Source organism: Schistocerca gregaria, chromosome X (assembly GCF_023897955.1).
Source record: "Schistocerca gregaria isolate iqSchGreg1 chromosome X, iqSchGreg1.2, whole genome shotgun sequence".
Taxonomy (NCBI): Eukaryota; Metazoa; Arthropoda; class Insecta; order Orthoptera; family Acrididae; genus Schistocerca; species Schistocerca gregaria.
Window position 1 is genome coordinate 409787139 of NC_064931.1, and position 527119 is coordinate 410314257.

Here is a 527119-nt window from a genome sequence, read left to right on the forward strand (position 1 = left end):
ATGCCACAGTTGTTCCAACCCATCCTCATTCCTGTGTGCCAGGACTGCCCCAATCCCGTACGCTGAGGCATCGGCCGCCACTACCAAGAGACGATCCAGAGAGAAAGGCGTAAGGCAAGGAGCAGTTTTCAGCATCGTCTTCAGGTGGGTGAAAGCCTGATCGCCGGCAGAAGTCCCATGTGTGTAAGGTACCCCTTTGCGGCGCAGGCGATTTAGGGGATGCGCGACGTGGGAGGCTTGGGTAAAAACTTTAAGTAATAATTGACTTTCCCCAAAAATACCTGGAGTTCGGATAAGTTTTGTGGATGGGGAAGGGCATCGATGGCTGCGACATTGTGGTCCGAAGGGCGAATGCCATCTTTACTGAGCCAATGTCCTAAGTACTCCACTTCCGGTTGAAAAATACTGCGCTTCTCCAGCCGACAACGAAAACCCGCAGCCTGCAGGGCGTGAAATAAGTTACTGAGGATGCACACATGTTCCTGGCACATGCGCTCCGTCACTAAGATGATATCGAGGTAATTGAAACAAGCCGGTATTGGTTGCGCAAGTTGCTCGAGATACCGCTGGAAAATCGCAGGGACAGAGGAAATGCCAAACGGAAGACCGAAAGGTGTGATAGAGACCGAAAGGAGTGCTGATGACGACGATGGCCTGCGATTCCTCATCCAAAGGCAATTGGTGATAGGCTTCTGCCAGGTCAATCTTAGAAAAGTACTCACCACCTGCCAGTTTAGCGAGAAGGTTTTCCTGTCGAGGAATGGCATAAGTTTCGCCCAAATACTGAGCGTTGCCCATAGCCCCAAAATCCCAACAAAGCCGAAGCGATCCATTGGGTTTCTTGATGACCACTAAGGGTGTTGCCCAGGCACTCTATTGTAGTGGCTCGATAACCCCCACAGCCTGGAGCCGATCGAGTTCCTGCTTGACGGCCGCACGCAAGGCTACCGGAATAGGCCAGGCCCGGCAAAAGTGAGGCCATGCGTTCGGCAGCAAAGTGATGTGTGCCTGGAAGTCAAAAGCGCAGCCCAGGTCTGCTGAAAATGGAGGAAAAGGACGCACACAGATCGTCTAGGTCCTGAAACGAACTGCACTTCATCTTAAACGGAAAAGCCAAACCGTGTAAACGCATCAAGTCCAAAAATGACCTAAACCTACGGGTGGTCCACCACAAAGAGGGTAAGGGGCCGGGGAACGTTTTTGTAGACGGTCATAATACAAAACTGTCCACGGAGAGGGATGGAACCGTCGCCATAGGCGACCAACCTCTGAGAGGGTGGGGACAAGTCTAGAGACCCGAGACGTGCATACGTCGTCAGATTGACCAATGAAACTGTGGCCCCCGTATCGACCTGGAAACTGACATCCTCGTTAAAGATGCGTAGGGTGAGCAATAACTTTTGAGCCGATGTGTCGGTCCAAGGGGCGACTACGTGTAAAGCATGGACAGCCCCCTGTTGCCTTGCAGGGGCAGGACGGGGGGCGGGTCGAGCGACTACGACAGACCGATCACAGGTGGCCTTCTTTCTCACAGAGCGAAAAGGTCTTCCAGCGATGGGGACAGTCAGCTCGAGTGTGGGCCGAGAAGCACTGGGGGCACGACGTGAGGGGGGCCACACAGGCGACGCCGAGGGGCGACAGCAGTTCAGACGCCACGGAAACGTCAGACAGCGAGGAATCTCAATGGCGTTGCTCTCTGTAGACTGCGCCCCATCGACGGTGCGAAGGAGTGGATCGGGAAGTGGACTAAACCGCTGCCACCTGGGGCCACGCCATGAGATGTTCGTTCACCGCTTGAGCAATTTCGAAGGAATGGGCAATACGCAGAATGTCTTCCAACGAGGGGTTGTCCAACTTTAACGCCGCAGTGCGAATCTTTGGATCAGGCGCCAGTTGAACGACCACATCCCGAATTAACGAATCTGCATATGACGCCTTGCACTGCTGATTGGTGCACACGAAGTTGCATTAGCAGCTGAGGCCTTGCAAATCCGTCACCCAGGAACGGTAGGACTGACCCGGCTGCTTGTGGTATTGATGGAATTCCAAGCAAGACGCAACCACGTGGTATCGCTGGGCATAATAGTTAGTTAGCAACACAGAGATCTCGTGAAAGGAGAGAGCCACAGGGTGCTAACTTGTGGAGCAAAAAAAAAAAACGTGTCCGGTGAGGCCCAAGACAAGAATAACGACCGCTGCAGAGAGTCATCCGACATCTGAAAGACCGTGAAATGTTGTTTCAGATGACGCAGGTACGTTTCCCAATCCTCTTTTGCGTCGCTCAATGGTGGGGATGACGGCGGACGTGGGAACGTGTCTGAAAGTGGGGTACTTGGAAGATGAGGTGGGAGGGAATTCCGCTTATTGACCCTGTCCGAGAGCAACTGCACCGATGTCTCTAAGACCTCCAACTGCTGCTGCTGCTGTCGCATGAGCTGCTGCTGTTGCTCTAAGAGAGTGAGTAATTTCTCTTCCATACTCCTATGTTCCGTTTACCTCGTCGCCAATGTAGTGACCAAAACCATCAGCAGGAACGCCTTGGGCTGCGGATCGGAGCCGCCAGGCGAGGAAGTCGCCGGCGGTGGAGCACGGACCACCAGGTAAACACAAGGACGAGTCGAAAGACAGACCAACGACAACAAACAACGACCCACAATGACCGACACTACAAGGAAGAGATAAACAACAGAGGCTTGTAGAAACCATAACACCAAATGCCAACAGTAAATCCTCTCGGAACCAGAGCCAGGCAAATGTCAAAAACGAGCAACGACCAGAACGCAGTACCGCCGAGATAGAGATGCAATCCAGAGGAGAACCAGACTGACTAGACTAGGGCAGAGCGGGTCCCTATATACGAAACCGGAGGGAGTGGCTATTGGCTGCGGTCTGCACGTGGTATAGTGGTGGCGCCCTCGCTGTGCATAAGAGCCGCTGCGGACATGGAGCCCACTATGGGCTGGCCATGTCCATTTGTTCTGGCGCGTGTTCGATTTCCACGGCGGGAGGTACTAGAGATGGTATGATAGAAAACGTCCACAAATAAAACATAGAACTAAATCTTCTGTTGAGGCATTGTTGCTCAACACCGAAGGTAGGGTGCTGGGAACGTAAAAATCCTGCTGCAGAGAGGCTAAAAGTGGGCAGCCCAACAAGATGTGGACTACAGTCATATGTGAGCCACAGTGACACTAAGGGAGCCCTCGCGATGGAGGAGGTAGCCATGTTTTAAGCTACCAGGAAGTTTCATATCAGCGCACACTCCACTGCAGAGTGAAAATCTCATTCTGGAGGTAGCCATGTGTTAGCCACGTATGGCCAATGCGGAGCCAACAGAGAACCATAGAGTCCCTGCAAGAGGCCTGCATGGATGTCTTCCACACATTCATAGTCTCCTTAAGGGCACGTAGTTTGTTGTGCATAATAATGATCACAGGTCAGTTACAGGGATGCCGATCTGCAGAAGCAGTTTCCGTGTAGCATGTTTGCAAGTTCATTTCCTGGGATTCCGACGTGGTCTGAGGTCCACACGAACACCACGGAACGACTGGACCGTTCCACGGCATGGATGGACTCCTGGATGGTCGCTACCAAAAGATGGTAGGGGTAGCAGTGGTCGATAGCTTGTAGGCTGCTCAAGGATTCAGTACAGAGAAGAAATGGCTCGCCAGGGCATGAACAGATGCACTCAAGAGCACTAGAAATGTCCGACAGCTCTGCAGTGAAAACACTGCAACCATCTGGCAAGGAGTATTGTTCAATATGTCCTCTACGAACATACGCGAGCTAACATGACCATCAGCCATCGAGCTGTCACTGGAAACAACCATGTGGTCCCAGTACATGTCAAGAATTGAGAGGAAGCGACAGCAGAGAGCTACAGGGTTAACTGAGTCCTTAGGACCATGTTAAACATCCAGGCGAAGTTTTGGCCTAGGTCTACACCAAGGAGGTGTATGTGACTGGACCTCGAGTATAGGTGGTAAAGGCAAGGACTCCACTTTCAGACAGAATCTCAATCTTAAGCCATGACCTGGGCCTCCGATGCGGGAGATGAACCGCCATGGATGAGAAAAGGAGACAGTAATTCGGATTCTCAGGAGAACTATGAATGTGTGCAACATAACTGGTGAGCAGTTGTGCACGCCTGATATTCAGTGGAGGGACTCCAGCCTCTGCCAGGATGCTGGTCACCGGACTCATCCTAAAAGCTTTTGTCACTATCTAACACCACAGTAGTGCACTGGGTCGAGTAGACGCAACTCTGAGGGTGCCGCCGAATCGTAAACCAGACTCCCATAGTCAAGGCAGGATTGAAGAAAGGCTCTGTGTAGCTGCAGCAACGTAGAATGATCTGCACCCCAGTTGGTGTTGCTCAGGCAGAGGAGGGCGTAGACGTGCTGCCAGCACTTCCACTTCAGCTGACGAAAATGAGGAAGCCACATCAATCGGGCATCAGAAATCAGTCCTAAGAATTTGTATGTCTCCACTATAGTAAGTGGATCAAAGTTCTGGTTCTGGATGAACAGTACAATGCAGACAGAAGTGCACGACACACGTCTTTGCGGCTGACAAATGGAAGTCGTGGGCTAAACCCCATGACTGTGCCTTGTGGATGGCTCCCTGTAGGTGCCGCTTAGCAACACCAGTACTGGAGGAGCAGTGCAAAATGCAGAAGGTGTCTGCATACAGAGAAGGTGAGACTCACAGCCCGACAGCTGCTGCTAGACGTTAACTGCCACTAAAAATAGAGGTACACTCAATACTTTCCCTTGAATATTGGGGGGGGGGGGGGGGGGGGGGGAAGAGAACTATGGGAGGCACCAACTTGGGCACAGAAAGTATGGAGCAATAGGAAATTCTGGATTAAAATCAGGAGCAGGCCCCAGAGACCCCACTCGTATAATATGTCACTAGGTCATGTCGTATGCTTTCTGCAAATCAAAAAAGACAGCAACCAGGTGTTGGCATCTGGAAAAGGCTGTTCATATGGCAGACTTGAGGGAACTAGATTATCAATGGTAGAGCAACCATGACTGAAACCACCCTGGTATGGAGCCAGTAGGCCATGTGACTCCCAGGTCTCAACACAACTGCCGACTTATCATATGTTTTAACAGCTTACAAAGAACGTTGGTGAGTCTGATAGCTATCCACATCAAGCAGGTTTTTACCTGGTTTGAGCACTGGAATCATGGTGCTCTCGCACCACTGTGAAGGTAAGACGCCATCACACCTGTTCTGGTTGAAGATGACGAGATGTCACTTGTAGTTGGATGAGAGATGTTTGAAGATCTGACTGTGGATCCGATCTGACCCAGGAGCTGTGTTGGGGCAATGTGCAAGGATGCTGATGAGCTCTCACTCTGTAAATGGAGCATTATAGGGTTCACTGTGACATTCAGTGAACGAGAGGGCTTCCTTTCCATCTGCTGTCTGAGGGCGCAAAATGCTGGGGGATAATTCTCCAACATGGAGGCTCAAGCATAGTGCTCAGCAAAGTGCTCGGCCATTGCGTTTGTGTCGGTAGATAACACGCCACTAACATTAATGCCAGTAACACCTGTCAGTGTCTGGTACCCACAAACACATCTGATCTTCGTCCAGACTTGGGAAGGTGACACATGGCACCCAATGGTCGAGATGTACCTCTCCCAACACACCTGTTTCCGTCTTTTTATAAGCTGGCGAATGCGGGCACGGAGCCGTTTAAAAGCTAGCAGGTGCTCTAGGGAAGGGTGCCGCTTTTGTCACTGTAGAGCTCACCGATGCTCTTTAATGGCCTCAGTGATTTCCAGCGACCACCAAGGTACTGACTTTTGCCGGGGGCACCCTAAAGAACAAGGGATTGTGTTTTCCACAGCAGAAACAATCTTTCTAGTGACCTGCTTAACTACCACATCAATGGCACCATGTGGGGGAGATTCAACGGTGACAGTGGAGGTGAAAGCTTCCCAGTCTGCCTTGTTTAAAGCCCATCTTGGTAGACATCCAGGGGAATGGCACTGGGGGAGTGACAGGAAGATGGGTAAGTGGTCAGTACCACATGTCATCGTGGGTTCTCCAGTGGTCAGATGGGAAAGAGTCCTGGGCTGCGGAGGGATAAATCAATGGCCGAGTAAGTGCCATGAAATGTGTGGCGGCTCCAGTATTTAAGAGGCAGAGGCCAAGTTGAGACAGGAAAGTTTCGACATCTCTGCCTCGACCAGTAAGCACAGTGCCATCCCACAAGGGGGTTGTGGGTGTTAAAATCTCCCAAATGTAGGAAAAGTTTAGAGAGTTGATGAATCAGTGCAGCCAATGCAATCAGGGGTACTGCACCAACTGGAGGAATATATATGTTGCAGACAGTTATTTCCTGTGTCGTCCTTATCCTTACAGCCACAGCTTCAAGATAGGTTTGAAGTGGCATAGGTTCACTGAATACTGAGTTCAGGACACAGACGCAAACTCCACCTGACACACTATTATAGTCAATATGGTTCTTGTAATATCCCCTACAGCTGCGAAGGGCAGAGGTTCGTATTGCCAGGAATCAGGTTTCCTGGAAGGCAATGCTTAAAGCAGGTGTAAAGCTTAACAGTTGCCATAGCTCAGCCAGGTGGTGGAAAAACCACAGCAATTCCATTGGAGTGTGACATTATGGGAAGGCATTAAGCATGTAAGGAGGCAGGTTACACCTCAGGATCACCTGCTGCCACCAATTGAGTATTTGTATCCATTCCCATTGTGATGAGGCATCAGTGAGATTTAAGTCTTTCAGGTGACGCAGAGATCTCCACCTCATCCTCAGATGCAGAACTGGTAGGGTATGGTGGTGTTGGGGCCACTGGAGGGTCCTTTTTCTTAGCAGACTTCTTTCTTTGCTTGTCCTCTCACTTCTCCTTATGAAGTAGCTTCAAAAAATGGCTCTGAGCACTATGGGATTTAACTGCTGAGGTCATCAGTCCCCTAGACCTACTTAAACCTAACTAACCCAAGGACATCACACACATCCATGCCCAAGGCAGGATTCAAGCCTGCGACCGTAGCAGTTGTGCGGTTACAGACTGTAGCACCTAGAACCGCAAGGCCACCCTGGCCAGCGAAGTAGATTCAGGCATGGAGGAAGACAGTGAAGCTCTTCATCCAGCAGCTTTTGGCTCCTTTAGCGACTGGCGAGTGTCCGCTGTGGCATTAATGGGGACCTTGGGAGAGAGGGTCCCAGGGACGCCTTCCGCACAAGCTGGGGGGGAGGGGACTGTGTGTGTGTTATCTACCGACACAAACGCAATGGCTGAGCACTTTGCTGAGTACTATGGTTGAGCCTCCATGTTGGAGAATTATTCCCCAGCATTTTGCACCCTCAGACAGCAGATGGAAAGGAAAGCCCTCTCGTTCACTGATGTACCCTGTGTTTGGAGGAGCCTTGCTCCCGAAGTAGGTACTTTGGGAGCAACAGAAGGAGGTTATCCACCCTACCACCAAAGGGACAGATGTATTCTGGAGGCCCCCACTGTTTGTGGCACAGAATGTGGTATGACTGGTACTTATTATGATGGTGATGGTTATGTAGCTATAGCGTATGTGGATGTCAACTGAACGGGTTGTAATCATTCAAATTTACGTTTAGCCTCATGGTAAGTCAATTGGTTGAGGGACTTTTACTCCATGATTTTCTGTTCTTTTTGGAGTACTGTGCAGTCTGGCAAGCAGGGGGAGTGCCGCTCTCCGCAGCCGATAGAAGTGGGAAGATGTGCACAGGGATTATTTGGATGCAGTGGACATCCGCAGTCTTCACATGTAGCATTGGAAGTGCAGCAGGAAGACGTGCCCAAATTTCCAGCACATAACGCACTGCATAGGAGGAGGGACTATGGTTTAATGTCACAGTGGTAAACTATCACTTTGACCTTTTCAGGCAATGAATCACCCTCAAAGGCCAAGATGAAGGCACCGGTAGCAACCTCATTGTCTTTTGGTCCCCTGCAAACATCATTGTCTTTTGGTCCCCTGCAAACACGCTGGATGAAATAAACACCCCACCATTCTAGATTGGCGCAGAGCTTGTAGTCAGACTGCAAGAGGTGGTCGCAACGCAAAATAATCCCCTGGATCATGTTGAGGCTTTTATGGGGGGTGACGGAAACAGGAATATCACCCAGCTGGTCACAAGCGAGTAACATCCAGGATTGGGCTGGGGGTGGTGTATGAATCAAGACTGCACTGCTTCTCATCTTGGACAGCGCTGTCACTTCCCCAAACTTATCCTCAATATGTTCAACAAAAAATTGAGGTTTCATAGGTATAAAGGAGTCCCCATCCATTCTGCTACAGACTAAATACTGAGGCGAATATGACTTATTTCTGTAGCCCCACATTCCTCCCATGGTGTAGTGAGGGAAGGAATCAATTTAGGGTCATATCTGTCAGCACTGTACTCGATCTTGCCCTTCTTAGAGGCTGATGGTATCGTACGATCACCAATATGAGATGACTTAGTCCGCTTCACTGCGTGTCATCCGCCCTGATGCTACCCACTCCGATCAGGGGCTCTTCCCACGCGTGCCACCCAGCCACAGCAAAGGCCACCTGGTATGCTGGCTGTTACCGGGAGTCCTGATGCCCCAGGAAGACCGGCATCTACTCCTTGGCATACGTGGGGAGTTGACAGCTCAGGCATCAGCAGTGCAATCCCTGTGTTGTCAGGGGGCTACCACCAAATGGGTACATGACGGCCTCACCACAACAGACTGGCTACCGTACTGGATATTGGGAACAGAGAAATCCATTACTGTCATGAGGGTGAAAGAGGACAGGAGACAACAACAGAAGATGACATAACCCAGAAAGTGTCCTGGCCCAAATTGTTGAATTGCAGGTGGAGATGCAAAGCCTTGACAAGAGGTTCAGGAGATCGAATCTAAGGGCACTATGGGTAACTCGTGCACCACGTAAGGCATCCTTCCCAATATTGCCCGCACTTCTGTAGAATTTGGAAAGTGGCAGGTCAAACCATAAAATGGGACCTGAACTTAAAGGGCTAAAAAGTGAGAGACTCCTTTTACTCACCTCTTACGACAGGCAGGGATACCTCCGTCCTGTTCTAGCCCCAAGACCCACAAGGGGAGGCATATTTGAGCAATGTCTTAAATTCAATGCAAAATTGCCTAAGTAGGAGAATACATGAGGTAGCAGAAAATTTGGGATCAAAATAAGATTTTTTGGTTTAGGATATATACAACATCATGACAAACTGTAAGGAAAAATACATGGGATGAGGACAGGATTACAAAACATGGCAAAAAAATCATCATTCCATCAGGAACAAAATGTCTGCTTACAAAGTTACATTGGCTATTAAAACAAATGAAAAGTTTGAAGAACAAAATGTTGAACTAACACCAAATTTTCCAACTTTTGTACTTCCACTTATTCATATACATACCAAAAAAAATTAGCTAGGAAAGTTCTGAGCTTAAAGAACAGGTTATGGCAACTATAACTTTAATATTTTCCCAAGTCGAGTGTCAGGATAATAGAAAAGTGCAGTCACCTAAAATTAGAATTATTGCATATTATAAGCTCTTTCATTGGTGTGAAGGTATTTTCACATGAACAAAGGCAATTACAGAAACACAGTAACTCAATCGTAAGTACATTTTTACTCTGTAATGAGCCACCAGAGACTATACGCCCCTTATAGCATAAATTCAGAAAATATTCCTGAACAACCTGTAAAATTTTGTCAGTTGAATATGGGTTCGCTCTGTATAAAGTACACTCATTTAAACAATCATAATGTAACTGTATATTCACAGATGAAATGTGTTAGTTTTAAAATAAGTTGTCATAATCTACATCACAGTTATATATTAGAAATACTATCACTGGGACAGAAACATTACTAACAAGTTCATGAACAATAAGTTTCAATGACTAAGTTTCAATGACTTTCTGCTCTCAGTAGAAAAAATTATTAGGCTGTGCATAACAGTTTTCTAACAAAATATTAACAGAATCCATATTAGTAGTTAAACTCCTCACATGAATCCTGCACAACAGTTTTATCTCTCCTTATTAATGGATCTTCCTCACAATAAATAATACTTGTCTCGTATGAAGCATTTTCATTTTAAAAGTAAAACATACTTAGAATTTAATACTGCTACCCCAACAGTGGACCGCTGAGTGGACATCGAGGCTACAAAACTCCACTGCCGAGCTTGTGGATCCCATCTTTCCACTGTATTAAGGTAGCTCCAGCCATCGTGACCACCTACAGCATACAGTGGTCCTTCTAGAACAGCAACACCTGTCAAAAGAATGTATTCATTTTAGGTCAATAGTATATTACTGACTTCTGATCACTATGAGCTGATAGATGTGTATAATGGGCAGTCAAATGAAAATGAGCCAGATAGGAAGTATTATTTTAAAATTAATCACTATAACTGTTAATACATTTATCTGATGGCAAGACAGGTACAAGTCAGTTCATACCATCCAGAGAAAAAGTTCGCAGTTGTCAACAGAACTAAGATTGCATTCAGGCAGCCACCTCTTTGTCCAAAGCAAATCTATGGCCACGAATGTCTTCTCTTCAGAATGAGCCCACATGTTGCCAAGATCGTTTTGTCTACGCTGAACAAGTTAGACATAGGTTCCACCTTTTATGCAAAAACATTCTTTTCTCTTGTTACTCAAACATGTTTCAGCATCTCTGTGCCATGTTTTGTTTATTGAAAACTGTACAAAGAGAACATATTTTAGGTTTTAATTAATCAACGATGTCAGGCCTAAAGACAGGTTTTGTTCATTTTTGTTCTTCCCGTGATTTTACTTTATATGGTTTGTCAGGATTATATGCATGGTATCCTGCAGTGATAGCTTATCTGCCAACCAAATTATGTAAATGTGAATTTTATTGGCAAGTTAACACATTCCTTGATTTATAAAAAAAACTTTATTTTGGTATGGTAAAATGTTTTGTGTATATATTTGTTATTACTCACAGTTTGTTGTGGCTGATCCTTCTTTTGCATTCTGAGGGCACTACACACACACACACACACACACACACACACACACACACATTACTGTAGCTTGTGTAATGTGTGTGTGTGTGTGTGTGTGTGTGTGTGTGTGTGTGTGTGTGTGTGTGTAAGCTCCTTTAGGCATTTGTGTTGCCTTTTCTGCAAGGTTCTTTTAATGTGTTAAATAATGTGCCTTTACAGAGTACACGACACCATACAGGTAATTCTGAAAAACCATATAATGTAAAATCATGGTAAAAACAAATACAAGAAGAAACTGTATTTAGGCCTCACTTTGTTAGATCAGTTACAACTTAAAATATGTTTACTGTTTACAGTTTTCAATAAATAAAACCTACTGATGATGGCACAGAGGTACGAAAACATGTTTGAGTAACAAGAGTAACAACAATATTTTTGCATAAAAGTCAGAACCTATACCCAATAATTTTAACTGCACGCAAGTGGGGGGGGGGGGGGGGGGTGTTATAACCTTTAATCACCAATAATTGCGTGGATATTCAAACACTCTCACTTAGGAACAATAGCTGGTTACATGATATCAACTCGGTATCTCTTATTCGACTGCCGTGCCGTGCCATGCGGCCGGCGCTGTTCGTAGCTCGGTGGCATTCCCGCGCTCAGCCGAGTTGCGGAGCGCCTCTATCGCCGTCTGCACGTACTGTCGTGGCGGCTCTGTTAAATGTCGTGGCACTGTCATAACAGGGGGAACACACACACACACACACACACACACACACACACACACACACACACACACACACACACACAAAAGCAGAAGATTTGCTGGGAAGCCCTTACACATCCTCTATACAGTCCCCATCTCTTCCCATGCGATTTCCACATTTCTGGAGCTGTGAAGAGAAACTCCAGATGAAGAGGTGCATGCTTGGATACAATCACTCTTCTGTAGGCAACCATGAACATTTTTCCATGAAGGTATTGACTATCTTGTCTGCCAGTGGGATAAATGTATTAACAGTTATGGCGATAAAACTTTTTAAATAATAAATAGTTTACTTACTTTTTCCATCTGTCTCATTTTCACTTGACTGCACCTTATATGTAAGCAGTGTTGATTAGCTCACGGACCATTAGCAGAATTTTACAGGTATGTATACCAAACTCCTATACAGGGTAGTAAAACCAAGGATTCTGGCTTAACCTTCCACATGCCCAAGCTTATCAAAGAATGACATAGTTAACCTACAAAATAGGAACTAGTTTTTTGAGGATCTGGTACCAGTTACCACCTCACACTGAACACCAATGAGAGATGCTTTTTACTTGTTTTACAGCACATCTCAGTTTTATTTACATTAAATTGCTGCGAAATACTGTCTAGATTATGTGATAATACAAATACAGAAGCTTCTTGAAAATGAAGAAACTTATGCACTGATTAAGTCCATCAAATGAAAACCAGTGTCTGTGAGTGAATCTGTTCAAGTAGACTCAACCATTTTGCTAGTGAATATGCTGCTGAAAGCTCTTCCATACACAGGTATCTAGACTTAATAAGGATAATACTTTTGATTGAAAATGAGAATATGGATACTCTTTACCTAGCATTACAACAGAAGCATAGAACAAAACTAATACGAGGGTGGTTTGGTAAGTCTGGTAAAAAAGCAATAATAAGAGTTTATTTCGTAAGCAATTCACCTTGCTTCTCAACATGATCTGCTTTGAGGAATATATACTTGGTCCAGTGAACCTCCAGCTTTTTCATACAGTTAAAAAAAACAGGTTCTGATAAACTCTGCAAAGTACTCATTGACTGCAACTATCACTTCCCCATCTGATGAAAATTCCTTCCCCGCAAGCCATAGTTTCAAGTTAGGGAACAGGAAGATGTCACCTGGGGTTAAGTCTGGTGAATAGGGTGGATGAGGATCCAATTCAAAGCCCAATTCATGCACTTTCACCATTGTTATCACTTATGTGTAGGACACCTAGTGAAAGAGCACTTTATTGTGTGTCAACCTTTGTTTGTTATCAGCCAACGTAAGTTTCAAATGATCCAACTATGAAGCATAATATGGTCCAGTTACAGTTCTGCCATTTTTCAAGTAAGTAATGATAATTACTCCTTGGGAATCCCAGTGGCCATCACCTTATCAGCTGACAAAATAGTCTTTGCCTTGTTTGGCGAACTTTCCCCACCCACTGTCCATTATTGTGACTGCTGTTTTGACTCCCGTGTGTAATGATGGATCCAGGCTTCACCAACAGTCACAAATCGCTGCAAGAAGTCTTGCAGCCTGTGATTAAACATTACCAGACATTGTGCTGAAATGCCGTGTCAGATGTGCTTTTGGCCAACTGTGAGCAATCGCAGCACCCACCTCACACACCACTCTTCCATAGCCAATACTCCATGCTAATATTATGCACACACTCAGTCGAGATGCTTGCAATCCCACCAATCTCATGAATTTTTATTTAGTGGACTTGCATTACCATATCATGGATTTTGCCAATAGTTTCCTTTTTGGTGGCCTTAATTGGACAGCCAGAGTACACTTCGTCCTCAGTGCTTGTCCAATTACATTTAAATTAATTAATCCTTAAGTAAATGGTCTTCAATGATGGTGCACAGGCCAAGTGAACTTCATCCAATTCTGTTTTGATTTGTGTGGCAGCCCAATCTTCAAGTGAAAATATTCAACAGCAGCATCAAACTCTGTTTTCTCCTTTTTCAATAGCAGTCAACACACTGTCCAGTTCATATCGCTGTTAACAGTGAGCTGTATGTGTTACATTGCTGAAATTCTTTATATTGTCCTTGGAACAACCAAGCTCACTAACCATAAAGACATAACAAAAATGTTCCATTCTTTCATGGAAATTTAACGCACTTGTCAAAACACCGTCATATAATTCAAGTGTTTTAGATTCCTAATGTCATACAGAAAGGAAAGCTGCAAACTTTTTCACAATTAATGATGATGTCTGTTTCTTTTTTGGTCTATTGGCTACATCTGGACTGATTTATTCTGATCATGAAAATTAAGTCAATGTGTGGGCAACAGGCTGTAGAAGTGGAGAAATATTTTTAACACAACGTAGAAGCAAGAACACAACGTATCTTATTATACAATGCACACTGTTCCTAAATAAACACCTTCCTATGTAGTTTATACTGTTAACATACAACAGTGCAGTGGACCACCTGGCTAGAAGGTTCAAACACAGGTGGAAAAATTTAGGGATGATTAAACGTTATTGGCTACCCCCTTTACAGACAAACAATCCAATCTCTATTAACTGATCTAAGGAAACGATGGTAAATTGAAGCTGGTTGGCTGAATGAGGTTGATCTCATTCCTACCAAATGTACTTACAATTAGTTAACCACTGGGCCATCTCAATCCCTGGTGAAGGAGTGTTATCACCATGAATGGGTTAGACCCAGAACTACTCAGCAGTGCTTTGCAGAGTGAGTGGATTGACACTTGTTTTTATCTGCCAGATGGGTAGAGTAAGCTCACAGCTCCCCCTAGTGTTATTGAAGAGGAATAAGCTGTGGGCTGGAATCTTGTATCGCACTGTCCCTCTATCATCTACATCATGCTACAGCAGAATTATTCAACATACAACACAGATACAACTGTACAATCACTAATAGGTCTAAGGAAGGTACTGCAAAGCCTCTTCACTTGAATCACGTCACAAAAAGCAGAGAGAACTTTCCGCATTGGTAGCAACTGGTACAGAACTAAATAATTTTAGACAGAATAAAAGATAAGCACCTATTTCTCTAATTCACCAATGTTTTACTTATTTCTGTGCTGACTGACACTGTTGTGTACAAGCCAGCAACTCTTCTCCTTGCTGCTGCTGCCTCCATCTTGTCAATAGCAAACTAATTTTAAGTATATGAGTAGTGCGTTATCCACCTTGACTTATCAACCTTTATGTGAATGTTATGGTAACAATGATCTCTGTCAGAAGCTGAAAACTGTGCTAGCACACAGTATTATTGGAAGTCTAATTACCTTATTTGTAAGATGAGGATTCTCCCCAAATTCATCATTCAAAAACAGAAGTACAAGCTCATCTCACATTCACAAAGCTTGGGTTGCTATGGTCAATGAGGGGGTCATCTTACATTTGCAGATAAAGCTTTGGTAGTTTCCATCACAAGCAGAAATTTCAGAAGGGTGGGATGTGATGCAGTGGCACCAGCTTGCACACAGGGTAGTGGCAAACAGGCAGTAAATTTTGTCATGCTGCCAACCATGGTAATGCGTTCCATGTACCATGCTTAAAAATAAATAAATAAATTCAGAACTGGACTGACTTTACCAATGGACAAATAATCGGCAATAACATACATTTCTACAGGGGACAAATTAATTCTAACATAAATACCTTTGCACATAAAACATGAAACACAGCACAACAAAGGAAATGTCAGGTTCAACAATGGCAACAAAGTATCTGTTTCTCAATAGCAATTTTGATTTTCAACATTGGCAATAAATGAGGAAGTGAACAGTTAGCCTGAATTGGTGATTCACCACCAAAGCTCAGAAAAAATAACATATTATTGTTATTCAGTTTGCTTAATGCTGTAAGTGGTGTGTATATTAGTAATTGATAATTAATGCAAATCACAGGCATGACCATTGAGAAATGTAGATCTATGAGTCTGCAGTTGACAATTGGTTCACACAGACAACATGACACTGATTTTAAGTTCATAACCACAAACAGCTGAACAGCAGGAAAAAAATTCTATGTCCCACAAGCAAATCATGGCAAATTAAGAATAAATTCAAGGTCACCAATTCTAGATGCCAGTCTTTCAAGAGATGACATCATGAAACATCTCATGCATTGGAGCAGCAGGTTGTTCAGAATGTGCAAAAGAAAGACAATTTAGGCTTTCCAATTACTTAAGAAATTATCCAAACAAAGACATTGGAAATAAAGAGGAATTCTCCAACAGCATGCATTGCAGAATTCAAAGGAAGTACGAGCTGGTGTGTGGAGATGATGATGATGATGATGATGATGCATACATAATGACACAGAAAAACACTAGCTCAGTGACTTAAACTGGTGTTTGATGAAAAACTGCTTGTTTATCAGCATCATATAATGTATCTAAGATAAAACCACAACTTTTAATCATATGGAATGTTGAACTATTTTTAAGCAGATTTTAAGATCTTTCATAAATAAATCAGTCAATAAATTTGGCTAACCAGAACACATTAAAAATAAAACATTCTGAAGTAGTCTCATAAAAAAGAAGGTGGTCATCTTATATTCAGATAAATACACCATTCATAAACATTTGCTCGCCTATCTATGAAAAACTACACCAATACTGCTTGCAGGAAAATGGGTGCCTCTATCCTTCAGTACTCAGGGATACTATTTTCAGTACTGAGCAACTTTTATTGGCACCTGAAAAGCAGGTAATAACAGTGAGGTGACATGTAAACAAAGAAAATCAACTTATAATGTCATCTGATTTCATATGTAAGCACTCTTTGTGTAACCTACCATACTGGAAAACTACACAAAAACATTGAAAATAAGACTGATTCGTTTTCCCCGTAACATGGAAATGGATCACTTATTCCAGAGACACATTGTACAGTAATACTACCTACTGTGTCACCTCTACCTCTAAAAGTGTGTAGCAGAAATTGTGTAGTACCCCATAAATTCAGCATGGTGGAAACAGCTGATAGTGGAACTTTGTTTTAACAAAGTTTATAGAAAAAGATAGTGCAACACTGTAAATTCAAATAAAGCTGATGCCTGATAAATAAAATCATTACCCAAAAGAACACACACAGTTATTACGCATTACTGAATAATTTTGTAAGTGTATTTTAATTTCACTGAACACAAATACATAATCTTAGCATTTTCTCAAAGAGAAAAAACTGAAGCTTTTACACTGGCTTTAGGTGCCTTCAATGTGAGTTCCACATGTATAATGAATGACAGTCCGATGGTAATCTCTATAGGATGAAATCCTCTCAGGTAAATTTGGTGCAATTTTTGTAATGGCTATGATACAGCATATTTTCGTTTCTGACATCACTGGAATTGAAGGGCTGTAAATACTCTCCTTGATGGAAGTCCAAAAGAACTGAGAGTCTGGTGGCCATGAGCAAAAATTTCGTGTTTCTATCAAAGAACCTGATTGATTTAGGTAAGGTAGTAAGTTAGTTGATATGTCAATGTGTCCTGGGATAACTTTCTTGAAAGAAGCTGGGATAAACATGTTGCTTTTAAATAGCACAAATTTGCTTACTTTTGTACTATCACATTTAATTTCAGATCCCCTAATTCTAATATTAAAGCCTTTGACTTTCAGAAATAAATTACAACAAACCCTCTTCTTTTCCAGTAATGGCCATAAGTGTCTCACAAAATGCCTGACATTATGGGCATCATACGGTGTTGCAATGTGTGTACCTTTGCAGTTTTGACAGTAATACACAGCACTTGCTTTCACACATTCTTACTGACTGTTGTATTTGTAACAATTTGCTCACTCCCCATGATGATTTTCTGTACATTCTGCAAGGAATTTGGTTACATTTATTGACTGTATCTCCATTTACAAATGTCTCATATCACATTCTTTCATTGTGACAATGCATCCTCTGTCACAAATTTGTTCTAAGACAGACATCACAATAGGAGAAGAACGTCCAAATTGCTACAAAATGTCTGCTGAACTGCAACACTGTCACGTATTTTGATCTAGTGTTGATAATGAGAAGCACGAGTTACAAAATTAGCCAGTAATCTACAATCACTCGATCAATGTAAGTTGTATGTGTAATAATTAATGATCTCCAATCGTAAATACAAGTTATGAATTTTCACACAATTCTAAAGAACTATGGTGTCTTTTGGTTTAGGCACATCAACTCTCAGCAAAACAAGCAATGTTATTACCATTATTATGCACTCTAAACACATAATTACCTAAACCATGACGATGTGTGGCCATAGGAGGAAGCACATCCCATGTCCTTGCTCTAAAGTCGAAACATTCTGCTGTGTTTAAGGTTTTTAATCCATCGCGACCCCCAACAACATACAGCCTTCCATCAATCACCGCCACACCAAACTGTAGTCGTCGGCAGTTCATGTGACCTACATTTGACCATTTGTTTGAGCGCAAGTCGTATTTTTCTACACATGTCAACCCTGTAAACAAATACAACAAACATTAGTTGTATTGGACAAAATAATGAGAAGCATAACTGACAGTGGAACATATACTGCAAGCAATCCTTACTTGAGAACATTTTCACACCAAAAGCAATAAAAGACATGAAGAAATCTGGCAGGGGGAGTGGAAAGAAAAAAAAGAAAAAAAAAAGAAAAGAAAAAACATAACAAACAATGCCCACTATTCAGTCCACAGAACCCACCATACAAGTTAGTGTTTCAAGTCACTTCCAAATCTCATTAGGTGTTTCAAAGTACTGTTATTTTCCTCTGGCCAGAAAGTGCCAAAATAACACTTCCAATATACTGTACAGCAGTTCAAAACTAATTGCCTTAAGCACTACAGTATTTCCAAACTAAGTTTCACCACTAATAGATTATTGGACATTAGTATTATTGTAAATGAAAATTTTTATCAATTAGTTATTTACATCTTTAATGGATCATAATTGCAGCCTCTCACTATCATGTAGAAAGCTGCAATTTTACAATACCAACACCACAGGTTTCCACTCTACTCCAACTGCACAATGTACTCACAGCCTCAGTATTAACTATTCGCTGCTGCTAAATGGATGTTCAGTGCCAACTCAGTTTGGGGATGTCTCTTGTAATTTTGTAGTCTGTGCTCGTCCACTTGGTGCATGTATGCTGGCTCTAAGTCAATACACCAGTAGACATTACTGTAGCTTGTGAAAATTAAAGTACTAGTTGTTAAAAAAATTATTCGAAAGAATTTCGATACTTACATTTTTCCAAGTTATTCTGGTCTAATTTTTAAATTAGCAGGAAATAGGAAAATCATTTTAATCAATTGTATTAGTTTCAGCTATCATCTAACACTATAGTATCAATATTTAAGTAATTAAATTAACTCTCTCTCTCTCTCTCTCTCTCTCTCTCTCTGTCTGTGTGTGTGTGTGTGTGTGTGTGTGTGTGTGAGAGAGAGAGAGAGAGAGAGAGAGAGAGAGAGAGAGAGAGAGAGAGAGAGAGAGAAACTGTTTACTGGACTGCCTTCTTTCAGGGAAAACTGTTTATCAAATTTAATGTGGCTCACATACAAAAGCAACTTTCATTTAAAACTAAAGTCCTATCATCAAACTGCAGCCCCGTCACGTTCACCAACATGGAAATATACAAAGCCTGTAGCATTTTTGTATAAATTATTGCTAACAATGGGAAGGCATCAGACACAGTCTATAGAAACAAAGAACTTTTAAGACAGTTTGGCTCATTAAACCTAACTACTACACTTTTGAGAAAACCAGCACTGAGGTACGCAATTTGACTCAGAACTGATGGAATTGACAGGTAATTGAAAACTGAACACTTTTTAAAATCAGACACAGGGATTACAAATATACTTTCATAAAGATGCAGAAAAGACTCTTTTACAACTGCCATTTAAACACTCAAAGTTAACATCCTTCAGCAAAAGAAGTTTTGTCTAAGCAACCAAAGCACTTGGCTGGGGAATGAAAGACCTGGGTTCAATTCCTACAAGCTTTCTGCAGTTCATTTTCCATGTGATTTTTCTCTGTATCAAAATTATTGGGTTAATAAGGTAGGTAAATCAATAAACAATGTAGATCAATGAAATTCTTAGAGAACTTTGATTAGTGAAGAATTAAAGTTTTAATTCTTGTTGAATGAAAACAAGTCCTAGGAGAACTGTTCCAAATTTGTCAAAGGGACCACAGACAACTGGCCAAGGAATGCTTTCTTTATAACAAGGCTTGGGATAGGAAGTACACAGGTACAGGAATCCAGGTATGTTCTCCTTGTTGCCTGTTCACTATTGGCTAGGGTGAGGGTTTCCAGCAGGAACTGTACACAAGACAAATAGAAGGTGGTGTTCTGCACCCTTAGCCTGTTGCAAATCTTGATCACACTTGGTGAGTGAATTTTATCACATAACATGAAAAATAAAATTTGTTTTGTGAAACAATACACCGATCTTCCGTAAGTAATCTAAGCCTTGTGTGGTATGTAATTTGTAGTACAACACAGTTTTGTTTATGTAATTATATCAGGCTGTTTACTGTCACTATCTACTTGCAGAGTTTTAATAATGGAGGATGCACAGACTTCAACTACATGTAAAATAAATACTTGTGAGCAAGCCACAAGCGGGAAGAGAACAACACTGTGTTTTATTTATGCAAGAATTGCACAACGGATGTATTATCCACGAATTATTTGAAGCAAGCAATACAAGTTTTTGGCATTCCAAATTGATAGGAGCACCTATCACTGGGTGGAATGAAATTAATTTTTATGGTGTTAAACTGTATCACAAGGCCAAAGACAAGATGATAAAGTAGAAGGTGTCAGTACTAGTGAATCTGAAATTTAAAGTACACAGCTCTACAAAAATTGGCATCACCTTTCACAACAGGCAAATAGCATCACTTACAATTGGTTTTAATTGTGGCTACATGAGCAACACTAACAAAACAGGATACAAGTATCTTATGAACATTTGTTGCAAATTACTGGATAAGGGAGGAAAATGAACCATTTTCGCAGCTGGCTGTATACATAAAATCATGTATCCATACACACTACAATATTCCATCAAAGCATATGGATAGTGGTTGCCTGAAGTTTTCCTGTCATTACAAGAAACTACAGACAAATTTGGTTTAACTGATTCATTGAAAATGGTTATGTCATGAGCTCCAAATCTAGGAAATTGAAAAATTCTGATCAGAAAACATACCTCGAGAGTGTTCAAAACCATATATTACTGATAAGTTCTGTCTCAAATTGGATTTCTTAGGTTGATGAACTAATACTGTAAGGTACGATACCTTTTTTGTAGATGAAAAGGGTCCATAGTTTGTACAGGAAAAGAAAGACTGCCGAACTGTACACTTACATCCCACCCACATTATGTTTACTTTTAGCCTCAAGTTAAAAGCTTTATTTCAACACAACACTATTGCAATTCGCTTCTGGAAATCCAGTGGGAAATGCATAACTACGCTGACATAATAACAATCCACAGAATCATTTGTGATCAAATTCCAGCATTGATTTTTACAGGGATGCTCCCAAACACATGGTATGCATAAAATTAATTCCAGACAAAGAAGTATTTTTAAACCCAAATCTGTTTTCCACCATATATTGGACAGTAACGATGTAGCTGCATGAATATTTCTTTCCTTCGATGTTTTTCATGCCATGAACACATTTACTTCAAATGTTTATACAACAAGTACCATCCATCTAGTTATTTGAAGGAATGTAACAATATGCAACGGAGTGAGGAAAAGAGCAATTTTAAAATGGCCGGGATTAAAATTTTATTTCTTCATTATTCCAAATTGAGAAATTTATTTACTTGCTTTGTTTTTATTCCTTATTGATTTATTTAGCTTATTCAACCCGCTATACCCACCACTTTTGATACAGAGAAAAATACGTGGGGAGCGGCAAATTGCTTATAGGAATTAGAACAGTTTCTCCACTCCACAGCCAGCCACCTTGGTCACTTGGCCAGCAAAGCTTTCATTGCAGGGCCTTAACCTTATGGGTCATAAGCAGCAGTTGTTGATGTTTCTTCTCCCAATGTTCCTGAAAACATTCTTTCACAGACCCCCATAGATGATGATTAAAAAGTTTCACTTTTAATTATCCATCGATCCCATCAGTTTTGAGTTGATTGCATGCCGTGAACTACATGTACAGCTTTCACAAAAACCAGAGGGTAGTGAGCCAAAATGTCAGAATTTTCATTTTAGGTGGTACACAACGAAACCATCAAATGTGAGCCAAATGAGTAAGGCATGTGTGAGGCCTTCCCCTTCTAAGTTGTAATTACAAAAGTTAAATAAATACAAACCAAGGGTTCCATCCAGCCCTCCAACAGCATATAAGGATCCCACGGTAGATTTCCTTGGGCGAGTTCTTACTGACTGCAGACGGGGTCGTCGTTCTGGTAAAAGATGGTACTTCAAAGCTTCCATCACCAACTCTCTACAGACACTGTCTTCCTTAAATATTATGTTCCCTTCAATACAATCAACTATGAACTGAAACAAAGTTTCCAATATTTCTTGTACAATGTCTGATTTGTATGAGACTACATTTTTATCAATCACAATAACCATTTTTTAAATGTATCATTTGGTTTATAATATCAAACAACATTCTCACAACAACTGTCCAAGTTAATATTCTCATTGCGCTAAGGATACTTTCTGGGGCACAGGATACACATAAAAAGGGAAAAAGTATTATTATATTTAAATACGAATTTCACATCAGAGCACCATAAACAAAACATTTCAAAATTATTTTACAATATTAGTACCTGTAGATTTATTTGTAAACAATGTCAAAAGATCAGCTTGTGAGATCGAACTTTATTACACAGGTGCCCTGTGTTAGCAAACTAAGTGCAGCATATGGGCAGACTATGTGGCTACAAGATGTAATATTCATAAATGCACGAAATATGTGACAGTTTATGCAAACTAGAAGTTTCAAAACTTAGTTTTTCACTACAATATTTTGAAATCAAGGGAACCAAAACACACAAAATTTACATTTCGAAGTTAAAAATCCCATGCTGTAATTTAGCACATTCTCTCTGTCAGTCTTGGTCACATTCACCAACAGACATACAGTGTATACAGTGCCTAACTAGCACTAACATGACATTGTTCAGATGTGAGTAAAATAATAGCTAAAATAATTAGGTAGGAAATTGTGGCTATATTATCATTGAAAAATAAAATGCAAGCCATCAACTCAGAGACGACATTAAAATCTCTCTCTCTTTCTGATGGACTTCCATCATTTATTAGTTTAAAGGACAACATATTACATAAATTCTTCCAAGTTTTTGCTGCTTTTTGTCGACACTTTATTAATTCATTATATGTCCATTGCAAAAATCTCATTTTGACATTTCTGCCATTGCCAAGTGAGCATATATGTTAACAGTTATTTGTTTTATGTCTCAGATGTAATGACATATATTACATATTGCTTCCTGGGTATCTTATTTTTCAATGCTGTCATTCATGTTTATAACAGCATTTACACAGCACTTGAGAAAACTGTCAAACATACATTAAGTGCTATATAAATGCTATTAAAAACATGAACAATAGCACTGAAATATAATCAAAAAAGACATCCCAGGCTGCAATTTGTAATACATGTTGTAACATCTGAGATGTAAAACCAGTAACCACTAACATATACGCTCCCTTGACAATAGCAAAAGTGCCACAATGAGCTTCTAGTGATACACATATGACAAATTAACAAAGCGCCAATAAAAAGCAGCAAAAACATGGAAAAATTTTTGTTACATTGAAATCTGTTACCCAAAAATTGAAGTGCGAGCTCAGACAAAACATCCACACTACAACTATATACCACATTCATCCCATTATCAATTAAAATGGCAGACAGATTAACAAGTAAATCAGCTGCTGCATTCTTGTCACAGATAAAATTCATAGTCATTTACAAAAGTTGCACAATTTGTGATACGGTGCACACTGCTGAAGAGTGTTACACTAACTACACACTAACTACATCCTTAACTGTTTGATGGGTGTCCATAAAGAGCAAAGATGGATAACTTGAACTGATAACTGAAAATATAGGGGGAGGCATCATAACCAATAGTATAATTCCTGTGATTACAATTGTGGGAGGTAAGTCTTAAGTTCAGATAGACTGCATTTAAAGAGGTCCAGATGCATAAAGTGTCACCATGAAAGAAACTTGTTCATATAATCTTACCATTATGCATCAAAACATTAAAAAGTAACAAACTTCATACCTGTTTGCATGATCTAGTGTATCAAAACAAGTTCATCTGTTATGTCTGTCTGAGCACCATGTAAATACAGGAATTCATGCTAAACATAGAGGACTATAAATTAACAGTCCACTTCTGGAGGGAAAATAGGGATGATGAAGATGACTGTAAATATAACGGGATTCAACTCAGTGTTTTATAGTTCCTTGTCCTCTCTTGGCATCAGAAGATATAGGTACAAGCCTTTATTTTTATCTTCCTCTTTGTTTAATACTTTTGCATTAGATACATAATGGGTAACTAGCTTACTAAAATTCAATTGTTAAAATATGAAACTAAGATAACTGTGTAAAAGTTAAAATAGCAACCCAATATATGTAGCTAGTATCTTAGCGTCAGAGACAGAGAGAGATTTCATCAGTTGCACATTTAGGTACAAAGAACAAATTTTGTGGCATGTAGGGGCTAAACCAATAGCAAGAGGCCCACCTTCCCACCTCTGCCAAATATGTGACATGTCATAGTGTTGTCTTTCAGTCTTCTTTTAATATCCACTCCTTCAAACTAAGTGTAGCACATTGGCTTATAGCTGTTTCATCTTCCGCTAGAATCTCTGATAGGTGGTGTCTTAAGTCCATTTGACATCTCGGGTCTTTGTTGGTCGTACAGTTTTCGAGGGTATGGCAAACCCTTAACGCCTCTCTGGAGTCGCACCACAAGGGTTCTTCCTGTCAAAGCAGAAAGTTGTTAGTTCATTTGACATGTCCAATTCTGTGATGACTTCTTGTCATTTGTTTTCCCATTTCTTCATGTTGTGGCATCCAAGGTGTGTGTGTACTTACCATATTTACCAGATTTTAAGGTGAGTTTTTTCCCCAAATTCATCATTTGAAAAATACGTGGTTGTTTTGTATTCACAGATTACACTATTGCTGCTGAGGTCAGCATTTTTACATTGTTTAGTACAGTATATAGTGATCGTCTTACATTTATTGGGGTTATCTTATATTTAGAAATGAAGCTTTAGCTATTATGTCACATGCAAATTTATTTTGAAGAATTCGCAAGGGAAGGGCCCGGCAAATGATACTTGCATTCCAACAGCCTTGAGATTTCCCAATACACTGAAGTGCTTGATACAGTGTTGACACTGGTCAAACAGTCATGTGACACTCACTTGCGCGGCACTAGTGCAAGAGATACACAAGAAACTATGAACTGGCCACAACAATAGTCTATTGCTCTGATTAAAATTTTTCAGTTTTGTGAAAAAGGAGGAAATAGCATTAAATTCCATCACTTTTTGTTGTGTTTGAACAGGTTTGCAATAAACATTCTGATACATGTTTGGATACTGCATACAAACATTAGTGCCGTTTCTTAAGTAAAAATAAGATTCAAAAATGGAAATTTTGCCCTTAAAAACATTAGTTGATTCAGAACCAAGACCAATATTTCCTTTGGTTATGAGAGACTGCAATGATTTAATAGGTAGACTGCAAATGAGAAATTCAATCGGTGTTCATGTATTAGAATACTAGGTAAAAACGTTATCAGCTTTTAATCAGTTTAGAACATGATGATGACATTCAGTTCATCTACATCTACATGGTTACTCTGCAATTCACACATAAGTGCCTGGCAGCGGTTCCATCGAACCATTTTCATACTACTTCTCTACCATTCCACTCTCAAATGGCACATGGGAGAAAGGAACACCTAAATCTTCTGTTCAAGCTCTGATTTCTCTTATTTTATTATGATGATCATTCCTCCCTACGCAGGTGGATGTCAACAAAATATTTTCGCATTCGGAAGAGAAAGTTGGTGATCGAAATTTCATAAACATATCTCACCACAAAGAATACCGCCTTTGTTTCAGTGACTGCCACCCCAACTCGTGTATCATATAAGTTACACTCTCACCCCTATTGCACAATACCGAGCTGCCTTTCTTTGTACTTTTCCGATGTCATCCGTCAATCGTACCTGGTAAGGACCCCGTTCCGCACAGCAATATTCCAGCAGAGGACGGACAAGTCTAATGTAGGCTGTTCCTTTAGTGGGTTTGTCGCATCTTCTAAGTGTTCTGCCACAAAAGCATAGTCTGTTTCATCTACCCCACAATATTATCTACGTGGTCTTTCCAATTTAATTTGCTCGTAATTTTAATTCCTAGGTATTTAGTCGTACTGACAGCCCTTAAATTTGTGCGATTTATCGTATACCCAAAATTTATTGGATTTCTTTTAGTACCCATGTGGATGACATCACACTTTTCTTTGTTTAGTGCCAATTGCCACTTTTCACACCATACAGAAATTCTCTCTAGATCATTTTCTAATTGAAATTGACTGCCTGACGATTTTACTAGATGGTAAATTACAGCACCATCTGCAAACAACCTAAGGGGGCATCTCAGATTATCACCTAGATCATTTATGTAAATCTGGAACAGCAGAGGGTCTATGACACCACCTTGCAGAGCGCCAGACATCACTTCTGTTCTACTTGATGATTTACCATGAATCACTACGAACTGTGACCTCTCCGAGAGGAAATCACAAATCCAGTCACACAACTGAGACTATACTCCATAAGCACGCAATTTGATTAATAGTAGCTTGTGAGGAAAGGTATCAAAAGCCTTCTGGAAATCTAGGAATATGGAATCGACCTGAGATCCCTTGTCAACAGCACTCATTACTTCAAGGGAATAAAGAACTAGCTGTGTATTGCACAAGAACGATATTTTCTGAATACGTGTTGGTTATGTATCAATACGTCATTTTCTTCAAGGTGATTCATAATGTTTGAGTACAGTATATGCTCCAAAATCATACTGCAAATTGAGGTCAGTGATATGAGTCTGTAATTCAATGGGTTACTCCTATTTCCTTTCTTGAATATTGGTGTGACCTGTGCTACTTTCCAGTCTTTAGGAACAGACCTTTCGTCAGGTAAGCGGTTGTATAAGATTGCTAAGAAAGGCGCTGTTGCACCTGCATACTCTGAAAGGAACCTGATTAGTATACCATCTGGACCGTAAGACTTGTTTTTCTTAAGTGATTTGAGGAAAACTGTCTTTAGTAACTCTGTTCTAGTGACACCATCATCTGTAACATTTCCACCTCTATTGCGCAGTGACAGTATTGACTGTTTTTTTTTGCCACTGGTGTACTTTACATACGACCACAATCTCTTTGTGTTTTCTACCATATTTTGAGACAATGTTTCATTGTGGAAACTATTAGAAGCATCTCGCATTGATGTCCACACTAAATTTCGATATTCCTTGAAACTTAGCCAGTCTTGGGGATTTTGGGTTCTTTTGAATTTGGAAAGCTTTTTTCATTGCTTCTGCAACAGTGTTTCGACACGTTTTGTGTAACACGTTGGATCAGTCCTGTCGCTTATTAACTTATGTGGAATGAATCTGTCTATTGCTGTTGATACTGTATCTTTGAATTTGAACCATATCTGGTCTACACTTACATAACTAGCTTGAAAGGAATGGAGACTCACTCTTAGGAAGGTATCAAGCGAATTTTTATCTGTTGTTTTAAATAGACATATTTTGCGTTTATTTTTAGTGGTTTTGGTTGATATGGTTTTAAGTCTCACTACAATAACCTTGTGTTCACTGATCCCTGTATCTGTCATGACACACACTATTAGATCAGGATTGTTTGTGGCTAGGAGGTCAAGTGTGTTTTTGCAACCGTTTACAATTCGTGTGCATTCATGAACTAATTGTTCAAAGTAATTCTCAGGGAAAGCATTTAGTACAAGGGTGGTTAGTTCAATTTTGGAAGTTGAAACAAGAAGGACAATTAATCCAGAATGAAGTGTTTAACAAAGAAAATAAATTGCATTAAACTGACTGTAGCTGCCATCGCAAGAATGAATTACAGCAGCAATACTCGTCATGGAGGTAGTACCAACAGACGTCACTAGATCGCGGGACAAGCTAAAGTTAGAGAATGAGAGTGGATCATAACTGCACTCTTTTCTTTGTGTATTAGTTGGTGTTGTTACATATGACCTGCACGCTAGAAGACACTGCAGTCTTAATTTCATAGCCCCTCTGGCTCAGCCTATGGAAGGGTTGAAAGAGGAGCAATGGCTCCAGCTTGGCTGAGGACTGTAACGACTGCAGAGAGGGGAGCAGTGAGAGAGCACCAGATTTTATCGTGTTGCCATCTGTGGGAATCTATACCATGTGCTTTGGCTTTATATGAACATCTACCAGTTGTAAACTACAGTTTGCCTGAATCCATTTCATGTCAGAATTGAACTGACTTTAAAACTGGACCAATACTTTAGAACAGTATTCATCTCCACAAGAGGTTATAAAAGACTAGACAGGGGCCAGCGGCATAGTTATGTGCTTCTTGCTCAAATGCTGTAGACGCTTGCCATAACATATGATAGGTAGAGGTCTGCGCGGATAAGAAAAGTGCAATCTGCATCCACAAGATCCTAATCCACAACCGCAGCAATTAATCCACAACTGCAGCAATTAATCCGCATCCGCAAGTTCCTTATCGGCATCCGGATATATTTAAGTTTTGAATGAGTAATTAATAGTAATAGACAGTAGTACTTAGAATTATCGTATGTAATGACATAATTATTGTTAGGGTGCCATTTCTGAGACAACTTAACTGCTTTTGACTTCTTAAATCACAGGAAATGCTCTATACCTATTCTAAAGCAGACCATTCGAAACAGGAAAGCACTGGCGCTCCGGAGCACACACAGTAGCGGCTCGGATGTCGTGAGATTGGAAACGCTATTTTAAAAAATAAAATTCAATGTAATAGTATTAAATGATGAAAATACGTGTATAGAAATAATTATATTTCGCTGCTCTTGTGCCAAGGCAGCTGAAAATGACGATGGTTTTAAACTGTTACTAGCACACTGCATCATTTACTGATAGTTTTTTTGTACTCACTGCTTGTATGTGTCAAATTTTGAAGCCATTCATGTCAGCTGATGATTATATTATAGCTTACGCGTTCAGTCCTCGTCATTTCCAGGTGAAAATATTTACAGTATTAGGCTTTCATTGCAAAACGCTGGCGCACCTGTGAAAAAGTTAAACTGCCAGCAATAACTGAAGTTGTCTGGAAGAAATAATTCATCTCCCGAAGAGTGACAACAAAATCAGTGGTTATATAAATTAGGATTGGTTGGATGAGGTAGCAGTTCCTTAGCGCTCACTGCACCGTATTTGGCCCCCACATCAATGTGGATCTCGTGAAACTCAGATCCACACGCAATTTCGAATGGTAAAATGTCTTTGCTGACAACATTGATAAGGTTTCCTGTTGCGGCTGTCTTCAAATTTCACAGGCCACACAAAAGACTCGGTCGCGGAAACAGATTAGGCGCAGGTCTCTTTGGGTATAGCTACATCGGTCGTAGTCAGGGGCTAAGGACAACAGATATCCGCTCTACCCAGGCCCTGCAAGATTCCAAGAATGTCAACAGACTAAGTTTTGAACTAACATTGCAACATATGTACTGGGCAGATGCCTTGCTCATTATCCGCAGATGACCCACGGATATCCGCGCCGGTCGCGATTTTATCTGCCAAGTAACAAATATCGCGGATATCCGCATCCGTGCAGACCTCTAATGATAGGAATGAAAGGATGTATGTGGTTCTACACAATCAATGAGAAAGCAGTGAGCAGGTGATGTGTTTGGAAGCAAGGGAAATTTGAACATTTTCACACCAGTACAGAAGTGAAATCTGACACGTATTAAAAAGGTCCCACCACAGCGACATCCTCAGAAATAGTAACACATACAGAAGAAAAGGCCAAATATTGTGACAATGAAGAGACAAATTTCACAGCTGTGGTATTATTATTATTATTATTATTATTATTATTATTATTATTAGTAGTAGTAGTAGTAGTAGTAGTAGTAGTAGTATTCAGACTACTGGGTTAGTATGAAGAAAAGGAAGAAAATAGAGTGGTTCGAAAGTTAATGTAAACCAGTTCTTTTTATTTATTTTATTTCTCCTAGTACTATCAAAATGCAAGACAATAAATGGCGTAAATTTAAAATTGGTATAATGTTAACATTTTGGCACATACTTTATGTAAAAATTGTAATTTAAATTAATCAGAATATGTTAAAAATAAATTTTTCTCACGGAGGCTCTTAAAAAAAAAAGGGGGGGGGGGGTCGTATTCTATTCAAGGCCGTCTTATACTCGGGTAAATATGGTAAGTCAGCACTTGGGAAATATAATTTGAGTGTTTACACCCCCATTCTTTCTTTGGCTAGGTTGTCAGCGAGCTCATTACCTGAAATGCCAATGTAACTTGGTATCCAGAGGAAAAAGAGGTGGATACCCTTGTACTGCTGAGGGCATACAGTTGGACAGTTAGTCATGGGTGGCAGAGACCAATGCATCTTTTGGATTGCACTTTTTTATTGTTTGCAGAGCACTCAAGGATTCATGGCAATTCTATCATGGGAAAGTCATTATGCTTTATAATGCACTATGGATGGCAATTAACTCTGCAGTATAAATACTGTATTCTTTGGGTAGAGAACATCATTCTCAATTCCATTTGTGTATGTATGCATAGGCAACTCATTCATTACCTTTAGGGCCATCTGTGTATAGAAGATTAAAATGTGGATAATCTTGGATGACTGAATAAAATGCACAGTGATAAAAATCAGGAATCGTATGGTCTTTGGGATCAGTTGGGGAACACGCCCTGGAGGTGTTCGCAAGAGAGAGTATTGCATACAAGTAATCGGAGGACAATGAAGCTTGTCGGAGGTCTTCCAGTTGTACTGCTTCCAGCCATTGTGTTCTAATGCAGTTCATGGGTAAGCAGGCTGCTGGATTGTGGCATAAAATGGGATAACATTCGTGGTTTGGCATTTGGTTGAGCATGATTAGGTACTTAAACAAACGTTGATTGTGTCCTATTTGCAGTGGTGGTACTTCCACTGCCATAAGAACACTATTGACTGGGCTCAGTTGGTAACCTCTAGTTGCCAATCGGACTCCACAGTGGTGCACAGGGTCTACTATTTCTATGATAGACAGTGCTAATGACACATGAACAATGCTTCCATAGTCCAAATGGGAAAAATGAGTGATTTATAAAATGTTAACAAAACAGTTCAATTTGCACCTCAGGAACTGTTAGCAAGAAAAAGGAGCTTATTGAGTTTGTTCATACACTAAGTCTCGAGTCGTCATAAGTGTTAACCACACCACAGAAGTCCTGTTCAGCTGGCATCTTCTACTGTCAAGGAGAGTTCCGTTCTACTGGAACCACCAAATTAGTTCTTTGCTTTGTTTGTATCCTACCTTTTACCATCTTCTTTTTCTATTTTTGTTTTCCTTCGTGTAATTTTTCTTGTCACAGGTTCGGATAAGACGACGTTCAGACATTTCTTCAAATTTATGGCCCAGTTTCTTTTGACCACTGACTAATATCTGACAACACATGTAATGTTTTGGGAAGAAGAATCAGTAGACAGCGCTGTTTCTATTATGCTGTCAGAGGGATATGAAGTATCTCCTGCTGTATCTGATGGAAGATTGCTGATGGCTCCGTAAGATTGGAATTCTAGACAGATGAAGATCTTTCTTATACATAATTTTTTTTTCATTTTGGTTGTATGTTCTTGGCAGATTTGGTTTTGAAATACTAACTAGGTGGGGTGATACCTAAGACACTGGCATAAATGATGGTCATGTCAACTGGATGCATATTTTTCTCCTTGCCTCAGGATACAATTGGCAGTCCATAATTTTACATTCTTGTATTTATTTATTTTTTATTTTTTAACTACTGGGCAAACTGCTGAATGGGGAGATTGTGTCCCATGCACTTTACACAGAAAGGCAACTGTTTGCAAGGACAATTTTCGAGAAGTGATCTTACACAGTTTCCACATTTTGGGTCTGCCGTGCAGCAGAATGGCACATGTACAACACAAAAACATCGATAATGTCTCATGGGCAGTGGGGCGTAAGGTGTCATGTCACACCCGCACACCATAACTTCAACAAAGTTCCTTTAAAAGCTAAGATGAAGGTGCCTGCTCTGTTATCTAAAGGACCTTTTTGTACCTATTGGACATAATGTATACCTCACCATGTTAGATTAGCTTATAGTTTCTCGGCTGTCTGGACTGTAAGGCCTCTGTGAAAGATCACTCTTTGAATCATATGCAGTTTTATGTGGAATAACAGTCTCTGGTATTTCACGTAGTCTTTCATATGCCTGAAGTGATGAGTTTGTGCACCTGAGGTGGCTTTAATCAATAGTGATTCATTTCGCATTTTTTCCAATGTGCCTATTTCTCCAAATTAATCTTCAACTTGTTCAGTGAAAAATAATGGCTTAGTCATTGTAAAAGTTATATCCATCTGTTCTTGAAGACCAGGTACTGAATAAATTGTGTCTCCTGGCTTGTCCCAGAGAAGGCAAGATGCAAGAGAACAGAGTTCAGGAAGCTGAACCACCATTTTGTATGAATTACACCCACAGGCCATGGGCAATGTAGGAAACACTGAACGGGGAACCCAATAAATGAGCTGCTCAGGGGAACACAATGGTAAGCGCCATCGCCGTGTATTTTGCGGTAGATGGCTAATGGCACTACCTGTGGGATGCACGATGCAGTAAACTTAGTAGTAGTTCCAAATTCACTCAACAGATGTCAGGGCAGAGCTTAATGGTAAGCGCCACTGTCCGTCTGTTACGGAAACATAATGGTAAGTAAGAGAGAATGGTGGCAAGTAAAAACATCTCCGAGATTATGGCAACAGTGAACATGGCAGAAGATGAGTCATATACTTCCAATAATACTAATATTTTCGAGAGGGATCCAGAATACATTCCTAACGATTCAGATGACTCAGAGGTATGTTATTTTGCAAAAATACTGTCTTTAGGACGTTTCACGAACATAATGGTAAGTGCATGTACATACCATTATGTTCCTGAAGTACAATTGAAAATTACATTCTCCTACAAGTACAAGATGTGTACAGTCCAGATCAGTGGTGCGAGATCATCAAGAAGTCGGCTAAGAAGAATCCATTGCTTGTATATAATATGAAAAGAGAGGATTTCTATCAAATACGACACTCTAAAGAAGCGTTTGTCTTCAGAAAGAAGACAGTTGATGGTAGAGATATCAACCTAAGGAAAGTATGTAGGTGGAAGGTGACCTCCGGATATCCATCATCTTTATTCATCAGTGAGACATTTGGCATGAAATAAGCTTCCGGAAACGTGGAAGGCAAGGACCAGTTCCCTTAAATACAATGGGCCAAGGGTTATTGAAAAGAATAAAGTCGTTGACGTCCTGTCGCTCCTACATTACATACCTCCTGCCCACCATGGATTTTTCCTGTCACTAAAGCCAACAGTTTTGGATGAAAAAGACATTAGTAATGAGAGTGATGAATGATTTTGCAGTGTTGAAGTACAGTGTTGAAGACTTACTGCAAAATTTAATATGTAATGTTCTATCACTATGTGTTGTTAATGGTGTATGGTATTGTAATAATTTTGTATTTTTCATTTGTTTTAATCAGTTCTGAGTTTCATTTATGTCTGTATAGTAGAAGATAGATGTTAGAATCACTACAGAATAAAAGGACTGTTCAAAAAAAAAATATTCAGATTTGCAGATCAATTGAAACTTTAGATGTGCTGCATCTCGAAACTGTGATTTTTGGCACTTACCATTTTGTTCCCCCGAGCAGCTCAAATAGTGAGAAGAGAAGGAATCCCACAGATAGTCTCCCCTTTTCACCTCTCCCTACACCAGGAAACTTTAAATTCATGTTACACCTCTTAAAGCTCCCTGTGCAGACTTTACAAGTCAACAGGTTTGAGATTTTACCTCCCAGGGGACAATTACAAACCAAGACTGAACCCTTCTTAGTAGATCTGCTGGCTGAAGAGGGTGATATGCATGAAACTTTATACTGCACTGCTTATATAAATATGCAGTGTCATGGGAAAAATGTAGCCGTCCTCATTGACACTGGGGTGTTAATAGACAGAGCAGCAGTGCTTGCTTGTGAGGCCACACAAGGGATGGCAGAAGTCTGTTTTCACCGCACCTTGTCCACACTGCCCTGCTGGGAGTTGCCTTCTCCTGGAAGGCCACATGGCTCCTTCAAGGACTACCAGCCAGTAATGAGCCAGTACCCTAACTCAAATACAAATACCAACACCGTCTGCAGTATTAAGGTCCATGTAGTAGGTAGTTGGCACACCCAACTGATGGCTCCTCACATTGTCTGCCTGTTTATCTACATTGAGGATGTCAAGATCAGTTTGTATCATCAGTCCTTTTGTCAATGCACATGGACCTACATTTGCTGCCAGCTGATAGCCTTACTTAGCAGACCAACAGTTGTCCATGACTGACTTTGTTGTTCCTCAGTGTTATGTACAGTACAGGAATCAGACATAATGGTATCAATATCTCAGTTCATGTATGTGTTTCATTTGAGCTACAATTATGGTAGGCTTGTAAACGTAGTAGATACGCTGTTTTCAGTTGTTAAAAACCAATTAAATCACTTGAATGAAAGGCTATCAGAACTCATAATTACATTTTTTGTAATGTTATTTTATGTCATGTGCTATGATGAACACTGGTGTTCAGTGGAGGATTTTTGCTGGTCATGCTGTGCGAGTGTTTGTTTACTGGTTTGTGCAACATAGTAGTATGAACCTATGTAAGTATGCATGTGTTGGGCAAGTTTAAATTGATGGTTTCTGTGTAAGAGTCTTGGATGGAGCAGTTGCAGCACTTCTACCCATTTCTGAAACAGGCACAAAAGAGCAGCAGCTACCCTCCCTTTGAAAAGTTCTAACTACAAATCAAAATTAATTGGCCAATTAAATATATTAATTGTAAATTGCCAGAGCAGTTAGTCCCTTCACTAAAATAAAATCTGAAATTAGAGTCAAAAGTGCCAGCATCCCACTGTTCCCTCTGACTTTTTCACAATACTTAGTTATGTGGCTGTCTTTGGGCAATCGCGACTGTTGCCAATGTGTTGACATGGGAACAGCTTCTATGAGGTGAGCCGTTCTGGCTTACTCTATAATTTCATTCAGTTTAAGCACATGCACATTATATACCAGATTCCAGACAGCCTCATCTAGAAGACCCACAGTCCCCCCCCCCTCTCTCTCTCACTTTTCAGTGCTATATTTAGTACAAGTCTCATTTGTATTGTTTCATTTCAGGGCACCCTTTGCCCACAGCTAGATTCTAACATAAAATACTGAACAACTGAACATGGTTCTGGTAGTCCAATGCTGTAATCTGAGCGACTTCATAACATACCTTTACTACATGTTTTTCAATGACAATTATACCTTGTTATTGCATAGTGTAATGGTTGAATGGTTACCTTATTCCTTGCACGATATTGTCACTATAAGTGAAAAAATTACAGGACACAAATCTCTACTGTAAGTAGGCAAAGAAATCAACATTGCCTATGTGACGGATAAATTATTCAAGAATCTCAGTTGTGTGTAAATTAATTTCACTAGCACAACAATTTCACCAGTTGTCACCATCTAATGAACTCTCCCCAACCCTGCCATACTGCACTCAGCATCACTTTGCCTTTTCTCCGCAGCAGTGAATCAACATGTTTCCAATGCTTGTTCTGTTTCATTGTCTGAGTTCATAGTGATACACCCAGCACTCGCCCACGGTGACAGGCAGCTAAAGAAGTGTTGTGGATTAGTGTAACTTCTCCTGCTGCCACCGCAGTTTCATAGCTTCTTGAATGAGTGTAAACTGCCACAGAACCCAGCAAGCAGTGATCTCTGCTATGTTCAAAATAACATTCAAGACAATGAGAACTAGCCATGGCTGATTTTCACGTTTTCCACCATCACCTTGACTGTGACATGCCAGTCGTCTAGCATGTGGACCTTCAGTTTGTTCCGATTCACATTTCTTCGCAGAGAGATGCTCTGCCACTTTACTGTACATCACTTAGATTTGTTGCAGTGCATGGTGGAATCTGTGCCACATAACTACTGTGTTACATAATGGATCATTGTTGTCATATACTTTCACTAACTTGACCTGATTTCCTGCAGTAATGTTCTCCTTTTTGCAAGAAATGTGTTACTACAGGGTACTCCACTTTATCAGTATGATGCGCTATTTTGTTTTGGTTCCTCTGGTGGCATGCTACAGTACTGTGGAGAAGAAATTTCAGTGTGTAACAGGACTGCAAAACTGCAAACATGAACCTCAAAACAAATAAACATCTACCTATATCTACAGCTACATAGCGGTGGTCTTTTGCCAGAATGAACTAAGTGACAGTTAGTTTTGAGAAATAAAGAACTGAAGTTATGAGTTTGCAGTAACTTATTTATTCAAATATATTTATGGTTATAGATGTGGTATGGTGCATAATGGGTGTGAGAAATTTTTACAAACATTTTCAGCTCTGCAGCACATTATTTTATTACAGTATAAAACTTAATGCTGCAGAGAAACAATGTAAAAATCAATGTCCATCAGGTTATTTTGTTTACACACCACATTAATGCACTTCAGATACAAAATATAAAGTAAAGTTTTTTTCCCCCCTTTTTGTATTATACCCGTGGTTCATGGTGTGGGTTCCTGTAGTCATGTCCTAGTTCATGAACCACGGGCAACATATGAGTGGCCAAGTAAGTGGTCCTGACAGTCGGGATACCAGTTACTTTGGAATAAGGCTGGGCATCTCGTACATATTCTGAGTCGTGGTCACCTTTGTGCTCATATGGCAAAGACTACCAAATCCACCGGTTAGTCCCTCAAGGAAAGAAATGGAACCCAGCGTAGTTGCAGTAAGGTATGTAAACGAACGACTGATGTGGATAGATTTGACAGTGTCTAGCAAGAAAATTAGGATTGTGTCAGTATGTTCGCATTGTGAAGGGACAGATCAAGATAAGGTGGATAGTTTTTATGAGGCACTCACTGATGTAGTTGTTAGAGTAAAGGACAAGGACAGTGTTCTGCTCATGGGTGATTTTAATGCCAGGATTGGAAATCTAACAGAAGGGCATGAAAAGGTTATGGGTAAATTTGGAGAGGATATGGAGGCCAACAGGAACGGGAAACAACTCTTGGATTTCTGTGCCAGTATGGGCTTAGTAATCACAAATTCCTTTTTTTTAAAAAAAACATAAGAACATTCACCAGTATACTTAGGAAGGCAGGGGAACCAGATCTGTCATTCACTATATAATAACAGATCAGGAATTCAGGAAGGCTGTGAGGGACACACGTGTATTGAGGGGATTCTTTGATGACACTGATCATTATTTAATCTGCAGTGAAATTGGGATTGTGAGGCCGAAAGTGCAGGTGGTCAGGTCCATATGTAGGAGGATAAGAGTGGAGAAACTTCAGGATAAGGAAATCAGGCTCAAGTACATAACAGCAATCTCAGAAAGGTACCAGTTAGTTGAATGTAGTCAATTACAGTCATTGGAAAAGGAATGGACAAGGTACAGGGACACAGTACTAGAAGTGGCTAAAGAATGTCTTGGAACAGTAGTGTGTAAAAGTAGGATGAAGCAAACAGCTTGGTGGAATGACACAGTCAAGGCAGACTGTAAAAGGAAAAAGAAGGCGTATCAAAAATGGCTACATACTAGAACTCAAGTAGACAGAGAAAGTTATGTTGAAGAAAGAAACAAAGCCAAACAGATAATTGCAGCATCCAAGAAGAAATCTTGGGAAGACTTTGAAAACAGGTTGGAGACTATGGGTCAAGCTGCTGGATAACCATTCTGGAGTGTAATTAGCAGTCTTCGAAAGGGAGGTAAGAAGGAAATGACAAGTATTTTGGACAGGTCAGGAAAACTGCTGGTGAATCCTGTGGATGCCGTGGGCAGATGGAGGGAATATTTTGAAGAGTTGCTCAATGTAGGTGAAAATACGATCAGCAATGTTTCAGATTTTGAGGTAGAATGGGATAGGAATGAGGATGGAAATAAAATCACATTTGAGGAAGTGGAGAAAATGGTCAATAGAGTGCAGTGCAATAAAGCAACTGGGGTGGATGAAATTAGGTCGGAACTCATCAAATACAGTGAAACGTCGGGTCTTAAATGGCTACACAGGATAATTGAAGTGGCCTGGGAGTCGGGACAGGTTCCATCAGACTGGACAAAACCAGTAATCACACCAATCTTAAAGAAACAGAAAAGATTGTAACAACTACAGAGGTATCTCTTTAATCAGCATTGTGGGTAAAATCTTCTCAGGTATTGTTGAAAGGAAAGTGCGAGCATTAGTTGAGGACCAATTGGATGAAAATCAGTGTGGGTTTAGGCCTCTTAGAGGTTGTCAGGACCAGATCTTTAGCATACGGCAAATAATGGAGAAGTGTTATGAGTGGAACAGGGAACTGTATCTATGCTTTATAGCTCTAGAAAAGGCATATGACCGGGTTCCTAGGAGAAAGTTTTTGTCTGTTCTACGAGATTATAGAATAGGAGGCAAACTTTTGCAAGCAATTAAGAGTCTTTACATGGATAGTCAGGCAGCAGTTAGAGTTGACGGTAAATTGAGTTCATGGTTCAGAGTAGTTTCAGGGGTAAGACAAGGCCGCAACCTGTCTCCACTGTTGTTCATATTATTTATGGATCATATGTTGAAAACAATAGACTGGCTGGGTGAGATCAAGATATGTGAACACAAAATAAGCAGTCTTGCATATGCAGATGACTTAGTTGTGATGGCAGATTTGATTGAAAGCTTGCAAAGTAATATTTCAGAGCTAGATCAGAAATGTAAGGACTATGGCATGAAGATTAGCATCTCCAAAACGAAAGTAATGTCAGTGGGAAAGAAATATAAACGGATTGAGTGCCAAATAGTAGGAACAAAGTTAGAACAGGTGGACAGTTTCAAGTACTTAGGATGCATATTCTCACAGGATGGCAACATAGTGAAAGAACTGGAAGCGAGGTGTAGCAAAGCTAATGCAGTGAGTGCTCAGCTACGATCTACTCTCTTCTGCAAGAAGGAAGTCAGCACCAAGACTAAGTTATCTGTGCACCGTTCAATCTTTCGACCAACTTTGTTGTATGGGAGCGAAAGCTGGGTGGATTCAGGTTACCTTATCAACAAGGTTGATGTTACGGATATGAAAGTAGCTAGGGTGATTGCAGGTACTAGTAGATGGGAACAATGGCAGGAGGGTGTCCACAATGAGGAAATCAAAGAAAAACTGGGAATGAACTCTATAGATGTAGCAGTCAGGATGAACAGGCTTAGATGGTGGGGGTCATGTTACACGCATGGGAGAAGCAAGGTTACCCAAGAGACTCATGGGTTCAGCAGTAGAGGGTAGGAGGAGTCGGGGCAGACCAAGGAGAAGGTACCTGGACTCGGTTAAGAAAGATTTTGAAGTAATAGGTTTAACATCAGAAGAGGCACCAATGTTAGCACTGAATAGGGGATCATGGAGGAATTTTATAAGGGGGCTATGCTCCAGACTGAACGCTGAAAGGCATAATCAGTCTTAAATGATGATGATGATGTATTATATCCATACATAGATCTATTTGGCAACTGAAACACACAGAAATAATTTAAGTATTTATGTAATACAGCATTATTAAACAGTTTCTGGAATTAGGAAAGTACCTTGGAATATAATTAAGGCAATGCTTACGCTTCCCTGTTACCCATATGGGTACTGTATTACTCGTCTTCTTCATTACTGCCATTGCTAATTTCTGTTACTTCAGCCATTTTGAGACCCTTATAGAATCATGGTATATTGGGGGTACATATACTAAAAGGCTCTGAGTATCTTTCAGTTTCTCAGGACATAGTGTGCACTCTGATAAATGCAGTGTAGGCAGTGCAATTTGACTGAGAGAACAGTGGTGAGCGATCAATTGTTTATTGAAATTCACTTCCATGTCATTGTGGTTGTATTTGTACTCTATTATCCCTGGCTTCTCTTCTGAAAATCTCATTTCCTTAATCCTAAGCAACTCAATCTTTTCTCCAGAAAGATTTACTTTTCTGTTGGTCATTGCTTTTTCCAGTACCATAGTACTTTTGAAGTCACTACAATCCATTTTCACAACTTCAAATTTACCTTTCTTTACTCTAGCATTCTCAAAAATACAATAAAGTCATTGAGGGCAAAATATTTCTGGATAATGCTGTAGTTTCCTCTCTATATCACCAATATCACTGTCATTCGAAAGATACACAAGTGGCCAGATTAAGCAAATTTGTGGGAAATTTCCCCAGTGTTATTTTTGTCACTCTGAACCAAATACTTCCAAATTGTCATAATTTTACAATTCCTGTGAAGAACTCATTTTTTAAAAAAAATATAACTTAGTTCATTACGGCATATACCAGATGGTGCATGGCCACGCGTACCAAAATCGACCATTCGCCTACCCTACCAGTTCTCACAAGCTCGTTTCATTTCATATCGCTGCATTATGCCCAGATATTTAAAAAACTTGACTGTGTCAAGCAGGACACTAGAATGTTGTATCCAAATGTTACAGGTTTGTTGTTCTTACCCATCTGCATTAACTTACATTTTTCCACATTTAGAGCTAGCTGCCAGTCATCACACTGACTACAAATTTTGTCTAAATTGTCTTGTATCTTCCTACGATCACTCCATTTCAACACGTTACCACACACCACAGCATCATCAGCAAACAACCACACATTGCTGCCCACCTTGTCTGCCAAATCATTTTGTATAAAGAGAACAACAGCGGTCCTATCACCCTTCCCCAGGGCACTCCCAATGCTACACTTGTCGCTAACGAACATTTGCCATAGAGGACAATGTACTGGGTTCTATTACTTAAGAAGTCTTTGAGCCATTCATGTATCTGGGAACTTATTCCATATGCTCGTACCTCCGTTAACAGCCTACAATGGGGCACCATGTCAAATGCCTTCTGGAAATAAATAAAAATGGCATCTGCCTCTTGCCCTTCATCCTTAGTTCGCAGTACATCACTCAAGAAAAAAGCAAGATGAGTATCGCAAAAGCGATGCTTTCCAAAACCATGCTGATTTGTGGACTTAAGCCTCAAAGAAGTTTATTATATTTGAGCCGAGTGTATATTCGAGGATTGTGCAGCAAACCGAAATTAGGGATATTGGTCTGTGATTTTGTGGGTCCACTCTTTTATCCTTCTTATATACTGCAGTCACCTGCACTTTTTTCCAGTCACTTGGGACTTTGTCCTGGGTGAGAGATTTATGGTAAATGCAGGCTAGGTAAGGAGCCAACGCAGTAGAGTATTCTTTGTAAAATTGAACTGGGGTTCCATCCGGACCTAGTGAATTATTTGCTTTCAAACCTTTCAGTTGTTTCTCTACGCCAGTGATGCTTGCTACTATGTCTTCCATGGGACTGAATGGAAGCCTTCATTAAATCTTTATTACTACATACCATATCTACAAGCTGCAACACACTAACTACTGAAAATGTTTCTGATATTAGAAACTTAACTTCAATCCAAGAAGAAGACATAGAAGAAAGTGTGTTTACGGCATCTTGATCAGACCATGAATACCACTGAAAGCACTATTACAAACAAAAACTGAAGTTAAAGATTTATTGTATTCCAGTAAGATGAAAAACAAGACTTGCCTGAATAGAAACCAGAGTTCTTTTTGCTAAAGAATGTACACTTGTTTAGAGATAACTTCATTTTTTTTGTTAGCATTTCACACTCACATGAACAGTGGTGTTATTACAAGTAATTTTTGGCAAGGACCAGGAAGGAATTATCAGTTACCTGTGACAGAAACAATCCAAACACTAAGCTTGCATGATTTAATAAAACCGTCAGGCTGGCTGGACTGTGGTTCTGATCTCTACCAGTATAAGTCTCTTGTTAAGGCAGTATCTGATGTTGCAATATGTACAATGGCTAACCATGAAATAACTATATTCATAATATACAATTAATCCAAGTTATGTGCTCTGTGTAAAGCACGTTATGACGACGAATTTAGCTGTAAAATAGCTCTAACTGGAAGAATATTGTAATATAAATGCAGTACAGATGCACTGCCAGAATGCATACACAAATGTAACACACAATTTTTCATAACAAGTAATTGTAGTTTTGAATTTGTAACAGATGATCACAAGTTTTGTTCCTGATTTAAAATACAAACAAAAAAATACAAAACCACTTACAGCAGGCGACAGTAAAGGGAGTTTAATAAGTCCTAGTAGTCTGCTAACATCTTTCTTCCTCGTTTCTTCATCATGTGCAATCCAGGTCATGAGTGCCTGTAATGGAAGAAACAATGCAAATTTAGAAAGAAAACAAGGGAGAACAGGTACAATTAAAATGATCTGCTAGTATGTTTTAAACAATATTACTGAACAACTTTTGTCAACATAGATATTTTGTTTGCATTAGGTTCATGGTGAGTTCTATAGCCACCACGTATCTTAAAAAATACAGGGTGAAGCGAAATTCGTACACTCTGGCATCGCAGCCCAACTCCTCGTAGGCCAACGATAAAAAATCTCTCTCAAAATTTTGTACAGTGAGTACATCCGCAGAAAAAGGACATTAAAGAGTGGCAATCTGACAACACTGTAATCAAATGTATGGTAAATATTTCTGTCACCACCTTCAGGGGATCGAGGGTTCGATCCTGGGATAGGGCGCATTTTTTTATTTGCTAGTTTCATTCTGTATCCTAAATTTACAACATTTTGTAATGCTGAGCACAACAAATATTTGTTTAGTGAAATTAGAAATAGACAGTTGAAACAAAGGACCTGTCATAGGACAGAATAACTACAAAAACAATATCAATTTCGAGATGCTAAAGATGATAGCACAGTACAATAACACAACATCTTCCTGTCATTTATACTACACGTAATATGAGCACTCCGATGTCGGACATTAGTAACTAATGACAATAATAATGTCCATATTAATGATCGCATGACCTTCACAACAGAATATGTTGTCCTCAGAACAACAGATGCTCAAAGTCACCTCCCTGCACGTCCAGGCATTGCGCAACCCGCCGGATCTCTCAGCTCTGGACCCTTCGCAGCAAAGCTGCATCCACAGCAACAAGAGCAGGATGAACATGCACCACCAATTTTTCCACATTCTTCGGCGGGGTAGAGTACACGTGCTCCTGCAGGTGTCCCCACAGGAAGAAGTCCAGGGGAATTAGGGCAGGTGAACACAGTGGCCGTACAACTGGATCTCCATGTCAGTAATTTTCCTGGAAATGTTGTGTCCAAATACTGTCGCACATTAATTCCAGAGTGTGGAGGAGCACCATCATGTTGGAAGGATATTCTCTGCCGAACATGTAGTGGAACATCTTCCAATGCGTAAGGCAGATAGTTTGATAGGAATACATGATACCTTTGTGCTGGCGACCGGTCAGGCAACATGTAACGGCCCAAACACTTGTCGCCCAATATTCCGGCCCAGGCGTTGATACCAAAGCGAACTTGATATCCATGATCACAGGGTTAGCCTCACACCAATGGTGGGCATTGCGCAGATTGATGACACCCTCATGAGTGAATGCTGCTTCATCAAACCATATTATGATGTTCACAAAGTCTTTGTTGGCTTCCTGTTGTTGTTGGAACCATTCACAGAATTGTATCCGCTGATGGTGATCTGCAGGATGCAGGTGTTGCGTGAAAGCATAATGATAGTGGTGCAGCCCATGCTCGTGCACCACGTTAATGACTATGTGTTGTGAGACACGCAGCTGCCTTCCAACGCTACATTGGATTGTGTCACGGGCATGTTACGTCGCTCGCAACTAGTCCTTGTCTGGAGGACAGCGCATACAGTATAAACACACTGCCAGTCCTACGAGCTGATCCACGTACCAGGCATTACACCTTTGACAAATATTGCTCTGCATGATTCATCCAGACATCGCTAATTGTGAAATGTTCGATTTCAAATTATGTTGTTTCCCTAACAGTAGCAGATGTGATTTTTTCCTCAATGTTGGAAGGCATAATTAGTGGGACCACGGTGGTAACACACAAATAGTAACCAAGTTTCGACACGATTCACAAAGCACGTTCCCAGTCCTACTGGTAACTTAAGGCACTACAAAATGTAATGGACCTGAATGAGGCAAGAATAATAATTGGTACTAATCTATGGGACCATTGGAGGAGGGTACAAGGAATAAAAGTTTCGCATCTAGTAGATGAAGTGGTGCGAATAAATTCACACCCACCACATGGAATGTGCTTCTTTCAAAGCTGACTAATCTTACATTTCTCTGATTGTAGTACACAAGTGCAGATGTTTTCTTGAGGCCCACTGCAATCGTCGTCGACGATTAAGATGCCAGATACCATACCAAATAAAAAACATGTACCTGAACCCAGGATCGAACCATCAACCTCCAGCATGTTAACTCAAAACTCTATCCACTGCACCAACTGTACATCAGATGTACTGACAGAGATAGTTACCATACATGGGGTTACAGGGTTGCCAGATTGCCAGTCTTTAACGCCCTTTTTCTGCGGATGTACTCAGCGGACAAAATTTTGTGAGCAACTTTTTTTATCGCTGGTATGTGAGGAATCACGCTGCGAGGCCCGAGTGCACGAATTTCGCTTCACCCTGTTAGTTATGTCATTTGCACAATTTCCAGGATTTAAACCCAGGTATCTGCCTATTTTAGGCATTGATCCTACAATTGACTGATACCAAAGGTTTTTCCACTCCCTCCAAAAGCTTCAACCTGTTATTACTTCTCTGCTTCCTGCAGACTATTTTAACATAGATGAAGGTTGAAGTTTAAAGTATTGTTGACATTATGGTCACAATGCTACCACACCAGTTTTTGGGTACAAACTTGTGAATGTGCAGCAGAAATCTACAATGTAAAACTCAGCTGGTAATAAAGGGGGTAGACAAAAATACGGAAATATAGTTCAGTGCAGGTCGTGTACAGCTTTCAGTGAATCTTATACCATTCTTCCTGCAAAACAGTGCCAAATTCAGGTAATAATAATGGAGGTGGATAGCAATTGTGCACCCCTCTCTCCAAAGCAGGTCACAAAGGCTTAATAATATTGAGATCTGGTAACTGTGGCAGTCGGGGCAGATGCAACAATTCATCCATCTGCTCACCAAGCCAGTACTGGACAATGCAAGTTGTGTGAGCAGGGGCCGTGTCATCTTCAAACACAGCAGCTCCATTAGGGAACAAACATTGTACCATGAGTTAGATCTGATCAGCCAAAATTGTCATATAACCTTGGCTTTAATATGACCTTGCAGAGTGCCCATGGAGTAAATGGAATACCACAATATGGCTGCCCAAATCATCGCCAAACCAACTCAATGTTTCACTCTTGGGATATGAACTTGACCAGAAGTTAGAAACAGTGTGAAACGAGACTTATCCAACTAAATTAGATTCTTACATTGCTCCATAGTCCGGGTTTTACGGCTTTGGTACCACATTTTCCTGTTATGGGCATTTGTATCACTGATGAGTGGCTTTGGAATACCAGCTCCTCCTGCAATTCCCTGTTTACAGATCTCCCTTCATGTTGTTTTAGTGCTAAAAGGTTTACAATTGCGTCATTCTGTTGTGCAGTGATTTTTGCAGCTGTCATCCTTTTATTTATTTTTTTGTCACAATCCACTTTAACGATTATCTACAATGATCACTCACTACATACTTTTGTCTGTGTGGTGACTCAACAGATGAAGTTTTTATGCAATTCTCTGTATGTGGTAAAAATCTTCGAATGGTGCCTCTTAGAACACCAAACACTTCAACTGCTTTCATTACAGAAGCACCCACATATGAGCATCAATAATTTGACAGTGTTCGAACACACTAAGCTCTGATATAATGCACTCACAACTACACAGAACACAGTTATGACCACAAGTAACACTTTGAACATACTAAGGACATTACACTGTTCCCATTAGTGGTCAAATACAAGAATGCACCTGTGGGCATTTATGTTCAAGCATGCATTTCTCATGGTGTTTCCATATTTCTGTCCAACTCCTACAACTGATGTTTATTAGCTGAAATATAGTGCCAAGAGGTTGATGTTATCTTGCTGCAATCCCAAAACCTCATGGCATACTCATTACATTCAGGAATCTTCAAGAATAACATCAAATGATCTGTCTGTCCGACATGCTATGTAGGCACACAACTGTGTTAATTGAAGGTACACCAATTTTTCTATCATATGGTTGTACTGTGCCCAGAAAATAATATGAAGCACCCAGAAGACACAGTCAGATTTCCGTGTAACTTCATACACACATACACCATTGGTGTGTTTGTTAATAATCATGAGTTCCAACTCCCTGTGTCATGTAGATTGCCCACCATAGTGCATTAGTGTCATTGATGTTCAGTGTTGTTTCCAGACACAGTTCTCTGTGCCCACCTTCAGTTGAGGCGGCTTCTTTTGTAATGGTGGTTTCCGACATCATTGTTATAGCATCACCGAAAGTTACACATCATAATTAAAAAGCAACTTAGTTCAAATTATCTTTTGTAAAATTTAAGGTTACACAGAAGACCAATTTTATTTAAGATTCAGTGCATCAAAATAAAATCACAGTCCCTCACTGAATGTCAATTACCTTCACATGTAAGTCTTGTTTATAATATATCAATTGGACAGGGTTGACACGAAAACAGAATTACTGAAACACGCTACAAAAAGATTGCAAAAAAATGCCTGAATTTCTATAAATGTTAGTAATATTAGGCATAATTCCTAGAAGGGGAATCAAAAGCAAAACCTTCAATCATAGTAAGTAAAATGAAACAAATAATTTCAACCAATTTTATGATGTAGCTGACAGTTTTGGTTACATAAGGACCAACATGTATTATGTATAAATATAGATTATGATGAACAAAGAGCTTTCTGTCTGAAGCAACTGATTAGCTATAAACTGAGTGCTCAAAATCCATCACAGATAAAAGAAAAAAGTGGAGAATTCAACAGAACTATATATCACAGCATCATTTCTTGATAAATAAATATTACCATCACATCTATTTGACAGGAAAAATATCACAGTGCCTAGTTCAGTAAATGTAGTGTGGTTTTAACATTTCACTTAGTTGATGTGTCCGGCTGCCTCCACCAGAAGTATATTGTTTCCCAGCCTCTATACTGATTTTCGTGATCTTGTTAAGTCTCTCTTATTCTTTATTACGAATTTTTTTAAATGAATCCTCAGGCCTTTTAGTAACAATAAACAACATCAATGGACAAAATATTAATCACTCTCTTAAAAGAGCACAATGGTCACTAGATGGTGTAGAACTGGTACCAGACAATCATGTGACCCTCCACCATATGACAGTGAAACAGTGTGTATGAGCGAATCAGTTGTGCAGAATCAGCAAAGTTTAACAGGTTGATATGGAGGTATCATGTCTGAATGTGCCCATGACAACATAGCAAATGAAGTTGCTGGATGTGTTGATGTATCAACATGGACTGTCCCATGTGTCAACAGGAAATTGTTTACCAGTTGCAACTATGAAACATGCCACAAGAACAGTGGGCATAAAAAAAGATTCCAATTAACAGGGGCTGCAAATGAGCATGTTATTTTAATGACAATTAGTTTCAAATCAGACAGTAATTGATGCTGTTAGCAATTAGCGAATGAAGATTCACTTCAACCAGTTTTTGAGTAAATATTTAAAATGGAACTGCATTGAAAGGATGTTTGGAGAATGGTACCTCGTAAAAGGTAACTGCTTACACTAAGACGTAAAACCACAATGGTACCAAACAACAATTTTTCCTCTGTTGAAATTATGCAAAGGGTCAAGTACACCACTAGCCCAACTGAGACATTTAACCTGCAGTGTGTCGTTTAGGCCAGGGGTGGTTCTGTAATTTTGTGGAGATGTTTTTCGTAACACTACTTGGTCCCACTTATGCATGTTTCTGAGAACGAGAGTAAAAATGTCTATTTAAACACTGTTTGTGACCAAATATTGCCCTTCCTTTTAACTCTTCATGGTGAGTGTACTGTGAACTCAACATTCTTGGTTTGACGAACATTCACGTAACCAATCCCTATCACACCTCAACTGCCCTGCTACTTAACCAGGTCTTAATCCCATAGAAAACTTCAGGTACCATTTAGAACAGTGGGTGAAACATAGAAATTGACATCCCTGCAATTTGGCAGCTGTATGTGGTATAATCACCAACATGTGGTTTCAGCTGGATATGGCGTAACTGAATAAACTTTTTGACGCTCTTCCTTGCCAAATTGAGCTTATTATGAAGACTAGAGGTAACATTACATTGTATTACCATGACGTTACCTCGGTGTGAGGGAGACTTAAATGTTTTGTCTGACATGCTTACTTTATTCAGCACAAGATGTTACCAATATTACACCAATCACATTTTCATTACTCTCTGTAGGACTAGCTATGCAAGGTCTCCCATTTCTTTTGATGTCATTGCAGTCCAATGGTCCACTGGGATGTTTTTGTTTTCAGTATCAATAGACATCCCGAGAAAATCTGTGAAAGCATTCTGCTGCAAGTTCTTCATAATCTTTGTGGTAGCATGACAACCAACAAATTGTCTACCTAAATCAATGGCCACGAGTGAAGTTCACCACACAGAGGCAATGTCACTGGACCCAACATGCTCAACTTCAATGACTGTTTTACAACTCACATCTGGATCCCCCCCCCCCCCCCCCCCCCCAAATAACAGATACTCCGAATTGGATGATTGGAAACTGTCTTTACTACACGTCCTTGACAATTCTTGTGGTCTTCAGACAAAATAATATTCAATGAATTCAAGGAAAAACTTGCATAATGTGTACCTTTGGCGATGGCTTAAGTATATGTCAACTTACATTGAAAACGTTTTCTTCACATGGTACATTTAAGTCGTCTGACTTAAGTAATTTTTCCACTTCATCGGCAGACAACTTTGTGAATTCCTCTCTGTTTACAACTTCCATGAAGTGTTCCTGGAAAAAATTTTACTTCAGTAATAAAGTTCATTACATTTATGATGATTAATGATTAACAAAGCAATTAATACCATGAGACAACAAGAATAATTTATAAATGAACAGTTTAAATGAAATCAGCCAGAAAATTATCTGTACTGTATGACTTAGATCTAATCCTCAAATACTACCTTCATATTTTGTAAGTGTTTTGCAAATCTTCCTGTACCAAGCCATTTAACTTAGGCTATCAATTTGTTGGTGCCATTTTAAGTAAAATAAAGCAGAGCCAGATTACACAAGTAGAAAGGTTCCTCCATGGGATGAAACTAACGAGCGTGTCATTTCTTGAAGCTAGGCAATTTATTGACCGACTACACAACAGATGAAGGATGTGTAGGAAGAATGTCACAAAAATTATGGGCAAACTGCAAACTGAAGAAAGCACAGCACATTTAAATTAATGATGTTATCACACAACCATGTGGGCTTTAACAAATTTCGGGATAGCATATTCATACATCATCCTCTCTCACAAATGGATTGTCATTTTTATTCCACCAGGGAGAAGTATTATTATATTAAAATTAAATAACTGCTCAATTATTTTGTCCCCTATTTGATTCATCTGCAGTGAAGATAAGTTGATCCCAAGGAGTTCAAATGACTGCATGTGGTCATGAAGACCCTACATCCAATCTCTGCTAATCATTACTTCCAGAATATACAAACAAGGCACTGGGAGAATTTTTACAACAGTAAATAAAGCAGTAATGCCTCCCAAGTCATAAAAATTTAATAATCAACGTGTAACAATGGAAGTAATACAGATCATAGCCTGAACTGTCCTCTATATAACATTACAATTCAACGTAGTTACCATGCATCTGTATACATTTGCACAACCATTGAATCCAAGCATCAAAACTAGTTTGGAAAAATTCAGTGTTTTGCTTCTTGACCCACAATTTTAAAAACTCAGGTTTCACTATTCACTGTGAACTATAACGCGTCTGTCTCCTAGGATCACTTCATCAGCACATCCTCAATTGGCGTCTGTGATAGATGTCAGCTGGCCCACTGTGCAGTTTGTCTGCAATGTCCATTTCTCCATTAGCAAACAGCTTTGAATTCATGGGTCAAGAAGAAAAATACCTGAATTTTTGCAAACTGGTCTTGATGCCAGAGTTCAAACTTTTAGTGAATGTATACAAATGTGTGGTGACTATGTTGAAAAATATTTTGTGTACAGTTCAGGCTATGGTCTGTTCTATTTTTTATGTAAGGAAAGTTCTGGCAGAATGTAAGTACTTAAGAATAAAGGAGACCAATCACCAAATACAAGCATCATTGGGTAGTCAATAGGTAGTGCTGGCTGAACTCATATTGCCTGGATTGCATTTTGGCAGGTGGATTAGTGTGGGGTGGGGTTGTATCAAATGGGATGGGTAGGGGAGGGGCAAATGGCAGGCAGGAAGGGGGTTCGGGCTGGATAGCTAACAATTTGGAGGGAGGCATCAAGGTTTGCTGGCTACAACTGTGGGAGGGAGAGGTGGAGGTTGCACAGGCACTACATGTAATGCATACTTGTTGGAGTCAGTGGAGTTCTTTGCAAGATGACAGTGACACGGATACATGGATTGAGACAGGGTAATGTGGCATGTGAAGGGGGAACTGTTAGGTTGAGGGTGCAGACACAGTGAGTTAACAGAGATTGAGGCCATGAGTGTTATCAGAGTAAAGGATGTGTTATAAGGATAACTCCCATCTACGTAGTTCACAAAAACTGATGATGGAGGGAAGGATCCAGATGGCCTGGCTTATGAATTAGCCATTGAACTTGATGAGCCTGTCACTCCCAGCTGCAAGTTGTGCCACTAGGTGGTCAACTTTTTTCTTGGCCATAGTTTGTGGTGGCCATTTATTCGGGTAGACAGCTGGTTGGTTGTTATATCAACATAAAAAAATTATGCAGTGATTACAGCAGAGTTGTTATATGACAAGGCTGCTTTCACAGGTGGCCTTGCCTCTAATGGGGCAGGATAATGCTGTGACAGGACTGGTTTTGGAAGTGTTGTGTGGGTGGATTAGAAGTTCTTGCACCTGGGTTTTCCATAGGGGCATGACCCCTGTGGCAAATGGTTGGGAGTGGGAATGGCATAGGGTTGGGTCATGACATTGTCTTGGTTGGTTGGGTGACAGAATACCACTTTAGGAAGGTAGGAAGGATCTTAGATAGGAAGTCCCTCATTTTTGGCATGATGGTAGATAGTCAAATCCTTGGCAAAAGATAGCATTTATTCGTTCCAGTTCAGTGTGATATTGGGTGACAAAGGACAGTGCACCTTTGTAACTCGATGCTTGAGGGTGGTGGGAGTATTAGGAGTTTGTGAGTATGTTGCATGGAAAACCTGTTCGTGACTAGGTTGGGTTGGGATGGCGAGTGTCTGTGAAAGTCCTCACGAGATCTTCAGCATACTGAGCAAGAAGTTCTTGCCACTGCAAATGCACCATCTACAGGTGGTCTGGGAGCAATTTTTTGGTGGAGAAGAGATGACAGTGGTTGAAATGCGGGTATGTGGGTGCTTAGTGTGTTCAATAAGGACATAGGTGTGTATGGAGCCATCATAGAGTTGGAGATCCATGTCTAGTAAGGTGGCTCGTTGGTTTATAGAGAACCAGGACAAGTGGTTGGACAGAAGTTGTTGAGGTTTGGGAGGACTGATAATCAAGTGCTTTTGCTCTGAGTCTAGATCATGATGATTTTATCACTGAAACTGAACCAGACAATGGGTTTGTCGTTTCGGGAGGCTAGGTATGTTTCCTCTAGATGGCCCACAGAAGGGTTGACATAGGAGCATGTCATGGTGGTGCTGCAGATTTGTTAATATAACTTCCACTCAAAGGGAAGTAGTTGGGTTTGATGGTGTACCTGGGAAGATTTTTGAGGATTGAGGTAGTGTGGGTTTGGAGCCTGAAGGATGTTGGCAGAAGTTGTGTTGGATAGTAGAAAGGCCATTGGCATGAAGAATGTTGGTGTATTGGGAGGTGTCATCAACAGTAACAAGTAGGAACCCATTAGGTAAAGAGGTGGGGACAGTGGAGAGTCGATAAACAAAATGGTTAGTATTTTTGATGTCAGAGGCTAGGTTTAGGACAAATGGTTTGAGGTGTTAATCAACCTGCGCGGAAATTTTTTCAGTAGGAGCACACTAACTAGCTAAAAGGGGGCATCCTGGATAGTTGGCTTGGGGATTCCGAGGAAGCATGGTGGGTGTGCAGGGTGTCACTGGGGTGAGGAGGAAGATGATATCAGGGGAGATGTTCTGGGATGGGCCTAAGGATTTCAGTAGGGATTGAAGGTCATGTTAGATTTCTTGGACAGGATTATTACAGTACAGCTTGCAGGTGGAGTAGTCAGACCACAGGCAGAAGCCTTCAATGAGGTAGTTGCTACCACTCATCAAGAAAATGGCATTTCCTTTGTCTGCAAAGAGGATGATTAATCAGGGGTCTACCTTGGAATTATGAATGACTGTTTTCTCTACTGTTGAGAGGTTGTTGTTTTTTGGGAAGAGGCCTGTGGAAGGGTGCCAAGATTAAGTTGGAGAAACGGAAATCCTGAAAGGTGACCAGGGGTTGGTTAGATGGGAGGAGGAAAGGTCACAGTTGGATTGTGGCATGAAATGAGGGAGGCGTGGTTCAATGTTGGGATTAGATTGGCTTTGGTTGGAGGGATTGATGGCAAAGAAAAGATCGAACTGTAGGGAGCAGGAAAAGAAAAGTAGGTCTTTGACAAATCCAGAATGGTTAAACTTAGGTGTGAGGCTGGAGGTGAGGCCTTTGGAAAGGACTGATATGTCTGTGGGACTAAGTTTTCTGGTCACAAGGTTGACAACTGTGTTTTAGGTCTGTTTGGATTCTGGATTTCATGGAGTGTTGGAACAGAGTTTTGGTGGACATGGCAAATTGAAATGATCAGCTAGGCTGGGTCGGGTTGCTATGAAGGGCTGACGAAAGTTTTCACTGTGGGTAGGATAGGTGTCGATGGGCAGTGGTGCTCCAAAGGGGGGAGTAGGATGTTGTCAGGTTGGAAGAGCATTCTGGATACCACCTCCATAAATTTTCCAAGAGTTGGAGGGCAAGGGCCATTGGCACCCGAATGACACCTCCTATGTCAACCTTTTTATGAGCCATTGCTAGCCTCCCAAAACCACAAACCTCCTGTCTAATTAAATTTCACTGATGACCTTATCATGATCTGGACTCACAATGGCAAAGACAACCGATCATCACTTCTCCACAACCTCAACACCTTCCCTCCTGTCCACTTCACCTGGTCCTCCGCAAACCAGTGTGCCACGTTCCTCAAGGTTGACATCCACCTCTCTGATGGCTCCATCCACACCTCTGTCAACATTTAACACACTAACCACCAACAGTACTCTCATTTTGACAGCTGTCACTTCTTGCACACCAAAAAAATCACACTCACAGCCTGGCCAAGTGTGAACAGCATACCTGCAGTGACAAATGCTGCCTTGCTCAGCCATATCCTTACAAGCCCCTAACCCTCCAAGTGGTTTCACACATCAGATAAAAAAGTAAACTGTCCTTTGTCACTCAATATCATACTGCAATGGAATGACTAAATGCTATCCTTTGCCAGAGATTTGATTATCTATCATCATGCCTATATACGAGGGACACCCTATCCAAGATCCTTCCTATGCATACTAAAGTGGTGTTCTGCAACCCACCCAACCTACACAGCATCATGGTCCAACCCTATAACATTCCCACCCCACCACCAACCATTTGCCACAAGGATCATACCCCTATGGAAGACTAAGATGCAAGAACTGCCAATCCACCCACGCAACACTTCCAAATCCTGTCCTGTCACATGCTTGTTCTGCCCCATCAGAGGCAGAGCCACCTGTGAAAGCAGTCTTGTCATATTTTTTAACTCTGCTGCAATCACTGCATAATTTTTTATGTTGACATGACAACCAACCAGCTGTATAAAAGAATGACCGGCCATCACCAAACTCTGGCCCAGAACAAAGTTGACCACCACATGACCAACATGCAGCTGAGCATAATGTGCTGAAGTTCAATGGCTGCTTTACAACCCAGGCCATCTGTATCCTTCCCTCCACCACTGGCTTTTCTGAACAGTGCATATGGGTGTTATCCTTGCAGCACATCCTTCACTCCCATAAGCCTCCTGGCCTCAGTCCCCATTAACACAGTGTCCCCACACCCACAACCCAACTGTTTCCATTTACCATGTTCTATCGCCCTCTCGCTATCCATGTCTCTATGTCACATTAATTATTCACCACACCACACCCCAGTACACCTGCTGAAATGCAATCCCGGCACTCTGTCCAGCTGGCACAATGTAGTGTGCTTGTGCACTTGCTCTAGCTTGACAAAGGATTTATTTTAAAAGCTACCAAGTTTTCTTCCTCTTTTGCTCAAGTGCGCACCTGTTGATGACTCAACACTTGTGGTGAGTGGTCTCCTTCACCCTTAAGTATTTAATAAACATTTTTATGATACAGGAGGCATTACTTTTTGTCCACCATTATAGTTTCCTAAATACATTTTTGTAACAGATTCATGATAACAGTCTACAGTTTGACTACTCGTCAAAAAGATAAAAAGTGGAGGGCCCAGAAAATCACTGAAAGACACAGATATGTACCAAACATGTATGAGACAATGTTAGCACCACCTGCCAGAGTTTGAAAGGGGCCTCATTGTGCGTCTCCATTTGGTCAGCTGGTTGAATTGCGCAGTATCCAGATTTGATGGGCACTCTGATGTGGCAATAGCCCATTGTTGGATTGCATGGGAACGTGAGGACGTGTCAAGTTGTCAATGTTCTCATCAACCACATTTGACCACCACAAGGGAGGATTGCTGGTTGTGCACCAAGCACATACTAATGCCTTCACATCTGCAACTGCCATCCAAAAACAGGTAATGGACTCATTGCAATGTTCTGTGTCATCCAGCACCATCAGTCAGAGTGGAAGCAGCCAAACTAGGGAATTACCATACCATGAATACTCCGCCATTAACACCACTGGGAAAATTGGCACAGACTGCCGATTATTGATGCCACAGAGTATTCAGTGATAAGTAATGGTTCAGCACTTCCCTGGCTAACTATTGTTGTCAAATATGGTGGAGACCTGAGGAGAGGCTCCATTCTTCGTTTTCGAGAGGCACAGAAGTGTTACTCTTGGCCAGAGACATACCAAGGAATTCCTGTGTCCCTGGCAAAGTTGCAAAAGCTGCCATCCCCCCCCCCCCCCCCCACACCAAATCCCCACCTTCCCAAAACTGCCTTCTAAATTGTTTTAAAGCAGATTTAGCAAATCTTATAATTTTGTTAGTAGGTTTAATGAAAATGGAGCAATACTACTAAATGTTAGTTGAATAATAATGATGATGATTGGAGTGTGGGGCACTCAACTGCGTGCTCATCAGCACCTGTACGAAGTCCAAATTTTTTTTCACAGTCCAATAGAGCCACTGTCTCGGATGATGTTGTTGTTGTTGTTGTTGTTGTTGTTGTTGTTGATGATGATGATGATGATGATGATGATGATGATGATGATGGACACAGACACCCAGTCCCCAGGCAGAGAAAATCCCCAACCCAGCCGGGAATCACACCCGGAACCCTGTGATCCACAGGCAGCCACGCTAGCCACTAGACCACGAGCTGCGGACTTAGTTAACTGAACTATGTGGATGAAAAAAAATTTTGCACAAAAAATTAAATGTGTCATTGTAGCAAATAAATTAGCAATGACATAAATTTTGTAAAAAAAACTGAAAATAAAACAAAATTTATCTTTAAGTTTATAACACTTAGTGTACATTGGTTTTAGTACCATGTATAATGAAGAACAGATACAATTTGCTCCTGATAAATTGTTAATCAGAAATAAAAGAAAAAGGGCTATAATTATGAGCTGAGAACATATCCCATTTCAGGTATTGTATTTTACTACAATTTTCTTTGCATTTCCTTGCTTTGAGCATAGCTGGTTACATCACTGAAGTAAAGTTTTGTTACCATGTAATATTTTATTGACAAGATAGCTAAAATTGACAGTCTGCTTTGACCCATACTTGACCATAATTATATTTTGTCATCTTTAATTTGTTGAAGCTGTGTTTACAAGATTAATAGAGTATACATGTGTAGGGACAAAATGACTAAAAATTCCCATAATATTATTTCTCAGCCATGAAGGCTTATTCTTGAATTTGCTACAGTACCCATTCACTAACCTTTTGGATTCTACAACATTGTAGCAAAGTGGAATGACATTTTAACAACAGTGTATGTTCCTATTCGCGGGCTGAGTAAAACACTGCTTCTCATAAGCTAAAGGGGTAGCAGAATGCACATAACTCTTCTAGTTAATTCTTAAACTGTCCTTATTTTTTTTCCCCCTTGGGTCAGTATTTATGCCACCCTGTGCCAGCACCCCTGGCGGAAGCCTATCTCACCAAGGTCCTGCTCCTAGTGTCATGGTGTAGGGAGCCATCAGGCATGGCTTCAGGTCATGGTTGGTAGTAATTGAGGGAACTCTGAAGGGAAAACAGTACATCATGGACATCCTGCCTCTCTCTTTGTCACCCCTCATGCTACAGTATAGTGGTGCCATTTTTCATCATGACATTGCATCTCCACGCCTGGCACATGTGCCTGTTAACTTTCTGCATGATGTCGAGGTATTCCTGTAGCCAGCAAGCTATCCATATATGTCCCTATTAGAAATGTATGAGGCCAGCTTGTACAATAAGTGTTTCCCGGCCAGACCAGACCAGACGGAGTATAACCCCATTCTGGCAAGTGGGCTTATTTTGTACAGTTCTTTGTTAATTTGATTTTGTTTGTCACTAAAAGAACATCAGGAATCCTCTGTGTGTGTGTGTGTGTGTGTGTGTGTGTGTGTGTGTGTGTGTGTGTGTGTGTGTTCAACAGTACCATTTCACTAATCATCTATTACAAAATCTACAGTACAGTAAGGCACAACTTGTGCAGTAAGAAGCACTGTGGCATAAACATGCCATTGGTGTGCACTTAAAGGGATAAAATGGACACATTCCAAGGAATGAGCCAGTAGATTATTCCAATACACTGAATAACACCTTGAGAGATGGAAACATCTCAAATGTTGACAAGAAGTTTTTAAAGCCTGGTCCCACAAAGAATAATCCACACACACACACACACACACACACACACACACACACACACACAGCTTAACAGTCAATATGCACCATGATTTAATATGGAACAACATAACAGTTGACATTTTTATAAAATGGTGGTTGCAGCACAGGACAGAATTTAGTGGCATCTACCTGTTATCCAGAAAGATACAGTGATAGGAACCGAGTAGGAGGAGTAGGAGGAGGAGGAGGAGGAGGAGGAGGAGTATGAATCCTGCACAACAATAATGCAATAATTATTTTCTTCTGAAAAGACATGGAGGCAAAGCACAAGTCCCAATTAGGGAAGGTTACAAAAGGAAACTGGTCATGTCCACTCAAGGGAACTACACTGGTATCTCCCTTAAACAATTTATAGTGATTATTATAACAATTAATACATAGTAATGGGCATAATTATGAAAATAATGTTAGATGCATTAACACTGTGATAAGTAAGCTCCTCTCAAACTGGAATACCGTATTTTATGGACTATACGAGGCTACAGAATATAAGATGTACCTTAATTTTTAAGCATTTTTTTAATCATCATTTTTACCCATTTAATTATTAGATTACAAAATTCTTAGTTATAAAACTGAACAGACCTTTATAATCCCTGAAAATTGTCATTTGAACTCTTTCCTCTTTCCTCTTTCCTCTTTCCTCTTTCCTCCTCCTCATCATCATCATCATCATCATCATCATCATCATCATCATCATCATCATCATCATCATCATCATCATCATCATCATCATCATCATCGTCCTCCTCAGATGTAAGTGCTTCATTGATATCAGAGTGTTACTTATGTCACACTTCTTGAGAGATTTAACAATAACGTCTTCACTCGCTCTACAACATGACTGTTTTATCCACGGACACACTTCTTACATTGTAGGTCATTTTAAAGCTCCCTTCGGCTTGAATTCATGTTGGATCTCATTCCTCTCTCATATACACTTTAAATTGTTTATTTACTGAGACATCAACAGATTGCAATTGTGAAGTATGTCCTTCTGGAATAACAGAAAGCTCTGTATTTCCCTTCCTCGATTTCTCTCACAAAATTTTTCAAACGACTACTAAACTAATATAGCACAAGGAGAGAACTCTTCCCTCCCACAAACTGTTAATCCATAGTTTCATACCAGCCTCATCTCGTCCATCCAGCCCGTCATGTACATTAACAGCATCTGACGGTATTTCAGGTTTTGGCATTGTTTTGAAAATGATGAATGGATTAAGTTTAGCACCAATAGCACAACATGTAAAATAGCAATGTAGTGCATTTTTTCATGTCCACTTGTTTTTATAGCAACAGTTTTAGCACCTTTCATGATAACAGTTCTGTTACTCAGCACCTCATATGGCAGAGGAGTTTCATCCATATTCGCTATTTGGCTTCGTTCCACACTGCCCCCACTCCCGAAGTTGAATGATAAAGTGATGGAAAGATAATACTTTCTCTTCATACTCTTGTGGCATTCTATGATATATTTTGGTTTTAGTTCAGATGCTAAGTTCATGCTACTTCATAAACCCGAGGCAGCAACCCATTCCACCCTAAAAGTCTTTTAAGTTGCACTGTAGCGCTGGCTTACAAACTTGTATTTGAATCATTTTTGTATTAATTCCAGTGCCATTTTGACAGTGTCCTTGAATCCATTTCAATACACTATCATCTAGTTTTGGACTTTTGTATTCAGTCCTCTATCTGCAAATTTAGTCTTCCTCTTGTTTTTCAGTTGTTCTTTACTAGCCTTCAACTGTGAATATTTTTTTTTTTTGTAGGTGGTGGGCCAAAATAGTGCTCAGCTGCTCTGTTTCCATGCTGTTTGGCATATTCAATTACTTTTATAGCCCACATCATATAATACCTTTTACCCATTACAAAACCGGCTACTAACAAAAATTTTTTACTGTTACCAAAAACACAAATATTTTCAATTTAAAGTCACTGGCATGTAGACTGCAATGATGCATCATAGACTAGACAGTGTTCTGGGTTTGTGATAGCGGGATGGGAGGGAGACAGTGTAAGCATGCTCGTGAATCCCACAACTCATGTTCGTTGCATCAGTGCACTGCTGTTGCCAGTTGAATCCAACGTTGCCAGAGAGAGAGAGGTTTCCCACAGCATCATGTATAAGGCTACTTTTAATACTGGTGGGAATCTTATATCAAAAACTGGACATTTTTATATTAATTTTGAGTATTAGCATAACTGAATTTTCAAGGCAATTTTTTGAAGAAAAAAGTACATCTTATTGTACATAAAATATGGTAAAGATTTACTAAAAGAAAGGTATCGTACCAGTCCTGAAAGAATCAAATCTAGTGACAATTTTTGGGAGATTTACGACAAATAATAAGGTAATAGAAGAGACAATTAAAGAAAAAGCAACTCAGAAAGTAGAAAAAGGGGGGTGGCTGGTGCGGGGGAGAGGAGAGGGGGGCGGGGGGAGAGGAGAGGGGGCGGGGGGGAGAGGAGAGGGGGCGGGGGGGAGAGGAGAGGGGGCGGGGGGGAGAGGAGAGGGGGGTGGGGGGAGAGGAGAGGGGGGCGGGGGGAGAGGAGAGGGGGGCGGGGGAGAGGAGAGGGGGGCGGGGGAGAGGAGAGGGGGGCGGGGGGAGAGGAGAGGGGGGCGGGGGGAGAGGAGAGGGGGGCGGGGGGAGAGGAGAGGGGGGCGGGGGGAGAGGAGAGGGGGGCGGGGGGAGAGGAGAGGGGGGCGGGGGGAGAGGAGAGGGGGGCGGGGGGAGAGGAGAGGGGGGCGGGGGGGAGAGGAGAGGGGGGCGGGGGGAGAGGAGAGGGGGGCGGGGGGAGAGGGAGAGAATTAAGTATGTTATTAGTGGCGCATAAATGATTCAGCACTGGATGGGGTTAGACAGCTATGATTTGCCAAGAGGGAAGATATGACACTGGTAACAGGAAAACCTTTGGTCTTCTCTTGAACCCCAGTTGGATTTCTGATCAGATATAGGTTGCACACTAGTTTGTTCCATATATGTATGATTTGTAGCAGATGGAGACACATTCAGAGTTGTGCAAAGGTACAGGTAAAATGCTAATGGAATGGTGGTAGTCATCTGATACAAGAAGAGATGAACTGAGGAATTCAGTGACTAAGAAACTGATGAAGAATAGAGAGACCGTAAAAAACATGTTAATCACATCAACCTTAATGGAATACAGTAACAGCTTACATGATGATGCAACAACCAAATGTTACACACATACCTTAAGTTTTTACGATTCCCAACATGCTTAAAATTAAGGTAGCCTTTTTTTCAAATTCTAGAAGGAAATGGTTACCTTTTTTAATTGCATTTGGCAAGACATTTCCTGCACACAGAGAGAATCTGTTCCCTTGAATTTTGATGCTCATCCATACTCAATGTCAAAATCTTAGGAATTCTCTCTCTCTCTCTCTCTCTCTCTCTCTCTCTCTCTCTCTCTCTCTCTCTCCCCCCCCCCCCCCTCCCTCCCCCCCCTCTACATACAAAGTGAGTCAGGAGGAAAGGTATATGCTTTGAGGACGATTGTCTTAATCATTCTGAACAAGAAAACTCCATATGAGCATAACAGTTCCTGGGAATTAACAGGAACAGTGGGGAACAGGATAAATGCAGGTGATAGTAAATGAAACATTGTGATACAATGTTTTGTTTAATTGTGTACATTCCCTCAGGAAATATGTTCAAAATGTTCACCATCAACTGCAATGTATTTTGCAGCTGTTGTGTTGCTGATCTTAACTCATTCGTTAGTTCCTCCTTTGTGTCCACACTGTGCTTGTAAACTTTACTCTTAAGCCACTCACAAACAGCAATCTAATGGAGTACCATCGGGCAACTTTAGTGGCCAAGAAATGGTTCCACGGTGCCTTCTCCAACACACAGGATACATTTCATTGAGGTACTGTGTCACTGACCATAAGTGCTGTCTGCTGAAAGTACATACAATGTCTTGTTGCCAAAGGAATATCCTTCAAGTACTGTGGTAACATATTTTGATAGAAATCAAGATACCATACATCATTAAGACAGATTTTCTAACAGCTATATGTCAGATATGGTTTAGAAAGGGGCATGTGGATACAAAGTTTTTTGTTCAGAATCACCAATACTATCGTCTCCTGTCTCAACCAGTTTGTAAACTGAAGTTCCCTAGTCGTTTACTTCCTGAGATTAGCATGTACGTATGGATAGAGTGTACGGATTTTGATCCAGTTTTGACTAATAGATGGATTGTTTCACAAGGAAGGTTTGTGCCTAAAAACTGGATGAACCACAATAAAGTAATGTTCACCGCTGCTCTGAAAATGACAGCTTTGCCAGCCGAAATTACCATCACACCAGATAAATCATGCTACCTGTGCAAATCTGGGGTGGGTCGCTAGTCTCTCTCTCTCTCTCTCTCTCTCTCTCTCTCTCTCTCTCTCTCTCTCTCTCATGTAGAAAGAGCCCTCATGTTATTCAGCTATCAGAATTTGTGCCTCTTCTGTACCTCCACTACCCAACTCAGCAAAAACTGCTACTCACTTAAGACGCAGTCACAGTTGGATTTTAGTGACTGAAAACGGCAGTAGCCATGTGTATACCTACGAGTTGTGCATCTACAAATGTGTGTGCTTTGCTGTGCCTATATCTGATGAAGGACTAAGTCCAATAGCCATCTTTTTCAAAGCACTGTGTGCCACTCAGTGCCTCCTCTATGTGGTAAGCAGCAATCTGCTCTTTTCTTGTTGTTAGTAGACTGAGCCATTTCGTTCTTGTTTGGTTTTTCTGCCAGGTTCAATGTCATAAAATTTTCTGTGTGGTATTTCAAGTTGTGTTACTCCTGCTTCCTTCAGGTCTCCAACTGCACAGTCCATTTAACCATTTCATTTAATAGTTCCTTGGGTAAAAACAGAGCACTTATGGGTTCAGTTCATTCTCCTGTCCATCTGTGTGTCTGTCCTACTATTAAGACCCCTTTTCCTCAGGAATGGATACAGATATCAAGTTCAAATTTATGTCAAACACAAAGGTCTATGGTCCCAGGTGGTGTAAATAATTTATCTTTTAAGTTAAAGGAATCAAAAGTTACGGCCATATATGTCACATATTTTGATACTCGCAAACTCACTTACCAAAAGCTACAAACAAACTGTCTGGTGATTCAATGGAAAACAACATACGTGGAAAATGTGAGGTTAAATTAAGTTGATTCAGAATCCTCAGAGTGCGAGTCCTACTACTCACACTAGTTGAATTTTTTAGCTTTGACTTTACTGTGGCTTTTGTAGAATTCCACAGTCTGTCTATTTAGTCTGGTTGGTTTTGTTCTTTTAATATGTCCATGGTGTTTTAGCCTGCATGTTTCATATCCAAAAAGCTTCAGTATACTTTTTATTTTCTCTATCTGCTCTCAGTCTGTGTAATTCAGACCTAAAGTTTTCCTGATTACATTTTGTTCTCCTTTTGAGTTTCTTCAGTGTCCCTCTTTCCATTTAAAATGAGTGTTTCAGTCCTATAAAAGCACTCTAGTTTCATGACTGTCATAGTTTCTGAGTTTGGTTTATTTTGAGACACATTTTTTGTTCCTGCACTCTTTTGTAAGTCTTGTGCCGCAAGATTGGTAGCTGACGTGGCTGAGTAAAATGAAGGCATTACCCTCGAGTGTTGCAAGACTTTACAGAAGTGGGCCAAGTCAACTGAGCAAATTATGCAATATAGAAAGCTGATTTAGCACGAACTGCTGCTCTGGCACTGAAGTGGTTACTTCATGCTATCACCAAACTGAGCAGCCAGAGGTGCAGAACTACCAGTCCAGCAGGTCCACAGCACACACTGTCTGATTACCTCATGCTCACGTCAAGGCTGTGTTATGACTTGAGTGGAAGAAACCAATGCTGCAGCAATAAAAGAATGGGCAAGACCTGGATAAATATTCCTGATTTATAGCTACAGGTATCCCAGTCTGCCGGCATCAAGCTACGAGGAGGGACCTATGATGTTCAGTAGTCTTCATGTCTACTGACTGAGTTTCGTGGGTGTGCACATCTTCTACTGTGGACTTGGACGCTGCTAGCCACAGGGCCCTAGTCATGCAGAATCCAATGCTTGGGACTTGCACTCTATAACTGGAGGGTCTTTATGTGGCCCCTAGTTCATCACTTGGGGCACGTAACTGCTTGTGCGCTCCCAATTGTGTGGACAAACTACTTGCTGTTTGCCTTATTCGTGTGGGCAGATTCTGCCGTTGGGGACCGCATGCAGTCTACATCTTTGTGTGTGTGTGACCCTATGAAACACACACACACACACACACACACACACACACACACACACACGCACGCACGCACGCACGCACGCACACACACACACACACACACACACACACACACACACACACACACACACACACACACACACACAGTGACTTTGTAGTGCCTCTTGTGCTGACACTGCTGCTTCCTTTGTTACCACCTGCCTGCAGCTGCAAGCTACTTTATGACCAGCATCAACCTCAGCACGCACATACCTCTAATGCCCTACTATCTGGAGTGACATCGTGCAAACTGATGTATTCAGAATAATAAATATATGGTTTGTCAATATAATTTTACTGGCCCCTCATCATGCATCTGACAGGAACCCACTTGCCAACCACCACTCATTTATACCCTGGGGTGGTGCTTAGTTATTCTGACCACCACCACTCCATTTTGTGACAACTAATTTCATAATCAACCTTTTCCAATCTACGAGGGTAAGTCAATTATTAACCACAAAGTAGTTATAAAATTTTATTGTAGTCAAATAGTCTCCTTATGTTTCAATGCACTTAGTCCATCGTTGTACAGGCTTCCCGATGCCTTCATAAAAGAAGGTTCTCAGTTGAACTGCGAGCCAGGAATGCACCGCTTCTTTCACTGCTTCGTCTGATGCAAATCGACGGCCCCTTAATGCCTCCGAGTGGACCGAACAAGTGATAGTGAGAAGGGGGCAAGACCAGGACTATATGGAGGATGATCCAATACTTCAAATATGACTTTCTGGGATGTTTCAGCAGTGTGGACAGCAGTATGTGGATGGGCATTGTCATGCAACACCACAACACCTTCTGATAGAAATCCTCGGCATTTGCTTTGAATTGCATGCTTTAACCTGGCAGTAAGCATCTCACTGTAACATACACTGTTTATTGTTGTGCCCCTTTCCCTACAATGTTCCAGTACTGGACCTTGTGCGTCCTACAAAACCATAAGCATCAGTTTTCCTGCAGACTGTTGGGTATTTAACTTTTTCTTGCACGGCAAATTTGGATGTTTCCATTCCATACACTTTCGTTTACTCTCTGGCTCGTAAAGGTGGATCCATGTTTAGTCACCGGTAATGATCCTGTCTATGAAGTTGTCCCCTTTGTTACCATAGCGATCCAAATGTTTTTTTTGCAGATGTCCCAGTGCATTTATTTATCGAACTGTGTGAGAGTTTTTGGCACATATTTTGCACAAACTTCATGATACGCAAGTGTGTTGTGGATGATTTCATAGGCAGAACTGCGACTGATTTGCAGACGATGTGCCACTTCGTCAATAGTTAATCATCTGTCGAAGAGAATTCGAATTCTCAATGGTTTGTTTATTTGTGGTGGTAAACGGTTATACGCATACGCATGTGGTCGCTACGCATTCTGGATTCTACCATTGTTGCAAACAGCTCCAGCGATTGTATCAAGTTTGGATAGCCGATCTTCACAGCCGATCTTAAGAGTCGGTTTGTCACAGTTAACTCTCAGGAGTCTTATGTGGAACTCATGCTCAGAGATGCAATCATTCGTTCAGCTCTTGGTAAAGAGATGCGTCAATGTGCCCTTCAGTTGGAGGACCCTACGTTAGAAGATGTCTCCTGCACTATGGGCCACCAATTGGACCTGTTTGCTTCACAGCTAGGTTGTGCAACCAACTTCACAGCACGCATCACCCTCAAACCCTCTGCTTGCCCTCACTGTTTTCAGGCGTGGCCAGTGCCAATAGCTTTATGTAACCAGGTTGAGACAGCTGGACTGATTAACATCACTGTGAATGGTTAGATCAATTTTCTCAAGTGAATGGGCTACATCCTTAGTTATCATAAAAAAGTTGTTTGGTCAGCTTTGGCACTGTGGCAACTTCAAGATCACTATTAATGCACAGGCAGTCATAGAGACCTATCCCCATGCCTCTCCTGGGAGGGGGGGGGAGATTCTTTTCCAAATCCAACCTGGCTGAAGGCTTCTTTCAGATTCCCTTGGACAATGCATCAAGTCAGTTGCTTGTAGTTAATATGCCTTTTAGCCTCTATCAGTACCAATGGCTGATCTTCAGGATCGCTAGTGTTCCTGCCACCTTTCAACACCTTTTACAACAGGTCACAATGGTTGTTCCTCATTGCATTAACTGTCTTGATGATACAGTCATGACAAGTGCGAATATGGAGGATCACCTGTGTAATTTCCATTCTTTGTTTACTGTTCTACAGGCCATAGGCCTCAAACATAATCTCGTTTATGCCTCACTTTTTCCAACCTTTAATTGTTTATCTAGGTCACAAAATTTCCTATCAGGGCCTGTGCCCCACAGAACAACATGTCGCCACCATTACAGCTTTGCCCCCTCAGTCTCATCTACATTTCGTGGAAAAGTGTCGTACTATCAAGTTTATTCCCAGAGTGGCTACTATTGCCCATCACTTTATTATGTTACTTCAGAAAAGTGCTTGTTTTGTTTGGTCTGCAGCCTGTGAACATGCTTTTCTGCAGCTTAAGGATAGTATTTGCTCCGCACTGTGTCTTGCAGCATTTCAACCTGGCATGCTTCCAGTCCTGGCTACAGCCACATCCCAGTATGGCCCATTGCCATTCAGATGGCTCCAATCTGCCTATTGCCTTTGCATAAAAAAACAATCAACTCGGCTCAGCAATATTATTCTCAGGTCGAACAAGTAGCACTTGCTGATGTCTAGGCGTTACAAAATTTCAATGTCTCTTGTATGGTGTAAAATTTCACTTAATTACCAACCACAAGCCCTCAGTTTGCCTGTTCAGCTCATTGGTGTTCTTATCGGACAAAGCCACTCATCGTCTTCAGAATTGGGCTCTGTTTATGTCCTGGTACAACTATGAGACCCATTTTCGTCCCAAGTTGCAACATGCAAATGTGGATACTCTGTCCCAGCTACTCTTGGGCCCTGACCCCTTGTCTGACCAGGAGGGAATGCTTTGTTTTCAACTCAGTACAGAGGCAAGGCAGTTGGTGGATGGCTTTCCCGTTACCAGTTTCTGTACTGTTTGTGCTGCGACGGGGGAATCTGGTGCTCCGTTAGCTCATACATATGATACAATATGGATGGCCTGACCGTCCAATGCACCAGGCAGAAGACGCACTTCAAAATTGTTACACGTTGTGTCATCACCTCTCCCTGTTGGATGGCATTATTCTCCTGCTCTTAGAAAGGTTTACTCCGTGTATGGTGGTTCCAGCAACTCTATGATCAAAGGTTCTTCCCTTATTCCATCAGGGTCAGTGTGGGATTGCTTGCACAAAACTGTTGGTGTGCCACATGTGTTTCGGCAGTATACCAATTGGGGAAATGGTCACATTGATTACACTGGTCTTCTTCAAAACGCTTTGCAACTTTTGCTTTTTCTCATTTTCCTTATGTTGTTCGTCATCCACCTGCAACAGTAGACATGACCGTCATGGTCCTGTCGAAGTTCTATGTAGAAGGTTTCGGACAATGGTCCTCAGTTCATGCTGACAGCTTTCCAGGACTTCCATACACAAAATATCATTCGTCCTGTCCAAGTGCCTCCCTTCCTTCTACAGTTTAAGAGCGAGGCAGAACACCTTGTCCAGATGCTAAAGAGACAGATGCCCACGTATGTAGGAGATTTCCCAGTCAAGGAGGCTCTCATTGTTTTTACATAATTACGTTAACAACGCTGGTTGGAGCCAAGAGTCCCATTGAGCTCCTGCATGGTCATCAGCAGTGGATGCTGTTTGATCTCTGGCTGGCAGGCAGGTATCTCCCAGCGATGCCAGTTTCGTCAATATTTGCACCCAGCACCCCACTCTGGGCCAGGGCATTAGGAGGGAGCCCTCATTGGATTTCAGCCATCATTCACAGCCAACATGGTCACCGTGTCTTTGTGGTTCGCATGCAAGACATGTGGCATACCACCGAAACCAGCTGCATCCCAGGGTGAGTGCAGAGTCCCCTCCTCATTTCTTGTTGGCCCTGGCCACACTTGGGGTAGAACAGGCCTGATCATACCTACCTACCCCAGTGGTTGAGGCTTTGTCAGCACCAATGGGGGATTTGCTTCCTGTGGCTGATGCCAGTGCCTCCCACTGCACTGAAAGTATTTATAAAGTCCTGGTAATGTTTTTTGGAAGTCATCATTAATGTCACAGAGTTGACTGTTCACATACTTTCTCTTTGTTTATCTTATTAATTCTGAAATTTCTTTTCTAGGCGCCAGGGATCTGTCACATACATATTCTGATATGTTACTATTACACATTTTGAATGTCTTGTGTCACAATTTTACTGCTTGTTCACAATTTTCATTCCGCTAAGGGTATTTTCTACCTTTGTAAAGAAATTTGGTTTTGAACAGTTTGATAAAACTGTCTATGAGCTGCTCTCAGTTTTGTGCTTGTGCTTTGTTGGGTTCATTTACCAATAGCAGTAGTTGGATTTTAGTAGTATCAAATTTACGAATTACTGACATCCTTCTGTTGATTTTACGGACATTTAAATTCAGTTTCACTTAGGTTAGGTAGTTATTTGTGTCCATATTTGCTCCTTTGTGTACCTGAACATTTAAAAATTTCCTTGTGATGTGGATAGAAGATCGTGATTTGCAATTTACCAATATTCTTGTTGGTGGATTCCCACATTTTGTTTTGGGAGTATCTTTCCTAAAATGGCTTGATGTAATTTTGAAACTGAAATTTCTATACTATTCCACCAGTCTCTCTCCATTCTGACTGCTGCATTTGTGTGCAGGGAAGGTATCAAGTGTTTTGTTGAAATTTCTCTAATTCCCTAAGTAAGCATTAAAATTGTTCACTACACCAACCATACACGATCCACATATCACAACAAAAGCTTATCTGCTTTTTGTGATATATGGATCATCTGTGACTTCTCTCTACCTGTTTCTATTTCTGCAGTGAGCAAACAGGCAGCCCTCTTCTGTACTACACAGAATTTAAACTAAAAACTCAACAATGATAGTTTGTTACAATAAGCAGCCAAAGAATCTACATAACTTCTTTTTTTTAAGAAGTATTGGCATTAAACTTGAGAACTTCACACATTATGGTTAAGAAACTTACAGTTGTGTAGTCGTGAGCTGCTTTCATTAAGTCATCACAGCCCTGGGCATCGGCAAACAGGCGGATTCCAATGCAGTTGGAGGGGTCAAGCTGCTTTTTCAGAAAGCCGCAGCAAGCGTCAACAATCTCTGGCATTTGCAGTAACCGAGCTGCACTGAGAAGCTTTTCAACAGTCTCTTCTCTGATCTCTACTTTACCTGTTTGCGCATATGACAATAAATATGGAATTAGTAAAATCACTTTGTATTAGCTCTGATGTTATATCTTACCATAATATTAGTTACAAATGTTTTAACTCAGAAGTCTATAAAGTAAAACTTATGGTATTTTCTAAAAATGCGAATGGGAGCTTCTGATAATGATTAAATGCAAGATGATACACAAAAATAGTATTTTCTAAAAACATAAAATAGTAACAAACCCTGATGCAAACCAAAGAGAGAGAGTCAAATTGTGAAAATTCAGTAATGCTTGGCCTAGGGGCAGGTGCTCCAAATATCACTGGTGGAAAAAAAATCAATCCCCAGTATTGGACTATAAACAAGACAGAGGGTAGCAAATCAAATTAAGTTAGAAGAAACATTATTGCACTAAAAATCAGAATCATGATTCCTTTAATTTTAAACACAGTGGAGATAGATAGTTCCTGCAAACATTTGCACTTGTTTAACTCTTTTGAGTCCCAACCCGAGCACAGATCTGCTCATCTTCCTCCATTTGGATTGTTTTCATTAGTTTGTATTCAAGTTCGGTATGCTGTGGAATGACCTCTGCATGGTGCTGCCATCATCTGGAGGTTTCTGAAACTATTTTGGCATTCTCAAGTACAACCCACATTTGCTCACAACCACTACAATGATGCTTACACCATAGTTTTTGGGGTTTCCTGCTGTGCTAGTGCATGGATAGTCAACCTTTGGTACCTACTGTCCACTTCTGTTCTGTATTGCTAGTAAATTTTTCTACTGCCCACTGGTTTCACAGTAACGGTGATTTGCAAAGTAGGGAAGTCATTTCACTTTCTAAAATTTATAAAGTGAAGTTACAGTAAGTTAAAGCATATAATAATAATAATAATAATAATAATAATAATAATAATAATAATTACTTCACAAATACTTTGTCAATATTTTATGAAAACCCAATAAAAATGTGTGTAAAGTCTCTATCACCTACCACCCACCATGATATCTGGAACACCCACTAGTGGGCAATAGGGACACATTGACCACCACTGTGCTTGTGTGTAATTTCTGATGATACACACCAATACTGAGATCTAGTTGCTTTTGGATGAACCATTTGTAGACTCTGGTTCCAAAGGGGATGTTTTTGAAAGACAATATAGTGATTCTGCTTCTCAATCAGGCTAAGGTACAAAAACATTATTATTTGAATATTACTGTTCTACAAACTATGCTTGAAAAATCTCTTAGGTAAATTATATTTTAACTGTGTTTTCAAACGAAATCCCATCTCCAACAGTGTATAATATATTCCTGAATAATCAAGATAGTATTTCAAATGTAGTGCCATCTTTAGAGCCACCATGCAAGACAAAACATTCTAATGTTGCAGAATATCCAGATGCAGAAGTAGGATGGATCATATTAGATGAGCTAGGATCGTTACCTGAATTGAAAAAGTGGATGTGTGGCACAAGTTTATGTCGGTAGCAGCAGTAGCAGTCCTTGATATTTCATGCGCCACCTCCCTCCCTCCCCCCCCCCCCCCCCCCCCCCTGAATCAGAGATTCAGAGATAAAGCACATCAAGGCAGAAGCTAACTACTATGTGAAATCCTTTGTAGACAAAATAAGAGGATCAAAGAATGTGACACCCAAAAGCATGAGGAGCACATAGACTGGGGTAAAACTTCATGAAATGTATTTGTTACAATCCATACATGTTACAATCGATAATCCATCCATGCTTAGTAAAGAAAAACAGACTGTGTGATTACTGATCTGCAAATAACTATTTCTGCACTGTTTCTGGGTTTCACTTCTCACTATAAATACATTTTTTGTTATTTGGTCTTACCTGCAACAAAATGACAATGCCCCATACATTCCAAAAAATGAACCTGGTCATGATGATCCCGTGCATGAAATCAGACCTTTACTGAATAATTTACTTTCATAGTTACCAGCATAATTTTCATCTGAGGAAAGCATCACCACTGATGAAGGTGTGTATGGATTAAAGGTGTCTATGTAAGGAAACAACCTGGTAACCTGTTATCAAACTGTTTACTTTAAGTCATTCAACGACAGGATATATTTTACTCATTGAAATTTACACGTGTGTGTGTGTGTGTGTGTGTGTGTGTGTGTGTGTGTGTGTGTGTGTGTGTGTGTGAGGGGGGGGGGGGGGCGCAAGGTTTTACACATTGAAGTTTACACAGGCAAAGGAGTGGAGGGATAATGGGGGGGGGGGAAGACAATTCAGTCACTGCTCGTTTTTAGGGACCTGTATGGTTATCTCAAAACGGAACATACCGTTTACACAGGCAGGTCACCATTTGTTTTCAGTTTTCTGTAGGAGAATAAGACCACAGCTGTGGGAACATGTACAGGGTGTTTCAAAAATGACCGGTATATTTGAAACGGCAATAAAAACTGAACGAGCAGCAATAGAAATACACCGTTTATTGCAATATGCTTGGGACAACAGTACATTTTCAGGCGGACAAACTTTCGAAATTACAGTAGTCACAATTTTCAACAACAGATGGCGCTGCAAGTGATGTGAAAGATATAGAAGACAACGCAGTCTGTGGGTGCGCCATTCTGTACGTCGTCTTTCTGCTGTAAGCGTGTGCTGTTCACAACGTGCAAGTGTGCTGTGGACAACATGGTTTATTCCTTAGAACAGAGGATTTTTCTGGTGTTGGAATTCCACCGCCTAGAACACAGTGTTGTTGCAACAAGACGAAGTTTTCAACGGAGGTTTAATGTAACCAAAGGACCGAAAAGCGATACAATGAAGGATCTGTTTGAAAAATTTCAACGGACTAGGAACGTGACGGATGAACGTGCTGGAAAGGTAGGGCGACCACGTACGGCAACCACAGAGGGAAACGCGCAGCTAGTGCAGCAGGTGATCCAACAGCGGCCTCGCGTTTCCGTTCGCCGTGTTGCAGCTTGCGGTCCAAATGACGCCAGCGTCCACGTATCGTCTCATGCGCCAGAGTTTACACCTGTATCCATACAAAATTCAAACGCGGCAACCCCTCAGCGCCGCTACCAGTGCTGCACGAGAGATATTCGCTAACGATATAGTGCACAGGATTGATGACGGCGATATGCATGTGAGCAGCATTTGGTTTAATGACGAAGCTTATTTTTACCTGGACGGCTTCGTCAATAAACAGAACTGGCGCATATGGGGAACCGAAAAGCCCCATGTTGCAGTCCCATCGTCCCTGCATCCTCAAAAAGTATTGGTCTGGGCCGCCATTTCTTCCAAAGGAATCATTGGCCCGTTTTTCAGATCCGAAACGATTACTGCATCATGCTATCTGGACATTCTTCGTGAATTTGTGGCGGTACAAACTGCCTTAGACGACACTGCGAACACCTCGTGGTTTATGCAAGATGGTGCCCGACCACATCGCACAGCCGACGTCTTTAATTTCCTGAATGAATATTTCGATGATCGTGTGATTGCTTTGGGCTATCCGAAACATACAGGAGGTGGCGTGGATCGGCCTCCCTATTCGCCAGACATGAACCCCTGTGACTTCTTTCTGTGGGGACACTTTAAAGACCAGGTGTACCGCCAGAATCCAGAAACAATTGAACAGCTGAAGCAGTACATCTCATCTGCATGTGAAGCCATTCCGCCAGACACGTTGTCAAAGGTTTCAGGTAATTTCATTCAGAGACTACGCCATATTATTGCTACGCATGGTGGATATGTGGAAAATATCGTACTATAGAGTTTCCCAGACCGCAGCGCCATCAGCTGTTGACAATTGTAACTACTATAATTTCGAAAGTTTGTCTGCCTGAAAATGTACTGTTGTCCCAAGCATATTGCAACAAACAGTGTATTTCTATCGCTGCTCGTTTAGTTTGTATTGCCGTTTCAAATATACTGGTCATTTTTGAAACACCCTGTATGTCTAATCTTAGATGACTTCCTATAAAAGGTGCCTAGGTGTTTATGATCAAGAAACATTTGTCATTTCTTAAGCAGAGGGACACTAGAAATGTTGCAGATTCGTCATCACAAGATTATGGAAAAAGAAGTTGAGGTTGGTAGCAAAACAGGGATGACAAGGACGATAAAACCTGATGCAGTTCCAGACTACAATTTCATTACAGCATGCATAGACAGGAATGATCAACTCTTATCTTACTACCATTGTAAGAGAAGGCAAATGAAATGGTGGAAGAAACCATTTTTCCATCTTTCTATAATGGCAGTAAACACTTTCATACAGTACCAAAAAACAAGAAATAATCAAGTCGGAGGCTACCATTTGGCAAATTTTCTACTTCAATTAGGTGAGCAGTTTGCAAAGAAAGCGGGTAAACAACAACACACTGCTACTCCTCAAAATGCGACTTTTGCTGACAGAATTCCTTCCACAGAAGAAAAAAAAAACGCTATAATGTGGAAAGTCTTCAAGAAAAGAAACAGTATGGTGGTGTCCTGACTTAAGTTCCACTGTACATGCCAATGTGTTTCAGGCTGTACCATACAAATTGCTGTTAACTGTAGTAATAAGAATCTACATAGAACTTTCTTCCTTAAACATTTAGTGAAATTGGAATAAAATTGATGTGCTACATTTGTAGTGAATGTGTGTCATTTTGTAACTAGATTAAACAAGAACCTTTCTACCTCCAAATAATGTATCCACATTCATACATAAAGTAATAAACATGAAACAATAGATACTTAAAGAGATGCCAAAATTGTGCAAGATTCTGGGACACACCCGAGACTCAAAGTGTTAATGGAAAGCTTTGACTTCGTAATTATGAAACAACCATGTAATACTGTTCATAGTAACACACTGTTCTGCAAAACTGAAGGACAAGCTAGATAATGTAACCTTACATTAACTACTTGGTGGAAATAAAGTGCAGGATCATGTTACCAGAGGTCTCGCAGTCATGCACAAAAAGTTAGACATCACACCATATAAGGTCAGTGTGACTACAGCACTAAATGGGGCTGGACACGCAATACGAGGCAGCTGAAGGAATGGGAAAAGACTGTGTCGATCAATGACCAGTAATGGTGCATGGTGACTGTGTTCTTCATTATAACATATCCCGAAGACAACACTTTGATGACTTAACACAGGGAAGAATCATTGGGAAACAGGAAAGAGGATAAAGTGTGTCGAGTGTAGCTTCAGAATTTGATTGTACTCGCAGAATTCTTGCACATACACGGGGATCATTCTGAAACACAGGCAATGCTGCCTGAAGGAGTGGAGCTGGTTGACTCCGATCGACTAGAGCAGCAGGTAACTGCTACATTGTGCAACAGACAAGAATGACTGAGCAAAATTGCAACCACTTTTAACACGAGTACAAAGCACACAATCTCTCGCTATACAGTGGCAGGGAGAATGGATGGGGGTTGTCTCTTTGTCAAATGACCATTACGTTGTGTTTCGTTGGCAACCGCACATCAGCAGCACCCTTTGCGATGGCGCCAAGAGGCAGAGTGGACCAATGAGAAGTGGGGTCGCATGCTGCTCAGTTTAATGGCTAATGTGTAGGGACACGAAAATTTTGTGTAGTTGATGAAGTGAAATCGGCACAGTATAGCAGCATAACGTGAAACTGCCAATCTCAAGTAAAAATGTTTTAAAACCAAGGCTGGTAGTTTACTAGTATTGGTAACTAATAGTTAGTGAACACTGAAATTGGATTTTGACTTTTCTTTCAACTCTGAGAATTGCATACAATCTTTAAAAAACCACACACCAATTTCATTTCATCATGACAGTTGTGCACAGTGACTGTAGTATATTTCAAAAAAGGAATTTAGTTAGAATCTAGTCCTCTACATCTTAAACTCTTACACTAACGTATGTTGCCAGAAGCTTGACGAGTTTATTTGACTTGATTTCAATGCACTGAAAATAGCTATTCAATAGCTGAAATCTAGATCTGACAAAAATACAGATTGTATCTGTGAGTTGCTTTTTTGTCCTAAAATAACAGTTGATACCTCGTGTAAAGAAATATGATGTCAAACAAAGTGAATTCCAGTAACAGTTTTAGCCGTTGACGCAAATTTTTCAGACTATTTTGGAAAACCTATCACACAAAAAAAATGGCACAATTTTCAGATGTCTTTAGTGCAGTGCATTAATTAAACAGATATTTTCCTAATAGACCAGTCTAAATGTGAAACACCAGATGTGGCACTTTCATTTTGCAAACACATGAATCACCTACCTACCTACCTACCTACCTACCGGCCTACGTGACAGCTCATGCTGTCACCAACAAGCTTCATTTAAAAAACTTTTAAAAATATAACTAAATGAAAACTGAAATAAACATTTTCCATGTTATGTTTTAACACCAGAAACACATTTGCATGATGCGTGTGTCCTGCACTTTAATTGCCTGATGAAAGCAAACCAAGACAGCACTACACTGATCTGTGTGTTTGTAAAGCTAAAGTGCCATATTTAGTGATTTTCATATTTAAATTTTTGTACTACAGAAACATCCGCTTTAACTGATGCACCACATTACAAATGATGTCACTGGATAAAACATTATCTGTATTCCAAATTAAAATGGAAGATTACTTCATTACTGTGGGACAATGAATCTTTCAGGCAGAAATGAAGGAAATAAGGAAACGCAGTGTAAAACTGATAAAACCTCACACTATTAGAGAGAACTAAAATGGTCATAAAATTACAAATTATTGACAGAGAAAGAAGGAAGAAGGCAGAAGAAGAGAGGAGGGAAAGAAAGTGACTAATGACAGGGGCATGAAGGAGGAAGCACAGGTAGACAAGTTAGATACTCAAAACGGACCCAATAAAAAAGGAGTGGGAAGGCTGAGGATGGGGGTGAAGCACCACGCCTAGTCGAAGCCAGTCCAATCGGGACGAAGGGTGGAGCAAGATGGCCTGCCATCCCCTCCACCCACTGACAAGTTTGAAGGTCCCACCCATAAAACAAGATCAGCCGCAGAGGCATTGTGAGCTAATGCCAGCGGTAGCGAGTCAGGAAAGCTAAAAGTCTGTCGCAGGGCGGCTAATCTGGACAGTCCAGTAAGAGGTGAACTACAGTTACCATTGATCCACAATGACAGAAGGGGGGAAGGGGGGGCGTCCTCACGACAGAGGAGATAACCATAAGTCAGCCAAGTATGGCCAATGCGGAGCCGGCAAAGGACGACAGAGGCCTTACGAAATGCCTGTAAGGAGGACTGCCACATAGTTGTAGAATCCTTTATTGCCCTGAGCTTGTTCGGTGAAGAAAGAATGTGCCATTCTGAATTCCAAAGTCCCAAAACCTGACAACATAACGCCGAGCGAAGGTCTATTCCCAAGATGACAATAGCAAGAGATGGGCCATTAGTAGCCAATTCAGCTAGTCAATTGGCAAGTGCATGGCCTGTGGTCCAAATGAAAACCACTGAGCATCCACGTTGATTAAGGAGAGAAAGGGAGTCCTGGATAACTATGACCAATGGGTGGCGAGGGAAGCTCTGGCCGATAGCTTGCGAACTGCTCGAGGAGTCACTACAGATAGTGAAAGACAGTCCTGAGCAGAAGCGGACATGGTCAAATGCATGCGAGATGGCTACCAATTCTGCAGTAAAAACACTACAGCCATCTGGCAAGGAATGAAGTTCCGCGCGTCTCACAAAGGAGTAAGCATAACCAGCGTGACCAGCCCTAGATTGCGCCCAGTAGAGAGCCCCCTCTAGACAGCGTTCTGCACCGGAGGAAGCAACATAGATACACAAATTATCCGCATACAAACAGGGGGAAACTGTCAGCTCAGCAGCTCCCACCAGTCCATTAATGGCGACGAGAAAGAGAGGGATGTTCAGCACAGAACCCTGTGGAACCCCATTTTCTTGCCAATGGGAAGTGCTGTAGGAGGAACCAACTTGGACCCAGGAAGAGCAACAAGAAAAAGTTATGTATAGAGATGGCCAGAGCACCACGAAGGCCCCATTTGTGAAGGGAGGTGAGGATGTGGTGGCACCAGGTGGTGTCATAGGCTTTATGCAGGTCAAAGAAGACTGCAATGAGGTGTTGTCAGTGGGCAAAAATCGACCGGATAGCAGACTTCAGGTGGACCAAGTTATCCACCGTAGAGCAGCCACAACAAAAACCACCTTTAGTCGATGACGACAGGTCACGGGATTCAAGGATCCATAACAACCGCCGACTCACCAGGTGTTAAGGAGCTTGCACAGGGTGTTGGTAAGGCTAATTGGACGGTAGCTATCCAACTGAAGAGGTGGCTTCCCAGGCTTCAAGACAGAAATAACAATGCTTTCCTGCCACTGGGTAGGAAATACCCCCTCACTTCACAGATGGTTGGAAAGGGTCAGTATACGACAGTGGCCAGCCACTGATAAGTGTCTGAGCATTTGGTTAAGTATCCGATCTGGTCCAGGATCCGTGTCGGGACAAAAGGCGAGGGTGCTGGCGAAATCCCACTCGTTAAATGGGGCATTGTAAGGCCCAAGCAGTGAGAAACAAAAGACAAAAGCAGTTGTCCCGAGCGCTCTTTCAGGAGGAGGAACGTGGGCATATACTGAGTCAATGCAGAGGCTTGGGCGAAGTCTTGAGCAAAATGCTCTGTGACCAAGTCAGCATGGGTAAGGAAACACCATGCACAGAAATTCCTGCAACGCCGGTGGGAGGACGAAGGCCAAAATTCCACCAGAGTTTCACCCAGACTTGTGAAGATGGGTTGTGCAGTCCTATGGCAGCCACATACCATTCCCAGCAAATCCGTTTCTGAAATATGATTATGTAACGGGCCCGGGGGTGGAATCGTTTAAAGACCAGAAGGAGAGCAGTAGAAAGGTGCCGCTGGAAGCAGTGAAGAGCACAGCGGCAGTATTTTATGACCACAGCAATTTCTGGAGTCCACCAAGGGACCATCTTCTGATGGGGGGAACCTGAGGAAGAAGGGATGGATGAAACAGCTGCGGAAAGAATGGCGGCAGTCAATATCATCAATACTACTGTGTGGTAGAACAGGGGGGATAGTAGCACAGAAGGCACCCCAATCAGCTTTAGAGAAGACCCTCCTGGAAGGGTGACGGAGCGAGATACACTGAAGGAAGGTCAAAACAATCTGATAATGATTGCTGTCACATAAGTCATCGTGGACACCCCTCTGAATGGAGGGAAGAAGGCCAGGACTGCAGATGGAAAGGTCAATGATAGAGAAAGTGCCATGTGCAACACTAATGTGTGTGGGAGTGCAGTGTTTATGAGACAGAGGTCAAGCCCTGCCAGAACAGCTTCAACTGTCCTGCCCAGGGCAGTAGTCGTGTGACTACCCCAAAGAGGGTTGTGGACATTGAAGTCCCCTAGAAGCAGGAAGGGAGAAGGGAGTTGTTGAAGAAGGGTGATTAGGGCAAGGGATGTGATCAGCCTGTCAGGCAGGAGGTAGAGATTACAGATTGTGATTGGAGTGGCGAGATGGACCCTGACAGCAATTGCTTCCAGAGTGGTATGGAGGGGAACCCATTTACTAACAATGTCCTTGCAGACCAAGGTGCAAACACCAGCAAAAGCCCGCAAGGGGCCAATTTGGTTTTGACAAAAAGCGTGGAACCCACGAAAGGTGGGAGAGTATGAATTGACAAAATGGGTCACAAGGAGAGCAATGCAAGCAGCAGAGTAGAAGGAAAGAAGGGGCTGCAACTCCAGGAGGTGACACAAATAGTCATTACAATTCCACTGGAGGATTCTCAAGCTGGAGTCCAAATGGGAAGCCAATGGACCGGAGCCAGTCACGCCACCGAGTCGCCATCCGTCACCAGTAAGGATGGGGTGATGTCCATATAGGTGGGGTCAGACTCAGTTGGTTCATTGGCAGGAGGAGGGGAAGCTTGCACCTCAGGGTGTACTGGAGGGGCCTTGCCCTTGTTCTTGTGTTTCTGCTTCTTCTCTTGTGAAGGAAGAAGGGCAGACTGCAGCGAGGTCGGGCACGGAATTACATCTGGTAATCTTGGCGCCCAGATCACGCGGCTGATGTGGAGCTGCAGATCGCCTTTCAGGGGAGTGACGGGAAAAGGAGTCCTGAGAGGGAGTTCCAGTACCAGCAGCTGCCGAAGAAGGGGAGCACTTCTCCTGCAGGGGAGGTGGAGTAGCACGCGAAGGGGTGGGTATGGGTACTGATGGGAAGGGGGACTGGGAGAGTGAGGGTGAGGTGGAAGGTGTGGGCTGAATGGGGCGGGGTTGGGAAGAGGAGGGGGAATGGACATAACTGAAGCAAAAGTAGAAGTTACAGGCACGGGATGGAGCCAGTCACACTTTCGCCATCCTCGGTGTAGGTAAGTCAATCTAAGGTCTTGTACTCTTGAATCCGTTATTCTTACCCATACATCGGGCATGCTGGCGAGCGTGGAGGACGTTGTGCATTACAATTTATGCACAATGGCGGGGGAGCACACGCACTCCCCTGATGTAGGGGGCACCCACAGTCACCACAGAGGGGATGGAAACAGCAAACTAAACAATAGCACATACCAAAACAAAGCCGGGAAGATAGCAACAAAAACAAAGCCCGGAAGATAGCCATGTTGATATAAAGAAGTCCACCAAGTGGGAAAGGAGGGGGCAGGGAGAAAGGAGCAAGGACAGGGAAGGAGAGGAACAGGGACAGTAACGCAGTCTGGAAAAAGGAAGGAGACTCCAATAGCTCAGGGGCCCTGTGCGCTCCACACACGTACCCACAGAAGGGACTGTGGGCTCCCTAGGGAGTTCACAGTTCTAAGTTCCTGTTTCAACCGTGGGGTGATAATGAAGGCAGAGTGTCTACAATGTGTACCTAGAATGTAAGGTCCCATCCATGTAAGGGCTACACACCCCTTCGTAGTCCCCCCCACCAAGCAGGGAATGAGGCCATTGTCAAATGTTAGACATTTGTCTTCCATTTTCAAATGTAGACTCCAGGCACCTGTTTTCACACTAAACTAAAATAATACTGTATCATTCTGATTTGATTTGAAGAGAGAAACAAAAACAATAACAGTCCTAGCCCACTATTGCTTGCATCAAAACAGGGTTTATTGCATAGTTTCATTCTCTTTTGTTCTAGTAAAGCCAATCAGTACTATTAAAGATTAGTAGGAAGCCCTTTATTTTTCCTTATTAGACACAATTTCCAGCAGTATACAAGTGCAAAGTTGCTTCTTCTTTAATTGGTTCAATATAAATTATATTTTTTTCATAATGTAAATAAATGTGATATTTGGTGACAATAAATACAACTCAATTGATAGAATGCAGAAAGACAAAAAACGAACACAGGGTACTTCGAAAACAAGCTGCCAGAAACTAATACCAAAATATGTGAAAAATAACAGCAAAATTGGCAAAAAAATAATACCAAATTTGACAGAAAATAAAATAATATTTCCCTGTCTCTACTAATACGGTTTGAAAAATTCGTTTCCCACTTATTCTCCTGAGAGGTGGTGGTGGTTAAGATAAGAGTAATGTGAAGCTAAACTGAAATACAAGCAAAAAAATAAATTTAACTTACAGACAGCAAGGGGAGGAAGAAAGTTTATAACCAGAATCACATCCTGATTAAAACTAATCCATCCATTACAGCTCTAAGATGATACCCCAAAAGTCATCAACATTACCAGGTCAGAACTACTGAAGGCATACCAACACAAACAAATTGAATTTCATGAAATTGAGACACTTACTGGTTCATTTTGAGTAGTTTACTTTTATCTATTTTCATTTTAGAAAATTTTCTCTAATATGCATTTTATAAACTTTTTAGCCAACACAGTGACTTGTGCCTTTGCGTCCCTTTTTTGCATATGGTTCTCACATTGCCACCCACTTTATATAACTTGCTACATATTTTCATCTCCAGGTTACTTCCCTGCATGACTTTTTTTACTGGTTGCGTTTTATTTCCTTCATAACTCTAAAACAACCCTAGTAAATAACCAATCCAAATAAAATATTTCTTCAGCAATTTAGTTTCTATTTGGGTAGCTTTTATCTGTCTATGCTTTACAACACTTTAGCACGTGATTCCACTATCAGCATTGAGTCCACCTCAGTGCAAACCAACGGAATGCATCACAGTTTCTTACAGGGAATATTATAATCTTATCCACTGCCCAGACTAGAGGTCAACATAGCATAGAACAGTGAAAGGGAAGTTGTCAGTGATAAAAATAACTTATCACCAACGTGTGTCATCAAGCTGGAGTGCATACTCTTATACCACACTAGCACCAGAACTCAAAGTAACTACATTTTCCTCATACAGGGTAAACCAGGAGGGAAGATTAATGCTTTGAGGGGACACCATTAGTGATTCTGTACAAAAAAAAAAAAACTTCATATAGACATATACCCTACTTTGGATGGTTTCCAAGACAGCTCATATTTAATGTACATTTTTATTTATTTTCTATAACACTGTATTCAAATATTGTCATCGTTTACAATATAACACAGTAGTGTAGAGGAAGTTGAGACAAACAATTTGATACAGGACACTTGTGGTCTCTCAACTCAGGAGATTACTTTAAACTGGGCTACCTATCTCCATAGGCTACAGTGCACGAGTGTCACCTGAGATTTTCAATATTCTTGAGCTCCCTTTGCACAAATTCTTAGCCCTGGAGAAAAAATGAATAGGAGCTTCTCTGTACAAAATTAAATGTAGTTTGATTTTGTACTGCAATGTGTTTTCATGAGAGGGTGCAGTTTTGGAGCTATTCAAGGAAAACACACAGAAGTTAAATTAGATGTGCTCTGAAGCTTTTGTTTTGTTCAGAATCACTAACACGATCATCCCTCAAAGCATGTACCTCTCCTCCTGATTCACCCTGTATGTTACACACTATAGTCTTAGAAAATAGTGTCTTGGCAGGTATATATTAATCCAGTTTGACCTATGATGAAAAGGAGACTTATAAGCTAAAAGACTTTCTACTTGAGTAGGCACAAAAAATTTACCAGTGTAACAATATTGCACTATGGCCTGTAACAAGTTTCCATCCATGTCGTGCATTTCTATTTCATGTTCAGTGGACTCTCGCAGTTTGCTTGTAAACATTGCTGCAAAGTATTCTGATGCTGCACTCAGAACAATTCTATGAGCTGGTATACGTGAACTTTCTGTAACAAATGGAAACATCTTTCAGAAGAGACATGTGAATAAATGCCCTTTTGCAAATACAAATACAATGTGGAAACTACAAGGGGAAAAAAAAGGAAAAAAAGAGAATATGTGACAAAAATGACCATACACAAATTATTAGGATTATATTCTAATAAACAGTTGTGAAAATTCAGTATGGTGTAAACCCAGGAGTTTAGGTGACTCCACTTGGTTCCACGCCAAAGGCTTGTGATCAATTCGGGGTACGAAACTGTAAACTATACGCTCTGCTTGCACCCATGGCAAGGGCAGCAGTGTTCACTACTTCTGTCAGCCATCCCTACAAACTGGGGATGGCCTCACAGTCAAAGCAACATTCATCATTTGTGCAGACATTAGACACAACTTGGAGATGACCACACCCTACATCCTAGATAGCTGCAGCCTGGGCCTCCTTCACATCTCATACGAGACTCCCCAGTAGAAGTACTGAGCACACATACGACTTCTTCACAGCTCTGGATGCTATTTCCATAAGAAGTTCCATGATGCACGTAACATTGTAGTTCCCAATAACTAGCAAACTGCCCCCAAATACATGAGGTGAGTGCGGCTCACCTGCATCAGTTACACTGGAAGGTGCCTATGTGGCATTGTTAATTGAAATTTCTGTGTATGATTCACAAGAATCATTATGAGGCAGTACCTGTTGTTTACAGTGGATAGGTGTATTATTTGTCAGGGATTTACTTTCTGCATCATCATTTTTAAACACAGCACTTGTGTTATTTTTATTTGTTATTTATTTTTATTTACATGACTAGTTCCTTAGGATCAAAATGACGAGAAAACCTCCAAGGTCATGGAATGTGTAAGTACATGAAATTACAACATAAAAGTAACAAGAGCTAAAATAAAATGTTTATGAACCAAAAAAAGTCAAGCCATAAATTTAAGAAAATGCAAACAACAATATACCATAGGAATCAGCTTAAGTTTTCAAGGAACTCCTCGAAAGAATAGGAGTGAACCCTTCAGCTCTGAAAGTGTGTGGATTACTGCTAAGATTTTTGAATTTTTGTGGTAGCTTACTGAAAAATCAATGCAGCAGTACACAGCACACCTTTTTGAGCAAGAGTCTAGGAAGTGCGACCCAAATTCAGATTGGATTTCTGCCTAGTATTAACTGAGTGAAAGCTGCTAATTCTTTAGAGTAAGCTGATATTGTTAATAAGAAGCAACAGTAAGGAATATATATATTGAGAGGCCAGTATCAGAATACCCAGACTAATGAACAGGGGTCGACAAGAGGTTTGTGAACTTACACCACTTATTGCCTTAACCGCCCACTTCTGTGCCAAAAATATCCTTTGAGAATGAGAAGATCTACCCCACAATAAAATACTATATGATATAAGCGAATGAAAATAAGCAAAGCAGACTAAATTTCATGTTGAACAATCACTTACTTCAGATATGTCTTTGAACAAGATCCTGAACATGGGCTTTCCACAACAGTTTACTATCTATCTGAACACCTAGAAATTTGAACTGCTCAGTTTCACTAATCATATGCCCATTCTGTGAAACTAAAATGTCAGGTTGTGTTGAAATGTGTGGTAGAAACTATAAAAACAGTGTCTTAAATTGTTTTGCATTAGTTTATTTTCTACTATTTACATATTGGACTATTTGAAACAGAGTCAATGTCGCAAAGAACATCCTTTGCTATCAAGCTAGTGTCATCACCACACACAAATATTTTAGAATCATCTGTAATACTAGAGGGCATATCATTTGTTGAAATAAGAAACAGGAGAAGCCCCAGCACTGATCCCTGCCACCCCCTCCCCCCCCCCCCCCCCCCCCCATTTGACCGTGCTCCACTCACACCCCACATCATAGCCATTTTCAACACTGTGGATAATTACCTTTTGCTGTCTGATGTTAAAGTAAGACGTATGCCAATTGTGAGCTACTTCCCGTATTCCATAATGGTCCTCCTTCAGGAGCAACATTTTGTTATAGACACAATCAAACACCTTAGTTAGATCAAAGAAGATGCATAGGGTTTCAAACCTTTTGTTTAATCCATCCAGTACCTCACAGAGAAAAGAGACTAGAGCATTTTCAGTTGTTGAACCACTACTAAAACTGGACTGTACATTTGATAGGAAATTATGTGAGAAAAAATGATCAATTATTCTTACATACAAAGTCTTTTCAATAACTTTAGCAAACACTGATCGCATAGAAATAGGCTAAAATTGTCTACATTATCTCTTTCTCCCATTTTATAATTGTTCAGGAAATTGACAATTCTTAAAGGGAAAATTACAAATATGGCTGAGAACAGGACTAACATGTGCAGCACAGTACTTTAATATTCTGCTAGGTACTTCAACATGATATCTGCGAGTGTCCTTAGTCTTCAGTAATTTAATTATTGACTCAATCTCCCACTTGTCCGTATCACAGAGGAGTATTTCAGACATCAATCTCGGGAAAGGCATTTGCCAAGAGAGTTATACGATTCCCTGTAGAAACTAAATTTTTATTTAAGTCATCAGCAATCCTCAGAAAACCATTGTTAAATACTGTACATATTTCTGACTTATCAGTAACAGAAATATTTTTACTACAAACTGACTTTATATAGTCCAGAAACTTCCTGCACAACTGACAATATGGTTTTAATTCTATCTTGGAAATTAGCTATTCTATATGTGTACTGAACACACTTTGCCTTCCTAATAACACTTTTAAGCACCTTACAGTACTGTTTATAATGGGCTACTGTAGCTTTTTGTGACTATGTCTAACATTTTGATATAATTCCCACTTTTTTCTACATGGTATCCTTATGCCACTAGTCAGCCACCCAGCTTGCCTTTTACTGCTAGCACCCTGTTTAGAACATTCTAATGGAAATAACTCTCAAAGAGCATGAGAACTGTGTTAAGGAAAGCATTATATTTGTCATATATATTATCAGCACTATAAACATTCTCCTGCTCTTGTTCCTTAACAATGTTCAGAAAAACTCTCTACTGCCATTGGATTAGTTTTCCTACATAGTTTGTAATTACATGTGACATTTGTTTGAGTACAAAAGCCTTTTAGTGTTAAATTTTGTGCAACATGGTCTGCAAGGCTATTCACCCTTTTACTAACAGAATGTTCATAGCAATGAAGAATGAATAAAAGTATTGCCTATAGCTGTGCTACTGTTCCCCTGCACTCTGGCTGTAAAAAAAACAGCCTTCATCAGATCACGAGTGTAGGAGATCTACCTTTTTCTTGCACAATGATATCATCCTCAGGCAATTCAATCATTAAATGATGTAGTCTCTTCGAGTCATGGATTCAGGTAGGCTTTCCGCAGTTCTCTCCAACTGGAACAGTCTTGTGCAGTCCTCTGCCAGATGCTACCAGCGATCTTCTTGATATCTTTCTCCCGTCAGTTAGGTGGTCTTCCTCTAGGCCTCCGATGCTCTCTTGAACTACACTCCAGTCTCTCAGATGTCCTTAACCTTCGTCACAGACTGGATGTCATCTGCCCTTTTCCTATCCTTTCTTGTATAGCCCAGCACTGATCTTTCCATGGCTCTCCGTGCTGTTGTAAGTTTCCCTTTTGTAAATGAGTTCAGTGTCCATGTCTCGCAACCATATGTGAGCACAGGAAGAATGCATTGATCAAATACTGATTTCTTTAGATTTACTAGCATTTTTAATCTGAATACTGTTCCTCCTAAATGATTGTCAGCCAAGCTTGATGCGCCGGGAGATTTCTAGCCTTACATCTCCCTTCATATTTATAATCTGGCCAAGATAGATACACTCCTGGAAATGGAAAAAAGAACACATTGACACCGGTGTGTCAGACCCACCATACTTGCTCTGGGCACTGCGAGAGGGCTGTACAAGCAATGATCACACGCACGGCACAGCGGACACACCAGGAACCACGGTGTTGGCCGTCGAATGGCGCTAGCTGCGCACCATTTGTGCACCGCCCCCGTCAGTGTCAGCCAGTTTGCCGTGGCATACGGAGCTCCATCGCCGTCTTTAACACTGGTAGCATGCCGCGACAGCGTGGACGTGAACCGTATGTGCAGTTGACGGACTTTGAGCGAAGGCGTATAGTGGGCATGCGGGGGGCCGGGTGGACGTACCGCCGAATTGCTCAACACGTGGGGCGTGAGGTCTCCACAGTACATCGATGTTGTCGCCAGTGGTCGGCGGAAGGTGCACGTGCTCGTCGATCTGGGACCGGACCGCAGCGATGCACGGATGCACGCCAAGACCGTAGGATCCTACGCAGTGCCGTAGGGGACCACACCGCCACTTCCCAGCAAATTAGGGACACTGTTGCTCCTGGGTTATCGGCGAGGACCATTCGCAACTGTCACCATGAAGCTGGGCTACGGTCCCGCACACCGTTAGGCCGTCTTCCGCTCACGCCCCAACATCGTGCAGCCCGCCTCCAGTGGTGTCGCGACAGGTGTGAATGGAGGGACGAATGGAGACGTGTCGTCTTCAGCGATGAGAGTCGCTTCTGCCTTGGTGCCAATGATGGTCGTATGCGTGTTTGGCGCCGTGCAGGTGAGCGCCACAATCAGGACTGCATACGACCGAGGCACACAGGGCCAACACCCGGCATCATGGTGTGGGGAGCGATCTCCTACACTGGCCGTACACCTCTGGTGATCGTCGAGGGGACACTGAATAGTGCACGGTACATCCAAACCGTCATCGAACCCATCGTTCTACCATTCCTAGACCGGCAAGGGAACTTGCTGTTCCAACAGGACAATGCACGTCCGCATGTATCCCGTGCCACCCAACATGCCCTAGAAGGTGTAAGTCAACTACCCTGGCCAGCAAGATCTCCAGATCTGTCCCCCATTGAGCATGTTTGGGACTGGATGAAGCGTCGTCTCACGCGGTCTGCACGTCCAGCATGAACGCTGGTCCAACTGAGGCGCCAGGTGGAAATGGCATGGCAAGCCGTTCCACAGGACTACATCCAGCATCTCTACGATCGTCTCCATGGGAGAATAGCAGCCTGTATTGCTGCGAAAGGTGGATATACACTGTACTAGTGCCGACATTGTGCATGCTCTGTTGCCTGTGTCTATGTGCCTGTGGTTCTGTCAGTGTGATCATGTGATGTATCTGACCCCAGGAATGTGTCAATAAAGTTTCCCCTTTCTGGGACAATGAATTCACGGTGTTCTTATTTCAATTTCCAGGAGTGTATATTCACTGACCTCTTCTAATAGACTGTTCCTGACTTTCACATCTACAGCTGGGACTCATTTGTTGGATATTACTTTTATTTTGTAAAGGTTCACGTTCAAGCCAACCAACCGACATTCCAATGCAAGATCTGTAACTGTTTTGGAGCTCTGAAAAGATGTTGGCCAGTAAAGCAATATCATCAGCCTTTTTCCATTAACTCTAATTCCCTTACCTTCCCAGCTCAGCTTTGACATAGCCATTTCCAGTACAGCCGGGAACAGTTTTGGGAGATGGGGTTGCCTTGCTTGGCACCGCTTTTGATGTTTAATTCTTGAGTCGATTCGCCAATATTAACATAAGCTTAAGTTTCTATTGCTGAGCACTTCAATATATATTGCTCCCACTCCTTGCTTACTCAAAGCTTGGAGGAAAGCTATATGGCTAACAATGTCAAAAGCCTTTTCAAAATCAACAAAGGCAATGCAGAGAGGCAATTGGTATTCATTTGCTCTGCTTGTCACGTCAATAACGGTCAGTATATGGTGAATAGTGCTAAAATTACTTTGTAATTCTGCTTGTTCTATAGGTTGGGCTGAGTCTAGGGTGGAACTAATTCGATTTAACAGGATCTTTGTGAAAATTTTGTGCAAAATTGAGAGCAAGCTGATAGGATGATAGTTTTTCATATTGTGAATACTTACTTTCTTGTGTATCAATATAAGCTTTGCCTTGTTCCACGGTAGTGGGATTGAAGCATAGTGCAAGCAGGAAGTAAATATTTCTGCCAAGTGATTTATTGTTACCTCTCCTGCCAGTTTCAGGATGTCAACACAGAGCTCATCGTCACCTGACACTGTTCCCTTCTTTGTGCAATCTAGAGCACACTTGACTTCCAATAGGAGTATATCTTTAACACTAGGGACCTCTTAATTTAGATACATCAAATTTTCCCTTGGTTTGCTATACAAATTCCTATAAAAGTCTCTGATGAACTTCAAAACCTCCTCCTTGTCAGTGATTTGACTGTCATTTCCATCAAGTGCAATAATTTGTTTTTTTACCGACTGAGTTTGTGTTTGGCTGACTTTAAACTTGCTTGTAAGGTGTCTTCACTGAATTTCTGTATGTCAGTTTTCATTTCTCTTCCCACTACCTAAAATAGTTCAGAATACGCTACCATGTCACGATTGGTTTGGATTTTCATTTCTCTACTCTGTTGTAAAAGATTTTCAGTTTTGGCACTAAATTTCTTTGGCTGTTTATTCTTTTGGCATTATCCACCAACTTCTTGGGCACTTGATACAATCATTTCTGCCAAATCTCCATCTTTCGTTAAGCGCAACTTGCTGTGGAGGACTTCTTGTAATTTCAACAAATGTTCTTCCAGATTTTTGAGGTTGATTACACTTCTCTTCCCTTTCATAAGTTTATTCCTTTCATCTCTTACATTCAGTTTGACCCTTGCTCTCACCGGATGATGATCACTGCCAGTGTTAAACTGATTTAGCACCGAAACATATTTGACAATCTGCAAAATGTTTGACAGAATAAAGTCTATCTCATTTTTAACAATGAAATTTGGGCTCCTCCATATTCATTTTAGGTCAGGGTGCTTCTTAAAGAACGTATTCCTGATGGACAAATTGGTGTACTCAGCGAACTGGACTAATCTCTCACCTCTAACGTTTTGGTAATGAATCCCATAGTTGCCCACCACTGTGTCACCTTGTTTCTTGGTGCCAACTTTTGCATTAAAATCGCCAGTAACCAACTGGAAGTGACAATCACTACCCCCCTTTTTTTTTGTTATCCAAGCTCTCATAAAAAGATTCAATTTCTTCGTTAGGGTGGCTTGAGATGCGAGTGAACACCTGAAACAATCTGTATTTTACACCTATTCGATACCTTAAGGACCATTCGAGCTACCCTGCTGGAATTTCCTTCCAAGACAGATACTCTATTAGTGATACTCTTGTTAATTAAAAACCCAACTCCATTCAGTTTTCCTCCTGGAGCGCCACAAATGTAGAACAAGTTGCCAGAGTGCAAACAGAGATAGTCTTCCCCTTTAGGCGTACTTTATTAAACCAACAATACTCCTGTTGATTTTTGTACACTCTTTCTCGATCTCTTCTAGTCTGTCGTTGCATATTAGGGAGCGATAGTTATATGTACAGACTTGAAAAATCTGCATCTTCTTCTCAGCACATCTTGGTGCTTGGGACATCATGTTTGGTCCCACCTGGAGATTCGACTGTGGGGCTATTACTCCGGAAAATTTAACATTTATGTTACACATCATGACTCAAAGGTGAGAAGCACACTTGCTTCAGAACAGATTGGCGATACAATTTCCAGGCCACTCCTGACATGGAGCTCAGACGCCTTTGGCAGGCCGGTCCACTAGAGTACAGACGCCACCACACACAATTATATACAAAATTAATATTGAAGCCACCATATATAACAAATTTTTGGTACTTCCTATAAAGTTCTAGCTTGGGCAGGAATGCTCTGAAGTCAGAGTTAGGAGACCGGTAAACAACAACAATTAAAAGTTTCATTGAATTCAATTACCCCTGCACAACACTGAAATACCTGTTCAGTCCAGTGCCGTGATACATCTCCAGACTGAAATGGAATAGAGTAGAACCCCTCTAATCCGTCACCTTCGAGGCCAGGATCATGGTCGGAATGTAAAAAAGGTCGGACTATCCAAAAAATCTAACATTTATTGCAAAAAATATAAAAACACATTTAGCACAAAAAATTAAATCATTTAAGAACTAAAAGACGTTACAGTAATATAGAAAGATGTTTTTTACAGTGTTAAACAATGTATTAACTAAAAAGCGTCTACACACACCATAATGTGTATTGGTTTTAAAAGGAATAACGACAAACAAATTACAGTACTGTACTGTACTTAATAACGTATAAACGATATATACTGTCAACTAAAAAATATTTATAGCACTCTAGACAAAAAAAAGAAATGATTATAATGTATGCATTGTTTTCACAATAAAAACAAAAACAAATTACTTGGAAAAAAAGTCAGTGATACATTTTTGTTTAGCAGATGTTATTCTAGATTTAGCTGGAGTGTCCCTCCATTTTTTTATCCACAAAACGTCCATTGGAGTTGGAGTTGGATTCTGCTCGATATACTGAAAGGCAATGTCAAAAGTGTTTTTTGCATTGTTGTGCGAATTCAGGGGGGGGGGGGGGGGGGGGGGGGGGTTTGGCTTCGCCATCCGAGTCCTCATTTACAGTTTCCTGGCTAACAGCGGCAACAATCTGGTCATCATTGAGCTCTTCAAGAGTGTCACAGTCTTTGTCACATTCGTTGATCCACTCTTCAACTTCATTGGCAGGGACGCAAGGTAGCACAGTTTGTAGATCTTTACCGATTTCCAGTGCGTCATTGTTTTGCTCATCTTCAGTATTCTCATTTTCAGTCATAACTTGCGACCAAAGCTTACGCCACGATTTCCGCAGTGTGTTAGGTTTCAGTTCATCCCATTCTGGAGCGACTGTGAAGATAGGGTCTTTGATGTTCAGGGATTTCATGGCCTCACACAAGTTATGACGTCCTTCAGATTTTTCCATGATTGAGCTGATATACTTTCTGCGATATCGCCTTTTTAACCATTCGATAACGCCCTGATCCATTGGTTGGATGAGTGAGGTCACATTAAGAGGCAGAAAGAGAGCTTTTATGTCCCCTTTCACCAAATCTTCCTCAGATCGATGTGATGGTACGTTACCCAACAACAGTAGAGCACGAACAGGCAGATTTTTTGTTTCATGTCTTTTTCAACCGATGGCACAAACTCGGTGAAAAACCAGGATTTAAAAAGGTTGCAGCAGTCCATCCAAGCAGATTTTTAATTTCGGTAATAAACCGGCAAGAAAGATAAGTTCATATTTTTTAATGCCCTTCGCTTCTTAGATTTGCCAATGACGAACAAGGGGAGCTTGTGGGTACCATCTGCGTTACTACAAGGAATGACTGTTATTCTATCTATTATAAGTGTCGTTCCTACCATGGATTCATATGAAGCTGCGAGCGTTTTTGTTGGCAACATTTTAAAGTTCAGCCCTGTCTCATCGATGTTACACACTTGGTAGGGTAACAGTTCATTTTCTTCTACAATTTATTGAAACTTAACAGAAAACTCCTTAGCAGCTGCGGCATCACCAGATAGTTTTTCACCGGAAATAGAAACAAATCGGACACCACGACGAGTTTTCCAATGATTAATCCAGCCTTCACTGGCAGCAAATTTACTTTCAGCATCCAGTTTCTTGTGCAAAACTATCGCTTTGTCTTTGAGAATTGGCCCGGATATTGGAGTTCCTTTCCTTCTTTCTTCACGAAACCACATCCACAGTTGAAGTTAAGGCTTTTTTAATGTTTTGCGATTCTTCAGAGTGTTTTCACCATCAATCATAAGTTTATGGGATTCAACGTCTTTCCAATTCTTCCACCAATCCTTAATTGTCGTAACACCTACATTCAGTTCCTTTGCAATTTTTTGGAGCAATTCTCCTTTGTCCAGTCTTTATAGCACTGCTAATTTTTCATTTACTGAAAGAGTTACATGTTTACGTTTGAATTCAGACATGTTGAAAAACAGACAACTGTACACTCAATGAATCTACAGTAATAAGTTCTGTGGAGAACATGGAATAAAGCGAACAACGACATTTTTAAATCCCAACAAAGGATAAAACCGCACAATAACGTACACTATAACAATACGCACAGCGATAGACACGGCAACAATGGCCCGGCAGGCGTCCAGTCTGTGACAAGTCGGCACAGGCTCATGAGCCTGAGCATGGTCAGACTAACCGGGGTGACGGACCATCCAAGGTCGGATTAGTGGGGTTCTACTGTACTGTTTTTTACGTACATGACCACTCCACAAGGAAATTCTTGAAAAACAGGCAGCTATTCTGTATCTTGGTAACGGAAGCCTATGAATTGTCAAATTATATAAGTGGTGCTCCAATATACCAATAATGTCAGAGTCAACATCTATAAGCAGTTCAGTAGCTTTATCTCTAATACCTCTTATATTCTAATGAAATGTGCTAATTCCTTCTCTACTTGGATACCAGACCACTTTTGAAGATGATTCCTTTGTTAGAGGGACTTCCTTTAAGCAGGTATACCTATCGGCAAGAAAATATTTCTAGACACTACAAGATTTTGAGCCAGATACAACAACAACAAGATAATCACAATAAGTAAAACAGTCCTTCTTTAGTAATCTTACTCATTTCCAAAATTTGTGTAGAGAATGAGAACTTCAATGGTGATGTGTGGGAGGGTAAGATTACAAGCTTCATCTGAACACTAGCTTACAAAAATGTCTATTTCCATCTGAGGCATGCCCCCTACTACTAACATTCTGCAGTACTCACAATTTTCAAAGAGTTTACAAAGCCAAGGAGTTTACAAACTTTCTCAACAGGAGAAGAATCTTTACCTAATTATATCATTATTCCATAAATAAATCAAGAAACAAATTTATAATTAGCATTAGGTTGCACAATTAATAATATAAATTTTAAATGTGCCAGAAATTTCGTAATTTCAAACTTTTTTTTAAAAAAAAGAGTAATTTTAACTGTTAGTACATATTGATTGCAATACATTAATTTCTTTTTACATATTTTAGCCTGAAATATAATACACTGTATACAAAATCATATGAATTCTTTTAGCATAACAGCTGAGATAATTTTAACCTACACAAGAAGCGATAGTACACACGCTACTGTGTGTGTGTGTGTGTGTGTGTGTGTGTGTGTGTGTGTGTGTGTGTGAGAGAGAGAGAGAGAGAGAGAGAGAGAGAGAGAGAGAGAGAGAGAGAGAGAGAGAGAGAGAGAGAGAGGGGGGGGGGGGGGAGGGGGGGGAGAGAGGGGGGGGGCCGATGATTCATTACAAGCTACTAGGTAGGAGCTGTATGAAATGCAAAAGTCATTGACATACAGCACAAGGATGAGCAGCAGCCTAGGATAGATCATCAGCCAATTGACGGCGATGAGGAGGAGTGCAACACTCAGGACAGAGCTCTGTGGAACAACATTGTTTTGGACTCATGGAGAGCTTAGTGAAGCGCCAACTCAAACCAGAAACAACCAGTGGAATAAAAACTGATGAATAAAAATCAGTAGGGGAACCTCAAAATCCCCAGTCATGGAGGGCGAGTAAAATGTGATTCTGCAGAGTAGTGTTGTATGCCTTATATAGGTCAAAAAAGACTTCTCTGAGGTTTTAGCACTTAGAAAATACTGGTCACATTAATTTTCCCAACTAGAACAGATGGTTGGCTGTGAATCATCCATCTGCCCCCCCCCCCAAAAAAAAAAAACCACACTGATAAGGGGGACACAAAAATCTGTGAGACTCCAGAATCCAGCATAACCTACTGGCATCCATGCTTTTGAGCAGTTTTCAGACCATGTTGGTGAGACTAATGGGTCAGTAGCTGTCTAGACACATTGAGTTTTTGGTTGTTGGTTGGCTGGCTTGGAGGGAGGGGGGGTGGAAGGGTAAGGGACCAAACAACAAGGTCATCAGTTCCTCCATCCAAGAGTAGTGTATCCCGAAGTAGAAATGTCCAGTGAGAACATTTTCTGATGTAGTCACGAGATTTAAACATAAAAGGGAGAAGGCTATAAAATGTAATTGACATTTTTTGTACTGTCAATAATAAAAACCAAAAAACCAAGATGAAAGAAATAGGTATGTCAGCACGTGTGCATCGACCTGGCTTTGGGTGTGATGGGAAAAGTTCCACCCACCCACACCCTGATCCATTACAGTCAAGAGCGCCCATTACTCAACCAAGTGCAACACCTAGAATAGAAAATTGGGTACAGCAGAAAGGAGGCAAACTGAATATAAAAGCGATTAAAACGAAGTAAAAGAAGGATGAAATAGTAGCCTGGTCAAGGAGGTAGGGCTGGGGAACTCCCACACCTAGCATATAGCAGTAAATGCCCCATCCCCAACACCTTGCCCCTGCTCCATAGGTAGATTAAAACCTTATAACTGAGAATAAAAACCACTGTCATGGAGAAAACTGAGAACCAGGTCAACTGTCCATGAACTATACACCAATATTAAAGGCAATGAGTCCAGATGTCCATACTTACCATGGCGGGACAAAAGGAGAGGGTAGTCCACCAAGATATGCGCTACTGTCTGCAAGACTCCAACCACAATCAGGAGGTAGCTCATTACACAAAATAGAACTATGGGTTAACCTGATATGACCAATGAGGAAAGGTCATAAACCTTTCGATTCCTTCTGAGAGAAGTGGAAGGAAGAGTGCTAGGTTGCAGTAGCCTTCCTGATTGTCCGGAGTTTATTAGATGGGGTAGTAGGCAACCAGATTTAATTCCATTTATAATAAGCACGCAGAGATCTCACGTGCACATGCAAATCTGCACCTTGGGTTGACAAAGTGAACGAGGAGCAAGAAAGTGCTCCTCTAGCCAAACAGTCTGCCAGCTCATACCCTGGGGTATCAAAATGATTTGTGACCCAGAGAAAGACAACTGAGCAGGCAGCATGACAAAGGTCAATGAGAAGGTCACAAATAGAGGAGACCAAAGGGTGACAAGTGTAGCATTGATCAATAGTTTGGAGACTGCTAACTGGGTAAGTACATATTAAAATACAGTCGAGAGAGGCTGGTTTAGTAAAATGGAGAGCTCTAACAACGGCTCTCAGATCTGTTGTAAACACAATGCATGTCCACAGCAGTGAATTGTGTTCTATACCAGAAGTCAATGTAAAAGCACATTCCATCTGATGCACAGTTTGAGAGCCATTGGTGTAAACGAAGGTAGCCCCCCTGGAACTCTCGAAGAGCGACAGACTTCAGGATCTTCGAAGAGATCGATTCTAATCCGTTCATGGCCTGCACACAATCCAAAGGGGAGTTCACAACAAAACACGGGGAGCATGGCCCAGGGAGGGGAGACGGGAATATTGGCAGAGTAAGTGAAGCACATTCCAACTGGTGGTGGTGGTGGTGGTGGTGGTGGTGATTATAATGATTGGTGGGGCACTCAACTGCGTGGTCATCAGCATCCGTACAAGAAAGCCCCAATTCCGTACACAGCCCCAATTCCGTACACAGTCCGATCTATCCACTGTCAGAAATGGTGGTGGTGGTGGTGCTGATGATGACAACACAAACTCCAAGTCTCCAGGCAGAGAAAAATCCACATTCCAACTGGTAAAAACACCCAATGGCGGGTATCAGGATGAGAGCTGGTACAGTTGAATCGGAAAAGAGAAGATCCTCATTCACAAGGAGACTGACTGTGAGACTAGTCCGAAAGGTACCAGTGGCCAGATGCATGCCATGATGGTACACCGAGTCTACCAGTTTCAAAGCTGAAGCAGCCACCAAGCTAAAAACGTAGCAACCACAGTCCAGTCAGGACAAAACAAGGGCTCAGTAAATACAGATAAGAGTAGCAAGATCCACAACCCAACATGTGTGTGCAAGGAAGCAGAGAGTGTTAAGTTTCCGCCTGCTGCTAGTCTTCAAGTGATGAATATGGAGCAGCCAAGTCCATTTTTTTATCAAAGTTGAGGCCCAAAAAATGGGACTGCACTACAGTGTTCATGTGCTGGGCACCTAAGTCGAGTTCTGGGCCTGAATTTACAGTGGTAAGATGGCAGAAATGCATGACCTGCAGTTTTTTAGGAACTGGAAATCATGGGAAATAGTCCATGCAGATGCCTGCCAGATGGCACCTTGGAGCTTGCATTCAGCAAAGGCTACCGAGTGCGAGCTGTACCAAACGCAAATATTGTCGACATACAATACGGGAGTGACCAGTGGCCCAACAAAAGCGACTAGCCTATTCCTGGTGAAGAGGAAGATAGTGACACTCAATACAGAGCCCTGTGAGATGCTGTTCTCTTGGACCTGTGCGGAGTTGAGTGAAGTGCCGACCCTACCCAGAACAAACAGTGGGATAAAAACTGACAAATAAAAATCTATATGGGGCATCAAAGGCCAGAGCCATGGAGGGTAAGTAAAATATAATGATGCCAACTGGTGTCATACACCTCATGCAGATCTAAAAAGACTGTGATAATGTGTTGGTGCATGTTTAGAACAGGCCTGTTGAATTGCTGTTTCCAACCTAAGCAGATGATTGGTTGTGAATCATTCCTCCCAGAAATTACCCTGATATGGGGACGAAAAGGCCCATGATTTGTGAACCCAGCATAACCTGAGGGCAACCATCCCTTCAAGCAGGCTAATTGGGCAGTAACTGTCAAGAGACATTGGGTTCTTGCATGGCTGCTTAAAGATTGGGACAACTGTGCTGCCTTGCCAGTGCTTGGGGAAGGCACCTTGGAGCCAAAGGTCATTGAAGACCCTGAGGAGACGTTGTCTTTGGGGAACATTTAGGTGTTGGATCGTCTGACTGTGAATTGAATCAAGGCTGTGGGATGAGCGAACAGCCTGAAATACTTTCCAGTCAGTTTCATTATAGGATTTAGCTTGGTGGAGAGTGAAACATACGGGGATGTGTTGAACTCTTCAATTCTTCAGTAGACAGGTAGTCATATAGGAAGAGGATGCCACAATGTGGGTTACAAGGTGTTCTGCAAAAACCGATGAACTGATACAAGGATCACTCAGTAGAACAAGACCCAGAACAGCTGGTGATTGTTGACAGTTCATAAGATCATGGAGCTTGGACCACACCTCAGAAGAAGAGGCATACATCCATGGAGGAGATATAGCACTCCCAGCATTTCTTCTTGTGGTGGTGGTGATGACTGGTTTGTGGGGCACTCAACTGCGTGGTTATCAGCACCCTGAGTTTGATGAGATAGTGAGCCTTAGCATGTAGGTGCTTAAAAGTGATAAGGTTGGTCTGCGAAAGATGTCATTTGAATCTTTAATCATTTTAGGGCTCATCAGAAATCCTGAATAGCTACTGCAATGTCTTTGGTGCACCATGGCACCAGCCGACAATTGGGGGGGGGGCTTTTAAAAAGGTAATAGCAGTTCCAGCACTGTGGTCACACCTTGCACAACCTCATAAACACAATCTGACAGATACAAATGTAACAGCAGAAGCATATGAAGGCCAGTTGGCTCTGTGTGGAGACCAACATGGTACTCACTCTGTTGGCAGTGGCAAGGAAATGACAAGATCACCATAAAATGATCACTGTTGCAAAAGTCATCACATAATGATGCATGTAGTGAAGCAACAAGACTAGGTACGGAGATCATTAGATTGACAGATGAAAAGGTATTGAAAAGGAGAACCATTATTCAGGAGGCACAGATCATGGTTTCTGAGAAGCTGGTTGATTAAAATGCCCATATCAGATGAAGTGGTATTCCCTCACATGGGGTGCTGTGAATTGAAGTCCCCTAGCAGAAGAAAACCGCAGTAGAATTGCTTGATTGATGTAGTCAATGCAGCTTAAGTAAGTGGTCTACCTGGAGGTAGGTAAACATTGCAAATGGTAAATGAAATCTGATGCCCAAAGTACAGACTCCCCCAGATGCCCTATTGGGACCAGCACAGATCAAACAGATTACATGATAACGATGGAGCACCGGTGAGGTGTCATCAGTGAAGTGTGTTTCTTGGAGAACATTGCAAGCTGCAGAAGAGGAGGAAATAAGGTGGTGTAGCTCTGGCAGATGACAGTAGACCCCATTAGTTCCACTGAATGATCACATAACTGGTGGCCATGTTAGGCGTGAAGGGGTAATGAGGACCAGTCATGCTGCAGGATCACTGTGTCGCCAGTGGGGATAGAACCACACCCTTAAACACTGGCTCAGAATCTGACTTCAGAGGGTGGGGTTCTTATTTTCTGTTGTAACCTTTGATGGGCAAGGTTCAATCAAGGGGCTACCCACATAGAGTGTGGGGACAGATGAAGAGCAACAGACCTGGGATCCACAGGCTGTGACTCCCTCAGCCATTGTTTGGCATAGGGCCTCCAGTCCTGGAGCTGCTGGGAAGTGGGATCATGAGAGGAAGCCATGTCAATGGTAGACACCAAAAAAAGAGAATGCTTTTCTGCCTGGGTGTGGAAAGTGATTCCCGAACAAGATACGGCAAAATCCATGGGAGAGAAGGGTGTTGGGAGATCTGGTTTGGGGAAGATAGAGGAAGGAAAGTGGAGGGAGATGACTGCCATGATGTTAGTGTAGTAACTGATAATCATAATCACAGGATGTATGCATTCATATTTCTTCCAGGTCTCAAAATATGTCATGTGGTCAATAGATTTGTATTCTTAGATCTTGTTCTTTTTTTAGAATTGGGCAGACTGGCAAACATGGAGGGTGATGTTCTGTGCAGTTGACACACAAAGATGGATGTTAACCAGCACTACCTTCTTGGAATGATCATCTACAGTTGCCAAATTTTGGGTCTGCCGTGCAGCAGCATGACGTATGCCTTAAGTGTAAACATCCGAAGCACCTCAAAGGTGGTGTGGGGCATATAGTTTCACATCACACCTGTGAATCATGACCTTAACTTTCTCCAGGATGATATTTCTTTCAAAGGCTAATATAAAGGCGCCTGTATTAGTACAAATACCCTTGGGCACCTTTCGTACATGTCTGCTAAAATGTACACTTCCCCCCTAGAGATTAGTCTGGAACTTATAATCTGTTTGGACCATAAGATCACTGTGGAAGACGATTCTGTGGACCATGTTCAAAATTTGTGTTGGTCAATGGTCACAGGTATGTCATCTAGATGATCACATGCCTGGAGATCTGTAGACTGGGCAGCAGAGGAAGTTTTAATTAATAATGGCCATTCACATTCTTCCCAGATACTCAACTTCCCCATATTTGCCTTCAATGTATCTGACCAAAAAAAAGTTTCACTGCAGAAAAAGAACTCCAATAGTCTGAGTAGATACAAAGTGTTTCACACCCTGACATCTGGTTTGTCCCTCTTCCCTCGGCATAGCCTTTGGGGAACACACAGGTGTTGGATGACCTTACTTTGAATTGAATTATGGTCTGAGATCGTAACAGGAGATGAACCAAAAGCCTGAAGCAGTTCACAGTCAGTGAAAGGTTCATTACACGATTTGGCTTGGTGAGGGATGTCTGCAACTTGTCCATTTTGCAGTGGAAAGGAGCTGGATAAGATGAGGGTGCAGATGCTGTTGCAAAGTGGCTCACAAGATTTTCAGCAAGAACTGACTCATCAGTACTAAGACCACCTTGAAGAACAAGACCTGGAAGATTTGTTGATTGTTTGCATGCCAGAAGATTATGGAGCTTAGCTCACAGCCGGCCACACTGGTCTCGCGGTTCTAGGCGCTTCAGTCCGGAGCCGCGCAACTGCTACGGTCACAGGTTTGAATCCTGCCTCAGGCATGGATGTGTGTGATGTCCTTAGGTTGGTTAGATTTAAGTAGTTCCAAGTTCTAGGGGACTGATGACCACCACAGATGTTAAGTCCCATAGAGCTCAGAGCCATTTGAACCATTTGAACTTAGCTCACACCTGCAATGAAGAGGCATATGTTCCCACAGAGGAGATGTAGCACTCCCATCATTCCTTCTTACTGTGTTTAATTATATAGTGAAACCTAGCATGAAGTCAGGTTAAGGTAACAACAGAGGCATACCAATACCAGATGAGTCTTCGAAGCACTCAATGTGGTAGTTCGGCAGCGACAAGGAAATGAAACGATCATGGAAAGTGGTCGCTGTCACAAAGATCATCACACAGTGACCATTAGACCAATAGCTGAAAAGGTGCCACAAGCAGTACTAATGTGGGTAAGAGTACCATCACTGAGGAGAGAGAGATCATAGTTGGTAAGAAGTTGGTGTAGTAGAAGTCCCTTAACAGATGAAGTGATATTCCCCTCACAAGGGGTGGCGCACACTGAAATCACCACGTAGGATGAATGGGGGAGGAGGTGGGGGACAAGTTCGATTAAAATGTTCAACTTAATTACGTGGTCTGCAAAGGTGGTATGTAAATATTGCAAATCGTGATCGCTGAGGTCTTCTGCTCTTGTAATGCTCTTGCTTCCAAGGTGGTACAAAGAGTAACCCACTCACCGACTACATCTGTGCAAACCAATTTACACACCCCTCCAGATGGCCTCTCAGGACCAGCACAGTTCCAATAAAATGCGCAATAACCATGGAGTGTTGGGGAACAGTCAGTGAAATGTGTTTCTTCTAGAGCAATGCAAATTGCACAGCAGGAGAAAATAAAGTGTTGTCATTCTCGCAGTTGACAGTAATATCTGTTACAGTTAGACTGAATGATCAGCGTTACAGCTGTCTAGGTTTGGCATGAAGGGATCAGAAGGACTGGTCAAGCTCCAGGATCATTGTTTGTCACTGATGGGGATGGACCCACCTCAATGAGCATTGGTTCAAAATCCAATGGCATGGGGGTATCGGGTGTCTCCAGTGTCACAGGGGTAGCCTTGTCCCAAATCTCCTCCTCTGCTTTCACAACCTTTGATGGTAAGGATTCATGTGAGGACCTATCTGTGATGCGCATAGAGATGGACAAAGAGCAGGCAGACCTGGGTTCCATAGATCATGGTGCTTTCAGCCACTGACTGGCATCACGCCTCTGATCTGTGGATTTCTGGTGAGAGTACTCCTGAGAGGAAGCCCTGACACTGACAGACACAGAAGGAGGAAGCTGCTCCGCCAATCAGGTGGGAGAAATGTTTCCCAAAGATGGTGTCATGAGAGCCACAAGATAGAAGGGCGATGGGAAAACTGGTTTCGAAAAAATAGAGGTAGTGGGAGTGATGGCTGTAACATTTGCATAACTGTATGTAATATCAGCAGCATGTGGGCCTTCATATTTTTTACGTTGCTCAATTCGGGACAGTCAGTCAATGGATTTTAATTCCAGTATTTTCTTTTCTTTCTTGAAGACTGGACAAACCAGTTTTTGTGTACATTGTTCAGCGTAGTCAGAGCGTACACAACTTTCCCACTAGAGCGTGTCCCGCTAAGCACAACAGCGCAGGCGCAGCGCTCGTCTGTCTCCGCACTACAAGATGGCGCTGCCACAGAGAGAGACCAAATTCTGCTTCCGCCGATCCGCGTACTAATATGTAACGCAGCCAATGAGATTGCTGCTAACATAGAACCTTTTCTCTTCGTGGATCACACTCGCGCAGTGATACATGAACGCATGGGGTTTTATAACGAGTGTACAGACCTCCGATTAGTCAGCCTGCATTTGTCTGCACCAGTCTGTACCTATCTGCATTAGTCTGTATGAGTTCTACATTCGTCTGTACCAGTCTATAGTCAAGTTTCAGTCTGCACCTAATAAGATTACCATATTCCTGTACATAGCCATGAAGATAAAGGTATAGACACTTTTCTCAAGTATCAGAGATATATGTGGGAATAAGATTAACTTACCAGTACCAAAGGAACTTCAGATTGTCGATTGTAAATAGCATCCAGAACCAAGTTAAGTAATTTTTATGCTTGTTATTATTTTAATAAATGTGTGTGAAAATTAATCAAGTTCTGCTTAAAGTTGGTCACCGTCAATTTGCTACTCTAAGTGTGCAAGTGGCATTTCTATCGTCTGACCTAACGGCAGAAGATAAACACACAACGGTAAGACCACGAGACATATTGCTGACACTCTCCTACTTCGTTACAGCGACAGGTCAAATAATCTGATGGTGTGTGAACTGAAGGTCTTACAGTACGCACACCACACCCATGTTACATACAATTAACAAAGGTGGTTTTCCAAAAGAACTAGTAGTCAACAGTTACCAAATTTTATATCTGTTATGCAGCAGGACGCCATGATCAAAGAGCAAGCATCAGAAGCAACCTTAGGTTTCACATTATACCTGTACACCATGATTAACTTTATCCAGGACATTTCCTGTAAATGCTAAGCTATCAGCAGACAGACAGTGCATCTGAATATCAAGATTGAGTGTGTTGCATTTCTGACATCATTATGTGCCAAAAGCATGTTGGGGAGGTTTTTTTTAAGGGCGCACAACTACAGTGGTCATTAGTGCAGCAACTAAAAAAAGACAACAATATAAAAGGCACATGAACAGGCAAAGGATTAAAAGAAAACAGCATAATCAAATGTCCTTAGACAGGTTTGTCAAGTGGATAAACCGAAGAACGCAAGCAGCTGCTCCTGGGTCATCCGCTAAAATTTCATCCAGAGTACATGGCAGGCCAAGATCAATGCGCAGTGTATTAAAATTCTGACAGGACATTAAAATTTAGCGTACCATCAGCAGTTGCCCACATGGGCAGAATGGCGCTGGCGCAGCCATCAGCAGATAGCGGTGGCTGAACCGGCAGTGGCCAATCCGTAACTGGGCCAAAACGACCTCCTCCCGCCGAGAAGGGCGTGAAGAGGTCGTCCAAGCCGTGGGGAGAAGTTTCAAGGCCCGAAGCTTGTTTTCAGTAAGTGTAGACCAATCGGCATGCCATAGCGATAAAATGCACTGACAAATAACCCTGCTAAAATCAGATGAAGGCACATAAGAAGCTGTCCGAGGCTGGAGGACCGCAGCCTTGGCTGCGACATCTGCATCTTAGTTCCCAGAGATACCGACATGGCCAGAAACGCACATAAAGGTAACCGGAGAACCGTCGTCTGCCAGCTGCTGAAGAGAGCGCTGGATCCGGTGCACGAAAGGGTGAACCGGATACGGATCACTGAGGCTCTGGATGGCGCTCAGGGAATCAGAGCAGATGACAAAGGGCAGAATGTAAAGAACAGCCTGATTGACGGCAAATGGCTCAGCTGTGAAGACCGAACAATGGCCATGGAACCGGTATTTGAAACTGTGTGCCCCGACAATAAAAGAACACCCGACACCATGTTGGGGATTGTTTCCAAAGTGCATATCTAGCATGTCACATATTCTAAATATGCACCTCCAATGAGATGGAAAATGCCACTTACATCACATGACACCATCTCTCTTCACTACAGTGTCTCAAGACGCCATATTTTCATTGAAAGCCCATATGTATAGATGCTGTTTTTAAGAACCAGCAAATAGAGGGTATACCAAAAGCCCATTGTTAACTGTATGATTTGCTGTCATAAAATGATGGGAAAAGATATATTGGTGGTTAAAGAATTATTGTAACTTGTGAAAATTAATGAAAGTATGCCATTTCAAGGCAATGGCACATCACGAATCCATAAAAATGCATTGTTCTTGATACAATTTGTTATAGCTAATTATCAGTGAATAATAAGGAAGAAGATGCTGTGATATGCAAATGATTAGCTTTTCAGAGCATTCACACAAGGTTGGCACCAGTGGCGACACCTAAAACGTGCCAACATGAGGAAGTTTCCAACCGATTTCTCATACACACACAACCCTTGACTGACGTTGGCATCATGTTTCCGACTTTGATAAAGGTCGGATTGTAGCCTATCGCGACTGCGGTTTATCGTATTGTGACATTGCTGCTCGCGTTGGTCGAGATCCAATGACTGTTAGCAGAATATGGAATTGATGGGTTCAGGGGGGAATAAGGAATGTCATCCTGGATCCCAACGGCCTTGTATCACTAGCAGTCAAGATGACAGGCATCTTATCCACATGGCTGTAACGGATCGTGCAGCCACGTCTCGATCCCTGAGACAACAGATGGGGTTGTTTGCAAGACAACCACCATCTGCACCAACAGTTCAATGATGTTTGAAGGAGCATGGACTATCAGCTCTCAGACCATGGCTGTGGTTACCCTTGATACTGCATCACAGACAGGAGCGCCTGCGATGGTGGACTTAACAACAAACCTGGGTGCACGAATGTGCTGGCCAGGGCAACAGTCTCACATTTTCTGTGTCCAGAAAGGCCCGTACAGGACCTGCAACATACAGCGGTGCATTATCCTGCTGAAATGTAGGGGTTTGCAGACTATATGAATTCGGATGAATCCAGGTTCTGTTTACAGCATCATGATGGTCGCATCCATGTTTGGCGACATCGCGGAGAACGCACATTGGAAGCGTGTATTCGTCATCGCCATACTGCCCTATCACCAAGCGTGATGGTATGGGGTGCCACTGGTTACATGTCTCGGTCACCTCTTGTTTGCATTGACGGCACTTTCAACAATAGACATTCCATTTCAGATGTGTTAGGATCCGTAGCTCTACCCTTCATTCAATCCCTGCGAAACCCTACATTTCAGCACGATAATGCATGGCCACATGTTGCAAGTCCTGTACGGGCCTTTCTGGATACAGAATATGTTCGACTACTGCCCTGACCAGCACCACCAATTGAAAATGTCTGGTCAATGGTGGCCGAGCAACTGGCTCGTCACAATACGCCAGTCACTACTCTTGATGAACTGTGGTATTTTGTTGAAGATGCATGGCCAGCTGTACCTGTACACGCCATCCAATCTCTGTTTGCTTCAATGCCAAAGCATATCAAGGCCATTATTACGGCCAGAGATGGTTGTTCTGGGTACTGATTTCTCAGGATCTATGCACCCAAATTGCATGGAAATGTAATCACATGTCAGTTCTAGTATAATATCTTTGTCCAATGAATACCCGTTTCTCATCTGCATTTCTTCTTGGTGTAGCAATTTTAATGACCAGTAGTGTATATCTATGATTAAAGCTTTCAGGAAATGGTAAGATGCAAAATAGGGTCATATTATTATTCATCATTGGTGTAGTGCAATGAGTCGAGACACAGATTCATAAGATAACACGTTATGCGTTTCCAGTCAATTTCTCACTGGATCCAAATATTTTTTACTAACTTCCGCATTTTGTATTAGGTGCTGATACTGTCTTATTTAAAAGAAGTAAATTTTATAGTATTAATTGTTATGTAAACATAAGTGTGCTCTTTCTGAGGAATGAGTTTTTGATTGAAGGGCAGCGGCAATGGTCACTGGTATGTCCCCCATACATTTACACACCTGAAGAACTGTCAATTGTGCAGCAGAGGGGGCATTAATCAGTAGCAACCCATTTTGTATTTTTCCCAATGACTTAACTTCCACAAATTTATCTTCAACAGGTTCCACAAACAGTAATGGCTTTGTTTCAGTAAATATATCCCAACCAGTTTGAACACTGAACAAACTGTTTCACTCCCAGCTGCCTGGCCTGTTCCTCTTCCCATGGAATAGCCAGGGTAGGGGAAGCAGGAAGACTACAACAGCTAGCACTGAAGTTTAGACTCCTGTCTGAAAAGATGACCAGATCAACAAAACTGTGATTGTTCTGGTCAAAGATAACGCATTTCATGTGCAAAATGTCCGCCCTGATGCCATCTATTCCAATCACGGCTCTCCCCACAGGTGCCACCCAGCCACACCACAGGCCCTCTGCCATAATTGTTGTTGCTAGAAGTCTACATCTACATCTACATCTACATTTATACTCCGCAAGCCACCCAACGGTGTGTGGCGGAGGGTACTTTATATGCCACTGTCATTACCTCTCTTTCCTGTTCCAGTCTCGTATGGTTCGCGGGAAGAACGACTGCCTGAAAACCTCCGTGCGCGCTCTAATCTCTCTAATTTTACATTCGTGATCTCCTCGGGAGGTTTAAGTAGGGGGAAGCAATATATTCAATACCTCATCCAGAAACGCACCCTCTCGAAACCTGGCGAGCAAGCTACACCGCGATGCAGAGCGCCTCTCTTGCAGAGTTTGCCACTTGAGTTTGTTAAACATCTCTGTAATGCTATCACGGTTACCAAATAACCCTGTGACGAAACGCGCCGGTCTTCTTTGGATCTTCTCAACCTCCTCCGTCAACCCAATCTGGTACGGATCCCACACTGACGAGCAATACTCAAGTATAGGTCGAACAAGTGTTTTGTAAGCCACCTCCTTTGTTGATGGACTACATTTTCTAACGACTCTCCCAATGAATCTCAACCTGGTACCCGCCTTACCAACAATTAATTTTATATGATCATTCCACTTCAAATCGTTCCGCACGCATACTCCCAGATATTTTACAGAAGTAACTGCTACCAGTGTGCGTTCCGCTATCATATAATCATACAATAAAGGATCCTTCTTTCTATGTATTCGCAATGCATTACATTTGTCTATGTTAAGGGTCAGTTGCCACTCGCTGCACCAAGTGCCTATCCGCTGCAGATCTCCCTGAATTTCGCTACAATTTTCTAATTCTGCAACTTCTCTGTGTACTACAGCATCATCCGCGAAAAGACGCATGGAACTTCCGACACTATCTACTAGGTCATTTGTATATATTGTGAAAAGCAATGGTCCCATAACACTCCCCTGTGGCACACCAGAGGTTACTTTAACGTCTGTAGATGTCTCTCCATTGATAAGAACATGCTGCATTCTGTTTGCTAAAAACTCTTCAATCCAGCCACACAGCTGGTCTGATATTCCGTACGCGACAGTGCGGAACTGTATCGAACGCCTTTCGGAAGTCAAGAAAAATAGCATCTACCTGGGAGCCTGTATCTAATATTTTCTGGGTCTCATGAACAAATAAAGCGAGATGGGTCTCACACTATCGCTGTTTCCGGAATCCATGTTGATTCCTACACAGTAGATTCTGGGTTTCCAAAAACGACATGATACTCGAGCAAAAAACGTGTTCTAAAATTCTACAACAGATCGACGTCGGAGATACAGGTCTATAGTTTTGTGCATCTGCTCGACGACCCTTCTTGAAGATTGGGACTACCTGTGCTCTTTTCCAATCATTTGGAACCTTCAGTTCGTCTAAAGACTTGCGGTACATGGCTGTTAGAAGGGGGGGGGGGGGGGGGTGGGGGGGGCCCAAGTTCTTTCGCGTACTCTGTGTAGAATCGAATTGGTATCCCGTCAGGTCCAGTGGACTTTCCTCTGTTGAGTGATTCCAGTTGCTTTTCTATTCCTTGGACACTTATTTCGATGTCAGCCATTTTTTCGTTTGTGCGAGGATTTAGAGAAGGGAATGCAGTGAGGTCTCCCTCCGTGAAACAGCTTTGAAAAAAGGAGTTTAGTATTTCAGCTTTACGCATGTCATCCTCTGTTTCAATGCCATCATCATCCCAGAGTGTCTGGATATGCTGTTTCGAGCCACTTACTGATTTAACGTAAGACCAGAACTTCCTAGGATTTTCTGTCAAGTCGGTACATCGAATTTTACTTTCGAATTCACTGAACGCTTCACGCATAGCCATCTTTACGCTAACTTTGACATCGTTTAGCTTCTGTTTGTCTGAGAGGTTTCGGCTGCGTTTAAACTTGGAGTGAAGCTCTCTATGCTTTCGCAGTAGTTTCCTAACTTTGTTGTTGTACCACGGTGGGTTTTTCCCGTCCCTCACAGTTTTACTCGGCACGTATCTGTCTAAAACGCATTTTACGATTCCCTTGAACTTTTTCCATAAACACTCAACATTGTCAGTGTCAGAACAGAAATTTTCGTTTTGATCTGTTAGGTAGTCTGAAATCTGCCTTCTATTACTCTTGCTAAACAGATAAACCTTCCTCCCTTTTTTTATATTCCTATTAACTTCCATATTCAGGGATGCTGCAACGGCCTTATCACCACTGATTCCCTGTTCTGCACATACAGAGTCAAACAGTTCGGGTCTGTTTGTTATCAGTAGGTCCAAGATGATATCTCCACGAGTCGGTTCTCTGTTTAATTGCTCGAGGTAATTTTCGGATAGTGCACTCAGTATAATGTCACTTGATGCTCTGTTCCCAACACCCATCATAAACATCTGAGTGTCCCAGTCTATATCTGGTAAATTGAAATCTCCACCTAAGACTATAACATGCCGAGACAATTTATTTGAAATGTATTCCAAATTTTCTCTCAGTTGTTCTGCCACTAATGCTGCTGAGTCGGGAGGTCAGTAAAAGGAGCCAATTATTAACCTAGCTCGGTTATTGAGTGTAACCTCCGCTCATAATAATTCACAGGAACTATCCACTTCTACTTCACTACAGGATAAACTACTACTAACAGCGATGAACACTCCACCACCGGTTGCATGCAATCTATCCTTTCTAAACACCGTCTGTACCTTTGTAAAAATTTCGGCAGAATTTATCTCTGGCTTCAGCCAGCTTTCTGTACCTGTAACGATTTCAGCTTCGGTGCTTTCTATCAGCACTTGAAGTTCCGGTACTTTACCAATGCAGCTTCGACAGTTTACAATTACAATACCGATTGTTGCTTGGTCCCCACATGTCCTGACTTTGCCCCGCACCCATTGAGGCTGTTGCCCTTTCTGTACTTGTCCGAGGCCATCTAACCTAAAAACCGCCCAGCCCACGCCACACAACCCCTTCTACCCGTGTAGCCGCTTGTTGCGTGTAGTGGACTCCTGATCTATCCAGCGGAACCCGAAACCCCACCACCCTATGGCGCAAGTCGAGGAATCTGCAGCCCACATGGTCGCAGAATCGTCTCAGCCTCTGATTCAGACCCTCCACTCAACTTTGTACCAAAGTTCCGCAGTCAGTCCTGTTGAAGATGCTGCAGATGATGAGCTCTGCTTTCATCCCGCTAGTGGGACTGGCAGTCCTGATGGCCCATGAAGAGGGGCATTTACTCCATGACGTATCTGCAATGTGATCCTTGTGTTGTCAGGGGCTCAACTGAAAGGTTACATAATGACCCTATCGTGTCAGATTGTGTATCACATTGGCTTTGAAGCACAAATAAGGGCAGGTAGTGTGCACAGATGATCTATAACACTGCATGTAGTACATGCAATTTAAGGTTTTATTTCCCAGTCGATCCATACAATAGAATAATTTGGAAAATAGAGGTCAAACCCAGAAGCAGACCACAAATTACTTCAGCCAAAAGGTAGTGAATGAAAGAATATTCCAAGAACGGAAGGCAGAATCTAGGGAATACCCAGATCGACGACAAATGCTGCCACTGCAAGAAAAAGAGAGGGTGAAAGAATGATAGTCAGAGATGAGAGATTGCATCACAGAAAAGGAAGTAGTGCTGCAATAGCTAGGAGCCACATGCTCACCATATGCATACTCATGAAATTGTCATGAGCCCCCAAGGAGCAGAATACGGGGAGTGCTGTGGTGGAAGATAAGAGAAGATCCTGTCACAACAGCAAATTGAATAATTAAGCATGTCGTATGAATGAGATACAATCATATCTTGTGCTGGCTGTTGGTATGACTGTCAGCTACGTGAGCAAGACACATAATACTAGAATACTTAAGACTGCAGCCAAACCATGTTTTCGTGATGCAAGGTACACACGATGTGCTTTGGGGAACTGTTGACATCAATCACCAATAATGTGTTGTTAACAGGGATCACAATTGACTACAACCAGGAGTGGCCCAGGAAGTGTGATAGGACCACTCTTATTCTCACTTTACATAAATAATCTGATGGACAGGACGAGCTGAAATTTGTGGCTGTTTGCTGATGACACTGTTATGTAAGAGAAGCAGTTACCGGTGAGTGACTATAGGAGGATAGAAGATGATCTTGACAGAATTTCTAGTTGGTGTGACAAAAGGCAACTTGCTCTAAAATGTAGAAAAAATGTGAGGTAATGAAGATGAGAAGGAAAACCAATCTTTTAAAATTCAAATACAGTGTTAGTAGTGAGTTGCTTGACACCACATCGATTAAATATGTAAGCATAATTCTGCAAAGCAAATATGAACTGAGTGAGCTTATGAGGATGGTAGCAGGGAAGTCAAACCGTCAACTTCTAAATGTTAGCTCAGCTATAAAGGTTATAACATGGGATCCCCATCAGATCAGATTACAAGAAGACATCACAGCAATTCAGAGTCATGCTGCTGATTCGTTACTGGTAAGTTCGATCAGCATGCAAGTACTATGGAGATGCTTCATGAACTCAAAGGGGAATCTGTGGAGGTAAGACAAACTTCTTTGCAGGAGGCACTATTGAAAGAATTTAGAGAGTCTGTAACATATTATCAATACTTCCAATAATGGTCGTATCTAACTTCTTTTTTGTTTTTACTTAATGTGATTTCTGTATAACTATGGACTTTGATGTAACATCCATGTAAATGTTTTATTGATTATTTATGATAATTTATATAATTGTAATTAATTTACGGATGTGGTGTCAAAAGTAATGTGCTGTGAAAGAATGTAAAAGCTAAAAATGTAATTGTAATACTGGTTCATGCATTGGCGAAGTAGGTTTGTAATCACGTAGAACTTGGAGGGAAGTTCCTCCTCAATGAAAATGTCCAGGCAAAAAAAGAAAAGGTGGATCTGGCAGTCAAACTGCAAGGCTCCTGTGTGGCAGAAGTAAGTCAGTGGCTAGCATGTAAAGAATGCACATCATGCGAACTGAAAGAGGTGAGAAAAACTGCAAGATAATATAACATAGCCTTAGATGTGGAAGTAATGTAGCTTATTATTCATGGCATACTTTGGTTAGCTCTGTACGATGAAAATCCAATGCTAAGAAGAGAATTTTCAGAGCTTGTTACACAGGAAGAGCCATGGATACTTTTGCTGCCCTTATTGGAATAGCACAGGAGATCACTGATGCCACCACCTTCATCTCACATTATCAGTTGAATACTGTATAAATGCATGGACCAGCTATATGGTTTCATTTTCAATAATAATTTTGTGTTCTGTAAACTCTGTATTGGGCCACCATATTTTATCCTCAGTCATTTACCTAGACAGGGCACTATCTCATGAGCTATAATGAATCTTAGAATCCTGTTATTCTGAACTGTAAAGTAATTATTTTCCTTAAAAAATGTTAACAAACATTGTGCAGTTTGAAAGTATATAATTATTTATCAAGCATAAGTTTTGAAATACTCCATGTAGTTTTCATGAACAGACAGGTAAAGAATTCAGTTCAAAGATTCTTTTATTGAAATAATAGTATTTACAGTTTCATGTGTTACGTAGCTAACAGTGTTTCCCCATATTGTGTTGTGACAAAGTGTTCAGCCACGATCTGAATCTACCGATAAATTAGTTTCTGGGTCCCCATGGTAACTGCTGAGCCAAATTTAAATGTCAGAACAACAGCAACGAAGAATAAGCAACTGGGTACAATTATTCAAACAAAACTAGATCAATGTGCCCAATATTCCATTTTAGAAAAAATAATGTAAGATAGTGAATATTCCTTGAGAATGCAAATAACAACCAATACAAAAAATACAATTACTTCATAACTCTTTCAATAGCAGTAATAATCTGTAATTAAACTGACAAAACAACTTCTTGTCCATGTCAGTACTGCTCCACCATTAGTAATAATTCACTTATAATTATAATTATCTTCCTACTGTAATGTACAGGTAGTAAGTATTATCAAGAGCCAGTTGTTGCCTGAACACATTAATACTTCTCCTGTGTAGTTGAAGTCAATTCACTGGTACATTACTTTAGTATCAAGTAATGTCAATACACACAGTTAACTTTCTTTATGAATCACGTTAGTACTGAGTACAACTTGGTCTAATTAGGCTGGTGACCATTGCCTTTTATATAATTACAGTTTGCCTGATTACTAATAGAACCTTCGTTCAATTCCTGTTTATCTTGCTACTGATTTCTTTCAACAGAAACCTTTAGGGAAACAAAATTAGCCCTGTACCTTACCACCAGACACCATCATGATCACAAAATAAAATTCATTTCACTTGGTAACTTTATCGGCATGTGGCTATTTTAATAGCAGTCAATAGTATTATAAATTAGTATTTGAAGCTAACCGCTCAACAATTCTACTGCCATCAATGAATATATAGTAAAGGAACATGAAGATAGGAAAAGAAAAAAATTAGGGCTTGTACAGAGACAAATAAACAGTAGTTTCCTCTCACTACATTAGTGAGTGGAACAGGAAAAGAAATGACTAATAATGGTACAAAGTAACCTCCGACATGCAGCACCATGTGGAGTTCGTAGTACGTAGATGTAGAGTAACACTCCCCTCCCCCCCTGATTTTTGTGACATAGCATGGAGTAACTTTTTCCTCTTTCATCATAAGAAGAAACCACTGCATGGAAGTGATTTCCAGGATGACAACTAGATGATACTCAGGGTGGAATGTTTCCTGAACATCCAAGACGCGAACTTCAAACTTCAACAGCCAAGGTCTCCATCAAGCCAGCCATCGCTGGAAAAAGTGTGTCGTATTCGAGGGCAAATATACGTGGACTAACACATTCACAAACTTTCATGGTGACAGCTTCATTTTTCAGGGTGATAATTAAAACTATATGGTTACCACTCACATGGGTATTTAGATTGCAACTGTCATGCTTAAAGCTCAAATCACACTTCTCCAAACAAATTGCATTCAAAACTGAAATTTTCCCTGTGTCTTCAAATACATTCTATACGTTAGTTGTATTCCATGGGGGTCCACAAAACATTCCCTGTCTCCGAAGTTGTATCTGATCCTGCAAGAGTAGCTGTGTCCAGATCCCGCTCCAACTACTGCCAGGTCTGGGCGCTGACGAGTTCTCTCCATCTTGCTTGGTCCTCCCACCACTTTTCTTCCTCCGCTTCCTGCCAGGTCACACCTATCCTTTCCACAGATATTTCCACTCCCATTTTCCACCATGTTCTTGGGTGTCCTCTAGATCTTTTTCCATCCATCTTTAGTTCTTCCTTATGTTATAACCTTTAATCACAATAATTGCGTGGATATTCACTCTCTCAGAAGCAATAGCTGATCACATGATTACAACTCAGTCTCTCGTATTCGACTGCCGTGCCGTGACATGCGGCCGGTGCCGTTCGTAGCTAGGTGGCGCTCCCGCGCTCAGCCGATTTGCGGAGCGCCTCTATCGCCGTTTGTGCGTACTATCGTGGCGGCACTATTAAATGTCGTGGCACTATCACAACACTTTTCCCCCTTGAAAAAAAAAAACCTCACTTCCTTGGAGACATGGACAGCGCGGAGACATCCATGGCCTCTTGTGGGGCCCCGAGGAGATCCCGCGCAGAGACACGAGACTATGGTCGAAAATGTGCAGGACGGAAGCTCGTGCGTGGAACGTTCCTCCTGGATGAGATGATGGGTGAAAACTCCGGAGCAGCATCCATAGGTGTCATGGACCTGGGAGGGTGCTCCAGCGAGATGGGTCCCGGAGAAGGCGGCGTCGCGACTGAGGGCGGTTCCGGCATATTCTGAAGTGGCAGCGACGTCGGCTGCATCAACACGGACGGTAGATCGGCAGCAGCGACAGGACTGGCGTCTCGGGCTGGTGGAGGCGAAGGATGGGGTGGTGGCACCGGTGTGGCCACCACTCATGGGCGCATCTGGTCGTAATGGCGAACAACCGTGCCATCGACCGTACGGATTTCACAAATCCAGCGGCCGCGAAGAGCCTTGACCACCCCTGGAATCCATTTAGGGCGAGATCCATACCCTCGTGCCCACACGTCGGCGCCCACCGAGTATTTTCCCGCACTAGGGGACACAGTACAAGGCCTGACAGGGTGAAGCAGGTGCAGTAGAGTGCGCGGTTGGCGGCCATGCAAGAGTTCAGCAGGGCTGCGATCACCCAGAGGCGTGAAGCGATAAGAACTCAGAAATTGCAGCAGGGCTTCATGTGTGGAAAAATCACTAAGGAATTTTTTCAACTGGCATTTGGAAGTGCGGACAAGGCGCTCGACCTCCCCATTCGATTGCGGATGGAAGGGAGGTGCTGTAACATGATGAATCCCTTGTCCAGTACAAAAATCACGGAAGGCCTGCGGAGAGAACTGAGGGCCATTGTCCGTGACGATCGTGGATGGAAGACATCCAAGCGCAAAGATTTTGGACAAAGCCAGCGTCGTCGCTGCAGTGGTGGGTGACGGACATCTAACAACAAACGGAAACTTCGAGAAGGCGTCAATCAACAGTAGCCAATAAGTACCGAGGAAGGGGCCAGCAAAGTCGGCGTACACCCGTTCCCATGGCTGAGCTGGATCAGGCCACGGAGAGGGCATTGTACGAGGTGCCGCCAGTTGTTGAGCACACTGGCCACATGCAGCAACCATATGGGCGATGTCTGAATCAATACCGGGCCAATAAACGTGCCTGCGGGCCAGGGACTTAGTCCGAGAAATACCCCAATGGCCTTCGTGCAACAGTTTGAGAACATCTTTGCGAAGAGAGGCTGGCACCACGACCCGTGGAGATGCGCCATCAGTGGCCAGAAGAACAACACCATCATGAACAGACAGACGAAGGCGCAAGGCATGGTATTTGCGAAGGGGATCCGATGCCCAGCCCTTGGTCCTGTCTGGCCAACCTCGTTGAACAAAACCGATCACCCGACGCAGGACCGGGTCCCACGCAGTAGCCGACGCGACCTGCGAACCTGTAAGTGGAAAGACCTCGACTGCACGACGTTCTTCCTCATCAATGTGGAAACAGAGGAGTTCATCACGATCGAAATCAGGGTCGGGGCCCATCGGCAATCGCGACAATGCATCAGCATTGGCGTGCTGGGCCGTGGGGCGATAGTGAATCTCATAATGAAAACAAGTATAAGGCCCAACGTTGCAGGCGGTGAGCTGCCTTATCCGGAAGTGACGCCGATGGGCTGAACAGAGACCAGCGGTTTGTGGTCGGTGATGAGGTGAAACTTAGAACCATACAAAAAACGCTGAACTTTCATAAATGATAGCGAGCGCCTCCTTTTCGATTTGAGAGTAACGCCGTTGCGCCTCGTTGAGGGTCTTGGAAGCATAGGCGATGGGTCGTTCCGACCCATCCTCAAACCGATGGGCGAGAATAGCCCCTAAGCCATACTGTGACGCGTCAGTCGCCAGAACCTAGTGCTGACCCGGACGGAATGTGGCAAGACAAGGCGCCGACTGCAAATGAGCCTTCATGCGGACAAAAGCCTGCTCACACCCGTCGGACCAACAGAAGGGGACGTTTTTGCGTAACAGCTGATGCAGAGGATAAGCTACCGCCGCTGCGGATGGAATGAATTTGTGATAATAAGCAATCTTGCCTAGAAGCGCCTGAAGTTCTTTGACCGTAGACGGCCGGGGTAGAGCGTTAATGGCCGCAACGTGCTGAAGGAGAGGACGTATACCCTCACGGGACAAGTGGAAACCAAGATACTCAATGAAGGGTTGGAAGAACTGTGACTTGTCCACATTGCACCTCAACCCTGCCGAATGCAAAACCCGAAACAGTGAACGTAAATTACGAAGGTGCTCCTCAGTGAAGGCTCCCGTGACAACAATGTCATAAAGATAGTTGATGCAGCCGGGAACGGAAGCCGTGAGCTGTTCCAAAAACCGCTGAAAAATGGCCGGTGCGCTAGCGATGTCAAATGGTAATCGCTGGTACTGATACAACCCACAAGGAGTGTTGATAACGAGAAATTCCTTGGAAGTAGCGTCCAGCGGCAACTGATGGTACGCCTCCGATAAGTCAAGTTTGGAAAAGAACTGGCCCCCAGCGAGCTTGGTAAACAACTCCTCAGGACGGGGAAGAGAATAAGTGTCAATGCGGCTCTGAGCGTTGACGGTGACTTTAATGTCACCACACAATCGCAGACTCCCGTTTGGTTTAGAAACCACCACGATCGGCGATGCCCATTCGCTGGAGGTAACCGGAAGGAGAATCCCTGAAGCTGTTAACCTGTCTAGCTCAGCCTTGACAGGTGCACGCAACGCCACCGGAATAGGGCATGCCCGGAAAAACTTGGGGCGAGCCGTAGGTTTAAGAGTAATGTGGGCTTCAAAATCCGTGGCACAACCCAGACCAGCAGAGAACACGGACGAAAATTCGGAACACAATCTATCCAGCTGTTGATACGGAATATCCTCAGATATGAGGTGCACATCATCATCAATGGAGAACCCGAACAACTGGAAAGCATCATAACCGAACAGGTTTTCAGTGCCCGCATGATCCACCACATAAAACGTGAGGGCCCGAACAACAGACTTTTAGGCAGTGGAAGCATCAAACTGGCCCATGATAGGAATTTTCTGTTGATTATAAGTCCTCAGATTTCGCGTAACTGGAGACAAAGGAGGGGAGCCCAACGCCAAATTCGTGCGAGAATTAATGAGAGTTACTGTAGATCCAGTGTCCACTTGCATGCGGATGTCTTTATTCAGAACACGAACAGTAACAAACAACTTATTTGTTTGAGAAAGCACACAGTGAACATCCATGTCCGACGCCTCGTCCTCGTCGACAGGAACTTTATGGGACTGACACACAGAAGCAATGTGGCCTTTTTCCTACATGAATTACACGTGGCCCAACGTTTTGGACACGCTGCCCTGTCGTGCTGTACGAAACAACGGGGGCAAGAAGGAAGTGCGGAACGAACCGGCTTCTGTGGTTGCTGGTTTCGCTGCGAGCGTTGCGGCCCAACGCGACGTTGTTGACGCGAGTGAACCTCCGCCACATCGTCGTTCTCCTGTGAAACAGGCAAATTGCCCGTGTCGAGAGTTGACTGTACAGCGCCTACATCACTCACACCACGCGTCGATTTGCGCGCCAGCAGCGTGAGACACTTCAAAGGATTGAGCGATGCTTAGAACTTCCGACAACGACGGGTTTGGCAGTTTGAGGGCACGTTGCCGAACTTCTTTATCAGGAGCAAGCCGTAGAATAGCATCCCTAACCATTGAGTCAGCATAAGACTCGTGATGTGTGTCCGTGACAAACTGACATTTCCTACTCAGACCGTGTAGTTCCGCCGCCCAAGCCCGGTAAAATTGATGGGGCTGTTTACGACACCGGTAGAACGCCACGCGGGCGGCAACGACTTGAGTGTTTTTTCGATAATAGTCAGACAATAAGTCACATTTCTTGGAAGGACAGGGAGGCAGGTTCCCGCAGAGGGGCTAACTGAGATAGCAGCAGATAGACTCGAGGGGAAATCCCAAGATAGAAATAACGACTTACACATAGGAGCGTCGACAACGCCGAAAGCCAAGAAGTGTTGCCGAAAACGCTTCTCATAATCCTCCCAGTCTTCAGCGGCCTCGTCGTAAGGAGGGAATGGAGGCGGAGAAGAGGAAGACAGACGATGAGTAAGCGACGTCGACAACGCCTGAATCGCTGCCGTCAGCTGTGTTTGTTGTTCAATGAGCGCTTGCATAAGCTGTTCCATGTCTGCCCCATCACGAACACGCAAATCCACAACACAGTGAAAATATCCCGACCTCGTCGCCAAAAAGTGTTATAACCTTTAATCACAATAATTGCGTGGATATTCACTCTCTCTTAGAAACAATAGCTGATCACATGATTACAACTCCGTCTCTCGTATTCGACTGCCGTGCTGTGACATGCGGCCGGCGCCATTCGTAGCTAGGTGGCGCTCCCGCGCTCAGCCGCCGTTTGTGCGTACTGTCGTGGCGGCACTGTTAAATGTCGTGGCACTATCACAACACCATAATTTTGGGAAGTCTTTGCCCACACATCTTCTTAACATGCCAGTACCATCTTAACCTTTTTTTTCCAATTTCTTCTCTCATGCTTTGTTGTTTAAGGTCCTATCTAATCTCTAAATTCCTTACTCAGTCCATTCTTGCTTTTCACTTAAATGCTCTGAAAAATTTAATTTCCGCTGCTTGCAGTCTGCTCCAGTCCCTTTCTGTCATTGTCCATGTTTCTCCTCCATTGGTGACAATAGAAAGTAATAACTCTCTTGCTTTTTCTGAAATTTCTTTATCCCAAATAAAGTGTTCTATTGTTTTGTAGTCATACACTTTACTACTAAATAAAGACACCTTTCAACTCCTCAATTGTTCACAACATGCAAAGTACTACCTTCTTTAGGTCACCATAAAAAAGGGAAACATTTAAATTATCTTCTTCATTTATACTACATGTAAGTTACCTGCAACCAATGTTACATCGGTCAATTGCCCACTTTGAAAGTAGTTCTCCATACGGGCAAGACTTTTCTTTGCATGACTCTGTGAGGTAAATATCTCATCAGGTGTCGTGCTCCTTAAGCTAGGGCTGCTTCCTCCATACCAAAAATCATCATCAAGGCACCAAAAATTACCATCAAGGCTTTCACTGCTACTACTCTCAGTTCTGCTCCTGAAATCACAAACCAAATGCTAATTATGTATAGCTCATTTACAGGTACAATTTCACATCTAAAATTGATTCATTCTTTTAAAATTTAAAAACCCAACTATATGTATAGAGTTCATTAACCAATCTTTCTCTGATATGACCATGGCTAATAAAGCACTAAGATATTCAAGTTAAACATTAAGTTCAGAATTTTCAAAAGGGATGATTTCCTAAGATAGTATTACAGCTTTGCTGAAGATGAGGCAGCATCCACTCAATCAGTATGCTTGACCTTTTGTGGTACATACGATTAAGTATGATCTTGTAAGGGGAGGGGGGGGGGGGGGGAGCACTTAAGAATCTGCCACAAGTCAGCAGCTACTAGTGCAAATAGATACAAGTTCATTGTAGCTTAAACTGTTGATAACAGACAATTCTAACCATAAACATTTCTTAATCATGAAACACAGTACCCAAAACACATACATACTCACAAGCCTTCACAAACATTGGGACCTCAGGACATAATGCACCTACTAAGACCAATCTTTGGGCAACACGACAAATCCCGAAAGAAGCAATCTGTCAAATGTGTACACTCAAGAGTTAGGCAATCACAGATGAGATCTGTGAAAGCATAATTTTTCTCATTTGGCTAGGATGAAGAACTCATTGTTACTCATTAAACATCTGTTGAAAGATTGCTTTCAGACAAAGAAAAGGGTTTATGAGACATTATAACAAAGAGCTCGATTCCTTTCTATATTGAACTGGACTGTATAGGTCTATAAAGGTGACATACTTTAGAAATACATATATCCTTATGCCACTGCACAAGCTGAGGACTACACCCAACAAGAGCGAACAGCACATTTTCCATCTAAAGTCTCAAACAACATTTGGAATGTTACTGGGATATGCTTGTTGTTCACAATTACTCTTCTCAGAATTTTGCAATGTTAAGAACAGCTTCATAAAATCAATGGCATTCACTTATTGTAAACTTCTTGGCATCATCACTACCAATATTGTACATTTCATTTCATCAAGTGCCTTGTTGGTGCTTGGATAAGCACACTATTTATTGATAATACAAGCACTGTGCCAAACTGGCATTGGTTTTGTAAATTTCAAATGAGCACACTGGACAAAAAATTAGACTTAGGAGACATCAGCCTAATACAATGTAATGCCACCTCTAGCCTTAAAAAATCGACTCAATTCAGCAAGAAAGAAGTCCACAAGTTTCTTTGAGTATGCCATATCCAGATGAAGCCAACTGATGATTAGATCTTGTAGAGATACCAAACTTCAGGGATGCCGATTGCAATCTTTCGCCCATGATTCCAAATAGCCCCAAGCATTTCCTAGTGCATTAACACCAGGCAATTTAGCAGGCTACTTGTGGCATCATACAGTACATGGGTGTCTAAAAAAAAAGGAACATGTGTGTGCAATCCTGTGAAAATAGCTGTTGTCATCTCAGAAGACACTATTGTTCACAGCAGTCTCATCACTAAGTTCTGAAAGAAACAGCAATACTTTACCACCAAGAATTTTGAAATAAACATCTCAGTTCGTGTACAAAGTAACGAAACTGATGGGGACCAAGTCATAGCACAAAAACAGCCCCTAAACACCACAGAACTTCCTCAACCCTGACGTACGCTCCTCACTCGCTGTGGATTAACCGTATCATAGGGCAGTCAGTGCATCATCTGAGAGAGGGGGGGAGGGGTGGGGGGGGGGGGGAGAAAAAAAAGAAAAAAGTTAAAAATACAACCCATCAGACCACATTACAGGCCTCAAGTCAGCTACTACCCAGTTTCTGAGTTATTTGGCCCACTGAGGACATGTAGCTTTGTGCACAACTGTGAGCAGTAGCCTACATTAATGCTCAACTCCAAATATCTATTACTTGCACTAGCAATGTTTACCCAGGAACTGGTCAGGATGGATCTGCAATCACTAAGATCTGTATTTTCTGTTGGGTTTGAAACAAATTGTCATTAATAAGACGTGGCATTTGTCTTCGGTCCCCACTGGTTAGCATCTTTTTATGCCCACTGTTCATTTGCCATTCCTTGTTCGCTGAACAATGGACAGTCTGCATTGATACACTGACAAGTCAGGCAAGTTCATTCAGTGTGTGAAATGTGGCATATCCAAACATGGTAGCTCCATCCTGTCATTTTGTCACATCTCCATGCTGACTTATCTTACTGTGCCAATCCATTGAACTGGCTAGCACATATGCATCCCTTTACTGATGTGACTTACGTCACCAGTGGTGGGTCACCCATCCTTGTGACAGTAGTTCTACACCACCTGCAGAGCTTCTAACTGGCCAGTTCACTCTTAAGGGGATAACATTTTGTCCAGTCAGCTTATGTTCTCTAACTCTGAATAAAAATTCTTGTTTTGTAATAATCTTTTCAGGTATTACTTACACTTTCACACATATTCAGTGTTTTAGCTAAGTCCATCAGACTTGCAACAGTTTTCAGAAGTGCTATTTCTTTTTGAATTATGGAAACCGTTATGTATCTGGTGGTAATACAAAGCATAAAAACCTTACATGACAACAGCACAATAATTTTCGAAATAAATGGAGTGTTTTTACTTAAAATTACAATTATGGACTCATACTCAGAAGCCTACTAACCATCATGAAAAGTAGAAATTTTATTTTTGCTGGAAGAATTTTAGTACATATGGTAGTAATAGTAATAAATAAAGGAAAATGTTCAAAAAGTAAATGACTAGGAATTGATATTATTTGCTTTCATTAATTCTAAGAAAATGTAAAAAAATTGCAAAAGTAGTATCTAAACACGAAATTAAACCCTTTTCTCTGTCAAGTTCAGTAGTGAAATGGTGTGCAACAAGTGACAACAGTTTATAATATTCTTCTCGGGTATGCAGCCGGATCATAACGTCTTCATGACACAGTATTTCCGCGGTCCAACTGGCCGCCATCTTTAAGTGAGAGTGATGGTGCACGATCTCCGCAAGCGGTGGCCCCTATATAGGCCGCAGAAGACCCACAACGCGTGCGCGAGATGGTGCCGTAACTGCCCTCAGCGCAGTAGACATACGCCGCCGCCAGTGATGGAAACAGGCGAAATCGAGATATCGCTGTTAAAAATTAAATTTGTTTTATTCCGACAATCGAACCATAGACCGCTGTTTTTTTAATGTCAGATAACACCGGGTCCCAAGTCTTACTTAAAAGATAACCCTTGTCTCATTAATAAGATTGTCAGATAAACGAATATCTATGGATTCTTTTAAAACACAGTCCCAATAGCGAGATGCAGGGGCAACCATTTGTGTCTCGTCATATAGTATTCTGTGTCCCTCGGTGAGACTGTTCCGTCACTGCAGATTTCTCAGGTTGAAGCAGCCGTGTGTACCGCTGATGCTTAACACATCGGTCCTGAATGGTCCGGATTGTCTGACCAATATAAGCCTTTCCACAGTGGCAAGGGATGTTGTACACACCGGGCTTCCTCAAACCCAAGTCATCCTTAACAGAGCCAAGGAGCGCTCTAATCTTGGCTGGCGGACGAAAAATACTTTTGATGTGATATCTTTTCAGAATCCTTCATATCTTCGAGGAAATGCTCCCAGCAAAAGGCAGAAAAGCTACCGATTTGCAGGTACCTTCTTGTGGTTCAGGCGAAGGTCCAAAATGGAAAGCACGACGGATCTGTTTATCTGTATAGCCATTCTGCTTGAACACAATCTTAAGATGGTCCAATTCTTGTGTCAAGCTTTCTCCATCTGAAATGGCATAAGTTCTTCTCGCCAACGTCCGCAGGACCCCCGTACGCTGGAACGATGGATGACAGCTAGAAGCATGTAAGTAACGGTCCGTGTGAGTAGGCTTTCGATAAACACTGTGTCCCATCATCCTTTCTGTATACCAGAACATCCAGAAACTGAAGCTTTCCATCACTTTCCACCTCCATGGTAAATTTGATGCTAGGATGCAGGGAATTTAAATGATCTAGGAGGCGGTCAAGAACTTCTCTCCCATGAGGCCACACCATAAACGTATCGTCAACGTGCCTCCAAAAACAGGTTGGTTTTAAGGACGCCGTCTTCAGCGCCATGTCCTCAAAATCTTCCCTAAAAAGATTGGCGACTATTGGGGACAAAGGGCTCCCCATAGCCACTCCGTCAGTCTGTTCAAAATATTTGTCATTGAATAAAAAGTACGTCGACATTAAAAAACAACTGTCTGTGGTTCGATTGTCGGAATTAAAAAAATTTAATTTTTGACAGCGATCTCTCGATTTCGCCTGTTTCCATCACTGGCGGCGGGGTATGTCTACTGCGCCAGATGGCAGTTACGGCACCTTCTCGCGAACGCGTTGTGGGTCTTCTGCGGCCTATATAGGGGCCACCGCTTGCGCTGGAAAGTCGGCCTGAGCTGGCGAGGCGTGCGCATCGCTGCCGTTGCGCGCTACGCTAACTCGGCCGTTGAGAGCTCGTGAAGAGGTTTCTGTGCTGTGGGAGCCGCGCAGAGCAAATTGTCGTGCGTTGTTTTGACAACGCGTGCAGATTGTCGTGTTTTCGCGCCTCACAGCATGGGAAAGAAGGGTGCACAGAGGAAACCTGCCGCTACGAACGGTCCTTCGGTTGCGCAACTCACTAAGTCTGCCGACCATGCAAGGAACTCCCGAGAAGACGAGTCGCGGCCTGTCCCCCCTTTATACATCAAGTGTAAAGGTGGGTGGACAGCGCTGTTCGACACCATGACGAACTGCGCACGGAACGAAGTGGTCTACGAGTCTGTCGATACAGACTCGCTGATCTGCGTTCGAGCCGCAAACGTGGCCGACCACAGGGCGATCAAGGTCGCAGTGGCCGACCACATCGTCGACGCGCCGCCGGCGCGTGAGAAGGCACCTTCCGCAGGAAGGATGAAGACGACCAAGGCACTCCTCAGGGGGCTACCTTGGTGCTGTGACGAGGCAGCGGTCCGGGAAGGGCTGCTGCGAGCCGGGTTTGGTGGTGTAACCGCAAGGCTGCACAACCGGACCAACAAGAAGAGGGCGCCGCTCTATGCCGTTACCGTGCATACGGTCGACGGCGGGAGCGACATCTTCGACTTGCGGAAGCTGCTGGGCTTCCCGGTGACGTCAGAGGCTCTCCCGACCGCCATGGACCCCCTGCCCCAGTGCTTCAGGTGCCAAGGCGAGGGCCATGTTGCGAAGTATTGCCGCAACGCGGTGCGGTGCGTCAAGTGCTCAGGGGAGCACGACAGCCGCGCCTGCGACCGCGGCAGCAACGTTCTGCCGACCTGTGTCCGGTGTGGCGGCCCGCACGTCGCCAGCTGGCGCGGCTGTGCTGCTTTTGCAAGCCGCAGCCGTGTCGGGGGCGGCGAGGCGGCCGCGGCCGCACCGACACAGCGGAAGATGCGAAGACGACGTCAGAAACGGCGTAGGGCGCAGAACAGCCCGGCGCAGCAGAGGGACGACGCAGCAGCAGCTCCACCTGCCAGGAGCAGGGAAGACCGCTTGGAAACGGGCGGCCAGGACGCAGCCCGCGCTCCCGAGAAGATACGTGACCTCGAACTCGGCACCGCCGTGAAGGAGGCCACGGCAGCCCTCAGAGCCGTCATTGCGACAGAGAGGGCTGCCTTCGCAGCCGCCGTGGCTGCAGAGAAAGAAGAGGCCTTAAGGCAGCTGCGAGCAGTCTTCGCCCGAGGCCCCGGCGCAGTAGTACCTGCGAACACTCCTGCGACCTCGCAGAAGGACGTCCGCGCGCCTGAGCCAGCGGCTGCCCCAGCAGCACCGCAGGTGAAAGGTGCTAAGAAGAGAACCGCCGCTCCAGCTGAACCGGTGGCAACGCCGACCGCGACGGGAGCGGGTCCCCCAAGGGATCGAGAAGCCAAAAGGGCAGCCTTTATCGCCCAGGAGCGAGCGAACGGCAAAACTTCCTCGGACGCTGAACTGTCGCAGCTCTTCGAACAAACGGAGCTCATTGAAGCTACATTGCGAGAGGGCTGCGGCGTGCAGTAGAGGAGGACGCTGAACGGTAGCCGATCGCTGTCGTTCTGCACCAGCCTGATGAAGCTGCACCAAGTCACCGACGACAAGGCGCAGCAGAGGGCCTAACAGCAACGCATGCGTTGCCGCGCCGAACTCTTATGTTACAGGGAGGAAGCCACTGCAGCCGGCCCAGGGGACTACAAGCGAGCCCAGCCGCAGCACTCGGACTGACCCAGCTAACGGACACGCAGCACATAGGTAACGATGCACGATACCTCACGCTAACCGACCTCACCTTGCATGCTCTATCGCAGCTAGCAAGCCGCTACTGCCCTTACTACCCGTCCTACTGTCGCAGAGGTTTTTTTTCCCTTGGCTCTGGCCTTGGCACTTTTTTTCCCTCTGCCCTTACAACCGCTACCCTTCAATCGCTTTCGACCACTTCTATCTCCTGATGGACCATGTAAATGAGTAATCTTACCCAGACGCATGGACAACATCACAGCCTGCATCCTGTGACGGCTGATTCAAAACTAACATGCTTACGGAGGTGACAGTAGAACTTTTGGTTTGGTCACCACGTTGATGCGGGCGTGGAGGGGCCCCATCCTATATATGCTGGAAAGTCAGTTCCGGTGAGATCGTGCACCAGCACTCTCACCTGAAGATGGCGGCCAGTTGGACCGCGGAAATATTGTGTCATGAAGACGTTATGATCCGGCTGCATACCCGAGAAGAATATTATCAATTATTACGCTGGGAAAGCCTTCGTAGTGACAACAGTTTATGTTACTAATCATAACGTACAAGCACTACACAAACCATGACGATCTTTAAGAAAAACATTTGAACGCAATTTCAGGTAGCAATTAAAATGTCATTTGTGTACATACAATAGTATTGTCAAATTAAACCGTAATGGGAGTTTAAATTCATTTTATGAATTATGACAGTATTATTAAAAGCGCGGACGACACTTGTTACTATGCGAGTTCCTGCCTCACAACATAGTGAAGAAAGTGTCGAGACGTACAACGGGGGAAAAATATACCATATAGAAGTTCGATAGTGATGCGATTCTTTGAGCACAACAATTACGTCCGACAAATGCTAAATATTCTGTTTAGAATCCATGCATTCTAGCAGCTGACAAACCCGGTTTCTCTTTCCACATTCTCCGAGATATATATTTACAACAAAATTTACATTTCAATGTAGTTTGTTTCACTACAATTTGATGACACTATGCTAGTATCCTCCTTCATGATGAGCCAAAATTGTGTATATCACGTGTTCCCAAATTTTTTCTATGACGGAACATTTTGCGACTCCTGATACTTGTTCAATTTGAAGATTAATAAAATTTTAAAAAGGAAAAACTTGTTTTATTCGGTATACTTCAACTTTAGATCAGCACTAGTAACACAGAAATCATAATATTTTAAAGAGTATTTAGTATCGTCTGAACTCGAAAAAAGAAGTCATGTTATAACAGTCTTTCGCGAAGCACTTATTCAATTCTTGCGGAAAACCAGCGGAACACAGATTGGGAATCCCTGGTCTAGATCTTGCCGACTTAAAGCGTAGTTGACGACCTCGGTGCGGATATGGTATAACAGAAGACACGAAGGAAAAACGCGTTCCTTAAATATACACTCCTGGAAATTGAAATAAGAACACCGTGAATTCATTGTCCCAGAAAGGGGAAACTTTATTGACACATTCCTGGGGTCAGATACATCACATGATCACACTGACAGAACCACAGGCACATAGACACAGGCAATAGAGCATGCACAATGTCGGCACTAGTACAGTGTATATCCACCTTTCGCAGCAATGCAGGCTGCTATTCTCCCATGGAGACGATCGTAGAGATGCTGGATGTAGTCCTGTGGATCGGCTTGCCATGCCATTTCCACCTGGCGCCTCAGTTGGACCAGCGTTCGTGCTGGACGTGCAGACCGCGTGAGACGACGCTTCATCCAGTCCCAAACATGCTCAATGGGGGACAGATCCGGAGATCTTGCTGGCCAGGGTAGTTGACTTACACCTTCTAGAGCACGTTGGGTGGCACGGGATACAGGCGGTCGTGCATTGTCCTGTTGGAACAGCAAGTTCCCTTGCCGGTCTAGGAATGGTAGAACGATGGGTTCGATGACGGTTTGGATGTACCGTGCACTATTCAGTGTCCCCTCGACAATCACCAGAGGTGTACGGCCAGTGTAGGAGATCGCTCCCCACACCCTGATGCCGCGTGTTGGCCCTGTGTGCCTCGGTCGTATGCAGTCCTCATTGTGGCGCTCACCTGCACGGCGCCAAACACGCATACGACCATCATTGGCACCAAGGCAGAAGCGACTCTCATCGCTGAAGACGACACGTCTCCATTCGTCCCTCCATTCACGCCTGTCGCGACACCACTGGAGGCGGGCTGCACGATGTTGGGGCGTGAGCGTAAGACGGCCTAACGGTGTGCGGGACCGTAGCCCAGCTTCATGGAGACGGTTGCGAATGGTCCTCGCCGATACCCCAGCAGCAACAGTGTCCCTAATTTGCTGGGAAGTGGCGGTGCGGTCCCCTACGGCACTGCGTAGGATCCTACGGTCTTGGCGTGCATCCGTGCGTCGCTGCGGTCCGGTCACAGGTCGACGGGCACGTGCACCTTCCGCCGACCACTGGCGACAACATCGATGTACTGTGGAGACCTCACGCCCCACGTGTTGAGCAATTCGGTGGTATGTCCACCCGGCCTCCCGCATGCCCACTATACGCCCTCGCTCAAAGTCCGTCAACTGCACATGCAGTTCACGTCCACGCTGTCGCGGCATGCTACCAGTGTTAAAGACTGCGATGGAGCTCCGTATGCCCCGGCAAACTGGCTGACACTGACGGCGGCGGTGCACAAATGGTGCGCAGCTAGCGCCATTCGACGGCCAACACCGTGGTTCCTGGTGTGTCCGCTGTGCCGTGCGTGTGATCATTGCTTGTACAGCCCTCTCGCAGTGCCCAGAGCAAGTATTGTGGGTCTGACACACCGGTGTCAATGTGTTCTTTTTTCCATTTCCAGGAGTGTAGAAAGCACGCAAAATAAATTATAGTAACAATACTTGTTTACTCCTAGAAAATAGAATTAAGCGTTCAAATTTCCTATACAGGCAATAAATTATGTGGCTTTCAAGCCGTTGATGGCCAGCTGAATAGACCATGAACGGTGAGTTACCGTACGGTGTGGTAAATCCAAGAAGTTCCAGTGACAGGCAGAAAGTCTTCAACGACTGAAAAACTGTATTCGCCTTCCGAGTCATCGTCAGCGCGAGACGGTGATTCCGCGAGTTGTTCATTCCCCGCTCGACTTGCTGGTTCGTTCATCGCACGCGGTGGTCGCCGCAAGCGCAGTTAAGTGACGCTGTCGCACCACCAATGGCGTCCATACTGGGCGCCGGGCGCCGCAAGCTCCCAGAAGCCACTGCAAGCGTCCCAAGTACCCTATCTCCACACTCACAGCATCGCCACACGCACTGTCTTCTCTTCTACTATTCTCCATACACCCCACGCCTTTTACTTGAAACTGTAAAGATATCCCATGAAGTTCGAGACAGTTTCACGATACGGAAACCAAAAAACTTTTCAGAAACTGTAGTTATGCCGCATGTCAAGCCGTAGAAAACGAAATCATAATGACAGCTCTTCTCTATTTGCTGGTTGCAATCTTATGTCTTCGTGGGGGTAGCGATTTTTGTTTCTATTCAGACGATAAGAAAACGAAGTATCCATGCAACAAATTGAACATATTTGAAATCGGTGAAAGGAAAACACGCGAAAATGTAATCTAAAGAAAAAAACGAGGGAATAAATATTTCGGAAAACAATTGAATATTTCACATGAATAGGTACATAAGAAAGAGCTATTCGCCATGAATATGGTCCTGCCTTTATGGTCATGACCTATGGGCTTTTTAGACGTCTCAGTCTTCATGTATTTACCGCAATCTTTACTTATAAAAAAAAGTGTCCAAATTCAGTTCCCAGATCGCTTTCCTTTTTTTCTATATGGCCGGTGTCGGGCCAACTGCCCATTTTCGGGTCTATTACAAAAAAAAAATATTGTAATTGTAACTGGTTCGATTTACAAATGGTTTATAATTTAAATTTGGAAAGCTTCAAGATTCTTAAGAAATTAATTATAATACAAATTTGTGCAACATAGAACTTGTTACACTTTACTTGTTACACTTTACAGAGTAAACCTGTCGAATATGGAACTGAAAGTTAACTGTCAAAACTAGCCATACACCAGATTCAGTTATAAGAAGCAAGGAGGAAGTAGATAGGTTGAGGAGGGTAAAGGGCGCTGGGTTCAAAATGGCTGAGCACTATGGGACTCAACTGCTGTGGTCATCAGTCCCCTAGAACTTAGAACTACTTAAACCTAACTAACCTAAGGACATCACACACATCCATGCCCGAGGCAGGATTCGAACCTGCGACCGTAGCAGCAGCGCGGACCCAGACTGAAGTGCCTAGAACCGCTCGGCCGCAACGGCCGGCTAGTAGTTGATAAGAAGGCAGCTAGGACGAGGAGATATTTAGACAGTTGTACTTTGCGTATAACCAATAGATTTGACCAACTGTCAGAGTTTAGTGGAGAGGAGCCTCTTGCAGCGGTAGATGTAGGAAACATACAGTAGTCATCAGCAGTTAGGAAGCCTTCTAACAGGAGGAGGAAGATTCTGCTGCTAGACAGTTTGTATGACAGAGGTGTGGGCCAGCAGTTGCAGAAAGTGTTGAGACGTGAGTACCAGGTCACCAGCATTTGAAGCGTAGTGCAGGGCTGGCTCAGGTGACATAACATAGGAGAATTATGTACGAATTTTACGTAAGAGGTTCAGGTAGCAATTGTGGGTGGAGCTGGAAATAGTCTTGATAGGAACGGAGAGTAAGAGGTAAGTGGTGACCTGGTAAAGATAACTACTCAAACTGGAGGCACTAATGTGCACTTCGTGCAATTGTTTCAGCGTCACTGTCGGCCTCATCTTAATATTGCTGTTAGGCATTTTAACAAGGGGCTGGAGAAGGCGTTGATGGCAGAGGACATGGCTCGCATTGGAGTGGTGCCAAGCGAGTCTGTGAGTAGATCGGGTTGCACTAGGCATGGCCTACACCTCAATAGTAATGGGAAGGAGAGGATGGTAAAGCTTATAGGTGACAGTGTAGTGGGCGGTGGTGAGATTACTCATGGGAAAATTCCTGTAGCAGTCGGTGTTAGAGCTGCACCTTTTTTTTAGATTGAACTGGGGTGATAGGTGTCCCTGATAAAAGAAGTCCCTCTAACAAAGGAATCCACCTTCAAAGGAGGCCCGATATCCATGTAATGAAGGAATTAGCATATTTCATCAAAATATAAGATGTATTAGACATAAAGTTAGTGAACTGCTTATAGATGTTGACTGACATTATTGGTATATCGGAGCACCACATGAATAATTCGAAAAACCAGAAGCTTCTTCCTTTACCAGGATACAGGTTAACTGGCAGTTTTCCACGGAGTTCCTTGCGGGAGTGGCAATATATATTCCGTTTGAGTCCATAGACGTACCTCGACACTGCACTGAACAGGTACTTGAATGTTACGCAGGGGCAGTTGATTTTAGTGAAACTAAACTTCTAATTATTGTTGTTTATAGGTCTCCTAACTCTGACTTCAGAGCATTTCTCCTGAAGTTACAGAGAGCTCTTGATTCACTTTACAAGCAGTACTAAAATTAGTTATATATGTTAACTTCAATATTAATTTTCTATGTGGTTGTGCGAGAAAAAGGATGCTTGAAAATCCCCTAAATTCATATGATCTGACGCAAATTCTTTTTCCCAACCAGGGTGCAGTGGAACACCAGCACAGCCATAGACAAAATTTGTATTCATTCTTCATTACTAAGTGGGCATTCTGTTCGTAAAAGGGAGAATGATCCTTCAGACCATGATGCACAAATTTTAACACTGAAAGGTTTTTGTACTCAAACATCGGTTACATACGAGGGCTTTACGGAAAGTAAGGTCCGATCAGTCGCGAAATGAGAACCACAGTGAAAAATCAAGAATTTTTTTATTCGCAACAGTTAGCCACATCTTCCAGTTACCCTTCTAAATAGTCACCGCACCGACTTAAAAACATTTGTCGTGGCGTTGTACAAACTTTCCAATATCCTCGTCACAGAAAGCAGCTGTCTGTGCTTTCCGCATTTCGCTGTTTGTGCCAAAATGTTGTCTTCGTAGCCAGCGGTACATGTGAGCAGAGATGAACGGAGGGAGCCAATTAAGGGCTGTATTGTGGGTGACCGAACAGTTCCCATCGAAAATGCTGCAGGAGCGTCTTCATTGCCCCCTGCAGAATGCGGCTGAAAATTGGCTTTTAGAACGAAACACGACATGTATGTTTTGTGGGCTGCATAGCTTCAGGCGAAAACTGTCGCCAGATCCACATACTTGGCGGGAGACATCGTTATTTGCGACATATCTACATTATCACTTTGCGCTCTGAACTGAAAAGCGCGACTTGAAGCGAACGACAGGCACACTAAAGACACTGTCCAACACATCTGTGCAAAGTTCCATCGGATTTTCACAGTGGTTTCCATTTCGCGCCTAATCGGACCTTACTTTCTGAATACACCTGGGGCTGACCGGGTGGCTGACTAGTAGGATAAGGATATTATGCAACACTAAGGGGGAATTAATCCGTATGGTCAGTTGTGGGGGAATTGTAAAAATTTGCATGATTCACACAACCTACACCATAAACTTTATACATTATACGGACTCGCCATCTTGAAATGTATTTTTGAAGTTATAAACAAATCAAGGTTGATACATCAGCTTATCAATGCTCATCCCAGTGATGCCAATTTAAAGCCATGGAATTACCAAACTTGCCCTACTAACAGTTTTTTTCCCCCCGACCAATTTGTCTCTTTATTTAATTACCCTCGCTGAAGGCGCTTTTCAGCACTGTAGGTCTTGCACCAATCAGGTTTCTTTTAAAAATTTATAAAGCCGCAGAGGGCTAGTGTATTCCTAATTTTGGCAGTGAACTTTCAGTCCCATATTCGACAGGTTTCTCTGTAACTGTGCACGTTGTACATTACACAGATCTGTGTTATGACTGATTTCTTAAGAATCTCAAACTTAAATTATAAACCATTTCTAATTTGAACCAATTATAATTTCAAAATAATTTTGTGTAATAGATCTGCAGGTGGCCCAAAGCCAGTCATACAGAAATAAAGGTAAGCGATCTGGAAACACTATTTGGATACCCTTTTTTTTGTCAGTGCGTGTGTCTGGAGAGTGCCGATACTACCATTCCAGCAAAGAAAATTGTGGGTCCAAGTTAATCCATAGAATGTTGAATGGATATGTAACAAATGGGGTCTCAAGATTTGCTGCCAGTATACAAAATAGCTTAACTGGTGTGTGTGTGTGTGTGTGTGTGTGTGTGTGTGTGTGTGTGTGTGTGTGTGTATACAACAGAATATCAACAACTCTACCTCCACAGCGATCTGTGTGTGTTGACATTTGGAAGTAGTTTGTATATACCCTGGTTGGGATGGCAGTCTGGATCACATTTGAATGGTAAAGCAGCAGACTTCATCCTCCACTCCCCCCCCCCCCCCCCCCCAAAAAAAAGATAGCATTGATGCTGTTGCGGAAAAGAGCATAGTCCAAATTTGAAAGGGGGTGGGGCGGGGGCTAACGGTGCGATATCGTGGGGCGAGTCAATTGCGCAGTGGTTCACAACTTTTATCAAGAGCATCATACAAAGGGTCATTTTCCCAAAATGCGGGAGGGAGAGAGAACCTCGATACTCAGTTGCATTTCTTGGATCCACTTACCGAGGGAGAGGAGGGCAGTATCATCCACACATCATCTGGAAAATACTGCTGCTAAAAAGCATGCATTAATATCCAGAATATTGATTATATGCGTGTATATTGGTTTGCATGGTCGCTTCTGACTTGCAATTTAGTTTTGTAGTGTTCATCGTGAGTGTATGAATACATACCAAACATCTGAGGCTCACAAGCATTACAATTTCAAAGACATCTCATTCCCCATAACACTCAAATGTGAACCAAAATTTTAAGGGCAAACCTTCAATAACTCAATTCACATATACACCATGGATCCTGATAAACCAGTAGATGAAGACCACCACTAGCACAATGTGCAGAACAAAGTAGTCAGGCATAAGGCTGTTGGACCCCTCTAATTTTCAAAATTAGCCGATCAGCATCTCAGACACATAAATTTGTTGCTATTCTCTGGGGGCAAGTAGCAACCCTACATGTGGATCACAAGCGTGTCCCTCCTACTTTCAATTCAAATGTCTCAACTTGTTTACCGTGAGTGTGTATCTTGAAAGGAACCTCACTGACTGCTCAAGCCATGAACCAGTACGTGTCCAGATGTCTAGAGAGATAAAATTACCAGTGTTTAAGAACGCTCACAACCAGGAGCGATGCCCCTTTGTTGGATACACCGACACTGAGTGCCTCCTAGCATCTCTGGTGCGCTGTGAAGGTGACCGCTCCGCCTCCTATACTACCTTCACATAATATTTCAAGAAGAGAATGATACAAAACACAACTCCGACTATTTAAAAAAAACTCCTTTTCACATAAAAATATTAACTTTTGGAGTGGCCATGCCAGAGCCCAGATCTAAATCGTCGTAGAAGTTACGCAAATAAGGATCAGTTTTCGCTGCCTTATTGGACGAATAGTCAAAACTCCTGCATTACCTATTACACAAGCTTATGGATTCAATGCCAAATGGACGTGCGGCTGTGATTAAAGCTATGGGTATGCAACGAAATACTGATTTGTTCTTTGGATTCCAAAATAGTTTTGTTTTATTCTTACATATATAGACCTACAAATTACTTTTGCGCCAGAAGAACTGTTACATCTGTACTGATGTAAGACAATTTTGTTTAAACTAAATGTAGTTTTGTACTAAATGGATTACAATTAAACACTTTTCAACCATCCACTGGCAGTTTATTTCTATCACACTCTTATTTTATCTAACTGTAACTGATGATTTCTGCAGAATATCTGAGCGCTACTGTACATTGCTATCCTACTGATGGCATCTACAGATAGCGTGCAAAAAAAAAAAAAGTTGTTTTGAGATCCGTCCGTAAGAGATCATATGCGAAACACGAGTGATCTTGAGATCCGTCCGCAATGTATTAACAAGGTGCTCTTGTCACCGAAACTTTATTGACGCGTTTCCACCATGACTCATCAGAATATCAGAGAAAGATTTAATGTTACGATAGACATTACTTGACATGAAATATGATAACAGAAAAGTATTAACAGCAGGACGACTCTTGTTAATACAGTGCTTAGTTAAACAGCACAATGAATAGATGAGTGAAACAAGACGTCGAAACTTTGAAATCTTAGCGCAAACTGCGCGTCTATCGATCTAGTTCTTGAGCCACAGGGCCTATCATTTCCTTTGAAAAGTTCTCTCATGCCCAATTCATTGCAAGAAGCGATAAGTGACAAAAATAAAGAAGCCTCAATAGGTGCTTCTCATTTAGGGTGTTTCTTCCATCCGAGAAATGTGTTTACTATTATCGCCATTTTATAAAACTAAATTTCACCAATAATACACAGTTTGACCATAAATCTACAGAACTACTTCATTGATCAAAAACCATATCTGTAGCTTTTCACCACAGATAAATGTGCGCGCTATTAATTCAACTAATGAGGCAAAGCTTTAACACAATATACACTAATGGCCATTAAAATTGCTACACCAAGAAGAAATGGAGATGATAAACGGGTATTCATTGGACAAATATATTACACTAGAACTGACATGTGATTACATCTTCACGCAATTTGGGTGCACAGATCCTGAAAAATCAGTACCCAGGACAACCACCTCTGGCCGTAATAACGGCCTTGATACGCTTGGGCATTGAGTCAAACAGAGATTGGATGGCGTGTACAGGTACAGCTGCCCATACATCTTCAACACGATACCACAGTTCATCAAGAGTAGTGACTGGCGTATTGTGACGAGCCAGTTGCTCGGCCACCATTGACCAGACGTTTTCAATTGGTGAGAGATCCGGAGAATGTGCTTGTCAGGGCAGCAGTAGAACATATTCTGTATCCAGAAAGGCCCGTACAGGACCTGCAACATGCGGTCGTGCATTATCTTGCTGAAATGTAGGGTGTCGCAGGGATCGAATGAAGGGAAGAGCCACGGGTCGCAACACATCTGAAATGTAACGTCCACTGTTCAAAAGTGCCGTCAATGCGAACAAGAGGTGACCGAGACGTGTAACCAATGGCACCCCATACCATCACGCCGAGTGATACGCCAGTATGGCGATGACGAATGTGCGTTCACCGCGATGTCGCCAAACACGGATGCGACCATCATTATGTTGTAAACAGAACCTGGATTCATCCGAAAAAATGACGTTTTGCCATTCGAGCACCCAGGTTCGTCGTTGAGTACACCGTCGCAGGCGCTCCTGTCTCTAGATGCAGCGTCAAGGCTAACCGCAGCCATGGTCTCCGAGCTGATAGTCCATGCTCCTGCAAACGACGTCGAACTGTTCGTGCAAATGGTTGTTGTCTTGCAAACGTCCCCATCCGTTGACTCAGGGATCGAGACGTGGCTGCACAATACGTTACAGCCATACGGAAAAGATGCCAGTCATCTCGACTGCTATTGATACGACGCCGTTGGGATCCAGCACGACGTTCCATATTACCCTCCTGAACCCACCAACTCCATATTCTGCTAACAGTCATTGGATCTCGACTAATGCGAGCAGCAATGTCGCGATACAATAAACCGCAATCGCGATAGGTTACAATCCGACCTTTATCAAAAGTCGTAAACGTGATGGTACGCATTTCTTCTCTTTACACGAGGCATCACAACAACGTTTCACCAGGTACCGCCGGTCAACTGCTATTTGTGTATGAGAAATAGATTGGAAACTTTCCTCACGTCAGCAGGTTGTAGGTGTCGCCACCGGCGCGAACCTTGTGTGAAATGTCTGAAAAGCTAATCATTTGCATATCACAGCATCTTCTTCCTGTCAGTTAAATTTCGCGTCTGTAGAACGTCGTCTTCGTGGTGTAGCAATTTTAATGTCCAGTAGTGTAGGTTTCTGTCGAACAGCGTCTGTCTGCAGTTACAGCGTTTCTTTCGCCCCCAATTTATCTGCTAGGATAACTCCAATGAACGACATTTTGCCAACCGATTTTTGGAGTTAGTTACACGTCACAGAGATTACATTTATTCATATTAAATATAATAATTCCTGTATGATGCGTCGGTAATCTTCGAATTATTTCCTCTCGGTTGTAAAAAAAAACTTCCGATCCAAAGCAATTACAGAATATTTAAACTGAAGTTTAATCAGTTGAATAAAAAGTAGACTGGCTGGATGAGCTGTAATGCTGGACATCAAAATTCTTAAAATCTAATTCTGGCAGCAGTTTTCCGAACTTATAGAAATAATCTATTGAAGATCCACAGCACAATTCTTACTCCAGCGATATTTCCTCTGTGAAAGCAAATTACACTGGTAGTAGGTAAAAATCAACTGAAACCTCTTCCGATCCAAAGAATAATTTACACATTTATTTATTCGCTTGTTTACCATACTGAACCAAAATCATGACAGATTACAATGCAGAGACATTTATTTACATGACAACACTCACTGGGCACATGCCAGGCTACAAATCCAAATGCCACCTGTTCAATACACAGTGCTAGGATTTATTTCTGTCACTTATCGCTTCTTGCTATTATTTGGGTATGAGAAAACTTTTCATAGGAATACTGTCAGAATTTACTGTACGCGATTTAGTGAAATCACAGAAAACCTAAATGTGTATGATTTGGCGGTTTTTTGAACCGCCGTTCCCCCGAACAGAGTCCAGTTTCTTACCACTGCGCCACATCGATCGGTCCCTCCTGCAACATCGTGGCAAGAAACGCATTCCGAAGTTCAAATCAACTTTCGAATTAACGACAGTTGTATCTTATAGAAAAGTGCATAAATCATTTACATTGTAATAACTTATAATAAACATGCGATTTAAACTTGGAAGAAGAAGAAAAAAAGAGAAAAGGAAAAGAAATCGTTGAAGTTTATCGAGGACTACAGTCAACAAATGAAGACTGCAGACTATTGTGTTTGCAGACTCATCTAAAGATTAAGGAAAGGTTACCAGTACTCCAAGAAGTAAGCCATCAGTTTATTTTTGAATGGGGAGAAATTGGGAACTTTTCAAACGTTACAGTTCGGATCGTTCAATGGCATGCTTGCAACACAGAAAGTACTGGCATAAACACGGTTGATACGAAGACAATTTGAAAGTAACTTAAGGATCTGATGTATCGTGAATGTTGATGTAGGACTTCTGTTTGGGAATGGATATATGAGGCGTTCATCTTAAACAAGTTAGCAAAGGAAACAAGTATTGTCATCCCACCTTCGTAATGTGCATGTTCAGGTAGTTCACACTTCTTGGCGAAACAGATGATGTGATCGTACAGATACGTGTGTGTATACTATAAGAGAATTTTATGGCGTGGTGAAAGCGGGTGATGAGAGGGGGTGGGTGGAAAGGGGTAGCTACCGTTCGGACTTCGTAGAACGTCGCAACACGGGTGAAACTAACCCCCAAAGTTCTTTCATTTTGATTTTTTTGGAAAAAAATGTTTTGTTGACTATATCTTACAGCAGCCGTGTACAATATTTTCACTCAAATTTAAGCGCTCGTCCAGTTTCAGTTCACACTCTCAAAGAGTCATGAAAGGGATTACACAATTACTTGAACGACAGGTGGAAGTGATTTGCACTATGGTGTAGCTTGTGATACGTGTTAAACCGGGGACCTAGAAACGAAGGAGAGGCTTCGTCCCGCCATAGCCCTCAGTGGTTCACAAGCCCACCCCACATCAGGCCGCAGCAGTCCGCCCACCTCACCGCCGACCCACACCGAACCCAGGGTTATTGTGCGGTTCGGCCCCCCGTAGACCCCCTCCCCTCCCCACGGGAACGTCTCGTGGAATAAGGGTAACCAGTCCGTATTCGTCGAGCACATGGCAGGCACACCGGACTTCGACACTAATCCGCCTGGTGGATTCGTAACGGGGACCAGCACGCCTTCCCGCTCGGGAAGCAGCGCGGCTAGCCGGGCGGGTAGCTTGTGATATAGTAAGGTTAAATTCGAGTCCTATTTCATAGATTCTGTCACCGAAAGCTTCGAAATTTGCATTAATGAAACTAAGAGCTGATACGTGAACCGGTCGAAAGTCCAGAAACCATCTCTTTAGCAAGCACTTCCCTTATAATGTGAAGCATTTCCATCCAGTTACGTTAATGGCATTTCTAAAACGACTCCGAATTTGCCCACAATCTGAACAAGTTTAATAGGGATTTTGAACGTTACATACAGCCTATCAGATGGAGATATTTATGACTTTTTTTTTAAAAAAATTCGTCTTCTTATGGGTTCGTCTAGAGATCGTTAACTGATTTTCAAATATGAACAGGTCATATTTTTGGACAAACGTCACGTCATAGGACACAGGATTTACTTTGCGACGAAGTGAAATTTTTCTCTCTTCAGCTTCAGGACTTCTACAAAACAAGTGACACCAGCACTGCGTAGCAGAACGAGTACCTAAAAATTACGAAGTCACGAATTTGGTTCGTGGTGGACATAGGGGTGAAGCGTATTGAAAACATCAAACAAAATAAGCTCGTTACTGAGCGATGTCATAACATTTTCCTTTATTGGCGATCCTGGAAGTGTAATCACGGAGCATCCAGTCTCACTGACCAACAAGAGAGACTGCGTTGATTAGGCGACGTGAGTGCGGTAGCAAGGCACGAATTCAACGGAAATCGTGCACCCGAGCGCCCTGATGTTGCTGGGGTTGAGCTGCCCGCACTGCTACCATGCCGATTGCCAGGAAAACACAGGCCACGGCCATTATTATCTCGACGCATACACAGGAAGTCTTCTACATGCATGCCGTTCCTTGGAAACACGCGTCGCGTCGCAATAGTCTGCTACTTAAATTAAGTAGACTAGGTCCTTCCGTAATGCAGGAAAATTTTAACAGTTGAGAAAGTAAGAGCACAGACAGTTCCATTGTCTTCAAAGAAACAGCAAGCAGCACTAAAATTTGATTCGAATTGCACATTAATCGTGTTAATTCTCTAGTTTTTCTTATTTGTTATATTCTGTATTCTCTCATTTAGTATTGTTTGGGGAGATTTCATCTTCCAAATATCTACTCCCATCCTTGGACAGAAAGGATTCATTGGGGGAGATAATATGATTTATTAACTGGTCTTGGGATAACGTTGTGTTAACGGCAAATAATTTTCTATGGCGAAGTTTAATTGTTCTTGCATTGAAAACCGCTAGAATTTTTTGATATTGTTTTTGACCATGTATAGATTCTGACCCTCGAGTGGTACTTCACGTGACTTACACCCACAGTACAACCCTGTTATAAAAATACAAAATCGCACTGTCGATATGGCAGATCGGGCTTCGTGAAACTACAGCTCCTCTTCTGCCTGAGCTGGGTCCCGTATCACAGCACTGGAAAGTCATGCCACTTCAAGTACTAAAATATAAAAAAAAAACATCTGGTACGTAATTTTTTACGTTTACATTTCCTCCCAGTAAAAGATCCGGAATACGATGCTACAAGACTAATATGGTTTTCTACTCTCGAACTACAAAAAATGAACCTGCAAGTACGCACACCGAATTTGGAACACTTTAGTTATTTACCACAACTACAAATTATTGTCGCTTTAGTTTCACGATGATGGACTACTCGGTATAAGGGCCCCAGTAGAAGGGACCTCAGTGGATGTTTAAAGGCCATGAGAAAAAATTGTGTAAAATTATGTTAAATTGTAAGGAATAGTGTAATTTTTGTAGTCTGTAACTTACTAGGAGTAGTAGCTAGTGTTGGAAACACTCTTAGTTCCTCTTGAATGCAACATAAAACTAAGAAGAATAATCGTGCACTTTTTCATAATACAGGGTGATTATAATTATAATTTCAAAACGCTGTAGAAATAACATCACTGGTTAGAACGACGTCAAACTGCCACGGAATATTATCGGAGAAGGGGGATAACGTATGGCAGAAAAAAATATTGTAAAAATTGATAAATAGATGGCGCTGTATGTGTCAGAATACGTAAATGAAAACACCTGTCATGCGCACGATCCATTGAAGTTGGTATAAACACGCCCGGTACATGGCTTTTCCTCCTTTCGCGTCTGCGACGTTCGCTATGACTATCTCAATGCACGATCGCGCTCTGCTTGTAAAGCTGTATTACAAGAATGATGACTGTGTATACGTCGCTCTGCAGAAGTTCCGGACACTGAAGGGTTTGGAGAAAAAAAAAAAAAGCGTTGGTCCTATGACTGCCGTGGGTCTGGAGAAAATTATTCGGAAATTCGAAACGAAAAAAAAAAAGTTCAAATGTGTGTAAATTCCTAAGGGACCAAACTGCTGAGGTCATCGATCCCTAGACTTACACACTACTTAAACTAAGCTATGCTAAGAAAAGCGCGCGCACACACACACACACACACACACACACACACACACACACACACACACAATACTGGCAACACATCTACTCAAATCGGGCCATCGAAAACAATATGCGGACGCTGTTGTAATAGTGTCGGCGCTAAAACAGGATAAATTTTCTGGTACTTCTCTCAACAAACCTTACCGAAATTTTTAAATCGGAGACAATGTCTGCGACGCTGAATGTGATAGTCTTACATAATGTAAAGCTGACGAGCGGGAGCAAAGAGTTTTCCGCAATAAGGAGTGCATGACTTGGGTAGACATAATGCGTCAAGTTTTCTTCATCGTTAATGCAGCGGACACAGTGTTCAGATGGGAAATACATACAGTAAGGACTGCATTAGCCACATTTTGATGGTAACAAGCCCTTGACTATTGCATTCAGTATTGTTAACACTAAGCCAGGATCCAAAGTTAGAAGCTCAATCAACTTTTCTCCTATTAGCTAAGGTTATAAAAAATATAATTCACCGAGTCAGGCATGTAAGAGTTATTTTATTTCAAGTACAACGCCATAGGAATGTTTCACTAAATGATTTTATTCTGATGCTACAACGTTTCATTAACAGCGTAGCTTGTATAAATGCTATCACAAATGAGATGAATATCTACCTTCTAGTCGCAACAACATCCGGCACACGAAAAACATTAATAGCAATCACAATACATGGTACAAAGCACCAGTACCTCAAGAGACATTTCAATTGTCACTACCTGCAAGCAGCTGTATTCATTACTGAACTTAATACCCGCAATTTTGAGGTTGCTTACATTCGAATGGAAATTCAGACTACCTTACTTATTAATAAATTAACACTTTACTGCCAGTGAGAATTACGAATCACTGGCTACTCAATATCTTCCTTTGAAAGAAGATATGTTTTTTTTCCATGTCACGTTAACGACCAGATCTTCCAAGTCCAAGCACAAGATTTGATACATGTCAAACAAACCATCGCCTTGGACAGCACACAGTGATCACAATATATATCAATTAACGCATGGCCTACAAAGTCGCTGCGCGTGGAAATTATTAAAATCACTATTAGCTACATTAGGAACTCCTCATGGCATTCACAAAGCAATCTGTAACTCTTAATTACGCGTCTCATGGGACTGGATATTCCTCGGTAATCAACTCAGGAGTATCAGTCACCCACCCTGGACAAGAAACTCCTCTAAACAACCTCTTGACAGTTGTCAGTAGAGTTCATACCCACTCTGTACATAACAACTAACCATATTCATTGCTGTCACGTGTAACTTTTACATTACAAATTTCAACTCTTCTTCGTAAAAAACGTATATTTCCTTTTCATTCAATATAAAACCAATAAACACTTTTACATTTCAACACAAACCACTACAGCAGAACTCCTAGCAAACAATTTTGTGTTTACCAGTCTCCACGTTCAAGAAGTGGGAAGAATTAGACTATTTCTTCTTTTTTACATGATGAAGTTCAGACAATTTTCAGTTCAGGCTCTCATGGGCTACGATTTTTTGTTACTGAGATGCGTACATCTTGTGGCAGAAAGGGAGTTGACACATTCGTTTAGGCATTGTAGTCGCTAGAGGCTCGTGCGATTGTTGAATGTAATTGGATTATTCACTACGGACTCGGTGGGCCTGTCGTAGCTTCACCACAGCCGCACTGGACGTCACTACTTCTTGTTCTTGCAGTGCCTTCTCAGTTACTTTAGCGGTCTCGGGCCGCACATGGTTCTCACTGTACTTCACCCCATACAGGCAATCCCCTGCAGCCCCTAAAAGAATCTACGGAGAGGAATAGGCTTAAATGGTTTGGTCACGTTGAAAGAACCGAACCAGAAACACTTCCAAAAGACGTCCTAGAATGGACAGAACCTGGACGAAGACCAATTGGAAGACCACGAACAAGATGGAGAGGTCAGGTGAAGGATGATGTGAACCTAAGACGTCTGCAATGGGAGGAAATACTGAATAATAGACTGTGCGAGAAAAGAACCTCCGAAGAGACTCCGAGAACGGCCTGCATAAACAGAATCTCTTCAGGAAGAAGCCGTGGCAGACACTAGTGTGGTTCAAAATCTCGACCAATCATCCTTATTCAAAGTTTCCGAAGGACCTGCCCTATTGGCATAACAATACGTTATAGAGCTGCACTTTACTGGGCTAAGTGTGACAGGCTTGATAAAGTCACCGAAATTAAGGGAACCAACATTATGAACAAAACACAAATGAAACAATGGCGGATTCAAACATGGCAGAGAGAGTGGGACGCATCGTACAAGGGTCGCCGAGTACACTCTATCCTGACGTACGCGAAGGTTACAACTGAAACACTTCGACCCAAACCGGGGACTGGTCCATTTCATGACAGGCCACGGGCCGTATACGATACACTTAAGCCCCATGGGGCTTACTACCAATGAAATATGCGTTTGCAGAGAAACTGGGACACCAGAACATGTCACACTGCTATGCAAAACGCTTGCACAAGGTAGACCTATAAAGAAGACAGTGACATCGTCAGAATAATACGTAATCCCGAGGACTGGATCACAATAAATAGCGTAGCCGATATTGTATCGAACACACTGCATGAAGAATACTAGCGCCACAACCAACATGGAAGGAGGCGTAGACAAGCACAAACAACATAACAAACCCCATGGGAGGACACAAGCATGACCACACATTCCGAAACCTAGGAATGAACACTAAATGAACATGATTCAAAAGCGATCAACACGTAAGGGATCCAAACCAACAACGCATGACACTGCATGCCACAACATAACAGGCAGTAACAATCATAAAAACAAACAAACATCGACACCAGATACAAAGACTGTAGTATTAAGGTAACGTCGCTTGGGAGGAGAAGGCTCGAAGAGCTTTTATTCCGAGACTGCTCCTCCTCAACGACATACTGCACACAAGCAGTAATGTATTGCTCGTTTAATATGTTTAGACAGAAGTATATTCTCTTCTCTGCTTAAAGCTACAATCAATGAATTTTATATATCAAATTTATTTTCTGCATACAAATGCAATGTATTAAGTTATTTAAGGAATAACGCATTCAAGTAGCAATGAACTACATTCTATTTCTACTAACAAATTTACATACATAAGTGTACTTCTTATGTAAAACTAAAATTCATGCATTCCATGTATCAAATGCTCAATCAGTATTTTATCTGTATAATACCACATGTATTATCTAAGGCATCACATAGAATATACCACAACTACCAACAACAGGACAAAGAAACAGCAGCTGAATACTGTGTAGTGTCCTGACTTGCAACACTCCCAGTAATATACCAACACACACACACACACACACACACACACACACACACACACACACACACACACACACACAAAACCATAAACCATTTCACATGAGAATAGCTCGAGGTTCTACTGAGACTTTGTCACCTGAAATAGGTAGAAATATCCCATTGTCAACCGTGCTACTTAGAACATATTACACATTCAAGTACAGTATATCACTTCCCTCTATATATCGCGAATTATTTTCTCCACACTCATTGTATAAATTTTTTTTATTTTTCTTTGACACTTGCAGTATACAAATTATATTCTCATCAACTATACAGAAACAAATCATAGAGAAAAATTTTATCTATTGTTAAGCAATCAATTCGCTGTAATCTTAGAGAATTTTTTATTTATTATGTTCTTTATATTATTTTAAAAAGCATTAACAACTATATACCAATAAGACTGTAACAGTGAAGTCTTTGCTGTTCGATTCAGAAGTATCCGACCCAGCTTACATTTCAAGGCGGTGGGTTACTCTGTGCTGTTAAAGAAATAAATGAAGTTTCCGTTAAGTTCCCTTAACACTTCATGAGAATGTCTGGCTCTTTCCTCCAACAAGGCCACGACGGATTCATTCCTGCATCTTAACTGACTTAGTACTCCGTCTCTAATAGCCTCAATTTCAGAGAGACAGTCAATGATAACCTATACTAGATAAATGAAAATAGAGGTGAGCAATAATAGTAAATAACTTTCAAGATTTCCACATACATAGTAGTTCTTTCATTTATACTACAAACGAGTAGTACTTGCTATGAACAGTCGCGTCATTCAGCGATAGTTAAAAGCAGCGCATTAGACCTGTTACGTCTCAGACACGCTTGCGCTTTAGTTATGAACAGCGTGTGGTCACTCAGTGACGCTTAAATTCATAATGCCACCAAGTCAGCGTTTGGACCATGTTTTTTCGTGGTAGAAGCCTTCGAGGTCTTTAAGCCTGTCACTCACGGAAAGCAATGTCGGTAGCGTTGGCTCTGCCGCAAAATTTCACTGTAAGGCTATAACAACCTTTTGAACGGCAAAAGAAATGTTCGCACTAGGCCAGGAGACGGTCCAACTAAAGTACTTTTCCCCAAAAAAGGACTGCTATCTGGTCTTAGCAGTAAGACGACGAAATATAACGCTGTCTGCAAGGACAATTTTCTACAAATGTTAAAGCTGCCCCAACAGACAGTGTGTCGAAGGCTCAGAGCAGCTAATCTGTGTGTCATGTTAACGACAGTGCAAAGAGGGGTGGATCTTCGATACTGTACCATGACTGAATGGAGTAATGTGCTCTTCAACGATGAATTCCGCTTCATTTCCTAGAAATATTGTCGTTGCACGTTCGTCTGGAGATGAAGTATTACCAGGTACAATCGCAGGAACACCGAAGAGAACACAAACATAAAATTCGAATTGAGGGATTTCTGGTGCGGGTAGGCATCACGTTGAATGCGTTGACGGAGCTTCAGACATTCATTTATGGTTTTTGAAATATTGTTACTATGCCCCGAAGTACAATGAGGAACTGCAGCCATGTGTGTTATTCTTAAAGAGGCGGTTTGTAAAGACTTTTTCTTTGTGAACGATCATGCTTGACGCATCTAACTGATACGGTGGATCAATTTCTCGCAGATGGAGATATCCGTCGCATGGACTGCCTTGGGAAGGCTCCCGGTCTAAATCGACTGGGTTGCATTGGAAAGACGAAATTTCGTTCCCATCCGGCACCAAAGATTTTTCCGTGTTTCCGACAGCTCCTACTCGGGAACAGGATCGACACCAATACAACTCGAACTATCTTATACAGAGCATTCTACGTTACTTATAAACTTGTATGGCAACTAAGGGTTGGGGGGGGGGGGGGGGGGGGTTGGGTGTGGGATTGAAGGGACCAGACTGCTAAGGTCATCGGTCCCTTGTTCCACGATAAAATCACACGAAATAAAAACTGTCAGTCGTTAAAAACGGAGAACTGAGAGAAGGGACGACACAATACAAGAAAGGCAGACAAAGACCAGACAAACGGAACTAAAATCGCACCGAGTGTGAAGGTGGTTGGCCGACCATGAAAATAAGGAAAAGCCAACCACCAAATGACATTAAAACCCACAGTTTAAAACCACAGGCCAAAGGCCCAAGTCAATACAGGAAATAAAAGGACAAACACTCAAATCATACGATAAAAACCCCCTGCCCGAATAAAACTCAACACGAGGTACGCCATAGCATCGTCATCACATAAAAGGGCAGGGAGGGTATCAGGCAGCGCAAACGTCTGCCTGAGTCCTGTTAAAAGCGGGCAGTCCACCAAAATGTGGACCACCGTCAGAGCTGCCCCGCAGCGACATAGCGGTGGGTCCTCCCGGCGCAACAAATGGCCGTGCGTCAGCCACGTGTGGCCAACGCGCAGCCGGCAGAGGACGACAGAGTCCTTCCGAGAGGCCCGCATGGAGGAGCGCCACACACGGGTCGTCTCCTTCACCGCCCGAAGTTTGTTGGGCGTGGGCAGGGTGCGCCACTCGTCACCCCAGGCACCAAGCACTTTCTGGCGCAAAAGCGACAGGAGATCACACTCCATAAGGCCGAGTTCCAGAGCCGGTGAACTCACTGCCTGTTTAGCCAGCGTGTCAACCCGCTCATTGCCCGGGATGCCGACATGACCTGGGGTCCAAACAAAGACCACGGAGCGGCCGCAACGGGCAAGAGCATGGAGCGACTCGTGGATGGCCATCACCAGACGGGAACGAGGAAAGCACTGGTCAAGAGCTCGTAAACCACTCAGGGAGTCACTACAGATGACAAAGGACTCACCTGAGCGGGAGCGGATATACTCTAGGGCGCGATAGATGGCAACCAACTCGGCAGTGTATACACTGTTCCCGGGTGCCAGCGACCGTTGCTCACAATGATCCTCTAGAGTAAGAGCGTAACCAGTGCGACCAGAGACCATCGAACCGTCGGTATAGGTCACGGCAGATCCGGGAAACTCGGCAAGGAGAGCAACAAAGCGGCGGCGGAGGGCCGGAGGAGGGACCGAGTCTTTCGGACCCTGTGCCAAATCCAGCCGAATGCATGGTCGGCGCACACACCAAGGGGGCAGACGGAGATTGGCCCGGAAAACAGGCGGGAGAGGAAAAAACTCAATCCCACACAGTAGAGCCCGGATGCGAACCGCGATCGTACACCCTGACCGGGGCCGCCTGTCTGGAAGATGGACGATCGAGTGCGGGAACAGGAGACGGTAGTTGGGATGCCCTGGCAAGCTACAAACGTGGGCAGCATAAGTGGCCAGAAGTCGGTCGCGCCGGATCCGCAATGGAGGAACACCAGCCTCCACAAGTAAGCTGTCAACAGGGCTTGTCCGAAATGCTCCTGTGGCGAGTCGGATCCCGCAGTGATGGATGGGATCCAGCAATTGCAACGCTGATGGCGACGCCGAACCATAAGCCACACACCCATAATCAAGGCGGGACTGGATCAGCGCTTGATACAGCCGGAGAAGGGTGGACCGATCGGCACCCCATCCGGTGTGGCTAAGGCAACGGAGAGAGTTTAAATGCCGCCAGCATGTTTGTTTAAGCTGCCTAATATGAGGCAGCCAAGTCAACCGGGCATCAAATACCAGTCCCAAGAACCGATGCGTCTCTACCACAGCAAGAGGTTCACCGTCAAGGTAAAGGCGTGGCTCAGGGTGAACCGTGCGACGCCGGCAGAAATGCACAACGCAGGTCTTAGCGGCCGAAAACTGGAAGCCGTGCGCTACAGCCCACGACTGCGCCTTGCGGATAGCGCCCTGCAGCTGGCGCTCAGCAACTGCAATGCCAGCGGAGCTGTAGTAGAGGCAGAAATCGTCTGCATACAACGAAGCTGCGACGGACGATCCCACCGCCTCAGCGAGCCCATTGATCGCAATTAAAAACAGGGAGACACTGAGGACAGACCCCTGTGGGACCCCGTTCTCCTGGACTCGGGAGGAACTATGGGACGCAGCAACTTGCACGCGGAAGGAACGAGACGACAGAAAATTCTGAATAAAAATCGGGAGCGGGCCCCTAAGACCCCACCCATGAAGTGTGGCCAGGATGTGATATCGCCAAGTCGTATCGTACGCCTTCCGCATGTCGAAGAAGACGGCAACCAGATGTTGGCGGCGTGCAAAGGCTGTACGGACGGCAGACTCTAGGGAGACCAGATTATCGACGGCAGAGCGGCCTTTGCGGAACCCACCCTGAGACGGAGCCAGAAGGCCTCGAGACTCGAGACTCGAGGAGCCAACTCAACCTCCGGCTCACCATACGTTCTAGCAACTTGCAAAGAACGTTGGTGAGGCTTATGGGGCGGTAGCTGTCCACCTCCAGCGGGTTCTTGCCAGGTTTCAACACGGGGAGGACGATGCTTTCTCGCCATTGAGACGGGAACACACCCTCAACCCAGATGCGGTTGAAAACATCTAGGAGGCGTCGCTTGCAATTCACAGAGAGGTGTTTCAGCATCTGGCTGTGGATGCGGTCTGGCCCAGGAGCCGTATCAGGGCAAGCAGATAGGGCACTCTGGAATTCCCAGTCGCTGAAAGGAGCATTGTACGACTCCGCGTGGCGCGTGTGAAAGGAAAGCCTCCAACTTTCCAACCGCTCTTTCCGAGAGCGGAAGGCCAGTGGGTAATTCGTAGATGCGGAACACTGAGCAAAATGCGCTGCTAACCGGTCCGCAATCGTGTCGGAGTCAGTACACACCACTCCATTCAGCGAAAGCCCAGGGACAGAGACAGGCGGCCGATAGCCATGGAGTCGCCTAATCTTAGCCCAAACCTGCGATGCAGAGGTACGGACGCCAATGGTGGAAACATACCGTTCCCAGCACTCCTGCTTCCGTTGGCGAATAAGGCGTCGGGCACGGGCACGGAGCTGTTTAAAAACGATGAGGTTCTCCAAGGACGGGTGCCGCTTATGGCGTTGAAGAGCCCGGCGGCGATCTCTAATCGCCTCTGCGATCTCGGGCGCCCACCAAGGCACAGTCCTCCTCCGAGGGGACCCGGATGAACAGGGAATCGCAGATGCCGCCGCAGAAACGATGCCGGTGGTGACCGACTGAACCACCGCATCAATGGTGTCAGGGGAAGGAGGTGCGATAGTGGCGAGAGAGGAGAACAAGCCCCAATCAGCCTTATTCAGAGCCCATCTGGAGGGGCGTTCAGAAGAGTGACGCTGTGGTAGTGACAGAAAGATGGGGAAATGGTCACTACCACATAAGTCGTCATGGACACTCCAGTGGATGGATGGTGAAAGTCCGGGGCTGCAGATAGAAAGGTCGATGGCCGAAAATGTGCCATGGACGACGCTGAAATGTGTCGGCTCTCCCGTGTTTAAGAGGCAGAGGTCAAGCTGCGAGAGAAGAGTCTAGACATTTCTACCCCGGCCAGTAATCGCGGCGCTACCCCACAGGGGGTTATGGGCGTTAAAGTCGCCCAGTAACACAAAAGGAGGAGGCAGTTGTGCTATCAATGCAGCCAACACATGACGCGAGACATCACCATCTGGAGGAAGATACAAACTGCAGACAGTAATAGGCTGAGGCGTCCACATCCTTACAGCGACAGCCTCTAAAGGTGTGTGAAGAGGTACACATTCGCTGTAGACAGAGTTAAGGATGTAGACGCAGACTCCACCAGATACCCTCTCATAAGCTGCCCAGTTCTTGTAATAACCCCGATACCCACGTAGGGCAGGGGTCCGCATTGCCGGAAACCAAGTTTCCTGTAGGGCAATGCAGAGGAAAGGGTGACTGCTGATGAGTTGGCGAAGCTCAGCAAGGTGGTGGAAAAAAGCGCTGCAGTTCCACTGGAGTATTTTCTTTGTCCATGTCCGAAAAAAGCGTGAAGGGGCCGAGGAGGCAGATCACGCCACTGGGTCACCTGCTGCCACCGATGGAGGACCAGTACAATCTGCTTCCATGGCGTCTGAGGGTCCGGCGAGATCCAGGTCCTCAGCGGACGCCCGGATCTCCACCTTATCCCCGGACGCAGAGCCTGTAGGGAGCAGTGGGGTGGATGCCACCGCGTGGTCCTTGGCCTTAGAGGTCTTCTTCTTCGTCTTGTCTCTCTGGTCCTTGGGTTTCATTGGCTGGGAGGGCTCCAGCGAGTCAGTCTCCGGGACGGAGGAGGAGAGGGGAAGCCCTGCGATCAGCCGCTGGTCTGCTTTTCTTCCATTGGCTGACGTCACCCTTCCCAGAGGCGGAAACCTGGGAAGGAAGGGACCCAAGGGACCCTTTCCGTGCTATTCGAGCAGGGGAAGTTTGAGGCTTCCCCAGCTTAGAAGTGGGGACTGATGTCCCCGATGGTTGGGGGGTTGCTGCTCCTGAGGCAGGTAGTGCAGGAGCAGCAGGGAGTGAAGTGCCCCCCACCATCAAGGGGGCAGGCGTAGCATTCCGGCTCTGAGAAGTGGCAGTCTGAGGGAGAGCTAATGGGGCCATAACAGTAGTAGCCGCGGCGTAAGAGGCAGGCATTCGAACAGGATGGAGGCGTTCGAACTTCTGCCTGGCCTCAGTGTATGTCAGGCGGTCCAGGGTCTTATACTCCATGATTTTGCGCTCTTTCTGGTAGATCCTGCAGTCCGGCGAGCAAGGTGAGTGGTGCTCTCCGCAGTTTACACAGATGGGAGGCGGAGCACATGGAGTATCGGGATGTGATGGGCGTCCACAATCTCGACATGTGAGGCCGGAAGTACAGCGGGAAGACATATGCCCGAACTTCCAGCACTTAAAGCACCGCATCGGGGGAGGGATATATGGCTTGACGTCACAACGATAGACCATCACCTTGACCTTCTCAGGTAAAGTATCACCCTCGAAGGCCAAGATGAAGGCACCGGTGGCAACCTGCTTATCCCTTGGACCACGATGTACGCGCCGGACGAAGTGAACACCTCGCCGCTCTAAATTGGCGCGAAGCTCGTCATCGGACTGCAATAGAAGGTCCCGATGGAATATTATGCCCTGGACCATATTAAGACTCTTATGGGGCGTGATTGTAACCGGAACATCCCCCAGCTTGTTACAATCGAGTAACCGGCGGGACTGGGCGGAGGACGCCGATTTGATCAAAACCGAGCCCGAGCGCATTTTGGACAAGCCCTCCACCTCCCCGAACTTGTCCTCTAAGTGCTCGACGAAGAACTGAGGCTTCATGGATGTAAAGGATTCACCATCAGCTCTCGTACACACCAGGTAGCGGGGCGAGTATGGTTCGCTGGCATCCTTAGTCTTTCGTTCCTCCCATGGTGTAGCCAGGGAGGGGAACGATTTGGGGTCATATGTAGTTGCGTTGTATTGAGCCCTGGAACGCTTAGAGACTGCTGGCGGCTGGCCACCAGCAAGAGATGATGTACCACGCTTCATTGCGGGTCATCCGCCCTGATGCCACCTACTCCGACCAAGGGCCCTCCCCACGGGCGCCACCCAGCCTCAGCAACGACCACCTGGCAGGATGGCCATTGCCGGGAGTCCCAATGCCCCAAGGAGATAGGCATCTACTCCTTGGCATACGTGGGGAGTTAACGGCGCTGGCATCAGCAGAGCGATCCCTGTGTAGTCAGGGGGCTACAACCAACAGGGTACATGGCGGCCCCACCACAACGGACTGGCTACCGTGCTGGATTTCAGGTGATGTAGTCCAATATCGTCATTGGCGCATAAAGCGGCACAGCATAGCAGACTGCAAGAAACCGCACCCAAGAACAAATCCACGCCCAAGAGATGGTAGGTGAGCGGGACTGCTAAGCGATGACGACAAACCTGGCTAGAGATGGTAATGCTTGATGGACACATCGCTCCTTGTAAACCGCCCTTCCCCAATCGGCTCGCTCTTCGGAAAATTTAGAAGGATGGAGGTCAAACCCGTTAGGGGACCATCTCACAAGGCCAAAACGTTTGAGACTCCTTTTAGTCGCCTCTTACGACAGGCAGGAATACCGTGGGCCTATTCTTACCCCCGAACCCACAGGGGGTCAACTAAGGGTAAACATATGCCCTAAAAAGTGGCTTTACTGCTGTGGTACAGAGCTTACTGTTTTGTTAGTTTCTTTAGAAATTAGTATGTTCGCTTTCAGAAATTTTCTAATTACGTTTCTTGTAGACTATGCCTTGAGTTTTATCTTTTCCTGTTCTTTTTCTCTCGACTTGCTGTTCAAGAAATATGTTCCCCTTTGTTGCGCTTTACTTTCCGCGAGAAAGTGTAATGCCAGAGAGTTTTAAGGAACAGCAGCGTTTTTTTAAGTAAAACTGATCTTAAACAGTCCAAATCGCGATTTATCTTTGATAATCAATTTCAGCTATAAAACCATCCTCAAAACAATTTCTGTTGGGAAAATTAAATAGCTCATAATAATATATGATAGAAATACGTGTGAAAGAAGCATGGATAAACTTTAAAATATCCACGACGAGACGGCAACGTCGACAGCATTGGTGAAGTTAATTATGGACAGAGAACGACATGCGCTGGCCAACAATACACTCAACCCACCACGAGTGCAAAACAAATGTGGCAGAACGTTTATCCAACACAAATCAAGGGAAAAAATAACTATCGGCATACTTTTACAATTTAAACTATAAACAAGACGTTAATGAACAAGATTTATACTATACAGGGTGGAGAAAAATTGTGTCACGAAATTTTAACCCTGGATAGCTGATGCCAGTAGGAACCAAAATTACTGATTGTATGTATGTCGACAACGCACAATTTTTGAACTACGGAAACTTGGCGCCACGCGCTTCGATTGGCCGCGGGATTGCCCTGTTGCCAGATGCTATGGACAACGCATGACTGCGAATGCTTTGCCTGCCAGAGATCGCAATGTATCCAAGGTGGCCCGCATCCTCGTGATAGTGCACCAGCCTTCCATTCTGGAGGCGAATCCGCCGGGATCCCGACACATCCATTGTAGTTTCTTCCAGGAGCAAACCCGTCAACAGCTGTTAGATCGCGTACGAGTCTTATACAAATTGTGTCGGCTCTGAATTGGGCCTTTTTTTTTTTTTTTTTGTAGCTAGGACATTGCTTGCTTAAAGCAGGCGCTCGAACTGGCCACCCTCTGACGCGACACAATCTTGGTAACGTCTAACGGTGATTTTCCGAAGTCTTTCAAAGATTCCTGGCATTGTCCTGATGTGATTGGTGGTATGTTGAGTTTCTAGATGGTTCGCGTCCCGGTAGGTGACCTAGAACTTTGAAGAATCCCAATAGGAAAAAGTCCGGTGGCGTGAGGTCTGGGGATCGCAGGGGCCAATGTCCTACGAGCACCTCTGCCAATTACCCGACCGTCGAGGAGTTCATTTAAATATTCACTCACAGCACGACTTATGGCCGGGCGTCCCATCATGCTGCAACCACATGCGTAGGTTTATGTCCAGGGGATCATCTTCCAGCAGGCCGGGTAAAGTTTCTTGCAAAAATTGAAGGTAATTTGACCGGGTAAGTCGATGAGGTAGACGGACCGGCCCAATCAGATGGTCACCCACAATGCCTGCCCAAATGTTGAGCGAAAATCGTTTGGTTCCTACTGTCATCAGCTATCCACGGTTAAAATTTCGTGACAACATTTTTCTCTACCCTGTATAATGCACTAAGAAATTAGCACAGTAATACGTCATATACGTCATATACGTCGCTTGCTTCCGAGCAAAAATGCGCGATGACTTGCGTTATGTGGTCACCATGGCAACGACTGTCGATAGCGGCTACATGAAAGATGAAACTTGAGAGCGGCTGTGTGGTTTCGGTTTTATAACGAAGACGCTAGGTTTATGATAACCGAGGAAAATATATTCGCTACTAAAGAGGCTTTGCAACTACACAGACTGAATCACCAGTGTGATAAACTTGCTGCAGAGATCCGAAATCGGCCTGAGAACGGTCACCCAACCGAAAATAGTTAAAAAATACAAGTAAACCGCGATTTGAACTGTTGAGATCCGATTTACTCGTGTACATGCAAAAATGTATTCCATACAGAATGACGTAGTGATAATAAATTCCGAAAAACTAAACTTTCCACCAACCCATACATAGTGTGGACAAAAATATGGAAACACCAAGGACACAACACATTACCATGCCTTCTTGCAAACATTAGAAGCCACCATAGATCAGAGCTCCATAATGATGAAGCTATTGCAAAAAGCACACATTACAAAGACTGCTCTAGCTGGCTGGCTGGCGTTGACGACACTGTAATTCCGTCATCATCAACGGGAGGAGTTCCAGTCATCAGTCAAGATGCTCCGTTACACTGTGAGGCTTCTGTCTATTTCAAAAAGCTACTCAGCCTCTCAAAAGAGAACTTTGGACTACTACTTGACATAAGCAGCGACAACTCATCCCTACAGGTACAAAGAGTGGGCAAAAGTACTCAAACACCAGAAACACGTAACATTACAATGCCCAATACGGTGTCGGGAAAACAGCTGGCATTCAAAACACATTCAAGTCGTCTCGTTATGCGTAAATATAGGTCTCGCATGGTTTTAAAGAGAATCTTATACCAGTCTTCCTCCAAAATAGAGGCAATTTTGGGCAACGATGACGCAGGTGGACAGCGATCACGCAGCCTTCTCTCCGAAATAGACCACCAAAGCTCAATAATATTGAAATCTAATGATTTTGGTTGCGAGGGGAGATGCAACACTTGATCTTCATGCTCACAAAACTAGTCCTGTGTTACGCGAGCTGTGTGAACACGGTCTCTATCGTCTTGGAATACATCATCACCACTGAGGAACATACGTTGTACCATGGGTTGGACCGGATAAGCCAAAGTGGTCACATAATCCTTGGCAGTAGTGTGTCCTTGCAGAGTAACCATGGGACCCATGGTATACCACAATGTGTTTGCCCAAATCATCACCGCCGGCCGCTGTGGCCGAGTGTTTATAGGCGTTTCAGTCCGGAACCGTGCTGCTGCTACGGTCGCAGGTTCGAATCCTGCCTCGGGCATGGATGTGTGTGATGTCCTTAGGTTACGTTTAAGTAGTTCTAAGTCTAGGGGACTGATGACCTCAGATGTTAAGTCCCATAGTGCTTAGAACCATTTGAAATCATCACCGTACCCAGGCCACATTTCACCCTTGGGACGTAAATTCAGCCAGAAGTTGGAAAGTGTGCAACATCACTCGCCAGCCCAAATGACTTACTTCCACTGTCACGTGATTCAGGTTTTATGGCCTCGGTACCAAGTTTACCTGTTACCGGCAATTCCATAACCTTCATCAGTGGATGAAGGTTATGGAATTTCAGCTCGCAAGTTAAATAACTTGTAACGAAAGCAAAAATACGAGTATGACATGCTTCATGTGGCCACCATGTCAACGACCATCGATAGAGGCTGTAGAATAGATGAATACCAGAAAGCGGCTGCGCAGTTACTTTTGTAGCTGTCACCATTTTCTTTTTCGTCACAATCCTCTTCAATGACCGTCTGTCACGATCAGTCAACACACACTTTTGTCCGCGTTGCGACTTAGCGTTTGTAGATCTCCCGCATTCCTTGTATGTGTTATACATCTTCGATACGGTCTCTCTTGGACCACCGAACATATCTGATGGGGAAGCAAGGGGTGCTTCCCCATTAGAAATGTTTGATGTTACGAGCATCAATAATTTGCTTACATTCGAATTTACTTAGCACCGATATAATTCACTTACGAAGACACAGGACAGTGTTCTGTCCACAACTAACACTTGCAACGTATTGGGGTCACTGCACAACTGTCGTTCGTGGTACAATACATAGTGGTGACTAAAGTCATGGGATATCGACATGTACATATACAGATACCGATTGTACCCCCCCCCCCCCCCACACACACACACACACACACACACACACACACACACACACACGGTATAAAAGGGCAGTACATTAGCGGAGCTGTCATTTGTAATGAGGTGATTCATGCGAAAAGGTTTCCGACGTGATTACGGTCGCCTTGGCTCTCACAACAAACAACGCAGTGGCAAATTGTCTTCGATTAACGACCGAGAGCAGCGCAGTCTGCGTAGAGCTGTCAGCGTTAACAGACCAGCAACACTGCGTCAAATAACAGCAGAAATAAATGTGGGACATACGACGAACGTATTCGTTAGGACAGTGCGGCGAAATTTGACGTTAACGGGCTATGGCAGCAGACGACCGAGGTGAGTGCCTTTGATAACAGCACGACATCGCCTGCAGCGCCTCTCCTGGGCTCGTGACATCGGTCGGACCCCAGACAACTGGAAAACCGTGACGTGGTCCGATGGGACTTTATTTCAGTTGGTAACAGCTGATGATAGGGTTCGAGTGTGGCGCAGATGCCACTAAGCCATGGACTTAAGTTGTCAACAAGGCACTGTGGAAGATGGAGGTGGCTCCATAATGGTGTGGGCTGTGTTTACACGGAATGGACTGGGGCTTCATGGACTTTGTTCCCAGACAACAATGGAATTTTATGGATGACAATGCATCAATGCATCATATAACCGGGCCACAACTGTTCGAGATTGATTTGAAGAACGTTCTGGATAATTCGAGGGAAACATTTGACCACCCAGATGGACTGGCATAATGCCATCGAGCATTTATGGGACATAATCAGGAGGTCAGTTCGTGCATAAAATCCAGCACCGGCAACACTTTCGCAATTATGGACGGATATAAACGTAGCATGGCTTAATATTTCTGCAGGGGACCTCCAACGACTTGTTGAGTCCATGCCAAGTCTATCTGCTGCACTACGTCGGGCAAAACGAGGCCCGACACAATATCAGGAGGCATCCCATTACACCTGTCACCTCAGTAGGCAACAGCGTTATGTTGTACGCTTGGCTAGCATCTGGATTTATGTTCAAGCATGTGTTTCTCGCGGTGTTTCTACGCTTTTGTCCAACTTCTGTATGTTGCCCTAAGGATATTTGCAACTGCCTCCGTAGCTAATGTGGTAGCATTCGATCCAGAGACAACCACTTCTATCAGAAGTTCGATATCATATTCCTCAAACAGCTGCAGCACGATTCTGGTCTTGTGACAGAAACAATTATCCTACTGGAAAATTGTCATCTCAGTCATGGAAAATATCAAGCTCGAAAGAATGCAGGCGGTCCGCAATAATTTGAACATACTCCACAGCTGCCATAGTGATTTCGATTACTACTAGAAGTCCCATGGAATACCAGGTGAATTATATCCTAGCATAATACTGCCCTCATCGGCCTACACCCGTGATGCAGTGCATTTTTTTCGAGTAGGCGTTCGCCTGGATGACGGCGTATATGGACACGACTATCAACATGGTGTAACTAGAAAAGTGATTCGTCGGGCCAAGCAACAGTTCTCCAAAAGTGATGATGCCGTGTCCACTGCAACCGTAACTGACGATGTTGTTTCGTCAACATGGGAACACGTGGGTCGCCTGCTGCGGGGCCCGATGTTCAATACTGTGTGAAGTGTGCCCCGCAACACTTGTACCTGCACAAACGCTGTACTTCGTCGTTAGATCTACTACATGTCGCTGCCTACATTGCTTAAAACAGCATGCAAGCCTCCCGCCTCCACGTCTGTGATAAGGTGTGGAAGTGCAACTTCTTATTGCCTACTCTGCTTTCACTGTCCTTCAACCACTTTCCACAGATACTCAAGACACTATCACATTAACAGCTGACCAGCTTCGCCATTTCCGAGCTGTTCTTTCCCAGGAGTGGGCCAAACAATCCTCCCTTTGCCAAAGTCGTTTATGTCAATGGATGTCTTCCTTTGCGGCTCGTCGTCTCTAGAATGATTCCACCTTTGTGTCTGCTCAGCTTATATGCTTTCCTTACCACGCCATGATACCGCAACGTCACCACGCCGCATTCAGTACCGCGGTGGGCACTGGCCACAATGTTCCATGTCGCCAATCTGTTTTACAGGTAAGAGAAGGCAATGATAAACCACGTCCACTAATGCCTTTCTCACAAGAGTGATGCGATATTTCCGCGTTTGTACGCAACGCTTAGTTTTTGAACCTCCGATTAGATGTGGACAGTCGAAACTTATTTGCTGGATGTAAATAACAGAGCTGAAAGTATTAAAGAAAGCAAAAGAACGGTAACAAATTTATTCGAAGTATTATTTACATGAGAAACTGGGCTAACATATTAATACGTTGTTCAGCAGCCGCTGAACTAGATGAAGGAGGTTGTACGGGAACGTACTGACTCTGCAACTGATGCACGTATCTCCTCCTAGCGCTCATTGACATACAACGATTGAAAGGATTATTTAGACAATGAACCAAGACTAGGTATAACCCACGAATTACTATAATCATGAAAATAACTTTCATTCTAGCACAGTAAAGAAGAAAACTGAGGAATATGGTCTTTGCTATGGAATGATTTCACACAAAGTTAACTGTCAGCATAACAAAAATATCTGGAAGTTTTGATTGAAACTCCAGGCTGAGAGGCCGTGGGCGGTATGTAAAACTATTCACTGAAGTTTCGTCTCCGACTGCGGGAGACATGTTCTGAGGTAAAATGTCAACTGCTCAATCTCATAACATATCTCCCACAGCAACAGAAGAAATGTCAGGGAATAGTTTTATATATCGACCACGGCCTCTCAGCCAGGAAACTGTAGCTGAAGTAAACGCCAACTCGAAAACCTAGACTCTGCGAATATCTGGTAGTTCATATACCTTCATAATCTGCCGGAAGAACGAGCTAATAAGCCTGGCCCCTTGGATGACCCTGTCATCCTTACGTTTTCTTTAAATAACTTCGCTTGCAATGCACAATTACACACAAGATACGGCGTAATTTTCACACAATGGATTCATATTCAGGACGATAGTGATTGGAAAGCTGTTCAACCATTTCGATTTAAAATGGCCCTCGTTTCCCTAAGTCATGTAATGCAAATATGTTTCGATTCGACATCAGCGATCGATTCCTTGGAGATAGTGTCCATTTGATCTATTATAATTCAGGCTACACTTACTGGAGGAAAACACGAATAAACGAGATAAACAAGTGAATTAAAATTAAACAACTCCGTAGTTTCTTAGTTCCTTTCGAGCGCTAAGTAAATACTAACTTGGGCTGCTTTCCGTCTTGTGCGTGACTATCGGCTAGTGATGAGCTAGTCTGATCTGCTGCTGTGCTCTCAACAACCTGTCCCTCAGATTCGGAGTTTTCAGGTGCGCCACTCAAGTCCAAAGTATCAAAGATATAAACAATAGGATACCTGGAAGCTAAAGGATGGCGTATATGATACATGTTTGTCTTTTCTTGTACATGCTGTGCTTTAAATGATTGAATTTTACCGATTTGTACATCTTAATTACTTCAAGTCTTACCGCAGTTTTTTTTTTTTTTTTTTAATCATCAAGGTTGAGCTAATTTCCTGAAAGGGAGACTTTTGAGGATAAGTAAAAATTCGCTGAATATGGTAGCCCAAAACAGGACAAAATGAGCGAACGTCGCTTACCAGAATCACCTGTTTCCGACAACTGCGACGAGGCAAGGCACGTGCACTGGTTTCGATGAAGATACGAGCGCCCACGGTTCTCCAGATAACGACCGATCTGCCACAGCTTTCCCTGCACATTTCTCTCCTGCTTCTGCGTGCCAGTTCCATTCTCGTTTTGAGAGTAAGCGTTTCACCGTTCCCAGAACGGAATAAGTCTGATAAGAAATGTCATCACAAAATGCCACAACAGAAGACAGTTTTTCCGTTTAAAAGTGGTACATCGGTGTTTTTGGCAGTTCTGGCCGGTGTACTGGGGGTTTACCCCTGGTTATACGGCGAATACCAGAGCTATACAAGCAATCCCTTCAAAATAATATTTCGCATAGGATGATGTAACTAAAAACTACCTCAATTTGGCCAATTAAAATGTGTCACAACCGAACTGCAATTCCTATATAGACAGACTGAGGTCAACAATGATATCATCCCTGATTGATTGTTCATAACGCAGTCCTTTTGCCCGTCTTGTGTGTTTGTGATACTGTAATGCATGTGGTACTGCTGAAAATCGTTTTCAGGCTCTTGATACCGATTACATGGTACATCATTAAGTCGAGTGTTCATCTTGGCGCACTATAGCACGTTTTGCAACTTCATTTTACTATATGTAACATCGATAAATGCTCCTGCTGTAAGTTGGACCAGTGCTGTAAGCATCCTCGTAATTCGCGAAATAACGCCAGTTTTTCTATACTAAATTCTGAGCAAAGGTAATTTGAAGATTAAAACTAGTATTGCCTACAGAACTATGAGCAACAATCTTGAGCCATGCTACGTTTTTCCACGGTCCGCTGTAAAGGTATAACTGGAAATGATTTCATGATTATAATATTACCAGCAAATAAAGACGAAAACAGTGGACAATGCTAGTTAAGCAGGAGGCAGAGACCTATAGATAATTCGTTTCTGGATTAAGTAAACACTTACTCCTGTGATCCGACATTTGTAATTTTCGAGATTCAACCGGTAATATTCTGCAGTATCTGTTATTCAAGAACTTGTTAGCGTTGCAGTACACAACTTTTAGCTGATAACGATCCAAAACTTCCACGGTTTTATTGTGATGCGAATCTTAGTAGCCTACAGATCGTTAAAATAGTTTCTCCTGCAATACATCTACATCTACATGACTACTCTGCAATTCACATTTAAGTGCTTGGCAGAGGGTTCATCGAACCACAATCATACTATCTCTCTACTATTCCACTCCCGAACAGCGAGCGGGAAAAACGAACACCTAAACCTTTCTGTTCGAGCTCTGATTTCTCTTATTTTATTTTGATGATCATTCCTACCTATGTAGGTTGGGCTCAACAAAATATTTTCGCATTCGGAAGAGAAAGTTGGTGACTGAAATTTCGTAAAAAGGTCTCGCCGCGACGAAAAACGTCTATGCTGTAATGACTTCCATCCCAACTCGTGTATCATATCTGCCACACTCTCTCCCCTATAACGCGATAATACAAAACGAGCTGCCCTTCTTTGCACCCTCTCGATGTCCTCCGTCAATCCCACCTGGTAAGGATCCCACACCGCGCAGCAATATTCTAACAGAGGACGAACTAGTGTAGTGTAAGCTGTCTCTTTAGTGGACTTGTTGCATCTTCTAAGTGTCCTGCCAATGAAACGCAACCTTTGGCTCGCCTTCCCGACAATATTATCTATGTGGTCCTTCCAACTGAAGTTGTTTGTAATTTTAACACCCAGGTACTTAGTTGAATTGACAGCCTTGAGAATTGTACTATTTATCGAGTAATCGAATTCCAACGGATTTCTTTTGGAACTCATGTGGATCACCTCACACTTTTCGTTATTTAGCGTCAACTGCCACCTGACACACCATACAGCAATCTTTTCTAAATCGCTTTGCAGCTGATACTGGTCTTCGGATGACCTTACTAGACGGTAAATTACAGCATCATCTGCGAACAACCTAAGAGAGCTGCTCAGATTGTCACCCAGGTCATTTATATAGATCAGGAACAGTAGAGGTCCCAGGACGCTTCCCTGGGGAACACCTGATATCACTTCAGTTTTACTCGATGATTTGCCGTCTATTACTACGAACTGCGACCTTCCTGACAGGAAATCACGAATCCAGTCGCACAACTGAGACGATATACATGATATATGGCACCTTGTGGATAACAAATACTATTTTGCACAGAACAACTTATCAAGGCGCATTACCACTTATCTTTGTATTTCAATGGGAATAATGACAAAATTTCCTAAATTTGTCACTCTTATTTACTTTTACTGGTTTGTGTCGCCTTTTGTGATGGTTACATTTAATAGCAGTGCAATATTTCAATGTTTTAGTGATCCGAAATGTGAGTACACGAAACCGTTTACTGTAGTCCTCCAGTACAACGAGTTATTTGAAACACACTGATACATCGGAAATGGACTGTGAGGAGGGAGAGGCAATTTTTATCCTTGTAGAACATGCTGAAGTCCCCGCTCTGTCAAAGTCCCTCAAACAGTTCTTTCGGGGGTCATTAAAATAGCAGTACTAAGATTATGGCGCATCATTGTGTGGTACTTTTAAAACACTGGAATATATAGATCTTTGTCATAAAATTGTGCCCATTTTCGAAGATTTGAAGAACCGATTCGTCGCAATACTAATTAAAGTCTGATTTTACGCATTTACATGAATTATTAGGTATTAGAAACGACACACCTGTGATCATCAAGGCGAGTGTTGAGCGAGTAATCACTTCTTTGGCCAAACGGTCGGCCTGTTCATTCCCAGGAATATCCGCATGACTTGGGAACCAGGGAAAGACAAGTGAATAAGCAATATGACTAACTTCAGAGAGAAGATTATGAACAGCAGATGTCACAGGGTGAAAAGAGAAACAGTCAGTAGGCTGCTCACTGGGTGAGTACAAATTAAAACGCGGTCAAAGGAGGGCTGTTAGATAAAACATAGGTCTCTTAATGGCTATCACCTCCACCATAAAACACTAAAATTTTCCGGCAACAAATGTTGATCCTGACCGGCGGGAGATGTAGCAGCATATTCCATTCTATTCCTGGGTTTGGAGCCATCAGCATAAATGACTGTAGCACTCTGATACTCCTGAACAACAGGGAGGAACAGACTCGAAAGGTAATGCGGGGTGACAAACTTTAAGTCCCTAAAAGCGAAGCCCTCTAACATTTGAAATACTCCCGAAGTCGGACAGCTGTTTATTTAAATTAAGATTAGTGGTAATCTTGCTCAACTCTGGTTTTACGGTTGTTTTTAACATTTCTTTTAATAATGTTAATCTTAGCCACAATGACTTCACGGTACGTTTGCCTACCATGTATCCACGGATTTCTATAGTTTTCGTGTTTTAATGTTTAACACATTTTCAGATACGACAGTGTGGTTCCTCTCCTCCACTCAATGTCGCTGTGCTACGATTCCAACTTCTACCTCCAAGCAGAACTTAGATCAGGTTTTCTCAGCATGTGTGTCGCTAAGTTTTAATGTGTGTCACAGAAGCATAATGTGTGGTGAAATCTTGTTCTGTCCGGAGGTATAAACTTTTTCAGTTTATAATATGGAGCATTTTACTTTTGAATTTGAGCTGCAATAATCTATACGCCAATCAAATGAGAGACATCTTCAATAAATCTTTACTGGCTATGCGATCACCTTATATAATTTCTGAATCCTACAGCTGCAAATAACCATCAGGGTGATGCATAAATACAACCTCGTCGTCCAGATGACAACGGCCGCGTAAATCCACTCTCGCACAAATTTAAGAAAATATATACAAGGCAGCGCTGGCGATGTAGAGCAACAATCAGTTCTGCACGTCGGTAATTCGAGCGGTAGAAAAAATCTGGCACAGTGGTTACCTTACTGTTCATACACAGTAGAGTACCCTGGTTTCACTGTCAATTTCAGTGTAAACACGGCTTAAGTAGATAGTGGGCCAAAACTTATTTCAGTTTTGTGATGAAGAAACTTTTTCGTAAAGGGCAAGCCTGGAACCTTTTCGGATCCGTGCCAGTATTAGACCAGCTGCAAGTAATCTGTGCTAAATCTGTGCTTCCCGTCAGCATTTAGAACAATACGCTTTGCGTCAAAAAAACAGTATTGAATGTTTGCAATCTGACTGCGTTCGTTCGGAAGAATTACAGGCACACAAATGTAATTCTGAGAATCTGAGTCGGCCTGGGAAGCGTGCTCGTGTGGCTTAACTGGTGTACGCGAGAAGCAGCGGCAAGTGGAAGATCCCAGACCCCAATTTTGAGATAAATTTTCAATTGTCATACTGCAATTGTCAAGAATTATGATGCGCATTCGCGAACTTTGATCAGATACCGAAACCACGAAAATTGAAGTATGTAATTTTTTCAGAGCAACAATAAGAATCTCATTTGAGCCACAGGGGTGACTCAGTGGTAAAATGTCAAATTACGGATCAAGACGTCACGGGTTCACTTCGCGGCCACTCCTAGATTTTCATCTGTCACTTATCGCTTTATACACCTCTGGCAATGTTTGTTAATATAAAAAATGCAGAGCTGCGTCGTGATTCTGAGTCCCCGTTAAACTGTTAGTCCCCCTGTATATGGCAAGTTAGGCCTGTTCAAATGTCAGGGGAAGGCAACGGCTGTTCACCTCCAACAGGACCACGCGTAATATAGCACTGTGCTGTTCAAACCAGCCTTAGGCTTTATGACACCTTTCCTTATACGGTCACGTTAGCAAGACAGGTTCCTATACTTCTGCGAGGCTGTGTGACAACCGGCTGGTGTTTAGAAGAATGTGCCTATTTCGGCATTACTGTCGAGTTATTTGCAGCCTTTACGAAATGGGCAACACTCAGCCTTTTCAGTCGCCATCATAATTTCTCAGTTTATATCAATTGACGTAAGAATAACATGGAGGCTTGTTCAACGTATGGCGGTAGCAGTATCGGTATGTAAACGCTCAGACACACGACAAATTGCAGAGATATGGAATACTATTTATTGCTCTCCTATTTTTCTTTTGTTTGTATAAATATCCTGATGAGCGCATTTTATACAAGCAGGATAGCGAATGGTTGAACCTACAGATTGAAATCTATCAGTTCATTAGTAATCTAGTGCAGACATGTCGTTTTGTATTGTTCCTATTTGTATACATTATCGTGACAGAGGAAAACGCCTATCCATTCAATGGTGGCTGGTGAGAATGGTAACCGCATAAACTCCACACTGAAGGTTCAGACAGAACCGACTGAACGATATGTGAGCGAATCGAGACAGCACTCGCCCTATCTTTAAGTCTTGATACTTTCTGCATAACCGCCTCAGCGGGCTAACGTCAGTGACCTATGTATTTTATCCTTGTCAAATATTGATTCAAATATCAATGTGCGTAGCACGAGTTAGTGTTTAGAATGGTAAAACTTATTACATTGCGCCTTCACATACTAACTGGAACTAAAGTAAAATTAAAAAAAAAAAGACTGTTGCTGAATATGAGCCCCGCAGGTCATCAGCTTTACGGGCCTTACGGGATTTAAATTCGGGTTTGGCGGTCCGACGAAAATTTCCAAATTTAGCTTCACAGGGGAATACCTTAATAAGGAAAACTGCAATTTCTTAACACACTAAAATTAAACAAATTGAACTTTTTTCAGTGTGTTTTCATTTTTGCTGAAGAAATAATTATGTGACTAATCTTCCATTAACTCCGTCGTTCGTTTAACACTAACATCGCTTCGTAGCAAACTTTCATTTACTCCCACACTTAAATGTAAACCCATGTAAGAATAGCGTTTGCTGTGTTCTGTTATCCAATAAAAAGACTAGAAATACCGTTCTGTTGTCAGTTCTCAGACACATTTCTTGATATATTCGATAAATGACTGCGTTTCACGTTGGGACACTACTTAATATTATGTCGGTACATGAATTCGTAGCGTTTTTGTTTTACATGTTGGTATTCCGTTTACTATGGGTTTATTTATTGATTCTCATTTTTTATTTGTAGTTCACAGTTGCTATTTGAGTTTATATTGTGTCTTTTGGTGATAATGAGTGGAGCTGTGAACGTTAGAAAATGGAGTGTCCAGTGGAGATACCGCAGCATTTCCGACATTCTTCTGTTTGAGCAGCGGAGGCAGCCAGAAACATTTGCGTCCTGTATGGGGATAATGCCACGGACAGAGCACGACAAGAAAATGGTTTTCATGTTTTAAGGAGGCTCATTTTGACATTAGTGACTCTCCAAGTTCAGAAAGACCTTCAGAGTTTGATGAAGATCGTTTAAAGGCATTAATCCACAAATATCCACGTCCGTGTATTGTAAAACGTGTATGAAATGTGATCATCCAATCATCGTGCGGCATTTGCGTGCATTGGGAAGGTTCAAAAATCAGTGGTGGCCATGCGTGCATCTCTGCTTCCTCGTCATCAAATGGCTCGTGAACAACACCGACCATTCTTACCCTGCATCGTTACTGGTGACGAGAAGTGGTGTCTTTGTACTAAAACAGGGAAAGGAAAGAAATGTTTGAGCCCAAACAAAGCAGCAACTCCCCGTACAAAGACTTGCACTCATCCACAAAAGATGTTTTGCGTCTGGTGGAATTGAGACGATGTGGTGTACTACGAACTGCTTCCCCGAGGTGTAACAATCACTGCTGACATTTAAGCCGTCGGCACACGGAACGTGCATCCGAACGTTGAGCGATAAGCGTGCGGCGTTTCTGACGTCATAGCGTGGAATAGCACTATATTAGACTGTGATAGCACGTTCGGTAGTCTTTCCGAACGTGGAGAGCAATATCTGGCTGTTAGATATTCTGAGCGTTCACCAATCAGATGACACAGCGCCAGCTACGTCACACGCACGCCATCTCCCTTCAGCACAGAGCTGTGAGGCGCTATATTGGCATTCAGTTCAAGCCTATGCCATTTCTGGGCACCAGCAAATTGAGAATCACTCGAAAACCCGTAGTTAACTGTGAGATTCGTTGCAATAAAATAATGAGAAACATATTCGTGGCAAAAGAATCATTGTAACTTGCGTATTATGAGAGTATGCCATTTCAAGGCAGCGACACACTGCGGATCCACCAAAACACATTGTTCTTGGTACAATTTGTTACAATTAAATTTCAATTAGTAACATAGCTATGATTAAAGCATTTAGCAGGTGTCAACATGTTAGGATCGGCCATAAACGAGTTGATGTCTGTTTAGCGTTGTCAGTAGCGGTACTAATTCCCATGTACATATGTGATGTGTTGGTGGTTCGCGTCTCGCCATATGTAATTTTTTTCATAATATTCTCGTTTTTAATAGGTTCTGATGCTTTATTATTAGTTTAATGTTAAGAATATGCTACACTATCTGATGTTATGTAAATGTAAGTTCACATTTTCTTGAAGAGTGAGTTTTATCGATGGGCTTAATCTACAGGACAGCTAGTGCTACTTGTATGAAGATATATTGCTCCTTTCTCTTTCACGTTTCGTAATTTACATGTTGTAAAGATTCTGCTACTGGGTAGGAACAGTGATCAAGTAAGAATGACCTTAGGGTTTTAGTAAAATGTGGGAATGATAATGTTTATCTTATGTGGAGAACTATTGCAAATTTGTGTCACACTTTTTTTAATGAAACTTTTACAAGTAATTCGAAATGGTACTTTTTCTCTTAAAACATGCAAATGGATATTAAAGTTTTCATTTGTGTACATTACATATAGAACAACGAGACTAGGATATGGACAATGGGGGAAATGTGCGTTTTAATAGAGGTAACGTGGGAATTTTACATGCACCCATTAAGTAAACAGTGTGAATTACGACCTAGAAACATCCCAGAACTGCCGCTGAGGTGCATTGCGATCGCGTATACCACGTTGGGGCCCACGTACCGTATGCACAAGTTGAATCGTTCCTGAGTCTAGTACCTTCCGCCGCGGAAGTCGAACATGCGGCAGAACAAATGGACGTGGTCAGCCCATAGAGGGCTCCGCCTCCCCGACGGCTATTCCGCTCAGCGGCTCTCGCGCCACCGCTAAGCCACGTGCAGACAGCGGCCAATAGCCGCTCCCTCCGGTTTCGTATATAGGGACCCGCTCTGCCCTAGTCCAGCCACGCACGCACGCAGTACGCACGCATGCGCGAAGCGAGTGATGAGATGTCGGAGCAAGAGAATGTCCGAACAGCGAAGGGTGTGGCGGTTCGCCGTCTGGCAAAGCCCGCTTTGTCGGCGGCCCCATCCGGCCCCCCACCAACGCCGACCGTGGCACTGAATATGGATACGGAAGTGGAATACGTTTCGGATGCATTGCAAGTTCCGCTGCCCAATTCGGACGACGAGTCGACAGCAAGAAATGACGTTACCGCCGCCGCCAGGACAACGAAAAGGCGCGCGACTACTGCGACAGGAACCACCCGCGCCCCTCCCAAGGGCAAAAAGGCGAAACAGTCCAATGTCGCCATCGATGAAGGGTTTCAACTCGTCAAACGGCCAGCCAGGAAGGCTCAGCTCTCCTCAGCGCCGCCGGTTCAGACGGCAAACGCCTTTGAGGAGCTCGCTGACGGTGTGGAGCTACTCAGAAGAGAACCCAAACCGCCGCCCATTGTGGTCCAGCACAAGGAGGACTACGACGCCCTCTACAGGTTGCTACTTCGCCTTGTTGGCCAAGATAACGTCATTATCAAGCCGGCTGGCGCCAACCTCTATAAGGTCACCTTAAAATCGGTCGAAGATTACAGAAAAGTTACGGCTACGTTCGGGGAACGCGGAAAGCCGTTCTAATACTTACCCTTCTGCAACGGACAAGACACTCAAGATCGTCTTTCGGGGCCTCCCTCGAAACTACAGCCTGGATCACGTCCGGCGACAACTGGAGGACATAGGCTATGGATTTGGTCTCCGGTCGATAACCCGCCTACCCTCTCGCCGCACCCGAAAGGAGACTCCGCTGGTCCTCGTTGTCACCTGTGATATCCCACACAACCGCGGGCTGTGGCAGGTCACGAAGAAAGCGGCGACACCTGTCACTACTGAAAAGCTGCGCTCGAAGAGGGGAGAACCGCAACGCTTCAACTGCCAAATGGTTGGGCATGTGGCCCGGTTCTGCACGCTGCTCCCACGCTGTGTTAAGTGTGCGGGGGAGCACGCCAGTCGAGACTGCACACGGCAGCGGACAGATGGACCGCCCAAATGCGCTGGATGTGGTGGGGAACATGTGGCCTCCTACCGCGGCTGTTCCAGCTTCCAGCGGGCTGCGGCACGGAGCCATGGTCAACGACCTAGCTCCATAAAGCGGCCTGCACCGGTCCGACCTGGCGTCAGTTTTCTGCTGCTACTACCTCTGGCTCAAAAATGGTTCAAATGGCTCTGAGCACTATGGGACTCAACTGCTTTGGTCATTAGTCCCCTAGAACTTAGAACTACTTAAACCTAACTAACCTAAGGACATCACACACATCCATGCCCGAGGCAGGATTCGAACCTGCGACCGTAGCAGCCGCACGGTTCCGGACTGCGCGCCTAGAACCGCGAGACCACCGCGGCCGGCACCTCTGGCTCCTCACCGCACGCCTCCGCACCTGCGCCGAAGCCGGCCACTGTTGCACCTGCTACCAAGGAGATGAACCGCCGTCCACGGGCCGCAGCGCGACCTTTGGCGTGGCGCTCTGCACAGCGGCAGGGTGACGACCGGGGCGAACACGACCACTCCCAACAGAGACGACAGGCTGACGTCGTGGCGACCCCGGCTCAACACACACGAGCTGCTACTGTCCCATCCCAGGCGGCCGATTTCAGCATGGCCGAAATGAAGCTCCTCTTGCAAGATCTTCGGGAGCTTCTCCAAGATACCCCACGGCAACTCATTGCCGCTGTCAGTGCAGCCGTTCAGGCGATCTCCACCGGACCACTGGCCTCCCAACATGACCCATAGTCAACGAGGCGTCACTGTCTGCGTGTGGAATGCCCAGGGCATCCGCACCCAAGATCGCGAGACTTTTCTGAAGCCTGGTGTCCATGTCCGGGCTGCCAACTACCTGTGTTACCGGACCGACAGGCCAACTCATGGCGGTGGCACTGCAGTCTACGTCTGGACTTCCCTGGTGCACCGTCAAGTTCCTCTTCCACGGCTACAAGCGATGGAGGCCACTGCTGTAGCTGAGCTGTCGACACCTCGCATGGGCGCATCACGTTTGTTGCAGTTTACCGTCCGCCTGGTCGACAGTTACTCCTTCAGGGCGTTGAAGCCTTGCTGGCATTACCTGGAAAGGTCTTTGCTAGTGGTGACTAACGCTAAGCACGCCGAATGGCATTCCCGTGTCACCACCAACCACGGACGCAAACTTCTCCGAGCGGCCCAGCGGTGCAATGCCGTCATCCTCGGACCTCATGAACTCACCCACTTTCCCAACAACGGTGGGCCTCCGGACATGCTCGACATTGCGGTGGCAAAGGGGGTGCCTTATGTTATAACCGCCAGCACCTGCACTTCCTTATCTTCGGACCACGTCCCAGTTCTATTTGACGTCGACGTCGATGCCCAGCCAGTGACGCGGAAAGGCATCCCTACCAGGAACACCAACTGGAACCAGTATCAGGCGCTGTTGGAAGTGTGTCTCCGTGACACACCTAACGCGGACGATGTTGGGGTTGATGGCTGTGCCAGATTCCTCCGCGACTGTACTCTACAAGCGGTACTCCGAGCGACGCCGCGATCTGGCCCACCTGATCGATCCTGGCAACTACCATCGAACCTCATGGAGGCGATAACTGCCAAAAACCGCCTCTTTCGTGAATGGCAGCTGACGCGCAACGCTGCGACGAAAAGGGCTCTCAACAGGATGAGGAGGGACATAAAAGTTGCCGTTGCGAACCACTGCCATCAGGAATGGTCCCACCGCCTGGCCACTCTTCGGGTTGACGATGGTACCGCCTGGAAAGCCACACAGATCTTTCTCCGCCGGCGTCAGCGGATTCCGCCGTTACAAGTTGGTCGACACATCAACAGCAGCCCCATGGAAAAAGCGAACGCCATTGCTGACGTTTTCGAACGAAATTTCCAGCCTGTCATGGACCCCATGGATCCGGATCACGTTCGCCTGGTTGCTCAACGTCTCCCGGTGTTCCTCGCTGCCCCTACGGGTGACGAACGTATCGACGAGGTGGATGCTGCTGAAGTCTCCGATCAACTTCGGCGGCTCAACAAACGCAAGACAGGAGACCCTGACCAGACCACGAATGAAATGCTGCGACGAATGCCACCGACAGCCGCTGAACACCTGGCTTGCCTTTTCAATAGCATCCTCCGCACTGGCTGCTATCCTCAGGAGTGGAAACACGCCGAGGTCGTCCCCATCCGAAAGCCTGGGAAGGACCCTCGTCTCCCGAGCAGCTACAGGCCCATCAGTTTGCTGCCGGCTGTCAGCAAAGTCTTTGAAAGGCTGTATCTCTGCCGCCTCCTGCGTCAGATCAGGGAAGAACGTCTCCTACCGGACGAACAATGTGGTTTTCGCCCTGGACACGCAACGACACACCAACTGCTTCGCCTCGTTGAAGAGGCCCTTGATGCCATCGAACGGCGGGAATATTTCGGAGCCATCTTCCTGGATGTTTCACGGGCGTTCGATTCTGTATGGCATGAGGGGCTTCTCTTCGAGCTCCTGGACCTCTGTGTGCCCCTGCCGCATGTCCGTCTCTTAAAATCTTACCTCGCCGACAGAAGCTTTCATGTACGCACAGAGGACCTGTCGACGCGCCGCCAGGTTAGGGCTGGAGTTCCCCAAGGCTCCGTCCTCGGCCCCATACTGTACATCCTGTATACCGCAGACATGCCGCGAGTGGACAGGGTCCACCTCGCCCTTTACGCGGATGATGCAGCGCTGTACACGCGCAGCATGAATGCAGCTCTACTCCAACGACGCATGCAGGCAGCGACTGACACACTTAGTGGGCCAGGAGGTGGCGCCTCAGCTTCAATGGGGCTAAGACGCAAGCCCTCCTTATCACCAAGAAGCATATCCCAGCCGATCTACCGCAGATCATCAGGGGAACCGCCGTACCTTGGGGCAATACCGCCAAGTACCTGGGTGTGACGCTGGATAGAGGGCTCACATGGAGACACCATATCGACGACATCGTCAAAAAGGTCAGGGGTAGACTGACTCAACTCTACCCCTTTCTCAATCCGACACCTGCGCTCCCGCCAGAACTGGGTGTTGCGCTCTATCTTACGCTTATACGGCCGCTTATCGACTACGCCGCTGTGGTTTGGGGCAATGCTGCAGCGACCCACGTCGACCGCCTGCAACGCCTTCAGAACCGGATTCTACGTCTGGCATTGCACCTCCCTCGGGACTTCCCGTCGGACGACCTCAACCGCATCTCTAACATCCCTACTGTTCGAGACAGGTTTCGACAGGCTGCACGGCTTTTTTACGAGAAGACCGCTCAGTACGAGAATCCGCTCCTTCGAGCCCTGGGCCACCGAGTGCAGCGTCGACCACTGAGTTGCCAGCACGTCCAGGCCACCGTCCCAGCAGACTGACAGGACATCAAACATGAAGCCAGGCCACATCGCACACTCCATAAGTTTGGAGGAATAGCCTTCCGGCTTAGACTCCACCGATCCACAGGGACTCATCTGTCCCTGTCAGGCAGCAGCAGTAGTCCAGCCAGTCTGGTGCTCGCTCTGGATTTCGTTTCTATCTCGGCGGTACGGCGGTACTGCGTTCTGGTCGCTGCTCGTTGCCGACATTTGCCTGGCTCTGGTTCCGAGTGGATTTACGTTTGGTGTTGTGGTTTCCACAAGCCTCCGTTGTCTATCTCTTCCTTGTTGTGTCGCTCATAGTCGTGGTCAGTTGTTGTCAGTTGTCGTTGGTCTATCGTCCGAGTCGTCCTGTGTTTACCCGGTGGTGCATGCTCCACCGCCGGCGGCTTCCCCGCCTAGCGGCTCCGATCCGCAGCACAAGGCGTTCCCGCTGTTGGTTGCGGTTACTGCACTGAGCGTGCTGCAGCACGTTGAACTCAGCACACTCAACGTTGATGTTCGACAGCACGGTCCGTGTGCCGACAGCTTAACTATCAACAACTGAGACGTCTTTTAGACACAGTCTACGAACAATAACCAGGAAGACTGTGTAAACTGATGCTACTCCACGATAACGCCGATCCGCATTCTGCTAGACCAGGGCCGACCAAACGCTGCACAGTGTGCAGACGTGCGGAAGTGCTGCACGTGTGCGACAGCGAGTGACAGCGACATATGTTATTAGGCATGTGTCCTAAATGCACGGCGGCGGCTTCACTTCCCTGTGGTACAAGCAAGAGCGCAACATATCGAGTCTCGTTTACCCCTGGTGACCGTAACCTTAACACCGAAGTACTGAGAAACGGCAAGTACTGTGAAAAAGCAAAGGACGGGAGATATATGTTCTCATTCGTTTAAAAATGACTGGGAACTGCAATTCTTTTTTGTAGCCGTTGGTGAAAACTCACAGTGTTTGCTGTGCCGCCGAATAATAGGCGGCCAGCGTAAGTTTTTAATTGAAAGACACTACAATACATATCACAAAGCCGAGTGTAGTGTACTCAACAGTGAAGAACGGCAAGCAAAATTAATAAATGTCCTTAAGAAAGTGGATGAGACATCAACTCAATTTTACTGTACGTCAAAGTAACTGATACTTCTTGAACTATTAGTTTCTTGTATTACATTTATGTCTGTTTTACTGTACGCTGTACAATGTACTGTTTCAATTTTGAAATGGTTCAAATGGCTCTGAACACTATGCGACTTAACTTCTGAGGTCATCAGTCGCCTAGAACTTAGAACTAATTAAACCTAACTAACCTAAGGACATCACACACATCCATGCCCGAGGCAAGATTCGAACCTGCGACCGTAGCGGTCGCTCGGTTCGAGACTGTAGCGCCTAGAACTGCACGGCCACTCCGGGTTTCAGTTTTCCAGAATGACAACACCAAATCTCCACTGCGAGCAAGTTTTAAAATCGCAGTAAGAATTGCACAATCTGGGAAACCCTTTTACGAAGGGGAGTTTGTGAAAGGGTGTCTGATTGATGCTGCAGAACTTTTGTGTCCCACGAACGTTAGCACGTTTCAAGAAATCAGTCTATCCAAACAAACAGTGACAAGACGTATCAGTGCTATGGCCGGCGATCTGCACAGGCAGCTAATAAATAAGGCTTAATACTTTGTTGCTTTCTCTGTTGCACTCGATGAAGCAACAGATCTTACATATACAGCCCAGGTTGTGATATACATACGAGGTGTCGATAACGCACTTTGCGTAACAGAGGAGCGACATCTCTGCGTCGAAACATGCACTACATGAACGCTGACGGCTGCGGCGCGCACGGTGTGACCCGGAAGTTGCACATGTGCAAGAGCACCGCACGCGTGCAGAATTTCTGGCCGGCCCTGTGCTAGACTGATAGAAAACATTATAAAGAGATGGGTTGGGAAGCCATTCCGCACCTACCTTATTATTCACCTGATCTTGCACCTTCAGATTTTCATCTTTTCTGCTCTCTATCGAACAACCTCCAAGGAACTTCCCTTCCGGATGAAAATGCGCTCCGAACACGGCTCGACGAGTTCTTCGCCTCAAAATCACGTGATTACAGTCGCGAAATCGAATAACCCCAGCGTTGGTAGACTTATAAATAGTGAATGAGAATAAATTATTGATGACTGAAGTCTCTGCTATGGGTATCGATTGTGTTTATTAAACTTAAGGGAAAAAAATGCTAAGAACTTATGCACCAAACCAATAATACATCCCGTGTGCAATCTGGAGGAAAAAAAAAAACAACAACACGCCGACCGCCAGAGGACTCTCCACATTGGTATATAGGCTTCACACAGAAGTGAAGCTATTTATGGGAAAACATGACCAGTTTTTAAGTACCTATCTGAATCCCTACCAACACAGCACAAAAGGAAAACCTCGTTTTTACAATAAAAAATCAAAGCAACGGGGCAAACGTCAGGAATCCTGATCAGTTTTCGGTAACGAAATTTAAAAGGAATTACATAAAACAAACTCCACTTGCTAGCACAGAAACTATGTTTCCATCAACATGGTTTCTTTGAGAGTCAGGTTAAATTTTTTCTCCTGCAAGATTTCTTAGTATGCTGCATTCGTAAGCTTTCTTGTTAAAAGTACATAATCACGGTATAATTATGTACTGTAGATGTGGTAATATTCCTGTATATTTATCTAGGAAATTTACTGGAGCTAAGTACTGCGCAAAACAAAACCTTCAGAGATGATGGGCATGCAGTGAAAAATATCACCCAGGCATGGAGCATTCACGGTAATCTCACTTGATAGATAACAGCTCACAAATACATCAACAGATACAAGTACAGAAATCTGTATTTAGATCCTCGAATTTCTGGAAAATATGCAACAAACTTTGTTTGATACACACATTGTACCTAGCATTTGCGTTTGAAATTGTCCAGCCTAGCATACAAACAGCAGTAAAACACAGTAGATATTAAATAACCAACTGAACTGTTCCCTTTACATTTACATGTTTCATGTCTTCCATGTTCGACTGTGGTTACAAACCGCGACTGTTTATGAAAATAACAGGTACATTAAAACAATGATCTGTGTTATTCACTTCTCATTTTCTACCAGACGCGTTTCGAGAGCTTACACCCACACGTCACGTGGATCACATTACATTTTTGTTTGCTGGATGTAGCCAGCTGTCTGTTTTGAGTTCCAATTTGCTACAAATTAAGTATAATCAGCACTTGTTACCGTAAGATAGTACTAGGATAACATTTTTTAACAATAATAAAGAAACTTACACGATGGTACATCAGAAAGAGCCCCGAGGTTCGTCACGAATAAACGTTTTCATCTTTAGATGCCACGGGATAACGAATCAACTACATAAAAAATCCATAGATTGGATAGACACAGATATAGTGCCTTGTAAGTCAAACAGCAGTCATTGCTATGTTACACTGCGAATCGAAGACACAGATAATATATACGTATTTAATTCTACAACTTTTCTCTTGCGGATATCATTATCGCAATAAATAAAAACACGAAAAATAAACTTATAAAACTATATTTAAGCATATGATTTGTTAATGTTTCTGTTTGGTGATTTGGTAATTGTTTTATGATTTAGGTAACAAGAATTTTTAACGCTAAAAGTTACTTTGCATTGTCTAATTTTTTGAGAATCTCCTAAAAAAGTTCATTGCTAATGGCGATACGCCAGTACTACTGGGCTACGTCTGTGCCCCAAAGATTCAATGGGATGGCGAGTTGGTATTATGCAGAATTGTAGAAAATGAGTTCCCAGACATCTCAGTCCCAACAATATGAAAAATATATCGTCAAAATTTTTCACAAAATTAACCTTCATAAACATAGTGAGCAATGAATACAAGAAATAATTGGCAAAAAGTAAACAACTGTTTAAAGATGGTGGTTTCACTTTGAAAATTTTATGCCCTAGTGGTTCCGATCACACATCATTTCATTATCTAAAAACAAATTTGCTTTTTTCCCCTAGAAACAATTCCACATTTCGACACTTCCATGAACTCATAATGCCTAAAACAAGTTATAGCTCTAAACTAGAAGCAAAAATGAGCCTAAAATTTAACAAGTTTCGTATAAAAACTATATACGTCACAAGCTGTTATATTTCGAACCCACTAATAAAATCAGTGGCACAAACTTAAATTTGTGTTACAACAACATTAGATATACTTACTTTCACTGCCAATGATCATTTCAATATGACTACTAGAAAAAAAGTCACAATCTCCTACAATCCGGTAACACAAGCTCCGCGTCGACTATTGCTTTGAACGCTATACACTGAGGTGACAGATGTCATGGGACAGCGATATGCAAATATACAGATGGCGGTAGTATCGCGTAAACAAGTTATAAAAGCGCAGTGGATGGGCAGAACCTTCATTGCCACTTAAGTGATTCCTGTGAAGAGGTTTCTGACTTGATTATTGCCGCGTGATGGGAATTAACAGAGTATGAACGCAGGGTACTTGGACCTAGACATATGGAAGATTCCATTTCGGAAATCGGTTCGGAAATCCAATATTCCAAAATTCACAGTGTCAATAGTGTGCCGAGAATAGCAAATTTCAGGCATTACCTCTCACCACGGACATCGCAGTGGCCGACAGCCTTCACTTAAAGACCGAGAGCAGTAGAGTTCGCGAAGAGTTGTCACTGCTAACATGTAAGCAACACTGCATGAAATAACCACAAAAATCAATGTGGGACGCACGGCGAATGTATCCGTTTGGACAGTAATGCGAAATTTGGCGTTAATGGGCTATGGAAGCAGACGACTGACACGCGTGCCTTTGCTAACAGCATATCGCCTGCAGCGCCTCTCCTGGGCTGGTGAGCATATCGCCTGCACCCTACACGACCGGAAAAGCGTGCCGTGGTCAGATGAGTCCCGATTTCAGTTGGTAACAGCTGATGGTTGGAGTGTTACGCAGACCCGGCGAATCCATGGATGCAAGCTGTCAACGAGGCACTGGACAAGCTACAGGTGGCGGCTCCATTATGGTCTGAGCTGTATTTACGTGGACTGGACTCGGTCGTCCGGTCCAACTGAACCGATCTTTGAATGGAAATGGTTGTGTGGCTTAATAGAAATAAATCGTTTCTGGATGTATGTCCAAGTAACGGTTTTTCTGTTGTGTGTCGTGCTTGGCCATGCCTTTTCCTGTACCCTGTGCATCGAGGATTGTATGCTGCGAACGCTCATTTGAATTTACAGTGAACTTCATTCAGTTCACTTATTTCTAGTACCTTACAAAATTATGACTAAAAATTGTCGAAACCGTGGTATCTGGCATAGCTGTCTACTTATGAACTACACTCATGCTCATAAATTAAGGATAATGGCAGAATGTGGTGCCTCACAACGTGGCACTACACAAAACTGGCGCTAATAGCATAGGCTCATAGGCAACACACACGACACAGATCTGTAAGTCCACGGTGTTTGTGATAAGTTGAGAAATCCGTCCCGAAACATGTGCTACAAAACGCCACTGTTTCCTGCGCATGTACCCCGACATCAATATGGGATATGATCACCATGCACACGTACACAGGCCACACAATGGGTTGGCATAATCTGCATCAGGTTGTCGAGCAGCTGCTAGGATATAGCCTCCCATTCTTGCACCAGTGCCTGTCCGAGCTCATGAAGTGTCGTAGGGGGTTCGAAGAAGTGCAGCGATACGTAGACCAATAGCATCCCTGACTTGCTCGATGGAGTTTAGGTCTGGAGAATAGGCAGGCCACTCCATTCACCTGATATCTTTTGTTTCAAGGCACTACTCCACGATGGCAGGTCGGTGGGCCGTGCGTTATCATCCATCAGGAGGAAGGTGGGACCCACTGCACCCCTGAAAAGGCGGACATATTGGTGCGAAATGACGTCCCGACACACCTGACCTGATACAGTTCCTCTGTCAAAGCCCGGCGAGAATCACTGTTCAGACTATCTACATCTACATCCATACGCCGCAAGCTAACTGACGGTGTGTGGCGGACGGTACCTTGAGTACCTCTATCGGTTCTCCCTTCTATTCCAGTCAAGTATTGTTCATGGAAAGAAAGACTGTCGGTATGCCTCTGTGTGGGCTCTAATCTCTCTGATGTTATCCTCATGGTCTCTTCGCGAGATATATGTAGGAGGGAGCAATATACTGCTTGACTCCTCGGTGAAGGTATGTTCTCGAAACTTCAACAAAAGCCCGTAACGAGCTACTGAGCGCCTCCCTTGCAGAGTCTTCCACTGGAATTTATCATCAACGTAAGGCTTTCGCGATTACTAAATGATCTGTAACGAAGCGCGCTGCTCTCCGTTGGATCTTCTTTATCAACTCTGGGTTTCACACGACCGTCTTTTTCGAAACCAGTGCTGATTCCTACAGAGTAGATTTCTAGTCTCCAGAAAAGTCATTATACTCGAACATAATACGTGTTCCAAAATTCTTCAACTGATCTACGTCCCTTCTTGAAAACTGGGATGACCTGTGTCCTTTTCCAATCTTTTGGAACGCTACGCTCTCCTAGAGACCCACGGTACACCGCTACAGGAAGGGGGGGGGGGGGGCCAAGTTCCTTCAGGTACTCTATGTATAATCGAACTGGTATCCCATTGGGTCCAGTGGCCTTTCCTCTTTTCAGGAACTACAGCACTCTCCCTCTGTGAAACAGCTTTGCAAGAAGACATTTCGTATTTCGGCCTTTAGTCTGTTATCCTCTGTTTCAGTACCATTTTGGTCACAGTGTCTGGACATTTTGTTTTGATCCACCTACCGCTTTGACACACGACCAAAATTTCTTAGGATTTTCTGCCAAGTCAGTACAGAGAACTTTACTTACGAATTCATTGAACGCCTCTCGCATAGCCCACCTCACACTACATTTCGCTTCGCCTAATTTTTGTTTGTCTGCAAGGCTTTGGCTATGTTTATGTTTGCTGTGAAGTTGCCTTTGCTTCCGCAGCAGTTTTCTAACTCTGTTGCTGTACAACGGTGGCTCTTTTCCATCTCTTACGATTTTGCTTGGCACATACTCATCTAACGCATATTGTACGATGGTTTTGAACTTTGTCCACTGATCCTCAACATTATCTGTACTTGAGACAAATCTGCTTTTTGTCACTTTTGCTAAACAGAAAAATCTTCCTACCTTTTTTTAATATTTCTATTTACGGCTGAAATCACCGATGCTGTAACCGCGAGTCGGTTCTCTGTTTAACTGCTCAAGGTAGTTTTCAATTAAAGCACTTAAAAAATTTACTGGATTCTTTGTCCCTACCACCCGTTATAAACGTGTGTCTCCCAGTCTATATCTGGCAAATTAAAATCTCCACCCAAAACTACAACATGGTCGGTAAATCTACTCGAAATATTTTCCAAATTATCCTTCAGGTGTTCTGCCACAACAGCTGCTGAGCCAGGGGGCCTATAGACACATCCAATTGTGTTTGAGCCCGCTTTAACTGTGACCTTCACCCAAATTATTTCACATTTCGGATCTCCGTCAATTTCCTTCGATACTATTGCACTTCTTATCGCTATAAACACGCCTTCCCCTTCACTGCCCAGCCTGTCTCTGCGGTATGCATTCCAATCTGAGTTTAGAATTTCATTACTGTTACATCTGGTTTCACAGCCTACTTTCCGTCCCTATTACTATGTGGGCATTGTGACCGTTTATTAATGAGAGCAGTTCTGGGACCTTCCTAGACGCTCCTGCAGTTTACTATTACCACATTAATATTGTCATTCCCTATCGCGTTTTGCCTACTGCTACCTTGTCGCGTCTCAGGAGGCGTCTTGTCGGGCCCAGGGAGGGAATTCTCTAACCTAAAAAACCCACGTGTACACTCCAGACGTACTCCGCTACCCTTGTAGCCGCTTCCTACGTGTAGTGCACGCCTGAATTATTCAAGGACACTACATTTCTCCACCAGATAGCGGAGGTCGAGAAATTTGAACCCCAGATCGCCGCAGAATCTTCTGAGCCTCTGGTTTAAGCCTTCCACTCGGCTCCAAACCAGAGGATCGCGATCGGTTCTGGGAACGACACAACAAATAGTTAGCTCAGATTCTACCCCGCGAGTGAGGCTTTCCGCCTTCACCAACTCCGCCAACCGCCTGTATGAACTGAGGATGACCTCTGAACCCATACGGAAGGAGTCATTGGTGCCGACATGAGCAACAATTTGCAATCGGGTGCACCCAGTGCTCTGTACCGCCGCCGGCACGGCCTTCTCCACAACTCGGATGAGACCCCCGGCAAGCAGACAGAGTGAACACTGGTCTTCTTCCCCGACCTATCCGCTATTTCCTTAAGGGGCTCCATCAACCGCCTAACATTAGAGCTCCCAATCACTAATAAACGCCTCTCCCCGTGTGGCTGCTCGGACCTTGCTGAAGGAGCGGTCACATGTCCACTAACAGGCAGAGCGGGCGATGCCACACGGCCAGCCTCCACATTGATCCTCCGTCTCGTGCGACGCGAACGCCGTTTACCCGCCACTCCCCTTGGGGAGAGGGTGGCCCAACCGCGCCCGGTACCCGCGAAGATGTCTCGACAGCAGGGACCGTGGGTGAAGCATGTAACACCTGGGGTGTACCATGCGACACACCAGACTTCCCACTGCCGCTACACTCCGAGGCAGCAGCCTGAAAACTGGTGACTGCAGCCATCAGTAAGTTCAGTTGTTCGCGAAGAGTGGCCACTTCCTCCTGCGTCCGTACACAGCAGTCAAACTTCCTATCCATCCTAAGAAATCAACAATTTACTGTAGAGAGTTAAATAATCAACTTTTAACTAGACTTCTAATTCACTAAAGGTGTCATATCTGACTGAACTGTGGTTACTAGATACTTCTTGTTGGAAACAATGAAAATAAGCACTAACTGTCTCTGGACTGTATTCGAAACAAACACTAAATCTATGGAACACTATTACTAGTACTCAAATTAAAGCTTCCTAAAAGCAAAAACACATGGAAAAAGAAGTGCCAAGTAAGAAAAACACAGTTAATACTTATAAATTTACGTAGCTTGCTGCACAGAAGATGTGGACTCGTCCGTGAACATAAACTGAGACCACTGTTCCAGTGACCATGTACTGTGTTCTTGACACCAGGCTTCACGGGCTCTCCTGTGATCAGGGGTCAGTGGAATGCACCTTGCAGGTCTCCGGATGAATAAACTATGTCTCTTCAGTCATCTGTAGACTGTGTGTCTGGAGGTAACTGTTCCAGTGGCTGCGGCAAGGTCCCGAGCAATGCTACCTGCAGTATTCTCTGTCTGTCTGCGGGCACTGATGGTAAGATGTGTGTTCTTGTGGTGTTGTACAGTGTGGACGTCCCGTACTGTAGCGCCTGAACACGTTTCCTGTCTGCTGGAATCGTTGCCATTATCTTGAGATCACACTTTGTGGCACACGGAGGGCCTGTGCTACGACATGCTGTGTTTGACCAGCCTCCAGTGGCCGTAGTATTCTACCCCTCATGACGTCATCAATATGTTTTCTTTGAGCCATTTTCACACACAGCACATTAGCACGTCTGAAAACGTCTGCACACTCACTAGCTGCACCATACTCTGACATGCACCAACACACCTCTGCGTTTGTGTACTGCTGCCAGCGCCACCGTGCAACGACCGCAGGTCAAATGCACCGCATGGTCATTCCCTGTGGTGATTTAAACCCTCAAACCGCCCACAAGAGCGTAGTTTTATCATGTATCAGCGTTATCCTTAATTTGAGCATGAGTATGTTTAATATACTAATACGATAACAGAACAAGGAACAGATCCAAAATCGTGCAGTTACAAACTACACTTGATTGCTAGTTGAATTATGTACGTTTATTTCTTGACCAAAATTTTAGCTTTGTTCGTTAATACACAGTACTGATGCACAGTTGCAAATGAGGTACTATCGCTATTGTGCGGATCAACTTATCTAACTCTCTACGAGACCTACCATGAACAGGCCCAATGACTGGCATGTTCAAAACACAGAATTTAAGAACTGTGGGACATGCAGCGTAATAAGCAAGTGTTAGCTATCATGGTTGTTGATGTAATATAGTGAAACAATAGGTAAGTATTACAGATCCACGCACATAAATTTTTAGTGCCTTATGTACGGAATGGCACTATCATTAGCAATCGAATTTAATGAGGCTATTATGAAACACTTTTAAGGTATCAGCACAATAAATCATTACTATGGTCATCAGTTTATGCGACCAAGTAGATATCTACTTGTGTTAACTGTAGAACGAGTGTATCTTGCGAGGAAAGGTCCCTGCAAGATGGAAGAATGCAGAGGTAGTGATTATTAGCAAATTGCAAGACAACGATTCACTGATACCTATATCCTACACAACTTGTCTTCAGGACGTTTTCGGTGGGATATGTGAAAAACTTATGCAAGATGCTGACAAGGACTGCACCACGACAGGAGCGCCCCCAAGCCAAAGAGAATATAGGCGCCGCTCCTGCAAGCCTCGGCTAGACAGTTTCGCGCAGTACTAGGAGAGCACTACTATAGCAGTGACGTGTGATCCATACCAACTGCTTAATGGACCTTGTATACAGCAAAGGACTTTGATTGCATGTTGCTCATCGCTTGCGACACTATTACAAATTCAAAGTTAAGTATTATTTTCTTTATTGTAATAAAAACAATGTGACTTGCTTGAGTTGTTGTGTAGCATTCCGAGATCGCAGCATCCTTTAGGCACCCTATAATACATGAGTGGTCAGGACCCCACATTTGGCGACGAGTATCTGCCGAACCCAGTGCCAGACGGCCACGGAATTTTTTATGTTGCTGACGCCTTAATACTCTCTTGTCTTTACTTTGTAGGCGCTTTTCTTTGCTTTAACAGTTTCTTGTCGTTTTTGCTAATCAATGTTTTCTGGTGGGCGTTGCATAAAATTTGTTTGTTTGCCTTGTCTGTTTGTTGCAGTTGTGTCTTCCAACATGCCCAACCAACCTGTCCCGCCGCCTGCTCAGGCGCCACAGCCTCCAACGTTAGATGCCACACAGCCAATGCAGATGTTTCAGTTCCAGACACAACAGATCCCCACGTTACTCAACACGGTGCAGCAGCTACTGGCCAACACTGCGCGCCCGAAGGAACAAGCACCGCCTACTGCAGTTGCTATACCACCTTTTCGACAGTTATGTGACCAAGAAGAGGAATAGCTCGAGTGGTTGACCCACCTCCTAGCTCACAATGTACCAGGTACTGTGAAAAGCCATTATTTATTATCAACGGTAGGAAGTGCAGTGTTCCGCCTGATCACAAAACTTTTCCCTAACGCCACTCCGAGTGAAGTGTCTTATAACGAACTGGTGGACTCGCTAACAAATTATTAAGACCAACAAGTGAACGTGGTAGCAGCCAGGTACCAATTCAGTAATTGCAACAAAAAAGGGGGAAAAGGCCGGAACAAACTTATCGCGAGTAGGTAACAGATTTGTAGGGTATGACAAGAAAATGCAAATTCAAATGTGCTTCCGGTGCTTTTTTTGTTTGGGGTTTAAGGGCGCTCAACTACTGAGGTCATTAGCGCCCAGTCATAATTGTAAGAACACACAGAATCTAGTAAAACTCAAGAGAGGGGGGGGGGGGGGGGGGAGACACCAGAAAGTTCTTACAAAGATGCAGATAAAATAAGAGAGAGTTAGATCTCTTTGGACAAGCCAGTCAAAGTAATAAAACGAAGAACACGAGCAGCTGCTCGAGCGTCATCAGCTAAAATATCCTGTAAAGTAGATGGCAGAGACAGGACAACGCGAGATTGACTAAAACGGGGACACGACAATAAAACATGGCGCACTGTCAATGCATGACCACAAGGGCACTGCGGGGCTGGGTCACCGGAGAGCAGGTAGCGGTGGCTAAACCGGCAATGCCCAATCCGCAACCTGGTCAGAAGGACCTCTTCTCGCCGAGATGGTCGGGAGGAGGTTGTCCAAGCAGTTGGGAACGGTTTTACGCCCCGGAGCTTGTTTCCTTGAAGTGATGACCAAGTATCCCACCACAATGGCACAAGCCTCTTACAAACAACCCCACTAATGTCAGATGACGGGACATAATGGGAGGCTGGCCGAGGCAGGAGGACTGCAGCATCAGCAGCCTCATTCCCAGGCACTCCTACATGGCCGGAAACCCACAGAAAGCTGACAGGAGAGCCATCATCAGCAAAAGAATGGAGGGACTGCTGGATCCGTTGCACCAAGGGATGGACCGGATATGGAGCTCCAAGGCTCTGAAGAGCACTGAGTGAACCAGAGCAGAGTACATACGATGAATGGCGGTGGCGGCGGGCATACTGAACGGCCTGATGGAGAGCAAAAAGCTCGGCCGTAAAGCTGGAGCACTGGTCGAGGAGCCAGTATTTAAAGGTGACGGCCCCGACGACTAAGGCACAGCCGACACCATCGTCAGTTTTGGAGCCAACATAAGTTAGACAAACCGTGAGCAATACACTGCAGCCGGAGTACCCTCCTTTGGGAGCGAGTTGAGGTCGAGATGAATATGAACCAGAGCCTGGAGCCAAGGTGGTGACGGGCTCTCACCCTCTCTGAAGGTGGTAGGGAGGGCAAAATCCGATTGTCGAAGCAGGCGACGAAAGTGGACCCCAGGGGGCAGCAGGGCAGACACGTACAACCCATACTGAGGGTCGAGAGAATCGGCGAAGGACTGATAAGAGAGGTGGTCGGGCATTGACAACAGCCGGCAGGCATACCGACAAAGCAGTACGTCGCGCCGGTAGGTCAATGGTAATTCGGCAGCTTCAGCATGAAGACTCTCGACGGGACTAGTGTAGAATGCTCCGGTTGCAAGACGTAACCCCAGATGGTGGATGGAGTTGAGACGGCGTAAGAGGGATGGTCGAGCAGACGAGTAGACGAGGCTCCCATAATCCAGCTTTGATCGGACAGTGCGATCCGCTCCCCAAGATGAACCACTAAGAACTCTGAGGACATTAAGGGAACGTGTACAACGGGCAACCAAATGAGAGACGTGCGGAGACCAACAAAGTTTCCTGTCCAGTGTGAGCCCTAGAAACTTAGTTGTTTCGACGAATGGGAGAACAACGGGACCGAGATGTAAGGATGGCGGAAGGAACGCTTTATATCGCCAAAAGTTGATGCAAACCGTCTTCTCTTCAGAGAACCGAAAGCCATTAGCCACACTCCACGAGTATAGGCTGTCAAGACAACGCTGAAGGCAGCGCTCCATGAGGCATGTTCTCTGGGCACTGCAGTAGATCGCGAAGCCATCGACAAAAAGAGAGCCTGAGACATTAGGTGGAATGCAATCTATAATTTGATTGATCGCTATGGCAAAAAGGGCTACGCTCAGGACGGAGCCTTGAGGCACTCCGTTCTCCTAGAGGAAGACGTCGGACAATACGGAACCCACATGTACCCTAAACTTTCGATCTGTTAAAAAGGAATCAATAAAAAGGGGCAGGCGACCGCGTAGACCCCACCTGTGCATAGTGCGGAGGATACCTCCTCTCCAACAGGTATCATAAGCCTTCTCCAAATCGAAGAACACGGCTACCGTTTGGCGCTTTCGCAAAAAGTTGGTCATGATGAATGTCGACAAGGTCACAAGGTGGTCAACAGCGGAGCGGCGGCGACGAAAGCCGCATTGAACATTGGTAAGTAGCCGTCGAGATTCAAGAACCCAAACTAACCGAGCATTAACCATGAGCTCCGTCACCTTACAGACACAGCTTGTAAGAGAAATGGGGCAATAACTAGAAGGAAGGTGTCTATCCTTCCCGGGTTTGGGTATAGGAACAACGACGGCGTCACGCCAACGCACGGGGACTTTACCTTCGGTCCAGACGCGATTGTAGGTACGAAGAAGAAAGCTTCTGCCTGCCGAAGAATGGTGTGTCAGCATCTGAATGTGAATGGCATCTGGCCCCGGAGCAGAGGACCCGGACAGTGCAAGTGCACGTTCGAGTTCCCGCATAGTAAAGGAGGCATTATAATTTTCCAGATTCAGAGAGTGGAAGGAAGGCCGCCGAGCCTCTTCTGCCTCTTTTCTGGGAAGGAAGGCAGGGTGGTAATGGGCGGAGCTTGAAACCTCCGCGAAAAAGCGGCCGAAGGCGTTGGAGACATCCACAGGATCAACAAGTACCTCATTACCTGAAGTCAGGCCAGGTACCGAGGAGTGGGCCTTAATGCCCGACAGCCGGCGCAGGTCACCCCAGACGACAGAAGAGGGAGTAAAACTGTTAAAGGAGCTGGTGAAAGAGGCCCAACAAGATTTGTTGCTGTCTTTGATGACTCTACGGCATTGCGCTCAGAGTCGTTTGTATCCAATACAATTCACCAACGTAGGATGGCGGCGAAAGGTGCGTAAAGCACGTCGTCAAGCACGAATAGCGTCTCTACAAGCCGCATTCCACCAGGGGACGGGAATGCGACGTGAAGAAGAGGCAGTACGAGGAATGGAACGTTCGGCAACCTTGATGATAACAGCCGTGAGGTATTCGACCTGACTGTCACAACTGAGAAAATCGTGGTCCGGAAAGGTCGCCAGGGAGGAGTAAAGTCCCCAGTCGGCTTTCGGTATGTTCCAGCTCGAAGGACTTGGGGATGGGGTGTGGTGCAGGAGACGAACGACACAGGGGAAATGGTCGCTCGAATAGGTGTCAGAAAGGACATACCACTCGAACCGATGGGCAAGAGTGGTAGAACAGATAGAGAGGTCCAAGTGGGAGTAGGTATGAGTAGAGTCCGAGAGGAAAGTCGGGGCGCCAGTATTGAGGCAGACAAGATTGAGATGGTTGAAGACATCCGCCAAGAGGGAGCCTCTCTGACAGGATGCAGGAGATCCCCAAAGGGGATGATGGGCATTGAAGTCGCCAAACAATAAAAACGGCGGAGGAAGCTGAACAATCAGGTGCATCATGTCAGCCCGACTAACTGCGGTTGACGATGGAGTGTAGACAGTACAAACAGAAAAAGTAAAGGCGGAAAGAGTAATACGGACAGCTATTGCTTGGAGTGGGGTGGTCAATGGGATGGGATGGTGATAGACATCGTCCCGAACGAGCAAAATGACTCCACCATGAGCTGGAATACCGTCCACAGGGGTGAGGTCAGACCGCTCCGAGGTATAGTGGGTAAAAGCAATATGGTCAGTTGGGCGCAACTTGGTTTCCTGGAGACCAAGGACGAGCGGACAGTGCAGGTGGAGCAGCAGTTTTAATTCCTCCCGATTAGATCGAATACCTCTTATGTTCCAATGTAACAAAGCCCTCGCTAGTCAGAAAAAAAGGGGGAACGAAACGGGTGAAGAGCTGGTCACCTCGACGGTCGCGGAGGGCCAGGTTTCGAGGGAACAACGCTACAACCGGCGGGAGGCGGATCCTGTTCCATCGAGTCGTCGCCAGCTGCGGCCGCATTCCTGGGTTGCGTAGGAGGGACAGCATCATTCGCTTACGACAGGCCAGCTGAGCGCCTGGCAGCAGAGCGTCCCGGCGAAACTGAGGACGACCAGGAGCAGCGACTAACGGATGGTGCGTCAGACGAAACGCGCCGGGGTGGAGAGGGGGATAAAGACTTCTTCTTCCGGTGCTTTATATTCATATGTCATGTTGCGTGATGCGATCGTGTACAACGTACCTGATAAACTCGGAGAACAAATTTTGAAACAGTCCAATCCATCAATCCAGCAGGTAGAGAATATACTAGATCAGTACGATTCAAGTGCCTAGTCGGCTCATAAATTTGAGCGTAAGCAGTTCGCTAAACATGCTTGCCCTCGGTGTTATTCAAAGCACAAACGACAAGTCAGCAACCTCCCGACAGGCTCAGCGTTACTCTTGTGGTAGGAAAGGACATGTACAATCCGTATGTCTGCAATGGAACAAACGTAACAATTCGGCCCACTCGCAAAAATCTCGTCACACGGCCCCCATGTCATTAATGGAGTATATTTAAAGTCTGCAATGAGCATTAGCAAAATTCGCAAGCGTTCTGTCTAATCAGTGATACGACAGTCAAACTTTTTGTTCTTTCACTTATTTGTGGGAAACGGGCGAAATTTCAGTTGGACACAGGTGCCTCTGTCACATTGCTCAATCGTCACACACATTAACTGTTAGGCTCCCCACGCCTGTACATGTACATCACATCAACAGATTTTCGTCCCAATCGGTTAATTCTTTCGTTGTGTGTCTTTTTTGTCTTCGATTGTAGTTCATTCTGCTATAGCGAAAATGGCGTCGTTGCGTCTTAAAATGTCTCCTATGAGTTTGTCTCCTCATATTTAGTTGCGCTTCTAGAGTCCTGGTATCTTTTCTTCTACAACCTGTTCATTGGTAAAAGCCTTTCCGGCTGACTTCAACATCCTTCTGCATCATCAAGTAATCTCTAGGCCTTCTGGGCGTCTTCATTCTTGTTTTACTTTAGTCCACGTTCCATACCCACGTTAAGGCCACAAACCAGTCAAACACTCATGTCCCGCTTCCTATTTCTTGCTGGTCAGTAAGTTCCTTCTCGAATGAAAAGCAGATTTGACCTGCAGTATTCCGCTCATAACCTCTTTCGATATATCATATCTTGTGATCTCGCAAAAAAACTTATATTCTTTTACCTCCTCTCTTCAAATCCTTTCCATAGTGCTATATACCTTCTCAGATCGTCTTTCGTCTCCATATCATCTTTTTCCACACTATCTTCTTCAATGGCGGTGTCACGATCACTCAACACAGTTTCGTCTGCGTTACGACTTAGCGGATGTTGTTCTTCCGCTTTCCCTATATGTTGTATAAATCTTCGATACGATGCCTCTTGAAATACCAAATATATCTGCTGTCTTGTTTACAGAAGGACCCACCATACGAACACCAATTTGTCCATCTTCAAATTCACTTAACTCCGACAAACGGCACACACGACCACACAGAACACTGTTCTAACCACGACTGACACTTGCAACGAATTGTGGACACTGCACAGTTGCCTTTAATGAACAACTCCAATAGTGCAACCTGCAGGCTTGGCTAGCATGTTCATTTATGTTCAAGCATACATTTCTCGCAGTGACTGCTAATTTTTGTCTTACCCCCGTAGTGACGGCCAAAGCAGTCCACAAAGGGCAGCTTAGTATCACTGACGAAGACTCTTGCTCCGCTACCACTGAAGACAACCCAGGGGAGAATGCTACTACTGAACTGCAAATATCCAGCCTGACAGAAATAACTGGCGAGTGACAGCCATTCTATGCCAATTTCGGATGCTTTCAAACCTGCAGGGCAGAAAAGACAGATCAATTGAACCATGGTAAAAAACTGTATTAACATTGGGGATCATTCACCAATTAACCAACCCTCATATAGAGGGGTCACTAGCTAAACGCTATATTATTTTGGAGGAAATGGAGAATATGCTGCAAGATGATGAAACTGAACTTTCAGAGACGTTGGTCCTCTCCGCGATCCTTGTGAAGGAGACGGTATTCCTGCGTCGACTACGGACGACTGAACAAAATCACGAAGAGGAGCTGAGTGGGCAAAGACTGCCTCCATAACTCCTGACGACCTACGAGCTTTTAATATTACGCAATTTGGACTGTGTAACACCCCAGTCACCTTCGAACTTATGATGTACGGCGTGTTTCGACACTAACACGTTCACACCGAAGCCAAGGATCATGTTTCTCGACGTGTGGCGGCGCACATATTAATGTTGTTCATCTCGATATTGCAGTGCCTGTGTTGCTAAGAAGAACGATCCAATGTTCCCTCCTGCATGCATGCACTGAAGGAACAAGCAACTGCGGCGAATACAGCCGTCATGAAATGTATCTTCAGGTGCGAATACAAACAACCATCATCTGTATAATGGAATGAAGACAATGAAAATTTGTGCCAGACAGGGACTCGAACCCAGATTTCCTGCTTTACGCAAGCGGTCGCCTTAACCACTGCGGCTATCCATGAACGACTCACGCCAAGACCCAAACTTCCTTACGTCGTTGCTCTGCGCCACAACTTATACTCGTACACACATTATGTAATTCCTGTACAGGGGACGACATTTTAATTGAAAGTCATCGTCTGGTACCGGCAAGTAAGTACGATACTGCATCGTTGTTCTTAAAACACAGTCACTTCAATCTTGTGACACCTAGTTAATGGAAGAAACACTGCTGAAAACCACAGAAGCCTTTAAGGACGATTGACTGACGAAGGGATAATTTCAATGCTAAATGGAGCATTGTATAAGAGGAGCTATGGACCAGAAAGGGTTACTCTTCATGCCAGGTCATCTACAGCCAGTTATCCTCAAGTTTTTCCACGACACTCCAAAAGTCAGTCACCCTCACCATTCAATCAGGCATACTAACCATTAAATCGACTCTTCACTTATATTCTGTACACAATAGTGAAACAATCATCATGGAGGTCATTAGAAATCTACCCCCTCCAGACAGAATAAAAGAACTGACTTGCACAGTTGAATGCACGTATTAAACTCTCTCACTGTTCATCATGACCATCACCGTCATCATTATTATTCATTGTGTATAAGTTTTCGTAATTACTTATGGTTTTTGTTTTGTGCAGTCCAAAGACTTCCTGATGCATTGGAGTAGTAATAAGCTCAACCCGATACATCGGGGCTGGAGATGCAGTTGTTTCATTACTTCGAATTTCCTCTACAATCAATGCCTGCACTTGTCGTCTAGCGGAACACACAGCTGAGTTTCCGATGTCTGCACCACCACACGTCAAGCTATAGATACGTTGCTCCTGTGTAATACTGTTTGCACTAATAATTTAACTACCAATGGATCAAAACATGTAAATATGGCTACAGAACCAAGTAGTGATTGTCAAGTAATAGAAATCGAAAATGTTAAATGTAGTGCTAAAGCGCAGTTTACTCAGATGGAGTGTGACGATCTACGTAACATGATGGAATACATCGATGATCAGATGATAAAGTATGAACCATCTCGTCATATTCCAGACATCCGCTTCTTTAGCATCATGTCCACCAAAACATATGGAGATGCAATACTTAAGATCTGGAGACTCTTGCATTTATTTACATAACTCAAGTGTTGAACTAGTGTGATGTATACAGGGTAATATAGATTGCAACAGACTGGCTGAGTCACTGACAACCGTGAATCAGGGTACTGTTTGACGATTTTGTGAACTTCCTGTTGAACACATTATGTATGGGAATGAGCTGGAACATTGTGTAAATTCATGTATCCATCCAGTACCGAAATCTACTACTATTGCCATTAGTATCCATACCAGCAGAATTTACAGATGAGATGCTGAGGCATTTACTGCCCCACCGGTTTGGATGTAATACAAGGTGAATTAAAGGCACGTAAGAAACGATTATTTGGGAATACTGCAGTGGGTTTGATGTTGGAAAAATGAATGATTGTACCTTAACAATAGTGATCTATTTTCTGCAATGTATAAAAATACGAGAAAATGTTTCTTACAAAATTGTTTTATTTGTCACACCATCCTGTCATTTAAAAGTTTATAAACATTCACAGCGATTGTATCTCAGCCACGAAGGTAACTGAAAAGGTTTATATAAAAAAAAAGTCTCATTACCGTCCGCCTCAAGCTAGCTAAGCCAAAATGACTGCACATTGTTAGGATTTTAAGTAAAACATATATAATAAACTGAAAAAATTATTTTATTTGTTCCTTTTTACAACCCTCAGTGTAGTTTGTCCATCTCCTCAGCCAAATGGTAAGCATGCCAAGGATTCTTCCTTGGAAGGTCAGGGCCGTGGTGTACTCAGCCTCGTGATATCAAGTGAGGAGCTAATTCATCAAGAGGTAGTGGCTGCAAGGTAGAAATGTCGACAACAGGCAGGAGTGTAGTGTGCTGACGCCATGCCCCTCTATACCGCAACCGATGGAGGACAGAGGATGACACGGACACGGCGGTCGATCGACTACCGCGTGGTCTTCAGGACCTGGTCGCGTTTTTCCCCCCCTTTTATTTAGTGTAATTTAATAGGAGAAGGGCCCTCGGTTTGACATCGCGCATTCAAATCAGAATGCTTGTAACAATGACCATACTTAGAAGTACGTGCTTTCCTCTAAAACACAGGAGGTAACACGTGAAAGCTGTGCGAAATATCACATAGCAACAGTATCGGTTTTTAGAAAACATTATTAATATTCAGGACGAAAGGAGTCAGCAGATTTGTTGAAAACACTAACATCTTGCAGTCACTATTTTCTTTTAGCACTGAGTTAATGGATGAGTTCAGAGTGTTGACAAATGCTTCATACTTCAAACTTACAGAATACATTCGTTCCAATCACTTCACAAATAATACTACTGGCTCTACTTTTATCAGTTTTGGAGCTAGTATTATAATCTTATTCATTTTCAACAGTACCTGTGGCATGCGAAGTATGGTAACGTGGAACGGCCTGTACAGTGCCCAAACGCAGAGATATAAGTTTTCTTTAAAGTCGCATTCACTACAGTCAATTATGCTTATTAATACTAGCTGGAAAAGTGGTTTTCCCCGTCGCACAAGCAACCTCTAACATGTCAAAACGTGCAGCAATACCACTCCCCTCCTCAATTCAGTCATAATGGAAGTGCTGGTGTCGTCGATAGAATGTAGCTGCATATACACATGCAACTCATTAGTATTTTTTCGTGCGGGTGAGGTGAAACCGTCCAACGACCCGAAGTGAAAATAATTCTGTGTAACTCAACATACAGATAAACAGCACTGATAGTACACGCATTAGCGATGGAATAATATCAGACCATGAGGACTACAAAGTGTTTGTTTCTGAAACTCTTTGATATAGTGACATGAAAGTGACAATATCCCCGAATGAATAGATTCGTCGATGTAATATATCAAGCAAATTGCTGCCATTTCGTTGAAATATAAGTATGAAAATTTGTGTTTTTCTTTTTCAAAAATACTTATTCCCCAGAAATCACACGAATCTCAAATATAATGGCTTTAAGATGATACATTCGGGAATACTATTTTTTACTGAGGATAGTATTTTCAGTTTCGAGTTCACTTTCACTAGAAACTTTGATACAACTTTTCTCGGCGTGTATATGGTGTAATTACAAATATTTTGGATTAACCTTCAAACAAATCTTCTTCAACTATGGTTATAATGCAGTGTGAACGAAACTGCACTAAAAAAATTAAGGCAAAACCACAGACGTATCCGACTTTTTGCGATTTCTTGACATTTTTGCGGATTTTTGACAGCTTCGTATCTCAGTAGCTGTTCTGGATTTCCCAACCTCTTATATATGAAACTCGCAGGAAATTTAACGCACTTTAAAATTGATAATGGCATGTTTTTGTCTAAAAGGCACTGGAAGCTAGTTACTGAAGAAAAAACTGAACAAAGTGCCATTTCTTAGCGTTTTCTTTTCAAGATGTCGGATAACACACACGAGGAAGGAGGTCTGAAACTTGGGTTTTTCATGAGTGGGGTAACACAGACAGCATACCCGAAAATCAAAATTACTCCACCTTTCACAATCCAAAATGCTTTGCCTACTTTGTTACTGGTTGTGTCAGCATCATCCTCTGTGACATGGCTCGTGATGTTGGTTCTCGACTAAATCTTACATCTACTAGATGGCGACAATTCTGCTACTGATAACAGTTAAGTTTTCTTCGTCTTGAAGTGTGGAGTACAACTACGGCATTGACCACTACACTCGTGGAAAACACCGTACTTTCCCGTCATATATATTTGCTGCATTTTTGATGGTTATGATTTGTCTTGTAAAGAAGTGTGTTTCACTCTCAAATGTATTTGATTCATGTCTATACGTGTAAGTTCACGTGTTTGATAAATCTTTGGTGGCTGGCTATGCTACTGTCAGTGAAACAAGAACCAACCACTCTCCACACCCAAAATTTCGTGGTGACTTAAGAGCACAGTACCCGAAACTTACTTTTTTGCTTCAGAGACTTAACAAGTGTCCACTGCCAGGACGACGAATGTACATTTCTTGATTTTTCAACTCTCCATCATTTTAACTCGGGCAATGTGAGCTGTGTTGCAGAAGTTGTGGAACCTCAACTTTGTGAATAAACTGAGGGCAGGACAACAGAGGCCTGTAAACTGCACCTCAAGTCAGCATAGGTAGGCACTGTTGTGAGGAAGCAGTCGAGACATCTCCTGACCGAACAGAGCAGCGTGTTGACAGTCAGCACCGACCCCAGACGGTGGGTATTGCTGGAGGCAGCTAGACGTCCCAGAATTCGAGGCAGGGACCCAAACTTTGTGGCAACTAGCAACGAGGTCGACGCAGTCAAGGACGGACAGCAGCTGACACACCGCAGCAGCACCTGCAAGTGTCCGAGGCTTGGAGCCTGACCTTAGCAACAGCAGCAATGCACGACAGGGTCACTGCAGTCCAGGAGGGACAGTGGCAGACACATTGCAACGTGCAGCTCAAAGCAGCCAATGCAACTTGCCCCAGCACTATGCAGCACTGGGCTACATTAAGAGTTAGAATAGTTTGTTCAGATTAATTGGAATGATCGAAATGGCTCCTACTAGTGATGAAAGCTGATTGGGAAGTTGTAGAATAAGTGCTAGTAAAGCTTTGGGTGTTATACGAAAATCTTTTGACGCTAACAAGAGGAGCTAGAGGGAATTTATTGAAAACGACAGATTCTTCATTTGAGCTAGTGAATCTGGAGGAATATGAAATTTTGTTAAAATTTGTAAAAGTGAAAATCACTTGAGAAGTGAGGTTAAAGTTGCAAGTAAGGGAAAGAACAGGTACCTGGGATGAAGTGAAATTTGTCCTCTAAGGGAACTACTCTAGCAAGAGAAAAATCGACTGCTACACTTTTAAGATGTTCCGAGTGAGGCAAAAGGAACCAATTGCAAAACGGGCGAATAGGACTGCTGAAATACGAAGTAACTTTAGAGAAGCTGTAGGCTGAGTGACTAGCTGGTGAAGTCTAAACGGAGCAATTGAGTTAGTTTACTCCTTGGGCAGCGCATGCTTTGTATAGTGGCTCACTAATGACAGGGTCCAGACAATTGTGCAAAGCCAAGGTGATGAAACTGGGCTAGCAGCAACAGTAAAACTATCTCTAGAAGAACAAAGCGCATTACTCTCGAGATGGTAAAACCTTCTAGAGATGTGGAAGACCTCAAGTGCTTTACGTGTGAAATGCGAGTACATACTGCTAGCAAACGCAGAAAGAGTAAGCCAACAGGCAGAGTCCAATTAAGGATAGTCAATAAATTTTCGAATTGTTACACATGTGAAATAGGGTCACACAGATGAAAAACGCAGATCAACGTTAAGAAAAGTAGCTGCTCTAGATTCCAGCGAATTTAAAGGCAGGTTTAGGGAGGTCCACAGACTGCACTCCTTACGTGTGTAAGAAACGTAACTTGTTTTAAATGCAAGCAATCAGGGCACTACAAGGATTCCCATGACAGTCTGTGGCATGCACAGAGAAAGTGCAGAGTGCCACTTGCGAGTAAAACTGGGGAAATTTCAAAGAAACTAACGTGTAACAGAGCCATGCAGTCAGGCATTGTCACTTAGACCATCACAGTCAGGGTCATAGATTGCCACTGAAATCTGTGTGTTAGTGTTATACTGTATAGAATTAAGAAATAAATAGAAATTATTCATAGACACTGGAGCACAGGTGTGCTTGTTAAAGAAAATGAGTATTCCTACTAACTGTACCTTTATAAGAAATTAAGCAGAAAAGCTTTGTCTGAAAGGTGTCACCAACAAAGCAGCAAGACTATAGATGTGGTGGAAACAACACAAACACACGCACACAAAAGAATAAACTGCTGGAGAAGTCTGTCACAAATTTTATCTGTATGAGTCAATGTCAGACATGCCATGATTGGTCATTTGTTAGATTTCCTAACACAGCCATAGATTATGCAAAAGGAGAGTTAACACTACAAGGTGAAACATATCCTTCGCCGTAGAAGACGAACTGAAAGGTTATCAAATTGAGACGGACGACTAGCGAAAGTGTGCGAAGTAAACGGCAGCAAGGAAGCCAGATACGAGACAAAGTCATGTTAGTGTTTTACGGAAACACTTTAGAGTTGATCATTTAATTGGGGACGAGAAGAGTGCAACCACGGAGGTTTGCATGGGGTATGATGATGTATTCCATATACCAGGTGACAGTTTGTCATATACACTCGTGGTAGAACATTGCTTTCAGATAGTGCCAGAACATACAAGGGAGGTAGTGAATGCTAGACCGAAACGGGTTCCAGAAGCGCAAAAGGACATTTTAAAAGAGCAAACAGGGAAAATGCTGAAAGGAGGAATAATTCTCGAAAGCAAGAGTGTCTGGAACGCATAGTTATTGTTGAGTTCGAAAAAAGATAGACGTCACAGGCAGAAAGAAGTGGAGAGTAGTTGTTGACTACAAAAAATTTAACAATATTACTGTAGGCAATGCATTTCCACTACCATCTCTCTCCATTATTTCGGATTTCGGACCAATTACGGCAAGAAACTACTTCTCAACACTTTATTGGCAAGCAGGTACCACCAAATATTGACAGACAAGAAGGATAGAAAACAACTGTGTTTTGTTCGAATTATCAGCATTACGAGTATAAGATAGTGGGGATCTCCAGGATGTTTCCAGCTGCTAATGAATGCAGTATTGGCAGGTCTGCAAGGTTTAGTCATGAGAGTAAATTTCCGATAAATGGACCAACAATAACACAGAAAGATATCTGTATTAAATGCAATAAAGTTGTATTGAGAGCATTACAAGAATAGTAGCAGAGTCTCTTAAGTAGTCATCCAACAGTGGTGAAAACTAAGTCCATTTAATTGTCACAATACAAAAAACATTCACCAGCTCAAAATAATTCGCAGTTCAATATGACAATTTACACTACACCATATGAGATATAATGAGTACGAACTCACACTCTGGCTATTCCCGATTTCATAGTGCAAGTAGATAAAAGTTCTGCACTGGAGCTCATTCGCATGTCGCAATAGTTAAAGTCTTGTAACGGTCCTCCACCACCCGGAATCAATCATCTATATGCCAATCACACATGGTACTACAGGCAGGTCCGTCTTCTTCCAAAGCTTGACAAAGTGCAGAATCACTCCCTTGAGTCCGTGCCTCAAAAAGTGTCCGGCACCACTTGACTCCAGCGGTGTTCCGCCACTATCAGCTTCTCCACTGGCTGAAGTAAATAAGCTAGTATTCTTGTGTAAGTGCGCTCATGTTAAATGACAGATAATCATTAAATATTGTTTACACAATTATTTATGCCTTTTGGCACTCCTTTTACTGGTGGTGTCAGCTAGCACATGCGATTGACCACTTAAATTATGTCGATTTTTTCATATCGGCTGTAATTATATTTAAATAAAGTTACTGGCAAAAATAGTAACCTTGTCCTTTACACAAGTGTGACAAGATATGAGGTATCCACCATGCTGCATTCAGTTGCTGTGTTAATGTGGAGGATACTATGTCCTGAGGGATATCTGCACAATGAAGACAATATTAAAAACATAATAAATAAACCAATAAATAAAATGGATACAGATATGTAGCTTTCACAGACGACAGCTATGGTGCATTGACATCATCTGAAATATCATCTGTTGAAATTGCCAGAAGTATTTAAAGTTGTCAAATCAAAAGTTCATTATGATAATATTTAGTCATTGACAGTCATTAATTTGAAAGTTTTTAAGATTTTTCAATATCATTCTTTCACTGGATGCACCTCATTTTTTTCCGAGATCACTGATGTATTCACATTTGCTTTGTTATGTAATTGTGATTTATTATAGACTTTCTAAGAACTGCAAGAAGCCATATTCCAGACTATCTCACACTCCTCCATTTCTGGCCTATCTCTGACACAGAGGCCATGCGAGCAACTGCTGCCAAAATTCCCAGCTCTGGGATTTATCCAGTTCTGGTTACTCGCTGACTACCTCCATAGTTGGGCCAACCAGCAAAGTTTGCTCCGGCTGGCCTGGCCACACCATGCTCAGGCCCCTGCAGCCACCCCCTGGAGACCGGCTCCAAAAATTCACCTCACCTCTTACCAATTCTAGGTGCCCAAATAACTCACCCACCTGTGTCACATTATACACCTCCACTTAATGAGGCACGCTAGCTTGATAACTTGGTACATTACGTTTCACCAAATCTGACATACTTAAATACAGTTAGACATAACGTATATAACAAATAAACAGAATGCCCTACTTACATGTCAGATCAATGGTGTAACCATCTTTGTGGGCTGTATGAAACAGCAAGTACCTCTTAGGCTATGTCATAACATGTATTATCAGTATAGACATTCTAAGCCTAACACAAAATCTAAAATTACAGTATATTAATTAAATGCCCAAATAAAAACAAAACATTTGAATTTAAAGAAACTTTTGATTTCACTTGAATTTTCAACATAAGTTTTTACCACTGTGGTGTAGTTACCATTAATCAAATGATTTCCCAAATCCCCATAGATTAGGCACTTGACACCCTCCTCAGTAGAATATATACATTCATCAAAATGATAACATAGCAAAAAACTAGCAACTTCCAAATACATGTAGCGAAATACATGTGGTTCAGCTCAAAATTCAAAGACACTGTCCATGTTCCCACAAGAAAATATGTCTTTCATGCAATAAAATTTATTCGACACCTTAAGTCAATTAACATTTTATCATTTTTCAGAACTGTTTACCACCTCTAATTAGAAACTCTGGAAAAAAACAAACAACTCAAGGCAGAATTCTCCCATTTAACTTTCTTTTTAAAGCAGCAGCTAACTGCATTTTAAATTCATCAAATATTCATTCATCTTCATACTATAAGACTCATCCCTAGAATTTATGCTCTTAGACAATATATGAACTTATCCCCAAATTTACAAATATACACTTATTCAAGATCTGTCCCCAGTAGCCTACATCATAAGAACCCCAAAAACTCTGCTTATACTTTCTACATAGATACATTTTCTCCTCCCACTTATCAATTCAAAATTCACTATCAATTCAAAATTTTAATGAGGTCTGATGGCATCTACGCCCAAGATTTTGCGCGAACAAATAATTACAATTAAACTACAAATATCACATGAGAAACACATCCAAAATATTACAGATAACACACACTTAAATAACATCTAGATATTTCCCACAAATCTTAGGTGCAAACAATTCTCATTCTTCTCTTGCATAAATGATGAATTTATTTACATTCTACTGACCTCCACATACCAAGATTTGTGTGCCCAATATTAGCTCACTACCTTGCATGAAGATATGCCTCCATACTTATTACCTACACCTTAAATTCACCAAATTACCCCTTACACCAAACAGAAATAACCCCAAGAACACTTAAATACTAAACATGAAAATAGACTTATATATGTACTTTTATTTGTACACATCCCCCCCTCCCCGTTTTTTTTTCTTTCTTTTTTTTTTTTTTGCAAGGTAGCTTCTGAATCTCACTTTCCTGCCTACCACTGGAACACTACTGTTAGATTTGACAAACACACAATTTCTTCATCAATATTCATCATTTCAATTACAGGCTCCACATTTTTAATGTCACCTTTCTCCAATTACTGCGCCCTCAAAAGGTCATTTTCAATGCCTCCTCCTTTTTCCTTCATATTTATGATGCACATTATAATTTCAGACCAACCCTCAATCTCATTATCTATTCATAGATTCTCCTGATCTACCTCCAAATCATCTGTACAATTTAAATCACTTTCAAAACATATTGTTCAATCGTTATGTTTAGCATTAAATACACTGTTCCCTTCCTCCAAAGTAATGATATCAGTAGCTGCAACCTTCTCACAAATGATCACACAACTTACAACTTCATTTCCCTTGAACAAAACCTCACTTATTTCTGCCAAATACCTACCAAATTTATCACACTTAACTTCATTAAGATCCTCTGCTATCCCACAACCATCATTACTTACAAGTTCCTCTATAGCTATTAGTGCATTATAAAAATCATAACCAACAACACCATCAACTTACTCCAATACATCACACAAATGTTCGCTACTAGTCACACCACATGAGAATTCACAGTACATTAACTCCATCAAATCAGGATCTACTTCTGCCTCCTTAACAGTTTCTCTCCTCTCAGAAACCTTTATGTTTTTACACACTGTGTAACAGTCATTGGTTCACTTCCATCTTTAGAAATAAATGCAAAAATTTCTTCCTCTGAGATATCTAAATCCGTAGCGTCAACCTCCGCAGCTTCAGCACCTAAAACATTACCCAGTTCCTGACACGTTCCACATCATTACGAAGTGTCGTATTCATGATCTATGGAACAAGTATTAATCTAATCTAATCTAGATACATAGTAAAATTCATAACCAGCTGATGATACTACTGCTTCACTGCTTCAACAACTATGTTCATTTATTTCCGTCAATACACCATCAAATGAACCTCCAGCTGGTAAGATTGCAGCTACTCCACCTTCAAAGATTGGTTCACCTACTTCTGTCAATACAAAATGATCTACATTACTTTCGCCTACTTAACTATAATTGTTGTTACTGACTAGCACCTCATCAGAATTCACCATGGATTCCACCTCCACCGAATTCAGATCCACATCAGCCTCTCCTCTGATCGTAGAATTTTCCATCAAACTTACATTCATTCCCTCATCCTCTTCCCTTTAACAAAACAAATTCTTCACTCCCATATAATCATTATCAAATTACTCAACACATTCTAAAATACATCTTGTGCCCTCTTTATGATTGTGCCTCTCTAAAATCAGTCACCATTTTAGTCTTACTTTTCATTACCACGATTTCTAACATTTGTGACCTTGCTAAATTTTTCACAACCACAAAATTTTTAAAATAACTCATTCTTTTCAATTCCAGTTTATTTCACCACCTCTGGACCCAAGATGCAGTGATCTCTAGTCCCAAAAATTCTTAGGCATTGCATTCAAAGAGGCACCTGCCCCTCAGTTCTTTTCCCCTTTGGAAATTATTATTAGCATTACAATGATAATTATTTTGTTTATCATCATGATAATTATTTCAATGATTATTATTGTTCCCATTCTGGTACCCATTTCCATATCTACTGTTCCCATTATTTGGCTTTAATTTCAATACCTGTTCTAGCTTTTCAATAAAATCTAAAAATTCATCAATGGAATTTGTCAGACTGTACAAGAGTCCATTGTAAAAATTCCAGTAAGCATCTCTTGAGAATTGTGATTTATCTTAACACTTCCTGTGGAAAATCTGTACGCAAAACTCAGCCAGTTCACATACACAAAATTGTCCCTCATCGACCCATTTCCGTATCTGAAACTGGGTCCATCTAGGAACTCATTCTGAAGTCACGTTTGCTTCGCTTCACTCTAGATTTTTTTTTTGGGAAACAGCTTTCAAAGACTTCATAAGTCGTAAATGGAGTGCAAATTAAATTCGCCAATGACAGTGTGCTGCCCTCAAGATGCCTTTTTCCAAACTTAATTTTTGCCTCTTCTGACATTCCTTGCAAAAACCCATCTCTGCATGCAGCAATGAAATCAACTGGATGGTATTTTCCATAATTTTCAAACCTTTCTTGAATTAGCCCATGGAACACCTATCACAGCAAGAGCCCAATATGCTACAAAAGAATTTATTTCTGACCTTAAATCTTCAATCAGCTGTCCCCAGTGCAAAGCTTCATTATTAATACCCAATTCCAATTGTTTATTTTTCACTATCTTTTTTTACACTCTACCAGACAAACTGTTACCCCTTAAAATCACCACCAAGGTCATCCTTGTATCTTTTCCTACTTGTCTCTGAAATCTTTTTCTACTGCATTGACTCTGGTGTAAAACACATGAACCTATCAGAAATTTTGCCCATGTCTGCCCTTATAACCTATTACTTTGTATCCATCATCAATTCAGCATCAGATTTAACATTTCTCACTTCACTTCAGCTCTTAAACTTTCTACATTTGTCGCCACATTCACAACTTATGTCCCATCTGAATGTAGCTCTGTTTTTACTGAACCTACCTCAGTACCCAATGAACCCACACTGTATCATATTTCTTATTTCTAGCAGAATCTGCATCAATTGTGAAGATTTAGTGTGACAGCTTACTTCCACACACTGATTTTGGACTATCTGCTCCACCAGTAAGTTCCATTTCAGCACTACCAAGTTCAGACTTACAACTAAGTGGTACACCAGTATTAGATGGTGTTGTTGCCCGTTCGTTGTAGGCTTCATAACTGACAGTAATCCAACTGGTTTACACATATTAACGCTACTAGTCACTATGCCGATCCTGACGGCGATGCAGTTGCTGGCACTGATGAACTCTATGAACTTTGAAGTTTGTGCTGGATGACCGCCACTGCCACTTGTGCTGACTTCTATGGCTGACATTGGCTGCTGCAGACAAACTACATAAACCTCTTCACAGCTTTTTCTTTCTGACTTTCCACAAGTAACTTCTCCATCATTAAAGACTGCTATAGATTCTCACACATGCAGCTGCTGTAAAATCTTATACTCGGAGTCCCCATGCAAACTGCCTATCTGCAGTAGATTACGGACCTGGATCACAAAATACCGTGAAGTGTTAGAATTGCAATTGCAATCCTCATGAGATCAGATTCACAACCCATAAGAGAAAACCCCAATTATGATGTTGTCTAATGGATATTGTGCTTAGTAACAGCTTCCCTAACCAAAATTCCACATGAGCAAACAAACTGCAACTTTATCCATTGTCATTAGCACCTCAGGTAGCTAATACACAGTTCTGTTTAAAATGAATAGCTCAAACACCACAGGGTCGGGCTACACATGTCTGCTTTCATGTCCAGCAGCTAACATTCTTCTGGAGTCAAATAGACTATGCATTGGCTAGAATTGTGATTAACAAAATAAACTGGAATATTAAACAAAAGATACATGAAGACCAAATAAAAAGGGCTCTATCCTAGTGTCAGCAATTGGATGTAGATGACATCAGAGTTCTGCTGAATAATGTTTATTCATGAAAGTAAATTTCATGGAAAGTAGTCCTATGATAACCAAATACAACACAGGAAGATATCCTTATTAAATGAAATAAAGTTGCGTTGAGAGTGTTACAAGAATGGTAGTAGAATCCCCAGGATAAGTACTCATCCAAGACTCGCAAAAACTAAGTCCATTTCATTATCACAATACACGAAACACTTGCCTGCTCACAATAATTCAGAGTTCAGTATCACAATTTAAGCCACACTACCACCCAAGAGATAACAAGAACAAACTCTCACACTGTCTACTCTCAATTCCATAATGCAAGCAGATAAAGTTCTGCACTGGAGCACATTCAAACGTTGTGATACTTAAAGTCTTGTAGCAGCCACCCATCACCCAGAAACAACGACCGAATCACACATGCTATCACAGGCAGGTCTGCCTTTTTCCAAAACTTGACATTAAATCCAGAATTACTCCCTTGAGCACATCTCTCAAGAAGTGTCACCACCACTTGACTCCAGCCGTGTTCCACCATTACCTGCTTCTCCACTGGCTTAAGGCCATCTCCACAAAAAATAAAGTGTTATTATGTTCTACAAACTGAGTTTTGATTCAACTTTACCACTTTCTGCACTAAACTAATATGTTATGACTATATTTAAATAAAGAAATATTACTAACATCAGATTACACTCATATCCTTTACAATAAATATAAAAAATAGTTTGTTCACAAGTAAATAAGCTACCATTCTTGTGCACGTTTGCTCATGTTAATTCACAACAGATAGTCATTAAGTATTGTATAAAAAATTATTTATGCTTGTTTGGTAGGAGCATCTTTTAACGCACTTCTGCCAAGTTACAGACCAGTATCATTGACATCTATTTGTTGGACCTTCTGAGGGCATTGAGAAAGTTCACAGAAGCAGCAGCTCATTTTGTATTATCATGAAACGAGGGAGAGTATCACATATATGATAAGCAAGTTGGTGCAGCAATCATTAAGACAATGGCTTTTTCATTGCAACTTATTTTTTCATGAAATTTCAATCACTAGCTTCCCCTCTGAATGCCAAAATATTTTGTTGACTCCTGTCTACATAGGGAGGGACACCATCATAATGAAGTGTCACACACAAAAAGTTGTGTGTTCATTTTCCTCACAAACTATTTGAGAGGGGAACAGTCAAGATATAGTCAAAGTGATTCTGTTAACACTAACACACACCTAAGTTTGGAAATATGTGGTAAGGTTTTATGGGACCAAACTGCTGAGATCATCAGTCCCTAGGCTTACACACTAATTAAACTTACTTAAACTAACTTACACTAAGGACAACACACACACCCATGCCTGAGGGAGGACTCGAACCTCCGTCGGGGGGAACGGTGCGAACCGTGACAAGGCACCTCAGACTGCATGGCCATCCTGCTTGGCAAACACTTAAGTGTAAATTGCAAAGTAATGATATAGATGTGGATGTAATTGCAGTGCCTTGGCAGAACGTAATTCCAATCACGCAGGACGACTACTTTCAGAGAAAGGAGTACGATACGTGCTCAAAGTGTGAATGATATTTTACTTGTACACAATTATTTGCGTTACGTTCATGCCAAAATTGACTACCTAAGATTGCACAGTTTCCTTTCATTGAAGTACAGAATGAATACTTTCATCATCATCATCATCATCATCATCATCATCATCATCATCATCATCATCCTGAACTTGATGCAGAGAGCTTACAAGAAACAAAAGGTTCCTGCTTCTTGGGTTATGTTAAATGAAACTTTTTGAGCCTTCAAGCTCATGCAATGAGAATTGTGGCCGCAATCCGAGCTTGGCCATGGCTCCAGAGTTACAGGCTGGATGGGTTGGCTAGGCCAGCCGAGGCTGACAGATTGAGATGGGATGGCACCTCAGCATTTAAATCCACCCCGTGCCCTTAAATGGCACAAAATACACATATTAAACATATAGATTTATTTGTTCCTATTCAAGAATTCATCTATGGTATAGAAGGAGTTGTCAAGGAGACATGATTTCAAATTATTTTTAAAACTGTTACTGCTGTCTGTCAGACATTTTATTTCATATGGTAATTTATCAAGAAGTTCACAGCAGCATATTTGACCCCTTTCTGTGCCAAAGATAGGTTAAGTAGAGATAGCATAAGACTTTCTTCCTTCTGGTATTATAATCATGAATGTCACTGTCGTTTTTAAACTGGTCCATGTTATTGAGAACAAACTTCATTACTGAGTAAATGTAGTGTGAGGCTGTTGTAGGCAACTCTTTAAAAGGTTAAGAATTCTTACAAGATGTGGGACTATGAGCCCCACACATTATTCTAACCACTTTCTTTTGAACAGTGAACACTTTTTGCCTAAGTGTGGAGTTACCCCAAAATGTTATTCTGTATGATATCAGAGAGTGAAAGTATGCTAACAAGGGAACCTCCCCATCGCACCCCCCCTCAGATTTAGTTGTAAGTTGGCACAGTGGATAGGCCTTGAAAAACTGAACACAGATCAATCGAGAAAACAGGAAGAAGTTGTGTGGAACTATAAATAAAAATAAGCAAAATATATAAACTCAGAAGTCCATGCACAAGATAGGCAACATCAAGGATAGTCGAAGATCAGGAGCGCCGTGGTCCCGTGGTTAGTGTGAGCAGCTGCGGAACGAGAAGTCCTATGTTCCAGTCTTCCCTCTAGTGAAAAGTTTAACTTTTTATTTTCAAACAATTATTATCTGTCCGTCCGTTATGTTTTCATCACTTTTCTGGAAGTGATCATCACATCCACAAGAAAACCTAAATCGGGCAAGGTAGAAGAATCTTTTTACCCATTCGCCAAGTGTACAAGTTAGGTGGGTCGACAACGTATTCCTGTCATGTGACGCACATGCCGTCACCATTGTCGTATAGAATATATCAGACCTGTTTTCCTGTGGAAGAATCGGTTGACCTATGATCTTGCGATCAAATGTATTGGGTACCCATTGGAGAGGCACGTACTTTCGTCTACTAATCGCACAGTTTTGCGGTGCGGTCGCAAAACACAGACACTAAACTTATTACAGTGAACACAGACGTCAATAAACGAACGGACGGATCATAACTTTGCGAAAGTAAAGAAATTAAAATTTTCACTCAACGGAAGACTTGAACCAAGAACCTCTCATCTCGCAGCTGCTCACGCTAACCACGGGACCACGGCGCTACTAAGCTTAGACTAGCTTTGATGTTGCTTATGTTGCGCATGAACTACTCAGTTTGCATATTTTGCTTATTTTTTTCATAGTTCCACACAACTTCTTCCTGTTTTCTCGATTGACCTGTGTTCCGGTTTCAAGGCCTATCCACTGTACCAACTTATAACTAAATCTGATGCGGTTGTGATGGGGAGGTTCCCTTTTAAGTACGTTGGCTTCCTAATTTCTATATCCTCAAAATTAGCAATTATTCTGATTGCAAAAGTCGCTGAACCTCGTCACTTTAGGAGATCCAAAATATGAATTTTCCAATTAAGATTCTCATCTATATGTACTCCCCAAAAACTTAGTATGCCCTACCTTGGCTACTCTGATTTCTGTTGATGTGTTGTATGTATTGATGGAACTGTATTCCTTGCAGTAGAAAATTGGACATACTCTGTTTTTTCACAGTTCAGAGCAAGCCCACTTGCAGAAAACTAATCAATAACTTCTTCACATACATTATTTGTATCATTTTCTATTGGAGTTTCTTTTACTGGATTAATAATGATGCTTGCATCATCTGCAAATAGTGTCAGTTTAGCTTCTCGTTTCCGATAAGAAGGGAGGAGATTCACATATACGAAGAACACAAGGGGACCTATGATCAAACCCTGTGGAACACCTAATGTAATTTCATCCCAGTTAGATAAAGTGCGGAAACTTCCTTAAATCACTTAAAGCATATAAAGAAACTTTTTGCATCCTGTTCTGTAGATATGACAAACCACTCATATGCTGTTCCATTTATGACATAGAACTGTAATTTCTGTAACATAATTTCATGGTTCACACAATCAAATGTTTTGGATAAGTCACAGAAAATTCCTATTGGTGACATTTTACAATTTAAAGACTCTGTTATAGGGCAGTGAAATTGTATATTGCCGTGTAAGTGGAACAGCATTTTTGAAATCCAAAGTGTGATTTACTAAGTATCCCATTACTGCTGAGATGGATAACCACTCTCGAGTACATTACTTTCTCGGCAATTTTTGAAAATGCTATAGTGATCCAAGGTTTCAATGAAAACTGCTTGGTGCTACATTTAGTAATTTTTGGGGACAACAATGTTCAAAAAGGGATACAAATTTATCAATAAATGTATTGCATTCATCATTGGCATTTGGCTCATTATATACATCTCTCCAATTAACAGTTCTTAAACTTTCTCTGAAGTGCTCTATAGATACCGGGTTGACCAGCCTTACACTTCTATTTAATGTTTTCTGAAGTGTACACCCTGCTAAGGTTTGTAAGTTGATCCAGTTTTGCATTACAGTCTGATAATCCATTTATCATAGGGAAAGTTTTACATCTTCCTGAGTTCACTTTTCGAATCGAAATTCCTTAGTTTACATTGAAATCATCATAGATTAACAACTTATTTTCATCTGACAGACAGCATAATAAGTTGTCAAACTTTTTTATGAATAGCTCCAAATTTCTTAATGGGGACCTGTACACCGTTGCTAATATCAATGAAATATCATCTAGCTGTAGTTCACATGTAGAAACTTCGAAGTGCTGATCGACACAAAATTTGCTTACTACTACTGTTTTGTACTCATACCCTTGTTTTGTGTAAATGGCAACTCCTCCTCTATCCATGCTAGATCTGCAAGTGTAAGATGCTAAATTATATCCATTTATACTGACACTTCCTATCCCCACAGTTACATGGTGTTCAGAGACAAAGTATATCAATCTCATTCTTATTTTTGAGATCATCTAAACACATTAACAGATCATCTATTTAATTTTTTATTCCCCTGATATTTTGATGCAGTAAATTGGTACTATCCTTAGCTTTATCCCTATTTACTGTACACGAAGCTTCTTTTATTCTATTTTTCTTTATAACTGTCTGTCTGGACTTTGGCTTTAACCTAAAAACCCTGTCTGCCTGGTCCCATTAACTACCGCGACCATCCCCAATGTGACAGTGGCCTCCTTTACAGTACCTGCTAATAGAAAAGCTAACTTTTCTTTCCCTTTCCTATTTAGATGCAGGCCTTGTGTAGTGTATCCCCACCTACCAATAGCACCAAATGGGATAACACTCATGTGAGATTTTCCCGGTGTATGGAGCATCCTGTTCAGCTCAGTGTTAACATGCCTTACAGCACTGTTTACCCAGGGCCGATCATGTCACTGAAAGACCTCCACAAACCCAACATTTGTGGGCCCAGTTTCTGCTCCTATTTTGTCCAGGTCACTCCTAATACTTTATCTTGTATTCATAGCCAGGCTGTTCCCTGCTCCCCCAACTATAATTACCTGGTCTTCCTTCTCAAAGTCCCTGCATAGCTGACTCAAGTTTTCTGTCACCTGACTAAAGCTAGCACTTGGTTTCACAAAACTGGCGACCTGGTACCCTTCACCTAATTTCTCCCAAAGCTGCTGGCCACATTACTGCTACCTAGAAGCAGAATTCTTCTTTTCCTATTCTGATTTGATCCCAATCTGTCTTTTTTCTTTAAGCTACTATTCTGCTTCAACCTACATACAGCTACGTCTAGGTGGGGCCCTTTCTCCATTACTTCAGATAGCAAGCCAAACTGATTTATTAACAGAATTTCTAAAGCTTTTTCAACACTTTTCCATTTTCTTCCTCTGCTTGCGACCTTTTTCCTAGCATCCCATCTCTTTTTCCTCCCTTCGCCTACATAATTCCAAATTTGCATTTTCTAATTCAGCCTTGAGGGCACAAATCTAGTGACCTATCCCTGCTTTGCACGGGTAGCACTAAGTATCAATGCAGAGTCTGGCATATTGGTAATTTTGTTTAAGGGACACTGTCATGAGTTATAATTAAAAATTGGAGGACAACTTTCAGTAACTTAACATCACTTTCATATAAACTAAATGAAGCAGTACATGGCACTTCCTGGCATACTGCAGCATCTAAAGGTGCGAGCTGACTGCCAGACTGCAACCTGCTAACAATACGAGCTTTCCATCAAAGCCAACACAGTCACTCATTCGTTGACAGGGCACTCTTGCCAGTGCGCCATGAGTATCAAAATCTGTACAGTACTTCCTGAGGGTATCCTTCACATACAAACAGAAAAAAGCAGTGGGGCAATGTAATTCATTATAATCCAGCTAATGTTTGCCAAATAAGAAAGAGAATGAATGTATATGTGTATAGCTTCTGGTAATCATAATTTTGTGTGGCTCAATGTCCTGATGCAAGTCTTTCTATTGGACGTCACTCTGGCAGCTTTTGTCTCCCTAGCCAGTTATCCAACTATGAAAAGGCAACATACAGTTTCATGTGGAATCAGTAACATGTTTTGTTTGTGGCAAATTTTCATATCATTGAGAAATATTATGTTAAAAAGGAAAGAGAAAAAAGCTTGGGGTCCATCTGGGAGTCGATCCCACAATGTTTCCATTACAAAACACACACTTTACCACTAGGCCACCAAGACCAACTTAGATTCTACTCATGATAATGACACCTACAGTTTAATATGGAATTCGAACCATACTCTGCTTCTGGTGAATGTTTACATCACCGAGACGTGAATACTAGGTTAAAGGACAGAAATATCGGTGGTCCGACCGGGATTTGATCATGCAACCTTTCGGTTTTCATGCACGTTTTACTGATAGACCAAAAGACCCAACTTAGATTCTGCTCAAGATTTGCTGTTGTCTGGGGTTTCAGCAGCTTTACCACTAGATGGCAATGTCATCATTTTCACAGTGATGGCAAACTAATTCATCATAGTTCACCCAATTTCAATGAAATATTTATAAAATTCCATACATTACACAATCTTCTTCATGAATCTATCTGACAAAACTGATCAAAATCCAAATAGTAGGATCCTGAGATTAGACCAAACATACAGACAGAAGTGAGTAGGGAACTTCAATTTACCATATATATAAAATGTGTTTTTAAAGGAAGTACCATTTTGAAACTCTGCCACTGCAGCACCGCAGTCGGCATTTCGTGCATGTACACTGTGTACCACATTCTGTTGGCAAGCCGCTGATGCCCTTATGTGGTCATTCAGCGTGTTAACATTTGTGAGTATTCAAAATCCCTCTTCCGACTGAGAATCCTGCCAACTGTGAAACACATTCTGTGGTTCATTTTCTTAGTGCTAAAGGCATGAAAGTGGTTGGAATTCATTGCCATATCAGTAAAATGTATAGTAAAAACATTATGAGTGATGGGGCGGTATGGAAATGGGTGAGAGCTTTTAAAATATGTATGATGAGGAAGGAAGCAGGCAATCTTCAGTCACTGCTGATGATTCAGTGCAAAAAGTTGTTGAACAAGTGGGAGAACAGACTTTATTACTGTGTCATTATGTAATGAGTTTCCTCAAGTGTCAAGAAATGTGCTTTTGCAGTTGTAAAAGAACTTTTAAATTATCCAAAGTTATGCTCATGCTGGTTACTGAAAATGCTGACTGAGGTACAGAAAAGCAATGTTTAAGCAGCTCTTTGTCTTTCCTAGTATGGTACAGTGAGGAAGGTGTCAAGTTTTTAACTCCAATTGTTACAGGTGACGAAACATGGGTGGTTTACGTTACACCTGAATCAAAGCAGCAATCCATGAAATCGCAGCATTAAACATCACACAGTAAAGTGACGTTCAAGTAAACAATTTCAGCAAGGAAATTCACGTGAACTTTTTCTGGGACATGAAAGAGTTGTTGCTTGTGGATTTTCTGTCTTGTGGTGACACCATAAATTCTACGACTTATTGTTGGAACTTTAAAAAACTATTCCATGCAATCCAAAACAAAAGCTGTGTCATGCTGAGGAAGGGGATCATTTAGCTTCATGACAAAGTCTTTCTACACGCGAACAATCGAACTCAAGAGCTGATCAGATCATTTAGCTGGAAACAACTTTATCACCCTCTATGCAGCCCCAATCAAGCATCCAGTGACTACCGTATTTTTCTTGCATTTGAAGAAGCATCTGGGTGGTCAGCACCACAATGATGAAGATATCAAAACAACTGTTGTAACACTCATGTAATTATATGGCAGATTTGTATGAGGATGGTATTCAGAAGTTGGTTGTAAGATCCGTTAAGTACCTTGATATTGGTGGGTGTTTTGTAGGAAAGTAATTCATACAGAGAGAAAATCTAGCATGACAGGGTGTAGGTTAGGGACATGTCTTCAACTTATTTTTTATGCATTCAAAAACGATAAAGGTAAAAAGGGGCTTCTGACACACCTGCAAAATGAAGCACAAGGTGTTCAAGTGAGAACAGACATTGATGGAAACACCACCATGAAAGAACAGACCTGTAACAGTTGATCTTTTGCAGCCCAGTAGACTATGAAGCTCAGTCCACACATGGGATGAACAGACACACGCTCATAAAGAGGCAGCAAGCCTTTGCATTGAGTTTCTTAAAAGTGACTAGATCAATCTGTGAAGGATGTCACTTGAGACATTGCTAGGCTTTTCAACAGCTCTGAATAGCTGCTGTAATGTCTTTGCTCCACCATGGTTGATCACAATTGGAAAGTAGTAAGTTCATCAGAAGGCACCATCTTAAGTAAGTGCCCTGATCATGGGTAACTTAACACTGCAAATGATGTTTGCCGGGGGTTGTTCACACTCCCACAATGATTTATTCCAATGTAGTATGGAGAGGAATCCACATACAGACTGCTCCAGTTGATCCCTCACGATCAGTACAGTTCCACCATGCTGTATGGTAACCTCCAAGGGTTGGATAATGGTCACCAGTAGAATGCATTTCTTGGAGAGTAGCAGGGGGAGTAGAACATGAAAACATTAGCTGTTGCAGTTATTCCAGAGGACAGTAATATCCACTGCATTCTAGTTCCACTGAATTCCAACATTAATGTCATCCTAGTTAGGGGTGGGACAGGATGACTGACTCATCAGTGGGAGTGAAACAACTTTTATGTACATAGGTTCAAAGTCCGACAGCATGGGGTAAAAGGGGAGGGGGGGCGGGGGGAGTCTCTAGCACTTCTATGAGCACCAGAGTAGCATTCTCCCAAGATTTTTTTTTTTTTTCTTTAGCTACTTTAAGGGGTCACTGATCTCGTGAGGACTTATCTGCCATGGGGGTAGGGGGCAGCCCTAGGACCTGCATCCTGTGGCTCCTTCAGCCACTGACTGGTGTACAGTTACTAGTCTGAAAATTTTAGGCACGAGGGTCCAACAAAGATGACACTACAGGACCCACTATAGGAGAGGACCTATCTCCCCCAGAGGAAAATTTACCCATGTGCTACTGGAGTTCAATGTTGAGGGAATGGAGGAAGTACAATATTGAGATACTGCCAATGACCAGGACAAAGTAACTGCAAAAGTTCATGTCACCTGGGTGGGATATGAGCAATCTTACATTTTCTGATCTTCCAAATATGAGAAGCAACTAGAGACCTTAAGTTCTGGGATTTAATGTTCCTTAATTACGGAAGCACACTTTGAGGATCGTGGAGACTGATCATCTCTGCAACTGGCACAGAAAACGGGTTGCTCGTATGGGAAGATCTCATGAAGTGGCCAGCCACAGCATCTAAAAATAAGGTTATTTGCACATCGCAAAGGCAAGCCAAAGCATTGGCATTTGAAGCACTGTATCAGTGTGCGCAACATGATGAACATCACAACAGCAAATCACAATCCTGAGGGGGGAGGGGAGGATACCCCTAAAAGCAAGGAGGAACGGTATGATATCAATCTTCTTGTCTGGTGGGCCTCAACAAACACAATGAATAGGTGAACCCCTTGCTTCTTGAAGTTTACACCAAATTATAGATCCAACTGCAGCAATAACTCTCACATTGCTTCAGTAGCATAGACATCACAAAACTTTTACAACAGACTAATGCTCAAGACTGCATATGATTTGTTGTTTTAATGAAGAAAGAACCAGTTCATAATTTACATGTTTTCAACAGTTCCCATGAAGATGATTATTAGCTTCATAGATAGAAAGGACACTCCCTCAGTCTGTGTGCAGATCAGGAACTGAGAAGAGTAAGATCCTGCAGTTTGCTTGGTTTTGCTTTCCCTCCATGGCGTGGCCAAGGACAGAAAACTCTTGGGGGTCATAATGAACTGCACTGCAGAATTCAGGTCCATCTGAAGAGACTGCTGGAGCCTTACAGATACCAGCTGATACCTTTAGTTTTTTCCATTGCACCAGATATTTGCCATGATCACATTATGGGTTTAAGGGAACTAAACATCTTGATCAACAGTTCCTCACTGCACTGGAAATTCACCTACTACAATAGCAAATGATAAGGGAAATGAAACCCCGGCAGCTAAAAACTAACTGTCATGGAAGGATACTCCACAGAAGACCATCATAGTCGTCAGTACTGCTAAAATGTGGTGCACACTGTATGGACTCAAAAGTCATGCAGCTGATAGATAAACAGAATACATACATAAAAAATTTAGAAGTGTGTCAGTGCGGAGATAGAAATTTGTCTCCTGTGGCTAATTTGTCAGTGAGTTCATTTCCTGGAACACCCACATGGCTCTGTGTGCAGATGAATGTTACAATGGTTCCAGAGCTGTGGAGGTCAACTAAACGGTCTCAAACGATAGCAGCTAAAAAGTTGTTGAGGTAGTAATGAGATGTGCCTTGTAAGCAGCTTATGGAGTCACTACAAACCAGAAAGTCCTTTGCGACAAGCGTTTTAATGTAGTGCAGAGGCCTTGATATGGGGACCAATTCTACAGTGTACACACTGAGTGCACTTGGCAGAGAATACTTGTCATACCCCTTGCATATGTAGAAATATAACACACTCTGTCACTGACGTATGATTGATCTACATAGATGCATATCAAATTTGGGTGGTTGTTGAGAATCTAACATAATAGGTGTCTGAGAATAATGGAATCAGTGTTTTCTTTGGGGCCACAAATGAGATCCAACCAAATAACAGGACCAGGTACACACCACAGTAGGTGCCAAGAGGGAACTCTTGGCACATAGACAAGAGCAGGCAACTGGAGATCATTGCATAGGGCTTCCAATCACATCCCACATGGTCTACCTATTTTTGGGTGATTCGCAGACGGTCTGAACTTTTGGTTATGAAACAGAGTCAAGTAATATGGATGGGACACATCTGATGGACTGTGACTGCATAGTTTGCCAAGGGTTTCTGGCATATGAACCGCAGTGGTACAATACCAACTTCCACCAGGAGGCTGTCTACACGGCTCATACAGAAAGCTCCAGTTGCTAATCGCATGTCACTGTGGTGGACAGAGTCTAATAAACCCAGTACTGATGATGTTGCTGACTGGTAAACAACACATCCATAATCCAAGTGGGATAAAACCAAAACAGGAGAACGGTGTGGTCTGCACCCGAGGGGCTGCTGATAAATACATAGGTATCAAGTTTCCTCATGCAATTTGCCTTGAGCTGGCATACAAGTGGTAACCAAATTAACTTTTGGTCAAATAAAAGGCTTAAAAATGTGAAAGTTTCAAAAACTTCAAGTAACTGGTTACCAAGGTGAAGTTCTGGGTGCAGATGCACAATCCTGAGTGAACAGAAGTGCACGAGGAAAGTTTTTGTGGAAAAAAATTGGTATCCACGATTCAGGGCCCATTATGTACTATCTGTATGGCCCCATGAAGTTTACGCTCCGTGGTGCACAATGATGTACAACGGTAATACAGGCACAGGTTGTTCACATACCATGACAGTGAGAGTGTGGTATCAACTGCAGTCACGATACCATTCATTGTAATGGCGAAGGGGGTTATGCTCAGAATCAATCCCTGAGAGACCCCAGTTTCTTGTAGATATTGGTTGATGAGGGATGAACCTATCTGAACTCTAAATTGTCAGAGGGAGAGGAAACTGTGGGTAAAATGGGTAAACAGCCACGGAAACCTCACTTATGCAGATTAGCTGTGAAGTAACGGTGCCAGGCGATAACTTTCCCTTCTGCAGGTCAAAGAACACAGCAAACGTATTGGGAATCCATAAAAACACTGCACACTGCAGATTCCAGGCATATCAGCTGGTTTAGGGTGGACTAAAATGCTCTAAAGCCACTCTGAAATTGTAATAAATGTCCACTGGCTCCTGGAACCCACACAGTCATCAGCTGACCATTGTTTGAAACCAGTAAACCCTAGATTCTTTGAAGAATCTAACTCCCACATAAAAACAGAATCAAATTTCCAATTACAAATGAGTTAATGTGTCAAATACTATCCTGTAACCACGTAAGTAAGAAAAAAAGTTTAGGAAAGTCTTGAATAATGTTTCAAGTTTGTTGGAAGTCACTAAGTGCCCTTTGTATGAAATACTGAATGAATATAAAATGGGTATTTTGCACTCTAAGCACGAGCTAGTTTTTTGTGCATCTAAACATTTACAACCTCATATTTACTGAAATGTGTGTCATATAATGATATAATTTTGCAGGCACATTTAGGGGTATATATGGATATTGCCTGCACACTGTGCTACAAATAGTCTTAATAGTAAAGGATTAATAAATTAAAAACATCATGCCTGATGCCATTTTACTGCATGAATGGTGTGCATGTAAAAAGCAATAAACTATTTTCCTTTCATCATTTTGTGTGGGTGTGTCAGTGGGTAAACATTTCTAAAAAGTTATAAATTACGTGTAAAGTTTGTTGGAAGCCACTAAGTGCTCTCATTCACAAATGTTGGATGAATAAAATCTGCGCATTTCTTCACCATCACTTACAGTGCCTCAAACACACACACACACACACACACACACACACACACACACACACACACACACACACACACACACTTTCTTTTAATTAAAAATCATGCCTCCAAACAAAGTCTCCTGAATGCTATTAAATGTTCCATAGAAGGAAGACATTTGTGTCAAAGGACCACTCAGTGTTCACTGGTAGCCAAAGCTATTTTCTAAGACAACTCTAACATGGGTTTCCAGTAGGAAGGGCCTGAAGAATAGGGTAGTGTTGCTTCCGCAGGATGTTTAATCATCTCAATATCCTTCCCCTGAGTGATTTCAAGAGTTGCTGTGGAGGTGAAAGCTTCGCTGCCAGCTTTCTGAAAAGACCAAAGTGATGTATCTTCCACTGTTCCGGTGGTTTGAAAGCAGGAGTACCAGGAAAGTGGTTCCTGTTGCAGGAATTGTCACATATGTACCACTGGATCAAGAGTGAGATGCTTTTAGCTGCGGACTGTAAGATCTATTGCTAAGTAGGTTCCTTGGGGTGTACCGAAATTTGTTGCAGCTCCATTGTTAATGAAACAGACTTCCAGTTCTGAAATTAATTGTTCTATTCCTTCAGCCCTGCTAGGTGTGGTTTCTCTGCACCACAAGGTATTTTAGGCATTTAAGACCCCCATAGGAGGAAAGATCAGCTCATTATAGGTTATAGATCTGTCTGGGGGTAGACAGATATTACATACTGTTACCCTAACTGACAAGTACCTACTACTAAGCATGCACACAGAGGTACAAGCTCTGGCTCAATAGTGTGTTCCCTGCATAGGCAGAGGACTGCCACCTTGTGATCCCCCCCCCCCCTCCCCTCTCACAAAAAGACTGGCTACAATGCTGGGTGTCGGGCGAATGTTGGGTATTATCAAGTGAGCTTACTGGTATGGCCCACAACATTTGAGAAGGTGGTCAAACCCAGATGTGGAGACTAAGCACAAGTTAACCGACATAAGTGGTGTCAAAACAAACACTGTGGAAAATGTCATAATTTATGCCCAACGAAAAAGTTAAACTGTAAACAGGAAATCTGACCTAGAGTGTAAGTCTGAGGAAAGATATAGTATGATATTGTAGAACAGGAAAGGAAGACTAACTGTAATAGCTTGAGGCCTCATGCTCCCCAAACATGTACTCTCAGAACAGTTGTGAGCTTCCTGGGGTGGAGGTGTTTTTAATTTACCATAGTGTTACCACAAGCAGCTAGAGATACAGACATTCTCCCAGACACAGGTCCATTTACCTGTATAAGCCTTACACAACTGATGTGCAGGAGGTGCACCAGAGGTTCCCCATTAACAACTGTTTCAGCCCAATAACCATCCACCTAATCAGCACATAACAAACACTGAGGTTTTTTGTAAAGAGATTTGCACCATTCTCTCAACTGGGAGGTTAAACCACAACCTCTGCTTCCTGTAACGAACAATGTTCCACCATTGTGCCACGTGGTAGTCACTGAGCTGCCACATGGTAGTCACTGAGGCATCCACTGAGCCTATGATTACAAAGAACTGGCAGCACTCACCAGTGCTCAGTTTGGGAAATCCAGATATATCAAACTTCAACCCAGCCAACATGAACTGAGGTTCCCAAGTTGTTAACCATTTGGCACAACCCAGGAGGCACGAGGCTTATCTAGTGACAAAGACATAGTGGGTGCACACCATTATGTCATTTCTAATCTTCTGCTTACTAGTTAAGTATCTGACGGCAACTCAGAACTTGTATGAATGATTACACACTGTCCTAGGGACAATAGGAATGTAATTTACATTAAGCAAAACTGTAAGTGCGTTACATTTTACATCTCAGGAATGAACAGTTCACAATTTTACACCTTTACATGTGTGGCTCTCTTTAAGAATGATAACAGGAACTTACCCATAAGGAATTTCAGGTTCATCTCCAAGACGTCCAGTTCCTATAATGGTAAAAAGAAACAAAATTAGACATTGCAGAATCAAATTTCGAGGGGGAATTTTCAGTACATATCATAAAAATCTTCAAATGTAAATGACTAATGTTTATAAAAGTTCATTGCATGTGTAGCCTTTGCTCCTCAAGATGCTACAATTATTCACAGTTTTAGCTATGCTGGAGAGTTTTTGGCTGCTAGCATAGCAAGAGTAATATGCTGCTTTCCTCACACTCACAATTAAATTTTATTTCTCAACAATATGTTAGTTGTCCAGACCTAATTGGGCACTCCAGTAACTGTGTTCAAAAACTGTAAACGTAGGCTTCCACGGCCATAGTCTCAGTCAATAAAATTCTTCTGTGTTTGAGGCCACATTGTCAACTATAAAATTCCTATGTTTCGGCAACTATTGCAAGGCACTTTCCTCAGGGTGTATTGTTAACTGCTGAATAAGCACTAGTTTGTTTACTTACATACTACAGAAGAGTGCTGTCATTGGATATGAGCATGAGGAAGAAGGATATAGGTGTTCTTTTATTGGTCTACGCATTGCATGTTGTCATTGGCGGAAATAGGCATTTCCACAGAAGTTTCCTTTATTGCTTGCCATTGGTGGAAATCGGCAAAAAGGAAACTGATCAGTGACTGCAGCATAGCATTGTTGACTAAATGCCTAGTATAGAATAGGGCATGTCAGCACTCTGTGTACCCTCCGCTGCTGTGGCCCATCGCGCACCTGTAGCTTTCCGAGAACTGTTCTTCGGCAAAGCTGTCACTGCTGGCAGCCAAGACACTGCAAGTCAGTACCCATATTCTCTATTCATATTGTCTGGTTGCTTGGCTATTTCAATAGATTCTCTAATCTACCTCCTCAAACTAAACAGCTGTTTCGTCAGTACGTGGGCCTCTTGATATTTGATCTTCATCCTGCACTGTTCCTGGTGTTCTGCCACCGCTGATTTGTTGTATTCTTTGAGATGGATATATCTCTCGTGTTCATATAACATTGTGCTTAGTGGTCACCCAGTCTCACCTACATACACCACTCTCCATTCATACCCAATTTCATGAACTCCGGCAGAATGAAATTTGTCAATTGTATCTTTTGTCAAGCTCAGAATGTCATTTTGTTGTTGTTATGAAAAATTGGCTTAATACACGCCCGACAGAATTTTGCCCAACGTTCAGTAACCCCTTGTACGTATGTTAGCAGGATGGTGTTCCATGCTTCGTTATGCATTTTCCTTCGGTGCCAATATGGACCTGAGGCTCTGTAGTTCAGCTTTGAGATTGTGTTCATCACTGATCCTGTAGGCTCTCTAGTTAAAGTTTGCAGGGCCCATTTCTTTTGCGTAGGATGGTCGTGGGAGGATGCATGCAGGTACCTGTCTGTGTTGGTGGGCTTCCTATAAACTCTTCCTGTCGGGCTTCTGGTAAACTTCTACATCGAGAAAAGGCAATACACGGTTCTTTTGTATCTCCATGATAAAGCGAATTTTGCTGTGCTGCTGATTGACATGTTGGTGGAAGTTTTGAAGCTGCTCTTCTCTGTGTGGCCAGATGACAAAAGTGAGTGACCCCATTTACCATAAACTTCAAGGTGATCCAACAGCCATGATAATGAAATAGATGCAAGTGCTGCTGAAGCAAATTAGGATGAATTTTGACACAGCCTGAAGACTCATTCCACAAGTGCCATAGGTGCCAAGAATATATGGTGTACCAAAGGTCCACCAAGAAGCCTTTCCTTTACAGCCTATGAGTAGTATTACCTTACCAACCTACAAACTAGCAAAAGAATTGGCTCCAAAGCTTAGATGTCTACTGAGCCACACAGGTTCATACGTCAAGGACTCCACACACTTTGTACCACTTTTGAAAGAAAAGCGTGTCTTAGGAACAGATCTGATGCGGGTATGGATCTGATGGCTAGTTTTGATGTGAAGTATCTATTCACGAATGTATCCGTGACGGACACCATGAACATCTTAGAGGAAAGCATGGCACTGATATCTGCGAGCTAGTGCACCACTGTTTGATGACCACCTACTTCAGGTGGAAAGGGGATTTCTATAAGCACACTGACAGTGTAGTTATGGGTTCTCCTCTATCGCCTGTTGCAGCAGACATTTTTATGCAAGCATTCAAAGAAACAGCACTCCAGCCCGCACAATTACGGTCAGAATGCTGGCTACAATACATTTATGACACCTTTGTCATCTGGTCATGTGAAGAAGAAGAGCTTCCGAACTTCCAGCAACATCTCAATCAGCAGCACAGCAAAATTCACTTTATCATGGAGATACGAAAGAACGGTGTATTGCCTTTTCTCGATGTAGAAGTTTACCATAAGCCTGATGGGATAAGTTTATAGGAATGCCACCAACACAGACAGGTACCTGCATGCATCCTTCCACCACCATCCTATGCAAAAGAAATGGGCCCTGCAAACTTTAACCATGAGAGCTTACAGGAGCAGCGATGAACACAATCTCAAAGCTAAAGTATAGAACCTCAGGTCCATTTTTGGAGCTAATGGCTATGACATGAGGATATTACATAAAACTATGGCACTGAAGGAGGGGAAGAATAGGGTAATGCAGAACGAAGCACAGAACACCGTCCTGCTAGCATATGTACAAGGGGTTACTGAACGTTTGGGGAAAATTCTGTCGGGCAGGTATTAAGCCAATTTTTCATAGCACCAACAAAATAAAAGACATTGTGGGTTCAACGAAAGATACAATTTACAAGTTTCATGCCACCGGAGTTTATGAAATCAGGTGTGAATGAGGACTGGTGTATTTAGATGAGACTGGACAGCCAATAAGCACAAGGTTATCTGAACACGAGAGATATATCCATCTCAAACAATACAGCAGATCAGCGGTGGCAGAACACCAGGAACAGTGCAGGATGAAGATCAAATATCGAGAGGCCCACATACTGACAAAACCGCTGTTTAGTTTGAGGAGGTAGATTAGAAAGGCTATAGAAATAGCCAAGCAACCAGACAACATGACTAGAGACGACAGGTAAAGACTTCCAGTGTCTTGGCTGCTAGCAGTGACAGCTTTGCTGAGCTCTCGCAAAGCAACAGGTGCACAGAGGGCCACAGCAGCAGAGGGCACACAGAGCGCTGACATGCCCTAGTCGATACTAGGCAGTTAGCAAACAACGCTATGCTGCAGTCACCACCCAGTTTCCTTTTTGCCAATTTCCAATAAAGGAAACTCCAACGGAAAACGCCTATTTCCACCAATGACAACACACAATGCAAAGACCAATAAAATAACATCTATATTCTTCTTCCTCACACTCATATCCAATGACAGCACTCCTCCATAGTGTATAAGTAAACAAACTAGTGCATGTCATTCAGCATTTAGCAATACAGCCTGAGGAAGGTGTCTTGCAATAGTTGCCAAAACATCGGAATTTTAGAGTTGACAATGCGGCCTCCAACACAGAAGAATTTATTGACTGTGTTCAAAACTGTTAGTCAAATCAGATGAATGAGATCTCTCAGATTCATTTCAGCAAGAGAGACAGTGGGGCAATACTGACACTTTCATTTTTTATACAACTGAGTAGGTGAGTTTGGATGTGTCTCATGCCACGAGAATGAAATTTTATAGAATATACAAAAAATGTATTATATCCCTGACCACTGATCACTACCTCTGAGGTTCCCACTGCTCCAAGAGACCCGGTCATCAGCCATGACAACATATTTCTGCACTGAGCTAGTGCACTGAGGATCTCCCATTCACTGAAGGGGGTCATTGAGCTGCTTTATACTTTGTGTGCAAAGTAATACAGTGGTACATTCCACTAAGAGCTTTGATGTAAAAATGTGAGATAATTGCTGGAGACAGACATTTCAGCAAAATGCAAGGTGACTTGTAGAGATGTAGAGAGGATTGGTGATAATACTGCTGTTGATGGAGATCCTCATCATCATGGTGGGAAACTGATTAGGGTTTAATGGAGCTTGGCCCATATTTAAGAAGTTTTAGTATGCAATGTTCAATAGTGATTATATATATAAAAATAGAGGGAAACATTCTACGTGGGAAAAATATATCTAAAAACAAAGATGATGTGACTCACCAAACAAAAGCACTAGCTGGTCGATAGAAACACAAACATGCACACAAAATTCAAGCTTTCACAACCGATGGTTGCTTCATCAGGAAAGAGGGAAGGAGAGGGAAAGACGAAAGGATGTGGGTTTTAAGGGAGAGGGTAAGGAGTCATTCCAATCACGGGAGTGGAAAGACATACCTTAGGGGGAAAAGTGACAGGTAAACACACGCGCGCACGCGCACACGCTCAGTGCAGAAATATGTTGTCATGGCTGATGACCGGGTCTCTTGGAGCAGTGGGAACCTCAGAGGTAGTGATCAGTGGTCAGGGATATAATATATTTTTTGTATATTATCACTTATTTATAGGCACGCGCGCGCGCACACACACACACACACACACACACACACACACACACACACACACACACACACACACACAGACGTGAACGTGCGCATGTGCGCACGCGTGTGCGTGTGTGTGTGTGTGTGTGTGTGTGTGTGTGTGTGTGTACCTGTCCTTTTTCCCCCTACGGTAAGTCTTTCCGCTCCCGGGATTGGAATGACTCCTTACCCTCCCCCTTAAAACCCACATCCTTTTGTCTTTCCCTCTCCTTCCCTCTTTCCTGATGAAGCAACCATTTGTGTATATGTGTGTCTATCGACCTGCCAGCACTTTTGTTTGGTAAAGTCACATCATCTTTGTGTGTGTGTGTGTGTGTGTGTGTGTGTGTGTGTGTGTGTGTCAGCATCCCTTTTTGTTATGTATTAAGTAACATGCCTTTGCTAATGTTCTTTTTCACCAGATGTCTCTCTCTTGACCACTACAGTACAAGCTTCCTACAGGGAAAAGGGAGAGGGGGTGGGGGTGGGGGTGGGGGCTGTCCCTGAGAAGTCTGAAATTCTCTTTTCTGCTGCATGTAAAATAGATTTAGATATACACTGTACTGCATTGTCAATTCCAGTCTGATGATCAGGGAGCAAGTTTTACTTTGGAGCTAACTTTGCCTTCCACAATATCAAGTGTGATGGGTATAACATATAGAAGGTTACTTATCAATGTATAAAGCAGATAATAAAAAACACTCGATTCTGTGCTTGTCGCAATGCGCACTTGCTCATGTACACATCCTCACCATTCAAGCTACTACACATTTTACATAAAATACTACTTAGATGGATACAAGAATACAATTTTCCCCAGATACAGGAGGCTGCATGACCACTAACTTATAATTGTGGATAGAGCCAGATATTCCACTACACATAAAATTTGTACTCTAACAACTTGGGAGTGGTCCCAATTCCTTGCAAAATTTCAATACCCACACTACACTTATCCCATCAATACTTACAACAGATAAAATGTCTCCAACTAAGCCACTTATTGTTCTGTCATTAGCATTCAAATATTCTGCAGATTACAAGCTAGAATAACCTCATTTTGTTTGGTGACTCGCTGGTGGTATGCCATTGTTGAATGGTGGATTTGACTGCCTTTATTTCATTATCACTTATTTATAGGCACACACTTTTCAGACATTTACATGACCATTCTTCTCACAAATAGCACTAATACAAGGGGACCTTTCCATAACGTCATTGTATTTTCTTCATATGTCCATTTAGCTGAGAAATTTGAAATCTTGTTGCTGTAGATTCACACGGCTGTTCAGTGTTCCTGCAAAATAGTGCCTCTTTAACCTACTTCTGCAGAAAGAAGAAATGTGTCTTGGGTACTTTCTCTGAAGGGTACATCCTTTGCACACTCAAGAGTGCACAGCACGTCACAGCAGATACGAAAAATCATTGTACAGGCACATGCCATCTGCTTTAAAGTCACATGGACAACATATAACACTACATGAAGACATTGGATTCTAAGATGTGTGAAATGATGAAACAGCAGCCAAGTAAGTCCCCTTGCTTGGAGTCATCTGTATCAATCACTGTCACAACATGCAGTTACATTTATGCTGTTAAAATTTGCTGTATTTGTCATGTAAAAGTAATTTATTATTTATCCTGTGTCTCTTCATTATCTAAATTGGTTGCTTGCTCCAACACTGCAGGAGAAATATTTACTACATAATCCTCCACTATGAACCATTTCACTCACATCCCTAATGTTGTTGAGGTTTGTGGGTATTTATAGTTGCTCTGATACAGGTTGATCAATGACAGTAGACAGCAGACACTTTGGATTACTAGGCGTTAGAGCCATTCTGTATGGTCAGAAGATACAATGAGATAGTTACTGGCAACTCAGTAGCTCTCATGCAAAGGCTACAGGTAGGGCATGTTGTATAAGCTCCTGTTGCCAGCCTGATAGCTGCATGGTGTACCACATATAGCATCTTCAGAAACAAAGCTTAGGCTGAACCCTTTTTTTTTTGAGACACCAACAGTTCAACCAGGACCAGGTAAACACTTTACAGAAGTGTTATAATAGACAGAACCTAAACACACTCAAGACCCGTGCATTGAGATACTGCAATGTCTAGTACTTTAAGTAATTACAGTTTATGGTTCCACAAGTATGGTAAGCATGCTAGATCCAAGAACCTAAATGATGGTTAAAATAAAGACTGATGCCAACAAAAAAGTCATTGTACTTCATTAAAATTATGACAAAGTGATTAAAATGGACCAAAACTGATTTTTCATCAAAAACCAACAACCTGTCATTATCATTTCATCAAACACCTCTAAACGAGAATAGTGAATGCTTGTTTGGGAAAGGAGCAGAAAAATAACATGATAATCTGCAAACCAAGAATTTTTGCCAGATCCTTCACTGTGTCAAATATACTGTAAACAATAATTCCAGAAATCATAACATTTACTAAGATTGGTCTGCAATGGATTTGAATAAAATCTTCCACAGAAGCCCCAGTTGTGAATCTGGCAGAGTATGTAGTATTTTCATGTAGTATCTTAAGTCTTAGCCAAAAACACATCTAAGAGGTGCAACCTGTCTCTAATAGCTCCATGTAAAGCCATCTCTAGTAGGATCTGGCCATTCAGGACAGAACAATACTACCTGAAACCACATTAGAAGCACAAAGCTGTCCCCAAGTCAATCTCCAGATCACTTTCCTTTATTTCCACATGATCATTTTCAGGCAAGCTGCCCACTTTCAGATCTATCATTTAATAAAAAATTAAAACTGTTTCAAATTACAAATCGTTTGAGATTTATGTTTAAAAAGTCTCCAAATTCATAACAAATCAGTTACAGCATAACAGCTGTGCAATATACCATTTGTTACAGTAAACAGTGTAGCCTGTTTAATGCAGAACTGAAAGTGCACTGTCATAACCAGTAGCTCAATGTACCTCTATAAATATTCTGAGAGACCAGATTGGTGCAACAGCTACAACGGTGAAAAGTGCCCCCTATCTGCAAAGTGTGGACCGATGTAATTAGTGAAAATGATCACAAGTATAGCTTGTTGATTTAGAATTTAACAGCATTATTTTTTGAAAGACCTTTATAGCACAAATATAAAAAACTAAAAAAAAAGATTATAAGCATTGTAACTGGTGTGAAGTTTGTAGCACTCGTAACTGCCCTCCATGAACTGCTACAATATGTAAAAGATGTTCCTAAATGTAGCTTATTAAAACATAAATGAAGAGATTAATATTATTAAAAACTTCAAAAGAGCTTTAAACCTTCCAAAAATATCTTCTCCTCCCAATTGGTCATCCTACAGGCAGTGGTGCTCAAAAGTGCCTTCTGTGGACTGAAACAATTCATACATGTTCCTAAGCATAATATATAAAACATAATGTGCTACATTTAGGAACATCTTTTATGTATCATATCAGTCCATGGAGGGTACTTCTGAGCACTACAGACTGTGCACCAGTTAGGATCTCAACACAATTTCTTTTAATTTTTGTAATTGTTTTATAAAGTTTTCTCAAAATCCCATAGCAGTGTTTCACACTATACTTAGGAACATTTTCATGAACTGAAAAAAAGAAAAATTATATGTATGTTATAAAGCCACAGCAGGATAGTGAATGGCTAGTTATGACAGTGAACTTTCTGTTCCATATTTGACAGATTACTCTGCAACTGTAACAAATGGTATGTTGCACAAATGTTATATTTTAACTAATTTCTTAAGAATTTTTAAGCTTTCTAAACATGAATCTTAAACCATTTGTAATTTGAACTAACTGTTTGTTGTTGTGGTCTTCAGTCCCAAGACTGGTTTGATGCAGCTCTCCATGCTACTCTATCCTGTGCAAGCTTCTTCATCTCCCAGTACTTACTGCAACCTACATCCTTCTGAATCTGCTTAGTGTATTCATCTCTTGGTCTCCCACTACGATTTTTACCCTCCACACTGCCCTCCAATGCTAAATTTGTGATCCCTTGATGCCTCAGAACATGTCCTACCAACCGGTCCCTTCTTTTTGTCAAGTTGTGCCACGAACTCCTCTTCTCCCCAATTCTATTCAATACCTCCTCATTAGTTATGTGACCTACCCATCTAATCTTCAGCATTCTTCTGTAGCACCACATTTCGAAAGCTTCTATTCTCTTCTTGTCCAAACTAGTTATCGTCCATGTTTCACTTCCATACATAGCTACACTCCATTCAAATACTTTCAGAAAAGACGTCCTGACACTTAAACCTATACTCGATGATAAAAAATTTCTCTTCTTCAGAAACGCTTTCCTTGCCATTGCCAGTCTACATTTTATATCCTCTCTACTTTGACATCGTCAGTTATTTTACTTCCTAAATAGCAAAACTCCTTTCCTACTTTAAGTTTCATTTCCTAATCTAATTCCCTCAGCATCACCCGACTTAATTCGTCTACATTCCATTATCCTTGTTTTGCTTTTCTTGATGTTCATCTTATATCCTCCTTTCAAGACACTGTCCATTCCGTTCAACTGCTCTTCCAAGTCCATTGCTGTCTCTGACAGAATTACAGTGTCATCGGCGAACCTCAAAGTTTTTATTTCTTCTCCACAGATTTTAATACCTACTCCGAATTTTTCTTTTGTTTCCTTCACTGCTTGCTCAATACACAGATTGAATAACATCGACGAGAGGCTACAACCCTGTCTCACTCCCTTCCCAACCGCTGCTTCCCTTTCATGCCCCTCGACTCATATAACTGCCATCTGTTTTCTGTACAAATTGTAAATAGCCTTTCGCTCCCTGTATTTTACCCCTGTCACCTTCAGATTATGAATGAGAGTACTCCAGTCAACATTGTCAAAAGCTTTCTCTAAGTCTACAAATGCTAGAAACGTAGGTTTGCCTTTCTTATTCTTTCTTCTAAGATAAGTGGTTCAAATGGCTCTGAGCACTATGGGACTTAACATCTTAGATCATCAGTTCCCTAGAACTTAGAACTACTTAAACCTAACTAACCTAAGGACATCACACAACACCCAGCCATCACGAGGCAGAGAAAATCCCTGACCCCACCAGAAATCGAACCCGGGTCTAAGATAAGTCTTAAGGTCAGTACTGCCTCACGTGTTCCAATATTTCTACGGAATCCAAACTGATCTTCCCCAAGGTTGGCTTCTACTAGTTTTTCCATTTGTCTGTAAAGAACTCTTGTTAGTATTTTGCAGCTGTGGCTTATTAAACTGATAGTTCGGTAATTTTCACATCTGTCAACACCTGCTTTCTTTGGGATTGGAATTATTATATTCTTCTTGAAGTCTGAGGGTATTTCGCCTGTTTCATACATCTTGCTCACCAGATGGTAGAGTTTTTCAAGGCTGGCTCTCCCAAGGCCGTCAGTAGTTCCAATGGAATGTTGTCTACTCCGGGGGCCTTGTTTCGACTCAGGTCTTTCAGTGCTCTGTCAAACTCTTCACGCAGTATCTTATCTCCCATTTCATCTTCATCTACATCCTCTTCCATTTCCATAATATTGTCCTCAAGTATGTCACCCTTGTATAGACCCTCTATATACTCCTTCCACCTTTCTGCTTTCCCTTCTTTGCTTAGAATTGGGTTTCCATCTGAGCTCTTGATATTCATACTAGTGGTTCTCTTATCTCCAAAGGTCTCTTTAATTTTCCTGTAGGCAGTATCTATCTTACCCCTAGTGAGATAAGCCTCCACATCCTTACATTTGTCCTCTAGCCATCCCTGCATAGCCATTTTGCACTTCCTGTCGATCTCATTTTTGAGACGTTTGTATTCTTTTTTGCCTGCTTCATTTACTGCATTTTTATATTTTCTTCTTTCATCAATTAAATTCAATATTTCTTCTGTTACCCAAGGATTTCTACTAGCCCTTGTCTTTCTACCTACTTGATCCTCTGCTGCCTTCACTATTTCATCTCTTGAAGCTACCCATTCCTCTTCTACTGTATTTCTTTCCCTCATTCCTGCCATTTGTTCCCTTATGCTCTCCCTGAAACTCTCTACAACCTATGGTTTAGTCAGTTTATCCAGGTCCAATCTCCTTAAATTCCCACCTTTTTGCAATTTCTTCAGTTTTAATCGACAGTTCATAACCAATAGATTGTGGTCAGAGTCTACATCTGCCCCTGTAAATGTCTTACAATTTAATACCTGATTCCTAAATCTCTGTCTTGCCATTATATAATCTATCTGATACCTTCTAGTATTTTCAGGATTCTTCCATGTGTACAACCTTCTTTTATGATTCTTGAACCAAGTGTTAGCTATAATTAAGTTGTGCTCTGTGCAAAATTCTAGCAGACGGCTTCCTCTTTCATTTCTGTCCCCCAATCCATAGTCACCTACTATGTTTCCTTCACTCCCTTTTCCTACTCTCGCATTCCAGTCACCCATGACTATTAAATTTTTGTCTTCCTTCACTACCTGAATAATTTCTTTTATCTCATCATACATTCCATCAATTTGTTCATCAGCAGAGCTAGTTGACATATAAACTTGTACTATTGTAGTAGGTGTGGGCTTCATGTCTATCTTGGCCACAATAATGCATTCACTATGCTGTTTGTAGTAGCTTACCTGCACTCCTATTTTCCTGTTCATTATTAAAGCTACTCCTGCATTACCCCTATTTGGTTTTGTATTTATAACCCTGTATTCACCTGACCAAAAGTCTTGTTCCTCCTGCCACCGAACTTCACTAATTCCCACTATATCTAACTTTAACCTATCCATTTCCCTTTTTAAATTTTCTAACCTACCTGCCCGATTAAGGGATCTGACGTTCCACGCTCCGATCGGCAGATCGCCAGTTTTCTTTCTCCTGATAATGACGTCCTCTTGAGTAGTCCCCGCCCGGAGATCCGAATGGGGGACTATTTTGCCTCCGAAATATTTTACCCAAGAGGACGCCATCATTATTTAACCATACAGTAAAGCTGCATGCCCTTGGGAAAAATTACGGCTGTAGTTTCCCGTTGCTTTCAGCCGTTCACAGTACCAGCACAGCAAGGCAGTTTTGGTTAATGTTACAAGGCCAGATCAGTCAATCATCCAGACTGTTGACCCTGCAACTACTGAAAAGGCTGCTGCCCCTCTTCAGGAACCACACGTTTGTCTGGCCTCTCAACAGATACCCCTCCGTTGTGGTTGCACCTACGGTACGGCCATCTGTATCGCTGAGGCACGCAAGCCTCCCCGCCAACGGCAAGGTCCATGGTCCAACTAACTGTAATTAAAAGAAAAGATTGTGACACATCTGAAGATAGGCAGCTAGTGCCAAATTGCTCATGTGGACATAAAGGGAAGTGATCTGGGGACTAAATTGGGATAGTTTTACATAAGTAATGATCGCGGACACTCCCTGACGACAAATATGTCCAGTTTTGGCACACTGGAAGTGACGAAGGAATCTCCTCCTCTTCAATACCCATAATAGGTAGTAGTTCATCATTCTCTCGAGGATCTTACCTACAAAGCTTATACCTATGCAGTAGATAAGATGTGGGGGATCCTCTTGATTCTTTACATAATTGACACAACACAGTGTGCATAATACCTAATATTTGGTCCTGCAGCTATAAATTTCAGCAGAAAAGGTATTTTACATTTCCCACATCGACAAAGGACAGTTAAATTCTTCTCTGTTGTTTTGTCTGAAATCCAACTGCTCCCTCTCTGCAGTTTCTTTCTGACCTAGGAACATTGGATCTTTGTTGCAATCATACATTATTTATTCAGGATAGTCCCTGAGCTACACAGCCTGTTTTTATTTTTGAAATAAACAATTTATTTTGTAATTTTTCACTATTAGCTAATTTCACCCCCCACTGCCTTCCTTTTGCATTTTCAAGTTACAAAATGATAAAATGCAACCCTTGTGCAGTCTTTGTCACTGTTCCAGCATCAGCCACATTATATCCATTGGTTTACATTTAAAGTAAAACTGCACAAGTCACATGAACCAACAGATTTAGTGTGGCTGATGCTATCATGGTGATGAAGACCCACATAAGGGTTGCATTTTATCATTTTGCTGATGAAGTTCGCATCTGTGTAGCTTGACAATTTCCCATGGGCACAAAATTAGCTAGTTGCAAAACATCATAAAATTAAGTGTTTATTTCAAAAATAAAAACAGCTCACAGCAGGACAATGACTTACATGAAGAAATTTTTAGCAGCTTTGGATCCATATATAAAGATGACTATGTTATTTAACGGTAGTATTTAGTAACTACCTGTGTTATGCAAGATGTAGAAGTTAAAACCCCCATTATTATGACAGAGTGATGTGCTCATCTGCTCTATCAGAGATCCTCCAAATTGACTTTGAAACTAATGTCTGTTGTGTAACAATCAGTGAAATTTACAAACTCCTGCTTTGAGCTCTTCCTGCTCTCAGTAATTATACACCAAGCTTTAACCATTATAACCAGAAAGGCTAACAGGGTCTTTCTATGTGGTCTGGACTTTAACCTTCACAGTGGTACCTGCCAGTTCCTGATTTTACAATTACATTCACTATTTCACTAGGCAGCAGATGGTCCCTAAGTGTACCCTGAGGTCTTCAGTATGGATGCATTTGTTGCATGTTTTATCAACTTAATATGTTCAGCTTGGTCCTGGGCGCTGTATGTGTGTACAAATCCAGCTGTCTGGATGTTCATTCTAGTAACTACCAATTTGGGGTCACTTTCTTACAGAGTCTCTTCTGTCTGTGAAGTGAACCCAGGTGTGAAAGTTGCTGCAGGAGTTAAGATCAGTGTCCACTTCCAACTCAGTAATATCAGTTATGACAAGCAAACAGAAAAAAAGGTCAACAGCCAGTAATGTCCCTGTGGCTAAGTGAAAAGCCTGATACAATGAGGCTCTTCATAACGCAAGATCTGAGGCAGGAGATCCTGACGTGTATTAAAATCCTCAATATGTAGGCATGGCCAGAGGTATTCCCTAACAAGGTCTGCAAGAGTCTCTTTTCATGTGGGACATATGGAGGGAAATACAGTCATAGGTGATGATTAACAGTGGGTGATGCAGTCATGAGATCTACTGCCTGCCAGCTGGTTGCGAATGAAACAGGTGAAGTGTGATAAGTATTACTAATTTATAACACCACCACACCCTTAGTCTTGCCATCATGAAGCTATTCTTTCCTACCAAGGTTGTAGCTTCCTTGCACAACTGCATCAGATTTTTCAAGTATCTCTCCTATTGACAGTAATTTTTTTTCCTTCAGTGCACAGTTTAAGCTCCTCCATATGATTTCCGAATGAGTAAATTCCAGTGAATCATCAAAGCCATTATTCAGTTTTAGCAACCCATTTCTCTCAGACATGATGATACGCAGCAAGTAAGAAAAAACAGTAGTTCAACATTCTGATTCCTCTACAGTATTACAAACTGAAACAACACTCTTTTTGTAAGTAATACTGAGGGAGTTAATTTTACAGTTGATGGCATCACTACAGCTCTGGCCACTATCCGCATTACAACAGCTTTGCAGCAACCTAACACAAAGGGGCAGGGGCAGTGTTGCATCAATGTCACAATGTGATGCTACAGCCAGACATGGAGGCACAATTTATGTACGCCTATACAGCCACCAAGGAATTGAGCACATGGCTGTTGTGCTGTCCACAGGAATGTCAATCAAGCCAGCAGTCAAAATAACCGGTCGGCCGCCTCACACTGTATGATCGAACTGGTAGGTCGGATCCTCCTCCTGTTCTGCATCTGCTGTTCTGTGCCATCCACCATGCATACTCCGAGGTCCGAGGTTCAGAGCTGCCTACTGCTCCTGTACTAGACAGTGCCTCACATTTTGGCTTATGTTGCAGGCTGTAATCATAGTACAGGAGTAGTAGGCAGCTCTGGACTGTCAGCTGCCTTCATCACCAAAGTCAGCATATGCTGCGACAAGAGTAGAGTCATGTCAGTCACTGATACACCTTGCCCTATCACACAGACAAGCACCACAGCGCAGCCTTGCATCACTTGAGCCACAGATCGACGCCTCATCCTGCCCATGGCATGTGGATGCCTACCTTTCCCCAGTAAAAGTGTTTGACATCCTGTTGTTAACAAAACTTCTGTACCCAGCTGCTGGCATCTTGCTGCATGTTTCCTGTCCTCTACAACTGCCATTTGAAGCCAGAACACTTTAGTAGAGAGCAGCCTTGCCAGCCTGAGAGCATAAGAACAGCTCCCCCACCCCTTCCAGTAGTGGCCCTACAAAACCAGACTTCTACAATGTAAGCAGCATTGTCCACAACATTGCCTTCACCATCAGACAAGGCAAGTGCTGGGAAATCTGATGGTTTTACTATGACTTTAAATTCCTGATATGGAATATTCTTGACTATCCCTGCAGCACAGTGGATGAGTGACAGAGAAATTTACATACTTCCACAGAGATGTACACAATTACTTTCTTTCATTTACCTTTGATCCCCATCATCCACACATAACTTGACCTTAACAATAAATTTATGTATGCCCAGAGTTTTAGAGTTTAAACTAATTACAGAGTTTGGCATTCACAGTCTATCTTTGAAGTGCACCAACACCAGTTGTAAACTTGTTTTAACTTAAGTCTTTCAGTGCTTTGTGAAATTCTTCACACAGTATAGTATCTCCCTTCTCATCTTCCTCTACATCCTCTTCCATTTCCATAATATTGCCCCCAAGTACATCTCCCTTGTTCAGACCCTCTATATGCTCCCTCCATCTTTTTTGCTTTTCCTGCTTACCATCTGAGCTCTTGATATTCATTTAGGTGGTTCTCTTTTCTCCAAAAGGCATCTTCAATTTTTCTGTAGGTGGCATCTATCTTACGCCGTAATGCTATATGCTTCTAGCTTCTTACATTTGTACTCTAGCCATTTTCCACTTCCTGACAACCTCATTTTTTTAATGTTTGTATTCCCTTTTGCCTGCTTCATTTACTGCATTTTTATATTTCCTCCTTTCATCGATTAAATTCAGTATCTAATGTGTTACCTGAGGATTTCTACTAGCCCTAGTCTTTTTGCCTACTTAATTCTTGCTGCCTTCACTATTTCAACTCTTGAAGCTACCCATTATTCTTCTATTGTATTCCTGTTCTTGTCAATTATTCCCTAATGCTCTCTCTGAAACCCTCTACAACATCTGGTTCTTTCAGTTTATCCAGGTCCCATCTTAAATTCTAGCCTTTTTGCAGTTTCTTCCATTTAATCTGCAGTTCATAACCAATAAATTGTGGTTGGATTCTACATGTGCCCCTGCAAAAGTCTTAAATTTTAAAATCTGGTTCCTAAATATCTTGTCTAACCATTATATCATCAATCTGAAACTTTCTGGTACCTCTAGATCTCTTCCACGTATACAACGTTCACACATGATTCTTACCAAGTGTTAGCTATGATTAAATTAGGTTCTGTACAAAATTCGATCAAGTGACTTCCTCTTTCATGCCGTTTCCCCAGTCTATATTCATCTACTACTTTTCCTTATCTTCCTTTTCCTACTATAGAATTCCAGTCTCCCAGGGCTATTAAATCTTTGGCTTCCTTAACTATCTTAGTAATTTCTTTTATCTCATCATACATTTCCTCAATCTCCTCATCTGCAGAACTAGTTAGCATAGAAACTTGTATGGTAGGTATGTGCTTCATGTCTATCTTCGCTACAACAATGCATTCACTGTCGTCGTCGTCACGCTCGGAGGAAGACATTGGCAAACCACTTCCATAAGGACCTTGCCTAGTACGGCAGTGTGGGTCTCCTGCATTGTTCCCCTACACTCTTTCAAGAAGCATGTGACTTCCTTTCCATGACCATACTGTTCATAGTAGCTTATCTGCATTCCTATTTTTTTTTCTTCTCATTATTAAACCGACTCCTGTGTTACCCCTAATTGATTTTGTATTTATAACCCAGTATTCACCTGACCAGAAGTCCTGTTTATCTTGCCACCGAACCTCACTAATTCCCACTATATCTAACTTTAACCTATCCATTTCCCTTTTTAAATTTTCTAACCTACTTGCCCAATTAAGGGATCTGACATTGCATGCTCCGATCGGTAGAACACCAGTTTTGTTTCTCCTGATAACGACGTCGTCCTGAGTAGTACCCCTCTGGAGATCTGAATGGGAGACTATTTTACCTCCAGAATATTTTACCCAAGAGAATTCCATCTTAACAAATACCCCTCCATTGTGGTTGCACCTACAGTACGGCTATCTGTATCACTAAGGCGCACAAGCCTTTCCACCAGTGGCAGGGTCTATGCATGAGTATAAACTTAATTTTCTCTCTAAAAACATCTCACCTCCACCACCTCCCCCCTCGAGAGGGAGCATGAATTTATAGTAATCTGTAGAGATCCAAAGAATTTTACAACTGGTGTTTATGCACTTCAAAGATAGACTGAATGCCAAACTCTGTCCCGGGAGCAGAAAACCGTTAGAGCTACTGATAGCCTTGGATGAGCCAGCCATGATGAAAATATTTGAGACAGGCGAAATAACCTCAGACTTCAACATGAAAATAATAATCCGAATTCCAAAGAAAGCAGACTCTGACAAGTGTAAAAATTACTGAACTAACAGTGTAATAAGTCACAGCTATAAAATACTAACACGAATCCTTTACAGGATGGAGAAACTGGTAGAGGCTGACTTCGAAGAGGATCAGTTTGGATTCTGAAGAAATGTAGGAACAAGCAATACGATACTGACCCTATGACATACCTTAGAAGCTAGGTTAAGAAAAGGCAAACATACGTTTACAGCATTTGTAGACTGAGAGAAAGCTTTTGACATTGTTGACTGGAATACTTGTCTTTCAAATTCTAAAGACAGCAGGGGAAAATAGAAGGAGCAAAAGGCTATTTACACTCTGTAAAGAAACCAGATAGTGGTTATAAGAGTCGACAGGCACGAAAGGGAAGAGGTGGTTGAGAAGGGAGTGAGACAGGGTTGTAGCTTATCCTTGATGTTATTCAATCTGTATATTGAGCAAGCGGTAAAGGAAACAAAAGTAAAATTTGGAGTAAGAATTAAAGTCCACAGAGGGGAGGGGGGAGAAGAAAAAAAAAAAAAAAAAAAACGCCGAGGTTTGCCGACGACATTGTAATTCTGTCAGAGACAGCAAAGGACTTGGAAGAACAGGTGAAAAGAATGGACAGTATCTTGAGAGGAGGATATAGGATGAACACCAACAAAATCGAAATGAGGATAATGGAATGTAGTTGAATTAAATCAAGTAATGCTGAGGAAATTAAATCAGGAAATGAGAAAGTAGTAAATGAGTTTTGCTACTCGGGAAGCAAAATAACTGATGATGGTCGAAGTAGGGAGGATATAAAATGTAGACTGGCAATGGCAAGAAAAGCATTTCTAATGAGGAGAAATTTGTTAACATCGAATATACACTCCTGGAAATGGAAAAAAGAACACATTGAAACCGGTGTGTGAGACCCACCATACTTGCTCCGGACACTGCGAGAGGGCTGTACAAGCAATGTTCACACGCACGGCACAGCGGACACACCAGGAACCGCGGTGTTGGCTGTCAAATGGCACTAGCTGCGCAGTATTTGTGCACCGCCACCGTCAGTGTCAGCCAGTTTGCCAAGGCATACGGAGCTCCTTCGTAGTCTTTAACACTGGTAGCATGCCGCAACAGCGTGGACGTGAACCGTATGTGCAGTTGACTGACTGAGCGAGGGCGTATAGTGGGCATGCGGGAGGCCGGGTGGACGTACCGCCGAATTGCTCAACACGTGGAGCGTGAGGTCTCCACAGTACATCGATGTTGTCGCCAGTGGTCGGCGGAAGGTGCACGTGCCTGTCGACCTGGGACCGGACCGCAGCGACGCACGGATGCACACCAAGACCGTAGGATCCTACGCAGTGCCGTAGGGGACCGCACCGCCACTTCCCAGCAAATTAGGGACACTGTTGCTCCTGGGGTATCGGCGACGACCATTCGCAACCGTCTCCATGAAGCTGGGCTACGGTCCCACACACCGTTAGGCCGTCTTCCGCTCACGCCCCAACATCGTGCAGCCCGCCTCCAATGGTGTCGCGATAGGCGTGAATGGAGGGACGAATGGAGACGTTTCGTCTTCAGCGATGAGAGTCGCTTCTGCCTTGGTGCCAATGATGGTCATATGCGTGTTTGGCACCGTGCAGGTGAGCGCCACAATCAGGACTGCATACAACCGAGGCACACAGGGCCAACACCCGGCATCATGGTGTGGGGAGCGATCTCCTACACTGGCCGTACACCTCTGGTGATCGTCGAGGGGACACTGAATAGTGCACGGTACATCCAAACCGTCATCGAACCCATCGTTCTACCATTCCTAGACCGGCAAGGGAACTTGCTGTTCCAACAGGACAATGCACGTCCGCATGTATCCCGTGCCACCCAACGTGCTTTAGAAGGTTTAAGTCAACTACCCTGGCCAGCAAGATCTCCGGATCTGTCCCCCATCGAGCATGTTTGGGACTGGATGAAGTGTCGTCTCACGCGGTCTGAAATGTCCAGCACGAACGCTGGTCCAACTGAGGCGCCAGGTGGAAATGGCATGGCAAGCCGATCCACAGGACTACATCCAGCATCTCTACGATCGTCTCAATGGGAGACTAGCAGCCTGCATTGCTGCGAAAGGTGGATATACACTGTACTAGTGCCGACATTGTGCATGCTCTGTTGCCTGTGTCTATGTGCCTGTGGTTCTGTCAGTGTGATCATGTGATGTATCTGACCCCACGAATGTGTCAATAAAGTTTCCCCTTCCTGGGACAATGAATTCACGGTGTTCTTATTTCAATTTCCAGGAGTGTAGATTTAAGTGTCAGGAAGACCTTCCTGAAAGTATTTGTAAGGAGTGTAACCATGTATGGTAGTGAAACATGGAGGATAAACAGTTTAGACAAGAAGAGAATAGAAGCTTCTGAAATGTGGTGCTACAGAAGAATGCTGAAGATTAGGTGGAGAGTTTACATAACTAATAAGGTGGTACTGAATAGACTTGGGGAGAAGAGAAATTTGTGGTACAACCTGACTAAAAGAAAGAATCAGTTGGTAACACATTCTGATGCATCAAGGGATCACCAATTTAGTACTGGAGGGGAGTGTGGAGGGTAAAAATCACAAATGGAGCCCAAGAGATGAATACAGTAAGCAGATTCAGAGGGAAGTAGTTTGCAGCAGTTATTTGGAGACGGAGCTTGCATAGGATAGAGCAGCATGGAAAGCTGCAGCAAACCAGTCTTTGGACTGAAGATCATAATAACAACAGTTTAACACTATCTGTGGAAATCCAAGTCCTGGCTTTCCGAAGAGGTTGTACAGTAGAAGTAACTTGCCGTGTCTAGACAACTACTTGTGGTGTCTTTATGAGTATTCCACTGTTCCATGTGGCTATCAGATGAACTGTTTTACTTTTGCCCGAAATCCCATCTACTTTTTCATGAATGAGGTTGTGACAGTCCTTCACCTGCTGATCAGTATATGTTGTATAAATTCCACTGGAGGATGACGCCATCATGAGTACAGGGTAGTTATAGTACCGCATAGCCACACAGAGAGAATATTAAGTTGTCAGCCAGGTGCCGCACCAACACTGAGGAGGGTCATCCCAGTGCAGGAGATAGCCGTGTGTCACCCAAGCATGGCCAATGCGAAGCCAGCAGGGAACCACAGAGTCCCTGAGAGAGGCCCACATGGGGGACTGCCACACATTTGTGGTCTCCTTAATGGCACACAGTTTGTTGTGCATGCTGAGGTTATGCCATTTTGTCTCCCAAAGCCGAAATACCTTGCGGCATAGTACTGAACACAGGTCAGTTGCAGAGAAGCCTATCTCCATAAGTGGTTTCTGTGTAGCCCGTTTGGCCAGCCTGTCGGCAAGTTCGTTGCCTGGGATTCTGACGTGACCTAGGGCCCACTCAAACACCACTGAACGACTGGACTGTTCCAGGGCATAGTTGGACTCCTGGATGGTTGCTACCAAAGGATGACGAGGGTAACATTGGTTGATAGCTTGTAGGCTGCTCAAGGAGTCAGTACACAGAAGAAACGACTCCCCAGGACATGAACAGATGTGCTCAAGAGTATGAGATAAAGCCACCAGCTCAGCAGTGAAAACACTGCAGCTGTTGGACAAGGAACGCTGTTCAATATGTCCTCCATGGACATACGCGAAGCCGACGTGATCGAGCCGTAGGTGTAAACCACTTAATGGCCCCGATACATGTAAACAATCAACAAGAAGTGGCAGCAGACAGTTGCGAGGTTAACCGAGTCCTTAGGGCCATGTGAAAGGTCCAGGTGAAGCTACGGCCTAGGTGCACACCATGGAGGTGTACGTGAAAGGACGTTGAGTATAGGTTGTAAAGCCAAGGACTCCAGTTCAGAAAGAAGAGATTGGACATGAACTGCAATTTGAAACCTTGACCTGGGCTGCCGATGCAGGAGATGAACTGCAATGGGTGGGAAAAGCAGATGGTGATTCGGATGCGCAGAACTACAAATGAGTACAATGTAACTGGCCCGCAGTTGTGAACACCTAAGCTGCAGTGGAGGGACTGTAGCCTCCACAAGGACACTCGTCACCAGACTCATCCTAAAAGCTCCTGTCACTAATTAAACGCCACAGTGCTGCACTGGGTCAGTATACGCAACACTGAGGGTGCCGTCGAACCATAAGCCAGACTCCCATAGTCAAGGTGGGATTGAACAAGGCACTCCCTGTATGCGCCGCTCAGAACATCAGTACTGGTGGAGCATTACGAAGCGCCTAAGTCGTCTGCATACAGAGAGGGTGAGATGGATGGACGGCCCTCCAGTTGGTGCTAGACCGTTAATGGCCACTAAAAAGAGAGATACACTCAACACAGAGCCCTGTGAGACCCCATTCTCCTGGGTATGGGGGGAACTATGGGATGCACCAACTTGGACATAGGAAGTACAAAGCAACAGGAAATTTTGGCTAAAAATTGGGAGCAGGCCTCCGAGACTCCACTCGTATAATGTGACAAGGATATGATGTCGCCAGGTGGTGTCACCCTCTTCGTAAATAAAAAAAAAAAGGCAAGAAGCTGTTGGCAACTGGGAAAGGCTGTTCAGATGACAGTCTCGGACCCAACCCTACCGCAGACACACCATACGTTCCAGCAGCTTACAAAGAACGTTGGTGAGGCTGATGGGCTTACAGCTATCCACATCAAGTGAGTTTTTACTGGGTTTGGGCACCAAAATGATGGTGCTCTCCCAACACTGCAATGCAAATATGCCATCGCACCAGATCCGGTTGAAGATGATGAGATGTCCCTTGTAGGCAGATGAGAGATGTTTCATCACTTGACTGTGGATGCGATCTGGCCCAGGAGCAGTTTTGGGGCTATGTGCAAGGGCACTGAAGAGCTCCTGCTCTGTAAATGTGGCATTATAGGATTCACAGTTGCGTGTAGTAAACGAGAGGACTTCCCCTTCCAGCTGCCATTTGAGAGTGCGAAAGGCTGGGGGTAATTCTCCGATACAGAGGCTCAAGCATAGTGTTCAGCTTAGTGCTCAGCACTCACGTTTGCGTCGGTAGGTAACATGCCATTATGGTAATGCAGGGAACACCTGTTGGGGTCTGCTACCCAAAACACTTTTGGTGTTTTCCCCTACTTGGGAATGTGAAGTATGACACCCAATGGTTGAGACATATCTCTCCCAACACTCCTGTTTCCATCGTTTGATAAGCTGCCGAACGCGGGCACGGAGCCGTTTCAAAGTTATGAGGTGCTCCAGGGAAGGGTGCCGCTTATGCTGCTGTAGAGCTTGCTGACACTCTATTGCTTCAGCGACTTCCAGTGACCACCAAGTGTCTGCCTTTCGCCCGGGGCACCCTAAAGAGTAAGTGATCAAGTTTTCTGCCACAGAAATGATTGTTGTAGTCACCTGCAAAACCATCACATCAATGTTACTGTGTGGGGGAGATTCAACAGTGACAGCTGAGGTGAAAGTTTCCCAGTCGGCCTTATTTAAAGCCTATCTCGACAGGCGTCCATAGGTCTGACGCCAGGGCAGTGACAGGGAGATGGGGAAGTGGTTACTGTCATACAGGTTGTCATGGGCTCTCAAGTGGCTGGGCTGCAGACTGATAAATCAATGGCTGAGCAGCTACAATGAGCCACACTGAAATGTGTGGCGGCCCCAGTATTTAAGAGGCAGAAGACGAACTGAGAAAGTCAAGTTTTGACATCTCTGCCTCGGCCAGTAAGCACAGTGCCACCCCACAAGGGGGTTATGGGCGTTAAAATCTCCCAAAAGTAGGAAAGGTTTAGGGAGTTGATCAATCAGTGCAATTAACACATTCAGAGATACTGCACCATCCGGCGGAAGATACACACTGCAGACATTTATTTCCTGCGTCGTCATCATTCTGACAGCCACAGCTTCGAGAGTGGTTTGAAGGGGCACAGTTTCTCTACAGACTGAGTGTAGGACATAGACGCAAACTCCACCTGACATTCAATTATTGTCCCTATGCTTCCTGTAGTATCCCTTACAGCCACAGAGGGCAGGGTTCCGCATTGGCGGGAACCAGGTTTCCTGGAGGGCACTACAGAAAGCAGGTGCAAAGCTTAATAGTTTCCGTAGCTCAGCCAGGTGGCGGGAAAAACCGGCGCAATTTCACTAGATGATGACATCATCGTGAGACTGGGAAGGCATGTAGCATTCAATGAGACAGATTACGCCACGGGGTCACCTCATGCCACCTACTTTTTGCCTGAGCAGTCTGAGTCCGGCAAGATCTAGGTCCTCAGCGGATGCCAGAATCTCCACCTCATCTGCCGATGCAGAGGTTGTAGATAGTGGTGGTGTGGGTGCCACCACAATTTCCTTTGTCTTTGAGACCTTTTTCGATTCCTCTCGCTGCTCCTTGGGTTTCCCTAGCAGGGAAGAGTTCACTGATTCAGTTTCTGGGAGGGAGGATGAGTGTGAAGCTCTACAACCAGCTGCTTTTGGGCTCTTCAGCCACTGGCAGGCGTCACCTTTCCCATTAGCAGAAACCTGGGAAGGTAGTGACCCAAGGGAGCCCTTCCTGGTGAGAGGAGCCGAGAATACTTACGCCTCTTTTGCTGGGAAGTGGGGGTTGATTTCCCCAATGGTTGGGGTGGGGGAGGGGGTGTTGCTCCCGAAGTAGGTGGTGTGGGAGCAACTGGGAGGGAAGTGCCCCCCACCGTCAAGGGGGCAGATGTAGTCTTCTGGTTCTCAGAGACGATAGGAATGCAAGGAACTGATAGGACGACAACTGTTCTCATAGCAGCGCCATAAGAGGTCATAACCACATGATGTAGGCACTCAAATTTCCTCTTAGCCTCAGTGTAGGTCAGTTGGTCCAGCATCTTATATTCCATGATTTTCCTCTCTTTCTGTAAAATCCTGCAGTCTGGCAAGCAAGGTGAATGATGCTCTCCACAGTTGACACAGATGGGAGGTGGGGCACATGGAGTGTAGGGATGTGATGGACATCCACAATCTCTACTTACGACGCTGGGAATACAGCGGGAAGACATATGGCCGAACTTCCAGCACTTAAAGCACCACATCGGAGGAGGTATATATGGCTTACACCACAGTGCTCCTCCTTAGGCAATGTGTCACCATCAAAGGCCAAAATGAAGGCACCAGTGTCAACCTGTTTATCCCTCGGACACGCCGGACGAAATGAAAACCTCCCCACTCTGAATTGACATGCACCTCACCGTCGGACTACAAAAGAAGGTCCCTCTGGGATAATACCCTGGACCATGTATAAGCTCTTATGGGGTGTGAGAGTAACAGAAATATCCCCCAACTTGTCAAAAGCGAGTAATGCCCTTGACTGGGCAGAAGATGCTGTTTTTATCAAGACTGTCCCAGAGCACATTTTGGTCAAGCCCTCCTCCTCCCCAAACTTGTCCTCCAAATGCTCCACAAAAAACAGGCTTCGTGGACATGAAAGATTCCCATCAACTCTCGTACATACAAGGTACTGGGGCAAATAAACTTTACTGCCATCCTTGGCCTGGCATTCCTCCCATGGTGTGCCCAGGGAGGGGAATGATTTTAGGTCATATTTCTTAGCATTGAAGTTAGACTTTGCCCGTTTAGAGACTGCTGGCAACAGACCACCAGCAAGAGATGACGTGCTACACTTCATGGCATGTCATCTGCCGTGATGCCACCCACTCCGACCAGGTGCCCTCCCCATGGGCACCACCCAGCCTCAGCAAAGGCCACCTGGCAGGATGGCCATTGCCGGGAGACCCGATGCCCCACAGAGATGGGCATCTACTCCATGGCATTTTTGTGGAGTTAATAGCTCAGGCATCAGCAGAGCTATCCCTGTGTTGTCAGGGGACTACAACCAACAGGGTACATGGCGACCCCACCACAACAGGCTGGTTACCGTGCTGGATATGAGGTGCAAAGAATTCCATGGTCCACGTCGGCACAGAAAACGACACTGCATAGTGGGTGAAGGAAAATGCACCCAAGAAGGTGTCCTCGTTCAAGAGATGGAGGATAAGCGGGACTGCAATGCCATGATGAGAAAGTGACTAAAGATCGCAATGCACGATGGACACAATGCACCATGTACAGCGCCCTTCCCCAACTGGCTCAGTCTTCGGGAACATTTTGAAAAATGGAGGTCAAACCCTACAGGGGACCATCACATAAAGGCCGAAACTTGTGGCACTCCTTTTAGTCACCTCTTATGACAGGCAGGAATACCTTGGGCTTATTCTAACCCTCAGACCCAAAGGGGGAGATGAGGAAGTCATAGTAGTTAATCATGCTCCTGAATTTACAGTCGGCATCACCTGCTTTGGTATAATATCAAGAAAGGTAGATTTTGGGTCAGGTAGAATATTAATATCCAGGTCCACCGGGCCTACTGGAATCTCCTTCAGCTTTGATTTCATCATCAGCTTGTCTTTTGCACTTCAGGAGTGTCTGAGATCTGTGAATGTATGTATGATTTAAGATCAGGACCATAAGGTGACTGACTGACTATGGCCTGAAACCTGTAGTTTCTTCAGCCACAGTAAGTGTCAGACTTCGAGTCCATGGTGTTTCAGGAGGGGCTTCTCCTCTACCAGGGGACAGCAGAGGGAGGAGTTCTTCTCAAGCTGAGGATGGGGGACTGGGATTCCCAATAGTGGTAAAATTGTGGATGATGAAATCGTCAACTCCATCAACTGCGTTTCATTCCAATGTGCCAATGGACTGTTGTCTTGAAGACAGCAAGGTGTTTTACACAACTGTTACAAAACTAGCCATCTTAACAACAAGGTGAAGATATCTGCACTCCTAACATCGAAGCACAATTACCAGAGATCTTGTGTATTTAGATTAGCCATTCCTTCTTGCAAATGGGACTGATCAGTGAATGGGAGGCTTCCTGACAGTTTAAATAAGTGGCAGAATAGACTCAAGGTGTGTCGTCATACCGAGTACTTCAAGAATTGCCACAGTTATTACAGGTAGGTTCCCTGGGACTTGAGACAACATACAGCCAAAACATTATGACCGCCAACCTACTATCGATATAAACCCATCACCTAGCGAGGAATGACTGCTAGTCAAACACACAGTGCACGTAGTATCAGTAAGCATGCTGAGTGTATGTAGAATGTATAATGGGAAGGTGTGCAATTTATCTGAGTTTGACCACGGGAAGACTGTCATGGCCCAGAGGCTCGGCACAGGCTTTTCGGAAACTGCACCACTTGTCGGGTGATCGAGGAGTGCTGTGGTGTCTTCAACACATGATTAAACCAGGGTGAAACTATGTCCAGACATCGCAGAGTTGGGCAGCCGCCCCTCATTACAGATGCCGGCCGTCATCGGCTGGGCAGACTGGTAAAACAGGACAGGCAGGAAACTGGCTCAACTAACATGAAACTTTAATACTGGGCAGAGTACAAGTGTGTCTCAACACACAGTGCATTGAGCACTCCTAATGATAGGCCTCCGTAGCCAACAACCCATGCATGTTCCAATGTTAACACCACAACATCGACAATTACGACTGAAATGGACATGTGACCATCAGCAATGGACACTGACACAGTGGCAGAGCATTGCACGGTCTGATGAATCCTGATACTGTCTTCATCATGCCGATGGGCACACATCCTTTGTTTTCCAGGGAAACAGCTCCTTGACACCTGTGCTGTGGGATGGAGACAAGCAGATGACAGTTCCATTATGCTCTGGGGAACGAACATTCACATGGGCTTCCATGGATCCAGTGGAGCTCACACAAGGCACCGTGACGGCCAAGGAGTCTTGAACACTAGTTGCAGACTACATACACCCCTCCACAATGATCATGTTTCCTCATGTCAGTGGCATTTTCCAACAAGAAAATATGCCATGTCACAAGGCCAGAAGTGAGATGGAGTGGTTAAAGAAACACAGTGGCTAGTTCCAACTGATAAGCCACCCCCCCCCCCCCCCGCCCCCTACTTGCAAGATCTGAACCAAAATGAACACATCTGGGATGTGATTGAATGTGGTGTCAAGAGTACATCATCCTCTTCCCGCAATTTACTAAAAATAGGTGACTTGTGTGTGCAAATGTGGTGCAAACTCCCTCCAGCAACCTACCAAGGCCTCATTACTTCCATGCCAAGAGTTGCTGCTATTATCCATGCCAAAGGTGGACATACTGGCTCTTAGGTACATGGTGACAATGTTCAGGCTGATCAGTGTACAATGAAAGGTAACTAGTCCATTGATGGGGATGAGGAGCCCTGTGGGACACCACTCTCTTGGACCCTTGGGGAGTGGAGTGAAGTGCCAACTAAGCTGGAACAACTGGTGCGATAAAAACTGCTAGATAATTTGTATGTGGCCTCTAATGCCCCATTCATGGAGGGAGCGTAAAATGTGATCAGTGTCATATGCCTACTGCGTGTATATATATATATATATATATATATATATATATATATATATATATATATATATATAAGAGAGAGAGAGAGAGAGAGAGAGAGAGAGAGAGAGAGACTGGAACAAGGTGGTGCATTCAGAAAAACCTGCTAGACCACTGCTTCCAACCTAAGTAGATGATCTGTAGCGAACTGTCCCTCCCAGAAACCACCCTGATAAGGGGGGGGGGGGAGGGGAGGGGGGAGGGGAGAGAGGGGGGGGGAGACAAAAGGTCCACAGAATTGAGAACCCAGCATAACCTGCAGGCAACCACGCTTTCAAGCAGCTTACAGATCATGTTGGTCAGGCTAATTGGCCAAAAACTGCAAAGAGACATTGGGTTCTAGCCTGGCTTAAGGACTGGGGCAACTACGTTATCCCACTACTGCAAGGGGAGGGCACATTGGAGACAAAAGCAGCTGAAGATCTTGAGGAAAAGTTGTCTTTGGGAAGCATTCAAGTGTTGGGTCATCTGTTTGGGAATTGAATCAAGGCCTGCGGCTGTGTCACGGGATGAGGCAAGAGCCTGAAGAAGTTTCTAGTCACTGAAGGGTTCATTATAGCATACAGATTTGTGGGTACTGAAACTTAATGGGATGTCTTCAACTTGTCACTTCTGCAGAAGAAATGGAATTGGAAAGGAAGTGGACACTGATGCTGCCACAAAGGGGGTCCACAAGGTGTTCTGCAAGAATCGATGAATCAGCATAAAGACCACCCTGTAGGACAAGACACAGAACAGCTGTTGATTGTTGGCAGTCTATGAGATCACATAGCCTGGCCCACACCTCAGATTAAGAGGCACATGTCCCCACGTAGGAGACAGCTCAAATGGTTCTGAGCACTATGGGATTTAACATCTGAGGTCACCAGTCCCCTAGAACTTAGAACTACTTAAACCTAACTAACCTACAGACATCACACACATCCATGCCCGAGGCAGGATTCGAAACTGCGACCGTAGCAGTCGCGTGGTTACAGACTGAAGCACCTAGAACCGCTCTGCCACCGTGGCCAGCTGAGAAATAGCTCTCTCAGAAGTCCTTCTTACTGTATTTGATTAGACAATGAGCCTTAGCATGAAGGACTTCCACCTTAATCATTTTACAGCTCGTCGACGATCCTGAATAGCTACTGCAAAGTCTTTGGTCCGCCACAGCACCAGCTGATGGTGGAGAGGACACAAAGAAAGTAAAATAACAGTTCCAGCACAGGATGATCACATCCTGAGACACCTTGCACAACCTCCTCTATACAATCTGACGGATGTGGCAGATGTAATAGCAGAGGCACACAAAGGCCGGTTGGCTCTGAAGTGCCCTATACTGTAGTCAATCTGTCTGGTGGGGGCAAGGAAACAACATCACCAGAATGTGGTCACTGCCACAAAGGTCGTCATGTAGTGAAGTCACAAGATTAGGGGACGAGATCATCAGATCGACAGCTGAAAAGAAGAACCATCACTGAGGACATACAGATAATAATCTGTGAGAAAATGGTTAATTAGAAGGACCCTACCAAACAAAGTTGTACTCCCCCACAGAGGGTGGTGTGTGTTGAAGTACCGAAGTAGGAGAAAAGGGGGAAGGTGGGGAGAAGTCATTGCATTAATATGATCAATACACTGAAAATGGCAATCGTTGAGGTCAATTGCACCCACACCACAATTGTCCCCAACAGAGTACAAAGGGGAATCCATTCACTGATGACAGCTTTATGAACCAAAGCATAAACCCCTCTGGATGCACCCTTGGGACCAGAATGGTTCCGACAGAATGCATGTTAACCATAGAGCATTGGAGAAGCGTCATCATTGAAACCTGTTTCTTGGAGAAGAGGAGAGGATGGTTGGTTTAAAAGAGGGGGGAGGGGGAAGGAACCAAACTGCTAGGTCTTCTGTCCCTTGTTCTGAATAAAACAATGCCACAGGGGCGAGAATAAAATAAGCAAGACTGACAACACAAAACGGAGAGAAAGGAAAAACCACAAGAACGATGGAAGGGCAACAAACAAATGGACAAAAGGGGAGAAGAAAACAACAGAAATGCAAGAATCAGGTAGAAGATATTAAAATGACAAAACGGATTACCATGACTGACTGACCATGAGAATACAAAGCAGAAGCCAGCCACTCTGCAACACATTAAAACCTCCAACCTAAAAGCACATGGGTGGAGGACATAGAGGGCCAGAGGACGTGCACTAAAACTTATACAGAATAATAAAACCCACCCTCACAAATAAAACATAAGGGTCATTCCATATCAAATCACCCAATAAAAAATAAATTTTACACCCACCTCCTTAGATTTTCATGAAATTTGGCTCAATGGTTCTAATAGCATCCTGACAACACCTGCAAATTTTTTTGCTGTATCTCTTATAGGTTTATTTATAAATTTTTAAAGTTTTTATGTTTTGTGTTTCCCGAACCTTCGGAAATGGTAAATTTAATTTGTATTCAAAACTTTAAAATTGCTTATCTTAAAAACTCATTAGATAACATCATGAATTTTTTCCGCAAGTTTTTTTTATTATATATATTTGAAGATAAAAATGATACTATTCAATTTATTAATATTTTCTACGAAAAAAATTATATATGTATTTTTCTTTTTTTTTAACGGATGTTTTGTTTTATAAGAATTCCAATATCTAGTGTCTCAGACCTGACAGAATTCTCAAATTTGTTTTAATTTACTCTTAAACATATAGGCTACTTGATAAAACAAAAATAATGATGGATTTTTAACATGTTTATTAATTATAGTAGATTACATTAGAATTATGTACAAAGATGTACTTACGACACTTGTGTATAACCCAACTAATTGCTTGAAACATTGAATTTTTGAGTAATTTTGTCTTTTTAATAAACATTAATGCTGATTCAAACTGGTTTTCCACTTCATCCAAGAGCTTTCAGTCTTTTTTTTTAGTAATAATTCTTCCAGTGCCACTTGATTGAGGTAAATCTACTACACAGACTATGTGCTCCAAAGGCACTATGCAAAGAATCTTCTATTTCAGGCCGATAAAATGAAGCAGCTGGTCCTGAAGGATGTAGAAATAGAATTTCTGCATCTTCATCATCATTGAATATTGTTTTTACCAGTCGAAAGTACCAGTTACCATCATAATTTGCAGCCACATAGCTATTTATGGATGGTTCAACATGAACCCAATCAGACGAAGAATGGAAAGAAAAGACTAAGGAGGGTTTTTACACTATATGTAGTCCTTCTAATTTCAAGGTTGTTTGTTGGAAGTGGTTGGAAGTTATGAAAACTTCTTGTTCCAGGAATGGTTCGGGTTGCTGAAAAACATTTTTCTAGTTTTAACCGTAGCAAATCAGCTTCTTTTTTGTCAATAAAATGAAAATGAATGTTTTCAATATTTTTTTCACAAAACTTGTACACATCGTTTGCTGTCATTATTTGTTCTTCGTCTGAAAGCTGTAGACCGGCTTTCCTTAAAATTCTTTTAATAGTTCCTCCTAGGCCATCACAAATTGACTTCCCATGACTTGTTGCAAAAAAAAGTGTTGGGCCTTCAAATTACAGTCTTTCAAGTGTTCAGTCAAATTTTTAAAACTGTTTTTATTTTTGTACTGCCCAGCACAACCATCTGTAAGGTAGTGAACTGAGTCAATGTCAGTATGATGTAATGACAGTCACTTTGTAATTTCTTTTTGTACAAAGTTAACAAAACCAGTGTCATGTTCTTGGTCATCACTAATAAAACAGTGGTTGGAAACAAAAACATTGTTTTCCTCATTTCTTAGAAAAACTCCAACTGGGTGTAGAGTGCAATCACCTCTATTCCACTGGTAACCTTGGATCTAATTTTGTATAACAAAGGAATAATTTTCACAGAAATCCATCACAATAATTGCTGTTTTGGGTGGTGGGTCTTCTTTCAATCTTTTAAAGGCTGCTGATTGGGATTTTGAAATAAACAAGTGCAGGGTGAGCTTTTTCAATGACCTAACCAATAAAGAAATGTAGTCTTCAACACTGATAGACTGATCATTTCTGCCCTGTCTGTGTTAACCCACTGACTGATTACAATTTCTTCTTCTAAATCATTATCTTCACTTAGCTTTTCAGTTAAGTACTCAATTAGTGCAGTATTTGCAGGACAGCTGTCGCAATGATGTAGCATGCAGTTTTTGTTTTCCGTGTTGCACACAAGCATCTTAATTAGGTCTTTATAAGATTCTTCAATTTTCACAGCATCCAGTAATAGTTTAACGTTCTGGTGGATACTGCATACAAATACAGTGTGTGTGCGCGCACCTGCAGCACCAGCAAGAATACACCATTTAGATCTTGAGAAACAAAATTTTGAAAATCCTACTTCTATCTGGGGATTCTCCCATTTGAAAGAATAATAGAGTTCTCTCAAGTTACACAAAAGGAGTCTTTTTTGCATGTACACATTTTTTTGAACACTTACTTTGTCTTTAGTTCCAGGTAGCACTCTGGAACTTTCATCTTTTCATAAAAATCTGTTACAAGTCTTACTGTATTTTCAGAAAGAGTTTTACCTTTTTTGGACCAGGAATTTCCAAAATACCCTTTTCAGATTTTAGCTTTCTAGCTTGTCACACCATGTACTCACTTACATTAAATTTTTTCATCACTTTATTTCGACTCCAGGCATCTGGAGCCAAGGTCAGAATCTGGATTTTTCTAGACCTCCCAACAGATGAAATCTTCTCTTTCATAAGAGAAATCATTACATCTAAATCCTTTGCTTTCTCAACCACACTTGTATCTTCTTCATCATCATCATATTTTAATGCTTTTGAAACTGCCTTTTTTGCAGTCTTTTCAATACTGCTAACCTTCCTTTTAAAATAAGATCCTTTACTTTGTTCTGACAAGCCATAAAGCTTTACCAGTGTTAAACCTAAATTATCAAGAGCAATGTTTGTTTGTAAGAGGGATTCATTTCTGGATTCCAATGATTATAATTCAACCATGACTTCATCATCTGTTTCACTTTCATTGACTTCAACTCTTATTAATTTTTCCTCACAAAAGTTACGGCATGTTGAGCAAAGCTTTTGTCCAGGTTTTATGCTAATATTTTTTGTCAGTAATTGTTTAGAAATATCCAAGCCTACACTTCTCAACGATTTTTTGATGGGCTTTTTGTGGTTTTTTAGTGGGTCTACACATGTTTTATACTTTTCAACAACACTTAAAAAGTAGTAGCTGTGGTGTGACCATATATTCTTATATTCACACATATTAATTCCAGATCGTAAGTGGATCAAATCTTTTTGTTCCTCACTCAATTCAGATACCAGTTGTAACTTTTTTTAAGGTGTGTAGGTTGTTTGGAAACAGTCAGATTTTTTAAATAACCCTACGCTACAGGTTTGAATATCTGACACACCGATTTCACTTTTGGTCTGATTACTGTTCTGGTTACTTTTATAGGATATTGGAAAAGAATCTCTGTAAACTAAGTAACAGTACTTACTGAAAGTTCGAATAAACTTAATAAAATACTATCCAAGCACTATTTAACACTGTAATAATTTTTTACTTCAAAACACAGGAGTAACAAAACAAAATCCAAGTGTACATTGTTACTCCAAGTAGACAAAAACTTATTTTCGGTGTCTAGGTCACTTGGTACTTTTTATTTTTAAAACATAATATTACTTTAAAAATTAGATAACTATTAAACAGGTTAAAAAGCCAACAATTTTTCTTTTATCTAATAGCCTATACAATTAAGAGTATTTTAAAACAAATTTGAGCTTTCTATCAGGTCTGAGACTCTACATATAGCAGTTTTTGTAAAACTAAACACCCGTCAGCAAAAAAAGTCATTTTTTTCCCATTTGGAAGATTTTAATATATCTGTATGGTTTTTTTTAACATTTAGATATAATACACAAACTTATTCCAAAATTTCATACTGATATCGTGAGTATTCTTTAATATACAATTTTCTTAGTTGTGAGGACACGTTTAAGTTATGATTTCCAACTACTGAAACAAGGCCAAATCTAAAAACTTTAAAAATTTATTAAAAAAACTATAAGAGATAGAGCAAAAAAATTTACAAGTGCTTTCAGGATGATAAAAGAAGTAATTGTACCAAGTTTCATCAAAATCTGACATGGTTGGTGTCAAGGCCTGGGTGACATGACATGGAATGACCCATAAAACTAAATGAGCCAATGTGGAATTGTCAGATAAAATTAGCGGAAACGAGTCAGGTAACCGAAGACTTCGTCACAGGGCAGTCAAAGTGGGACAGCGCACCAGAATATGGGCCACTGTCAACCGGGCACTGCATTGACATTGAGGTGGGTCTTCATGGTGTAAGAGGTAGTCGTGGGTCAACCAATGCGGAGCCAGCAGAGAACCACAGAGTCCCTGTGAGAGGCCTGCATGGAGGACTATCACACATTCGTAGTCTCCTTAATGCCACACAGTTTGTTGTGCATACTGAGACTGTCATTCCGTCTCCCAAAGCCAAAAAACCTGGTGATGTAAAAACGAACGCAGGTCAGTTATTAGAATGTCAATCTCCACAAGCGGTTTCTGAGTAGCCTGTTTGGCTAGCCTCTCAAGTTCGTTGCCTGGGATTCCAGTGTGTCCTGGAGCCCACACAAACACCACTGAACGACTGGACTGTTCCAGAGCATAGATGGACTCCTAGATGGTTGCTACCAAAGGGTGAAGAGGGTAGCATTGGTTGATAGCTTGCAGGCTGCTCAAGGAGTCAGTATACAGAAGAAACAACTCCCCAGAGCATGGACAGATGTGCTCAAGAGCACGAGATATAGCCACCAACTCTGCAGTAAAAACACTGCAGCCGTTGGGCACGAGATGCTGTTCAATAAGTCCTCCATGGGCATACGCGAAGCCTACGTGACCATCAGCCATCAAACCTTCAGTGTACACCACTTTATGGCCTCGGCACATGTCAAGAATCGAGAGGAAGTGACAGCAGAGAGCCATGGAGTGAACTGAGTCTTTTGGACCATGCGAAAGTTCCAGGCAAAGCCGCAGCCTAGGTATGCACCATGGAGGTGTACATGAATGGTCCTCCAGTATAGGTGGTAAAGGCAAGGACTCCAGTTCAGATATAAACGATCGGCTGTGAACTGTAATTGTAAGCCCTGACCTGGGCCGCTGATGTGGGAGATGAACCGCCATGGCTGGGAAAAGGAGACGGTAATTTGGACGTGCAGGTGAACTACGAATGTGTGCAACCTAAGTGGCCAGCACTTGCCCATGCCTGACCTGCAAAGGAAGGACTCCGGCCTCCACAAGGACACTGGTCACCGGACTCCGCACTAAAAGCTCCCGTCATTAGTCGAACGTCACAGTGGTGCACTGAGTCGAGTAAATGCAACGCTGAGGGCACTGCCGAACCATACGCCGACTCCCATAGTCAAGGCAGGATTAACAAGTGCTCTGTATAGCTGCAGCAGCGTAGAGCAATCTGCACCCCAGTTGGTGTTGCTCAGGCAGCGGAGGGCATTGAGATACAGCCAGCACTTCGCTTAAGCTGACAAAGGTGAGGAAGCCAAGTCCATCTGGCATCTAAAACCAGTCCTAAAACTCTGTACGTCTCCACTACAGTGAGGGGATCGTCAGTAATGTAAAGCTCTGGTTCCAGACGTACAGTATAATGCCGACAGAAGTACTTAACACGACTTTGTGGCCGGAAACTGGAAGCCATGGGCTAGTGCCCATGTCTGCGCCTTGTGGATGGCTACCTGTATGCGCCGCTCAACACCAGTACTGGTGGGGCAGTACAAAATACAGAAGTCGTCTGCACACACAGAGGGTGAGACGGACGGCCCTACAGCTGCTGCTAGACCTTTAATGGCCAATAAAAATAGAGTTACACTTAATACCGAGCGTTGTGGGACCCCAATCACCTGGATATGGGAGGAGGGGGGGTACCAACTTGGACACAACAGAAAGTACGATGTGACAGGAAATTATGGATACAAATCGGAAGCGGGCACCAGAGACCCCACTGGTATATTGTGGTAAGGATACGATGCCGCCAGGTGGAGTCATAGGCTTTTCATAAATCAAAAAGACTACAACAAGATGTTGGCATCTGGAAAAGGATGTTTCGATGGCAGACTCGAGGGACCCAAGGTTACCATTTGTTGAGCAACCCAGGTAAAAACCATCCCAGCATCGAGCCAGTAGGTCACGTGACTCCAGGACCCAACCCAACCGCCAACACACCATACATTCCAGCAGCTTACAAAGAACGTTGGTGAGGCTGATAGAAAGACAGCTATCCACATCAAGTGGGTTTTTATCGTGTTTGAGCACTGGAATGATGGTGCTCTCCCGCCTGTGCTATGAAAAGATGCCATCGCACCAGATCCGGTTGAAGATCATGAGGAGATGTCGCTTGTAGTCAGGCAAGGCATCTGACTGGATCCGATCTGGCCCAGGAGCAGTGTCAGGGAAATGTGCATGGGCACTGAGGAGCTCCCACTCTGTAAATGGGGTGTTAAAGGATTCACTATGGCATGTAGTGAACAAGAGGACTTTCTTTTCCTTCTGCCGTTTGAGAGGGTGAAAGGCTGGGGTGTAATTCTTCAACACAGAGGCGCGAGCATAGTGCTCCACAAAGTGTTCGGCAATTTCGTTTGTATCCGTAGATAACACGCCATTTATGTTAACACCAGTAACACCTGTTGTGGTGTGGTACCCAAAAACTAGTTTGATCTTTGCCCAGACTTGGGAAGGTGATGTATCTCTCTCTCAACACTCTTGTTTCCGCCTTCTGATAAGCTGGCGAACATGGGCACGGAGATGTTTAACAGCTATGAGGTTCTCCAAGGAAGGGTGTCACTTACGCCGCTGTAGAGCTCACCGACACTCCTGGATTGCCTCAGCGACTTCCGGTGGGTCATCACCAAGGGATTGTCTTTCGTGGGATCAAATTTTCCGCCGCAGAAACGATAGTTGTAGTTACCTGCTCAACCACCACATCGATGTTACCATGTGGGGGAGGTTCAACACTGACAGCAGAGGTGAAGGCTTTCCAGTTTGCCGTGTTTAAAGATCATCTGGGCAGGCATCCACGGGCAGTGACTGGAAGATGGGGAAATGGTCACTACCACCCAGGTCGTCATGTGCTCTCCAATGGATAGATGGGAGAACACCAGGACTGCAAACCAAGATAACAATGGCCGAATATGTGCCATGTGCCACACTGAAATGTGTGGGGCCACCTGTATTTATGAGGCAGAGGTCAAGTTGTGAGTAAATTTTCGAAATCTCTGCCTCTGCCAGTAAGAACTATGCCACCTCACAAGGTGTTGTGAGTGTTAAAATCTCCCAAAAGTAGGAAAGGTTTAGGGAGTTGTTCAATCAGTGCAGCCAATGCGTTCAGGGATACTGCACCATCTGGAGGAAGAGATACATTGCAGACAGTTATTTCCTACGTCGTCTTTATCCTGACAGCCACAGATTCAAGAGGGGTGTGAAGGGGCACAGGTTCACTGCATACTGAGTTCAGGAAATAGACACGAACTCCACCTGACACTATTATAGTCACTACGGTGGCTGTAATATCCCTTATAGCTGCAGAGGGCAGGTATTCACATTGTCGGGAACCAGGTTTCCTGGAGGTCAATGCAGAAAGCAGGTGTAAAGCTTAAGAGTTGCCACAGCTCAACCCGGTGGTGGAGAAAACAGACGATTCCACTGGAGGATGACGATATCATGAGGGTGGGAAGGCATGAAGTGAGAAAGGAGGAAGGTTATGCCTCAGGGTCACCTGCTGCCACCAATTAAGTATTTGTAGCCATTGCGATGTTGGATGAGGCATCAGTGAGATCCAAGTCCGCAGGGGACGCATCTCCACTGTATCCTCAGATGCAGAATTGATAGGGAGTGGTGATGTTGGGGCCACCAGAGGGTTCTCTTGATTAGCAGACTATTAGTTAATTTGCTTGTTCTCTCACTTCTCTTTAGGGGCTTGCTGGACAGATTTCTCTGAAGCAGCTTCAGGCGCGGAGGAAGACTGAAGCTGTTCATCCAGCAGCTTTTGGCTCCTTGAGCCACTGGCGAGTGTTTGCCATGGCAATAGTGGAGACCTTGGGAGAGAGGGCCCCAAGGGACCCCTTTAACATGAGAGGAGCAGGGGGGGAAGGGACCAAAGTCCCCTGTGTTTGAGGGGGCCTTGCTCCTGAAGTAGGTGCTTTAGGAGCAATGGAGGAAGATTTGCCCCCTACCACCAAGGGGGCAGACATATTCTGGTGGCCCGGAGGCCCACTGTTTGTGGCACAGAGAGAGGAAGCACTGGCACTTGGAACAGCGATAGTGATGTAGCTGCAGCACATGCCGACGTCAACGAAATGTGATGTAATCTTTCGAATTTAGCCTCTGTGTAAGTAAACCAGTCCAGGGTCTTTTACTTCATGCCTTTCCGCTCCTTTTGAAGTATTGTGCAGTCCGGCGAGCAGGGGGAGTAGTGGTCTCCACAGTTGATGCCAAGAGGGAGGTGGCACACATGGAGTATCTGGGTGCAGTGGACGTCCACTGTCTCGGTGTGACGCTGGAACTGCAGCCGGAAAACGTGCCTGAACTTCCAGCACTTAAAGGACTACATAGGGGGACAGATGTATGGTTTAATATCACAGCAGTAAACCATCACCTTGATCTTTTCTGGCAATGAATCACACTCAAACACCAAGATGAAGGCACCATTAGCAACCATGTTGTCTTTGGGTCCCTGGTAAAAGTACCGGATGAAATGAACACCCTGCCATTCTAAATTGGCGCGGAGCTCGCCGTCATACTGCAAAAGGAGAAAGCGACGAAAAATGATCCCCTGGACCATGTTGTGGCTTGTATGGGGAGTGACAGAAACAGAAATACCACCAAGCTCGTCACAGGTGACTAACACTCGGGATTGGGCTGGGGATGCTGTCTGAATCAATACTGCACCATTTCGCATCTTTGACACCGCTGTCACTTCTCCAATCTTGTCCTCCAGATGTTCAATGAAAATCTGAGGCTTTGTCAGTACAAAAGAGTCCCCATAAGTTCCGATACAGACTAAAAACTGATGCAAATATGGCTCTTGCCGTTTTGCAGCCCTAAGTTGTGAGGTAACGGGCGAGTTGTGGCACCCTGGAAATATTCTATGTTCGGAGTTGGGGCGGCCGCACAGGACGCTCGTCAAAGCGGCGGCTTATTAGCAACCACCTGATGCCACACAGTAGCTGAACCACATGGCTGGAAATTCCTTTGTGATGCTGAGTCAATGAAAGAGACTTACATGCCGGGAGTGCTGAAGATGGCGGACTTTGTGGAACCTTAATGGCAGCCATTTCACAGCTCGTACAGAAATTAAGAGTAGCCAGATGAATCATGATACCTTAAAAAGAAACATGTACCTTAGCATTATTTGCACGACAATTCTGATGGTGTAATCAGATATTCAATATCTTTAAACTAATAAACTTTAGTATCTGACGATAAATTATACAAGTAACACCCAGCAACGAATTTCCAAAATCTAAATGGTTCATCTGATTTTGTCGATTGGCATGTCTTTAGAAAGCTATTAGTGTAAACCTAAACTGGTATACATTAAGACATGTAACTTTAATACTACACAAGTTATTGGAGGTGAAAGTGGCTGATTACTATCAATCACGTCATGCTATAAATACTCCACAGTTACACGAAAGAACTGTGACAGCATGCTTATAAGTATATTTATTCATCTATGTCTTTGTTTATATCCGATATATACTACACATGAAGAAATTGGTAAATTATTCACTGTGTTTAGAAGCACAGAGACATTAGGCTACTGGCTTACTTCTTTTCTATTCCTTCGATGTATGTGTATTTAATCTGTTTATGTATTTAATAATTGTGTTAGACCGTGTTTATGGTCCAGCCTTAGGAATATTTCTTTAATTTCAAGTTATTTAAATGTAAATCCAGTATTTTGAATGTGTTTCATTATGTTTGTGAGTGTGCAATGGCTTGGAGACAGGGCGGGAACGCTCTAGCCAATCACAGCGATCATTCCAAAAAGGACACATGGAGAGACTGTATGGAAGTGGGGGAAGGCAGTTTTGTACAGAGCAGTGCGAGGGCACAGGACACGGAGAGAGAGTTCTGGACAGTACAGTGCGACGGACGCATGGTCGCAGGAGAGACTTTGAGAGTGTGGAACGAGTTGCGCGTGGTCGCAAAAGATACAAATATTTCTTAGTGTTGACCTGTGCACCTGTGAGACTTCGGTGGCTTCTGCAGTGAAGATGTAGTATGCGTTTCGAGGTGAACATCTCGCAAGCTATGTTGTTCATAACTAATTGTGTGAAGTAGGAATCTATTGTTTCCCTGTTATTCAACTAATATTTTATTTAATTGCTGGATCATCGACACCTCTAAGTGTTTTACAGAAATAAAGAGCATTTTTAAAGGTACTTCTGCTATCATACTCATCATTCAAAGTAGTTAAAATAGTACCTGCAGATTTTATTTAATTGCAATTTTTCATTCATAAATTTCTATATAACATTCAAAATTCGCAGTTACCGAGTGATAGGAACCTTCGAACATTCGATTCATGTATATATTAGTATTGTATACTGTAGACTCAACAATATTTGGCTTGTAATGTGGCAACTATATATCCCAGCCCCTAGACAACGAAACGAGCCAAAACTTAATATTTCAACTTTGAGTCTGAGGGTGCATAGTTGAGGGCCACATCACATCATTTCATTTATATTTGAAAACTCGCAACGCTCCCCCCATGGTGCAGCAAGGGAAGGAAATGATTTAGGGTCATAACTGTCGGCATTGTATTCTAACTTGCTGTATGGTCACCAGCAAGAGATGACTTAGTCCGCTTCATTGCAGGTCATTTGCCCTAATGCCACCCACTCTGATCAGGGGCTCTTCCCACGGCCGAAACCCGGCCACAGCAAAGGCCAACTGGCCATTGCCGTGTGTCCTGATGCTCCAGGAAGACAGGCATCTACTCCTTGGCATACATGGGGAGTTTCCAGCTCAGGCATCAGTAGTGCCCTGTGTTGTCAGGGGGCTACCAACAAATGGGTACATGACGGCCCCACCACAATGGACTGGCTACTGTGCTGGATATCAGGCACAGAGAAATCCTATAGTGTCATGGGGGTGAAAGAGGACAGGAGACAACAGAAGATGACATACCCCAGCCGGGAGGGCATCACCTTCAAAGACTAAGGTAAATGAGAATGGGCAACAGAGGAAATTATTAATTAATAACGAACCATTTCATGTATTTCCAAGAGACTCAACTTTCACAAATTTGTCTTAAAAGCTTTCACCAAAAAAACAATGGTTTCATTGTAGCAGAAGAATCCCAAACAGTCTGAGTACATACTAAGCACTGAGTGGAGTGTTTCGCTCCCAGACGTCTGGCTAGTCCTCTTATTGTTATACAACTCCTGATAAAGTGGAGGGAAGTAGTACTTTATCTCCAGGAGATTTTTCCATTCCTCAGTCTATTTCAAACTCATCTCAATGTCAAGGCTGCAGAAGAGGTATGGACGACAGACCAATTTTGGACTTCATAAAATCCACTTCTACAAATTAAAGATCACAGTTTAGTGAGTACTTTAACTGCACTGTTGGAGGACTTTCTTTGCTGATTCAAATCCACCTGGTACTCCTCCAATGCATATTGTTTCCTTCTGTGTCTTTAGCAACTTTGTCCTTTGCTATGGATCCATAGCTGTAATTCAAAGAAAGTTTCCAATTTTCATTTGCACTACGAGAATCATTCTAATGACCAGCTTCACTGCTTCCAATGCCTCTTGGCAGAAAAAATAAATATTCGAAATGTTTCTTTGCCTTTTCAAAGACCAAATTCTTAACCATATTTCACGTATGTATGGCCAGGTTCAAGGACCTGGTGCTCTATTATGTCAATATGTGACTGTCTCAAGATGTGGAAGCGGTATTTCAAAATATGGCTTATTTAATTACGCATTAAATATAAGTACTCTAAAAACTTACACTTTGGAATATTGCTGTACTTTCAAAAAAACCACGCTTGAACATTCATAAAACATAGCAGCACTTCTACTTCTGCCCACTATTTCACTTGTACTTACTGTATTCTAAATGCAGTCCAGACATTTGCTCAAACTTAGAGCCTAAATTTTATCATCACAGACTGCAGCATTATGTAGGAAACTGCTTCTACTTCTTTTACTCAGAAGAGATCCACACTTTAGCATACCAAATGTGCATGTAGATCATTTTCTTGTGAAATGTCATTTGTACTACTTTTACTCTCAACCCCTCAATTAAAATAACTTTGTGTGTTAGATTGCAGTGGCAACGGGCACTGTCACTGGTTTGCAGCCAGCCACTCTTGATAAGGTGCTGCATGCACTTCTAACAAAAAACACAGCAAGCATATAATTGGTTGGTTGGTTGATTTAGGGGAGGGGACCAAACAACGAGGTCATCGGCCCTATTGGATTAGGGAAGGATGGAGAAAGAAGTCAGCCACGCCCTTTCAAAGGAACCATCCCCAGCATTTGTCAGAAGCAATTTATGGAAGTCACCGAAAATCTAGATCAGAATGGTCAGAGTGGGGTTTGGGCCGTCATCCTCCCGAAGCATGTGATTAGCTGGAGGCTGGCACCTACCACTGGACTTAAATATATCTGTCTTCACTGTTGGCCAAAAGAGCAGAACACTGCCATCACGACATAATATCTGATGTAATACACTTTTCTACCAGAATACCACTCCAAGAATGATGCTCCAATTTGAATGAGGTAGCTCAAAGTAGTATCCTCATCTCAATTTTTCTCCATACAGAAAACAAAAATGCAGAAGATATTATACTGATGAACTCTTCATCCCTTGTTCTGCTGCACACAACAATGAAATAGAGAAAAAGTTTGTATTTGACAGACACTAATGGAAGGAATTAATATCAGGATGTAATGACCTGTCAATTATGAGATCATTAGAGATGAAGCTTTAGCTAATACTGCGGAAAGCAATCAATTGTGCCCTTTCACGAAGGAAACCTAAATCTGATTGAATGCAGATATGAATTGCCACCCATATGAATGTAAGTGCAATGTCTTAACCACTGAGGCACTCTGCTCTGAAATATTGGAAAAGAAATTAATGATACTCTTCTCAAAAGAAACTAGTATGATTTAAGGGATAACTGAGTCTACCGAGACCAAATGTCAGCTACAACCCGTGACGATGATGTGGTGTATGACACACTGCACACAGATATAATAGAACTGTTGGGCAGTAGAAAAATGCCATGGGCAAACACAAAATTCCTAAAAGTTTTCTTCAAGTTAAACTAGGACAGCACGCTGTATAGAAATCAGAATGAGAAACAGACAGACTACAAATAATATGGCACACCTCAAAAGCTGCTGCTGCTGCTGCTGCTGCTTCTTCACTTGACTTGAGCAATAAGTCTGAATCATTAATTCAAGAACACAATCTCACTTACGAGGGATCATAACATAATTCTGACAGCACAGCACAATGCCACAAGAATGAGTAAAGGTTCCACAAGAACACTTATCAGCCCACTGACATGGCAGAGGAGCACCAAACAAAGCCCTGAAAGCCACTGTTGCAACACTGAGGTGTGGCAAAGAATGCGGACGAGTCCATAAAATTAAGACAAAAGCGGTCATCCTTGGAAATACATAATGGACCTGACTCAAAACAGACAGTAATAAATACTCAGGCTTCCAAGCCCACATACTATCCAGTTCCAGTGAACTATCTATGATGTTGATCCCAAGATGCGCTTCCTATTATTCGTCAGATGACTTCTACCTTCGAGATTGCTGCCTGCATTGTCTACTGAACCCAGTAGCTGTGAGCTGCCAACATCTCACCCACTGGTGTGAAGTCTTCTGGATTTCTACCTCCACTTTGCTGAGAGCCAAACTGATGGTGTTTGACACACTGTCAATCTATCGCTGCATCCAGGAGGCTTGTTAAAGGCTGCTGCCCCTGACTTGCATCTGTGGGCAGACACAGACATCGACGGTCTACCTCTACTGGAGAGGCATGTAATAACGCTGCACTCTCGTCTACATCATTTACTGAGCTGCTGGAGTTTACTCAGACACACACTTTTGATGTCTGCGAGAATGCCCTAGTAACACACAGTCTACAATCTGGTGGTCGACACCACTATACAAGTTGCACCTGCCACCCACTACCCTACATATCATTACAGTATTATGAGAGAGCTGTCACAATGGAGGCAACAGCCTCCAATATCTTCTTAAGTCCATGAACCAGTGTGTTATTCTCTGTGTGCTGTGTTCGCAGCCTTCCTCACAGCTGCTGCAGTGAAAATGATTCCTCTGAAACAATACTCTACTAATAAATATATTTCTTGCTAATGTTATTTCATTAGCATACATGCTCGCATGTACTTCATACTCTGCTGTCCCACAACCATAAGGGTCTCAGCCCAGGCCCTTACAAACTGTCAGACGTGTTTACATCAGCTGCCACCATTGTACTGGAATCACGTCTGCAGCATCGTCATTGTTGTCTTCGTCACCATCCAGACTTCCATCCTAGCTGCTGCAGTGCAGCGAATATCTTTCTGCTGGCCTTTCCACTGGTGTTTATTTTGTGTGGCCATGTCAAATTGTACGGACTTTATTTCTGCACTCAAAGTAGCATCTGTTAAAACAGCAGGGACCTGCAGACTTGTCACTGTTTAGAGGGAATACCAGGGATGTGTATTTAATGCCAATGAGACGCAAATTACAATGTAATTTATCAGGGTATTAGTTGCCATGCACTAGGTTGGTACCAGTTACAGACAGTTTGGTCACTTAACATAACAGTCTTCTGAATAATGTTGGGCAATGATCTGGCATTGAAACTAAATTATTTCACTGCCATGTGAATCAATTTGTACTGTATGTAATGGGTACTGTATTTTGTTGTGAGTAAAGCTCATCACACACTAAGTATAGGGTAGTGAGTCACGCATAGCCACACAGACAGAATATTAAGCTGTAATAAGTGTATAATACTAGCGTATTTGTGTGTCTGCATCACTGTTTTGTGTTGTTCTCTTTTGTTGGTTTTTGTATAATTTTTAACACTTCATCCATACTGCACTCCATTCTATTTCTATGAAATTGGGTGAAATCCAGTGCCAGCTACTCTGGAGGATATACAGAGAATTTTTTATCAGCAGCAGTAACTTTTTTACAGGACAGCAATCCAGAGCAACTCGTGAGTACTATGAGTATCATTAAAACAGTGAATACATGTAACATAGATTTAAAGGAGAAAAGGGTAGAAAAGGAAGATAAAAAATGGGATTATTTGTGAGTGGAAAATGCTGATGGTGTTAGCCCATCAGTAAAACAACCTGTCATTACATTACAACTATATGTATGTACAGTGAGTGAGTTTGAGTGTGTTACGTAATGTTTGTGTTGTATGATCTACATCTACATCCATACTCCGCAAGCCACCTGACAGTGTGTGGTGGTGGGTACCTTCAGTATCTCTATCGGTTCACCCTTCTATTCCAGTCTCGTATTGTTCGTGGAAAGAAGGATTGTCGGCATGCTTCTGTGTGGGCTCTAATCTCTCTGATTTTATCCTCATGGTCTCTTCGAGAGATATATGTAGGAGGGAGCAATATACTGCTTGACTCTTCAGTGAAGGTATGTTCTCGAAACTTCAACAAAAGCCCCTACCGAGCTACTGAGAGTCTCTCCTGTAGAGTCTTCCACTGGAGTTTATCAATCATCTCCGTATCGCTTTCGCGATTACTAAATGATCCTGTAATGAAGCGCGCTGCTCTCCGTTGGATCTTCTCTCTCTCTCTCTCTCTCTCTCTCTCTCTCTCTCTCTCTCTCTCTCTCTCTCTTTTCTATCAACCCTATCTGGTACGGATCCCACACTGCTGAGCAGTATTCAAGCAGTGGGCGAACAAGCGTACTGTAACCTACTTCCTTTGTTTTCGGATTGCATTTCCTTAGGATTCTTCCTACGAATCTCAGTCTGGAATCTGCTTTACCGACGATCAACTTTATATGATCATTCCATTTTAAGTCACCCCTAATGCGTACTCCCAGATAATTTCTGGAATTAACTGCTACCGGTTGCTGACCTGCTATATTGTAGCTAAATGATAAGGGATCAATCTTTCTATGTATTCACAGCACATTACACTTGCCTACATTGAGATTCAATTGCCATTACCTGCACCATGTGTCAATTCGCTGCAGATTCTCCTGCATTTCAGTACAATTTTTCCATTGTTACAACCTCTTGAAACACCACAGCATCATCTGCAAAAAGCCTCAGTGAACTTCCGATGTCATCCATAAGGTCATTTACGTATATTGTGAATAGCAACAGTCCTACGACACTCCCCTGCGGCACACCTCAAATCACTCTTACTTCGGAATCTGAAGACTTCTCTCCATTGAGAATGACATGCTGCATTCTGTTATCTAGGAACTCTTTAATCCAATCACACAATTGGTCTGATAGTCCATATTCTCACCTTTGTTAACTAAACGACTGTGGGGAACTGTGTCAAACGCCTTGCGGAAGTCAAGAAACACGGCATCTACCTGTGAACTCGTGTCTATGGCCCTCTGAGTCTCGTGGACGAATAGCGCGAGTTGGGTTTCACACGACCGTCTTTTTCGAAACCCATGCTGATTCCTACAGAGTAGATTTCTAGTCTCCAGAAAAGACATTATATTCGAACATAATACGTGTTCCAAAATTCTACAACTGATCAACGTTAGAGATATAGGTCTATAGTTCTGCACATCTGTTCGACGTCCCTTCTTGGAAACAGGGATGACCTGTGCCCTTTTCCAATCCTTTGGAACGCTACGCTCTTCTAGAGACCCACGGTACACCGCTGCAAGGAGGGGGGCCAAGTTCCTTCGCGTACTCTGTAAATTCGAACTGGTATACCATCAGGTCCAGTGGCCTTTCCTCTTTTGAGCGATTTTAGCCGTTTCTCTATTCCTCTATCGTCTAATTCAATATCTACCATTTTGTCATCTGTGCGACGATCTAGAGAAGGAACTACAGTGCAGTCTTCCTCTGTGAAACAGCTTTGGAAAAAACACTTAGTATTTCGTTGCCTTCAGTCTGCCATCCTCTGTTTCAGTACCATTTTGGTCACAGTGTCTGGACATTTTGTTTTGATCCACCTACCGCTTTGACATAAGACCAAAATTTCTTAGGATTTTCTGCCAAGTCAGTACATAGAACTTTACTTACGAATTCATTGAACGCCTCTCGCATAGCCCTCATCACACTACATTTCGCTTCGCCTAATTTTTGTTTGTCTGTAAGGCTTTGGACATGTTTATGTTTGCTGTGAAGTTGCCTTTGCTTCCGCAGCAGTTTTCTAACTCTGTTGCTGTACCACGGTGGCTCTTTTCCATCTCTTACGATCTTGCTTGGCACATACTCATCTACTGCATATTGTACGATGGTTTTGAACTTTGTCCACTGATCCTTAAGACTATCTGTACTTTAGACAAAACTTTTGTGTTGAGCTGTCAGGTACTATGTAATCTGCTTTTTGTCACTTTTGCTAAACAAAAAAATCTTCCTACCGTTTTTAATATTTCTATTTACGGCTGAAATCATCGATGCAGTAACCGCTTTATGATCACTGATTCCCTGTTCTGTGTTAACTGTTTCAAATAGTTCGGGTATGTCTGTCACCAGAAGGTCTAATATGTTATCGTCACAAGTCGGTTCTCTGTTTAAGTGCTCAAGGTAGTTTTCAGATAAAGCACTTCAAAAAATTTCACTTGGTTCTTAGTCCCTGCCACCCGTTATGAACGTTTGAGTCTCTCAGTCTATATCCGGCAAATTAAAATCTCCATCCAGATCTATAACATGGTGGGGAAATATACAAGAAATATTTTCCAAATTATCCTTCAGGTGTTCTGCCACAACAGCTGCTGAGCCAGGGGGCCTATAGACACATCCAATTGTGTTTGAGCCTGCTTTAACTGTGACCTTCACCCAAATTATTTCACCTTTCTGATCTCCATCAATTTCCTTCGATACTATTGCACTTCTTATCGCTATAAACACGCCTCCCCCTTCACTGCCCAGCCTGTCTCTGAGGTATACATTCCAATTTGAGTTTAGAATTTCATTACTGTTACATCTGGTTTCACAGCCTACTTTCCGTCCCTATTACTATGTGGGCATTGTGACCGTTAATGAGAGCAGTTCTGGGACCTTTCAATAGATGCTCCTGCAGTTTACTATTACCACATTAATATTGTTATTCCCTGTTGCATTTTGCCTACTCCTACCTTGTCGCGTCTCAGGAGGCGTCTTGTCGGGCCTAGGGAGGGAATTCTCTAACCTAAAAAAACCCACATGTGCACTCCACATGTATTCCACTTCCCTTTTAGCCGCTTCCGGCGTGTAGTGCACACCTGACCTATTCAGGGGGACCCTACATTTCTCCACCCGATAGCCTCTGGTTTAAGCCTTCTACCCGGCTCCAAACAAGAGTACTGCGATCGGTTCTGGGAACGATACTACAAGCAGGTAGTTCAGATTCCACCCCTCGAGCGAGGCTTTCCGCCTTCACCAATTCCGCCAACCGCGTGTGCGAACTGAGGATGACCTCTGAAGCCAGACAGCAGGAGTCATTGGCACCGACACGAGCAACAATTTACAGTCTGGTGCACCCAGTGCTCTCTATCGCCGCCAGCAGGGCCTCCTCCACATCTCGGATGAGACCCCCTGACAAGCAGACAGAGTGAACACAGGCCTTCTTCCCCGACCTTTCCACTATTTCCCTAAGGGGCTCCATCACCCGCCTAACGTTGGAGCTCCCAATAACTAATAAACCCCTCCCCCCGTGTGCCTGCTCAGACCTTGCTGAAGGAGCGGCCACATGTCCACTCACAGGCAGAGCGGGCGATGCCACACGGCCAGCCTCCTCATTGACCCTCCGCCTCCTGCGCCGCAAACGCCGCTGAACCCGCCACTCCCCTTGGGGAGAGGGTGGCCCAACCGCACCCAGTACCCGCGAAAATGTCTCGACAGCAGGGACAGTGGGTGAAGCTTGTAACACATGGGATGTACCATGCGACGCACCAGACTCCCCACTGCCACTATACTCCGAGGCAGCAGCCTGAAAATGGGTGACCGCGGCCATCAACACATTCAGCTGTTCGCGAACAATGGCCAGCTCCTCCTGCATCCATACACAGCAGTCACACATCCTATCCATCCTAAGAAATCAATTTACTGTAGAGAGTTAAATAATCAACTTTTAACTAGACTGCTAATTCACTAAAGGCGGCTGATGGTTGACTAAACTGTGGTTGCTGGACACTTTCTCGTAGAAAACAATGAAAATCACACTACCTGTCTCTGGACTGTATTGAAAACAAACACTAGCACTACTGGCACTATGGTTCACAAAGAGACTCTAACTATTCAAAACAAACACGAAATCTATGGAGCACTATTACTAGCACTCGACAATGGTGAGAGAAGGGAGTGGGTGAAATCCAGTGCCAGCACATACCCTGCTCATCACTAACAGCACTAATGGGGGCACTAAGCTTCACACCCCCATCCAACTTATCAATCACCATAAATGTCACGTGCCCTTAATTCATGAGACATTGCACAGAGATTTGGTATTTAAATCAGGACATTGGCGCAAAGTCTGGCCATCAGGAACTTTACATCACCACCTTTCCTCCCCTTGCCGGGCAAAAACTGGCAGTGACAATATTTCCCACCACCAGGATTTGAACTGACTTACCCGCAGGTCGACCACGACTGCACAAGCATGTGTTAACAACCTCAGCCACGGAGGTGGGTGAACAACACAAGTGTGTGTGCTGTATTGAAGAAAATGGATGTGGAGCAACATGGGTGATAATGATTTAGGTGCAGTACTATCTATGCCACTGGGTGGTGATGGTGGTGGTGGTGGTGGTGGTGGTGGTTTTGAGGCCATGAAACCTGAGCAGATGTACAACGAAGTATATGTGACACTGTTTTTTTGCATCATGCAGAGTAGACTGCAGACGGCAATTTCGATGTCGATACTATGGGGAATGCACAAGACGCTATTAACTGTGTTGCAACTGTTGTGGATAATGAAGTTGGACAGACGTATTGATCTCTGAAGGATGCAGATTCGTCACCACTTCGGCATTACACAACCTCGTCCAAAGAACAGAGGGGGCAAGAGGAGGAGGAGGAGGAGGAGGAGGATGAGGAGGAAAATTCTTTTAAGAATAATGACCAAATCAACCAGAATGAATCCTTTCAGGGATGTGTGCCTGAATATAAAGGTAAATTTTACAAGAATTACAATGTTACGGATAATGAGGATACAAAAAGATTGTGTAATTGTTCACAGAAGCACAGTCAAACTCTAAGAGACACTTATTTCAGCCAAAGAAGACAATTTTATGTATACATCATTGCAAGGGTCTTCTATCATGGAAGCAGAACCATCTAAACTGTGTACTGCACCACAGAGTCAATGCACACAAAGTGCCGAAGAGCACAAGGATGTTGGCTGTAAAATGAAAAGGTACAACAAAACATGACATTGCAAAGCATAATCAATCTGTAAGTAACTGTAGATTAACAGGTGTAACCAGAGCTACTAACCTTTATGTTGTAAGTGGTGGTGATGAGTAGTAGTTGTGTAAGCATAGATTTAAGGATGCATGTTTTGAGAAAATATAAGAGAAACTTTTTTTTTTAAGCCAAAGTTCCAGCTGAAGTACCAAAGAAGTGGGTTAAAAAAGCACCTGATTGTGAAACATGAAAAGTAAACGGCATTAAAAGAACAAAAATGTGCAACATAAAATTAAGTTATGAACTTTTGTTAGTATATAAGGACTCAACAAAGACAATATAGGATTAAGAAACAAAGCAAAGACTTTGTGAATAAAATTTTGCAAACATTTGATAACAAATTGTGCAGAGTGTTGTTATCCCTGTAACAGCCACTGACAGAAAATGAATTCCTAGACCAATAATGAATTGTGCGAGATAAACAAAAGTTTTTGCCAGTCACATATGAGTGGGCTAGCAGCACCACTTTGAGGATGCAAATCAGGTTTGCTTTAAATATGCATCAGCATTAGTCACTTTTGAGATTGGACAAAGCGAGTTGTTAGACAAGACTGCCTTTAAGATGATCAAAATGCCATTACCAACAGCTCACCAAGTTTGAACTAGGTTGTGTAATAGGGCTACAAGAAGCTGGATGTTCCTCCTGTGATACAGTAGAAAGACTTGTGAGGAATGTTACCACTGTACACAATTGCTGGTAGGAGTGGTCACGGGAAGGTATGGTCGCAAGAAGACAGCTCCAGATGGCCATGTGGCACTACCGGAAGGGAAGACTGCCATGTTCGTTATATGGCTGCAGCACATTGTACTGTGTCTGCAGCTGCAATTCTAGCAGCAGTTGGCAACGCAGTGATACAATGAACCTTTACAAATCAGTTACCTCAGGGACAACTGAGCCAGATGCCCTGTAGTGTGATTTCCACTGACCCTGAACTACCACCATTTGCGACTTCAGTTGTGTCAACCAAAAGCTTATTCAAGGACAGAGTGGAGGTCTGTTGTGTTGTCTGATTGAAGCTGGTTCTGCCTCGGTGCCAATGATGGCCGTGCGTTGGTTAAGAGGCAGCCAGGTGAGCGTCAGCAACCAAGCTGTAAGCAGACTAGAACACTGGACCTACACCTGGAGTTATGGTCTGTGATGCGGCATCTTATGACAGTGGAACACCTTCTCAGTAATCCCATGCATCCTGACAGCAAATATGTATGCCAGTCTGGTGATTTGATCTGCTGTGCTGCCATTCATGAACAGCATTTCAGGGGATGTTTTTCAACAGGATAATGTTCACCCTCATACAGCTGTTGTAATCAAACACGCTCTACAGGGTATCAAGATGTTGACTTGGCCTGCTCAGCACCAGATCTGTCTCCAGTTGAGCACATATGGATCATCATCAGGCAACTCCAGCATCATCCACAACCAGCATTAACCATTCCCATATTGACCTACCAAGTGCAACAAACATGGAACTCCACCCACACACTGACATCAAGCACCTGTATGACACAATGCATGCACATTTGCATGCTTGCATTCAACGTTCTGGCAGTTACTCTGTTTATTTATGTACAAGCACTTCACAATTGCAATGGCTTTTCTCCCACTGATATTAACCTGTGAACTTGCAACTTAGAATAATGAATTCCTGAAATTTCATTACTCAATATCAATTATTTCTGTATGTTGAGATTTTTCCCCCCATCAGGGTAAATGTCATGAAACTGTTCCACAGCCAAACTAAGGAACAATTTGGGATTTTGGGCCACAGAAAGATATCACTGGCAAATGCCAAAATTTTCTTAAAATTTTCTCCAATCAGTGCTAAGCCAAGTTAAACCAGGCCAGAATGCTGTGTAGCAATCAGAATGACAAAAAAGGCAGAAAGCCAATACTGCAAATAATATGGCACATCCTGGAAACAGTTGCTTTATCTTGTTCAAGCAATAAGTCTCCATCATTATTTCAGCAATATGATATCACAGAGGAAGAACCATAAAGTCACTGTGACAGCACAGAACAATGTTGCAAGAACAAGTAAAGTTTCCACAAGAACACCTATCAGGCCACTGACATGGCACAGAAGCACCAAGCTGAAGTCCTAATTACTACTGTTGAGACAATGCCAACTTGAGGCTGACCCTGTGACACGCTGCCTGGTCTACCCAACTTGGTTGCTGTGAGCTGGCAACATCTCATCAACTGATGTGATGCCTTCGGTATTTCTTCCAGCTTGCTCAGAGCTGAACAGACTATTTTTGTGCACTGTCAACCTGTCACTGTATCGGGCAGGCACACTAAAGACTGCTGCCCCTGACTTGCATCTGCACTACCATCTACATTAAATGCAGAGCTGCTAGAGTTTACTCGCGCACACCCCTTCAATGTCCACAAGATTGCCCTAGTAGAAAGCAGACTATAATTTGTGGTTGACACCACTGTCAAAACTGCACTTGCCACTTACTATCCTACATGACATAGTATTATTATATGCGGTGCCACTATTAAGACAACGGCCTCAACAATCTGCTGAAGTGCACAAGTCAGTGCATTCTACTCTGGATGCTGTGTTCACAGCCTCCCTTACTGCTGTCGTGGAGAAGATCATTCAATTGTAACAATGAACTCTAATAAATATATTTCTTGCTAATGGTAAGTCATTAGCACACCGTGTGTCAATTGACCTTCAACACACACTCCATGCTTCGCTTTCCTGCAACTGTCACAGTCTCAGTCCAGGCCCTTTTAGAAAACTAGTAATATCTACTGAATGTAAATTGTAATGTTACACTGATATGTAGCTTACCCTGAGGTTTAGGTTAGGTTGGACAGTGACATGTCTGGTTGAGATTTAGCAAACAATGGTGTCAAACTGATGTTTTGTTTAGACCAAGGTGTAGATTGGGCTAAAAGTTGAAAGTTGACAGTTTGGCACTGAGCTAGTGATGCCAATAAATGTGCTGCTATGAGAAAAACTATAAATCTTATTATGGCAAATATTTTACACGTATTAAGATTTTCAAGGATGTAGGGCTTGAACAAAGGACCTTTGCCTTTTTGTGGGCAAGTGCTCTAGCAACTGAGCTCTTTAAACAGCACTCATGATCTGTCCTCGCAGATTCACTTCTGCCAGTACCTATCTTCTACCTTCGAATCTTCATACAAGTGCTCCTGCTTACTTAGCGGGGCTATCACTCGTGGAAGGAACAATATTGCAGAGGAATGGCTTAGCTACAGTCTATGGGATTGTTTTGAAAACAAATTTTTACTCCGCGGCAGAGTGTGCACTGATCTGAAACTTCCTGGCTGATAAAAACTGTGCCAGACCAGGACTCAAACTTACGTCTTTTTTTCTCATGGGTAACTGTTCTACTAACTGAGCTATCCAAGTACAACTCGTGACCTGCCATCACAGCTTACTCAGCAAAATCCTTCTTTCCAGGACTGCTAGTCCCATAGGGTATGCAGGAGAACTTCCATGAAGTTTGGAAAGTAGGACAACGGTACTGACAGAAGTAAAGCTGTAGGGGCAATTTGTGTGTCCAACTTTTACAGCTTATTTGGTACAGCACTAGCCCACAAAAGTCAAAGATCGTACGCTCAAGTTATGGTCTGGCACACAGTTTTAATCTGCCAGAAAGTTTCAAATCATTGCAAATTATGCTGCAAACTAAAAATTCATTCTGATAACTGTTACTCTCATTCTACTGTTCAGGAGGCAGCAGGCTGCCATCAGAGAAATACTAAATTACTGGGCTGCTGGTGCAAGTTGTTGCCACCTAATTTTTTAGTTGCTGTCAGTCTTATTTTTTTCCTGACAGTTAACGTAATTACCTGCACGTCATAACAGTTGACAAACATTTTATGTCATCTAGTGCACATAGACAAGAAACGATACCAACCATCTTTTTGTCAAGGCAAAAGAACAGCACTCACTGTAAAAAAGCAAATGCAAACAATCTAAACTGCATTAAAATCTAGGACTTTTCCACCTAAAGGAAATACTTGGTATTTCTCATTTAGCTATAGAGACAGCCCATGTAACTTTGTCTCTCTCTCTCCACGTAAGGGGGATAGGATGTCAAACGGGCCAACTTGGAGCAGGAGAGGCACCACTGAACATTTTAATTTCCACTGTCTATACTTTTACAAATAAAATTATAAAACTTTGTCAGCATGACCAGGAAGGATTCAGAATTCACACTCTTAGCACTGGAAGTTTGAAAACATGATTTTTTTTTACATGTGAAATTTCTTCATTTTTTTCCACTTACTAATGGGAGCATTTGTTGCTGTAGGTACACTTTTCTTCATAAGTACGAGGGATTCTCCGTTGAATTTTGCACAGCATACAAACCATACTTAAAGGTGTATGAAACTCTAGAATTTCCCAAACCTATTGAAAACTGTGGTAAAAATTGAGGTAATTAACTATAAAATTTGTGTTTTTTCTAAACATGAAGTGTAAAATAAAACAGTTCATTCTTTTTTCATAAATTAAATAAATTCTAGAGTTTCATACACCCGTGAGTATGGTATGTATGCTGTGCAAAATTCATTGAAGAATCTCTAACTTATGAAGAAAAGTGTACCTATAGCAACAAATGCAGCCATTAGTAAGTGAAAAAAATAACAATTTCGCACGAAAAAAAAAATTATTTTGTTATGTTTTCGAACTTCCACTGCAATGGGTGTGAATCCTGAATCCTTCCTGGTGATGCTGACAAAGTTTGATGAATTTATTTGTAAAAGTATAGACACTGGAAATTAAAGTGTTCAGTGATGCCTCTCCTGCTCCAAGTCGGCCCATTTCACGTCCTACCCCCCTTAAGTTCCTTTACTATGTACCTGTTCAAAGTGAAAACATGTTCAATATGAAGAAAAGTTCATCATTCTAGAATAGGGCCTTTTTTGGCATAGTCCATATCAATACAAGCAGGCTAGGAAAAAAACCTTACTTTCATAGTCTCAAATGTTATTGAATGTAGCATATGATAAAATGAAGGGCTAAGTAAGGAACACTTATTTTGTTTTCTCCAAAAAATTTCTTCTCCGAGATACAGCCCTCCAAAGATGACATTGTGTATACCATTTTGAAGATGAGAATTTTGGAAAAAATTTTAAAATGCTGTGTATCTCTGGAACAGTTCTAGATTTTTTTTAATTTGAAAGATAATGATTATGATTACAAAGAAATCCTCCATTTGGACTTATCCATCAAAGTTCTTTTACTATAGCATTTTGAACCTTTTTATAACGTATGGAAAAAAGTGCACAGCTGTATTTGATCTGAAAAGATCATGTTTTGTAGCATGCTGCTTCAGCAGGCCTCTTACACCATCACAAGGCTCCTTCCCGTGACCAACTCCTAGTGGCCAACTCCTCCTACTCCATTGACGAATTTAATAGAAACAAATGATGTGTTGTATATATTTATACTACTAGTTTTGTTATTTCAGTAAAAAAAAAAAAAAAAAAAGCGACGTGTTCCACGTCCACAAGGATCTCCTCAACACCGATCTATGGAACGAAAAACTAATCTGATCTAATCACCAGTTGCACTGTATACCCAGTCAGTTGGCATAAGCGACTTACTCAATTCAAACAGCTGGTAACAATGTTTAAAATGACTAGGAGCACCATCAGAAATAGCGATGATCTTCTCTGCACGTGTTTGCAGTTTAATTTTTCACATTGCTAGCAAAGCATGTGCTGAGTCATGTCCTGTGTCATCACTTATAACTGCAACACTTGTGGTCTTGTTTTGAAAATATGTCACTCCTGTAAAAATTGAAACATGGTCATTACTCCCATGAGACCCCTGTACTTCTTGAGGGAGAATTACACACCAGTTCTCAGGAAAATCACAGAGAAGTACTACACATAGTTCAACGTGGTGGTTCTGCAATTTCTTCATATGCTGATGTGTTACTGCTTTCATTGACCATTTGCTATGTTCATCAATGAAACTGTCAAATATGCAGGTTCTGCAGAGTTATCTGCTATGTCTTCCCGGCCAAGTGTCTGTAAAGACAGTCCTCCCTTTCCAGGGCAGTCACCACATTCTTGAAATAGACAAGTCTCTCAATTTACGTCACAGACTACTAATGACTTCACATGCCCAACCAAGAGTCATATGTCACGTGCTCCAGTAAGTTCTTCAAAGTTACCACACACAGTTCAAAATTTGCACAGTACACACAGACAGACATCTCTAAGCAGATGTGGAACTACCCACTTAGGTCATAGTGTATAAAATTTTGATCTTTCAATATGTAAAGTTGTATAGTTGCTTTCATAAATTGCACAAGCTTCTTTAATACTGCAAGTCATGTACCTCTCCACTTTAACAACTTTTTGAGCTTCAACTGTTACAGTTATAGTGTCTTTTGTTGGCACTCTGGGGAGAAGAGTTTCATTTATCTTCAGATAAAATGACTGCACTGTTTGAACTTGAACTGCTGCTACAGATTCCTTTTCCAGACATCACATTTCTTAATTTGTCTACCATGCACTTTGATGCTGATGGAATGTGGTTCAAAATTGTTTTCTTCGAAAATGTCTCCAGAATAACAGTTAAAACCTGCACCTTTTCACTGTAGGATGCAGACTATTCAACAGCTGAATTGATATTTGTGAAAAATTCCTGGCAAGAGGTGCAAGAGTGCTTTGGTTCATTTTCTTGAGAAGATGGAATTACTACTTTGAAGAGTGTGGTCAGGTTTGCTGTAGTGTATTCAGCCATAGCTTTAGTAATTTATCTGCACTTTCTTGATTTATAGAGCTTATGACTCGACTTCACTGACCACGATTTCTTAACAGGACTAACACCTAGCTCTGTAGCTGACCGATTCAGGGTATTTAATTCTTCCTCTACTGATGCAAAATCTGCATTGTCTGATCCATGGGAGGCTTCAAGTTGTTCAGATACTATCATTGTTGTTATTCTGTCAAAACAATTAGAACACAAAAAACTGTCACTGGAAATGTCTTCACTCAAACAGGGTCTTCAAACTAAACAAAGCCTTTTTTTGTCTGTCTTATAAATCACTCTTTATGGATATGCAAATACTTGGCAAACTTCACTCTCCTGTGGCTCCAGTCAGAAGGCATTTCAAACAGTCCTTTTCACAAAAAACACTGCAACTGTGTCAATTGGCAAATTCCTCGCGAAGACACAGAACTTACTGGAAGGTCTCAGATTTCTTAAATGCCTCTTCAGTAAACAAATTAGCACTGAACAACTACAATACAGAAACCTGCAATGAACAACCACGACAAAGAAACTGACAAGGAACTACAACAAAGTACGAAATATCTGCAACAAAGAAAGCGGTAAGAAAGAACTACAAAAAGGAAAATAGAAATAAAAATTGTAACAAAGAAATTAGCACAAAACAACTTCACTGAAGACACATTACCCATGAAAGCTAATTTTTTTTTTTTTCATGAAACTTTGAAAGTTGAAGCTCTACTGTACAAAGAATATAGTACTAAATGTTACTAATCCACAGAAAAATATCTAACTTTTCGGGATTGCTGCAAATTACAAAAGAAATCCGAAAGGCGACAGTAAAAGAACTGACAGTTATGTCCAAACAGAGGATACCATTGTAGTCATAAAGCAATTATGCTCTCAAATAAAAAAACTTACAAAATATCTAAATATCTAGAACTGTTACATAGACACAGCATTTTAAAAAAAATTCCGAAATTTGCATCTTCAAAATTGTGTTCGCAGTGTTATCTTTGGAGGCCTGTATCTCGGGGGCAGGAATTTTTTTGGAGAGAAAAAAAAGTGTTTCCTTCTTACTCCTGAATTTTAACATGTGCTAAATTCAATAACATCCAAGACCATGAAGGTAACCCCCCTGCCTGAAGTGATACGGATTATGCCTTTTGTGATATTCAAATAATGTTAACCCCCTCCGATTGACGCACAACATAAACTGAAAAATTCTGATATCTTATTTCATCCACAACAACGCTGTGCAGACATTGTCAAATGTGACTGATTATTTCACCTGGCGATTTATGTGCTACTAAATCTAAATACACACTCACCACATGTGTGATCGAAAGGTGTTCTCTCTGTTCACCTTAGGCACCCATAGAGAAAAAAGGTCAAGAAAACAGAAGGACGGGACTGTAAATCATAGTGAAATGCTTGGATAATATGGCTTACATTTCAGTACTGAGTGTAGAAATTAAACCAGTGTTACATTATGTACCCGTAAAAGGCAAAACATGATCTACAATAGGGATTAACCTGACCTCAAGAGCATGATCACATGCAGTTGAGATGCAGTTTGACAACATGTAACAAATCACTATAAGAGTGAAACAAGTAGTTGAAAACACGAAAGACATTTTAGTAACACTTTGTTGGCTTAGCATACAGAAAGAGCTAACAAACTCTCAAATTATTGTGGAGTCAGAATGTCATGTGGATATGGTGTGCTGACATGCAAGATGGCCCAAGTGTGGTACAATTTTCGTGTCAATGGAAGTGTCCGATTCCACCTGTCCGCTTTGATGCATGATGTAAGGGTGTTGTGGTGAGACATCATTACGGCACGGAGTTTAAGTTGGTTGTGTTTGTAGATGTCATCATGTTGTGTTTGATGGCGCCCTGTGTGTGTGTGTGTGTGTGTGTGTGTGTGTGTGTGTGTGTGTGTGTGTGTGTGTGTGTGTAAATGATTAATTCCAATTTTTGCTGTATATTTTGTAATTACTTTCTTGGTTCGTCATCTTGTGTGGGTTTTTTTTCTGTTGTATTTAGGTTGTCCCCTCCCTAAAACCCCCAATTCCACATGGTTGTCCCGTTAATTTGATTGTATTTTTGGAGTGAGATGTTATTGTCTTATTTAGGCCTATACATATTTTCGTGTTTTTTGCTGTGTGTATGTAGTGACATAATAGGAGACAAGGATATTATTGGAGATGCTTAGCATAGGCATCAGACTCTTCCATAATCCCAATTTTCCATGAACATATAAGTTAATATTTAGGCTACATAAATAACTGAGAAATCAATCCATTGTTAGTTACAATTTACATTTGGGAGTATCTATACCACATCACTGCTATCGTTACCATCTCCCAACATTTCAACTCTGCTGCTGGAGCCTACTTCCTGGAGCAAGTTGGTCGCACTGTGAAACCATACCAGGATGAAGACTTCAGAATTTGAACAGAAATATTAAACGAAGTGGCCTACATTTCTAATTTGACCTCCCTTTACACTTTATGCCAATCTCTCTGTGTGTAATAGCTGGGATTATTGACACTACCAGCATTTCTTGTCTGCTTTGACACATGGCACTATACAGTGACTGAGTGGTATCAATGTTCTCTCAAGACTATCACAGCGAAAAATAAACTGAATATGAAGAATATGGCATGATTCTGTGGTCTAGTCACTAATAGAAATGGAATATAAGCGGCCACCAAATTAGTCTTACACCTCAACTGAACCCACAAATGCTCTCCAAAAACTTCCTGAAAAATAAAGATTTTTCTGCTATTCAACTCTTTCTGCCACACAGAATGAGTCCTTTAACATGGACATCATACAGGAAACACAACAATTTCACTTGAGCCTACTGAACTGGGAAATACAGAAGCGTCCGATTCCACCCGTCTGCTTTGACCCATGACGTCACCACGGTTCCAATATGGCGCATACAAAGTCGTTACGTACACATTATGAGGACGAAAATACATCAAAAAACACACACACACAGGTTCCACAAAAAGCCTAATGACACTAACCAGACAACACGGGAAATAGGTTTTTGGGTGGGGACAAATTAAATATAAACAAATGTAGACATCCACCCGCATACAAAACGTCGACATCACAAAACTCCCCAAATACCACTAAACACTGGCGTACCCAGCGAGGGGGGGGGGGACTGCCCCCCCACCAGAAGATATTTGCAGTTCTTTACTAGTTTACTGTTTTATTTAATAAGAAATGCTGCATGTTTTCTCGCATTGAACAAGTGCATTCTTGTATTTAAAATGTTTATTAAAAGCAGTTTTTCACTGGTTTACTGTTTTATTTAATAAGAAATGCTGTATGTTCTCTGGAGTCCTTATTTCCTGAGACTAGTATGACCTTACATTTACCTCACCACACCAACAGACCAATGATATCATGAGCACAGGGAAGATAAATATCAACAAATAAAAAGGATGACATCACTAACAACATGAAAACATTAGCAGAACAGACAATCAGCTAACAGGTTCTCCACAGAGGATTGGGTAGTTTTGGATTAGGATGTTCTTGTTACTAATGCCTTGAAACACAAACATTTGAAAAAAGAAGACCACAGTGGAAAGTAGAAGTCTTCACCAGGAGCTTAAGGGAACTGTAGAATATCCATTACGTAGGTAAAAAAATTGTCATCACACATTCATTGGCGCACGAATCTACAAGCAAAATGTCATCTTGAACTGAACCTACACGTCAAGGAACCCTTAAGATCAGTCTATCACCACAATCACCATAAAAAAAGAAACTGCAAACCAGAATGGCACAACTTTTAAAAATTACCATTTCCACTAGATACAGTATACAATACAATCTAAAGCTGCTACCCACAATAACTAAATGACATGTTGTAAACCAAGATGAACACCATACAAACCAACAATATAACATGTCCCACTTCGAAAAATACATCAATGTCTTGAACCATACACTAGTCCCGTTGTTTCAGTGCCAACATCTGCAGGTACAACATGGTTGCAGCAAAGCAAGTTATTTTACACAAATAATCGTATACCAGAAATTCAGAGGTGCACTTGGAAACCATATTTACGTGTATGTACCTTTTATAGGTTTTTCTTATACCTTACTATTTCATGCAATCACACTACGCTAAGATTTAAATTGTCGTGCAAAGTTTCCGATATACGTATTCCTAAAGTACCAATCAAAAACAGAAAGACAGTAATGAAACAATTCGCATACTAACTACATTTTAATGTCGCTAAAGCAAAATCTGACTATATAGTCGAGCTACAATACATTTTATCAAATGCAATATATGTACATGAAAATATCCAGTACAGAATAAAAACTATATTCTGATTCTCCTAACACTAAGGCATACTTCAGGGCACGACCTAAGGAGTTTTAAGTCCATTCTTAAGATTACAGTTCAGGCAATGATACTTCAAAAGATCGTATGTATCTGAGCCCCCCAAGTGCTCAATGCATATTTTTATAGGCAACTTACGTAATAAACATATATACCAATATCTGAATAACGCTGTAGTAACTAAAACAAATAAGTGTTCTTGGTGTCAACGACATGCTCACTAAGATGTCAAAAAACGAATGATATACAAAATCGACCACATACTTAAAAGTTCGAGAAATGTAAATTCAAACAATTATCTTACTGTGTGGAAAGTAAATGCGTGGCATTTTGCTCCCATAAATTTCAGTTGCTTCAACTTCACTTCTCAGAACACAACTCGAAACAAAGAAGTATCTAGAATGGACGCTTCATACAGATTCAAATTATTGCCGGCTGCGTGCATATATCTCTGGAACCGCAATCAAGCTTTTTCATATTAATAACTAGGGTGTGGAATATAAATATAGAATGATACATGTCCAACATTATCATAAATGCATTCATACATTTCCCAGTACGAAAATATTGTCCATGAGTTCTATCTATAAATATTGTTAACATAATCTTAAACGTCACAGCACAGTAAATTTTGCATTACTGGCAGATATTACAGATAAAGGCCCGTTCACAGGCAACGATTTTTCTGCACAAATGTCTGCGCACAACACACATCTGCGCAGACAGATCGTTGCATGTGGACAGAAGTTCTGCACCAACCTGAGGTGTGTGCAAACCTGGAAGTTGGAGCTGGAGGTTTGAGCGAAACCTCTGTGGGTTCAAACCACATCTGCGCAGACAAGCTGGAGCGTGTGGACAGGAGATCGCCGCAAATCTGGCGCGAAACAGCTATTTGCCCAGTCTAGTATTTGAATTTGTGTAGAGGGCATTAAAATGGCTGATAACTCGTCACTGTTATCGAGAGTTTGTTAGTGAATTCGTTGAAATACATAGAAACCACATATGTTTGTGGAAGATTAAAAGTAAAGAATATAGTGACTGAGACAAAAAGACAGCACCATAAAATGCACTAATTGAAAAATTGCGGGCAATTGACGCCTCGGTAAACAGAGAAACAGTAATAAAAAAAATTCGTTGCGAACTGTTTACCGAAAAGAGTTATCCAAAGTTCAGAAATCTAGAAGATCTGGTATAGGAGTAGATCAAGTATACCAGCCAACGTTATAGTATTTTGATCTGCTTGTATTTCTTAAGGTTCGCCCTGCAAATCTCGCAGTAAATTTACGTGAGAAAACTGCTTTCGCTTTAGCAGCCACTGTCTACACCATTTTGACCGCTTTCTCTGTTTCCTGCAGTTTTTCTGGATATTTTTTGCAACACAAGTTGGGAACACAGACCACAACAGAACTTCCTCCATTTCTATATTTCAAAATAACTGAATTAAATTTTTGACGTTTACGGGGAGCGTAGTCGCTTGCCACTGATTTCTTTTCTACACCTACAGATGGCGGGCGAATACTAGATTGGGGTTTGTGTCGTATGAACACACCACATTTGCAGCGATCTTTTGCATGTACAGACATCTGCACCGATGTCTGCGCAGAAAGGTCGTTGCGTGTGGACTGGGCTTAATAGCAGATTTTGGAGATGAAAATACCCAAAACTTGAGTTGCTAATGTATTATTCCATCAAATTCTGGAGGAAATGTTCATTGAGACAGAAGGTCTTCATTGTGCAGACATGTGAAATAAGGATAATATATGGTATATAGGCTTGAAACTGTTGCTCTTTCAAATGTCGGCTAGCTCTGCCACTTTACTTCATTTATGATGTTTCTTGTTAACCACCAATTACAGTTAAAAAGCCATAGTAACTTTCACATACATAAAACCATGATAAACATTTTTACAGTCCCTGCATCCTTCAAGCAGGTCTCTTTAGAGGTTGTAGCGGTTTGAATACAGAGTTCGGCAACGCTGTACTATTGCTTTCCATTGGCCCATGGCCGACTGCTTGCCGAAAGATGCTATGGGCTGATCACAAACACATCCTGAAATTGCGTGTGCCAACCGGAGTTGCCGAGCGGTTCTAGGCGCTTCAGTCTTGAACCATGAGGTTCGAATCCTGCCTCAGGCATGGATGTGTGTGATGTCCATAGGTTAGTTAGGTTTAAGTAGTTCTAAGTTATAGGGGACTGATGACCTCAGATGATAAGTCTGATAGTGCTCAGAGCCATTTGAAACATTTTTTGACATTGTGTGGTTGTATCATTTAAATAGAGTTAATTACAGTTTCACGTTGTTTGTCACTATTTATTCAAATATTCTTTCAACCAAATATTTTATTGAATTCAAATGACTTAAAATATTTTACACATGTAGATTGTTTGCCAGTCCCAATGTAAACACGAGATTCATTAATGATGCTTAGCTACAAAAACGTATAAGAAGGCCAAAAGGCCGAAATATGAACAAACAGTGTTTTATATAATCCGTTACTGTATTTTTGTACAAAACGTTCCTTCCAATCCCAAATTTTCATCAAGTGATTGCGCTTGTTAAATTCCTTTAACTTTTGTTGCCCTGTCGTCTTCAGTTGCATTTAACATTATCTTGCCAATTATCATGTGCAATCTGTTATTCAACAGTAATTATATGGGTCCAAAGTGATAATTACCAACATAATAATAGGCTACATACAAATGCTTTAGAATTAAAATAGAACTAATGTTTATTCACAGCTGTGTCACAATTTTTGTCATTAACAGTTCACATTAATATATTCACTGCTATAAATCATACACAATTAAGTATTACAGGGCTATATACCGAAACTGTCAGCAGAGAAGCTGGTGCATTCTAGTAAAATGCTCAGAGAACCTATACGTATCAGATAGTGTTGCCTATTGGAAATGCTTTTCCAGCAGACATAAGGTGACAGAGTCATAATGTGACAGTTTCTGGACCTTTATTATATATATATATATATATATATATATATATATATATATATATATATATATATATTGTATGTATTGTATGTTAACCAGGGACCTAGAAACGATGGAGAGGCTCTGTCCCTACTGTAGCTGCAGTGGTCCACAACCCCATGACGACTACCGAAGTCCACTTCACCCCTCCACCACCCTACACCGAACCCAGGGTTATCGTGCTGTTCAGCCCCCGGTGGACCCCCCAGGGAATGTCTCACACCAGACGAGTGTAACCCCTATGCTTGTATGGTAGAGTATTGGTGGGGTACGCGTATGTGGAGAACTTGTTTGCCCAGCAACCGCCGACATAGTGTAACTGAAGCGGAATAAGGGGAAGCAGCCCGCATTCGCCGATGCAAAAGGAAAACCGCCTAAAAACTATCCACAGACTGGCCAGTTCACCGGACCTCACCACATATCCGCCAGGCGGATTCGTGGCGGGGACCAGGCGTTCCTTCCCGTCTGGAAAGTCATGCGTTAGACTGCATGGCCGACCGGGCAGGCATATACACATATTGGCATTGCTTGCTCTTTATAATTAAAATATATTGTGTGCTTTTATACAGGGTGAAGAAACAATGCTTCACTTGCAGGTCGGCATGCGATTCCGCATCCAAATTCAAGATAAAAGTTTATCTAGCAAAATCAGATCAGATGCATCTGATGTACAGAGGAATGTGGGTCACCCCGCAATACCCTACGAGCTGTTATAGGTCACTGAGTAGATTGCTGCTACGTCAAACCCACATCCGCCATGGAGCTATAGTTCGAATTCTCATTAGGTTCCTTTTTCACTTTTTAGACGTCCCTCCCCTAGTTATCGTTTATAAGCAGGACATCATTCAATCACATGACCATGGAATCCATTAATCTGCATCCATGTGTCTACTAACTGCAGAGAGCACAACCATTAATGGTCCTGTAAAGAGAATGTAGGGTTGTTTCCTGATGGAGTACACAAACGATGAATACTTTGATACGCTTTTGGTGAAGGGTACACCTAACAACCAAGGTGCTGCTGCTTCTCCATGAATATGTTTCTTGATACCCTCAAAGATGCCATCCTGATAACAATGTTTTCCGTTGTCTGGAGCGACGCCTTCAGGAAACTGGTAATATTTGTTCACAAATAAAGGACAGAGGTTGTGCAGGGACTAGATTTAGTCCATGAGCAGAGGACGCGTTTCTTCAAACTGTTCACCAGTCACTTTGGCCAAGTACCACTGACACTGCAAAGGAACTGCATCCACATCATTACAAATTTAGTCAACACCACTGAGCAGAAGATCGCATTTGACAAATACCGTTTTGTGATTGATTTTTACACCAATTGCAAAATAATGAAAAATATTATAAATAATATGATCTGGACTGATGAATCTAGTTTCACTCGTAAAGATGTTTTCAACCTCCACAACAGCCATTATTGGTCAGAACACAACCCACATGTCATGTCACCCATGCACGTGGCTTTCAGGCAGTCTTGGGCATCAACCTGTGCACTGAAATCCTGGGAGGAGTGTTTGTGATCCTTACCTATTGGCAGACAGGCAGAATGCGTTGCTCCATTGTACTTTTCTTTGCAATACTTTGCCAGAACCATTAGAAAACGTTCCACTTGGTATCAGGTGACGGCTATGGTTTCACCATAATGGTCCACCTCCACACTTTGGAATTAATGTGCATAGCTATTTAACTGAAGCCTCTCCAAGGAAATGGACTGGTTGTGGAGGTCCAATGTTCTGGTCTCCACGTTCCTTGGACCTTACCCCACTAGATTTTAATTTGTGCTTCACTTAAACGAACAAGTATATGGTACTCCAGCAGTGGACATACACGACGTCATAGCTCACGTCCATGTTGCTTCAGTAATGATGGATGCAGGTGTGTTGCATAGGGTCCAGCAATGTATGTGCAGCAAGTGGCGAAGTATTTACAAATTCAAGGTGGTCACTTTGAACATCTTCTCTGAAGTGAAGCCTGGACATCAAATATACAGAACAGAATTATTGTGTGTATCATAGCATGCACTCTAACGTAGCCTATCTATTGTGGTTTTGTACCTCATTGGACACAGATGATGTTACTGTATCCGATATTATTTTCTATGGACGAAAAAAAGTGGTCCTTTACATCTGTAAGATGTTCGTGTCAAGTCTTAATGTTTAAATAAAGGTAACAGTAGCATAGGTGTAAACTAGGTACAATTTGATGCTTAAAGTGAAAACAATTTTTTTTTTGACACGAATGCGGCTCAAAGTAGCAGCAAGTCTGCATATTCTTCCCCATGGTATTCCCTCGTCTCTATGAGCTAATGGGACAGCTCCAGCACAGTGCAGAGTTCATGCAACCTGTTCTTGGGCATGTCGCATGTACGACTGCCAGAGCCTCGTTTTAAAATCTCATTTCTATTAAACCTATACGAAGGACTAGACTGCTGCTAGATACACTTTTGTATTGAAGTGGGACGAGGAATCGCATGCTGACAGCCAAGTCAGGCGTTTTTTCTTCATGCGGTGTATTCTAAAACATTTTCCTTGTTCTACTTGGACTTTTAAACTATTCCTCCACTACTTAACAGCCAATAAGCAGGTGCCCATTATATCATCACTGTATAGACTTATTTCTCGGGATTATATTTGCTCTGTTTATCCCATATGAAGCATATATGAGGAAAAGAATAGAAATCATTTCATAGGAGGACATGACACAATCCATCACTCACACTTTGTGACTCATAAACGAGTGTAGTATTCAACCACAAAAATAATTGGACAATTACTCAGGGAAGAGGTTAATAGATAATAAAAATGATATGCTTGTCTCGTTTTCAGAAGGTCAGCAACTAGATTCCTCCTCTGTATATCCAGATTTAGGTTTTTTAGCCGACTTCGTGAATTATTTAAGGCAGGGATCTTCAAAATACAACCTGCGAGCTGCGTTCAGCCAGTGAAGGAATTTAATCTGGCCTATTCTTCAGAGTAAGTTTTGAAAAATAGGGTGCGATTCTTCCCACTTGTTTAACTCTTTTAACATCTTAAGCTTTCTTTATTTCGAGTACATGCATATTGTGTCTGTTCAAACTAAAAAGAGAAAAGTGGATAGTGAGTGAAAGTTCCTGGCAAATTAAAACTGTATACTGGTCTGAGACTCAAACACAAGACCTTTGATTTTAGGTCGCAAGTTCGAGTCTTTGTCCAGTACACAGTTTTAATCTGAGAAGTAGTTTCATATCAGCGCACACTCCCCTGCAGAGTGAAAATTTCATTCTGGAAACATCCTCCAGGCTGTGGCTAAGCCATGTCGCCACAGTACCCTTCCTTCCAGGAGTGCTAGTTCTGCAAGGTTTGGAGGAGGGCTTCTGTGAAGTTTAGAAGGTAGGAGAGGAGGTGGTGGAGGAAACAGAGCTGTGATGACAGGTCGTCAGTCGTGCCTCAGCGCAGATGGTAGAGCACTTGCCTGCAGAAGGCAAGGGTCCCGATTTCGAATGTTGGTCCAGAACACAGTTTTAGTCTGCCAGTACCAGGAAGTTTCATATCAGTGCACACTCAGCTACATATTGAAAGTTTCATTCTGGATGGTGAGTGTCGTATCTTCAACAAAACTTGGGCCATGTAATATTTTGTTATAGATAAATACATCAAACAAATGTGTCCTATCAATAAGGAAGTTATTGCTGTTCTTAAGAAATACAATACGCACCATCACAATGAAGAAATGCATGGTGCTCAGTTTGATAGAGAGGTGAATTTTAATTACAGCTGAAAAATTGTTTCCAGACAAAGCAGAACAATCTAAAGCAGTTACTGTTTCAGCAAATACAGTGGCACATCCAGTTAAAAATTTTGTTTATACTTTATCTTGACAGTTGCAAGAAAAGGTATCTAAATTTGCTCAGCCGCTAACTCAAAACCCTGCACGAATGTGAAGAAATCTCTAATACTGCTAAAGCTGTGCTGTTTTTTACAAGTATTAACACAGCGTTGCTGAAGAACTAGCAGATCTGATTTCCTTGTGGGGTACAGTGGGGGGGGGGGGGGGGGGGGAGAGGGAATACAGAGATTGGACAAAAATATGGAACATCGAGAAAAGTGCATGTCTGAACATAAATGCAGATGCTACCCAAGCCTGCAGGTTGCGATATTATATTTCATCAGGGATGGCACTTGTGCAGTGTCTTCCATATGTGCAGGTGTCAGTCATGGTCAGAACAGTGCTCTGTGCAGCTGTGAATGGATTATGTCAGAGCTAAGTGAATTCGAATGAGGGCACATTGTTGGTGTTCGTATGATGGTGCTTCCACAATCAACATGGCTGAAGAATTTTGTGTTTACATAGAAAAAACGTCATTTACTAAGTTGCAGCGTGGATGAAAGTGTGTGTCATATGATCTTGAGATATAGTCATTGAAGAGGATTTTAATGAAAAACAGGAGGACGATAGCTGCAAAGGTCACTGCAGAAGTAAATGTCACACTCATGAACTCTGTCAGTACCAAAACAACGTGAAATTAGCTTCATTAGCAGGGAATTTGCAGTGTGAGCTGGAATTCCAAAACCATTCATCTCTCATCCAAATAAAATTTTTGAAAACATTATCAGCAATCTTATATTAATATAAGAATAACAAAACAGTCTTTATCGCAAATTTCTCTTAATAGGGGTGACCGGTTTCATTCCTTAAGGATCATCTTCAGACTCCAGAACAAGTCTTTCCTAGAAGAGGTAGAATCTTTGTCAAGTGATGTCTCCCACTACAACGCAGCAAGGGGGTAGCCTGTGACCAAATTCTATCAAGCTTATTTCCTTTCAGAATAGAGATTGAAATATTTCTGGATGACGAAGACAATCTTTTGAAAGTCCTGTCAGACAAATTATGGCAATAAAAACTAGCTTTTTTGGAGATGTTGCTTTCCATATGAATGAAATTAATAAAAAACTTCAAGGGGGTTAAAATATTATTTGTAACCTTTACAAACGTTTTAAAGCTTGCAGACCGAAAGTGATAGTTACTGAACACAATGCCACACTTCAGCAATTGCGAGTCACCGAATGGTGACAATGGTTCCGTTTTTCCACTTCTGTTTGCAACTGAATTTCTTGGTTACCTGACGAAAGTGTTCTCTTCCAGGTTCTCAGATTTACATGCGCATTCCAAATGATCGAAATTTCCAGAATTCTTTTTCTGGAGAGTGGAAGATGCTCAAGCAAAGTGCAAAGGGAAATCACTGGTCTGCAAGCTCATAACACATTGAAGGATAAGTTTAAAGAAGGAAACTTTCTTCAATTTTACATATTCCATCTGCAAGAAAGAAATCCTAAATCAAATACTTCGCATGAGGCTTGTTATCTGTATTTGGTACAAGTAACGACATTTTCTTTGCTGAAATTTAAAAAATCTAAATACAGAAGTAACCTGAGTGATGAAAAATTCACGAAATTATTTACTCATACAACGGACTAAATGAGCGACAAAGTTTGAGAAAATCTGAATTCGATAGATAAATTTCATACCTCTCAGTAATGGTACTAAAGAGTAACTGAGGTTTTCACTCACTATAGTGTTTGTGTTATACAGCAATATATTTCATTATAGTTTTCGTCTTGATTTTCTGAGAAAATATGTTATCTGGCACCCACTGAGATTCAAACCTTCATATGTGGTCCTTGTTGTCCAGTAAATTTGAGACCCATTGCTTAAGGCATATCTTACACCAGAACAAACTTGTGTACACATCTAATGACGTTTGATAGCATATTAAATATGCATCATGTGTCTATTTACACACTGCGTTAAACCAGACTGAAAAAAATCGCCATAGTTTAAGATTAATGTTGACATTCATAAATGATCATCCTGTATCCAAAGCATTTACTAAAAAATATTTCATGTTTATGATGATACGGGGTGTCCCAGGAGGAATGGTTAGTACTCAGATATACCACAGGAATGATAATTTGAAACAAAAAAATTAATACAGACATATGCCCTATTCGGAAAGGTTTGCAATATAGAACACATTTAATAGTTCAAATGGCCCTAAGGACTATGGGCGTTAACATCTGAGGTCATCAGTCGCCTAGACTTAGCACTACTTAAAACTAACTAACCTAATGACATCACACACATCCATGCCTGGGGCAGGGTTCGAACCTGTGACTGTAGCAGCAGCATGGTTCTGGATTGAAGCGCCTAGAATGGTTCAGCCACAGCAGGTGACTGTTTACTGTCTGTTGTTATTTATGATGGCTTTACCCATGGTTTCACACACAACTAATTTGAATTATAGTTAACAAACTGAAGGCAAAAAGTTGTGCAGAATTATTCAAACGTTGTTGGAAACCAATACAATTTCAATGACTGGAAAGAAATCACAAAAATAATCCCACAGGTTTCAACTTCTGATCCACTCCCATTCCTATGGAGGAAAAACATCGTAAACAGTGAGGTTGAAAGCAATGCAGTACGAATGACTAAAAAAAACGTCAAAGATGTTGGTGGGTAGTATACATAAGTGCACACAACTAGCCTAAAAACAAATTTACATTAGAAATATTCTGTCCTGGCAATAATTCAGAACAGGGAATATTCCCAAATGAAATTTTTTGCTTAAAGTGAGTGTTCCTGTCACATCTCTAAGTAGTGTCCATTTTTCCTGAGACAATCTTCACCTTAGTCCTAAGAAGAATTAATGTGTAAGTGAGCAGGGTTTTGAAAATTTAGGTACAATGTATATTTTATTTTTATTTTATATTTTTAATTTAATTTAATTTTATATATTTTTATATTTTATGAGTAGTCAGTAGGCACGTTGGGTGCACTTGGGGACAAAATGACCAACGTTTTCTGAATCTGGCAGCAGTGCAGCAATGACAAAAATCTCCAAAATAAATTGATAAAATTGTGAAAATAGAAACGTGAAGGTAAATTTAAATTAATTAGAAGTTCAAGCTCATAAAATTCATTATTATTATCTTTAATTTTCTTTATCTCACTGTATCTCAGTTCAACCTTTCCATGTTCAAAAACCGAAATCTAAGTTAGTTATTAATTTCAAATATATGTCTGGTAAAAGAGTCTTAAACTCATTAGCTCCATACAAATTTGTCTCCATATCTAGTATTCAAATGTGCATCACCAGTATTGCTATAAAAATATTTAACTGCAGCTCACAAATTAGAATTGGCATAGACATTGAGTTTCTTGGCTAGGGGCTCCATTAAAATAGAAAAAAAAATATTAATAAAATTGAAATTTATATTTTATTTTTAATATTTATTTTTTATGTTTAAATGGACACCTCAGAGAACCACAACAAAAAACTTGTAAGGGTTTATACTGTTGAAGAGATAGCAGAAATGGTAGATAGAAAACCTGTATTATATTATTCACTTTTTGAAGATGATGAAGTAGAAATTAAAGGTTTTGAATTCTAAGACGATGAAGAATAAGATGACAGTGGCAGCTAATAACATCCATAGGGCAATGTTTCTATTTTAGTTTCTAAAGCTGAACTACATAATTATTTTTATAATCCTGAATAGTCAACAACTTACTTTCTTCAGTTATTTTTTGGGAGCTAATGGTATGTCTAACTGTAAATTATGCAATTCTTTTGGATATTCTTGATCTACTTCAAATATATATCCAGTTTTAGAAGCCTTACGCTTCTTACTTTTTTTTAGAATCTGTATTATCCCACTCAAATTCACAATACAGTAGATATTGACTCATAGCATAACCATGTAGACTGCTTGTATCGAAATATTATAAATGATTCGATAGTATTTTACTTTATAATCTTTCATGTGTTTAGTATCTGCTTTCACATATCTTTTACAACACAGGGTTGTATCACCTCTTATTATCTTTTCTACCATTAGAATCATACTGTTGTCATGTAATAATTCAAGTTGTTGACCAGTCATTTCTAACATTACATCCCAAGGATATACCAAGCACAGTAAAATACCAATATGGACGAAATCTTATACTTCTACACAAGTTTTTCTAAAATTTTCAAACGTATCAGCCAATGACAGAACATCAGTTTTAAGATACAGTTCATGACATTCTCCAAGATTTTTTAAATTAAAATTTTCCCAAACTAATTTTGCATGATCATAAACTTCATCACTTATTTCTGAGTAATTCAGTTTATTGAACAATTCTTCTCTGAATGAAAATTATGCTTGTAGATATTTATTGCAACTTTCCATACAATCACAGGGATTAAAACCTTTCTTGATTACTAGATTGACTAGATTATCTGGAAAAACTTTTTAAAATTGGTCCCTTGATCGTTTTTTCAAATTCATTGAAAGTTTTTGTCAAGGCTATATCCCATGAATCGAAACCTCATCTTCAAATTTTCTGTTTCTTTTCAAAACTAATATATCTACAGGGTGTTTAAAAAATGACCAGTATATTTGAAACGGCAAAAAAAAACTAAACGATCAGCGATAGAAATACACCGTTTGTTGCAATATGCTTGGGACACCAGTACATTTTCAGGCGGACAAACTTTCGAAATTACAGTAGTTACAATTGTCAACAACTGATGGCGCTGCGGTCTGGGAAACTCTGTAGTACGATATTTTCCACATATCCACCATGCGTGGCAATAATATGGCGTAGTCTCTGAATGAAATTACCCGAAACCTTTGACAACGTGTCTGGCGGAATGGCTTCACATGCAGATGAGATGTACTGCTTCAGCTGTTCAATTGTTTCTGGATTCTGGCGGTACACCTGGTCTTTAAAGTGTCCCCACAGAAAGAAGTCACAGGGGTTCATGTCTGGCGAATAGGGAGGCCAATCCACGCCGCCTCCTGTATGTTTCGGATAGCCCAAAGCAATCACACGATCATCGAAATATTCATTCATGAAATTAAAGACGTCGGCCGTGCGATGTGGCCGGGCACCATCTTGCATAAACCACGAGGTGTTCGCAGTGTCGTCTAAGGCAGTTTGTACCGCCACAAATTCACGAAGAATGTCCAGATAGCGTGATGCAGTAATCGTTTCGGATCTCAAAAATGGGCCAATGATTCCTTTGGAAGAAATGGCGGCCCAGACCAGTTATTTTTGAGGATGCAGGGACGATGGGACTGCAACATGGGGCTTTTCAGTTCCCCATATGCGCCAGTTCTGTTTATTGATGAAGCCATCCAGGTAAAAATAAGCTTCGGCAGTAAACCAAATGCTGCCCACATGCATATCGCCGTCATCAATCCTGTGCACTATATTGTTATCAAATGTCTCTCGTGCAGCAATGGTAGCGGCGCTGAGGGGTTGCCGCGTTTGAATTTTGTATGGATAGAGGTGTAAACTCTGGCGCATGAGACGATACGTGGACGTTGGCGTCATTTGGACCGCAGCTGCAACACGGCGAACGGAATCCCGAGGCCGCTGTTGGATCACCTGCTGCACTAGCTGCGCGTTGCCCTCTGTGGTTACCGTACGCAGTCGCCCTACCTTTCCAGCACGTTCATCCGTCACGTTCCCAGGTCGTTGAAATTTTTCAAACAGATCCTTTATTGTATTGCTTTTCAGTCCTTTGGTTACATTAAACCTCTGTTGATAACTTCGTCTTGTTGCAACAACACTGTGTTCTAGGCGGTGGAATTCCAACACCAGAAAAATCCTCTGTTCTAAGGAATAAACCATGTTGTCCACAGCACACTTGCACGTTGTGAACAGCACACGCTTACAGCAGAAAGACGACGTACAGAATGGCGCACCCACAGACTGCGTTGTCTTCTATATCTTTCACATCACTTGCAGCGCCATCTGTTGTTGAAAATTGTAACTACTGTAATATCGAAAGTTTGTCCGCCTGAAAATGTACTGTTGTCCCAAGTATATTGCAACAAACGGCGTATTTCTATCGCTGCTCGTTTAGTTTTTATTGCCATTTCAAATATACCAGTCATTTTTGAAACACCCTGTATCTTCACTGTTGGAAATTTAATCTGTTACATTTTCATCATAACCGAGTTCTTTTATAAACAAATGAGAATCATACCCTGATAGATTATTCAAATAAATTGGCATGAAATTAGGACGCATTAGTTGAAGATTAAATGGATTGCATAGTGGAGCAACATATTTTCCAGCCAAATGATCATGGTGACAAACTTTTTCATTATCTTTTGTGCAAAGATTTCTACATAATGAGCGTATTTCACATCTTGCATGTCTTGGTGGTTTTTCAGGCGTTATTGGCCTCATTTCTTCAGTTTTAGAATAAATTTGTTCAACATATTATTTCATACATTCAATGAATTTTTATGACACTTTGTTCTATGATACATAACTGGAGCTTTACTGTCCACATTGATGTACTTGATGTAACAAAAACCACTTAGTTCATATTTATGATATTTTACAGTATAAGATTGACTATTTAATATTAATTTCATTACAATAATTTGTTCATTACTAAGTTTATATGAATACTTTAATATTTCTCTGTAGAAGCCATTATGAGTACCGGAAATTTCAGAATTAATTTAAATAGCTTTATAAATTTTGAATTTAGTTGACAATTAAACATTTTTGGTAGCAAATTCTCAAAATCTGCATATATAACGAATGGAGCTTCCAGTGGATGTTAATAATTTTTAAAACTCACATAGGAGGCGTTCTCAGTAATTCTACTTTTAATGGTTTGTTAATTAAGCTGTTTGGTGAATGAGACTCCGATTTTTCCTTACTGTTGAAGTGGGGTAAACACATATCGCATAGAAATGTTACTTCTTCATGTTTTGTAATTTGACTCAAATCAAGCTTAAACAAATTTTTTATACATGATACTATGAATTTTCAGCATGTTTGAATAAAGCAAGTTTATAAACTTCTCTTTCATGCATTTTGTAAATTTTAGTGGATACTCTTGATAATACTTCTCAAATGAATAAACATGAATAGAAGTATTAATTACAGTCTAAATTTTTGGAATATTATTAGTCATAACTGAAAATGCATACTCTCCAAGTTTTTGAACAGTGCCAAGACCAACATTTCTATATTTAGTAACTCTACCTGCATTTTTATCTGCAGGAAACAAAGCAGATTTTATAGCCTATAGGAAACATGTTTGATCATTATCTTTCACATTCATTCAGGTCCTCTTGCTTCTTTTTTTGGCAAGTCAATATAAGATGAGCCTTTTAGTGGAACATATTGTTAACTCCTAACTGAAAGAAAATAATTCTATTTAATGACCAACCTGAACCTCGTGCTTAAAAATCAGAAATTTTCCATAAAATTTCTCTTCTTCAGTTTTTATGTTTTCTAATAAAATCGCTTTCGTTCATGAGTGTATAGTTTCTTTGTCTGAAACCTTAATTGTATCATTCTTGAATCTGCATTTGGCTCTCAAAAAAGGATAAGATTAGACTTCTGTCCATAATGCATTTTTAGATCTTTTGTCACTACTATCATAATTTTTAGCTTCATGCACTCGAGATAAAGTAGTGTCAATTAAGTTTATTATTTTCGAAATTTATAGTCTGTCAGCAAATACTTTATTATCAAGATAACATCTAACTTTTCTTCTTTCTCTTGATTCCTCAAATATAATTTGAGAGAAACGAAATATTTTCCTGATACCTGTTAATAAATATAATTTGATTGCTTTTTTAATTTACTATATTCAGTCAAATTATTTTTCCTACAATAATCATGAAGTTGAACAACTGTGTATTGCTCCGTTTTAGTTACTTATTTTGTAGAAACAAAATTTAATAGATGAAAATAAAACTAACAGAGGTCGTCCTAAAAAGTTGAATTCGAAACTTGATTAACCTGATTTTTAATATCTGATTTATCATTTTTTACATTTTCGAGACTACATCTATTACATGTATTTGAATGTTCGTCTTTACACGATAGGTTTGAATAAAAACAATCTAAGACTGTAATTTCTTGAAAACTGATATATTTTTTTTTATTGTTTTATCACATTCAGCTTGTTATTCAACTTCTTTTATCAACAACAGTATTTTCGAATTTTCATCAAACAGAATTCGTTTCAAGTGATTAACATAATAATGTTTCGAAAGAGTTTTCCACATACATGATGTATTTGCTATGATGTTCATTTGTACATTGCATGCATTTTGTCCTATTACGATGTTTCGTGCCTTTCTGTGAAAAAAATTATGAATGTACCTCTCAGTTTTACAGTATTTACACATCTTGGATCTGACACTAAAAATTTAATAGGAATGTGTAAAATTTATAAACTGCTAAAATTTTCTAGTTTTTGGAAAGTGTCTTTTAATATATTTATTACTTCAGAATCTAATGCTGATGATTTCTTGCAAACAATAGCAAATAAAGATAAATCAGTTGTACCAGTTCTAGACACTTTTTTGTGAATTGGTTATATTTATAGAATGTACTATCCCTGAAAATGTATAACCTCCTAGTAATGTTCCTGAATTCAGAATTTATTCCTGTAGGCCACACCAAAAATCGTCTGTTCATAGTGCTACGTATTTCATTTTTAAAACTACATTCATCCACATCTGCATAGAAAAAGTCATCAAAGAATAAATATGTTTTACCTGAATACGTGTTTACTATACCACTTAATACAAAATTTTTATGTAATCCTATACTAGGTAGAAGCTTATCATACATACCAAACTGTCAACAAATAAAACAACTACATTTGGTCTTTGATATAGTCCATCTAGTTTTAGTAAATCTTGTCACAAAAGTGTTAACCAATTAGTTATTAATTTTAATTTCATATCATCACCAATCCACACCCACTTCTGATAAAAATATATATAATTCCACTGACAAATAAAAAGTTATCTTATACCTTAGATTGACTTCTTGGTGTAGAAGGCTGTGTTGTTGGAACTGAGTCACAGATGAAGTGGTCTTTTGACTGTGGCCATATTTTTTTACCTTACAAGCTTCGAATACCTTCGATATTATCTTGCAATAATTCTAAATTTGAACCCTTGTAGTAAAAGATACATTATGGCTCCATAAACATCTTTGTGGTGCAAACATAATGCACAACCGATTTCATGAACTAAAACTTCAAAGAGATTCGATTGATAGTTTGACATATTCCCATCGAACTCCAAGTCCCACTTCTCATCTTATCCACATGTATATCTAGTGAATCATCATACATATTTGAATAAAAGCATGACCTGACACATTAACTTTTGTATGAAGTTCTATTGAACATTGGTTTCCATATATTTATAATTTGTATGTATTCATCTTTTCCTTGTAATTAAAATATGAGGATTATTGCAAATTGAATATCAATATATTTGTGCCATGAATGGACTGCTGCTTCTGTTACTTGTAATAAATTTCTATTTGCTCCTCTATAATTCAATTTTATATTTTTTAATTCCATTTATACGTACTGGTTTTCTAGTTACAATATTTAACTTTTGCACCATGTGTGAGCCTATTCTTAAAAATTTAAGGTCACTCTACTCACCATTGATCTCAAGATCGTGTGTTAAATGAAATAACATTAACATTTGAATACACCATGACTCACTTGAGCTGCTTCAGCTGTTCATGGAGTATCCAAATAAGCAAAAATCATTCAATTATTTTATTACTTTACTCTCTTCATCTGGCCTCAGACTGTGTCCTGCTTCAGCTGGCGAGGCTAATACTATTTTCCCAAACAACAATAGTAGAAGTACCTTCATTTATATACACTTGAAGCATAATAATTTTAAAAGGTTTTCTATTAAATGGAGTTGTATGTAGATCTGATGCAGCCTAAAGGCTGCTTCACAAACAACAAGCTTACATTCAATGGGAAGTAAGCATTTGTGATAACTAACAAAAAGAATAAACTTTGGCTTAAAGCTAAAGACATTGCTGAAACACTGGCATTTAGCAATCTTCAAAACGGAATTCATGACCATGTTAGAGAAAAACATACAAAAATATACTGTGATATAGCGGTGAAATCGTTGAACGAATCCTTCACTCCTTCAAATATGCAAATAAGCACAGTATTTATCAAGGAATAAAGTCTGTAATCTATAATTTTACAGTAAAAATGTGAGTAGCTGAACAACTACAATGGTGAGTGTGAAGAAGTTTTACCATCAATTCGCAAAGACTGTGAGTATAAAATGGAAGACAGTATAACTCACTAAAACCTTTGAACAAAATCCAAGATGAACATATATAGGCTTCATAGAAGTAATTCCTGATGCAATGGGAATAAAATGAGAAAGAAACAGTTAGATTATTGATCCATTTTGTACCTCAGACAACTGATAAAAATTTAAGACCGATTTGCATTCTTTTTAAGTTTAATTGATAATAATGCTGACTATAATTAATAACTCATTAGATTACAAAGAAGAATCATACAAAAACAATTGAGTAATATGAGAATTATACATCCAAACTGTGAAGAAATGATAAAATTAAATACTGATCTTAACTCAGTAATCCTATAACAGAGAATGAGACAAAATTTATGCATTGTTTGCTGTCATAATTATTTTAATATTTTGAATAATTATACACAAGAAGTGATTAATGATGTAATAAACCCTCATCAGAGTGAGTCAGTATAAAATCATATTTTGAGCATCCTACCTGTAAATTTTAATGATGTTCTTTTAATAACACTACTAGACATTGTGAAAGAAGAACGATCTGTTAACCATTTATCAACACATTTCTTATGAAATTTATGATTCGATTTCGTTTTCATGAATTGATGATTCTAAAGGATTAAATATATGGATCAGTCGCTGCCTACAGACTTCTCCATTATCTCGTAAGTCGTTATTATTTTTAAGTGAATAATGCAGAAAAGTTTTGACATTCCAAAATGGTATCTCAAACAATATTATCTTTAAAGTCTGTTATAAAATCTTCAGACGATATTTCATCATTTGATACAGCCTCCCAGTTTAACTTGTTTTGAAGTTGTCTCCTAAAATCTTCAGACAAATTAAAACATTCTGATAAAAACATCCACCCAACTTTATTAAATGTATTATTGTTTTTAATATAATCAACAATTTTATTTCAATATGTTTCAGTTGTTGATATATTTTATATACTTTCCCAAAATTATAATTAATCAGTACAATAAGTTGTTCCTTTCTTAGTTTAGGATATAATTTAATCTCTAGTTCCTTTTATTTCTTTTATAGTATAATTAATCACTTCGTTGTTCTTATTGCTGTTGATGTTGTTGATAAGATCAATAAGTTGTTGTTTTCTCATTTTAGAATATCCTCAATATTCTATTTCTTTTTCTCTAGTTTTACGGCTTGTAGGCTCTCCATTTCTTAGGTTTATTTCTTAACAAGAAATTATGAACCCCTTCATTTGGAGGTATTAACAGGTAATGAAAAATCAAGAATATTTACAATGCACCTTAAAGTAAAAATGATATATAAAATTGTATACTAATAAATATATCTGCTTCAGTTGCCACTGTTGCTTTCAGTTCAGAAGCATGCTTGATGACTATATTTGAATTAATAACTTAACAAGAATTAATTCATTTATCAATTATCAATGAAACTTAGGTACTGAGTTTAAAGATATTTATGTTCCATTATCTGAACAGAAAAATGTAATGATTACAAATCATATTTTATGTTTTATACATTACGGTATTTCAGATAATGTGAAACCAGCGCCTGTAATAATTCGAAAATTAAAAGAAATTTGGTCCAGTCTTTAATCAATTATAATCTTGATGCACTGAAATAAAATATTACACCCAAATAGTTTTAGAATACGAACAAATTCAAAATACTTTTCCCATTAAATTTTATTTCTTTATAAATGGCTTCAATTTCAAGCATGTCCAGTGCCACTGGTAGTTTTGCGACAGATTCTAATTTATTCAGAATGACAACTATCAGTTAAATGCAGGTACTTGGTTGAAGGATATTTGGGTTCCATTGTTCAAAGGAATAGAATTGTTGATTACTAACGATATTTTAGCCTTTTTACATTGTAGTCTAGTCAATAAAACGTATCCAGCTACAATTGTGTAAGTATGTAAAGGAAATTATGTTTAATTTCTCTCACAAAACAATATTCCATTAACAGACATAAAGCATGACAATACATTAGCTCTCTTTAGAAAAATGCTTAACTTTTTCGTCACAGACTCACGAAGTGACCAGAGTAAAGATCTAAAAAGTTAGATATGCTTCTATAACACATGTTGGGCCACCTCTCTGAAGATGAATAATGAGTTTAAAAAGCATAACGTGGCAGTAGGTTTTTGTAAAATTAACTGTGGAGCTTGTGACAAGTTTTACATTGGACAGACTGGGAAGGGGTTCATAATGTGACATAGGGAAGACAGTTATCCCAGCTGTGGCAGTCCACTGGGATCTCAGTTACGTCAGCACAGTCATCAGCTTTGTGACATCGAAAACAATTTACAGATTCTTCATTATAAGAATCAAGGTGTTTATTCGGATATCTTGGAAGACCTAGAAATTTTAGTACATAGACGGGACTTCCATGACCGGTTACTTAAGGTCGATTCACACTTAACAGAACATCTCTGTGATGTCTGTCACTTCAAAACATTCTAACCTGCGTTTCTAATGGTGCTGTCCAGCATCGACGTCACCAGCCTGGGACATCTGCGTAACATCAACGTATCTCATTCTTTTGGAGAATGTTTCCCGTTCATGACGGCGTGTCGACGTGATGTGTATCTCTGGTTCTTGCGAAGGACTGCCTCCATGTTTGCACGAGCCATGTAAGTATTCGGAAAGGGTGAGGTTATAGAAAGGAGAAGTACGAACGATTTGGTTATGTAAGTATCAATTTTATTGCTCAAAGTTTCACTTTCTTATTTATTCTAATTACATGTATCTTCCTCTGCTTGTTATTTAATTTTATTTGGTTTTTTGTTTAGACTAAGGACTTCTACGAGTATTTAATAGAATTAGTTCGTTCACACTCAGAGGTGTACAACATGAGCGATTGTAGATACAGTGATTCCCTTAGGAAAGAAAAACACTTTCTAGTAAGGAATTTTAAATGCTACTTACATGTATGTGCAGAAGTTTTCAGTACAACGATAAATATCTACGAGTGGACGTCTGAATGCAATGTGCCACGGTGAAAACGTTATATACGACATTTTTTAAAAAGCTTTACAAACGCCAGCCACATACATACACAGTGTTAATTAACCGAATTTGAGTTTTATTGACGTGAACCTAGCATTTCAGGACCGGTTAAATTGTGTACTGCACGTGGCTCCTGTTTAGAACAGTTTGTCAGATTTTTTGTGCTTAATATTTCCAGTATTTTTCTGAGTGTAGTATTCGGTAATTTAGCAGAAACTTTTATGCTGTATAGGATAAAGTAGGTAAAAAGACGAGGGCTGCTAGAAATCCTTGGGTAACAGAAGAAATATTGAATTTAATTGATGAAAGGAGAAAATATAAAAATGCAGTAAATGAAGCAGGCAAAAAGGAATACAAACGTCTCAAAAATGAGATCGAGAGGAAGTGCAAAATGGCTAAACAGGGATGGCTAGAGGATAAATGTAAGGATGTAGAGGCTTATCTCACTAGGGGTAAGATAGATACTGCCTACAGGAAAATTAAAGAGACCTTTGGAGAGAAGAGAACCACGTGTATGAATATCAAGAGCTCAGATGGTAACCCAGTTCTAAGCAAAGAAGGGAAGGCAGAAAGGTGGAAGGAGTATATAGAAGGTTTATACAAGGGCGATGTACTTGAGGTTAATATTATGGAAATGGAAGAGGATGTAGATGAAGATGAAATGGGCGATATGATACTGCGTGAAGAGTTTGACAGAGCACTGAAAGACTTGTGTCAAAACAAGGCCCCCGATGGAGACAACATTCCATTGGAACTACTGGCGGCCATGGCAGAGCCAGTCCTGACATTCTGGTGAGCAAGATGTATGAAACAGGCGAAATATCCTCAGACTTCAAGAGAATATAGAAATTCCAATCCCAAAGAAAGCAGGTGTTGACAGATGTGAAAATTACCGAACAATCAGTTTAATAAGTCACAGATGCAAAATACTAACACTAATTATTTACAGACGAATGGAAAAACTAGTAGAAGCTGACCTCGGGGAAGATCAGTTTGGATCCTGTAGAAATACCGGAACACGTGAGGCAATACTGACATTACGACTTATCTTAGAAGAAAGATTAAGGAAAGGCAAACCTACATTTCTAGCGTTTGTAGACTTAGAGAAAGCTTTTGACAATGTTGACTGGAATACTCTCTTTCAAATTCTGAAGGTGGCAGGGGTCAAATACAGGGAGCGAAAGGCTATTTACAATTTGTACAGAAAGCAGATGGCAGTTATAAGAGTCGAGGGACATGCAAGGGAAGCAGTTGTTGGGAAGGGAGTAAGACAGGGTTGTAGCCTCTCCCTGATGTTATTCAATCTGTATATTGAGCAAGCAGTAAAGGAAACAAAAGAAAAGTTCGGAGTAGGTATTAAAATCCATGGAGAAGAAATAAAAACTTTGAGGTTTGCCGATGACATTGTGATTCTGTCAGAGACAGCAAAGGATTGGAAGAGCAGCTGAACGGAATGGACAGTCTCATGAAAGGAGGATATAAGATGAACATCAACAAAAGCTAAACGAGACTAATGGAATGTAGACGAATTAAGTCGGGTGATGCTGAGGGAACTAGATTAGGAAATGAGACATTTAAAGTAGTTACGGAGTTTTGCTATTTGTGGAGCAAAATAACTGAAGATGGTCGAAGTAGAGAGGATATAAAATGTAGACTTGCAATGGCAAGGTAAGTGTTTCTAAAGAAGAGAAATTTGTTAACATCGAGTATAGATTTAAGTGACAGGAAGTCATTTCTGAAAGTATTTGTATGGAGTGTAGCCATGTATGGAAGCGAAGCATGGACGATAAATAGTTTGGACAATAAGAGAATAGAAGCTTTCGAAATGTGGTGCTACAGAAGAATGCTGAAGATTAGATGGGTAGATCACATAACTAATGAGGAGGTATTGAATAGGATTGGGGAGAAGATAAGTTTGTGGCACAACTTGACTAGAAGAAGGGATCGGTTGGTAGGACATGTTTTGAGGCATCAAGGGATCACAAATTTAGCATTGGAGGGCAGTGTGGAGGGTAAAAATCGTAGAGGGAGACCGAGAGATGAGTACACTAAGCAGATTCAGAAGGATGTAGGCTGCAGTAGGTACTGGGAGATGAAGAAGCTTGCACAGGATAGAGTAGCATGGAGAGCTGCATCAAACCAGTCTCAGGACTGAAGACCACAACAACACAACAACAGGATAAAAATCCGAAAAAGTAAAAGATATGCTTCATAAAACGCAACACTGTTCCTGTAATTTCGAAACATTCCACTCTGTTATTATTTCTGTAAAGAACACGCTGTATAGAAAAGCTGGCAATTTCCAGTGAGGTAAAATGGACATGGAGCCGTACATATGAACATGTTTTAAACTACAAAAGTGTTATTTCTGTTTTCAACAAGAGGACGCAACACTTTTAATGTATAAATGGGACATTTGTGGGACGTTAATTGTAATTTGAGACAGACACATTCCTGAAAGTCTTTATTATTTCCTGTTACTGGATAGTTATCAAAAAACCCTTAAAGATCACAGAATATACAGTCACTGACTGCATTAATTCTTTTCTAAAAATGAACCTATGTGACAATGAAATACATAGGTAATCATTATGGTAGCTAGCAATTAAACAAAATCTGTTTGTCCTATTCTAATACATCTTTGGAGCCAGTAATAGTCTACAGGATGCAAATGTGTCTGTTTGTAGTTTTATACGTTAATACATTAGGCTTATAAAGTTTCTTCAGCTGTGTGTAGGCTATAATCGAAATTTTTGTAGTGTGTGTTTACACATGTAACATTTTGAACAACAATGTGTTTAATAGACACCTGCCAACTGCATTTCTTTGTTAGTAACAAGACTATAAAATATAGCAAATGTTATGTTATGGTGTTAGGCAATAACTCATTTCATTTGCAAAAGTGCTGCAGAAAATCAGCACAGTATAAGACTATGTGCTGTTTAACAGTGTAGCAACTGAAAAGTACCTCATATTCCTGGAAAGGCGTAAAAATAAAAGAAAGCAAACCAGAGTTGGTCTTCTCATTAAGAGTTTGGTGTATCTTGAAGTGATTTTCAAAACCTCTTTTGTCTACTCCATGCACACTATTAACAGTTGTATATGTACTCTGATTTCAGGCCCTGAATACAAGTAACGATGGGTGTAACTGAAAGACCAATTTAGAAAATGTGTTAATAAAAAGTTGAAGAGTGGCCAAGTTGCCATACCCAAGAAGCTGTGGAAGTTGAGGAGGTTAAGGCTTTCCTGCGCCCATACATGCAGGAGCTGAAAACAGTTACTAATGTGACTGTTACATTTGTTCAGATGAGGAAGACAACAAGGATATGTCTTCATCGCCTGTTTGGGGCAGTTAAATTGACAGTGATTCGAGGCCAGAGACAATTAATGTGCAAAAGCGTTGTACAAGAGGCATAAAGAGGAGAACTGCATAATCTGCGCCAGCTTCTCTGATGAATTATATTGTAATAACATAGCAAAAGGAAAATCATAATGACAGTTTTCTCTCAGGGATAAGTGCCAGTATAAAAACATTGTCCCCAATTCGACAGATAAAAGCTAAAGATGAAATTTATGGAATAGTGTCTGCTCTAGAAAGGGAGCTAGTACTGGAAGGTATAAATGGTAATTCACCTTGAACAGTGTTGTTTGTTACAATCTGTAAAGTTGATTGTATGTATAAACCGAATTAAATAAAAAGTGTTTTGAAAATGTAATTCTGTCCTACCAAACAAATTTTTGACATGATCACCTATTCCTTACACCTAAAGTAATTTCTGTTGTGTTTGTGCCTTATTTATGCTGATGACTAGTATTTTAGAGAAGCAAAAAGCCAAGTCAATAGTGACTTAACATCATATTAAAAAGGGATTTTCTTTCAAGCTAGGCTAGGCTCTTTTTTGATGGATAGAGTTTGGGGAGGGTGGAATAACTTGAGAGATGATGACATACTTATTAATCTTGTTAATCCCTTACAGTGACAACAAATTTTTTCTTGTGATATGAATTCCTTTTCATAGTGAGAATGTACACTCCTGGAAATTGAAATAAGAACACCGTGAATTCATTGTCCCAGGAAGGAGAAACTTTATTGACACATTCCTGGGGTCAGATACATCACATGATCACACTGACAGAACCACAGGCACATAGACACAGGCAACAGAGCATGCACAATGTCGGCACTAGTACAGTGTATATCCACCTTTCGCAGCAATGCAGGGTCCTATTCTCCCATGGAGACGATCGTAGAGATGCTGGATGTAGTCATGTGGATCGGCTTGCCATGCCATTTCCACCTGGCGCCTCAGTTGGACCAGCGTTCGTGCTGGACGTGCAGACCGCGTGAGACGACGCATCATCCAGTCCCAAAGATGCTCAATGGGGGACAGATCCGGAGAGCTTGCTGGCCAGGGTAGTTGACTTACACCTTCTAGAGCACGTTGGGTGGCACGGGATACATGCGGACGTGCATTGTCCTGTTGGAACAGCAAGTTCCCTTGCCGGTCTAGGAATGGTAGAACGATGGGTTCGATGACGGTTTGGATGTACTGTGCACTATTCAGTGTCCCCTCGACGATCACCAGAGGTGTACGGCCAGTGTAGAAGATCGCTCCCCACACCATGATGCCGGGTGTTGGCCCTGTGTGCCTCGGTCGTATGCAGTCCTGATTGTGGCGCTCACCTGCACGGCGCCAAACACGCATACGACCATCATTGGCACCAAGGCAGAAGCGACTCTCATCGCTGAAGACGACACGTCTCCATTCATCCCTCCATTCACGCCTGTCGCGACACCACTGGAGGCGGGCTGCACGATGTTGGGGCGTGAGCGGAAGACGGCCTAACGGTGTGCGGGACCGTAGCCCAGCTTCATGGAGACGGTTGCGAATGGTCCTCACCGATACCCCAGGAGCAACAGTGTCCCTAATTTGCTGGGAAGTGGCGGTGCGGTCCCCTACGGCACTGCATAGGATCCTACGGTCTTGGCGTGCATCCGTGCGTCGCTGCGGTCCGGTCCCAGGTCGACGGGCACGTGCACCTGCCGCCGACCACTGGCGACAACATCGATGTACTGTGGAGACCTCACGCCCCACGTGTTGAGCAATTCGGCGGTACGTCCACCCGGCCTCCCGCATGCCCACTATACGCCCTCGCTCAAAGTCCGTCAACTGCACATGCAGTTAACGTCCACGCTGTCGCGGCATGCTACCAGTGTTAAAGACTGCGATGGAGCTCCGTATGCCACGGCAAACTGGCTGACACTGACGGCGGCGGTGCACAAATGCTGCGCAGCTAGCGCCATTCGACGGCCAACACCGCGGTTCCTGGTGTGTCCGCTGTGCCGTGCATGTGATCATTGCTTGTACAGCCCTCTCGCAGTGTCCGGAGCAAGTATGGTGGGTCTGACACACCGGTGTCAATGTGTTCTTTTTTCCATTTCCAGGAGTGTATTATTTTCAGAACACGGAAGAGGTCCCACCAAATCAATATGTAGATGCATAAACAGGGCTTTAGGTTCAGCGAACATTCCTATAGGCACGTCCACATGTCTGCTTACCTTATTCTTCGGACACTGTAAACAATATTGAGCGCAGCGGCAGGAATCCTTTCTTATTCCGGCCTATATGACGTATTTTGCCAGCAGTTTAATTGAAGCTCTGACTCCCAGGATTGCTAAACTATGAAAGATGAAGAAAACTACTTTCCTGTATTTCAGTGGAATGTTAGGACGTAATCTGCCCTGTGATGTATTACACCATAAAATAAGTCCCAGCTCTTTCAGCTCCAATTTATCAAACACCAAACCATGAGACAGATTAGCCAACAACTGAGTCAACTCAGAGTCTCCCTTTTGAAGAACCGTTATTTTCTATCAGCAGACTGCCTTCTATAAACAGTGTATGATCTGTACAAATTGTAAAGTGCTTGCTTTTCAGATATTATTTGAAGAATTTAACCTCCGCGTGATTGGCTAATAATTCATGGTCTGTGGCGATCCAATTGATCTGTAATTCTATCAAGACGCGGGAAAAAAACGACAAGGATTACAAGTCCCATTGATTTTCTGTTGTAATGTCGTGTGGACTGCCTACTGGCTGGCGACGACCATGACGGTGAGTTTGCCATCGTGAGTATCCTCCCCCGTAGCATCCTTAACATCCGCAAGGAGATGCAGTAGATTCTTGTTCCACAGTACCTTCTTGTTCCCTGAGATGAACGTTCCCATCAGAAGTGCAATCAAAGGAGCCTGTTTCGCAGCTGTGTGTGGAAGATGGCGCCAGTAGAAGTCATGGATGAGTTGTACTCTTTTAGGTTTTGGAGACAGTCCTTTTGTGAAAAAGATGAACCTGAGAAACTCTACGCTCTCTTTCCGAAAAATATTTGTTGGTTACCATTCCAGAACCCTTAAGCCTTCGGAAAAGGATTCGTAAGTATGTCTTACGTTGTTCCATGTTGTCCGAGAATACGAGAATGTCGTCTGTGTAACAAAACAGGAATGGAAGCTCGAAGCTCTCTAAGAACCTGATGAATAAACCTTTGCTAAGATTATGAGACATGTTTAAGGCCAAAGGGCATATAACTGAAATGGAATAAACCAAATGGAGTAGTGATAGCAGTCTTTTTCCTGTTGGTCTATGCCACCGGAATTGTGCATACGCCTTGTGTGAGTCAATAACGGTGAAAACTTTCTCTCCTGCAATGGCGTTGTTACAGTCTGCCACCTGAGGTGTAACGGATATTTATCAGGAATAGTGTGGGATTTTAGGACTCTATAATCCCCACATATACGCCAATTTCTTTGAATAGATGGATAGGTGATCCCACTGTCTACCTGATGTTGACATGATGCTTTCTGTAATCTGTCTGTCTATGTCATCCTCAGCTGTGGCGTACTTTCCTGGAGTAAGGCGGAGTGATTAGGCCATTACTGAAGGGCTGGGTGCAGTCTGAATGTAGCGCTGAAAGTTGGCTTGCAAGCTATTCCCGTGTTTCTGATTTCTGTAACCTCCAGAAGAAATCCAAAAAAATCGCTCCCAAAATTATTTCTGTCACGTTTGGCTCGAGGTATGGCCATGTGAATGTGTGTTGTAGTCCGAGATCGAGTGTCAAAATTTTTCTTCGCATGTACCTAATTCTAGAATTATTTGTCTCCGTTAGAGTTATTGGAACTTTGGAACTGTGGCCTGTGAAACTTCCAGCCAGTAACACACACCAATCATAACCTGTGACTACCAAAAGCGTTTTCCAGATTTCCATCACAATTAACCAGCGAGACTGCTTCTCGGTTGCGCATGCAAGGCCAATCTGTTTTGTCAGTTTCCTCCTATCTCCCTGCTGCAGCTCTACAAGACTGTAGTTTTCGAATCCCTCCACACATGTTATGCACTGTCTTCCTGTAGGCTTCTGATTTGCACAGCAATCAGTGCCTTCCTTCGGCGTAATAACAGTCCTGTGCATCGCGTTACACTTCAGAGGTGCATGACCTGTTGATTGACGCTCATCGCATGGTGAGCCCACAGAAATCTTCTTGCGTGACGTAACCAGGTATGTTCCAAATTCTCTACGTATGATAGTGATCGACTCCTGTAACTTCGACCCGGTAGACGCGGGAGAAAAAGAAGTAGTAGGGCGATTTTTTTGCCGACGACTACCTACGTCCTTCAGAATTCGTTGAACTACTTTGGGAAACTGAAACTGCAATGAATGATACATTGGCGTGCACCTGTGCCGAAACGCCGTTGGAACCAACACCACAAAGTTTCAATTCATGGTTTTTGTTTATCTGCATTTACTTTTGTTTTCAGAGCGGCCATTCGCACGCTTTTCAGAGCCGTCACCGTAATTTGTAGTTCCCTCACTGACTCTGTCAGTTGTTCTGCTCTGCCTACAAGTATGGCTGGCACCATACCTAAGTCAGGGCTACCTTGCCCACCTTTACTAGTACGCTCAGTTTGGAGCCTTCAGTCATACCGATATGTTTGACAGTGTTACAACCTTTATACTCTGAATACTCGGCCATCGTCTTGGCCTTATCGGCCAAGACGGCCAACTATAATTCGGTGTGCACTGCTAAGACAGTGCTGATTGTTGGTTGTTGTTGTTGTGGTCTTCAGTTCTAAGACTGGTTTGATGCAGCTCTCCATGCTACTCTATCCTATGCAAGCTTCTTCATCTCCCAGTACCTACTGCAACCTACATCCTTCTGAATCTGCTTAGTGTATTCATCTCTTTGTCTCCCACTACGAATTTTTCCCTCCACGCTGCACTCCAATACTAAATTGGTCATCCCTTGATGCCTCAGAACATGTCCTACCGACCGATCCCTTCTTCTGGTCAATTTGTGCCACAAACTTCTCTTCTCCCACAACCTATTCAATACCTCCTCATTAGTTATGTGATCTACCCATCTAATCTTCAGCATTCTTCTGTAGCACCACATTTCGAAAGCTTCTATTCTCTTATTGTCCAAACTATTTATCGTCCATGCTTCGCTTCCATACATGGCTACACTCCATACAAATACTTTCAGAAATGACTTCCTGTCACTTAAATCTATACTCGATGTTAACAAATTTCTCTTCTTTAGAAACACTTACCTTGCCATTGCAAGTCTACATTTTATATCCTCTCTACTTCGACCATCTTCAGTTATTTTGCTCCACAAATAGCAAAACTCCGTAACTACTTTAAATGTCTCATTTCCTAATCTAGTTCCCTCAGCATCACCCGACTTAATTCGTCTACATTCCATTAGTCTCGTTTAGCTTTTGTTGATGTTCATCTTATATCCTCCTTTCATGAGACTGTCCATTCCGTTCAGCTGCTCTTCCAATCCTTTGCTGTCTCTGACAGAATCACAATGTCATCGGCAAACCTCAAAGTTTTTATTTCTTCTCCATGGATTTTAATACCTACTCCGAACTTTTCTTTTGTTTCCTTTACTGCTTGCTCAATATACAGATTGAATAACATCAGGGAGAGGCTACAACCCTGTCTTACTCCCTTCCCAACAACTGCTTCCCTTGCATGTCCCTCGACTCTTATAACTGCCATCTGCTTTCTGTACAAATTGTAAATAGCCTTTCGCTCCCTGTATTTGACCCCTGCCACCTTCAGAATTTGAAAGAGAGTATTCCAGTCAACATTGTCAAAAGCTTTCTCTAAGTCTACAAACGCTAGAAATGTAGGTTTGCCTTTCCTTAATCTTTCTTCTAAGATAAGTCGTAATGTCAGTATTGCCTCACGTGTTCCGGTATTTCTACAGGATCCAAACTGATCTTCCCCGAGGTCAGCTTCTACTAGTTTTTCCATTCGTCTGTAAATAATTAGTGTTAGTATTTTGCATCTGTGACTTATTAAACTGATTGTTCGGTAATTTTCACATCTGTCAACACCTGCTTTCTTTGGGATTGGAATTTCTATATTCTCTTGAAGTCTGAGGATATTTCGCCTGTTTCATACATCTTGCTCACCAGAATGTCAGGACTGGCTCTGCCATGGCCGCCAGTAGTTCCAATGGAATGTTGTCTCCATCGGGGGCCTTGTTTTGACACAAGTCTTTCAGTGCTCTGTCAAACTCTTCACGCAGTATCATATCGCCCATTTCATCTTCATCTACATCCTCTTCCATTTCCATAATATTCTCCTCAAGTACATCGCCCTTGTATAGACCCTCTATATACTCCTTCCACCTTTCTGCCTTCCCTTCTTTGCTTAGAACTGGGTTTCCATCTGAGCTCTTGACGTTCATACAAGTGGTTCTCTTATCTCCAAAGGTGTCTTTAATTTTCCTGTAGGCAGTATCTATTTTACCCCTAGTGAGATAAGCCTCTACATCCTTACATTTGTCCTCTAACCATCCCTGCTTAGCCATTTTGCACTTCCTCTCGATCTCATTTTTGAGACGTTTGTATTCCATTTTGCCTGCTTCATTTACTGCATTTTTATATTTTCTTCTTTCATCAATTAAATTCAATATTTCTTCTGTTACCCAAGGATTTCTACTAGCCCTCGTCTTTTTATCTACTGGAACCTCTGCTGCCTTCACTACTTCATCCCTCAAAGCTACCCATTCTTCTACTACTGTGTATCTTTCCCCCATTCCTGTCAATTGTTCCCTTATGCTCTCGCTGAAACTCTGCACAACCCCTGGTTCTTTCAGTTTATCCAGGTCCCATCTCCTTAAATTCCCACCTTTTTGCAGTTTTAACCTACAGTTCATAACGAATAGATTGTGGTCAGAGTCGACATCTGCCCCTGGAAATGTCTTACAATCTAAAACCTGGTTCCTAAATCTCTGTCTTACCATTGTATAATCTATCTGATACCTTTTAGTATCTCTGGCTTCTTCCATGTATACAAACTTTTTTTATGATTCTTGAACGAAGTGTTAGCTATGATTTTGTTGTGCTCTGTGCAAAATTCTACCAGGCAGCTTCCTCTTTCATTTCTTACCCCCAATCCATATTCACCTACTACGTTTCCTTCTCTCCCTTTTCCTACTACCGAATTCCAGTCACCCATGACTATTAAATTTTCGTCTCTCTTCACTATCTGAATAATTTCTTTTATTTCATCATACATTTCTTCAATTTCTTCATCATCTGCAGAGCTAGTTGGCATATAAACTTGTACTACTGTAGTAGGTGTGGGCTTCGTATCTATCTTGGCCATAATAATGCGTTCACTATGCTGTTTGTAGTAGCTTACCTGCATTCCTATTTTCCTATTCATTATTAAACCTGCTCCTGCATTACCCCTATTTGATTTTGTGTTTATTACCTTGTATTCACCTGACCAGAAGTCTTGTTCCTCCTGCCACCGAACTTCACTAATTCCCACTATATCTAACTTTAACCTATCCATTCCCCTTTTTAAATTTTCTATCCTACCTGCCTGATTAAGTGATCTGACATTCCACGCTCCGATTTGTAGAACGCCAGTTTTCTTTCTCCTGATAATGACGTCCTCTTGAGTAGTCCCCGCCCAGTGATCCGAATGAGGGACTATTTTACCTCTGGAATGTTTTACCTAAGAGGACGCCATCATCATTTAATCATACAGTAAAGCTGCATGCCCTCGGAAAAAATTACGCCATAGTTTCCCGTTGCTTTCAGCCGTTCGCAGTACCAGCACAGCAAGGCTGTTTCGGTTATTGTTACAAGGCCAGATCAGTCAATCATCCAGACTGTTGCCCTTGCAACTACTGAAAAGGCTGCTGCCCCTCTTCAGGAACCACACGTTTGTCTGGCCTCTCAACAGATACCCCTCCGTTGTGGTTGCACCTACAGTACGGCTATCTGTATCGCTGAGGCACACAAGCCTCCCCACCAACGGCAAGGTCCATGGTTCGCGGGGGGAGGTGATTGTTGGTAGTAGCTACCTAAGCCATAATAACTGAAGGGAAGCTAGTGATTTTAATTGTGTCAACATTTGTTTCTGCGACATGTCACCAGTTGGCATCTCCTGTAACAGTTTATGCAATGTGCCCTCTGGGGTTAAAAATACTATTTGATTAAACGTTCTTTTAGAGTCTCACAATTCCGAGAATTTAAAAACTCCTTTCCTTGCGTAATTTGTGCCTCATCCAAATGTGCCACCACACAATTAAATCTGTCGAGTGAAACTAGGACACCATCTTGCAAAAATATGCTCTCGACCTGCCTGAAGTCGTTTTAGGCCCACTGCTGCTCCCATAACTCCCGCATGCAAATCAGGTTTGCCTCCCCCCCCATACAAAGCTTTTTTTTCACACTCGTATTAAAGACTTGTCATCGGCATTTTCATGATATAGAATTTCATTAATAATAATTTTTACAAAAAGAAAATTCATTTATATAATAATTCTTTAGCTATTATATATAAATGAGAATCACTGTTGGCAAATCCAAGAATACTTTAATTCTAGTTTGTTTGCTGACTTGAGTAAAAGTTTCTTTGACCCTTACATATACTCATACAAACTGAACTTTTCTTGCTTTCATAATTGTGAAATCTTGTATTGTCTGTTTAGTACCCAAACTAAGATCTCGTGTTCTATTGAAATAATAGCCAAATTTGTGTTGATATGAAATCATTATTTAAAAAATATTGAAGAATGCTATATGGACTACAAGACTGATTTTCTAGGAAATGAACCCTTCAAATTAGTACCGTCAATGTCGGGTTCATTTCTGGAATCTGTTTCATTTCTGGAATGGTCTGTAAGTTTCATTTGCAAATATTTACAACATTTCATAAGTTCTTCTTTAGTTTAACTAAATAATGTACTACTGAAAAAACGAAAAAGTCGTCTAAACTTTTTAACTCTTCAGATCTGTTTGTTGAGAAAGATATGTCTGGTCAAGAATTTGGAAAAAATCTTTACTCTGAAATTCGTTTTAGGTTCTAACAAAACGTTGTCACGATATTCATATTGAAACTGAGTCGGCTTTCTTCTTGGGCGAAGTATTTTTACTGGAGGGAAACCTGCTTCAGCACACTTGGTAGCTTCATTTAAATTTAATTCAAAGTTTTCATCTGTGCGATATTGTGTGAATTCGTCAATCAAACTCTTTAACAAATTGATACGTATCTGAGTATTAATCGTTTTGTTTTACATCATTGTACTTAAAGAATTAATTTCGCTCAAAACATCGTACCAAATTATAACACAACAAATGAATTTATAATTTTGAATTTTTAAAGCAAGTGACTTTGCCTTGAGACTGATGGTACAATCCCAACTAGAAGAGGCTTCTGATATTTCCGACAGAGCATCAAATACATTTTCTGTGTAAAACCGTAAGGGCTTGGTTACTTCAATTCTGCTAGACCATCTCGTAGCACTTAAAGCTGTTAACTTTAGCTCTGGGAAATGTTGCAAATAATTGACCATTTAATTGTCGATGCTGAAAAGAAGACGTCTCGTTTCTGATTACGAAACTGAGCCCCAGAAGGTTACTTTTCTTTTCTGTGTTCCCTGAATAAATTTTTGGGTGAAACTAATGAAATTGTTTGTTGGTACTTGGTTGAACAAATTTACAAACAAATGAAACGCTCACTCTTCTGTTCTATAATATTTTATTTTGTGTTACTGTAGGTATTTTAGAGAATATATTTATTTCCTTCCAGTTCTGAAATTCTCGTTGTTTTCTCGGCGTGTCAGTGACTGTTGAATTCAGATCGTGGTCGATAGCACTACGCAGTGCCCCTTAATTTTTACAAAGAGGTTACGAATTTAGATTACAATTAGCAACAAAGCCAGTAAGCCAGAGTGAATTAATGTATCTAGATACGAAACCAATCTTATATATGTTAATATAATACGGAATGTACTTACTGTACTGTTTTAACATTAGTAAATAGAATAGCTAATTTATTGGAAACGAGGATTCGCTTTTGCCTGATGTTGCCTCCATATGCAGTTGGGTTTAGCAATGAGAATATCGGTGACATACTGGATATGATAAGCAACCAGAGAAAAACGCGACATAATGTTTCTCTGTTGTTAATTTGTCTATTATGGAAGCCACTTCTCCTTTGAATGCGCTGCTGCAGTATGAGGTTATAGTCAGTCGCGGCTGGTGATCATGTGCTTCTGTGCTACAGCACACTGTAAATAAAGTACGAAAATAATGGCATTTATCTTAGAACAAAAGCCATAAATTATGTCATTTCTCCTCGATTGCGGTCCGGAAATCGCACTTAAATTATGTCATTTCTTTTCCAACGTGTGTTGGTATGTAAATATAACTGAGAAGAAATCGTTTTGGAAATTCATTCTGATATTAATGACGTAGGCAAATGACACCAGAAACTCGTTTGTGTCAGACAGTGTAATATGAGGAAGTAGCTGTACGGAGCGGAGACATTGAATTGATCCTACAGGGCGTCAAACTTCGTCAAGACAACTGAGCTTATGTACGAACCTTATTATGATATATTAGAAATCAGAAAATTAGAAATCATTATTACATTACTGACAAAATTTAATAATAAAGAAATCAAATGTGTATTGGCACAAAATTACGCCCTGAAAAGGAGATAAAGATGACTACATTATTTTGAGAATTAACTGTGCTACTATTGCTTAAAAGTCCGTTCGTATAGTTACTTACTGGATATAAGTGACGTTTTCCAAGAGGTGTTACTAATAAAAGTATTACTCCTCCAAAAAGGCAACAGGAGACGAAATTAGAGTAAATTAGCCTAACTGATCGCTGCACAAATGTTATAAAAGTCAGCGAAAATTTAATTTTTAAAGTCAAAGGTGAATTGCGGTCACTTTGCGAGAACATTACGTTCGATCGATGGTTTAAAGTTCTGTATAGACACTGCTGTCAGCAATTAACGGGCTAAAACAGCGACTATAAAACAGAGAATATTTACTATTAGAAATTAATACAATTAAAGTAGAAAACCGTACTCACGATATGGACGCTTTCTTCTCCGCCTATATTTTATAAAACTAAAAATAATGTGCGCTGATAGCTCTCTGAAGTAAACAATCAACGGACAATGTGCGACTTTCTGTATCACGCTAACGGCTCCGAATAAGTGAATGTAGAGCGGAGTTTCGTCAGTCAAATGCACCTACCGAGAGGCCCCGGGGTTCCCTTAAGAGAACAGGCGTCTGGAGGCCGGCTCTGCCGGCTTCTACTTAGTACGAGTAATATCCTCGTTGGGGGTGTTCCTTCGAAAGTAGGAATACCTACCGTGGTTAATGTGGTTACAACACACAAACGTTTTGTATTTGCTTATGTTTTCATGTCCTATGTAGCTGCATTTTGAGGTTGCTGCTGTGGCTCCGACTTGATCATCATTGTATTGTTAATCATGATTCTAGTTCTTCGGCGTGTTCACACTTTAGATATCTACCTTAAATGAATAGAATTGAAGGAGAGAAAGAATAAGCTCCATACCTGCAAGATAATATGTTTACACTGAAGCACAAATTTCAAACACAGCGAGTTAGCGTGAGAACATATCGAGAGCGAGCACCAGACCAATATATCAAAGAAGTACATACATTAAGATAAAACACACTGAAACATATCACTGCTGTCTACGTGCACTGATCGGCATCACTTGCCACTACAAGTGTGAAAACTGATATTTTTGTATAGCTACTGCATATTGGTATTGAAACTTTTGAGAGGACTAGGTTTGCATTTAATTAAGCAGTTACTGTTATCTGGTGCAGCTATAATAAAATTACGTATTTATTGTACAGAATTATGGAATAAAGTGTTCGTTTTATTTCATGCAGGTACAAGCAAATGATAACCTATGTTTATGTTTCAGAGCGTAACAGACGTAGTGGCCAAAATTATCTACATTTACATCAATACTCCGCAAGCCACCTGACGGTGTAGGAAGGAGGGTACCTTGAGTACCTCTATCGGTTCTCCCTTCTATTCCAGTCTCGTATTGTTAATGGAAAGAAAGATTGTCGGTATGCCCCTGTGTGGGCTCTAATCTCTCTGATTTTATCCTTATGGTCTCTTCGCGAGATGTACGTAGGAGGGAGCAATATGCTCCTTGACTCCTCGGTGAAGGTATGTTCTCGAAACTTCAACAAAAGCCCGAATCGAGCTACTGAGCGTCTCTCTTGTAGAGTCTTCCACTGGAGTTTATCTATCATCTCTGTAACGCTTTCGCGATTACTAAATGATCCTCTAACGAAGAAGCGCTATTCTCCGTTGGATCTTCTCTATCTCTTCTATCAACCCTGTCTATGCAACATATGCTGTGGCAGTGTCTGCCTTAGTCGTTAGGAGAAATGCAGAACGATGATGTAGTGCCAGGAGCAGGAATTTGGTTCGACGCTGGGTGGGAAGAAGGGGTGAAGGCAGGAACATATACTCGCTTTAATGAATGATTTGAGGCCCGTAGGTCTACATGAATTTAAGAACTTCGACAGAATGGATGTGTCTTGGCGATCGTAGATAATGGGATTCACACATGAGGGAAGCTGTTTCACAACAGTGCGACCGCAAAGAAGCAAAACGGCTTTTACAATCCGCACTGGTCACGGGTGGCACAAGTCCTCTTACTCTTGTGGCTGTTCTCTCAGCACTATACTTCCTGGCATACCGAAATAATACGAAAGATGCAATCAAACCAAACACATGCGGTACTTGAGCCAATCAAACGTAAAATGTATCCACATTTGTAGACGTACCTTCTTATGGTACAAGGTGTCTAGAGGGTCGTACAGACACCTTTCCGTGCCGTATATATCAATAAGCAAGTTTATACCTTCTTTCTTCCATTTCATTTCTACAATAAGAAGCTATCATTAGATATACAGCTATTGTCAGCGGCAATACAAGAAAGGAAATTTCCATTTGCTTTATACCTGTACTTATAAAAATTGGTCACCGAAAAATGTTTAGCGTATGTCACGCAATAGCCATAAAAAGTACCGAAAAGCTCACATATTTCTCGTCTGCTGACCACAAGTAAAAAAGTAACTAGCTGAAGGCCCTCTCGGAGTGCTGCGTTCTGAGCATGTGCGCATACACCTCTTCAGCTGCGTATGCGCGTTCCACGGCAGACTAGAATGGATCTTATTTTCTCACGGCCAATAAACGATCTACTGAAATCGCAGCTTCACCTGTCATGCCGCAAGGTGGTAGGCTGTCTACTCCTGACTTGTACATGTTATGTGTGTTGTGTAAACGAGTGACTAAACATCGGAAGTACACGTGACGTGACGGTCCTCGATGGTGTGCTGCGACCTTTGTCTTGACCGATATATTTACGAAAGCATTGTTATGGATTCGATCACAGATAAATATTTGTGGCAGGCAAACTATAAATATGATCGCTACTCGTTTCATTCACAGCAATTTGAGTTTTGCTCTTATGTTCCTGCTAACCACACCCTCGAAATTGGCGACATATTCCTGTCATATGCCGGCCGCGGTGGTCTCGCGGTTCTAGGCGCGCAGTCCGGAACCGGGCGACTGCTACGGTCGCAGGTTCGAATCCTGCCTCGGGCATGGATGTGTGTGATGTTCTTAGGTTAGTTAGGTTTAACTAGTTCTAAGTTCTAGGCGACTGATGACCTAAGATGTTAAGTCCCATAGTGCTCAGAGCCATTTGAACCTGTCAAATATTTATGACAAGAAGGAATATAAATGTCATTGCTGGCTGTTTCACTCTTAGCAATTTCATCTTTCATTTAGTTAAAACACAGTTAAGTCACAAACTGGAAGGAACTCACTACTGAGAGAGCACGCTTTTTTGTACAGGGTGTGTCTGCTATGAGTCGTCAGGCGCATTTTCTCTTATGTTACGGCAGATATTTGCAATTTCGCTTTTATATTGTGTAGCTGGAGTCAGCCCAAACAGTTACTGCTCGACACGTCTTGCATGCGATTCCCAGTGACAACAGAAAGCGTCTTTTTGTTTCCCATTACATACAACATGATTTTTAAAGCGGAATTTCACGTGCCCAATCGATAGAGCGCTCCCTAATTAGTCAAGTCCGATATTCATTTAGGGAAGAGGAAGAGTAAACAGCAATACAACAGCGACTCAGTAAAGCTACATGCTTGGCGGTAGCAGTCAGCATGGACGCACCAGGGCAGTGCTGCCGCTGGTGGAGTGCAAGTAGATCAATCTGAGACCGCTCTATCGAATGGACACGTCCAATTCCGCTATAAAAATCATTTTGTCTGTAATGTGAAATGAATCAACACTATCTGTCGACACTGGGCGCTGCATGAAAGACGTGATGTGCACTATTGGTTTGGGATGACTTCAGCTACACAGTGCGAAAACGAAACAGAAAATATCTGCTGAAGCATCAGATCACACGCATCTAAGTTCTCTTATGAAACACCATGTATAAATAACATCGAATATTGCAGAATATACTTCTGTTACGTGAATAAGAAACTCCAAGAATGTGTTACAAAGGTGAAAATGGAAATATTGTCTCCTCTACCTAGTTGGGAATTTACTTTCTTAAACTCCACATCAGCACATCTTTAAACACATAACCACATGAAGGATACGCAAACTGTCTCTAAAACTGTTCATAGCAAATTTTCTTAGGACTTTTATAGCAGTTGTGCCATTAACTGACACTTGATTTTAATAAGTCGCACCTGCGGTGATGCACCTATATTGTGCCTTTGTCTTGAAACGGCATACTGTCGTACCACACAAGCTATAATATGAAAACAATCGAAATATGATTACTCTAGTATAGCGGTTCAAAAGTAGCGAGCAAAGGTCGTCAAATAACCGTTTTCCAATTTCAGCCGAGTGCCAGAAGTACTTCTGATTTTTAGTCACTCACCGGCTTAGTCTGCACCAGAGCCCCAAGGGGACATCTTAGGAACCAAAGACTTGTTTATGTCAGTTACGTCGTTGAGTGTGACAGTTTATATTTTTGTAAAGCTGCTATTTACTCGTATCGAAACTTCTGAGAAGTCTAGGTTCATATTCACTTAAGGAACTATTTTTATCTTGCGCAGCTATAATGAAATTACGTTATGATTATACAGAATTATGGACTAAAGTGTTCGTTTTATGTCATGCTGGTACAAGCAAATGATTATGTGTACTTTTCACAGCATTTCAGACACTAAGGACGCAAGTATCTTTGCAGCATTTGCTGTGACAGTATCTACCTTAGTCGTTAGCAGAAATGAGAACAACGACGTAATGCCAGGAGAAGAAACTGGGTTCGAACCTGGCTGGGAAGAAGGGGTGAAGGCAGGGACATATACTCCTTGTTAATGAAGGAGTTGAGGCTCGAAGGAAGTGACACAGTGAGGGAAGCTATTTCACAATAGTGCGACCGCAAAGACGACAAACCTTATAGTCCTCACTGGCCGGCAGGCATAACTGCGCTGACTCTTGTGGCTACTCTCTCAGCACAATACTACCTGGCATGCTGAAATAATAAAAAAGATCTAGTCAAATCAAATACATGTGGTACTACCACCAACTAAAGTGATACATACACAAATCGAAACTAAAATTTATTCTTATTTACGTAAAATATATTATCTCAGAATTAAACATTTGTAGACATACCTTATTATGGTGTAGCGTATCTAGAGGATCAGACGCCTTTCTTTGCTGTATGCCTCAATAAGTACGTTTATAATTTTTTGTTTTATTTCATTTGAACAATAAGAAGTTATTATTAGATATACAACTTTTCTCAATGCCAATACAAAAATGAGAATTTTCATTTGTTTTATTACTGTATTTATAAAAAAAAATTACTCACTGAAAAATGTTTGGAATATCTCACGCAATAACCAAAAAAGTTCCCGAAATTTCAAGTATTTCTCGTCTGCTGACCACAGGTAAAAACAATAACAAGGAGAAGGCCCTCTCGAAATGCTGCGTTTTGCTCATGATTTAGTCATAGTAATACTTGGTAAATTTGCAAGTACCGTTACAACAATAACACAATGTGCTTTGAACACTTTGCAAAACTGATATCAGAAACAATATCTAAGCGTCAGTAACAGAAGCACTATCGTAGTACCACTCATATGGAAGTTTATACAGGGTACAGACATGAAACTTAATCTCTTCGACGAAATTCTAACAGTAGAGGTTGCAGTCAAGTATTTTAGGATAACTCTGGGAGTGAAAATAATGCGCACCCCTCACATAAAGGCAAAAAGTGCTCTTATGTACACAAGAAGTGCCAGTTGACAAAACTGTGGTATAAGTATATACACTCTGTAATAAGATCTATGATAACTTATGGGGCAACAGTATAGTGGAACAAAGTAGAACAGAAGAAAGCCGCTAAGAAGCTCGAGAAGGTGCTGCCTAGCCATAATAGGCGAAATTAGCTGCACACTCACTACTGGGATTGATCATACTGGACATGTCTCCACTACATCTCTGGGTTTCAATGGAGGCAGCAGAACGGCCACCTTCAGGATCCCCATATTCCCACACAGATATAATGAATATGGTAAAAATAGGTTTGGTCAGTGAAACGCCGGCACAGTCTCGAGCCGCGCGGCCGCTATGGTCGCAGGTTCGAATCCTGCCTCGGGCATGGATGTGTGTGATGTCCTTAGGTTAGTTAGGTTTAAGTAGTTCCAAGTTCTAGGGGATTGATGACCACAGCAGCTAAGTCCCACAGTGCTCAGAGCCATTTTGAAACGCCGGCTTGAGCATGGTTTACTTCCCCTCGATAATGAAATTAATACGATTTAGCAATTTGAGATTAATTAGAATAAAATTTTCCATACACAAAACTTTCCAGGAAAATTATTCCAGCATTTGACATACATCGATTTACACCAAGGGAAAGAACTGGCGAAAAACTCACAATTGCAACGTTTAATAGCGAACAATCTACATAGCAAGCGGTGGATTAACAGAGGTGTGTGACCTATTTACAATACCAACCTGCATTCAGAAGCTGTCTAGTGTCTACTTAACTCCCCGCCCTTATCTCTGACGCAGCTGTTTGTACGCTGCGCACCCATATGTGAACTAGAGCTAAGTTTGTATGAATACAACAATACTGTGGAAAGGTTCACTACACAATTAAAGGAAGAACAAACTAATCTGGTAAAATAAAATGACCTTCGATTACGTTGGTGTAAATACATTACAACATACATGCAAAAGCTGACAACAACACTCGTCAGAATTCAAGGAGCTTCTGAGAACTGAACTAATTTCGATTTCAAGACAATTTTGCCGTACTGGATTAGCTACTCATACATACCATTACAATTATTTCGTTGCTCTATCACTTGGGTCCTAGACACGAATCGCCAGGATAGTTTTGGTATCAAGTGGCACGATTTCTCCTAGCCACAAAATACCCAAACTCGCGACCAGATGGTCATCAGCAACAATATATCGCAACACTAGACCACTACGCAATCACATAATCAGCATCGCCCAACTTACCGACATTTGGTTGAGTGATGACGTATGATGGGTGAAGCGCTGTTTAATTATCCTGTCTCCGTCTAACGTAAGTCCGAAGGTGCTGTCACTATTAAAAATGCACTTTTATGCAGCAGATAAAAGCACTGACAGTGTGACTGTACGTATTCATACTTACTCAATATCAAGATTATGATGTAACTGAGGTGGACTGCCTGTCATCTGACGTAGGTCTGACCTTTGCCAAGCCCCAACGTCTTCTCCTCTACACATAGGCCCGTCACTCCTACTTATAGGTTTTTGGGCTTTTGTCACGTCAGACAAGCCATGTTACAAATCATTTTTCCTATCATAATTGTAATGTCATACCTCAGTTCCTCAAGTGGAAGCACTTTCCGAACATTCTCTGAAACAATTCTCCCTTAAGAACGACCTGCACTATATATATATATATATATATATATATATATATATATATATATATATGGCTATAATGTTAGATCGCTTGCGTTTCCGACCTATCAGTCATATGGAATGTAGCACTGTTAATATTTCAATGTAAGAAATATATTTCAAGCACATGACATACATCCTTCTTCCTGGTTTCTCTTCGATAAACTATGTTATGGAGCAGTAAAACTACTTCCGTAAAACATATACTCTGCATGATTCGAGCACAACATAGGTTTCCGGAGACTATAGCATCCACTGTTCACATCCGATCACAGTTCAGAAATTCTACGATGGCTGCATCAGCCCTATATAAAATGATCGTTAGTAATGGGGGATACCTCTTACAAGAAAACAGATAAACGCATAGCAGCAGCGTCCAACATGTGAAAATTCCAAGTCATTCGGCCACTAACTCTGTAAACACTACATCTGTCAGGCAAATGTATACACGGGGATTGCAGTGCCTCACAAGCACCTCTTGCTAACTTAGTTGTGAAGCTGAAGTCTCGATTTTACACCCAAGATGCGGCTGGGGGATGGAGTACATCGCATAAATCAAAGTTCGTTTAGAGGAAAGTGTCTCGTTTCAACACACATGAGATGGAATTCCTCTGATGACCAACAGGTTTACCATTAATGATCGCAAGTAGGCAGCGCTTTATATCACATACATAAGACGTGGCTGTATACGAGTCGAATGCAGGTTATGTCACATGACTGATGCATTCTGACAGAACAGTGGAAAAGTTGACCTGTAGCAATTTCTCCCTCTCTAGAATACATCACAGTTTACCATTAAATCGTACCTCGTTACAGCTCCATCTCATTCGATCACTCCGTCCACTCTCTGATATCCTTTAACACAGATGCAAGTAAGTTTAGAGGCGGATGGTTCTCTGTCTTCCAGAAAAGCGTCAAATACAGTAGTTAACACGTGTGTATCACTGGCACCTCAATAGATACACTGTATAATGACTGCTTCCCTGATTCCCTTAGCTTCCATGTCGACATTTCCTCGGATTCCTATTGCTGCTGCAATCATGACATAACCTCTCGTTCCGTGTTCTAAGACAGCTTGTAAATGTAGCACAACTGCCAACGCCTAGCTCAAATGCACTGATTGGGAGGTGTAATATACCATTGTACTCAATTGTATCCTGTCACCTCCACATTTGGAGAGTGTCTGCTCCATTTTCTGTATGTCTAAGTATATGCATGTGTGGTGGAAGGCTCCCAGGACCCAGTCCCTCCACAGGTCGACCAAACTTCAATCATAGAATATGTGTTCAGACGTAACACGCAGTTGGTCCACCTGCAGACCAAATCGCAGATGTGATGTGTGGATCGTCACACATTGGGAGTGGATGACCGCCGACCTTGCACGGAAATATCTAGTGCTGTGAGGAGTACATATGGTGCTGTCTGCCTTCATGGTATATGTACGAATGATGTAAGAGGGCTGATTTTGTATGGTGTAGGATACTAATTGTATATTTACTACATCGACATGGTATGTGGTAATATATTGCTGGGTTGGAGATCGGTTTCACGCTCTAATATTCAAGCTCCTATCATCAGTGGGAGAGCAGCGTAATTGAGTAAGAGTTTTTCAGTATTTGATGACATGTAGAGCACTTTGCAAGGTTTAGTTGTCAGTGCAATATGGCGATCAGTGTAAAATAGTTTTTTGCCACTGAATGTCTCATCTGCAGAAAGAAAAAGAAAAGGCGGACGGTGCTTCTACATCGACGGCATCAGTAATTCGGCGGGTAAATTCGATAAGAGCCAATCACAATCCCTCATTCATTCACAAGACATCCCTTTTGCTGGGATATAGGAGTCTCTACATAGTGGTGAGAACGTTTGTGTATGTTGAAAGCAGGAAGGATAACACATGATGGACGGGGTGCCACGTTAGGACCGCGAGGAAGAACGAATTCGCATTTTCCTTGTTGTTCTATCGATAGTGATGATGATTACAGTACACTAACCCACGTCACTGATGTCTTTCCAAGCATTACACTCTCAGGTGCGGTGTTCATTATCACACATAGTGCCTTATGCCTGTCCTTCATAACACTTGTTTGAGAGAATCTTGGTTGGATGCAGTACCTTCCAGAAGCGCTGACTGGAAGACTTTGTCAGATAATTTCCTAGGACTGAGGAGAATCAAGACACATACCTAGTGTGAGTGTAGGCATACCATAATTTTTTCGTGTGCTGTACAGATATAAAAGGTAACTGCACTGTTTGTGTAAAATGTGTATATCTTGCATTTTAAAGCTAGTGTGGCTTATGTTGTGGCATGACCAGAGAAGGTGAATGTGTGTCCTATCGTGAGGTACGTGTACATTAAGGACATTGATAATTGCGAGGATATGAGAGAGATTTTTTACATTGAAAATTACACTACTGGCCATTAAAATTGCTACACCAAGAAGAAATGCAGAAGATAAACGGGTATCTATTGGACAAATATATTATACTAGAACTGACATGTGATTACATTTTCCTGCAATTTTGGTTGCATAGATCCTGAGAAATTAGTACCCAGAACAACCACCTCTGGCCATAATAACGGCATTGATACACCTGGGCATTAAGTCAAACAGAGCTTGAATGGCATGTACAGGTACAGCTGCCCATGCAGCTTCAACACGATACCACAGTTCATCAAGAATAGTGACTGGCGTATTGTGACGAGCCAGTTGCTCAGCCACCATTGACAAGATGTTTTCAATTGGTGAAAGATCTGGAGAATGTGCTGGCCAGGGCCACAGTCGAACATTTTCTGTATCCCAAAAGGCACGTACAGGACCTGCAACATGGGGTCGTACATTATCTTGCTGAAATGTAGGGTTTCACAGGGATCGAATGAAGGGTAGAGTCACGGGTCGTAACACATCTGAAATGTAACGTCCATTGTTCAAAGTGCCGTCAATGCACGCAAGAGATGACCGAGACGTGTAACCAATGGCACTCCATACCATCACGCCAGGGGCTAAACCAGTATGGTGATGACGAATACACGCATCCAATGTGCGTTCACCACGATGTCGCCAAACACGGTTGAGACCACCATGATGCTGTTAACAGAACCGGGATTCATCCGAAAAATGACGTTTTGCCATTCGTGCACCCAGCTTCGTCGTTGAGTACACCTTCGCAGGCGCTCCTGTCTGAGATGTAGCGTCAAGGGTAACCGCAGTAATGGTCTCCGAGGCGATAGTCCATGCTGCTGCAAACGTCGTCGAACTGTTCATGCAGATGGTTGTTGTCTTGCAAACGTCCCTATCTGTTGACTCAGGGATCGAGACGTGGCTGCACGATCCGTTACAGCCATGCGGATAACATGCCTGTCATCTCGACTGCTAGTGATACGAGGCCATTGGGATCGAGCACGGCGTTCTGAACCCACTGATTTCGTATTCTTCTAACAGTCATTGGATCTCGACCAACACGAGCAGCGATGTCACCATACGATAAACCGCAATCGCGATAGGCTACAATCCGACCTTTATCAAAGTCGGAAACATGATGCTACGCATTTCTCCTCCTTACACGATGCATCACAACAACGTTTCACTAGCAACGCTGGCCAACTGTCGTTTGTGTATGAGAGATCGGTTCGAAACTTTCCTCATGTTAGCACGTTGTAGGTGTCGTTACCGCCCAACCTTGTGTGAATGCTCTGAAAAGCTAATCATTTGCATATCACAGTATCTTCTTCCTGTCTGTTAAATTGCGCGTCTGTAGCACGTCATCTTCGCGGTGTAGCCATTTTAATAGCCAGTAGTGTATGTGCGCTATAGATATTGAGATTCGTTCCAGAACCACAGCCATCAAGACGAGACATTACCTGTACACCGATCGGTGTCAGGCTGTAGGAGCTATCGTAATATTTAATCGTGTTTACATTGGTGCATATGTCCCTGGCTTCCAATATTCTTGTGAGATTTGTATGTATTTGATGATCTGTACGTAGCCTTTGCGGGTTTAACTGTCAGTGCAATGTAGCGATCTGCGTAAAATAATTTTGCCGCTGAGTCTCGTCTGCAGAAAAAAAGAGGCGGATGGCGCTCCCACATCAGTAGCAGTGGCAGTTTGACGGGTGAGGCCAGTGACACAGTGACAGACAGGCTGTACCATTAGGAATGCACCCTGTACTATTCTGGGAAGTATTGGAACATCTCTCCTTCAGTGCTGGACCTTATGCGTCATCACGCCAGCAACGGTACCTAGGTGAATACGTATTTTGACAGGAATTTCTCAGGTGTTGAGTATGAAAGAGATGCCAGCGGCTCATCCTTGCGGGACCCAAACAGTCACGTCGTAGCTTTGTGGGCCACTGCCAACGTACCCCGACTCTGGCATTGGCGTCAGGCGTCAGGTGGCGGGATGTGTTTCTTATTAGCCATCTTTAGTTTAAACTATATTCCATCTACATCTACATATATACTCCACGAGGCACCAAGCGGTGTGTGTTGGAGGACACTATTTGGCATCAAAGGTGGCACAATAGTTGAAGGAAATGGGGATGAAATGGAAAACCATTAGCAGAACAATAGGCTAAGTGCCGACAAAGGGCCAAACATTAGGTTAAGACACCCAGAGTACAGTGCCGAACATTAAGTTATGCAACATGTTTGCTCCATGTAATTACTTCTTACAATACCTACATGTTTCCAAACAACAGAAAATGATGAGCAAGAGAAATCCAACCCCCACTAACTGAATTTTTCATAAATAAACAATATACCCTTTCCATACATTCCATACATTGTCTAAATTGTTTAAACGATATTCCATACAGAGCAATCGATTTCCTTCCAAATGACCGATCAACTGAGTCTTTTTCCCGCCATTTTCCGGAAGAGAGGAGAGGGTGGAAGGGGAGGGTGTTTACCAGAGGGGGAGAGGTTAATTAATTGATCGACTTAATTAATTGGTCAATGAAACTGACAGTAGTGGCAGGGGGTATTCCAATAACTCAGATCTGAAAGTGTACCTGTAGCAGCGAGGTGAGGTTTCCTGAGGAGGAAGGGGAGTCAGAGGGGGTGGGGGGGGGGGGGCAATAGGTTAAGTGTACTGACATGGAAAACCACTTAACAGAACAATAGTTTAAGGACCTTTCAATCAAAGGAGAACAGTAGGTTAAGTACCTGCCAATCAAAGGAGAACAAAATGTTACAAATGGCTCTGAGCACTATGAGACTCAACATCTGAGGTCATCAGTCCCCTAGACTTAGAACTACTTAAACTTAAGGACATCAGACACATCCATGCCCGAGGCAGGATTCGAAACTGCGACCGTAGCAGCAGTGCGGTTCCGGACTGGAGTGCCTAGAACCGCTCGTCCACCATAGACGGGAAAGGAGAACAATAGGTCTACCCCTGAGTGGATACCTGCCCCTGATGCAGGCAACCCGCACTAACAAATGCACTGTCGGTGGCCCTATCTCCACTACTATCCGTTTCTAACTGTTGTGACACTGGCGCAATACATGTTCGATATGCTGTCCACCATTTTGTGCCACTAGTTGAAATCGAGAAACACCATGTTCCACAACGGCTCGGGGTGTTTCAGGAGCTACCTCCAGAATGTTTTGTGCAAAGTGTGCCTTCAATTCATTTACTTTCGTAACTGGAGCACTGAACACAACATCTTTCAGATAACCCCACAGCCAGATCAGGGGGGCTAGGTTGTAGGGAAACTATAGCTGATAATACTAGCATTTCTGAAGTAGCCACTTCACTGGTTGTACCGTGTGCAGAGGAGCGTCAGGTTGCATAAAAATGATCCTATCCACACATCCATTATGTTGAAGGTTTTGAATGACTTTGGCATCGAAAGACTCGAATAGTTCTTACCAGTGACGGTGCAGTACTCATCCCTTCATAAAATAGAGCACTACGATAAATGATTCCATCAACCCGCACCACATAGTCACCTTTTCAGAATGAAGCTGTACTGGTTGATTTTTCAGATTTTTCGTTGCCCATATTCTGCAATTTCGCGTATTGAAATATCCTTGGAGATGGAAATTGGTTTCTTCTGTCCACAGAATGATCCAGGGCCCTTCATTATCCACTTCCAAGAGAGCAAGAAATTCCAGAACGAATGTTTGTCTTGCTGGCAGGTCAGCAGGAAACAACTCTGGAGCATGGGTGTTCCTCATGGATAGCAAAGCAGGATATTCCATAGAATTTTATGCACTGTGCTCGCAGGTATGTCCACTGGTCAGGCAATTCCTCATGCATTGCATGTTTGCACACCACAACTCGACCCCTCCTGCAATGCTGTGGCCACATCTTTGACAGACGTCAGCTCAACTGCTTTCCTCCCTCTACCACACTGCTCTTCAAAAGAACCTGTCTTTTCGAATTTTGTAATCTTTTTTCTAGACCCTTAGCAGACATTGGACCAACGCCTTTCTTCATTCTCTTGCATGTCCAGAACTTCTGTAGGGCTACTGGCACGCAAGCACTGTTCTCGTAAAAGAGCTTTACCAGCACTGCACAATCCTTCACGCGAACAGTCATGTTGGCTTTCTCGGATGCAAACAGAGGAACAGCCATGCATGGTGCATCTGTTGGTGCACACATTCTGAAGCTAAAAGCACCATCTATTGGTCAAATTGTAAATTTTTTGTTCCATGACGTTTCCCTCTGCGTCAATAATACACTGCTCACATTTGATGACATTCTGTGAGCGGTTGTCTTACTACAGCGTTTTGTAACTGTAACTTTTAACTATGGACACCCTGTGCATTATTATTTATATTTTTTATATTATTCATTACCTTGTCAGGTTTACACATTTACACACTGTCACCGATAAAGTCATAGTCCACTACAACGAGGCCACATCCAGAGCAATGTGGGGTAGCTGATCGGTCTGAGGCATCTTGTCACGGACCGCGTGTCACCCCCTGTTGGAGGTTCGTGTCCTCCCTCGGGCTTTGGTGTGTGTATTGACCATATCATATGTTACTTTAAGTTAGACTAAGTAATGTGTAAGCTTATGGACCGATGACCTAAGCAGTTTGGTCCCATAAGATCTTATCACAAATTTTGTCACATCCAGACAGCAGGTGCTGGTCACTGAAATGTATGATCATCAACCCAAGACCGCCAAAATCAGGCCACAAGCCAATGGCATCGTTTGCCCATGTACGATTAGCACTCATTAGCAGCAGCAAGACTTCCATGACACCATGTCGTTGGACCAGTCTTCGAGAAGCCTCTCTGGTTGATTGCGTTTTGTGTCGTCGATGCGCTCTGTCAATTATGCCAGACCCCAGTGATTGCCCTGTTCTAGATGGTTCCAAGTGACACCAAAATGTCATACCTTCCAAAACTGTCAGCTCGTGGCAGCGGTATTTAACCACAACCATACCAGCCTGCCAGAGTGTTTTGCCAGTTGGCCAGTTAGTGACATCCAGTCTGTGACCACCTGTGCCAGCATTGTAACTCTGCCACAACCTGGCTGTGAAGGTGGGATCTCTGACTGTCCACTCAGCCCAGACAGTCAACACCATTCCAGTCACCACCCTCTTAGGATCTCTCGCCATCGCCAGAGTCCAGCCAGCAGTTCTGAGTCAAATTCTGGGCAGCATTGTGACCTTCCCAGCCAATATCACCCACTGCCACAGCTGAGCCACATATAGCATTCAGATCGTAGCTGAGTCAGTGGGCTGTGTCAGTCCTCCACTGTGTAAGCAGCCCACCTGTCTGCACCTCTGGCCATTACCACACCGGTCTCTACAGTGCTGAATATATGTCAAGAAGAAAATGTGCTTGACTGACTCTACTAGCCGGAAAGAATAATTAAAATCTTTCGAGTTCCTTCTCCTGCCTTTCCATGGCTACTTCTCACCAGAAATATGGTGAAATCCAAGCTGTATAAATTAGTAAAGAAGCAATAAAGAACTAAAAGGAAGCAAGGAAGAATAGGTTTAACGCACCATCGACATCAGGGTCATTGGACATGGAGCACAAGCTCAGATTGTCTCAAGAAATGGGAAGAAAAGTAGTCGTGCCGTTTCAAAGGAACCATCCCAGAAGCATTTGGCTAGGGCAGCTTAGGGTAATCATGGAAAACCTAAGTCTGATTGGCTAGACTTGTGTTTGAACTGTCATCCTCCTGAATGTGAGTCCAGTGTGCTAACCACTGTGCCACCTCGATCAGTAGCAACACAAAACTATTTTATCCTCACACAGATATGCCTCTGCTGATGTCCACATCCCCCATCTTGGACAGAGAACCGAACCCACACCAACCAATATCTTACATATTACAATATATGTAAAATGTTTGTGAAGTATCAATTGAAAACACACATTTTTAACACATTCACCTCTAAGCATTGTCATATATGTCACATTAATGCCGTTGCAGAGTTTACAATAAATATTTAAATATCCCACCATCATCTTCAATGCATTTGTGCACTCTTCAGAGAACACGTCATGTTGTTTGTCTGATTGTGTCCACACATTTCCTAATGAGGGCAGTAACATTCATGACAGAACCAGGCAGTTCATCTTGCACATCTGCCTTATGTTTGTACACCTCAGGTTTCATCCAACCCCCAAATAAATGCACAAGGTTTGCCGAGCTGGATTGCCAATTAATTTTACTGCCACAACAAATGAACTGCTTATGGTAAGCATAGTTAAGCTGTTCCATCACATGTCTGGTGAAATGTGGAAAGGCTCCATCATGTTGGATGTACATTTCAGCCCATATAGCCAAAGAGACTTCCCCAACGTATCCAACAAATGAAAAATGCAAGTAATTCTGTCTCATAATTCACTCTTCTAAAATGACTGGGTCTGTCAATATGATACTGATCAGGACACATCAAACTCTGATAGGAAAAGAAACTGGTTCAAATGGTTCAAATGGCTCTGAGCACTATGGGACTTAACATCTGAGATCATCGGTCCCCTATAACTTAGAACTACTTAAACCTAACTAACCTAAGGACATCACACATATCCATGCCTGACTCAGGATTGGAACCTGCGACCGTAGCGGTCGCGAAAGAAACTGGAAATTGTTTTTAATTGTAGTGTGTGCATTTTCTGTTACCATCAGTGATTACTGCATGTGTTGTTGATTCTGTTCTGTTTAAATATGGCCTCATCTGTGGATAGTATTTACGGAGACAAATGGCGATGGTCTAGCAAGAGACAAAGTTCAAGTCATGTGGCAATGTCGCCAATATGAAGATTGTAGATACGCTGTATATGAAACAGGTACAAGTTTTCTGCATGTAACGTATGCCATACATCTGTTTGTGTGACAGTGACACATGTAGAATTTCACTGAGTGGTGGTAGTAGGACTGTGCTGCACTATTTCAACAATATGTCGCTGTTCCTGCAGAGGGTTTTGAACAACACATTGAGAAAAAAAGTGTTAACTTGGAAGAATACCTATTTCACGCAATCTACTGAAAACTCTTGTAAACCCTCTATGATCGGGAATTATATGTATTGGAAAGCACTGACGATATTCTTTGAGATCAACAGGACCACTACCATCACAGAAACTGTAAATATACACTATACCTGCACATTCTACATTGGTGTACATGTGTGGCGTTTGGACCAGCATATGTACAAACACATTTAACCAATACTCCTCTGTAATACACTCTCAGTTCCTTCCACTACTTCACTCACATGATGCCATGGGCAACTGCACTTTCAACTGACTAGTTTTATATCCCAAACAAGAAGCTGAAATCAATGCGGTAGGTTGGGTTGGAATAAAACATCAAAGAGGTGAGTGGGTAAGAGACATGTGTGCACCACTAACCCAAAAACAAACATTAAATGTGTTCTATCTTAGAAACCATTTGGAATATTGCATCTGTTGATATGAAGCTTTTTGCTTCAAATGAATATTCCTGTCATATCCCCAAATATTGACCATTCCTACTGGGACACCCTGCATAATCCTACCTCCACTTTCATATAACTATGTGAAGCTTTGCATCAAATCGTCTGCAGACTGCTCTTCGTTTCTCTCTCTCAAACAGTTTTTCTTCTCATCTCAGTGTTATTTCACTTTGATTTTTCTTACAGTTAAATTTAGTTGGCACCTTCAAACAATATAACAGATTGAAAAAATTTCTAGAACTGCACATCCAAGTAATTTTAGCCAAGCTCGTGGATATTTCTACTCATATAAAAGCAAAAATTTAAAACGATTATGAGATTTTATTATTTTGTCTTTCTGAAATGTTTAACGCAGATCACATACCTACTGGAAGGCGTCCACCCACTCCTTTGAATCAGTTTCAACCACTGACCATGAGTGATCATTGAGTTTGGAGACTGTGATACTTATCTTTTGACACATCACCTTTTTGGTAGCTGAAAAATGCCATTTAGTTGACAATAACATACATTTCTCGTAGATACGAAAGTTGTTCAGTATCTGTATTGCATAGTATTAGCATCTTGTCACTTACCGGAGCTCAACATCTCATACATTCTGACGATGTGCTGACTCAGTATTTTAGACAAGCAGTAGGGAACATATGAGGAAGCAGCAAAGGCATGGCAGCATAGTGAGGCCCTGATGACATCCAATGGTGTGTGTAGTGTATGCAGACATTTTATTTTTAAAGACACAGTGAACAGTATATACACAATTTGCATCCTATCAACTTAATGTGTTCCTAGTATGTATAACTAAAACAACATTGTACAGAATATGCAAGCCAAATGAGGTTATGCATTTGTTAATATACTGGCCTGGTTTTTCTGGTCATATTGATTTAGTTTTTCTTTTATTTCTCTAAGGGCCAGTTGCAAAATCTCAGGATAAATCCAGGGATAGCTAACTGAGGAATAGGCTAACCATGGGTTATCTTGTAGTGCATGTTGTAAGACCCCATTTTATGGCCCACTTAGTTATTCTTGGAACAGTGTACATGTCCAGTTGGCAACAACTGAAGAACATTCTGGATATTTTCGCGTACATCATATAACATTTACTTGGCCGTCATCTCCAAAAATAGTGCGTGAAAAATGAGTAAAAAGCCTACCAGATCGCAAAACTCTTTGCTTGAGGATATTTTGAGGTTGGTAGATACTGTAAATAAGTACAAGAGTGTAGCAGAAAACACGAAAACCGCTGCAGTCTCATTTAGGGAAAATATTAGTGCAAAACATTTAACTAAATTGGTAGGTTCCTTATATATATATATATATATATATATATATATATATATATATATAACGATCTATCCTGAAATTTGTCAAAGGACCATGTATTTGTTGTTTGACCAGTAAGAGATCTTTCTAGATTTCCGACTAAAATATAGGAAAATATACGCAACAGTTTCCAAACAACTTCACATAGAGCAGCTATAAGAAATGATCGATTTTTTTGTAATAAGTAAACACGTAAATATTATGCCCAGAGAAGGTAGCAGAGGCTACAGACTGATGGCGCCAAAATTGTGCAATGTAAGTTCCAAATTATGTACAATGAAGTACACGACTGATAAAATTTGTCAACAGAAGGACGCCACAGTCAGTTCGATTCAGTTGCAACATATCCCCAGTACGATAGTATTCCATCAAACGTAGCTGTATAGTAGATAGTGTAGCCACATAATATAGAAGCAATTGTGAAATGCTCCTGGTTCGTGAACTAATTGGTCTTTTCAGTCTCTCTAACAAACCATGGCAACACATTCATCATCGTGGTTGATTTGACTGAAAATTCTGAGAGGCGTCACTGGCTACCTTGCTGGTGTATTTACGTCTTAGAATGATTACTTCATTACAGCAGCAGTGGGTGCTCTACAGAAAATTTCCTTTTTCAATTATTGAACACTATTTGTGCATCCACCTTTGCAGTTATTGGGCGTATATATATCTCGTTTCTATGATATTGTGCTTATTAATTATATTGAGGGTATATATGACGAATAAGATGCCAACATTTACAATAAGCAAGCATTATCTTTTTTACTGTCTTGGGACAGAAATTTACCTAGGCCACATATCAAACTAGAGGCTGTTTTTATTGCATCTCACCATAAATTTCCGAGGAACAGTAATTATTTCACGCATAATTCTGGCTTGTTCAGTCATCTCTGGCATAAATGTGTAATTTGGGAGGGAAAGGGGAAGTAACTGGCAGCAAGACAAGTACATTGTGTTCTTTTCTACAGTCGTCTCAGCTTAGACCTGTCAGTTTTGTTTCCAGAATAAAAGTACCTGTTCTCAATTGCGAAAGAGTTAGCAGAGTTACAGATGGTGCCGCATCGAAAGTAGCTTGACAAGAACCAGAGAAGGAAGAAAGAACTGTATTGGTTAAAAAAGAGCATAAAGCTCGAAATTAGGATCAGAAAATAAAAATTAAAACAAATTATTTCAGAGTAAAAATACATTAATCCATTTACATTTGTTTATTTTATTTTCATTTACTTGTATCGGAAACTGAAATAATTAAAAAACTCTCTCTTATGCATGTTGTCCAGTTTCATGCACATCCTTTTGACAATCCTGATAGCTGTTCCCTTTCTAATAACAATAAAACCTCCAACGATAGAAGGAAATCACCAGAGGCAAAATATTTGAGTGTCCATAGTAGCTGGTTCATTGGTTGGAACAGAGTCATTTCTGAAAGAAAGAAAAGAATGACATGAGACAGTTATAGGGAAATTTAAAAACGTAACGTGCCAGCCACTTCTTCCACTGCTATGATTATGATTCAACAGCTAAAGATTCCTGTTAGCTGAATGACCAGTATCTATATCCTTATAACACAAACATAACCCTTACCTTATGATAAATATGGATGTGGTTATGTGGATAACACTAATAACTGAGAAATAACAACAGCTATCTGCTATGGCTTTCTTAAAAAAATAAACTGCCTTTCCAGTTCATTTTACTGTGTTATACTTAGCTTGAGTAAGCAAAACTAATTTACATATTTATGGAAATAATGCTGGGTGGTGGAAAATTTTGTTGCTCTGAAGCATTTACTGAAAAATAGAAAGTTATTCTCCTAATGGGAGATCTAAGTGAAGTGTATTTTTTTTTGCTATAGCTGTGGCTGTGTAAACTTGTAACATTAGTCTACTATAAAACTTTTTTTACAGTAAACAATCATAATAAGTCATGATTTTCAGAAAAATGGTACTTCTCACAAAGGCAATATAAAATGTTTCAGTTTAAGTTACTGTCAACTTGCTTCAGTTTGACATCAGGCAGAACACGAAAAAACTTGATATTCAAGGAAAGTTAAAAATATAGTCTTCCAGGCATTCCTTGCACATGCTACAACTACACAGACTCAATAACCAAATATCTGTTCTGTTAATAATAATAATAATAATAATAATAATAATAAAACGATTTTATTGTCTTAAGCTTACAGAAGCAATAAACAACGTCAAATTACAAAATATAAACAAAATTATATGTAGGAATTGTAAGTACAATATTACAATAGTTTTATAAATAGTGAATAGACAGGAGATACAATACACAAAGTGAGGTAGTACAACCAAATCAATCAGAATGTACCAGTACAAAATATTGGAAAATGTCAGAATACAGAATACCAAGACAGGAAAACATATTATATACAAAAAAATATTACATCAGATTATAATAACTGTCGTTTGCAGCTGTGCAGGGAAAAACAGATTAATGCTTATTACTAGCTACTAACAAATAGGTAACTAGAACTGCTAATGAAATAATTAATATTATTACTATCTACCAACAAATAGGTAACTAGAATTGCTAATGAAATAATTAATATAGGATATGGGGAGCAGCTAAAGTTTATAATATTATTTGTTTTTGACTACAATCAAGAAATTCATCAATGGAATAAAAAGGATGCTCGACCAGCAACTCATACAGTTTGGGCTAGATCTTTTCAATAGGACAATCGAATTTACAAAGAGAAAATTTATTGCAACATTTGGAACGTATTACATGACAGCTTTTTAAAGACTTAGTTAAATGTTGAAAAGGTACATGAATGTGTTTCCTGTTTCTCATACCATAAAAATGTATATTTTCTCTTAATTGCTGGTTTGGTAAATTGTGCATGGTATATAGAACCACAATATATATTTAGAGATTAATAACAGTCATAACTTTAAGTTTCACAAACAATGGCTTGCAGGAATCTAGTCTACCAGAATCAGTGACAATTCTTACAAGTATTTTGCATTAGAAGAATATCCTGCACATGGCTACAGTTTCCCAATAATAGTAAACCATAAGAAATACTGCTCTGAAAGAAGGCAAAATATGCTGATCTAATATACTTATCTGATACACAACCTTTTAACCTTCGCAACAAATAAATTACTCTAGAAAGCCTAGCAGATATATAGTTAATATGGTAATTCCAATTAAGTTTACTATGTGAATATATACCAAGAAATTTAACATCATTTGAAGTATTCAGAAATAAGGTATTTCTTAAGCTGAGACACATGAACTGTGTTTTATTTCCATTTAATAAAAAACCGTTTGCTCTGAACCATTTTGATGCTTCACTTATGGTATTTTCTGTTATACTTTTTAACAATTCAATGTCAGGGTCATTGTTGATAAAGGTTGTATCATCAGCATATGCGACTGAATGGGAACTTACATTAGATGGTAAATCATCAATTATAATCATAAAAAGCAATGAGCTAAGCACCGAGCCCTGAGGCATACCACACAGGACATCGGCTACATTGGATCTACCTTCATTAATACAAGCAATCTGTTTATGGTGCCCCAAAAAAGACGTAAAATAACCAAGAAACTGTTCTGAAAACTTAAAATCTCTAATTTATTCAGAATTAACTTGTGGTTCACACAATCAAATGCTTTACTCAGATCACAAAAGGCGACCAGAGCAAACTCCTTTCCTTTCAATACTTGGAGAACCTTTTTAACGAGTGAATCAATAGCATGAGTGGTCGATCTATTTTTCCTCAAACAAAATTGCTCATGGGAAATAGTAGAATTATTATCTAGAAAATTACACATTTGATTATACATAACAGTTTCCAATACTTTAGAAAAAACAGGAGTGAGGGATATGAGTCAGTAACTAGATGGACATTTTCCATCACCATTCTTATACACAGGAACAACTCTACATAACTTCAGTACATTGGGGAAAATTCCCTGTGCCAGACACTTATTTATAACATACGTTAAAGGGCCGACAATGCATTCAATAACATTTTTCAATATCTTACAGTATATGCCGTATATATTGGCACTTCTCGAAGACATAACTTATTTACAAAATTTAAAACCTCCTGCTGTGTCACTTCAGAGAACACAAAATTATGTTTGTCATGTCTAAACTCCAAATTACAATTTTCCATTATTTGAGCAACAGTTTCCGCGGCTTTAATGATATTTTCTGAATATCCCTAACTGACTGTATACATAAATTGTTAAAATCATTTGCTGAGACAGCTACCTCTTTTGGTTTGTTATTTTTGGCGACTGAGTTTATTATATTCGAAGCTTTTTTACATTTATTTTTTGCTGTCTCGATACTTATAGTGTTATGTTGTTTTTTTCCTTCAATAAAAGCTGCCCTATATTTTTTCTTAGCCTATGTAAAGAAAAATTTGGATTGCTGAGTATTAATCTTTTTATTTAGATCGAAAAACAACATAACTTTATTCTTTTAATTGGCTAATTCAGGAGTAAACCACTCTTTATTTCTCTTTTTAATTTTAGATTCGCTGGCGGTCACTTTAATTTTTCTATTTTCTTTGCGGAATAGTCATTTCAAATAAAGTATTGAACATTGAAAAAAAATTCTCAAAAACACAGTCAGCTAACAAATGTTCTATTTTAGCGAACATATCAAACCAATTGAAGGAACTAACATGGGATCTAAAATTAAACAATTTTGTGTAATTTACAGGTCTTGTTACAATTAATTTGGACTTATGAGATGTGTTGTGAGTTACAAAAGAATTTCCAAAAGTGAGGGTTAGGATGTTATCAAGACAGGCCAAGCCTCTGGTTGGTTTGGTATTGGTGTAGACAAAGTTAAATTGCCTAAGAAAATTTTTAAATTCTCGTACACTTAGTTTATCTTCTGTGAGATCAAAGTCAGCATTTAGGTCCCCCCACCCCAATTAGTACCTCATAGTTTTTCCACTTGTTACCATTAAAAAACTCTAATAATTATTCCAATGTTTCAACAAACAAAGAGGGATCACCATCTGGGGATCTGTACAGAGATAAAACTACTAAACTACTAACTTTATGTCATTTATACATATTCCTGATTCCTCAAAATCAAATTCCTTACACAGACAACTCACATCTAGCTTGCTACTATAACCCAGCAAAGAGTTTTTAACTTAGACTGCAGTACCACCGTGTACACACTTATCCCTGCCGAAGTTACTAATCAGTTTAAAGTCATCAAATTGAATAAAGCAAATTTCATCATATTTACACCATTGCTCATTAACACAAATCACATCAAACTGATTTTCTAAGACAAATTCATTCAGTATTAGGGATTTACTACTCAACCCTTGCACACTGAGGCAGCAAATTCTGAGACTGTGGTTATTTTGAGAGGAATTAGAATCAGCACTGATATTACTATTCACTGCTAAATCAATGTGCTTGGTTGGACTAAAAAAGTATTATCAGAGTGTACAGGGTGGTTAACATTGTATTATAAGGCTATTGCATTATGGTACTTAGCTTGATTCAGAAAAAAATTTTCTACTATGTCTACAATAACATCTGAGACAAATCTTTTACCTAACCTATTTAGGTGAAAACCTTGAGATGTATGAAACCTCCTACCAATGTTGCTGAGGTCAAAAAAAGTGACATTCCTAAAGGGTTTACACATCTTAAACATTTCCTGGTTAGCCTTCTTCACCTCTTGATTGATGGCTGACCATACAGGTAGATCATACCATGTTGGAACAGAAAAAACACAGCTACGTTTGACACTCTGAAGATCTTGCAGCCTGTCTTTCAGTGAGGAGATAAGATTTTGCCTTTCATTTCTCGCCACATCGTTTGTTCCCGCCAGTAGTACAGTAACATCGAGGTCTGACTTGACATTTCCCGCAGCACTTTGGGTGGCTTCCTTGAAGCTTGCCCCTGGTCTCACAAAACTAGTAACATTGAAGTTGCTTTTCTCCATTATTCCAGCATACACATTCCTACCTTGGCTATCAGTGTGAATTTGAATGTTTATGGATCTTCTAGGCCTAGGTACAAACTTTCTGGGGGCTTGTTTAGTAGTCTTTGTTGTTAGCTTCAATTGTAGGTTAGACCTTGAATTGGTTTGGGTGTAGACTGGGGTTATGCTCTCTGCCCCATCGATAGCTTCCAAAATACCATACTTATTCGAAAGGGTTACATAACGTTTCGGGTTTTTCTGGTTATTAAAAGATTTTGTGGTGTTTTTTAAAGGCACAATATTACACTGTTCTACCTGATTAATATCAGGCCTGTTTCCAAGCGGCAGCCAGTTGGAGTCGATATTAGGCCTATAACCTATTTCTAATGACTCACTATTAACCAGCCTTTTACATAGTTCCTGGTCGCTCTGCTCACAGCATTCTTTTAGGCGTCTAATTTCTTCACACAGTAATTCGTTTTCTTCTTTCAATTTCTGAAGAATAGCATGAGATGAATAGTAGTCTTTCATTGCAACATTATCCAGGCTAGCGTCGTTGCAGCATGGAGGAGAGAACCACTCAGTATTATCTTCGGGCAGCCTCTGTTCGTCGACGTTGGCACATTTAAAATAGTTCCACAGATCACATTTATCACAAAGGATGCCGTTTCGGCAATTTTCTTGCATTTCACACACTTAATATTTAATAAAATTCTACTTTTTAGCGGAGCTGAACGAACTACGTCCTTACTGACCGGCGCCATCTTATAACATACATAATTAATTATTGTTTTATGATAAATATGGGTGAACTTAAGTGGATAATACTAATAATTGACAAACACAACAGCTATGTTCTGTAGCTGGGGAAGCATCACTTAAAAATAGAGAGAAAGAAAAAGAAAAAAATGATAACTTTCCTTTTCATCTTACTGTGTTAAACGTAGGCGGAGTAAGCACAAATAGTTCACAGGTTTCATTGAATAATGGCATTTGGGAGACAGTGTTGTTGTGCTGAAGCATTAGTGGCCCTGAGTTTCTAATATTTTCAGTAAAAGGCGGAATTTGTACTGACAATGCTTGGGAGTGTATAAACAGGGGCTTTCCCATTAGAAAACAGGGACACTACTGTTTTATCAAAACGTTCTGAAATCGATGTTTTGTCTAAAATAGGCAAAGCTGTTAATTTAACAGTTAATACACATGACTCGTGAGGTTCTTCGATTTGGTTAAGTCTATTGTGGCACAATCTGCGAAATGAAATGAAACAATCCTTTCCACTACTGCAACAATTGTAACACACGCCAGATAAACGACATGGTTTTTGCATGAATCGTTATTTTAATGTGCCTGATTTATATAAATAACACTACGGAATTCACGAGCTACTGAAATTAAATGCATATTACTAGAGATAAACAGTATTATTTAAGGAAACAGAGAAATTGTCTCGCCTGTCCGTCGTATTGTCCAGTTTCTCACATACAAGATTGGAGAAAAGTAGTACAGCTTCCTCTGAAAAGCGAAATCTGAATATAAATTTGGAATCTGCGTCGTCTCACTTTCTTCTCCTTCCTCATTCTTATGAATAGGTCAGCCGAAATTTCATCATCTTGCCTGCATCTGTCACTATTACTGCTATATTGAAAACTTGTTCCCCAGTTAAGCCCGCAAACAGACCAGTAATCGCTGGTTAAGTTACTGTGTGAGTTTACGCTTCGGTTAGGCGTTATTCCTGGTTCGTACAAAGCGTTCTCGATTTATTCCGAGAATAGAGCTTAACCGGCTGCTAAACGGAGATTGTACAACCGGCCCTAAAATGATCATTGCATGAATAAATTTGCTATACTCTTTACGTTTTCCTTTTGTAGTGTGATTTTTTCTTTTGTTTCTCCGCTGTGGGTCTTAAAGGCCCATTAATGCAATACATGATGATGATGATGATGGTACTAATTACATGATACATGTACTCAGTTTATTTTGTGATTGTTCTCTCTATTGCTCTTGTCTTATATTTATGTGTACTTTATGTAGTCACATATCAGGCAGAAAGCTCACTTATAGACAAAGTTATAAACTTTGAATGTCTAAAGAAACGAGTTAGGAGATGTTTGAAGTGGCACACAAATTAAAATGATTCTGTAGTTCCCAGAACGAAGTACTGCTTCCGCAGGCCGCTTCTTAGCAATGTCACTTGTCACGACTGCAGATTTTGTAAAGCCAGCTGCGACAAATCCTACTCCGCGACTGTGGGGTCTAGGTGAATACTACTCATCCTCTGTTTGATACTGTTGGCTGGATGTTCGAATGTAGTGGTGGGCAGGAAATCGCGTATGTTAGAAATCATAGTGATTGAGATGTTACAGATATCACAATAACAACTTTACAGAATCTAACTGCGATTTTAGTCACAATTAGCAGTCGCAAGTAGCATTTTACATTCAACGCCGTGAGCCATTTATTGGCCGAATTTCGTACTGTTTTCTGCGATATGAGTGACAAGTCGCGGCTAGAAGCAACACCCCCTATACTTTTAGGGTAGCATTCATCTCACGCTGGGTGAGGAGAGCCCTACGTCATAGTGACGTAACGCTACCTCATCGTGACGTAAATAAACCTAAATCGACTTCATGAGTACGTATATCTATCTTTGCAGTTGCACAACAGAGTTTGCACCAATAACGTGAAAGATATATGTAAATATTAAATAGATGTGTGCAAAGGAAGTGACAACTGTTGTGTGGTATGTTCAGCCGAGTTGAATTAGTTATTAAGCTGGAATACCAACAAGTTTGGATGTTATTGTGTGTTTCTTGAACATAATGAATGTCTGAACGAAGGAACCACACCAAAAGAAACAAACAAACGCTTGCAGTCATTTTTTTTTCAATCCGATGAATCGTGTGGACAGAAACGTGAAATAACTATTTATTAATCAGTAATCCAAAGAATTTGGGATGTTATTGGGTATTTCATGAACACAACGAAAGCCAAAAAAAGCTTGTAATAATTAAAAAAAAAATCCCATGAATTATGCATGGCTGTGTCGACAGAAACATGAAATAATTAATTATTAAGCTCTAATCCCAACAATGTGGGATGCTATTGTGTGTTTCTTGAACATGACGAATATCTAAATGAAGGAACAATAACCACAACGAAAGTAAAAAAAACGAGTAGTCATTTTTTGAAAAATCCGATTAACTGTGCATAAATCATGTGGACAGGAACGTGAAATAGGGAGAAAAAGTGTTTCGTATTTTTATAAAAGCCAATGAGCTGTACATAATTCTTCTGGGTAGAACCGCTAAACTGAGAAATTAATGTGGTTCCAAAGATAATTCCGAATGTTGGTGGAATTTTCATTTTGCTTTCATGTTGTAAATCAACAGATAATTTTACTCTTCAGAAATAATTTATTGCTGATGATTATAAAGTATAATGTAAGCAGTTTATAGCACTCCATTTTTCTTTATACGCTGTATACTGTGAAAAAACAATGATATTTCGTCTATAATTGTTACATTTTAATATTTAAGCAGTATGAACTACAAAAAAGTAGGTTTTTTATTAGGTGCCAAATGATGTTGTACACTGACTGTCACAATGGATGAGCTACTTGACAACCAGCCCACAGTTTTAGCAGCACTAAGTGATATTTAATATGTGATGGTGGAATACTGTGTTTGTTTATTCTCTCAATAGACATGGTATAAATTTTGGTGGTGTTTGGCATGATTACTATAGTTATTTCCATATTGCTTGAGACTCATACAAAAAATAGCTGAAAATGGCAACAGCACTCACTACTTTCAGTTGCTTAAAATGCTGGTAAATGTGACTTGCATGACATTTTTTATTCATAGTGTACAACCATGAAGAAAAATAATGACATGGTATAACAGGTCAGTACATTATAATCATCAGTAATAATTTGTTTCTAAAGAGCAAAAGTTTCTGTACTGATCTACAGCATGAAGATAAAATTCAACCAACATTCGGAATTATCTTTGGAGCCACCTTAATTTCTCAGTTTAACGTTTCTGCCCAGAAGAATTATGTACTATCCATTGGGTCTTATAAAAATAAGTATCGCTCTAATTTCTCCGTATTTCACGTTTCTATCCACATGATTTATGCACAATTAATCGGATTTTTTAAAAAAATGATTAGACGCTATTTTTGACTTTCGTTACTCTTATGGTTTCTTCCTTCAGACATTCATTACATCAAGAAACACCCAATAATATCCAGAATTGTTGATATTACAGTTTAATAAATAATTCAACTGGGATCAGCATACCACACAATAGCTGTAATTCGTCTGTACACGTCTATATACGTTCAACTTTCACGTTATTGGTGGAATCTCTGTGGTACAACAGTGAAGATCGATACACGTACTCGTGTAGTCGATTTATGTTATTTATGTCATGATGACCTAGCGTTACGTCACTATGACGTAAGGCTCTTCTTAACAGTACCATCTGTTGGGCAAAGTCCATACTGCGCTTATCTCTGCGATTCGCTATCGAGTCCAACTGCGATTATCGTGACAAGCCGCAACTAAGAGTCGCAAGTAGCGACTAAATAGCGCAGTTAATAGTGCCATCTGTTGGCCAAAGTTCGTACTACGCTGTTTCTCTGCGATTCAGTAAGTCCAATTGCGATTTCTGTGACAAACTAGAAGTCGCAAATATCAACTATAAAGCGCAATTAACGTTCTTTTCCTAGTGCTATCGGCTGATCGACGTTCGTACTTCGTTTTAAGAACCTTGTGGCTCAGAATATCGATGTACTGTGTCTGCATATTATATGATGACATGCATATTCAGCACCAGTTATGGTTGGTCATACACAGCTGTGACTCTGTATTATATCAATAAGAAGCATCATTGTCTTTTTCTCCTGAAAATATCATTTAGAGACAAGTAACCTATAAAATACAAGATCTGGTCCGCAACTACAACAAAACACAGTTAAAAATAACAGATAGTGAAAAGTAGCATTCACAGAAATCACTGCTATCGGAAAATCGCAGTTTAGCCCATCACTATTCGAATCTGACACTGACAGTATTCCTGCTTTGACCATCTGGTAGCACTGGTAGCAACTATAGCCGGACATAGTTTCAGTAGAGTTCTGCAGGTCTCGACCGCTACTCTCAACTGAATTTAGCGTTTTTATTATTTCATAGTTTAAAAGTTTCATATGCTCTTGATTAGGCTAGTGAACTTCAATAATTTGACATAAAGTATATTAATCATAATTAATGCACGATCTACCTTCGTCCTTTTCGTTACTAACCATAGAAGTTCTGAAAATGTATAATGTCTTTGATGTAACGTCTTTGACGTTCAAGCGTCAGTTGCTGTGTTGTGTTTAAGTTGTTAGGGTATGGGCGTGGACAAATTCGTAATCCCAAAAATGCGCTTTAAACTCATGTTTATGTTGTCCATAGTGCTTTTGCATATAGCATTGAGTGAGTGTGCCAAATTATTTTCTTTGATTATAAAACTTTAAGTTATGGTTTTGTGTTTCTCTTTCATTAAGGAATATGCATATGAGTCACCAATCATTTCCTAATTGCAGTTTCAGCCAATTGTACAATTCCACCCGTTATTCAAGATTCATGGTTTTCTTGGGAAAATGGGAAGAGTACCATTACGGAGATCAACGGAGATTCAATGTCGAGGAAAGGGCGCTGCCTCGCAATGAAAGAAGAATACCATGTCAACTACACGTTTGTTTTCAAGGAAGATACGTTAACTTGTTATAATTGTGTGAAGCTCATTGTACGGACAGTGAACGTTATCGAGAAAATAGAGAGTAAGTGCGCTTGGAATCCTAATAAATCATACCCGTAAAAACTTCTCGACACTTGATTTAAGAAATCACTTAAAAGCACTTAGATGGGATATCAGTTCCAACCGTACAGATATGCGAAACACGTGATCAAATGTTTTTGTTTGTATAAATTGAATTGCAATTACTGATTGTCAATTGACTCTAGCTGATGTGTAAGACGTAGGTGGTTTGGAAATACATTGTTTGTGCCCATATAATAGATGTGATTTGGGCATTTATTGTCGAACTGAGTGCAGCATGAATGCTGTTCTTTACTTTGAGTAAACAGTTGCGCTTAGTTCTGATGTATCAGTTGCCTTTTCTTAACTCTGTGTGACTGCAGCTTAACAGATCAATAGTTGTGGCCTTGTGAAGTTGTCAGTCAAATTTTTTGTTCCTGGTTTAGCCATGGTTAACCCTGAGAAGTGTGTACCAGGAACAGTGTTCAGTGATGGTAAAAGTTACATAACAGTATTTAAAAACTGTCCATAAGAATGTACTCTGGGAGATTATCATCAGGTACAGCATTACTTAATTATGCAACCTCTTTGCCAGTTTTTGGTTATAAAGTAGAAAATGAGACCTGAAAAATGTTTTTTTATGTTATTGTTATTTCTTGTATGTTTGGTAGTTTGCAGTGTGCTCTTGTGTAGTGAGAAAGTAGCACACTAAAGTAATACAACAATTACTTTGTAAGAATGGATATATACTTTTTAGTGGAGTAATACAGTCATGTGCAAATAGCTTTCTAAAAGGAAAACATTATTTACGTTGATCTGGACTTGGAGATGTTTGTATACACTTACAGCATATTAATAACAGTTGCACCATCAAATTGCTTAAATATTTTCCAATACATTTGGGGAAAAAAGGTTATGTGCCATATAACAAGATTGCAGTACCATGCAGAGAATTCAGATTGATTGTATTTGTAGTAAGTGCAAAATCTTACACAATCCTGTGTTTATGCAGCACCCTGTGTCACAATTGGAGCAAATGAAGAACCAACAGTTGAGAGAGTTTGCAGAGGTTTACATTCGGATCAACAGCTGATAACACTTTTCTCAGAAAATTATGTGCCTGTTAATTGTCGGTCCAGTTTAGAAGGAGTGTGGCAGTTTGCATACCAGGTCAGTATTTCTTTTTATAGTTGTCTATTTAATTGGCATTTAAGTTCTTCTCCACTATTGTTTTCATTTAATACAATGTGGCAACTTTTCTTGAGAAATTAGGAAGTCTTAGGTTATTTGAATTCAGAGAAAGAGTCAGTGAATTGGAAAAGATTTGTTTTGGAGAGGGGCAGCTGACAAAAAGAAATGTACTCAGTCATTTTTGTTACACATATCTGAGCTTCTGCATTGGTAACATTGGTGGAGTTGTGTATGGTAAAGTCAAGATGCACGTTGAATTTTAATGTTGCTAATTGTGGCTACCTTCAGTGACCCCCAGAATCTTTGTTATTCTCTGTGGATTCTCAGGCTCTTGGTGTGTTACACACTGCGTGATTGCGAATAAAATACAGTGAAACGTGCTTGTGAAATGGTCATGCACAAAAAAGTAGAGGTTGGTTTGTAATTTTTTTAAGAATACATAGATCCATATTTGAACAAACTTTGTTGTTTCCTTAAAAAAATTAAAAAAGTGCTGAATATTCAGCCTTTGTTCAGTTTTTCCATTTTTTAACACTAACTTCATTGCTTGATAGTACCTATAGTGCCATGCTTCAGGTTACTATAACACTAGTGTGAACAACATCCAGTTTCAAACATCATGTTGTGTTGCAACCAAAATCTATTCTTATTATATTGCAGGGCAACAATTTGAAGCATGTTGCTGTAAATATTTCTCACATATTTCATATTATCACATAGTGACATAGCATGTCACAAAATGGTGGTGCATCTGTTTCTGTAATATCATTGGTTTTATAAGTCAGACTGAAAAACCCCTGCTGTAGAATGATCAGCAGCCACTACATATTATTCTGACACAAACTTTTCTTGTATGACTCTGTTTGCCATTTTTGCTTCATTTTGTGAGTACCTCAAAGTTCCTAGTTAAGATTAGGAATACTGTGGAATTAAGCATATTATTCTGTGTTGACATCTGAATAGGTTTAATGGATCAAGAGGAATATAATTGATACAAGTTATTGGTTTTGACCACTGTCATAATATTAACAGCTGCTGTGATGTCCTCTTTTTGTATGTGTATTCACAGCAGGCAAGTTGTTACTTGGTGAAGACAACAAATGTGGTGGGGAGGGGCATTGTGGTGACAGACTGAGGTGTAGCTTTTCCCAAGGACTAGGTTGAGTTCTAAGGTGGTGAAAGTTTGGCTTTGAGTTGGCAGATTGAACAAATGTGAAATTAAAATATCCTGGATGGAGTGGCAGACTGATTCGTAGCCTAGACCATTTGAAAAAGTTAATACTGATTATAGTCCCATATTGTATACAGTTTTTGTTGTGTGTTTCACATTACTGGTCAAAGCCGATGACTTGTATCCAATATTCCTCTTTATCCGCTTTAATAAGACATAACAATGTAATTCTGCAGATTTTATATATAGTATGAGCTTTCTCATTGTGTCTGAAGTTTATGATAAAACAGTATAATTTTTTGCAGTAATGGTGACTACAATGGATTAAATTTTAACTTTATTTTATGAACACTAACAGAATCATCAGGTTCGTATTCATCATGTTTTCAGTTCTAATTGGAATTGGAATAACCACTAATAAATGTGGAGAAAATTAGAAAATCATTCCCGCCCATGAAAACTAGTGAAACGAAACTTGTTTCTTCATTAAACAAAAATTGATTCATGGGAATGTAGACTTTCAACCTGAAAATATTTTGGTGAAATAGTCTCTAGCCTATAATGCTGTATTTCAATATGGTTACATACTGTCCATTTATAGACACCTAATGTGGGAAAGCTAAATATATTACCGCATACAATCTTGCTATATAGTTATAGAAGTAACAGTGTTGTGAGAATTATCACACCATAAGATTGGTGACAATAGACTGAATTAATCATAATATCCAAATTAATACTAACTGCAATAATATCTGAGCAGTTTGAAGTAAGTTAAGGCTAAAATCATCAGTTGTCATTGAAGTCATTAATATAGAAAAGGACAAATAGCATATGCTTTGTTGGTCTGTGTTATTTTGTTTAATTAATTATCTGAAATGAAATATCCATCTATCTTTTATAATGGTGGTCTGAGGTGAAATGTCATGATCACAGTGGAGGAGAAATGTGTTGGTAAAAATCTAGAATAGGGCCAGTGGCGTACTTATGTGTTTCGTGCAGGAATGTTGTCAGCACTTGATGTGAACAAAAGAGTGTGCGGCTGTTTGTGTTATGCAGCCATTGAGAGAGCAGCAGGCAGACGACTTGTTTCAAAGTAATACATAAAAGGTGAAACATTGTTGTAAACAAGGATTATAAATGCAATTGCTCATTGTCTAAGTGACTGTTGTTTACACTGTGATAGTATTTGGAAACCAAGGAAATCACCATAACCAATGATATATTTGAAAAAGCAGTGAAATATATATATCTGCTCTGTGTTTTTACACAATCGGTCTGCATGAGGACACTGACTAAGTGGATCAGTGTTTTCTAATTAAATCATGGCAGAAGGTAGGTGGACCCATGTTTATTAATATATTGAATGTGCTGCTCTTTTATGGATAAACATCAATTGGCATACCTTCTCCCATGATTTAATTAAAAAACATTGACCCACTTACTCATTGTTTTTGTGCAGATCAATTGCGTAGTCATTTTACCATCACATTTGATACATTTTTGTCTCTCTGTAATTAATCCATGAGACATTCCCCAACGGATGGCATTGCCTTGCAGAACTGAATCATTTCAATCAGTCCACTTTATAGCACTCACAGTCATAGTCACAAAATATTTCTCTGAAAGCTCACGAGTAAACAGAAAAACATCAAACAAGACATTGTTTTCAATTTTGGTGGTAGAAACACATTGCCTCACTTCTCACCTCTTCTTGGTTATCTCAGTCATACCATTGGCTATGCGAAACTTACGCATTGCCAACATATGAGCAGAAGATTAGCACCGCTATGACTGTCGCTGGCCCTGATTTGGACTGTAGCCAGTGTGTTCACGTCCATTGTTCTGAGATTGGTCCATAGTAGTATTGGAAAGTTTGCTTAAAAAAGAGTGGCTGTTATCAACCTGAAGGTTAATTTATTCAAGGTTTCTTGCTTATGGCCACTAACGTTAATGGATACTCACTAAACATTTACTTAATGGTAATGAGTAAGTAAGTAAATAACAATTAATACATGCTGTTTCCTTCAGCCTGCAGACTGGTTGATACAGCTCTCCATATTAACCTCTTGATTATTGTTATTGATATAATTATGTACTCAACAGAACAATGTCGTTATTGTATTTCTTCTTCTTTGTATTCCACCAAGCAGTGGCTGTTTCAGTTATGTGTGTGTTGGGCCATTTGCTATTTGGTCTGACATTTCTTCTTCCTCCTGGGTGCTAATGGAACTTTCTTTTTTACAATATTGCATTGTATACTCTTTACATAGCTCCACAAATCATTTCTGTAACCCACCGTCTTTCGTGCAGCTGTGATGCTGCTGTAAGTGACCATTTCTTACTCATTGATGAATATAACTGCTCTACAAAACTTCATTTCATTGCCTGAAATCTGTTCTGTCTTCCTCTTTCTGTAGTTATACATTGCTGCTATGTCTGAAGTTTGTTGAAGCCACTGTTTTGTAAAATGTCATCATTAGATCGTGCCCAGTTTATTTTGCTCCCCACCATCACTTTTTTTTTTTGCCATGCTTCATAGGATAAAATTTGATCAGATTGATAGGGCTGCTCTAAAGGATGTTTTGTGATTATAATATTATTTTGAATAAAGGTTTTCACACTGAACAAACACAATTGACCAAAGTGTGGTTCCATTGTAACAGGTTCTTCCGCTGGGTGTTGCTATTGGCAATTTGTTTTCATCTGTTGTAGCCAATTGGTTTATAGTATCCAGTTGCCATTGATAATTGCAGAATGATTTCTGCCGGCAGAATTTCTACTTTGATTTGTTTTCTATGAGACCAGAAGAAAACTATAACTGCTGACAGACTGACCAGTACATATAGCCTGGGGCCTAGGATATGTCGGGAGTTGGCAAAGCCAACAAATCTCAGCATGCCACAATGGGTTCATGTGTAGCATAGCCCAAGATATAAGTCCATCATTGCAGTAACCTGCATATTTATGATTTTGTTGAAAATTCCAAGAATGTGGTTGAATTCGAACCTAAGAGAATACAATAAAAACTAACTTTATTTATGAGCCATAGGAAATTACGAACGAGCATTCTGATAGGCTAGTGATGACTGACTCGCAATTCGTAATGTTTAATTCCTGTCACTCGTAGGGTCAACATTTACAAACTACAACACGCAATGGAAAACCTGCAGTGTACCATAAGTGCACTTTTACCACACAGTTTCCTTCTTTTTTACCTATACATATTTCACTGAAGTTTCGGTGTCATCAGTGATATAATTTTATTTTCTTAATAACACATACTGATGTCTGCATAGCTGTCTGTCATCTGTAACTAATAAGGATGTTCCTTTATTATGTTACTTACGTATAACATTAGTATGGCAATGGTGAAACTTCACCCAAATGTGTACGGGTCAAAAAGAACAAACTTGTATTCGCTCAGTTGCGATTTGCTGAATTTTTCGTCTTTCCCTCTCCTTTCTGAAGAAGCAACCATCGGTTGCGAAAGCTAGTAATTCTCTGTGTATGTGTTCGTGTGTTTTGTTCATTGTGCCTGTCTGCCGGCGCTTTCCCGCTTGGTAAGTCTTAGAATCTTTGTTTTTAATACACACACACACACACACACACACACACACACACACACACACACACACACACACACACACACACACACACACATTATATTGATGTGGATTCTTTAACTTTTTCATCGGCAAACACTTTTGTTCAGGCACTTTTCTTTGTGAACTCACTCATCATTCCAAAGGTACTTAATGCTGACAATGTATACAGGCAATATATAATAGTTTCTCCATGTATTTCTCCACTCCAATGTTACCCAAACAACCACCTTTGCCGAATCCCTGTTCAAGTAAATTCTTACGCACGAACAGTATTTGACTAAAACTGCTTGAACTGGATAAATATACCATTAAAGAACTATGATGAAATATTAGATTAAAACAGTGAAAGATAAGTTCATGTTTAATAGGATAGATGCGACTTCTTCTCTCACAGTTGTTTGAAGAGTGGGTTAATTTCCAACACTGCTGCTTTCTTGACATTCCTGATAGTGTGAAGATTGTAGCAATATTTGATTTATTGGCCACTATTGTTCAGACACAATATATGTCTAAAAAATTCTGCTACGTATTGGCGTTAATGATATGGGCCTGTAATTTATTGGTAGCTCAGATGGTAGAGCGCTCGATTAGCATGCGAGAGGTACTGGGATCGATACCCAGCGCCTCCAGAATTTTTAACAAACCAACATGCGCACCTTGCCATGCAAGTGGAATAATTCACAGCCAGCAGATGTGTCTAGGCAGATACAAGAGAACGATTCTTAAATATTTGGGGGGACCTGTGCAATTTTCCAGTCTTTGTGTATGGATCTTTTGTCGAACCAGCAGTTGTATATGATTATTAAGTATGGAGCTATTGCATCAGCATACTCTAAAAGGAACCTAATTGTTATACAGTCTGGACTCGAAGACTTGCTGTTATTAAATGATAGAAGTTGCTTCACTACTCCAATGATATCTTGAGTCAAATTATGGAATATTTGCTTCTCCATCTTTGGTGAAGGAATTTCGGAAGGTTGTGTTAAGTAACTCCACTGTCATTGTTAGTATTTCCATTGCTGTCACTCGTAGAAGGCATTGATTGTGTCTTATCGCTAGCATACTTTTACATATGACCAGAGTATCTTTGGATTTTCTGCCAGGTTTCAAGACAAACTTTCTTTGTGAAAGCTATTATAAGCTTCTCTAATTGAAGTCCATTGTAAATTTTGAGCTTCTGTAAAAGTTTGCCAGTCTCGGGGATTTTGCACTTGTTTAAATTTGGCGTGGTTTTTTTCTCCATCACTGTTCTGACCCATTTTGTGTATCAAGGGGGATCAACTCGCATCATTTGTTAATTTATTTGGTATAAATCTCTCAATAATTCCTGTCAATACCACTATTTTGAATTCAAGCAACATCTGATCTACATTTACAAAGTCTGTTCAAAAAGAATTGGAACATTGTGCGCAAAATTTTTCTATGCTCACCTTTTACTTACTGTACGTTGTCTCCTTCGAAAAACTCTCCTCCACAATTGACACACCGCTCTCAATGCCATTCCCACTTCCAGAAGCAGTCTTGGTATGCCTCTTGTTGGGTTGCATGAAGCATCATCTGCTAATTTTCTTTTAGCTTGTCTATTGTTGCAAATATCCATTCTTTCAACAGTATTTTCAACTTTGGAAATAACGTAAAAGTCTGCTGGGGTCAGATCTGGATAGTGTGGAGGATGAGGCAGCACAATCATTTCGTTTTTTGGGTGATAGCCATGCACCAACAGGGATGAATGTGTGGGTGTGTTATTGTGATGCAAGAGCCACAAATTCTCTCTCCATATTTCGGGCCATTTCCTTCTCACATTTTCTCACAGGTGTCGCAACACGTCCCAATAGTACCATGAGTTAACATTTTGCCCCTGTGGCATGAATTCATGATGAACTAATTCTTCAAAGTCAAAGAAAACTATCAGCATGGCTTTGACACCTGATTTGACCTGATGAGCTTTTTTTGGTCTCGGAGAAACTTTCCCAACCCATTGTGAAGATTGGACCATGGTCTGAACATCATAGACCCACGTCTTATCATCAGTTATGTTTCCCTTAAGGAACATCTCGTACTCATTTACGCAATCCCAAAGCTCTTCACAGAGCACGAGGCGAAGGTCTTTCTGGTCTTGACTCAAGAGCTGTGCAATGAACTTGCCAGCAACACTATGCATTCCAAGATGCTGTGTTAGGATTTCATGACGTTATCCTACTGAAATGTTACACTCTTCATTTGGCAACAACAGTTTCATTGACATTCCTGACATGAGTGTCATCGGTCGTTGTCCAAGGCCCCCCTGAATGAGGGTCATTTGTAACTTTCGTACAGCCTTTTTTAAGCCGTGTGAACCATTTGTAACACCAAGTATGGCTTAATTACTCATCACTGCAGGCTTCCTGCATTATTTAGTGTGTCTCTGTAAAGGTTTTCTTGAGTTCCATGCAAAATTTAATCCAGACCCATTACTCCTCTAACTATGTCGTCTCGAAATTCGCAAACTATGTGACACAAGATTCCACTCAATAAAGCACTGAACAGCAACTAACTGACATACAACAATGAAACTTCTGGCAGTTACGCATTAAACACAGGTGTGTTTAGGGATGCTAACGACATTTAGCTCCAGCACACCATTGGGGAAAAATTAAGAACATTCTGGAAGTTTTTAAGCGAACCTCCTACATTGTTAATTTGGAAGGAGTGGAGATGGTCTCTCGGGAAGGCCTAAAGCTAATTTTTATCTACTTGTTTGAGTAGGTATACTTCTCATTTATGTTTGGAGGATTTGGGAGTTGCGGGATTCAGTCTTGCTATAGCCACCTTGGGTTCACAAACCCCTGTATCTGTTTTGATGTTCATTATTAGTTCAGGATTATTTGTTGCTAAGAAGTCAAGTGTGTTTTCACAACCGTTTACTTTTAGTGTGGGCTCATGAACTAACTGCTCGAAATAATTTTCAGAGCATGCATTTAGCACGATTAGAGTTGATGTTTTATGCATACCTCTGGATTTAAACATGCATTTTCACCAACATATCAGGGATAAATTGAAGTCACTACCAGCTACAATTGTATGAGGCGGGTATTTGTCTGAAATTAGACTCAAGTTTTCTTTGAACTTTTCAGCAATTGTGACATCTGAGTTAAAAGGATCCAGTTATATTTTATTTTGTTTCCCAAGAATGGCCTTTGCCCACACTAACTCACAGCAACTGTCTACTTGGATTTTTCTACAAGATAAACTACTACTACTACTAACAGCAACAAACATTCCACGTTGGACTGTATTTAGCCTATTCTTTCTGAATACCGTTATGTTCTTCGCAAAAATTTCCGCTTAACGTATCTCTGTCTTTAGCCTGATTTCGGTGCCTATAACAATTTGAGCATCAGTGCTTTCTATTAGTGCTTTGAGCTCTGGTGCTTTCCCAACACAGCTACAATAATTTACAACTGTTATTCCAATGGTTCCTGGATGCATGTTCTTGCTGTGTTCAACCTACACCCGTCGAGACTGAAGGGACTTGTGACATATTAAGTGAACCTGAAACCCCACCACCTTATGGCACAAGTTGAGGTATCTGCAGCCTACATGGACACACAACTGTCTGAGCCTCAGTTTCAGACCCTCCACTTGGTTCTGTATCTGAGATCCATAATTGGTCCTGTCAAGTATATTGGTAATGGTGAGCTCTGCTTTCATCTTGCAAGCAACACTGGCAGTCTTCACTACTTACAGTAGCAGCTTGAAACCAGAGAGAATCTCTTCCGGTCCAAAGTGACTCACATCATTGATACCGACGTTAGCCACCACCTGCAGTCGACTGCACCCTGTGCTTTTCATGGCATGTGGAAGGACCTATTCCACATCTGTTATGCACACAGAGTGCACATAGGCCTTCTTCCCCTCTTTGGCAGATATGCCCCTAAGGGTCTTCATAACACACCTACCAATAATCCCACCCTCTGTGATTGCCCGTATCTTGCAGGCTGAGAGATTTTCTGTGAAACAGGTTAAGTGACTGCATCTGGCTGAGGAACAGTATCAGCCACAGACAGCACCCAGAATCTGTTTGTCAGACTAACTGGGGAGACCTAAGTTCGGCACCCTGGGTAGGCTTTTGTCACCTGCCATGGCCCTAGATGGCCTTCCAAACGACCAATGCTGAGGGATTAACCTTAAAGCAAGCTGTAACTGGAATGGACACCTGTGCTAACTGATTGGCAGACTCGTGAGTAATGATGATTGCCCATTGGATCCCCACAGCCAGCCTACAACAGTGATGCCCATCCATTGCAGCCTCAAGCTGTGTAACCAAAACCATCACAGCCTAGAGCTGAGAGTGAAGTGATACCAACTTTGTTCACATCTGCACATAGCAATCACAGTCCCTGTCCATACTAAAAAAGAAAGCCACTTGCATACCTGGGAACCTTTTCCATATGCTCATACCTTCATTAAGTTTGCGGTGGGGCACCACGTTAATGTTTCCTGAAAATATAAGAATACGGAATCTGCCTGTTGCTCTTCATTCTTGTTTCATAGAATATCTTGCGAGAAAAGGGCAAGCTGCGTTTTGTACAAGCAATGCTTTCTAAGTCTGTTCTGATGTGTGGCCAGAAGCTTTTCCATCTCAAGGAAATTTATTATATTCGAATTGAAAGTATTTTCGAGAATTCTGCAGGAAAACGATGTTATGGGTTTTGGTCTTTAATTTTGTTGGTGTGCTCTTTTACCTTTCTTTTATGCAAGAGTCAACAGCACTTTTTTGTAGTCGCTTGGGCTTTCTGCTGGTGGGAGAGATATGCAATAAGTAAGGGGCCAGTGCTGTAGAGTACTTTCTGTAAAACTGAATTGGGATTCAATCCGGACCTGGTGACTTAAGAGTTTTCAACTCTTTCAGTTGCTTCTGTACTTCAGGGATGCCTATTACAATGGGCTCCGTACGGGACTCTGTATGTTTGTTTGATGTACAATCCTCGAGCATAAATGATTTCTCAAACAAACAGTTTAAGACTTCGGCTTTCTTTTTGCTGCCTCAATTTGAAGATGCAACACTGTGTTTTTCACTGTTTCCTTCACCTCCGTGTGAAGTATTTATCTTTGAGTTTTTCAAAAGTTTGGTAGTTTCATCACTAATAATCACATTTCTCATGATAATGAATTCATCATTAAACTATTTTAACTTGGAATAGAGATAGTTTTATCCGCCAACTTCATATTTCCCAGTTTTCCAGCATTACATCTAAATATTTAATCATCATGACTGGGTCAGGCACCACATTACTAATGCTGTATTTGAACTGTACAGGATTTTTTAGTCATCTGTATTAACTTACGTTTTTCTACATTTAAAGCTGGCTGCCATTCACAACATCAAATTGAAAATTTGTCTAAGTCATCCTGTACCTTTCTGCAGTCATTCAGTATTTTCTTCCCATATACTACAATTTCATCAGCAAACAGCCACAGACTGGTGCCAAGCCAATCTGCCATATCATTTATCTATATAGAGAACAAGAGCTGTCCTATCACACTTCCTGGGATCTGTCTGTATGACAGCCCTGTCACTGATGAACACCAGCATTCGAGGACAACATACTTGATTTTATTACTTAAACAGCCTTTGACTCACCCACATATCTGGGAACCTGTTCTGAATGCTCAGACCTTTGTTAGCAGTCTGTAATGCTTTCCAGAAATCTTGAAGTATAGAATCTACCTGCTCCCCTTCAGCCTTGGTTTGCGGGATATAATGTGAGAAAAGGGCAAGCTGGATTTCGCATGAGCAATGCTTTCTAAAATCATGCTGATTCATGGACAAGCTTTTCATCTCGAGGAAATGTATTATATTCAAACTGAGCATATGTTCAAGAAGTCTGCAGCAAACCAATGTTAAGGACATGGTCATATGATTTTATGGATCCATTCTTTTACCCTACTTTTATACGGGAGGTATCTGTGTGTGTGTGTGTGTGTGTGTGTGTGTGTGTGTGTGTGTGTGTGTGTGTGTGTGTGTGTGTGTGTGTGTTCCCCCAGTCATGATAGTTTCACAATGAATGTAAACTAAGTTAGGGCTTAGTGCTGACGAGTACTGGGTGAAAAACGGAACTGGTATTCCATTGGGACCTGGTGACTTGTTTGTTTTCAATTCTTTCAGTTGCTTCTCAACACCAGCAGTGCCTATTTCTGTGCCCCCTTATGTGCGACGGACAGGTGAAGGTATGTCTAGACAATCCTCCTGCATGATTTCTTAAACACAAAATTTAAAACTTGAGCATTACTTTTGCTATCTTCTATTACAATGCCAGACTTGTTAATGACTGTCTATATAGAAGCCTTTGACCCACTTTCTGATTTTACGTGGATTCAGAATTTTCTCAGTATCTCAACAGAATCTTTTGCTAAGGTATGATGGTGGAAGTTGAATGCTTCACACACCAGTATTTGTACATACACATGAATTTCTACAAATTTATGCCTGTCAACATTTCCACCTTCTTTTTTTAACCAAGAGTACAAGTCTGCTTTTCCATTATTTTCTGACTTCTGTTATTAAACCACGGTTAGTCTTTTCTGTCCTTAATCCAATTAGTCAGGATGTACCTCTCCATAGTGCAATTTACAGTCAGTTTAAATTTTGTCGATTCATTGCCTAACTTAGGATGACAACTGTTTATCTGCTCTTTCCGGCATTAATACTCTTCTATAGATTAGATTAGTACTTGTTCCATAGATCATGAATACAACACTTCGTAATGATGTGGAACGTGTCAGGTTAATAAGAGGTGTCTATACAAGATATTACATTACACAAAATATTACATGACCTTTTTTGTGGGCGTTGGGGAAATTACCCACTTACTATATCCAAAAATTCATCTGAGTAGGAGGAGTTGCCATTAAGAAATTCTTTTAATTTCCTTTTAAATGCTATATGGCTATCTGTCAGACTTTAGTGGCAGCATAATTTACCCCCTTCTGAGCCAAAGTTAGATTTAACCTTGACTAGTGAAGATCATCCTTCCTCCCAGTATTGTAGCCATGTACACTGCTATTACTTTTGAATTCGTTCGGATTGTTAATAAAAATTTTTGTAAGTGAATATAGATATTGTGAGGCTACAGTGAAGATCTCTACCTCTTTAAATAAGTGTCTGATTACACGCTTTTGTGCAATGAATACTCTTTTACTCAGTGATGAGTTACCCCATATTATGATGCCATATGAAAGCAGAGCATAAAAATAGGCAGAAAATCTGTGTTGATGACGTGATTGCACAATTGCGTGCCGATTCTCGTCAGCTCACATGTTGATTGTGAAAATTTACAATTTGATCATGTTGGAATGAAGCCTCATCTGTAAAGAGAACATGTGCACTGAAATTAGGATTGACACATTGTTGGATGAACTATTTGCAGAAGTGTACCCATGGAGGCCAATCAGCTGCTGATAGTGCCTGCACATGCTGTACATGGTACGGAAACAATTGGTTCTCCCGTAGCACTCTCCGTACAGTGATGTGGTCAATGTTACCTTGTACAGCAGCAACTTCTCTGATGCTGACATTAGGGTTATCGTCAACAGCATGAAGAGTTGCCTCGTCCATTGCAGGTGTCCTCGTCGTTCTAGGTCTTCCCCAGTCACGAGTCATAGGCTGGAATGTTCCGTGCTCCCTAAGACGCCGATCAATTGCTTTGAACGTCTTCCTGTCAGGGCACCTCCGTTCTGGAAATCTGTCTCGATACAAATGTACCACGCCACAGCTATTGCCCCTTGCTAATCCATACATCAAATCGGCATCTGCCAACTCCACATTTGTAAACATTGCACTGACTGCAAAACAACGGTTCGTGATGAACACTAACCTGTTCATGCTACATACTGAAGTGCTGTAGAGCAATGAGTCACATGTCAACACAAGCACCGAAGTCAACATTACCTTCCTTCAATTGGGCCAACAGGCTGTGAATCAAGGAAGTACAGTACATACTGACCAAACTAAAATGAGCTCTAACATGGAAATTAAGCGTTTCCGGACACATGTCCACATAACATCTTTTCTTTATTTGTGTGTGAGGAATATTTCCTGAAAGTTTGGCTGTACCTTTTTGTAACACCCTGTATATTAAGAACAGCAGAGGACCCAAGACCGAACTTTGCGGCACCCCATTCTTGATAGTTCCCCAGTTTGAGAAATCACCAGTTTTTTTGCATATTATGTGAATTGCTTATTTCAACTTTCTGCACAGTTCCAATTAGGTATGATTTAAACTATTTGAGTACTGTCCCATTCATACCACAGTACTTGAGCTTATCTAGAAGTATGCCACGATTTACACAATCAAAAGCCTTTGATAGATCACAAAAAGTCCCAACGGGTGACTTCCGGTTACTCAGAGCATTTAATATTTCATTAGTGAAAGTATATAAAGCATTTTCCGCTGGAAGAACCCTTCTGGAAACCAAACTTACATTTTGTTAAAACTTTATTTTTACGAAAGTGTGAAGCTACTCTACAATACATTTCTTTTTCAAGAATTTGGATAAGGCAGTCAGAAGAGAGATCGGGCAGTAGTTGTTGACATCAGACGTGTCCCCTTTTTATGCAGTGGTTTAACAATGGCATACTTAGTCTATCTGGGAAAATACCCTAATTCAGAGAGCTATTACATATGTGACTTAGAATTCCACATATTTCTTGGGAACAAGCTGTTATTATCCTGCTGGAAATACCGTCAATTCCATGTGAGCTTTTATTCTTGAGATAGTTTATTATCTTCCTAATTTCAGAAGGAGAGGTGGGTGGAATTTCAATTCTATCAAATCTTGATAGATTTGTTATCTTCAGTAACCATTGTTTTTATATCGTGATGACTAATTCCTACCTATATACCGACACTATCAATAAAGTCAGAAGTCAGTCCTGTTTGTTGCTGCAAGTTCTAAAATATTTTCATTGTTTTTGGGTTGTCAAAGTACCTTTTCAAAACAGTTTCTGGAAAATGTGTTCAGAATAGCTTCACAAGACTGTCTGTGCATCTGCAATGGATCCATAGATGTTTCAGTCTACACACACAAGGAACCCCTTGAGTGTGAGGTTGCAAGTACAATCTTTAGTAAGGCTCATTTGGAAGTGTTGTGTTAACAGTTATGAGAGGAAAAATATTAGCTGTTAATGACTCACCATGTGCATCTGGAGGACAACAGAAAATGAGTGTCCAGGAGATGCAGAGATCAACCTTCTATGGTATGTGTGTATTACACTTCACAAAATGGACATAGTTGATATCCAAGAAATGTTCAGAACAAACCATTAACTTGCACCATGAACACCGAATGAAGTGTTGCACCACAGTGTTCGCAAAGGTTTGCATCATGAAAGTCAAAGGCGCACTTCTCAGGAGTTGTTCAGCTAGGATGTTCAGCTAGGCATCCTCTCTTGAAGAATGCATATAGAAACATATTGTTGCAGCAGGAAGATGAAAACTGATGGAATGTGATGGCATGCAACCAAATGTGAAACAGTCTGTCTTGGAGCTTCTCAGAAACTGGCTATCCTTCAAGGCATATCTGAGTATAGTGCAATAATATGTTTTATAGGCACAGATAAAACAAACACCCAGAGCAAGAATTTGTCCAGTAGTTTCAGGTGGTATGAATTTCAATGTCACACACTTTTCAGAAGAGAAAGTTTGCTCTAAAAGAGTATGAATTTTATACGCAGACCAATAATCAAGAAAAAGCAAGTTTTTTGACAACCTGTTGGCCAAAAGCAGTGCTCATACCATAGTTGTAGTTCTCTTGCCCTCATATTCCCTCTCCTGCTTGCTGTGATGTAAATATACTTTCCTGCCTGTGCAAGATCACGCACACGACAATGAATCATAGGGGGGCAGAGCACCTCCAACTTCCCATGCCACAATAAATAACTTTCCAGCCAGTGCACCATCTAGATTAACAGTCAGCATAATTGTATATGAATCTGTTATGGCATTGATGTTAGTTGATCTTGATACAACTATCCTAGTGTCTATAATTTTCAGGGCTCCTTTCATATGCATTTCCTCTTCAAATCCCGATTGTGCGGAGTTGAACAACAATCTCTTGCTCAACAATATGATAAGTGTGTTCATCTCATTTGCAAATTTTCTGGCCGATTCTGCAGTTTTCTGTCCATCTTAAAGTTGATGTTTTCTTTGAAATTTTGTTATGTTAAGGCTTCCATTTTTATAGCAGTGTTTTAAGTTGTACAAGCTTTGATGAGCATAGTGTGGTATGTCACTATCGTCCATATCCTGTAAACTGTTTGGAGCTTCCTTGAAACATGCAAACACCAGTTTTTGTAACAAGTGCACCTTGTCATCCTTTGAATATACATAGTTTTTCTTATGCCCTACATGGTCATGTTGCTGCGCACTTATTCAACATCAGTTCATAATTGTTTTTTTACTACACTGCAGATAATCTTCAAAGTAAATGGTTATGCTTAGTACCCACTCTTTGGGCAATGATTGCCCTTCACTACATTTCACTGGAAATGGGATTTGTGGCTCCCTGTCCAATAAGGATGATGAACTGCATCGTATGACACCTGTTTCAGTTTCACTTTCACTTAAAAACAGATTGTCATCATTGTATCCCCCATTTACATTGTTCGCACAGTCGAACGTGTATGACACTGTACCTTCCACTGACTCATCTTGCAGAAATGCTAATGTTTCATCTGCTACTTCTTCCTCACTATACAAAATTCCGTGGGCTCCTTTCAGATGAAATATCAACTGCTGTTGTAGATATTATGTAGTGTTTGCTTTGTTTATTGTTGCCATTGCTCTACTTCGTATCAAAACCACTATCACTGTAGCGATCTTGTGAGTTACTCATTGACTAAGCAGTTCGCTGGCCTTGGTGGCCGAGCGGTTTTAGGCGCTCAGTCCGGAACTGTGCGACTGCTACAGTCGTAGGTTTGAATCCTGCTTCGGGCATGGATGTGTGTGATGTCCTTAGGTTAGTTAGGTTTAAGTAATTCTATGTTCTAGGGAACTGATGACCACAGCTGTTAAGTCCCATAGTGCTCAGAGCCATTTGAACTATGCTCCTTTGCCTCATTCTGCAACCAGTATGCTAGCTGCATGCTAGACAATATCTGGAGTGTTGAATGGCGTAAACATCATTGGCCTTTCATGTCCTTGTACTTAAGGGGTTCCTTGTCAGTCCAAGTAATATTGCATGATTGGCGTACTACCGTGCTACTGAGTGTAGGATTTCTTTAAATGATTTTACAGCTGATACTGCATATTGGATGGTGACTAAAAACATCCTACGATCAACTTTAGTTCACCTAGGATGGTTACTCGAGCCTTCATAACTTCACAGTCATACTTAGTTTTGACCTTGATAAACATAATATTTTTGTCGACTGCAGTGAACACTCTCCCTTGTATATGGCATCCAGCTTTTCCTTTTGATACATTTTTGATGGCTCATTAAATATTTCACAGCTTTCTACTTCATGTTTCACCCACCTCTCAGTTCAGAGTGTAATGTGAGTGTGATAACTTTTCTGGGGTGAGGTAAATTCATGGACTTTGTTACGATTGCATTGGCAGTTAATTGTTCAAATTTTGACATTCAGAGTGTCATTACTTTGTAAACCATCTGATTTTGCTCTGCATGTATTGACTTTGACTGGTGTGTGGTCATCAGAGGACCTCGAACAATCATCTAGTGCACTCCACTAGTACTCTGTTATCTGAATAGTTGCTTCCTCTGTGTAGTGCATCCCTGTACGTATCAACGGGAATCATACAATTTCCAACCCCATAACTTAGCTTCAGGAATTTGCAGCCAAGACTGTCACAGAATCGATGGAGTCTTTGGTGGAGACCCTCCACTCAACTCAAGACCAAACGACCCCGATCAATTCTGGGCATGATACCACAAATCATGAGCTCATCTTGCATCACAACGCAAGGTCATGAGGATTCACCACTTCCACCAACTGCCTGTACAAACTGAGGATGGCCTCAAGAGTCTGAGTGACAGATGTCATTTGTGCCCACATGAGCCACAACTTGGAGATGACTGTACACTGCACTCTCTGTAACGTCAGGCAGGGCCTCCTCCACATCTTGGATGAGCCCCTCTGACAGACATACTGAGCGCACATGGGACGTATTTCCAGCTCTGGACACTATTTCCCTAATGGGCTCCATAATGTGTCAAACACTGGAGCAATGTGACCTTGTTAAAACCCATTACTTGCTTTGCAGTGAGTTTGGATCCCCCACCACAGGTACAGTGTAAGATGCTTTGGTAACAGAGCCTGTAGTGGTACAATACACACATGAGGTGCCTGTGTGATGCTCCAGATTCTCTGCCTGCACTGCAGCCCTAGGCAGCAGCCTGTAGATGAGTGATGATCTCCCGTTAGTCAAGGAAAACATCCTCAAGGTGTTCCAGTTTTAAATAAACAAACACTGATCTTTGGGATGAGGTTGATGGTACTTATAAAACTCTGAGAGACAGTTCTTTATGTTTCTGAGCAAGTCGTACAGTAATTTTTAAATGAACACATCGCCATTTGACTGTATTGTTGTTTATTTAATTATGACCCAGATTTTATCCTTTATCCCATCTAGTTTGCCATTAATATATATTGCAGGATATCAAGCTCAAAATTGGCCGTAAATTAAGAAAAATAGTCACTCCCCCACAAAATGCCAGACGTAAAATCATCTTGTAAAAAATCAGTAAATAATATTGGGAGCATGTCATACGTGCTCATGTTTTATATACCAAAATAAACCTGTTTTTATTAAATATGACATGCTTCCACTTGAGTCGTAATGATCTGTGCTCATCTTCTATATACCAAAGTAAACCTTTTTAATTAAATATGACATGCTCCCACTATTATTTACTGATCTCTTTAAAAGATGATTATTTTACATCTGACATTTTGTGGGGAACGAATATTTTCCTTAATCTATGGCCAATTTTGAGCTTGATGTCCTCCAATATATATTAATGATATAAATTCAATCACTTGAAAATGGCATGAAAGACCGAAATATGAGTCATAATTAAATGAACAACAATACAATCAAATGGTGATGTGTTCAATTAAAAACTCTTAGAAATGTTGCCTGGTTGTGATTTAAATTAGTACAGGGAGATTGTAAATGATTGAAATAGATGATAGACTGGTAGTGTAAACATGAAGGAGGAGCACCGTATTTTATTTAAGTTTCTTGAATGGTTATAGCTTGTGTTTCTCATCATATGTGTGCACATGCTGCCATAAAGTCAATAAAGTCTATTGCGAGTAACTGTTAAATTGCAAAGAAATCAGTGCCTATCATAGAGTGTTACAAAAGTGATGGTTCATTCAGCTGTAGTCCATCAAGTTAAGACACAGAAGTGAGATTACACTATTCCAAATCAACTTTTGAACTCTCCAGTACACAGACAAGTGTATGTTGTGATGACGTTGAGCGTTTGATTAGAACCAGGTCTAATAATTCTCCTGTGATGATATGACTCAAGTCCGTGAATATTAATTGTTAACGCTACACAGCTTGTGGTTGGCATTGTTGCCTCTAGATCTTGGGGTCACAGGTTTGATTCATGGCTGGGTCAAAGATTTTCCTTGTTCGGGGACAAGTGTTTGTGTTCTCATCATCATCAACAACAACAACATTGACACAAGTCACCAAAGTGACCTCAAATAGAACAACTTGTGCTAGGTGGCCAATATCTCCTGAAATGTAACTTAGTAACATCTAAGCAATATGTAGAATTGTAATACTGTTATAGGCTATTAGAAATAAACATAGACTAGAGTGGTTTTCCTAGTAGCTTTGGTCAATTACTATCAAAACCATGCGATCAGCGTTTTAGTAGATCCCCCTAGAAATCAGAAGCGGTGAACTGTTTAGAAAGTGAGTGAGGGTATATAAAGGGCCACATAACCTATGGAACATTTTTGTTCTATATAGTTATCCTCCTGTCCGTTACTTAAAAATACAGTATTTATAGCAAAATTGAATTTTTCAATGTTTAATTTAGGTTTTATTCAAAAATTGTTGATTTATTATGTGAAACAGTGATGTTGCAGCAATAATAATAATAATAATAATAATAATAATCTAACATTACTTCAATACTTCATTGAGCTTCCATAAAACATGTTTCTGTTATTCATAAATAAAACTTTCACACTTAACAATAATAACAGGAAACTCTTACCATTGATCATGATGAGCATTCCACTGAGTCCAAAATAACAATAACAATTATACAATTTTTTTCACTTCTGCTTCTAAACTGTACTTGAATCAAAAGTAATTGCTTTTTGTTACATAAAAGTGCAGAAGGTGCGCAATCAGCAGATTTTTTTAACTTGTAAAATGCAATTTATGTGTCATAAGGATATCAGATGCATGATGAACTAACACTGAGTAATGTGTGGTTCTAATTATGTGAAAAACAAAGAAATAAAGAGAAGTCATCAGCTCCGAGTTTCTCTTGCATACATTCATCTACATTTCTTCCCCTACCAACAGTGTAATCCTAACATTTACTGCATAATTTATGTACTGTACCAAAACTACCAAACTGTAATTTTGAAAAGCAACAGGGTAATTCATTCAAATATTGTACATTGATCTTGAAGACATAAATATATTTTCATATTGGAAATACAGACAAAAATCATAAGGTACAGGGGAAAAGCATTTAAAATGACATATAATTTTTTATTTTTTTGCTTTTTCTTCTAAAAATGTCAGCATTATTTTTATTGCACGAGTTACTAAAACCTGGACATGACAACACAAAACTACACTACTAAGAAAGCGTTAAGGAAAGAAATTATGCCAGTATGCCATTTGATACTTACTGTGTCAGTGATACAGTTCACAAATTGCATAAAAAAGTGAATACACTAAGCAGCACACTCTTTGAAAGTTTAATACATATCCTTGTACTTGTTTCTATGGCTTACATAGATCGCACACAAAATTCTTAACCCTTGCCGAGACATCAGAACACTCACTGTGAGCCCACGTCTTACATCGAGCGCACTTAATCTGTGATTCTTCTGTCTTTGAATGGCAGAATATATCATTGCAGTGTATACAAACACTATCATCTCCATTTGGGCTGAGATCTGAGGTTAGGCTTCTGCACTGCCGAGCTCTATTTTTTTATGAGCTTGTCTAGTTGACCACCATTCCTCAGCTAATTTTTCTGGTGCACTTTCTCTTTTAGAAGCTTGATGTTGGGACTGATGTCCAGAAGGTTTGAAGCAGCCTGAGTTGTTTTGTATTTCCTTGATGAGCATGATCCTGCTGAAGGAACTGGAAACATAAAGTTTTAAACAAGGCTGTATGGTCAGTGACCGTAAAGTAAAGTAAAATTAAAGCAATAACAGCCCTCAGTCACAAAAATTAAGTCATTTTGATGTAGGTTTTGGCACTACTATGAGCACCTTCATCAGAAGTAAAACATTCAAACTGGCCTATAACATAAGTACAAAAATTATGGGAATTTTTTTAATATATAAGTGTAAGTACTGGCTAACAGTACAAGAAAGAAACAGTATTACATGTCACATATAAAATAAATATCAAGCGATAAAGCTTTAGTCACAAAATTTTGAAATAGGTGAAAGAGAAGCTGCTATGGGCTGCTCACACATGTTGAGCTACAGGTAGCATCAGACTGAGGTGCTCTCATTAGCAATTGCAGGCAGGTGAACATTACACCAACAGTGCCATCTAGTAGCTGCAAATACAAACAGGCTACTTAACGTTCAAAATATAGACAGTCGAATATTATGATGAACATTATTTAGTACATGAAGTAAAAGGCAACATTTTATCTGGGAAAGTTTGGTCTACGTAATAGCTTAGAAGTGCAGTTTTAAGGCTCAAAACGCCATTGTAGAAGTACAAAGAGAGCTGAATAACTCAGCATGTAGAATAACAATATAACATGAAATGCAGTCAATATAAACTATTTAATAAACAAAAAATTATGGGCTGACTTAGATAGAAAAAACATTTAGGTAACTGCACGAGGGAAAACGAAATCAAATGCCAAATAACGGCCTTATACTGTTGAAGAAGATTTTATTACTTAATTGTAGCTGCTGATTAAGAATGAGGCCATCATTTTGATAATTAAGTTTAAAAACTTCTAATTCTTTGAGAATATCTAATCTACGCCCTTTCGTCCCGGTGGCAAAATGTTGATATCGTGAACAGCTTTAGGCACATGACCTGTAATCAGAAGGTGGTCGGCAAAAGACAAATTTTGGGTGCTAGTGCCATTTTTTCGTAAAAGATGATCTTTGTATCTGACTGTAAAGGCACGTCCTGTTTGTACTATTTTGTAAAAAGAGCAGGTGTCACAGAAAATCTTACAGACATCACAGTTTTAATTTTCTTCAAAGTTTTATTGGTTGAAAAGGCAACATTAGAGTTGTTTTTATTACGAAGAAGGCGTTGTATCTGATAGGAAATGGTCCCCAAAAAAAAGGAAGAGGAAAAAAACTTCTTTATGTTGGATTCAATGATAGAGTTGCTGAGTGTAGTAACTCTTAACAGATTTCTTTTTAAGTATGTCATCCACTGTGACAGGTTCAAATTCATTATTTAATGCATTTACTGTTTTGATTAAATTAATATTTTCATCGAATTTTTCTTTTAAGAGTGGGATAGAAGTAGCGCTGTGAATTGCAGAGTGAAAGAAAGCATTTTTATGAGATTGTGGGTGCATGGAAGATGCAGGTATGATCTGATTGGTTATGTTTCTTTACGAAAAACATTAAATGAGATTTTATTTTCTTCTACTGTAAGCGTCAAGTCAAAAGAAATTCAATTGACGGGCCTCGTTTTCGAGTTCACTGGTAAAGGATATTTTCTCGTGAAGTTCATTAAAGAGATTGAAAATACAATCAGTGACATCAGGAGGTCCTTTTTTAATTGAACTGGAAACATTTAATCAGTTGATATCTCAAGTCTTTTAGGGCTATCTCTTTTAGGACTCTGGGAGTTGGTTGGGGGAGCAGATTCTTGTTCAGTGATGAAATATCCCATAAAGCATGTGAACAGCCAGGAAGACTGTCCTCTTATCATGTCTAGATGCAGGTGAATTTTTTTAAGACTGTACATGCTTAAAGCTGTTGTCTGAGCCAGTAAAAACAGATGTTCTTCAGTAGCACCCATTTTTAATAACCAAAGGCCTGCCTTAGTAAATCCACTCTTCGCATTAGCCACACATACTGCTTCATTATTTGCGTTGACAAAGATCTCACTTGGCACGTGTTTACTGTTCGTCCCCAGTTTCTATTCAGCCACTTTGAAGCTTTTTGATTATAATAGGTCTTCATGGGCCGAGAAACAATTGAAATAGGTGAGTTCAGTGGGGTGGTAGGCAAAAGAGAAAAACTTCATTTTCTTTGGCACATTCGTGCACCTCATCATATTTGTGACTTGACCTGCCATCAGCAATTAGCAACACTTTATTGTCTTTGTTTGCCTTAATGAAACTAATGAAATTATTCAGCCACTTGAGAAAAATTTCTCGTCATCCGTCGCTTTCTTGTGCCGTACCTAGAATTCCCATAGGTGCTCTTTACCCTAAAATCAAGGGCTTCTCACATCTACATGCCAACTCTTAACATGGTCTGGCATTTTATGTGATTGATTTTATTGATGTGACATGCTCTTGATTTTAGGGGCTTAACTTTTACAAATGGATGTACAGATCGTTGCCAACACATTTCATGTGGAGATGTTAGATCGCTTTACTAACTGACTGTTTGCTAATGTGAAGTTTGAAGTTTGTTTCTTGTCCTCCTGAAGAAAATGGGTTTAAATCTGTTGAAACCTTGATTAAAGTTAATTGAAAACCACCATTTATTGCAGCAGGTTGGCTGTCTTATTCGTCTACTATCCTGTAAACATTGCAGCCATTTTCAAAGTATTGAAGACAAGACTCAGAACAGCTTTAAATGACAGACTGTTTCCTGCTCTAATCCCTGGTCAAATGTAGATTGAAACCTGCCTAATCCTTTGTTAACACCCATAATTTGTTTGTTTCAATTTGTGACATGCCTTACAAGTTACTTGCAATACACTAAATAGTTTGGCTGCTCTTGAACAGCCCATTTCCTTCTTGTTTACCGTGTTAATGGCACTTTGCATGGCTTCTTCATCCTGTGACTGGCGTGTAGTCTTTCTAACGTACATCCCAATCATCTGGGGAAAAGTGCGTTTGGTGAAAATTGGGTGACAAGCTCTATGGTTATGATATTAGTAATGCTACTGAAATGAATTTTTATTAGATCAATTTATCAGGCTAAAGTGTCACACTATATCATTTTATCCTTACTCATGGTCAGTCATTTTATCCAACAATGCAGTTTGTTACAAAATGATAGGTTAAGCAAAGAAAAATAGTGATGAAATGAATAATAATACTAGTAAATGCATTAACAAATGGCTAGTGCTATTTGATATATTTGAAATAAATGGAACCTAACAGTAAATGTGAAGTTGTATCTACACTGAGGTTACAAAAGTCATGTGATACCTCCTAATATCATTCTGGACGTTCGTTTTGCCCAGTGTAGCGCAGCAACTCAATGTGGCATGGACTCAACAAGTCATTGGAAGTCTCCTGCAGAAATATTGCGCCATACTGCCTCTATAGCTGTCCATAATTGCAAAAGTGTTGCCTGTGCAGGATTTTGTGTACAAACTGACGTCTTGATTATGTCCCATAAGTGTTCGATAGGGTTGATGTTGAGGGACCTGGATCGCCAAATTATTTGCTCAAATTGTCCAGAAAGTTCTTCAGAACACCAAGTAATTTATTTTCACCAATTTATACCACAGTACAGATATTACAGTAAAACACACGTGCTACGCCAAAATGCAGTCGTGAACAATTGTGGCCCAATGACATGGTGCATTGTCTTCCATAAAAATTCCAATGTTGTATGGGAATATGAAGTCCATGAGTGGCTGCAGATGGTCTCTGAGTAGACAAACATAACCATTTCCCGTCAGTGATCGGTTCTGTTGGACAAGAGGACACAGTATATTTTATGTAAATACACCATTATGGTGCCACAACTTGGTCCATGACTCTGTGGGGCCTGTGCCACAATCGAACCCTACCATCAGCTCTTACCAACTGAAATCGGGAGTCATCTACCGTATTTACTTGAATCTAAGCTGCACTTTTTTACCGGTTTTTGTAATCCAAAAAACCAACTGCAGCTTAGAATCAAGTGCAAAGTAAGCGGAAGTTCTGAAAAAATGTTGGTAGGTGCTGCCACAACTAACTTCTGCCATTGAATATATGTAGCATTACACAGGCATGCTTTGCAGGCACAAAGAAAAATACTGGGGCCAAAACCTCTGCGTCAGTAAATAAATTAAAAGAAAAGGTAGAAGAATGTAAACATTATGCCATGTATTCTTTCGTGTTTGCTGCTATCTCATTTAAATCCTGTCTGCCTAATAAACTACGAAACTAGAGTGAGAAAACAGCAAACGCGGAAGAATATACATATCGTGTCATGTTTATATTAGTATTATTCTTATGCTGGATAGTGATACAGTCAGAAATGAAGCACTGCAACTGACTAGATTTTTAAATCTAAGATGACTCTAATTCCTGTGCAGAATGTAATGTACTAAAGAGGCATCTGCAAAGATTTTCAAACTTAGAAAATTTTTCGCTAAACTCTCATTCAGAACATCTTCCCTCATACACAGTCTATTATTTGGTTCTTGTTGATCATTATTTTTAAAAAAGCAGCAGTGTAAGTAACAACAAATAGCAGTCTCTTGCCATTGTTTCGCTTATGAGACAATTCCTATCTTTTTTATTTTTTGTTATAAGTCGCAGTAGCACGCACAAAAGCAAGCTGTGCTGTGAGCGGCAACAGGTCGTAAACACTCAGAATGTGACAAACAATGCATGACACACTAAAATAATGCATTTTCAGCTTAGAGTGATGTAAACACCTGTAACAAAGAGAAATGCACTTATCAGATCAAAGCAAAATAAGCAATCGATTCAGACCAGACAAAGCATGCGAAAAAGGAAGGGTACCCATATAAATACGGACACAGTGCCTGGCACATAGCAATGGCTACTTGGTAAAGCTTAACTGTTAAGCTTATGACTCAAACCAAACTACTGTATCTGTATCTTCATCCATTCGACCTCAATTATGTTTCATGTTACAACGGACCAACTTTGTTTCAATTTGGAGGGGCGGTCTAAAACTTTTCTCTCACCTTGAATTTTGAGTCTCAAATTTCAGGAGTGGCTTAGATTTGGAAATTTTTTTTTCCTTGATTTAGAGTCTCATTTTTCATGTGCGACTTGTCATGAGCCCAGGAGAGGCACTGCAGGGAATGTTGTGCTGTTAGAAAAGATATTCACACCAGTCATCCGCTGCCATAGCCCATTAATGACAGATTTTGGCACACTGTCCTAATGGATATATTTGTTGTATGTCCCACGTTGATATCTGAAGTTATTTTCATGCAGTGTTGCTTGTCTGTTAGCAGTGACAACTCTGTGCAAACGCCACTGCTCTCGGTCATTAAGTGAAGGCCATTAGTTATGGCATTGTCTGTGGTGAGAGGTACTGCCTGAAGTTTGGTATACTTGGCACACTCTTGACACAGTGATAATTTCCAAAATGGAATATTTCATGCATCTAACTCCAACTACTATTCCACACTAAAAGTATGTTATTTCCCATCATGCGACCATAATTGTGTCATGAACCATTTCACATGATTCACCTGAGTACAAATGACTGGTGCATCAATGCACTGCCCTTTTATATCTTGTGAATGCAATACGACTGCCATCTGTAAGTGTGCATATCACTATCATATGACTTTTGTCACCTCAGTATAAAGGGCTAACAAACTAAATTCAGCCAACCTTCTTTCCACTTTTTGTTCATTGGCATACAGAATGTTTGATATACACATCTGCCATTTACAGGGTATCAGATGAGTCAACATTTGAATATGTTAGGACATTCAAAACAAACGTCCCTAGAGCTATATGAGAGAAGCAGCCACTGTGTCATTTTACCCAACTGTGTCATTTAAGGCACTTTTCCCCTAAGATTTTTTTCTCCACTGCAAGTTGATGACTGAATAGACTCATCCCTCAACAGTGCTTCTAGTTAGCATCTCAGCAAATTTATTTTCTAGGTGTCAATAGTTATTTGTGCAAAAGTTCTTTTAATGTTACAGTAAAAGAATACATAAAGAGTGTGTGTGTGTGTGTGTGTGTGTGTGTGTGTGTGTGTGTGTGTATATTTTCAACAGAGGCCTTGTTGGCCAAAAGCTTATTTGTGACAGTCTTTTTGTTGTGCCTATCTGCGACTTAGTGTCTCCACTATGCAGTGAGTAGTAACTTTCCTTTTCATAACGTTATTACGTTCCATCCTGGATCTTCCATTGTTTGATTTTTACCTGGAATGTTGTGTTTCACCTCTTGGATGTTACATTATGGAAACATGCTATCATGTTTCAAAAATTGGCAGACATTTTGTTAAGGAAGTAGGGTGTGTAAGTCTTGGAAATACACTCTAAATTACACGCAGTAGTTTAAAATTTGTATTAATATGATTGAATTACAATTTTGTTCACTGTTTTCAGAATCGCTTTCGTTTCACTGGAGAATGCGATCATCCAGATGCTCAGATTCGTTCCTGTCAAACTGCTGGAACACAGTTTCTCATCACAAATCAGAAATTTAATATAACTTACAAGAAATGTCCCGGCATGGAACAGACTTTTGATGGAGGTTTGTACTTCTGAAATACCTGGTTTTCATTTCTGCTGGTATACTATGTTACCATAAAATGAAGAAAGTGATTAAAAGCTATTGAACCTATGTGAGTTTACGAGGGTCACTCCAAAAGAAATGCACACTATTTTTGTAAAAATACAGTTTTCATTCTGCATGCGTGAAAGTTTTAAAGTGTGCAGATACATCCTTCCCACTTTTTTGCAAACTTAGTTCAACCTGTTCCCATGAATAGCGCCGTCACGTCATGTCTTAAAGATGGCTGCTACACTTAGCATTTGTCAGAAGCAACTTGCTGTCATAGAATTCCTGTGCTGTGAAAACGAAACAGTGGAAAACATCCACAAGAAGTTGAAAAAGGTGTATGGAGATGCCGCTGTCGATCACAGTACAGTTAGTCGGTGGGCAAGCAGGTTTCATGATGAAAGCGGGCACGGCAATATTGAGGATTGTCCTCACAGAGCAACAGGCCTCATACGGCACACACTCCAGACAATGTGCAGAGAGTTAACGAATTGGTGAATGCTGACAGACCCATCACAGTGAAAGAATTTTCACACTACATTGGGATAGGGGAAGGAAGTATTTGCAGAATACTGAAAGTGTTGACATTAAAAAAAGGTTTTTGCCAGGTGGGTTCCTAGGATGTTGACAGTGGCTCACAAAGAAACAAGAAAAATGGTATGCAGTGAACTTTTGGAACAGTGCGAGAATGGTGGAGATAAATTTCTTGGAAGAATTGTGACAAGTGATGAAACATGGCTTCTTCATTTTTCACCAGAGACGAAGAGGCAATCAGTGGAGTGGCATCATACAAATTCACCAAAGAAAAAAAAATTCAAAACCACACCTTCTGCTGGAAAAGTTTTGGCTACAGTTTTTTTCAATTCCGAAGGACTCTTTCTTGTGGACATCATGCCAAGTGGAACCACCGTAAATTCTGATGCCTATGTGACGACACTGAAGAAACTTCAAGCTCGACTGAGTCGTGTTCAACCACATCGGCAAAAGCAGGATGTTTTGCTGTTGCGCGACAATGCACGGCCACAGGTCAGTCAGAAAACCATGGAAGCGATCACAAAACTCGGATGGACAACACTGAAACACCCGCCTTACACTCCTGACCTGGATTCATGTGACTATCATCTACTTGGGAAACTGAAAGACTCTCTTCGTGGAACAAGGTTTGAAGATGAGGACTCCCTTGTGCACGCTGCCAAACAGTGGCTTCAGCAGGTTGGACCAGAATTTTACCGTGTGGGTATACAGGCGCTGGTTCCAAGACAGCGTAAGGCAGTTGAGAGGGATGGAAATTCTGTGGAGATGAAAATATTGTTCCTAAAGGATGTAGCTACACACTGTAAAACTTTCAAACATGTAGAATAAAAGATCGATTAAAAAAAATAGTGTGCATTTCTTTAGGAGAATTTCCATGTTTTCGTGAAATGCTGAGATCAGGTGCTTGGTTCCATACAAAGTTCTTTGCAATTGCATTTCTTTCTTTGCCCCCAGATGAATGGGTCAGTGTTTTGTATATAAATATAGTGGGAAAACAAGAAGAAACAAACAAGCTTTGAAAGAAGAAAAAAAAAATTGTGACAGTACAGCCAACATTCTATGGCAGGGTTCAGCCTGGTTCCATTTTCATCATAGATGGAATTCGTAGTAGATTCTTGGGATAAATCATATTCCTTCAAATTTGGAGGGTTTTTTTTTTAAGGGGGGAGAGGGGGGGGGGGCAGTATGGAAACTAGATTTGAACCGTGGTTCAGGTGCACGAGTCCACAGTTCAATAGAAATCCAGGAGGATTACAACATGAAGTTTTTTTTGGAGATCATCAGATTACATACTATTCAAAGAGAGAGAATCACTTATAAAACTATAGGAGAACCTGGCTGAATGCCTGCTGGACTCTTTAATTCGTATATATGATCAAGATAATTAAGGAGGGAGGGAGGGGGAGAGAGAGAGAGAGAGAGAGAGAGAGAGAGAGAGAGAGAGAGAGAGAGAGAGAGAGAGAGAGAGAGAGAGATGAAGCAGCCATACAACAACAACACAGTAGTGCTTTTACTTCCTCAAGAGGAGATCCTTTAGGCTTTATAAAATGAAAGAAAGGAAAAGCTTCAAATCTTGACAATCATGAGTTGGAACAACTGTAAAGACCAAATTTTGCCATGCACAATCTGTTTGTGAAATGAGGGTATCATTCAAGATGGGATACCAAGGAGACAGAGATTATTATTATTTAAAAAATGCAACAACAGCAGAAAAGCCATGATTGTTAAATTGTACAGATATTTTTGGATATGAAATTTTGCTCCACAACTACTTCATATACACTCCTGGAAATGGAAAAAAGAACACATTGACACCGGTGTGTCAGACCCACCATACTTACTCTGGACACTGCGAGAGGGCTGTACAAGCATGGTCACACGCACGGCACAGCGGACACACCAGGAACCGCGGTGTTGGCCGTCGAATGGCGCTAGCTGCGCAGCATTTGTGCACCGCCGCCGTCAGTGTCAGCCAGTTTGCCGTGGCATACGGAGCTCCATCGCAGTCTTTAACACTGGTAGCATGCCGCGACAGCGTGGACGTGAACCGTATGTGCAGTTGACGGACTTTGAGCGAGGGCGTATAGTGGGCATGCGGGAGGCCGGGTGGACGTACCGCCGAATTGCTCAACACGTGGGGCGTGAGGTCTCCACAGTACATCGATGTTGTCGCCAGTGGTCGGCGGAAGGTGCACGTGCCCGTCGACCTGGGACCGGACCGCAGCGACGCACGGATGCAAGCCAAGACCGTAGGATCCTACGCAGTGCCGTAGGGGACCGCACCGCCACTTCCCAGCAAATTAGGGACACTGTTGCTGCTGGGGTATCGGCGAGGACCATTCGCAACCGTCTCCATGAAGCTGGGCTACGGTCCCGCACACCGTTAGGCCGTCTTCCGCTCACGCCCCAACATCGTGCAGCCCGCCTCCAGTGGTGTCGCGACAGGCGTGAATGGAGGGACGAATGGAGACGTGTCGTCTTCAGCGATGAGAGTCGCTTCTGCCTTGGTGCCAATGATGTTCGTATGCGTGTTTGGCGCCGTGCAGGTGAGCGCCATAATCAGGACTGCATACGACCGAGGCACACAGGGCCAACACCCGGCATCATGGTGTGGGGAGCGATCTCCTACACTGGCCGTACACCTCTGGTGATCGTCGAGGGGACACTGAATAGTGCACGGTACATCCAAACCGTCATCGACCCCATTGTTCTACCATTCCTAGACCAGCAAGGGAACTTGCTGTTCCAACAGGACAATGCACGTCCGCATGTATCCCGTGCCACCTAACGTGCTCTAGAAGGTGTAAGTCAACTACCCTGGCCAGCAAGATCTCCGGATCTGTCCCCCATTGAGCATGTTTGGGACTGGATGAAGCGTCGTCTCACGCGGTCTGCACGTCCAGCACGAACGCTGGTCCAACTGAGGCGCCAGGTGGAAATGGCATGGCAAGCCGTTCCACAGGACTACATCCAGCATCTTTACGATCGTCTCCATGGGAGAATATCAGCCTGCATTGCTGCGAAAGGTGGATATGCACTGTACTAGTGCCGACATTGTGCATGCTCTGTTGCTTGTGTCTATGTGCCTGTGGTTCTGTCAGTGTGATCATGTGATGTATCTGACCCCAGGATTGTGTCAATAAAGTTTCCCCTTCCTGGGACAATGAATTCATGGTGTTCTTATTTCAATTTCCAGGAGTGTAGATGTTTTTTCATGGCATGACAAGTTTTGGGACATAAAATCCTAACCCAGATGTCCTTGTAAAATAAAGTATGGAATGTAAGCACATAATTACATATGATTAAGTGGGATTTGTGTATAAAGCACTGTTTATCCTTCATGTTCAATGGCTCTGATTCTCTTGATAATGGATCATACTCAGATCACCGAGCAGATTCAATTAAAGAGATAGTGACGGATGCATGATTCAGTGTGTTGATCGGACCATCCCAGACAATGCGGAGAGAGTTTATTTAAGAGGTTATAGCTTGTATGAAGTCATACCAAAAAAAGAAACATCTTTTCCAGAAAAGATTAGCAAATACAAACAGGACTGTGACACTTAAGGCCCACAGAACAAAGTGTAAGAAAATAGAAATTAAGCTTTAGCACTGGCCTACTGATCTCAGAACTCTTTTTGGAAGGGACATGACCTCAGTTTTTGCACATACATTCCAGGAATAAAATTTGTGCACTGTGTGCCACCAACAGATGAACGAAAGACATTGCACCACTTGGGTTTGAAGTGTGAAACAACGGAGGGGACCACAAGCTCATGCAGTTTGACACACAATTTGCAGAATAATAAACAACCTGAAAGTTGATGTGGCAAAGTGTGAGGAGGCCAAGGCTTCAGGGTTTGACTCAGAGTGCTGGGAGTGGTGTAGTGCCTCTGGATATGGAATTGCCCAATTGTGTCCTTACCAAATACAGATAATATAATATAGAAGAACCATGATTGTTGTTGTACTAATTTCATTTACTTTTTGTTGTTATTGGTAGCTTACTTTTTCCCTGTAGTACATATTTTGAACTAATCCCCCACCCCTTCCCCAACCACGCGCGCACACACACACAAAAACCAAGTTTTATTTTCCTCATTTCATTTCATTGATTTTCAGTACCACTTTCGCCTGGAGCTTAGTAATAGTTAAGAACTGTAATGTGATTCAGACAATAAAGCATATTGTGTAAAATAAGAACAATTGTCATAATGTGTTCTATATATTTTAATAGTAATTACTGCCACATATGGTGCAATGTGAAGAGACAGTAGCAAAGACAGCCAGTCAGTGCCATGTGTGCCAACATTATTTAAACCTGCATGGTTGTGGCATGCCTCGAGTAATAAGGGACAATAGTTTCTGTAAACCATTGTAAGATGGTTGACTGACTGGCGCCTGGTCATCCTGGCAGTTTGGTCACAATGTAATGGCCGAAGTAACTGATTGAGATTGCCAGTCTAACATCAACATGGTGCCACCCCTTCCTGCTGTATGGACCTGACACTGCATGGACCCAACCTGCTGCCACTGCAGCTAACTATTATTACACGCAGAGCTGAAGGAATACTGATGAAACACCACACTGAGAGGGCAGCATAGCATCCTTTCACACTGCATACCAATGGCCCAAATCTACCACAGCTGCTCATTACGTTACTTTTCACAGTTGTCATATTGTAACAGGAGCTTGTCAGTGAAAGCAAACACAATAATATTAATTGTAGGTGTGCTATGCAACCTCCACACAAAAAGCACAGACAGAGCTAAGTTACTTTCATATTGGACATTACTACAGTATATACAAAACCTCAAATGATTTAAACTTTTCTACAATATGTTTCTGGTATCTTCATGGACTCTCAAATGCTAAATAACAAGTAATGACAGGAATGTTTATCAAATGTGAGTCCTATGTCATGCCAGCTAGCGGCACCAAGTGTTATAACATCCCAGTGTAGAATCAGCAGAAATATGACCACATGCTCAATTAGGCCTTCAGAAAGATTGACGTGATATATAAATAGCACTTTGGAGAATTTTGTTAATACCTATGCAGCTTGGATTTGTGGAATCAGTCAGATGTGATGGATCAGTTGAGTGCCGTGTGTGTGTGTGGGGGGGGGGGGGGGGGGGGGGGGGGGGGTTTACACGTACTCACAATATGCTGGAGTCATTTATAAGATAGGAATGTAAGTTGGAGACAGGACACACTTTTTGTTGTGTAAATCATTTCTCCTTTTAATATTATGTTTATGAACATTCCTGTGATTGTTGACACCAGACAGGTGTGCAGGTTAAAAATCTATGTCTTTGAGTTCTGTTTTATGTAAGTCAATATCACTTTAGTCCTTAGAGAATTTCCATAAAAATAATCTGATATATCTTGAGAACTCCACTAGTAGCAAATACGGTGTATTTGGACTCATTTGACTAAGTTATTTTATACTGAACACAATAAAATGGGGTAGTCAACAAACACATTTATTTTAATTGCAATTGTGTTGATATTTTATTTTAAACAAAGTATTGAAGAGGAAGTTCCTACTGGTGTAGGTCTACATTTCTGTATTTAAATCATAATCCTCAGTCATTGTTGAAATCATTCAAACCATGTGTTGGTTGAAGTGTAATATCATCACACTGATTTTTAAGTATAGATTGCATACTTTATAATGTTTGTAATCATTCACAAAAGTGTTTAAGGTTAATTTTTGAGAGGGCCTTTTTAAAAGATATGCTCTTGTCTTTGCAGCTTCACTCATTTTGTTCTTAACAGTCTTCTTCTTTTGTTTCAGTTGTTGAGTACAGTTGTTTAGGTGACTGGTTTGTGGACAAAAACCACTTCTTTGCAGTGGCTAATACCAAAGAATCCAGGAAAGATGAGAAGTACAGGTGTTTCCTAAAAAATAGGGATGATGATCTTTATATTGGTGTGTCAATTACAGCAGAATGTAACACTCTGAAGACAGTGGAGAAGAGTCCAGAGAGACTCCGTGTTACAGCAGGTAAGAGAGTGTGAGTGTGTGTGTGTGTGTGTGTGTGTGTGTGTGTGTGTGTGTGTGTGTGTGTGTGTGTGTGTGCGTGCGCCTGTGTTCGTGTTCTCAGAATAATAATGAGGGGCATTTTCGTGGGTAGGGCTGCATTATTTAAAAAAGGGAGTTTGGTATTTGGAAAATTAGCTGATTCCAGAAGTAACAATTAAGGATAGTATTAGTTAAAAGCAGTCTTGGTTGCAATTTTATTTTTTAACTACTCGTTTCGCCTTTTTTAGGCATCTTCAGGTTATATTAATTTGCTATTTCTTAGAAGAATCCTTTAGTCAGTGTTGCAAAGGGCATCGTCAAATATATTGAGCCAACATTGCCTTCATTAAACTTGGTAAAGACTTTCCTAGATGGATGAGAGTCACAACAAGATCTGCATAACGCGTTCACGTTCACAGGAGCGAGTAACAGAATAAGGTGGGGGCTCAGGTAGTAAGCATACCGCACCAGTCTAGTTACTGCTGCCAGTTCCATAATGAGAGTAAAATATTGGAACTTCTTTGTTGTTGAGTGCCTAACAGGTTTCTACAATTCAGTCACATGAGTTAGTTCAAAGATGGAAAAGTCTTTATTGTCCTGCTTTGAAAATAACAGTATCATACAGTTACTGAGTGACAAAAAAAAAATCCTTACACTGTGGAAGATTGTTCATTAATGGCAAACAACAGTGATGTAAAACTTTTAAAACACATTAGTGTGTTAATGTATGCAGCCACTCAAAGCCAGTGATTTGTATGAGGAGGGAGAGAAGCAGCAAAGTATAGAGAGTGTTTGGCAATTTCAGTCACTGTGCATTAGTGTTTACCACTGTTGCCAAGTGTGATGCCATCACTTAAGTTACTCCTGCAGTCCTTACAACTCACACTGCAGTTTATGATAAATTTCCGCCAACTAAAGATGTCTCAAATGTAAGTGTACCTATGTGCAGCCAGCTTCGTGTAAAGTACCACATAGTGTAGTGTACCTTAATTACTTTCACTGCTGTAAAACAGTCAGTCACATATAGTGATTAATCAGTGTTAATACGTCGCAAACGTATTACCTCATTGGGCCTGTTCAACTGTACTTTGACAAGTTACTGTGTAATGAACAGGGCTATTACAAATGATTGAAGCAATTTCATAAATTCACTGTAGCTCCATTCATATGGTCACGACACACTACAGATATGTAGAAAAACTCATAAAGTTTTGTTCAGCTGAAGCCACACTTCAGGTTTCTGCCGCTAGAGCACTTGAGAGCGCAGTGAGACAAAATGGCGACAGGAGCCGAGAAAGCGTATGTCGTGCTTGAAATGCACCCACATCAGTCAGTCATAACAGTGCAACGACACTTCAGGACGAAGTTCAACAAAGATCCACCAACTGCTAACTCCATTCTGCGATGGTATGTGCAGTTTAAAGCTTCTGGACGCCTCTGTAAGGGGAATCAACGGGTCGACCTGCAGTGAGCGAAGAAACGGTTGAACGCGTGTGGGCAAGTTTCACGCGTAGCCCGCGGAAGTCGACGAATAAAGCAAGCAGGGAGCTAAACGTACCACAGCCGACGGTTTGGAAAATCTTACGGAAAAGGCTAAAGCAGAAGCCTTACTGTTTACAATTGCTACAAGCCCTGTCAACCGATGACAAAGTCAAACGCTTTGAATTTTTGGCGCGGTTGCAACAGCTCATGGAAGAGGATGCGTTCAGTGCGAAACTAGTTTTCAGTGATGAAGCAACATTTTTTCTTAATGGTGAAGTGAACAGACACAATGTGCGAATCTGGGTGGTAGAGAATCCTCGCGCATTCGTACAGCAATTTCGCAATTCACCAAAAGTTAACGTGTTTTGTGCAATCTCACGGTTTAATGTTTACGGCCCCTTTTTCTTCTGCGAAAAAACTTTACAGGACACGTGTATCTGGACATGCTGGGAAATTGGCTCATGCCACAACTGGAGACCGACAGCGCCGACTTCATCTTTCAACAGGATGGTTCTCCACCGCACTACCATCATGATGTTCGGCATTTCTTAAACAGGAGATTGGAAAACCGATGGATCGGTCGTGGTGGAGATCATGATCACCAATTCATGTCATGGCCTCCACGCTCTCCCGACTTAACCCCATGCAGATTTCTTTCTGTGGGGTTATGTGAAAGATTCAGTGTTCAAACCTCCTCTACCAAGAAACGTGCCAGAACTGCGAGCTCGCATCAACGATGCTTTCGAACTTATTGATGGGGACATGCTGCGCCGAATGTGGGAGGAACTTGATTATCGGCTTGATGTCTGCCGAATCACTAAAGGGGCACATATCGAACATTTGTGAATGCCTAAAAAAACTTTTTGAGCTTTTGTATGTGTGTGCAAAGCATTGTGAAAATATCTCAAATAATAAAGTTATTGTAGAGCTGTGAAATCACTTAAATCATTTGTAATAACCCTGTATTGAATGTAACTGATTATGAGTTGCTAAGAATTTGAAATCAGTAATTTGATACTATTTGTGTGACCTGAGGCAGAAAAATTTAACAAATAACTCACATTTACAAGACTGTCAGTGTGTTCCCCTAAGGCAGTATTCTGAGTTTGTATGACCTTGCAAAGTCATTACACTCCATGATACAACTATTCCTATTCTGGCAGCTGCTTGTACTTTAATTAATATTTATTCAGTAGGAACTCGGTGCCAACAACAGTCTGCCATAGAAACTTATATAAAAAAAAAATCATTGTAATAAAATTGAACTCTGGAATGGAAATCATAATATTTTTTAAATGTTATGTCATTGACTGACTGTTAGGTCGGGCTGTAAAGCAACCTTCTGCTTCCTAGAACTCGTAGTAGACGGGGGGGTTACCTGAACGTCTCACCACTTATTCCATAATGTGACTCATGGCATTTTTCTATCAGTACTGTCAAAATATCGTTATTGTGTGGTTTTTTTTTTTCCCACACACAAATTTTATGTTCAGATTTCTGGCAATGTTGTAAGCTTAGGAAAATTTTGTTTTATTGATTAGATATAGTTAATATTTCCACAAAATTTAATAATTCTGATGTGAATAAATATTTCAGAACTATATACTTTCCATATGTTGTTACTAACATAGCTATTACTCAACAGTAAAGGCTGAAGTGGTGGAACCAGGGTGCAGACTACCTCAGAATTTCTCTGGTGAATGGATAAATACTGCGAATATAGATGCAGACATAATGATTAATGAAACTCATATCGTAGAAACTTGGTTTCCGGATGAGGGAAGATTTCGGCGTACAATATATACTTGCCGTGAACAGAGGGGCACTCGTTACATGATGGCGAGGCTCACTGTTGATGGCTGGTAAGTTTAACACTTGTTATTACCATGTATAGTTTAGCTTTTTCCAACATAAAAATAATAATAGTTTTATTGCTTCACATCAGTAAAGATCATTTACTTCCTAGATGACAGAGTGGAGCAGTTGTCTATTAAATTGATAGGCTTCTCTTCTTTGTATAGTGTTGATTTTCAGCAAAATGTATTGATGGGTTTGTGAACTTAACTGTACTTGTTCATGGAACTGAAATAAGAGTGATTTATCTTTGGTTCAGAATTGATGAAAGACATTATTAGTCATTTTGGTTGTATAAATTTAGTTTTGCTGTGTTCCACAACCTTCAAAAATCTGGCAAAGGATACAATCATTTCTACTGCTACATAGGTTGCTAGTTTATTAATTTGTCACAAATAGTTAGCATCAGCCTTGTTAACATTTTTCAAGTCATACATATATGACGTGCACTCCAGTTAAAAGGGTAGTGGTACAGCATGAATAATTTTACCTGTTCCTATGTTTTTCTGAAGAAGTGAACATTGTAACATTTATTTCACCTTTATCTCACACGCAAGTGACATACTCATGGTACTTGTTCTGATTCTGTTTGCCTGTATGGTTGACTGATGTGGTTAGTCCAGTTGAGTGTTGGTCACATATTTGCACAAGATGGTTTGTTTCATTACTCGTGCATGTACATATGTATCACTTTAAAATGACCACCTAACTACAGTAGAATCTTGTAAGTATGTTCATTACTACCATGTTTTCCCGCATAATAAGTCCACTTTTGGAAGAGCCAGTTCCACTTGCTTTAAATGGGTGTTAAACTACTAATTTGTACATTCTCCTTGCCCACTTAGCACCTTTAGATTTGGTTGTATTGGTGTTGTTTGGCCACTGCAGTGTTTGCTGCCAAGAGTTCTGAGACTGGTGGAAATAGGATGTTTGCGGCCACGGGGTGCCAAAATGTGCAGGAAGATAGTGCTCTTTAGTGCCAGCAATTATACAAGTCATACAGATCATTTGCTATGGTAGAAGTGATGAGTGGAAGTAAATTGTAGAGTTTCTCAATAGCTCCAACTCCTGTAGTGGCCAAACAATAAACCGAATCATGCATAACTCAGTCAGTGCTGTTCTTTGTTCATATTTAGCATTTGACTGATTCTCAGTCCATGATAGTTATTGTGTTAAATGATGTACCAGTATGCCATGGATAATAAGACAGTGAGACTCTTAACAAAGAAAAGTAGAACATTATTCAGGAAGTGGACAAAAATTCACACATGAGGCTTGTTGATTTGCACGAAAGCTGAATATCCCTCCATCAATGTTAAATACACCAGTGAGTTAATTAAAAATAATTGAAGCAGCATGTTTGGAAGAAGACAACAGCAAATGGAAACGAGTATGCGATGTTCACTTTACATAAGTAGAAAATGTGTTCCTGGAGTGAGTGAAACAAGCATGTGCTTCAAATACTCCAGCTGATGTTTACTATGGTTTATGGCTAAGGCAATATATTTGGCACAAAAGTTGGGACTGCAGATTTCTAAGCATCCAGTGGATGGATCAAAAGGTTCAAAAATGGACATAATTTGGCATATAAATGTGTTTGAGGTGGGGCTGGAAGCATAAAAATTGACACTATTCAGTCATGAAAAAATATTCTTCCATCAGTTGTAGAAAAGTAGAGTCCCAATGGTGTTTTTAATGCTGATGAAGTGGGCTTATTTTTTATCTTTTGCCCGATAAAACCCTCGAGTTCAGAGGAGAAAAATGACACACCAGAAAATTAAATAAAGAGGCTAACTGTTTTGTTATGTTGTAATGAAAGTGGAATAGAAAAGATGGTGCCACTAATAATTGGAAAGGCAGAGAGTCCAAAATGCTTAAAAATGTGTGGACATTTCTGTGTAAATATACGTCTAATGCAAACATGCGGATAACAACAACTGTATTCGAACAAATCTTGTGTGCCTGACATGCAAGGTTGAGTGTTAGAAAATTAGAAAATCCTCCAGTTTTTTGACATGCATGTGTTGCATCCTCAAGATACATCATATGTACATAATATAAATGTAGTGTTTTCTCTTCCCATCTGTACAAGCCACTTTCAGACACCTGACCAATGCATTATGAAATGCCTGAAACAAAAATGCAAGAAGATTCTTGCACAGAAGTGGCTGGTCTGTCTTGATACTGTGATGAGAAAGGTTATGATTTTGGATGCTATTTATTTTTCAAGTAGTGCCTGGATTCCACATGGGAGAAAACAGTCTCAAACAGCTTCAAGAAGGCTAGTTTTTGTCAGATAGATACAGCGGATCTCTCACCAAAAATGAAGGAATTGCAGCTGAACAGTGGCAGCAAATTATAATGTAGTTAGAGAAACAAGATGTATGACATACCAGTAGTTCATTGAAGTAACAATCCCTATTCAGTTAACCATTATGATTCAGTAATGGAGAGATACTAAATTACCTATGTTGATTTGTTTTGAGAGTTGTGATAAAAAATTGCAATTTTAGCATGTTTTAATTTTTCTACATCACATGCCAGGTACACACACACACACACTGCTGGAAAAATTAGTACACCCTTTTATAGGTGTCCAATTCACTCAAGATTTATTGTTGCAGCAGTGCATATGGAGTACATGAAATGATTACATTTACAGATCAGTAGCGCAGGCAGTTCTGAGGTACCAGGTATCTACCCATGCTGAAACACTCATATTAGTATGTGACTTAGCCGGGTGTAGGCACCAACTCTGGCACCCAGTCAATCATACAGATGACGAATACTGTCCTGGGATACGTTATGCCATGCCTGCTCAACCTGTTAACATAGTTGTAAGAGTTGATGGTTAACGAGTCGCAAGAGTCACTTCTCGTCCCATCACATCCCACATGTGCTGCGTTATAGACAAGTCCAGAGATCATGCTGGCCAGGCAAGTTGCTGCACTTCTTGCAGAGCACATTGAGTTTCATGGGCAGTGTGTGCGTGAGCATTATGCTGTTGGAATATCACATCACCTTCCTGTTGCAAGAACGGGTCTAACAGCATTCTGCGTGTACCAGCGCTTTGTTTTTTAGTGCCTCATCCAGAAACACCAAAGGTGAACAAGAGTTGTAGCTTATCGCACCCCAGACCAAAAGGCCTGGGCTGGGCCCAGTGTGTCTTGGATGAATGCACTCTACAAGACAATACTCACCAGGTCTACATTGTACAAGCTAACGACCATCACTTGCATGCAGGCAGAATCTGCTTTCATCGCTGAAGACTATGGCACTCAATTCCACCATACAAGTGATACTGTGACAGTACCAGTCAAGCTGTGTATGTTGATGCTGTGACATGAGTGGAAGACAAGCTGTAGGTGTGCTTACCCGTAGTCCCACTGCTAATAACTGCTTCACAACAGTTCATGTTGACATGTCTGTGTTCACAAGCCCTCTTACCTGTGCTGTGGTAGATGTATGAACTGCCACTTCTGTCCTTACAGTATGGCAGGCCTGGTGGGTGTGTGTGTGTGGCGTGAACGTCCAGAACATCGTTTACAGTTGTAAGGCTGTTCACGTGACGACTGATACTAGCTTTGTTGCACAATATTTGCAGCACATCCTCTTGTATGGCGATTCTCCAAAAGGACCAGCCCACCACTCAGAAGGCCACAATTTGACCCCTTACAAACTCAAATATGTGGCTGTAGGAAGCACAAGTGCATCTCTGTGGCATGTGTGTGCCTGCTTGCTTTACACATTAGCATCATACTGAGACTTTTGGCTGTGAACATTCCCTATTAATAAGTAGACATAGATGACACTCTAGATGGTATGCCAGTATGCTGTCTGTTGGCTGATGAAGTTGAAACCATTAGCAGTATATGTACTATCCCCCAGATGGCATATGCTGTCATCAGATCAAAATCGATGTCATCTTTCCAGATGTACATTTTCTCCCCCCCCCCCCCCCCCCAAATGTATTTAGAGCACTAGAAGTTACACACTCCACTCACATCACATGACTTTCCTGCATTCTAATTGGCTTATGGTAGATGTGCACACGTCCAGCATATTGAGTTGAGCCAGTGTCTCCACAGTGAACTTTTTTTGCGTCTTGTATACTAACACACAATTTTGAGTGTTTCTGGGTGTGATACTCCAAATGTGTTATGGGAAAGGCACATTTTGAAGTATAATTTATTGAGATAGCATGTCAGGAAGTATGGCATTGTGAGATCCCATATTACCCCAGATATGATACCCTCAATTCTGCATTTTCACAGACAAGAAAATTGAATCACTACCAAATTAGGTATTCTTCGATAGTACAATTACCTGTTTATGATGATCAAAGTCTGTAGTCCTTTCAAAAGTGTGCTACCAAGATTCCATTTTAGTTATGATGAAATAATAATCTGAGTCAGGAACAAAGCTTTTGGGACTGTAGTATATCTGTCTGATAAATAAAGCAAGTACGTTACTGAATAGAGGGCTGGTCAACATACACCGTTCTCTAATACTATATGTTCTGTGAGTGAGAGTGAGTGTGCTTGCTTGAACACCTACCCTTTCACTCAACCACTTGCATGACTGTGGAATATGGCTGTTGTGGTGAAACACTAATTAGCAAGCATTTATCTAGACAAAAGAACACCACCTACAGCTGTACAAGAATCTTTAATGGGACATGACTGGTTTCATTGTCTATAGCAACCAGTAATAAAAGATATGGAATTGGGAGAGCCTGAGCAGTAGCCCATACCAAACTGTTCCACCTGTTCAGTGTAAATTTGCATTGTGTTTATATCATCATCTTACCTACAGTAATAAAGGGAGGGGGGGGGGGTAATGCATGTAATTTTTTTGCACTCTCTTCTATGCTCTTGTGTCTGGGGCCATGCATGAGGATCGTTTAATAAGTAATGCCCAAAATTTCTTCCTCAGAAATCATATTTATTGTTAAGAGTCAGAATTTGGTGACAGTATACTCAACATGTCTTGTCCATGTCCTATTTTTCTACGTAGTGTCCATCACTCTCTATGGCCGTACACCAACATTGTGGAAGAACATGTATTCCCTGCTAGTAAAAGCTCTTGTCCCTTAGGCGTAGCCATGTTTTCACTGCATGACTGACACTCTTGTCATCTTCAAAGTGTGTTCCTCATACAGAATCTTGAAGTAGCTCAAAGAGATGGAAGTCCAAGGGTGACAGATCTGCTGCGAGCATTCATGGAACCCATCGTGAGCACCTCTTTGAATATCCGAGAGTCTCCATCATTGCAGACACACTTCAAATTCTGAGCAACAACTGTAGAGCCAATTGTAAAATTGTTATGCACTGGTCGGCATGAATAACGGCATCTGCAAGATTCAGGATGTCTGGATAAGTGGCTGTGACAGGACGTCCTGAGCGTAGCTGATCATGGAGTTCTGTTTCTGCATTTCCTGAGTTTGGAACTTTCTTTACCCGTCACCCAGCTACTCTCCTATCAACTGCAGTATTATCATACACTGCACACACATTTATGGGTGTTAACCAGGGTTTCTTTTTCTGCACACAAGAATTCAATAACAGCATGCTGCTTATAACGTGAGTCCTATATAGGCGCCATTTTGATGCTGTACTACGGCCCTTCCATCTGCCAGAATGGTTCGAAACTACACTGCCACACAGAGTAAACATCAAATGTGAAGCACCAACAAGGACGTTTGTCTGTGTATATTAACAGCTTTTTTTTTAAAAAAAAAAAAATGGGGCATTACTTATTGAATGACCCTTGTATGTTTTAGTGTACAGTTGTGTATAAGTATAGGGGATGAGGTTAAACTATTGCTCGTGGCACTCTCAGTGCCAGCCGTGACATAAGTGCTATGCTCTGAGTGCCAATGCTTTGTTGCATGCTCAGTGAGACTGGTGTGTTGATAACTGTATGCGAGGGCTGTCACTAGGATGTGCAGGATAATTTGTAAGTATTCAAACTGTCGGTTTGCGATGGGTTATTGTCCAGGGTTCCTCGGTTCCATATGTTTTATTATTGGTTGTCAGTTCTTCCTCATTTTTATGGAGAATGATGTATGCACCATTTGGCCCCTTTTATAACTGACTGCTTTTGGCGTGCAACTCCTTTTTACCAGTGAAGGTTGGGGCTCCCTTCTTTCTTACATCAGTGTTTTTAATGATTTCAAGTATTGTGTATTCAGTGATTGTCATTATTAGGGTTTTGTGATCGTAATGTTATGATATGGGTCCACTGGACCATATGGATAATCCTTCAGATTTTTTCTGTTTGGGTGTCCACCTGAGGATGTAGCTGTAGGCCATGAAACAAGTCATGTCTCATTTAAGATTATCATATAGCTGTACATGTTGTTCTTTTTGCAAGATGTATTACCACACCTCTGGATGCTTGGAGCACAGAGTAGTTTGTAGCAGGCATCTGTTGCACCCTATGCGTATTTTCCTTGGTAAGGTATCCTGGACTCTGTTCAAATTGGCCATCTTTTTCCTATTGCCTCATGTTTTCATTAAACCAGGATGAAAACTATAATACATCTTTTTTTTAGTTAAAAAAGAAAGAAAGAAAGAAAAGTGGGAAACCAGGATGTTCCCTCCCAGTCAACCAAATGGTCTGGGATGGCTAGTTTTCATGAGGAAACTGTTGTAAATGAGAACATAACATGATACAACTCATGTGTAAAATGTGTGTTGAAATGAAAGGAGTGGGAACTTTTTCCACTTGTCCAAAGATAAATGACTATGAGGCCTAAAAGGAACAATAAAACCAGTTCATGATTTGTGTAATGGGACCCTCCTCATTGAAACAGCCATTTCCATCAAAGCAAACTAACTGCCAAAGTGTAAACTACTGGAAGAATGTATGTTACTTTAAAATGTATATTACTTTAAAATTTTATGCCATCCTAAACTTCAATAAAAATTTCTTGGTTCACATACCATGTCTAATTCAGATAAAAGTCCGAGCTTTCAATGATATCCAAAATGGCTCTGAGCACTATGGGACTTAACTTTCAATGAGATCTACCATCATCTTTGTCACGGACTAAAACTGACTGTTGTGAGCTGGCTAGGTTCCCTCCTTTATACTCCCCAGAACAGCATCCGATTGCTTGGAGTACATCCTGATTGGGCATATGGAGGTGGCCCACTCTACACCACAGAGTTTGCATTTGCTGTCTGTCTAGCGTTGCAGTGCCATCCATTGAATCAGGCAGTGAACTATGGGGAGTATTCCTCTGTGCTTTCTCCTTGCCGAGTGCATGCTTCCATGCATTGGTAAATGCATAGCCAATGTGTCTAATGAAGTTGTTTTCACAAAGGCTGATTTCAACGTCATCTCTGTTCAGTGTCTCATTAGTTCAAGAGTGAGTAAGTACTCTCATTTGTTCAAACAAGATCTTGTGCTTATTTAACAGGCTGTACTTCGCCACCACTGATTTATCCAAATGGCTGTATTTAAGGTGACATTGATGCCCAACGCAGTGATTGGGAACTGTATGTGTAGACTAACCCATGTAACTTGCCACGCTCGCAGCTCATGTCACTGTTGACAGGCCATTGAATTCTAGTGTTTTTCTTTAAGAGAGATAGGCAGACTGTATGGATCAGTGGATATACTAATTTTCACACACTCCATTCAGAAGTAGAGTAGGAAAGGGAATGATAAATAGCAATCTGAAGTACACTTGAATATCTTGACTTAGTTCCTGTCGTTCCCTCTAGAACGTAGGCCTGTGATGAAATTCCTCCACCTGGTACGATTTCTAGCAAGACTCTTCACTTTACTCTGGGTTTTTCCCATCCACTGCACCAACTCTCTTGATCGTCCTTTTCCAGGTCTGTTTGGGACGACCATGTTTTCTAACTCCTTGAGGGTTTCAGTCCCAACACCATCCTTTCAGCAACTCCATCTGGTTTCCTCAATGTATGCCCAGTCCTTTTCCATTTTCTTTCCTTGATTAGTATATTGATTGGTTGCTGATTTGTATTCCTCCAAAGTTCTTCATTTGTCATTATATCTGGCCATCTCACATTTAACATATGCTGGAGACAGTGGTTGATAAAAACTTGGAGCTGGTTTTTTATGTGCTTACCTTCCAAGTTTAGCAATCATGCAACAGAACAGCCTTCACATTGCTACTGAAATGCCGGAGTTTGGCCTTCTTTGAGATGTTCCTATTCCTCCAAACAGGGTACAGTTGTACAAATGCACCATTTGCTTTGCGGATGTGACTGTAGATGTTTTCCTCAGTGCCTCCAGTAGTCGTGACTATACTTCTGATAAAGGAAATATTGGATCTGTTCTATGTCCTCTCCATTAATGGTTAGTCTAGTCATGATGGTCGAATTTATCTGCATTTCTTTGGTTTTGTAAACATTTATCTCGAGGCCTGCAACTTCTGCCTCTCACTGTAACACGGCCAGTTTCTCTTCAATGTCTTGATATCATTGTGCCTTTAAGCAGATTTTGTGTGTGAAATGTAGATCTTTGAACCTATCCTGCATCCGCCATTGCACACCTCTCCTCCGTCCCCCCATCACTCTCTTCATCACATGGCCCAACACCAAAAGAAATAGTGTTGGTGAAAGAATATGCCCTTGTTGTACTCCCGAGTTAACTTGGAAAGGCTCTGTTAGTTCCCCATTATGTAGTGCTTGGTATTCATAGTCTTTATACAATTCCTTGATGATGATGATCTTCGTTGGAATGCCATATTTTGCAAGTGTATCCCACATGAATCTTCGGTTGACAGAGTCAAAAGCCTTTGCAAAGTCAATGAAGGTAAGGTAGAGGGTGTGTTGCCACTCTGCACTGTGTTACAGAATAATTCTGAGAGTATTGATAAACTCCACACAGCTTTGATGTTTTGTAAAACCTGCCTGCTCTCTCCTCAGCTGTGTTTTCACAGAATCCTTAATGCAGTTTAAAATGATCCTTGAAAGTACGTTACTCGGTACTGACAACAGGGTAATGCCCCATCAGTCATTGCAGTTAGTAACATCGCCTTTTTTGGGTATTTTCACGATAATACCTCATTTCCAATCTGTTGGCAGTTTCTCCTCTCTCCATATCTTCTCTAAGAAGATGTGCAATAACTCGACAGTGGTGTTCAAGTCTCTTTCGAGCATCTCAGATGTTATATTATCTGGTCCTGCTGCCTTCCCATTCTTGGTCTGCTTCAGCACTATCTGATACTTTCGTGGGTGCATTTACACCAATGCTGGGAGTAGGATCATTGTATTCCGTTTGTTCTTGTTCTTCTACCTCACCACCAAGGTCTCCATTTAGAACTTTGTTAAAGTGTCCCATCCAACTACGTGATTGTTTTTCATATGTAGTTACTATCTCCCCTTTCTCCTCTGGAAGCTTTTCTCTTTGAGAGCATCTTAATGATGTCATATAGTTCTTTCACATCCCCCGCTCCATGCTGCCTGTTCTGCTCTCTGTTCATCTATCCACCTTCTGTGGTCTCTTCTCGCACTCCTTTTCACTTCTCTGCTGCTCTATAATCAGCTTGTGCCTGTGCTTTTTGTTGCCTGGTCCTGCTCTGGTTTACTCTTCCCTTGGCCTGCTTTCAATGGGTGATCTTCCTCCATGTATGTTCAGACATCCAATCTCTCCACAGGCGATTTTTAAAGGCAAGTTGTCTCTCACTCACTTGCACAAAAGTATTCTTAACTTCCATCCAAATTTCCTCCATGTCCTTATCCTCAGTCATCTCCAGTTCCAGCACATGGAATCCTTTCCGAAATTCCAGCTGGAACCCCTCCGCTATCTGTGGATCTTTCAGTTTACCTATGTCAAATCTTCTATTTCTTGGCTCTAATATCTTTCTGGGAGCCACAATATCCATTCCGAAACTGGCAGTGACAAGATGGTGGTCGCTACTTGCGTCTGCTCCTCTTGTATTCTGCACAATTTCCGGGCTCCTCCTGAACTTCCTGGATAATGCGATGTGGTCAATTTGATTTTATCTAACATGATATGAGGATACCCACGTTATCTTATGACATCTCCAGTGAGAAAACAAGGTCCTTCCTATTACAAGGTCATGGCTTGCACAGAAGTCACTAAATCTTTCCCCATTATCATTCGTTTCACCCAAATCATTTACCACGATTATCTGTTCCAATCCGTCTATGATATCTCCCACCGTGGCATTAATGTCTCCCATAACAATGAGGATATCTTTCTTACTCACTTTACTTACAGTTTCTTCCAGAGGTTAATAGAACTCCTTTTCCTTCTCAATCTCTGATGTCTGTGGGGGCATAGCATTCGATGAGCATCACATTTTGGGCCTTCGTCTAAAATCTGACAGTCATGATCCTACTGGACACAAGTCTCCATTCTAGAAGGCTCTTATTTGATGTCTTGGTCAACACCGTCCCAGTATTCCTTTTCCTCTTCACATCCTGAGTATAAAAACAGAATTTCATCCAATGTCTGCATTTTAGCCAACTCCGGCCACCTCAATTCACTCAATCTCAGGATATCAAGATTATACTTATTCATTTCCCTGGTCACTTGTTTCAGCTTGACTCTCCCTCAAGGTTCATATATTCCAAAAGCCAATTTTCGTTTTCCTTTTCATGCCAAAGGTCATCACCAGTTTATCCATCCAGTTTTTTATTCTTGTCTTGGTTTCAGTAATCAGGTTATTTATGAAGGATAGGTGATTGGTCCACCGCTTTCGATTGCCTTGGAGGGGCTGCGACCTTATCGCCCAGGCACTGACAATGTACCAGATGTTCTGCATATGAGTTTTTCATTTTCTCCACACCCCTATACATGGTTTAAACCGCCAGCATCGGTTAAGTGGGGGAAATGAAAAGGTAAAGAAAAAGGATGGGCTAGGGATAGGAAAAGGATAAGAGACAGGTTTTCAATAGGTCGTTGTGGGACACGCTTGGTCTGGCTCCTCCCTTTCGGTCTGTCCGGCATGGGTGACCGTGCTGGTAGCTTTGCTACCACCGGCATAGCCCTTTGGATGCAGAGCATGCAAACCTCCTCACTCGCACAGACAGTCCCCTGAGGAGGACATTTGAATATCTACAGTACAGTAATTTATTGAGTATGTATGTAAATGAATTTTTTTTTTACAATAGCATGTGTCCTTGATTTGCAAAAAGTGTCAGTCATTGTGTTGTTGATAAATATGTTGCAGTTACAATAGACTATACACGGTGTACCATACTCATTTGAGTTTGTGGATGAATGTGAAATTTTTAGCATTTCTCGACAGTTACCGGATTATTTTTTTCCGATGCTGCAAAATGAGTTCTGCGGTTTAAACATGAGAAAACTATAAATTTATGAGACAATGAACAGGCGGAGGGTGAAGTTTTAGGGATATCAGTTTGATAAAGTAAAAGCAATAAATCAAATAGGTAAGGCATGGCACACATGCACATACATGCTTGAAACACCCTCCCCCCCCCCCCCCCCCCCCCCCACACACACACACACACCTTCCATTGCTAGTGATGGAACTCCACATCTTCATGGGAAGAAATTCCACAAGGTCTGATCGTTTGTCATCTGTTGTTTTTGTCCCATGTTAGTGATCTATTTTATTCGAACACAGAAGCAGAATTAGTCCATTTTTTGCAGATGATATAAGTATTTTTGAAGTTGAATAAAAAAAAACATCAAAAGAAAAAGAGTAAATTGGCTTTTGTGAAAGATATGACTGGTATATCGCATATAAGTTAGTTTTTAATTTTGTCAATGAAAATTGTTTTATTACTGCCAAAAATATTCTGTGTTCCAGTCAATCCAGTACATCAGTAGGATACAAACGACATAGTAGATTGTTTTAAGTTCGTGGGAGTGCATATTGATGAAAACTGCTAGACAAGCAATGTTTTAAAAAGTTTTGGTTAATATAGTTTGTATGTTTTATGTTGTTGTCACAAGGAATTACACTGTGTGGTAAGTCCTCATTAGGGACACAGAAATGAGTAAGTTAATATATTTTGAATGTTTTCCATTGTTGTTGTCACAAGTTTTGTGCTAGTACTGATATATTCACATATGCAGTCCTAGAAGAAGAAATTATCTGCACCACTCTGTAATGAAATTAACTTTGATGTGGAAAGGAATGAAATGCTGGACACACAAAGAAGTGAAATAGACATCTGTTAAACTCTTTCACAATGTACTCATGAAAATAAAATGTCTGACAGATTACAGAAGTGTTTTCAATGCAGGTTGAAGTTGTTACTACTTAACAAGTATGGCTAAATTATAGGAGAATCATTGAATAGAAGTAAGTAGTCGTATTTTGTTAAGAAGTGTGCATCTTTGGTTGACTTGTCCTATTACATTAAAGTTCATTGAGATTGTGATCTATGGTAAATAACCACTCGAAAAACAAGGTGGTGTTAGAGATGATCAGAAATCCAGTTGGTAAACCATGTAACCACATGCCCTGCTGTTCAGGACTGCCTGAGCCTCTTGTGAAGTTTGCACATGTATCAGCATGAAGGTTAATGCTATGTTTGAAGAATCATATGCTTCCATGTCAGCTTTAGTTTCAGATGATTGTGTTCTTGGTTCAGTAATTATTAAAAAAAGTTGTGGTTGTGAGCACATAGCTGAGTTAAGCTTTTCCATTTAAAAGAAACAGCAAAATATAATACCAAATCCATAACTTATTTATTTCATTAATTAGGTGAATTTTCTATAGATTATTTGAATGATTCTTTTATCAGAATGATGTGGAACAAGCTAGCATGTATGTACTTGATTAGTGTTAACATTAATGAACACAGATTGTCCCATATTGTGTAAATGTAGATAGTGTAGAGAAGCATTAATTTCCTGAATTGGAAGTTCTTTAACTCCTCGTCCTTTTTTCTACCTCAAGTACTTGTTGTTCTTTAAGTTGTCTTTGTGTGTTTTCATATTTTATATGCTACATTGCTGTTAGCCATATTACATCACCCACCTTCTAAGCTGAGAGGTCATGACGTCTGACTGCCATGCAGCAGGCTTGGCTTCGATTCCTTGCTGGGTCAGAGATTATCTCCGCCCAGGGACTGGGCGTTATGTTGTCCACATCATTGACACGTGATCAGCCAATGTGCCTTCAACTGAAAACACTTGCAACTCGGTGGCCAACTTTCCCCAGGTGGGGACTCCCGGCCATCAATGCCATACGATAATTTCATTTCATATTAAATCAAAGCATTCTACTCCACAGTAGTACAGATTCTACTGCTATTGTCTCCATTTTTAATTGGGCTTCTTCTACTTGAACAGTTATTTTCAGGACTTGCTTGATAATGCCTTACCAGGTCTTCATCTGTTCTCTCTTCTGACACCCATCACAACCATCTACACTATGAGAGGTGGCACAGTCATAAGGTGTTGGATGCATATTTTAAAGGACAGTGCTTCAAAAAGAATCCTTGTCCAGCCATGCAGGTTTATGTTTTGTGAAGCTTCCCTAATTTACTTAATACATATGCAAGGATGGTTCCTTTGAAAGGTCATAATTTATTTTCTTGCCGTATGTGCTTCATCTCCAATGACCTCTTCGTCTATGGGATGGTAAATGATATACTTTCTAACTCCAAGCACAGCCAGTTTTATGTGTAATGTTTCAAGAAGCCGTGGTCATCTTCATTCTTGGACAAAACAAAGTGTTTGTTAATTTTTGTTTCAAACAATATCAAATTTTAAATTAACAGATATAAACTTGGTTTATTACCTCATTGTGAATGCCAAGGAAAATGTAAAGTCGTGATAAAAAGCATTATTTTCCAGATCACAAATAAGCTTTCTCTAATCCATTATTCCATTTCACATGGTTACAAAGTCTCATCTTATTTATACTTACTTAAGAAATATTCTGCCTCACTTTAGACACATTGGTGTCATTCTGTGTTACACTCTTATAAACAGTAGTTCTGTTAAGGACAGAAGCAAGGTAAGCTGAAGTATTAGTGTTGTAAGTTTTACACATTCTTTGTATTCATTCATGCACCTTTTTCTTTTTTTCCAGTCAGAAAGATTATGTGTGTTTTGATTTTGTACCTCAGCACCATAATATCATCAGATATCGCCGTGGTATAGCAGTTATAAAAGATGATTTCCACACAGTCTGTTCTTGGGTTCAGTTCAAAAATGAGGAAGCCTGGAAATACAATCTTTATTTATGTAAGTCATATTTAACTTCTATCTTCATGTAAAAATAGGTATTTGATTGTTGTTGTAGGAAGTACTTGTCATTCATGTGAATGTATTTCTCATTTCTAATTTTAAAATGTTTATGTAGCAAATTTCTGAGGCAAAAGTTTCAGAATTACTTCTCTGAAATTAATTGCCTAATGAGTAATTCCTGTATAGCAGATTTTTTTAGACATACACACAGGGGGGAGGGGGGGGGGGGGAGAGAAAATGGCAACCACTCACCTGTAGTGACTGGTGTGTGGAGCATAGAAACACATAACAGGAAACACTATTATGCCAGCTTTGAAGCTGTTGCATTTGTTCTTGTAAAAGTGCACAGAACCCCACAGACACCCAAATGCAGGCTCTCATTGCCACAACGAGACTGGTTATAGATTATTGAAAAAGGATCATCGCATTGTAATTCAGAAGAACACAGGCACTGGAGTATCATAATTATCCACCGACACCAGGCAAGTGACTTTCAAGTAAAATGTCTCCCTTGTACGGGAACATACATAATGGATGTCAAAATTACAGGGTGTGGACACATGGTTGACAGAATATGGAAGTTTGGGTCTGGCCTTGAGTCATGCTCAGTTAGCCAAATGATAAAGTGACGGCTCACGAGCGGGAAATCCTGGGTCGAGTCCTGGTACAGCACAAATTTTCGTTGTCATTGTTCCATTATACAGCTAATGGTTGCCCATATTTGCAACTGTGAATACATTTTATGTATTTCATAATGGCTGTAGATGCCGGAGTGCCTGTTCCTTTGGACATACATACATACATGTGTGAAGGAACATTGTGTTGTAATTCAGAATAACAAATACTGACCCTACAACTTATCTTAGAGAATAGATTAAGTAAAGGCAACCCTATGTTTCTAGCATTTGTAGACTTAGAGAAAGCTTTTGACAATGTTGATTGGAATACTCTCATTCATAATCTGAAGGTGACAGGGGTAAAATACAGGGAGCGAAAGGCTATTTACAATTTGTACAGAAACCAGATGGCAGTTATAAGAGTAGAGGGGCATGAAAGGGAAGCAGTGATCGGGAAGGGAGTTAGACAGGGTTGAAGCCTATCCCGGATGTTATTCAATCTGTATATTGAGAAAGCAGTAAAGGAAACAAAAGAAAAATTCGGAGTAGGTATTCAAGTCCATGGAGAAGAAATAAAAACTTTTAGGTTCGCTGATGACATTGTAATTCTGTCAGAGACAGCAAAGGACCTGGAAGAGCAGCTGAACGGAATGGACAGTCTCTTGAAAGGAGGATATAAGATGAACATCAACAAAAGCAAAACAAGGATAATGGAATGTAGTCGAATTAAATTGGATGATGATGCGGGAATTAGATTAGGAAATGAGTTTTGCTATTTGGGGAGCAAAATAACGGATGATGATCGAAGTAGAGAGGATATAAAATGTAGACTGGGAATGGCAAGGAAAGTGTTTATGAAGAAGAGAAATTTGTTAACATTGAGTTTAGATTTAAATGTCTGGAAGTTGTTTCTGAAAGTATTTGTATGGAGTGTAGCCATGTATGGAAGTGAAACATGGACGACAAATATTTTAGACAAGAAGAGAATAGAAGCTACAGAAGAATGCTGAAGATTAGATGGGTAGATCACATAAATAATGAGGAGGTATTGAACAGAATTGGGGAGAAGAGAAATTTGTGGCACAACTTGACTAGAAGAAGGGATCGGTTGGTAGGTCATATTGTGAGGCATCAAGGGATCACCAATTTAGCATTGGAGGGCAGCGTGGAGGGTAAAAATCATAGAGGGAGACCAAGAGATGAATACACTAAGCAGATTCAGAAGGATGTAGGTTGCAGTAGGTACTGGGAGATGAAGAAGCTTGCACAGGATAGAGTAGCATGGAGAGCTTCATCAAACCAGTCTCTAGACTGAAGACCACAACAACACTGCAATATCATGCAGTAGGAGGTGTTGGGTGGATGTATAGGACAGATCCTGCATCTATACCAACCATAAGAGAATGACCCATAGGGTGCAGCATTGGAAATTGGATGAACAGGAATAGTGTGTAGGTTGGGTGGTTGGCAGAGTACTAAATCGTGCAATGTGGGTAGGATTTTGGATAAAATACTCCTCATCTCAGGACATGACAAGAAGTCATCAGAGACATGGTGAAAGCTGCAGTTCAGCTTTTCATGGCTGTGGTGATACTTGGCCATTAGTGGGGTGATGGTCAGTGGCTGGTTAAAAGATTTAATGGTGTCAGAAGACAAGATGGCATAGGAGATATGTTATGGATGAGCTGGGTAGGATATTGTTTGTCAGTAGAGGCTCCGTTGAGGTTATCAGTATATTTTGACAACTCCTGCTTTCTAGTGCAGATGCAGCGTCCATGAGTGGTGAAGCTGTTAGGAAGAGATGTTTCGACACGGAACAGGCTATAGCTGTCAAAGTAGAAATAATGTAGGTGCATTTGATGTGAACAGACGTATTTATGGATCCAACTGAGAGGTGCAGATCAACATCTAGGAATGTGGCTTGTTGAGTTGAGAATGACCATGTGAAGTGGATTTGTAAGTAGGTGTTGTGGTTATGGAGGATGGAGTGAAGGCTGACCTTGCCATGAGTACGGGCCAGGAAAATGTCATCCATGAATCTAATCCAGACAAGAGGTTTTAGGTGTTTACTGGATAGAAAGTATTCCTCCAGAAGGCCCATAAATAAGGTGACATAGAATGGTGCCATGCGAGTACCCATGACAGTACCACAGATTTGTTTTTAGATTTGGCCTTCAAAAATTAAATAATTGTGGGTCAGAATGTTTTTGGCTAGGAGGATTAGTAAAGAGGTGGTGAGTTTGGTATCAGGACACCGTGAAAGTAGTGTTCGATGGCCTCATGGCCATTGGCATGGGGGATGTTGGTGTACAAGGATGTCGTATCCAGTGACTACAAGGATTCTGGTGGGAAAGCGTCAGGAACAGTGGAGAGGCGGTGATGGAAGTGAGTAGAGTCTTGAGTGTAGGATTGGAGGTTACAGACAGTAGCTTGGAGGTGCTGGTCAACAAAGACAAGATATTTGTTCTGTAGGAGCATTCTGTCCAGCCAAAATGGAACAACCAGTGGGGAGACCTGTGGTGAGGGATTTGTGGAGTTTGGGGAAGGTGTCAGAAAGTTGGCGGAGGACCTGTCACATAGTTACTACGATTCCTGACCACTGTGGTGGAATCTTTCCTGGCAGGAAGGATGTTAAGATCTGGATTAGTTCTTAAAAACAGTTTTATTTGTCCCAGAAGACAGACAGCATCTCCAAAGAAGCAGATCTTTTCTTATTTTTTCTACCTTTGCTCTTGTGGGGTGTACAAGGTCTGTTCAAAAGATTCCGGAATATTCACAGTTTTGCACCAATCGTGCGTGAGAGCGAAATTCAGTTGGCACTATGTAACTGCCGGAAGTCATATGTCTTAGATATTGCCCAGTGCTGTATTGAGTAGAATGTTGTGTCACACAGTTTGCAAATCTTGAGGTGGCAGAGTTAGAGGAGCAATGTGTCTGCATAAAATTTTGTATGAAACTCAAGAAAACCTATACAGAGGCACACCAAATGATGCAGGAAGCCTATGATGATAAGTGATTAAGCTGTACTCAGTGTTATTAATGGTTCACACAGTTTAAAAATAGCTGGATGGAAAAATAGCTGGATGGATGATGACCTTCATTCAGGATGCCCTTTGATGTCTGGCAATGATGCTTGTATCAGAAATGTCATTGAAACTGTGCATGCAAATCAAAGATTGCCAGTCAAAGAGGTTGCAGAAGAATAAAACATTTCAGTTGGATCATGCCATGAGATCCTGACACAGCATCTTGGAATGCTCCTATTACCAGCAAGTTCGTCCCATGGCTCATGAGTCAAGACCGGAAAGACCTTCGTCTCACAATCAGTGAAGAGCTTTTGAATTGTGCAAATGAGAACAAGGTGTTCCTCAAGAGAATCATAACTGGTGATGACACATGGATCTACGGTTATGATGTTGAGACCAAGGTTGAGTCTTCGCAATGGGGCGGGAAAGGTTCTCAAAGACAAAAAAAAGTTCATCAGCCCAAGTGAAGTGTCAAAGACATGCTGATAGTTTTCTTTGACTTTGAAGGGTTAGTTCATCATGAATTTGTATCACAGAGACAAACTGTTAATTGATGGTACTATCGCGACATGTTGGGACACCTGTGATAAAATGTGGGAAGGAAATTACCTGAAATTTGGTGAGACAATTCGTGGCTCTTGCATCATAACACACTCTCACATTCATCCTTGTTGGTGTGTGACTACACCAAAAAGACGAAATAACTGTGCGGCACATCCTCCATACTCTCCAGGGCTGGCCCTTGCAGAATTTATTTATTTCTAAAGTTAAAACCCTGTTGAAAGAACGAAAATGAGGATAGGCAAGATGTGGGGAGGGAGGGGGGTGGGGTTAGTGGAAAAGGAGAGAAGTAAAAAGACTGGGTGCTATGGTGGAATGAGGGCTGTGTAGTGCTGGAATGGGAATGGGGAAGGCACTGGATGGGTGAAGACAATGACTAACAAAGCTTGACACCAGGAGTGTTATGGGAATGTAGGATTTATTGCAGGGAAAGTTCCCACCTGCGCAATTCAGAAAAGCTGGTGGTGGTGGGAAGGATCCATATGGCACAGACTGTAAAGCAGTCATTAAAATAAAGGATGTCATGTTTGACAGCATTCTCAGTAACATTGCGGTCCACTTGTTTCTTGGCCACAGTTTGTCGGTGGCCATTCATGTAGGCAGACAGCTTGTTGGTTGTCATGCCCACACAGTGGTTGCAGCTTACCTTGTAAATCACAAGACTGGTTTCACATGTAGCCCTGCCTTTGATGGGATAGGTAATGTTTGTGAGTGGACTAAAGTAAGTGGTAGTGGGAGGATGTATGGGACAGGTGTTGTATCAAGGTCTATTACAGGGGTACAAGCCATGAGGGGTTGGCAGCAGGTGTTGTGTAGCGACGATGGAGAGGGATTTTGTGCAGGTTCAGTGGATGGCGGGCTACTGCTATGGGAGGGATGGAAATGACAGTGGGCAGGACATTTCTCATTTCAGGGCAAGACAAGAGGCATTTGAAACCCTGGAGGAGAATGTAATTCAATTGCTCCAGTCCTGGTTGGTACTGAGTTACGAGGGGAATGCTCCTTTGTGGCTAGAGGGTGAGACTTTGGGAGGTGGTGGGAGACTGGAAAGATAAGGCAAGGGAGATTAGTTTTTGTGCAAGGTTGGGAGGATAATTCTGGTCTGTGAAGGCTTCAGTGAGACCTTAGGTGCATTTCGAGAAACCGCTCGTCACTGCAGATGTGACGGCCATGAGTGGCTAGGCTGTATGGAAGGGATTTCTTGATATGGAACAGGTGGCAGCTGTCGAGTTGGAGATATTGCTGATACTTAGTAGGTCTGATATGGATGGAGGTACTCATGCAGCCGTTTTTGAGGTGCAGGTCAACTCAACAAGCCACTTTCCTAGACCTCCACCTCAAAGATGGCTAAATCAGTACCTCCATTCATATCAAACCTACTGTGCACCAGCGACACCATCACTTTGACAGCTGCCACCCATTCCATATCAATAAGTCCCGTTCACACAGCCCAGCCACCCGTGGTCATCACATCTGCAGTGACGAGCGGTCTCTCCTGAAATATACTGAGGGTCTCACTGAAGCCTTCGCAAACCATAATTATCCTCCCAACCTGGCACAAAAACAAATCTCCCGTGCTTTATCTTTCCAGTCTTCCACCACCTCCCAAAGTTCCACTTTCCGGCCACAGAGGAATATTACCCTCGTAACTCAGTACCAACCAGAACTGGAGCAACTGAATTACATTCTCCTCCAGGGTTTCGACTACCTCTTGTCCTGCCCACTATCCTTCCCACCCCTCCCACAGCGGTAGTCTGCCATCCATCGAACCTACGCAATATACTTGCCCATCCCTATACAAGTCCATCCCTATACAACCCCTGCTCCTAACCCCTTACCTCATGGCTCATGCCCCTATAATAGACCTAGATGCAAGACCTGTAAATCCTCACACCACCACCTACTCCAGTCCGGTCACAAACATCACCTATCCCATCATAGGCAGGGCTACCTGAGAAATGAGTCATGTGATCTACAAGGTAAGCTGCAACCACTGTGCCGCATTCTATGTGGGTGTGACAACCAACAAGCTGTCTGTCCACATTAGTGGTCACCATAACACCCTGTTGTTGACCGTGTTGCCAAACATGACATCCTTTATTTTAATGACTGCTTCACAGCCTGTGCCATATAGATCCTTCCCACCAACACCAACATTTCTGAACTGCACAGGTGGGAACTTTCCCTGCAATAAATCCTACATTCCCATAACCGTCCTAGTGTCAATCTTTGTTAGTCATTGTCCTCACCCATTCAGTCTCTCCCCTGTTCCCATTCCAGCGCTACACAGCCCTCATTCCATCATTGCACCCAGTCTTTTTACTTCTTCTTTTCCGCTAACCCCATCCCCCATGTCTCACCTATCCTCTGTCTAACCTTCAGCACTTCACTGTCCACCACCCCTACCCTACTCTTCCTCCCCCTCCGCTCGGCAGCCTCCTCCTTAACACCACCCAATCGCCACTCCCATCATGCACTGGTGTTGCTACTCACAGTGTAGCCTCAGTTGCCTGAGACTGCAGTCATGTGCGTGTGAGTCGTGTGTGTGTGGTGTCTATTTTCAACAGAGGCCGTACTGGCTGAAAGCTTTATTTGTGATAGCCTTTTTGTTGTGCCTATCTGTGACTCAGCATCTCTGCTATATGATGAGTAGCAACTTTCCTTTTCATAAAATTGTGCAGGAGAGTATTTCAAAGGAGACCATGCACAATGAGTAAAAGGTAAGTGTAGAAAAATTTTGTGGACAAAGTTCCACGATTTTCTGAACAGACCTAAATGTTTTGATTACATGTTTACTAGCACCACCTTGTGTACAATGAAATATAAGCCCTTCAAAGTCATAAGTGAATTCATTGCATCATTCATAAACTCAGTCAGATAAGGCTTATGAATTGGTTGTAGTATTTGAGTGAACAACTTCAGGAAATTCTGTGCCTTCACATTTCCACACACGTGTGTGCAATTACCAAGTGTGTTTGTGGGATTAGATTTAAATTTTATAGTTGTAGGTTGTGAATGAAACACATTAAGAAAGTCAGGATATTGATGTAAAGTCAAATCCAGAATGTAGTACCTATAGAAGATAATTGCTTTCAACAGTAGGAATGTTGTTGTGGTAACATGTAACAACCAAATTTCAGGGATTTTTTTATGATTTTATACTGTTTTAAATTTACCATAGCTTCTGATTTGTGTGACATGCTATTCATAATATTTTGTTGCAGCAAAGAGGCCAGTACCTGTTCAGTGTCCTGTGGCAGGAAAATTTAATTTCACACAGCGTGGGGATGTTCCATTCGAAACCCGTATTCTTGGAGGTGTTACACTGTCACCAAGGCCTAATATCTATTGCAAACAGAATATATCAGACTTCTCTGTGTGTGACATTGAACAGAAAGAAATTGCAATTGATGAAACTTACTGCCTTAGTGTGGATCATTTGGGAAGACCTGTTGATATTTACAGTAAGTATTCATTTTCTGATTTGGAAGTTCTTTTACCATCATCCTTTCATTCTACCTCAAGTAGTTGCCATTCCCTAGGTTGCCTTTGGCTGCTCAGTGGTAAAGAGGCAGACTAAAAGTGTAAGGATGTCAGGTTCAATCCCTGATCAGTTGTAAGATTTTTATCTGTTACTTCTCACTTCTTTCACCTGTGGCAGTATTAGTAGATGTGAGAAATGCTGATTTGTACTGTGGTTCGAAATCCACATTTAACTCTAGTTCCCCCGTAACTGGCTAGGAAAGTGAGTTCAAAGTTGAGAAAGAAGCAACAGCATACCACCACCAACAGAATTTGAATCTGTTCTCTCAGGTCTTGTTCTTTGTGTGAACACATAATTAATTGTAGCTGGAGATATGAACATATATTTTCTGAACAGCAGCATTTTCATATTAAAACTCATGCACATACTTTCCTGCTCAAACCTTACAGTGACTGCACTTGGGCTTTCTCAGCATACAACAGACACTTATATGTTTATCGATATTTTCGTAACCTAAACTCCCAGTAGAGTAATTCACATGGATCAGATCTGTGCATCTTGTTTGTCTGCTCATGATGTAATGTTCATGACCTACTCGTTGCAGTGCCCAAAAAAACAAACCACAAATGGCAACTTTCAGAGATTTTAAGTGTATAAATATGTCTGTGCTTGCAGAGGAAGTATATATATTTGTTGGCAGACAAAGGCAGGAAGTGACTCTGATGTAAATGGTTAAGTATCTAATTTCACTGATACACTCAATAATTTGCACAGTAAATGCACTCCTATTAAAAGAGAAACTGGTTAAGTGTAAGGAGAAAACATCCGCCATGGTGTACATACCACCTCAGACACCTTATGAGTAGGGTGGCGATTCTTTTGGAAAACCTTAAATTCTCAGGGAATTACATTGTACTGGAAAAATTAGGGAAATCTCGAGGAATTTCAGGAATTTGATAAAACCTCAGGGCATTCTGCGTTTTTAACCTAACATTGAAAATGAATTTCCGTGAGTTTTATAAATTACAAATTTTAAAATACTTAATATCTCAAAGTGTGCTAATTAAGTATTATTCCACATAAATTATCAGTGTTTAAAAACTGTGATTAAGCTAATGGGCTTATGGCTGACACATAGCTGAGAGGAAAGAAAAGTCATTATTGCAGCATGTTGCCCCCATCCCCCCTGCTCACTATTAATTCATCAGGGGCTCCTTGACATTGTATTCCTCCTCACAACTGGAATTCTCGGGGAATTTTTTTTCCAAGTTTGGTGAGTAGACACCCTGATGTGTGCTGGAAACTGCAAGATGCCACTGGGCTATGTCTACACATAAACATTGCTTTTATCTGAATCAAGTGACCCTGTTTGAAATGTGGATCACACCTCCTCCCATCCCACAGTTCAGATGTATTTAATAAACTGCGTACAGTGGAAATGGAAAGAGAAGGGGCATCCTGACAAGTGAGTCTTTGTTGTGGTTCTTGTAGAAGTTAATAGTGATCAAGTGGTTCATCTCTAAATCCTGAATTGAAAGAGTAGTAATTTAGACCATTTTTTATTACAAAATATTCCTCATGAGGAACAGCACAAGTAAAAAAAAAAGAAAAAAGAAAAAAAAAGAAAACAGTATAGTTAACTCTCTCACACACTGAAGATGAGTAGCAATTTTAATATGAAAATCAAGTAGTTAAACAGTTACCAGAAACTGGACAGCAAAGTTCATCGGGGAAAGGAAGAAAATAGCCTGGTAACTAACTCTTATCAGACATTGTGATAAGTGTCATTCTGGTGGGGTAAGGAAAATATATGCAATAAGCCAAACAGCTGAGTCATGGTTAAACCATCAACTGCCAGAGCATGATTTAAAGTGAAATCCTCCATGTTTTGACTGAAAATGTGCCTTATCCATTCTCAACACTAACATCTTGCCTCGCTTTGCTGCCAGAACTTACCAACTTTAAGAGACGAAAAGATGAGCTGCAACTTCAGCAGTGGCAGAAGGCACCTGCACGGCAAGTGCTGCCTGCATCCTGCGCAGAGGGTGAATGGCTTGCCTCAATCCCTGTGTAGCTGAAGAGAACTGCTATTGAGTGGTCCCAAGTCCTGACAGAGAATACTTTAATGACTACACTTCTCTTAGTTCTCTGTGGAAAGACTGCCAAAAATCACTGGTTGTCTAGTCAGACAGAATATTAGAAACATTGCCAGTGAGAAGCCATGTAGCAAACATTTTCCTCTCTCTTCCAAAAGGTTTGTTATTATTTGAGCCAGTCTCTTAACTTTTCAGGTTACACAAATTTACAGTAATTTGGCGTTAGACCTTCACCTGGGAAAATTTGTGAAGGCCTGGTCAGTGTAAGAGAATGCTAGCTTCTGCCCCTACCTAAGTTGATGCCTGTTCTCCCACTTTTGACTAATTTTTAGGGTGTCGTTCTATCAATGAGTGCTTCAATTTCTCATGCTAAAACCTGAGGTCAATTACCTACATATGTAGGTGGCAGAGTGACATGACAGTGAAATTCAGGAGTGGGCCTAATGTGTGAGATAGTGTTTCATGTCCCCCCCCCCCCCCCCCCCCCCCACACACACACAATCTTATGTGCAGTCCAAACTGCTGCATAAATTTACAGAAGCCTCCTCTTTTCTCATTGGACCTCCTCCAGCCGCAATATTGTCATATTCCAAGCCGTGTCTAATGTGCGTGTGGTTGCCTTGCTACAGACTTTGCAAGATATTATCAGCACCCAAGACAATTGCCAAGGATCTCTGGACACAGTCTGTGCGTGACGCTACATGCAGTAGTGAGGTGAGTGGTCAGTCTCCACAGAAAGTGCTCAGTATTGGGAGGTAGCAGAGGATGAATCGTCCATCCTGCTAGTTACTTTCCAGGGTCCAGGTATGTGCTGTGTCCGCACTCTCTGCAGTACAGCATCGTTTTGCTGCCAGTTGCCAGTGGAGGGCTGCACCAAGACCAAGAAAAAGCACTAGCTAGCCCCACGTGCAAACCCATGTGTAATTAATGGAAAATATTTTGTCCCATAGGGAAATTGTAACCTCCATAATCATCTTTATGATTAATTTATATATCAAAACCTGAACTTTATTTACACAAAAGAAAAAGATCTCTCCATCTAATGAATGAGTAGCTAATGCTTTTAACAAAAATGAAACTGACTGGCTGGCTGTATCCTGACATGTTTCATAACCTTTCAATCTGGGGAAACTTTGTGCCAATGATGTCACACGTATATTAATCATAGTAAGGCTTCATTACAGAGAAGAAAGATGTGGTTGCTACTCCAGGGCACAGTCACAGTGACTACCATGGCCTACTCGTAGTGTAATTCTGGGGAGATCATCGTACGTCATGGGGGGGGGGGGGGGGGGGGGGGGGGGAGACTGAGGCCTCGGAGTTGTCCAGTTGATGCAAGTAGATCATGTGATCACTGCTCAGCTCTGTGTCCCAGGTCCCCACACTCCAATCAGCATTGTTCCGACATTTTCTTAAGGACACCGCCCATGGATGGTGACAATATGTTTGAAGTATCCCAAAGTATTTAGACCTACCGAAACAAACCTCATGCTGCCCATTATGCTTAAGGTACAAAAGGAAGTCCACTTAGACTGCTTCAGATGGCATCCTTGTCACCTCCCAAAGTCGTCATACACTCGCTGCTTCATCACATAGTCCCATCATGTCAGAGACCTTTTACAACACAACACCACACACACAACCAACAACAATCAGTGCAGAAACAATGACATGGAGCAAATTCTGCTACATTAATTTTTAATTATCCTTCAGTGGATAACAGTTACAACTACTTTATTCCACAACAAGAACAAAATGTAAATGTGATTTGACATACATTCATTTTACTCCTTACAGTCCGTCTAAGTCATTTAAAACCCCTTATCACTAGTTTTGGTGAAGCTTGGATGGATCCAATTCACCTATATCATAGCTGATAGTGCACTTCTGTTCCCAAGGCATGGTTTTCGCATTATCCACCCTTCTGCTTCAGCCTGATGATCCTCTCAAACCTACTTCAAACAGCAGGACAGAACATACGGCGTTAGTCAGTTTGCTGCATACCAATCACTTGTGTATGTTAATAGCTGCTGGATGCCACAAACTGTACTTGAGTTACCCTCTTTCTCATCTGTGACTTCTTCCACATCATCATGTTGCAGGGAACTTTCACACTAATCATCATTCTGCATCCCCTATGACTACAATTAAACCATAAAAAAAATAAAAAATTGGCATCCATTTCACAGGATCCTCACATACTCGCAACATGGACTTATCAGTTCTTATTTAGTTTCCCACTAACCACTATTCATCCCATCTCTCTCCTCTGCAACCTAATACACACTTTCTACTACACTGCAGACATCACAAAACAAAACTGAAGCAACCAAAATTCCAGCATACCAACAAAGACTAGACTCTGGCCTTCAGGAAACAACTAACACTCAGATTTTACTCAGCTTATCTTAACGAACACACATACATATCACCTCCTCCAAGGAATTGTCACTACTCTGACAAGATTCACAAAATAATGTGGTTCGTGTCTCGTGCTACTTCACTAATATCTCAACTTGACTACACAGTTAACACCCCACAAGATAGACAACGCCACCAGCAGATGCCTTAATTCACTGTAAAATGGAACTCTGGGTCTAAACTCCTCTTGGCGGACAACAGAAACTGAAAATGACCCAATATCGCACTCATAGTTTATCATCCTACATGACCAACAGAAGGTATGCACCTTCTTTCCTATGGAATACTTTAAATTTGCCAATAACTATGAACTTGAGACCAGAACCTTTCTCATACTGAAATCAGTTTGTCCCCAATAACCTAATTATGCTACCAAACTAGACTTTTCGTGCATCTTGTCTCATTCCTATATTTTTATTCAGTGAAAGGTTTAAAATTACTTACATTATGTGTCCCACAAGGTTTCTGTGACTTCAGTGATGCCACCTCTACCATGTTAGCATCCACGATTCTCCATAAGTAGACACATCCATAATATAGAGGGGAAGCTTGTGGCACAATGCCTTTTGTTTTTTGATAGGCCATGTGACTTAATGAGCAGCTTTTGACCAATTTCTTAGCATCAAATTTTCCTTCATATCAGCTCACTCCTTTTTGTATTCGCCAGCCTCTTTGATTCGCTGGAATGGAAATTACCTCCTTATGTCGGCAATGCTGATTGGGCAGAAATTCTACCAGCTCCCAAACTCTCTTCTGTGCCGTATGATTTCTGAGAATGGTTATCAATACAAGTACAGTAGGGCTATGAGGGTTATTCATTACATGCTGGGAGTTATGTAGGAAGATGTTCCACGAAGCATGTTTGCCACAGCACAGGCAGTAAAGGCTACACAGTTTGCACAAAATTCTTACTGTCAAATTTAAAAATCAAAATAAATAACTGGTCTTATTCTACAATTCTGCAGCATTGTCTTCCATTCTAAAGAGCGAAATTGTGGACCATTATCTGAGATCGATTTCTTGACTCTCCCCACCTGTTTCAGAAATCCCTGCATAATAACAAGACCAAAGCATCTGTGCTTTTCCAACACCGTCTTCACTGTAGCCTTACGCAATGGAACCAAGTTTACGAATTTTGAGGTCAGCTCCAACGTGACTAGAATGTAATGGAAAGCGCTCCTCAACCTCGGTAACGGGTGTAGATCGCTGGCCCCCAGTTGACACAGTCTCTCTGGCACAGTCAAAACCAGGGGCATCTAACGGGTGTAGGAGATCGGTGGCCCCCAGTTGACACAGTCTCTTTGGCACAGTCGAAACCAGGGGCATCTGATGCTAAGTTGCAGGTGGCTTTTCCTTCTGACAAGGTCTGTAGACCAACAGTACTTTCCAGATCCTGCATTCCATGTTATTAAAATGGCTGTGGGATGCAACTTCAAGAATCATTTTCGAAGTTCAAAATAGGCATGGCTGAAATGAGTATGCCAAATTACTGGTGGTCAGGTACGCATAACAACCTGACTGAAGAGGTTGTTGGATATGCATAATAACCAATTGTACTGGAATGCAGGAGGATCTGCAGCGAATTGACGCATGGTGCGGGGAATGGCAATTGAATCTCAATGTAGACAAGTGTAATGTGTTGCGAATACATAGAAAGAAAGATCCCTTATCATTTAGCTACAAAATAGCAGGTCACCAACTGGAAGCAGTTAATTCCATAAATTATCTGGGAGTACACATTAGGAGTGATTTAAAATGGAATGATCATATAAAGTTGATCGTTGGTAAAGCAGATGCCAGACTGATATTCAATGGAAGAATCCTAAGGAAATGCAATCCGAAAACAAAGGAAGTAGGTTACAGTACGCTTGTTCACCCACTGCTTGAATACTGCTCAGCAGTGTGGGATCCGTACCAGATAGGATTGATAGAAAAGAGAGAGAGAGAGAGAAGATCCAACGGAGAGCAGCGCGCTTCGTTACAGGATCATTTAGTAATCGTGAAAGCGATACGCAGATGATAGATAAACTCCAGTGGAAGAATCTGCAGGAGAGACGCTCAGTAGCTCGGTACGGGCTTTTGTTAAAGTTTCGAGAACGTACCTTCACCGAAGAGTCAAGCAGTATATTGCTCCCTCCTACGTATATCTCGCGAAGGGACCATGAGGATAAAATCAGAGGGATTAGAGCCCACACAGAAGCATACCGACAATCCTTCTTTCCACAAACAATAAGAGACTGGAATAGAAGGGAGAACCGATAGAGGTACTCAAGGTACCCTCCGCCACACACTGTCAGGTGGCTTGCGGAGTATGGATGTAGATGTAGATGTAGAACCAGACCAAATCATCTATGCTTTTCTGATGAAACAGAACTGCCTTCTGCAAGAGATGAAATTATGTAATCTCATCATTGTCAGTATCAGGATCAGCAAGTCATATTTGTAATTAACTAATTGAGGTTTCTGCCATTGTATTTCATGCTTTGTTAATAACATTGCATCTTCTAATATAGGCAATGATTTTAGAATAAATGGAAAGTTCAAAACTAAATAAAAAATTTATTTGCAACTGACAGAAACCATAGTTAATAAATTACACATCTGAAATTGTGGAATTGCTGGCTGTACTCTGTTGCGGACTTTTCTTTTTAATTCATGAAGGTCCAGACCGTAGTCTTGCTGGCTTCCTATGTCATTCAATGCCACTGAAATGAAGTTGTCGAACACTGCTTCCTTCATGCAGAAGAGGCTGTTATGGTTTTCCTCTAGTTCTTCGTCTATTGTTTCAGACAATGTACAGTAGGAGAGCAAGATATTTCACCTGCTATGACATTAACTGAGTCCAGTAAGAGTGTGATTGTGGAGGTGAATTCTTTCAGGTACAATACCCATCTGAGTAACCGTCTGTTAGTTAACTTGGCAGTTAACAAAAGCTGTAGTGCTGTATGCTAGATCAAGATGCAGGTTCTTCTTCCATACAAAAAGAAGCGAAACTTTTTAAAGCCCCACACTATGGCAATTGTTCCAGGCTTGATAACTGAGTAATTCTTCTCAAATTTAAAAAAGACATGGCTCCCAAATGCAGTTCTGTCGTCACCACCTGTGCTTCCTCTTCAAATTCTTGATGCAGACCTATGGCTTACCTAGACTTTGCACTGTCATTAATCATACAGAAATCCCATGATCATTAAGGGTGAGCAAGGATAGGAGCTACCATGAGTGTCCTCTTCAAAGCCTGGAATTCTTGTTCTGCTGCTTCACCCCGCAACCAGAGAGATGTTTCCCAAGTCACCTCATGTAATCTTGGAGTTTACAGCGTTTGAATACTAATGAATCTCTTGTACAAATCTATGAGCCCAAGATAGCCACATAATTACTTCCTAGTCTTTGTTGTCAAGTACTGTCCTATCACCTCTATTTTCAACAGGTCAGGTGCGATTCCAAACTTCAAAATTATGTGATCCAGAAATTTAACTTGAGCTGCTCTGAAACAAGTCTTCTCAATTTTTACAGTGACTGCATACGGTGCCAAGCAAAGACCTTAACAAGAGTTGCTCCATGAGTTCTCAGCAATTAACATGCCATTCACACAATGCATCACTTGGTACCAGAAAATCCATGTACTGATGAAAGGAGGGCTCCAATTTGATCTGCCAGTAACTTGATTGTAGGTCAAGAGATGAAAAAATTTGTGCTCTGTGAACCTTCTGGAGCAACTTCTCCAAGTTTTCTGGTCTATCAGCCTCTGGTATTATAATTAGATGCGAGTCAGTACCAAATGAATCGTGTCACCTCACTTCTCCACCACTTGCATAGAGTTACTGTACTAAGAAACTACTGGTTCAGTGACACCTTGATCTAGCATTACTGAGATTTTCGTCCTGCCCTTTCTGCTTTCTACTTGTATGCCAGTGACATGGTATACAGGTGCATGAAAAATGTAGTGTGCTCCGTCACAGCAAAGTTATACTGAAAGACCTTAACTGCGCCCAGTTTCGACTCTGTGTGTGTGTGTGTGTGTGTGTGTGTGTGTGTGTGTGTGTGTGTGTGTGTGTGTGTGTGTGTGGAGGGGGGGGGGGGGGAGGATATTGCATCCACCTCATGAATTTTCCACCATATCTCGTCTTGCATTGTGGTCCAACCATGTGACAGGTATTCATCTCTCTTTATGATAACGTTGACATGATCCCACTGCCATTTCTTCTGATTCGATACACAGTTTTAAGCTGCTCACCAGAAGTTGTTCCTGAGGCATTAGTTCCTCAAGCTAAATTTGTATTATGGACCTTTCCATAATGTACATTCTACACATCCTAATTCCATAACTGCCTGATTCTCTTGTAAAGACTCTATACCCAGATCAGTGATAGAGACCCTTGGTACATTTGGAGGGGAACTGCTAGTCCCACATTTACAACAATCACAGGTAGATAGGCTGTGTAGAAGGGACTTTATGGTATGGAATGAGTGGCAAATGTTTCCAAAACTTTGCCAGTTTTTTTTTTTTTTTTCTGAAGAGCTGGGGAGTTCTACGCTGGTGTTTAAAATTTTTACCTTTCAAAGGATTGGTATTTTTACAGCTCCGAGGGAAAGTATACTGTCACTCATCATGGAAAAAGTGCATTTTTCACCATGTAAGAAGTGTATTTTAATATGGGGGAAAAAGTGCTTTTTTTAACTGGGAAATCTGGGGAAAATCTGGGAATTCTCTTTTCTTGTCCATGTATACACCCTGTCATTGAACGTGAAGCAGGCTAGAGGCTGGGAAATTTGCAAGACTAGGAAGTTTTCGTGTGAATGGCCCATTAACAGGTTGGCATTGGAGGGTCCCCCCTGTGGGTTCGGGGGTAAGAATAGGCCGACGGTATTCCTGCCTGTCGTAAGAGGCGACTAAAAGGAGTCTCAAACGTTTCGGCCTTATGTGATGGTCCCCTACCGGGTTTGACCTCCATCTTCTAAATTCTTCCGAAGAGCGAGCTGATTGGGGAAGGGCGCCTTACAAGGTGCAATGTGTCCATCGCTCATTACCATCTCTAGCTTGGTTGGTCGTCGTCGCATAGCTGTCCCGCCCACTCACCATCTCTAGGACGTGGCTTTGTTCTTGGGTGCGGTTTTTGCAGTCTGCTCTGCTGTGTCGCTTCATGCGCCAATGACGATCATGGACTACATGTCACCTGAAATCCAGCACGGTAGCCAGTCCGTTGTGGTGGGGCCGCCATGTACCCTGTCGGTTGTAGCCCCCTGACAACACAGGGATCGCTCTACTGATGCCTGCGCCGTTAACTCCCCGCGCATGCCAAGGAGTAGATGCCTGTCTCCTTGGGGCATCGGGACTCCCGGCAATGGCCATCCCGCCAGGTGGTCGTTGCTGAGGCTGGGTGGCGCCCGTGGGGAGGGCCCTTGGTCGGAGTAGGTGGCATCAGGGCGGAAGACCCGCGATGAAGCGTGGTACATCATCTCTTGCTGGCGGCCAGCCGCCAGCAGTCTCTAAGCGTTCTCGGCCTCAATACAACGCTCAGGCATATGATCCACAATCGTTCCCCTCCCTGGCCACACCATGGGAGGAACGAAAGGCTACGGTTGGCAGCGAACCTTATTCACCTCGCTATTTAGTCTGTACACGAGTCGATGGGGAATCGTTTATGGCGACCAAGCCTCAGTTTTTGTCGAGCACTTGGAGGACAAGTTTGGGGAGGTGGAGGGCTTGTCCAAAATGCGCTCTGGGGCAGTATTGATCAAAACGGCATCCTCTGCACAGTCACGGCGGTTACTCGCTTGTGACAAGTTGGGGGATGTTTCCGTCACAATCACACCCCATAAGAGTCTCAACATGGTCCAGGGCATTATATTCCATAGGGACCTACTCTTGCAGTCAGACGACGAGCTACGCCCCAATTTAGAACGGCGGGGTGTTCACTTCGTCCGGCGCGTCCATCGGGGTCCGAGGGATAATCAGGTAGCCACCGGTGCCTTCATCTTGGCCTTCGAGGGTGACGTCCTACCCGAAAAGGTCAAGGTGATGGTCTACCGATGTGATGTGAAGCCCTATATCCCTCCCCCGATGAGGTGTTTCAAATGCTGGAAGTTCGGCCACATGTCATCTCGGTGTACTTCCAGCATGACATGCAGAGATTGTGGACGCCCTTCACATCCTAATACTGCATGTGCGCCGCCTCCCATCTGTGTGAACTGCGGCGAACACCATTCCCCTTGCTCGCCAGACTGCAAGGTTGTACTGAAAGAACGAAGGATCATGGAATATAAGGCCCTGGACCGCATGACCTATACTGAGGCTAAGCGGAAATACGAGAGGCTACATCCTGTGGCTCTGACCAGCTCCTATGCCACCGCTGCCAAAACAGTAGTTTTGTCATCTGCTGCACCGATTCCACTGAACACTCTGAGCCGGAATACTACACCTGCCCCCTTGATGGTGGGGGGCACTTCCCCATCTGTTGCTCCTGCACCACCTACCTCAGGAGCAACGACCCCCCAACCATCGGGGACACAAGTCCCCAACTCTAAGCCGGAGAAGCGTCCGACTTCTTCGGCGACTCTCTCTCGCAAGGGATCCCTCGGGTCCCTCCCTTCCCAGGTTTCCACCTCTGGGAAGGGTGACGTCAGCCAATGGCTGAAAAGCAGGCCAGCGGCTGGTCGCAGGGCTTCCCGCTCCTCCTCCGTCCCGGAGACTGACTCGGTGGAGCCCTCCCAGCCAGTAAAGCCCAAGGAGCAGAGAGAGAAGACGAAGAAGAAGAAGGCCTCTAAGGCCAAGGAACGCGCGGTGGCATCCACCCCACCGCTCCATACAGGCTCTGCGTCTGAGGGTGAGGTGGAGATCCTGGCGTCCGCTGAGGACCTGGATCTCGCCATACCCTCAGACGCCAAGGACGCCGATTGTACTGGTCCTCGATCGGTGACAGCAGGTGACCCAGTGACGTGATCTGCCTCCTCGGTCCCTTCACGCCTATTTCGCCCATGGACAAAGTGATTCTCCAGTGGAACTGCAGCGGTTTTTTCCACCACCTTGCTGAGCTCCGCCAACTCGTCAGCAGTCACCCTTTCTTCTGCATTGCCCTCCAGGAAACATGGTTTCCGGCAATGCGGACCCCTGCCCTACGAGGGTATCGGGGTTATTATAAGAACCGGGCAGCTTATGAGAGGGTGTCTGGTGGAGTCTGCGTCTACGTCCTTAACTCTATCTACAGCGAGTGTGTGCCTCTTCATACACCCTTAGAGGCTGTCGCTGTAAGGATGTGGACGCCTCAGCCTATTACTGTCTGCAGTTTGTACCTTCCGCCGGATGGTGATGTCTCTCGTCATGTGTTGGCTGCATTGATAGGACAACTGCCGCCTCCCTTTGTGTTGCTGGGCGACTTTAACGCCCATAACCCCTTGTGGGGTAGCGCCGCGATTACTGGCCGGGGCAGAGATGTCGAGACTCTTCTGTCACAGCTTGACCTCTGCCTTTTAAACACGGGAGAGGCGACCCACTTTAGTGCGGTCCATGGCTCGTTTTCGGCCATTGACCTTTCTATTTGCAGCCCCGGACTTTCACCATCCATCCACTGGAGGGTCCATGACGACTTATGTGGTAGTGACCATTTCCCCATCTTTCTGTCACTGCCACAGCGTCACTCTTCTGAACGCCCCTCCAGATGGGCTCTGAATAAGGCTGATTGGGACTTATTTACATCTGTCGCAGTGATCGCACCTCCTTCCACTGATCCGATTGATGCGGTGGTTCAGTCGGTCACCACCAGCATCGTTTCTGCGGCGGCATCTGCGATTCCCTGTACATCCGGGTCACCTCGGCGGAGGACTGTGCCGTGGTGGTCGCCCGAGATCGCAGAGGCGATTCGAGATCGCCGGCGGGCTCTTCAGCGCAATAAGCGGCACCCGTCGTTGGAGACCCTCATTGCTTTTAAACAGTTCCGCGCCCGAACCCGACGCCTTATTCGCCAACGGAAGCAGGAGTACTGGGAACGTTATGTTTCCACCATTGGCGTCCGTACCTCTGCATCGCAGGTTTGGGCCAAGATTCGGCGACTCCAAGGCTATCGGCCACCTGTCTCTGTCCCTGGGCTTTCGCTGAATGGAGCAGTGTGCACCGACTCCGACACGATTGCGGACCGGTTAGCAAAGCATTTTGCTCAGTGTTCCGCGTCAACGAACTACCCGTTGGCCTTCCGCTCCCGGAAAGAGCGGTTGGAAAGTCGGAGGCTTTCCTTTCACACGCGCCACGCGGAGTCGTACAATGCTCCTTTCAGCGAATGGGAATTCCAGAGCGCACTTTCTGCTTGCCCTGATACGGCTCCTGGACCAGACTGCATTCACAGCCAGATGCTGAAACACCTCTCAGTGCCTTGCCAGCGACGCCTCCTAGATCTTTTCAATCGCGTCTGGGTCGAGGGTGTTTTCCCGTCTCAATGGCGGGAAAGCATAGTCCTCCCCGTATTGAAACCTGGCAAGAACCCGCTGGAGGTGGACAGCTATCGCCCCATAAGCCTCACCAACGTTCCTTGCAAGTTGCTGGAACGTATGGTGAGCCGGAGGTTGAGTTGGCTCCTCGAGTCTCGGGGCCTTCTGGCTCCGTCTCAGGGTGGGTTCCGTAAAGGCCACTCTGCCGTCGATAATCTGGTCTCCCTGGAGTCTGCCATCCGTACAGCCTTTGCGCGCCGCCAACATCTGGTTGCCGTCTTCTTCGACATGCGGAAGGCATACGATACGACTTGGCGCCATCACATCCTGGCCACACTTCATGGGTGGGGCCTTAGGGGCCCGCTCCCAATTTTTATTCAGAATTTTCTTTCGTATCGTTCCTTCCGCGTGCAAGTAGCTGCGTCGCATAGTTCCTCCCGGGTCCAGGAGAACGGGGTCCCACAGGGGTCTGTCCTCAGTGTGTCCCTGTTTTTAATTGCCATCAATGGGCTCGTTGAGGCGGTGGGGTCGTCCGTCGCGGCTTCTTTATATGCGGACGACTTCTGCCTATATTACAGCTCCAGTGGCATCGCCGCTGCTGAACGGCAGCTGCAAGGTGCCATCCGCAAGGCGCAGTCATGGGCTGTAGCGCGCGGCTTCCAGTTTTCGGCCGCGAAGACCTGCGTTATGCATTTCTGCCGGCGTTGCACGGTTCACCCTGAGCCGCGCCTTTACCTTGACGGTGAACCTCTTGCTGTGGTCGCGACGCATCGGTTCTTGGGACTGGTGTTCGATACCCGGTTGACTTGGCTGCCCCATATTAGGCAGCTGAAGCAAACATGCTGGCGGCACTTAAACGCTCTCCGTTGCTTAAGCCACACCAGGTGGGGTGCCGACCGGTCCACCCTCCTCCACCTATATCAAGCGCTGATCCAGTCCCGCCTTGATTATGGGTGTGTGGCATACGGTTCTGCCTCGCCTTCAGCATTGCGATTGCTGGATCCCATACACCACTGCGGGATCCGCCTCGCCACGGGAGCGTTCCGGACAAGCCCCGTCGACAGCATACTTGTGGAGGCTGGTGTCCCTCCATTGCGGTTCCGGCGTGACCGCCTTCTGGCCGCCTATGCCGCGCACGTTTATAGCATGCCAGGGCATCCAAACTACCGTCTCCTGTTCCCGCGCTCGATCGTCCATGTTCCAGACAGGCGGCCCCGGTCAGGGTGTCCCATTGCGGTTCGCCTCCGGGACCTTCTCCGTGGCCTTGACTTTTTTCCTCTGCCGCCTGTTTTCCGGGCCAATCTCCGTCTGCCCCCGTGGAGTGTGCCCCGACCGTGCCTTCGGCTCGACTTGGCACAGGGTCCGAAGGTCTCAGTGCCTCCGGAGGCCCTCCGCCGCCGCTTTCTTTCCATCCTGTCCGAGTTTCCGAACGCGGCGGTGGCCTACACCGACGGTTCGGTGGTCTCTGGTCACACTGGTTACGCTCTCACTCTACGGGATTATTGTGAGCAACGGTCATTGGCAGCTGGCTCCAGTGTATACACTGCCGAGTTGGTTGCCATCTATTGTGCCCTAGAGTTTCTCCGCTCCCGCTCAGGTGAGTCCTTTGTCATCTGTAGTGACTCCCTGAGCGGTTTACGAGCTCTTGACCAGTGTTTCCCTCGTTCCCGTCTGGTGATGGCCATCCAGGAGTCCCTCCATACTCTCGTCCGTTGCGGCCGCTCTGTCACCTTTGTTTGGTCCCCGGGTCACGTCGGCATCCCGGGTAACGAACGGGTTGACGAACTGGCGAAACAGGCGGTCAGTTCCCCCGCCATGGAGATCGGTCTTTTAGAGAGTGGCGTCCGATCCGTATTGCGGCAGAAGGTCCTTGCTGCTTGGCGTGATGAGTGGCGCACCCTGCCCTCTCCCAACAAACTTCGGGCAGTCAAGGAGACAACCAGTGTGTGGCGCTCCTCCATGCGGGGGTCTCGCAAGGACGCTGTCGTCCTCTGCCGGCTCCGCATAGGACATACCCGGCTCACGCACGCGTATCTCTTGTGCTGTGACGACCCGCCTCTCTGTCGCTGCGGTTTGGCCCTGACCGTGGTACACGTCTTACTAGACTGCCCACTTTTAACTGCCCTCAGGCAGACGTTCGCGCTGCCTGATACACTCCCTGCTCTTTTAACCGATGACTCTACTATGGCTGACTTAGTTCTCGGTTTTATTCGAGCAGGGGGTTTTTATCATTCAATATGAGAGTCCCTTTTTATTTTTTTTAGTGTCGACTGTGGCTTTTGGCCTGGGGTTTTCGTTTGTGGTGTTTTAATGTGTCCCTTGGTTGTTGGCCTTTCCAGTTTTATTTTCATGGTCGGCCAATGACCGTCGCACTCTGTGTGTCTTTTAATCTCTTTTCTCTGGTCTTCGTCTATGTCTTTCTTGTACTGTGTCGTCCCTTGTCGTCTCTGTTATGTGTTTATTGCTTGTTGGACTTTTCTTCGTGTATTATTATGGTCGTGGAACAAGGGACCGATGACCTAAGTAGTCTGGTCCCTTTAACCCCCACAAACCAACCAACCATTGGAGGGTACCATGCAGGTGGCCATGGCTGTGCTGCAGATTAGTTTGTATACCTTCCCTACAAAGGAGAAGCATCTGTGAGTTTGGATAAAGTTCGTTAAGTGTATGAGGAGTCAGATAGTGGGTTGGAGTCGGGGAAAGGTAGTGCTCAATAGTGGCAAGACCATTGGCGTGGGGGGATGTTGGTGTATAGGGAAGTGGTGTCAACAGTGAGTAGGGATCCAGCTGTCCATCAGGATGAATGGACAGCACAAAACTGTGGCCAAGACCAAAGTAAATCACCATGCAGCTGAACATAACATGCTTGATTTCAGTGGTTGCTTCTGGATCCTCCACTCCACTACTACCTTTTCTGAACTGCACAAATAGGAGTTAGCCTTACAACATTTTCTCCACTCCCCAAATTATCCTGGCCTCAACGTACAGTAACATACTGTCTGCACACCCTCCACTCAACAGTTTCTGTTCCCTCTGTCCTACCACCTCCCTATTCCCACTTCCTCACCCTCATTGTGTGCCATCATCTGCCAACACACCTGCCCAATGTTACCCTTCCCTTATCCAGTCTTTTTGTCTGAAGAGTTAATATTAAACTTTGAAGAAACTGTTATGTAAAGATCTTTTTTTTCCCTCTTCCATCCTATTGCAACTGTATTACACATTTTCTTTTCCACGAATTTCTAGTGTAGCTGTGTTAGTGTTTATATTAGATTGTTCATTCACAGCTGATTTGGACATCATCATTGTTCCCCACCTTTCTTTTCTGCTATCTGTTAAAAGATACCTCAGTAGTGAATAAACATCAGTGTGCCTCATAAGGTCTGATTTGTATTTCCATCTGGTTGGCAGAACTGTTGTTGAAATCAAATTGCATGTTGTAATTAAATGGAAAAGGATAAGCCAATATTGTAGAACTTGAATTATTCTGGGAAATAATTGTCAGAACTGTAGCATCAGATTGTCTTGTAGACATAAATTTTATACTGTGTACATACCAATAATTAAAATTGTGTGTTTGTATAGGTGACCCTGATTACAAGATGAAATGTATTGGATTCTGGAAAGAGAATCTAAAATCATATCTTATAACATATGATGAACTGGATCCGTACAGCAAGTATCGTTGTTGGGTATGTATTGCCTTAAAAAAATATCTGTAATTTTTACAGTTGTAAGTGGTCACAGTATGTGGCTAACATGGAACCAAACAAAACAAATAATACTTAGAAAGATTGTCTAGGAAAGAAGCCTGTGACAAACTGCCAGAAGCAGACTGTTAATGGTGTTTTACGAGCACCGGTATAGAATGACATGATAAAACTTGAGTCTAATTGCTAAGAAAATCCATCTTTGAACTGTGGTCTAATTATATTGAATTAAGTGTATGATGTCTAAGATTACCCAAAGATACTCAAGCTGGAAGATCTGTTGCCAGTTTCATTTTTAATCAACATCAAGTAATGGAATGTGTAAAAATAACAACTTTCCAAATATTAAGGCATAAAGTGACCTGTAGGCTCATACACAAGAACTTAAACAAAGCTTATGAGCTTCTTCATAGTACATAAAATACATGTATGGACACAACTGCGTCCTTCCAGCCCTTCTGGGCAAGAGCTAGTGTGTTAATGTTTGTATTCCCATCCACTGCTTAATATGTCCACAATATTGTGAGTGATAGTCTGTATGCATTCAAGTACTTGTATTCTACAGGTTTCCTGCATAATCTGCATTATCTAATTCACAGTGTCAGGTTATCTAATTGTGTAGAGGATTTTAATTTGGAGAAGGAAACAAACAAAGTAGCAGTGAAGTTAAAGATCATAAAAGAATCAAACATTTTTAGTAAATTGTACAGATAATCTGCGACTGAGTTTGTTTATAAGAACCACATACCATGTGTAAGCAGTTGCACCTCTTTTATCTCTTAACATAAGCAGGAGGAGGAAGAGATCAGTGTTTAATGTCCTGTCAGCAATGCGGTCATTAGTCATGGAGCATAAATTCAGATTAGGGAAGGATCTACATCTACATGACTACTCTGCAATTCACATTTAAGTGCTTGGCAGAGGGTTCATCGAACCACAATCATACTATCTCTCTACTATTCCACTCCCGAACAGCGAGCGGGAAAAACGAACACCTAAACCTTTCTGTTCGAGCTCTGATTTCTCTTATTTTATTTTGATGATCATTCCTACCTATGTAGGTTGGGCTCAAAAAAATATTTTCGCATTCGGAAGAGATAGTTGGTGACTGAAATTTCGTAAAAAGGTCTCACCGCGACGCAAAACGTCTATGCTGTAATGAATTCCATCACAACTCGTGTATCATATCTGCCACACTCTCTCCCCTATAACGTGATAATACAAAACGAGCTGCCCTTTTTTGCACCCTTTCGATATCCTCCGTCAATCCCACCTGGTAAGGATCCCATACCGCGCAGCAATATTCTAACAGAGGACGAACGAGTGTAGTGTAAGCTGTCTCTTTAGTGGACTTGTTGCATCTTCTAAGTGTCCTGCCAATGAAACGCAACCTTTGGCTCGCCTTCCTGGCAATATTGTCTATGTGGTCCTTCCAACTGAAGTTGTTCGTAATTTTAACACCCAGGTACTTAGTTGAATTGACAGCCTTGAGAATTGTACTATTTATGAGTAATCGAATTCCAACGGATTTCTTTTGGAACTCATGTGGATCATCTCACACTTTTCATTATTTAGCGTCAACTGCCACCTGACACACCATACAGCAATCTTTTCTAAATCGCTTTGCAACTGATACTGGTCTTCGGATGACCTTACTAGACGGTAAATTACAGCATCATCTGCAAACAATCTAAGAGAACTGCTCAGATTGTCACCCAGGTCATTTATATAGATCAGGAACAGTAGAGGTCCCAGGACGCTTCCCTGGGGAACACCTGATATCACTTCAGTTTTACTCGATGATTTGCCATCTATTACTACGAACTGCGACCTTCCTTACAGGAAATCACGAATCCAGTCGCACAACTGAGACGATACCCCATAGCTCCGCAGCTTGATTAGAAGTCGCTTGTGAGGAACGGTGTCAAAAGCTTTCTGGAAATCTAGAAATACGGAATCAACTTGAGATCCCCTGTCGATAGCGGCCATTACTTCGTGCGAATAAAGAGCTAGCTGCGTTGCACAAGAGCGATGTTTTCTGAATCCATGCTGATTACGTGTCAATAGATCGTTCCCTTCGAGGTGATTCATAATGTTTGATTACCGTATATGCTCCAAAACCCTACTGCAAACCGACGTCAATAATATAGGTCTGTAGTTAAATGGATTACTCCTACTACCCTTCTTGAACACTGGTGCGACCTGCGCAATTTTCCAATCTGTAGGTACAGATCTATCGGTGAGCGAGCGGTTGTATATGAGTACTAAGTAGGGAGCTATTGTATCAGCGTAATCTGAAAGGAACCTAATCGGTATACAATCTGGACCTGAAGACTTGCCCGTATCAAGCGATTTGAGTTGCTTCGCAACCCCTAAGGTATCCACTTCTAAGAAACTCATGCTAGCAGATGTTCGTGTTTCAAATTCTGGAATATTCCATTCGTCTTCCCTGGTGAAGGAATTTCGGAAAACTGCGTTCAATAACTCCGCTTTAGCGGCACAGTCGTCGATAACAGTACCATCGGCACTGTGCAGCGAAGGTATTGACTGCGTCTTGCTGCTTGTGTACTTTACATACGACCAGAATTTCTTCGGATTTTCTACCAAATTTCGAGACAATGTTTCGTTGTGGAACCTATTAAAGGCATCTCACATCGAAGTACGTGCCAAATTTCGCGCGTCTGTAAATTTTAGCCCATCTTCGGGATTTCGCGTTCTTCTGAACTTCGCATGCTTTTTCCGTTGCCTCTGCAACAGCGTTCGGACCTTTTTTGTGTAGCATGGGGGATCCGTTCCATCTCTTACCAATTTATGAGGTATGAATATCTCAATTGCTGTTGCTACTATATCTTTGAATTTGAGCCACATCTCGTCTACATTAGCATAGTCAGTTCGGAAGGAATGGAAATTGTCTTTTAGGAAGGCTTCTAGTGACACTTTATCCGCTTTTTTAAATAAAATTATTTTGCGTTTGTTTCTGATGGATTTGGAAGAAATGGTATTGAGCCTAGCTACAACGACCTTGTGATCACTAATCCCTGTATCAGTCATGATGCTCTCTATCAGCTCTGGATTGTTTGTGGCTAAGAGGTCAAGTGTATTTTCGCAACCATTTACAATTCGTGTGGGTTCGTGGACTAACTGCTCGAAATAATTTTCGGAGAAAGCATTTAGGACAATCTCGGAAGACGTTTTCTGCCTACCACCGGTTTTGAACAAGTATTTTTGCCAACATACCGAGGGTAGGTTGAAGTCCCCACCAACTATAACCGTATGGAGAAGGAAATCAGCTGTGCGCTTTCAAAGGAACCCTCCAGCATTTGCCGTGAGCAATTTAGGGAAATCATGAAAACCTAAATCTGGATGGCTGGATGCAGGTTTGAACCATCGTCCTCCCAGATGCAAGTCCAGTGTGCTAACCACTTCACTACCTCATTCAGTCTTAATTTAAGCATATGTCAGATTGCTTACTAACATTTGTAAAAATTGGAAAGCCTATGAAGCTCTATCTTATTTTCTGACATTATCTTACTTGTACGTAGGGTTGACTTGTTAATCTGGATATGGCAGCGTAAGTGGTAGGAGGTGGCTGGATACCATACCTGTCGCTCCCTCGCCCTGTCCTCTCTCCTCCCACCTGCCCCTCCCTCTAGAGGACAGAATTTGTGTTCCCCACCTGTTTATGTCTAGTATTACCCATGTCAAAGTGCGAGTATTTTGGGACAGGCATACCAGCCTGCTATTCACCTTTTCGCTTGTGGGAAACCACCTGAAAACCACATCCAGCTTGGCCAGTGCATGGACCACTTCTTTAATCCACTGTGTGAATTCAGTCCTCGGCCGGCAGGCCTCCCAGAATCCCAGAAGTAGTGTGTTAATGCACACGGTTACATGTGTGGGTTAATGCCAAAGAGTAATGGTGCACATGAAATCTAACTCAGAGCATTTGTAGAATGGTGAACCAGCAATGATTATGACTGCAGGCACCTGACGTGGCAGATCACCCTCTCTTGTGTAACCATAAATGTTGTGTTGCAGCTAACTTTGGCAGTGAAGAGCCATCAAAAATATAAACATGAAAGTGAAAGTATTTATCATTGATATAAAAAGACCAATGTTAACCTGTGAGTCACAGTTAATGGGGAAGAATGTTGGGGGCCCCAAGAAATATTTGATGTACTGTGGCAGCTGAATTTGTACATGTCGTGCTGCTATAAAGGTGATGGTTGTGTGGAACCAGTAGAAAGAGGTGTTCACATGCAACACTGGTTACAGGACCACACATCTTATCCACAATGTTAGCTCTGTACAGAAGAACTGCAAAGGATATGTACACTGAAATGTCAAAAATTGGGTCACCATACACAAAAGAGCAGAAAATTCAGAGTATTTGGCAGTAAGAGAAGGAAAACTGGTTCAAGATATACAAAGCCAGACAGAGAAAGTATGTTATTTTTATGGGAACTGCAAGATATCTGATACCCACAATGGAAGAGTGGCTATAAGAAGACACTCCAGAGTAAAAATTAAAATTCCATTATACCTACATGTTTTTTTTTTTTTTTTTGTTTTTTTTTGTTTTTTGTTAAAATCACTTATCTTCATCGTTTGCAAACTGCAATTCTAACTCTGCACATTTTTGAATGCAGATTAATACCAAAAAATTACCTGCTGCTAGTGTATGGACTATTGTGATAAAGGAAACACTCTACAGCATCTTTTTTCCTCATGCCATAGTGGTTTGGGGAGTGGGTTGTTGATCTGAAAATGCATAGCTTTATCATTTCAACAAACAAATTCACTAGAATTAAGATAACATTGAATTTTTTAGGAGAATGTTTACCCAAAGTATGCAATCAAGTGTGAGAATAATGAAATAACTGGCCATACTGCATATCAGCTGTACTGTAATTCATATACTTTCCTTCTTCAGAAAGCTGCGAAAGATGGCCTGTCTTACACCAGACAAAGTATATGCAACTACTAAAAGAAATTCTTGGAGAATGATTCCTAAAATTAAGAAGCCAACATCAATACCACCTCTCCCTCTCCCTCTCCCTCTCCCTCTCCCTCTCCCTCTCCCTCTCCCTCTCCCTCTCCCTCTCCCTCTCCCTCTCCCTCTCCCTCTCCCTCTCCCTCTCCCTCTCCCTCTCCCTCTCCCTCTCCCTCTCCCTCTCCCTCTCCCTCTCCCTCTCCCTCTCCCTCTCCCTCTCCCTCTCCCTCTCCCTCTCCCTCTCCCTCCCTCCCCCCCCTCCCCCCCCCGCACACACACACACCTCAACAACCCACAGACAGTTTGTGGAGACGTGCAGTGTGTGGACAAGCATCATTCTATTGAACAATGGCACCACAAGATTGTCACATGAGAAGTAACACATGAGGACATAGGATGTGCATGACATACCAATGTGCCGTCATGAGTTCTCTCTGTCATTACTAGTCTTGATGTGAAGTCATACCAGATGGCTCTCCACACCTTATTGCTAGGAGTAAAGCACTGTGCCTCTTCAAAACATTGGAAGAATGAGACCTCTCCTCCAGTCTATTGCCGTACTCGTTGAATATGCCCACCCGGATAGTGCAGAACGGTGATTTATCACTGAATACTATGTAATACAGTTCATCAGCACACTATGCTGCCTGTTCGTGGCACCACTCTAACATAGTCCTTATGAATCTTAGGCAATCTCTATAACCTGGGAGGAATGGGTGCCTGTGTACAAAGTCTCTTTGCCACATCATCAGAGATCGTGCTGTTCTTTACGAGCTTTAAAGTTTTTGTTGTATTTTGGCTGGACAGTCTTGTTTTGAATGCTATAGGCAGAGTCATCCAATAGTTGATTCATCTTTCTTGTGTACCATGTGGTTATAAAAACTTGGTAGTTATTCTAATGAGTTAATGTGGAACAAATTTACGCTGGAAAAAAATTAGTTACAATTTTGGACAGTAGGTGCAAATTTGGTGCTGTAAATGCAAGAAAAACATATAGAAATGTTTCCATAATGTACTGGATTAGGAATGAGATGTGGGCAGTGAGAAAGGCATAATGTTAATTTTATTGTTAACAGTCTTGGATGAGAATAGTGGTATTCACATAGTTGCATTCTTCCAAAGCAGAAGTCACATGCTGTGCAAGGAGACCTCAATAACATGCAGACATCATGGTACCCCTGACAGACCCTCTTGATGTATTCTCTTCAAAGAAGAGTGGATCGAGAATAAAGGTGCTTGTGAATCCACAGTACACAAAAGTCAACACTACTGTATATTCACTGCACCCTGTAGTGTAAAATGTACCTTGTCACACAATAAAATATAGCCCGGCCACATATCTTCAAGCTCAATCCACGCCAGAAACTAAAGAGCAAATTTAGAATGTTGCTGCAAATGGTTCAAATGGCACTGAGCACTATGGGACTTAACATCTGAGGTCGTCAGTCCCCTAGAACTTAGAACTACTTAAACCTAACTAACCTAATGACATCACACACATCTATGCCCGAGGCAGGATTCGAAACGGTGACCGTAGCAGTCGCGCGGTTCCGAACTGAAGCGCCTAGAACCGCTCGGCCACCACGGCCGGCAATGTGGCTGCAGATCATGAGGGTCAGTTGCTGCACCATCTTTATCTTGTATGGGTACTGGTGTAATGTAGCCAAAAAACTTGCTGTACTGTTGACCATGGGATGGACAATTCTCATGAAACTGCACTATGGGATGGACAATTCTCATGAAACTGCACGAGTGCTATGTCCACGCGAGGGACAAGCTGCATGGCCAGTTATAGTAGCAGGTACTTTTCCACACCAAGCTTATCCGTGTTTTTGAAATTCATTATCATCTTCTTTAAATCATTTGCTAACATCTGACCTCTCTTCTTTCAATCAACTGTAATCTCTCTGTGCAGCACTGTAATTGCTGTCGTTAGCCGTACTGTTCACTCACGCTATGGCTTGTCAAATGACAGTGTGGATGTCACACTGTCAAACAAACAGTGTACAGTGCTAGATTTACACCTAGTGATCAAAATTGCAACTGCTTTTTTGTCCATCATAAATTGGTCCAACATTAACATATCTACCAAGTTTCGCTTCCATACAATAATTACAGCCCACACTGGACTTCCATGAGTAGCTGCACTTTAATTAGAACTACCCAGAGCATCAATATAGACAGAATGACAGTTGAGTTCCATTTAACCACAGGTAAGATCACTATATCTTTTTTTGGTACTGGGCCTGTGTCAGGGGATGACACATCTTATTCCTCATATCCACAGCAGTGTCCCTGTGTGCGTGCACTGAAGCTCTTGCTTCATTGTCTGACAGGTAGCTTAGCTATCCATCCCATTACCATTCAGGAAATCTTCGCTATTGACCAACGAATTTGGTGCCTTCATGCCTGCACATTTTCTGCTTTGACTTGTATAAATAGGAGGCTTCATTCACTGCTCAGCAGTGTGTTTGTCACACTTGAAGATGTCGGTCAGTTGTGTCGATGAAATATTGTGGGAATTTTATGACAACATTTGATATTTTGCATGAGAACCGTTTCTACAGAATGATTGCAGTTGTTCTGATTGTATGCCATAATTTCTTAAAGGACTAATATGCTAATGCCAATCTGCAAATAGGAAAACTATAACTCTCCAAAGGGGTTCCAAAGGGTTTCAATAAAATACTGTTTTCCAGAAACCTTGGCCGCACAGGGTAGCTGCGCGGTCTGAGGCGCCTTACGCGGCTCCCCTTGCACGTTGGACGTTCGAGTCCTCCCTCAGGCATGGGTGTATGTGTTGTCCTTAGTGTAAGTTAGTTTAAGTTCGATTAAGTAATGTGTAAACCTAGGGACGGAGGGTCTCAGCAGTTTGGACCCATAGGAACTTACCACCTCCAGGAACCTTGTTGGTTGAATAGCCTCATTATAGCTAACTGACCACCAAAGTGAAAAAACTGAATGACTAATCCCACACAAAAGAATTTTGTGGCTGTAGTTATCACTATTATACATACTTACACAACAGAACCTTAAATTGGCAGTACATAATGTTACAAGGTAAGTGAATGATACATTTGCCAGAAAAGCTAGTTACGGTAACCATTAACGTGTCATCGCTGTTCAGTTATATGTAGGCTGGATTTGTCCAGCTTGAAGTAAGGTAACAATCTCAAATACTTTAAGCATTTTCACTGTCAAAAGTTTTTCTTTTCCACTGTAGATGTAAAAGTCGAGTATGAAAAATGGGACCTTTATCAGGTGATCATGTGAATATCCAATCATAATGACCTTTTCCAGACATTAACTTTTTGAATGTATTTTGTCAGGGAAGATTTGTCATGGTGACACTGGAAGTCATATTCAGCTACATGATGATTCTCCACCATTAATTTTGTGTTCCTCTCCCTCCCCCCAATCTGCAGTTCTCCATCAGCGCCATCACACATACTCATTTGAAAGCAGGTAACATTCTGTAGTTATGTGCCTGTTTACCACTATTTCTCATACAGCCATTCTCAAAATGAAACTACAAAAACGCACAATAGCCATAGAAAACTGGGTGATGTACAGTTGATCATAACACTAGCATTCGGCACTGGATGCATTGTATAAATCATTCACAAAACCGGCCGGAGTGGCCGTGCGGTTCTAGGCGCTGCAGTCTGGAGCCGAGCGACCACTACGGTCGCAGGTTCGAGTCCTGCCTCGGGCGTGGATGTGTGTGATGTCCTTAGGTTACTTAGATTTAATTAGTTTGAAGTTCTAGGTGACTGATGACCTCAGAAGTTAAGTCCCATAGTGCTCAGAGCCATTTCAACCATTTTTTCATTTACAAAGTCTCGGCAAGACTTCCGTTAGCCATCACTAGTAATTCTGGGAGAATAGAATCACCAATAACATCTTTATTGAAACAGAGACATCTCCATAAACATATGAGAATATTGCATAGAGAGTGGTGGATTGTTAAAAAAGCCATCACTATAGGAAGCTAGGCTTCAGCTTTCAACAGCCTTCCAGCAGTTATACACTGAGCTACCTTGGACTTAAGTTTTGTCAACACAGAGGAATAAACATGGCATTATGTATCATATTATTGCTCTCACTAGTTACACAACAAATAGCTTGCAGCTCATTATTAGCAATAACACACAATTGTCTTTGAGTCTAGGAAATTCTGTATTTGCTTCTAGTGCAGATACAAACCGTGTCATCCTCCCTTTTGTAAACTAGCTGAAAGCTATTTAACTTGGACAAAACTTTACAGATCTTTCTTTCCAGCCTTGAAAATGCCTATGATGTCTCGTGTAGTATAGTATCTTTGAACAGCTCCAAAAAAATTGAGGTTTCAAATACACTGCCGCCAGTTCTTCTGTGACAGGTATATTGGCGACCAGCTTGCATGACAGGTAGAGTGGCCACCGGATTACATTAGTCTTGTTCATGTTTAGTTTTGTTACCAGGCCCAATAAGTTATTTAAGGGGCATGAACTACATCAGTTGATGAGTGATACCTGTGAAGAATATAGAGATGCCGTGTACCTGCATGAGACAGCATTATCAGCACTTGACAGAATTTGAAAGTGGCCTCACTATGGGTCTCCATTTGGACAGCTAATGGAACTGTGCAATATCTAGAATTGTGGGACATTCAGATGTGGTACTGGCCAAATGCAGAACTACAAGGGAATGTGAGGGCAGGCAGTCTCATCATCAAGGTTCCAGTCGATCACATCTGACTACCAAAAAGATCACATTATTGTGCATCAGGCACTTTGTAATCTCTTAACATCTGTGCCAGCCGTCCAAAACAAGTAATGGACTCCCTGCAACATTCTGTGTCATCCCGCATCATTGATAGGAGACTGTCAGCAACTGGACTAGGGAATTACCACTCAGTGCTCAGGCTGCCATTAACACCAAAGCACAAACCTGCATTTGGAGTGGTGCCATGACCAGGAAGTGTGGAATGCTGATGAATTGTGCTGCATTGTGTTCTAAGATTACTAGCTGTTCTGCACTACACAGGAGGACTGTAGTAAGTCTGATGGTGACCTGGGCACAGGTCCTATTCTTCCAATGTTTTGGAGAGGCTCAGTGGTGTTACTTGATGAGGGGAGTCATCAGTTATGACTTAAAAAGTCATGGCTGATAGTGACTGAGGGAACTCTGATGGTACAATACATCACAGACAACCTATGTCCTCATGGCAGGACCTCTCATACAGCATTATGGTGCCACCGCTGTCTGTGGCATCTCCAGACAAGCCTTCGCTGGTCATCAGAACTGAATTCAAAGCAGGATTCGTCACTGAAGTCAATTCTACTCCACTCCAGACAATGAGATTCTAGGCTGAAAAGCAAGACTTCTTTGGTCGTTATCTGCAACACCCTTATCACACAGAAGTACATTGATGATATTCTACAACCCATTATGTTGCTCTTCGTAGCCTGCCATTCTAGGATTACATTTCAGCAAGATAGTGCCTTCCACTGCTTGTCTTCATGCTTGCCAAATGCTATGTTGGCCAGTAAGATAAGGTTGAGGAGGAGGAGGAGGAGGAGGAGGAGGAGGAGGAGGAAGCACAGATTCTAAAACTTGACTGAGAAAAGACAGAGACTGGGAAAGAGAGGAATGGCACACTGCATCACTGAGGTGGCCATCCAGAGACGTGGCCGGGAACAGAGGAGGTTGTTCACCCCTCCCCATCAGAGTTGGTTTTGATGATGGGTCACCATTCTGCCACCCACATCCAATGTGAATATCCAGTGGCCTTGTTGATGCTTGATGACCGTCAGGATCTATTTTTCCTGGTGCCCAAAACTGCACACCCACACTTCGGTATCAGACATGAACCATGGAGAGGGTGGAGCAGGCAGCATGGTCAGAGTTGGCAGTAGCAAGTGTAAGATCATGCGAGGCTGGCAGTCATGTTGAGAGTTCCAACTGGGAATCCGGTCTGTACGTTAGTGCCGGATGTGGCAGTGCGCTTGTTATAATATCTTATCGTTGCTCATGCTGCCTGCAACGCAAGACATGGTTATGGGAAAGTTTTCCATGGTGTGCTGGATTGAACGCTGGATTGGGACCCATTGAGTGGGTGAGAAGGCATCTGTGCTGAGTAGTATTTTGGAAGTGTATCTCATAGGAATCTCTGCTGAGAAGTAAAACCCGTCACTGGAGCTGATGGGTTGTGCAGTTGAGCAGCTTAATGACTGGGCCAAAGAGTGATATTAATGGTTTATGGTCAGTGATTAAGTGGAACTTGGTTCTGTAGAGAGAAAAATGGAATGTTAATGGAAATTGGATTGCAAGGGCTTCCTTTTCCAGTCTGGGAATAATTCTGAGTGGTGCTGAGTGTCTTTGAAGCATAAGTAATCGGTTGCTCAGAGCCGTCAGCATTACATTATGTTAGGGCTTCACCTGAAGCCCTTTCCGATGTGTCAGCTGCCACTACAGACTGCTTCACCGACTGGAAAGCTGCAAGGTAAGGCATGGAGGTTAAGACCTGTTTGAGTCCCTGGTGTGCCCATTCATAATCCTTTGACCAGGAAAAAGAGATCACATTCTTCCACACAGTGCTTAGGTGGTTAGCAATCATTGCAGAAAATGTGAATGAATTTACCGTAATAAGCTATCTTTCAGAGAAAAGATTCAAGCTCATTTAAGTTTGAGGGGCAGAGGAGAGCTTTGATAGCTTCCACATGTTTCTTTGTAGCCTGCAGTCCATTGTGAGAAATGACATGAGAGAGAGAGATTACACCGATGGTTGAAAGAACTTTGATTTTTCCTGATTACATTTGAGGCCAGTGGCCTGCAGCATGTGCAACAGTTTGCTCAGGTTTTGTAAATGTTCCTCTGTTGTGGCCCTAGTGACTACAATGTCATTTAAGTAACTAATGCAGCCCGGAATATCCGTAAGCAGTTACTCAAGGAACTGTTGAAATAGATTCAATTCACCAAGACATCGAAAACTAGATGTTTAAACTTGTAAAGTTTGCGTGGTGTGTTTGTGACCAATACCTTTTATGATTCATCAAGTTTCACCTGCAAAGAAACTTCATCTGGGGTTATTTTTGAAAAATTCTGTCCATCCGAGAGTGAGGTGAAAAGTTCTTCTGGTTTGGGAATCGGATAAGTGTCTTATTTTCAGCTATGAGTTTACTGTGATCATAAAATCGCCATATAATTCAAAGTTTTCCCACTGGTGAATTCTTGATTACCAGCGGCATTGCCCACTCACTGGCAGAAATAGGTTCAGTGACATCCAAGGCCATCAACCTGTCCACTCATATTTTATTGCATCATCCAGGGTATGGACTGTGTGCGGAAGAAAAGAGGTCACACCGAGTTTTTCAATGTTATATGTGCCATGAACTTAGTAGCCGTCCTGAGGTTTCCAGGAAAAATGTCTGGGCACTACTGAAAAATGTCTTCCAGTTCCTTAAAAGAGAATTGTTTGGAGACAAGGGTAATCGAATCATCAGTGGCAAAACCAAAAGCGAAAAAAGCATCTAAACCGAAAACGTTCACTGTGTTTGCACTGTGCAAGGGCTTCATTTTTCAGTCTGGGAATAATTCTGGGTGATGTTGAGTGTCTTTGAAGCATAAGTAATTGGTTGCTCAGAGCCGTCAGCATTATAGTATGTTAGGGCTGTGGTAAGAAGTTTGTCCTAGCTGTCAAGCTTCGAGCTGGAGGTACATAGGGAAGTTCAGAGAAGAAGCTATGCTTTGATGTCTGCCTGTAGTTGAATCTCCCTGTTGCACATTGCCAGCGTAATGAGCAATTTCTGCGACATCACTGTTGCTTTATGCAGTCGGTAACAATTACATTAACATCCTTATGGTTCTAACAGTGAGGAGAAGTCCATCTTTATTGCAAGTAAAACATTGTGCCCACCTGTCAGGGCAGTTATCCCAGGACTGCATATGATAACAGGCACGGCAGAAGCAAATACCTGTTGCGGGACTGCAATTGTGTTCCGTGTTTGTGAGGCAGGAATGGAGCCTGGGTGTGTTTACGTTCTATAGCTGCTACTTCCTCCATGTCAGCCAAATTGCTCTCAGTACCCTGGTCGGATACTGCAGTCACCACATCTGCCTCAGACTCCAAATGGTAGCCAACTCCCTGGGAGACTTCCCAGTTATTGAGTCGATTGTAATACATCCCCCAAAGTGAGGTCATTGAACTGTAATGCCTTTTGAGGCACTTGCATGTTGGGGGCTGCTTTAATAATAGCATCTCTAATCATGACTTCCACATAAGATTCATTAGCTGTGGGGGTAATAAAACGGCATTTTCCACTGAATCCCTGTAGTTCAGCTGCCCAAGCACAGTATGAGTGTGCTGTTTTTGACAGTGATAGAGTTCCATTCGGTGCAATATAATGTGACAGTATCTGCAAAATTGAGTGTTTAATAGAGCACACATTTCATCAAAACCTAGCTGAGCTGGTTCAATGATGAAGTCTGCCTGAAAAGTAGCCAGCGACGGTGGCTGCTGGGGTGTAGGTTCCATGTTCACCAGATGTGGCATGAGGTTCAACAACGATCATCAGCTCTTATGTTGTAACTAAGAATGTAAAAATAGCACAGCAGATTCATCAGCCAATATCTTTGATAGTTCAAGCTTTAAAGCAAACCACAAGAATAGTCCAGTGTATCAGCCAACATTACAGTATGTAGAGAAGTGGTCTGAATACAGTACAGTGAGCAAAGACGGTATGAGAGTCAGTGGCTCTCTCATAAATAGGTGGCCGTAGTCAGGCTGGTCGCAGGTGGCACTAGAGGGACGCCTGCACAGATATCCTGCACGGAGGATCTACTCCGGTGTCTCTCCCTAGCAGTCGACCCCCATGGCATTCGAGGTGGAAAACAAATGAGTCGGAACAGCTCAGATAATGAAAGTCTCAGCTTTACCTACATAAGAAAAAATCTGGTTCTGCAATTGTAATAATTATGTGATGATTGTAACATACTAATTTCAGCAGACATACATTGTATGTACCATTATGAAATGGTGGCTGAAGTTTGCATGTTTGTCCACTTCATGGATTGTTATTTATTGATGTTTTGGAACATCCATTGCCTTTAACATCAGACATACTAACCACCACCAAATGTCTAACTCCAGAGGGAGTAATGCTGACCATAAAAACCTAGCTGGCCACGAAAACCTGGTGCTAAGTGGGTAGTTAAGAATTAAGAATAATTGCCAGTTTCAAAACTATAAATTACAGCAGGTGAAAATTTCTATGCCATACGTGTAGCACAAGACTAAATTCTACTATTATTTTTGTTGCTCATTCATTTTAGAGGATTTTTACCTATTGTTAACATTAAAATAATGAAGTTATTTCAGTTTATCAAAAGAAGTCACATTTATTATATAGACATCATTAATTTTTTGGTAAATGATATTTCTTGCAGGTATACCAAAGAGCTGACCTTAACAGAGTTCTGATGTCCCAAGCAATAGGTCCTTACTGTGACCTGAAGCAGGATGTTACTAGTTGGAATTTCACCGAAGGTGCAGCAGTGGCTTTAGAGATGCAAGAATATGAAAGAGAACGTAAGATAACTTCATTTTTTCTTCATTTATTTAAGATCCTTTAAGTAAACTACATGAAGCAAATTTGATTGTGTACGACCTCTAACTTATTGTTCATTCTTCTGTACTAGATTCATTTCTGTTGCTTACAATTTCTATCTACAGATGGAACACTAATGTGTGCCTCTACCTCAGAACATTGATTATGCTAGTGTTTGTTAACTTACAAGACGTACAACTTTGCTTCCGTCATTTGCCGAAAGGTGACAACAATGGTAAGTAGCGGTCAAAAGAAACAGATCACAGATGTCAGGTAGTTAGCTTCGACCTCGGTCAGCATAACCTCATTCAAACATTAGTCAATTTGTGTGCATCATAAAGTTGTTCTTGATTGAAAATGTCAGTTTACGGGCCTAATTCTCATCATTTGTGGGAGGTGTTATTGTTTTGTTTCAATATGAAGAAAACAGTGGCTGAGTCTCATTGAATGCTTTCAAGTACGTATTGTAAGGACGCTATTAGTGAAAGAATGTGTCGTGAGTGGTTTCAACGCTTCAAGAACAGTGATTTTTACATTGTAGACAGGCATAGTGGTGGAAGAGAGAATGTTTTCAAAGATGCAGAATTGGAGACATTGCAAAATGAAGACTCTAGAAGAATTGGCACGATTAGTGAGAGTGACACAGCAAGCTCGGCGTCATGTACTATGAGGTGTTAAAACCAAGTGAAACAATCACAGGTGCTCGTTATCAAAAGCAATTAATGCGTTTGAGCAGAGCATTAAAAGACAAACAGCCACAATACAGCGAGAGGTATGATAAAGTGATTTTGCAGCACTACAAAGCTTGACCCCATGTTGCAAATGAGGTCGAAACATACTTGGAAATGTTAAAATAGGAAGTCCTAACCCGCCCACTGTATTCTCCAGACATTACTCCCTCTCACTATCACCTGTTTAGATCAATGGCGCATGACCTGGCTGACCAATACTTCCGATCTCATGAAGAAGTCACAAATTGGATCGATTCGTGGATCACTTCAAAAGATGCACAATTTTTTTGATGCAGGATTCATACACTGCCTGAAAGATGGCAGAAAGTAGTGGCCAGTGATGGAAAAGACTTTGAATGATACATGTGTAACCAATTTGTTTCATTAAAGCTTCAAATGTTGGGGAAAAATGGCAGAAGCAAAGTTGTACACCTTTTATAAATGGTGGGAACGTTGAGAGATTAGTGGGAGTGGGAGAGACGTGAGGCAAGAAGTCTGCATCTACACTATTTTCATGCCATTGTGATCTTTGGTAGAAACATTAGTGTACCTATAATATGCTTTTTCAGTCACTAGCACACAAAGCAGAACCTAAAGTTGTGCGGTTACATAGCCTTTTGGTATATAGCTGTCATTTTCAGTGTGTGACACCCCTCCCTGCCTCCCTTCCTTTTCTGGTATCAGCCATTTTGTAGCTCATATAATTAGTTCCTATTGTTCTCACCATTAATGATACTGTCCCTACATCAACTAGAGTGTGATTTCATTCCCTATCTGTGTCCTATGTGGGCCAGAGTTCCATTTGCAATACCTTCATCAATGACAGGACAGGAAACCATAATCTTTCTTCCTTCCTGCTAAAATGAGAGTTGTTGCAATAAGAAGAAACAATGTTGTTAAATTGAGTTTGTCTTTATAAAAACTGTAATCTGAAAATGTTATGAAGTTTGTTGTTTCTACCTCCAAAATGGGCTACAGGACTTAGGAGTGCCCTGAAATCTCTTGAGATACTTCAACTGTCACTAATTGACAGCCATTTAAGTAACCAGTCTTCAAGAGATAAAGACACTTCATGATGAGTAAAACTCTCCATAATGAATAAAACTCTTCATACTAGAATGAAAATGGTTTAAAAATTTTGTCATGTCATATTGTTAAAACAATGGCGTGTCAGAAACTCTCATCATAGTTTGATTACGGTGAGTGTTTAAGGAAACATTGTTTTTAAAAACTGGAAATTTTGCACAAAGTTTTTCTGTGAATGATTTTTACAGTTTTCACAAAGGCCCAGTTTAACAATAATGTTGTCAATCACTTTGTTTGACATTTTCTAATTGATCATCTGCATAAAGGACTATCTACAATTAATTTGCAGAATTTTGCCATTTTCTTGCTTTTGTTGTCATTCAGCCAGTTGTAACTGAAGCTATCTTACCCCCTTTTCACACTACTGTTTCAGTTCACCTTTATTGCATGATTGAATGTTTGCCTTAGTGTGTGTGCAGAAAGATTAATATTGGAATTCGTTATATTTCCCAAACAATACATTCTTGCAAGGATTTTCCAAGTTTTTTTCCAAAGGAACCCCCGTACACCACATGTTGTAACCAGTCAAATTCATACCGTCCAAATCATATCTCTTATGATCCACAACTATTTGCCGTAATATTACCTCCTCTCTCTGCCGAGTCTAACTATTTACTTCTTTTACCTTGTCCTTACCAATTTCCACACTGAGGTACAACCAACACCCGCACCCACTTCTTTTTCCAGTGCACAAAGGAAAAAATTCCAAACAAATTACCCTAACTCCTATATCGCTCATTGACTGACATCACCAGTTACCATAAATTCCTCTTCCTGGACAGTCCTTGGGACACTCTGTGTTGCATCATGCACAAATAAGCTTTCTCTTCATACTTTGTAGTTAGCACACTTTATTAATGTATTGCAAAGAAAACTATCATACATATGCTCATCCAGAACATCAAACAGCCTCTTACTTTGATGGGGTCAAGCTCTGTCTTGCATGAACTACATCTTGTTGAAATCGGGGTCACTTTTGGATAATGGAGATAAAACCATCACATAACATTCAGTAGTCACCATGTCATCAAGGAATATTGCACCAATTATTCTGTGACTGGACATTGCACACCACACATTCACCTGTTGAGGATGAAGAGACTTCTCGATCGTGAAATGTGGATTCTCAGTCCGCCAAATGCACCAATTTTTATTGACGAACGTATTGAAATGAAAGTGGGCTTTGTCACTAAACCGTCTGTGCGCACGCGCATACTAATTCCCATCAAGCCCCTTGATCAACCATGTAATTTGAACACCCCAACACAAGCCATTCAGAATGATGATTTTATTTCAAAAAAAAGAAGAAAGGGGGTTGTCTCAGCTGCTATTTGAATAACCCATTTCTCTTGTTACATCAGCATAATATTTTGAACATTCTGTATGAGATACTTCCTCTATTAATATATAACTTTAGATTTACGATGTTCCCCAAACATAACTCCTTGGATTTTTGTTGTTGTTGCTGTGGTGGTCTTCAGTCCTGAGACTGGTTTGATGCAGCTCTCCATGCTACTCTATCCTGTGCAAGCTTCTTCATCTCCCAGTACCTACTGCAACCTACATCCTTCTGAATCTGCTTAGTGTAGTCATCTCTTGGTCTCCCTCTATGATTTTTTACCCTCCACGCTGCCCTCCAATACTAAAGTGGTGATACCTTGATGCCTCAGAACATGTCCTACCAACCGATCCCTTCTTCTGGTCAAGCTGTGCAACAAACTCCTCTTCTCCCCAATCCTATTCAATACTTCCTCATAAGTTATGTGATCTACCCATCTAATCTTCAGCATTCTTCTGTAGCACCACATTTCGAAAGCTTCTATTCTCTTCTTGTCCAAACTATTTACCGTCCATGCTTTACTTCCATACATGGCTACACTCCATACAAATACTTTCCTGACACTTAAATCTGTACTCGATGTTAACAAATTTCTCTTCTTCAGAAACGCTTTTCTTGCCATTGCCAGTCTACCTTTTATATCCTCTCTACTTCGACCATCATCAGTTATTTTGCTCCCCAAATAGCAAAACTCCTTTACTACTTTAAGTGTCTCATTTCCTAATCTAATTCCCTCAGCATCACCCTACTTATTTCGACTACATTCCATTATCCTCGTTTTGCTTTTGTTGATGTTCATCTTATATCCTCCTTTCAAGACACTATCCATCCCGTTCAACTGCTCTTCCAAGTCCTTTGCTGTCTCTAACAGAATTACAATGTCATCGGCGAACCTCAACATTTTTTATTTCTTCTCCATGGATTTTAATTCATACTCCAAATTTTTCTTTTGTTTCCTTCACTGCTTGCTCAATATACAGATTGAATAACATTGGGGAGAGACTACAACCCTGTCTCACTCCCTTCCCAACAACTGCTTCCCTTTCATGTCCCTCGACTCTTATAACTGCCATCTGGTTTCTGTATTTTACCCCTGCCACCTTCAGAATTTGAAAGAGAGTATTCCAGTTAACATTGTCAAAAGCTTTCTCTAAGTCTACAAATGCTAGAAATGTAGGTTTGTCCTTCCTTAATCTAGTTTCTAAGATAAGTCGTAGGGACAGTATTGCCTCACGTGTTCCAACATTTCTACGGAATCCAAACTGATCTTCCCCGAGGTCGGCTTCTACTAGTTTTTCCACTCGTCTGTAAAGAATTTGCATTAGTATTTTGCAGCTGTGACTCATTATACTGATAGTTCGGTAATTTTCACATCTGTCAACACCTGCTTTCTTTGGGATTGGAATTATTATATTCTCCTTGAAGTCTCAGGGTATTTTGCCTGTCTCATACATTTTGCTCACCAGATGGTAGAATTTTGTCAGGACTGGCTCTCCCAAGGCCGTCAGTAGTTCCAATGGAATGTTGTCTACTCCGGGGACCTTGTTTCGACTCAGGTCTTTCAGTGCTCTGTGAAACTCTTCACGCAGTATCGTATCTCCCATTTCATCTTCATCTACATCCTCTTCCATTTCCATAATATTGTCCTCAAGTACATCTCCCTTGTATAGACCCTCTACATACTCCTTCCACCTTTCTGCTTTCCCTTCTTTGCTTAGAACTGGGTTGCCATCTGAGCTCTTGATATTCATACACATGGTTCTCTTCTCTCCAAAGGTCTCTTTAATTTTCCTGTAGGCAGTATCTATCTTACCCCTAGTGAGATAAGCCTCCACATCCTTACATTTGTCCTCTAGCCATCCCTGCATAGCCATTTTGCACTTCCTGTCGATCTCATTTTTGAGACGTCTGTATTCCTTTTTGCCTGCTTCATTTACTGCATTTTTATATTTTCTCCTTTCATCAATTAAATTCAATATTTCTTCTGTTACCCAAGGATTTCTACTAGTCCTTGTCTTTTTACCTACTTGATCCTCTGCTGCCTTCACTACTTCATCCCTCAAAGCTACCCATTCATCTTCTACCGTATTTCTTTCCCCCATTCCTGTTAATTGCTCCCTTATGCTCTCCCTGAAACTCTGTACACCCTCTGGTTCTTTTAGTTTATCCAGGTCCCATCTCCTTAAATTCCCACCTTTTTGGATTTTTGTTATGACACCGAGTATGCATTTTCCTGCAGTTTCTGAATTGCTTTAAATGGCACATGGTACACACACCAAAATTTCTCTATTTCGGAGTCATGTTTTTATGGTATCACATATTGATACCACCCTACTGGCATTCTAGAGTTGGTAATGGAATGGCAAGTTTCCATCTGACACTGATAGTGGTCATTGGGATCTGATGGACCCAGTGGTGCATGTCTGCTGAGCCACACCACCAGCAGCTCTGTGCTATGAGCAACTTATGCCGTCGCAATATAGGACAGCTGACAGCAGCCACTCATCTCACTTGCACTTGGAGCCTCTGTGCCATGACACCTTCGTTCGTGCTTCATCCTTGTTGACATTGAGGTAGCTGGACTCTGTTTCTTGCTGCATTATTTGTAATGAGTCTTCATAAGCTTGGAGAAATAAAAGTTCAGTAAATTGTCTGTTTGTTGTGTTATCTGGTTCATTAATATTTTCTACTCCTACAGTACTACAACAGTTGCCACACCACTCCGTAGTCCACCTCTCCTTACTACCATTGTGTACAAAGTCGCACACAACAATTTTATGTGACTGTTCCTTGGCCTTAACCAAAACTGGGTCCCCAGTTTCAAATACAGCAGGTTTCAACCCATTCTGAGGCAATGTATTTATTTCTTGTGCCTTTTTTTCCAATTTGTTTCTCCACACTCTTCTCTCTCTCTCTCTCTCTCTCTCTCTCTCTCTCTCTCTCTCTCTCTCTCTCTCTCTCTCTCTCTCTCCCCTGGGAAGTTAGCTGTTGAATAATTGGGAACTCAGTTTCTTCATATGTCAAATTACAAGGTTTAACACTCAGCATGGGCTCTCATGGAACAAACCCTGTGGCCTCATGCCATACATTCTTTATTATTGTCTCAAATGTAGGTACATAGCTGGCCCATGAAGTATGTTTTTTATGGCAGTAGGTCCTGCACAACATACTAAAGTCCCTCATAACTCTCTTGCTTATGTTATCTTTTGGGAAATAAGCCAAAATTTAAATGTGCATTATATCAAATGGCTCTGAGCACTATGGGAATTGACTTCTGAGGTCATCAGTCCCCTAGGACTTAGAACTACTTAAACCTAACTAACCTAAGGAGATCACACACATCCATGCCCGAGGCAGGATTCGAACCTGCGACCGTAGCGGTCGCATAGCTCCAGACTGTAGCACCTACAACCGCTCGGCCATTCTGGCCGGCTACATTATGTCATTCCTCTCCATGCACTGTTTGAAAAGCTTAGACATAGTAAGACCTCTGATTTACTCAGTTGTGGTGTGTAATCATTTTTCAATACATCAGAAAGAATCCTTGTGTTTGCTCTCTTGGTGTGATAGAATTTGACAAATTTTGAAAATGTGTCTAAGGCCACAAAAGTATAACTATGTCCTCCTCTTGACACCAGCAAAGGACCAAACAAATCTCCTGCTGTTAGCTTTTTAGGTCTAGCAGTCAGTGCACTTTGTCTCAAACCTTCAGTTGGCATGGTAGTTGCCTTCACTTTCTGGCTTGTAAAACAGCTGTTAAACACTTCCCTACCCCCCTCCTCATGTTGTTAAATATGAAACTTTCTTGAAGCTTGGCAGTACACCTATGTGCCCCAAAATGTCCATAGATTTATGCCCTAAGTCAATCAATTTATCTACAATCTGGTCCAGGAAGCATCGTCTCTGGTCTTCCACATTATTGGCCTTCCTTCTAAAAAGAACACCCTTGTGTTGTTTACAGTAGACTTAAACCTTGGAAAATCTTTTGAGTTCAGATAGTGCTTGACCAACTTCAAGTTTTCATCTGTATTTAGCTCATGCTTAATACTGTGGTAAATCATATTAATCCTACTGTCATATTTAACCTTTTCAAAGTATAGTATTTTTATTCCTGTCATGTACGCTACTCCCTCTCTATCATCTCCATTCGGTCTTAGCATCTGAGACCAAGTATCCACTATATCAATAAAAACATTCAGTTTTTGAAATATGATGTGTTCGGATAGATAAAAAATCAACTCGCCCAGGGGCAACAGGAGAATGTGCATATAAAGATATGTAAATTTGCAAGCTTCAGGCAGAAGGGTTGAAGGGGAAGGAGGAGGGGTGAAGGGAAAGGACTAGTGATATTTAAGAAATAGGGAGAGTTTGGAAAAGTTGCCCATGACCCTGCATTCTGGGAGACTTTTCCAGACTCTCCCCGAGAGCTTGCAAATTTCTGTACCTTTATATGTGCATTCTCCTGCCACTGCATGGTGAGTAGATTTTTTGTCTCTCCAATTACATTGGAGCATCTGCTTTTATGTTCTAATCACTTCTTGCATACCTTATCACCATTGCAAACTGCTGCAGATACAGCACCCATCTAGCGATCCTACTATGTCCTCAGTGGTTCAGCATTTGTTCCTGGGTATGCTCTTGGTGACCCCGTGGTTCCTGAGCTGGAGACCGGAAGTGCCACAAGCCCTCTGTCACTGTAAGCTCTGGGCATGCATCAGCGAACACAGTGCGACACTGTTAATTCCCAGTGTGATGGATGTGCCATCTAGGAGTACTGACAACTACTAATCCAAACAAATAAGGGAGGCTAGTCGTCCTGATAATCAAATTGCAATTAGTAATGGGACTTACGGAGTTGTAAATGTCAAAACAGTATTTATAAAGAAAGGCTTAGAAGGGCTTGCTGGTACCTTAAAGTGTATTAAGCAGTTATGAAATGGTTTCTTATTCGTTGAGACTAACAGGGCAAAGCAAATGGAACTTCTTCGATGTTGATCTCAAAGATTACGTTAGTACTTCCATCTATCAGACCTACGAACCACCAGCAAAATGTCCACTCAACAGCTTCCACTCGTTCCATACCAAGAAGTCTTTTCCATACAGCCTAGCCATCTGTGGCCGTCGGAATCTGTAGTGGTGAGCAGTCCTCCTACAAATATACCGAAGGCCTCACTGAGTCCTTCACAGACCAAAATTACCTCTTCCAGTTTTGTGCAGACAGATCTCTCTTGGCTTCTCTCTCCAGTAACCTACCAACTCCCACATTCCCATTGTCCAGCCACAAAGGAGCACTCCCCTCATGACTGGTGCCACACAGGACTGCAACTGAATTACATTTTTCCGCTAGGGTTTCAACTGCCTCTCACAGTGCCGTGAAATGAGGAATATCCTACCCACTATCCTCCCAATCCCTCCCACAGTGGTGTTGCTACACAATATCTTAGTCCACCTCTAATCCCAACCCCATTGCCTTGTGCTTCATATCTTTACAATGGACCTAGATGCAAAACCTGTCCCATACATCTTCCCACCACCACAACAACCACCACCACCACCTATAACAGTCCAGTCACAGGTATCACTTATCCCATCAAAGGCAGGGCTTTCTGTGAAAGCAGTCATGTTATCTACAAAGTAACCTGCCACCACTATGCTGCTTTCTACATTGGAGTGTCTATCCACATGAATGGCGACCAACAAACTGTGGCCAAGAGACAACTGGACCACACAGTTGCTTGAACATGCTGTGCAACACAGTGTGCTTCACTTCATTGACTGCTTCACAACCTTTGCCATATGGACCCTTCCTACCAACACCAGCTTTACTGAATTGTGCTGCTAGGAAATATCACTGCAATGTATCCTACGTTCCTGTAACCGCTCTGGCCTCAACCTTCACTGGTCCCTGTCCTTCATCCATACAGCTCCTTCCTTGCTCCCATTTCAACACTATGCGGCCTTCTGTTCCACCAACGTACTCACTAATCTTTTCCCGTTCTCTGCTTCTCTTCTTTTCTGCTCACTCTCACCCCAAACCTCCCAACTCCACTGAATGGCCCTATCTTGACCCGACCGTGTTCCTGCATGCTTCCGCAAGCAGCAAGACACTTTGCCCCACACCCCCACTCCCACATCCTGATACCCTTTCCCATCCCTGCCAACCTCATCCACCTTCCTCCTTTCCTCCATCACTCACAGATTGCTCTTTTCACCATTCTCAGTTGGTGTGCACAGTTTGGCCTCAGCAGCCAGAGACAGTGGTCATGTGTGTGCAAGTTGTTCTTGTGTGAATGTGCATGTTTTTTGCTTTAGAAGATCTTTTGTCCACAAGCTTTAAATGTATAGCAGTCTTTCTGTTGTACCTGTCTGGGACTCATGTCTCCTTTATATGGTGAGCTGCAACCTATCCTTTCCATAATATTGTTGTTATTCCATCATGGATTTCCCATTATTTGCATACCAGCAAGCTTTCGAAGAGATTTGGTGTAATTGTAACATAATTTCCAGCTCACATTTGAAGAGAAATGGCTTAATTTTAGTATGATTTCTAGCTTGCATTCAAAGAGAAATGGAATAATTTTAGTGCTATATTTACAGTGTGATGTAGCACCTTACCACATGGTCATCGGCTGCCACTGGTTGGTTACGTTTTCCCATCATTTGAGTGATACTTTTATCGAAATTATGTGGAGTGAGTCAGTGTGCTGGAAATGCACATGTTATTAGTGTTAACATTGCTGAACATATTATTTTTGATACTACTCATGCAACTACACTTAAAAACTAGTTTTTGTCATTTTTTAAATAAAACTTTGTCCCCAAAATAGGAGGAGTTGTCCAGGTGCAACTATTTAGATTAGATTTGAAACTTTCTTTGCTACCTGTCAGACAATTTAAGTTATTGGGCAAATGATTATCCTAGTGTCGTAGGTATGGACATCACTTTGTTCTCAAATTGTAATGGAATATTTAAGATGAGTTTCATTAGCGTATGTATGTATTGTGATGGTGCAGTTAAAAGGCCTAACTCTTAAGAGGTGCTTTCTTGATACCCATGGGTGAACATCACATATTATTCTTATTGCTCACTTTTGTGCTGTCAATATATTCTAAGTGATGCATTAAGCCGGGTTTCCACATGCAACTACAATGATGTCACAGAAAGTTGCACGATGGTTGATGGGTGGCACCATGTGCTGCTATTTCTGTATGCTCCCGTCAAAATTCTAGTTGTACAGCTTTCAATATGGCATCAGCTGAGATTATTCGAATTGACATTGGTATTTTTCATTCAGGTTATAATTTTAGAATTGAATCAAGAATCCAGTGAGAAGGAGAGAAGGCGTTGCCTTTGAATTTCAAAGTGGGTTTTGCGCAGAAATAACACAGGCATCAAATACACTTATAACTCAAATTGCACTTGTAAATAAAAATCCATTCTTAATCCACTTTCAGATATCAAAAGTAAATTACAGATAACCATTGATTTGCATATTGAGCTCCATTAAAAAAATCTGATACTCGTATTAGAGGTTGTAATGAGTTCCTCAATGCTGCCTTTCCAGTGATCCATCTTCAAACAAGATGTTGAAATTTCAAGGTGGGTTTTGTGCATAAATAACACAGGGGCATCAAATACACTTATAAATGAAGTTGCACTTGTCAACAAAAATCCATTCTTGAACCACTTTCAGATATCAGAAGTAAATTTCAGGTAACCATTGATCTGCATATTGAGCTCCATTAAAAAAATCTGGTACTCATATTAGAGGTTGCAATGCATTCTTCAATGCTACCTTTTCCGCGATCTATCTTCAAACAAGATGTTGACCATTATTTTGTAGTTAGTTTGCTTTGAGTCTCAAATCACATCTACAGTCCTAATTAGTACGTACCTTGTTTGTTTGTTGTTGACCTTGTTGTCTTCCATGGAGCATGTCAGTGACCACAACTCGTACTTGTAACAAGAAATATTAAATGGTCAAAGGTTGTTATTCAGGTAACTTCCAATGGTTTTTCCGATAAATGCAGTTTCTGAATTTTGAAACAGATATATGCTTCAGTATTTCCACTCTCAGCACTAATAGCATACAATACTTCTGCCTTCAGCAGTACTACAGAACAGCATCAAGTCTGTTTGCAACAACTCTTCTGCCAAGAGCAGCCATTCCACAACATTCCTGCCAAGTCTCTGTACCTCCCTCTCAACAAACAAGAACAGTGCTTTCAGGTAGAAGTCAAAGAGTTCATAACACTGTTGATAATAATCATTGATACAACTTTGAAACAATTAATAAAATAGATTTACGTGAATTCAAGTGAAGTGCTTCAACATTGTTTTAAATGTGCAGAATATAAATATTTAAATAAGGTTTAACTCACTTTTATGAATGTGTATGTATTGAAATTATTCTTGTCAGACTGCAAAGATAGTTACCCATTATTTTCATTCATTTCTTATTATGTTATGGACTTCATTGCATTACAAGATGCAGTAATTGCTCAAGTGAAGCTACAAGTGACACTTTGATATTCAAAAACTGGTTGTAGGGTTTTCAGGTCTCCCGTATTTTTTGGGGTGTCAGGTATTTTACCCACGTTTTGTCCTGTCTCCCGTATTTCTGGCAGGTCTCTCATATTTTATGTTTCTTCCTGTGTTTTACCCATCTCACATACTTGACACACTTCATGTTTCCCCATGTCTTTCATAAAGTTTTATTTATTTATGCTAACATTTCCGTATCATTCCAAAATTATCATTGCCAAATCAACAGTTGCTATTTCCAGTTTATCTTCTTCTCTCTTTTTCATGTTAGTGAGCATACAAATTTCAACTTTTTTGCAGAGTTTTTCAAACTTGTAAAAAATGTCATGTTTTTGAATGAGTACAAAGCAAATGGTAAATATGAAAAGAGCTATGACCATATGAAAGTTGTTCTAATTAAATATTTTTGTAAGTATGAATAAACTGAATAGTGCTATGAAAGGAAGTGTAATTACGTATTATAGTAAATATGAAAGGTGCGATAATGCTATGAAAGTTGTTTTGATTAATTATTTTTAAGTACTACGTGCAGTGATGTAGTCTCGCCAATTTTCATCCTGTTTTGTAAAAGGAGTTTCAATATGTAAATGTTTAAAGATTGTGTGCACTTTTTATACAGTTGCATGCACTGGCCTCTAAATTAAAACATGCTGATAATGCCACAATGGGACTATTTTGGTTGTCATTTGCAAAATCTCTTGTATTTTCAATTTGAGAACCTGCCAACCGTATCTGGCAGTTACCTGTCATCTCTCCAGTACCACATCCACAAAACTAAAGTTTTCAGTGTTCTTTTGTGATGTTTGAGGTGCCATTTACAATGCCCAGAAAACTCATTTGAAAACTAATATTTTCAATTTTGCACCCCGCATCAATTAAATATAATGAAATATTAATGTTATTCTGTACCAAATTTTAGGGTTACTCATCGGGCAGATGCACTAGAAGACACTAATAAAGTTGATTTCCTTTATTAAGAACTGTACTCAATCTAAAAATTTACTACTACCAGAAACATTGTTACTTCCTTAAGTTCCCCCTCCAGCGGACGTTGTGACAGAGGCAGATGAACTGGCATGGGTAGTGCAGCAGAATAGTGTGGAAACTTGTCATGGAGGGCACATTCAATGCATAGGACGGAGAGATCTGCTGACAGAAGTGTTTATCTATGACCAACAATGAGAAAAGCATGCCAGTGCTCACAATAAATTCAACCATCACAGACCTCGCATTGTACTTTGTGTCAAGTGTTGTACTTGAGTGGTAAGTCATCAGCTGCCCGCACCAGCCACATACCGAGTTTGTCCCCATGCAGATCTCTACGGGGTTTCACACTTTCTCCTTCCCATAGATTGATTGGCATGGCAGGTTTTCATTTCCTCTCACAAGCTTCTTTTCCCCAGTTATCCAGCCACCGTTGACCCTTGAAGTTCCCGCACCAACACTGTTATGTTGCAGTGTTGTCACAACTGTGCAGATACTAAACTTTCTTTCTCAGATCCACTGGCCAAGCATTTGAGAGCATTGCAGGTGCGTGTCAGTATAACAGAATCTCTATGTACTGGCAGCACTACATTAATTTTCACCATTTGAAGACTTCAGTAAGCTGCTGTATAGCTGCAAATCACATTTCACTATTCTCAATAATACTTGCTTACACACACAACTCTTATCTGTGCATCATATATTGAAAACATCATATACCTCCATCGTGTAAATTAACCATTATTTGCGCATGAAGATTTTACATAATAAAGTCGCACTTCTTGCCACTGTAGCACTACGAACCATAGTTAAAGTGACACATTTTGGAGAGATCTTTAATGTGGTTTATTACTGAGACAGCATATTTTCATAATACACAGTAATAAATATGAAAAACACCAGATATGGCACTAGCTTCAGAAGACTTGACATCAAGATGGCAGCTGTTTATTTTGCTTCTGACACTAAATGTCAGTGGGGGAAGGAAAGTAACATCACAAAGTTACAGCGACTTCAACTTTTGTAGCATGGTTGAAAGTGGTGTCCCTCGAATGGCTCCATGGTAATTTTGGTGTTTCCACACACAACTTCAGTGACACCATATAAGTGGTGGCCAAGTGGCACTATTTTTGTTGCATGTGGAAACCTGTCTTTACCCCAGAAAATCATTCCTTGAGACATTATTAAGTGGAAATATGCAAAATATGCCAACATGATCATGATTCTAAGATCATCAATTATATGAAGAGCAAAAGTAGCTTAACTTAATTGTTAGAGCAGCTCATTAATGTACTACTTCCACTTCATTATCAGCCCTATGTACACCCAAAAATTTGGAGCATTCTACCCTGTTTACGGACTTCTGTTCATACGCTACATCAGTTCTCTGTACAACTCTATTTTTTGTACAGAACTGAATACAGTGTGTTTTCTCAAAATTAACAGTGTGTCCATTTTCAGAGAACCACTTAAAAATTTGTTGAAAAATATCATTAACTATCTCTTCTGTTGCTTTGTCACTAATGGACTTTATTATAATGCAAGTATCATCTGCTAAAAGTACCAGCTATGTTTGATGATGAATGTTAGGTGGTGGGTCATCCACATCTATAAGGAATAGTGGTAGACCTACAATTGAAACTTGTGAGACCTCCTTCATGATTGATCTCCCAGTCACTAAAATTCTCTCTCCTTTCAACATTTTATTAATTATTCAGCACAACTTGTTTGCATTTTGTTTGTTAAATCTTACTGAAACCATTTGTGTAAAGCCATCAGTCCCATGAAACAGAAGTTTTTGTATGAGAGTAACATGATGTACACAATTAAACGCCTTGGAAAGAGCACAAAAATTATCACCTGACAAAATTTTATTATTTAAGGCTTGTAATATTTGCTGAGTGAATGTATAAATAACATTCCCGGTCGAGCAACCCTTGTGGACGCCAAACTGCGATACGCTAAGTAATTTTTTTCTACTTAAATGTGAGACTACTCTTCAGTGCCTAACTTTTTCGAATATTTTGGGAAAATATGTCAGTAAGGTCACTGGATGAGAATTATTTAAGTGTTTCTTGTCGCATTTCTTATAAAGAGGTTTGACAATTGTCTATTTTTATATATCTGGAAAAATTCCCTTTATTCTGTCAACACCATATAGACTTTTGTTTTGTAGAATTTTTGTAATTTCAGTAAAAGATGTTGGTGCTACTTCGAGTTGCATAAAATATTGCAGAATGATGTTTTGAATACGTTCTCTTGCTTCGTCAACAGAATTCTGTAATCCTATTTCTGCTGACACATTCAGTGTTAAAAATCCTTGCAACTTTTGAGTTATCAGTCATAAAATCACCATTTAGTTTAATTGTTATCTTAACTTATACAGTGCCTTGTTGTCCTGTCTCCCATTTGACTGTATCCCATATAGTTTTAATGTTATACTCCATGTTGAATCTTGGCTTATTATCCCCTCTATATAATTTCCCTTTTTCTCTCACATGAAATTTTAGTCCCTGTAATTATCCAGGGCTTACTTTTTTTAATGTACTTCCTGGATAACTTTTCAGGAAAGCTGTTTTGAAATTTTGACTTAAATTTGCTATGGAATATATTGAATTTCGTAGTAGGATCCCTTTCTACAAAATCCTCATCCCAGACCACCTCTTTTTTGACTTATTCTTAAAACATTGTACCCTGTCGTCATTAAGAAGCTTCACTGCTTTGTATGAAAATGTCTCAGAGCTGTAATATGCTGCATTGTTTATTTCCATTACTTGTACATCATCATCAGATAGGCCACTATTATTTGGTATACATTAATTGTTTCGGAACTGTCTATAAAACTTTTATCTGTCAGGGCCCTGTTGTCGTTCTCCATGTGAAATGGAAAATTTACCACTGAAATCAGATTGAAACAGCCAAGTAATGGTTTAAGTTAATTTTTCCCATGAGAATCTTTTAAAAATCAACTATTAAATCTTCACAAACAACTGTTTATTCTTGTGACAGGTAAATCAATAATGCATCATCTGAATTTCTCATCAATATCTGAAAGTGTACTGAAGGGGAGCTACAGACTGGTACAATTACTAGAAAAATATTGTGAAGTAACTACTCAAAAGCATATGTTTTTAGGTTCTGATATGCACAATAACTGTTTGTTTCAATATTTTTGACTTTGTGTCTAACTTTTATATATGTTGCAACTCCTGCACATTCCATTTTCACTCTGTATGAAAATGATGCTGGTCTCTAGTCCCTTATTTTTCACTTCTTTATGCCTGTGGTTACATGGTGTTCAGAGAGGCATGGTATGTCGATCACTTCAGTATAGTATAAAAATCTGTGCAGTTACCTCCTTGTTATACACCACACCACACCACATATTTTTGCTATACCGTGTAAGTCTTCAGTTAATTTTTCACTTCAGTAACATGAAATTCATAGTTTAACTAGGACTGGTTCAGGAATTCTATCAAATAATAAATGATTACTTAATGAGGCCGACATCCATCATGAATTGAGAACAGTTCAAGAAAAAAATATTTTGACAGATTTAAAATTAATTCTTAATATTTTAGAAACTCTGGCTTATTTATGTAACATCTCTGTTGTAATTTTGTGACCAACAAATTCACAGAACTTTTATTAACATTCTTACTTTTGACTATTGCAGATTGAAATGAGAAGATATATGAAGTTAAAAAGTCTCTTCTCAGTTAATGAGGTTTCCTGTGTTCTTCAGTATAATTAATTACAGCTTTTTGGTGTTGAAAATTTTAATATCTAATGACAGTTGTTTCTCTCAATAGGTGATCAGTGTCCAATGCACTTCGACGATGGTAGCAATCCCTGGTTGAAGAGAGACAACTACATACAAATTTTTAGGTTTGGCAACCATGCATATTCACTACAGAATGAGATTATTTGCATATTAATGGGTCTTTTATGTTCATTAATCAGGCTCAGGATGATTCTTTGACTGCCGTAAATGTTGAGTGTTCTTGTTGGACCTGTATGCAGGAAGGATGTGGTAGATTTTCTGCTCATGGGCATGTTGTTCTTTTTTAGCCGATAATGTGACATATTTTGTATTTGATTAAATGTGTCCTGTGAAAATATCAGTTTTTACATATTTATGACAGATGAATTGTTTTTATATTGAGACATGTTACACTTAGAAGTGGTTTTTACTTAATTAATCTATACAGTAACATAAAAGCCGTGGACAACTTTGTAGCAGTTAAAGCCTGTTGAATATTAAGTGGTCTTGTTTGCAATTTGATCCCAAAACAGAAATTGTGTATCTAGTTGCTGTTAAAGGTGAAATGCCATGCACTGGGGGGAGTCATTGTGTGCAGAGGGAAATCATTGTCACTTATTTCATCTTTTGTAATTGCATTTTGATGAAAAGACTGTCTTCATTACTGTTACTGTTACACTTATCATCACTGCTGTTTTAGTAGTAAGTGGATAGATTTATGTTCGCAAGAGAAGTATTGATTCTCTCAGTAATGTGAGTTTCGCATTTGCATGTAATATTTTCACATGATGTGGACACAAGCAATTTAAAGTATGAAAAAATTATTTTGCCAAGTGATAGTATAGATGACAGTTTTTTTCTGTACTTTAAATATTCACAGGTTCTTATGCACCATAATATTAATACAGTAATGGTCTTAAAATGTACAGCATATAACAAGTCAGAGGAGGTCTGTGAGACTTTCCCTATTTAAAAAAAATCAGTAAATATATGAAATGAGACCAAAGTCTCCCTAAATTGTGTGTCATCAGTTCTCTTGTACCGTGTTATTTCTGTTGTTTCTGCAACATTTGGTCTCGCACGTAGCATATTTGCCAGCTGTTTCTGTAAAAATGTTCAGTGTGAACATTGATGTATCATCTCAAGTATGACTTTTCATATTCTTTCCAAATTTCTTTGCAAATACTGAAGTATTCCTTTAAAAAAAGGCAGGAGAAAAAGAATAAAAGTTACTTCAACATGTATGTAAATAAAAAGGTCTGTCCTTGTTACCTGTGTACTTCCATATTTACCAAGATGTGTTGGTACACAAATGTAACAACAGAAAATTTTTGATTATTCATTTAAGGCCACGGAAATGAACTGATTGTGACTGTTATAGGTATTCTTGAGGAAGCAAATTTAGCATAAGTAAATCAAATTTAAGTCATGTAATTCTTCATATGGATGAAAGTACAACAACCTATATTAGATTTATTTTCGCCCCACCCCGTCCTCCAATTTTGTCCTATGTCAGATCAGCTTCATACTGGATCATGTTGATGCAATGTCCACAGTGTGCAATTGCTAAGAAGCAACCATCAAGATCATTTTTGTATGATAAAACATGCTCATCGTGCATCTCATGCCATAGTTGATTTAATGCCATGCCCCTGCTCCACTCATCCCTTCTTTTCAACCAATTCTAATGTTTGCATGCATTTTCAGTAATATGTGGACTTAATTTTAAATCATAGAACTGAAACTAAACTTTCATATGATTTCAGTGCTGCTCACTGACACTTGTAACTACTTGTCTTTATCATTCTGAAGTAATGTACCCAAAGCATAAAATTTTCCTTAAGTTAATTAAAGGTTTTTAACCACACTAATCCCAATGCCACAGTTTTAAACATTCAGATTAAAAATTAGTACCTTGTCCCCCAGGGAAAATTACCTGAACTGGAGATAATTACTTCCTCCTTCACACAATACTTCCAGTACAAGGAGAGTGACCTTGGCAGCAACTTTTCATCCTTTAAATAATTGGAATATGAATACTTATCTTAAGCAGTATGAATCTAGAACTAATGTAAAAGAGTCCCATGTGTAAACTGACATGAACTTGATTATCTATATGACAATGAATTTCATTATTCAAATCTTCCTTAGGAGTTGGGGGTTAAGGAGACATGCCTAGAAGTCATTGGTTTTGAATAGGGTTATCACTCCACTGGTGCATTTTAATCACCAGTGTTTCAGAGAAATTTACTTGAATTTTCACATCAGGTTCACGGCATTGATTACATTTATTTAACACGTTGACTGATAGGAGGCTGATGGCCACCACAGCAGAGTCTTGTGCCTAATGTCCTGTAATTGCAGTGCATTGCATTGCGTATGCAGCAGTCAACAAGTTTAACAACACTGCCTTTAAAGTAAAGGAGGGTTGTGGAGACATGATGTAAAATCACTGTTTTTAAATAAGGTTATCACCCAAATAGTTTATTTTAATTACCAGTGTTTCAGAGTAATGAACTGGAATGTCCACAGTAGGTATTAATTAAACATACTTAAATAATCCTGCCTTTTGTAGTCCCCAATTATACACACATCAGTTAATGTTGATACAATTATAATATGAATATGGTATTTGCCCAGTACTGTGGGGGGCACAACCTTCTTAAACATTCAGCCAGTAAACTTGAATCATGTGTGTTATACTGCTACCACAGTTTGAATACAAGAAATGCTGTAGGCAGTACAGTGTTGTTATAAGTAAAATTCTGCTTTTAAAATGGAAAAATAGCAGTGGAAATGGTATTTAAGAAAATTAACACGGTTTAAAGTTTGTGAGAAATATGTACCTGTTGCTGTCTACACAAGTCCCTTAGTTTTTCCTCAAGGTTAGCTAAGTAAACCTAGAGCACACATATTTATAGTATGTAATGTGTCTGAATTTTAACAGTAGCCTCAGTTCATGAAATTTGTACTTAATTATTTGCTTTCAGTTGCTGGCAAGACCTATTTAAATGTGCATAGGAATATTGTGCCTGACATTATTTTTAAAAAATTTTGACAGTGAAATCAATTAGATGTGTGTTTCTTGTATCATAAGCAATAGTTAAGTCATATTGTTACCATTTAATACTATCGTGGGATGTGTTATGCATCATTAGGAACATAATTTATAATGAATTTGTGATTGGCAGTATTGAGTTTTAAGATTTCAAAAAATATGAGGATGATGAAAATAAAAAAGCAATAACTGTGTGTTCCATCAATCCCAGAAATGTTTGTGATAAATACAGAGCTGCATAGATATTTTCAGGTCCCATTAAATGTACTTGCAATATCATGAAATGATGTGGAACATGTCAGTTGATTTACGAAAAGACACATTTTTCAGTGGCTGTTTGGTTGCACGATGACCATTTATGAGTACATGAGTAAATTATATTTATATTTACATTAAATATAATTTAGTGAGAGTATAAATCAGTAATAGTTGATTTTTAAGTTCCATTAATTACTTTAGCCATTTGCCATGTTATGTATATTTGTTAATGCTATCTTTATCTGTATATAAAATATTATATTTTTCTTTGATGTTTGAACTCCCCCCTCCACCCAAGGAAAGTTTGTGTTCATTTAGTGGGAACATTTTTGTATCTTGCCTTTTTTAAACTATTGTACTTCTCCAACCCACTAAAAGCTTCTATAGGATTGCAGGGTAATTCAGAAAAAGTGTCAAATAATAATCTTCCTCTCGCCCTTGTGCCACAATTCTAATCTTTATTATTTTGTGACTGTGCAATGTCACCTAAATTATTAAAATAGTTTTGTACGCAGTATGTGGCAATTGGTTCTCCATGGCACTATGGCAGCTCTATCCAGCAGATATAATGAGTGAGATCTGATTGTGAATTTGAATACACAGTTTTAACTGAAAACAGAGGAGTGTGTTTTAATTATTAAAAAATGTTGATGAAAATAATCATTGTTTGAAATAATAAGTATAAATAAAAATCATAAACACCAAGTGATGGCAGGAGAAAATGCTTAAAAGATGTGGAAATGAATGAGCTTTTGGAGCCAGTGGCTCCATCTTGTTTCAGAAGGATTGAAGGAAAGGACTGGTGAGATTTAGTAAATGGGAAGAGTTATGGAAAAGTCACCCTGAACCCCAGTTCAGAGGAGCTTACTTGGACAGGATGAGAAGAAAAGACTGGTAGTTAGTGCGTGCACCAAATGAAATTTAAAAACCTAGGAACTTAAAGACAAAAGATAGAATAATAAACAAGATAGAGATTACTGAAAAAAAGATCATGAGGGTCAATAAAAGCAGGAAGCTAAATACATTATACATATAGGTAGTTGAGAAGGGTGGGGATAAATAGGCAACTCATAAAATAAAAAATATATAAAAATAAAAGGGAGTGAAGAAAAGGAATAGTTACTCAAAACAAATACTATTACCACAGAAATTCACATCAATTTTGAGGCAGATGGGTGGTGAAATCCGAGCACATGTTGTAAAGTCAGTCCCACCTGTGGAATTTTGAGCAGCTAGTGTCAGGAGGGAGAATCCAGATGGTACATGTGGTGAAACGGGCTCTGCGGTCACAAACGTCACGTGTGTGCTCTGCAACAGAATATTGTGTGTTGGCAGTATACACTATCTGTCTGTGCCCATTCATTGTAACTGATAACTTGAACTGGGCCCTTATCAACTCTTTCATGGTGCCCCCCCCCCCCCCCAGTAATTACTATATAACTTGTTACCCTGTCTTCCACCTTTAAGTTCTCTCTCTCTCTCTCTCTCTCTCTCTCTCTCTCTCTCTCTCTCGCTCTCTCTCTCTCTCTTTTCTTCAAATCTCATCTGGTGCAGCCACCAACAAACTGTCTTTCCCTTTCATCCCATCCACTAAGTCTCCCCTGATTTATGACTTGTCCATATCTCCTCTCATTTCCTGAATCTCACTAGTCTTTTTCTTTCATCTTTCTTCTTCCTCCTTCAACTCTTCTGCCAGAAGCTGGAGCCACTTGCTCAGAAAGCTCTCCTGTTTCGACATCTTTGTGTGTTTTCTCTTGCCACCACAGGTGACTAAGATTTTTATGCATCCATATTATAAAAATAAGATACTATTTGAGATAAATATATCACAGTTTTGTGATACACAGTGTACTTTGTTTTGGATGTTATTTACAAATAAATGTGGCAATATTACTCACTATATTTAATAAAACATAGTATAGTTTCTCTATCATTTTATTAAGATAAAAACAGTACAAACATGTTTTTAGCAGCAGTAGAAAATGATACATTTGTAATGTAATTATTGAGATTATAAAGGTTCAAAGTAAAATATTGGATCAGTCCGTCCATTCTCAGTATTTGAATGTGTATAGTTTATGACAAGTAATTCCTGTATCAGTGTGGATAGATCCGTCCATTCTCAGTATTTGAATATGCATTGTTGGATGTCAAGTAATTCCTGTATCAGTTTGTGTGTTTGAATGTGTCTGTGATGGCTGGGTCTTAATTTAATGATCTGCTAAATGGTAACAGTGTGTTATTGCAGAACTTACGTGATTGTTACTGATGTCACATATTCTAGATTTATCCAGTGGGATTTGACAAATTGATTCTCATTGATGTCTGTTAGTATTTTGACACAGCAGAAATTCTGCTAGAACTTTTTCATGGAAAGAAAAGTGTGCCTTACTTATTTATACATCGTCGAAGTAGACAGGAATAAGTAATCCAAAAGTTTTAAAATGTATAGCAAATGATTTTGTTGCAGCTATCAGTAAACTACATGAAATTCTGTTGTATAATGCACACAGAATATTAATAACTCACTTTTATATGAGTGTTCATTTTAAATGGTTGTATATGAAGTTTTATGTAGCAAACTGAAAAATGTAATGATTTTTAACATATTGTACGTTAATAAAATTTTCTATTCTTTGTAATACTACTGTTTTCTTGTGTGTTTGAATTGCATTTTAAAAGCAAAGTGCTCAGAAATATCACTACATTCTACATAGTCACATTTCCAATAAAGTAATGTTCTTCCCCTCTAACAGTAAACTGAAAATAGTAAACACAAATTTAAAGGTTTCAAAGTACGAGTTAAGACATACATTTATTGGCAACTAAATACATTGTGCTGCCACTTATGTTCATAGGGTAGAATTTGTTTCATTGTGTCTTCATTACACCAGTAATTCCACATTCACAAAAATATCTTTTTGATTATGTTTTATCTTTTACTGCATTTTAAAGTGTAGCTAAATCGTCTTGTATTTATTGCAACCTTTTTATGTCTTTTAACAATAAAAGTAGAAGAGAGTTGGAAAATTCATTTTGTTGTTTTCATTAAGAAAGGGGTAAAGGCAACAACACACTGCATAGCTGGCGTGTTGAGCAGTCAATAGTAACATAAACAAGATTGAAAACGTTGTTGCTCAGGAAGAGGAGTGGGAACAACAATGGCATACCGAAAAATAGCCATGGCTAATGGTGTCAGTTTTATTTTTAAAGTCACTTCATTTAGTTCCACTGTACTAGGCAGGTTTTCTACAAATGGCCTACTTGCAGTTTCATAAAGACAAAACATATTAAGTTCTGCTGATCTATCTATAGGTACTACACCAATGATAAGTGTAACACATACTGAAGAAATAATACCCAGGGTCAATATGTCAAAGCTTTTAGCTGTCCATATTGATGAGAATTTAAATTGAAAAAAGAAAAAAAAAAACAAGTTTTGGAACTCCTAAAACCACTTAGTTCAGCCACGTTTGCTCTCTGAGTCATTGCACATCTTGAGAAGGGATGAATCAATAAGTTGACATATTTTACTTATTTTCATTCAATAATGTCAGGTGGAATAATGTTCTGGGGTAACTCACTCAACTTTAAGAAAGGAAGTGTGCAGTTCTCAAAAAAGTGCTGTAATAATATTTTGTGTTGCTCACCCGTGGTCATCTTGTAGACATTTGTTTAAGGAGTTAGGCTGTTTGACTACTGCCTGACAGTATATTTATATATTAATTCCCTCATGAATTTTTTTTATAACTATTTCACTGCAGTTCAAAAGGAACAATAATGTATGTGAATACAATACCAGAAGAAAAAAATGACATGCATTTCTCTACATTAATCCTTTATATGGCATGGTACAATAATGTACCACCTTTCTTTAAAAAAATTCTATTTCCTGAACGTTTCGCAGTACAACAGTGTACCGCTTACTCAGCACCTTCTAAACACAATATAGTATCAATTCGACAACATTAAGTCCTCTTGGAAATGATATTATAGGTAGCACAATGACTAATGTCTTTGATCGGTACACATGTGTACCACTGGCCGTTACTTCCGCTGCTGCTTTGCAACTTTTATGAACATTCTGGCAAAAACAAGAAGAGTGATTGCAGTTCAGCATCTGTAAGTACAATATAATAATGTGACAGTAAAATAAGTTGGCTTATGACCATAATTTTCGACTATTTGATAATTTTTCAAGAAAAATAAGTTAGTATCACAACGAGGTACATGAAAGTGGAGGCTTTTTACTTGCATTTTTTACCATTTCTGCTTTTAGTTTGAATGAAATTTCACATATTGCTGAGAGCCATAGAGTTTTGGCTTTGTACTTTGATAATCAATTGTTAGGAATATGTTTCCTGAAAGATAATACTTCTACATCTACATCTACATCTACATGACTACTCTGCAATTCACATTTAAGTGCTTGGCAGAGGGTTCATCGAACCACAATCATACTATCTCTCTACTATTCCACTCCCGAACAGCGAGCGGGAAAAACGAACACCTAAACCTTTCTATTCGAGCTCTGATTTCTCTTATTTTATTTTGATGATCATTCCTACCTATGTAGGTTGGGCTCAACAAAATATTTTCGCATTCGGAAGAGAAAGTTGGTGACTGAAATTTCGTAAAAAGGTCTCGCCGCGACGAAACATGTCTATGCTGTAATGACTTCCATCCCAACTCGTGTATCATATCTGCCACACTCTCTCCCCTATAACGCGATAATACAAAACGAGTTGCCCTTCTTTGCACCCTCTCGATGTCCTCCGTCAATCCCACCTGGTAAGGATCCCACACCGCGCAGCATACTGAAGCAGTTTCAATAACACTACGAAAATTTTGCACCATAACAGAAATCTCAGAAGCACGTGTCCGCTAGAATTTTTACTTTATTTTTGTTTCATCTTGTCAATTATCTTTCAAACTATTTATTTCAGGTTATACAGTTTGATAAACAATTACATCAAAGAGTTTGACACTTGATAATATTTGGTATTATCAACAATACAGCGTAGTAACAAATGGCTTTACAATCCTTTCAGATAATGAAGGGACTTACGGATAAAGAAGTGGAAGATCTCCTCAGTTCATTTACTGATGATCAAGTTTACGACTTAGAAGAGGGAGGCGATGATGAAGCCGAAGATTTACTGCCAGTGACAGTGCATGGATCACCATGCAAAATCCGCATGTTAGCATCTCCATCCACAGCAGCTGGGCATTCACAGCAACACAAAACATCTGCATGTCTATCAAACTTCACAGAAATTGTAAATGAAAGTGATGATGATATCTCGTCAGACAATTCAGTTACAGATCCCAATTATTTTTTGCGAGATGAGTTAGTAAGTCAGGAAGAAATTCGAGGTTTTCAGAATAACAATTTACCCAGCTCTGATTCAGACTCAGATTCTGATGGAAATACTGACAAACTGTTCTTTTGGTCCAAGCCTACTAAATTTAGTAGCATACAATTTCACGAACCTTATGGTCCAAAAGTAAACACAGATAATAAAACACCAGGTGAAATATTTTTGTCTTTTTTTTTTACATCCAATGTTTGGAAAGTTATCGTGGGACAATCCAATCTCTATGCCAGTCAAACAGTGGGTACAAATCTCTGTACTACAACAGAAGAGATGAAGGCTTTCTGTGGCATTCTTGTAATAATGGGCTTTCATCAGTTTCCAAGCATGAGGCTCTATTGGTCAAATGATCCAAATTTTCACCTGGAAAGAGTAGCCAGTGTGATATCAGTGAAACTTATTCTATGTAGTCATCTAAACGATAATTCGAAAGCTCCAGCTCGTAACACACCACAATTTGATAAATTGTTCAGAATAAGGCCCCTAATAAGCTTTTTACAGAAATCATTCCAAGGTTCAAAACAAACATTTCTATAGACGAAAGCATGATCAGGCTCAAAGGAAGAAGCACCCTAAAGCAACACATGCCTATGAAACCTATAAAGAGGGGCTTTGAAGTGTGGGTTGCTGCATGCACAGTTTCAGGTTATATGATGGGATTTTTGGTATACACTGGTAAATTGGACTCTGGGGAAATTACTGTTGGCATAGGTGAAAGAGTGGTTCTTGATCTAGCAGACCCATTTCAAAATTTGGGATATTGTATATACTTCGATAATTTTTTTACATCTCTTCCCCTTCTAAAATGTCTGTTGGCAAAGAACCTTTTCTCCTGTGGGACAATTAGGTCGAATAGGAAATATTTTCCAAAATAACTGCTGAAGGAAGACCATTTACTCAGACAATCCGTAAGTGATTTCACTCAGTCAGGTGACATTAGTATGCAAGTGGATGGACAGGGGGATAAGGCAGTATGCGTAGCAAGTTCAATGCACAATCCCTCTGATGAAACAACTGTGCAGCATACCAGTCATCACGGTGTGAAAGAGAGAGTTTCGTATCCCATTGCAATGGCATCCTATAATATGTATACGGGTGGTGTCGATAAATTCGACCAATATATGGCCGTATACAGTGTGAGCTGGAAGGTGGTGGATGAGAATATTTTATTACCTGTTTGATGCTACTGTTGTTAACAGCTACATTATTTAATGAGAGAATTGTAGACTGCAGGATAAGAAAGTGTTGGATGACTCAACTAGAATTCCGTTCACAGATGGAAAATGAGCTACTTGCAGATTTTACGTCCAGAATGAAAAGTGGGTATTCACCACGTAATTCATCCGTCTCCCAAAGAAAACTTCCTACTGGCAGAAAGACTGTCGTGAATGCTGTTCATTTTGCTAATATTGGCACCCATTTGTCTGAAGTTGGTAGCAGACAACGGTGTGCTTACTGCAGTACGAAGAAAATTCAAAAACGTGATACACTGTGCTGCAATACTTGCAAAGTAGCGCTTTGTAAAGGGTGTTTTGCACCTTTTCACAAATCAGTGCAAAAATAATTCAAGTTTATTGTTATAGTTTCTGCAAATTATTGTTTGAAACATTTCTTGGAAATTTATAGTGTAAGATAATGCACATATATGATGAATAAAACTATGTTTATTGAAACCTGTTTGGTATCTTACTCCCATTGGTAAATATATGTACCACTGTCCATTTACAAATTGTAGTCGTCATTATAGGGCAGTGGTACACATATGCACCACCATATTAGTCAATCCAAAAAGTTGAAAAAATATTATAACAACATTTTTTTTTTTTGTGGGGACCATAAAGACCTGTTAGAAGTGTAAAGAGGGAGAAAAAATACCTTTTCAGTTTTTGCCCTATAAAGGGTAAAGGTTGTCTTTAGCGCAAAAAGGTGTGCACAATGCTACTATCAAAATTTCTATCACTTATCCAATTATATAAAATGTCTGACAGATGGCAAAGTTAAATTTGAAAACAAAGCTGAAGATGTTTCTTCGTGAGAACTACTTCTGATCCGTAGAAGAATTTCTAATTTTGTAATGTGTAAAAGCTGTTAGGTAGAAATTATTAACGCATACCAGTGTCATATTTGTTATCTGCATAAATAAATTAGAATATCATATAACACTTAATACCAGTGGCGACTACTGTGTAAGAGCACAAGAGCTTGTGAACACCCTAACTTTTGACACCTTGTGGATTTATCGAATATTTTACTTCGAATGCTGTTCAATGTAATGTAGATGCGGTAATCGGAAATGCACAGCACTAAATCTACCGCGCTGCGCCATATTGCTCCTCCATACTTGGTGAAACTTGGCATCAGGGTCGTGAGCACACCTTCACTTGAGCATGCTTTAAGGAGCTTCTGCACATGCTCAACTGGCACGACGTGATTGCCTTATGGGCCAAATACGTATGTATTTGATTAAAAATTTGCACAGTTCATGGCATGCACTGCTAGCCCTTACCACTTAACTATGAGTTTACATCAGTGCCACCAGGTGGTAGCACAGTGCAACACACTTTTTACCCACATTCGCTTGGGATAAATCACGCTAGGTTGTAGCCCACTTTAAAGATATGCCAAGTCACTCACTGTATAGTAAAATTGGATCAGACATCAGTATATATTACAGTTATACCGATAGAGAAGCCTATTTTGTGAGGTGCTTAGTGAGATATATAGTACATTAAGTTTTGGATTTTATCACACAGTAATCCATTTTACACGCTGAGAACCATAAAGCACTCCATCATCAATTGTGAGACTGTAGCATTCATTCATGCTTGTGGCATCTGTTGATATTAGGGTGGATCAAGTTTATCTGTACTTTAGGCCCACATTGTACGTATATCTGAACATTCATGAAAACCTGTCTCACTGGTTTGTCTGGCATTGAAGACACCGTGCTTTTGGCCCATACAGCTCTCAGTGCCTCATTTGCATCCTAGTCAAGTGCTCTTTTTGGAAGACAGTTCTACTTGAATTTAATAATATCCGCAAATGGCAGTTTGTGTTTGGAGTTGGTTGCTTACTGTGTAGGAATCAGTTTTTCTGTGCAGTGTCAACATGAACTCTGTTCAACTTGTATTAAGCGTTAACAGAAAAGAAAATTACCAGGAAAAGTTAGCCACAAAGGAAGTAGGGTCTCCCAAGCCAGATCCATTGTCTGAGAAAGTGACGACATCAAATAAGCATGACTACAAGTGAACATTTAACAAAGAAGTGGATAATAAGCGTACATTGTTCTTGTGGGTGCAACGTAAGAAGACCTGTTTTTCAGCCTGGAAGTTAATTCGTTAACTAATACATGAATTGGGGATCTTGTACATTTGTCCAAAAAAATAAAAAATGCACGAAACTCCAACAAACACAAAAATGTGAAACGGAGGGTAGCGAAAACTTAAACATTATTTCATTCTTGTCATGAACTACTTAATTATATACAAAACAAAAAAATTCTACAAGAACAGTTCTTCCTTTTTTCAAACAAGTTATGCATTTTTATTAATATTATTATTATTATTTATATAAATATGTTGATAAGCATAACTGTTATACAGCAGATGCTGTTAATTTTGCAGTCTCATATTTATTTGAATTTAAAAATTTGTGAACACTGAGAATGTGTACCTACAAGCTGCCACTGTGTAATACTGTATCCTTCTGTAAACATCTTTCGAAGACAAAGTAAAAATAGAGGTGTCAAACAAAGGAACAAATTAAGATAACTACTAATCATCTTATAACCTATTTCATAGCAAATCAGCATTTGTGACTCACAGTTAAGGCCAAAGAATAAGTCACCCCAAACTTCAGTGTGTGTCAATGCAAATAAATGTACATTTCTGAGAATTTTCGGAAGTAACCATCATCATGTGCATAAACTGATTCATAGTATTAAATCGGCATTTGTGATTTAGTTACTGTTGCAGATATTGTAATTAACATATTGTGTTACATTTAGTTGTCCCTTTCAAGGGAAGTATACAATATGTATATTTATCACAAATTAACTCTATTTTTGAGTTTGTAAGTAACTATAATTAACATAAAATAGTCTTAGGAAACTAGTAATTTTTACTACAGGTTATTCAATTGCCTTAATAGAAGTCTCATTTTGTGTATTTGCTTCAATTCTGAAAGGCTATTAGTAATTTCTTAACTCAGCAGATTGAAAGATAGTCAGCAAGTTTAGTTTAAAGTTATGTGTTCATTGTCATTGGGAATGTTGTTCTTGAACATGGTATGAGTTAGCTGATGTTCATAAGCAACTGAAAATCACTCTAACTGCTGTCAAATGATTGGCAGATGCTGCAGATCAGTGTATTGGAAGAGCTCCCAAGACTCATGTATCCGCAGTACCAAAGATACCTCGAGCACTATCCTCTCCTATGGATCCTCTCTCCTGTGTCAGAAGTACAGGATATGTCATTATTCATCCTCTTGGCATGTCAGTGGTAGATCTAGTCGTCCTTCACTGAGTAAACAGGGGCCAGGGAGGAATTGGAATGTTATACCAATCCCCTAACCAATAAGTTGAAGGGGCTGTTTTTCACTGAAACTGAAACTGAGCCAGTGGGACTCACTTCACCTGTTTAGGAGGAACCTGCTTGATCCCACATCAAGAGGAGGCAAATGCAAAATGGTAGGGATCTATCAATAATCGGCAGTTCCAATGTACAGAAATTTATTTTACCTCATAGAGAAATGGCAGCAAGTATGCCTGGGGATCTCATTAAACGTGTTGAAGAGGTAGCCCTGCAGCCAGGCAACTATAGCGAGTTTTGATGTTCTCGTAAAGATGTCATTTTAGATTATAACAACATTTAGTTTAGTACTGATTACATGAGTGTGGTTTCAGTTGTCTGAGGGTACAGATGTGTGTGCAAGTTGCATTTGCATGGGTATGTGTGCTGACGAAGGCCTTAATGGTCGAAAGCTATAATTGTATAAATCTTTTTGTGGTGCCAATCGTGACTCAGCATCTCAGCTATATGGTGAGTAGCAACATTCCTTCTCAATTGTTGTTACATGGTAAATAGGTGTATTAGTGTGCTTTTTAAGCATACCATTAAAGGTTTCATTTTTCTTTACGTAATATAGCATAAAACACGAAAAGATTGTACATTCGGTTTATAATCGTATTTTCTGTTTACAGTCTTGCCACAGCAGATCTACAGAATTTTGTTAAATTATTCTTTACTCTCTCCAGCAATTTAACTGTTGTGTACCTCTTCATTATTTAACTTACATTTCTGGAAAGTAGCGTAAAGTTTAAGTTGTTGTTTAGGTTTACATACAGTTGTGTATAGGCCAAATTTGTGGAATCATATTTTCATGTTTATCTGTAATTTAACTGACTTATTCCCAATAGACTATTACGTTTATCATGAGTGAAAAGTGCTTGACTTGCCATAGAAGTGTTAGGTTAGGGCTTTGGTGTGCTGTAGTTTTTTCCATGTGGGTGACAGTAGTGGCGTGGAAGTAGATGAGTGGTTTTGTAGGACATTTAGTAGAGATAGGAAGATACTAGAACAGGAGGGGGAAATTTCTGCCCTTCAGCCTGAGTTAGACAAGGCCAGGGGAGATCTTGACTGGTTAAGGAAGGAGAAGGGTAAAGAGAGGTGGGGAGTGGCAACAGGCAACAGGAGGAACAGGCTTAGAACTTTGTCTGACAGCTTTGTTGTGAATGTGGAAAACAAATTTGACCTGTTGCTTCAGTTAGAAGCTGGTGAGCCTCAAGCAATTGCAGATGTTGATGCGGCACAACAAACTTTCAGCAGCAAATTGAAAAGCAAGAATGTAGGGAAATCAATAAAGAGAAAGAAAGTAGTGTTGTTAGGTAGTTCCCATGGAAGAGGTGTTGCCCAACTTTTGCAGGATGAACTAGGCTCAGAATACCAGGTCACCAATTTTTTTTAAACATAGTGCTGGTCTGGAGCAGATGACAGAAGATTTAGGATCACTTTGCAAAGATTTCACTAAGGAATACACCGTGGTTATAGTGGGTGGGCCACGTAACAGTATTGACAGAGATCCTGGGTACAGTATAGCGTGTGACCTGGCAGAGATTGCATGAGTATCGAAGCATACTAGTGTTGAGTTTGTATCTGTTCTTGGGCACCATGACCAATCTCCTTTGAACTCTTCCATCAGGAGAGTTAATTTGGAGTTGGAATGGCTGCTTATCTTGGGTGCAGGCCCAAGCATTGCCGTGGTTCCTGTTGATTCTCTCAGCAGGTGGGATTATACTAGGCATGGCCTTCACCTCAACAGGAAAGGGTAGGGTAAACTGGCTAGGAAAATTGCAGGGAAGTTTTAAAGGGGGGAGACACTGTCATGAGTGATAAAATACCAGTGGTTATAGGGTTCAGAAAAGACCCTATTTTAGGGTAGAGAGAACAGAAAGAAACCAAGTTTTGAGAGAGGTAGGATTGAGACAAACTTTTGGTTAGACAAAGAAACCAAAAAACATAATTCTAGGTTATTACATCAGCATAAACAGCTGTTGGTTAAGAATTTTCAACAGTCAGCAGAAATTTCAACTCTACCCAATTTTAACTCAGTCAGTGTGAAATGTCAGCTATCTTTGTTGCATCAAAATATTCTAGGACTGAGAAATAAAATTAATGAATTAATTATTTGCATAGATGAATTAGAGTCCTCAAACCCAGCAGACATAATCTGCCTCTCTAAACATCATATGACCACTGGTATAGAACTTTTAAGTGTTACAGGATTTAGGTTAACGTCTCACTTTTGTAGAGCAGAAATGGAGAAAGGAGGAGTTGCCACATTCATCAGGAACTGCCATAAATTTAAGAACATAGACATTCATAAATTTTGACTAGAACAGCATATGGAAGCAAGTGCAACAGAAGTAGAATTTCATAAAAAATCCTTCATAATATTAAGTGTGTATTGAGTACCTGTAGTTAACTTTAACCTGTTCATGAACCACTTTGAGGTTGTACTGGCCCATTTAACAACCAAAAACAAAGAAACAGTGGTTGCTGGTGACTTCAATGTAGATTTCCTTAAGGACTCTCCCAATAAGAACTTATTTGAATTAGTAACACTATAATTCAACTTAATTCCCAATCTTAAGTTCCCAACTAAGGTAGTCAACTGCTCACAAACAGCCATTGATAATATCTTTATAGAAAAGTCCGATGAACAAAATTATATTACAAAACCAATAGTCAGTGGCCTCTCAGACCATGACATGCAGTTCCTTCTGTTAAATTTAATGCTGAACAGGATATAAAATCTGTTAAATCTGAACTCAAGAGGTTAATCAATAATCCAAAAATTGATTATTTTAGGACACTTCTCAGAGACATTCACTGGAGTGATGTTTACAATGTTCATGGCATGAATGGAAAATTTAAAACTTTTGCTAACTAAGTGCTTACCTTATTTGAACACTGTTTACCCCCAAAACTAACCAAGGTTAGAGCAGAGTCTACAAAGAAGCCATGGATTACTCGAGGAATAGCGGTATCTTGTAAAACAAAAAGAAAACTGTATCTGTCAATCCAAAACAATTCTGATGTTGATGCTACAGCACATTACAAGAAATACTGTAAAGAAAATATATTACAAGGAAGAGACAGTCATATCAGATAACAAAATAAAGACAATATGGGATATAGTGAAGGAAGAGACTGGTAGAACCAGACAGGAAGAGGGGCAAATAGCATTGAGGGTAAATTATACATTGGGGACAGATGTGTATAGTGTTCCAGAACTTTTTAACACACATTGTATAACTGTTACTGAAAAGATGGGGCTGTCAGGTTCTGTAGGTGCTACCATGGGATACCTCAGACGAGACATTTCAAGTAACTTCCATTATATGAATTTGACCCTCACTATCCTAGCAGAAGTAATGTCCATCATAAAATCTTTAAAATTAAAAACATCTAGTGGGTATGATGAAATATCAACAAAGTTAATTAAAGAATCTGATTCTAAGCTAAGTAACATATTAAGCTATCTGTGTAACCAATCGTTTACCAGTGGAATATTTCCTGAATAGTTGAAATATGCTCAAGTTAAGCCACTGTTTAAGAAGGGAGATAAAGAATTAGCATCAAATTTCTGTCCAATTTCACTTTTGCCAGCATTCTCAAAAATTTTAGAAAAGGTAATGTATAAGCAGCTTTATAACCATCTTATTACAAATAACAAACTGTCAAAATCACAGTTCGGTTTTCTAAAGGCTACTGATATTGAGAAGGCTAACTACACTTATAGTGAAAATGTACTTAATTCATTAGACAAAAAATTACAGGCAACTGGTATATTTTGTGATCTGTTGATCACAATATCCTTTTAAGTAAATTAGAATATTATGGTGCAACAGGAAACGCTGCAAAATGGTTCAAATCTTATATCTCTAGCAGGCAACAAAGGTTGTTATTAGAAAAGATACATGTATTAAGCTATCAGGCATCATCCAACTGGGAACTAATTGCATGTGGGGTCACACAAGGTTCCATCTTAGGGCCTTTACCTTTTCTTGTGTATATCAATGACCTTTCATCAGTAACATTACCAGATGCCAAGTTTGTTTCGTTTGCCGATGATACAAACATTGCAATAAATAGCAAATCAAGTGTAGTCTTAGAAAGACCACTTGATAAAATATTTGTGGATATTAATCACTGGTTCCTAGCCAATTCTTTGTCACTAAACTTTGAAAAACACACTACATGCAGTTCAGAATTTCTAAGGAGTGTCCCACAAGTATATGCCTAACATATAATGACAAGCAGATAGAAGAAGCGGACAGTGTTAAATTCTTGGGATTACAGCTTGATAATAAATTCAACTGGGAGGAGCACACCATGGAACTGTTGAAGTGTCTAAACAAATCTCTATTTGCAATGCGAATTCTGTCAGACATAGGGGATATAAAAATTAAAAATCTGGCATACAATACTTACTTTCATAATGTCATATGGGATTATTTTTTGGGGTAATTCATCAAGCCAAGCTAAAGTTTTATGGGCACAAAAATGTGCAATAAGAGTTATATGTGGTGTGAACTCAAGAACATCCTGCAGATGCCTGTTTAGGAAACTAGGGATACTAACTACTGCTTCCCAATATATTATTATTATTTTTTTTTTTTTCGAATAACCCATTTGGAGGGTACGATGAATCAACTTTGACTACTCTTCATTGTATTAGATTTCCTCAGTTTTGAAATTTCCTTCATCCTTTTAGAGTGTTGTTCCCTTTTTTCTTAAGTCCACTTTCGTCTAGTTATTTTCTTTCTCTCCTGAAATTCTGCCTTTTGAACTGCCTTTCTGAAATGTGTTCTGTTTTCTATTGTGTCTATTGTAACTCCAGCATTTTCAATGTCCTTTTCAGTCTCTATGAACCATGCTAGCTTGGATTTGTAGCTATTGAGTAATGTGAATATCCACTTGGTTAGTCTGTTGTTATCCATTCTGAATATATGTCCAAAAAACTGTAGTCTCCTCTTCCTCATTACATCAGTTAGTTTCTCCGTTTTCAGATATAGCTCTCTGTTTGGTCTTAACCTGTATTCAGCATTATCGTTTCTTTTAGCTCCCAGTATTTTCCTTAAAATTCTTCTTTCAACCTTCTCTAGTTTCTCAAGATCTCCATTTCTTGTTAGTTTAAGTGTTTCTGCCACATAGAGAGCTTCAGGTCTGGCCACTGTTTGGTAGTGTCTTAATTTCGTGTTCCAGGACAAGGATTTTTTTATTATAAACAGTTTTGGTCATATGAAACGCTCTTTCCATTTTGTGCACTCTAGTTTCTATAGCTATCTTTTCTTTGGCATTGTATGTAATCCACTCTCCTAGGTATTTAAGGAATCTGTTTTGTGTATTGTGTTGTTGTCAACTGTAATATTTTGAGGAGCATCACAGATGTTTGTCATAAACTTTGTTTTTTCATAGGATATTTGTAGTACTACTTTGGCTGCTTGTTTTTGTAGTTCTCTTATTTGTTCTTGGTCATTGTCTAGTGAATCTGTAATCAATGCCATGTCATCTGCAAAGGCTAAACAGTCGACAGTGATCTTGTTTGGATTTCTCCCTAGTTGAATCCCTTTAGTATTGATGGCCTTCCTCCATTCTCGAACTACCTTCTCCAAGACACAATTGAAAAGCAGAGGTGACAGACCATCTCCCTGTCAAACACCTGACTTTATTTCAAATGATTTTGAGAGCTATCCTCTAAATTTTACTTTCAATTTTGTATTTGTCAAAGTACCTTTAATTATTGCAGTTGTTTTAGCATCGAGTCCCAATTCTTTTAAGATATCAAGCAGTGTATTTCTGTCAATTGAATCATAGGCTTTTTTCAAATCCACAAAAGTAATTACATATTTTAAGTTCCTGACTTTCCTCATTTCTATTATGTTCTTTAAATTTAGTATTTGTTCTGCCCATGACCTTCCCTTCCTAAATTCAGCCTGATACTCTCCTAGCTGTTTGTCAAGTATCTATTCTGCTCTTTTTAAAAGCGCCTTAGATAAGATCTTATAGGTCACTGGTAAGAGGGAGATTCCCCTATAATTGCTGGGATCTGTTTTCTTCCCTTTTTTATGTAGTGGATGTATTAATGCAGATGTCCAGTCTGGTGGTAATCTGTGTGTTGTCCAGATTTCTTTTAGTATTTCTGATAGACACTGTATCATGTTGTCACTACCATAGTTCAGCAACTATGTTATCCTCTCCAGGGGCTTTATTATTTTTAAGCTCTTTTATGATTTCTTTTATTTCTTCTGTGGTTGGCGGCTTGGAGTCTGGTGGTGTTGGGTTTACAATATTGAAATTAAATTTTTCTTTCGGTGGATAACAGTTATGTAGTTCTTCAAAATTTTCAGCAAGTATTCTACAGTTCTCTATGCTATTGTATGCAGTTTTCTGCGTTTTTGGGTCCGTGAAAAATAGACTAGGAGGAGAGTATTTCTTTAAGTTACTTTTGAAAGTTTTGTAAAAGTCCCTAGCATTGTTCTGTTTGAAGTTGGAGTCTGTTGATGCTAGTTGGTCTTTTATGTATTGGACTTGGATCTTTTTAAGGCCTTTTGAAGCTTGCTTCTGGGCTTCTTTTAGGGAGTTCCTATTTTTATCATTTTTGTTTGCATTCCAAAATTTCCAAGCTCGTTGTCTTGTTAGGATTAGTTTGTCACACTCATCATTCCACCAGGCATGTTTCCGTTTTTTGGTAAGGAGAATGGATTCTTCTGCTGTCTGTACTATATCTTTTTGAAGTTGTTCCCATGTTTTAGGTGTTTTCTTTTCCAAAAGTGTCCTGAAATTGTGTTCCTTGGTTAATTTCTGAGTGTCAAACTTTTTAGGTTGATATTCGCTCTTTCTTTTATATATTGGTCTAATTTTGAATTTAATGACAGATAGATAGTGATCTGAATCTAAACTTGCACTCTTAGCAACTTTTACATTGAGTATCTCTGATGCAGACAGTCTGCTTATAGCAACATGGTCAAGTTGTTTCTCCCCTCAGACTGGATTCAGGGATACCCATGTAGTTTGTTTTCTAGGGAGTTTTTTGAAATATGTAGACTTTAGAACTATGTCATGTTCTCTGCATAAACTAATAAGTGTTTCTCCATTTGCATTGGTTCTTTTATGTGCAGGGAATTTGCCTACTATGGATTGGTGATGACATTCTTTGCCGATTTGAGCATTAAAGTCTCCCAACAATATCATTGTGTTTTTGGATGAAATCTGGTCTAAGGTGTTTGGCAGTTCCTGCCAAAAGATTTCTGTTTGTTCTTTTTGTGTTCTGTTTTTCTCATTTGTTGGTGCATGTGAGTTTACAATGGTATACAGTTTGTTTACTGATTTGAAGGTTAATGTTGAAAGCCTTTCATTGACAGATTTAAATTCTACTATCGAGTTTAATATATTTTGGTTTACAATGAATCCTGTTCCAAATTGGGGTACATTCTTCATAACTCTTTTTCCTGGCTTCCCTTTGAAGATTCTGAATCCCTCTGAATCAAATGAATGTTCATCAGTATACCTTGTTTCTGGGAGTGCAGTTATCATTATATTTTTTCTGTTTTATAAAATTTATTAACTTTTTAAGTTTTCCTGTTTTTAGAAGTGCGTTTACGTTGAACGTTGCCAAGTAGTTTATATTTTTGTGTTTTATATATATAGAAAGAAACTTCCATATGGGAAAAATATATTAAAAACAAAGATTCCAAGACTTACCAAGCGGGAAAGCGCCGGTAGACAGGCACAATAAATAAAACACACACACAGAATTTCTAGCTTTCGCAATCGATGGTTGCTTCTTCAGGAAAGAGGGAAGGAAAGGGAAAGATGAAAGGATGTGGGTTTTAAGGGAGAGGGTAAGGAGTCATTCCAATCCCGGGAGCGGAAAGACTTACCTTAGGGGGAAAATATATATATATTCATTAATGAAATTTGTCATTAAAAATATATCACTTTTTCAAACCAACAGCTCAGTTCATGGAATCAGTACTAGAAGTAAGAACAATCTTCACAAGGATTTAAAGTGACTTACTCTTGTACAAAAAGGTGTGCATTATTCAGCAACACACATTCTCAATAACTTGCCAGCAGCCATAGAAAGCTTAACAACTAAGTATTGTTCTGTTATATGTTTGCTACCTTATAAATAAATAAAACTTTTTTTAAATTTTAAATTCAGTGCATCAATGCGATCTTAGTAAATGAGTGTTGTAAAATGATCCTTTCATACAGTGTTTAAAAAAATGATGATCATTTCACTTGAGACCTGTGGAAGGTATATTAGCTTATTTGTTTTAGCTGTAAATATTTTTCATGTATTATTGTTTTTCTGACACGTTCTACATCCTGGAGGACCTCTTCACTACGTATCAATTGGAATGAAAGTAAATATAATCTAATCTAATTTATTCCATGCAACCAACTGCAGATTGTGGCACACATTGGAACAAATGATGCCTTTTGTCTAGGCTCTGAGATTATACTTGGATCATTCCAGCTACTGGCAGAGAAGGTTGAGAAGACAAGCCTTGTGCACAGAGTTTCAATGAATCTCACAATTGGGAACATTTTCTGCAGAACTGGCCCCCTGGTTCAGAGACAAGTGGAAGGGCTGAACCAGAGACTTCGAGGGTTCTGTGGCAAACATTGCTGCAACTCCCTGGACATGTGCCGTAGGGTTGAGAACTGGGTGGTCCCCCTAAATGGGTCAGACATCGCAGTCTTCTACCAGGTAGGTGACTGGGTATGCAGTGCATACAAGTTTTTTAGATTATCTCCATCCACTCCAGATAACAATAACTGTAGGAGACCCAGAAGTATAAGTGTACGGTTCAAAAGAATGCCTCCTACTGGCAAGAGTATTAACATGGAAGTAATTAACTGCCAAAGCATTCACAACAAAGTACCAGAGTTTGAAGTGCTCCTGAAAAGCAGTGAATCTGACATAATACTAGGGACAGAAAGCTGGTTGAAATCACAAATTGATAGCAGTGAGATTCTGGGGGAAAATTTAAGTGTTTATCAAAAGGATCAACTAATAGGAAATGGTGGTTGGTATATTTGTCTGAGGAGACAAGAAACTGAAATCCACTGAGATATAAATTGAAGTTGCAAGTGAGATTGTTTAGGCAAGACTCACTATCAGTGGTGGGCATAAAATGGTAATTGGATCCCTCTATCATCCACCAGACTTACCTCCAAATGTAACTGAAAACTGAAGACGAAACCTCAGTTCACTTGTACATAAGTTGCCCATCATACTGTAATAATCAGTGGAGACTCAATCATCCAACAACCAATTGAAAAAAAATTACAGTTTTGTTAGTAGTGAGTGTGACAAGACATCTTGTTAAACATTACTAAATGCCTCCTCTGAAAACTACCAAGAACAGATAGTTTGGAACCGCACTCATGATGGAAATATATTAGATCTAATGGGAAATCAATAGACTTGACCTCTTTCAGGATGACCACACCAAAACTGGTATCAGTGATCATGATACAGTTCTTGCTACAATGATTACCAAAGTACAACTAACACAAGTATAAAGATAAATATGTTCAGCAACTGGACAAAAAACAGTACTGATATACCTCAGTGAGGAACTTGAAAATTTCAGCACAGGGTAGGAGCATGTAGACAAACTATGACTCAAGAGTAAAAGAATAGTTGACCATGCACTGGACAGATAAGTACCCAATAGAACAGTCCATAATGGGTGGGACAGTCCATTGTATACAGTCACTGCAAAGAAACAGAAACTAATGCAAATAGGTGTAAAACAAAGCATAGGGCCACAGATAGAGAGATGCTGAATGACATATGTTTGGTTGTCAAGAAAGCAATGCATATGAAGCCTTCAATGACTGTCATAGCAGAATATTGTCAAATGATCTTTCACAAAAGCCAAAGAAATTCTGGTCATATATAAAGGCTGTTACTGGCATCAAAGTTAGTGTCCAGTCTCTCATGAATGAGACAGGAACTGAAATTGAGTGTAGCAAAGCAAAAGCTGTAATGCTTAACTCCATTTTCAAAATGTGCCTTTACCAATGAAAACTCAGGAGAACTGTTCCAATTTAATCCATGGACCACTGAAAAGATGAGTTAAATAAGTGTTTGCAGTGTTGTTGAGAAACAGCTGAAATCATTAAAACTGAATAAAACTGCAGAGCACTGATTCAATACTGAATTTGGGGTTGAGTTAGCCACTCTCCTAACTTTAATCTGTCATAGATACCTCAAACAAAAAACTGTGCCCAGTAATTGGAAGAAACCACAGGTCACAACCATTTAAAAGAAAGGTTGTAGAAGTGACCCAAAAAACTGCCATCCAATATCCATGACATCAATTTGTTGTATAATCTTAGAACATACTATGAGCTCAAACAGAGTACGGTATCGTGAACAGAATGGCCTTCATGCTAACCAGCATGGATTCTGGAAAACATTGATCATATGAAACCCAAATTGCACTTTTCTCACATGATGTACTCAAAGCTTTAGATCAAGGCAGTCTTGTAGATATAGTACTTCTTTATTTCCGGAAAGTGTTTGACTCAGTGCCACATCTAATCTTATTATCAGAAGTAGGATCATGTGGGATATCAAGCAAAATCTATAACTGGATTGAGAAGTTTTTGGTAGCGAGGACGCAGCATCCATCTTGGATGGAGAGCCATCGTCAGATGTTGAAGTGACTTTGGGTTTGCCTCAGGGAAATGTGTTGGGATGCTTGCTGTTCAAGTTACATATTAATGACCTTGCAGTCAATATAACAGTAACCTCAGACTTTTTGCAGATTATCTCTAGTGAAGAATTGGAGCTACATAAATATTCAGGAGCTGCATAAATATTCAATCAGATCTGATAAAATTTGAAAGTGGTGCAAAGATAGGCAACTTGTTTTAAATGTAAAGAAATGTAAAACTGTGAATTTCACAAAATGAAAAAATGTAGTACCCTATGACTATGCACTGAGATGACAAGAGTTGTGGGCTAGCGATATGCACATACACAAATGGTGGTATGTCGTGTACAATGCTATAAAAGGGCAGTGCATTGATCAAGTTGTCACTTGTACTCAGGTTATTCATGTGAATAGGTTTCCCAAGTGATTACAACCACACAACGGGAATTAACGCCACACAACAGGAATTAACAGACTTAGAATGTAGAGTGGTAGTTGGGGCTAGATGCATGGGGCATTCCAGTTTGGAAATTATTAGGGAATTCAATATTCTGAGATTCCCAGTGTCAAGACTGTGCCGAGAAATTTCAGGTATTACCTCTCATCACAGACAATGCAGTGGCCTACTGTCTTCTCACAACAACCATGAACAGTGGCGTTTATGTAGAGTTGTGAGTGATAACAGACAAGCAACACTGCATAAAGTAACAGCAGAAATAAATGTACGACTTATGAACAAACATATCCATTAGGACAGTGGATCAAAATTTGACATTAATGGCAGAAGACGATTGATGCAAGTGCCTTTGTTAACAGCATGACATCGCCTGCAGCACCTCTCCTAGGCCCATGACCATATTAGTTGGATCCTAAATGAATGTAAGATGAAGGCCTGGTCAGATTAGTCCCAATTTCTGTTGGTGAGAGCTGACGGTAGAGTTCAAGTGTGGCGCAGACCCCACAAAGTCATGGACCCAAGTTTTCACCAAGGTGGTCGTCATGGTGCCATAATGGTGTGTTTACATCGAATAGATTGTGTCCTCTGATCCAACAGAACTGTCATTTACTGGAAATGGTTATGTTCAGCTACTTGCAGACCATCTGCAGCCATTCATTGATTTCATGTTTCCAAACAACAATGAAATTTTTATGGATGACAGTGTGCCATGTCTTTGGGCTGTAATTGATCATGATTGGTTTGAAGAACAGTCTAAACAGTTCAAGTGAATGATTTGGCCACACAGATCAGCCGACATGAATCCCATCAAACATTTATGGGACAAAATTGAAAGATCAGTTCATGCACAAAATCCTGCACCAACAACACTTTTGCAGCTATGGATGGCTGTCACCTGCCAACCTAACCTAGTACTTGGACTGAATTACAGATAACAATTTCACCACAATGAGGATTTCATGTTCACATTCGTCAGTTCACCATGTCACAACTAAATTGTCACCTTTTGGCCTAACCTATACCTCTCGCTGCACTACAGCCAGACTATCACCACAACCCATATTCCAAAAAATGATATAGACAAAAAATGTCATTGTTCTGTTCTCTTTCCATTTGTGTGTGTACAATGTCACAAGCTACAACATTGTTATGTCGCAGGAAAAACCTGACAACAGCTGTCAGTGGTCCAGTTGATCCACATCATACTATTGCAGAGGTAATCCTAAAAATGGTAGTTTTATATGTGAAATAAACTGTAATACACAACTGTGGATCATAGTAATTTTTTAGGCCTATGAGAAGATTCTGAAATAATAATTTGTTTTCTATATTGTCTTCAAGTATTAGGATCAAAAAGATGTCACATAAAAGTGTGTCTCATAATTTGACCTCAGTTGTAAATTTTCTTAGCACACTAAGTGTTCCTTTGATTGAAAAAATCTACCTATTAAGGAATACATCAAAAATTTCCAGCAGCTTAACATGTTTACTGCCACAGGCTTAGTGACAGATGCTACACCACCAGGCCAGGAGAGGCACACGGCTTTAGGCGTGAGGTCCTGCTGTGGCCACTGGCAGCCACACAATGTCAGGCGTGTGGTTCTGCTGTGCCCACTAGCACCCATCCAGCAGCTGACATGTTAATACTGTGTGCCAAACCACGCCATGAGCCCAGAATCTTGCCTTTAACTGAGAGTGCTCTCACTGACCGTGCTATGTGGGTCTGACTCTCAAACTGCCCTCAGAGCTTTACTTTCACTAGTACCTCTCTCCTACCTTCATTCACTTCACAAAAGCTCTCTTGCATACCGTGGTGGACTAGCACTCCTGGAAGAAATGATTCTGTGAAGAAATGGCTCAGCCACACCCTCTGCAACACCATTGTGCGCCTTTTTGAAACTTCCTGACAGATTAAAACTGTGTGCCTGAGCAGCTTGATTCACATGTGGCACTTTGCCATTTGCAGGAAATATGCTTACTGGCTAAACTATCTGGGTACAATTCTATCACTGCAATATCCTTTCTTCCAAGTGTGCTTGCCCAGTAAACTATGCAGGGAGGATGTGTGAAATTTGGAAGGTGGAAAAGAGGTACTGGCAGAAGTAAAACTGCGAGGTCGAGTAATGATTTGTGCCTGGACAGTTCAGTCATTACAAGCATTGTCTGCAAAAGCAATTTTCCCCATTTGAGTCCTGGTCTGGCACACATCCATAACCTGCCAGGAAATTTCCAAACTTATCAAATACTGATATAGAGGGAAATAGTCATTCTGGATGGTTACACATTTGTAAGTAGACCTTTAGACCAGAATTGCTCAATTAGTTTTAATAGACAACATAGTACCTCTTATCATAAAATGTTGCACCAATGCAACATCCAAAATACTTTGGATAGCAAAAACAATTAGAATATGTTACTGAAAAAAGGAATGCATAGAATGACTAGGTATGTGAATCTGCTCTCATATAATAAAATGTCTTGGAATATGCTTACAAAAGTTGTTAAAAATCAGTGTAGCTGCATGTAGTTTCACATTGGTAACTGCGAGAATAAAATAAAAGCCTGTATGTGGGAAAATGATTATTTAATTGCACTTATCATCATTCTATTTTCACTCATGAACTGTGAATAATCAGCACTAAATGACTTATCATCTATCTTTGTATCTCTATTAATCATAGTGACATCATTTCACTTTTTTGAATGGAGCTTTCGTAATTTCTGCTGCTAATATCATAGTTATGAGAGAGATGAATTTAACTGTGTTTCACACTACCAAATCACATTAGTAGTTTTAATTACAATATTTATAACTTATGGTTTAAAGGTTTCGAACATGAAACTGATTGCTGCCTGATGCAGAAGTTTGTGTCATTATACAGAACTGTTGTGTCATACTGATGGGCAGTCCAGCTTGATGTGGCTAAGAGAGTCTACTTACAAAAGGGGAATAGCAGAAAAGAATTAAATTTAAAACTGATACTAGTGATACTTGGTTAATAGTGGTTGGAATGACACACTGACTGAAAGTAAGGATGTGGCATCTAAGGATGATTTGCTAGTTAACTATGGTAACAATTCTGCTTTTGTTTCTGCCAGAGCCTTGAAAGAAATGTACACTATGTGATCAACAGTATCCAGATACCCCCAAAAACATATGTTTTTCATATTAGGTGCTTTGTGCTGCCACCTACTGCCAGGTACTCCATATCAGTGACCTCAGTAGTCATTAGACTTCGTGGGAGAGCAGAATGGGGTACTCTGCGGAACACACAGCCTTCAAATGTGGTCAGGTGGTTGGGTGTCACTTGTGTCATAAGTCTGTACACTAGATTTCCACACTCCTAAACATCCATAGGTCCACTGTTTCTGATGTGATAGTGAAGTGTACAGCACGAAAGCATACAGGCCAACCTCGTCTATTGACTGACAGAGACTGCGGACAGTTGAAGAGGGTCATAATATGTAATAGGCAAACATTTATCCAGACCATCACATAGAAGTTCCAACCTGCATCAGGATCCACTCCAAGTACTATGACAGTTAGGTAGGAGGTGAGAAAATTTGGATTTCATGGTCGAGTGGCTGCTCATAAGCCACACATCACTCCGGTAAATGGAAATGATACCTCGTTTGGTGTAAGGTGCATAAACATTGGACAATTGAACAGTGGATAAACATTGTGTGGAGTGACAAATCACTGCCCCAATGGCAGGGTGTGGGTATGGCAAATGCCTGGTGAATGTCATCTGCCAGCATGTGTAGTGCCAACAGTAAAATTCACAGGTGGTGGTGTTATGGTGGGCTCACATTTTTCAGGGAGGGTGCTTGCACCCCTTGTTGTTTTGCATGGCACTATCACAGCACAGGCCTACATTGACATTTTAAGCACCTTCTTGCTTCCCCATCTTGAGGAGCAGTTTGGGGATGGCGATTGCATCTTTCAACACGGTTAAGCACCTGTTCATAATGCTAGGCCTGTGGTAGAGTGGTTACACAACAATAACATCCCTGTAATGGACTTGCCTGCACAGAGTCCTGATCTCAATCCTATAGAACACCTTTGGGGTGTTTTGGAATGCCAACTTTGTGCCAGGCCTCAATGACAGACATCGATACTTCTTCTCAGTGCAGCACTGCATGAAGAATGGGCTGCCATTCCCCAAGAAACCTTCCAGCACCTAATTGAACACATGCGTGCAAGTGAAGAAGCTGTCATCAAGTTTAAGGGAGGACCAACACCATACTGAGTTCCAGCATTACCGATGTAGGGTGCCACGAACTTGTAAGTCATTTTCAGCCAGGTGTCCGGGTACTTTTGATCAAATAGTGTACATGTCAAAAATCGATGGGATTTGTAAAATGGGGAACTGATGTATAAAGACTGCTAAATAATAACTTTGCATCATGAGTTTAATGTCATGATACACACTGAAATTGCTAAATTACATCAGTAATAGCAACAATAGGCGAATAACACAAAAAAGGTGACAATAAACACTTCCTTAAAATTCCATTTATGTCTTCAACTGTTCAAAATGCCTACAGTCTACTACGATACAAGTTTGCTGTCACTGTCATGAGGACTTCTGGACAGACTGTAGAGATTCCTTCAACATCACTATACATGCTGCAACAATTTGACGTTTTAAATCCTCTTGGGTCACCATAACTTGTATGTAGATGCCATGTTTGCATTTACTCCATCAAAAATAGTACAGTGACATCCAGTTGATGAATGCACAGCCCAACCAATAAACCTTCATGTACTGTCCAGCAAAAGAGCTGGGTGAACACTTTCTAGCCATATATGAGTAGTGAGCTTGGCACCTGTCATGCTGGTACCACATACATCTACATATTTCAAGTGGCACTTACTCTAGAAGAGCCATAAGAAATTGTTTGTATCTTCTCCCATTCATGTTTCTTCAATGAAGTAAGGACCAGTTACATAGTCTCCAATATACCCCCACCAATAGCGACCCAATAATACATATTTCTTACGATGAGCCACCGGTGAAGAGAATTCTTTGAAGGAAGAACCTATTGTCCTGATGTTGCACCAGAATTGAGTGACAGAATTGCATGTTATTTCTGCAGTCCCACTGGTTAATCTGCTGATGAAATGACACAATACAGATGGGGGCTGTTAGTATAGAAACAACATTGGGCTGACTTGTTCCAGTGGCACTAATGCTTTCTCTGCAGCTAACATGACTGTGTATTATTAGCAACAGCTGCCAGAACATGTATTTTCTTTGCTCCTCTTATTGCAAGCTTCCTTCTTACAATCTGTGTAGTACTCCAGCACCAGTACAATAACAATTTCTGCACATTTGCTGAATTGTCATTCTTCTTAGACACTGTAAGGACACATTTTTGCGTACAACTTAGTCTTGCCTTTACAGTCCTTCTGCATTTTCTTTAAAGAAGTAACATTTCTATTTTATCTTGGTTTGAGAAAGATATTTATTTTTTTCAGAGTAACTAGTATTTGTCACATATGAACAATAGAGAGTGAATGAAAACTGCATTTCCTTTGTGTCCTTTTTATACCAATATCACAGGGGTGGAGCACTCCATTTCCTCCTCTTCTGACTTAACACAGTTCCTTATTTGGGTATAAAATCATGAATTTCCACATAAGATAGAATTCCTAAGTTCTAAATATTGCAATCATTCTGAAACTAGTAGTCGAATTTTGAAGAGGGAAACACCATTAAATTTTTATCTTTTTGGAACAATGATACTAACAACAGAAATTACTTAAAGTTCCATTTGAAAAAATGAAATTAATACCAATGTCTCTGTAATTATTATAGGTATAAAAAGAGACTATATGTTGTTTACTGAGAAATTTCTCATAATTATGATATCTTAAATGGTTCTGAAAATATTTGGGTGAACAGCTAGACTGTATCACCTTGTATACGAATGATCTAGTAATGGATAACATCGAAAATTCCATGAGGTTTTTTGTGGTTGGTGCTGTTGTATACAGAGAGGTCACAATGCTAAAAAATTCTAATGAAGTTCAGGATGACCTGCAATGAATTGAAGCTTCATGCAAGGATTGGCAGTTTACCCTCAATATAAACTAATTAAAAATATTGTGCATAAATAGACAGAAAGACCCATTATTGTATAAATATGCAGTTATAAGACAATTGATGGAAGCAATAAGCTCGATTAAGTATTTCCAAGTATGCATGTGTAGTGATTTAAAGTGGAATGACCATATAAAACTTATCAGAGGTATGGCAAATTCTAGGCTGAAATTCATTGGAAGAATCCTGACTACCAACAAAAGAGGTAGCTTTCAAAAATCTTGTTCAACCAATACTTGAATATTGCTCATCAGTCTGGGATCCATACCATATAGGATCAATAGGGGAAATAGATAAGATTGTGAGAACAGCAGTGCATTTCATTATAGGTTCATTTAGTAAATGTAAAAGCATCATGGAGGTGTTCATCTATGTCCGGTGGCAGACACTACAGGAGAGGCACTGAGAATCGTGATATGGTTTACTGTTAGAATTCCAACTGCATATGATCCTAGAAGAGTCAACAAACTTGCTTTCTCCCATGTATATCTCACAAAAAGACCATGAAGGTAAAATCAGAGAGCCCTCAGGGGCTCAGCATTCATTTGCACGGTATGGGCATAGCAATCCTGGGGTTATTGAGCTGGGTCTGGTAAGTGCCACCAGTCCTCTGTTACCATAAGTTCTAAGCATCTTCAACGACCTCCATATGGCATGGTGGTGGAACATTGTGTGCCACAAGCAATGGGGATCTTAGCTTGACTGCCTGGATCATGAGGATGGTAAAAACCTCTACAGAAAAACCCTCAGTCTCAAGCTGTGCTGCATACTGTTGAGATGCATGGCTGTTAAGGTGGAACAGTCATTAGTGGCAATATCCAAGGAAACTGCCACACCTCAGTTGTATAAGATTTACTCAGGCAAACAAGGCTCTGAGTGGACCCTTGTTTCCCTAACTGCTTGTGGGACCAAGACGGAATCCTCGAAATTTCCTCCTCCTCCAAGCAGAATGGGTGGGCCACTGGTAGGTACCAACATCCAATCTAACAAGAGGTCTCATCTAGCCAGTCCTCCAGGGAATGCTGGCAGTCAGAATGTGTTTCTAATAATTAAAGAGAAAGGGGAGCTTTTGAGAAAATTTCACCCTTGTACATCTGAAACAGTTTAGAGGGTATAGCTGGAACTTTGAAATCTGTCATGTGCTTGTGACTTGGGACACCTTTTGGAAGAAGGCTAGTTCCTAACAAGTAAATAATCTCCAGAAAACTCTATGAATTTGGGAGTATGCAGTCAAAACTGGACTGCACAAAACCTTGAAGTACAGCAAAGGTGTTGGGGCCTAGCAGGGAAGTGGTGGATATTTGCATAGAACTGAAAGCTGAGTGGACCCAGAAAGCCACTATTGATGTGCAAAACATCATGAAAAGGATGGCTGGTGTTCTGATAAAATCAGACTCAGTTATACTGACTTTCAATAGCATGAACTTCCAGAGCATGTTGAGGCAGGTTTCCTTCACCTCAGTATGTGCTGTTTTAAATGCCAGCACTTTGGGCACATTAGTCTTGGTTGTTAGGGAGAAGCAAATGTGGTAAGGCTGCCTGCAAAGAAATTAGTCATTCATCTCCTCTGAAGTGTGTAAATTGCTCTGGAGATCACCACATCTGGAGTAGGGACTGCAGTATATTCCTTGAGAAAAGGTTGATACAGGGATTAAAGCACTGAAGTGAATCCCATATGGTGAGGCCAAAAAGATCTAGAAGGCCATGCAATGCTCCACATTCACTACCTCCTTTGCTGAAGCTCTTCAACAGCCAGTCCAGAAAATCAATGCTGCTAAACAAATGAAGGTTGCTAGTGTCATCACTAGTACCTGTGTTTGTCAATTTTTTGTGCTGCTGCAGTTATTTCCAAGCCAGTATCCCCCCTCCCTCAAAACATCAGATAAGGCTGTGGCTGCCAACTCTGGGGAACTCCTTGCTCCTCCAAAGATTCACTCTGGTCCACTGTCCAGTACTGCCACTGCTACAGCCACAGTTGTAGGCCAAAAAATCTAAGGCAAAGTGTCAATAGCTGATGGAGTTGGGTTGTAAACAGTCTAATGATGTCAATATCATCCTCTCTTATGTCTCTCATGATTCATCTTCAGAGCCGATGGACCTTGAGGTCAGACAGGGGCAATCATCTTGCTCCAAGACTGAGCCTCCATTCATTGCAGGCTCCCCTTCTCAGTGGAAAGACAGGGCGAAATGTCAGTCCTCTTGATAGATGGCTCTTATACTACAGTGGAACATTAATGGGTTCAGGACACATGGAGGAACTAAAACTCCTAGCATAAGAGTAGCCCCTGAAATTGTGTTTGCAGGAAATGCAGTTTAAAGCATCTGATGTCCCTGTACTATGGGCCTATACCCTCCACCACAAGGATTATCTGACTGGGGAAAGGGCCAAGGGAGGTGTCACTGTGCTTGTCAGTAATGTGCACCACTCCTCTTCTCTCCCTCCTGGCAACTGACCTGGAAGCAGTTGCTGTTGAAATTCATGTGTGTCAAATGATCACTGTTTGTTAACTGTATTTATGTCCATAAAATGCAAAGACTCTGAGGCCCTAACAGATCTTATAGAACAACTCTCCCGACCATTTCTCCTAATGGGAGACTTCAATGCCTATCATGTATCATGGGGCTCGACCTCTCAGGGTCAGGTCTTGGAAAACCTCATGACATCTTACAAGTTGTGCTGCTACTGAATCATCCTCAGCCATTGTCATCTCTTTCTACTCTTCAGCCCTTGTGGACTCTGTTGATTGGGAACTCACTGATGACTATCATTCTAGTGACCACTTCCCACTCCAGATTCACCTTCTGGGTAGAGCTCTCCCTGAAAGGACACTGCCATGGTGGAAGATCAGCAGAGCTAACTGGACCCTGTCTGCCAGTTGGCTGTGTCCGAATGCTGAAACAGCATCCAGGAGTGGGTGGACCCACACACAAGTGATCCACCATGCCACTGGCATCTCCATCCCAAAGTTCTAAGGTCATTTTCAGGGCAGCCTGTCCCTTGGTGGACTAGTGAATGCCATTCAGTAATCGAGGTCAAGTGTGTGGCTTTATGATGGTTTAAGAGCTGCCCAGTGGCAGAAAACCTCGCAGCCTTTCGAGTGGGTCTGTGAGTGGCAAGGATGAAGGCTCAATGCCTCATCAAGGAGAGCAAGGGAAGCTCATGGCAAGTGTTCCTAAATGCTGTCAACTGTTCCATTTGCTCTATGGGAAGCCATCAGGAAGATTTCAATAAACACAGTTGTTTACCAATAACAGCAGTACTGAAACAAGGGTGTTTCCAAACAATGCAGAGAGACATTACCCAGACAATGGTTCAAATGGCTCTGAACACTATGAGACTTAACATCTAAGGTCATCAGTCCCCTAGAACTTAGAACTACTTAAACCCAACTAACCTAAGGACATCACACACATCCATGCCCGAGGCAGGATTTGAACCTGCGACTGTAGCGGTTGTGTGGTTCCAGACTGTAGCTTCTAGAACCACTCGGCCACACCGGCAAGGCCCAGACAGTAACAGCACATTTGGCAATGACTGCTGACCATGCCAGCCAGGATCCAGAGTTCTCCACTACCATGCGACCATAGAGAGAGACAAGTTGGACTTCAGGTCCAACAATTCTGAGTCTTACAACTGCCCTTTCTCCTTGTGGCAGCTAGATTTTACACTGTCTGAGGCTTGTGATCCTACACCCAATCATAAAAAAATCAAGTACAGCATGCTTTGGCATTTGCCATCAGTGTCAAAGGAATTTCTCTTCGAATGTTTTAATTTGATGTGGCAGACAGGCCACTTTTCCAACTCATGGAGAAAGGCAGTTTTGATGCATCTCCTCAAACCAGGTTGGTTGGTTGGTTGGTTTGTGGGGGTTCAAGGGACCAGACTACAAAGGCCATTGGCCCTCTAAAACCAGGAAAGGACCCAATGTGTCCCAGTAGTTACCGGAGCATTGCCGTAATGAGCTGTGTTGGAAATTCCATGGAGTTAATGGTTAACCGTCATTTAGTCTGGATGTTAGAGACCAGGCAACTCCTTAGCTGCTCTCAGTGGAGATTCAGGAGATTTTGATCCACTGTCAACAATCTATCCAGCAAGCTTTCCTACATAGACATCAGTGTAACGGTATATTATTTGACATCAGTCAAGTGTACAAGGCTACTTTGAGACACTGTATCCTAGGGTAGGTCCATCAATGGTGCTGTCATGGCTGCCTCCCGATCTTTGTCTGGTCCTCCTTATATATGCACTTTTTAAGTCCTGAGTTAGTGATGTGCTATCAGATTGTTTTGGGCAGGAAAATGGTGTTCCTCAGTGCAGTGTTTTAAGTGTTATCGTCTTTGTCATAGTTATAAACAGTATCACATTTATAGTAAGGAGTCCTCTACAGTGATCCTTATTTTTGGATGATTTTGCAGTTTTTTGTTCCTCTTCAAGAACTGCAACAGCAATTCATCAGTTGCAACTTACAATGCAATGTGTGTGTATGTGTGTGTGTGTGTGTGTGTGTGTGTGTGTGTTCATTTTAACTGTTCTCATCATATGTTTAATTTATCTGACTTGCACAAGAGGGATACCATGATCCCTTTTAAAGACTGTGAGGTTTCTGGGCCTCATTTTTTTCTCCAAACTGTCACAGGTACCACACCTAAAGGACCCAAAGACAAGGGCCCAGAAGATATTGAGGATCTTGAAGTTTCTTAGCCACAAGTCCTGGGAAGTAGACATACAGTGTACACTCCAATTTCATAGAGATTTCATGTGATTGTGGCTAAACTATGGATGCAAAGTGTATGGATCAGTGGGGTCTTCTTATTTGAGGATTATTGACATTATCCATCATGAGGGGATTACACTTTCCGTGGGTGTTTACAGGACCAGCCCAATATCCAGCCTCTGTGCTGAGACTAGGGAAGTACCACTCATCATTTGGTGGCAACTCCTCATGGTACATCAGGCATGTAAGTTCTTTGCTACTCCCATTTCACCAGCATGTCATACCATTGCTCATTCAGTTACAGAATGCCTCTTTACCAATCATCCACAGGCAATGAGACCATTTGGAATCTGCACAAAGTGAGAACTGGCATCACTTGGTGTAGAGCAAGTTCAACTCCAAATCTAGGGTTTAATGGTCTGCCACCCTGGTTACTGCAGAGGCCCAGAGTTATCTATTAGTACAGTACAGGAGAGGTTGCACTCCTGTGCATGTCTTTACTATATTGTTTTATGAAATTTTAACTGAGCACCAGAACTCTGCAGCTGTATTTATGGGTGGGTCTAAACAGGGGGACTCCACTGGCTGTTCTGTTGTTTTTCTTGATCAGGTCCTCAAATTATATGCAATCTTGAGGGAACTGGAGCAGATGAGATGTGTTACAGGTGCTAAATTTCATGTCTCTTCCAATTCCCAGAGTGCCCTCTCTCTCTACAACCACTTGTACCCAGCAGATAAGTAGTCCAGAGTATCCGTGGTGCCCTCCTCTGACTACGAAAGCTTGGGAAGGAGGTGTCTTTCTGCTGGATGCCAGATAACATGGGCATTGTGTGGAATGGAAGTACAGGTGCAGCAGCCAGGGAGGCATGTCAAGATCATCAGTTAGCTTAGTGTGCCATCCCCCTGCATGCTATTGCCTTGCATTTGCAGTACAAAGTCATGCATCGATGGGACAGACAATAAGTTCTGTCTAGTAAAGTCCACAATGCAGCTGAGGTGTACCTGCTTCCAACCATGCAAACAGGATGAGGTTCTCCTTACTTGTCTTTGCAGAGGCCATAGCTCTATGATGCCTGGCTTCTTGCTCCATTAAGAGGTCTCTCCTATGTGTGGTGCTTGTGGCATAGAGACAAACTGTGTGACACATTTTATTAGACTGTATTTTTATTTCAATCCAGAGGGAATGGCAGATTTGCCAACAGATCTGCCCTATACAGGGTGTTACAAAAAGGTACGGCCAAACTTTCAGGAAACATTCCTCACACACATAGAAAGAAAATATGTTATGTGGACATGTGTCCGGGAACGCTTACTTTCCATGTTAGAGCTCATTTTATTACTTCTCTTCAAATCACATTAATCATGGAATGGAAACACACAGCAACAGAATGTACCAGCATGACTTCAAACACTTTGTTACAGGAAATGTTCAAAATGTCCTCCGTTAGCGAGGATACATGCATCCACCCTACATCGCATGGAATCCCTGATGCACTGATGCAGCCCTGGAGAATGGCGTATTGTATCACAGACGTCCACAATACGGGCACGAAGAGTCTCTACATTTGGTAACGGGGTTGCGTAGACAAGAGCTTTCAAATGCCCCCATAAATGAAAGTCAAGAGGGTTGAGGTCAGGAGAGCGTGAAGGCCATGGAATTGTCCGCCTCTACCAATCCATTGGTCACCCAATCTGTTGTTGAGAAGCGTACGAACACTTTGACTGAAATGTGCAGGAGCTCCATCGTGCATGAACCACATGTTGTGTCATACTTGTAAAGGCACATGTTCTAGCAGCACAGGTAGAGTATCCCGTATAAAATCACAATAACATGCTCCATTGAGCATAGGTGGAAGAACATGGGGCCCAATCAAGACATCACCAACAATGCCTGCCCAAACGTTCACAGAAAATCTGTGTTGATGACGTGATTGCACAATTGCGTGTGTCTGTGCTACTACTGTAGAGCAATGTGTCACATGTCAACACAAGCACTAAAGTCAACATTACCTTCCGTCAATTGGGCCAACTGGTGGTGAATCGAGGAAGTACAGTACATACTGACGAAACTAAAATGAGCTCTAACATGGAAAGTAAGCGTTTCTGGACACATGCCCACGTAACATCTTTTCTTTATTTGTGTGTGAGGAATGTTTCCTGAAAGCTTGGCTATACCTTTTTGTAACACCGTGTATTGTAAGTGATGATCAGATAAATTTGGTGAGAGTTTTTGGGTTTTGTGATATGTCAACTCGTTTCCTGAAATTTTGGGGAGATGTTCTTAATGTGTTAACAAGATTGGCTCAACCATGTTTTTTGTATGTGGCCAGCCAGTCACATTTCCTCTAACATTTTATTTATGTTTCAACCCCAAATATAGCACCTTTCACCCTTCCTCTGTGAAGCATGTGAGATAGAGTGATTGTGTGGGTCAACACGTATGAGGTGGACATGAGTGATTGGTGTCATTTTGTAGCTTTGTTCCTCACTGTGTGATAACATATTTAGCCATTTTATACTCATTTGTATTTTTAAATATTTGTAGAGGGAGTGATAACCTCACTGTCAAGTGCCCATAAACTCAAAATACATGTAGAGAGATTTTAGCTCACACAAAGGCTTGTTGACAATTTTCTACTCACGGACCATTTGCGACTTAACGGGAAGAAGGGAAGCGACAGTGATACACTAAGTACCCTCAACCATGTACCATAAGATGACTTGCAGACATTAGATGTAGATGTGGAAATAGCATCATAGTCACTTATCCCTCTCTCACTGGTGTCACTCTCAAAAAGATCTAGCTTGTAACTCTCTTCTTCTTTCAAACAATTAAAACTTATCTTTGCAGCCTCTCTTCAGCTGTACCCTTTGCCTTCATGTATGAAGAACATCCCATCTCACTGATCATATTTTTTAATAGAGTATTCTTGGTCATCACCTCATTTCTTCCCTACAGCCTTGCCTTCAAAAATTTTTTGTAAAAGATCATAATGCCTAATTAAGTGTCCAATGAGTTTTGCATCAGCCTATAATTTTCAGTAGCTCTTTCTTCTCTCCTGTTTCTTGTAGAGCTATCAAATTCATTTTTCTGTCAATCCAGCTAGTTCTTGCAATTCTCCTCCAGAACCATGTGTCCACAATTTCAAGGCAAGCTTAATCCTACTTTGCTAATGTCCAGGTTTTGTGTCACTATGTCAGGGCACTCCATGCAAAGCTCTTTACAAATCTTTCCTTAGTACAGAAGGTGATGTGCTTGTTCAGCAGAAGGTTCTTCTCATTTTGGAAGGTGCTCTTGGCCATATTGTTCTTTTTATTTCCTTGAAACAGCTATTATTTTTCTCCATATTGCTAAACGAGTTGCTCACTGCCTACTCTTATGTCAGTCTCACCTCCATCCCTTTTCTTGTCTAAAACCATGACCTTTCTCTTTTTAATATTTATTTTTAGTTTTTTTATCTGTTGATGGAAGACCATGAGAATTTATTTTATTTAGTTCCTTCACTGAGCCTGCCATTAATTCAATGCCATAAACAAATCTGATGCATTGAATATACATACGATTAATTTTGGTTCCAGTCACCTTTTCTTTCATTGTTATTGACTCCTCAATGAACACATCAGATAATCAAGGTGATAGCACCCCTGTCTCACTCACCTGATTTTTGCCTCTTTCTTGCTACCATTAATATCCTGTTTAGTACTTTGATTTTTGTGTATAATCAAAATTGGTCACCTGTCAAGTAATAGGTCAATAAATGCTATATATGTTTTTCTGTTTACTTCTACTCTTCTTTCCAAAATTTGATGTACTGCATATACTGTTTTCCTCATTCCTGTCCCTGATCTGAAGCTAAAATCATTGGCTAACTTCCTATCTGTTTTTCAATCCTCTTTGTAAATGCTGATAGTAATATTTTTATGCACTGTGACAGAAGAATTAGTGTTCTATAATTTGTACCGTCTTTTGCCTATTCCCCGGGTAATGCAATAGTTCTATGTTTTGTGGTGTCAAATAGTATGATATGCTCTTCATAACATCTAGATACCATAAGACTTCGCCGTTGGTGGGGAGGCTTGCGTGCCTCAGCGATACAGATAGCCATACCGTAGGTGCAACCACAATGGAGGGGTATCTGTTGAGAGACCAGACAAACATGTGGTTCCTGAAGAGGGGCAGCAGCCTTTTCAGTAGTTGCAGGGGCAACAGTCTGGATGATTGACTGATCTGGCCTTGTAACACTAACCAAAACGGCCTTGCTGTGCTGGTACTGCCAACGGCTGAAAGCAAGGGGAAACTACAGCTATAATTTTTCCGGAGGGCATGCAGCTTTACTGTATGGTTAAATAATGAGGAGGTAAAATAGTCCCCCATTCAGATCTCCAGCTGGGGACTACTCAGGAGGATGTCGTTATCAGGAGAACGAAAACTGGTGTACTACAGAACCGAGCATGGAATGTCAGATCCCTTAATCGGGCAGGTAGGTCAGAAAATTTGAAAAGGGAAATGGATAGGTTAAAGTTATATATAGTGGGAATTAGTGAAGTTCGGTGGCAGGAGGAACAAGACTTTTGGTCAGGTGAATACTGGGCTATAAATAGAAAATCAAATAGGGGTAATGCAGGAGTAGGTTAATAATGAATTAAAAAATAGGAGTGTGGATAAGCTACTACAAACAGCACAGTGAATACATTATTGTGGCCAAGATAGACACAAAGCCCACGCCTACTACTGTAGTACAAGTTTATATGCCAACTAGCTCTGCAGATGACGAAAGAAATTGAAGAAATGTATGATAAGATAAAAGAAATTATTCTGATAGTGAAGGGAGACAAAGATTTAATAGTCATGGGTGACTGGAATTTGACAGTAGAAAAGGAAGGGAAGGAAACGTAGTAGTTGAATATGAATTGGGGGTAAGAAATGAAAGAGGAAGCCATCTGGTAGAATTTTGCACAGAGCGTAACTTAATCATAGCTAACACTTGGTTCAAGAATCATAAAAGAAGGTTGTATACATGGAAGAAGCCTGGAGATACTGACAGGTTTCAGATAGATTATATAATGGTAAGACAAAGATTTAGGAATCAGGTTTTAAATTGTAAGACATTTCCAGGGGCAGATGTGGACTCTGACCACAATCTATTGGTTATGTATTGAAGATTAAAACTGAAGAAACTGCAAAAAGGTGGGAATTTAAGGAGATGGGACCTGGTTAAACTGACTAAACCAGAGGTTGTACAGAGATTCAGGGAAAGCATAAGGGAACAATTGACAAGAATGGGGGAAAGAAATACAGTAGAAGAAGAAGAATGGGTAGCTTTGAGAGATGAAGTAGTGAAGGCAGCAGAGGATCAAGTAGGTAAAAAGACGAGGGCTAGTAGAAATCCTTGGGTAACAGAAGAAATATTGAATTTAACAGATGAAAGGAGAAAATATAAAAATGCATACAAATGTCTCAAAAATGAGATTGACAGGAAGTGCAAAATGGCTAAGCAGGCATGGCTAGAGGACAAATGTAAGGATGTAGAGGCTTATCTCACTAGGGGTTAGATAGATACTGCCTACAGGAAAAAAAAACAGTTCTAAGCAAAGAAGGAAAAGCACACAAAGGTGGAAGGAGTATATAGATGGTCTATACAAGGGCGAGGTACTTGAGGGCAATATTATGGAAATGGAAGAGGATGTAGATGAAGATGAAATGGGAGATATGATACTGCATGAAGAGTTTCACAGAGCGCTGAAAGACCTAAGTCGAAACAAGGCCCTGGGAGTAGACAACATTCCATTAGAACTACTGACAGCCTTGGGAGAGCCAGTCCTGACAAAACTCTACCATCTGGTGAGCAAAATGTATGAGACAGGCAAAATACTCTCAGACTTCAAGAAGAATATAATAATTCCAATCCCAAAGAAAGCAGGTGTTGACAGATGTGAAAATTACCGAACTATCAGTTTAATAAGTCACGGCTGAAAAATACTAACGCAAATTCTTTACAGACGAATGGAAAAACTGGTAGAAGCCAACCTCAGGGAAGATCGGTTTGGATTCTGTAGAAATGTTGGAACATGTGAGGCAATACTGACCCTACGACTTATCTTAGAAGCTAGATTAAGAAAAGGCAAGCCTATGTTTCTGGCATTTGTAGACTTAGAGAAAGATTTGACAATGTTGATTGGAATACTCTCTTTCAAATTCTGAAGTTGGAAGGGGTAAAATACAGGGAGCAAAAGGCTATTTACAATTTGTACAGAAAGCACATGGCAGTTATAAGAGTCAAGGGACATGAAAGGAAGCAGCGGTTGGGAAGTGAGTGAGACAGGGTTGTAGCCTCTCCTCGATGTTATTCAATCTGTATATTGAGTAAGCAGTAAAGGAAACAAAAGAAAAATTTGGAGTATGAATTTAAATCCATGGAGAAGAAATAAAAACTTTAAGTTTCACCGATGACATTGTAATTCTGTCAGAGACAGCAAAGGACTTAGAAGTGCAGTTGAACTGAGTGGACAGTGTCTTGAAAGGAGGAAATTAAATGAACATCAACAAAAGCAAAACGAGGATAATGGAATGTACACTAGTCAACTTGGGTGATGCTGAGCGAATTAGATTAGGGAATGAGACACTTAAAGTAGTAAAGGAGTTTTGCTATTTGGGGAGCAAAATAACTGATGATGGTCAAAGTAGAGAGGATATAAAATGTAGACTGGCAATGGCAAGGAAAGCGTTTCTGAAGAAGAGAAATTTTTTAACATCGAGTATAGATTTAAGTGTCAGGAAGTCATTTCTGAGAGTATTTGTATGGAGTGTAGCCATGTATGGAAGTGAAACGTAGGCGATAAATAGTTTAGACAAGAAGAGAATAGAAGCTTTCAAAACGTGGTACTACAGAAGAATGCTGAAGATTAGATTGGTAGATCACATAACTAATGAGGAGATATTGAATAGAATTGGGGAGAAGAGGAGTTTGTGGCAGAATGTGACTAGAAGAAGGGATTGGTTGGTAGGACATTTTCTGAGACATCAAGGGATCACCAATTTAGTATTGGAGGGCAGCGTGGAGGGTAAAAATCGTAGAAGGAGACCAAGAGATGAATACACTAAATAGATTCAGAAGGATGTAGGCTGCAGTATGTACTGGGAGATAAAGCAGCTTGCTCCTTTTCTGTGAGGCTTTCATGGAATGATGACCTGAGATGCCTAAAGACTCCCTTGGGATTCAAAACCCATGATCAGTAAGGGGGGTCTACCTCTCTACGGGAGCCCACCTTGTTAAGCACTGTCTGAGAGAGTAGAGAGGCTTGCATGTTCACAAGAAGCTGAAGACTATGTCAGTAGTATTGCAGCTACTGGCAGGGTCTCCAATACCAGACAGACATCAGTGGAGGAACCAGATGAAGAGTGTTCCAGCACACCCTGTCTCTCTCATATCCAATTCTATGGCCCTACCCCACTTCTCCAGATACCCAACCCAGGGCCTACTGTGGTCCATGCCAGTGGGCAAGAAAGATTTGTCAGTAACAGAACCTTAGGAATACAGGGTTACTCCCTGAGTAATTATCCTTGCACCACATCATGGGGTTCTGTGGTGTTGACTGAATATACCGCTATTCTTGTAGAACCAAAATGGAGAACAGAGAACAAAGGGAAAAAAACCTGAGGGACATGATGAAAACTGAAACATCCAAACACTGGGGTTGTAAACAATGGAAGCTGTTTCCACAACTGGATTGGATGGCAGACCAGTTCAAGATTTCAAGATGCAGAAATTGTCATTGAGAAGATGGACCAGGTCAAGAGTTAAATCCTTGTTGGGACTCAGAGGAGAAAACTTCTCAAAGCACAGAAACATAAGGAATGTAAATAAAAGCTTCCTAGACAAAAATGGAGGGAACTGAAAGGTCTTCAATATAAGACCTCCAAAAAAGACTATCTCAAAGTGAAGGGAGTAAACAGACCCCTTCAACCTCCAAGACAGATAACAACCAAACAAGGGAGGAGTCTAACACTCCCACTTCTCAGGATAATCACATCTAGGAAAAGCTGTGACAGGAAAGAGGGAAAAAGACCTACAGTACTGCAGTCTTGGTTTTCAGGATAGCAGTTAACCAACAGGGATATCCACCGGTCAACAACACCTTGCAGCAGATAGAGTCTGTTTTGATGACACTCTTTGAGAAGACTGAAGGGACCACTAGCCCAGAACCCAAACTCAGGAGGGTCTAGTGTGCTCTATGAGGGGATGGGAACAGTGGATTGGCTTAAGGAGATGGTACATAAGGCACCTCCATGGGAGGATGCGAAGTTGCTGGTCAAGACTGCAGCTGAGCCCATCAAGACTGCAAAGGTATCAGTTTGGGTACTAAAACTTCAAAGATTCTGTTTGAGAAAATAAGATCAGAGAATGAGAAAGTCTTGAGAGAGAGGATTAGAGGGTAATCAGTCAAATGATTGCACTAGACAACCAAACCCAAGTGATGGGAGGCAGTGAAAATTCCCTGAGCAATGCAGGAACAGAACCTGAGATCATAATTTGGTTTTCCATAGGTTACCTTCAGGGTAATCAATGATATTGGAAGCAACCATGAAGGCGAGATGGAGACTGCAAATGTTGCAGGTAAACCTGCAACGCAGTAAAGGGGCAACTGCCACCCTGGGTCATCTTCTGAGAAGACAGAACATGGACATGACCCTGATCCAGGAATCCTATCTATACAAGACTTTTCAGGCCTTGGAGGGGCTAGAAATTATTTGTACTAGAAATCTAAGGAACTCCAGAACATTTATTTATGTTATCAATGGAATTTCATTCATGTCAGAGGCGGACTTCTATTCCAAGGGCTTAGTGACCATCAGGATGAAACAATACAAGGAAGGAAACACAAAGGGAATTGTATTGCCCTCACCTCACCTCCCTTACAAGGATGGGAGACCTCCTTCCCAGGAAGTGAGGAGACTGGTACACAGTTGCTCACAACAGAATGAATAACTGCTGGTTGGTTGTGATGCAGTGAAGAGTGAAATATTAGAGGCTACTTTTGCTAAGGATACGCAGTTGACTTAGTTATAGTAATACTTGGCAAATTTGCTAGTACTGTTAGAAATGTGGCACAATGTGAATTGAACATTGTGCAAAACTGGTACAAGAAACAGGAACTAAGGGTCAGCCCCAAGAAAAGTGTTGTAGTACCATTTATGAGGAAGCATATCCTCCACTTGTAGTGGGCTCTTAAGCTTCTTGGTGAACCCTACCTGTAGAGGAGGCAGTAAAGTATACAGGGGTAACACTGGATGTGAAACTATCATGGACCCCTCGTATAAAGAATGTATGTTCCAAGGTGAAAGGCATTCTTGTGAGCACTAGAAGAGCCTATGGCAAGAACTGGGGTCTAAACCCCAAGAGTATGTACTGTAGTAAGACCTATGAGAATTTATGGGGCTACAGTATTCTTCTGGAACATAGTAGAACAGAAGGTGCCTTCGAAGATGATTGGAAAGGAGCATTAGACATAACAGGCAGAATTAGCAGCACACTCACTGGTGGTATGAAAACCATGCTCGACATGGCCCATTGCACCTGTGGGTTTAAATGGAGGCAGTGGCAAGGTGTATAGGCTAAAAACTGAAATTAACTGGATACCTTTAGGATATCCTGAATCCTAGTACCAATAAAGGGAATGTGGTAAATACAGGAATGGTCATAGGAATGCTGGCTGATTATACAATAACTTCCCTCTGCTTCAATGAACTGTTCACTCTAACAGCTGGATGTAGGGAGCAGTGAAAGACTGAAACATGACACTGTGCAGGAGACATAGTCTGGTTTACTGATGACTTGAAAACAGATGAAGGTGCAGGAGCTGGTGCATGTGAGGTACAGCCTACACTAGAGAATGCAATCTCTCTAGAGAATGTGGCTGTGGTATTCCAGGCATAAATACTACAATGGTTTATTCAGACAGCCAAAGAGCTCTGAAATCCCTATGAGCCCCTGCAATGAGATCAAAGCTCATTTCAGAATGCCACAAAGCCCTTGTGAGACTAGAGGAAAGCAAAAAGGCAAACCTGCTTTGGGTCCCTGGTCAGTGAGGTATCAGTGGCAATGAACAAGCTGGTAGGCTGACCAGGACAGGTGTGACAATTCCATTTATTGAAACAGAACCTGTCCTGATGATCACCAAGGTGATGATTGAATCAGAACTATGAAACTGGATCAGAAGGCAGAATGTAGAATGAATATTGGACTATGATCCAAAAACAAAAACATGACAAGCAAATGATGCCAAAGACATGTTTTAAGAGAAGTTCCGTGATCCTGGCTTGAAAAAAAGACTCACTAAACTCATAGTAGGACTAATGGCAGGCCACAGGAACTTTAAGAAACATCTACACATGATGTATGTAGAGAAAGAAGCCCCTATTTGTAGGCTGTGTGGCAAAGGGTGATGAAACTGCACCAAACCAAATCTTCCAATGCAAAGCATTGGAGACCAATAGACACAGAATATTTGGGTCATCAAGTGCTGAAGAACAAGTGTCTAATAAAGAACTAGTAAAGTCTCCTATTACTCTTTAGGGGTGATGATTGACTTCACTCAAACCACAGGGACTGAAACTGCACAATATGCCCTGTTTTGGTGTGGACAATAGTGGGCTAGGAACACTGCTCTTTAGATCTCCCTGTTCAAATCAAATCATGGAAGTCTGAAATATTTGCATTTGAGTAGTTAAACTAGTCATTTGAGACAGATGTCAGGCAATGTATTCAGTGTTACTTCACATAACTGTTTGTCCCTTCTGCTGATTATGTATTCATAGTTTTCCCAATTGATACTGGCAGGTTAAAGTCATCACCTACTACTACTATGTGCTCAATGTATTTCCATGCTATTGAGTGCAGAACAGCTTTGAATGGCTTTATGACCAATGTGTGTGGATCAGGTGGTCAGAAGAAACTGTCCCTAACCGCCGTCTGCTTCACGTCTGCTGTGCAGCGAGCTACCTTAATTTAAGTATTAACTATATTTTTCTTACTTGTCACTTCTTCTTCGGTGTGTTTTTGTTTTTAGGAAGCTTTAATTGTCGAGTGCTAGTAATAGTGTTCCATAGATTTCGTGTTTGTTTTGAATACAGTCAGAGAGAGTCCCTTTAGTCAGCCATAGTGCCAGTAGTGTCAGTGTCGCCCTAACCGCCGTCTGCTTCACATCTGCTGTGCAGCGAGCTAACTTAATTTAAGTATTAACTATATTTTTCTTACTTGTCACTTCTTCTTCGGTGTGTTTTTGTTTTTAGGAAGCTTTAATTGCCGAGTGCTAGTAATAGTGTTCCATAGATTTCGTGTTTGTTTTGAAAACAGTCAGAGAGAGTCCCTTTAGTCAGTCATAGTGCTAGTAGTGCTAGTGTTTGTTTTCAATACAGTCCAGAGACAGGTAGTGCTATTTTCATTGTTTTCTACAAGAAGTGGTTAGCAATCACAGTTTAGTCAATAATCAGCCGCCTTTAGTGACTTAGCAGTCTAGTTAAAAGTTGATTAAGTCTCTTCAGTAAATTGATTCCTTAGGATGGATAGGATGTGTGACTGCTGTGTACGGAGGAGCTGGCCACTCTTCGCGAACAGCTGAGCGTGTTGATGGCCGCGGTCAGCCGTCTTCAGGCTGCTGCCTCGGAGTGTAGCGGCAGTGGGGACTCTGGTGCGTCGCAGGATACACCCCAGGTGTTACATGCTTTACCCACTGTCCCTGCTGTCGAGACATCTTCGCGGGTACCGGGCGCGGTTGGGCCACCCTCTCCCCAAGGGGAGTGGCAGGTTCAGCGGCGTTTGCGGTGTATGAGGCGGAGGGTCAATGTGGAGGCTGGCTGTGTGGCATCACCCGCTCTGCCTGTGAGTGGACATGTGGCCGCTCCTTCAGCAAGGTCCGAGCAGGCACACAGGGGGAGGGGTTTATTAGTTATTGGGAGCTCCAACGTTAGGCGGGTAATGGAGCCCCTTAGGGAAATAGCGGAAAGGTCGGGGAAGAAGGCCAGTGTTCACTCTGTCTGCTTGCCAGGGGGTCTCATTTAGTGACTTAGCAGTCTAGTTAAAAGTTGATTAAGTCTCTTCAGTAAATTGATTCCTTAGGATGGATAGGATGTGTGACTGCTGTGTACGGAGGAGCTGGCCACTCTTCGCGAACAGCTGAGCGTGTTGATGGCCGCGGTCAGCCGTCTTCAGGCTGCTGCCTCGGAGTGTAGCGGCAGTGGGGACTCTGGTGCGTCGCAGGATACACCCCAGGTGTTACATGCTTTACCCACTGTCCCTGCTGTCGAGACATCTTCGCGGGTACCGGGCGCGGTTGGGCCACCCTCTCCCCAAGGGGAGTGGCAGGTTCAGCGGCGTTTGCGGTGTATGAGGCGGAGGGTCAATGTGGAGGCTGGCTGTGTGGCATCACCCGCTCTGCCTGTGAGTGGACATGTGGCCGCTCCTTCAGCAAGGTCCGAGCAGGCACACAGGGGGAGGGGTTTATTAGTTATTGGGAGCTCCAACGTTAGGCGGGTAATGGAGCCCCTTAGGGAAATAGCGGAAAGGTCGGGGAAGAAGGCCAGTGTTCACTCTGTCTGCTTGCCAGGGGGTCTCATCCGAGATGTGGAGGAGGCCCTCCGGGCGACGATAGAGAGCACTGGGTGCACCCGACTGCAAATTGTTGCTCATGTCGGCACCAATGACTCCTGCCGTCTGGGTTCAGAGGTCATCCTCAGTTCGTACAGGCGGTTGGCGGAGTTGGTGAAGGCGGAAAGCCTCGCTCGCGGGGTGGAATCAGAGCTAACTATTTGTAGTATCGTTCCCAGAACCGATCGCGGTCCTCTGGTTTGGAGCCGAGTGGAAGGCTTCAACCAGAGGCTCAGACGATTCTGCGGAGAGCTGGGGTGCAAATTTCTCGACCTCCGCTATTGGGTGGAGAAATGTAGGGTCCCCCTGAATAGGTCAGGCGTGCACTACACGCCGGAAGCGGCTACGAGGGTAGCGGAGTACATGTGGAGTGCACATGGGGTTTTTTTAGGTTAGAGAATTCCCTCCCTAGGCCCGACAAGACGCCTCCTGACACGCGGCAAGGCAGGAGTAGGCAAAATGCAACAGGGAATAACAATATTAATGTGCTAATAGTAAACTGCAGGAGCGTCTATAGAATGGTCCCAGAACTGCTCTCATTAATAAACGGTCACAACGCCCATATAGTACTAGGGACAGAAAGTTGGCTGAAACCACATGTAAACAGTAATGAAATCCTAAACTCAGATTGGAATGTATACCGCAGAGACAGGCTGGACAGTGAAGGGGGAGGCGTGTTTATAGCGATAAGAAGTGCAATAGTATCGAAGGAAATTGACGGAGATTCGAATTGTGAAATGATTTGGGTGAAGGTCGCTGTTAAAGCAGGCTCAGACATGGTAATTGGATGTCTCTATAGGCCCCCGGGCTCAGCAGCTGTTGTGGCTCAGCACCTGAAGAATAATTTGGAAAATATTTCGAGTAGATTTTCCCACCCTGTTATAGTTCTGGGTGGAGATTTTAATTTGACGGATATAGACTGGGAGACTCAAACGTTCATAATGGGTGGCAGGGACAAAGAATCCAGTGAAATATTTTTAAGTGCTTTATCTGAAAACTACCTTGAGCAGTTAAACAGAGAACCGACTCATGGCGATAACATATTAGACCTTCTGGTGACAAACAGACCCGAACTATTTGAATCAGTTGATGCAGAACAGGGAATCAGCTATCATAAAGCGGTTACTGCATCGATGATTTCAGCCGTAAATAGAAATATTAAAAAAGGTAGGAAGATTTTTCTGTTTAGCAAAAGTGACAAAAAGCAGATTTCTGAGTACCTGATAGCTCAACACAAAAGTTTTGTCTCAAGTACAGATAGTGTTGAGGATCAGTGGACAAAGTTCAAAACCATCATACAATATGCGTTAGATGAGTATGTGCCAAGCAAGATCGTAAGAGACGGGAAAGAGCCACCGTGGTACAACAACCGAGTTAGAAAACTGCTGCGGAAGCAAAGGGAACTTCACAGCAAACATAAACATAGCCAAAGCCTTGCAGACAAACAAAAATTACGCGAAGCGAAATGTAGTGTGAGGAGGGCTATGCGAGAGGCTTTCAATGAATTCGAAAGTAAAGTTATGTACTGATTTGCCAGAAAATCCTAAGAAATTTTGGTCTTATGTCAAAGCGGTAGGTGGATCAAAACAAAATGTCCAGACACTCTGTGACCAAAATGGTACTGAAACAGAGGATGACAGACTAAAGGCTGAAATACTAAATGTCTTCTTCCAAAGCTGTTTCACAGAGGAAGACTGCACTGTGCTTCCTTCTCTAGATTGTCGGGCAGTTGACAAAATGGTAGATATCGAAATAGACGACAGAGAGATAGAGAAACAATTAAAATCGCTCAAAAGAGGAAAGGCCACTGGTCCTGATGGGATACCAGTTCGATTTTACACAGAGTACGCGAAGGAACTTGCTCCCCTTCTTGCAGCGGTGTACCGTAGGTCTCTAGAGGAGCGAAGCGTTCCAAAGGATTGGAAAAGGGCACAGGTCATCCCTGTTTTCAAGAAGGGACGTCAAACAGATGTGCAGAACTATAGACCTATATCTCTAATGTCGATCAGTTGTAGAATTTTGGAACACGTATTATGTTCGAGTATAATGTCTTTTCTGGAGACTAGAAATCTACTCTGTAGGAATCAGCATGGGTTTTGAAAAAGACGGTCGTGTGAAACCCAGCTCGCGCTATTCGTCCACAAGACTCAGAGGGCCTTAGACATGGGTTCACAGGTAGATGCCGTGTTTCTTGACTTCCGCAAGGCATTTGACACAGTTCCCCACAGTCGGTTAATGAACAAAGTAAGAGCATACAGACTATCAGATCAATTGTGTGATTGGATTGAGGAGTTCCTAGATAACAGAACGCAGCATGTCATTCTCAATGGAGAGAAGTCTTCCGAAGTAAGAGTGATTTCAGGTGTGCTGCAGGGGAGTGTCATAAGACTGTTTCTATTCACAATATACATAAATGACCTGGTGGATGACATCAGAAGTTCACTGAGGCTTTTTGCAGATGATGCTGTGGTGTATCGAGAGGTTGCAACAATGGAAAATTGTACTGAAATGCAGGAGGATCTGCAGCAAATTGACGCATGGTGCACAGAATGGCAATTGAATCTCAATGTAGACAAGTGTAATGTGATGCGAATACATAGAAAGATAGGTCCCTTATCATTTAGCTACAAAATAGCAGGTCAGCAACTGGAAGCAGTTAATTCCATAAATTATCTGGGAGTACACATTAGGAGTGATTTAAAATGGAATGATCATATAAAGTTGATCATTGGTAAAGCAGATGCCAGACTGAGATTCATTGGAAGAATCCTAAGAAAATGCAATCCGACAACAAAGGAAGTAGGTTACAGTACGCTTGTTCGCCCACTGCTTGAATACTGCTCAGCAGTGTGGGATCCGCACCAGATAGGGTTGATAGAAGAGATAGAGAAGATCCAATGGAGAGCAGCACGCTTCGTTACAGGATCATTTAGTAATCGCGAAAGCGTTACGGAGTTGATAGATAAACTCCAGTGGAAGACTCTGCAGGAGAGACGCTCAGTAGCCCGGTATGGGCTTTTGTTAAAGTTTCGAGAACATACCTTCACCGAAGAGTCAAGCAGTATATTGCTCCCTCCTACGTATATCTCACGAAGAGACCATGAGGATAAAATCAGAGAGATTAGAGCCCACACAGAAGCATACCGACAATCCTTCTTTCCACATACAATACGAGACTGGAATAGAAGTGAGAACCGATAGAGGTACTCAGGGTACCCTCCGCCACACACCGTCAGGTGGCTTGCGGAGTATGGATGTAGATGTAGATGTAGATGTAATTATTAGTCTAAGTCCACCAACCATGGTTACTCCTGTCTATATTACTTCACAGTCAGATTTATTTTGGACCTTGCTAAATCTAGCACTTCTGCTTATTGCTATAATAACTCCTTCTTTCCCTTATCCATTCCATATTATGTTGAAAGATGCCCCACTCTGCACTTCAGTTTTAACCAATCTCTCTGTTCCTAGTACGATGGGGAGGCGACTGCTTTGTATGACATATGCCAGCTTTCAAAATTTTCTGCAAGTACTCTGACAGTTAACAACTAGTTTTGTCAGATTTCTCTTTCAGGATTTGCTATCTGATCTGTTGACATAATTGACTGATGTGATGCTGAAGTCTCTTTTGGGGATCTTGTAGTTTTGTCTAATCTAAAAAGAAACTCATGTGCATTCCACTAGTACTGTGCCACCAGACTGGCCATTTCCACTGTACAGAGCCTGCCTGACCTATCCAGTCTTCAGTATGTAGCTTAGGTCAAGGAACCCATGACTAATGATTTCATCAGACAGATTGCAAAGCCTTTGGTTTAGACCTTCGACTCAGCTACACACCAGAGTGCCCTAGTCAGCCCTCAGAATGAAGCTGTAAGTTGATAGCTGTGGAGAGGTTGCACAGATGAGGCCTACTGTCCGGGCTATGCTCACCAGTCTCTGGATATAACTGAGGATGCATACAAGCAACTGTTAACAAAAACCTTGAGCAAAAACTTAACAACTCAACCCATAATGTGCTCAAAATGTTAAAATCTGTTAATAATATAATACATAGAGACTGTGAAAAGAAAGACGATCATATAATAGACTGCAAAACTTCGGAAGACTTGATCACAAAAAATAATGCTTTTACTGTATATATACTTGCCAACAGTCTCGGAAAAAGACTGGCAGAAACCCTATATAACTCAGGATGCAGTGTTACTAGCATAATAAAACCTAATAACTGCAAAAATCTGAGTATCAAGATAAAGAAAAATGACTGGGTTCTAATCCAAGGGGGCGGAGTAATCGTCTACTGCAATGATGTATTATCAGCAAGACGAGCCCTAAGAGAGATGCTCAAAAATGTACATGTGATGGTAACCAGCATTCCATACAATATTTTTTTTAACAAATCTCATGTTAACGAAGAAATAATAAAAAAAACTAACAGACTGCTTCACGAAATAACAAAATGCCACCCAAATTCAACATTTGTCCAGCTAGATTTCAGAAAACAACATTTCATAAACAGTGGAGATCTCCTAAATAGAGCAGGACAACTGTATGTATGTGCTCAAATTATGAAAACAATAAATAATCTCAATTATCAACACAAACTGCCTGGTATCTTCACCATAGCAGTAACTGAGCAAATGGAAATTTGCAAGGAAATGTCTAAGATGAAAGAGGTACCTAACATACCAGTACCAGTATTTGAAGGAGTGGAGGAGTAGTAGAATATGGGGTACCAGCAGAAATGTCAGGAACGTCTAGCAGAGTTGAAGAGGAAACAATTTCTTCAGATGAGAAAGCCTACAAACCTAGTGTAAACTCATGTGCACCTGAAACCTCCAAGGATGAAGCTGTCAGCACATTTGACACACTTAATGCCTCATGCTCACCTGCAACTAGGACTGCAACCACACCAACAGCCAAGAACCATTCTACTAGATCCAGAAACTCATCAGCTGCTCTCAGACATCTCAAAGGAAGAGCCTCAGGATAATAAGAGCTGCTGTGCATAGTGACTATTTTTTATGGGATCTTCGCAATTTGAAGAAGAAGAAAAGGCAGAATCTTTACAGTGTCAGCAACAAGAAAGTACAAAGGTAAATAGTGCAGCAAGTCCACTACATGAAACTTTATTTAACAGTTGTATACCAAAATGTGCAGGGACTAGAAAGTAAATTAGCTGAAATAGAAGTTATGTTAATTGACTATCTAAAAGACATTAACATACTATGCATAAGTGAGCACTGGGTAAGAGAAATACAAGAGTCTAGCATAATTATTCCAAATTTTTAAATGATTGGCAAATTTTGTAGAATCAACCATAAAGGGGGTGGGACATGTATTTGTGTTAGGACAGGGGTAGAATCAAAAGAAATTAAATGTAAACTAAAATGCATAGAAAAAGATTTTGAATACAGTATATGTGAGCTAACGAAATTAAAAATTACTATTGTGTGTTTGTACCAATCACCATTGGGCAACTCTGCCATTTTTATGGAAAACCTTGAGGGACTACTGAATGAACTTAAACATAATGTAATTGTTCTTGGTGATTTTAATGTTAACTTTAAGAATGATTGTAGTAAACAACCGCAACTGTGAAATCTGTTTTTGTGTCATAATATGACGGCAACTGTAAATGAAGCTACTAGATGCGGAAATATATCTGAAACTATAATAGATCAAGTATTTATAAACAAGGACAAGTGTGAATATAACACTGAAGTAACTGACACTGGTTTCTCGGATCACAAGGGTATCAAATTGAGTTTAAATGTCACATCTTACAAGGACCCTGTTATCAATAACAATTACAGAGAAAGGAGATTTATAAATGATGACAGCATAAGAATTTTTAATTACATTCTGAAAAATAACAACTGGGGTAGTGAATCAGGTGGTGATGTCAACACCAAGTTTGACTCATTCCTTGAAAGCTACAAACATTGCTTCAATGTTACCTTTCCTATAAAAAGAGTCAAAACTAAACATAAGACCAAAACACAGGTTACACAGGGGATTAGAAAGTCATCAGACACTCTCAGAAAGTTAAATAAATGAGCCAGGAAGAATGTAGCACCGAAGGCACATGTGAAATATTATAGAAGCCTGTACAAGAAAGTAATAATTGCACCTAAGAAACTTGATAATGATTCATATATTGAGAAAGGTAACAACAAAATGAAGTCAACTTGGGAGGTAATAAATAAAAATATAGGTAGATACAAAAGAAAAGATAACAGCTTTGTCATTAAAATTGGGGGTGAAACTGTTAAGGATCCACTTCAGATTGCCAACATATTTAACAAACATTTCACAAATATAGCCATAAATTTAATTAAAACTAAATGCAATTCCAATAGCAAGGTAAAAATCCCCATGAATGACATGACAGTGTTCCTTTATCCAGTAACTGAATCAGAGGTACTAAATGCTATAAATAAGTTAAAAAATAAAATGTCATGTGGGTGTGATGGCATTCCTGACAAAGTCATTAAGCAAAGTGCAAGAAACATAGCCTCACATCTCACTGAAATTATAAATGAATCTTTTAAGACAGGGGTGTTTCCATCAAAACTTAAAATGTCGACTATAAAGCCACTTTACAAGAACGGTGATAAATACGATGTCAGTAACTTTAGGTCTTTATCAATGTTGTCAGGTTTCTCAAAAATAATAGAAAGGATAATGTATCATAGACTATACAAATTCATTATTAAAAATAGAATATTGGTTAATGCGCAAAATGGTTTCTGTAAAAATAAATCAACTGAAACAGCTATCTTCAATTTTCTGCAACTTGTTCTAAATTCCATAAATAGAAAGGACTTAAATTGTGGATTGTTTTTAGACTTATCAAAGGCCTTTGATGTCATCAACCATAAGTTACTGCTTAGGAAGTTATATGCCTATGGGATAACGTGGAGTTGCCCACAAATGGTTTGAATCATATCTGTCGGACAGGTATCAGAAGGTGGAGATAAGCCATGCAGATAGGACATATTCATCAAGATTCGAGATAAGTACCCCAGGGATCTGTATTAGGGCCATTACTGTTTTTAATATTTATCAATGACCTACTAAGTCAACTATCTGAAGTAGAGGCAGTACTGTATGCTGACAATACAAGTTTGTTTGTTAAAGCAAATAGTGAAGCTGACTTACAGGAAAAAGTCACATTAGCAACAGACAAAGCAGACAGATGGTTTAATGAAAACAGACTCATTGTGAATGCCAAAAAACAATGTGGATCAAGTTCAGACATATTACAAATAAAATAAAAACTAACCTTTCAGTAGAACTGGGTAAGTGTAAGATTGAACAAGCATCATACACTAAATTCTTGGGAGTATGGTTTGATGAAAACTTAAGATGGGAAAAGCATGTAATATCATTGAACAAAAAATTAAGTCAAACATGTTATATACTTAGAATGCTTAAAAGCTCATGTAATATTAAAACAGTGTTATGTGTTTATTTATCATTCATGCACAGTTTATTAAGATGCAGTGTACAGTTTTGGGGGAACAACAGTATAACAAAACATTCATTTAGACTACAAAAGAAGGCAGTCAGAATAATAAATGGTATAGGATATAGAGACTGTTGTAGGCGTGCTTTCAAAGAATTAAAAATCATGACACTACCATCCTTATGCATATATGAAAGCATATGTTTCTTAAAAGAACACGAGGAATTTTCTACATTAAACCGAGAATTTCACAACTACGAAACGAGGAATAGGAATGATTTCCACAGAGAAATTAATAAAACAGCTATGTATCACAAAAGTGTACTATACCAACGAAAAATTGTCTACAGTGCTCTCCCCAAAGAACTAAAAATAATACCAAAACTGCACATATTTAAAAGAGAATTAAAAAACATGCTATCGAGCAACAGTTTTTACAGTATTGAAGAGTTTATGAATCATTGACAATAAAAGTGCAGTTAATATTTCCCTGACATAATAAATATGTGTAATTGCTCACATTTAAATACTTGCTGTTTCTATGAAAGTGTGCAACAGTGTTAATGTAAGAATGGAAATAATCTTTGACGTGAGAATCACTAGCTTTTTTTTGTATGTTGTTATCCTACTTGTAAATTTTTATGTTAATGTTCTTATAGTTCTATTAAAATTGTAATGTCTAAGTGACAAGTAAATTCAATTATAAATTTTCATGTGCATGTATTTTAAATTGTAATGTTTATTGACAAGTCCTATGTCAATTTGATGATGTACTATAAGGATGCTAATAAATTGAATTGAATTGAATCACCATTATATGATAACTTGTTTCATATCAGGATCACTGTGCACCACACCAACAAAAACATAGCTTGCAACTTCTGTGATGTGTTTGCAATTTCAGACCAACTGATCACTCCATCACCAATGAATCTTGCGGCAACTATTTGAGGCCAGTTGAAAGTGGCCAATGGAGCTCTCAGCTGTTCACAGACAGCAACTAATGCCCTCATTACAACATGGCAGTGGCCACAAGCTCTGGCTATATCTATATATGAACTCGTTTGTTTCAATGATAAAAAGAAGTAGAGACTTTAGACGCAAAACTGGGTTGTGCTAATGTAAAGACTTAAAAAGGAGAAATGCACAAAAATGAGCTGCTGCTGTGTAAGTCACTGTCTCTATTGCTGATAATGTGTTATCTGAGAGACTAGTGAATTTATTTAATGGTCACTGGTTCGAACTGAATCAGAATACCCTGAGACTAATAGTGGCATTGAAATACAGTTTATTTCATATACATGAGAACTTACCTTTGATACATACAAAAATTAATCTAGAAATTAAAAATAAGGACATACACACAAAAATTACTAACTGCTTGCTTCCAAACAAAAGCACAAAAGGAAAACTAAACTAGGAGCAATACACAAACTTAAACTACTGCTGCCACTGTGAGAGTCACTGTATCTATGATTATAGCATGGGACCTGACATTAAGAGCTCTGCAAAAGAAAGGGCAAAGATTTGGTGTTTTAACTAACTGCCTGTATCTTGTTACCTCTATTTAAAAAAAACTGAGCAATGTGCAATACAAAAGTAACACATTTCTCTAAGCATAACTTACACGTCAGCAGTTTGGTTTTAGGAATGCCTCTTCTGTTGGTGAGGCAAAGTAGTCCTCTCCATGAGCAAGTGGAATGTATTGATCAAAGCCTGCAGTACCTTTTGTTACTTGATAAAGGCTTTTGACTATGTTGAACACTGGACACTGCTAAATACACTCCTGGAAATGGAAAAAAGAACACATTGACACCGGTGTGTCAGACCCACCATACTTGCTCCGGACACTGCGAGAGGGCTGTACAAGCAATGATCACACGCACGGCACAGCGGACACACCAGGAACCGCGGTGTTGGACGTCGAATGGCGCTAGCTGCGCAGCATTTGTGCACCGCCGCCGTCAGTGTCAGCCAGTTTGCCGTGGCATATGGAGCTCCATCGCAGTCTTTAACACTGGTAGCATGCCGCGACAGCGTGGACGTGAACTGCATGTGCAGTTGACGGACTTTGAGCGAGGGCGTATAGTGGGCATGCGGGAGGCCGGGTGGACATACCACCGAATTGCTCAACACGTGGGGCGTGAGGTCTCCACAGTACATCGATGTTGTCGCCAGTGGTCGGCGGCAGGTGCACGTGCCCGTCGACCTGGGACCGGACCGCAGCAACGCACGGATGCACGCCAAGACCGTAGGATCCTACGCAGTGCCGTAGGGGACCGCACCGCCACTTCCCAGCAAATTAGGGACACTGTTGCTCCTGGGGTATCGGTGAGGACCATTCGCAACCGTCTCCATGAAGCTGGGCTACGGTCCCGCACACCGTTAGGCCGTCTTCCGCTCACGCCCCAACATCGTGCAGCCCGCCTCCAGCGGTGTCGCGACAGGCGTGAATGGAGGGACGAATGGAGACGTGTCGTCTTCAGCGATGAGAGTCGCTTCTGCCTTGGTGCCAATGATGGTCGTATGCGTCTTTGGCGCCGTGCAGGTGAGCGCCACAATCAGGACTGCATACGACCGAGGCACACAGGGCCAACACCTGGCATCATGGTGTGGGGAGCGATCTCCTACACTGGCCGTACACCTCTGGTGATCGTCGAGGGGACACTGAATAGTGCACGGTACATCCAAACCATCATCGAACCCATCGTTCTACCATTCCTAGACCGGCAAGGGAACTTGCTGAACCAACAGGACAGTGCACATCCGCATGTATCCCGTGCCACCCAACGTGCTCTAGAAGGTGTAAGTCAACTACCCTGGCCAGCAAGATCTCCGGATCTGTCCCCCATTGAGCATGTTTGGGACTGGATGAAGCGTCGTCTCACGTGGTCTGCACGTCCAGCACGAACGCTGGTCCAACTGAGGCGCCAGGTGGAAATGGCATGGCAAGCCGTTCCACAGGACTACATCCAGCATCTCTACGATCATCTCCATGGGAGAATAGCAGCCTGCATTGCTGCGAAAGGTGGATATACACTGTACTAGTGCTGACATTGTGCATGCTCTGTTGCCTGTGTCTATGTGCCTGTGGTTCTGTCAGTGTGATCATGTGATGTATCTGACCCCAGGAATGTGTCAATAAAGTTTCCCCTTCCTGGGACAAGGAATTCATGGTGTTCTTATTTCAATTTCCAGGAGTGTAAATTAGAACATTATGAAATTATAGGCAATGCTTTCAGTTTGAAGAAGCCATACCTTAGAAGCACAAAGCAGGAAGCAGTTTCACAGTGTCATAACAAGAAGAGAGCTAGCATCCCACAGGGGCTGTAATGTTGGGCTCTTCAGCATAGTTTCAGACCAGGGCTGCTATTTCACCTAATCTACATGAATGACTTGCCTTCATCCATAGCAGGTAATCCTAAATTTGTTTCATTTGTGCATCTTACAAGCAAGTCATGAAAGTTTTAGACCACAAATTGCATAATATAACAAATCATGTTCTGGAGAGACACAACGCTTTGTTCACAAGTAAATTAACAGTCTAAATTTAAATTGCAGTAAAGCAATATACAGTTTACACTATTCTATTTGCACTGATATTAAACATTCTCATAATTGTGCTTTTCTAACTCTGAACACAATAAAAGACACAGTCGTGAGAAACCAACAAGGTCACGACATGAGAGCATAAACATAAGTAGGGCAATACAGATTATTGAAATGTGCAAGACACATACAGACTTGTTGATACATACAGACTGCCAGCCGTAGACAGTGCATGGCAATGTAAAGAGCATTTGCCCACAGGGGATTGCTGTATCTCAGCTGTGGGTGATTGAGGCGATGAACCGTGATCAGCATCCTTTGGTTAGGACTGGGAGAAGATGAATAACACATTACTCAAACTGCTTGATGTGTACCATTGTAGTGGCAATGAAAATATAGAAATGTACAGGTTGCTACATGCCTCCTTCCATGGGGGGAAGAAACCCAGAGTCCCATTCCCCTGCAACATGCTGACAGGTGACACACCCATAGTGTCAGAAGCAGTTGTCCTGTGTGTGCACAGTTCCGGGTCCACACTGGCAAGTGAGCAGGGCCAGGAGGGAGGGAGCACTACAGCCAGGAGGTGCCTGCATCAGTGCATGGGAGGTGCCTGTGTAGATGCAGGAGGCACCTGGAGATGCCACATATGTGCCAGAGGCACCTGCGTGGGTGTGAGACACCCGTATTGGTACAGGATGTATTAAGAGGCTGAAACATGTTGGCTGCATGGCGGCAGTACACTGGCGGGAAGCTAGGTGGCCACAGCATGGACAGTGTGCCGTACAGTTTCGGGTCCATGCTGGCATATGAGCAGGGCCAGGAGGGAGGGAGGGAGCACTCCGGCCAGGAGGTACCTGTATTTGTGTGTGGGAGGTGCCCGTTTAGATTCAGGAGGCACCTGGAGGTACCCGCATACATGCCAGAGGCACCTGTGTAGATGTGAGACACCTGTGTCAGTACAGAATGCATTAAGAGGCTGAAACATGATGACCACATGGGGCAGTACACTGGCAGGAAGCTGGGTGGGCACAGCATGGGCAGTGTGCTGCTACAGTGAACTGTGATGCTGGAGGATGCCATTGCAGAAATCATAAAAGGTGATGAGCCAAAAACCCACTGTACAGAGGGACCTTTGACAGAAAACATGCTTGGCAGTGCCATGACAGCCATATCTGCTGTGGTAGATGGACAAGAAACAAAATAAGAAGACATAGAAAGCATCAAACGACCAACAAACAGAAAGTGTCAAAAAAAGGGTCCAGTAATGTTGTTATGGATTCTGTCCCAAGGCAGTGTGAAGTGATGGCCAAGTCAAAACAGGAGTATGTGATGCCACCCGTTGATTTAAACAAATGTGCTAGGCTGTGACCAAGTGTTCCACGTCATGATCAATGTATTCAAGTTCTGGGTCTGTAACTAATGGAGACGTAATCCTGTATCTGGCAATGGTGAAAGCATCAACAGTCTGTCATGCTTCTGCAGAAAGTGGAAAACACAATGATTCAACCAGAGCAAACACAGATTGGGCCCCAATGGGTGACTGAGACAGTGCAGTGTGCCACAGCGTAGGGCAGAAGGACAAAGAGTATGTTGTACTAGCAGAAAATTCAAAAGCAACAAAGCATCCACCTCAAGCAAACTCTCAATATGACGATCATTAAAAACAACATAATTGCTAGGAGGATTGCAGGTTTGTAAGCTGTGGTGCCAGTAACTTGACATAGTAGCATATTGCAGCTTACCAGATGGTGTTTGTTTGGGAGCCAACAGTGAGGAGTCCAGTCATGCATACATTGGAGAGTTGAGAAGTGAAACTGCTGCTCTGGTGTCCACATGCTGCTCCCATGTTGTATGAAGCAAGAGGAGCTAGACAGAGGTGCTGCATGGGCCCTTGTTGTTGTTGTTGCCGGTGGAGTTGGCCATTGCAGCAAGGTTTCCTGTTTGGGACTGCAGTGGTCTTACGGTAACATTATAGTCAATCTCATCATTTATGGGATTTCTAGTTGTCAACATGAAATTGTTGAAGAGGAACTGCAGTATCTATCCCTTAAGCATATTTTCTGTGGTGTTGACTCATGAGTGAGGTCCCATAGCAGCGTATGTATCAACAAGTCTGTATGTGTCTTGCACATTTCAATAATCTGCATTGTCCTACTTATGTTTATGCTCTCATGTCGTGACCTTGTTAGTTTCTCATGACTGTGTCTTTTATTGTGTTCAGAGTTAGAAAAGCACAATTATGAGAATGTTTAATATCAGTGCAAACAGAATAGTGTAAACTGTATATTGTTTTATTGCAATTTAAATTTAGACTGTTAGTTTACTTGTGAACAAAGCATTGTGTCTCTCCAGAACATGATTTGTTATATTATGCAGGACTGTTTACCAAAGTTTATAGTTAAATTAATGTGATATTCAACTGCCATTCAATACTATAAAAAGTAATAAAGAGTTATCATTGTATTTGCGACAGTACTAACTATATATTGTCTTCATGTGGACATGCACTGCATCCAAGCATTCTATGATAAATAGCTTAACTAAACTCAACCAATATTTTATATATATTGTAGCTCCCTCTTCACCTCCTCCAGAAGTGAAACTGTTGAACTGCCTTACAGGTTTGGAGTAGCATACATAAAAATGGCAAAATTTATGTTCTCATATATGTTCAAGTCTGAATAGACTTCCACCTCACCTGATTATGTGGATGTGCTTGGTATTCTGCTAGTCTCAGTACCAATAATATTTGTGTATTGTATCTCATATAAAATGTTTAACCATGTCTGAGCCCTAACATAAACTATCACTAAATCATGTTATTCAATTTGAGGTGCAGCAGACTGCTCAGCGTTCAACAGATGATGAACTTACTGTCATAACAAAAAGCACCACAACCAGTGGCTGCACCAAAGTTTCACAGTCTAACTGCAAGGAAGAGGAACAGTCAGAATACTGTGCTCAACTGGAAACTCTCTGCCCTGCACACATCACTTAAATGTCCCAAGTTGTTTACCGTCTCTTGTCTGAAAGGTGTTGCTTACGGAGAATTTGTTGGGAAAATCGATGAGCATTATGAGGTGCAAATTTGTCACTGAGGCAAGATTTAAAATTTTTATCTTATGAATCTCCATGAACAGTTATTAAAACAGTGGACTGCTGTACTTAAAAGGCTAACAGGACATTGGAGGTTTAAATGTTCTTGTGGACAAAGTTACAGTGGTGTTATGCTACATGATGCAATCCTGCAGAGTGTGTGAGATGCATGCATATGTGTTGCTATCCTAAAACTGCAAGATCTGTAACTGGAAACAGTTCTGTCAGTTATAGAGTCCCAAGGTATTGTGGGTACAATTGAGGTTCATTTTGAGGCTCCATCTATTTCTCTTGTTTGTAGTGCACAAGACACTCCATCTGCAGTTAATGTTAAAGTGAACAGGGCTCACATTAAAAGTAAACATAAACCTTTCAGTCATGTTGTACACACTTCAGAATAAGGTGAGGAAGTGATGTCCTCAGTGGTTTTCCACATGTGATAGGAAAGCTTATCCTTGTCATGAAGCATAGCATTTCAAGTGTGGTTAGTAATGTCATATCCAGATTGTCTGTTTACAACACTGCCATTCACAGTACCAGTCTACCACACAATTACAATGTAGCTCTTAGCAAGTTCATGTTCTAACAGCCAAGCCAGTGCAAACAAAGCCTGGCTTGTATGCTTTGCAGAAATCTTGTGGTGTAGTACACAGAAAGAAGAACAAACTTTTTGCTCAGTTAAGAGTGGTTAATAAACCAGTTAAATTTCAATTAGACAGAGGTGCATCTATTTCCCTAATCATTAGGTTACAGAGTGTGTTTCATTCCATTTACTATATTCTAGAAACAAGTGCTAACATTTTTGGTTTAGACTTGTTTGATTTGTTCAACCTATGCATACAAGGCAATGTCAAATCAGTGTTTCAGTGCCTCATAATATTTGTCATCCACCACTAATTTGTTGCCATACTGTGAAGAGTTGTATCATTTTATTATTTCTTTAATTACATTGTAATCATGAATGAATGTCTGATGAATGTTGCATGATCTTTTTGTGAGAAAACCGAGCTTCTCGTATAACCCATCTCTATGTTCATCAATTCTGAGTTTGAATGTAATAAATTTCCAAAAGACATAGATCAGCATAGATTTAGAAAGCATTACACATGCAACACTCAGCTTGCCATGTTCTCACACATTATCCTGTGAACCATGGACGAAGAGCAACAGGCAGTCCTAGATTTCCAAAAATCATCTGACATGGTACCCCACAGCAGACTTTTAATGAAGGTGTGAGTATACAGATTAAGTTCCCACATATGTGAGTGGTTCAAAAGTTCCTTATGTAATAGAACCTGAACATTGTTATCGACAATGAGAGTTCATCAGAGACGAGGGTACTATCATGGGTGCCCCATAGTAGTGTGACAGGACCGTTCTTATTTTGTGTATACATAGATGATTTTACAGACAGGCTGAGCAGCAGTCTACAAAATTTGTATCTAGTGTGATGAATGACAGCTTACTTTAAATGTAGAAAAATGCAAGTTAATGCAGGTGAGTAGGGAAAAACAGTGTTGTAATGATTGAATACAGCATTGGTATTGTGCTGATTGACACAGTCATGTCAATTAAATATCTTGCATAACACTGAAAAGAGATTTAAAATGAAATGATAACGTAATGGCATTAGGAGAGAAGGTGAGTGGTTGACTTCAGTTTATTGGGACAATTTTAGGAAAGTGTATCTCCTCTCTAAAGGATACAAAGTATAGAACACTAGTGTGACCATTCATGTGTTCTGTTCAAGTATTGCCACCTAACACATCTCCGATGGAGCCTTAAAAGGCTCTGTCCATATCAAGCTCACTAACAATCAACAGCACCTCCATTTTGATAACCACCATCCCTTCCACACCAAAAAGTCTTTCTCATACAGCCTGGCCATCAGTGAATGGTTCATCTGGAGCAATGAGCAAAACCATCTGGCTTCCCCACACCCAAAACAGTTTATTTGAAGTATGTGGACAAGAGCTCACCTTACAATACATCCCTTGATCTCACAATTCTCCTTGCTTCAGTCACCATTAGCCTCTGTCTTACACCCACCTCCATCCTTGTCCCCATAACCCCTTCCCCACTTCACTCATTCTACACTCACACTGTCTTCTCCACAGTTTCCTCTGTTGTATTTAGGCCCTACTCCTCCCAGTCAACTCCTGCATGTCATTGTACACCTCACAAGATTCTCCTGCCTCTGTCACAGTGAGCTCACCTGTGGCATGTATCCTGTGTATTTGTTGCCTCTCTCTCTCTCTCTCTCTCTCTCTCTCTCTCTCTCTCTCTCTCTCTCTGACATCAGCCATGCTTCCCTCCAACTCACTCTCCCCTTCCTTTCCTCCTCACCCAATACAACAACTCATCCCAGACCAGTTGCAATGCTGGTACACTGTAACCACCCAGAACAATAGTCATGCAGGTGCACGTATGTGTATTCTCTATCAGTTATCTCTGAAGAACATTATCTGAAAGCTTAGGAACATTCTCTGTCTTGTTTATGTCCCTATCAACCACTCAAATTCTGCAGATGGTAATGAGTTCTTCAACAGATATATTGGTGAGTTTTATTGACATTGACATAAATCATTATTTGCAAATGATACAACACAAGAAGTTTCAGACCTACTGGAGGAGAAACCATAGCCAGACATAGCAGAGTTAGTGAAACACTTCCTGCAGTCTGTCTGCTTGAAATAATGATGAAAATTTTATAAACAGACATATGAAGCAAGTATGGGTTCTCCTCTGTATCTTTTGGCTGCTTATGTTTTTAATGAGATGATGGAAGAAGGGTTCTTGGAGGAATATCAATAAATCCCTCACATTGTCTCTGTTATGTGAATGTTATTTTTGTCACCTGACCACATGGAGAGGAGAATCTAAAGGATTTACTATGGTATCCCAACAGTATACATCCTAAAATCAGTATCACTGTAGAAATACAGGCTACTCTTTGTTATTCCTGCATTTCCTTGTTTACAAACCAATAGAAAATTAGCACACAAAGCACATAGGAAACCCACAAATACCAGGAGATACCCATATCCAGATTTTCATAACCATGCGGCACAAAAACAAGCAACTCTCAGCACACTGACAGCAAGAGTGTATTTTGTCAGTGACAATGTCAGTTTATAACAATAATTCAGTAATATAAGGAAAACATTGGTAACAAACAGTCCAAAGTCATAAACAGACCTTTGAAGCATAAGAAAGTAACAAGCAAGAAATACAAAGAGGATGCAGCTTGATAATGACTTGAGTTTCTGCCAGACATAAAGAACATGATTGATTACATCATGGAGATGCTCTGGCATAAGGGTTTGATACCTTTTTTTTTTTCAACCAACCATAAAATGAAAGATATGGTAAGACCAATTAAGCACAACCAGAAATGCTACAGACTGATTGGGTGTACAAAATTAGGTACAAATGTGATAAAAATTGTGCATAGGGTAGACAGATGGTGCAGTTAAAGCACATGTAAAACAGCAAGAACAACATGTGCATCACAAGCAGCCTAGCAAGTCAGCCATACCTGAGCATAGAGAAACATTTGGTTGTTGTTAACAATTTAGCTAAAGCACCACACCAATATAAATGGAGAGACAGAGATGTAGTCTAGGTTGCTAAATGGCTGAATATTTTAAATGGATTGATGGCTTTAGGCTCCCAGCAGCATAACTGCTGCCCTCAGCACTATGAGGATACCACCAGAATAGGCAAATGTAGGTGTGAAAATTACTGAACTATCAGTTTAATAAGTCATGGTTGCAAAGCACTAACACTAACTCTTAATGTACAAATTGAAAAACTGGTAGATGCTGATCTTGAGGAAGATTAGTTGGCACATGCGAAGCAATACTGATCCTATGACTTATCTTAGAAGATACGTTAAGGAAAGGCAAACCTATATTTCTAGCATTTGTAGACTTAGAGAAAGCTTTTGACAATGTTGACTGAAATACTCTCTTTCAAATTCAGAAGGTGGCAGGTGTAAAATATAGGGAGTGAAAGGCTATTTACAATTTGTACAGAAACCAGATGGCAGTTATAATAGTCGAGGGACATGAAAGGGAAGCAGTTGTTGGGAAGGGAGTGAGACAGGGTTGTAGTCTCTCCCGATGTTATTCAATCTGTATATTGAGCAAGCAGTAAAGGAAACAAAAGAAAAATCTGGAGTACAAATTAAAATCCACGGAGAAGAAATAAAAACTTTCAGGTTTGCCAATGACATTGTAACTCTGTCAGAGACAGAAAAGGTCCTGGGAGAGCAGCTTTACGGAATGGACAGTGTCTTGAAAGGAGGATATAAGATAAACATCAACAAAATCAAAATGAGGATAATGGAACATAGTTGAATTAAATGAGGTGATGCTGAGGGAATTAGACTAGGAAATGAGACACTTAAAGTAGTAGATGAGTTTTGCTGTTTGGGGAGCAAAATAACTGATGATGGTTGAAGTACAGAGAATATAAGATGTAGACTGGCCATGGTAAGGAAATCATTTCTGAAGAAGAGAAATTTGTTATCATTGAGTATAGACTTAAGTGTTAGGAAGCCTTTTCTGAAAGTATTTCTCTGGAGTGTAGCCATGTATGGAAGTCAAACATGGACAATTAACAGTGTAGACAAGAAAAATGTGGTGCTAAAGAAGAATGTTAAAGATTAGATTGGTAGTTCACGTAACTAATGAGGAGGTACTGAATAGAATTGGGGAGAAGAGGAATTTGTGGCACATCTTGACTAGAAGAAAGGATCAATTGGTAGGACATATTCTGAGGCATCAAGGGATCACCAATTTAGTATTGGACGGAAGTGTGGAGGGTAAAAATCATAGAGGGAGACCAAGTGATGAATACACTAAGCAGATTTAGAAGGCTGTACATGGCAGTAGTTATATGGAGACAAAGAGGTTTTCACAGGTTGGAGCAGCATGGAGAGCTGCATCAAACCAGTCCCAGGACTGAAGACCACAACGACAACAAACGCAAGTAAGGTGCCACTCACATCCCACCTTCCAGCCACTAATACCCAGCTGAATACTTCTATCAGTCATGGTATCATCATTGAATAACCAATTAACATTTACAGTAATGAGCATGGGAGATACCATCCTTAAATTTGTGAGAGACATTGTCTCAGTACTCAACATCATTGAAAATGGCTGCAAAACACTATGTTCTTTTGAAGTAAATGAGATATTTGATTACATAACATTTTTCTGTTTTTACACAGGGAAACTGCAATGTTACCATGCTTGTGGGAGTTAGCAATGAAAATGCAATTTGGGCAACAATGACACACATACAGGTTTGTTGTGGAACCCCATTTGCTTATCAAATGAATGTTATACTGCAAAAAATTGATCATAGTGCACTACTGTCATTTGCACCACCATTACTGCTGTTCTGCTCTACATTGTGGACAAGTTGCTAATAAACATAGCTTTTAATTAACTATTGATATTTAGTGCCATGGCATCTAATAATAGTTACATTATCATTTGCCAGCTCTTGATAGATTCTACCAACTGCAGCACACTAAAGTGAAATAAGCCTTCCCATTTCATGAAATCTGTTCCTAGCCCTCAGACAATTATAATTTGATTTTGCCTAAGTCACTTAAATAAGACTTATTCTTCCATCCACTGCTTAGCGTAGAAGTGTTTACACTGTTCAGGCCAGCTCCTAGTGGAGGTGGTATGCCATTGTCTTCCTCCAACATGTTATGAAGTGTCAAGTGTGTAACTGTGCCATCTGGACAACTGTGACGAGTGCTTGTAGAGTACAGTGTTGGGTTCATGTTGTTATGGATAAAGGGAAGGGAGGGGATGAAACCTGGTTTCTGCAAGTACCCTACTTCTTTAAAAAAGCCACCGACTTTAACGTCCCCATCCAATGGATGGATCACTATCATTAGTGTCACATGCCCTCATTTCATTAGACCAAGACAGGCGATCAGAAACTTCATGTGACCACTTCTCCTCCCTCTGCTAGCCAAATACTGGCAGCGAATATTTCATCCATTATCTGGATTTGAGTTGGCTTACCTCTGAGTGAAACACCACTGCACAGGCGTATGTTAGTAACTTCAGCTGTGGAGGCAGGTAAGGTATACATAAATACTGAGTAATAGACACACATAAACAAGTTAACTAGACACACCATTCACTGTACGCAATGCAAATTCATCAGCAGTCACTGTGCTTGCTGCATTTGCACCTCAATTGAGGTGATCAATAAATACCTACATAATCTGCAAGCCACCATATGGTGTATGGACTTTGTACCATTACAAGTCATTTCCTTTCCTGTTCCATTCGTAATTAGAGCAAGGGAAAAACAACTGATGTATGCCTCCATACAAGCCCTAATTTCTCCTGTCTTATCTTCATGGTCCTTAGGCGAAATGTTACACTGGCAGCAGTGGAATCAATCTGCAGTCAGCTTCAAATGCTGGTTCTCTAAATTTTCTCAATATTGTTTCATGAAAAGAATGTTGTCTTCTCTCCAGGAATTTCCATTTCATTTCATGAACCATCTCCATAATATTTGCATGTTGATTGAACCTACCGGTAACAAATGTAACATCTCACCTCTGAATTGCTTTGATTTCTTCCTTTAATCCCAAACACTCAAGCAGTATTCAAGAATAGGTCACACCAGCATCCTGTATGCAGTCTCCTTTACAGATGAACCACTCTTTCCTAAAAATCTCCCAATAAACTGAAGTCAACCATTTGCCTTCCCTACCACAGTTTTCACGTGCTTGTTCCATGTCATATCACTTTGCAATGTGACGTTCAGATATTTAAATGACTTGACTCTCTCAAGCTGGACACTACTAATACTGTATCCGAACATCAGAACAGGTTTGTTCTTCCCACTCAGCCACATTAACTTACATTTTTCCACATTCAGGGCTAGCTGCTCTTCATCACACCAACTGGAAACTTTGTTGTCTTCTATCTTCCTACAGTCACTTAACTTCGACACCTTACCATACACGACAGCATCATCAACAAATAACTCCAGACTACTGCCCACCCTGTCCACTAAATCATTTGTGTGTATACAGAACAATAGTGGTCCTATCACACTTCCCCGAGGTACTCCTGACAATACCCTTGTCTCTGATGGACACTCGCCATCAAGGGCGATATACTGGGTTCTGTTATTTAAGAAGTCTTTGAGCCACTCACATTTCTATGAACTTATTCCATATGCCATCTGCTCTTCTCACCCTGGAGAAAGACCTGGAATCTTTTGCTCTGCAGGAGAGTGCCTCTGCAGGATGTTAGTTGGTAATCACTGGTGAGCTGGTAAATTTTCTTCAACTACTTTCTGTGGTTTTAGGCAGCTGTTAAGTCAACAAACTCCAGTTATTTTACTCTGTCCGGAACCATCCTCAATGTGTTCAGTGCATTTCAGTATCTGACCATAGCACCATTCTCCAGATCGAAGCACCACTTGACGAGGAATGAACTTTTCTTCAGTTATGCTGTTAATTAAGTTAAGAATACCATGTTCAAAGATCTTTCGAGTGTCGTACAATAGTAATGGATGAAAGTTTCTAGAGTCGTTTGGCTCCTTACCTGGCTTACACAATGCAATCATTTGAGCCTTCCTCCAGAGCCTGGAGATATGAAGCTCATCTACGCACCCATTCATGAACTTAAGCAACCATTGCAATGTGGTCTGGCCAAACTTTTTTATCTGTTCTAGACTGAGATCATTGATACCAGGAGCTGTATTCAACTTCAAAGAGGAGATGGCAAATTCCAGTTCATTCAAACACAAGTGCTCTTCGAGGAGATGGTTCTCACATCTTGGGGTTCATTCCAGTTATTCCCATGTTCTCCAGCCTGCAGTCTTGCCATTTATGAGTAATTGAGCTGAAATCTGGTCTTCTGTTGTTGTGGCTAAGTTTTTGGATATTGCTGGCTCACCATTAACATTTTTCAGGAGGTTCCAGGCCCACCTACTATTTATCTTCATGTCAAGATTCTCTACCAGCGTGATCCAGCTAGGTAATTGATTTGTTGAGATAGTTTGCAACAATTCTTCACCAAGTTAGATAGTGTCATCAGGAAACAGGACTGTCTCAAAAAGATTCTTGTAGTGGTTCATCAGCTGTCTGATGTTGCCAGTCAGCCCTAGTACATCTACATCTACATCCATACTCCACAAGCCACCTGACGGTGTGTGGTGGAGGGCACCCTGAGTACCTCTATCGGTTCTCCTTCTATTCCAGTCTCGCATTGTTCGTGGAAAGGATTGTCAGTATGCTTCTGTGTGGGCTCTAATCTCTCTGATTTTATCCTCATGGTCTCTTCGCGAGATATACGTAGGAGGGGCAATATACTGCTTGACTCTTCGGTGAAGGTATGTTCTCGACACTCCCCTGCGGCACACCTGAAATCACTCTTACTTTGGAAGACTTCTTTCCATTGAGAATGACATGCTGCGTTCTGTTATCTAGGAAGTCTTCAATCCAATCACACAATTGGTCTGATAGTCCATATGCTCTTACTTTGTTCATTAAATGACTGTGGGGAACTGTATCGAACGCCTTGCGGAAGTCAACAAACACGGCATCTACCTGTGAACCTGTGTCTATGGCCCTCTGAGTCTTGGGGACAAATAGCGCGAGCTGGGCTTCAGACTACCGTCTTTTTCGAAACCCATGCTGATTCCTACAGAGTAGATTTCTAGTCTCCAGAAAAGTCATTATACTCGAACATAATACGTGTTCCAAAATTCTACAACTGATCAATGTTAGAGATGTAGGTCTATAGTTCTGCACATCTGTTCGACGTCCCTTCTTGAAAACGAGGATGACCTGTGCCCTTTTCCTATCCTTTGGAATGCTACGCTCTTCTAGAGACCTATGGTACACCACTGCTTGTTCTACAACCTCTTAGGACGGTTCTTCTTGAAACCCCCTGGATGCATTTGATGAATGTCTCATAAATCTCAGTTTGTGGTGGGATCTTGGCAAATTCTATATTGACCTCATTTGTGAAGCTTCCCAATTGGTCTTCTGTAAGCTAAACCCTTGCATGGAAGGCACCTCATCTGGCACTACCATGATATCCCTTTGCACATCCCAGGCCTATATAAAGTGGATGGGATGTGCTTACCAATCGTCTTTACACAGCTTCCAGCAACTTTGGATGACACAGAAATATGATATGCATTGTAGCTTTTCTTCCACAGACTGCTGTTCAAAGATGGTGGCAGATTTGGATCATGCATTTGATTCAGATCATGATTCTGTGTCCAGGTTTCCACATTTTTTTTTTTTTTTTTTTTTTTTGCCATTTGTACCTATCTTGGCACTTGTGGTTCCCAGCGATGAAGCTTACTTCTTGATAGTTGAAGTTGGTAGATTCTTCATATATGAAGTCTATATTGAGAGCCTTTTATGTAGAACTTGTGCCAAAAAGTGGCACACACATTGAAAAAATTTTGGTTGTATTTCTTTCAGTCAATAAGGTTGATGTGATACTCATGTTTGGTCTTGTGAAGATGACACTACCATATTTATCAGAGGGCCTCTCCAAAACAAGCTCCATGCTTACAAACCAGGTGGCGGTGAATCGATGCCAGCATCTGTATCCACGTATGCACAACATCCAATTACAGCACATAATGTGCAGTTTCCAAGTGAGTATATTAGAAGTCCACAGCACTGTAACTGCAACAGATTAAAGAAAAATATGCCTCTTTTGCACTTAACTTCTGGTACTGTGTGTGGATGTCAATGGAAATTACTTTCTTGATGACTGTCATATTTAATGAAATACCATTACTCTTCAGTTTCCATATTCAACAATACATTGTTCTTAAATTATGAGTTACTACGTAAGAAGTCTGAAACTTGTGTTTGCCTTTTCATCTTAGCTAGACCCAAATGCCAAGATGTCAGAAGAAAAGTTTCATTGACATTTTATGAAATAAGCTATATGGACTCATGTCCAGGTTTAATAATGACTGAGATGTAACAATGTTCTGTTTTTGTTAGATGTTTTACCTGTCAAATAAAGTGATGTTACATTTTTGAAAAAAGCTGCAATCTCCACATGCCATTTATTTAATAACTGTGTAAACTGGCTTCTGTTGAGCTTATCAAATTACATGATCAACTCCTTCGTTGTCTTCATAACATCACAGGGTAAGGTGTTCTGTTAACTTATGCTGCCCAACTTGAAACTCAACTATTTGTTCTTTATAGAAACTGACTGCTAACTATGATGGACGTCCGCCTGTTTGTGTTATACTATAAACACCTGGTAAAACTGCACATTTTCCTCACATATCAACTGGGTATGTAGTGAGCACCTCCAAGTACACTTTTGTTATACTTTTAATTGCATTTCAGTGCATGTCTTGCATTTGGGTCTCCTACAGGGTTATGAACCCTCTGGCAAGGGGTTGTAAGTAGACATAGCCTGAGGCTGAGGCAGTATGAGGGTGGTCCCACAAGTACCAAGCCTGACTGAGAGATGGCAGTAGTTATTGAAAAATATCTCTGGATTAGAAAGATTATTATTTATGAAGCATATGTTTCGAGTTTGAAGACGGCACATTGTTTAGTATTTGTTTGGTAGTCATTAATAGTGAATGTTGTGAGTGAACAATGAAAATGGAGAATATTGCTCATTGTTATGTGATGCAATATTTTTTTTTTTTTTTCTGGAAAGGCCTCAGAGCAACCAATATGAAAACTGAGCTAGATTCTACTTTGGGAGAGTGTGCTCCTTCATTGACATCAGTAAAATATTGGGTAGCTGAGTTTAAACGAGGCTATACGAGCTGCCAAGATGAGCATCGCAGTGGTCGACCAAATGAGGTGATGACTCAAGAAATGCTGAAGAAAATTCACAAAGCGGTTCTGGATGACCGTCGACTGAAAGTGTGTGAACTAGCAGACATTGTAGGCATTTGAAAAAGTGCAGTACATCGCATATTATCCGAAAATTTGGACATGAGGAAACTATGTGCAAGGTTTGTGACACATTTGCCCACATTTGAGCAAAAACAGTGTTGTGAAGATGTTTCAGTTGAGTGTTTAGTGAAGTTCTGCAGCAACAAAACTGATTTTTTGCATCGTTTCATAACCATGGATGAAACATGGGTCCACCACTTCACCTCTGAGACAAAGGAACAATGAATACAATGGACACAAATTGGAGAACCGACTCCAAAGAAGGCAAAGACCATTTTATCTGCAGGTAAGGACATGGCATCCATGGTTTGGGATTCATGTGGAATAATTTTCATTGACTACATTGAAAAAAGGAAAGCTATCAATGGCGAGTATTATGTGAACTTATTGCAATGCTTGGGTGAAGAAATCAAGCAAAAACAGCCGCATTTAGCCAAGAAGAAAGTGTTATTTCTTCAGGACAATGCACCAGCTCACAAGTCCGTTATTGCAATGGCCAAAATCAATGATTTAAAGTTTGAATTGCTACCTCATGCACTCTATTCGCCAGATTTAGCTCCCTCGGATTATTTCCTGTTCCCAAACTTGAAAAAAATGGCTCAGTGGTCAAAGATTTTCAACAAATGAAGACGTGTTGGCAGTTAATGGCTATTTTGAGGAGTTAGACAGTTCTCATTATAAAAAGGGTATAAAACTTATCGAACATCACTGGGAAAAGTGTATAGAGATAAAAGGAGATTATGATGAAAAATAAATACATTCTTTTCCAAATTTTTTGTGTTTTCTTTGTTGGGTTGGATACTTATGGGACCACCCTCATATATACATAGATTCAGTGGAGAACAGTATACCACTTTGAGAGGTGTGTAAAGGTTGTTGGTAGAACGTTCTTCATAATTAGTCAAAACCCTCGTGAGGGATATGGTTAAGTTGTTCCAGATCAGCATGATATTGGGTAATGAGATGGCTGCTTCTTTGCAGCTTGTCCCTGAGGGTGGTTGGAGGATTTGGGGCACATGAGGATATAATGTGGGAAATCCATGTGCAGTGTAGGTTTTTGGGATAATACCTCCATGAAAGCCTTAAGAATACTGTTGCAAGCATGCCAGCTATTGGTGATCAGACTATATGGGAGAGATATTTTAGAGAGAGAGAGAGAGAGTGTGTGTGTGTGTGTGTGTGTGTGTGTGTGTGTGTGTGTGTGTGTGTGTGTGTGTGTGTGTGTGTGTGTGTGTGTGTGTGTGTGTGTGTGTGTGTGTGTGTGTGTGTGTGGGGGGGGGGGGGGGGGGGGGGGGGTTAGTTGGTCTGGGGAGGGAGATGGATTCAGATGAGAGGTTCTGAGTTGGGCCTAAGGATCTGAGTGGGATTGAAGGCTATGCTGAATTTCTGGGATGGGATCGGTATTGCAGTGCTTGTAGGTGGAGGAAACAGTCAGCTGCCAGATACCTTCTGTCAGCTAATCACTGTGGTTTGTCATGACAATCATGGAGTTTTTGTGCACAGAGAGGACAATTAAATCAGTATCTGTCTTACAGCTGTGGATTGCTAGACTATGACGATGTTCTGTAGCACTGGTTGCAGCCACTTAGACTGCACATATTATCTGCCTGCATACCTACCCAAGCCGTAGATCACATTTCAACAGTTTCTAAATAGCCAGTTACCTCATTTTATCTCCAAATCCATCCACCCTTCAACACATTGTTCCTGTCAACATTTCATGTAATATTACAAGGCAAGTTTTTTCCTTGTGCACTATGATCAGGTGTGTAAACAACTGCATGCAACAGAACCACCATATAGCCCACAGCGCAAATTCCTCTTGCATTTTATTATCCAAACCTTAACATTATTTTACACATTCATTTACAGCTTTCTCATGTGAATATTTTTTTAATTTCCTGCAACTGTTTCACATGTTTACTTCATGTTAGTTTTTTTTTTCATCCTAGTGTATATCACCCAGTTTTTACTTCCAGCATTATGCTACACTTTACCAATATTTATCGCTTTCCAGTCCTCTTCCTCCCTTCATACGAACATCAAGCTCAATCTATGTCTGTTCATATAAGCATCAACAACTACATTTAGGGGCAAACTGACATCATGGACTACTCTGACCACCCTTTCCTGTGATAAAAATATTATTTGTGAATGCACAGGGTTGCTCCAAAATATGGTGCCACAGGACATCACAGGGTGGAAATATGCAATGTAAACAAGCTCTTGCATTCTGTGTTTGTGGTTATTATTCTTATAGTTAAGACAGTCACACTTGTTTCTAGCCATGATCCTAAACTGACATTTCTATGAAAGCTTGTCATTTATCTTCAGTCTTGATAATTAAAAATATTGTTAAAATCTGCACACACTAAGTCTGAAAGCTAGTGAACATTCGAAGTCTTGTTTTGTGCCGATCAGTGCAACAATTTTCTTTCTTTCTGACAAGGCTGTGGCTGAAAGCTGAGGTGTGTCATTTAGTTGTGCCTGTTTGCAACCTAATGTGCATCTTTGCAGTAAGTAGCAACATTTCTTCTCATTACACTGTTAATTTGATGTCTTTCATAGAGTTGAGTTTAGTTTGGATGAGAAAAATACTACAGTCAGAGCTGAAAGAAATGTGGAGATCCTCCTTTATACGTGTTTCCATAAAAATTCAATCATTCAAGTACAGCATTCAACCACTTGTAACTTGGCATGTGAATACCACTGAATAAAACATTTCATTTGGTACCTCCTCTCTGCCAGAATTCCTAGCCCAGAAATGAAGATATATTATTCCAATAGAAACCTTTAAATCTACACACAACAGCCAGAACACAGTTAACACCAACATGCAGATATACAGATGTTGACTTTTTGATCACCCAAGCATAGATGTTTATCAGAAAATTCTGCAGCATCCTGAAAGCCTTTTAAGTATGTACAGCATTCACTACCTTTTATGGCCCGCAAGTGGGAAACACTGGGAAAAATAATCTTTTGGTGAAATTGATGCAAGAACCTTGTGCTTTCTCCCCTCAATAAAATACATAAAAAGCTTTGGTAGCTGCTTAGAAACTGCAACAGCAAATGAAATAACTATTTTAAAACATGGGGGGGGGGGGGGGGGGGGGGGGCAAGATCACATCATTAAAAACTGTAACAAGTGAGGTATGTGAGTAACTGTATACCTAACATATTTTCAAATTATTGTCCTAGGCCTAATTTTCAACACAACAAAAAGCATACAATATTTAGTGCTTCACATCTGTGAAGTTTCTCTTTAGCTGTATGTGTAAACAAAAATATTAGCCATTATCTCTCCTTCATAACCATTTTAAGCTGGCAATATAACCTCCACAAGATGTTAACCTGCTGTAATTTTTCATAAAGGGTCCCCAAATAAAACCAAGTAACATAGCAATACTCTTGCATATGGCAGAACTCTCCATTTTATTGAGACAAAGCTGCCACTTATTTTTAAAAATTTCTTGTTAACACTTCAGTATTACAAGCAAAGGAGAAATTCAAGACTGTTATAAATTGATTTAGACCCTGCCAAGCATTTCAGTTGAGAAATGTAGTTAAGTTTTACGAACTATATTATTAACAATTATATTACCTGTTTTAGCTCTGCTCTT

The 527119-nt window shown here is 41.5% G+C and overlaps 2 protein-coding genes across 3 annotated transcripts; one reads left to right on the top strand and one right to left on the bottom strand.

Moving 5' to 3' along the window:
* Positions 1-10094: 10094 nt before the first annotated feature.
* On the bottom strand, positions 10095-279261 carry LOC126298782 (kelch-like protein 5). 2 transcript variants are annotated; one of them, XM_049990243.1, is made up of 11 exons: positions 279144-279239; positions 256350-256448; positions 217538-217577; positions 118215-118423; positions 81931-82092; positions 68743-68939; positions 49023-49139; positions 42305-42400; positions 22102-22291; positions 18003-18227; positions 10095-10294 (listed from the first exon to the last, which is right to left on the bottom strand). In XM_049990243.1, the coding sequence occupies exons 4-11, from the start codon at positions 118264-118266 to the stop codon at positions 10110-10112; spliced, it is 1224 nt and encodes a 407-aa protein (XP_049846200.1). In that variant the 5' UTR covers positions 118267-118423; positions 217538-217577; positions 256350-256448; positions 279144-279239; the 3' UTR covers positions 10095-10109. The 2 variants fall into 2 exon arrangements, with proteins under 2 accessions (XP_049846200.1, XP_049846199.1); XM_049990242.1 differs by lacking the exon at positions 256350-256448 and having other exon boundaries at positions 279144-279261.
* A 63056-nt stretch (positions 279262-342317) lies between these two features.
* LOC126298197 (uncharacterized) lies at positions 342318-456534 on the top strand. Its single transcript, XM_049989504.1, has 11 exons — positions 342318-342956; positions 343067-343303; positions 344294-344451; positions 370956-371103; positions 377466-377675; positions 380821-381037; positions 395053-395207; positions 402639-402878; positions 419419-419525; positions 433966-434107; positions 450624-456534. The coding sequence occupies exons 1-11, from the start codon at positions 342872-342874 to the stop codon at positions 450791-450793; spliced, it is 1869 nt and encodes a 622-aa protein (XP_049845461.1). The 5' UTR covers positions 342318-342871; the 3' UTR covers positions 450794-456534.
* The last annotated feature ends 70585 nt before the right edge of the window (positions 456535-527119 follow it).

Coding starts and splice junctions, on each gene's coding strand:
- LOC126298197 (XM_049989504.1), top strand. CDS start 342,872: ATGGGCGTGGACAAATTCGTAATCCCAAAAATGCGCTTTAAACTCATG. Junction 344,452..370,955: donor TGTGGCAGTTTGCATACCAG/GTCAGTATTTCT, acceptor CACTGTTTTCAG/AATCGCTTTCGTTTCACTGG. Junction 381,038..395,052: donor AGGCTCACTGTTGATGGCTG/GTAAGTTTAACA, acceptor CTTTTTTTCCAG/TCAGAAAGATTATGTGTGTT.
- LOC126298782 (XM_049990242.1), bottom strand. CDS start 279,168: ATGCCACGCATTTACTTTCCACACA. Junction 22,292..42,304: donor TCCCTTTACTGTCGCCTGCT/GTAAGTGGTTTT, acceptor ACTTTGTTTCAG/TTCATAGTTGATTGTATTGA. Junction 18,228..22,101: donor AGGGCTGGATGGAACCCTTG/GTTTGTATTTAT, acceptor ATTTGTTTACAG/GGTTGACATGTGTAGAAAAA.